The sequence below is a fragment of the Brassica napus genome, chromosome C8, assembly GCF_020379485.1.
Source record: "Brassica napus cultivar Da-Ae chromosome C8, Da-Ae, whole genome shotgun sequence".
Lineage (NCBI taxonomy): Eukaryota > Viridiplantae > Streptophyta > Magnoliopsida > Brassicales > Brassicaceae > Brassica > Brassica napus.
The window spans coordinates 43,374,514-43,896,369 of NC_063451.1; the positions used below are offsets into that span (position 1 = coordinate 43,374,514).

Genomic DNA, 521,856 nt, shown 5'->3' on the forward strand with positions numbered 1-521,856 from the left:
TTGTGACTTTTGACTTTGAGTGCTAGTTTGGAAACAAAAACTTGATTTAGTGCTATTTTTATCTTTTTTTCTTATTTATATTCTATATTTATAGATTAATAATACAAGGATCAGCGTTTGTATCTTGGATTGCTATTTTCTATCTGTATTACTATTTTCTATATTAACGTAAATACTCCACTCATTTATTGTTGTTATTTTTGTAATCGTATAGCTATCAATTTCGGATTTTTATACTATTTGTAATTAACAGGAGAATTCGAATTTATATGTTGTACATATGGTTGACAAAAAAATATGGTGTACATATGCTTTGCATCCTAAATTAGATAAATACTTATTTATTTGGAACTGGTTCAGAGCCGTGACATTAGGATCAAAGTTGGAACTAGAAAGCAAAAAGAAAATGGCCACTTTAAAAAAACAGCAGTGACATTAGGATCAAAGTTGGAACTGGTTCATAATCAGCTCATATATTTTTTTGGTCAACTTTTTAGTTAATTGGACACATGTTGATTTATATTTGATCATTATCTCAAATTTAATAGTTTTTATAACTGTTTAGTTTTTATTCGTTGTTCCATTAGGTGATTTTTTCGTGTTATAAAGTAAATATATTATAATAATTGATTACTATTTATTTTTAATTTTAAATTAATTTATAATTTGTATACATAATTTATATTAATAATATTATATTACTTTAGTTAGACATATTATTTTAGATATGTTAAATTTAATCGTTTTTTTACAGTCGATTTATAGTTATCATTTGGATATATTCGATTGCATCTATTTTTCTGAATTAAACTATTAAATATTTTATTCTAAATATATTAAAATTTTCATTAATTTTCTTATTTGCATTTAGGTTGGTTGTTATCTTAAATATGTAAATATATTTTAATAAACTTATGTATACCTTAAGATATATTGTGTTTAGAATAAAATAAAAAATAAACTAAAATGTCTGATTCCAAATTGCATAAATTCATATAACGATAATACTCTAAATTCTCATGCATATATATAAGTACATACATAAGTAACTCATATATTTTTGGAAGCTATTTTATTACTTCAAAAGTATATTTTATGTTATTTATAAATATTTTTTAAAATGAAATATTACTATTTATGAACGTTTCTTTTTAATGAAATCATATTATATATATATATATATTCATTTTTAAATTTGCTTTTTAAACTTTATAAATATTTTTTTTATTATATATGTTATTTGAAATTTTTTAGCAAGGAAACTAAATAAAAAATCAATAATAGTATTTAAATGTAATATTTTTAATTTATTAAATGTATCACTGTAATCAACCATTATGAAAGTTAATATAAACGCGATACATAGTAAACTAAATTTTCAAATAATATTATAGAGATTACGAATTAAATTTTCAGACCACTTCAGACTTAAATAATACTAGAATATTTTTTAAAAAATATTAGTGGACAATAAATGATAAATATCGATAATGTACAAAGTTAACAACAAGTAATATTATATATACATATATCGATATTATCAGAATTAGATAAAATCACACATGTCATGATCATTAGTATCATAAATTAATCATATCTACATATTCTTTAATTAAATTATACTGGTTATAGTTTCAAAAAAAAAAGGTTATACTGGTTATATTAAATTAGATGATAAATAAATTAAATAAGTGATATGTTGGAGTCCACAAGTAACACTCGTTTTGGATTTTTGTATATGATTCCTACCTGATACTATTTCCAAATTAAACTGGGTTTTGCCACTGTTCATTTTTTTAAAGAAATACGTGAAAAAAAAAAGGGAGGGATGCGATGCCGAATTTTGTGAAAATTCTTTTTGAAATATAATTCTTTTTTCTAATATACTGACAAGTTTGTGAAATCAGGCCCACACTATAGCTTATGGGAAAACTAGGGGTCCCACCAACCCATGTGACGTGGGACCTTAAACGCATCAAGAAGATGTCAATTGTCACAATCACTTTGTAGATTTAATAATAAATTATTTAATAAAAGAAATAAATAAACCTCGCAGGAAGGCTAAAGGAGGATGATAGGCACGTGTACGGTCCCCTCTTGTTACCGCTTCGATCGTCGACAGCTCAACCAATCCAACTGTTAACAGCCGTCCATTCACCACTTTATTTATCCAGTCATCGCTCGACACGTCACACACAGGGAAAGATGGAAGAAACAGATTACTACTGTTGACGTAGATTTTTTTTTCTTTTTAATTGCCATCCGATTTTTATTAAAAGTCCGAAGGACGGAGCCCATACAAAACCCAACCTCAAAAACAAACACAAAAACCCAATACAAATGGCAACCGAAACCCTAAAAACCCAACAATAGGCAGAAAAAAAAATCAGCGTGGATGAAACACGTATAAGAACCTCAACCTACGAGGACCACACGTCACAACATCCCCAACGCTTTCACCGCTACTATCATCAACATCGGAAACTAACCGACGATTCACCGGAACCACCGTATCCCACCAGAACCATATCGGAAATATGAGTTCACCGTTTTTTCCGACTTAAACAAGTCTTCACCGAACCAAGCAAAGCACTTGACCACCAAGGTCTAACGAGAACTTCAACAACGACCACCAAAAACCCACTTCCAACGACTGTTTTGAAAGTATAGGGAATTCAGCAGCGACAACGCAAACTCAAGAAAGAATCTGAGAAACATAGCACGCCGATATAACAACCATGCCCCATACCTTCGCTTCATAACAAACAAACTCTAATCAAGAGCAATCGTCCAAGCGAGATACGACTATCCGATTGGAGAGAACCCATGAGACGTAAAGCCAGCGGCGGCGGTACAGAAGAAGCCACCGCCTCCCGGAAACCACAAGTCGACGAAGCCAGTGCTAAGTAGGGATGGCAACTTATGTACTGGACCGCGGGCCTGGGCTTGTAAGGGCTTGGTGTGGGGCGGGTTTGGGCCGAGATAATCATAACCCGCAAATTAGCGGGCCTTGCGGGCGTGGACTTGCGCGGTGCCGGGTTTATTGCGGGACGGCCCATATCACCCGCGGAAAAGCCCATTGGGACCGCATCTAGACGCTTCTTCGGCTTCCTCACCTTAAAACAAAACAAGATAGAGAGAGTGAAAAGCGATGGAGTTTCGTCGATGATGGTGTAACGAAATGGAGCTCCGGCGAAGGCCGTTCGATGTCCGATCGGCGAGGCGGCGTCAGTGCTTCTCGTGACCGAATCGCGTTCGAGTTGCAGCAGAGGAGCTTCTCTTCCTCGTCGTTCCATCACCGGAGCTGCTCAGCTTCCTCGTTCCATCACCGGAGCTTCTCTTCTTCATCGATCTACCATTGCATGTCGTAGATTGTCACCGAGCCACCACCGGAGCTTCTCTTCCTCACTGATGCACCACCAAAGCAACTCCTCTGCATCGAGCCACCACCGTAGCTTATCTTCTTCAACGAGCCACCACCATAGCTTCTCTTCTTCAACGAGCCACCACTGAAGCTTCTCTTCTTCACCGAGCCACCCCCAGAGCTTCTCTTCTTCACTGAGCCGCCACCGGAGCTACTCCTCTGCATCGAGTTGTAGCTTTTCTTCACCGAGCCACAACCATAGCTTCTCTTCTTCACCGAGCCACAACCGTAGCTTTTCTTCTTCACCGAGCCACCACTGAAGCTTCTCTTCTTCACCGAGCCACCGCCGGAGCTTCTCTTCTTCACCAAACCACCACCGGAGCTTCTCGTCTGCATCGAGCCGTAGCTTCTCTTTTTCACCGAGCCACGTAAAAATTTAGTGGTATCATTACTCGTTTTAGCTAGCTAAGTAACTAAGTAGCTCACCAAAGACGTTTTTGTTGTTTCTTCAGTTTGATGGGGAACAAAGCGGGTACATTTGAAGATATTGTGGACGCATACTTGGCATATGGAGTGATATCTCGATATAACAGCCAAAGGACCTCGGGTTAGTGTTTCTTACGCATAAGTAGTAAGTATTGCTAGGATCACGGTTTAGATAGGGGAACTCATTGTTTAGATAGGAGACACAGTTTAGGTAGAGAATGTTGTTTGAACTGTTGTTTGAATTGTTGTTTGAGAATGTTGTTTGAACTGACTTAGAACTCGGGAATGTTTGAGAATATTGTTTGAACTGTTGTTTGAGAATGTTGTTTGAACTTGATCATGTTAATGCGAATGGTTGAGAATGTTGTTTGAACTATTGTTTGAGAATGTTAAATTGTTATTGCTGCTTATAAAGCGATCACGTCTAAAATTTTTAAGTTTCCTAATTTTACAAAATTTAATTAAAAGTAGGGATCAAATTTAAAAAACCCTACCTCCACTTAGGTCACGAGTCACGAATCTAGCCGTAAGTTAGTTAGAATTATCAAAAAAACTAGCAAACATAGATACGTGACTACGTGAGAGACGATGGGATCCAGAGACGACTCAGAAGAGCACTTCACTTTGAATACTGACTACTCGCCACTAGCTACATGTGACTTGGGGACTCAACAACTCATGGCCAGACTTGCTGCAGAAGAAGAGATTGGTGATCTGAGAGCTGATGTTGCTAATGATGGAAAGAAGCAAGCACGGAAAAGAAAGCTCATTAGTGTGGTCGATTCAGAAGAAGAATCTGATGTTGAAATCACACCCCCAACCCGATTTAGCAAGCCTCGCAGACAATCAACTTATGGAACAGCCACGCAGAAGCCCATGTTACAATCCAGTCTGGATGGTGGTAGGGGCTCGTCCGCACGGGCTTGTAGTCAAAAGAATGTTCCGTTGAAAGCCGTGATTAGGGGAGGAAGAATAAGAAGAAGATTGAAGAGGAGATACCGGATTTTGATGATGATTTGGAAGAAGTTGAGTTGGACGAGGCTGAAATCGATTTGGAAGACATGGAGAATAGGCAAAGGTCAGACGTCTGGAAGGATTTCACTGTGGTTGAAAAAACCAGTGGAGATTTGAAAGTTGTATGCAATCATTGCAAGAATGAGTATGCGTGGTATTCTCACTCGCATGGAACAAGTGGGTTGAGGAGGCATCAAACGAGATGTAAAATGTATCCAAGGAATGGAGGAAGGCATCAACAACTCAATACCGAGTGGAAAGTAGTATCTCGCAAGTATGATCATATTGTGTTTAGGCAGTTGGTCGCAAAGACAATTGTCCAGCATGATCTACCATACTTTTACGTGGAGTATGAAAGAGTGAGAGAGACATGGAAGTATTTAAATGTTGATGTTCAATTCATCTGTCGAAACACGGTGAAATCAGATGTGTATCGATTGTATGAAAGCGAGAGAGATACACTGAAACGGGAATTAGCGAGTCTTCCTGGACGAGTCTCATTCACTTCCAAATTGTGGACGTCACTGAAACGTGAAGGGTACATGTGTGTAACAGCACATTACATTGATCGGAATTGGAAGTTGAACATCAAGATCCTGTCATTTAGTGCTCAACCACCACCACATAACTGTATGAGTGTTGCGGTTCACCTTCTTGAGTCGCTGAAAGAGTGGGGTCTCGACAAGAAGGTGTTCTCTATCACATTAGATAATGCTTCAAGTAATGACTCGATGCAAGACATAGTCAAATCGCAGCTGTTGTTAAATGATGATTTGTTATGTGGAGGAGAATTTTTCCAAGTCAGATGTGTTGCTCACATCCTTAACCTGATAGTGCAAGATGGTTTAAAAGTTATTGGAGGTGCTTTGCACAAATTTAGAGAGAGTATTAAGTATGTGCTAGCATCGGAAACGCGGGAAGAGTTGTTTGGAAAATGCGTGAATGTTGCAGGCATAAATGAAAACGCGGGTCTGATCTTGGATGTGCAGACAAGATGGAACTCGACTTACTTTATGCTTGAAAGAGCCATCAAGTACCGTAAATCATTTGTTAAGTTGGAGACATTTGATAAGAAATGTTATAAAGTGGCGCCTACAGCTGAGGAATGGACGCGAGCTGATATGATATGCCAATTTTTGTGCCCTTTCGCAGAGATCACAAAACTGATGCCAGGTTCTAATTACCCCACCTCGAACTTGTATTTTTATCAAGTTTGGTCCATCCATGAGTGGCTTCAAAGTAATGAGTTCAGCGAGGATGAGGTCGTCCGAAAAATGGTGCCACCAGTGAAAGAGAAGTTTGATAAGTAATGGGATGAAGTTAGTTGTGTTTTTGCAATGGCAGCAGTCTTTGATCCACGTTTCAAGCTTTCAATTGTCGAGTGTTGCCTAGGGAAGCTTGACATGAGTACACGTGATGTGAAGTTGAAGAACTTGCGCCAGAAGCTGAGTATTTTGTTCGAGTCTTACGACAAAAAATCTAAGGCTAACTCACCGTCTACGGAGGCATGTGAGACGGTTCCACAAAATGTCAGTTCTGCAGGATCTATGGGACTGTTTGGGAACTACCAAGTGAGTATTTTTTAAATTATCAACTTTCTGTTTTTTTTTTAAATCGTTTCTTATTTTTTTTCCTATAATTTCATTGGAATTCTTTAAATTTTGCAAAGTCAACGGTGCTGCTACTGGAAAGACAGCTCTAGAAGCTTATCTTGATGAACCATTGATAGTTTAGAGAGCTTGGACATTCTCTAATTCTGAAAAACTAACACTCATCGTTATGGTGATTTGGCTGCAATGGCTTGTGTTCTGCTCAGCATTCCTATCACAACAGTGGCTTCAGAGTTCTCCTTTAGTATTGGGTCGCGAGTTCTTAACAAATACCGGAGCCGTTTACTCCCAAAAAAATGTGGAAGCTCTGATATGCACAAGGAATTGGATCAAAGGATATGAGGCTTACGAACATGGTAAATATCTCACAATATAATAAGTTGTATAGTATCATTATCTTAAACACTAATTAACTGCAATTTTTTAAATTTACAGAAGATGAAATTGATTCTGAAGAGGAGATATTGCCATCTTTTGACTCCATTGCCAATGAGGAAAATGATGATGAGGAAGTTTGATATCTTGCTTGATTTACTGTTTTGTTTTCTTTCAATTTCTTGGATTTGTTTGAGTACTATGATTGGATTTTTTTGCTTTATTGCATTGGTTGTTTGGTTAAGACAATATGAAAGTCCAATTGCTTTTCTTTTTGTTATCAACAAAGTGAATGTTGCTTTTCTAAACTACATATAGCCGTAATGGTGTTTGGTCGTGTATAAAAGAAATGTGTAAGAGTATAAAATTTTGTATCCAAGTCGCTTAAGCACATCAATATTACGCAGAGGCATTAGAGTGGTTTACATCTGACTGCCAAAGTGCTAATTGGTACTCTGTCTCCTTTAGCTTTTATACACTGACCATAATCTTATGGACCATACCTTCACTTTTTGTTGATATAGAAGCCGCCATCTTAATACTAGTGAGTGATGATCACTTTGGTTGCATTGAAGCATTTATATAGATAAGAGAAGAGAGGTATTGGGTTGACGCTATTGACGACTTGTGTTCTGTTTGTCTTAGCTTGACAAGTCTTATGGTTGACTCTTATGGTGTTTGGTGTTTTTTGCGACGTCTCGTAGAAGCAGAAGCAGCTTGAAGCAGCTAGTATGGTGTTTTCTGTGACGTCCCGCGGGACGGCCCGCGAAGGCTTACACATTTTGCGGTATAGGATTGGGCAGCTAGTTTCAAGACCGCGTCCCGCTGTGTACCGTCAGAAGACAAACCCACAGCGGGTCGGGACGGAACGGGACATGAAAGCCCAATTGCCATCCCTAGTGCTAAGAGAGCCAACGTTTCCCGGAAACAGAAACCCTACACGAGGGAGACATACCCGAAGAGACCCGGCAGACAAGTCGGCGAAATCTCTCCTTCTGAAAGATTTGAGATTGATAAGAAAGAGAAGATTTGAAAGGGGTCTCTCTTTCTAAAAGAAAAAACCGACGTTTTATAACTACTGCTGTTGACGTAGATATACACATTATAGACACTTTTGTATGTATATCTAGAATTAAGTGAATTTTGTACCTGGTAAATATAACTAATAATTTGTATCAAATAGAAAGAAAACAATTAATATTTATACCAAATTGACGAAACATAACTAATCATAATACAAACTCAAATTTAATATAGGATTACTTATTTGTTAGACATTTTTGTCTAATAGAAGACATTAGGGACATCATCATGCATGAGAAGTATACTCCCTGTCACACCAAAACATGACCTTTGACTTATATCATATGTAAATGGATAAATGGACGAGCTCATGAGCGTTTGATATATTACTTAATATTTTCTATTTTCAGTTTCGCGAGTATGAAGCTGCAACCGTAGGAGATTCTTTTCAACTAGCCTGGTCATCAATTAACTTCTAAATAGTCTAAGAGCATCATTATCCCACGTATCCAATTAAGGTCTTTAATTTATTTTTTAATATTTTTAAATAATAAATATGTGTTAAGAAACTCTGTTAAAAGACCCGATCATTTATGTCTTCCATTCCAAGTCTCTTATCTAAGAGTTCTTAAAAACAAATTATTAAATAATTTCTATTAAAATTACAAATTTATTTTGAAATAAAAACAAGAGTGAAACTAGAAATACTCGAGCCATTACAAGCATTTCACATTTGTTATTGTTACTAAAACATCATTTATTCCACTGTTAAGATGCATACAAACAAGAACATACAATTCTCTCCACATCCATCCATAGCTCTGAAATTATTTAAAAAGACATGATCATCAAACGAAATGCAAAATCAACACTATTTAAAAAGACTTTAGCACCAAGTCCAAGCCTATGCAAGGTGTCTAACAATACTTCTATTCAACTTTGTATTCGCAAACGAAATGCAAAATCAACATGTAAAAGAATAAATATTGCTTCACCTAGGTGGTCGAGCTTCTTGTTGAGCCTCAGTAGGATCATCCTCTGTAGGCGTCGACATGTTGGCAACCCACTTCTCAGCCTGAAAAACGAGCAAACACCAAGCGATGAGATATCAATGCAAAGTAAAAAGAAGCCAATCCAAACAGGAGTTTCGAGAAAGATTAAAACTTTAGCTTCTTCAATCCCAGAATCTGATTGCTTCAACGAAGAGAATCTTACAAGTTTTAGTGCCGTATCTGTTTTGAGAATCTGTGGAGTTTTCTTCTTTGTCATTGCAACAAGAGTATCACCACCACCACCAAACTTCCTGCTCACATTAGTAAAGGAAAAAAAATCATAAGTAAGCTCTTGTTTGTTTTTTAACATACGTAAGCTCTTGTCAAATCTTAGTAACACTTGCGTTTCACTAGTTGTATGCAACAAGTTCTACTTTCTTCACAAAGTTCTTCCCCTTTCACCAAACCCTTCTCACTCCCTCAACCTATCCATCGCAGGGTAAGATTTTTCTAAGCTAAATCCACTATAAATCTTTGTGACAAAACTTTAATCAACATATACTCCCACAGGCAAATCGTCGAACAGCTTACGTGCATACACTAAATAACTCAACTTGGGCTAGAGAAGTGTTCGTAAACTACACCAACAAAAGAGCAAAGAACAAAGAATCGTCGCGCGGATCATACATACCCGATTAAAAAGGAAGAAACTAGAGCCACCATCAAATGAACTTTCTCTATCCCACTGATACCGTTGATGACTCTGGCAATGGAACTTCCTCTATACAAAGGAACTTTCTCTATCCCACTGCCACCGTCAAAGGAACAAATCACGTTCTATAGTTTATGCACAAAGATCAAAACTTTAACAATAACTACATCTAAAGATCAAAACTTTAACAACAACTTATCTAAACATCCAAACTTTGATCTTAATCTAACAAAAAACAGAGCATCTCGATTATGAAGCATAAACTTTAACAACAACTCAGCTGTTTCAAGCTCATGAAGCGTCAACTAAAGATCAAAACTTTAACAACAAACTCATCTAAAGATCCAAACTTTGACTTCAATCTAACAAAAAACAGAGGATCTTGATTACCTACTTGTCGATGAAATCAACCCAGAACCTAGCCTGAGCCCTCTGGTAAGGATCAGAAGGGAGGAGAGGGTTCTTGTCAGACCAGACCTCGTCGATGTACTGAACCTGGATGGCTGATTCGCAAACCGGTTTACCGTTGTTTATAAAGACAAAAGATAGACAGAGAGGAAGAGATAGAGAGGAAGAGAGGAAGGCAAAGAGAGGAAGAGAAGAGACGGCTCTTCCATTGCTTAACTAAGAGACGTTTTTTATGGTTATTACATTTTTTTTTTTTTTTTTTAAATTCCAATTACAATAAGAAACCTATCTAAGTGATAGGGACAATGATACTCTAAGTCTCCTTCTTGTCATTTTGTAACTAGCAAATCGTTGCTTAAAATTTGGTTTGGTAATCTATTTCAGTGCTTTCCACATATACATGACTTATTTATCATATTTTCAGAATGACATTAATTAAGCGAGTCCCTAAAATCATCCGGGTGGAAGAGTTTTTGATAAACCTATTAATTAAATATTGATATTACTTGCGAGAGACTCACGTTGAGAAGTTTTAAATGCAAAAGTTGTAAGAAATTTTCTTATTTTAGATCTTTCTCGACTCAAAGACAAGAATCGGTTGCTAATTTCTTTTTCGTAATTGTTGAGACTCGAATTTAATATTTCTATTTTTAGAACAGACGACCTTACCAGTATAGTTAACATTTTTGGGTATCGACTTTGCTACAACGCTTACTTTCTTTAAGATATAAATATTTACAATAGATTTATATTTATTATATTTACAATATATATATATATATATATTTTTATCGGCTCTTGGTGACAACTATGGTAAAAATTAATACGTTCGTATAATATAATTAATACGAAAGATAGAACAATTTTTTCAAAAGAAAAAATAATAGGAAAGGTAGCTGTACAAATAAAAATGGTACAAGATGATAATACAAATATAGTTCCGATTGGTAACACTACAGTAATATGAATACAAGATGATAGTACAAACCTGTGCACGGGAAATCCTGAATCCAATACGGTTTGTTGAGTATTATTTGTTGGATATGCTACAAGTGATATCAGAGCGTTCATGCTGGAAACGATCAAAATATTCATGGGATTTAGTGATAGAACAGAACTTGCGAGATCTGGAGTTCATAGATGAAGTGTAAGGTTACTCAGCTTGATCAATCGAGGTCAAGCTAATAACTACTAATTAGGCAGTCTTTATGATCTTTAACTTTTTAAACTGAAGATAAATTTAAAATTTCTTTATTGCATGTGGTGTTCTTTGTTCTTGTGATTTCTTGCTTGTTTCGTTGTATTTTTCTTTATATTATGTGAACGAAAAGAAAACAGGCTAGTAAGCAAGGATGAGTCCAACATGGCAAGTGGTTATTTTTAAAAATATATTAATTGTTACACAAATAATATCATTTGTTTCACAAAGAATATCATTTTAACACTCTTCACACAAACTAAAGAAACATGTTAAAATTCATTTATATCTTTAATAGTTAGATTTATTGGTTGTCTATAGTATAGCCAACTGTTACCGTGATGATAAAATGTAATTCTAAATTTAAAATATCTCCACATTTTATATTTAAAGTTAAAATGCATCGTTATTCAAAATTGAAGAAACTATATAAAGTAAAATAAAATCTGTATAACAAAATATATTAAATAACACTCTTACAAAACAGCAAAAAAACAACATAAAGATACGTATATTAGAGTTTAGGGATATTTTATAAATAAACATTTAACAGTTACATAAAAAGTTACAAACTTTAACAGTATTCCAAATCATTTTAGACACCCGTGCTTTCGGCCCCACTTGTAGAAAATAAAATGTTCAGTTAGAAACATCATATAATAAGGATCAGCTTAAATTCAAAGATGGTTGTACATTTTTTCTAAAGATAAAACATATAAAGCCTTGAAGTCACATTAGTTTGTCAATAGGAAAATAGAAGATGTGATCCACAAAGGTCCTTTCGAGTTTCAAGGCTTTAGTTCTGAAAATTTCCATATTCTAATTTAGGAAATTTGGTATTGTTGTAAATTTTCTCTGAATAGTTTGTACTTTGTAGTTCAATTCGAATTACAAAAGAAAATTACGATTAACTTTTTAATTACAAATATCATGCACGTAGTAAAAGATGTAAATACAATCCCAAATACCCGCCGAAGGAGACAGCTTATGCGGCTTATATCGGCTTAAAAGAAAGGTGGTATACTTTTTTGTCTTGCTCGAATGAAAAGACACGTGTCTGTATTGCAAGTGGTCCTGAAGAATAGTTCGAGTCAGCAGCTGTGGGACCTATCTCTTTTGCAGATATTCAAAGTCAAAAAATTCGGCCTTTCAATTAAAAAAATATTTTCACCAAAAGGAAAAACTTAATTGCTGGCTGAAAAAAGAAGAAAACTTTATCATATGCATCTGTCTTCGCATCTGCACACAAGAAGTTACTTTGTGTAGACTTAATCCAATTGAAAAAGAGTTATTTATATCATACTAGTGGTTGGTCCGTAGGAGGGACGGGGAAGTTTATATATGAAAATATATATTAATTTTATAAATTTTTTTGAAAGTTTATTTTAAAATAAAATAATAAATATAATATTTTTAAAAAATATCAAATTGTATTTATTAATATTTTTTCGTTTGAGTTGAAAAGACCTCTACCATTTTTTGGTTATAAAAAAAAATTATGAAAAAAAAAAATTAAGAAAATGTAATGATTTATATTTCTTATTTTATTTCTATTTCACTTTGATATAGTTGAAGAAAATCTAAAGTAAGAATAACATTAAAAAAAAAAAATTCTAAGAGTATAATTATAATACTATTACAATTAATTATTGTCTCCCGATTATAAATTAATCCACTTCCAAGCTAAATCAATTGAAAATATAATGCAATGTAATAAAATTATAAAAGGTTATATTTTAATGTAATATATAAATAGTTTCAATAATTTCACAAATAACAATTAATCTATATTATTTAACAACAAAACGATGTTTTAAAACAAACCAAACCAGAACCAAAGTGGACCCAAAATTTATTAGTCAGTTTCTACTATTGTTGTCCAACCGGAACAAAAACATTAACAGACAAACTGAAATTCATAAATAGTCAGTTTCATTGTTCATTGTCTAAACGCAACATGAAACACTTTGGTTGCCTCTATACCATTTGGTTTTCGGTTCGATTCTGGTTTTTGTTGGTTTTTCGGTTCTAAAGATATAGGTTACCGTTCGGTTATTTATGAATTTCAGTTTCGCTATTTTGGTTTTTGTTCCAGTTTGGATAACAATAGTAGAAACTGAGTAATAAATTTTGGGTCCACTTTGGTTCTGGTTTGGTTTGTTTTTCGATTCTCGTTTATATACCTAGACCTAGTTGCTTTAAGCTTTTACACAAACACACAAAAGAGACTATTTGAAAATAAATATCTAGAAAGTATAACAATAATCTGTATGCAATGGGTATAAAAAAGAAATGCGGGCTTTCCTCCCTCATGAACTAACAATACTACAGTAACTTAAAGACTCTTCTTTTGGAATAGATGGATCTGGTCCCCCTCAAGTACTTCAAGCATTACCCAAAAGAGTAAACATCAGAATTCTCAGTCAATTGTTATCTTGTACTGGTCTGGATCAAGATAATGAATCTTCTATACCGTCGTACTCACACGAGTCTGGTCAAGATCTGAACGTCTTAAACAATCCAAATTCTGAAACTTTGTCCATGAAATTCTCATCGAAGAGAATGTTATCAGACTTCATATCGCGGTGGATGATACCTCTTGCGGAATCTGTATGGATATAGTGCAGGCCTCTAGCTGCACCAAGACATATCTCAAGCTTCTGTCTCCAGCTCAACCTTGGGCGATCCAAGTCATGCACAATGGTCCTTTTATTATTCTCACTGCAATGCCCGATTAAAGAAACCAAATGCATGTGTATGAACTGGGACAACATTTCGATCACTGTCCTGAATTTATTGATGTAAAGCTATAGCTGGTTAGTATATGTATTTAAAAAAAACATTACCGTCTGTGGTTGAAGATTCTTATGGTCCAATCAGATTGATTGCTTCTGGTGGTAGACATTTTAATTAAAAAAGCATACTTTCCTCGTTTGCCTTTTATCTCAAGGACCTCCTGCACTCAAAAACAGAGAACAGTTCGATTCAATTAATTTTGAACACATTGAGTCATTCGTTAATGCAAAAGTGAAACTTTTTGTGGAAGTAATTCTTGATTGTATTACTGATGAAGCGCTTAGGTGCTTAATTTCATTTCCCCACGTGCCTGATTCTCGATACCACATCATCATCCCACCTGAAAAAAAAGAGGAAACTTAAAAGATTAATATGTGCCTCCAAAAATTCATATAATTCAGAGACTCATGAAGAAACAAGACTTCAAAAGATGCTAGCCTTCTTTTGACACTAAACACAGTTGGAGTGTTGTCAAGCAGTGGGTTTCCTTTGGGAAGTTCCTCTTCTTTGGCGTTTAGCTCTTCATTTGTTGCTGCTTTTCCTGGAAAAATGTAAAAAATAAATATTAAGATACAACTTTCATTATGTCAATGTGTTTAGAAAAAACTAACGTAGTCATTTTGTTATAATTCTAATCTGAAATCATCTCACAGACAAGAACACATACCTTCCTGAGCCTCTTTATTTATTTATCTGGTTTAGTTCAGCCATAAGAGATCCAATCTCATCCTCATCATCGTCACTTTCTTTATATCTAAGAAAGACAATCAGATCGTAAGATAACTCAAAGGAAATTGCGAGTCTCAGTTGATATAAGTCATCAAAAACTCTCGAAAAGGATAACACTGAAGCAATTGCATATTCCCAAACCAGGGCCCTGAGGAAAAGCATTAAATCTCAAGTAAAGAATCTTTAGAAGTCTAAAGCACAAAAGATGAACTGCAATAGGAAGGAAAGAATGGAAAATAGGTACCTATCATCCTCATCAGAATCATCTTCAGAGTCCCTTTTAGAGCCTAAAAGCAGGATATCAATGTTAGGATTTAGAAAACATATAATCAAACTACATGTATTCTGTGACATATAATCAAATAAAAAAGTGAATTTCTCTAATCTTCGAGTAATAGCTGATTCCCTCTCCTGTAGTAGCTTTCATCTAATGACAAAAAAAAAAACACATTAGTGAAACGAAAGAAGAATCTTTACAAAATCATATTGAAAAAAGGCTTGAAATTTATCGTCTCATTCACCACAGTGAGATTTTTCTTTGGAAGAAAAGTTTCTCTTCTCACGAAGGCTCTTCAAGTCATCACGAAGTTTCTTCTTCTGTAGAACGTCAAGAACGGACCTCGGCGGTGTTTGAGCAACGGCCTGCTTTCAGATTTGCGAGAAGAACGTAGGAAGTCGATATAGTGGGCGGTGATGCTTGGCAGAGTATAATCTTTGAGAAATCTTAGCGGTGGAGCTGTTCATGGCATCTAACGGAGACATTTATAGTCTGAATTCGTACCGAACTCAGACATGCATCGCTTACCTTCGTCGCCAATTAGAATAAATAAATGAGGCGGAGTGAGAGGAGAGGTGTGATGGTGTTAAAAGCTCATTTTAATGGTGGACTTAAAAAACGAATCCGTTACCCAGAATTTTCATCGGAAGCGAAAGGATTAGGGCGTCTCAGTCGAGAATCATAAAAACTTAGTCAAATACGGGCCCACACATCTGATATTTATAGAGACGAAATTAAAATAAAAGTCCATTCACCGAGAGACGGAAATTTTAGGAGTCGAAGGTTTAGATGCCACGTGGAAGAATAACGCGGAGAGCTAAGGTGAGAGAAAACTTTGTTTTATTATTATTGATAGATAAGATATTTTTCAAAATGTAAAAAAAAGAGGTAAAAAACTGGTGGTCTATCTTTAAAAAAAAAAGACTGCCGGTCTATTTCAAGAGAAAATTTGTGAATGTTTCATATTATCATAACATTGAAATATTGTATAAACTATAGTAGAATCAGCGATATATTACATCAAAATTTGAAATGTTATACTGTTGAATTTCGAGTTAAAGGTAATTAATCTTCAAACAAATTTTCTAAATCCAATTTAGTACACTGAGGGAAAGTTAGCATATATACACTTTTTTGATAAAAAAAAGAAGCATATATACACTTTAATATATGGAATGATAAAAATAAAACTAGTTTATAAGAATCAAGGAAGAAAACGTAATGTTGACAAACTAAAAAGAAAACAAAGGAAAAAGATGAAAGGAGAGTCGCTTTCGCTCCGGTGAGGTTTGTCTCTGAACGGCGACGTCTCGTGCTTGGTAATGTAGTTGCTGTCTTCATCAATAGTGTCCGCTTCCCACACGCTACACCAAGATCGCTCTTTCGTAGCCGTCGATTAATTTGAGTTTTGACTTTTCGACTTCATTATTATTACTTGTAAAAAAATTAGAAACCTGCGAGAAAAAAGTACACGAAAGTATAAAATTATAAAAATTTACCATAATTTCTTAGGAGAAATAATTAGCAATTGCTTTTAGTTTTTCACCTATGCGTTTTTTTTTGGTTAAATGCGTTTGTTTTTTCACGCAGTGTATACGTATTATATTTATTTATTTAGTTTGAGTTAGTATAACTATCTATCTATTTATATATATATATATATATATATTTATAATAATAAAACATGGGTTTCTCTCACCTTAGCCTTCCACGTCATCAGGTGGGGAAGGACGTTTCAGGCCACGTGGATAGGGAGAGATTTTACGGGTTGCTGAATCTTAAAAGTAGAGTGGACCGGCCTGTATATTTGTTATTATAATTTCTAATAAGCCACAATATTACAACAATAAATATCAATTATGTCAATTATTTTTCGTGTGTGTGGGGCTTAGCCCACTAAAATCCAGTGATCTTCTCATTTTTTTTTGTCGATAGAAGTTCCTCTACGACGGCCGAATCTGCCAAGCTGAAACCCTGACGGTTCCACTTCACTAATTCTGATACCGTAACTGTTGTTAATTATGGCATTCATTCCTAGAGGAACATTTTCAATTCAGCCTCGCGTACGATCATCCAATATAAATATAGACCCAAAAGGAGTTTACAAAACAATATTTTTGTTTCGTCTTTTTCTTTATGTTCTTAGCTCTCTCCAACAGTAGCTCTAAGCCTTTAAAGATGATTGATTTTCAGCTTCTTCTTGCCCAGTTGAAGGCAGATCTGTGTACCCAGAAGGTAGTCACACGGGTTTTACGTTTTTGCTGATGGGGGGTCGACATGGTTGTGATGGATGAGAAGGTATATTTGTTTCCCACTTTGACATTCGATTCATTTAGTTTATTGTAATAGATAATTGAAACAAAGCTAGCATCGTCATATATGGTTGCTTTCATTTATCGCAGTCGACGCTTATTCATACTTCCATTAGCGTTAATCGTCTTAACCAAAACTTCTGGCTTTGGGAGTGCCATGTTTCCATAAGATTCACAGAACACACCAAATTCGTTGAGCTAGCAGCAACCATCAATCTAATTCCTCTCGAGATGTTTTGGTTCTGTACGTATGACCATTATCTCCTACTACTATTACTAACACCGATTTACCAGGTCTGTCCCTGTGATTCTCGATGATACCTACCTCTTTTACTATTCTTTGGTTGCAGATTTGGTTGGTGTTTCAATGACGAGACACAGACCACATAACGTATAATGGCAGGCTTGCAAATTGATAGGTTCGTTACAACTGCAGCTTTGAACACGTGGCTCAGAATTCACAACCTATGCATTCATTGAAAATTGACAGGTTCGTTACAACTGCAGTTGTTTATGTGCCAGGAGGTTATAACCATCCTGGTGACGACATGACTGGAGCTGGAGCATGATCTGTGAAGACTAACCAACCTGATGGTCTGATAACTGAATTCATTAAGGGAACAGCTAGGATGTATAATGTTAGTCGTTGCTGAAGGAGGTGATGTCGACCCTGCTCTTTGAACATGTTTTAGCTGGGTCTCCGGATGAGAATGAATCAATTACTGAGGACAAGCGTGAAGGGAAGCCACATTGCTTAATTTCACAACCTAAGGAACTTCAGAGTTTCTCTCTCTTTTCTATCGCAGTAGCTGTTTTTTTTTTTCCACCTTTAAAACTTTACCTACAAGGAAACATAGCTGGTGCAATGTCTCTATTGAGATCTATGTTAATACTTGGAATCAATAAAGACAGGGTAATCTCATATTGTTGTATTGGATATGGAATGGCATATTGTTGTAGTGGATAAGGAATGGCGAGAAATACAAATTTGAAGAACAATTTTTACAAATCAGGGTCATCTGATATTGTTGTTTTAGGTAAGACAATGGCCGGAATTAAGAGCTAAAAAATATCAGATTGGAAGGAAAGACGTTTAGAAATTTGTTGGTGGTTTATTCTTTGAAAAACTTTTTATTCCTAAGTTTTTTTAAACCATACATATCATATTTACAAATACATTCATGCACATGAAACATGTTTCACTTTGAATTTAGCAAAAGTCATGAAATTATGTAAGGTACTGCAATTTCACTAATATTAGATCTCATAATATTATTAGTTTTAGCAAAGTAACTAGATTTTGACACCTTTTGCAGCACAAAGCATTTTTTGTTGATAATATATTAGTCCGTCTGTTTTTTCACTAACTGTTTAGACATGTAGATTTGATATCGTTTTTTTTTTTTGATGAAATTTCAAATTTATTGATCACCTCTATAAAATATATATACAAATGCCTAAACTTTTATGAGGTATTTTTTATTTAATTCCAGCTTTTTTTTTTGGTTTGGTCTCAGTTGTTTTTTAGTTTTTCAGTCCAAGAGGTATAGATACCGTACGGTTATTTATAAATTTGGATTTGGTTTCGGTTTGGCTATTTTGGTTTTTGGCTTGGTTTGGATAACAATGTTAAGAATCTAATAAAATTTTGAGTTTAATTTAGTTTAGTTTCGATTCCCATTTTTTGAATAATTTAAAATAATTCTGATAAGTATTCGATTATTCAGATAAATTTAAAGAAAATAGAAAAAAAAATCAAAAGTATATAGTAGTATAGTTTTAGTGATTTTTTTTAATGAATTTAAATATTTTTATTTTTACCAATATAATGATTGAAATTATGATTAAGTTTGCACTAATATGTTGATATTTCACGTGCATGGTATCTTGCCATATATTATATTAAAGAATAATCAAACGATGTTGTTTAATGTTATATAGGGATTCATATGATATAAATATTTAGGATATTAAATGTAAAAGTAAGATGAATTAAACTTCTTTAATATTTATATAAAACCATGTAGTAAATAAAAGTAGGATGTCTTCTAGGAGGGTCTAATATAAGCATTTTTGTTGTAGTAACAAATAATGGAGTGTTTTATTATTTTTTCAATGAGCTTGAATAATGAAGTTTGTTGAAAAAAATATCCCTCAAATATTGACTGAATCTTATAAATAGGATAAGTAGATTTAGTGGCTGTGTTGTGGAGTAACTTAATGGAATAATCAACATTAAAATTAAAAACAATGGCATTGCTGTAAATAAATTCAGACCTCCAAAAAAGTCTCATGTTTTAATAGTATAGATTTTTCTAAAAAATAAACTATATCAACATTAAAACTAAATACAGTGGAATTGCTGTAAATAAATTCAAAAACTAAAGAGACCTCCAAAAAAATCTCATGTTTTAATAGTATAGATTTTTCTAAAAATAAATTATATCAACATTAAAACTAAATACAATGGCTGGCATTGCTGTAAATACATTCAAAAACCAAAGAGACCTAAAAAATGTTTAATGTTTTAATAGTATAGATAACATGTAATTACATATTAAACTTTGCAACCGAAATCTTAAAATGTATACATTCAAAACCCATGAAGATAAGAGGCTGACTGCTCGATCAATTCAAAACAGCAGCCAAATAAATGGGATAACCAGCGATTTTATTAACATTATATGCCGCAAAGATTTTCACAAATGTGTGACAATATCATTTCATTTTGTGACCGTGATTCTTGCGATTGTAAGCCATGATTAGAAGTAGGGCACGACAAATTATAAGAGAAAACGTTACAAAATAATGACACGAGCGAATCGAAAATCTTCCAACCCACATATAGATTCATAATAACATGTTTTCCAACCAGTTCATAAATATCCTCTCAGAACAAAAATTCATGACCATCTCTGCAACAACACCTTAACTCTTACCATATGGCTAAGAAACCTATACATGGGAAAAGAGACCACCCACCAGCCTTCAAAAGGATCCCGAGAAGTATGAGCTACTCCCGTGGTCCACCATGCCACAGCAGAGCACTCAAAGGTACCCTGCAGAATATTGCTTTCCCATAACTTAGACATCACATCTACTTCTAAATAATTTTGTTAAAACCATTATGAGACCTCGGAATCCGAAGCTACAAGGCCGTGGTTATACGCGGACTATGCCACCATCCACCCTACAACGGTGGAAAGGATAAGTAGATGTACAATTTCCGTAGAGTTTTTTGTTTCATGGCTTTACATCTACTTATCATAAGTTAGACTTAGATTTTACAGAGTCATATCTCAAAATGACTTTTTGTTTGTTTGAAAGGCCCAAACTTAAAATTATATAACGTTAACCATATGAAAAAAGACTCAGAAAAGTTCGACGTAACCAGAAGTGAGAAAGAAACACCTATAAAATAAACACATGGTTTGTTCCTATCGATCTGAAATACGGACAAAAAAACATAAATAAAGACAAACATTTATATTAACACCACCACCAAACAAGTTATCACAACAACATCGTAAACAAAAACACTAAATCATACACACATACAAATTGAATACAAATGAGCCGCTCCAGACTGACACACATATACTAAAACAAAGAAGCCAACAAACCCGACCAAATACGTGGCAAAAGCCAACAACATATGGTCAGACACAAATTGTTGTATACTGATACACCTCCAAGTCAGCGCACATTACAAAATACATACTCCACTCTAAAAACCATATACTTAAAACACATACAAATTTTACACACACACACTACAAAACCAAATATCGATACTTGGAACAACCAAATATAAGGAATTCGCGCGGAAAAACCACTAGTATATATATACTAATAAAGTTGCATTTTCTCCTTTCTCGTACTTCCACATCGTCAATAGAGAGGGGCAAATGCAGACACGTGTCACCTCATCAACCTTCTACGAAATCAACTTTTCGTACTCATTTTGTTTTTTCATATGGGCTTTAATCGTATTTCTCTTAGCCTAATTAAATGCTTCTGTTCGTTTAGATATGTGGCCCATGTAAATAAGGGCAATAGACCCAGCAGTCACATATTTCCTCCCTTCAGCCTTCGTCTCTGTCGTCTCAACACCGCTTTCACAGTTTTGTAACCGACAAAATTAAGGCGAGGCACCACTCCCCAGCGATTAATTTTTGATGTTTATGATGGTATTCAATCCTAGCATTTCAAGGATTTCAAAACCCTTTCACCTCCCTTGGCTTCGTCAATCATTTGAAACCCTATATGAATGGAGCTTAAGGGAATGACGCCGCTCATATTTTCTTCTCGATCTATATTATTATTATTATACAAAAGCATCTCTAAGAAGGTTAAGATAATAGCTTATTGTCAATGGCTTATTGGAATCTATGGTAGTTAAATGAAGCTTTTTAAAACAACCTACGACCACTGTTACTGACTTAATGGTGCCTATGTCCTCAACACAGACCCACGTGTGCAATCGTAACCTATTCTCATCATGTTTTACTGATTCATATCTTAGTACTAAAATGATATCTCAACTATTCTTACAACAGACTGAAGTTTCTCTGCGCTGGAGAAGTTGTTAGCATTGACACTACTTATGGGTGGTGCTACACTTCCTGCTCAAAATGTTATAGAATGCTTCAGCGTGGATTCTTATCCTTTACATGTGCATCATTCAATAACGACAAGGCAGTTGGTGTTCTCAGGTATACTCAATCAACTAAATTTTTAGTCTTTCTTAACTAATGTTTAAAATTTTGGTTACAATCTCACCTGAATTTTCTAACAGGACCCGGGTTTGGAGGACCCTACCACAATTCTTAAAAGGACTTGGTTGCTAGCACTTTCACTTTCCAGTTGAAGCTTTCACTTTCACTTCTTCTCAAAGCATCAGTCCTTCACCATGTCAAGGATATTTGACTGTAATCAACGTCCACCAATCCCAAACTTTGCTGGAAAAACCTAAGTTTAAGAACCTTACTAAACATGTTTTCAACTTAATCTTCTTAGGACTACAGTTTCTAATTTGGTTCATGCGCAGGGGATGATAATAACCCCTGAGATGACATGCCTTGAGCTGAAGCAGTTAAAAACTAAGTCCTCGACTGATGTCGCCAAGGTGGTCCTTGCCAACCACACTGGACTGCAAGCTTCTGGAGTGATAGAGGAAGGATCAGGCGTGAGTAGTGGAAGCCATGATCTGCTCCATCGTGGTGGAGTCAAAGCTGACAGTGCAGAACTTCTGGTTGATGTGCACACCGTCGAGAAGCCCCAAGGCTCATTATGTTTTTTATAATTTCTTTTTATGTTTGAATAAAGAATTCAGGAAATACCTTCCTATAGGAATTTTTTTTGCGAGTTTTAAAAATAAAAATTACATTTTGTTTAGCTTGGTCACTAAGAACCATTTTCATCCCAATCAAAATCTATAAAAACTTTCAATGAAAGCTCATTATTTATTTTTAATTAGCAAACATCCCCATACCTCTGTTTGTTTTTCAAATTGACACGCTCCTGCTGCTTTGCCTACTAAGAGATATGACCAACAATATTACTAGGGCATCCGCAATGGGAATCCTTAAGTGAGAGTTCTTAAGGAAAAAATAATTAAATAATCAGTGGACCCCACCAAAAGCTAAGGATTCAATCCTTAAAATTCCTAAATAAGGACTCTTTTTAGTGAATCCTTGCACTATTTGCGGCCCCCACGACTACGTGGCGACCCGTGAATGGTTATCTTTTTTTTTTTTTTTTTTAAATCCAAAATATCCAAGTTTATCCGAAATGCCCTTGTCGCTAAGGACTCCAATGAGTCTCACCGTTGCGCATGCTCTAACGACAATTTGGTTACGATTCCTTGCTAATCAAGGAAATAACAATCTGCCCAACGATTTAACCATAATAGTTTCAAAAACATTAACATAATGCATTTGGTTAGGAAGTTTCTGATGACTACGCAGACATAACATTGAAATTCATATAACATGTTAGGCATACTTTCCAAAATCATTTGTTCGAAGAGGTAGGTTTCCGGTTATGTGCTGCACCTGGTTAAGTAGATTAAAAGTAAGACTCACTCTGGTTTTCTCCAATTCTGATTTACATTAGCTTTAGTTAAGGAGATTGGATACACTTTGTTTTTAAACATCTTCAACCTTGCAAATAAACCTCATCCTGGTCTAAATCAAAAGCCCCAAAGCTCCAACCAAGAGAGATCAAATTAAGAAAGGATTAATTTATAAACAATGATCAAATTAAGGATGATGATGACACATGATAGATTGATTCAATCCCCAATGTCACATTACAAGTAGACAACGATAATGTTAGTTTACTTTTAAACAGACTAAACCTATCTCTTAACTCTCTCTCTTTATATATAAGTACAAAACAAAAATTAAGAGAACAAATAAACATATGAGTTCGATGGAAAGAACTTTTTATGCTTCCTCTTTCCAACAATCTTGCTTCTAAACAAGAATCAAGCCCAATAACTTGATTAGTGTTCCTTACATACTCATAATATACATATTAGACATATTTATGATAAACTACATCGAATATAAGTTCGTATGAGCAGAAATATCAAACATACAATGATAATTTATATGATTGTTCTATGAAAATGTCCAAATTTTAAACCCAATTTGTCTATCATTTCAGTTCCACTAATTGTTTTTCATTCAAATAATACACAATTCAGATATTTCACTTATAAATCAATCATTATCTTCATTGAAAAATTTATAAAATAGAAAACTAAAAACAATCCACATAGTACAAAATAATTAAATATAATAAAATGATTCTAAAATCAAACAAAAAATTAAAATCATACAAACTATCTGTACTCATGCATAAATCGTGTTTCAGCCTCTCAAGATTTGAAATATAACAGAAATAAAATAATCCATAAATTTGATTTTTTGTTGATATTGTAGTATTTTAAATCACCGTATATGTGGTTAATAATGTTTACTTTGTTTCTATTGCATTTGAAATTCATTGTATATTTTTCTAACATTTAGGAACATAATATCCATTTATTAAAAATTTGGTCAGAAGCAACGAAGATTAATAAAAAGGTCAAAAGATCAATTTACGCAAAAATCTAAAATATTTTTGCATATGTATTCAAATTTTTCTTATTTTAAAATAATCTAAAACCAATTATGCAGAAATTGAAATAAATTTATATGTTTCATAAATATTTTTAACTAAAACACCAAAAATATTTACTAAAACATATCATTGTACAAAAACCCGGCGCGTAGGAAACCCCTAGTAGATATTATATTTCTTCTCGTTTGAATATGCTTTTTTTGCCTCTACGTTGCGGAGTATTTACTTTTATTCCTGCTTCCATTGTGCATACAAATTTTCTCACGGGAGTTAAGATTGGCAGATAAATAAATTCTTCAATTTTGGCCAAAAAAAATATTCGTCAATCCCAAAAAGTGCCGTTGACGGTCCATGTCTCAGTGAGCAAAAAGCATAAAAGAAAATGATGATTATTTGAGGTTCTACGTTAGAGTCAAGTAAACGTGCATTCTGACTTGTTTATATCATATCTTACCTAGAACTAGAACCGAAAGTATGTGAGCATGCAATTATGCTGCTTAGTCACCTGGCCGTAAAGACTAAAGAGTCTTCTTGGCTTGGCATTTTGATTTTGCGGACTCCTTTTATCTCTTTTACACCGCTAACTCTAAACTAGTAAATGCTGTTTCTTTTACTGGTCTGTGATATTGTAATTGAGCTCTTAGCTTAATACCGTGGCTTGATTATACTGGGTTTGTGGCGAGTCTTATTGTGAGGTAGATGATCTTATTGTATTCCATCGATCCTGCGTGTACCTCTAGGCGCGATTCGGAGCTTGACCGTGGCGAGCAGAGGTAATTCGGAGACTCAAATCGGTGGACCGCACAACGTCCGTGTTTATCCGCTTTCTCCGCGTAAATATGAAACGCGACCGCCTAGTTCAAGACAAAATTGTGGGCCAACCGTTCTCTGTTCGTAAATTCAAGGTAATAATCTTTTTTCTTTTACTTCTTCGTTTTGCTCACTTGTGTTTGTTTGAAACTGATTTTAATTCTTTGTCTGGATTCAACGTACTTTTTTGTTTTTATTCTCTTTTTGTTCACGTTTTTTTTTATGTTATCAAAACATACTAGTGTTTCCTGTCATCAAAGTATTGAAGACTCATACATCGCATATAACATGTGTATATCATTGACTCAAGTAGGAGTATAGTTTTTTGTTAATGAACTTCTGAGAAATTTGATTTTAATTTGTTATTGATGGTCAGACAAGTGTTTGTATCTAACATGACATCTCTCTTTATATGCTCTGGTTTATAGGTATTGGTTGTTGTATGTCTTTTTATTTGCCATGGTTTAATTGCAAGTTTGATCGTAGTGTCCAAACTATTGCAGGTGTATGCTACAAGATCTAACTCCTAACACATCTTCCCAATTCATGGTGATTACTTACTTGATCTGAAAAGGATGAAGACTTGCAATCTTTTATTGTATTTTATGTTTTCAAGATCAAAACATTTTTTTTTTTTTTTTTTTTTTTATCTCATGAATTGGAAGTTTCTTTTTGTGACTTTTGAATCAGATGTATACTGGAAAAACAATGTTATTTTGTAAAAGTTATATAAGCATGTATTAAAACATATATGGTACTTAAACATATTATAAATATATTAAATCCTATTAAAAACTAGGCTCCGCGTATATCACGATTACTCCCCGATTTTTTTGGTAACTCGGTAGGCTTGGAGTAGCCGTCCGACTAGCGCCTAGCGTAGTTCCGAACATGGCTCTAAACTAGTAAATGCTGTTTCTTTTACTAGTCTGTGATATTGTAATTGGGCTCCTAGCTTAATATTGTGGCTTGGTTATACTGGGTTTGTGGCGAGAGTCTTAATTGTGTGGTAGATGATGTATTGTATTCCATTGATCCTGCGTGTACCTCCTGGCCATCCCACAGTCGTATGTGATCTATGAATTTATGGGTAAGTATAAATAATCCTTTTACCTCCTCATCTCCACTATTACGAGTCTAAATTCTAAAATGGCGAATCTTGGCAGGAAGTTGATGATTTTGGCCGGTGGTTGAACTATGACAAAGGAAAAAAGAAATCTGGTGCATAGAGATGGCTCTGAAAACACGCCAAGGAGGTGTGATCTGGGGGTGGGTCAAATAAGTCAATCTTGTATTCAAATAAGAAGCTACCCCCATTATGATTGAGCATTGTCGGAACTGTTACAGTCTGATGATCTCGTTGCAGATGAAGGATCTCACGTTTACATCTGACTGTTTAAACAGCTTTTTGATCTGAGAGCCTTTGATGAGTAGGGTTAGGCCATTCTTTAAGAGTTAGACACAACAGTATGCATCTTTTGTTGGCTCTTATCTCTCTCTCAATCACTCTTTGGACAAGTGGAAACGAACAACACGAGTAGTCAATGTACCATTGTGCTTATAGTATATGAAAGTTAGGTTCCGAAATGTGAAGATAGTCAAGCTTTTGAGGTTCAAAGATCAGTTAGGAGCCAGACACTGTTTCTACTTCGACAACACATACAACCTCCCGAGCTTGAGCAAATCATCAAGACCAGCATTGGTTTATGCATTTATTAGACAAGCTCTAAATCGAAAGTTTCTAACTCATTCATCACTCAATGTTACCACAAATCATTAAAAAAGCAAATTCCTTTGACGAACAACTTAAATGTTAAAAGAGTTTAATCCATAAAAAAAAAAAACACACCAAAAATTCATTTCATTATCCGCAACCGAGTGAGAGAGAGATTCATCAGATCTACTTCTTGGAGAATCTCTTCTTGGCGACGACTTGTGGTTTGGGATGCTTCTCGGCTTCGCTCTGATCTAACCATTTGAGAGGATGGTGATTGTAGAACGGCCAGTTAGGTACGGTGACCAGCGTCGCGAGAACAACACCACCTGCGTAGATCAGCATCATCGCCCTGAACGACTCCGTTGCGTAGCCAACGACCACCGCTACGACGCCGGAGATCACCAGTAAGATCTGCATCAGCTGCTCCACCACTTTCTGCCCTTGCCAATCCATTTCTTAGTTAGATCCTTTCGATTCCAAGGAGATCTCCACTGAACAACGAACAAGAAAGAGACACTTTTGACCCCAAATAATCAATTTATGACCTCGAAGTCGGTTTAATATTAAACCTCCGGAAAGATATGATGATTTAGATTCGGTCAGGTGGTTGACAGTTAATTGGGCCTTTATTATCAGCCCATTAGAGAACCTCCCAACGTGTTCTCACCTTGTACACTACTAGTAAGCATCATTTTTGTTACAATGATTTCAGACCAGACCCCTCATGTTCTTATGCTGAAATAAATCTGACTCAGACTCTCTTCCTTCCTTTATGATCTCAACTGTTCTCATTCTTAAATATCTTAATCCATCGCTTGTTGAGCCATGAGGGGCCAGTCAGATTTCACTGATTTTCTTGAGGTCCCGATGACTAACTGACATGGAGAATGTTTGTATGTGTGTGTGTTCTAGTGCTGGAACTAGGTTGCTATCGAATAGTGGCTATGAGAGAAATCGGAAAACCCCAGTGATTCAATGTTTAATGTTCGTTGTGTGTGAGTAATATCTCCACATGGGCAAAGCTTACGCAAAAGTTTTCATAAGAACTAGTTAGCCAAGTACAATTAACTTTGTCATCAAACAATCCAATGAACAAAAAATTCGGTCATACATGTTTTACGTGCTCACAATTTATCGTTATCCTCTATATATTATTTGTGAAACATTACAACTTCTTTTTGTAGTCACGTGTCATCACTAGGATGATTCTTAGAATTATTAGAGAAATAGGTTGGTCCATCTAATTATATAATAAGTTTTTTATTAAACTAACCATAAATTCATTATTAATGTCATTTATTATTTTCTTAAATAAAGATTATGGAATTGCCTAATGTGGCTAAAATATATATGACAATTAATGATTTTAAATAATAAAGATCTGATAAAAAAAAATGTATCTTATCAAATTTGTTTAATTTTAAACTATTAAAATTAAAAAATCACAATAACCATATTATAAAAATTTAGATTTAGATTTTTCTGTATATGTTATATTTTGAATTTTAAAAAACGACTATAAATTACTAAAACTGTTAAAAGTCTCACATTCAAATTTTACGATCCATGGTTTAAAATTTTTGTTATGACAAAATACTAATGATTACAAAATCATATAAGTAAAAGTCTAATTTAATTAATCATTAAGATTTAAAATATATATGTATATATATCATTCTAAATTAAACTATAAACCATATTGAATAAATAAATATTTTAGTTTCAAAATTTACTTTGAATAATTGTTTTTGATAAAAGTTTTGAACTAACATTGATAATTTTTTTAAAATTATAAATTACTAAAATTATTAATCCCACAATGAAAATTTTGTTAACAATAATTTAAAGTTTTTGCTATTAAAGATACACATGATAAAAATAACATATGAGTAGAAAGTATCATTTAATAGACATTAATATTAAAAATATACTATGTATGTTAATATCATTTAAATTTAATTACATATCCTATCAAATTTTAAAAAAATTGTTTAGATTAATAAAATTTATTTATACGTTCGCACCAATTTAACTATATATGTAATAGTTATTGACTTTTAATTTTTCAATATATATTTATTATTTCATAATATGTAAGAACATAAAATACATACAATAATTTATATATATAATATTTATTCCGCGCATCTAGTAAGTAGTATATTATAACAATTTGTTGAGCAAGTTGTTCTATGCAACTTCAACTTATGTTTGTTTTGCAAATGGTAATAATAACATGTGTCTTCACAATGGAGTATTTTGTGTTCTGGTTTTGGGAAACAACTGTTCTAGGAAAATTTACAGAGTTTCTAACCGTTTTAGTGGAGAAAAGAGATCTGATATGATGATAGTGATGTTAAAAAAAATTCCTTGACGATTCAAGCAACTCGTCATCTTTTGTTCTGACATAAAACATGGAGAAAGAGAAAAGTTACTTAGTTTTGTTGAAGAGATTGGTAATGGTACTTTTATGACTTGTTTGGTAGGCTGAGATTTTGCTGTGTCAACCGGGTCACTCCGCATTCAAATAGCTCAAATATTGTGAGTGTGATTTTTTGGGCAGTGTGGACCAACCCGTCGCAGGGAACAATCCAAATTCATATTCGTAGTCACTAGTTAGTTCATGATCACTAGACAACAGATTGGTCATGATCCAAAAAGCAGCAAGACCAGCATGTATTGTAATTCCCTCATCCATAAGCCAGCAAGTAACCAATATCCATTCACTTTTGGCAAGAGGTGCAGAATAATTATCCCAAGTAAGGAAGTATAACCAACAACAATCCATACCACCAAACTGAGTGAATCAGATTTGTTGGTTATTATAAAGCCGAAAACACCATCACATAATCTCTAACTAAAAGCTTATAATCGTTTATATGTATGTCACATCATATTAATTATTTAATTCTATTAATTTGGTAGAAATCTCAAGTATATGGATTTATTTGAAGTCTAGCTCTCAACATTTGTTTAATCTCCAACACTGAAGTATTTGCATAATATGCTTGTTTATATGTTTTCACTGATTTAGACATTTTCTCCAGTTTTACAGATCTAAAGTTGCAAATGCAGCATCAAGGGTCTGAAAGATCTATTTAAAAGTCATAATATCTCTCTTCTAATATCAAGAGTCACCCAATAATACATCATTATGCCTTGTATTAACAACCCTACAGTTAAGCCTAACCTCACCAGGCCTCCCAGATTGCAAATCACCCAACTTCACCATCCCTTCTTCAAAAGCTCTAAAGAACTCACCTTGATCCTCACTAAACCTCTTCACATACCCTCTCGTCTCTCTGCTCGTGTACAGAGTCTGATCAGAGTTAAGAAACCCTCTCCCTGAAACCAAGTCTTTGAAGTACTGATTATCAAAAACCCGAGGGGTCGCGTCTAGATCCCCGGTCACGTTCTCGTCTCCACCCAAAGGACAAAGCGTGTTAAGCTTCTTCCTGTAAACCGGCTCGAGAGCCGGATCCGGTTTACCAGAACCGGATTGGTTATAAAGCCTGAACATGATCGAAAAACACCGACCTTTACCAATCGAGTGTGATCCAGACAAAGCCACCATGTCTCTAACAGAAAGATCGAATCTTTCGAAGAGATCGATCAAGAACGTTGCGTTTGCTCTCGGGCTCGGCATTATATCGTCGGAGTCTTTCTGACTCGCTGTTAAACTGTCTTTCCTCCCTAGCTTCACTTCCCAGTCCGGTCCTCCTGTCTGGTTTTCCCCACAAGAAACCGAAATTACTAAACCGAAACGTTCACTAAACCGGAAAAGTTGGAGATATTTTTTTTTTGAGTTTTCTTACAAGAGCAACGGCGTCACGAGAAGGAGAAGCCATGATGACTATGTCGGCACAGGAAACAGTAGATGGACAAGTTTTCTCCAGAGCTTCTTTGATGTCGTCCACGACTTCGAAAGATCTCAGTGAATTGATGTTGGAGAGTGATAGTTTCTCGCCGAGCATGTTCGGTGTGTCGTCGAGCAACACGGACCCGTCACATCCCTTGAAGAGAAAATAGATAAGATATCAAATAAAAGAATCAAGAAGAGAGAGAGAGAGAGATTGGTTGTGTTTACATTAACGAAGCAATCGTGAAACTGGAGACGCATAACGGAAGCGACGCTTCTGGCTTCTCTGATCAAGGCTTTCTTCATTTCGTTTCTCACGATAGATTCAGCTTCAGGGCATGTTTCGCTGTAGAATCTTGGTCGGAGGATTTCACCGGTGACCATCGTCAAGAGAAGTAGGTAGATGATGAGATGGGAAAGAAGGAGAGGCATGCTTTTTTTTTTAATTATTAAAATTTTTTCCTTTTTTTCTCCCTTACTTTGTGTTTGGTTTTTGATGGAGAGCAGAGATTTATAGAGAGTTTTTTGGTGGTTTTCGAGAATGATTTGCTTTAAATGGGTTTTGTGCAACTGTGGTGGTGATCTTCCAAATGTCATCTTAATATCTGATTTTATTGAAATAATTCCTAATTAGAGGTGTTACAAAATAAAAGATTCCTAGTTAAAGGTTTGGTCCCAACAGGTAGTTTCCAAATTTTATATGTAACTCATAGTTTTATTAAAGAGTGATATAGAATCCAACATTAATCCTGGTCAATGGTCATAGATGGTGTAAACACATTTATAACATTCGAAGCAAACTTTTGACTTTGTAGAATGGAATATAAACTTTATTATCTTCACAGTTAAGTTGGGTTGGTATAAAATTACTCAAATCTCCTATTTATCAAATGACTTTGACACATGTCATAACTAACCACAATCATTTTCGAAAAAAAAACCTCATATATATTATTTATCAAATGGATCTTATCTAATTACGATATGGATTAATACATTTATTACATCAAATTCAATTAAGTATATAGTTATTACTATAATTAAAAGATTGAATATATAATTATTACCATAACTAAAAGATATAAATAATAATATAATTAAAATTCGAGATGGAATTAGTATTAAATTTACAACAAGTTAATAAAACAACTAAATTTATTTATTATTTCTAGTATTTTATATATATATTTTAATGTTTATAATACAAATTTATCCAATATTGTAAAATTATAAGAAAGTATTTCATTCTTAAATTTATATCTCATAATTAAATGGTTCTATATACTGTAAATAAAATAATCGCTTATAATGTTTTACATTTTCAAAAGTTAGTCTATCTTGACATATATATATTTCAAAGAATATGTTACTTTTTAAAAGGTTCATGACCATATTCTTAAAAAAAAAAATATTAAAGTTAAAAACTATTATATGATATTAGGGTTATAGTAACAAAGATAATTCATTTTAGATATTTTGACTAAAATCATTATTAAAGATAATATTTTTATTAACATTTATATTTATTTTAATTATTTTTTAAAACACATAAGAAAGATGTTGGTAATAACAATATTTTGTATATATTTAAAATATTTAAAATTATATTTAAATATATTACTAAATGTAAAGATAAGGTTAATCAATCTTTTAAATTATTAAATCTATTAAAATAGTTTTAAATTTAAATTAAATTTAAATTTTATTTCTGCACATGGTTCATATACACAGCGAAGTTAGTATACAGTGCAAATAGTACACATGTACAAGAAAGAAAGAAAAACAAATGCTTGTGGTGATCAATGCTACCATTACTGTTCAGCTAGATTATTACTAAATGGTGAAACTGAAATATTAAAATAAACGGTTTATTTTGTAAATATGCAGCTTAAAAAAATTATTCAGCCATAAGAAAATAAGTATATTTTCTAAGTACTTTCACTCTTAACATAAGTTCCTACTTATTTTGTAACCGCTGAATGCAGCATTTATAGTTGTGCTAGTATGCTAGATGCGTTGAAAGTTGAAACACACCCAACATACCGGAGCCAACATCCATTAAAGTCGTGATATGTAAAAAAAGAAGGTTTTATAATTCCGATTACTTTCAGATATTTTTTTCACCCACAATTAGAAAATTTATTACTAAATTTAAATATATATATATATTATATATATCACTACTACAAATTATTAAACTATAAATCTTGATCTAAACAAAAACTACACAAAAATAAGACCAATAATTTTGCTTTGTCCCTAAAGAGTGCTATACGATTAAACCTTATCGGTTCTTCCAATTATCGGAAGCTGAATGTTAATCATTCAGTTAATTGGATTTGAAAACATTTATGTAATCTAGGGCTTTTAGTTGGATTTTTTGTGGTTTCTGAAGTTGGATTTGATATCTCAACCAGTTTCCGGTACAATAATTGAATTATTTTGGAGCCGTTGACTGAGTTAACAAGATAAAGCGGACCAAGAAGAGTCATTGGGTTTACCAATCAAATAAACAGTGACATAGTCACATATAGTATTAGAAACGACATGTGGTGGATAACGTCTTCTAAAAGCAGAAACTTTCTGCCTATCTTAGAGAATGCTTATCTAATCCATATGACATGGTAAGCTTGAATGTTGACATCTGAGATGTTCCCTATATTAGAGACTTGGAATTCCCTTCACCATTATGATATTGAAGTCTGTTTGCATAAAGCGGTATGGTACAAAGAAAGGTATACCACCGAAACATATCTTTGTAAATTGGGTCATAGTCAGTAACAACTTCCATATTGGAGACATATCGAGAAGATAAGGTCTTCAGATTCCCCCAGATTATCTTGTTTACAGTAATTTAGCAATATATGATTTCACTTTTTCTTCAATTATTCTTAATATTCTTATAGTCTGAGATATAATTTGTTTTCTTCTCCAAAGCTCATCGTTCACCTACTATTTGTATTTGAAGATGATATTAAACAGATAAAAGACTGTAGTAGATATATATGAGAATGTTGATCTGGTTTTGGAATGAGCTCTTCAAACTTGTATACACCGATATGTACGAGAATAAATTCGAGATTACATTCATAAACCTCTAGACAAAGATTAGTAGTCATAATTGTTATATCTGGAAGTGTACTAAAAGGGATGTATTCAATCTAAAATTTGAAGTTATTTGATTTTAACGAGATTTTAGATGATTTCATTGAATTGGAGTCTAAAGTGATTTTTGTTAAACCACTCTAGAATATCTTTTAAGAACATTAGATTTGAGTTTTATTTATTTTTAACTAAAAAACTCTACCATACACTCAACACATTAAAACTCTACTATTTAAATTATTTTCAATAACAATGAATTTTAGAATACTTTATGAAATGTCAAGTTTAATAACAGTAGATTTTAAATGAGTTTTTAAAATTTATGTTTGAATAAATGTGGATTTGTCATTTTGATACAAATCATCTAAAATTTTCAGTTGAATACACCCCTTTCAAATCTCGGTGCACTGGTAAAAAGCTAGCACTCGTTGGACTGAACGTAAGTATGTCTGCTATGTTCAGGAATTTTTTTTTTTTTTTGATAAGTATGTATTTTTAAAAGCAAAAACAAATCATATTTTAAAATTATAATTTTATTCATTCGTATAATAATATGCAAATCATAACCAAGTATTGACCTCAGTCGCTTTTGTGTTGTTTGCTTTCTTCCGGTTAGATTTGCGTTTGTTCAAAATAAAAATCTTCAAATTATTAGTTCCCTTGTATCGAGAATTAAACCGAATGATTATTATTATTATTATTTTTTAAATGCTGATTTCGGGCTTATGTAAATTATGTACTTAAAATCTGCAATTTCCATGGTAAATGTATCCATGATTAAGCATCATACTGGATCCGTTTAATTAACCAATAGTTATGATAAATTGTTTTCATAACTTTTTAGACAAATATACATAGTTCTTCTTACAAGCATTTTGGTTGTGTATACTTATAAAAAGCATTGGAGAGAAGAGAACAAATGACTAACGTTTGATCAAAGAAATTACCTTAGACGAGATCTTACCTCGCAACCTAGTTCTCCTTGTTCTGAAAGTATGAAATAAGACTAACTTCTTATGACAACCATACACAAAAATAAAATAAAAAATAAGACTAACTTTTGGATATGCAGATCGCATTTAAATGTGAGCTTCTTGCTCTCAAACCTCAAATCTTTAAGAATATTATCGTATTGCATTTTTTAGAGAGTAGTTTTTTCCTCTACTTTATTTACTCCAAATTCCACAAAAAACATATATACCATTCAAATGAAACTTAATGTTTTTTGTTTTGTTTTTATTCCACTTACTATTTAGAAAAAAGAAAACACGCTTAGTTTTACTATGTCTTTTGATAGAGTAATAATATTTCCACTAACCTTTTTCTTGTTTTTCACATTTTTTTTCCTCCTATTTCCACTTTTTATTCTAGTGATATCCAATCATATTCAAAGAATAGTTGAAACTAGGTCTGAGACTTTTATCCGAGATCCGGATTCGATCCGAAATTCGATCCAGATTCGATCCGAGATTCGATCCGGATCCGATCCGAAAATCCGGATATCCGGAGGGGCCGAATCCGGATCCGGATAGTAAAATGTTGGATCCGTCAAAGCCGGATCTGGATCCAGATATCTTAATTTTTAAGTCCGGATATCCGGATCCGTAAGTTTTATTAATAAATATTTTAAAAATAGTAATATCTATATATAAAAATTAATTTTATTTAATATATTTTCATTTTTATAATAATATATATAAATTTTATGTAAATTTTGTAATATTGTACATAGAAATAATTAAAGACGTTATATATACATATTTTAAATTATTGCTAATATTATATATATATATTAATATTATTTTTTATTTATTTTAAGGATCCAAATCCGGATCCGGATATCCGCCGGATATTACAATTTTTAGGAAGATATCCGACACCTGGATATCCGAGAACCCCGGTTCCGGATAAAGATAGTAAAATTATGGATCCGCCGGATAAGGATCCGGATCCGGATACCTTAAAATTACCGGGATATCCGATCTGTCTCAGGCCTAGTTGAAACCCTCTCTTAATTAATGAAAATAGAAAAAAAAATTAATGAAAATAGAAATAAAAAAATCACATATAAAGTAATATTTTTTCCTTTTACTGTGTTTAAAATTAATTGTCTTTACTGAATTTTGATTAGTTACAAATTGTAAAAGGAAATAATTATAAAAATAAATATTTATAATAAATTTAACGTGTAAACCTCTAAAATATATTAAAAAAACGGAGAGATTAAAGTTATGAAAAAGAAAAAAAGAAAACGGAGTGATTATTAACAGACGGAGGGTGAATGATCGGGTGTCGTGAGATAAGAGGATTGTCATGACAGACGAGGCAAACAATTTGAGCCATTGGTTCGTATTTCCTGCAACCGAACAAATTGTCATTTTATAGCATTTTCTTTAATTATTTCTATTTATCTGAAACTTTTAACAGTGAGTGAACTGACACTAAAGTAGGTCGTCATCATCACCATGACTTCGCGTCCGTGGACGCTGATACGTTGCCGTTTGGAGATATTATGCTGTCCCCATCTTTAGTTGTCAGGTTTTATTTTATACATTTACTTTGGACAAACATCATAATTGATACATATGACTCGGAGTTACCTAGTTTCCTAAAAAAACCCTACAGAATTAGAGACTCAGGTAAGGGAACGCACATGAAGGCCATTGAACTAAAACCATACCAAAAATCAAAATAATACTAATATTAAACCCTCTTTTTTTAATATACTTTTTATTTTATACATTTACTTTGAACAAACATCATAATTGATACATATGACTCGGAGTTACCTAGTTTCCTAAAAAAACCTACAGAATTAGAGACTCATGTAAGGGAACGCACGTGAAGGCCATTGAACTAAAACCATAACAAAAATCAAAATAATAGCAACTAGAGCGGTCAGATATGAATTTTCGGTCTTTAATTATTTATTTTATTAAATGATGTATTTGTAATATTCATTCATATTATATTCATTAAGTAAATATTTTTTTTTGCATCTTAAACTATCTATTTTTTATATCATATAAAAAATATAAAAAATGAGTATAGAGTTAATTAGATAATTTTAAAACAGAAATTTTTCTTTCGTGTGCGATATCATATAAATAATGATCCACCCAGTTAACACATGATTATTTTATGTGTAATTTTTCTTATTTTGACAATTTCCTTAAAACTATATTAAATTTTACATATTTTAATTAGAATATTTTTAATATCTTTACCTTTTTATTTGAAATACAACTCAATATTTTTTTAACAATTATAATAAAATATTTAAAAAATATTTTTAGAATTTGTTTGAAAAATATGAAAATTAAATTTTAAATTAAAATTATCTTAACATATGATAAGTTTTGATGTAAACGAAAACTCAAATTATGTCAAAAATAATGATATTCAATGATAATAACAATTTTAATTGATTATTTTTTTAAAAATACATTTACAAAAACATTGTTTGAAGAAAAATTCATTTATCTTTCAAATATAAAATGAAAATATTATAATTAAATAATAAAAAATATAAATAAAAACCATAAATTTAGCAAATGACAACTAAGTTATATTATGCTAAAATTTTATTTCTAACAATTTATCAAATGACAAATGAGTTATGAGCAAATAATACCATATAATTTTTAAAAACATAGCCATTCTTAAATATTTTTTGAATAAATAATTATTTTTAAATTTAATCAAGTGAAAATAATATCCGTACAATTGTGTGAGTCAAATTCTAGTTTTATTGATGCATGTTATATATTAGTGCTGCATGTTTTAAGTAACATTTTAATGATGCACGTTTTTAAAAATCTCCATTATTAAAATTATGCACGTAAGGATAACTCATGAGTTTTTTTGGTTGATTAAATGACATTATGTCCAAATTTTTTTAAGGATATTTCATTAAGGTAACTGAAAAAGATAAACAATAAAATAGGAAGTTTAAATTCATTTAAGCATATTTCATTAATGTAACTGAAAAGACAAATAATAAATTAGACAGTTTTATTCGTTTTACGACATTTCATAAATGCAACTGAAAAAGACAAGAAAAAAGGGAGTTTAATTAATGAAGTAAGAATATTTTCAAATGGATACTTCTCTTTTAATAATATAGATATTAAAACTTTTTTTTAATATACCATATCGGTTGATCTGATAGGCTCCAGAAAAAATGCATTTAATTTTACAGAGTGGACTAGACCGAAAACGTATTGTATTGGTTGACCCGAGTTTGAAATACTTTATGACTAACGCCGGGGCCAAACAATAAGAGTGAAATAAAAAAAATAAGTTTGCTGGAATGCTTTGAATTGCAAGAAAATCTGCCGGTTTGTTTGATTCGCTTTTGAATCCGCTTAAAACTCTACCTCCTCAAACTTCTTACTCCACTGTCATATTTGATACTTCTCGTATTAAGTTATAGCCAGCGCCAGCTTTGGTGCCTTCACACCATGAGTTTTGCAGTGCTGGTGTAAGAGCTTGAAACTCACTTTCTAAGGCTGAGGAATGTGCTTGCCCAGCTCCCATGAGTATTCCAAGTTCATTTCAGAAAAGACATCATGCTTTAGATTTCTGGTGACTTGTGCTAAACGATCCATCATAATTACATTTTTATCCATCCATCGATGAGGTATTTTACTGTTGGTTTTGTGTTTGATTCCCATCAATGTACACATGTGCTTCTCTCCATTCCCTCTGTTATCATGTTAGGAACATGTGTATATTTTTGTGTGGTTTCATTATTACTTCCTTTTAAATGGTTCAAAGAATAAACGGGCTTACAAATATATATCCTCAAAACTAAAACCCTAAGGCCCATTAAGAAAGCCCAGATAATTAAGCAAGAAAACGAAGAAGAAACAACACTTTGCTTCACTCACAGATTTTTTTTTCGTCCCGGCGGCGGAAAAATCAAATCTTTCTTTTCCGACGAGAGCTGCCGCAATGGGAAGAGGAAGACACAGAGGCCGTTCCCAGAGGAAACATTTCAAAGAAAGCAGAGAGAATGTCTGGAAACGCCCCAGGACCGATCCTACCGTCGACGCTTCCGACAACGCCGTCGCTGACAAACCTAGCTGGGAACCTATCTTAACCGACAACCCTAACTTCGAGGAGTATTACAAGGTAATAACACACTCGTGGTTCTGTAATAAATAGAGACAGTTTATGTCTGTTTTTAATTTGAAGAGCTATTTAGGGTTTTTGATTACTTGTATAGGAACAAGGGATAGTGAGAGCAGAAGAGTGGGATGTGTTTATGGAGATTCTTCGTAAGCCTTTGCCTGCTGCGTTTAGGGTTAACTCCAAGTAATGTTTTTTTTTCTTTCTCTTCACTATTTAATCTGTTCATAGTATCAGTGAGGTTTAGGTTTTTGTCCTCCCAATGTAAAACCTTGGAAGTAAAAGTTATCAACTGCAACTTGGATGGCTCGAGGTTTAAGGTTCTAACTATATGCCTCCTCTCTCTTTATGATATGCAGTAGCCAGTTTTGCGATGATATTATATCGATATTGGAGAATGACTTCGTTAAATCTCTTCAGGCTGAGGTAAAGATACAATGTTTGTTGTTGGTAACTTACACTAACGTCTTTGTATCAATGATCTCATGTGTTTTTTTTGCTCTCTAGGCTATAGAAGGTGGTGAATTGGAGGCTATTAAGCCATTGCCTTGGTATCCGAAGAACCTCGCTTGGCATTCTAATTTTTCTAGAAAGCAGATTAGGAAACATAAGACACTTGAGAGGTACCCTTTTCACTAACGTTTGAACGTTTCTTGTTACTCTGTTACTTTTTACTTTTTAGTGTGTGGTTGAATAGACTGTGTGTTAGCTGTGTTACACATGATTGGTTCTTCTTTGTGTTTTTATCAGGTTTCATGAATTTCTGAAATTAGAAAACGAAGTTGGAAACATTACCAGGCAGGAAGCTGTTAGTATGGTAAGATAGCTTTACTACGCTCTCCCTCAATTAACCTTGTTTTTTTTTTGTTACTAATATATCAAAATATTGTTGAATTGCAGGTACCTCCTCTCTTCCTCGACGTACATCCAGATCATTTTGTACTTGACAGTGAGTTAATCTTCATCTCATATTTTTTTTGAGACATAAAAGTCTTCAAAGGGCTCAAAGAAGTATCCGTCTTGCGAAAGGAAGAGATGTCATTGACCATAAGACTATACTGATCACTTATCTTCTGTTTGTGTCTGAGCAGTGTGCGCTGCACCAGGTTCCAAAACATTTCAGCTGCTTGAGATTATACATGGAGCATCAGAACCAGGAACTCTACCTAATGGAATGGTTTGTATTGCTCTTTCATATTTTTAATTTACAAACTCTGGTTTTAGGTGGATGGATAATTGATCGTTTGTTTCTCCTGAAATAAATCAGGTGGTAGCTAACGATGTAGATTTCCAAAGATCTAACCTTCTTATCCACCAAACAAAGAGAATGTGCACATCAAACTTGATAGTGACTAACCATGAAGGGCAACAGTTTCCTGGATGCCGCCTGAACAAGTTCCGAGCGTCAGAGAAAGGACTAAGTGAAGATATGCCCATTAATCAACTTTCCTTTGACCGTGTTCTGTGCGATGTTCCGTGCAGTGGTGATGGCACACTGCGCAAGGCTCCAGACATCTGGCGGAAATGGTGTTTTCAACTTTGCCTTTTTCTCCTATTCGTCGTCTTAGGATGCATTTGTTTTTGTAATTCTGACTCCTTTTTGGTTTCTGCACAGGAACTCAGGAATGGGCAATGGACTTCATAGCCTACAGGTTATTCTTGCTATGAGGGGTAAGCTTTTCTTATATGTCCGTGAAGTTGTTCTTCAGTGACCTGCCTGTCTTAAACATGTATGCTTGGTCTTGTCCAGGTTTGTCGCTGTTGAAAGTTGGTGGGAAAATGATATACTCAACCTGCTCAATGAACCCAGTTGAGGATGAAGCTGTTGTTGCTGAGGTAATCTTCAAGCAACTTCTTCACCTTTCATTATGAAACTGCTTATGTGTGTGGATGCGTATGAACTCTTTGCTTGAATTCAGATTCTAAGGAGGTGTGGAGACTCTGTTGAACTTGTAGATGTTTCTGATAAGCTTCCTGAACTTATACGAAGACCAGGTCTTAAGACATGGAAGGTGAGTTCCTACCATTATTCAACCTTATTGAACAATACCCTCTTTTATAAAATCTGATGGTGTTACTCATATAACTGTTATTGCCTCTGTTGGATCCAGGTGCGTGATAAAGGTGCGTGGTTTACTTCTTACAAAGACGTTCCACAAAATCGGAGAGGCGGAGTTCTTGTGAGCATGTTTCCTTCTGGGAAGAACCTCAAGGAAACGAGCGAAACAACTGAAGAGAATGAGAATGGTGGATGCAAAGAAACAGATAAGTTTCTGGTGGATGCTATACCTGATGAACCAGTTGTTGAAGTCTCTGATCTTCCGCTTGAACGATGCATGAGAATAATACCTCATGATCAAAACACTGGAGCCTTTTTCATCGCTGTCCTTCGCAAAGTTTCACCCTTGCCAGGTGATTTTTTTATTTTGAAAGGACATGTTTCCTAAATCATTGGTTAATAATCTCCTCTGGTTCTAAAGAATTTATCGGTAGTTTTTCTCACAGAATTTCAGGAGAAACCAAATCCGAGAAAGCACTCATCTAACAAACCTGCTGACTCGACAGAAAAGTCCCCAGCTGAAGAAGCGGTTGTCACTGCTGATGCTGAACCAGTAGAGAGTCCAGTAGAAAAAGTTATAGAAGCAGATGCAGATATTGAGAAAGATGTTAGCCTGGTGGAGCCTGAGAAGGAAAAAAACACAGAGGGAGAAACCATCAAGGAAGAGAAAGAAGCCAACAGCTCGAGTCACGCAGGAGACAAGAGAAAAGTACCTATGCAAGGGAAGTGGAAAGGCTTTGACCCTGTTGTCTTCCTCAAAGACGAGACGTTGATCGATAGCATCAAGGAGTTTTACGGTATCAGAGATGAGTCATTCCCGTTGTATGGCCACCTCGTGACGAGAAACACCGACACAAGCAGCGTGAAGAGGATTTACTACGTTTCTAAATCTGTCAAGGAAGTTCTTCAGCTGAATTTCGCAGTCGGACAGCAGCTTAAGATTGCTTCCGTTGGCCTCAAGATGTTTGTAAGTACCAAAACTTCTATTCACTCATCTCTGGTCGTTAGTAACCGTTTGAAACGCAGGAGAGGCAAACGGCGAAAGAAGGTGGGAGCAAGCCTTGCTCGTTCCGTATCTCATCTGAGGGGCTACCTGTGATCCTTCCATACATCACCAAGCAAGTCCTCTACAGTCCAATGGCAGACTTCAAACATCTTCTGGAATACAAATCTATCAAGTTCCCAGATTTTGTCAATAAACAGCTGGGACAGAAAGCAATTGACCTTGTCCTGGGATGCTGCGTGGTGATTCTCAGCGACGGTGCGTACTGTTTTGGTTCAATGTTAGATGCTTTGTTCATATATGGTGTGTGGTTTTTCTTACAGTTTTGGTTATATCTCAGGTGAAGAACCGGTGAAGGTGGATGCATCAACAATAGCCATAAGTTGCTGGCGAGGGAAGAACAGTTTGGGTGTTATGGTAACTTCTGCTGATTGCCAGGAGCTGCTAGAGAGACTTGCCGAGAGAACACCCAAAACCGAAGTTGGCTCGGTAAATGGAAGTAACGGCGATTCAGGCGGTCCTGCTGAAGCTATGGAGACAGCTTAAAAAAGCCCTTGTTTCAACATCGTAACTTTATTGTTGATTCTGCACTTTTTTATATTCCTTTACGTTTAAGCATTATGAAAGAATATGAAATTTTGTTACAAACTTTTCTATATGTTTACATTAGTTGGGGAAAATATTTTTTTGCAGAAAATTAAATTAAGATTGATTTTATTTATTTATTTCATCTGAATAGATGATGACGATGTTCTTATCAGCCACTGAGGAATGTGCAAAGGATTCAAGTTTTGTCATGATGTAAACCATCATATTTGCTATGGTCCCTCTCTGTAGTAGGCGCTTGTAACGGCTCTAGGGCTGGACATCATTTTTCGTTACTTGCCATAAACTCGCTAATTAATTCATATCCGCTTTGAAAATTTAAGTATTCGTTTTTGCCAAGACAAGTAACTGAGCAACAAGTCAACAATTTTCATATCGAATATATTATTGTTAGTATTTGATTTGTTACTTGCTCCGTTATTTAATCCAATATTTGGTATTTATTACATAATCTATTAAATACTTGTTCATATTTATCTTTTCTATTATTTGTATTTAGGATTAGACAAAAATACTCATTATTCTTTTTATACATGTTACTTGTTTCGTACCCGTCTAGTCAAGTATTAAATAGTAACTAGGATGGACAAACTTTCATGTCTATTTTTAATAGAATATTATTTAGTAATTAGTTTTTAAATAGTTCAAAAGTACTTGTAAATAGCAAGTAATAGAGCGGAGCAACTTACTTGCAAGTAATTCATTTTTGATCAAGTACTAGAAATGACTAGTACTCATTTTAACAAATCAAATATAAGTTAGAAAATTTTATTACTCGTGCAAGGCAAATCAAGTACCAAGTACAAGTAAAATAATGACTACTAGCTTTGTGCCCAGCTATAAACGGCCCTATATCTGCTTGGAACAAAATTAAAATGTCGCTGATCGAACCATACACATTGCTGTGATCTCGTTACTCTCTATTGCTGCTGCTTCTATTGTGATTGATAAAATAGAAATTGCCAAAAATACCACAGTCTTGGTATCACTTTTTATGTTTAGATTAACCACTTTTAACTTCATTTTTAAAGAGAGAAAATATATTTATAACTCTAGGATTAACTAATTTAGAGTTAAGGTTTAGAGTTGAGTGGTGGGTTAGAGTTTTTGGAATATGAAGTTTAGAATTCTAATAAATATATAAATAAATATTTAAAAATATAATTTTTTTTAAATAGTATCAAAAAGGATTCGAATTTCATAAAGAAAATTTGAAAAAAGAAAATTCAAATTTTTCTTTTTTATAAAAAAGTTCAAATTTGAAAAAGTATAATTCGAAAACATAAACAAATATTATTATTTTTAATTATTTATTTAAAAAATTATTATTATATATATATATATATATATATATATAATTATCACCACTTGACACCCTTCAGCTAGCTTCCATTGAAGCCGAGTGCTGGAGAAAAGCCAACTTACTCGAGGACGGAGAGGAAGAGGAGACACACTCTGCTCCTTCGACTAGCTTGACTCTCTCTGCGGATCCCCAACGCCCGACCTGTCAAATTGATGCATCATGGATCGATAATGACACGGTCAGTGGTCTAGGGTGGTTCTACAAGGATCAAATGGGAGTTGAGAGATTTGGACTTCAAGGATGTCGGAAAAGCATATTAGTCCTCCATGCTGAGATGGAAGGACTCATATGGGCGATGTTATGTTTATGAGAGTTACACTGTACCACGATTTACATGGAGACGAATTGCTCTGACCTGGTGGACATGATTGCAAACCCCTCCGAATGGCCGGCGTTTGCCTCCGAGCTAATCTCATTCCGACTTCTACAAGCCAGTTTTTCAGACTTCAGCATCGTCCGCATACCCAGGACCAGGAATTTGCGCGCAGATTCTCTCGCTAAGGAGTCGAGAAGTAGCAGTGTTCTTTTTTCCATATAGATCAGACCCAGTCGGATATAGCGTCTCTTCGGAACGACTCAAATCCGCCTACCAGTTCATCTTAGAAGATGGGTGCCGACAAAAAAATAAAAATAATATATATATATATATATATATATATATCAAAGATATAAGAGTTTTTTTGCTTCTTAATGAAAAATGTATTTTTGAAAATATCTCTTTAATGAAGGTAAACATGAATAATAGTACCGACAATGTGGTAAACATGAATCATTTGGGTTCAAATATTAATCCTCTCTTGGGAAAGGTCCTAATTCAACGCTGAACTTTACCGCCGTCCTTCCCGAACTTTGTAATAATACGTATTTCATACTGAATTAAACAAAAAATTCAAAAATACTACATGAACTTCATGCGTCGTGCCTTTTTCCATTCTCAAACTTTGTAGTGGTGCATATTTCATATTAAACTAATCAAAAGTTCAAAAATATTACATGAACTCTAAAAAGCGTGCTTATATATAAATATTGACCGTCAAAGGTGTTAGTCATCCGTTAATTTATCAAAACGACGTCATTAAGATAAATTATGTAAAATTTAAAAATACTACATGAACGCTCAAAATCGTGCTTATATATATTGACCGTCAAAGGTGTTACTCATCCTTTAGTTTATCAAAACGTGTAATTTTGGATAAAGTCTGTAAAATTTTAAAAATATATTTTTTGGGAGCTCGAACTCTTACACTGGTGGACAAACACCTTTGACGGTCTATATATATAAGCACAATTGTGAGAGTTTGTGTAGTAACTTCAAAATTTTAATTTTACAGAAGTTATCCAAAATGGCGTTGTTTTGATAGATTAACGGATGACTAACACCTTTAATATTTAATATATATAAGCATAATTTTGAAAGTTTCAATAGTATTTGATTTTTTTTAGTTCAATATAGTATATGCACTACTATAAAGTTTGAGAATAAAAAAAACACGACACGTAAAATTCATGTAGTATTTTTATTTTTATTTAGTTTAGTATAAAATACACACTACTACAAAGTTGCAAATGAATGAACACGACGGGTAGTTCTGGTTGAAATATGCCATTTTTCCGTGTTTGACTACGCTATAACATTTGACTAATTTATTTGGTTGTTTATGTAAAGAACTAAATAGTAACGTTTTTGTTTTATTAAACAAGGCTTTTGTACGTGTAATCATTAGTCTAATCATCAAATCTAATTTTAGGTGGCATTGAGTCACATTTGAGCCATGAATTCACGTCATCATAGCATGTTTATATTTTAAAACCAATCAAATTATAATGTGTTTACTTAATAGTGTTTTATTAATAGTATGATGTCAACTTGAATATAACCTATGTATCCTCAACTTCCAATATAAAAATGAAAAGGTATTTTTTCTTTCTAAAAATAACCTACTGATTTCACTGACTTCGTTAAATTAACCATACAATAATATGCTTTGAATTTGTTTGGGTTTTTATTCTTAAGCTAAAATTAAGATCTATTTTTAGTTTGTGTTAAGTATATTTGTAATGTGTATGGACAAAGAAACATCACATCTTTTCACGAGAGTGATAAAGAAAAACAAAAAGTTTTTACAATTAATAGAAACAACCTTTTATCCATTTCTGAAATCATGAAGTGTGCTATTTCGGTTGTTGTTTTATGCGTTCTCAATTCTCATGTTCCAAGTTTCGAACATTGTGAAAGGTAAATACTGTATATTGTTCCTTTGATTCTATATCCGCAAGTTGTGAACAGTGGCGGAGCCAGCCACAAAATTTAACTGGGTCATTATAACTAAATCATTGGTCAAGTTAGTTTTGAGTAAATATTTTAGCGGGGTCAATACACTGATTTTATAACATTTCACTAATTATTTAATAGAAAATACATGTAATATTTTTTTGCAATGAAATTTCATGGGGGTCAACTGACCCCCCTCCCTAAGCCATGCCTCCGCCACTGGTTGTGAACAGAACTGGATCTCAAAATTTGGGGCCATAAACGGTTTTAAAAACCTTTATAAGCTAAAATGTCGAAAAATTTGGGGGGAGGGGGGGGGGGGGGGGGGGGGGGGCAAAATCAATGGTTCATTGATCTTGGTACATATCCGATCCTGATTGTTGAAATACTCATTATTCCTACAAACAAAACTGGGCGATAAATAAAAAGCGAGCAAAATGTAATAGATATATCGTGTCAATCATTGTTTAGCAAAATAATAATAATAATAATAATAACAATAATAATAATAATAATAATTATTATATTAACTTTTTTTTTTTTGAAACTGATTTGTGCATATTAACTTTTAGTTTGTTTCTTTATGGTTGTTGCTGGAAAATTGTTAAGCGAATGACCTAGACATATGTAGATGGCCTGGGAGGTATCCTGGAAAATGTGGCCCTAGAAGGTGTCATAACGAAGTAAGGTCACCTCACAAATTTGAGTATTGCGAGTGTAATGATATTATTGTTCCAAACAGACAAGAATATCATAGCTGCAATTGTTATATTAAGCCGCCTTGTCATCCAAACTAAAGACAACACGGCTGATCGGCTGCTATTGAAATAAGAAACTTACACTACCAGTCTTACCAATAAAATTCTCTTACCAATACAAAGGAGATAAGATATGAGAGTTTTTATGCTAATACGATAGAAAAATGGCCTATTTCAACGTGAATTTGATCCATCGTACTTATTCTTTTCCTGAAATTTGTATTAGTGTGTATTCTATACTAAATTAAATAAAAATTCAAAAATACTACATGAATTTTACGCGTTATGCCTTTTGATTCTCGAACTTATAGTAGTACATATTACATACTGAACTAAACAAAAATTCAAAAATACTATATGAACTCTCAAGAAAATTAATTTTTAATTTTACAAAATTTATTCAAAATGACGCGTTTTGATAAATTAACGGATGAGTAACACCTTTGACGGTGAATATATATAAGCACGATTTTGAGAGTTTATATAGTATTTTTAAATTTCAATTTTTACATAATGTATCTAAAATGACGTTGTTTTGATAAATTAACGGATAACTAACATATTTGGGCTTTGACGGTCAATATATATATATATATATATATATAATATAATATATATAATATAAGTACGATTCTGCGAGTTAATGTAATATTTTTGAATTTTTGATTAATTCAGTATGAAATATGCACTATTACAAAGTACAAGAATAAAAATGTATAACTAGTAGAGTTCTTTTTTTTATCACAACATAACTAGTAGAGTTCATGTACTATTTTTTTTGATATTTTTTGTTTAGTTCAATATAGAATAGACACTGCTACAAAGTTTGAAAAGAATAGCCACAATGCGTACTGTTCAAAAAGCCTATTTCCGCAAAAAGTAAGAATGAGCTGATTGTTCCACCTCGAGCTAATAGGTTTCTAAAGGGCATCTAGTGATAGGTTCTTTAAATTGAATCTCTGAGCATTAATTTATTAATATTTTTTTGTGCATAACAGTTTTGTAATTAAAATTAAACTAGGTGTGGTCCGCATCTTGGGCGGGAAAATAAATCCGAAAATATAAAAATGAGTACTTAACTTTGTTTACATTTACAATTTGTCAATTTTATATATTTATAGAATATGTTGAATTTCTATATTTTGGATGATGTAACTAAAAAAAACTTATATTACAAAATAAAAATTACAAATAAAAATACAAAACATAATAAGCACTTTAACCATTAAATATTCAATAAAAACGTCTAAAATTCTTTCTACAAAGTTGCAACGTTATATCTAAATTACTATTTTGTATACGATCCTAGTTTAAAAATATTCTCTTAAACTTTTTGAATTTAATATTTTAAATGAAGCATAATAAAAATATTAGTTACCTATAATATTACTCGATAAAAAAATGAGAAATTGTTTAAAATACCCTAAATTGGCTACAAATGCGAAGTTAGATGGATGATAGAAGGTGCACATGCACCCATGACTTGTTAAAAAACTAATGTATTTCTTCACTAGTTGTTGTGACTCAGTAAAAACAACTACCTGATTCGTCTCTGGTTGGCTACAATTTTTTCAAAAGAAGTTGAGTCAAATGTAGAATATTTATGAAAATGATTATTTTTTAAAGATAAATTTGATAAGTGGTAACAAACTTTTGGTAAAATTAAAATTCCTCTAAAGTTGGTACCAAATCCAACCAAATTTCACGAGTAAATGATTTTTACTTGAAATATAAGGGCCTGCAGACAAACAAATATGCATCAAATTTTCAGGAGTAAGTGAACTTTTTCTTGTAAGTATAGGGCAGACATAGACAAGTATGTATAATGAGTGCTTGACGTTTATACCTAAAAACATCACGAATGAACCATAATATACATCATTTAATTTGTAAATTATAAGTCGCAGTTAGTTTATATATACAATGACTTTGAGTATTTATACGCAATGACTTAATTTGATACTCACGATAATCTATTGTAGCGTGCGGTGTCAAACTTGGTTAATGACTTTGATACTCTCGATAAGATTTTAACCAAACTATTTTTTTTGGACACAATTATCCGGACCGTATAACGCCATGGCACACGCAAACAACATTTCATGTGGACTGTGTTGCTAATATGAATCGTGGTGCATGACTTAGTCTCAATTGTATCAAAAACATAATATTTTGTGTTTGCATTAGTAAATACTACATTTTAGGAGACTTGTTGCCTTCCTAAGAAGGAAGGAGGACTGGGCCTCCGATGCTTTGAGACTTAGAACAAAACCCTCTGCCTACGGTTTATTTGGCTTCTATTTGCAGAAGGAGGTTCTCTATGGGTGGCTTGGCACAAGCATTACCACCTCCAGGACAGTAATTTCTGGGCCCTCTCCGAACATGCCCACGACTCTTGGCACTGGAAATCACTTCTTAAGCTCAGGCCTCTGGCCCGGCCCTTTATCACTTGTACTATAAAAATGGCTGTTCTGCAAGCTTCTGGTTCGATCAATGGACTCCGCTGGGATCCTTGATTGATTCTATAGGACCCTCTGGGCCTTGTGCTCTAAGGCTCCATCTATCAGCGACCGTATCTGAGGCAGTGAGTGAATCTTTTTGGAATTTACCAGCTCCACGATCAGAGGAGGCAGTGAGCTTTCATGTGGACCTAACGACAGTCAATGTTCCCTCTACTGATGCTACACCGGATTTCTTCTCGTGGACAGTTGATGGAGTGAAACTTCAGACTTTCAGCTCAAGCAAAACATGTAGCATCGTCAGAGAAAGACAACCAATTTGTGGGTGGCACAAGACGGTCGGGTTCAAAGGCCACATTCCAAAGCATGCCTTGACTATGTGGGTCGCTGTTCTAGATAGGTTGCCTACCCGTAATCGACTGGCTTTATGGGGAATGCTCACACCTATCTCATGCTGCCTATGCTCCTCTTCAGATGAATCGAGAGATCATATCTTTGTGGAATGTGATTTTACCAAGTATCTTTGGAGAAGAATGCTCGCTAAGTTTTTTTTTTTTGTAAAAGAATGCTCGCTAAGTTGCCGGGTACAACCACCACTTTCGTCTCCTGGCCTCAGCTGTTGGCTTGGTGTTCTCAGAATATCAGCAAGCCACAAAGAACTCTGAGGAATATCGCAGTCCAAGCTATAATCTACAACATTTGGGCTGAAAGGAATGACATGATCTTCAACAACAAGTTGCTGACTCCACCGGATCGCTTCAAGGTTGTTGATAAGACTGTCAGGAACACAATTTCTGCTCGAAAGACCAGGAAAGAATTCAAGCATCTCATGGCCCTTTGGTTGGTTTAAACTAAGCGCCTCTCTAAATGTTTCTCAGATTGTTAGAATGTTCTTTCTCTGTTTTTTTCATGTCTAACAAAAGCTTGTTTATAAACTCTTAACTTGTAAACCTATTCATTAATATGATATTCACAGTTAAGCAAAAAAAAAAAACTACATTTTGAAACACAATAATTTCCCCCATAATTGTATTTATATACGTAAAAGCATTTTCATTTTTGAAATTATATCATATTACATTATAGAAATTTTTAAGAACTATTCTATATATATATGTCTCATATTATATTACATATATCTATCTATATATATATATATATACATTCAAAGCCTATTTAACTGAGGACACTTAATTTGTCAATATCTATAAAAACGAAAAAATAATATGTATTTTAGAATTCCAATGCAAATTATATTTACTTTCAGCTGAAAATTAATTGTAAACTGCACTGATTTTGTAAACAATTTTATTTATCTCAAACATTATTGGTGAAATATGTGTAATTAATAACAGTTTAAATATATTTTAATCATTTTATTAATATGTTTGAAAAATGTTAAAGTGACATTTATTAAGAAACGGAAGAAGTATTTTTGCTAACCTTAGTTAAAGTTCAATACTTTGTATCTATCAAACATAACGTCGGCGACATTTTTTTGTTGTTGTAGCTTCGACTCATTTTTCATGCATCACTGATTCGCTGCACAATCTCGCCATGGTGTGCGAGAGAGGAACCATCATGTTGAAAAACGGTTAAGTTGGTGTTCTATTTTAGCAAGATTTATGTAATAACTATGATCATGAAATGTAATTACTGTAGTTCAAACCATATACTTACGCATGGTGACTTAGCCAAATACATGGTATCTTTTTCAAAAAAGTCAAGAAACAGTTTAGGGAAAGATATTAAAGACATTTTGCTATAATTAGTTTTGCAGTAATTGTGCGGCTAACAAATCGCAAGCACCTGCTACCTCAACAAGGAATAATTACATTTAATGAATTAACTAATTAGCAAAATAAGAAATAGTTACATTTAATGCAATATTATTCGTATGTTCGAAAATAATGAACAGTAGTGATAGAGAATTACCGACTCTTGAGGAACTTGATTGCAGTGTTTTTAAATCCGGACCGAACCGGCGGTCGAAACGGATTGAACCATGAACCAAAAATAATCCAGGTTGGGTTAATGCCAATGTTCTAAAAATCGCTACGCGGTAACTAGGCGCTTTATAGAGGACTAGCGACTAAGCGGATTATTCGAGGCCTAGGCACGTTAGGAAATTATTGATTTATTTCATATATTTTATATATTTGTATAACATATTTTAGTTTTTAAATTTAATTATAAAATTATTGTGATGAGTTATCAAAATTAGATATACAAAACAGAAGAAAGTAGACAAATTTGTAGATTTGTAATAATATTATTGCTTTATTTAACATATATAGACAATTTTAGATTGATTTTAACCAATTTTAACTGATTTAGAACAGTTTAAACCAATTTGAATCATATAAATCGGTATAAATCAGATTTTAAGAAAATCGTTTCGGATAGGACCGAATTGCTGCCTAGGCGGGGGCCTTGGCGCCGCCTAGACCGATTTTTAGAACCCTGGTTAATGCTAAAACTTAACTAAAATCGAACCAGTTAAAAACTCCTATCGAACCGTCAAAAACCCGGAAATCGGCGATCCAATGAACCGGCCAAACCCCGGTTCGTATATAAGCCAAAAGTTTGTTAATGAAACAATTAATTTTTTCTTCTTTTTAAAGTATAAATAAGATTTATTAAAGATTAATAAAGTATCGTCTCTCGTCTTTTTCTTTTGTCGTCTCTACAACTCATAAATTACAAGATTCACAAAGTTTAATATTCACGTCAAGATATTGTTTTTGTCTGCTTTTCACTTTCTTTAAATTTTATTTTATGATAACTTGTTTTGAAGACTTTAAATAATGAAACATTTACGTTTGTGAAATTTGTATTTCAAAATATAACTTTTACCTAATTTGTATATAATATTTTTTTAAAAGATGATGAAGATTTAAAGTGATAAGATCTGCAAATAAAATTTAAATATGCTTTTTGTTATAAACCATTTAGTGATCGACCCATTTATCAGCCCGTGTAGCAAGACGGGCCAAGCCCATCCGCAGGATCATACTAGCGCATATCTACTCTTGTGTTTATCTACATTATAGTTGGTGTTTATCTTACGTATTGCTAGTCATTATCTAGTTAAGGATAAGTACGATTTCATGTCGATCCAGTACTTAGACCGTCATTACCATATGTATATAAAGACCAGTTAGTCGACCTAATAATACACACAAGTTCCTCTCTTCATTCATAACACGTTATCAGCACGATAGACTCCAAAACCCTGAGACAAAACCTAACCTAAAATTCGTCACACATAAACCCTAATCCAGGCATAACTTAAAATCAATCTATCTCTCAAACCTCGAGGAATCAGACCACGAGCCACATATCAAATTGAAGCTCTGGACAAGACGAATCTATCAGCGAAAACCGTTCGTCAATCCGATCTCAGACGCGCCCACACTGGCAGAAACAATAGACGGCGCCGCCTTGGTTTTTTGGAACCCTAATCCCGAAGAACCCTAATTCGTTCTTGATTCCGTTCCAGCAAGCATTACCGTCTCAGCTTCATCCCGATCTCAGCTCAGACGAACCCTTGAACTCAATCCCGCCTCGCGTTCCCGTCACTGCCTCAGCTCTATCCGACGATCAGCCTCAACCTGTTCGCGAGAGACAACCAAGGCGATCGCGATCTAACAAACCTAACCCGATCGCATCCTCTCAGCTCGCGATCCCGAAGCAGCCAGCTCACGTCCGTTCGAGGTTCATCTTGGTGGTCCGGTTTCTACAATATGCAAAACAAAGGTAATCCTAATTCTGAGAACATGAATTGAACATGGTTGTTTTGTAAAGATTGAAACACTAAAATCAGAACTCTAAAGATGAAAACCATAGGGAAAATATATCAAACCCTATAGAGTAAATCGGAGCTCGAATAAGTCCGATCCCCTAAACCATAATTCGAGATTGATCCATTGATCAATTAAAATCAAAGTCTTAATGATTTTGAATCTCAAATCAAATCCCCTTGATCAAAGATCAAAGTTTTTCGAAATCTCCTAAAAACCCTAATTTTGGAAAATCGGTTTTAAATTGTTTGATTTAAACTTTGATTGTTTGATCACCTAGAGCTATTGATAAGATTGTTTAAATTTGAATCTAAATCACTCAAACTGAAACCCTAAAAGTTTAAATCGGTTTTAAAATTTCTTTGTTTGATGATTGATGATCTGAGATGTTAGGATTGATAAATTGATTAATAGATCTAATCTCAAGATTCGAAATCCTTAAGGCCTTGAAACCCTTAATCTTGATTGATATTCCTAAAGGCCTTGAAACCTTAAATCTCTCACTACTTAAAACCTGAAAGATTGATTTAAAGAATTTACATATTGAATGAGAGTTAGGTTGCTAGATTATTTGATTGATATGGATCATGTGGCATTGTGTTTTTGTTATCAATCATACTGAATGGTCGTGAGGCATAATGCATTGGTTCATACATGCGGCCTTGTGCCCTTGATTGAGATTAAAGCCGTAAGGCCTAAGCATCACAAAACATGAGCCGTGTAGCCTAAAGTATTATAGATAGACTTATGAAATCATATGCACTAATTATTTGAATTAGTTGCAAGAATTCTAAATCATGAATTTATTAATGATTTCAGATGTCGAGATTTGAGCCTTCGGATTATGCTGCCCTAGATATCTCTGGAGATAATTATCCAGAATGGGAAATGAACACTTCAATTGCCCTGAAGTCTAGAGGACTCGGGAAATGTATCATTGAAAGAAATGATGAAGTTGAAAGTGAAAAGCATAGAGCCAATAACAATTATGTGCTATCATCTCACTGAGGAACTGAGAAATAAGTACGAAAGTATTAAGGATCCTTATGATCTTTGGATAAAACTAAAATCCATATACTCAATGGAATTATGGCGAAAGGCCATGAATGATTGGAAGATACTCAGGTTCCAGGATTTTAAATCCGTGGAAGAATACGATTCTGCTCTAATGAAAATCGCCCATAGTCTTGAACTATGTGATGAAGTGGTTACAGATAATGATCTACTGTATAAAACATATTCCACATTCAATCCAAAGGATCGGTTGCTATCATATACAGCTAAAGGTTTCACAACCTATAATGACCTATTGTCATACCTATTGGCAACTGAGCAAATAAAGCAGAAAATTAAAGATACCATTGACAGATTTGAGAAACTTCAGAAAAGATGCATTGAGGAACAAAACAGTGAGATGAGATATCCTGAGGCATTGGATCAGGATGAATCCAAGAAAGCCGTGTGGAGTAATATAGATTGTGAGGCCGGCTTATACATTGACTAAAAGAAAGATCTCGACATGATAATTTTATTTTATGTCTATGATTTTGTGATTTGCTTTTGACCTACTTGATGATTCACGATTTTGTTTTTATATATTATCTTGCTTGGTCTTGCTTGATGATTCTTGATTAAATAACAAATAAAACCTTAATAAAAGGATAATCAGTCCACTAATAATTAATTTTATGCATGGTTTAACTTTACCTTGATTGTATAGGTTTAACTTTACCTTTCCGCAATCACATAAAATCAATTGATGGGTGTAGACTAATGAGTCAGTTCACTGATAGATTGATTTCTCGCATAGATTTAACTTCATCTTGATTGTATAGGTTCAACTTTACCTTCCTACAATCACTTGAAATCAATTAATTGGTACTGACAATGGCAAAAGACACGACATTATTGAGACCCATTGAGTTATAAAGAAATCAATTAATGCCTATACCCATATTTTCTACTGATTTATTCTATGCTAAGGATCAGTATGAAAGAGGCATAAAGCCATGGTAACCAGTATGGTTCACCACGAAATAAACACTTATGGCATGACCAGATTAGCCATCTTGATCCAAAACATGATGAATAATTAATTAAGGCACAAAAGTGATCCCATAAAATCTCACAATGTGTTATAAGTACACAAAAGGGAAAATCACTAAAATAATTAAGGCTCCACTGTCCTAAGCACTACGAAATTATGAGTATGTTCATGAGGGGGAGAGAGGACTAAAACCCACAGTCCATGATCATATCATAAATTTGGATTCCATGGTTTACAACCATAATATACACGGCTGGAAAGCTTTAAAGCTCTCACTAATGGTACATCACCCACGTCCAGCCTAAAGCTTAAGGACATTATGTATATAAATATTGATTTACATCAGGCCATACATGTAAGCATAGACATTCCCACCTCTGAATGATTAAGGGTCATAAACCAGACATATACACAAACCATCTTAAGAAAATACGAATATTCCACCACATATATGTGTGTCATTTAAGATGGAACCTCAGATGAGGATTGTGAATATATATTAGATAAATAAGACTTCCTCTACGAAACTATAATGTTTCTTGTGCCAAACATGGATGATTTAATCAAGTGGCCAAGAACACAGATTACAAAAGATAGTAATCTGATTATCCAACTTTGAAAGGAGAAAGTTATCAGGCTGATAAAGAGTAAAGAGTAAAAGAGAAATATAATGGTATCAACCATAGTTGTCTTGGCAAGATCCTCAGACCAAAGATTATGATCTAGACGTTCTAAAAGAATATGATCAAAAGATATAAAAGCTAGCAGAAATATATGCCAGACACACTGACCCGAAAAGAAAAAAAAAATGACTATGTCATACCAGCTTAAGCACCACGAATTTGATGTCTAAGAGACACAATCAAGTTGTTACAATGTCTATTAGAGATAGACAAATAAGTTCCAAATAATAAGGAACCTCGGAAAGTAATGAAAGGTGCTCAGAATAGTACAAATCCGAGTTCATAAGAGAAACCAGTTCAGACAGAGAAATAAGGTTGCGCAACCACACATCTAAGGTACCAGACCATGTAGTTTGGGAGCCAAACTGCAAGGTATAAAGGTCTTGGATAATAAGATCTCAAAATCTAATTAGATCATGTCTGGAACAGTATGAAACTGAAGATAAAGAGTGTTAACACCAAAGATGTATTTACATACATAAGAGCTCATAAAAGATTGTAGTACTTGAGATTTGAAGGATATAACCTGAGGATCATGAGCCCACGTAGAGTACTCATAAAACCTATATAGGGATGTGGGGTGTTCAAAGAATTCAAAGTAATTATAAGACAGATGGGCGTAGTAACCATGTACATACAGAAAAGCCATCTAAGAAAGAAACATGTGAATGGATCTTGTGAGATAAGAAATTCCGTGAGATTAAAGGACATGGCCACATGGTATAGTGTGTCCATGTTCCTTCTAAATAACGTTCAAGTATAGCTTGATTACACAAGGATACTCACAAGGACCAATGAACAATTTATAAAGAGATATGCTCCTATATGGTGGATGCTACTACAGAAAATCAAGTTTGATTTTGTCTGGATATTTACTAAAGAAATAATGGTGTAGTAAGCAGCAAATGGATCATTGGATAAAGGTATCAACGTACCATAGAAATATGAGAAAGAAATTCTCATAGAACAAGCTTTGTTCCTAAGTTGTTTATGGATTGTAATATACAACAGCTGTAAGTAAAATGAAAGACTAAGTATTTACTTAGTGCAGTCAGTCCATACAGAAAATATTATAATTCCTTGTGATCATAATAAAAACCAACTGAGGGAAAAAGGTTTAATGGTTCAAAGGTTCAATGATACAAGTTATCGATTGATTAAACATGCTATGTTTTACATATGGAAAGTCTGTAGAAAAATCATAGCCGTGTGTGTGTGTGTATGATTAAGTCAGCACGCCTAAGTGAGAACCATAAACCAGGATAGTGACCAGAAGGATGTCTGGTCGTGGCTTAATGATTATAAGCATTGCTAAAGCAAGAAAAGATAGATAACCATGTACAAAGGACATGAGTGTATGACTGCGAATTCATTGTGTGATGAGTTTCATTGCAGCAAATAATTATTGATGGTATGACCTTAGACACTCATGATTATGAACGAATATAGACAAGGTCTGTAGCTCAACATGGATCGACAAAAGAAAATAAAGAATGATTGGTTACAATGGATAAAGCCATTGGCACATACGAAGAGATATAAGTCCGAATGAACGAAAGATATGAAGTAAAGTTGTTCGTATGTGTTCTGAGTCTATGACTCAATATATATGGAATGTCCACATTTTGGGAAAGCCATATAACCAAAGAGAATCCGTGGGACATGAAAAAGGACCTGCAAGTAAAGTTTTATTGCAGATTATAAAGTCCATCCGAGCACCGTTTGAAGCACCATCAGTTCAACCAAGACATGGAGTGATCAGCAGCAAAGATGTACATCCTGACCACATCTTAATGGAGTTCCAAAAGACATACCAACGTCCAAGACTTACAAGTTCATTCAAGGAGAATCCAGCTTATCATCTTCACCAAGTCATAGGCAACTTCAACGTTCAAGAAGACTCGGATACCAGATGGGAATGCGTCTACTACAGTGATGCATTCATCAGGGGGAGTTCATGTGTTGTACTCTTTTTCCTGTCTTGTTTTCCCTTTTACCACATTGGGTTTTGGGTTTGTCAAGAGAGGTTTTAATGAGGCAACATCCAAACCATGAATGAACCTTGACCGGATGTGTCGATCAAGGGGGAGTGTTATAAACCATTTAGTGATTGACCCATTTATCAGCCCGTGTAGCAAGACGGGCCAAGCTCATCCGCATGATCATACTAGCGCCTATCTACTCTTGTGTTTATCTACATTATAGTTGGTGTTTATCTTACGTATTGCTAGTCATTATCTAGTTAAGGATAAATAAGATTTCATGTCGATCCAGTACTTAGACCGTCATTACCATATGTATATAAAGACCAGTTGGTCGACCTAATAATACACACAAGTTTCCCTCTTCATTCACAACACTTTTCATATTGATTTTAGATTTTAACTGTTATTTTAAGTTTTTCTACATGGCTATTTAAACATTTTATTTGAATAGCACTATCCGTAGAAAATAAAAATAAATTAAACACCACACTGAAATCTAGAATCAAGATTCAAACCTCTCGAGAATTGTCACCACACGGCGTGTGAAAGTGATGATCATCATTCTTACAAGAAACCATGAATCCAAAACCAACTCGAATCACTATCACAGATGATGACCTTGTCTTCATCCTCTCACCGGCTGAAAAGCAAATGTATGTGACACACCAATAATATATAAAAGAAAGACTAATAAACAACAAAGCTTTTACCAAAAAAAAAACAACAATTCAAGTCCGATAAATTATTAATCTTTAATAAAAAGAAAGAAAATTGTGACAGTTCTAAACGACATGACCTTCGAGAACAACATAATTAGAGTATGCTCAGATTATATAGTTGAAAACGGTTTACCCCGTCAAATTACCAACACAAAAATCAGCAAGAGGGCAAAAATGAGGACCAAAGAAAACTTAGTTTTAATTACAGAAGCCAAACTTTTATTAAAGAAACCAGCTAGAGTCGTGTATATTCAGACACACACATAGAACGCAAAATTAAAATAAACAGAAAGATCGATGAAGGTTTGGCAATAATGGAATATGTAAGTTGTTTGGACATAAATGTTAGTTCTATGATTATTGATTTTTTTAAATTTGAAAATAAATAAAAATCATCAACCAATCAAATTAAGATAATTTATTTGAAAGCTCTTCTACGAGCGACATGTCAGCAGAAATCACTAAACTTAATATATTAGAGATCTGTTAAAACTTGTTATTAAGATACATGTAGAATTGGCAAAAAAAACAAAGGAAGAAAGTTTCTTCCCACACGATCGATTCTCTATTTTTTTAGTGCCTCTTTCTTACTTTTGATTTTTATATTAGTACCTTGAGAAATTTGGATAGAACTGAACCAATGCGCCTGCTCTAACCAACTGAGCTAATAGGCCATCTCATAAGCAGTGGTCTGATATATTATTTACTCTCGTAGCTCTTGTTAGTAATACTACCTATGGTTTTTCTATTAGATTTGAATATATTATTAATATAATTTACATATCTAAGTTCTAACTAAAGTGAACCAAACGCAAACCAAACTGAAGAATACAAACCAAACTAAACTAATTTCAGTTTATTTTGGTTAAAAATTTTTGACCCAAAATAAACCGAACCCAAATATAAATCGAAATACTAAAAGTAATTTAAATTTTGAAGTTTTCCATCCTATCCCAAATTAACAAAATATCAACTTTGTTGTTATGGTTAGAGTTGTTCTTAAACCAATTTCTCTAAAAAGCGAGAATCCAAGAATTTTTAAATTAATCTTTTAATGAATTGGAGTTTCCAACTCCTAACAAACTTAAAACATGGAAATATGGAAAAGAACAAGGTAATAAAGGAAGCGTTCCCACAGAAATAGGAGCAGCTCTCTTATTTGCAGAACTGAAAAATAAAAGTAAAAATAAAAAGGAGACTCAGGCTAATGATACTTTGGTTTGGGCAACTCTTATAAGCTCATGGCAACTCTTACTCATATTGTTTTCCTTTTCTTTTTCGTTAAACTCTCCAAAATAACCCACTGTATGTCGTCTTCATCGAACGAATGAGCTCTAGTAAATGAAGATGAACCATTATTTATCCTTTCCTGAAGAGCTCTAGCAGCTATTTCATCCTCCGGAGCTTGCTTTCTCTTTCCATTATCTTTGAAACTGTTTAGACTCTCCTGAAGAGCTACAGCAACTAGTTCATCCTCTTGAACTTGCTTTCTTCTTTTATTATCTTTGAAACCGTTTAGACTCTCCTGAAGAGCTACAGCAACTAGTTCATCCTCCTCAACTTGCTTTCTTTTCCCATTATCCTTGAAACTGTTTAGACTCTCCTGAAGAGCTACAGCAACTAGTTCATCCTCCTGAACTTGCTTTCCTTTTCCATGATCCTCCTGTTGGCGACGAAGTAAAAGAGATTCTTGAATAGCCGAGCGAAGCTCTTTAGCTTCGGAGGATGAAAGATCTTCCATTTTCAGACTCTCCTGGAGACCTAAAGGAAGCTGTCCACCCAACTGGACTTGCTTTTGAAGTGGAGGAGGAGAATTTTCCATGTTTAGGCTCGTTTGTGAACGAGACCGTAACTGGTCCCTATGCTGAATTAGCTGCAAGTCAATCTGACAGAACTTGACAAAATCATCATTGATTTTTTTTATTTTCTTGGTATACGAATTTATCTTGACTAAATTGTATAACCGGACGCGTGAACATTTGTGGACCATTTTTTTAGCGCTTAGCATCAGTTTGGTAAGAACAACTAAGTCTTTATTACCTGGCTCCAGTCCTTCTTGCAACAAATCGATCTCTTGGAAAATGGGTACTAATCTCTCGATGGTCGACGCCAATTCCTTGAACAAGGGTTTGAAGTCCTTCACTTTCTTGGCCTCTGAAATCACCAGCTTCATAATCTCCGTAAATGGAACCATATCCATGATCACCTCTTTCTCTTCTTCCTTAGAAAAAAAAACACAGAACTATTAATTCTAAGTCAAAAGCAAGTAGATACGTCGTTGTGTTTCTAATAGCACCGATATATATATAAAAGTTAGGGAGATAATTTAACGTAGAAGATGACAAAGTAGTGAACAAAAAGAAATAATAAAGTCTAATTATTTCACTCATGTTCACTATACCTTCTGCCCCATGTGAAACTAGTTTGTTCACTATTACATCCTGACTCGCAATTCACGGAAGTCGCATTGTGCCTTAAAGGAGAGAAGAAAGAGAGAGATCTTGTTAATGAGTTAAAGTCTAATCTCAAATTTAATATGGTATCAAAACCAAGTTATAATATCATGTATATCGTAAATAATATGTTGAAGACGTTAATCGGCAGCTTTTTCCGTGTAGAAAACTTCATTTTTTAGAAAGAAGGATAAAAACTCAAGAATGTATTCGACTTTGTTAATAAGAATACATCTTCCTCAAATAGTTATACGAACAGTCCAGAAATTAAACTAAGAAAAAATCAACTTAACAACATGAGTAAAAAAACTCCTAAATTTACAATAAAATCTCACCGTAATAATAAGAGAAACAGAGACAAACAAAATTTGAGAATTTCTAGTTAGAAATAAAAATTGTGAAAACTCCGACCTTGAAAACTATTATAACAAATCGCTCAATATCTTGCACTTAAAGCATATCGAATTATCTAAACCCTAAAAACGTTAAACAAAGACCAAAACTAGTTATAAAAGAATAGAAAATTAACCCCCCCCCCTTGACTTTATGAAAACACATCATGTGCAAGGTCGCGCTTATTATATTATTTACTAATGAGTGTATTAATATATACTAGTGGTTCTACTTCTAAGTGTAATTTTCTCAAAAAGAATTACATATAGAGTCAAGTTATGTTTTACATAATAATAGGAGGACACATCGGGAGGAGATCAACATGGAGGTTGTAGACATGTGAGTTTGAAAAAAAAAATTCATCATGTTTTATAAACCAAAAACTATAAGCACTTTTTGAAAACTTCTTACAATATCAAACACTTTGTAATATTAACAAGATGGACAAATAGATAATTTCTAAACAAATAGACACCAATCAGATAGACAAACTACGTACATATATCACATATTAGTTATAACTAAATAATCAAACTGTGTGGAAATCGTGTCCATCTGCTCAACAAACTTGTGATGGAAAGACTCGGGTTGAATATGTATTTTTGTGGATACTCTCTTGGTACACAAGATCTTGGCGAATAAGATGGCGTGGAGAAAATACCATGGGATAACATCCGATGTACAAAACATTGTGGACATTTATTTTGTAGACACTGTTTCGTGGACATGCATGTTTCCATAGAACATTTCCTTAAACACCCTGAAGGTGTACTGAGGCTCATAATGGAAATCACTAGTATTTCAAATAAATTTCAATAAAGTAAGAATCAAATCTTGAATCAAATAAAGCGATCGTCAATGGAATATCAAAAATAAAATTGTAGTCTTCGCTGGATAAGAGATCAAGTGCACGAAATTGCATAAGTTTGGTGTACTTCGTCAGAAAATAGAGCACAAAAGAGACACAAAGAAAGGTTGAGGAGATGGAAGGGTGGATCAGACGAGATTAGGTTAAGTGATTTTAAGTTAGGGAAAGTATTTACAAGTTCTGTGTTACAAGATCAATTGAGACATGGTTAGTTGGTAAATTGGGTAAAACATTTAGAAAATGGTGTTACAAGCACATTGTGCCTTAGAGTGTAATTGAGATTTTAAAATGTATCTCTAAGTATAATTTTCTTAAGTAATATACGCATACTATGAAATTGACCACAGTGAAAAGCTAGCTCAGTCACTCCAAGTAGTCGCACCCCAAAACTAGAAAATGATATAGCGGTGACAAAAGAATACAACAAGGGCCTCACACGAACTAGAGGTGTGAAAATATTCGTATATTTGATTTGATCTGTTATTCAATTTGATTTGATCTAAAATATTTGGATGTCCCTAATTTATAGAGTCAAAAAAATATTAATATATAATATTCGTAAATAACAAAGCAAAACACAAATACTTATATTTTATAAACTAGATATTCGTTCTGATCCGTTATATACATACATATATATATGTATAAAAAATTATATATATAAAATATTTTTTTTTTGATGAAATATATAAAATATATTTATATGTAAGTTGACAACATTTTATTTATTAAATTGAATAGGGCAAATCTTGCAAAAGATCTTAAAATGGTTTCTTTGACCAAAAAAACGTAAAAAAAATGGCTAAAAAAGTAAAATTATATTCTTATTTTATAGATATATAAATATAAATAAATATAAATAAATTATTAAAAAAATTTAAGAAAAAAGCTCACTTCAAAATTTAACTTTTGGATATCATAACATCAAATATTCAGATGACTACAGATCAAATCAAAATAATGAATATTTGGACGAATTAGATCACGAATAACTCCCCAATCCACAAACCTGATCATGTAAAATATTCTTCTTATATTATATATTACCTTTTTTCATTACATATATATTACGAGTGAAAAAAATATTCTTCTTATATTATATATTACCTTTTTCATTACATATATAGGTGTTCCCTTTTATATTATTACTTTTGCAATTATAAAATTACAATGTTCCTTTTCGTTCATAATATAGTGTACGATATTGTCTCTAATCTATCTCTATACAGTTTTCTTTGTCTAAAATAAACGAATTCTATCATAAATGTGAGTTTTGTTATAATGTATATTTCTGTAGTTAGAAAAATACTATTTTTGAAAAAAACGTATAGACATGGAAAAAATACTTAAAAATTTGTCCTGAAAGGGTAATTGCCACGGCCGAATAAGCAAGAATTGCGTTGTTATTTCCCATTTTCGAAGACTTGTTTAAACTGAAGATATCGACTTCTTCGTGAAGATCATTTATCTTCGGTATAAACTGAAGATATCGACTTCTTCTCTTGTACGGAAACGTAGTGGATTTTTCCGAGAAATATCTCGGCACGAACAACAACCCTATGAGGTTACGTACGTATCCCATTAGCTGCTTGTTTGGTCCCATCCTTGTCCCTTTTGAGATCTGCATATGTTTGTGGATCAAATATCTTAACCAAGTCAGGACATATATCTATAAACTTGAGATCAAGAAAAACTAGCAACATATCACATAAACATATACAAATTTCTTAGCCAAGTCAGGACATACATCTTTACACCTAAAAAAAAAACTTTGGTTTCTTAAAAAGTTTATTGAGATTAAAGAAAAAGAAAATAATTACAAAAAGAGAGAAAATGCACTAAAAGTTCTCAAATAAGAGATTTGTAGAAACTCAATAGATACTTATTAGCCAGTTGTCTATTTTATATTAGTTGATTTAAAAAAAAAAACAAAATTAAATAGTTTAATTAAATCACTTTTTTTAATGTCTGGTTAACTATGCTATCACAACGATTAGAATATTACATATTCTACAGCCGACAATTCTACCACCTTATGAGAATACACGTCTGACTGTGCCACTCCAAGCCGTCATGTGAGATCCATGTTCGATGGTACGCCATGCACCATGCTGAAGATCTCTCGTAACTCTTTTTCTCCAATCTGCATAATTTACCTTTTGGTATAGAAGCATTAATGGACTCTTAGTTAAATCGTTGTACTAAAAGGGCTTCCACATTTAAATCACATTTAGAATATTGTTATTTTGTTTGTTTAAAAGCTCATTTAGAGTTCTCCCCGATGAGGGTGCTCTTATAATGAAACGGAGTTTTCAACTCCTCGAACATGAAATTATGGAAAGAGAACATAAAATTAAAGGAAACATAGGGTTTGTCCTAATTACAATAGGAGCAAAACACTAATCTGTTATTTGCACAATTAGAAATATCAAAGAAAAGAGACTTAGTCTTGATGATGATTACTTTGGTTTTGTGATACCAAATCTTCTTGATCACTGCCCCCAAAATCAGCTTATCACACCTCTTGTTCATATTGCTTTCCTGGCCTTTATTTTTTGAAACTCTCTCAAATCATCCGATGTATGTCCTCTTCATTCAACGGAACTCCAGTAGATGAGGATGAACCATTAGCTATCCTTTCACTTTCATCGTACAACAAAGCATTTGCAATCTGCTCATCTTTTTCTAACTCTTGCGCCCCCCTTTTGGCGACTTGTTCATCTTCCATGTTTAGACTCTCCTGAAGAGCTGCAGCAAGCTGTCCATCCTCCTCATCCTGAAGTTTCTTTCCTTTGCCTTTATCCTTGAAACTCTCCAAAATAACTCGCTGTTCATCTTCATGATCAAACGAGTCTCTTCCAGTGTAAACGTTGCTATTTTCTTGGCTTGTTCGTTGTGAAAGAGACCGTAACTGGTCCAAATACTGAATAAGCGGCATGTAAAGCCCAGAGAACTTTGCAAAATCGTCGTTGATTGATTTTATTTGTTTTGTATACGAACGTTTCTTGAGTATATCGTATTTCCGGACGTGTGAACACTCGTGCACCATTTCTTGAGCTCTTGACATCGTTTTGTGAAGAAAAACTAGACTTTTATTGCATGAGTCCAATGTTTCTTGCAACTTATCGATCTCTTCGGTAATAGGAACTAATATCTCCATGGTCGACACCAAATCCTCGAACAAGTGGTCGAAGTCCCTCAGTTTCTTGATCTCTGTAATGAGAAGCACCAGCATCACCGAAAATGGACTGAATGGAATATCCATGATTTGACCTTTGTTCTTTTTTTTTTGTGAAACAAGTGTTAAGAATATGATATCTCTTCCATTTAAGTTTCGGATCTCAATCCCTGTAATATAGGAAACTATTATTAATAGCTTAACCTAGTAGCGCATGTGCTCTAGTATATATACTCTTCCTTGTCATGTAAAGCATAGATTGAAATTACATTCCTTACATGGTATCACGAGCGTAATCGGTTACCCTATTTTTTTTTTTTTTTTTTTTTTTTCCAAAGCCGCCATCCTCAACCCTCTTTCTTCTTCTCCAAGCTCTAGCCATGGCCGCCATCGCAGAAACCATTGATGACACTCAACGTCTTCTCAACATCAACATGGTGAATATCACCAAACTCACAACGACAAACTTCATGACCTGGAATCTCCAAGTACATGCTCTCCTCGATGGCTACAATCTGGCGGGACATCTTGATGGTTCCACACCAGCTCCGGAACAAACAATCACCATTGATGACGCAGTCTCCGTCAATCCAGCGTTCACCAAATGGCGCCGTCAAGACCGCCTAATCTACAGTGCTTTGATCGGCACTCTGTCTCCATCAATCCAAGCGATGGTGACCAACACCAAGACTGCCCAAGATGTCTGGAAGGCTCTCAGCACAACCTATGCTACACCAAGTCGCGGTCACATTCAACAGCTCCGTCTACAACTGAAGCAATACACAAAAGGCGACAAAACCATCGACGACTACATGCGTGGTCTTACTACGAGATTCGATCAATTGGCTCTCCTTGGAAAGCCTCTAGATCATGAAGATAAGATCGAGTACATTGTCGATGGACTCCCAGATGAATACAAGACTGTCACTGATCAGGTAGAGGGTCGCGACATCTCGCCATCAATCATCGAGATCCATGAGAAGTTGATAAACAAGGAGGCCAAGCTACTAGCTCTCGCAGCCACGATTCCCTCTGCTGCTCCGGTCAGTGCTCACATGGCGACATCTCGTCCAAAGACTCAACACTACAACCAACCGAGGGGCAGTCAACAAAACTGGAACAACCACAGGCCCAAACAAGACGTTCGTCCCCCTAAAGGATACCAAGGCAAATGTCAGATATGCAGTGTTTTTGGGCACAGTGCAAGAACTTGTCCTCAACTGACGCAACAGAACTCAAACGGCTACACCTCTCCGTTCAGGCCGTGGCAACCTCGAGCTAACATGGCCCTTACGTCCCCAAATCCAAACAACGCTTGGCTCATGGACTCCGGAGCTACGCATCATGTAACAAGCGATCTTCACAACATGACGGTTCATGCCCCGTATCAAGGTGATGATGCAGTTCTGATTGGTGATGGCTCAGGCTTGCCGATCACACACACTGGTTCCCTCTCATTTCCTTCTAATACTCGATCTCTCAAATTAAATCATGTGCTGTGTGTTCCAGATATTAGAAAGAACCTCATATCTGTTTATAGACTTTCTAACACTAACAAAGTCTCTGTTGAATTTTTCCCTGCTCACTTTCAGGTGAAGGATCTGAGCTCGGGAATCCCGTTAATCCAAGGCAAGACCAAGGATGAGCTGTACGAGTGGCCAACCCTATCCTCTACCCTTCAATCCTTCTTTGCGACCACCAATCCCAAAACAACCATGTCCGAATGGCACTTTCGCCTCGGGCATCCAGCTTTTTCTATTCTTCAGTCTGTTATTTCTAAATTTTCTTTGCCTTTTACCAAATCTGTAACAGAAAACTCTATTTGTTCAGATTGTGCTATCAATAAAACTCACAAATTGCCCTTCTCTCAAAACACTATCACCTCAAACAGACCATTACAATACCTATATACAGACCTCTGGAGCTCACCAATAACCTCAGTTGACGGCTACAAGTACTACCTTGTCCTAGTCGATCACTTCAGCCGCTACACCTGGCTCTTCCCCCTCAAACTTAAGTCACATGTTCTTGACACATTCAAAAAATTCAAGGCACTAGTGGAGAATCACTTCACAACAAAAATCGGAACCTTGTACTCTGATAATGGCGGCGAGTTCGTGGGCTTGCGTACTTTCCTAGCTGAAGCCGGCATCTCCCACCTCACCACACCACCACACACCCCAGAACACAATGGAATCTCCGAGAGAAAGCACAGACATGTTGTTGAAACCGGCATGACGTTGCTCACTCATTCTGACATGCCAAAATCCTACTGGACATATGCATTCGCTACGGCCACGTATCTGATCAATAGGCTGCCCACACCGGTCATTAACATGGAGACACCATTCAACAAACTCTTCGCCACACAACCCAACTACTCCAAGCTTAGAGTTTTCGGATGCCTTTGCTTCCCCTGGCTCAGACCCTACACCAAACACAAACTTGAAGATCGCTCAACACCATGCGTGTTCCTTGGCTATTCCACAACACAAAGTGCCTACCTATGCTTGCAACCCAACACAGGCAGAATCTATGTCTCGCGCCACGTTCGCTTCGACGAGACGCAATTCCCATACCACAAACTGAAAACACCTATCCACACCCAAACCTCGGAGCAGACACCCAGATCCACATTCCCACCAGTAACCACAATACCATTCTCTCCAACTACACAAAATCCACCTCAACCTAACCCACCTATACCGCCACTCGTACCACCTCAAACGGGATCCTCTAGCTCAGATTCTCACTTGCAGGTACAGGAGAGTTCAACAGACTTGGAGACGACGACGACTCCAGATGGTGGTTCACTGGCGGCTACGACTCAGTCAGACTCTGCTTCGACTACTCCAACCTCGCAGCAACAACATGACGCACAGCCACAAACATCGTCGTCCTCGTCATCATCAGCTCCAGAACCACCACCACCAATGAACGAGCACATGATGACCACCAGGCGCAAGAATCACATCGTTAAACCGAATCCAAAATACAATTACTCGGCTGCGCTCTCTACATCAGTTCCAGACGAACCACGCACTCTTGCTCAAGCTCTTAGTGATAAGAGATGGCGTGGGTCTATGTCTACAGAAATCGATGCTTTTGTTCGCAATGGAACATACGATCTGGTTCCCCGACAGCCTCACTATAATGTTGTTGGTTGCAGGTGGCTCCACAAAAATAAATTTCACTCCAATGGCTCTCATCGTTGCTGCAAATCGAGACTGGTTGCCAAAGGCTACAAACAACAATATGGGCAAGACTACACGGAGACTTTCAGCCCAGTGATCAAATCAACAACACTGCGCTTGGTACTGGATATTGCTGTGAGTAACTCGTGGTCTATACAGCAACTGGACGTCAACAATGCTTTTCTCCAGGGAACACTTACGGAAGAAGTCTATATGGATCAGCCACCGGGCTTCACTGATCAAGACAACCCAACTCACGTCTGCCGTCTCAAAAAGGCTGTCTATGGTCTCAAACAAGCTCCAAGAGCTTGGTACAATGAACTTCGCGACTTCCTTCTCAGCCTAGGATTCGCAAACTCTCTCGCTGACACATCCTTGTTTGTTCTTAGGCGCAAACAGGGGTTTGTCTACCTTTTAATCTATGTTGATGACATCTTGGTGACAGGAAACTCTAAAGACGACATACGCACCATTCTCACACTTTTGGCGGACAGGTTCTCTGTCAAGGATGCTGAAGACTTGAACTACTTCTTAGGCATCGAGGCACACCGGACACCACATGGCCTCCACCTCTCTCAGCGCAAATACATCCTTGACCTGCTCCATAAACACGATATGATCAATGCGAAACCGGTAAGCACCCCTATGGCGTCGTCGACAAAGCTTACGCTCAAAACCGGCACACCGCTAACCAACCCCACAAAATATCGCCAGCTCATTGGAGGTCTGCAATATCTTCAGTTCACACGTCTGGACATTGCCTTTGCAGTCAACCGGCTATCTCAGTTTATGCACTGTCCGACAGAAGATCACTGGCAAGCCGCCAAAAGAGTGTTAAGATACCTTGCAGGTACCCCTACTCATGGAGTCTACTACAGCGCCAACAACAAACCTCTTCTGCAAGCGTACTCAGACGCTGATTGGGCTGGGGATGCCGATGACTACGTCTCAACAAACTCTTACATAGTATACCTTGGGAAACATCCCATTTCATGGAGCTCCAAGAAACAAAATGGAGTCGCGCGTTCCTCTACCGAGGCCGAGTATAGGGCTGTTGCAAACGCTGCGGCTGAACTCGCTTGGATTTGTAATGTGCTCACTGACCTTGGCGTCCAAGTCCCAACCCCTCCATTCCTCTACTGCGACAATATTGGTGCGACATTCCTTTGTGCGAACCCAGTTTTCCACTCTCGTATGAAGCACATTGCCCTCGACTATCACTTCGTAAGAGGACAGGTACAACAAGGAGCTCTGCGTGTCTCTCATGTCAACACAAGAGATCAACTCGCTGATGCCTTGACAAAGCCACTACCTCGCGCTCGATTCCTTGAACTAAGAGACAAGATTGGAGTTGCTTCAGCCCCTCCATCTTGAGGGGGCGTGTTAAGAATATGATATCTCTTCCATTTAAGTTTCGGATCTCAATCCCTGTAATATAGGAAACTATTATTAATAGCTTAACCTAGTAGCGCATGTGCTCTAGTATATATACTCTTCCTTGTCATGTAAAGCATAGATTGAAATTACATTCCTTACAACAAGGGTTTGCACTGTTCAGACAAGAGTACGACGTATATGTATAATATATAGTACGGATATCTTAACTTTGAAGATATCATTTGCACAAACAAAGTCTTTGCTTGTTACCCCCATGGAGACCCCTTAATTTCCTAGCAACCTCGCAATTTCACGGAAAATCGCACTGCGTCTTAAAGAAAGAGAGAAGGAAAATATCTGAAATTGATCAAGAGACGTTCCTTTCTGAGGAATTTTAACAAACATTTCTTATAAACGAGTTGATTGGGACATGCAAGTGGTCCGACAGTGAAATTTGTAACATCATTGATTCACTCCAGGTACATATATGAAAAACTTATTGATTTGGTTATCTATCTCACTAAAATAAATTCATTTTTGGGTCATTTATCTAAGAAAAATTAGTGATTAAGCAGGGTTGAAGGTAAAATAGTAAATGAATGAATGGTGACTGATTTTTGATATCATAAAACGTTAAAACAAAACACGAAATGTTGATTGCATAGTTAGTAAATAAGTGTTTCCAAAATGAATGCTTGACTAATAGAGATGTGGGGTTGATTAGCCGTTGGTTTTGATATGGGGCAGGGGTACTGTAGTGAAATTGACTCTTTCACAAAAAGTTTAAGTATATTAATTCACAATATTAGTATAATATATGTAAAATAATGTTAGTGGTGTTATGCTCTCAAATGATTTCATTACAAAAAATTAACTAGGGTATATAAACAAATAAATTGAATAAAGTCTATTCTATTATTTCTATTTTATGCTTTGTTTAAATATTCTGTAAAAACTTTTTGGGGTGGAACTCCTCTAATAAGTAATAAGCTCCCTTTTTAGAACTTTTGTCAAAATGATTTTACTCTTCTGAGTTCTGAATCTCTGATGCACTGCTGTTTGTTTGTTTTTTTTTTCTTTTGAACACCACTGCCGATCTTTTTTTTGCTACGAAACTTGATATTCTGTTTAAATTAGTCAGTAATGCTATTATTTTGTAGTTTGGCTTCTGATTAAATATAACCCATACTTAGAATGTTTTGACTTTTGACTTTAAGTCCAAGAATAATTAGGCAGTAATGCTGTTATTATGATTTTTATATGTTATTTAATCACTAACCTAATGAAATGAAAATGAAAAAAAAGATTTGGCCTATACAGGAATCGAACCTGTGACCTTCGCGTTATTAGCACGACGCTCTAAACAACTGAGCTAATAGGCCATATAAACAAATAAATTGAATAAAGTCTATTCTATTATTTCTATTTTATGCTTTGTTTAAATATTATGTAAAAACTTTTTGGGGTGGAACTCCTCTAATAAGTAATAAGCTCCCTTTTTAGAACTTTTGTCAAAATGATTTTACTCTTCTGAGTTCTGAATCTCTGATGCACTGCTGTTTGTTTGTTTTTTTTTTCTTTTGAACACCACTGCCGATCTTTTTTTTGCTACGAAACTTGATATGCTACGAAACTTGATATTCTGTTTAAATTAGTCAGTAATGCTGTTATTTTGTAGTTTGGCTTCTGATTAAATATAACCCATACTTAGAATGTTTTGACTTTTGACTTTAAGTCCAAGAATAATTAGGCAGTAATGCTGTTATTATGATTTTTATATGTTATTTAGTCACTAACCTAATGAAATGAAAATGAAAAAAAAGATTTGGCCTATACAGGAATCGAACCTGTGACCTTCGCGTTATTAGCACGACGCTCTAAACAACTGAGCTAATAGGCCATATAAACAAATAAATTGAATAAAGTCTATTCTATTATTTCTATTTTATGCTTTGTTTAAATATTATGTAAAAACTTTTTGGGGTGGAACTCCTCTAATAAGTAATAAGCTCCCTTTTTAGAACTTTTGTCAAAATGATTTTACTCTTCTGAGTTCTGAATCTCTGATGCACTGCTGTTTGTTTGTTTTTTTTTTCTTTTGAACACCACTGCCGATCTTTTTTTTGCTACGAAACTTGATATTCTGTTTAAATTAGTCAGTAATGCTATTATTTTGTAGTTTGGCTTCTGATTAAATATAACCCATACTTAGAATGTTTTGACTTTTGACTTTAAGTCCAAGAATAATTAGGCAGTAATGCTGTTATTATGATTTTTATATGTTATTTAGTCACTAACCTAATGAAATGAAAATGAAAAAAAAATTTTGGCCTATACAGGGATCGAACCTGTGACCTTCGCGTTATTAGCACGACGCTCTAACCAACTGAGCTAATAGGCCATCTTGTTAAAAGCATATCAAAATCATATTTAGTAAGGACATATAATTTGATTCCTTGTGACTCAATATTTGATCCATCTTCTTCTTCTCTTCAGAGTCTAGGGATTAATATATCGTTGTCAAATCTGGTCTGTTGCAGAGACGCGTTCTTGTCTCAAAATTTAAAAGTTTTATTTTAATTTGGTGATTGATTCACTGTTGTTTGCGTTCCGCAAGAAGGTTTTTGTAAGAAAACAATAATTCGATGGAGTGTGTAGTTCAAGGAATCATAGAGACACAGGTTCGGTCTTTCTTTTAAGTGTCCGAAAGTTCACGAAGAAATTTTTTAAGATTTGCTTCTGATTTCATATGTGTTATTCAATATTTTCAGCATGTTGAAGCGCTTGAGATTCTTCTTCAAGGTCTTTGTGGCGTTCAACGCCAACGCTTGAGAGTTGTGCCGACTGCTGCTGCAGCTCTTATGTCGGATGGTGGTACTACATTGTAATATGTTGAAATTAGAAGAAAAAAAAAACATGTGTTCTCTCATGTTAGGTCGTTTGGTTTTATGTAGTAAACTGTTCACATGATCACATCACACAATGGCTGTGAAAACTTGTGAACCACTAGAGTTTAGTATTTAGTGAAAGCTCTTCAAAAATTCACAACTTGCATAAGGTTTTTGTCTTCACTCTCATCAACCTTTTGGTGATATATGGTGTTCCAAGTTTTTTATTAGTATATTGACAAAAGCTTTGAAGACTATTAAAAACCAATGTCTGTCATGAACTTGACACCAAAGATTGGTGGTATTCATGGTAAAAAGAAGTTATATTGCAAACAGTGTTGATAATTCTGTGCCGTTATGAATAACCAAACAGGGGTGGTGGCGCAGTTGGCTAGCGCGTAGGTCTCATAGCTATTGAGTGATCCTGAGGTCGAGAGTTCGAGCCTCTCTCACCCCACTTTCTTTTTGTTTAAAAAAAAATAGTAGTGATTCAAGCAAGGCAAATACTGTTTTAAGTTTTAAACTTTTAACTATGCACAACTTGAAACCAGAAGAAAACTTAAAACAGAGGATAAAATAATCACAAGAAGAAGCTAATAGAGAACAATTATCATCTTCCTCCATTTGCTTCTTTAAAGCTGTTCCAGTTCAAGAACCATTACAATCATCACAAGAAGAAGCTAAATAGAGAATAAAATAATCAATTAACAAACGTCAAAACTTTCTTTCTTCTTTCTAACCTTATATAAGCAAGCTCCTCAACAAGTTCCCTCTCCTCTTTACTCAATCTCTTTGGTATCTCCACTTGCACTCTCACCACCTGATCCCCTCTCAGATTACTCTTGTTCATCACCGGAACTCCCTTCTTCGCCATCACCAGCGTCGTCCCCGGCTGTGTCCACCGTCGGTACTCTCAACGTAGCATCAACATACGATATATCTTGCAGGCGTAGAGAATGTTGGTATCGTCCGGTTACAGAACCGGGTCTGGCACAACCTCTAAAACAACAAACAGATCGTCTGGTGAGTGGTGACCCTCCTCTCTTCCCTGCATTGGCTTCTCCTCTCACTCTTAACCGGCTACTTTGAGACTGATCCGTTTAGTCTTCCTCACGCGTCCGTCTGTTGAGATCTCTCCAGTGCCGTTACAGGAGGAGCAAGTCATGACTTGTTGGAACACTCCGAGAGGGGTTCTTGCTGACGAGACCACCTGGCCTTGACCGCCGCAGGTTGTGCATTTGGTTTCCTGGTTTTGCATCATAAAAATGTGGATTTCAAATTTTATTAAGAAAGTGTTTTTATTTTAAATTGGGTATTTTGCCAATTATTCCATTTCTATGGCCACTTCGTTAATTATTTGGTGACGGTTCTAAGTTTCCCTTTTGAACAAAAACCTTTGAAGGCTTAAACCCTTCTTAAACCTTGGCCGCCCCAAACACCAATTTTGCTCTGCCTTCGTTTCCGAACCCGAACCCTCAATTCGATCCTCATCGTCTCAGGAACGGATTCAAGTAAAGAGACGGCCTTTTAACCTAACCTAACTTTCCCCCATTTAGCTGCGTCGATCGAAATTGCATACAAACCCTAATCAACAGGTTTCGAATGGCGGCCGCTATTGATGGGTGTTTCAGTCTCAAACTTGCGTTCGAAACGCTCTCTGAACGTTGCCCAAAGTTGGCAGCTTTTCCATTTTTCAATCAGATTTGCTGTTTTTTTTTGTACACTGTTCAAATACTTGAAAACATGTAACAAAATGTTCACTTTCTTTATTTATTTTTCTGTGCAGTGGTTCGAGTTGATGCAAAGCTCGCGGGACTGAACACTTCTTGTATACAAAAACCGTACTTGTTCACATCGGTCGTGTAAAAGTTACTTTAAATATGTTTATTTCACATTCCTACACGAAACTCCAGGTCAAAATCTAGCGCAGTTCACGTTTGATCTGAAGAGTTCAACATGAACGATCTGAAAACTAGATGAGTTGAATTGTGACTTGCAATAAGTTGAAGAAAGATAATAAGTTAGCGAATCTTGTTGTAGGTCTTATGGATTGCAAAACTCGTTGTAACCTCTTGTCTCTTGAGATTTATTCATATTTAACGGTGAATCAATCTAAGATTGGTTGGTATTCTGAGTGTTTGTACAACATATGCGAGCATAAGAATTGACTTTGTTTTAACTCAATTAGAGATATCCTAATAATACTCATTGGAGTTCACTTCATAGAAGGGTTTTGATGGCCCATAACAGTTTGTATGCAAAATAGAAGTTATGCTTGGCCTTGGGTCCCAAGCTGTCTCTAATAAAATTTAAAATATTTCCATCTGTTTAAAATTAGTAGATTTTCAAGTTTGACATATATTAGAAAAAAAAAATATATTTTTTTTTCATATATATGCCTTATTCGATTAGTCCTGGAAAAAAAATATTTAGTGGAATACTACACATGTCTGACCCGAATTTGTGTTGCCTTCTAACCACTGCTAAAGGATAGCTAGATCATCTATTACTGGAATACCATGTAAATTGTTTAGGGCGAAACTCAAATTCAAACTAGCCAAATAATAGTAATTTTGTTCTCAGTAGACATCAAACTCAAGGTAGAAGAGTTTACACCGTGCTCCAAGTTATCTTTTAAAACATAGGAAGTATGTTTTTCTGTATAACATTTAGCTGTATTAATTCCTCAAAACTGGTAAGATTAGGAGAGAAATTTTAGTCAAAAAGATTAGAAGAGAAATATACCTTTTCTGCAAACAGTCATCTCGACCGTTGGATATGGATATTTTAATAAAAATTACATCACCAAACCCTGAACTCGGTTTTGCTATACATGTCATGTTAACGTCGATTTCAACTTGATGATTAAGTATCGTGGATATTTGGTTGAAGACAAGAGATTGATTTTCTATTTAGATATTTATGAAATCGATTCACAAACTTGTACGTACTCGTTGTAATTAAACACCAGATTTTGAAATATATGCATGGCGCAATTCAAACGCGTGATGGCGTAAGATATTACGTATTGATAGATACGCCACGCATGGTGTGTCGTAATAATTAACATCAGAGTCGTGATTCTCGTGAACTTATATATGATCATACACCACGGTTTTCTTGTTCTTTTGTTCGAAAGATGGAACGTGAAAACGAGACTTTTCTTCTGATGTGCTCTTATCAAAAGAATGAGACGTGAATGATTCGGAAGTTAGGGTCCATCCGCACATCCACTCAAAAGACGTACTTACGTTCAAGGAAGTTTTATTATATTCGCTGTTAGTTTTGTTTTCAGTCTTTATTTACTTTGTGAAAATAGTTATGTATATACTAGACGAATTACTTTGTGAAAAGATTAATGCTAAACTCAGTCAAAAGATTTATGAGATCTGAAACCAATTACAGTTTTATAGCAAAATATTACACACACATACTTTTTAATTAGATTATTAACAAGGGCCGAGTAATCGATACAAGGTCAAGGCGGATATTAGTTCTGCTATTCTTGTTAGGACCGACCATGCCTTCCTTTTACGTTTAGTGAACTTCAGTTTATTTAGTTTGTTTCTCTATCGTATATGAGTTATTCGTAACATTTTTTTTCGATGGCGAGTTGGTGAATTTTGGTTTGGTTATCGTCTCACTACTAGTTTTATGATTTATCGAAGAAAAATATAACCACATAAACCGAATTAAAAAAATTAACCTTTTACCTTTATTTCAATCGATTCCATTGCTTAAAATTGAATATATATATATATATATATATATATATATATATATATATACTTACATTATACAGTCAATTCACTCTTTATTAAGCACACAAAAATGAATTCCCAACAGAACGCAATTACAAAAGAAAATCAAGAACATGGCTAAACAAAAAGTTCTCAAGAAGATGTGTTAATAACTTAATCTGTTTGAGGTGGACGATGATATGTGAGATAGATTGTTCAATCAATTTTCCAACAGAAGAATCTCTAACGTCACAAGTAACATGTTGTTTAGCCTCTACGCCATCGAAATCTCTATTATCGTCATTTACATGATCTTCGTCTTCGGAATCTTCTTCAGAACAGTCTTCTTCTGCAAGCAAATGAGATGGAACGACGGATTGTTGATACTCATATTCATCAATACTAAGTCCCCATTCTTGATAATCCTCTCCTGCCATCGCTAAAGCCTCCATCGAAACCATCATTAACTAAGTTAGCAGAGAATGATTGTAAGAATATAGTATGCTTTGTTTGGAATCTTTTGAGTTCTTCTTGTGTTGATGAGTACGTGTGGCTAACGACGTTATATATATAGAGGCATGTTCGGACGTGAGGTTTCTCCCCTGAAACTAATACCAAAAGATCACGAGAAGACCTGTTTACAAATCAAATCGTTGAATTGGATTGAATTTGAATTTCTAAAATGTCAAATACTTTGACCGAAACAATATGAATAACAACAAAAACAACATTCTCGTGATTCTCTGTAGAAGTTGAAGAAGACTACTTGCAGATTGAAACTAGAATGAATACTAGTTTCATGTTAAAAAAATAGAAAACTACAATGCTGCCATGAGTAATGTGAAACATGTTCATATAGGATTCCTGATTGGACTATATCTTTAGAAATTTATCTGTAAAATTTATGATGTAGGTGATTTGGTTGTAGTTGTAAATTTATTGATTTATATTTTTGCATAGATTTTTGTTATAGTTATGTTGATTGTATCTGTAAGTTTTTGGAAGTAAATATTTTTTAAAATAAAACATATGAGATATATATCAATTAAAATACTTATTAATAAGAAAATATAAATTATCAAAAATTATCATTGTTTTAATGTAATATATAAACTACATTTATATTATTTAAAATTTTAACATATTATAAAATTATTAAAAAGTAAACAAAATTAAGTATAAATTTTAAAAATTATAGTAAAAGTTAATATCTAAGTAGTAATAAATTTTGCCTATAATTATCTAATTTATTTGATACTATACATGATTTTTCATTTTACAGTTGCTCAACAGCCTAAATAATAAAGATGTAGAATTTTTACCTAAATTACATAAGAGACAAAATTCTTTTATTTTTTTTGGTCTAGCTTTAGAAATAAAGCTAAATCATGTTTGGCAAAAAATAGTAGCGTTTTGATGTAGACTTTTAAACTTTAAAACTTTAAAACTAAAAATAAATCATGATTGGTAAAGTTTGATAATTTTAAAATAGATAAAACCAAAGAAATGAGATAAAGTCCAATAAATCATCCACACTGTTTTATATAACACATTACACCCTTACAACAGAAAAAAAAAACATTACACCCAACAAAATATATTTTAATGCGCTAGAACAGCCACAAAAAAAGAATAATTATTTAATTAAGCATTTTATCTCCGCATTGAATTATAAGTTTTGTTATAAGTTATGACTTCCTAGACATTTTGGATTGTAACTAAGGTTTTGTTATTATAAGTTTTGTTATTCATTCTAAACAGAAAAACAAAACCTTAGTTACAATCCAAAATGTCTAGGACAAGTTATGACTTCCAAAAAGGACAAAATGAAAAAAGATAATGGTTTTCTGGTCGGCTAGTTAAGGTTAGTCCAGCCAATCTTTAGACTTGGCAATATCCAACATATATTTTTCTTATAAATATATAAATGAGTAATTATTAATTCGAGTGATATACAATGCCGTCATTGACAATTAGTCAGGTTAAATATAATATTTATTAAATTCAGTGAAGTCAATTTTTTAAAATATGAAGGAAAGTCAATTTTATAAAATATTTAAAAAAATTATCATAATACTAAATATATATTTAGGTTAGGAAACAATCAAATTTAAGTAGAGTAGTTATACTTTTTAATCATATACTCCCTCCGTTTCATATTAAGTGTCGTTTTAAAGAATATTTTTCGTTACAAAATAAATATTGTTTTCGATTTTTAATGCAAAATTTATTAATTTTATGCAAAATTTATTTTTCTATTGGTTGAAATATGGTTAGGTGTATAGGTAATAGTATTTTTTTAGAAGAAATGTACAAAATTAATTGTTTTCTTAATCCGTGTGCCGAAAACTAAAACGACACTTATAATGAGAGTATAAAAAATCTATATACTATATTAAAAGGGATATATGAGCTCCATTGAGACTGTGAACGTCAGCCAATTAAATCAACCAATCATACAATTTTAATGATCCATGTCATCATCCACACAACGCCAGCAAGTCATCTTCTCCGTTTTTGTATATCGTGCACGACTTTTCCACTCCTATTTACGACTTATCTCCTCCCTCCTCCTTCAATTAATCATCTAACTCTATGATCACTCACGCTTCAGCTTCTCTTCTATTCTATATACAAGCTGTATTTTTTTTTTGGTTCTGCGACACTGGTCCGTGGTTTCAACTTCACCCGCCTTCGTCTCCATGGACGGATCGAAGGAAACGTCAACAAGCTCTGTGATCAACTCAAGAAATCTTCTCCGATAAAAATTGAATCTGGAAATTCCAACACGAAGAAGAGAAGATCTGATTATGATTCCCTCATGCGGCTCCTGTTGCCGTCAAAAGGTACACGATCTGAACGATGATATTGACGGAGGAAGACCTGATCGGGGGTGTTCAGGTATAAAGGATCTAAATTTCTGATTAAAAATGCTATAAAAAGGCTAGCTTTCTTCCTTTGAACATCATCTTCTCAAACTGTGAAAACACCAAAGTTAATTCATTTTCTGTGAGATGTCAAAAAAAAAACAAAATTCATTTTCTGTGATTTGAAGGCTTGGTTATATATGTTTGTATCAAGACTCAGTTGATAAAACCAAGACCTTTGGAGAAGCGAATTCGAGGTTTAGATTTATGAGACTGGCTTGGGATGTGAGCAAGCGTCAGTAACAGATTCAGTTGCATTAAGACTAACAAGAAAGTGAAAAGCTAATGGCTTGGTCTCAACGAGTTTTCAGATTTGAGCCACAAAGGAGAGGTTACGGAGTGTTCCGATCATCATTAAGAAGAGATTATGGAGTTTGGGCTCAAGACTGATGTAGAAAGAGCAAGAGTTCGCTTATAAGGACTTTGATGTGAGGCTTTGCCTAAATCTGTTGAGTGGAGAACGAAAGGAGCCGTGCGCTATGTCAAGAACCAAGGCTCTTGCGGTAAGCAAAAATCTTGGACTCTAATGTGTTATAGCTTTAATTTTTTATTTAGATTTTTTTTTTTTTTGAATTGTTATGCAAGAAGTTATTGGGCGTTTTTGGACAGTTGCTGCAGTGGAAGGTGTAAACAAGACTGTGACCGCAAACTTGACAGCATTGTCTGAACCATAACTCATAGATTGTAGTCTGTGACACAACTTACAACAATGGCTGCAACAGTGGTTTCATGGATTATGCTTTTGAGTGTGGTGAAGAACGTATTCGCAAGGAAGAGGATTATCCTTACTCTATGGAAGAAGGAACTTTCTAAATGCAAAAAGGTTTTTGTGTAACTGCGAAAAAGGAATAAATTGGTCGTACTAATTCTCTTTGTTTTTAAACCGGATGAATCTGAAATGGTAACTATCAGCGGGCCCCAAGATGTACGTAGAAATGATGAGAAAAATCTCTTGAAGGCATTGGCTCATCAATCTCTCAGTGTCGCTATTGATGCTTCTGCTAGAGACTTCCAGCGGTGTAAGTACATTATTAAATCCATAGAAAATGAATAATCTTCTTGATGTTTGAATTATTGTGTTTTGGTATGTGAAAGATGTCTTTGATGGGCGGTGTGGTGTCGATTTGGACCATGGTGTTGCTGCAGTTGGGTATGGATCAAGCAAGGGTTCAGATTATATCATGGTGAAAAATTCTTGGGGACGAACATGGAGGGTGGGGAGAAAGGTTACATCAGGATGAAGAGGAACACTGGGAAACCAGGGGGTGTCTGTGAAATCAATAAGATGCTTCCTTCCCCAACAAACCAAAGTGGTGATATCATTTTATCCTATATGCATTTGATTATTATCTTAATATCTTCATAACAACATGAATTTTGTCATGAAATTGTTTTGTTAATGAATAGAAATGTTGTAAGTTTGAGCAATAACAAAAAAAAAAGATGATTGAAAAAACAGAGCATTTTTAAACTGAATAAAAACAGAGAACTAGATTGAACAGTTTCATAGGTAGAAAGTACATTAAGATAATAGAAGACGAATACCTTACACAGTTTCTTAGGTTAGAAGTAACTGTAGAAAAAAAAATATCAAAGACTAGAATATCAAAAAACAGACAAAAATACAGAAGTGACTTACTTTGTCTACTAAACTTGAACTGAACATGAGTCTTTGTATCTCGATCATCATTGTGTCTGAAGCAAAGTGCTTGCCCAGGATTGCCTCTCAAAAAACAATTCAATTTATGAAAGAAATATATAACTAAGAGAGAAAACAGTGCCGTGCGAGGCTATCTAGAAGCCTAAGGCAATTTAAAAATATGGGGCCTTTCATATAACAAGTAAATATGTAATTAATATAGTTTTGATAGGATATAAATCATGAAAACAAAACCATAACATACTATATCAACAAAAGAGAAGAGGAAAAAGTACCAGTGTATAAACGAAGAGGATGGTGGCATGGAGAAAAAAACGAGGTAGTGTAATGTATCGAAATTTCTTTGAAAGGCGATACAATGATGAGATATATATCTAATTCAAATTAAGATTTTTGATTTATAGTGTTTTTAGAAAACTTCCAGAAAAAATGCTATTTTAACCCATAAAACTTGACCTGATTCCTTTTTGATTTGCCATTCAGCTTTTTTTTTTATTTGTTTCCTTTTTCTTTCTATAAAAGATTATATTCCAAAATATATACACAATCAAAGATTCGAACACAGGTCACTAACTACGAGGATTGAGAAACCTCAAGTCTAAATCACTACGAGAGGCTAAACTTTCAGAAATTTGGAGCCCCAAAAATTCTATATATACTAGATGTTTTGCCCGCACTTGCGGGCTTAATCGTTTTACATATATATATATATTAGTTTATATTTTATTAATTCAAAAATCAGCATGATAACTAATTATTTATGTTTTCAAAAAAAAATCAAACATCAAATTATATATATATATATATATAAAAATATATGACGTAAATTGAATTAAAATATATATGTTTATTATTATGCTGAAATTGTAAAAGAAAACATTCACATATTAAAAATATTTAAGTAAATATATTTATACAAATTTAGTTGATTAATGTTTAATTATAAATTCTTTTTTTTATTTTCTAAATTTTATAATTCAAAAACAAATTTTAAGATAACAACACAATATATAAGAATTATCTTATTTAAGAAAATTAATATTGCAAAATTTTGTTTGTAGTTATATAATTAATTATATATAAAATTCATTAAAGGTAACAATGACTTTAACCGTTTAATTATTATAAATAGTTTTATATCTTATTTTAAATTTTATAACTGAAAAATATGTTTTAAGATAACAACACAATGTAAAAATTATCTTTTTGAAAAGAAAATTAATATTATAAATAAAAATTCGTTTTTGATTATATAGTTAATTATATACAAATTCATTAAAGGTAGTATAGCTATTAACCGCTTTAACTTTTAACGTGAAAGCTTTGTTGCAAAAATTTACTTCGCAAATAATAGTATAGATAGATTCAAGGGTCTAAGGTAAATACCTTTTTGAATACACATGTACATCAAACAAGGTTCTGAGAAAAAAATAACGTCATTTACTTACTCTAATAGTCTATAATTTTTAAAAAAGTTTGTTCTTTATTGATATAGTTAAACTAAGCAAACCACTAAAGAGAAAGTAAATACTAACTTTTTAAAATTTTATTATAGTTAGAAAATAATATAATTTCTAAAATGAATAGTAAAATAAATAGTTTTTTTGTCACTGAGTAAAATAAATAGTTAAAATTGTTGTAAAAAGTTATAAAAGTCAATGCTACTTTAAGTTAAAAATAAATTAATATTTTTAAAAATTGTATTATTAATTTATTTACTCGCCCGCCCGTAGGGCGGGTTTACCCTAGTCGGTATAAATCTGGAAAATGCTAAAGGATAATTTGCCACGAAACTTTACTAATCCAATATTTTTTAAAGCAAATTACTAACTGTTTTTTTATTGGCGTATTAATTATTAGCACTGTTCGGGAACACGCTAGGCGCTAGTCGGGCGGTCGGGTTGGGCCTAGCGCCTAAAGAGAAAATCGAGGATTAATCGGAAATTATGCGGGACGGAATTTTTAGATGGTTTACTATGTTATAAAACATGTTAATCTTTAATTTTGCATAACATTAATACATTTTCATGTTATTGTATAAAACAGACAAATAGAATATATAAACTTAATATAGTGTAATTTTCATCAAAATTATGAATATAAATGATATTTATAAAATTTTAGATGAGATAAACAAATAAAAATATTATTAAAACTAAAAATAAAAAAAAATAGATTAGTCAATATGTCTCAAGTTCGACATCTCATTTTGTTATTTTTTATTTTTTCCTTTAAGAGAATGGCATTTACGTAATTATCATTATCTTCATCATATCCTTAAGTTTTTTACTCCTGCAATTCTTTTATCTTGTCACCGTATCTTGCACTTCTTAAGTTTTTTATTTCTGCAATTCTTTTATCTTGTCACCATATCTTGCACTTCTACGAATGATTAGACTTGATTCAGGATCATTTAGTCTCGATTTGATCTTTATTGGAGTTGACAAATCAAAATCACAACTTGGTTTTGGTGATTTTAACGATTTATACTACGCGGATTTAGATAATTAATCGCCGATTACTATTAAACTACGGTTTCTGCAGTCAAAACTCGGGTTGCCGGATAATGGCACCGATCATGTCCAACTCGCCACGGAAGCTCACCGCACAACGCGTTCTCGTCCGCTTACTCGCCCAGGCGGGCGAGTTTTAGAACAGAATTTATTAGTAATGTTTTATCTTTCCTTTTAAGAAACTCGACGACAGTTATCAATTTATTTGGCTTAAAGAAAAATGTATATATTGGCACTTTCAAGTTTCGAAATCAGAAATCTCCCGAGTGAAAGAATCATCCTTCATTGATTGACTCATTCCTTGTTATCAGGTTTGAAGTCACGGGCGGTGTTTGCTAGGTGTCTAATAATGGGCGTGGCGGGTTCGAAACTGGAGAAAGCGCTGGGCGAGCAGTTCCCGGAGGGAGAACGATACTTTGGCTTCGAAAACTTCGGCAACACTTGTTACTGTAACAGTGTTTTGCAGGTCTCCTTCTCATTCCATTCTTAAAAAGAGTTTTATTTTTCTTAAGTAAATTAAGAAGCTTGCGACAGGACTGCGTTATAAAGTTGGTCGATCTTAGGTTCTGTCTTTGTGCACAATTTTGTTTTTAGGACTGGAAGATCTGTTTCTGTTCTGTTTTTGTTTAGTGTTGTCAACTAATGATATGAACTGTTCCTCTTGTGCAGGCCCTTTACTTTTGTGCTCCCTTACGTGAACAGTTGCTTGAATACTACTCCAAAAATAATAAAAGCTGTGAGGAGAATCTCTTGACCTGCTTGGCTGATTTGTTTTCTCAGGTGATTATGATCCCTAACACATCGCATTTATGGTGTAGCAGTCACTCGTTAACTCTTGTTTGTTTTATTTTTCCTGTGTTGAAAGCATCATGTTCACTACAGATAATATGAACATTGTGGCGGTGCTAATTTTATTGCCCCTATTTTTTTTTCCAATAGATAAGTTCTCAGAAGAAGAAGACATGAGTTATTGCTCCCAAGCGCTTTGTACAGAGGTTGAAGAAACAGAATGTGCTTTTCCGGAGTTATATGCATCAGGTTCCCCTACCTGACCTTCCGTTGCTGCCTTATCTTCTCAAAACTCCTTTCCTAACTAAAATTGTGATTGAAACAGAAACATAGCGTTTTGATTAAAATTGTTGTGTTACTATATTCTCATGCAGGATGCACACGAGTTTTTGAATTATTTGTTAAATGAACTTGATGACATCTTAGAGAAAGAGGCAAAAACGGACAATGAAACTTCATCAAATGGACCGAAACTTCTTCAGGCAAATGGTGTTCATAAAGAGCCTACCGTTACATGGGTACACAAGATCTTTCAGGTAAAGCTTAACTTCCTGCATTTTCTAGTCACCAAACCAAACCAGATCATAAAAGTGATCTCAAGGTGTTTTGGCATGTGCAAACTCATTTACAGGGTACACTAACCAACGAGACAAGGTGTCTGCGGTGTGAGACAGTAACAGCAAGAGACGAGACATTCCTCGACCTAAGCCTTGATATTGAACAGAACAGCTCCATAACTAGCTGTTTGAACAACTTCTGCTCCACCGAGACTCTACACTCTGAAGACAAATTCTTCTGTGACAAATGCTGCAGTTTACAAGAAGCGCAGAAGAGGATGAAGATCAAGAAGCCACCACACATCTTAGTCATACATCTGAAACGGTTCAAATACATTGAACAGTTGGGTCGCTACAAGAAGCTATCTTACAGAGTTGTCTTCCCACTGGAACTGAAACTGAGCAACACAGTGGAAGAATACGCGGACACTGAGTATTCTCTCTTTGCAGTTGTGGTTCATGTCGGAACCGGTCCCAACCATGGTCACTATGTAAGCCTCGTGAAATCCCATAACCATTGGCTCTTCTTTGATGATGAGAATGTTGAAATGATTGAAGAATCTTCTGTTCAAACATTCTTTGGTTCGTCACAAGAGTACTCCAGCAACACTGATCATGGCTACATCTTGTTCTATGAGAGCCTCGGAACAAGATAAGAGGCCTCTCCGTCTTAATTTCTCCTTGAAGCTTTTTTCGTGACTTGAAATCAAAAAAGTCATTTTCTTTTGACTAAAATAAACTGAAAGTTTGTATACTAATGGAAAGATTACACTATTTGGTTATAAGTTAATATATGTTTTATATTGTCAAATATATAAATTAGAGTAATAATGAATGACATAATGTGATAGAGAGTGATCACAATATCTCACATAGTATAGGCTTGAGAGTGGTTTCTAAGTGTTCCACAAAGTTGAGGACATAGGCAACATCAAAGTGTCATCATCTGCCAACAATGCTTCAATATCTATTAGATCATCATCAAAACAAGTTGCTTCTTCTGAATTCTCAAGAGCCTTTTCAACCTGAACAAAAAAGATTTAAGCTTTTATAAAAGCTCAAGAATCATGGTGAGGTTAGTTTATAACTATCAAGTACCTTGCTTTCTTGGATGTCGTTGACAACATTAAGTAATCTACGGTACTGATCTCTAGCTTCAGGATACTGAGCCATTGACTTAACTCTTGCAAGAGCCTTTTGAAGCCTTTCCTCTGTTTGCTTTCTACCTTGCTTGAAGAAATCATCATCCTCTTCTCTCTCTGTTCCGTCTTGCATCTTATCAACAAGTGCGTCTGACTTAAACCCACGCAGACCAGCTCCTTTCCTTCTCCAACGCAGTATCACCTTCTCTAATATCCCCACTGACCATATTATCTTCCTGTAGTTTTTCCTAACCTGATAACCTCTTACATGAGCCTGCAATGTTGCCAGTTTTAAAAACTTCAGTATAACGAATCCAAGATCATTGGTATAGAGTTTATTATCTACCTGTATTCTGATGATTCTTTGTCTAGTAATCAAATAATCTTTTCTTCCTTTATAACCACGGAACTTGTTTTGAATCCGGATAGCAGCGGCTTGCACTGAATCATCGCTATGCGCCCGTCCTTGTTTGTGTGTTTTAGGAGCAAGCATTGAAAGAGCACGCTCTTCCGACACTCCAAACTCTTTCATCTGCTTCTTCTGGAAAGACTGAGCCCTAAAGACCTGATGAATCCGAGCTGCTGCTTGCGTAGCGTTACGCACAGCTGTAAGAGAGTCTGTCAACGACGAGCTGGACGGGCTAGGAGCACTCTCAGATGTTTCTGTGTTGCTCTCATTTAGACTGAGCAAAGAAACATGAGCCCTTAAGGCGTATTCCGAGAGATAACCAGCGATTCCTTTGTAACCATTAGCGTAGGCTAGATCAGAAGGTGTGCTACCTGATGGAAACTCTGGATTCGGGTCAGTCAAAGCTCCGGGAGAAGCACCGAGAGCTATGAGAGAACCAATCACCAGCTCCCTGCCAAAGAAAGCTGCCCAATGAAGTGCAGTCCAACCATTTACATCTCGAAAATCGACGCTGACTCCAGCTACTACCGTCGGTTCTAACGCCCAGTTGTAACCGAGAGCAGCTGCAAAATGTAATATACCTTCATCCAACACATTCGGACCTCTTCCACCTTCTGCTATCTTCTGCAAAAGCCAAGAGTGCAATCTTTCTTTCAGAGCTTCCTGCAAAAGCTTTTCTTTCATACTCTCTTGAGAGATTTCATTCATTAGCATCTGATCAAGCTGGTCATCGTTCTCGAAAAGCAGCAAGCTAATCTTCTCACTCACTTGGGACAGATCACTACTAGCACTCGAGCTCGGGGAATCAGATTTGGAGCACAAGAGTTTAACAAATCTTGCTTCAAGGCTTTCAGTAGACTCGTCTGTTTCTCTTCCAAAAGCTTGAGACTCCAAGACCTTATACTCGAACTCACGCACTTCGCTGCACGCTAATCTGTTGGAACATGTAACATAAAAGGGAACTCTCCCAGCCTCACTCATAGGAGCCACACACTGGAGAATCCCATCGGCTATAACATCTGCTGGAACTTCTGTTTGCCCAAACATGCAAGACCACTCTCGTGTCTCAGCCTCCTTCTCCTCTCGAGTCTTCAAGAATTTTCCAGTAACGAGAACGTTCACTTCACAACCCACGTAAGTCCAGTTTGGAGCGAAGTCAATAATGCTAAAGAGCTGTTCCTTTGATAGGGAAGGACTCATAACGTATCCATCCAAGTAGGCTGTTGAACTGGAATGTGTAAAAGACTCGTTTGCATCAGCGATGACACAAACATCTCCAAGCTCTTTGCTCATCCAGCGACTGAAACTGTCCACTTTTTTCAGGCCTTCTTCGCCCAATGCACCGTCTAACAAATGCTGTTTCTTCGTAGATAGGTACGGAGCTTGCATAGTAATAGAGGAGCCCTGGAGTATTTGGTCCAGCACTTCATGCTCACTGTTAGGCTGCAAAGGTAATAAACCTTCAGCTCCAGAGCCACAATTCCCCAGAATCTCTTCCCAAGTTTGGGAATCAATAGACTTTTTGTTTCTTAAGCCATTCGTTACTCCAGGACCGTTGATAGTTCTTGCTGCTTAAGAAAAAAAATTGCAAATACCATGTAACGTTTGTAATTATCAGATGGTAATAACTAGAACTTATGAGACTAGGTCACCAAGAACTTACGCGTCAAAGACATCTGATAGAGAGGATCGAAACCAGTACTTGGAGGCTGCTGATGTGAGTAAACTATGGAGCTTTCCTGCTGATTGTATGCTGAAGAAATGAAAAAAATAAACTATTAAGATACTCAACTATAATAAGTCAAGGCATCTTCCACGTGACATTATGTATGAAAGGAAGCAGCACCTGATTCAGCATCTTCAAGCTCTGGGGTATGAACACCATTGACACTTGCTGAGTCAGTAGCTTGCGAATGATTGTTGTGATCATACTGATTAATGCTGCCAGAAGCATAACCATCACGTTCACTAGTGAAGACTTCGCGAGAAGATAGAGCAGAATCTTCTGCAGTCCTTTGCATCCGATTATAAGAAGTCGAAACTCTACTACCCTGATTCATTTTACAAATTTCACTCTCAAAGTGTCAGCTTCCTCCAAAAAAAAAAAAAAAGAAAAAAAAGGGCAGAGAAATGAGGTAATAACAGGATGGGGTCAAACCTTAACTTCGAGATAATGGACAAAAACTATGTGGGAAAGCTCTCTGCATCAGTAACCAACAAGAGACTTAGCAAAGAAGATTATGTTCAGAAACAAAAAAAAACTTATGTATTGGATTGTTTTGAAGTTATAGTGCCTTAAGGTCAATGTTCTCATCAACTTCAAAGACATATAGTAACCTTTCAGAAGTATAGATAACTTCACAAGCACATGTTAAAGTTATAATAAGCTTACTCCTGAAGCATCCAGTAACTGCGTCTTTGAAAATTTTCATTGTCGTGTCCATGCGCATAGTAACATTGTAGAACATCAACGCTTCCCGCCTGCAGGAATATTCATGAGCAATAGAAACCATTTATAGACTCCAACCAGCATCTTACTGATATTTGATATTATCAATCATATTGGATCAAAGAATATGATTGATTTACTACCTTCAACCTCTCATGAGCTTCTTTCACCGTCTTTCCATCTCTTTTCTTCCTCCAATTGTGACCATCTTTCCTCAAGTATCTGAGCACCTTTCGATCAAATAGAAAAACAGATCCACCTGAAAACAAGAGAATGAACATACTTCTTAAAACTCATTAGTTTTCATCTGGATTCTACACTGTGTGTATGTATGTACACGAGCAGGAGTGATAGATCTTACTTGCAGGTGTAGTAGGTGGCTCGGTAGAGATTTGAAACCTTTGGTAATTCTGCAAAATTTCATAGATTTCAGGAGGACGAAGCCAACGGTTTCGAGCTTCTGAGAGTATTTGGCAAACATCTGTGGGAGAAAAATGTAACATAAAACGAGTATACATCATAAAACAAAGTATATTGATCAAGAAAGCTTTAAGGCACTCTATGGTACAATCAGTTGGTAGCTGCAGATCTAGTGTATGGCTAAAATTTCAACTTCCTATCAAGAAGCAGCTAACTATTAAAACCCAACTCAAGAAAGCTGCTAAAACCCCAAGTGGCACATATGTCTTATGTTGCAAAGACCATTTCTTTTGTAGTGGCTAAAATATTGAAATAACCAAAGAATATTTCAGCTTATACAAACTGTACAATTAATTGTACATAGACAATGAGAGTTCAGAAATTATAAGTAAGCCTACTTGAATGATGCTAAAACACGATTTGGATTAGATTTATTTTCAGCTTAACATGAATAAGTACTATAAGCAGACCAAGTAAGTGATGACCTAAACAGACCAAACAAACCAAAAAAAAAGGAAAAAGAATAAGAGAGAAAACTTTACAAAAAAATGAATATTCAGATAAAAATATGCTTTCAAGAGGAAATCATCACTTAGACCAATAAATATTCATAAGGGCTTATTGGCTAGATAGCCAGATTTCAAAGAGAAATGAAGAAAGTAACAATGATTTTGACGTTATTGATTGTCAGACTTTTTGGCTTAATTTCATCCGGTTATGCCCCTTACCATAACAGGTTGCCGGTTCGTTGTTATAACGTGAACCACGTGTAGGGTTTGTCTGCCACAGTAACAATCAGATGTAATAGGGATCGTTGTGGAGCAGTCTTGAGCACATATGAGGAAAGATATAAATTAAGAGTAGTGACGAACAGATGTGAGGGAGATAGAAACTTTGTTAACATAACGACGATTTGAAGATGATAGCAAGATTTCCTATTCCGATTGTATTGTTTTCCATACCACATCACGTATGTGGAATGGTTTATTGTAAGTTCATTTACAATGGAGTGATGGTGTTCTTAGTTTTAGAACCGTGATAAGGTGCATGGTGAAAGTAAAATACGAAATGGTTTACATAAATTCAAACCGAGTTCAGTAAAACCGTCCGATTTAGACGACGAGACTTTCCGTTTGACATGAGTCAGATGGAATGTAATATATACTATGAACGTAAATAGATGCATGGGAAGAATTTACTTTCCATTCCACATGAACTACATAAGCTAGAATAGTTGTATGCACATGACCCAAAATAACCACTTACGTATACGCTGATGTGTGCGGTTGTGCATAGATGATGATGTATTCTCTGCAGTAAATGGCAACTAATGGATTACAACTATTCCATATAAAGGATTAGGAGGAAGCCACGTAAATAGGTGGAGTTATTAGAGATGTTTTACTATGCAGAGTTTAACATATCCATATTATTCATACAGTTGGACGCAAATCAAACACAACGTACTGGTGGTTGGGTTATAGAACACAAGATAGAAACGGAGAATAAGAAGAACAAGGTACAAACTATCAGGACGGAACAAAACATGTCCAAATATGTAGTCATTTTGTATTGGTTTGTTCGATGAAATAGAAGCGAAGACATGAGGCAGTACGGAAAATATAGGTTTGGGCATGTGTAATAGACGTACACGTGGAAGTTGGGCAGGGACAACCAAAAACTTTGAATGAAACATCATGTTATAAAGCATCCATTTTATATGGGGGTAGTTTCCATTCGATATGACTAACGTAGAATAGAACCCTGTTTGTAATTTACTAATATAATCACGAACAAAGCCGGTGAAGTGTGCGGTTGGGGAGAGACAACTATGTATTTAGTGCAATAAATTTGCAATTGTGGGTTACAGCTCTTCTGTAAGTAAGAGTAGAAGAAAGCCACATACAAAAGGTAGATTTGCTGAAGATATTTTTACTGTGGAGAGGTAAACGAGTGGTGGAAATTAGTATCGGTAATCTTAAATGGTGTATTCAAAGAAAACCATAAATGGTGTATTTCATATAATAATCACTTGTAAATCTATGTGAAGAAACTCAGAAGCAACAAAGTACTCAGAAGCAACAAAGTGAAGGAATTTAAAGATTCACCGCTTTGAAGAAAGGAGGAGGTAATTTCGTGTGCGAATATTCTAATAAATCGGGTTTCATAGGAAATTTACTCTTTTGTGATAGAATAATACTATTATGAATCTGTAATGAAATACATTTTAAAATATAAATGGATTTCCACTTAGTTCTAACTGCAGATGAATAGCGAAGACTTCTATACTATATACAATGTACTATTTAAAATGATATTATATGCATACGAGAGCCAAGATTGAGCAACATGAAATACAAAGCTAATAGGAATGGTAATAGAACACTTAACAGTAAACACTAAACCCAAGTTAAGGAAATATAAATCCAATCCATAGGCAACCCAAATCTCTAGGCAATTAAATCCACCTGCCATAATACTGGAGACATATATTTACATTCCTCATGAGCCACATGAAATACAAAGCTAATGGAGATGGTAAAAGAACACTTGATAGTAAACACTAAACCCAAGTTAGGGAAATATAAACCCCAATACATAGGCAACCCAAATCTTTATGAAATTAAATCCACCTGCCATAATACTGGAGACATGTATTTACATTCCTCATGAGCAACATGAAATACAAAGCTAATAGGGCTGGTAATAGAACACTTGACATTAAACATTAAACCCAAGTTAGGAAATATAAATCCCAATTCGCAACCTAAATTTTCAGGAAACTAAATCCACCTGCTATAATACTAGAGACATGTATTTACATTCCTTATTAGCCACATGAAATACAAAGCTAATGGAAATAGTAATAGAACACTTGACAGTAAACACTAAAGTCAAGTTAGGTAAATATAAACTCCAAAACATAGGCAAACCAAACCTTCGGGAAATTAAATCCACCTCTTATAATACTGGAGGTATATATTTACATGCCTTATGGGTAACATGAAATACGAAGCTAATGGGGATGGTAATAGAACACTTCTCACTAAACACTAAACCCAAATTAGGGAAATATAAAACACAATACATAGGCAACCCAAATCTACAACAAATTAAATCAACCTGCCATAATACATGAGTCGTCTATTTACATTTCTCAAGAGACATGGAATATGCAATGGGTTAAGACATAGTATAATACATAGTATAGTATATAAATAGTATGGTATATAAATAACAATGCCTACACATCAGATATGAACCCTTCGCCTCACGGTGAGCGTCCCGTATTTCTTCACAATTGAGGCCCGTTACAGAAGCAAAGCTTGTATAGCATAACAAATTGGTTTCCCCACGAAGAGCCACCAGAGTTCGGAGTCCTTCTCAAGAACCAACTGTCGAGCAAGAAAATAATGAAGAAGCATAACAGAGAAGGTATAGGACCTCATCTGCAAGACTTGCCCAAACTGTGACGCATTCAACATCGCCAGGTCCTCATCCTCTAATGCATTCTTTATCACTTCAGTCCAACGAAGATTGAATTAGTTGTTAATTATTTTCTTGCCAGTGGGTTCAAAGCATGTCTCTAACAATCTACTTGGAAGGCCTAACTCGTCCATATCAAACCTGTAGAATGAAGTAAGAGAGGCAAAAAGTCAGGACGGTGGGAATTATAATATTGAATATAGAAATGAAGTAGCACTCAAAACAGAATAAGTATAGTTAACAAATGGAAATGCATAAGATATAAAACTATGATTCCATATAAGATAGAATAATGTGAAACTATAACTTTCTTATATTCCATGTGACATATACTATTCCACAAAATCATCATTATTCCACAATAAGTGTGCTATATACATATAAACATAATAAGTGTGCTATATACATACGTGGAATCAACTCGTGCAGATACTATTCTACAAAATAATCACTGTTTTTACACTGTGTACTATCCATAGCTGATACAAAATCTCAATTCAAGCATAAGAAAGAAGAACATCAGAGGGAAACACAACCGACTATAAATTGTAGAAGCCAATTTACCTACCAGATCTGACATTCACCATAGAGAAGATTGTATATTTATCAGTGACAGAGACAAACAAGTGTAATGCCAGAAAAACAATGATATTCTGTGTAATTCAAAAGGCTGACAGACTAAACAAAACGAGCAAACACACAAAGCATATATCAAAATGACAATACAATAAATACGTTACAAACAAGGAAAGGCCAGACAAGCAAAGCAGAATAGCAAGTGATATTATCTTAAGTGAAATAGTTCAATTTGATACGAATACTATTTCATTTCAAATGAACTCGAGTTTATAAATATCATACTATGTCTACTTAGTGAGCATTTGTAAGCTGTGATATTCTACACATCTTCCCCTAAATTACTACATTACTTATTTTGCAGCACTGATACAAAGATAATTCAAATTAAAGGAACCCTCACACAACCCGGAAAAACCCAAACCCTAAATCAAATTGGAAAAGGCCGATGAGAGGGATTAATTCTGTAACGGTACTGATGGTATGCAACAGGAACGATGATACTATTCTAAATGGAATAGATGAATTAGATAAGTATACTATTACATCCCAAACGGAATGAAGGTTTTAAATTAGATAAGTATACTATGAGACGAGCCCAAATAAAAGAAAATAAACACAGAGGATGCAAATACGAAGAGAATCGACGGAAACGAGGGAGAATTTACAAAACTTTCAGAGATCTGAGAAGAATCGAGTTGGTGAAGTTGGATAGGAAGGGTGTGTTACTAACCGCCGCTGAAACTCTAACGCAAAACCTTAACGCCAAACACGATTAAAAGGAAGCACGAAGAAGATGGAAAAACTGTCGATTGAAGGTAGAGGGGAGGATTTGGAGGAAATCGGTGTCGGAAACCACTCGACCTCGAAAAAGTTACCAACAAAGGTGAAAAGAGAATTGTGAATAGAGGTAAGACACGAGATACCTTTTATGCGATTAATAATTTAATTTTTAATTAATTTTGGTAGCAGGTTGGCCGGTTGAGTTTAAAGGGTATTACAGTATTAATATGTATATATAACTCCGTGTATAAAAACGTTAGGGAAAATAGCTATTGTGTGTATTATGGGCTTTTTCATTTCTATAAGTCCCAATTTCCCTATTCATAATGGGTTTTAGAAAAAAGGAAACTTTTGAACAGATTCCATATATAAAAATTTGCTTAGATTGTTCCTCAGAAATCTACAAAGCTTCATCTAAGTTCTACACCAAATAGATCAAAGAAGACTAAAAGACTAAAGACCCAGAAAAAACAAATATGACTTCACCTAGTTCGTTATTGGGGCTAAATCTCCTTGCTTCCGCCATAGATTTCTTTTTAACAAAAAAACCTCAGAGTCTCAAAGCAGAGGACATGAACACTGAAAATAACCCAAAAAATAAAAGTAGAGTAAAGGTGAAAGCTTTATTACTATGCTTCTTCGTCTACTATAGATTTAGAGAGAAACAGAAGAATCAAAAGACCTGTAAACCGAAAGGTTTAAAGTGAAGAAGGAAGTTCTTGTCAAATTCCTCATTGACGCAAGTTCCAAGTCTCTGCCTTTTTTTATTAATTAGTAGTACACTATAATTAATCCCATTTTTTCTGTATTAATAAATTATCTATTGGGTTATTACATCACGTGGTGACACTAAATAACTCTTGCAATAAAGCTGCTAATCCACTTTATAATCTTTACAATATCTTATAACATCAAAAATACATCTTCATGGAATCTGAATCATCTGATACACCGGTTTTGTTAAATATATAAAATTTCCAAAAAAAAAACAATAATCTACATATTTTGTATGCTGATCTGGAGCAACGGCAAACTATAGTTTAAGAGCCCACTATCCAGAATGTTAATAGGCCTAATTAAACATATTAAATTTATACTTACTAGCGAAAATAGTTTATCAAATGGTATATGATTTGGAGAACAAAAGTGGACGGCAAAGAAGCTAGAAAGAAATTGGCTAGACATAAAAATTTCTAGAGGTGATTTTGCCTATACCCCCTTCAAGATTTACAATCTAACATGATTCTCCCCAGACTACTCATTTGTTCATTAAAGCCCCTCAAACTAAGCATTGTAATTTGTAATCTCTAAACCGCTCAAACTATCAGTTCCTGTTCGACTTTTCTGGTTCTAGAGATTGTAGAGATATAGGAACTGAATATCGGTTTGATTTTGGGTTTGGATTTTTCGGTACGGTTTAGGGTTCTCAGTTTATATGCTCTGGCCAACCCGGTAGGGTTTGATGGCACGTTTTGAAGTATTTTCGTCAAGGTACCACTTCCAAGCAGAGTTCGGTGTGTTGTCTCATTAGAGCCTCGGGCAGATGCATCAATATTAGTCTCTCATTGATCATTGTGGTGTTGTCTGTGCCGTTAGTACTATTACTCCCTAGCAGTAAATTTAAAAAAAAAATTCAAGATCGTTATCCTATATACCCTCACTAATATACTGCAAATTAACTGCATCAACCATACTGTAAAACAAATACACTCGCACGAAAAGTCACAGTAACAACTCGGATTCACAGACAGATATGTTAAAAAGAGGAAACTGACATCTCACAGCTTCTTTGTAGCATTTAGACAGAGAAACGATAACCAGTCGGAGATGCAAGCCGAACGATCTAAGGCTCTTGTTCGTAAGAAAGATTACTCTATTCTCTTGTCTTTGTGAACCATCAACACGAGCAGCCTCCTCCTTGTTGGTCGCCTTGGGATGAATTCGAAGTAGCTTTTAGGTTAACATCAACCATATCCTCAGTTTTCATGTTTGAATACGAGTCCATCCCTGGTAACGCCGCAGCTATTTTGCGAAACAAAGGCTTGATATTGAACCCTGCTTTTGCACTAGTCTCAATGAATATAACTCCGTATTCACGTCCTTTGCTGTCTCCTTCTTCAATCGAGACTTGCCTTTACCATTTTCACACAAAGACACATTTACAAATCAATCTTATATTAGCACACATAAAAAAGAACAAAGAAGTTCACCTTTTTTGTTCAAAAAAAAAAGAAAAGATGTTTACCTTTTATCGACAAGATCGGTCTTGTTTCCGACAAGAACAATGATAACATCACCGGCTCTTTCCGTACGAACTTCTTCGATCCATTTAGATGTGTTGAGAAATGAAAGCCTATTGGATACATCATAAACAACTACAGCAACAGAAGAGTCTCTTATGTAACTTGGAATCAAACTTCTGAATCTTTCTTGTCCCGCAGTATCCCTTCAAGGTAAAAAATAATAATAATCCATATTTGAGACATTATTAACTTTGTAAAAGAGGTTGAATATCAGTGAACAGCATATATAAGTCATAAGTCGTTAGAAATGGATCATTCAGAAAATCATACTAACGACCAAACATGACGTAACTTTTATGTTCTTTAGACGACAAAGAAAAAGGCTTACCAAAGCTGGAGACGAACAGTTCGATCTTCAAGGTACATTGTTTTCGATAAGAAATCGATTCCAATAGTAGCCTGCGAAAACAACAAAAGTTTTACATAAATTTGGTGGAGATTTCTTTATAATTCAATGAAAATTTAACATTCAAAAAATGTATCTAGCTACACGATCAATGTGATAGAGAAACAAAAAAAAAGTCAATGAACAAATTATATTAAATCTCTTATGGACTTGTGATGAACAGATCGTAATGTGAATAGGTTTGGACTCAAATTAAACAGATCGATTGATGGAACCATTAGATCAAGCGAGTAACATTAAGCATCTCAAATGTGGTGGTTAGAATCCATGATTGGTGGAATTTGATTAGTTTACCTGGTAGGTTGTGTCGAACTTATCATACATGAAACGTGTGATGATGCTTGTTTTTCCGACAGATTGATCTCCTAAGAAGACCAGTTTATACTTAGCCAATGGTGACACCGAAGCCATCTCTAACGCTCAAAGAGGATCTTCTTGATTTCAATGTTCTTCTTCTTCTTGACACAATGCAAAAAAACGCATTCGATCGTGAGAGAGAAGCTCAAAAGAATTACCTCCTATTTTTGGAAAGTGAAAGAAACCGCCAAGCACGACGACTATGATGGCTAATTAAAAAGTCTAATTTACCCTTTATCTATTTTTGTTCGTTGAAAAAAAAAAAGGATAAAGATTGTCAGTTAACATTTGTGTAATTCGAGTCCTGACAGAAAACCAAATCAGACTCCATGGCCCAATGGATAAGGCGCTGGTCTACGAAACCAGAGACTCTGGGTTCGATCCCCAGTGGAGTCGTATTCTTTTTTCAATCCCGGTGGAGTCTCCCTCTCTCTGTCATTTTTTCCTTAATAATCTTCACGTTAATTAGTAATTAAGATTTTTCAAAATGTCTACACCAACTTATATGTTATATCTCATGTCGAAGAACTAAGATGAGAAAAGCCTAGTCAATCAATGTGACTTGAGATCAAGCTAAGCTTGTTGATGATGATGATGAATGATGCATGGTTTACAAAACAAGCCTGAAGGTGAGGTTGATACGAGTGCCCTCCGCCTTTGCACGCTTTGGCACAGAATGAATCCAGTCCCTTTGCGTGTATCCCCTCATCACCAGCAACGATCCATGCTTCAATGCGAAACTATGCTGATCCTCCTCTCCGCTGCTGCTTTTCTTCAACCTCTTCTTCGCTGGTCCACCCTCTCCTCTTTTCTCACGGGAAGAGTCTTGAAGTTTCTTTTTCTTGAGCACAAAGTCACGTTCGCATCCAAAAGAGAGGGAAGCAATTTCAGGAGTGGGGCCGTAAAGCTTTTCATCATCAGCATGCCAACCAACGTAGTCGTTGGCGCCGTTGTACCTATTCAAAAGCAAGCTGTTGAATCTGCTTCCAGGAAACGCTACGCAAATCTGACAAGAGACAACAAGAGACGCGTCAGTTCCAACAAGAGTAAAAACATGTTTTTTTTTGGGTATCTTACAGCATCAAGGATGTCCTTGAGAGGTGGAAAGTCATCCCAAGAATAGGCATCAGGTCGGTATCCACTGTACATTAGCGGAGTCAATCCGCTACTTGCAACGTAACATGTATCTCTTGGCTAAACGTAGAAAAATTTGCAAAAAATGATTAGAGGGATAACAACACACAAGTTGAATCCAAGGCCATGACTTTGCACATTAGTCAACAAGGAGACACAGTTAAAACCTGGAGGCAAGAACGACCAAAGACGCGGATGGTGGGCCTGGTCCAAGGAATATGCTTGTCGAGATAATCAAATAAAGTCCAAGACTTTTGAAAGGGAAGAAACCTCTGGATGTAGATGAGGTCACTTCCATGACCAAGATCAATGGTTCTCCTAGTGGGAGCGTCGTGAGATGTCTCCACAATCGATGCTACTAGACTCGTCCTCCGCTACACAGCAAAACCCCACAAAGTAATTGCTTTGGTGCTTGAAAGAAGCTTGTTGGTTGAGAGCTCATCTTTATTCCAATGGATGAGACAGATACCTGGTCCTCCTGATGGCAATTGAGTCCTGTCTTGTAATTTGAATCATCTTTACAACTGTCAGAGACAATGTCACTACAACACTTGTTTCTGTAAGAAGCAACACTGAAAGACTTTAGAAACCCATTTACGTGTTGAAACTTAGTTCTCACGAACGAGATGAAATCATTACTGCTTGTCAAGAGATTCATCTTCCTCGTTGGTGATTTGACCGCAACTAAGGTTCTTGCTGGCTACATCAGACGGCTGAAAGATTGTTTTATTAGAACGGAGCAGTCACTCATCAGGAAGCGACATAACCAGAATCAAATCACGGGAAACGATGACTAGTCGCCGGAAAGCGTACCTCGTTAGCAGCTTGGAGAGATTCCGAAAGAAGATCGGCGGTTGAGTTATGCGGATTCATCCTCGCCATGTGTCTTCGCCTCCATACCCCGTAGCACCGATTCAACTTCTAAATAGAAGCGAGCCGAGTGGTTTCATTAATTTAATTAGACACCGCTAAACCGAAGCGAGCCGGTAATAAAACTGATTTTATCCAAACACAAATCAACACTAATAGAGTAACTCGAGTAAAAATGAAAAATTGATGAACAAACAATAAATGCATAATTTTATTTAGAGAGTAAATCCAATTTTTGCTTTATTTATCGACTAAAAATAGTGTAGTGTTGAAGTTCTTTTAATTCAAACTCTATTCTAGGTATAAAAAATTATAATGAGATTAGAGACCATCTGAAAATGACAATTAATGTTTATTTAGTAATAAAACGAATACTATCCAAATGATTTATTCAAATAAAGTTTTAAAATTTAGTCTAAAGTGAGAATCATCTAAATGTCTCTAATTGGTGTTAATTAGTGTTTATGGATGTTGATGGACATGCCCCAAAAGAACAAATTTACCTTATCCATATTTAAATATAAATTTAGATTAAAAAAATCATAATTTTCAACCAACCAAAAACCGTAAAATTATATTTTTCTACTAAAGTTATATGATAAAAAAACTATATATTAGATAAATGATTGAAAAAATAATGCTAGTCAAACCTAAAATTAAATATATGAATGGATCAAAACAAAAGTATATAGGTCATTTGTTTACTAAATTCATCTAATAAAAATAGAGATGAGCAACCGAACAGAAAATTATTTAGATTATCTATTTAGATGAACTATCTAGACGGAAAATAAACAATGTTGAATAACATCCAAAACAGATAAACAAATGAACAACATCTAACTTTAATGGAGACGCTTTTCTGTTTGATAAATGTAAGATCGTAAATCTAGTTGAGTTGCTTTGTTTTTTACGTGGGTTACTAGATCATTGTAGTATACATCTGTTTTTCTTTTGAATGTACTGCTTATGATAAATATTATGTATATATATATAAGGTATAGCATTAGACTTCAGAGATTTTATAAAACATAAATCAAGCTCAACTAATCGATACCAACTTCTCTGTTTCATGAAATATAGTTTTCATTAATACTATGGAGAATAACAACAGTAAAAGAAATTAGGTTACTTGCTAAACCATCTACTCCTATGTACTCGATCAATATTTGTATGTTCTGTACCGATCTACTCAAACACTATTGTGAGAAAATCATTTCAAGAAAAACTACTGAAGATATCTCAAAAAGCCGCCAAGTAATAGCACTCTCCAGCCGTCTGAGTCTACTATCGAAAACCTAATTTTCTCAAGAATATTGCCGTTAAAACCCGGCTTGACGTCATCTACTAGTTTCCGGTTACACTTTGTGTCCAACGATCTTGTAGTATCCGCTAGCGTGAAGAATTTTCCCTTATACATGACTTGCCACATCATCATCACGTCATTCTCACCGGCAATGATAGTTGCATTGCTCACGTCGGCTTCGATTTGGAACTTGTTGTTAGGACCAAACTCGAGATCTTGACCTTTTTTTGTAAACTGATGCTTTCTTTGCTTTATTAGATACGTGGACGATGATGCTGAGAACAGAAAGTTATATCTTGATGGGTTCAGCCACTTGATATCCTGACCGTTTTATTTTTTTTCTAAGTAAGAAACTCCACCCAAACACTTTAGAATCACTTAAAATTTTGAAAACACCACAACTTATAATATTTTCAATAATAATAGATTTTCAAGTTCAGCAACAGTGCATTTTAAATGAATTTATAAAATTCATGTTTGAATAATAATGGTTTTGTCATTTTAATACAAATCACCAAAATTATTGGTTGAATACACCCTCCTAACTAACTTTTGTTATGTCTCTCTTTTCCCAAATTCAAGATAATGGAAATTTTATATTCTAATCTCTTAGCCTAACAGAATATCAATAAAATCCAATAAGTATTTTTTCATGAAAGACTGCTTATGTCTTTCTTTATTTAGTGATGCTGCATAGGTATATGATTGTAGTAAAAGAAGATTAGATCAAGATAATGAAGATTTTATATTCTGATCACTTACTACGCTAACATGATTTTCTTAAGAGTAGAAAATCATAATGGAGATTTTATATTCTGATCACTCACTAAGCTAACGGGATTTTCTTAGTATTTGGGTAGAAAATCAATGGAAAACCGTGAGAGGGAGTTGCGGTTTTCAATCAAAGCAAGTATTTGGGTAGAAAATCAATGGAAAACCGTGAGAGGGAGTTGCGGTTTTCAATCAAAGCAACAAGCATTTGGGTGATCATATCTAGTTTTCATTTTTTACCAAAGAAAGAAGTATCTAATATATCAAATTGTTTATGCTATTTTCAGGAAAATCAATATATTAATTTATAAAAGTTTACAAAATAAAAGAAAATTATCATGAGGTTTATAAGTAACTTATCTTCTTCTTTTTTTTCCTTTTGTATTTACTCTGGAACAAATTGAAGAAACATGAAGACGAATAATCAAATCAAAACTGAACATGTGTTCAAAAATATCGAAACATGTCTCTTTTTATATCTCAAAGAATCAAAACAAACCAAAACAAATTAAAAACCAAACACACTTAAATAATATATATATATATATATATATATTTAATTAATAATTATATTTATTTTTTAAATAACCAAATACCTATAAATAATATTATTAAATATCTAATATCATCCATAAATTTTAATTTTTAAAAATCATTTAAAATATTTGTAATTAATCTAAATTACCCTATATGCATTTTCAAATAAATTAATTATCCGATGTTTTTATCCAAACAACTTAAATTATCCGTAAAAATTATAAATGGTATTAATCTAGTGTTTTAGATATTTAACTAATTTTCAGTTTTGTTATATTAATTTAATCGCAAAATCAAAAAAACAGAACTAAGCAATCAAACTGAATTTCATAAATACGAATGATTCAAATATCTTTTTTATGCAAAATAACCAAAAACCTCAAAAAATGAAACCAAACTGAACTAAATTGTATGTCCTATGCTTATTTAGAAAAAAAAAAGAAGATCAACGCTCCTCTCTCCCTCGAAATCCTGGTGACCTGAAGAAACCCTAACGCGGCGGCTCCTCCCCCGGCGTCCGCGACACTAGCAGCGTCGGAGGCTACTCCTTCAACTCTCCCTCTCCTTTCCCTTTTGCCTTTCTGGTACCATTCCATCCCTCGGCGACATACTTGCTGTCTCTGGTGAGTTTAACGATGGCTAGTGGCTGTTCTGACCGCGGCGGAGCAAGATCTGGACATATCGAAAGCGGATCTGGAGCGGCAGTGAGTCGAGTGAAGAGGTGGTCACTGGTTGGGTCGGCTTTTAGGGTTTTACTGTCGAGTTCAGTTCGAGCCGTTTTACTTTGGTCTCGTCAGCTCCCAGTGAAGAGGCGGTGGCGCGTGACTGTTTGCTTGACACTTTGGATGCGGATTTGGAGGCTGGTCTCACCTTGCCGACCATTGTTTCAGATCTGCAACGAAGGGGTGGATGTGGTGACGATAGGAGCTGTCTTGGCGTGTGAGATGCTCTATGTCTTCTATCGCTCAAGAGAACTCCAGAGTCTCTCTCTGGAGGCACACCGAGGTTCGTACGGAGGACGTGTGTTCACCGAACTTTCTCTCGCGATGTGTGTACTGTTTCTTTCCGGAGACCGTAAAGAATCGTCTATGGTTTGGTCGGAGAAAGGAAGGGAAGTGCTTCTTCTCTGTTCAAGCAGTGTTGCGACATTAGCGCGAAGTCGTCTGATTAGGAGAAGTTGTTTCTTCGGTTCTCGGAGACAAGTCATGACGGTCCTTCTGCTTTTTCGAGTGGTCTGCGGGAGAGCTCGAAGGACCAATGGTGATCATGATTAGAGGCATGGTATGCGCAGTATTGATTATTGTCTTATCCGGTAGTTGTGCCTCTTCTTCTGCTGTTCAGGTTCAAAACTGTCCGTTAATGGAGCAATGACCTCAACCCGTTTTTCCCCAGCTATGAAACTGCTGTCCCGAAGCCCTCAGATACATGGAGAGGAGTAAGCGCCGGTTTGGCGTTGAAGTAACTGGTCGGCCAAATTCTTTCGATCTCTAATCCAGTTGCTAAGAGCTCTAATTGAAGACCTCTCTCAATCGTGAGAAAAAGCACCTTTTCCGGTGATGAGCAATGGCCGAGCTCAAAAGTTCAATCAATAGCTCCATTCGCTACGTGCGTTTTCTTAGAATTCTCATTATTGGTTTCTGCAGGTTAAGGATATGTTTTGTATTCTGGTTTTTAGTGGTAGAATTTAGTGGTTTAAGAGACGGTTCATTCCGAGTAGTGGAATGAATTTGTTTTCGGAGTGGTGAAAAATGCGATATCGGATTGATTCAGATAGCGTAGGATCCTTCTGAGTGTTCCTAGGTAATACTAGATCCCGATATTGTATGTGGGGTGAAAATTTTGTGAGGTTGTAATCATTACTACAAATTGGTTAATGCAAAGTTGAAGTTGAGAAAAAAAAAAAACTGAACTAAATTGTATGGTAACGTGCGAGAAGAGAACAGGTCTAACCGTTAATTTTAACGGAGTTACGAGAAATCAACGTCCGTTAGATTAAGTGACCATCTCCACGGAACCCAAAAGCCCAAATCTTTGTATTCTCGGCGACATTATCTGCCGCCGCCGGAGAGTGACGAGGGTTGGTGGCTAAATTTTAAATAAGATTATTTTATTCAGCATTGCTCTTCTCACCAACTCCTCCAACTTTCTCCTCCGCCTCTCTAGTCTACATATTCCCCCCTAAAGCTCGACTCTTTTACTCACCAACCCAATTTCTCCAATGTCGACTCATGCCTCCGCCGCCGTCATTTCCTCCTCCGTCGCCGCCGCTAGAGTCGAACCATACCCAGATTCAAAGAAGCCAATCGGGTCAATCCGTTTCCAACCACTTCCTCTCTCCCTCTCGTGAGTTTCGTGTCCTCTCGCAACTCTTGATCATTCCTCAAAGTTTCGAACTTTGAAATCGAATCACTCGCATAATTGATTTTGAGATTTGTTATGCAACGGTTAGGTACTGTAGTAAGTCAGTGAAGGTTTCATCTAGAATATGTGCCGTGTCCAAACCAAATGATGCAGAGACTCTCTCTTCAGTAGATACTTCACTTAGCCCTCGTGTCAAATCCTTGAAACCTTCCAAGACCATGGTCATAACCGATCTCGCCGCAACTCTGGTTCAGTCCGGTGTTCCCGTCGTCAGACTAGCTGCTGGAGAACCCGATTTCGACACTCCTAAAATCGTTGCTGAGGTACATTTCTCCCAAGTCGTGTTTCCCTCTGTTTAGTGCTGAATCATTTGTTTCATTATAGGCTGGGGTCAACGCGATTCGAGATGGTTTCACTAGGTATTCGCTTAATGCAGGTATTACAGAACTCAGAGAAGCTATATGTCGGAAGCTAAAAGGTAAACACTTATGCTTTGTTATTCATTCAGTTATTGTCGGAACATATGGAACTGAAAATGTGTTTTTTTTTAAATAGAGGAGAATGGATTGTCTTATGCACCGGATCAGATCTTGGTTAGTAACGGAGCTAAACAAAGTATCTTACAAGCAGTGCTTGCAGTTTGTTCTCCTGGTGATGAAGTAAACTAATAACATTTATCTTCCTTTCTAGTTGATATGTTTTTTTTTGTTTTATAACAGTAAAATGTGTGTGTGTTTCTTTAGGTTATAATCCCTGCACCGTATTGGGTTAGCTACACAGAACAGGCGAGATTGGCTGATGCAACACCTGTGATTATTCCTACCAAGATCTCTGATAACTTCTTGTTGGATCCAAAGGTTCTTGAGTCTAAGCTGACTGAGAAATCTAGACTCCTTATCCTCTGCTCTCCTTCTAACCCTACTGGATCTGTTTACCCCAAGAGTTTGCTTGAAGAGATTGCACGCATCATTGCTAAACACCCAAGGCTTATGGTATTTTAGCATATTAAACACACAGCTCAATGTTTTTTTGTGGCGTTTTGCTAAATCTGTTTCTTGTGTAGGTGCTATCAGATGAAATATATGAACATATTATATATGCGCCTGCAACACACACAAGCTTTGCTTCTTTGCCTAACATGTATGAGAGAACTTTGACAGTAAACGGTTTCTCTAAGGTATAATTGAATTGGCTTTTAATGTCAATATATTAAAGTCTTTGCTGATCAGTGTGATATGTTAAGGCTTTTGCAATGACGGGTTGGAGGCTTGGATATCTCGCTGGTCCTAAGCATATAGTGGCAGCTTGCAGTAAATTACAAGGACAGGTATCTCTATATATATAACAAACATATGTCTCTCTAAATCTTTTTATCTGTGATGACAATGAGTTGAAATTTGGTTAATGGTTTCTTTATATAGGTTAGTTCAGGAGCTAGTAGCATTTCTCAGAAGGCAGGTGTTGCTGCACTTGGGTTAGGAAAAGCCGGAGGAGAGATTGTAGCTGAGATGGTTAAAGCATACAGAGAGAGACGTGATTTCTTGGTTAAAAGCTTCCGTGAAATGGAAGGTGTTAAGATCTCTGAACCTCAGGTGCTTCTCTTTGAAGCTATTTACTTTGTTAGTTTCTTCTTCTTGGGCTTCTTGTTCTTGACTGTATTTGCTTTTGCAGGGAGCTTTTTATCTCTTTATTGACTTCAGTGCATACTATGGATCAGAAGCTGAAGGTTTTGGTTTGATCAGTGACTCATCCTCTCTTGCTTTATACTTTCTTGACAAGTTTCAGGTTAAAACTATTTCAAAAGCTTTTCCATATCTACATAGCTCTAGTTAATGTGTTGATACGTTTTTGGGGCCTGTATTTAGGTTGCAATGGTTCCTGGAGATGCGTTTGGGGACGATAGTTGTATTCGGATATCATACGCCACATCTCTCGATGTTCTGCGAGTCGCAGTTGACAAGATCAGGAAAGCCCTTGAGCCACTGCGTGCCACTGTTTCTGTGTAACGGTTCGGACAGTAACGTGTGTTTTAAGCGTTTATGTGATGTTGTATAAACTATATATGTATCCACTTTGTCTTACGCTTTGATTCCTTCAAGTTCATGTAGCCATAAACCATGTTCTTCATTGTACATCAATTTTTAAGACCGAAGGTTGCTTGTGTGTGTTGTTGCACAAAAAAAGGTTGCTTGTATTATAAGTTTATACACAATTACACATACATTATACACATACATGAAGTTAAATCAACCATCTCATCAAACAAGATTTTAACCACAAAATTGAATTTTAAATTTCTCACGTCACTATCTCTTAAACAACAAAAGAACACAATTTTATTTGTGCAGAAACATTTGGGAGAATTTTAGTTTTGTCTAGAATTAATTGGATCAATTCTCTCTCTCTTTTTTTTTTTAATCACTGGAGTTTATTAAAAGAACAAGGTCCAACTAGACCGAACCCAACTTACAACAGACAAAAGATCCAACGAACATACCTAAACTATACAAAACACTATGGACCGTCAGCCTAAAGCGAAAACCCGTTGAAGAGGAAAAGACACCTAGTCCACCATGTGTACGGACGCCCAACGACCAGTGTACACGCGTCAAGATGAGGCACCGCTTTCAACCGCCGGTGACACAGAGGAGGAGCGTCGGAGAGCCGCCGTCAGCGGAGATGAATCGACGAAAAAAACGCACAGCAAAGCAATCTTCATAGAAACCCATAAACGCCCACCAGATCTACGTTTCAAAACGAAAGATCAATCATCTACAATCGATCTGACAACCTTCGACTTTCTTTGAAGAACCACCGTCATTTTTAATGATGAGTAGAAGCGCGAAGATGAAATAATCCATATCGAGAAAAGGAGAAACAGCCGGAGATGAAGAAAGAGGGACGATTGAGCAAAGGAACCACCGGAAGCGTAGATACATCAAACCGGGAAGAACCCGGAGGAAAGCCACCGACAACACCAAGGAAAGGTGTGATGCGGAGACATAAGTCAGCCGCCATTGCTGGAGAAGAAGGCAAAGACGCCGGAGACAAAAGCCAGAGGACCACCGAAGGGAAAGGTGCAACGCCGGAGTTAAAGCCAGTCGGATAACACCGAAACCGGAGTATAACGTCATCAAAACCGACGAGAGCGGATTAATTCTCTCTTAAAGACCTAAAATGAATTTTAAATATATTAAAACTTGATATTTTACCAAAAAAAAGTTTTCTCTGCCTTTTAGATAATGATTATAGCATCAAATAAATTTTGTATGTTTTTTATTACTTCAAAGAAAAATTATATAGTATTTTTCGTTCATATTCTAAAAATGTTACTCCCTCCGTTTGAGTCAAATTATCACTATGAAGTAAAATTTTCATTTCAAAATAAGTGTGGTTTTATAATTTTAATGCAAAATTTAATGATTTTATATTTTAATATATTTTTATACTGGTTGAAATGTGGTTAGGTATATTGGTAGTTATGTTTTTATTTAGTAAAAATATAAAATTAAATATTTTTTTAATATGTATTGTCTAAAACGACGATTAAAATGAAACGGATGGAGTAATAAACATGTCACTTATTTATAAAAGCAATTATGAATCAGTTTTTATGATTAATTAGTAATTACAATAACTATGACTTTTTTTGTCAGCAAAAAAATTATAATTATTAACTGTCATATTTAGGTTTTCTTTAAAAGACAATGATTTTACTATCAAGTATCACAGTTTTATGTTTGTTTAATTTAAATCATCATTTTAATCTAAAATTACTTTTAAACATGTAATTAATTTTCAATTATTTTATTATTTTTATAATAAAATCAACATCATATGAAATACAAGTATATGCTATTTTTTTAGTAGGACACGAGAAATATGTACTCCCTCTATATATAAATAAATTGAAATGTTGGATTGACCGAAATTTTTAAAATTTGCAAACGTGAATTCTATAAGGGTCAAATGTGTGTTCAGTAATAATTGATATAATATTATTACATCACGACAAACATACTAACTGACCTAGAAACTTCTCATGTATTCATTAGAGATGATCATGTCTATATAGTAAACACAAAAATAGTGAAAATACAGTAAACAAACAAACAAACAAAAGAAAGAAAATGAAAGGACAGTCTTGTGTGGTCTGAAATGGATGCGGTTAATTAAGAGGTTGAAAGGAAAAAATAAAGATTAATATTTGATTGGTTTGAACTTAGAACTGTTATCGCAATTAAGTTCTTGGTTCGGATAAATTTGACTGCAGAAATGTTGATTGTAAACAAATTACTATGACTTAGAATAAAATCAGGATTACCTTAAAAGAGTATTTACATTCTCTCACATATAACTGAATAATTAATTACTACAAAAACCTTATAACTAACCGAGCAACATATCAACTCAGTAATAATCATTTTTGATGCCATTATTTGGACTACTGCTAAGGCGCATGCAAGCAGGTCCGTCAGTGATAGAGCTCGCTCAGACATGAAAACATTCAACCACGAAGTAGTGGTCTACCGGGGAGCTAAATGATCCGGTTTGAGTAAGTTTCATTTCGTGGCCATACGGATATGAAACTATGTTTTATACCTCATTTGAATATATGAACTATAAATCTATCCATGGACCGCAATGTTTTTTTGGAGATTAGATCAATGGACCTCTTCTTAAACGTGAGATACTCCCAAAAAAAAGTAAATCAAAACCATTCAAAACGTGTTTATTCATTCCTAATCTAATAAGCCCATTCATGTTTAATCAAATTAAGTAAATACCCCACTTTTTGCTTTAACTAAAAATCACGCTTTTGGTTTGTGGTCACTGCTTCGTCTTCGCTGCATGCATTATCTTTTTGTCAAATTACATTCACTCGCCTAGGCCTGAGATTTTTATCCGAGATCCGGATTCGATCCGGATCCGATCCGAAAATCCGGATATCCGGAGGGCCGAATCCGGATCCGGATAATAAAATGTTGGATCCGTCAAAGCCAGATCCAAATCCAGATATTTTGATTTTTTAGTTCGGATATCCGGATCCGTAAGTTTTATTAATAACTATTTCAAAAATAGTAATATCTATATATAAAAACTAATTTTATTTAGTATATTTTCATTTTTATAATAGTATATGTAAATTTTATGTAAATTTTGTAATATTATACATAGAAATAATTAAAAATATTATATATTATATATTTTTAAATTATTTTTAATATTTTATATATATTATTATTATTATTATTTTATTTATTTTAAGGATCCAAATCCGGATCCGGATATCCGCCGGATATTACAATTTTTAGAAGGATATCCGATACCCGGATATCCGAGAACCCCGGATCCGGATAAGGATAATAAAATTATGGATCCGCCGGATAAAGATCCGGATCCGGATACCTTAAAATTGCCCGGATATCCGATCCGTCTCAGGCCTAACTCGCAACTCGCCAGGTCCACAACTATTCACGACTCTCTGACAATGATGTTTCCTTTTGATTCAATAATCTTAGGGTACAATATTCACCAATCACCATGAAAGTTGAAACATAAATAGCATAGATAAACAATTTTACGACAGTTCTCTTCCAACACTTGAACTGTGCCAGAAATAAGTTAATCTATATACAACACACAAAAAAACACAAAACCACGAGAGGCCAACACATATATAATATACTATAGTTTTAAAAATTTGATATCAAAGCTCCAATCTAATAAAAGAATCAGCTAAAAACCTTAAAATTATAATTTGGTATTTACTTTGTAATCTTACGTGCATCTAGAGGGATCCCTGCATCTAGAGTTCTCCAAACATATAAAAACTATACACATTATTTGATCCCTCTCCATGAGTCCACCACATAGAAAGACAAAGTTGTCAATTGGGACCCTCTAGACCTTACTTTTAAAACGGTCACTACTTTACCGTTAACAGAGACGTTAACTCTCTCACGCGCAGTCACTAGACGTGACACCATCATCTTTCGTCACGTGTGCATCCAAACAAGACCTGAAGACCACTTCCACATCAGGTCGCGCGTGGCAGCCACTCGTATTTCGGTGGCTAAAACTCTGCCGTTTCAACCGCTTCTCTTGTCTAAACAATATTTTGAAAAAGCTTTTTTTTTTCTTTCAAAATTATTTAAGAGAATACTATATTTAAAATAATAATAATTTTTTGAAAAATAATTTTTATTTAAAAAACCGTAAAAATATTTTCCTCAATATACATACTATCTTCTTCGATTTGAATTTTTTTCAAACTCCTAAATACCGTCAAAAACATGTAATTAGACTTAGATTTTATGGTCATAAATGAAAATTGTATATATTTAATAACTTTTTTAAACGACACTTTTTGAAATATTATAAATTTTCTTAAAAAAATTTAACTAAAAATTTTAACTATACAATATTACTTACCAAAGTTAATTATAAAATAACTAATTCATTTGTCTCTAAGGTTACTAAATTGTAGCTATTTATCACTTGACAAAAAAAACTATTTATCACTAAATTTATTTGAATTAAACACTAAATATATTTAATTTAGCATTTAAATTGATTTATATTTGTCAATAAGTTAATTTAATAACTAAATTTACTTAATTTAAGTCATTTTCAATCAAATGGACTTAATTCAATTTATCAACTTAATTTAAAGATTCATATTTTTCTAAAGATCATCCGGTTTGGTTCACAAAGTCACTATGAGTCTGTATTTGTTGATTACAAAAAAAGTTGTAAAATATGGTAACTATTCTCTATATAAATTTTAACATTTGTTTCAATTTGAATAAAAATTTTACATAATGTTTTAAATTTAAAAAATTTTGATTTATATATAACACTTTTTGTTTGATTTAGTAAATTTGTAAAAATAGTTCCAGCATCGATTATATTAAAACTATGTAGTATGTTTATATCGAAAAAGTAAAATATTTGTTACTTAATACTAGAAAGTATTTTAACAACTGAATTTCATTTTGTTATTACAAATTAAAATTAGTAAATTTTATACTACGTTTATAAAAAAGTAAATAGTTTATTTACAATTATCTAAAATAATATCAGAAAATAATTTTTTTATTTAGAATTTAAAATCTAGTATAATTAAAATTCATAATATCAAGATTTGGTATTTATTTTTCAAATTTACATTCGTCTAGATAAATTTTATTTTTCATGCTTACATATATTAGCAAAGTAGTCAATAATATTATATATTTTTTATATTAAGTGTTGTTTTAACATTTTTTTGTTATTTTAATGTAATTTTTAGTTTACTATTAATTACAAATATATTGATTTTATAAATAATTTTATTTATTTTAAATATTTTAGATCGAATATATAATTAATAAGAATTTAAATGTATTTTTTTTTTTAATTTGTGTAAAAAATGTGTAATGAAGTATTTTGTTGGGACCTTGTAGACTCTACTTTTAAAAACGGTCGCTACTTTCACCGTTAACGGACACGTTAAATCCGTCAGGCGCCACGTATGCATCCAACAAGACCCATTCCACACATCAGATTGCGCGTGGCATCCACTCATACCTCGGTGTGGCCAAAACTGTACCGTTTTAACCGCTTCTCTTCTCTTCTCTTGTCTTCTCGCTTCCTCATCCCTCGGGGGCCTTCGAGTGTCTTCTTCACAAAGAAGCAAGAAAACGGTGGGACCCACAAAACTAGAATGCACCAACAAACAAGACTTGTCCTAACGTGGATCACGCCACGTGTATGGACCCAGCTTCCAGCATGTCTCTCACATTCTAGCTATCCCCACGCGTGTGAACCAAACACGTGTGGTTCAGCGGCCCTCAGGCTCTCTGGTCTAAGGGGAGTGGGCTCGCTCGCTAAATCAACCAACCATCTCCACTCGCTTGTGGAAATGAAAAGGGACCACCGCGAAGACTGAAGAACCGCCACGTGTCCCTCCATCTCTGCATCTTCTCTATATAACCTCGCACTTGTTCCTCGATTCAAGATCACAAACCAAACACACATAGAGCTTAACGCAAAAGAGAGAGAGAGAGAGAGAGCGAAGATGTTCATCGAGAGCTTCAAGGTTGAGAGCCCAAACGTGAAGTACACAGAGAACGAGATCCATTCTGTGTACGATTACGAAACCACGGAGGTCGTCCATGAGAACCGTAACGGCACTTACCAATGGGTCGTCAAGCCCAAAACCGTCAAATACGATTTCAAAACAGACACTCGCGTCCCCAAGCTAGGGTAATAAAAGTTCTCGAATCTTTAACCTTTTGTGTTCTGTAATTTCCCGACAAGAACTCACTTAACTCACATTTTCGATTCATGACATTTTTTTTTGGTGATTAGCGTTATGCTCGTTGGATGGGGAGGAAACAATGGATCAACCTTAACCGCTGGAGTGATCGCCAACAAAGAGTGAGTTAAAAAAAAAACACTTTGGTTCGGTTCAATTCCTCTGTTCCGGTTTACTTCCGGTTAATAAAGCTTTCTTGCAGAGGGATCTCGTGGGCGACTAAAGACAAAGTGCAACAAGCAAACTACTTTGGCTCCCTCACTCAAGCTTCTTCGATCCGGGTGGGATCTTACAATGGTGAAGAGATCTACGCTCCTTTCAAGAGCCTCCTCCCCATGGTGAACCCTGACGATGTTGTGTTTGGTGGTTGGGACATAAGCGACATGAACTTAGCAGACGCTATGGCTAGAGCAAGAGTCCTTGACATTGATCTCCAGAAACAGCTCAGGCCGTACATGGAGCACATGGTCCCACTCCCTGGTATCTACGACCCTGACTTCATCGCTGCGAATCAAGGGTCACGTGCTAATAGCGTGATCAAAGGTACCAAGAAAGAACAAGTCGACCAGATCATCAAAGACATGAGGTAGTTGAGACTTGCATATATGCAAAACTGTTATGTGTTAGTTAGTTTGTGTCATGATGATGTTTGTGTTTCAGGGAGTTTAAGGAGAAGAACAAGGTGGATAAGCTGGTTGTTCTGTGGACAGCCAACACAGAGCGTTACAGCGATGTGGTCGTAGGGCTTAACGACACGATGGAGAATCTATTGGCTTCTGTTGAGAAGAACGAGTCTGAGATCTCGCCTTCTACGCTATATGCGATTGCTTGTGTTCTTGAAGGCATTCCTTTCATTAATGGGAGTCCGCAGAACACGTTTGTTCCTGGACTCATCGAGCTGGCTATATCGAAGAACTGTTTGATCGGTGGGGATGACTTCAAGAGTGGTCAGACTAAGATGAAGTCTGTTTTGGTTGATTTCCTTGTCGGAGCTGGCATCAAGGTAATAAAAAAAAGATAGCTTGTTCGTCAAGTAAACCTAACTTCTTTGTTTCTTGTTGCTGAAGAAACCTTGTGTGGCTGATTGTTTGGGCAGCCTACTTCGATTGTGAGCTATAATCATTTGGGAAACAATGACGGCATGAACCTCTCAGCGCCTCAGACTTTTAGATCTAAGGAGATCTCAAAGAGCAATGTTGTTGACGACATGGTGGCTAGTAACGGTATCCTCTTTGAGCCTGGTGAACATCCTGACCATGTTGTCGTCATCAAGGTTCGGTTTTGAGTCCATAGTTATCAACCTCTCTTTCTTTTGAATCTTGCTAACGTTTTGATTTATGTTGCAGTATGTTCCTTATGTTGGGGATAGTAAGAGAGCCATGGACGAGTACACCTCGGAGATATTCATGGGAGGGAAGAATACGATTGTTATGCATAACACTTGTGAGGATTCTCTTTTGGCTGCTCCAATCATCTTGGATCTTGTTCTTCTCGCTGAGCTCAGCACCAGAATCCAATTCAAAGCTGAAGGGGAGGTTTGTGTGTTTTGCTATTTAGTACCCAACAATTCACTTGAGAGTTTTTGAGTTTTTAATGTTTTTTTGGATCTTCTTATGTTCCAGGGGAAGTTTCATTCTTTCCACCCAGTAGCAACCATACTCAGTTACCTCACAAAGGCACCTCTTGTACCAGCCGGGACACCTGTGGTGAACGCTCTATCTAAGCAGAGGGCTATGCTGGAGAACATCCTCAGGGCCTGCGTTGGGCTTGCGCCAGAGAACAACATGATCTTGGAGTACAAGTGAAGGACAATGAAGAAAAAGAGGGACCTAAGACCTTAGAACATGAAGAGTTATTATGCTTCATTGTTTTAGTTTATAAATAATTTGAATTGTGGAAGAGAGAGGCATATCAAGAAGCTTAAGTTTAATTTGTGTGATAATATGATCTGAGCTGTTTAATTTGTGAGAAGATTAAGCTAAGCTTTTGGATCAAATGTGTAATAGATTTGAGAGTAACTATGTTTGTCCCTCCTTGTGTTATGATCTATTAAAATGGATTTCTATAGTCATAGCTTGCTCTATTTCAATGTGTCTGAAGATTCATTCAATAAAGAAGACATGAATAAAGAATCACAAAAAGGGTAAAAAGAAGCATAAGAAGAAACAAACATATATAGCAAGTGAGAGATCAAGAACTGCCAGCAGAAACCATCATGAACTCTCCCTCGCAGACCCACATAAGCTTTACCTTCCATCTTAGCAAGCCCGAACCGTTTCTGGAACTTGACAAGAGTCATCCTCATCACCAACGTGTCTCCAGCAATCACAGGCTTGCGGAACCTCACTTTATCAATACCAGCAAAGAAGAAGTTATTATCCTGAGACCCTCCTACTTCCGGCTGCAGCAAATACTCAAAAACTCAATCAAGCTTCTCAGTTAAAGTGATCTTACTGAAAAGTTTGCAACTTTATTACCTCAATGCATGATGGGTCGATCAGGGAAATGACCAGGGAAGAAGTTGTCATTGATAGTGACGTTCTTGATAAGCTACAGCTGAAACGCCAGGTGTATACTCAATCACTCTATCCACCAGCAGAAACGGGAACCTAAAAGAATCAAAAACCGAACATGTTAAAAGGATCGAACTTTCAAACACGGGTCTCAACGAAAAGCTTATCAGTGTGTACCTGTGAGGCAGTATCTCTCTGATCTGGTTAATGTCCATGACCGTTGGAAACGCTGGAGATCAGAGAAGAGTTAGTGGGGAGGGAGAAATTGAAATGTCAGAATGTTGGGAAGTTTCTTACTGAGTTCGATTGGGGTGTCTTTTGGGGATGAGATGTTATCGCCATTGTTGGAGCAACGAAGCGAGAGGGATTTCGATTGCTTGGTGGGTGTGAGAGAAACGGAATGGGATCTGGAGGTGGGTTCTGGTATGGTTGTGATGATGACTCAGTGAGTCAGAGCTCAGGAAGAGTACCGAGTTGGATGCAGTAGCCATTATTATCACAGTAAAGAGGGAAGAAGAAGAAGAGAGTGAGAAGATGTATTTTTGATTGTCCAGGAAGACGTAATTGTTTAATCCATTTAGTTAACTACTTGGAATATATCAAAAGGCCCATTAGCTCAGTTGGTTAGAGCGTCGTGCTAATAACGCGAAGGTCACAGGTTCGAAACCTGTATGGGCCATTTGTTTTTTTTTCGAAAATTGGGCGTTTTTTCGGTAAAAGATGGAGATTGGGCGTGCAATGATTGCATATTTTCCGGTTTTCAGGCCTACCTGATCGTTACTAGGATCGTAGATATTATATGGGGGAATTTGTTAACTAACCAGATAAATCTCAAAAGATGTTAAAGGTAACAAGTTGAAGAAACCCAAGAAAAATACAAAACATGATATAGCATTAAAAAAGATTCGAACTAATATAAACAACACGATCCCACCATGTTCATGAAATCCAAAAGCTAGACAATAACACATCAAAAAAACTTAAAACACTAAAAAGATAACCTCCTACTTCTTCTCAACCGGAAAAGCCAGGAACCTTTATCAAACTTGGAACATAGTAGCAACCATCGATTATACTATTTGTCCCACAGCGATATTCAACTTTTTGAAACTCTTCATTCTCCCCAGCAACGTAGATAGTAACAGACTTGGTTTCAAAGTGACAACTACCAGCCATTTCAAAGTGACTACCAGCTATCACCACCAGCTTACTATTGTTCTCAATCAAGTAACTAGAGTGCATATGAAACATGGTCGCTTCAGGTATAACAACGGTCATCATCATGCTCCACTGCTGCTTCTTCACCCACAAGTGTATTTCACCGGTCAAACTTGATCGATGCAACAAAGAGATGTAATCTACTTTGAAAACCCCTAAAGAAAGAGAATCTCCCCACTCAAAAGTTGTAGGCGGAAGAAGCAGGGGCTCAAAACACTCTCTTTCGAAATCGAAACTCTGGATCGAATAGATAGTACCGCGCTTGCAAATACCTATCCAGTAAGGAGTCCCTCTGAAACACACGCTCGACATTGGAACGTTGAAGAACCCATCAAAGATTTTATCGAAAACTTCATTCCAAGACTGAGATTTGAAATCGTACACCCATGAATCAAGTTTACGAGTACTATCACAACTAAACTTAACTATCTTGTAATCATTAGAGCTTCTTGGGTTCGTAACGTAACCAAGACCGTACGCATAGTTGCAATAGTCATATCCACAGCAAGGTGGTGGTACAGGTACAATTGTTCCTCTACGCAGCAAGGGATTCAAGATCAAAAGATTATGTTCCATGACCCATACCAAAAGACCATCGCACTCAAACACGGCCTTAACAAGAGTAGGCACAAAGACTTTGATATTCAAACAAGGCTTTTTAAGACGGTTGAAATCGATACCCATGCAAGATACTTTGAAACCTGATGATGATGATAATGATGATGATGAATTGGCATCTGGAGAAGCTTCGGTGATGACTGTGAGCTGCTGTTCACGGCCACGCATGCGGGAGAAGTGCTTCTCGACGAAGTTCGGGTCTTCGATTAGGGTTTTACATTGTTTGCAAGTGAGTTTCATTAGTGCGAGGGATTTAGCTGGGACCCGAGTATCTCTTCCAACAACTCAGACGACAGGTCCAGCATCGTCGTTTGGGTTATCTTCCTTTTCCTTTTCTTGATATCAGATATGGTCTGGTCGGACTTTGATTCTTGGGTTTTTTTTTTCTCTCTCTCGGCAATGCTGCAACTAGGGGTGTTCAATCCGGATATCGGTTCGGTTTAGGTTCATTTTTTTTCGGTTAGTAAAATATAACTACCATTCTAAATCCATATTTACTTCGGTTCGATTCGGTTTATATACCGTCGGTTTTCGATTTATTCGGTTTTATACCAATAAACATAATTATTTAGTTTGAGATCATATAAAATGAATTTTAGAGTCATATTGTCAACACCGTCATTTATTAAAAATATATTACATATTCAAATAAATGAACAAAAAAGTAAAAATGCTTCTACCATCAAATAAAATAATCAAATCTATAATTAAAATCAGAGTCTGAAATTTTGAAAATAAAAATATGAAACAAAACTGAAACATGAAAGAAAAGTTTTTCCACTCTTCCATATTTAGTATTCATTAAAGTCATGCTTTTTTGATTGAACACGAAACTCTGTTTGTTTATAGATAAGAAAAAAGTTGTGAAAATTTTCCATTAATTATTTTCCATCAAATTTATAATCTTCATATTAATTTAGTGAATACTAAAATAAAGCAAAAGGATAAAAAAAAAGACTTAGAAAATAAGATGTCTGAATTGCGATGTATTGTTATTTAATTATAGTTCAAGTGTTTTACAAATTAAGGTTCTTTATTACTATAAAATTATGGTAATAGTTATTAACACAAATTTAACTTATATAACAAATATATTTTTATGTGTCGGTATAAAATAGATACATATTTACATGTTTCAACTTTTAATCGGTTTTGTTCGATTTATTCGGTTTAATCGGTTATATACCAAACCATATCCAAATCCAACGGTTTTTATAAAATTATATCCATTCGGTTTATATGGTATATAGCAAAACCAAACCATATTATCTATTTCGGTTCGGTACGGTTCGATTTTATCATATTGAACAACCCTGGCTGCAACCGAAGTTAATGTACTGAAGACGACGATGTGTTTATAGAGACGACGGGTTTAGCAAATTGGAATGGTGAAGCCCATTTTCCTGTGTGAGGCCCAATATAAATCCACAAACTTGCGAATTACAGGTTTAACACTACAAGAAAACGTGCCCATAACAACGAACATTTACGACGAAAATATTTCGTCGTAAATTTACATGGTCTTTACAACGAAATTACGAGGAATCTAACTTTCGTCGTAAATGCCATGTAAATTTACGACGAACTGATTTCGTCGTAAACTCCATGTAAGTTTACGACGAATGTACGTGGAATGAGAAATACGTCGTAATCATTACATCGACATTACAACGAAGCATGTTACCGTTATATTTAGGTGAAAACGTGTATTCAATGGGCTTTATCTTACCTAATTTCGTCGTAAAGTCGTTGTAAATAATATGTTAAAACCATGTAAAATCCATGTAAAATATTTCTTGTAAAATCGTTGTTATATTTCAACTACCCAACTCGAAAATTTCTCTATATATATGTCATTTCCCACAACTCTCTTCCTCACAACACACAAACGGGAGAAAAAAAATCAGAAAAAAAGATTTCAAAAAAAATCTAAGAAAAAATGGCCGGTGGCGGTAGTATTTACGAGTTACGGAGTTGGATATATTTGCACAAAGATTCCGACGGGAGGGTGACGAACGCATTTCTGAGCGGGCTAGAGACATTCATGCACCAGGCGGGCTGTACACCGATCACACAGGAAAGCGGTAAGATGTTCTGCCCCTGTCGGAAATGCAAGAATTCAAAATTTGCACGTAGTGAAACTGTATGGAAGCATTTAGTAAACAGAGGATTTACACCACAGTACTACATTTGGTATCAACATGGAGAGGGTTATGGGGGAAATGAAGCTAGTAGTAGTAATAATAATTTTGAGGATTGTCATCATAGTGAAGAACCGAATCATTTGCATAATGAATATAATTATCATCAAGATCATGAGCAGATGGTAGATCATGATAGGGTTCAAGATATGATTAGTGATGCATTTTTAGAAACAACTACAACAATAGCTGATGGAACTGGAAATGTAGAAGAACCTAATTTGGATGCAAAAAGTTTTATGAAATGCTAGATGCTGCAAATCAACCAATCTACACTGGTTGTAGAGAAGGTCTCTCTAAATTGTCTCTAGCAGCTAGGATGATGAATATTAAAACGGATCATAATTTACCTGAGAATTGCATGGATGCATGGGCGGAGTTGTTTAAAGAGTATTTGCCAGAAGACAACGTGTCTGCTGAATCTTATTATGAGATTCAGAAATTGGTTTATAGTCTTGGGTTGCCTTCGGAGATGATTGATGTTTGCATCGACAACTGCATGATCTACTGGAAAGAAGATGACAAGTTAGAAGAGTGTCGATTCTGCAAAAAACCACGATTCAAACCGCAAGGCCGTGGGAGGAATAGGGTACCGTACCAAAGGATGTGGTACCTACCAATTACAGACAGATTGAAAAGATTATATCAATCTGAGAGGACTGCTGCATCGATGAGGTGGCATGCGGAACATGTCCAGAGAGATGGTGAGGTTGCACATCCATCAGACGTAAGAGCGTGGAAACATTTCAACAAGGTACAGGCAGATTTTGCTACAAATATTCGGAATGTCTATCTTGGGTTATGCACCGATGGATTTAGTCCATTTGGAATGTCTGGTAGACAATATTCTTTGTGGCCAGTCATTCTTACGCCGTACAATTTACCGCCGGATATGTGCATGGAACAAGAATTTCTATTTTTGACCATATTAATCCCTGGGCCGAAGCATCCAAAACGGTCTCTTGATGTTTTTCTTCAACCATTGATAGAAGAGCTAAAGCAATTGTGGTCAGAAGGGGTGAGGACGTACGATTGTTCCTTGAAAAACAATTTTACGATGCGAGCAGTTCTGCTGTGGACGATAAGTGATTTCCCTGCTTATGGGATGTTGTCTGGCTGGACAACACATGGAAGATTATCTTGTCCATATTGTCTTGGACCGACAGATGCTTTTCAACTGAAGAATGGTAGGAAGAGTTGTTGGTTTGACTGTCATCGTCGCTTTCTTCCACTTGCCCATCCGTACAGAAGAAATAAGACATTGTTTCGGCACAAAAAAATTGTTAGAGACGGTCCTCCTCCATATCTCACCGGCCAGCAGATCGAAGCAGACATTGATTATTACTGAGCTCAGGAAACAGTTAAAGTTGGAGGAAATTGGCATGTTCCTGGAAATATGCCTGATGGATATGGTGTGTCTCACAATTGGCATAAGAAAAGTATATTTTGGGAGCTACCCTATTGGAAGGATCTTCTCTTACGCCACAATCTGGATGTCATGCATATTGAGAAGAACTTTTTTGAGAACATCATGAATACATTACTTAACGTCCCTGGGAAGACAAAAGATAACAAAAAGTCAAGGATGGACTTACCTGATATTTGCTCAAGAAGTGAGTTACATATCAAGAGCAATGGAAACGTTCCTGTTCCCATCTTCCGGTTGTCATCAGAAGCCAAAACAACCTTGTTTGACTGGGTTGCATCAGAAGTTAAGTTTCCTGATGGTTATGTTTCAAATATGTCAAGATGTGTTGAACGAGGTCAAAAGTTCTCCGGAATGAAGAGTCATGATTGTCATGTGTTTATGCAACGACTACTTCCATTTGCTTTTGCCGAGCTCCTTCCAGCAAATGTCCATGAAGCACTTGCAGGTAATTATAAAACGTTAATATATATACATATGTTATGAAATGTTATTAATTTGATTACTTTTGCAATATACAGCCATCGGCGCTTTTTTCAGAGATCTCAGCACACGTACGTTCAAGGAAGGAGTCATCGAACAACTTCATCATAACATTCCGATCATATTGTGCAACCTGGAGAAGATATTTCCTCCTTCATTTTTTGACGTCATGGAGCATCTAGTTGTCCACCTACCGTATGAAGCATTGCTTCGTGGACCTGTTCACAACGGATGGATGTATCCGTATGAGCGACATATGAAACATTTGAAGGGGAAAGCAAGAAATCTTGCAAAGGTGGAAGGTTCAATAGTTGCGGGAAGTTTGACAGCCGAAACATCTAACTTCACATCATACTACTTTGCTCCAACTGTTCGTACGAGGAAAAGAGTTCCTAGAAGATATGATGATGGTGGAGTACCGGCATCATATCCAATTGATGGTGTTCCTGACATTTTCTGCGAAATTGCACGGTTTGGTGGTAAAACGAAAGAAGTATGGTGGTCATGTGAAGAGGATAAACATAGTGCCTACACTTATATTCTGCTCAACTGCGAGGATGCTGTGACCCGTTACTTTGAAAGGTAAATATTTTTGTGAATGTTAATTATATGAATTGCAGTTAATTATGTATGACTTGATTATTTGTTTAATTTGCAGCATGTTTGTATCTCAAGTTGAAGAAGCAATACCAGGAATATCTGCAACTGATGTGGACACACGTAAAGATAAGCACTTTGTCAAGTGGTTAAAATCACAGGTACGTAATATATCTCATACATTGATTAATTAAGTAAGTGTTTTGTTACTTCAATATTAATTAAGAATAACTGCTTTTGGCAGGTTGATTATGACGATCCTTATTATCCCGTATGGTTTCACGAATTGGTTCAAGGTCCAGTTGCAAAGGTCACCACATCACCTATGTATTTCACACGAGGATTTACCTTTCACACATACGAGTATGGGAGACATCGGGCAACGAGTAACTACGAAATATGTGTGAAAGGTGAAACGGACTTTTACGGGATCTTGCAGGAGATTATTGAAGTGGAATTTCCGGGGTTATTGAAGCTAAAATGCGTCCTCTTCAAATGTGAATGGTTCGATCCTGTTGTGAACCGAGGGATTCGGTATAACAAATTTGGTGTTGTGGATGTCAATTTTGGGAGAAGATACAACAAATTTGAGTCTTTCTTCTTAGCTTCACAAGCCGAGCAAGTAAGCTTCCTTCCTTATCCTCGGCTTCGAACTTCCGGGATAAACTGGTTAGCTGCTATCAAAATTACACCTCGTGGACGCATTGTCGCTGGAGAAGAACCGCCCTTGCAAGAAGAAGACGCTATCAATGAAGTTGAGGTACCAGAACAACCAACTGATGAAATCCTTTTGATCGACCCGCAAAACTTTCAATATGAAATATTCCCGAAGATGCGACAGATGAAGCACGTGAAGACGAGTTCGAGAGAAGCGACGATGATGATTGTAATGATAGTGATGAGAACGAAAACGATTTAGAGTGATGTAATATTGATGAGAACGAAAACGACTTAGAGTGATATAATATATGTCTCTGATGTTGTATTTCTCTATTGTAACGTATGTTTAAAGAAATATTGTTTTTTTACCATCCTAATGTATGTGTAACAAATGTTGTTTTATATAATATGTATTTGTGTTAATTTTAAAAAAAATTATTTGGAGTTTTAGGGTTTTAGAGTTTAAGTTGGAGAAAGAGCACAAAGTAGTAGAAAAGAAGAGACTTTGGGGTTTAGGGATTTCATTCTCGGTGTTTAGGGTTAAGCGTTGTAAAATCGTCATAAACCGATGTTTCCACGTAATTTCGTCGTAAATGGAAAAACGCGGGCCTGGTAACTTCGTCGTAAACGTGGGCCTTGTAAATTCGTCGTAAACCGATGTTTCGACGTAATTTCGTCGTAAATCGAAAAACGCGGGCCTGGTAACTTCGTCGTAAATGAAAAAACGCGGGCCTGGTAACTTCGTCGTAATGTTACGTCGCGTTTACGACGAAACATTTTTTATATATTGGGACGCCGAGACGAGGCTGCCTCGTCCATTCCTCCTAAACTCCTCTCCTCTCCCTAAGGTACATTCTCTTCCCTCCTTTTTTTTTTTTAAAGTTAGTTTAGGTTATTAATTAGTTAGGTAATTAGTTTAGGTGATTATTTAGATAATTAGTTTAGGTGATTAGTTAGATGACGGAATCCTATAGTTTAGGTGATTAGTTAGGTAACGGAATAATTTTTTAATTATGTCGTCATAATTGATTAAATTTATTTAAATTTTTTTTAGATGGCTCCTAGACGGAAACCAGCAGTACCTACTTATGCCCAGTTGTTTGGCGATGGCTCCGGTAAATCTTCTTCCGGTCCATCGTCTTCCGATGCAGTTCCAGACTCTCAGACTTCTCAGAGAGTTTTTTCGAGTCCTCCTCTTCCACCGCAGATGCCTCCACCTCCTCCTCCAGCGGCTGCACCTGAGCCTGTCCCAGAAGGTGCAGTTCATCCGGATTTGCGTGTGCCTTCATATGCTCCCTTCGCGAGATATACGGTGGAGGATTTGCTTGCCCAGCCTGGACGGGAGGGTTTGGATGTTCTAGACCCCGATAGACCCCGCTTACAGCTTACAAAACTTACAGCTTCTAGACGGACTCCTGCATGAAGTTGCAAAGGCAACTTCGTCATACACTTTGAGACGGGATGAAGAGACTGCTCAGATGAAGGCTCAAATGGATAGCCAGAAGGCTCAAATGGATAGCCAGCAGGTTCGTTTAGACTCTCTTGAGGATTTACTAGACGTGATGGCCGTGGGAAACCCGGTTATGCAGAGAATGTTGAGTGAGAGACGAGCCGCTCTTGGAATGCCACCACGAGATCCCCAAGAGTCCGATCCAACCCGTCAACAGCCGAGCAACCCACTACAAGAAAACAGCGATATTCTGACGGACATTCCGACGGAAAATGAAATCCTCGGAATATACCGAGGAATTTCCGAGGAAATTCCGAGGAAACACAAAATTGGGTTTCCTCGGAATTTCCTCGGAATATACCGACGGAATTCCGAGGAAACTACAGTCCGTCGGAATATTCCGAGGAAATTCCGAGGAAAACTCTGTTCCTCGGAAAAAACCGATGAATTCTGAGGAAATATTATAGCCGTTGGAGAGCCGTTGGGGGATTTTACAAAATTCCGAGGAAATTCCGACGAACTAGTTTTGTCCGTCGGAATTCCGTCGGAATTTCCTCGGTATGTCGGCAGGATTTAAACTATAAATACAAGCACTCCTCTTCCTCTTCATTCACTTCATATCTTCATCCTCCCTCTTACTCTATTTACACACGAATTTGATTCATAAAAAATATGTCTTCTTCAAATTATTTTCGTTCTTGGATCGATCGACCTCATTTGGATCCGAACACGAGATTGCTTACGGAAGAATACCAACGAGGTATAACTGAATTCATGGGGTTAGTTCACCGACAACCGGAAGCAAAAACAGGTATGTTAAGATGTCCTTGCTCTAATTGTAAAAATAGAAAGGTTATTAAAGAGTGGGATGTTTGGACTCATCTATATTTGAGTGGGTTTACACGAAGTTACAAAATTTGGTATCATCATGGGGAAACTGATTATGAACATGGTAGTACTAGTGAACCTCAGCCAGCGGTTAGATTAGAAGAACCAATTAGAACGGATGTAGATTATGGTGTAGGTACTGAGCAGATGGTAAATGATCATTTTAGAGGGGAAGATTTACCCAATGCAGAAGCTAGGAGATTTTATGATATGTTGGATGCTGGAAAGCAACCATTGTACGAAGGTTGCAGAGATGGTCATTCAGCTTTATCATCTGCTACAAGATTGATGGGCATTAAAACAGATTATAATTTGGCTGAAGACTGTGTGGATGCGATTGCTGATTTTGTAAAAGGTATTCTACCCGAGGATAATGTAGCTCCTGGTTCATACTACGAGGTTCAGAAACTCGTAGCTGGTCTTGGTTTATCGTATCAGGTAATAGATGTATGCAGCGACAACTGCATGATTTATTGGAGGGTGGATGAACAGCGGGTTACATGCAAATTTTGTGGAAAGCCTCGTTATAAAGATACAATTGGAAGAGTTCCAGTGCCATATAAAAGGATGTGGTATTTACCTTTGACGGAAAGGTTGCAGAGGTTGTATCTGTCTGAACGCACAGCGCAACCAATGAGATGGCATGCGGAGCACTCAACAGATGGTGAGATCAGACATCCTTCAGATGCAAAAGCGTGGAAGCATTTCCAATCAAAGTATCCCGACTTTGCGTATGAGAGAAGAAATGTCTACCTTGGATTATGTACTGATGGTTTCAGTCCGTTTGGCAAGAGTGGAAGACAGTATTCTCTATGGCCCGTCATTCTTACACCATACAACCTCCCCCCAAACTTGTGCTTGCGACGAGAGTTTTTGTTTCTCTCGATTCTCGTTCCCGGACCAGAGCATCCTAAGAGATCACTTGATGTGTTTCTTCAGCCACTAATATATGAGTTGCAACAACTATGGGCTCAAGGTGCTGAAACATACGATGTTTCGTGTAAAGAAAACTTTCAAATGCGGGCAGTACTAATGTGGACAATAAGTGATTTTCCAGCATATGGTATGTTGTCTGGATGGACAACGCATGGAAGGCTATCATGTCCATATTGTCAAGATAACACTGATGCTTTCCAACTAAAGCACGGAAGGAAAACGTGTTGGTTTGACTGTCACAGGAGATTCCTACCACCTGATCATCCATATCGTAGGAGTAGGAATTTGTTTACGAAGAACAAGAGGGTGTTTGACAGTCCACCTCCGGAAATTTGTGGGAAAGATTTGAAGATACAACTAAGAGATTTTGGTGCAGAAAGGACGCCAGAAGTCGGTGGACATGAGCGTTTTCCGGTAGATGCTGTTGGAGAACTACATAACTGGCACAAAAAAAGTATTTTCTGGGATCTGCCATACTGGGAGGATCATCTGCTAAGGCATAATTTAGATGTCATGCATATTGAGAAGAACTTTTTTGACAATCTCATGAACACGATCCTTAATGTTCAAGGTAAAACAAAGGATAATTTGAAGTCAAGACTGGATTTAGTCGATATATGTGCTCGTTCAGAACTTCATGTTGATGAGAATGGTAGGGCTCCTTTTCCCATATACCGACTTGATGCAGCGGGAAAAGATGCGTTCTTTGATTGGATTTCAAACGATGTGGAATTTCCAGACGGTTACGCATCAAATTTGCGTAACTGTATCGACAGAAAGGAAGGAAAGTTTACTGGCTTGAAAAGCCACGATTGCCATGTAATGATGCAGCGCCTCCTTCCGTTCGCCTTCAAGGAAATATTACCACGAAATGTTCATGAAGCAATTGCAGGGATAAGTGGTTTCTTCCGCGATTTATGCACGAGATCAGTGACTCTTGAAGGTATTGAAAATTTGAAGACTAACATAGCCGTGATTCAGTGCAACCTTGAGAAGATATTTCCTCCCTCATTTTTTGATGTTATGGAGCATCTTGTTATTCACCTGGCAAGAGAATTGGAACTTGGTGGTCCTGTGCAGTATAGATGGATGTATCTGTATGAGCGGTATATGTTCCATTTGAAGAAGATGGTGAAAAATTTAAGTAGGGTGGAAGGTTCTATAGTCGCACAGATGATCAATGAAGAAACTTCAAACTTTGCCGAGTACTACTTTCCAGCAGAAGTTCAGACCAAAAACAGAAGACCTGCTCGGCATGATGATAGAGGCGAACGGGCAACATATCATGTTACGGTTCCAGACATTTTCACAGACGTTGGACGACTTAGCGGAAAACCAAAGGACCGTCGACTTACTGAGCAGGAGCGCAGTCATTTGCAAACATATTTGCTCACCAACTGCGAAGACGTTCTTCAATATGAGAGGTAAATAAATGAGCTTACAAATTTTTATTTTAACAAGTTGAAATTTAAATCTTAATTAATTACATTATTGTCATCATATACAGGATTTTCATGGCAGAAAAGCGGTTCGAGTATAGATACGCCACAGAGGACGAACTAGAAGAAATGAAGCAGAGAGAATTTACTGGATGGATGTTTACTTATGTGAGTGCTTTAAACAAATTAAAATATATTTTATCACATATTTATACTAATTCACATTTATTGATATAATATATATATATGTGCTATTAATAGGTGTCTGCTGGTTTGGCCAGAGGTGAAACATTTGACGATTGGATACGTGAGATGGTCGTTGGACCAAACTTTGTTGTGAAGTCATATCCGAGATTTTGTACTCGAGGATATGCATTCACAACTCAGAAGAGGAGACGTTCGAGTACGACTTATGATGCTGGCGTTTGTTCTGCATCAGGAGATGATGTATACTACGGACACATACATGAGATTTTGGAAATCAAGTATTTGGGCATGGTTGGATTGCGCTGTACTGTTTTCTATTGTGATTGGCACGACAACACCCCAGATCGAGGTGTGAGAACAGATGCATTTGGTGTTATATCAGTAAATTCGAGGCGAAAGCTGCAATATTATGATCCTTTCATTCTTGCTTCCCAGGCCGATCAGGTAATTAAATGTTAATTATTCAGAATGATTCATCATCATGTGTATTAATTTATAATTTTTCTAAATGTTACAGGTTTGTTATATCAAGTACCCCCGGGTAAGGAACAGAGATGATCCATGGGTTACTGTTACAAGACTCAACCCGAGAGGCCGAGTTCAGGGAAGTTCTGAGCTGGAAGACCCACTACAACCAAGCACATCCGGCAACTGTAGTGCAGCAGAAGATTTAGCTGGAGTTGGCCTTGTAGTCGATTTAACCGACTTTGGAGAGGAAGCCGTCGTTCACGTAGAGGATGAACCAGTAATTGGAGAGTTTCACCAAGATCCAGATTCAGATTCATCTGGTGATGATGACTCGGAAACAGACTACCATTGAACTTTTTTTTTTTTTTTTTTAAGAAATACCGAGGAAATTCCGAGGAACACTTGATATAACCTCTTTCCTTGGATAATAGTTATTTGGTTTATCTAGCAAGGCAAAGCTGAATACGAATTAAAAGCTACACAAAACACAACCAAATAAAACAAAGAAACCATGTAAAAGAAATACGAACTCATAATTAAGAAACCTAAAAAAAAACTCAGTTCAAAATTAACAGAAAATAAGACCATAAAACGTTAGAATAGAAAAGAAAATAAAATAGCCGGTGATAGCTCCTACTCCTCGTCTCCTGCTCCAGATGTTCCTGCATCGTTGGGTCTCTTGGACCTCTTTCTTACCATGTGTGTACCACTCGAACCCGAACCAGAGCTGGATGGAGAGTTGTCCCGATGAACTACATCATCCTTTTGGCAACGACACGGCCTGATACGTGAAATGGCAGCCCAGATCTTGTGTAGCATGTCGTTGTTTGTCTTTATGCTCTGATCTCTCCAATGTTGTTGCTGGCGCGAAGTGGCGTTCGGTGGAAGCTCTTGCAGCTTGTACTGGCTGGAGTCTGATGGGAGTAGCTGATGGGGTTGTGAATCATCTGGAATGGCTTGTGCAGCCTCATCTTGTCCTTCTTCATCAACCACGCCCTTGCCTTTGGTCTGATATTTTGGCGTGAAGAAGGATGGCTTGTCTACTAGTGCGGTAGCAGGGGGTAGAAACTCAACTGCAGCCTCTGAAAGTAGAGCAGTCAGGCCGATCTGAGGCAGGTGGCAGTAGAGTGTTTTCTTCGCTCGGTCCTGGAATACGTAGACGTAAGGACCATCCCGATCGATCCTCGAGTGGGGACCAGCTATGAACTCCTTACTTACTAGAGAAATGACATCCAGGTAGTTCCAAGCAATGTTGTTCGATCTGTCCAGTGCTACCTGGTGGTTCTCACAGTCTACACCCACATGTCTAAGGATCCGAGTAATCACTGCACCAAATCCACATGCATTGCTCTTGGATTTGGTTACTTTCCCCTTGTATCCTGCTAAGTTTGCGGCCAGCACCGCTCCCATGTTGAAGGCAGTAGCAGGTGGGAATGTAGAGTTTCCAAATGCCGGTAGCAAATGCCTCACACCTTGGTACAGGAGGCACAACTCCCATTGCGTGACTGATGCGGCTGTGGTTGTCCCGTATAGCAATGAGCCAATGAGGCGTGTCGCATATCTCAGTACTGGGCTCCGGATAAGTGACTCCTTTGCCTGAGAAGATCTATAAACCCCTGTGCCAATCGTTTCCCAGAAGTTCAACAGCTCTGAAGTCCAATAAAGACCATATGTCCTCTCCCCCGCACTCAATCCAAATAGTCCGCAGAGGTCTGTGAAAGATACCTCATAGTATACTTTCTGCACTACGAATGCCAGAAAACCTTCCTGATGGCTATCATCGGGACGGGTGACGTATGCGGATGCTATGAACTGGCGTACCAACTCCGGATAAGTGGGTTCCTTGAGGTTGCATAGTTGGCCTAGACCCATGTTCTGGAACAGTCCTTCAATGTCTGCTTTGATTCCCAATATTGTCATCGTCTCAGGACATGCTAGTTGTGTAGCCGGAACGGCTACCTTCTTCATGTTGTTGTAGTGGGTGGTATCAGACTTATCCCACTTCTTTGGCCTTTGCTTCTCCAGCTGTGACGAACCCGCTTCTTGTGTGTTTTTCTTTGCTGATGTTTTCGTGCGCTTCATTCTCTACAAAATAGAATCATTGCTCTCAACATGGTTATAATCAATTAAGAAGGCAAAGCTGAACATGAAAATGAAAAGCAAAATCGAGTTGTGATAAAAAAAAACGAAATTGAAAAAAATTCTCTATCCCTAAATCATCTCAAATCATGTTCCAAACTCGTTGATCACAGACAATTGTGTTCTATTCCATGTTTAAACATCTGTTTCATGCATATTTGATCAAGGAATCAACACGGAAATAAGAAATTCACAAAACCCAAAAAATTGCTCAAGAACACGATTTCAGAATGTGGAGATTCGCGGAGTATACCTGTCTTAGGGTGAAGACGAGTGTAGGAATCAGGTAGAGCTCGAAAAATCAAGTGGAATAGAGCCCAAAATTGTTCAAATCGGATGATTATAGAGAGAGAAAGGGGGGGGGCGAATTATAGGGGAAATCGGAGGGGATGAGAGTTCTAAGGTTTAGATCCAAAAAAGGTCGGGTTTTGCCTTATAATTCTGTTTTCCGAACACGCATCGATCGATGCGTTTTGTTTCTATAACGCATCGATCGATCACATTCTTACGGCCCGGGCCATCTTGGTAATCGATCGATGCGTTTTTGTTCTATAACGCATCGATCGATGCGTTTTTAAAAAAACATACAAGATTTTCCGAGGAAATTCCGAGGAACAATTCAGATTGTCGATCGATCGATGGGATACTCTCATCGATCGATCACAATCTTACGGCCCGGTCCATCCTAGTAATCGATCGATGCGTTTGTGTTCTATAACGCATCGATCGATGCATTTTTAAAAAAACATACAAGATTTTCCGACGAAATTCCGAGGAACAATTCAGATTGTCGATAGATCGATGGGTTACTCTCATCGATCGATCACAATCTTACGGCCCCGTAAATCCTAGTAATCGATCGATGCGTTTTTGTTCTATAACGCATCGATCGATGCATTTTTAAAAAAACATACAAGATTTTCCGATGAAATTCCGAGGAACAATTCAGATTGTCGATAGATCGATGGGTTAATCTCATCGATCGATCACAATCTTACGGCCCGGTCCATCCTAGTAATCGATCGATGCGTTTTTGTTCTATAACGCATCGATCGATGCATTTTTAAAAAAACATACAAGATTTTCCGAGGAAATTCCGAGGAACAATTCAGATTGTCGATAGATCGATGGGATACTCTCATCGATCGATCACAATCTTACGGCCCGGGCCATCTTAGTAATCGATCGATTTGTTTTTGTTCAAAAACGCATCGATCGATGCGTTTTTTTAAAAAAAATTACGTTTTGAAACCCCAAACACTAGTTCGTCGGAATTTCCTCGGAATATTCCGAGGAAATTTCGAGGAAGAAGAGGGTTTCGTCGGAGTTCCCTCGGAATAATCCGAGGAAATTCCGAGGAAATAGGGTTTTTAAACCGAAAACAACGTTTTGCCGTTTGAATAACACCTATATAACCCTTATTAAGTGTCTTACGTTCATTATGAAGTCAAAAATTTGTTCCTTACCGTATAATTAACACTTTTCCGATTGTATGAACGAAATCTCGCAACATAAGAGAAACACTTATACCTTTTAACGAACGGTAAAGGGAATACTTTCAATTAGTTTTGAAATTTGTTATTTCATGGTTTATGCTCATGTATACAAAGAATCCTCAATGGTATGCATTACAATTGTATAAGAAATGAAATACGGCAAAAAAAATTGATGTTTTGAAACCCCAAACACTAGTTCCTCGGTATTTCCTCGGAATATTCCGAGGAAATTCCGACGGATATTTTACTATCTGTCGGAATTTCCTCGGAATATTTTCATTTTACCGGGCAAATATTTCGCGAAAATTGAAATTAGAATTCCGACGGAATTCCGACGGATAATGTCCGTCGGACCCTAGGTTTTATAACCACGAGCCCCTTCTTCTTCCCCATTTCTCTCTTCTTCCTCTGCGCGACTCCTCTCTTTCTCTCCGGCGATTTCCCCCTGAAATCCGACGATATCTCCGGCGATCTCCCTCTTCTCTTACACAAATCATGTAAGGACCCTATCCCACTCTCTTAGGTTCTATTTGTTAGGTTTTTGTGTAGTTTTGATAGATTTTTGTTAGGGTGATTGGTTAGGATTGTGATTTGGTTGTATAATAGGTTTAGAATTGTGATTTGGTTGAATAATTTGTTTTGTTGAATTGATTTAGAATTTTTTTATAATTTTTTTATTTTTTGTATTTATAAAATCAATTTTTGTATATAAAATCGATTTTTGTATTTTACAAAACGATTTTTCTATATAAATTCGATTTTTTGGATTTTACAAAAAAAAATTTCTATATAAATTCGATTTTTTGGATTTTACAAAACATTTTAATTATTAAACAATTTTTATTTATTAAAACTATTTTTGTTTATTAGAACTATTTTTATATATTTATTAAAAAAATTTAATATATATAAATCTTTTTCTGTGATTAAATTATTTGGGATTTTTTTTTAATAAAAAAAATTAATTTATATATTTCTGTATTTATTAAATATATATTTTTTAATTTACAGGTCTCATGATGATCAGACCCGGCCTCGACAGCGTCGTGGTCGTGGTGGTACGGGGAGCCAGTCTCGGGATTCCAGCCATTTTCAGGATTCCCCTTCGCCCCACAGCTCCAACCATACATCTCCCTCTGCTGCACCCGCTCATGCTCCTCTCGCTCCCGCTGCTGCATCCGCTCCTGTTCCTCCGGGTCCTCCGGGAGTGATGAGGGTTGCGGAGTTGGTTCAACAGCCCGGTCGTGACCATCTTCCGTATCTCACTCCGTATCCACATGGACGGGGTCAAACATGGTAATTAAACATTTTTTTTTCTTTAAATTTGGATTCATTATTAACCGTTTGTTCTTTTAATAAGGTTCAACCGATCCGGGAACGGGATCAGCGCATGGATCAACCGTATGATGTACTCGGCCCTCGACAGTGGACATCCGACTTTCACTCACTTCCCAACCGACAAGCAGGTTCTGTGGTTTCGTCAGTTTGCGGTAAGTATTCTAATTTTTTACTTATATTTTTAATCTTTAATATAAATTTTCTACTAATTGTGTTTTTTTTTCAGCAAGAGTTCAACTGGAATTCCGATGAGACGCTCTTTATCTATCACCACTTCGTCCATAAAGTAATGGACAACTATGGGAAGCAGATCCACGAGTGGAAGAAGAAGTGGGAAATCAATAAGGTTCGATTTAATTTATTAAACAATTTTTTAATTTATTAAACTATTTTTTAATTTATTAAACTTTTTCTTTTTTTTTTAATTAAAAGGTCCCAAAGTCGATGAACGATACGGTCTGGAAGGAGTTGTGTGCGCATTGGGATAAGGAGGAGACGAAAGAAACTTCTTCCACCAACTCCACCAACCGCAGGAGCGACCGTAAAGGGAAGGGCATCTACAAGCATAACTTGGGTGCTCAATCTATTGCCACTCTCGGAGATCGCATGGTAAGTTCAACCGCTTTTTCTTCAATTATTTGAGTTTCAGAATTTAAATTTATTGTGCATTTCTTCTAATTTCTAATGTTTCTTTAATTTTATGTTTTTTTTCAAGGCGGAAGAAAATGATGGCGAGCCGGTCGATGATCTCGCCCTAATGAGGAGGGCGTATACCAACAAGAAGACCGGCCAGATTGATGACGGTCTTGTGAGGGACGTGGTCGACCTGGTCCAAACTCAGGTGGTAGACGAAGTGTCTCAGCTTCAAACCGAGGATGACGCTTCGACGGCTTCGACCAACTTGTCCCGGTTTCGAATCAACGAAATCGTTGAATCCGTAAGTTCTTTTTTTTTAAAGTTCAATTCATTTATTTCTTGGTTTAAATTTCTAAATTTGGCTTTTTTCTATTCAGTCGGTTCCAAAGAAGAAGGGACGTTTGTTCGGTTTGGGTCGTCGCACCCGGTCGGTTCCTCCTTCTTCTGCACCACCGCCCTTTGTTGATCCAGAAGTACTTACGGCTCAGTTGAAGGACAAAGATGATCGAATATCTTTGTTGGAGACCCAGATGGCGGCTCAACAGGCGGGCTATGAGGCACAGAGGAGGCTGAACCAGCAAATGATGGAGATGATGCAGAGGATGTACCCGAACGAGGTGTTCCCGGACGTGCCAGACCCGTAGTTTTTTTTTCCCCAATCTCGGAATGTTTTATTTTTATTTGTGAAACTTTGAATATTAATTAGTATGATTTCAATTTTACTTTTAATTTCATATTTTCGAATTTAAATTTCAGAAATTTTATTTTTTCAAAAAAATTAATATTTTTTACATTTCGAGGAAATTAATTATATTTTTCACTACATCGATCGATGCGTTTTTGAACAAAAACGCATCGATCGATCCGTTTTTTTTAAAAAATATAGCGAGGGACATTTCCCTCGGAATTTTCCGAGGGACAACTCCCTCGGAAAATTCCGAGGAACGGATCCCTCGGAATATACCGAGGGAATAGTTCCTCGGAATAAACCGAGGAAAAAGTCCGTCGGTATACTCCTATCGATCGATGTATATATGTCCAAACACGCATCAATCGATGAACTTCCGAGGAATTATCCCGACGAAGTTCTACCTCGGTATATTCCGAGGACTTTTCCGACAAACAAGGGATCCTCGGAATTTCCTCGGAAATTTATTTCCTCGGAATTCCGTCGGAAAATTCCGAGGGATTTCAGAGGAAAAAAGAAATTCCGAGGAATTATTTCCGACGACGTATTTCGTCGGAATTGCGTCGGAATAACGATATTCCGACGAAATTCCGACGATTTTTTCCCTCAGAATCCTTGATGTTTTCTTGTAGTGACCCCACCAACTACTTCGACAATATGTAGTTTTTTTTTTCTGTTTGTATTATGAATTTAAATATTATTGTATGACTTTTTAAAAATATGTTTTCCAATTTCATATTTTGTTTTAAAATTTAAATTATTTTAAATTCTGAATATTAAATATAAATTAAAATCTATTATATATTAATTAATAATAATATAATAAGAAACGATGTAAACTCCTCGTAAACATTACATGGAGTTTACATCGAATGTTTACGAGTGATTAACATCGAAATATTTACGAGGATTTTACATCGAAATGTTTACGAGTGATTTACAACGAAAGTATTTACGTGTGCTTTACATCGAAACAATTACGTGGGCTTTACGACGAAGTCTTACGTGGCGTTTACGACGAATCATTTCCCTGCGCTTTACGAGGAATATATTTCGTCGTAAATGTAACGAGTCGTTTACGACGAAACCTCCGTTACGACGAACGTTTAACAACAAAACGTCTTTCGACGTTAATTCGTCGTAACACCCCGTTTACGACGAATTTACAACGAATACTGCCCTAGTAAAAAATATGTTTTCTTGTAGTGTAACAGGGGGCAGCTGCCCCAAATGTTTCACTAGCTCATGGCCAAATCACTGGTGAGACTAATTAAATTTAAAACTAAATCACTTTAATTTTGACAAATCAAATTAATTAACTTGATAGTAATAAATATATATAATATAAACATAATATAATACAATTAATCATGAAGAATTATAAAAATGTAACATCAATTGCCATATTAATGTCGTACATGCGTGTCCAGATTTAATAAAATTATTTGTTTAAGAACAAAACTTAGATTCACCTCGTAAGGTTTGAACATTTAAATTCACTCTACCATTTATGATCAATCAAAATGACACATAGATTATTAATTAAAAAATATTAAATTAAATAAAAAATAGCTACAAAAAAATAAAAACGCTAATTTTAACGACGCTAACACTTCCAGCGAAATCTTAAATCCTAAATCTTAAATTCTAAACCCTATACCCTAAATTCTAAACCCAAATCCAAATCCTTAAACCCGAACCCTATACCATAAACCCTAGTCTTAGACCCTAAACCCAAATTATATACCTTAAACCCAAAAATAACCTAAATCCTATACCCTAAACCTAAGTCTTAGACCCTAAACCTAAACCGTAAACCTTAACCCAAACCCTATAGCATCTAAGTTTGGGGTTTGGGTTTAGGGTTTATGGGTTTTAGGTCTAGGATTTGGGTTTAGGGTATAGGTTTTGGGTTTAGGATTTACGGTTTGGGTTTAGGATTTACCGTTTGGACTTATGGTTAAGATTTTGGGTTTATGGTATATAATTTGGGTTTAAGGTTTACAGTTTGGGTCTAGGACTTGGGTTTAGAGTATAGAGTTTAGGTTTATAGTCTAGTTTTTAGGTTTAGGATATATAATTTGGGTTTAGGGTCTAGGATTATGGTTTAGGGTATAGGGTTTGTGTTTAGGGGTTTCGATTTGGGTTTAGAATTTAGGGTATAAAGTTTAGAATTTAAGATTTAGGGTTTATGATTTAGCTGAAAGCGTTAGCGTTGTTAAAATTAGCGTTTTTATTTTTTGTAGCTATTTTTTTATTTAACTTAATTTTTTTTTAATTAATAATCTATGTGTCAGATAATCTAAGTTATGTATTTGTTTAATCCTATATAGTTTAAAATGTGCTCCTTTAGTTTTAGTAATTTTATCTCGAATTCTTTATACAATTTTAATTCTGCCTCCCCCACACAAAATTTTCCTCTACATCCACCCCTGAATATGGTGTTGTAATGCAAAACTTATTATACAATGGAATGCATAGATTTAGCAGTACTGACAAAGGGATTGCTTCAAAACAATGTTCTCGTGCAAGAAAACTAGAGAAGGCCCAGTTTGCCTCAAGAATTCGTTAAAGGTGTGTTATAATAATCTTGTTTAGTGTTTGTTTGTTTATCCATCACCACAATCTTCAAAACAGACGCTCTGTCTGTTGTGTCTTTCTTGTTCTTTTTCTTTTTTGTTGCTCAAGAATATTGACTAAAAACAAAGACATTTGCCCAAGGAAATAAAAGAACAATTGAGCATTATATCGAAAGTAATAAATTATTTAAGCACACTGTAAATCTAACGACATAATCACGTTATATATATAAGAAAAAAAAATATAGAGAGTGTCAGTCCTTAAACTCACTCTCACAATTCTCCGACACAATCTCCACCTTCTTTGCATCTAATAACCCTTTAACCTTAACATCACAAGTCACCACCACTTCCTTGTTCTTCTTCACCGGTCCTGCTTCATAATCCGCCTTTAGCTCCATCTTCAGCACCAAACTCACCGCTTGTTTCGATCCCCGAGGCGGCATAACCGCGTTCTTGGTCGATCCATCGAGCTTCACATTGACCTTGTCGGATCCAGACGCGGCCTGGAACATCTTTGGGAATTTCCCGCGTCCTAGTCTCTTGTTCTTGTACGTTAACCAAACGACACCGTTTGGTTTCATCACATAGCTTACCCCCATGTTGGACGTGGGATTCTCTGCTCTCAACGTGACCTCGAAACTACTTGGTTTTAGATTTAATTTCTCGACCGCGAAAACGGGAAGAGCGGGGTTGAAAACGAGATGAAGGATGAGAGTGATGGCACCGAGGATGAATCCAAAAGCGATCAAGATTATAAAGAACCACATAAGACGTTTAGAACACCCATTCTTTTTGTTTTTCTCCGGGTTATTACGGAGTTTCTCGACGTACTTTGCGTGTTCCGGAGGAGGAGTCCAATAGATTTGATCTCTTGGTACCTGGACAACGTAGGTCTCTAGCTCAGGGATTGAATCCGGAGGAGGAAGAGACCGGGAAGGTGTGTCCAGGATCGGGGAGAGATTAAGAGAATGATTACGCCAATGGTGTGGTGGATGATCTTGGGATGGCAATGCGGAGAGACTCGAGGTTGGACGGTGCCAGGTGGGAAGAGGATCGTCGGGTTTGTCATCGTCGGTTTCATGGAAGGTGGCGGAAGGAGGAAGCCGTGGCCCCTCCATCGGAGAAAGGTGGGAGTTACAGAATGTGCGGTGGAGATTGGCTTAGAGGGAGGATGAAAGAGAGAGAAATGAGAGAGGATGCGAAAATTAGGGTTTGCATGGGAAAAGTAAGTGGTTGTTGTTGCATTACTCAAACTTTTCGTTGGCTTGGAGGAGCTTTTGCTATTTCGAGTATGACAACTCACCTTCAGTTTTCCTTTTTTCTGTTATTATATACTATAGTTTGATGGTGATATAAGGCCATCTTTAACCCTAAAACCCTTTTTGAGATCCTTAAGAAAATTTTAATAATAAATTAAACCTTAAGTGGGGTTAAGGATCTCTGTTAAGAAACTTCCATTTTTAGCGGTCCAATGGAGGTTTCTTAATTCGAGGTTCTTAAAAAAATTAATAATTTTTTTTAATAAAATTTATTTATTAAATAAAATATATTAAAAGATAACATTTAAAACATAGATTTAAAAAAAACATGAAAATATAGATTAGTACAATAATCGAGAATAATTCGAAAACAAACTTCCGAACTCAGTTGATGTCTTCATTATGTCCAAATTTATGCCATATATGTTCAACCAAATCCGCTTTCAGTTGTTGATGCTTATGTTGATCACGAATTCTACTTCGAGCACCCATCATATTGGCGATATTTGAAGGGATATCCGTTTGAAAATCGAGATCGACATGTGAACTTCCGGGGTCGTCTCCGTGTTGGAACTCCGAAAGATTAGACAGAGTATATCCATCTCGTTCATCTTCCACTATCATATTATGGAGTATGATACATGCTCTCATAATATTCCCAATTTTGCCTTTGTCCCAAAAAAGTGCCGGGTTTTTAACAATTGCAAAGCGAGCTTGCAAGACTCCAAAAGCACGCTCGACATCTTTTCGGATAGCTTCTTGGTGTTTAGCAAATAAAACCGCTTTCGGCCCTTGTGGCTCCCGAATTGATTGGATAAAAGTAGCCCATTTCGGATAAATACCGTCGGTGAGATAGTAAGCCAAATGATACTCCCTTCCATTGACATAGTAAGTGACTGCCGGAGCGTGACCTTGTATTATATCATCAAAAACAGGTGAGCGGTCAAGAACATTGATATCATTTAAAGTACCTGGCGGTCCAAAAAACGCATGCCATATCCAGAGATCAAAAGAAGCAACCGCTTCTAAAACAATTGTGGGTTTTCCGGAACCACGTGAATATTGCCCTTTCCAAGCGGTGGGACAATTCTTCCACTCCCAATGCATACAATCGATACTTCCTATCATACCGGGAAATCCACGGAACTCACCAACTTCAAGTAGACGTTGAAGATCAGCCGGTGTTGGTCTTCTTAGGTACTCTTCACCGAATAAATTTATTATTTCTTCGACAAAATGTTCCACACATGAACGAGTAGTTGTTTCACCGAGTCGGAGGTATTCGTCAACAGCATCAGCGGCGTTACCGTATGCCAAGACACGAATGGCTGCTGTACACTTTTGAAGTGGAGAGAGACTAAGCCGGCCGAGAGCATCTTCCTTTTGTCGAAAGAATTCAACTTCATTGGAGAGTCGATCAATAATACGCATGAACAATGGTTTGTTCATTCTGAATCGCCGTCGGAATAGATTAGAAGGATATGTTGGGGTTTCACTGAAATAATCTTCCCATAAACGTACATTGCCTTCTTCACGGTTCCTTTCGATGTGAACTCGTTTTTTTCTCTTTTTTTTTTGGACTTCTTGATCACCATGATTAATGGCTAAACTATCGAAAGTTTGATCAAAATATTGATCAACATACCGATCAAAATATTGATCAAAACTTTCACCATCTTCTACATCAAACGTATTATGGGATGAAGATGCCATGTGAATAGTTTTGGTGAGGAGAGTGTGATGGTGAAGAGAAAGAGAGTGTTTTGGTGCGAGAAAAAGAGTCGGTGATCAGATGAAACTTGTTGGTGAAAAAAATACTTCATGTCTCAATACTTTATATAGAGAAGGAGAGAAGCATAAAGTTTCGTGACATATAAATTATATATATAAATCTGCATAAGCAACATAAAAATCTCGTGACTTAAAGTTACATACAGACAAACATAAAGTCCACAAACAGACATATCACAACTGTAATCTCGTGACTTCTCTAGTGGCATTGTGTCTTCCCGTGACATGTTTAACCAAACATCTCGGGACTTCTCTCTGCAATCTTGTGACTTCTCTCTGCAATCTTGTGACTTCTCTTGACTCTCTGTATACAATCAGACAGAAGCATCAAACAAAAACATACAGAAAGAGATGCAATCGTAAATGGAAACAAGAAGTGGTCAAGAGAACTGATACATGAAACTGATACATGAAATCGCAAACAGACAGATACATAAACATCAAACAGAAACTGATACATGAAGCACATACAACAGAACATCAAACCGATACATGAAACAGAAACAAGAAATATGAAACATGAAACAAAAGCATCAAACCGAAACATCCCATTAAGAAACATTTAAACATGCGACAGGACCATCATATTATGGAGCATCCAGCATCTCTGTAAGAAGCTTACTCTTCAGTGCTTCTTCTTTTTCAGAAAGTGGTTCTTTTTTTGTAATGAGACTGTCAAGCAGTCTCATTTTGGAAACTCTCTCTGTCAAGACAAGGTCTTTCTCTTTAATTGAGCACAACTTGCCAAACTTCTCATCAGCCTCCTTATCTACTATTGGTTTCTTTGCAGAAGCTGCTTTCGCAGCCTTAACACCAGCAGGCCGTTTGGTAGGTAGATCATCGACATTGATAGTAGCTTGAGAGCTTTCTGTTTCTGCTCCATCCTCGCATTTTCTCTTCTTAGCGCTTCCACCAAGCTTACTACTAGCATGCTCACACCATTTCTGGTCATAGCGGAGCTCCTCCCAAGCATGGTGAAGGTTGAATTTAATCTTCTGATCATTGAAGAAAATTTCATGTGCGAGTTTCACAACATCACTCTCACTCTGACCACTTGTTTTCTGTCTTGTCGCAGCCGCATAGGAACCACAGAACTTGCAGACAAGATCGTTGATCTTCTGCCACCTTTGCTTGCATTGAAGAGCTCCTCGCTTATCTCCACTTTCCACCTTCGGACTAGCTGCATAGTAGGCTGCAATGCGGTTCCAGAATGTGCCTGCTTTCTGCTCATTGCTCACGACAGGATCCTTACTGGTGTTTAACCAGGCGCTTATGAGCACAAGATCATCAGAAGGAGTCCATTTCTTTCTTTCTTTGCGCTGTGTAGATGACTCTTCACAGAAACTTGAAGTTTCTGTACATTGAGTGCTGAAGACAGGGACTTGTGATGAGCTCTCCCAAGGAAACGATTGAGGAATGACACTATCTTGTTGACTGGTCAGAAGGTCAACAAAATTCGTGTGATCCATATTGTAATACGGAAGAGCAGAGAGAAGGAAGAAAAAAGAATATGAAAAGAAAGAGCAGAAGCTTTTGTTGGAATATGAAAAGAAAGAGCAGAAGCTTTTGTTGGAATATGAAAAGATAGAACAAAAGATTTATAGATGAAAAGAGAAGATGCGGTTAGATACGGGAGAGTAATTGTCTTTACTCTTTCTCAAGAGAAGATTTGAGCTGAGAAGACATGTAACTACCATATTTATTACCTAACCACATCCTATTACAACACTAAAACAAGCATTCATCACAAAGCATTCATTAAACTAACCACTTGTGGCAAGCATTCATCACTCTACCTACTAACCACTAACCCAAGCATTCATCCTAACTCTAACAAGCATTCATCAGTCGCAAGCAAGAAATTAAAGTCGATTTTTGCACACATACCTCACCCACAGTTTGCACTGAACCTCCTTCCGGTTGTGACTTCAGTCGGAGGACCTCATGTCCAGAGCTCAAACTCCCTGTCATAATTAACAAGACAATCAACTTAAGATCAAACAATATGATAGTCTAAACCAGTTTGCTAGCTAACAATTAAACTGAAAACACAAGAATGAAGTGAGAAAGTTAGTACATACACGGGAAGTCATGGGTTTGAACCATTCTTCACTCGGAGAAGACGAGAACCGACAGAGCAGATGCGGTGGGCTCCGAGAGAGTAGTCGATTGTGGTGGGTTTCGATCCATCTTCTAACGGAGACAAGTCAGAGGAGTCGCGGTTAGGAGACAAGACGGAGGAGTAAGAGGAGTCGCGGTGAGGAGACAAGACGGAGGAGTCAGAGGAGTCACGGTGAGGAGTCTTCGTGAGGAGACAAGACGGAGGAGTCAAAGGAGTCGCGGTGAGGAGACAAGACGGAGGAGTCGCGGTGAGGAACGAGAGAGGCGTCGATTGTGATGGATTTTAGACCCTTCTTCCGACGGAGAAAACAAGACAAGACGGAGGAGCCGCGCTGAGGACCGAGAGAGTCGTCGTCCGTGGTGGGTTTCGATCCTTCTAATCACGGCAAAGACGGAGGAGCCGTCGAGTGGACCGACAGAATCGTCGTTTCCATCGTCGGTTTCGATCAGTCTCTTCTCGCGGAGAAAACAAGAACAAAACAAGAACGAAAACAAGAAAGAAAGAAATAAAAGAAAAAGAAAAAAAATACAAATAAATGAGTAGCTGACACGTGTTTTAAAAACCCTTGATATTTTCGGTCACCAAATCAACCCACTAAGGATCGATTATCTAGCATTTATTTGTTTTCCATTTAATTAAATCAACATTAATGCTTAAGGATCTTGTTAAGGACCACAAATATGAAGCGTTAAAGATGGTCTAAGACGTTACTAACGAGATCGATTCTTTTCATAACCATACATGAGACTAAATTTAACCATCTCCAATTTACAGTAGACTTATATACGTTGTGTTTTTTTGTTTAGTTCTTGATCTTTTTGGCAGTGTCTAGTCTCATAGCGGGTTTAGCAAACGATTACAAACATGTGATGAACATGTAAAACGTTGAAACCTTTAGTTTTTAATCATTGTATATGTAATATATTTTATAAACGAGTAGTATATATAAACTACTTATTCTGTTTCACAGAGAATATTATTTTCACATGTTTTTTTCTTATTACTCAAAAACGTTAATTCCAATGCAATTTATATTTATATTTATTTTCAATTTAATCTAGTTACAAAATATATTGATCTTACAAATAATTTTATTTATGTTTAAATATATGTAACTAATAATAACATAAATGTATTTTAATTAATTTTTTAATTTGTATGAGAAGTGTGGAAGTGACACATTTTACAATTTTTTCTTTTTTTGCTAACTCACATTTTACAAATTAAACATAGGAAACATTACACGTCCATCAAACAAAACAAACAACTCAACCAAAATGTTGATAGTCGACAAGAAGTGCAAAGAAGTTAGTTTTTCTACACTGTATTTATTGGTAAACTATTATTCTTGAAAATCGAATTTATAAATGTTGAACTAGGACAGGAAAAAATTATGGATTCGAAATTCGATTTTTTTTAGTCTTATAAACAATAATATCATGTGAAATGCATGAGTAAGGTAACAAATAAGGAAAACGTTCTTGTCTTCTTGATATGAAATGAGAGGAAAACTTCAAAGTGGAAATAAAATACAGTTAACCAGGTCTGGGCGTTCGGATCTTCGGGTCGGGTTCGGGCCGGTTTCTTTTGGGTCCGGGTCTTTCGGGTCCTAAACATTTAGATCCAGTAGGTACTTAAAAATTTTCGTTTCGGATTCGGGTCGGTTTTTTATGGTCCGGGTCGGTTCGGATCTATAACTAAAATACCCATAAAATATCCGTGATTTTTGGGTCTATATCGGGTCCGGATCGGGTTCAGGTATTTAGGATCTGAAAATGACATAATATATCTAATTCCATCAAATTTAGTCGATATTTGTCATATATATCTAAAATTTTACAAAAAACTTAAATGAAACTATTAATAATTAAAATAAAAAAATTTTAAACTCTAAATTTTACATTTTAAAGCTTCATATTATTTTAAAAAATGTTACAAAATAATAACAAATATTGTTAACAAAATATATTTCAACTAAATCATAAAATAATACACATAAAATAGAACACAAAAAATCATAATTTTGGATATACATGTTTTTAAGTCGGGTACAAATCGGTTCCTATCGGATCGGATATATACGGATCGGTTCTTTTCGGATCCGGATCTATTCGGGTCGGTTCATTTCGATTCCGGTTCTTCCGGATAAAAAAAATTTAGACTCAAAAGATATTTGTAAATTTTTTGTTCGATTTCGAATTGAGTATTTTTGGATCGGTTCCAATTCGGGTTTTCGAATCCAGGTTAAAATTTCCAGGCTGCTAGGCGCAAGTTCTAAAAAAGAAGAAGAAGAGAGTTTATACCGCAGCTTCCGGCCATTCAAAGTTATGATTGTGGGCCTTGTTGCTGCTCCGCTGACAATACTTTCCCAAATTTTCCATTTTCTGACTAAACACAAAACTACAAAAGCACTTAATTTTTATTTTTATTTTTATTTCTCGAAATAAGCAGCTGTCCATGAGAGAAAATATGAAGGAACAACTTCTCTTTATGGTAACTTAAAAGTTTTATTGTATTCAATCGAACTTTTTATTTAGGGGAATTGCACCCAGTGTCATAAAAAATCTTAAAATTGACTAACCAAAAACACACACTCTCTCCGCTTTTCTTTTCCTATCTCTCTCTAACATCTCTCTAGAAAACTAATTTTGTTTTTTTTTTTTGTTATTTAACAAATAAGCCATTTTATTTAAAACTAAACAAATGTTTAGAGTATTTTTATCCCCATTTTTAAGTGGATTTTTAAGAGGTAAGAGGTGGGTTCCACAATTTTGTTAAGAGTCATCTAGTTTGGTGGAATTCTTGATTATTAGTTTTTAATTTTTAAAAAAATATATATATAAAAATAAGAATAGGGATAAAGATGCTCTAATTTATCTTTTCGCCGGTCCACGTGAAACATGATCATGATTTTTGGAGCGATACACAGATCACAGATGTAGACACCATATATTGGAAACTATATTTGACCAAAATATGAAATGAATAATTACGTATTCGTTAATTACTTTTCATATAAAATAATTTACGAGATCCCAAGTATTAATATTTCCTAATCTGTCACACCTCATGCCGATCTGTCATCTGAGTTAACGACGTGCTCTCTTCACTCATCACAACGTGCCAAAATCGCCACATCTCAACATCACACGCTACTCCAAAAAGCAGACGATAATTACCTTTGACATTTCAAGTCTCAAACTCTACATATTTGCATCAAATCTGTTAATAGTCGGACAGATCAGATCTCCATATCCTACATTCATATCATCAATAATGGCTCGCTGCGACGTTCTCCTCCTTACCGTCTTCCTCGTCATCGCCACCTTCTCCTCAGTCTCATTCGCCGTAAGCTCCCTAAATCTCATCACCAGCACTAGAATATATAACTTGTTTAATGCCCACCTATTGAATCTAGATAATGATACCATAGGGCCATTACTAGTTCATACCAACTAGTTTAAATAATCGTCTTCTTGAATATAATGAAAATTAAAAATCATTTTCTTCAATTTACAGGACGATGATGCCGAATGTGTCTACACATTCTACCTCAGGACCGGATCGATCTGGAAAGCCGGCACTGAATCGATCATAAGCGCTAGAATCTACGACAAATACGGAGACTACATTGGGATCCGGAACCTAGAGGCATGGGGTGGGTTAATGGGACCAGGTTACAAATACTACGAGAGGGGTAATCTCGACATTTTCAGTGGGAAAGCACCGTGTCTTCCGAGCCCAGTCTGTTCGTTAAATCTGACTTCCGACGGCTCCGGCGACCACCACGGGTGGTATGTTAACTATGTGGAGGTCACGACGGCAGGAGTCCACGCTAAGTGCTCGCAGCAGAGCTTTGAAGTTGAGCAATGGCTTGCGACCGATACGTCGCCTTATGAGCTCACTGCTGTTAGGAATCACTGCCCGGTTTCGCTTAGGGAGAGTGTCGGTCGGGTCGGGTCTGAGATCCGGAAGACTCTCTCTTGGATCGTGTGAATTAATAAATGAATGAATGTGTGTGTGTGTGTTTTTGGAGACTTGCTCTATGTTGTCTTGTGAACGTGTGATGGCAAATGGCAATAAAGAAAAATGATTCGATCAAATAATATTTCATTCTTTTTTGTTGCTGTCAGTAAGATTTAATCAAATTTTCAAGTAAAGCATTAAATATTTTAAAGGTTTTTCATACCATTAACCCTGTATCCTAGAGGGTTCTTAACCATAATTAAAATTAAAAGAAAAGAAAAAATTAAAATTAAAAGAAGAACCGTCGCTTAATCTGGAGTCAGAAGAAACGTGTCTTAGTGGACACGTGTAAGCACGTCACCACTCCAAGCCTCTCTATACTTCACTTCGCTGCTTTCTCTCTCTGTCTATGTCTGCCTCCTTCCATGGCTCCATCTGTGCAACCTTCTTCATCACCTCTTCGTACAAGGTATAACAAAATCATCAACCTTTATTGTAAAAATCAATCCTTTTTATTACTAATCTCCTGAATCTTTGATATGTCTCGTGTTGAAACAGTAAAGGCGATGACAAGTATGCGAATGTGAAATGGGAAGAACTCGGATTCTCTCTGATTCCGACAGATTGCATGTATGCGGCGAAGTGCAAACAAGGAGAGAGTTTCAGAGAAGGGAAGATTGTTCTTTATGGTGACATTTCAATCAGCCCTTGTTCTCCTATTCTCAACTATGGCCAGGTTCTCTTCTCTCTTATAACTTGTTCTGATCTTAAAATCAAAAACGTTTATTTGCTTTGCATGCCAAATCTCACTGTTTTGTAGATTCATATATTTTGTAAAAGTGTTTGATATTTTATAGTGTATAAGGGAGCAAAAGCTTAGAACTTTAGTGTTTATACATGTATATATAAGAGTTTGAGAGAAACCTTGGATTTGTATGGACTATTTGAAGGTCTGAAAGCTTACAGAAGTGCAACGATATGCTGCTGTTCTTATGGCACATTTAGAAAGTGAGCAGATACAACATGAGAAGTATTACAAGACTTGGCGTTTCAAATACAAATATGAAGAAAAGCATTATGTTGAGAAGAACACGGGAATGGATTATGTTTCTTATTCGATCTTTGATGCCTTGTTGAGTATTATCAGTAAGGATGGTGCTGCAGGAGATAGATAACAAACTTATTGTGTGGAGTTTGCTGAGTTTCCGATGCAGCAACGGCAGTGGCGTATTGGAATTACTTCATATCGGCTAGAGGTGAAGCTGAGTATGTTGTGTTGCGCTGTATCACATGGTTTTTTCTCACGGTGGTTGCAAACTCAAAGAGGGATTGCCTGGTTGATCTTGCTTTCCTGTTGTCACTTCAGAACGAGCTGTGGAGTGAGCACCATTTGGTTGTGCAATTGATTCTGCTCTTTTGACAACCACAAAGCTCATGTTTCGTCTGAGACAAATGCAGGTACATGTTTTATCATCTGAATTGTTGAGTGTTGGCATCTTACGCTGCTGATGGTGTTTACTACTCCTTCATTGGCAGATGAAACCTCTCTCGTTCCTACGGAAGAAACCGATGAAGAGATTCCAGAAGAAGAAGCGGTATGCAGAATCTGCCTAGACGTATGTGAAGAAGGCAACACTCTGAAAATGGAGTGCAGCTGCAAAGGTGATCTCAGACTTGTCCATGAAGCCTGTGCCATTAAGTGGTTTAGCACAAAGGGAACAATGTTTTTTTTTTTTTAAGAACTTCAAAATAAGAGCCTACCATTGGAGATCCAAAATCAATAAAGCTCTTAACTAAGGTTCTTATTTACTTTTAATTACTAAAATAATGAATAAGAGACCCAAATATGATTATGGGTTAATCATGCTCTTAGCATATTTATTATTAGAGTGATGGATCTATAAGTTTGGTCTGCAGGACCAGATCTTCACATGGCTGTCTGTCGGATCTCAAAAACAAAAAGAGATATATTGGCCGTGTTTCAAGAACAATTAGGAATCCATCAATTAGAGATTTAGTAGTATTCGCAAACAGTCCAACTTGTTATAACGTTGAAGCGAAATCAGGTGCTGGTGAACAATGAACAACACCTATATACTATGGAGAACCTGGTGGATGCACAGTTCAATGAAATATATATGAATTAAAAGTCGTTTGAGCTATCATAAATACTCATATAAACCTATACATTTTCAGGTACTACTTCACATGTGTTCAGACCATCATTAACGCCGAAACCGTGAACCGATTTCTTAGGAAATTATTTTTATTTTTTATTTATTTTAATCTAAAAAAATTAGAAAGGGAATCAATCGCGGGCCGCTACGTATCAGTGGAGTCCGCGAACAGTGCAAAAACCCTTCCAAGATCGGTCTTTATTTCACACCTCTAAAAACCGATTTTTACAAAAATAATGGGATCCACCACTAAAAAACCCACTTAAATCCCCCCGTTTATTATGCCCTCAAATTTTTAAAACTGACATTCTGTTGATTCAATAAGAGCATGAATGAACTAATTCTAATTCTTATCTTGGAGAATTTCTTTCATATCACGTGGCCAAATTAAAAATTATTTAAATGGCGACCAAAAAAATCAATGAAAATAATTTATTCCTCTTCTTTTTTTTAAAATTTAACATTATTTATAAATAAATATTTTTTTGTTTCAATATTCGTTCTTGTTCTTTTCAGTTTAAAGAATCATAGAATAAAACTATTTCTTATAAAATCCGTGAAGGAACAATAAAGAATAAATATTCTTATTATTTTGTTCCTCTTCGTTTTTCTATTCTTTATTCTTACTATTATTTTCATATCATCGGTTAGATAATCTAAATAACATTTTATTCTTGTTTTTTTTTAAAACTAATCGTATGAATATGATAAATGGATATAAAATTATGAACAAAATAAAAAAAAAAATGGATAAAACATGCAATCATAAACAAATCATTGTTGCTATATTACTTGGAAACTATAGTACCAATATTGTTAAGAAAAACTATAATACCAACATTATGGACAATGGTAGTGGATTAAGTAGTGGACATGCCGTGGAAAGACACAATGAATATGTCACCGTAAGTTAAATTATTGTTGCTCTATTACTTATGGATACACTACGTAGTGGACGTTTGGCAAACAATTGAGAATCGGAAAGAAGAAATGCGGTGGGACCGATTAGAAATGAAAGAAGTAGATGGTATGGATATAATGTTTTTTAACAGCGATTCGCTGTTCAAAAAAAAAAACAGCGATTCAAAATACAGTAAAATAAATTTATATTTCAAATATTGTCACTACTTTTTAATTATACTAACCTTTTTGAAAATATCACAAATTAAACATCAAAATAATTTTTTTTTTTGGGGGGGTGTTTGTGTTTCGTTTTTAGGACTTCTGATTATCATTTTAAATATTTCTTTTGGTTTAAAATTTGGAAAGTAGTATTTTGAGAGTGTTTGTGTTTCGTTAGTAGGACTTTACTTCTGATTATCATTTTAAATATTTCTTTTGGTTTAAAATTTGGAAAGTAGTATTTTTGAGAGTTGTCTTAATTTCTTTACTTTAAGTATCTAACTAAAATGTGATGGTAATAAAAGAGGGAAGCGTGTGAATTATGATTTTAAAGGAATGAGATTGAGATACATTATAAACTCTATAAATTAATAATATCGGGACTGTGATATTTTATTAATTTATAGAATTTTCAATTTATAATTTCTTAGATTTTATATTTTAGAATATTTTTTTTGTAGAATAAAAAAGTTGATTTTATTGTTTACATATCATTGAATATTATAATTCGACTTTCCTATCATTTTTATTATGACATTTGATGTATAAAACATATGTATCATATATACAATTTAAATGTACGTATAGATATAACTTTATTAGATATTATTAAAATATTATGAAATTTTAAGAAAAATAGAAATAAACTTTATTGTGGATATAAAACAAAAAATACAATATATTATTGTACTTATATATAAACTGTATATATAAAAATTATTAATTAATGAATTTAGTGGAACAATATATTTATACTAAATTATTATTATTTTGTCGATTTACATTATATTTTGAACTGGCTTAACTTAAAACTGATATAATTTACTAATTTATTGTATTTATTATTTTATTGAATATTAATTTATAGAGTTTTTAATGTCACGGTAAAAATGTGTTTTCCAAAAAGGGTAAAAGAGAAATATGGGTTCTAGCATCCGGATTAAAATTGAGCCGGCTATTCTAGAATCCGGACTAAAGTTGACCCAACCATGCCTATAGCGTGGTCATCGTATATGATAGAAATGTGGTTATATTATGTAACATATAAGTCGAGGAAAATTAACGTAGTTTAGACTATTCAAGTCATATACCGTAAAGGAGGAGGGCTTTATACTTTGATTTGTATTTAACTTTATAGTGGTCACCACAAACCAAATCAACAGTCAAAAGCCGTGAAGAAAACTTTATACTATAGTTTATAAATGTGAGCTCTTCATGCTGTGAAACCAAAGTAAGTTGAACAATGTCTTCTTGCTCCTCTTGCATCTTCCTCTTCCTTTTCTCCTTCCTCACTAGTTATGGAGCTTCTGCTGAAAACCCTTTTTACCTAGACCTGTTTTGCCCGAATACGACTAGAAACAGCATTTACTTCACCAATAATCGCGAAGCCGTCTTGTCCTCTCTCCGAAACGCTGCATACTCCACCGAATTCCAAAACGCAACGGCAGGACAAGCCCCCAACAAGGTCTACGGACTTTTCCTTTGCCGGGGAGACATGACGCCAGAAGTTTGTCTTAACTGCGTAACGTATGCCGTCAACCAAATCTTAGCACGGTGTCCGAATGGGAATGAAGCCGTTATCTACTACGAGGAGTGTATCCTTAGATACTCTCACAAGAATATTTTCTCTGTCCTTACACTCGAAGGAAGACATATCAGGATGAACGTTAATAATATTTCGTTGAACCAAGAAGTCCGTTTCCAAGAACAGGTGTCGTCCATGTTGAACCGAGCAGCGTTCGAGGCAGCGAACAGTCCTAGAAAGTTCAACACGACACAGGCTATTTTTACCACAGTCCAGACTTTGTACGTCTTGGCTCAGTGCACTCCTGATCTTACTACACGAGACTGCTTGACCTGTTTGCGATCCACCATCAAGGGAATGCCTCTTAACAGATACGGAGGAAGACTTCTCTGGCCTAGTTGTAATACAAGGTACGAGCTTAACAAATTCTACAACGAAACCGCCATTAGAACATCTCCTCCACGATTTGGTAAACTCCCTTCCTTTGTTTATTTTCTTCGTCCTCAAGATTAGCAATATTCTTTTTAATCCTTATTTTAGCAAATGATACATTATTTAATACACAGGGAAAGGCGGGAATTCAAATGTGTTAGTCGTATCCGTCGTTGTGCCTATAATAGTGGTTGTTCTAATTCTCGGAGCTTGTTATTGCTTCCTTGCAAAGAGAGCAAAGAAGACTTCTGATACTGCACCAGACTTTGATGGTAAATATTCGAATGGTTAACATTGGGTTAGATTAATTTGTTCGTTCTTTTTTTTAATGGTTAGTATATTGACTTTCATTGTGCAACAGGAGATGGGATAACAACCATAGAGTCGTTGCAACTTGATTATAAAACAATTCAAGCTGCAACAGATAATTTTTCAGAAAATAATAAGATTGGTCAAGGTGGATTTGGTGAAGTTTACAAGGTACTATATATAGTTGCTTTTGATTTTTTTTTTTAACTGCGCCAGAGGTTGTGTGTATTTTCTATATAAATTTTGGATAACAAGATGATGCTGATGAAAAACGGATAGGGTACATTTTGGAATGGGACTGAAGTTGCAGCGAAGAAACTGTCAAAATCGTCAGGACAAGGTGACAAAGAGTTTATGAACGAGGTTGTTGTTGTTGCAAAGCTTCAGCATAGAAACTTGGTTAGGCTTCTAGGATTTTCTCTAAACCGAAAAGAAAGGATATTGGTCTACGAGTATGTGCCCAACAAAAGCCTTGATTACTTCCTCTTTGGTCAGTTGAATTTATTACCAGCTTTGTTTCAATGATTTGCGTTGCAAATCTTTAGACATAACTTAAATTCATCGATGTGATTATTCAACAAATAAATTCATGGATGTGTGTACACAGACACTGCAAAGCAAGGCCAGCTGGACTGGTCCCGACGATACACAATCATTGAAGGGATTGTTCGGGGGATTCTATATCTTCATCAAGATTCACGAATCACAATCATACACCGTGACCTTAAGGCGAGTAACGTACTCCTAGATGCGGATATGAATCCAAAAGTTGCTGATTTTGGAATGGCGAAGATCTTTGGAATTGATCAAACCCAAGGGAACACAAGCAGAATAGTTGGTACCTAGTAAGTCCTAACTTCTCGCAAGTGAAGTTTCTCAAACATGATTTTGCCAATATAACAAGGTTTTCTTGTGGATTGTAGCGGTTACATGTCTCCTGAATATGCCATGCATGGCCATTTCTCAATGAAATCAGATGTCTATAGCTTTGGAGTGTTAGTTCTTGAAATTATAAGTGGAAAGAAGAACAGCAAATTCTACGAGAAAGACGGCGCACATGACTTGGTCACATATGTAAGTTTGATGGCAATCAAGTTATATATTTACCTCTCTTGCAATAAGCAACTGTCACAAGAACTGATTGATTGATATTCTAGGTTTGGAGGCTTTGGAGTAACGGAACAACATTAGACATTGTGGATCCTGTTATTTTAGATAATTGCCAAAAGAGTGAAGTGGTTCGATGTATCCATATCGGTCTTTTATGTGTTCAAGAAGATCATATAGAGCGTCCGACCATGCGAACCATTTTAATGATGCTCACTAGTAATACAGTGACTTTACCAGTGCCTCGACAACCAGGGTTTTTCGTCCAGAGTAGGCCCCAAAATGACCCGCTTAATTCAGATCAATCAAGGACAAGCAACTCTTTTCCAGGGTCTCTCGACGATGCATCAGTCACTGAGTTATCTCCTCGTTGAATTAATATGGTGTTCACCTTCAAGTTTGAGCCAGATGGTTTTTACATATTTAAAGAAGTGGTCAACAAGGTTTGTTTAATTGTTTTCATAGTTTTGATTTGGTTCTTCTGGTTTTAAATAAACTGAAATAAAGTAAATTTCCTTGTAATTTGTTTTGGTTTGGTGATGTTTGATGCAATTGCGGTTTTCTTTAATTTTCAGTATGGACTTTGTTTGAGTTTTAGCTAAAACCTAGACTTTAAGCGGGTTTAAATACTTTGAGAAAAGAATGTCATGAAAGATTATTTATGTATGCTTTTTATTAAAAGGAGATAATGAAACAGAAACGGATACGCTAATGAAACAGAAACGGATACGCGGAAGTGGAATTGTGTGGAAGCATATAATCAATTTTTTAAAAAAATAGAAAGTAGGTATGTGTTGGAAGCGTATATCCAAATATATATATATGATATATATAAACATAAAAATTATTTTATAAAACTTATGACTAAAAATATGTGATTCAAAAAACAGGTTAATAGCATATACATAATTATCAACTTTCTGTTTAAAATAGATTGTATCATTTTATAATCATTATTATAAAACACACACAACCTATTAAACAAACATATTTAGTGAAGGAAAGAATCTTAGTACATATAATCATTTATTTTTTTATGAGTAAATAATTTTATACTCAAAATCTGTAATCATTTATTTTTAATCAAAATAAGTTGTAAATATAATCATTTATAAACTCCAACACACAATCATTTAGGGCATGCATTCAAATTACAAATGATACAATCTATTAAAAAAACATATTTAGTGTTTTATAAAAAAAAAATATGTTGAAATATTAAGTTTTATTTATAAATTTCGGTTCGGATTCGGTTCAGATATTTTGGATTCGATTCGAATTCAGATAACCCGTTTAAATTATTTTTAAAAAGTTTAAACTCATATAACCTTAAATTTCTCAAAATCGTAAAATAAAATGATATATTACATATAAATTTATATAATGTATACCAAAATACCTAAAACTTAACACATAAATTACTTTCGATTAAATACTTGGACAACTTTAAAATATCTCAAGTATTTTAGACAGCTTCAAAATATCTTATATATTCTGGATATTTCTTTTTATGCTAAATTTTAAAAACAGTTAATATATTTAAAAATATAAATATGATTCGAGTATATCCGAATACCCAAAATATTTTGGTTAGGGTCGAGTTTAGTTTTGGTTCTCTAAATACTAAAAAATTTTGGTTAGGGTTGAGCGAGTTTTGTTTACTCAACATGGGCCGGCCCACAAACCCCACATCGGAAACAAAGATACATTGATAACCGTGTAGCCAAACACGTTTCAAACAAAACATTTAACGAATACAGATTACTGCGTAGCCAAACACTTCTTCAAGTTTCCAATTCGTTATCAGCGATTTCGAATTCGAACCCTCCTCATCATCTTCCTCGCGCTCTCCTGCAAATTTTCATGGAGGACCATATCCTTATCTCCGACGGGGAAGATCCGGCCACTCCACTCCCATCACTCTCGAAACGGGCTCGAAAAGATCCGATCTCTGCGATTCTGATATCCGATTCCGATCCGACGCCGTTTAAGCAACAGCCGGAATCTTCTTCCACTCCTTTGTTCGTCCCTGATACACCTCTCTCCGATGATTTCTCTCTCGTCAAGTGTTCCTTTGCCTCCGGAGCCTTAGCTTCAAACCGAGAAGATAAATTCTCTGGTTAGTCATTAGTACGTTTTGAGGATAGTCCTGGACCTTTGTTATGTAGAATTGATACTTGAATCTTCTTACTAGGGAAACGAGTGATATCTCTGGATTCAGAGTTTGAGGATAGTCCTGGACCTGAAACTTGGAAGAAGCACGGACCCGTGCTTGCTGATATTGAGGAGCCGCGTTGTGGGTTGGATTCTAGATCAAGTGTTGCAGATTCTGCTGAGGCGAGTACTGGAATAGCTCAGCCAAGTTTTGGTATGCTTAGCCAAAAGCCAAAGTTCATTTGTCTTTGTCAGTTTTATAAATGGTGGTTGCTGTTTTTCTTTCAGGTGATAATACTAATTGGATGCATGAAGTCAGTGTTCGCTCTTCACTGACCAATGATACTATCGAGGTGCGAAACTGTTTTTTTTTTTTTTGGCGATTCTTGATTCCTACAACGTGATTAGTTGGTGTCTTCATTGTTCAGGGGGTGCTCTTTCATTTGTTGCTCTTATTGAAGTTGCTTGATTTTTGCTGTTATCAGGTTGATTCTGAGCAAGAGAAAGAAAATATAAGCATCGAGAATATGGGCCGAAAAAAGCAGATCAGAAGTTGTAAGAGTAGAACTCTTACGGGTGGAGAATTTCCCAAAAAGCAGCTGTCGAGAGAAGAAAAAATCCGTGTAATGGAGGAAAAGAAGTTAAGAAAAGAGGTAAGTGTTCTTTACATGGCTTTTCTATATTTATTTTCTGATGAATAGTTGACTGGGTTTGTTCATCTAGGAAGAGAAGTTACAGAAAGCGATTGAAGCTGAGCGTAAAAAGTTAGACAAGGAAAAACAGAAATGGGAAAAGGGAAAGTTAGCTCTGAAATCTATCGTTGCTGAGATTGATACCAAACTAGTTGAAGGATCCATTGGAGGTAAGAAAATTCTCTATTTTTTGTATTATGAATGGTAGTCTGTGACAAATAATAGACACTGAGTGCTTCTGGTATAATGTTAACACAGGACTTCTACTTTCAAGGTTCTCTGAGAAAGGCATTACATTCCGTGTAGCACCTAATCCTATCGAGAGATCCATTGTCTGGACGTTGACAATTCCAGAGGATATTGCTCTGGTTCGAATGAAATCTCAGTCGATTTGATTTTCGAATTTGTTTAAATGTTTATTAACTTGCTTTCATCATGAGTCTCATAACTGACATGTTGAAAGTAGTTCTTAGAGTCCATAACTTGCAAGTAGAATCTTCTCCCTAGTTTGGCAGTAGAATCATATTGTGTTTCAAAGCCTTTCTATGATTTATGGATCATACTCTTCTGTGTTGCTAATTTCTTTTCATCATACGTTTAGTGGTGGTAGTTAAAGCTATGTTTTTCATCTCTGAATTGTCTTCCTTGCATATGGGCATTGTTTATTTATCAAAATTGTTTTGCTTTTATTTCCGCCAAAAGTATGCTTTCTTTTAAACACCCATCATTAAGAAATAGATGACTTTTTATTAGAAAGATAACGATCCTTCATAACACCTGACACTAAATTGAGTAACATTTTAGGAAATATAAATAGAACCAAAGCAAGAGATCCTTTTATCTATGGGTTGAAGGGGCTTATAAGATCAGTACGTGACTAAACTATATGAATCATCTGTACTAAATGTCTTATATGACTGTTAATTTGCATCTTTTTTCCTCTACTGCAGGCTTTCCCAGAAGGGCCAACGATCAGTTATGTCGTACTAGTGTATGAGGCTGAAGAATTTTGTAACCTTGTTGCTAATGAAAAATTTCTAGAAAACATCACAAGAGTTCAGGACCGATACCCATCTTATACGGTGTGCTGTCTCACCAATAAGTTAATGTCTTATGTAAAGAAAAGGTGTGTTTAGAAGGTAAATTGGTGTTACATTTATCATTATGAAGAAGCTGAATAAAACTAATCTTCTAGGGAAAAGGAAGAGTACAAGAACCCGGGAAGTTGGATACGGCCTCCCATCGATGAGGTAATATAGTAGTACCTGATGAGCATGTAGAGGATAGCTTCTTTATTGCTTCCTGAAACATACTTCCGTGGTATTTGACGTGTGTTTACAGGTACTTGCAAAATTAACTACTCACTATGTAAGAGTACATTCCAGAGACTGTGTAGACGAGGCTGAGGTCGCTGAACATGTAGTTGGTTTAACTACTAGTCTGGCTTCTTGTCAGTTCAGGTATTCAAATTTACACTATTTCAGGTACAAAGTATGTTGGAAAGTAGTTCCAATTTCTTCCCGGAAATCATTGAGTTGAGTTGGAGAATCCCACTGAGCCAAACATTTCTTATGATTACCATGCAGTTAAACGAGTTAATGATATCGAGATCTCGCATCAAAAGTTTATGTTAAATCTACAAAACTATCTTATATGTGCCCAATTGTGTATCTTATCTCCATGGTTTTGAAGTGAAATCATTTGTTTGATGCACAGGAAGAAACTAACTATGTTATCAGTAAACGCTAATGGTGCATTAGTCTCCAAGGATTCAGTTGACAAACACTTGATTAAAAAGAGTCCATGGTAAGCTCAAGTCAATTAAACGTTTTAAGTTTCTCGGAATCTTTTTTTTTTAATAAGGTTTGTGTATAGGTTAAAAGCGTTAGTGGCAATACCGAAGGTGCAGCCAAGATATGCGGTAGCAGTGTGGAAGAAATATCCATCTATGAAGTCTCTTCTTAAGGTTTATATGGACCCTAACATATCGGTGAGTACAACATGCCTATTTTTTTATTTAATTCAGTTTTCATCATTTTAATGGTTTTCTGAAGCAAGTATAATGGGAAACACAGATTCATGAGAAGGAGTTTCTACTTAAAGACTTGAAAGTAGAAGGTTTAGTAGGAGGAGATATAAGGTTAGGTGAGGTTTGTTCAAAGCGGATATATAGAGTTCTTATGTCTCCAAGTGGAACCATTAAGACTGATGATGTTGAAAACGGTGCTGCTTTTTTCACACATTAGGGTCGTAAGCAGTCAAGGTTTTGATCAAAAACCCCATTTCTAATATAAATTATATGTTTGATTCCTTTTTAGTTTCGATTCATATATGAAAGTTTGTTCAAAAAAAAATGATAAAATTTCAATCAAAATAGTTTTTAAGTTTTTCTTTTTGGAAAAAAACAATCTATCTCTAATTGGGTTATTTAACTTATTAGATTTTGGTTATCCTTTTAGATTTGGTTTGCAGCTATGAAAGATCTATTATAAATGTATGAATTGAACGCAATTATAGTATTATACATGTTTTTGTATGGTGAATGAACAAAATAAATTATTTAAAAAAAAAAGATATTGCTAGAAAATTAAGTGTACTTTTGGTTTGTTAAATTTAATTAGTATGAATACAAATATGTAGTTATATAGAAAAACTATATATACTCGACAAAATGGCATTCACCGAAGATGAAAAATAGATTTACTCTATAACTTGTTTTTTTCGTTCATCACTCTATTTTTTATTTTAAAATAGAATATCATTGAAACAAACTCAAACTATATTATAAAATTATTTTATTTTAAAATAAAAAATATGAGTAAACCCATTGGAAATTTTCTAAGCTACAAATCATTAGCAAATGAAAATGAGGAGGACAAACAGTTACAAAATGAATTGAATCACTAACAAACAATTAAAAAGATCCAAAGAAACAGTAATATATCACCAAACCATTACATTACAATACAAAACTATATACATGTACCATTACAATAATCAAAACGATAACAGAAAAAAATTGCCCAAAAACAAGTTTTGATTGAAGAATTCTCGCCTCAACAAAAAAATAATAATATAAATGAAGTGGTGCTTTTACTTGTTGGACCACTGAAATTCGATTTCAAGGTTTCTGGGGCCACTTTTGCTTTCTGGTAACAAACTGTATTCACCTGCGACTGCTCCCAGCATTACCACCCGGTCGATTTGGATCGTTACTTTCCCGAATGAACTCTGCAGAAGAGACACTAGTTCAGATATAGACCACAAAACTGAATCACTTGAATATGAGTTAAGTTCGATGGATATTTTACCTTTCCCATTTTGCTCTTGTTCTTGCATGAAATGTGGAGTTTTTGACCTTTGGGAGGGCTCTCAAATGACCATGAGAAACTCTCGTCCCACTCTGGATTTGGACCGGTCGATATCACCTGAATAAACAGAACGATACAGTCAGCTTGTTTCTACTAGTCACAGTAAGCTGAAGAAAAGGGTGATGGAGTCATTTCTTACCTTGGTTTGTCTAGGAGGAGTGTTACCAAGTGTTATCTTGCAGAACACGCTAGGGTTACCAACGGATTGCTTCATGTTATTACCGCGTTTGATTGTGACCACTAGAGTTCCTGGCAAGCATTGCAAGAGGAATTCAGCTTTCTCCTGGAACCGCGGTGGACCTGATTGAATTAGGTACTGAAGTAGAGGGATGGCGTCTGCAGCAGCCACTGACTGGGCCCTGGAAACTTCAGCAGGACAAGCTGACCAAGCTTGTCTGAGAAGAAACAACGCATCCAAGGCAGCTTCTTGAGTTGCCTCTGAACCTGTCTTAAGAGATGTAACTAGATGCGGTATACTTAGTGTTGCAGGCTCGGTGGCCCTTAGGCGAGGGAAGTTGTTAAACAAAGAGTTTAAAGCTTTTAGATACTCGTCATTCACGGTTCCAGTGGCCCATAAGTCCTTCTCAATAGCAGCTGCAAAGCAAAATCAGAGATACTGTATAAGGAACGAGCAGATCGAAACGATAAAGAAGGAACGGAGATTTTTCTCGGAGATTTTTCTCACCAGTAATTGCTCTGACAGTCTCGCTAGATGCGTATTCTTGCACGGTGTGGTTTGAGAAGAGTAGTTTTACGAACATTGCAGCCTGAACAGATGTATCCGGCTCACTGGAGCTGATCAGATCTAAGACGACCTGCACACCACCTGCCTCGGCAACCGCTCTTTTGTTGGAACGGCTATACATAACAAGGTTTTGCAGAGCACATATAGCCACTACTTTCATTTCTTCTGTGGGTTGTTCTTCAAGGACATTGACTAAAGCACGGCAAGCAGAAGCTGCGTCAGTGCTTCTAGCGAGTGCCTCGTTTTGGAAAAGATCACCTAGAGCCAGAGTTGCCAATAATCGCGCCTGCTGAGCTTGAGTCTGTGGATCCAAGAGGTACTGGGACAAGGGTAATATCGCAGTCTTGGTGGCTTTTGAATCTCTGATCTTCACGTTGTTGAGAAGTACCTCGAGCAGTCTCGCTGCTGTGTCCTCACACTGATGGGACCTTAGAAGATCAAGAAGAGCTTCTATGGCTCCGCTTTCAGCCATGGATTCAGCACTTGTTCCATCGTCACTTTCCAACACTAGCAGAGTGTTAAGTGCTCCAACCACGGTGTTTTCAGATGCAGAGCGTAGCAGTCTTACGAGAACGGCAACAGGAACTTCCAGGTAAAACTCGGAGCTAAATTGCAAGATGACTACCAATATTGATGCTGCGGACTCCCATAAAACATTGGAAAGCGATGGATCGGCTTGCAGTATAACCTTGGACAACTCACTAACACCACCTTCTTTAGCTATTTCATTTGGCCATGTTAGAGCAATGCTGACCAGAGCTTTCACAGCTCTCTGCTGCAATAGGTGTATACCAGATCCAAGAACATGGATTAAGGGACCAATTGCAAGTTGTGTTAATGGATCCTTCTGCAGATGCTCCTCCAAGAGCAAATGAGACAGAAGCTCAGCTGCCAATTGCTGCACTGCTGGGGATATAGAATCCAGCAGTGGGATTAGCGGCTCAATCACTTGGTGCGGATTAAGTGTATAATCAGCTCGGCGTTGTGGATGCTCTAAGATATTAACTAGAACTTGCAGAGCACTGTGCTGCCCGTCAGGTCCAAACTCCAGCCTCGTCAGCAAATTGAAAAGAGGCTCAACCACTTTCGCAGCAGATTGGCCCTTGGCAATAGTAGCGTTATTTGTAAGGATGCGAAGTAGTTCTGAAAATGCAGCGCAGAGAAAGTCCGGGGCTTCATGGAGAATATCAAGTACGCAATCGATAACTCCAGCTTTCACCATTTCCAGTTTACATGCAGGCCTGTCCTTACCTAGCTTTACTAGAGCTCTTGATATAGCCTCATGAAGTACATAGTTTCTACCATAGAGGAGGCCAACAAGAGGAACCACAGCACCATGAGCTGCAACTAGTTCAGCCAGTTGTTCATCATCGACAAGCTTGTCCAGCGCTCGCACAACCGAATGTTGTGCAGGGCTGAATTCACTCACAAGGAGAGAGACGAGAGGCTCAACACAGCGTGCTGCAGCAACCGTAGACCTAATCCTTGTGTTTGCAAACAGAACATAGCACAATTCTGCCGCATCCCCCTTCAGTTCCATCGAACAGTTTGAAGACAGGATCCTGCAGAGAACATCCACCGCATTCATCTCCACATCTGCGACTGCCAGTGCCCGAGATGGATTATCACTCAACAGCCTAACAAGTGCAGCAATAGCAGCATGTTGCTCTCTCTCTGAACCAGTACTGAGAATTTCTACCAATGGCTGAACAGCTTGTCTAGAAGACTCTGCATTTCTTATATGGTCAGCAGTAAAGAGGCTATCCAATGCCTTGGCGGCACTGTACCTTGCTCCTCTTCCACCTAGTCGCAGAACTGCTACAAGTTGGCTGACAGCGCCAAATGCTGACTCGTGCCTTCGAATTTCAGCACTGCTAAATAAGATGCCTAAAAGAACCGTTGCAGCTTCCTCTTGCTCATCCTGTGGTCCAAGAGAAAGGTATTTGGAGAGGCCCTCAAGAGCACCTGACTCTACCATGACAATCATGTTTTGTGGACAGTCTCCAGCAAGCAGAGTTAGAAGATTAAGTGCAAGTAGAGGAGCACCGGGGCGGTCTGGAATTGGTTTAAGAAGTTCAACCAGTAAGGGAATCGCCTTTCGTGAAGTAGCCCCAACTCTAATATCTTCAACTCGAAAAAGCCTCTCAAGGGCGACTTGGTCTGGGTAACGCACTAGCATGAACTCCTGTGACAACTGCAGAAGTTCTTTTATGTCATCATCAGAACAACCAAGCAACGATATGAACCCAGCCGCAGCACCAGAGTTTGCAACAGATAAAAGAGTTCCCCTACTACCATTACAGACAAGACTAGCTAGCGCTTGTGCTGCAAAATATCTGTCGGCATATTCCTCTGACTTCACAAGATTTGAGAGCACTGGAACAGCTTTCATTGTTGCATTTGCGCGAGTGATTTCTCTGTCCTGGAAAAGTATGGCTAGCAGTAAAGCACATACCCAAATGTTGGTGTCTTCTCCATCATCAGCCTGCAATGTATTAAAGTATTAGCAGTTAAAACAATATAGACGACAACCTAGCGTCCAAAATGAGTCAGAATGTAAAATGTTAGCACAGATTCATAATATGGCTTTTTTATAATTTGCTTCGAATAAACTGTGATCTCGAAGAATGCAATCTATAAGAGAGTTGAATACCTGGAGAAAACGGTTGCCTATTCTATCAGTTATCAACTCGATGCCTTCTGACTCCAATATAACTGCTCTGCTCTTTTCATCATGACAAGAAAGAACCGAGAGCAACCAGATGGCTAAGTTGTCACCAGAAAGAAGTGTTACCCCCGTGGAACCCTCCCTACTTTCTGTGGCCTCTTCTTCTTCTTCATCTTCCTCCTTTTCTTTAGGATGAATGCATATGAAGATATTATCTCTCTCATCCTTTTCCTGATCTTGCACAGAAGGTGAATCTAGAATCCGCACAAGTGCTTGAACGAATTTGGCACACAATTGTGTCTCGTTCAGATTCTCTATCATCCTCTGGTCGTCAACTTTGGCAGCACATATAATAATAGCAGCTCCACCAATTTTTATTTTATGGTCCCTGGAATTTATCACCCTTTTAGCTATAGATGACACGCAATCTCTGGCATTGTTGACCATGTTTCCCAAAACTATCGGTTGATCTCGGCAAAGTCTTGACAACACTTCAATAGCTTTATCCTGTAAAGAGGGATTGGCGACACTCACTATAGATGAGACTATTGGGGCCATACTGCTAGGGGATTCAGCCAAAACAACCCAGGCTGGCTTTACATTTCCAATAACTCTTGCCCTTGAGAATATAGCTAGCGCATCTAGGGCCTCAGAAATTGCATCAGATCTTCCGTCGGCAGATTCTAGAAGAGACACTAAAGCAAGCACTGTTCCAGCACGGTTCACAGAATCTGTCAACGCGGAATTAATTTGGTGACGACTAAGCAGGCGAGCAATTGCAGCAGCTGCAAGAGTCTTCCCAGACACTGTTCCCTCACGTAAGATTCTAGTCGCTGACAAAATAATTTCTTCGACAATGACCTTCTCTGACACTTCACTGTCCAATATAAGATTAGCCAACGCGCACATTCCTTGCTCAGCGACTTCTAGAACGGATAAGTTTGAAAGAGAAATCAGAGTAGGCAATGCTTCTCTGGCGGAAATGGCCACATCTCGATTCTCCTTAATTGAGAGTAAAATTGCAGCCATACATCGGGAAGACTCAACAAGGATCTTCTCAGAATCCCCATGTAAAAGTTTTATGGCCGACAAGAGAGTTTTGAGGGCTAGAGCGCTTTCACGCAAATCCTTTCTGCTGTGGAATATAGCTGCAAGAGCTGAGGCTGAATTTGCTTGAGTTTCTTCTTTAGCAGAGCTCATCAACTTGATCATCGTCTCAATAGCATCATTTGAAGCACTTCCTTCACGTAACATGTCACTGAATGGGACCACAGAAAGCATGCTTTTTAATGCATCCAAAACATACATTTTAGACTCAGGTAGCTCGCTGGTCAGCAAAGCGGTAAGCTGACTGATTGTTGCAGTATCTGATTTATGAATCAAATGATTTAACGTCTTGGCAGCAATTTCCTTACCATTGGCACTGCCATTCTTTAGTAGCCACAGCAGAGCAGGGACAGCATCAGCACTTTCGACACAAGCACGTATATCTTCGCTGTGATTGCACAAGTTCCTAAGGATAGTTGCAGAATCTTCCCTGGCTTTGGCAGACCCTGTCTCTAAAATCTGAACAAGTGGAGGTATACCTCCAGCGGCAGTGATGGCCCACTTGCTTTCATCATTTTCGTTAGACAAAAGGCATAGAAGTGCAACAGCGCATTCTTGCTGCTGTTCGGATGAAAGACCCAGAAGAGATATCAACAATTGTATCCCTTCACGTCCCTGTAGTGCTTGCCACAGGCTACCTTCATGGTTACACATCATCAGAAGAGCCTTTACAAGCTCATCTTGAACCTCATTAGCTGCCATTGTTACTAGACCAACAAGCAAACGTTTTGCATCCGAGTTGGAAAGTTTAACAGAGAGTATTGAATTCCCATACAAACTTGCAAGTGCTTCAATGGTGCGTTCTTGAACAAGAAATGGTAGACGAGGCTTGAACTGTTTCAGCAGAGTCTGCTCAACGACCAATGGATCTGATGCCCTGGTCGTTTCTGCTTTGCCATCATATATCATCAAGGCTGAAGCTAAAGCCCCAAGAGTGTCGGCAGTCTGAGCAGGCGAGGAGCAAGATTCAAGACTCTGGCCAAGGCTCGATATGACATAAGACAAACCACCGGAAATATTGGCAAGGGCACACATGGCATTTTCTTGTAATGCTTGGGCATATTCACCTTGCATGAATTCTTTCGACGGAGCTATTGTTGCATTTATTAAAACAGGAATGCCATTAGAATTGGCGATTTCTCGCTTTGCTTCTTTAGATTGAGCAGAAAGCGACTTGAGAGCAGCAGCAGCCTCTGCTCTCACTGATGCTTCATTGCCTGATCCTAACAACTTGAGAAGCTGTTTTGTAATGTCCGTAGTCAATACACTGGAGCAAACAGAGGCATCCTCCATCATCATGCAAGCAAGAAGGAAGCACACATTAGAGACTGTACTTGACTGCCCGCTTGTAAGCAGCTTCACAAGTACATCCACACCCCCAGCTCGAATCGTCTCAGGCCAAAATCCTTCTGTGGTGCTAGAGAGGTTCTTAAGTGCACCAGTTAACAAACCATCAACCTCTCCCTTCTTATTCCCACTGCGCAACTGGTCCCACAGAACCGGTACAACTCCCTCAGTGGAAAATATTTTCGATCCAACATGGTCTTTCACCCCACCTTCAGAAACAGCATAGATTGTCTTTGCTGCAGCGATCTGCCCTTCAACTGAACTGGACTTGAGAAGACCAAGCAACGGAGGAATGCATCCCCCAAGTAACACCTTAACTCTAAGTTCGTTCTCCTTGCAGAGCGAACCCAAGACGGTTGCAGCCTGTATCTTCACTCCAAGCGATCCTGATCGGAGAAGAGAGACAAGTACCGGCACAGCTTGAGAGTGTGATCCGACAGCGCTGAATGCATTTTCACGCATTTCTATAAGGTCAAGTAGCTGCTTCAGGCAGTACTCTCTTTCTTGTGCAGATGATGAACCTTGGCGCAACTGCTCAATACATTGGGCAACACTTGCTAACGTCCCGTCTGGATCTTCCATGCTGGTTGTACGCTCTCTGCAGGTGATAAAGAAATAGGTGTAAATCTCTACATCAATGATACTATTTGATTGGGTGCAACAAAAATTGGTAAGGCCTGGCCTTTATGAAGTGACAAATACATAATTGCGGTACCTCAAACTCATCTTTGCGCTGGAATGTGGAGTTGGGGGCTCTGAATCTGGAATCTTCATATCCTGCAATCATGAAAAGGCAACAGAGAATAAGTTAAAAAAGAGTATAACCTTATAAGATAATTTTCCATTGGTTTAGGATTCGATAAACTTAATAACCGTGTCGTTTGGGGCAAGGCCATTTCCATTGGAAGAAGCGAATCTCCATCCAAGTGCACTTGCCATTCTTTACTATTAAACTCCAAGATTCTCTACTCAGATCTATCGAGAATATACCGTCAGAGCATCAACTCCCCTGGAAGAAGAGATCAGATCAGAAGCTAAAAATGCAATTAATAAATACTAACTAATAGATTACTCTTCTATCGATCCGAATCGTTTTACTTTCCAGATTTGATGAGCTAATCTAAATCAGGAAAGTTTATCGATTCGAATGTAGGACTCAGATCGCGATGGAATCTAATTCAAAAACTCGGATCCCTCACTGAGATCAACGATTCTGGTACACAGTCTACGCAGAAGAGATCCGATGTACTAAAAGCATGAAGATAGATCCATAGATGGAGGAATTGAACTAACCTCAGAGAGAAAATGGCGAGAAGGAGGAGGAGGATGAGGAGAGAGCAGAATCAGTTGTGCATTCGATTGTTTCGTAAAAGAGAAGCGAAGAAGTCGAACAATTTAGAGAGAGAGAGAGGGAGAGGATTCTCTTTCTTGTGAAAATTTGACTTAAAAATAAGTATAAAACGGAGGAGAGAGAGAAAAAAAAAAAAAAAAAAAAAAAGGAGAGAGAGAGAGCTGTGTGTGTGGGCTGGTGAGAGTGTGTTATCGGATTGGAGCCGGCTTTGCCTATCCACCGACAGAGACTGGATTTACTAAACGGCTCCAGCTCCGATCGGCTTAGCTAAACGAGTCGATATTTTGTATATTACAAATGAGAGGAGACATTGACTTCATTTACTACTACGAATTACGATTAATCGGCCATTTATTTCACTGATGATATAAGTGAAAACACGTAACTGATACAAATGTAATATTTATTATACTCCTACCTTTCCAGGAAAATTTCATTAATAGCATTTAAAATTATCGTAAAAATAGTAGAGGCAAAAATCACAAAAAAAAAAAAATTATTAAACAATATTAATTAAATTACTCTAAACTTTAACCTTAAACTCTAACGTTTAAATATTACTCCATGCTCTCACCCAAGGTGCGTTGGGCTAGTGGTTTAGTGATTGGAGTAGGTTTCATTGCACTCCTAGTTCGATTCCCATGGGGAGGAGTGCTTTACGCCATGTTATCGGTATCAGCACAGGCCGGCTCCGGGCCTAGGGAGGATTAAGGCCGAAGGCCCGAACCCATCCTGGTTAACAAAAAAAAAAAAAAAAAAAATATTACTCCCTCCGTTCCAAAAAGATCTATGTTTAAAAAATATTGTTTCAAAACTATACTTTTTGCATTTTCAATATATTAATTATTGGTAAATTGTAAATTTCAAAAACATAGTTGTGTTTATTGAAAGCCTATTGACTAAAACTTATTAAAAATAGTTAGTTACAGAAAATAATATATTGATAATTAAAATTTCATATTTTTTTAATATGTATAAAAATTCTAAAATATCAAGCTTTTGAAATAAAGAGAGTATATCATAAACTTAATTATAATGTATAGGTTTTTGTTCACATTATTGTTAACATACTATTAAAAATCAGTTTTCTAATTTTTGTTTATTTGTTTATAATATAATTAATTAATTATGTAGTTACAAATAGAGATATACAAACTTAATTAAACATCTTACTTTTTTGTTTATTTATTGTTTTACAATTTATTTTCTAAGTTTTATTGTCTTTATGCCAAACTATCCGGCTTCTTCCCTTCCTGTTGAAAAAAATGATTAGATTTGTAGTAGTTGTTATAGGACCTATATACATTATATTGATTAGTTACCAAACTCGATTGATTAGTCCATTAAGATGGTGATAGTAAAGGTATGTACCACCAAACCGATTATGAAAATTTACTAAAAACAATTGTCAACATCACAATCATTTCGAATTAGCTTCCCGTGGATAAGGATGTAATATTATTTTTTATATGTGGCTTCCTTCACATGTAAATTATTTCCTTGACATGATCTTTCTACGCTGTCCGAAAACTGACAGCAGTTCTTTTGTCCCAAAGTGGTAAAATATATAACGTGGGAGAGCAAAGAAGCACATGGCCTCATGCCTAGCTAATGGGAATAAACTAAAGATTCAAAGTTCTCTCTTCGACGCATGTTTTGTTTCTATCGACAACTATGCTCATGAAAGCATACGATATGCAAATAATGATAACCATGTGATGCACATGGTTATCATTATTCATGCATCGCCAAATTATTCTTCATGCCATATTATTCAACAATAATCATGAAGATTATGATCCCAAAAGCATATAAACTGGCCAAAATCATCCTCTTTTGTCCTAATAAATGACTCGCTGCCTTCCCTTTCTTGTGTAAATCTCACAGGCAGGCTCGAAATATTAGGAGAAAATGTAGTTGTTTTATCAGTGTGAGTGTGTGACTCGTGTTTTAATGGTGCTTTGAAGAAGTTACAGTGAACAATGTTTGTTATCTTTTGGATTGTTTGTTATGCATCTTTTAAAGACCGTAAGAATTTTATATTTAGATTTTAGAGTCAGCTTTGAGAAGTTTGTATATCCCAAATCTAAGCTCTATTACCACTTGTTGAAGCTTTAATCAGTCAAGTTGTTTAGTTAACAAAGCGATATAATAGATATTATATATTCCCATCATTCAAACACTCTATTGGTTCCTCAAGCTTAATTAGCTAAAAAGCTCAAGCTTAGCTAAAAAGCAAGTATACTGCGTAATGCTCGCTTTATCCACTTTACTTCCAATCCAAGTAATGCCCACTACTCCCAAAAATCTCTGTGCTTATAGAATATGCAATGTAGAGTAGCTCAGCTGAGAGTTTGTAAATGTGAGATGCATAAATTCATTCGGGCACTAGATGAAATTCTAAAGGTAACTCATTCTTTTCCACCATCTCAAACACTGTCCCAAAACATAACTAGCCTTAGGCGACTCATGTTCACTTAAATGATCTAGAACACACAAATGTTAATTTAGTTAATCGACGAACTTGATAAGGTTTTCAATTTTAGTTAATCAATGAGACGAATCTGCTAGAGATGTAGAGTGGTCTCATTGGTTAGGTCTGCGCAACCAATGCAATACAAGATCATCGACAATCATTTTGTAATCTAAGCTTGCTCCTGAATTCGTTCAATAAAGACTCTAACTGACATAATTACAATTTTATACTTTTATTCACTTTGGAAGTTGATGATATTCATGAAAAAGAAACGAATGAAAATTATACAGCAAAATACTGTATAGCGTATTAAGGCCAAAACAGATCTATCTTTTCTGTGGCTCCTATAGGAGGATCTATCTTTGTACCAAAGCATCTTTTTACCTTTTTATGGCTCCTAGGTACCATTTTGCTATGTTTTAGCAATCTGTTGATTCAAGTTTCTTGTATCACCTACACATTTTGTGACAATCGCCCTGTGGGAACTACATGTCCAGTGGTGACAACTTGTCCTGTGGAAGAGTTATTAAAGGGTGAGGTATTGGGTTCGAATAACGCCAAACGCACCAACAACATAATTATGGAGTCAGAAAGGACTCATAATGGAAGGGTCGGGGTCGGTGCCCTGCAGGACTGTGAACCTGAGACCCACTGGATGGGTAGTTCCCACGGGGCGGATAGTTCCCACGGGGCGGGTTATCGCAAACATATGTATATATATATCATTCAGGAGGAAAAGATGGTAAAGATTCCCCTTAAAACAAACTAAACTGATGAACTTTACAGTATTAAATATCATCATAACAACATCATCTTTAATTACCACAAAATAATGAAATATAATATAAGCTCTATGCTCTACTTAACTGCGACCATTTTCCATCCATATATAGCTTTAACTAATCGGTACGACCTAAACAATGCAAAATCCCAACATCATTAGGAACGGAAAGTAACCGACCAAAACCACTCAAGCTTCCCCATAACCTCTACTCCACTTCAATCCAATGCGATCATTGTACACCAAATTATCTCCCTTTCATTGTACCCTTGAACATAAAGCAGTAACAGCTTTCCATTGTATCAGCCATTTTGACATTGCAGAAATAGATCTCTTCGAGCTTCCATTTCAAACCTTTAACTAGTCTTCGTTCCTTCTTGTTATAGTCATACAAGTTACCACATTAACCCAACACAAGGGTGATAAATGTAGAGCATGTTGTCTATATCACACACACGTGTAGTTTATATCTTTTGGTGTATAAATCTTTCCACATTTACCATCTCTTGGGTCATATACTATGACTTGATGCTTCTTCCTCACGTAAACCTTTCTGTCTATAGCGACGGGTTTGTCGCCGACATTCACGTATATGGCATTATCAGACAGGGACCTGGCGCTACTTCCCAAGTCCTTGACCTTGTGTCAAACAATTCCGCTTGGGTCTGTTTGCTTCTTGCCCTCCAAATACGTAAAATTTCTGGTCAACTAGTCCTACTCCTGTGGAACTTCTGGCCACTAGCATACTTGGACCCTTCCAGAACGAGTATCGAGGATCCACGTCTTACTGGAACGGTGATTGTGATATATTGAATAATATTTTCCACTCTGGCTATTAGCATCTTCGTAAATTTTCAAAAGATGTTAAAAAAGGTGATATTTTTTTCCTAAATATAAAAAAAACAAAAAACTAATTTTCCTTAGTATACATATAAATCAAATTCATGAAAATGTCATACACATTTTGGACGAACTTTCTAAATATACATACAATTTACATCAAAGAATTCTATTAACATATTTATCAAAGCATTCCTGAAAAAAACGGCTTAGACCAAATGAATTAGATCAATCGATTGAATCAAAATAATTAACTACTCGAATGTTTTTAACTCTCTAAGTGCATCAGAATCTTTTGACTTTATACATGGGATTGTTATTGGACCATTTACCAACAACAAGGTTTAGTCGATACCTAAATATTCTAGGTCTTCTGATGAAATCATTTTCGAAAATATTTGTAACAAATTGATATAGATTAAGATCACAATGGTTTTTTTACAAGTGTTTTTGTTAACAAGAATTGTTAACCACAAAACTTTGCCATCGAAAGCTGATTGATTGAACATCAACGGAAAAAAAGAAAGTATCGACAGATAGATATTCTACAAGTTGGTTGAACACACATGTACGAAAAATACAATTTACCAACATCAACATTCAACAGATAATTTTTAATGCAACTTACCAACATCAACACACAACAAAGCAAACCTGCACAAATTACGTAACTTAAAACCTAGACACAAAGGCGACCACTTATATCACACTTCACACAACACACACAAAGACATAAAAGAAAAGATGAAGAGACACAAGTCTTCCTAAACAGAAGACAAATCTCACAATTACTGGTGTCTTCCTACTTCTTCCTTGTAAGTCGTCGATTGAGAAGACTTGACCGGAAATATTCTATTACCACTCTTTCCAGTGGCAGCCGAAGAAACTCTGTCTCCCTCTCCACCGTCTATGCCGCCATCTTTCTCCTTCTCGAGTCTCTTCTTCATCATCTTGTCCTTCTGCTTCTTCTGCATAACTTGTAGTTGTGCGTAGTTTGCTCCAATAGACGACATTTTATTATGTTAATTATACTAAAACCAAAGAAGAACTAAGTGTGTTGAAAATAATAAGTAAAGATGAATTTGGTTATGAACTAATGATGAAGAGTAATGTCGTTATTTATAGAGAAACGACTCATGCTTTATGACCGTTTTGTTATCATTCCATTGTCATCATAATGCTTCTCCATGCTCATTCACCTTTTTTCCTTTCTTTATTTTCCTTTCTTTAATTGATTATTTATCTGACATAGAGAATAGTTGAAAGTAAACTATTCCAAATTTGTTACAAAAAACTATTCCAATTATATTTGTAATATAAAGTTTATCAGTATTTAGTGTCATTATTAATACAACTGTATAGGTATATTTCTTACAAAATTTAATTAATAAATTAAATTCAAAGCCTAATAATTTTTTTGTGTGTTTGAAGCCTTATATGCCCGATAAAAGGATCCGTATTTAGATAAAAGTTCTCGACGTAGAAAATTGTATATAAAAACATACTCCTATCATTTTAAGATATTTCTTTAATTTCTTCGAGTGCAAGTCTAGTATTTGGTGTTTTCATGATAGTAATGATTTAAACACACACCTCGCTCCACGTGTTAAAACCACATTAGGCTCATGAATTATCGACACTTTATATTATAGTTTTTAAATGAAGGAGTTGACAAAAAAAAAAAGAGAAATTACTAAATATCAAAAATGGCTTTCATATGCATTGGCAGAACAAAAAACAAAAGAGTACCGTTACCAAAACTTCAAGAACATGGTAGCCACATTAATAAAAAAATATTAAGCCACAAGTTGGTTTGCCTTTAAAACAAAATTATATTTATAGTCGTCTATGCTAATGTTTTAAGCACTTAAACCTCAGTTACAAAAGAAATCAAGAACATGGTAGCATTAATCAAACTTATTTAAGCCACGAGTTGGTTTACGCTTTTATCAACAATTAAAAAAAATGGTTTACGCTTTTCAAAAGAAAACAAGATAGTAGTAGTACATGTTTAGGTGTTTATGATAATGTATTTATTAGTGAGTGAGAAAAACAAGAACAAATTTGCTGAATATACCAAAAAAAGGATGAGATACCTAGAATAGGGGGAAAATAGCAATGATTAGGAGAAAAAAATTGGAGGGATATAGTGTATGGAGTGCAAATAGGGGATATTTGGTGTGTAGGGAATATAAATTCTCGAAAAACAATGCATGCATCGAGTTTACCAATTACATTAGTTGACTTGACTAAGAGCATCAGCAATGCTAATACTCCCTCTCTCGATAACCAAGGTAATTTTTTAAATTATTTTATTATTTTTATTTTTTATTCAGTTTAAAAGAAAAAAGAAAAAAAAGTCAATCGCGGATTCTCAGGTGGCGATGAGACCCTTAACGAATCTGTGGAAAATTAGTTCTTAGTTAAAGATTAATTTGGCACATATATTTTTAAATTAAAAAGGTCCCACAGATTATTATAATATGTTTAATGCTAAAGATTTGGTTAAAAATGGGCATTGGAAGTGGTCTAACAGAGTTATCTAACTACAGTATAATGAAACGAGTGGGTGACAAAAAAACATAATATTAATAAGATCAAACTAGAAGGAGGCGTTATCTAAAGTGGTGGCTTTCGCTTTAAGGTCGGCTCTTAAGACATTATGCAATTGCAACCATGTGATAAAATACAAATAATGTTGAGCCTTCCATTAGTATTAGTTTTTTTGACATCACTTCCATTAGTATTAGTTATTAACTTATTATGGTAATTAAACTAGTCAACATTCGTTTAAAAAATCACCGACCATTGAATGTCCGAGTCAGACCAACCGGACTATATATTGGATTCCTATGAGCCAAATGTATCATATATAATTTGGTTTGAAATCACATTACTAGTTGTGTTGTTTTTTTTTTTTTTGAGCAACTACTGGTTGTATTGTATATCGAAACAACTACTTGTGATTTTTCCTTTGGAATCACATTACTAGTCTTTTTAACCTATACCAATGTACAAATTTATATTACACCATTGCAAGAAGAGTATAGATATTTAATAACAATCTACAAATCTTTTTCAAAAAAATTTAATAAGAATTTTTATTAATTTTCTTAAACAAAATGTTCTACTGCATGAACTTTTAGAGGAGCTTAAAACTCAGGTATCAAGATAGTCAAGAACTTAGTGGTCGATGCATGAAATGTTACAACTTTCTATCCGGTATATATGGCAAGTCGAATACGAATGCAGTATGAAGATAAATCTGAGGTTCATCAAGGCGTGTAGACAAAAACTCACAGTGAAACTTATGTTGCGTTGTTGTTTTTTTCTTTGTTTTTGTTTTTCTTAAAACTTATGTTGCGTTGTTGATGAAACAAACTGCAAGTTATAGATTAGGAAGACTTGGAATCGACCAAGAATGAGATTGAAGTGTTCCAAATCCATGTCAATCACTATAATGATATATGTTCATATATTGATAGATCTTATCTGCTTGTTCGATTAATATATCATATATATAGTGGCAAAACCTTTAACAAAAGCCTTTTTTCAAAAAAAAAAAAAAAACCTTTAACAAAAAAATCCTATATATAGTGGCTTGAACAATAACAACTGAGAACGATTGGCATCGAGTACAAATAGGAGAAGCTTGAGCTTTCTACAATAATGGACCAATTATTTTACAATTTTTTTGAATGAATTTTATTCAGATAAAAAAACCTCTTTACGACCATGTACATTGGAGTAGTTGAATGATTTTTTCAACTGTTGAACACAAGCAATGGAGATGGTGAAACAAGAAAAAAACTAGTGGATTAAACCAAGTTGAATAAATTCAACTACTTGAAAACCAAGAAATGTGACATACATTTAAAACATGAACCAATCAGATGAAGTATTTGTATTGTACGCTCATAAAAACAAGTAAAGATCTGAAAATTTATTTCTCTTTAAAAAAATAAATATGACTGATAATATCTAATTGGTTGTTGGAACTTTTGAGATTTTTTTTTTCATCTTCATTGCTTCAATTGGATTATTTTATAGTAAATTATCTGTTTTATAAAAACAATTTATGTCAAACTTCATAATTTTTTATGTTATACAAATAGAGATTTGGTTTATTTAATTTGGTTACATAAATAATTTCATTATAATATTAATATTATCTCCTAATACTCTTATTTATATAAATAAAAAAAATACATTAAAATTATAAATAAAACTGAAATTATAAATATTTTTTTGCCGGCAAAGATAATTGTATTATTCAGATTAATTTGTTGTTGATATATTTAGTAAACAATAACATAAAAAAAATTGAGATTAAAATTGTAAGGTGTTGAATTTTCTTTCAAAAAAAACCATTGTATGCTAATAAAAGAAAATAGATATTGAATTAATGACGTGGATGAAAGAGTGAATGATGTGTAATGTAAAAAAATAAAAAAAGAAAGGTGTTGAATACACTAACCATTGTAAGTAGTCAAACAAAGAATGCGTCTCTGTTTGAAAAAGTGATTCCTAAAACTACTATCATCGGTTTGCAAACCAAACCCTCGAGACCATTTCCAACTCATAAAACTATTTTAGTGTCAAAACCATACTATTTTAGTGTAATTTCAATACTAAAAACAAATTCATCTCCAACCACAACACTAAACTTTACACTAAAAACTATTTTATAATATTATATGTATTTAATTTTTTTAATTTTCGTTTTTAATAATATAATTTATAAATAAAATAAGTGAATAGTGTTTTAGTGGAGTGAATAGTATTTTAGTGTAGTGAATAGTGTCACACCAAATTTGGTGTAAAATTATAGTGTTACAATAAAATGGTGTGATTTTTAATGTTGGGTTGGAGAAGGTTTTGATGTAAAATTCACACTAAAATGGTGTTTTGCAGTTGAGTTGGAGATGACCTTAGGTTTAATCAAATTCACCCTTCCCGTAATCCTTACAAAATCTTCATTTGTAAATATAGTTACAAACCTAATTTTTAAAAAGGTAGAAAAATAAAGATTTTCTCAAACATTTTGTTTTTCATGGTCCATACATGTTTTTGATTTGAAGTCATTCAATTCTCATGACCAGCCCTTATTACATATATTAAAAACGTATAACATGTTTTAGCATGCTAGGGTTAACTGATTAAAATTTATAGCTTTACATGTAATACTAATGACTTTTGTTACTAAATTATAGTACTATATCGGAAATAAAGTATGCTTGTTGACAAAAAAGAGCAAGAAAAACTAACTCACTGTCAAATCCGATTGAAGTATCCCAAATAAGAGATTTAAGAACCGGTTCTTACCTATTTTAGTTAAAAATTAAGAGACGGGTTCTTATATTCCGATAAGAATTTCACCTTAAAAACTCTCCATTAATCATGGTCTTCTTGCTAACCCATTGGTGCAGTCGAACCACTAGGAATGTGTACTTGCTTTAATTATTTAATTAATATGTGACCATAAATATTAACAATGCATTTCTTATATACAATGATAGCAGAAATGACACAAACAAAAGGTTTAAACTTTAAGCTATTAGTATAAACCGCATTTCATAAATGTAACTATAAAAATATAGAAGGGGAATGAGAAGTCAGATAAGGACTTATTGGCCACTAATCTCCCACCATATCATACAATATTGTATATTTTGACTTTTTCTTTAATAATATTATAACCTAAGCATATATTTTAATAAACACATAAAAAATTTAAATATATAAGATGAAAGAGAGGTAAGAGTTGATACTTTATCATTCACGAACATATGAAAAATCACATAAGCTAAACTATTCATTTCATAAAAAGCTTTTTAATTTGAATTTAGCTATTTTAAAAATCACCAAATCATAAATAGTCAAATTTATTCGATAAACACCATATATATATTGCCGTAATAAAACTATATATATTATTAAGTAACACAAGATTTTAAAGGAAACATAATTACTTAATTAAACATTTTAAAATACTCATTTCGTAAGAACTGTTTTTTGGTATTATAAAGGTTATATATATATACATATATATCAAACTAAGTTTCTAAACATATCCATCTGAACTGTTTTTTTTTTTGTCAGAATGTTAAAGATACTATTATCTAACTTTACAGAAATACAGATGAAACAAGAAGCAGAAGATTTGTTTAAAAAAAAAAGAATTGATATGTTGATATATATGCATTCCATGCATGTTATGTGTAATCTTTCCAAATATATTTATATAAACACGTATATACCATGACTATATGATGATGTGAATGATGATTTAATTAAGTTTGTGTTAGTGCTAATAGTGATGTATACTAAAATGTCGATGGATTGACAAATTATATTACTGGTGTTTGTGTGGTTTCAAATTTAATTATGCTGATTAGTAGTATACGTACAGTATCTTTTATTACTCTCTTTATGTTGAGTTTGTTAATAATTAAAGGCGACCACTCTGAATTTGTACTTAGCAAAAGAAAAGCACTCTGAATTTATTAACTTGTTGCCTTTCATTTTATTTTATTTTTGTCAGTCTCTTATATCAGAAATAGTTAGACAGTCTAACTTAGACTAATCATATTGCAAATTATTAAAACCAATTATCTACATCATCTTATACAATAAAACAGATTATTCTCTCTCCATAGGCGTCCACGTCATCAGGGGAAAAGGGGCTTCTTCAGACACGTGTCACATGAACAAACACTAAACGAAACCAGTATTTCTTATTGATTTCGTGATGGGGCATGTTATAATTCGTAGCCTATATATTTGCATTTAAATGGGCCGGAAGGTTTAGTTGGTTTCCTTTGCAAATTTTTGTCACGTTTGGGCTATCAGATGTGCTTAGTTTTCTTTAAAAAAAAACTAACTGTCTATTTTTTGCCATATTCTTCCTCCTTTAACTCCGTTTGTTATGTAGCCTGAAAAAACTAAAGCTTGACATTAGTTTTTTTCTCATCAGCTGACAAATAAAAGTTTTTTTTCTCATCGACTATCAATGGCAGCGAGTAACGCCTTTTCCATTCAATAACCTCCCGTAATGATTGCAATAACAACCATTAAACAACTCCCTCCACTCTTTCCCATTGATTTTCTCACAAACCCTTTCATGGTAACGTATGAAACCTATGACTAAAAATTTCGAAGGAGGAAGGACATGACAATCATCTCTTCCAACAAAACATTCCATACTTTCTCTTTCAAGTTCATCTATCTCGCATGTCCACTTCACCCCTCCTTCTGATTGAATTGAAAGCCGATCGCTGTGCTAAGAAAGTGGAGGTGCGTCTGCTCCGATTCTGGGAATCCGAAAGGAGGAGAGCTTATGCAGTTATGGGTTGACATGCTATTCGTCAATGAGAAGGTAACGCCTGTTACACTTTTGTCTACTGATTCCCTCTGATTATTTTTATTTATAAATTCCCACCGTCTCAACAACAGCATCAAACTCTCTAACTCCCCTCTTGCTATCCGCTGCGTTTGATCTGTTGAGGGAATCAGTTACTCCAATAACTGATGAACTGTTCAGGTTTTGCAACTATGGCCACAACTACTAGCATTGGCTAACACGAACACTCACCTCCGAGGTTTGTTTCTTGATTTTTACCTAACTAGACTCACTCTAACATATCCAATCTCTGAAAGTTGTCAACTTAATTTACTGAGAGTTGACCGTCATCAGGAGCACTTTTAATGACGACTTTTAAGGCAACCAGCGCACAATGGCAAAACCATAGATGGAAAGGTAATTTTCATGCCTCTGAAATGAGAATAGGCGCAGCGTTTTACCATTAACACTCTGTATTTTGCAGGTGTCTCTGTCGCCCTAAGTGTATTTGACGGCTTAGCATACGAGTTTCATAAGAAATTGGTAGGTTTTGGTTCTGCACAAGGGTTGTCGTAGCTACTATGTTAAATAATTTGACCATGTGTTATTTTGCTCTCCGTAGTGTTCTAAGGTTACACTAATCCCTGGCTCATTTATGGCGGGTTGCAAGGAGCCTTATGCATACCTTCTTTTTTTGTAAAAGGTTCCTTAAGCCTAAGGAGCTTAAACTTTGACTGTAGTGCCTAGAGTTTTCTATTAGTGCAGTTTCTTCTTGACTTTACATTGTGTGTTTGATCCAAAGTTACAAGGTCTGCTTATTTGGAGTTATTAGCATACGTGTTGTTTTATTGGTTTTTGATGATAACATACTTTGATCTGTTTGTTTAAAATATACTTATTTTCTCATTTACCATCTCCTCAAGATTTCTATGCTCACAGTCACATCTAAGTTGTTTTCTTTTGTAGGCAAAATGGCTTATGGAATCATGGACGGTCCCTCGAAGGATTTTCTGAGAGCGTTGTGAGGTAGCATTATGTTCCATCCAGCCAATGAATAATCAGGAAGCTGCACAACAAACAGAGTAATACGAAGAGAAATTTTATACTGATAATACTAATAAATGAAATGCAACTTTGAATTCAGTTACGACACTACACGCATATGATTGATTTTTGGGGAGGTTCTTGGAAAGTATATTTTCAGAACCTTAATGTCACCTTGTCTCCACTTTTTATATTACTTTAATCTTTATTATTTTTGAGAACTGCAATGAAAAATTCTCATTGAAGGTGTTCTAATACACAAACACCTTTTTTATCACATACGAGAATTAACTAAGTCAATAATCACTATAAAGAACACTACCCACACATGAGTTGAAACGTTTAGTTAAATTAAGTATTCTTCTTCAATGATGTAAATCAATCTTCTAGCTCAAATAAAAAATAACTCTTACCAAATATATATGTCAAAATTAATGGAGATAAACACCCCTATCGAAACTTGAAGAATTCCATCAAGACATCTAAAGCAATATCATATTTAAAGTATCACTGTTATCAAGAACCATCACCCGTTATGTAATGCAATTATTATGCCCAATACTGGCCAAAACTACTAAGAAAACTATTTTTACAAGAATATGACAATTAAATCATTAACCATCCATCCACTTGCTTTTCTAACAAAATATAACGATCTCATGAAAAAATGATCATCATCTGAAAACTTAGAAGTTCATTATGTTAAAGGCATTCAAGAATATTTTAACAAAAAGCAAAATTGGCATCAGCCTCCATCATCTACAAACATCATCAGATGGTTCGTACCTAGATGCAATTTATTTATACCGTACTCCAATGTTTTGCATAAGTGACAAAAATATAGGAAAACCCTACATTGATAAAATTGGTTGGAGGTCGTATGACCATAAACTCGGATCAATGTTGAAGTCACATTAAGAATAACATTTCGTGAAGTGAGATTTAAAATACTCAAATCTCTCTCGAACACTTTACAAGCAACAAAGTCTACAATCATATGTCATCCCAACAACATCAATAGAAGGTGCGAGCACTGCTATTCCTAGAAGAAAATAACTAAATTCATCTAATTCATTTATACTGGCCACAAATATATAAATATTATCACTCCTTCATTATTACTATTATTTGACTATCTCTTTTTCTCAAACACACACATATATATATATATATATATATATAGATATATATTTCATGCTAATGGATGTAATGATCCACAAGCAAATGACCAAATTGGTTTCTCATAATTTTAGCACAATATGTATTGGTCTCGACTTTCTGTTTCAGCTTTCGTAATAAATAAAATTAAACTACATCTTCTTTTTTGAAAATTACGAAAATGAGAATTTAAGCTATAAAAATTTGAAACCCTTAAAAAAAGAATTTAGTTATTTTTACTTTAGATTTATTCAACTATATCAAATTGAAATGAAAAAAAAAATATAAACCACTTTTAAATTTTTATTTTAAATTTTGTGTTCTCTTTAAAAAAGCCTTAGTAGTTCTTTCAACCCAAACCAACAAAATTTAATAAAATTTAAAATATGATTTTTGAAAATAAATTAATTTTATTATGTTCAGTTTAAATTAATTTTCAAATATTTTATAAAATTTAAATATATTTAAATATAAAATAATTTTATTGTAAATTCACCGCCCTACTAATCAATATGATGGAGAAGTCCACATATAATGATTCCACAATTCTATAACAGACAGTTATATATATACATACCATACTTAACTATAAATATATAACTTTTCATAGTATTCGTGATTATTTATAGTTCTACATCAATACCCTGTATTTTTTTATAATCGTTTTCAGACTCGAACTTCAAATATGATTTATCTAATTGAGGTAGTTTCATATCCTTATGATTGTTTAATAATATTCTTTCTGTTTTATTAAGAATGTTAGTTTGACATTTTTACATATATTAAAAATATTAAAAATGTATTTATGGTTTTATTAATTATATATATATTTAATCAGCAGTTTTAGATAAATAAGATTAGTGTATTTGATCAAAAAAAAGATTAGTGTAATTGACCATTAATATTAATATGAAAATAAGTATAAATTGTACTCCTTCTGTTTTTCTTTATATGACGTTATAGAGATTATCACACAAATTAAGGCATTAAATAGAATACCTTTTATATTCTTCATTATTAGCTGATTATTTTGTCTCGTAAATCAGGTGGACTAGAGTAAATACAAGGGTAAGTGTACTCCTTTGTCAATTTATTTTGCATTGTTTTTTTGTAAACGTTACGTATATTGACACAAAACAATTGTTCTAAAACGTCTTTCATAAAAAAACGGAGAAAATATTAAATTCTAAAATTACACTTTTCGTAACAATAAAAAAGTGTCAATATATTTTTATGAAATAGAAGGAGTAATTTTTTTAATTAATCTGTGATTAAGTTTTAAACGTTTGTTCCTCGAACAGTAGCAGACGAACAAAGAGTCTGGATCCAATAAAAAGAGAGCAGGGGACAACTTGTCCCTAGTTGACTGTAAAGGCCACACAAAATGAAACAACCAGACACATACTGTCTTAATCTCTTAATTATCGTATTAAGAAAACCACTTAGAATATTGAAATCAAAGAAGTAGGAAAAGTGGGAAAGACAACAACCTTTAATAATTGTATAAATACACCAACCAAACAATTTAACGAAATATTATACGAAGAAGAATGATACATGAGAGTTGAATAATACTCCTTCCCTTTTGAAATAATATATATTCTAGAGTTTTCACGCTTATTAAGAAAACACGTAAATTTTTGATACTAAATATATTATTTACGTGTTTTCTATGTTTAGCTATTTCCTATGATTTTTAAACAATCAAAGTTCAGTCCCTGTTCGGGAACGCGCTAGGCACTAGTCGGGCAGTCGGGTTGGGCCTAGCGTCTAAAGAGAAAATCGGGGATTAATCGAAAATTATGCGGGGCGAAATTTTTAGACTGTTTACTATGTTATAAAATATGTTGATCTTTAATTGTGTATAACAATAATACATTTTCATGTTTAAAATTATACAAAACACACAAATAGAATATATAAACTTAATATAGTGTAATTTTCATCAAAATTATGAATATAAATGATATTTATAAAATTTTAGATCAAATAAATAAATAAAAATATTATTAAAAATAAAAAAAAATAAAAAAATAGATTAGGCGGCCGCCTAGGTGGTTAGGCGGCCGCCTAAGCGGCTAGGCGGTCATTTAGGCTGTCTAGGCGGAGAAAATCGGATATCCAATTTTTTTAACCGATTTGGCATAAATCGGGGCGGAAGAGTGACGCGTAGCGCCCAGACGGCCGCTTAGGCGGCTAGGCGGCCGATTTTTAGAACAGGGAGTTCAGTAAATACAATTAATGTTTTTAAAATTTACAATTTTCTATTATTACATACATTGGAAAAGTAAAATATGAATTTTTTTTAAAACATATTTTTTTTTAAAACATAGATCATTATGAAACGGAGAGAGTATATTGTTAGGTTCTAAAACATAATTTTTTTGTAACCATTTCAACATATGTCGATTTTGTACGTTTTCGTTTTCGATTTTTAATCAAACTATATACTATGAACGCAAGAAGTATAAAAAATAGAACAAGAAAATATGCAAAAAAAAAACATTACTGCAGGTTTGGTATAATCTTTTCTTTATTTCCAAACAAAAATTAAAAGTTTATTAGAACATTTTTTTTAATTTTAGACCGAGTTTTGTCGGTTTATGGATTTAGTTCAGATCAGATTTTATCTAATACAGTATCTAAAATCATCCCAAAATCTACACAGAAATATCATAATTAACCAAAGTTCGGATATAAGAAGTTAACAACTATCTTAATTCTTATTTTTTCAAAATATCTAAATTATTTAAAATTTGTCAAAAATAGATTAAGGAGTTCAGTTCAGTATATTTAAGTTTTTGGATACTCGTATCAATTAGGATGAGATATTACTGATACTCAAAATACCTAGTTTAAACTGCATTCATAATCATATATTACTTTAGTTACAGATCAATCACATTCCACGGTTTGTAATGTGGTTCAGGTAAGACCTCGAATGTTATCTGCGGGACAAGTCGAACGCCATGCGAGAGAGCAATCATGTTACCATTCAATATTTCTTTTTGCTGTTAATTTTACTAATAAATAAATTACTTTTTTCGAAAAAGAGTAGTGCGGGATGCATTTAGTTAGGAATGTCAAACTGGTTCCGTCCCTTCTTGTCACGTACCGCAGTGGATTCGTTTTGGAACGGGTCACGGCGGGTCAGGTCCGTGCGGACTGCAGTTTTGTACCACAAAACATGTAGGCCTTTGCGAATCGGTCCGCGGGATATAGAATTACAAACAAACATATGATTTTTGAACGCTTCAAGAAATGATTCAGGATGCTTTATCAGTTTCATGACGCATCATTAAGTGAGTTTAGTTGATGATTGAACTAGATAAGGCAATACACTTGTTAGTTGAAGATTTTAGTTGGATCAAAACACTAGTTTATTTACTTTTGTTAGACTCCAAACATTTTAAAAATAAACAATATTTTAGTTGCTGAATCCAAATATTATAACTCATAAGTTCATAACAAATGCTTTAGTTTTCTGAATCCAAAATTAAATAAAACCAACACCAAATCAAAGATGCTAATCCCAAAAATAAATAAAAAGAAAACACCAATCGCACTTCTTGTTCTTCATCTTTATCACCAACAAGCGACAAAAACATGGAGATTTCTCTTCTTCACCATCAACTTCATCTACTGCAAATAAGAATAATAGAAGTCAGTTAAAGATATATTAAAACCTAAAACTCCAAAATGTATTATAATGTGAAAAAATACATATAGGCAAAACTATGAAGAACTCATGGCGGGAACTAGATCTTTTTCTTCGGTGAAATGTGAGTTTTCAAACTTCTTATGATGACTCGAAGAAGCTCCACCGGTGCAGATCGAAGGCGCTTGGGAGACCGTAAGCATCATCGACCCTGAAACCACCATCACCGGAGCTACATAACGTCGAATCGCCTTCTCTCTCTCTCTCTCTCTCTCTCAATGTTTTAGGTGAAAGCAGAAATTGAGACTCAGGGTTGCGGGTCTTCAAAATCCTGCAGATTAACTTTTAATCCATCCCGCTTTCGACCCGTCCCGCTTTGAACCCGTCCCGCGAGGCCAGCAATTTTTCGGGCTTACCAAATGGAGGCTCAATCCCGCCCCGCATTAAGCTTTTACGGGTCAGACCCGCGGTCCAGGTCTTTGATTGCCATCTCTACATTTAGTCATTGACCACACCACAAAACTGAAAGAGGCTAATATGATACGGTTATGGGAATAATATGGTGCGGTTAAGAGGTTATATTATTGTAAATGAATTATTTTTATTGTATACATTTATTTACTATAAATAACATTTTAAATTATTTGTTTATTTTAAAACTAAATCTTGTTAATATTATAAATATATAAACTATATTATAGAAATTCACGTACCTATTTGGTTTTCAGTTTGGTTCCGGTTTGGTTATCGGTTAGATTCTGATTCGGTTCCGGCTTTCTGGTTCTAGAGATATATGATCCACTAGTATAATTGATAGATTCCAAACACAAACCGAACCTCATTTTTTGGCTTGGTCGATTTGGTTCCGGATAAATGTGTCCATACATAGCTACAGTTCTGAAATTTTAAAATACAATATAATTTTTAAAGTTTTCAGATATATAAAATATTTTAAAATTAAATAAATTAGTTCTTTAAATTATACTAGTATCAGTGATATGTTTATTTATAAATTAAATAAAACATTTTCAGTTATCTCAATTTAATTTTGTTTAAAGACAATTAGCTTAATTATATTTTTTAAAATAAATAGTTGGCTAGAAATCTCAGTAATAGCTTATTAAATTTCATATTTGAGATATATAAAATAATTTTAAAAATTATATTAACATCACTGATTTTTTTAGTTTGTAAAATATAAATATATTATATGTATCCCGCAGTTACACTGTTTATTATATATGTTCATATTCATACTTTGTTTTGAACCGTTCATTTTAGACAACCGCAGCTGTTCCGTAGTATGTGTTTCTCTTGTATAAACCATAGTTAAACCGTACCGAAGTACCCAATCCAACCACTTATTTTAGACAACCGCAATTGTTCCGCAGTATGTGTTTCTATTCTATAGGCTCATGTGGTATGGAAATGCATGTTATTTGGGGGTTTAGTTTATGAAAGATTGAGGTTGACATTGGATTAGAGTTTATATTTCCATGTAGAGTTTAGTGATTAGTGGCTATGGTTTAGTCTATGGAAGATTGGAGTTGACATTGGATTATGGTTTATATTTCTGTGTAGGGTTTAGTGATAGTTGATAGGGTTTAGTTTATGTACGATTGAAGTTGACATTGAGGCAAACATTACCACCTTCCATAAAGGCATGACCATATCAACATTTGAAAAATATGTTAAGAGGATCTTTAGATTGCAACTACATTTTCACCATTTCTATTTATATGACTCGTAGAATGGTAATGCATCGTACTGGCATTTTGAAATTTGGGTTTAGTTTATGGAAAATTGAGGTTAACACTAGTTAAGGTTTAGATTTTGATATTTGAGTTTAGGGTTCATATTTAGGTTAAGGTTTAGTGATTAGAGTTTAGGATTTAGCGTTTATTATTTAGAAGGTGATGAGGTATGGTTGGGGTCAATATTAACCTCTTCCATTTCATATTTCCACCAATATGTACTATGTTATATATTTTGTTTCATTCTATTTAGGTTTAGGGTTTATGTTTCAGTTTAGGGTTTATGTTTGGGTAAGGGTTTAGGGTTTAACATTTAGAAGGTGAAGGAGTATCTTTGGGGTCAGCATTAATTTTTTCCATGCAATTATAGACATTTCATAATTTCATAATTTCTCCAATATGTACTATGTTATTTAGTTTTTTTTTAATTTTATTTAGGTTTTGGTTTTATATTTGGATTTATGATTTATATTTGGGTTTAAGGTTTAGTGATTCGGATTTAGGGTTTAGCATTTAGAAGGCGAGGAGGTATGTATCAGCATTAACTTCTTCCATGCAATTATATACATTTTATAATTTCTCCAATATGTACTAAGTTATTTAGTTTATTTTATTTTATTTGGGTTTTAGTTTTATATTTGGATTTATGATTTATACTTGGGTTTATGGTTTATTGATTTGAGTTTAGGGTTTAGTATTTAGGTGTTAAGATGTGATTGAGATAATGTTTAATATCTAGGGTTTGGGGTTGAAATATGTTTAGTATCACAGATTGTAGATTAGATTATAATCTATACTATTTGGGTTATATGGAGTACAACATTCGGTATATATGTATGTGACTAATAAGAGTGTAACGTAGATGATTCATTTCTAATGAAATATTTTTAGATAGGTTTATAACCGGATGAATTAGACTGTAAATGCTAGTTTCTACATTATGTCAAAATCATTATCACTCTCACCTAATTTGTCTTCTAAATATGGCTAGTTGGCAAATAAGTCCTTAATGTAAACATGTTTTTTGTTTGAATAAATTTTACATTCATTAAAAATATATATATATATATATATATATATATATATATATATATATATATTTAAAACTATGCTGGAAGAGAGGAATTTTTAAAACCATTTGATCAAAAATGATCCAAAGAAAACAACACTTGTTGGATATTTACCTATATAACAAACCGTTAGGAATAACATTCAACATGAAAGCACAATTTGTCAATGGGAGGAGGTCTCTGACTTTAAAGTTGGGATAAGTTCTTTACAAATAAGAAGCATCTCTAAGATTCTAACATTCATAATCTTCAAACTCTTTGTCTTATCTCTCACCTCTTGATCAGATGAATTCCCCTGTAAGCAGTTGAAAACTCTTTCCATAGCATTCAATCACAAGCCAATATGGTTTTCAAAGAAGGCCAAGCGTCTTCAGCTGCTGGATATGCTCAGACGGTAAAGCGGGTGGAGACCATTCAGATCCCATCATTTCCCCATCTACATCCTCAACCACATACTCCTACAAGTGCCAACATCGAAAGTAATAAAAACATGGAATGATACAAACCATGCTAAAAAAAATCTTACCTTCGTTAGCATTCTTTTAGCGAGAATGTGGTAATGGCGCTGCCAAATGCGTTGTCCAACCATGGTTGCAACCAAGACGCTGTAGAATATACCTATAACCGTAAACAAACCGAGAACTACTAATGCCGTTATGAAGAGCAATGGCAAGCCGGCTTCCCCTGCACCTCCAAGGCAACCACTACATTCACTAACTGCACTTGCACAACCTTCAGTACATGCGGTGCAATCTGCCCACATACAAATAGTTCCCGGTAGATGGCAGTCTGTGCATATCCTGCATATTAAACGTTTCGATAAATGGGTAGAGTCCGAAAGAAAAGAAAGATGACACATAATATAGACAAGAACCACATAAGATAACCCCCCAGTCCACATATTCAGGCAAGTTATCTCTTACGCGACTCTATTATGTGACTAGTGGAGGAACAGTTCTAAAAAGAAAATATATATAATTTCATTTATTTAACAAGAAAAGACTGAAAAAATAAGACACAGATAGAAGTATGGTTGAAGGTTATATACCCAGGCTGACAGCAACAGAGACACAGTTCACGGCAAGGCTGAGCTAAGTCATTGCGAACTCTGCGGTCGTAGCAAGTTATGAAGCATCCAGATAGACCCAACAGAGCAAAGAATAATAAAGCTCCTGAGCAAAACAAACAAACATCCTCATGTAAATAAATGATACACATGTGTAATTCAAGAATCACTAGTCTTGACAAAATTCTTTAGTAATGAGTATTCATGAGCTGAGTAAACTATATAATTATAATCTTTGACAGTTCATGTCTAACCTTGCAAACCCCTTAACTTGAGCCAACTGTTAAGTGACAAAAAAAAACTTATTGTAACTACTATATGATCTAGGAATAGTTTGGGGATTCATACCACACATGTAATAAAACGTGACTTGGCTGTCAAAACCCCAAATATGACGAAGCCATGATTGCTGGTAACTATCTATGAAATAGACCATGTATGCCAACGCAGCAATCACCTGTGAGAAGATGAAAGTCATTTAGAAAAGATATAATACAAAATGTAAGAAAAGAAAACACAGAGATGTGAAGTGGAAAAGAATTACAAGCTGAACAGCAAGAAAGATGGATAAGATGTCACGAGTAACAAAGAAGCGAAACTTCAAGGTCCTCCATTTCCTATCACCAGCACCGTGAACTCTGAGATAATACGGAGCCTTGCAAGTCGTGCAGTGTGCAAACGCAAAGCCTTCCTACAAAATCAAAATGAGATACTGACTAAACAACACCTCTCTTCGAAGAGTGAACCCAAGTTGAGATAAAGAAAAGAAAGTACCTTTATAGCTCTCCAGTGATCCAAGCAATCACGATGAACATACTTTGAAGTTCCTTTGCATTTACAAGGTGCAATGAAATCCCTACCTGGCACACAAACAAAATTAATCACCATGGAGCAATGAATGAGCTTGAATCAACATGTAACTTACACAACACAACCTCTCTCTCTCTCTCTCTCTCTCTCTCTCTCTCTCTCTCACTCACTCTATGTCGCAGTTTCTTAAAGCACTAGTCTTTAAATCAGAGTAAAGAATAATCTTAAATCAGAACCATTGACGATCAAGCATTCAGAACCATTAATCTTAAATCTAGGGGCATTACCGTCAGATTCAAGGCAGATTCGGCACTGAATCTGTTCGCCGTGACCCGCTTCGAGATCGATCTCGGAAGGATCCACCATCGGCGACGGCGGAACCAACGGTGACAATTCCAGTTCGTCCGCCATCAGAATTTCAAAATCTGGGTAAAACCCACAGAGAGAGAGAGTTTTGGAGGAGCTTCGATCCGATTTCGTTTGTTTGTTGTTGGTTAGGTGATGTGTTGCCGTTAAACCAGTAATTGTGATGTGACCCTGCACCGCTTCTTCGCCGGCCTTTTTGCCCTTCTAGATCATGCAAATCTCACATTAATTAACTCTGTTAGATTGTGGTAATTAAAGATTCTAGCCACTAGGATTTTTAGTTATCTTTTCAATAATTTTTGGTTAAAAATAAATGTCTGGGCCAGGCTTTGAACTATGGACCATTACTAACTGGTCTTAAACTGTAAAGTATACTTGAGAGTTGATCTTGTATTAGGAATTGTTAACCTTTTTTGGTTTGGTAACCTTTTAAATTAAAGACCAAAAGTATTAAAACTTCAAAAAAATAAAAGAGATGTCTGAGCCCGGGTTCGAACCGGGGACCTCTAGTGTGTGAGACTAGCGTGATAACCGACTACACCACCCAGACGGTTTTGTTCAAGGAAGTAATGTTAGCTATATATCCGCACTTATTTAAAAGGGATAGATTTGGCTTATGGACATGTACATGGTCTCGATAACGGACCACATCAGCGGAACAAGCCAATGTATGCAGGAGGATAGAACATGCCCTTTACGGACACGCTCAGCCTCCTGGTCTTCTTTGATTAGACTTTGAATGCTAGGTTAGGCTAATGACTAATTTGGTAGCTGGGGGACTTGATATTTTTTGAGAATTACCAGACTTTCAATGCTAGGTTATACTGAGAGGGAGGTATGTGCTGAAAATCCTAGTTCTCTTATTCTCTGGAAGTTTCATAGTGTTCTGCTTTGCTTTGTTCTTCTTGCATGCACAAGACAGCTCTGGAACTTCTTTTGTCTTTTTCTCATTCACTAGTGAAATCTGCAGTTACCATGATCATATTAGCTTTTCTGGTTTTGTTAACTACTATATGTCATAACTGCTGAAAGTTTGTATCTAATTCATCTGCAGCTGTCTTGAGACCAAGTTTGTAGGATCAGAGACGTAATGGTATAACGTCCTTGTTTTAAAAATTGTTTCTTCCTTTACTTCCAAAAGTTTTTCTAGACTCTTTCGAAAACTTCCTGATTCTTTCTCTGGGGGAATAAGGTGGAGTTTTCTAGCAAGGGCTTTATTTTGTATTTGTGTTTCGATCCCGGTCCCCATGTTTTCCTGCTTAAGATTCAGTATGTGTTTGGTGGTCCGAAAAAGCTTTATGTCTTTATGCCATGGTTTTGTGTGGTGTTAAAAATGAATTGTTCGTTTTTCACAAACAACTCATCTTTTATCTGGACCTCGTACGCACGGATCACCGGGTCTGACCCGAATCCGATGTGTCTCGCGACCCGATACTAAAAATTTAGCGTTCCGATTGGCTGCTAATCTGAATATTAAACCGCAAAATTAAGCTCAAACGCGCGATAGAGTTTACTAACGCCGTCATAACTATATAGAGAAGGGATTCTCAAAAACTCATTACCCGACAAAAAAAAAAAAAAAAAAACTAACTCGTTACTGTTCTGCAATGGCGAAAACCCTAGACAAATCGAAGAAGCGCAAATTCGTCAAATCCGAGAACAAAAACAAGAAGCAGAAGACCAACCAACCCGAATCCTCAACGACGCCGTACTCAACTTCCAGCTCAAGCTCCGACTCCAGCGACTCCGAATCGGAGCAAGAATTCGACCCGGAAGAGCTCCGGGAGCTTCTCCAGCCCTACTCCAAGGACCAGCTCGTCGACCTCCTCTGCTCCTCTCCCCGGATCGGATCCTCCATCTACTCCGCCGTCCTCGAAGCCGCCGACCGCGACGTCACCCACCGGAAAATCTTCGTCTACGGCCTCCCCTGGGAGACCACTCGCGAGACTCTCTCCGGAGTCTTCGAAGGCTACGGAGAGATCGAGGAGTGCACCGTCGTCATAGACAAGAACACTGGCAAAGCCAAAGGCTTCGGTTTCGTCACGTTCAAGTCGAGGAGAGGAGCCAGAGAGGCGCTCAAGGAGCCCAAGAAGAGGATTCTCAACAGAACCGCGACGTGCCAGCTGGCTGCGATGGGCCCTGCTGGGTCGGGGAAGGGGCAGGACCAGGCTGGTCCGGTGAAGATTAGTTTGGGACAGCCTCAGCAACAGCAGCAGGTGTTTAACGGTGGTGGAATGGCTGCGTCGCCGTTTATGATTGGGAACCAGTACCATCCGGTTTATGGAGGTGGGATGATGGCGAATCCAGCTTTAGCGGCGGCGGCGGCGGCTGGTGGAGGAGGCTACATGTATCCGATGTTGGCTAGTGCGTTGGGTCAGATGGGTGGGATTGGTGATCCGGGAGCACTCGGGCCTTACTTTAGAGGAGGTCAGAGTCTTCCTAGTGCTTATTCTGATTCGGACACTGGGAGAAAAGGGAATGGTAAAGATTCAGAAGCTGGTGGTGGTTCGTTTCAGGGCTACTCAAACTATTAATGGTACGCTTACTTGTAACCTCTAGTGTTTTTAGCAAAGTCATAGCATGTATTGCTTAGCTATTAGGCTTATTAAGCAGATAAAATTGGACTGCTTTTCAAGATTTTGGTGACAAGATGATGTGTCGCACGACACGACCAAGCTTTTGTTTTTTCTTTATTTTCATTTGGTTTTTGGTTTTCCTTTATTCTTCTTTACAGCTTTCTGGTTTTTCAATTTTTGTGAGTTCAACTTCATTTTCTTATTGGTTTTGTAAGATTAGTGATGGCGGCGGGGATGAAAGTTGTTTGAGCTTTGTTTTCATTCAGTTGCATATTTTGTTTTATTTATTGGCTTATTTGGGGGGTTTTAGTGTTGCACTATCTCTCCATTCATCTGGTTTTGGTATTAATGTCCACACTAAAGCTTGAGCTGCTCGTGCTGTTTCTCATTCATGTGTTTATTCTCTCTACTTCTCATTTTCATACTGGTTTGATGTTTGTTTGTCCCTTTGAGTTCTTTTGTTTTCATTTTGGTTTTCCGTGTGTTGTTTTGTTTTCGTCTTATGTTTTTGATGTTTGGTCTGTTTTCTTGAACTCAAACTTTGCAGATGATGTGAGCTGAGCATGAGAATGATAAACCATGCGGGTTCTGTGATTTCTATTTTACATCGTCTTTCTCCCATCTTCGTTTCTTCTGTTTCCCTTTGTCTTTATTGATATTTGTACCAAGTCAGTATTCTCTTTTTAGTCTTTTTTTTTTTTTTTGTATGTTTTGGTTTTATTTTTCCATTTACTTTCACTTTTGTCGCATGCAGTTTGATAAACAGTCTGTCTGTTACTCATCTAATTTTTCTATAAAGCCGTTTTGTGTATGTTCCTGAGGAGTTCCATGGAGTTTACTTTGGATCATATGGGTTCTCAGATAACCAAGCATTTTTTTGTTATGCTTGCATTGTTCGATCTAATAAGTGAGCGGACACCACAGGGTTGAGAATTCTTTTAATACTAAATTGAACCCTTGAAATTGTTTTATATATTTGATGACCTTAGATAGATACGCATATATGATAGATATCTAAGATTGGCTGATGAACAAGGAGCTGCAATAGTACACAGTAAACAAAGGTCTTTTTGATTCATGGAACAACAGAGATTACAGTAGAAGCTAAAGAAGCTGGTGATGCCTTAAGACTCTTCAGGTAAAACCCACAAGAAGTTTTTGATATTTTGAATCTAAAATGTTAGAAGATCAAAGCGGTTGGGTTGTTTACTTCTTCCTCTTCTTTGGTGGCTGTAGGGCCTCTTCCTCCTCATCTTCTTCCTCTTCCTCTTCTTCCTCCACCTCTTCTTCATCTTCTTCACCACCATCGTCATCCTCCTCTTCCTCGTCATCATCATCATCATCATCATTGTTCTCATTTTCGTCGTCATCATCATCATTGTCGTCACCCCCTTCAGGTTCATCGTCATCACCATCTCCAGCTTCACCATTCTCACCAGGACCACTTGCAGATCCTTTCTTGGTCTCCTTTACTTCCCCTGCATCACCGCCTTCTTCTTCGTCTTCCCCTCCATCATCATCACCACTATCACCGTCTTCATTGTTTTCATTGCCTTCCTCTGCATCAACAACCTCGTCTCCGTTCTCTTTAACATCACCCTCCAAGGCAGCGACCTGCAGTTTCATATCCCATTTTTTCAAAACAAACAATCTATTATTATAATACTATTCTGAACTGGGCCGAGAAATGCTGAGCTGAGGTCATGGGCTTCTTCCTCTTGTAGCACAAAAAGATTATTAATCTAGAAGTAGCATAATATGTGGAATATACCTTTTTGATATTTATTAGGCCCCACTACGTATATATTTTAATAATTTTATCTTCATATATTCTCCTCGTTGAAAAGCAACCGTCCTCAACTAAAATAGCTATTATTATACACCCTTCCAATATTAAATTAAATTTATTTAATTTCTCCAACCACCCATTCCAACGCTTGAAGTCGGTCAAGATAGTTTTTTGTACAGTATACATGAACCCATCATATACAAGAAATTATCGTTTTCATCAAATCAATTATTTATTTGGTTTAAAATCAACTATAAATATTTATTTAACTTATCAAAAAAAATTGGTTCATGCGAGAATACTTTTAAACTCTTTTTGGGTCTAATACTATTAAAAAGTTTGTTAATAAGTAACATAAATGTTAAAGAGAAAAAGTTCGGTTAAAGACAGAGAGAGACTTGCCTGAGCGAGGAGCTCTACCAAAGAGGAAAGCACAGTAGCCATTAGAGACGAAGCGGTGAGCATTAGCACCGAAGCGCTATCAAGCACCAAGGACGACCTCAAACCTTGTTCCTCCCACTCCATTATGCCCTTCTTTTGTTAGCTAGCTCTGTTGTTAAATGAAATCGTTAGATCTGCCAATAGAAATTACATATATGTAGAAAGAGGATGCCAGAGAACAACTATAACACATATGAGAGAGGAACACAAAAGTTCTGAAATTTTAACAACATACAAAACATAACATGTTTGTGTTACAAAAAAAAAAAAAAAAAAGAAAAAAACAGAACATATTAACAGAAAAAGAAAATTAAGTTTAGAACAGAAAACAGAGAAGAACGTACCGGAAGAAAAAGGAAAGAGAGACTAGAAGAGATAAGCTCTGTTCATGAATGAAAGAGTGTTTTGAGATTTTGTGTATCAATGAAGAGTTTTCGGAAACTCAGATATAGAGAGAAGAGAGAGAGTGTGTGAACCTGCCCGTAGTTGTTACTAAGCATACTCCGGGCACAACGGGCAGGAACTCTTATGTGATTCATCTTCAAGTTGACATGCCCGAACCTGCCACGTAAGCCAAACAAGTGTGGGTTATGTCATTCATATTATGCCGACCAAGATCTTCTCCTCTCGTATGTATAATGTATCTATCTATGAATTATAATCTTAGTCAATTGATTAAGTAAAGAAAAGCTTTTTTGTAACAAAGAGAACATATTCTCTTCTCCTCCTAGACTTTTCCTTATTTTTTAATTGTTCGTATTTCCATTTATGCTTTCCCAAAAACATCTCCATCGTTCATATTATCCTTCTCCTTTAACCACCATGATCTCTCTAGTACTAAAGAGTCTCTCACATGCCATGTCGTCATATTCTCAATAAATGATGTTCATGGAACTTACATAGCAATACAACATATAAAGCAGTAAAGAGTATAAAACTTTTGTTGGTTTACCTCAAATCTCTACGTTTGTTACGTATTGTACAATGGCTCTTTAGTTAAATCATCACCAGTAGTCCCGGCAAGAACACAACCCATTTTTAAAATGGTGAAACCTTGTGGCGTCTCTCACTATTATCTCCCTTCCCACAAGCTTGGAGATAAACTTTATAGCCGTATGACAATCATTACACACTCTGAGATTCTTCATGATCCTTAACGTGGTTTTATCCGGAGTGCTAATCAGCCCAAAAGCTATCGCTAGCTTCTCACTATGGTGCCTCAGAATCTGCTCCTTAACCTCTTCTTCGAGATCATGTAGCACTGAAGCAGTGTCGGGAACATAACCCATTTTCTTGATCTCGTCCCATATCTTCTTCATGGTCATGTAGATCTCCTTCTTCTGCGGATGAACCCCGTCTTCAACTCCAAAGACGTGGACTTTATGCTTCACTTCGATCCAGCTAAACCCTTGCTCCTTCTTCACTCTCCCATCTTTCATCGACTTCCTTATCTTCGCGGATTCGTCCCATTTCCCGCAAGCTGAGTATAAGTTAGCCAAGGCTGAGTACGCTCCGCTGTTCTCTGGCTCGATTCGAAGCAGCCTCTCTGCTGCGATTTTCCCGAGATCGACGTTCTTGTGAACCCTGCAAGCAGAGAGCAGTGACCCCCACGTCACCACATCCGCCTCAACCGGCATCTTCTCGATAAACTCATGCGCTTCCTGGAGCAAACCAGCGCGTCCAAACAGGTCCACCATACAAGCGTAGTGGCTAAGCGTAGGCTCAATCTTATCCACGCTCTTCATCATGTCAAAGTACCGACGCCCTTCGTCGACCAGACCAGCGTGAGTGCAAGCGGAGAAAACACCAACAAACGTTATGTGATCAGGTCTTAGTCTTTCAGCCAGCATAGTCTCAAAGAGCTCGAGAGCTTCCTCCGCGTGGCCGTGCTGTCCCAGCGCGATTATCATCGACGTCCAAGACACTGTATCCTTTTTACAGCGTATCAACTCAAACGCCCGCCTCGCGGATGCAATGCTGCCCGCCTTTGAATACATCGTTATCAACGCGTTGCCGACGGAAACTGAATACACTTCCCCTGACTTCACAGCACTCCCGTGGATCTGCTCGCCGTGACTCAAAGATGCTAAGCTCGACGCTACGCTTAGCATCGCCGCGAGCGTGTAACCGTTTGGTCTCTGCCCTCCTTCTTCTCCAACCATTGATCTGAAAAGGCTTATCGCTTCGCCGTACAAACCGTGCTGCTCGTATCCAACGAGCATAGCGGTCCACGCAACTACGTCACGACTTTTCAACGAGTCGAATATAACCTTAGCTTGGTTCATATCTCCAAGCTTAATGTACCCATCGAGCAAAGCTGTAAGGCCTTCGATCTTGAGATCAGCGTGGCCTCTCTGTTCAACGAGCCTTCTCGCGGTCTCGACCCCACCACACCTCGAGTACATAGAGATCACAGCGTTCAACACGATCCCAGAGACATCAAACCCTGTTGCAACGATATGAGAATGAATCTGCTTCCCAACACTAAGCTTCTCAAGATTTGCACAAGCGGATAACACACTAGAGAGAGTGAACCTATCCGGCGACAACAGAGAGGAGGACTCTCTAAGCATCTTTGAAAACGTATCTAAAGCTCTGAGGTCGTACCCGCGCTGATTGTAACCAGCGACCATAGTGTTCCAAGTGACGATATCTCTCTCAGCCATTTGATCAAACTGCGCTGCAGCGAGATCAATCTCACAAACCTGCATGTGCAACGCAATCATAGCGTTCAAGCTTGAGATATCTCTAACCGCCATTCGATCGAAAACAACTCTCGCCGTCACGGGATCACCGCATTTCGCGTACATGCTAAGCAGCGAGTTCGAAACCGAGACGTTACTCGAAAGTCCAAGCTTGAGGACGAAAGTGTGAACCTTTCTACCTGTCTCCACACACCCGGTTGCAGAAACCGAGGCAAGAACGTTCGTGAGCGTGTACTGCGTCGGCTCAACCCCACCTTCTTCATTCATCATCATCTCCCCCATAGTTCTTACAGCCTTTCGGTACAGGCCTATCTTCTTGAACCCTACGATCATCGTGGTCCACGAGACAGAATCCTTCTTTGGCATTTGATCGAAGAACTCTCGTGCGGAGCTCATGTCTCCTCGTTTGGCGTAGGCGGAGATAACCGTGTTCCACGAGAAAGCGGTTCTCAGAGGCATTTCGTCGAACAGTTTGCGTGCGTGGATAGCGTTGCCGGTTTTTGAGTAGACGTTCATTAGATTGTTGATGAGGTAGACGCTGAAGAAGAGACCTGATTTGATGACGCGGCAATGGACCAGCTGAGCTGTGAAACGACCGTTGTTGGCCTTGAGAGGACTTTGCAGGAGATTGGTGCAGAGTTGTAGAGTATGTGACGAAGGTGGAACAGGAGGGTCCATCATTGGGAAGCTGACAGTGATAACTTCAGAAGATGTGTTCTGTAAGAAAATCTTTAAAGGTGACAAGTTTGCGTTTCGAATGTTGAACGTGGCGTTAAAGAAAAAAAGAGTGAAAAATTTCGTTTGCGTTTCAAATGTTGAACCATAATTTCAATCTTTGTTCGTGTTAAATGATATTGCTATCTTAATCAAAACTCGCTAGGTTATTAATATGTTAATCATATGGTTTAATATAATATTATAAAGTTTTATGTATATTCTAAACATATACGTATCATTTAGTTTAGTGTTTAAGTTACATATAATGTTTATGCGAGATAGATTGCTTGGATATACAATTTTGGTTCAATCTGATTCAGTTGGTTTTCCAACTTTATATTATGATCTTTTTTTTATGATTCACTATCATATTACCTATTTTAATTGTTTCAGTTAACTCTTGTGAATCTGAACCAATCACCACCTTCTGTAGATAAAAACTCTCATGCTCTGCAAAGCTCAAATCAGACACCCACATCTCCAATGTAAGTCTATCTGGTGCACAAACATCATTTCCCCAGTTCGCATGAATGTTACACCTGACTTGACCATCCAAAGACGAGATCCAAATCCTTGATACTCTGAGATCATTATCAAGAACTCCCTCTATTCTTTGATCTTTATTAATCTTAGCCCAAACATTCGCTTCATCAAAGGCATTATGGATTTTATACATGTGTCGATTTCTGTACACATGCATACAAAATCGCATTTGTGTGCTTTCAAATTATCTGTAATAACATGGTATTACCCTTCTCTTCTCCAAGGGCCAAGGGGATGACCTCATATGTCATCATTTGAATCCTTGCAAAGATCTTCTCTACAGCGTTAGGTCAAAAACATAGGATCTGTCTGAAAACCAATTTCATCTATGTAAACACTGATTATGAATTTTGAAACTAAAAAGGAATAAACTATAACCGTTGTTAATAGTTTTAAGGGTGAACACAAAAACCGAGTATTTACTATTTTAACTATATTTGATATTTTACTAGTTTTATACGAATAATACAAATTTAGATCTTACTTGATTTGATTTGATTTTATTAAAACGAATATTTGGTATTGAGTACTTGCTAAAAATTGAGTTACTTGTTCCAGTCAATTGCTAAATAATATTCTGATAAAAATAGATATACCCGTTTATTTTGTTTACTCCACTAAAAAAGAACACAATAATTACTCTAAATGAAATCTAATAAAGAAGAAGAATGAACAAAAAAAAAAAGAACAAAACCAAGAATCTTTCAATATAGAAATACTATTTACTTTTCACAATAACAAAAATGTATTCTCTAAAAAGTAATTAATGGATAATCAGTAGCGGCCCTGACTTGTAAAGTGCCAGAAGCTATTTGGCAAAAATAGGCTGCAATAACCGTAGGCATGAGCATAAGTTGAACTCATGAAGTTAGGGCTGGGCAAAAAACCCTAATCCGAAGAACCAAACTGAACCCGATCCGAAAAAAGTAGTACCAAATTCGAATCGAAATTGATTAAATATTCGAACGGGTTTAAAATTTTGGTATCCAGAGAACCGAAACTGAACCCGACCCGAACCGAAGTATTTCGGATACCCGAATGTATCCGAAATAGATTTATATATTTAAATATATTAATTATTTTTCGATTTAATGTATATTAAAAACATCCAAAATATATAAGATACTTTTAAGTTGTCTAAAATACTTGAAAATATATGCAAATAGCCAAAAGTAAATGTCTAAAATAGCTAAAATATACTCAAAACACCAAAAATAGTTGAAATATCTGTTGATTCTCTATCAAAATATTCAAACCAATTTTTTTTTTTTTGGACAGCAGGACATTCACAGATTCATATTGACTCTGTAAACCAAATCAGCAACTCCGCATCCATATGAACGACGAAAGACAGTTGTTTTCTAGCACTACGTGCCAAGCTATCCGCCCTTAGGTTCTCCGTTCGGGTTACATGGATGATGTTTGAGTTGAGGAAGCTTCTTCGTAAAAGCTTGATATCTTCCATGTAGCTTTCAAATGTTGGTCATTCTTCTGGTTCCAAAACCATCTTCACCAATTGAGAACAATTTGTTGTAAACGTAACCTGAAACTGTCGTAAGTTCTTCATACATTCAAACCAATCTATATGTTAAGTTTAGGTATTCTAACATATGTTATTCAAATTTATATGTAATATAGTATTGTATTTATAGATTTTGAGAAATTTAAACTATATATTGAATTTTAAAATTTTAAAAATCATTTAAATGGATTATCCGAACCCGAACCGAACCCGCAAAGATCCGAACCGAAATTTAGAAATACCTGAATGGGGCTGAAATTTTTAACCCCGAAAATCCGAAATCCGAATAAACTCGAAGCGAACCAGAATGGGTACCCGAACGCCCACCCTTGAATTTGGGTACCTAATATTAATATTAATACCACTAGACTAAATTTTTTTTAAAAAAATTAAGACCGAAAATTATTTTTATATTATTTAAAGACTGGAAACTCATGCTTCTACAACTTCCTCTCAGCTCAGGCCTGTGGATAATATCAATCAGAGTAGCTAAACTTTTTTAATACTTTTTAACTGTTTTAAACTTATAAATTTCTGAATTATACTATTTGATATCAAAAATAAGTATTTGAAAATTTGAAACAAATTCGGGACGAGCAACGAAACACGAGGAACGAGTAATTGTCCCTAGCCCTAGTTAATATAAAGTTCCTTGTCTCGTCGTATAAAAAGATCAAAGAGTCGTATTCATTAGGGTCAAACTCATAAATAGTAAATATCTAAGAGCATGATTAGGGTCGAACTTTGATAATCTTTCTTGCGCTCTCTAACGCCGACGAGCCACCGCGAAAACATCAACCACTCAATGCCGCCGCCGCCGTCGCTTTCCTCACTTCCCATCGAAATCGTCTTGGAAATCTTAGCTCGCGTCCCGAAACGCTTTCACCAGACCCTCTCTTGCGTCTCCAAGACCTTCCGCCGTCTTCTTCGTTCCCCGGAGGTACACAAGATTCGCTCTCTCCTCCGCAGAGACTCGCTCTTCATCTGCTTCGTCGAAAAAACAGATCAACAATGGTTCTCTCTCCGAAGAGCCGAGAATAACAACCCGACGACGGAGATGAACCACTTCGTCTCCATCGACCTCGCGTTCCCTTGTCAGACCGAGAAAGAGCCCTCCGTCGTCGCCATAGGGGCGGAGATCTTCTTTATCTGCGGATCGTTCTATCCTTCGTCGGCCATGTGGGTTCTTGATTCAAGAACCGGGACGTTTCGCCGAGGACCTAGCTCGAGAGCTGCTAGGCTATGCAAAAGCGTGGGTGTGGTCGGGAGCAAGGTGTACGTGATCGGGAGCTACAGAGACGACGAGATACACGTGGAGGCTTTTGACGCGAAGACGAACACGTGGGAGCTAGCGCTGGTTCCTGAGGATCAAGGTTGGTGGAGTTCGGATGCGACCGTGTCGTTAAACAGGAAAGTCTGTGCGTTACATTTCTCTAGCGATGCTAATTGCTACGATACTAGAGACGGGTCTTGTGAGCGTTTAGGTTTGCCTAAGGGTGAACGGTTGTGGAGAAGTAGAACGGGTGCTTATGTGATGAACAATGTGCTCTACGTTTATTATGCTAGGTTTGGGTTGATGTGGTATGACTCTGAGATGAGGCTATGGAGAGTTGTTAATGGTTTGAGTCATCTCAACAAGGTCCGGTCTGTTGCAATGGCGGAGTATTATGGAAAGCTGGCGTTCTTGTGGGAAGATGAGGTTGGTGTTAGTGGTGGAACGAAGGAGGTTTGGTGTAGAATGATTGCTTTGGAGAGGAGTGAAGAAGGGGTTGATGGGATTGCTGAAGCGTCTCAACTTCTGGGGAGCGTCCCTCGTGGCTATATACTGCGGCATTGTCTCTCTGTTTCAGATTAGAGAGAGTAGAGTGTCCCTCGTAGCTATAGATAAAATGTCCTTATGAACTACTTTGTTATAGATCCACCAGCCTTATATGAACTTTAGACATGTGCTTTTGTCATAGGATCTCATTGATTAAGCCAAGGATGTTTCTTTACATTCCTACTTCTATGTTTAAGTTTTGATTGTCAGATACATGGACTTGTCCTCTATATTTTCAGCAGGAGTAGCATATTCAATTCTTGAACTCTTGCTTTCTACAACTATTCGGTTAGGTCGTTTGTATGATATTAGATTTGTAGATTCTCTCACATATAGTGGTTGCTACTTGAAAACACTGGAACTGGACTACGTGCTCTGTTTTTGTTAGTGATGAACAAATTCCCACGACTTATATCCCATGTCCTGAAAGTATTTACAATAAGATGGTTTGATATCTTTGGAACTGACTTGTGTCTCACGTTTCCTTAAAAATGCTAGCTTCGTCTTGCAATGATCTTAATATTGATGCAAAACCGAAAATACTAGAGGATCAGTTGTTACTGTTGAACAATAGTGAAAGATCATTTTATTAGGTTAATAAAGACCATTGTGTTTTACTATGACCTGGTTCCCAAGGTCTCCGATAGCTTCTGTGAGTTTTTTTTCCTCTTAATTTTATCTTTGATTAAATAATTTGATTCTGTAGCTGATCCGGTGAGAGCTCACCATTTGCTTGTATTCACTCAACACCGGCTTAGATTGTATTAATGTTTTTTTTCCTTAACAGATTGTAAGTCAACCACACAAGCGTGATTGAGTTGTACAATCAAAACCGAACCTAAATAACCAAAATCTAACCAAAACTTTCAAATACACGAACAACACTATATTTTTATATCTAAAATAACCGAACAAACATCAACAGTGAACCCAACGGGTACTAGAAATTCTAGAATATATAAAATATTAATTGTCATACTATTACTTGAAAATACACTTAAATGAAAACATTATAATTTAATTGGTTCTACAATGTGACATGTCAAATGTGTCATGTACTGATGACTCAAATGTGACTCATTTCTGCATAGGATTATTCTTTTAGAACTTGCTGACATGAATAATGCGAGATTAACTTAACTAAATCATTATTAATTACCGTAATTTCAATCACGATTCATGTTATCCTAATCAAAACTCGCTAAGTTATTAAGATGTTAATCATTTGGTTTAATATGATATTATAAGTTTAATGTATATTCTAAACATATATTTGTCATATATTTTTAATTTGAACCACACATATACTTATCATTTAATTTAGTGTTTAAGTTACATATAATGTTTATGTGATATATATGGTTGGGATACATAATTTTGGTATTTTTGAGTATTTAAGAATTACTTGGTAAATAATATTCAAATAAAAAAGGACATGAAAGTTTATTTTCTTTACTCTTTTAAGGAGAAAACACTAGAGTTACTCTAAATAATTATTTGTACATATTATAAAAAGAAAACTGAACAAAAACACGAGTCACTCGATATAGAAACATTATCTACTTTTCACTATAACAAAAAGTGTATTCTGTAAGCAAGTAACCGATGTCAAAAGTGTATGCTGATGACTCAAAAGTGTATTCTGTAAGCAAGTAGAGTAGCTAATTTTTAATACTTTTTAATTGTTTTATACTTACAAATTTCTCAATTCTAGTACTTGGTATCCGACTTGAAAACAATGAAAACTTGAAAATTTAAAACAAACTAGATTTTGACCTGCCCTTATATTTTTTGTTTTATAATATTTTTTAAAAATTTAATTTTCATATTTTTGCTAATAATATTGAATTTGTGGTACTTTTTTAATTATTAAAGTTGTGATGTTGTACTTTGACCAAAAAATAAAATAAAAAGTTGTGATGTTGTATAACTATACACATGTGTCATAGTCATTATGTGTAATTTTGTATTGATGAAATATAATAGCGCACTACACCATTCACGTAACCGTTTAAAACAACATAACATGAAAAAATATAATGTGGTTACCGTCTAGGAAAATAGAAATTCTATGTATAATAAATCACAAGTCACCTAGCCAATCATATTATGACACATAATTTCTATTTAGTATTTAAAAAAATTACAAAAAAAAGAGAACAAAGATAAAAACAGAAAACGACAAAAGTAAACACGTTCTTATATCTTAACAACCAATTACGTGTTAATTTTTTTATATACTTAAAATATTTACTAAAATCCAAATGTTTGCTTAGCCCATCTCACTCCCAACTGTTTTACTCCCACGCCTCCACTATCCCCAGTCACCAGCAATCTCTAGAAAAGAAGTTTCATTCTTTCATTTATATTTGTGCATTGTTTTCTGTCTACCTATTGATTCATAAGCAAGAAAAAAGCAGAAAAAATTACTCTTTAACATACTTTCACGGACCTTTTTAACATATTGGCGTACTTTCATCATGAGGTATACTTTTGAGTAATGAAATGACATCAATACCCCACTTTTCAACTAGATCTAAAACTAACTAAAAATTCCCTAATCGTATACACAGCAGTTTAGTTATGTCCAAACCCTAAATCGGCGATTAGATTCATACGATTTCACCTGCTCTTACGTTCTCAATCCCAAAAGGAAAAAAATAGTATTATCAACTCCGGTTGGAACACCACTCTTCTCCGACTCCGTTCTCGATTTCCAATTTTTTAGAGAAGTCGTCACCTTGCTTTGATTGAAAACGATGAAAGGATTCTACTTTCTGCAACGTTTCAATCCTTTTCTGATGTTGTGAACACTTAATCTAACCTTTTCTTTTTCCTCTCATCATTTCTGCTAACCTAGCTACCGGCAACGATAACGACCAGATTGTAAAATTCCCGAACGTGTCTTTGCCATAGATAGATTCCCGAAAAGACGATTGAACATCTACTCAAAACTGGATTTTTGTGGTAAAAAAACGGCCGATGCCCACAATCACTCCACTCCCTCCTATCCCTGATCATGACCACAAAACCTCCACCGGAAGCCTGCTGATCCCTGACCCTAACAATCTCCCCATCAATCCTTCCACTAGTGACCTACTTAATGTTGACCACATGCTCACACGGCCACCAACCACGTCTGACCACAACCACTGTCACCTCTGAAGACACCACAACTAAATATGTCCACACCTCACCTAAACACATCTCTGTTTCTGCTGCCACTGACCATGCCTTACCTGACCACACTTTCGCTCCACAAAAGACTATCTGACCACAAAAGAGACTGAGCATTTAATGAACGTCGACATCCTTACCTTTTTCATGCTACTTGTACTATGTTAATCACCAGCCATCAGATCTATCTTAAAATAAAACAATCTAATGGTCCAGCTTTAAGCCCATAACACCATAAACCTGTCTGCGTTAATGCCAAAATAGCTTTATGTAACAAGTCTTTAAAAATGGACGAGACTAGTGTGCTTTCAATCTCAAACAGGTTTAGCAAACCAAGGGTAATTTGGTCCAACAAAGTCATAAAAACAAGCCCAAAGTACACTTCAAGCAAGAAGTATGTGAACTAGAAAAGACACAAGCCCAAAGTATGTCATTGCGTGAATTTCTCAAAAAAGCACATCTTCTATATACTCATATCCACAATACCGATGTTGGCATGCAACGTTTCTCTCCAAGGAAAATTTGTATTTGGTAATTCATATCATATCCTCTTAAATTTTTTCTTGCTCAATCTCTCTGGATCTCACTCTTTTCTCTACTTCCACTACGACCTCTGTATATCAAGACTTTTTCGCTCACATCACATGCAAAGTTTCTCTTCGAAGAACCTAGGATTGTATCTCCTTTTTTTCCAAATATAAAACTCTGAGAAATGAAAGAAAAAATAGAAGACATCAAGGTCATAGCCAGTTTTTGCTTGCATTAATTTCTTTTATTATTTTAATGTTCTCTTTTTATCAAAACTATACATTGTTTTTTTGGGGTCAAAAACTATACACTGTTTTAGTCATATTTTCTGGAGATAGATAAAACGAATACTGAAGTTGGAAGTTCTGCATGAAACAAAGCAGTTAGATTTTTTTTATGTTTGTGTTTTTCTATAGTTTACGTGTTAGTGATTGAATGCAGTACTAATTTTTGTGGAAAAATGGAAGATATCAAGGTTTTCTGTAAGTGTACACTTCTGCATCCAACAAAAACATAACCGGAGAGGGAAAAATGACAAAAGTAAAACTCAGCTTTGACAAGAAGTAAGAAATTTCGCACGGGGTGGTATACTAGTATTATAATAATCTATTGACACATTCACGTAACCGTTAAAACAACGTAACATAGAGATAGAACATATTATTATAACCGTTGTTATCTCATGCACTAAATCATTTGCGTAACCGTTTTTGTTAAAGGAGAAATAGAAGGTGGTTAGTATTTAAATATAGTTGCACACAACTTTTATCAATCGGACATGTTAAAACAGATACGGGAAGAGTAACGTGTATAACACCAGTACGAGTAATTCTCCGCCGCCCTAGGGCCCCTGGTTAATACAAAGTTCTAGTCTCGTCGTATAAAAAGATAAAAGAGTCTTATTCATTTGTGTCAAACTTTCCCTAAATAGTAAATATCTAAAGTCTCGTATCCATTCATTTGCCGCTCTCTAACGCCGACGAGCCACCGCGAAAACATCAACCACTCAATGTCGTCGCCGCCGTTGTTTTCCTCACTTCCCAGCGACATCGTCTTGGAAATTTTAGCTCGCGTCCCGAAACGCTTTCACCCGACCGTCTCTTGCGTCTCCAAGAACTTCCGCCGTCTTCTTCGTTCGCCGGAGATACACAAGATTCGCTCTCTCCTCCGCAAAGACTCACTCTTCATCTGCTTCGTCGGGAAAACGGGTGCGCAATGGTTCACTCTCCGAAGAGCCGAGAATAACAACCCGACGACAGAGAAGAATCGCTTCGTCTCCATCGACCTCGCGTTTCCTTCTCAGACCGAGCAAGAACCCTGCGTCGTCGCCATAGGCCCGGAGATATTCTTTATCTGTGGATCATTCAATCCTTCGTCAGCCATGTGGATTCTTGATTCAAGAACCGGGACGTTTCGCCAAGGACCTAGCTCGAGAGCTGATAGGTTATGCAGAAGCGTGGGTGTAGTCGGGAGCAAGGTGTACGTGATCGGGATCTATAGAGACGCCGACGAGATGCACGTGGAGTCATTTGACGTGAAGACGCAGACATGGGAACTAGCGCCGGTTCCTGAGGATCAAGGCTGGTGGTGGAGTTCGGCCCCAACTGTGTCGTTGAACAGGAAAGTTTGTGCGTTACGTGTTTCTGGCAATGCTAGGTGCTACGATCCTAGAGACGGGTCTTGGGAGAGTTTAGGTTTGGCTACTAAGGATAAATGGTTGTGGAGAACGGGTGCTTGTGTGATGAACAATGTGCTCTACGTTTATTACGCTAGGTTCGGGCTGATGTGGTATGACTCCGAGATGAGGCTATGGAGAGTGGTTGGTGGTTTGAGTCATCTCAAAAAGGTTCGGTCTGTTGCGATGGCGGAGTATTACGGGAATTTGACGTTCTTGTGGGAAGATGATGGGGTTGGTGTGAGTGGTGAAATGAAAGAGGTTTGGTGTAGAATGATTGCTTTGGAGAGGAAAGAAGAAGGAGTTGATGGGATGGCTGAAGCGTCTCAACTTCTGGGGAGTGTCCTTCGTGGCTATAGGTTTCATCATTGTCTCTCTGTTTCAGATTAAAGAGGATAAAGTTTCCCTCGTTGCTATAGATAGAATGTCCTTATGAACTACTTTGTCAAGATACATATTCAAATGATGTTTCTTTACATTCCTACTTCTATGTTTAATTAGTTTGATTGTCAGATACATGGACTTGTCCTCTATATTTTCAGCAGTAGTATCATATTCAATTCTTGAACTCTTGCATTCTACAACTATTCGGTTAGGTCGCTTGTATGATATTAGATTTGTAGATTCTCTCACCTAGTGGTTTGCAACTTGCAAACACTGGAACTGGACTATATATGTGCTTTGTTTTTTGTTAATGATGAACAAATGCCGACGACTTATATCCCATGTCCTGAAAGTATTTACAATGAGATGGTTTGGTATATATGTTTGGAACTGACTTGTATTTCACGTTTCCTTAAAAATGCTAGCTTCTTCTTGCAATGATCTGAATATTTATGCAAAACCGAAAAAAACTAGAGGATCAGTTGTTATTGTTGAACAATCATTTTATTAGGTTAATAAGAACCATTGTGTTTTACAATGATCTGGCTCTGAAGGTCTCGGATAACTTCTTGAAGTTTTTTTCCTCTTTATTTTTATCTTTAATTAAATAATTTGATTATGTATAGTAGCTGATCCTGCTCAGCATTTGCTTGTATTCAATCAATACCGGCTTAGATTGTAATGTTTTTTTTTTCTCAACAGATTGTAAGTGTGACTTTTTAAGTCAAAGATATCTGATAGGTAAGTCAAAAGAAAATAAGAGTTTTTTCCTTTAGGAAATATATAAAACAATACAAATTAGGTAGTTTATAAAATATATCATTTGAAGTAATTTGTATAAGATTTTCTTTACCATAAAAGGTTCTTTGTATTTTTTTTAGTGGAAATTATCATATCCAACTCAACAATTAGATAGATTTTGTGATTACACTTGTAGATAAGATTTGAATGCAGTAAATGAGAAATTGCATTTTGTAATATTTCAATTAGCAGATATAAGATGCTTCTGTCTGAAATTTAGCACATAAATCATATTTAACAAAGTTTTCTTCTTCAATAACAAAGATTCTTGTAAGGATAATAAATCTAGCAAAATGAGTCAGCCTTCCGTGATTATCGCAACTGCTAGCTACGATTTTACAATCCGATTCTGGGAAGCCCAATCCGCTAGCTGTTACCGTGCCATCAACTATCCTGCTGTGGTCTCTCTCTCTATATATATATCTTGATAATAATGAAAATTTTCACTTTATCTAAAACATTTTTCATTATAGCCTCAAAGAGAGCTCGATGAAGGCCGTAACCCTCAGAATGTGAACAAGCTCGAGATAAGCCCAGATAAGCGTCATCTAGCAGCAGCTTGCAATCCTTATATACGGCTCTTTGATATCAATTTCCATCATGGACATGTATATATATCCTTTATTTTATCTTTATTTAAATGTGGTTTTTGGTTTCTTGGACATGGAGTTTTACGTGAGCATCTTTAGGTGAGGACTTTTGTTGCACACACCAGCAATGTTACGGCCGTTGGGTTTCATGCTGATGGCAATTCGATGTACTCAGGATCAGAGGATGGCACAGTTAGGATCTGGGACTTGAGGTACAATCAGTTTTTCTTTCAGCTGAAATCAATGTTAGTTAAGGACATACATGTTCTTAGCAACACTTTGTTGACTCGTAAACTGAAATGCAGGGCTCCTAATCGACCAGAGGTGTACGAACGGAATTGTCTAAAGGCATATCACTTGGATGGAAGTGTTACCCCAATTAACACAGTTGTTTTACACCCAAATCAGGTACATCAACTCTAGCTAACTCGTGTATATGTTAGTGCTTGTTGTTGTTGGCAATATATATATGTATCAGCTTTCTTTATTTGGTAACGAGAGTTGTGTGTGTTATCACACTATCTAATTGGTAAAATGGTACAGATTGAACTGATATCTGGAGACCAAGATGGAATTATACGTGTATGGGATACGAGAATGAATTCATGTACCATTGAACTGGTACAATTCTTTATACTATAGTTACATTATAATTACGTAAAATCATTTGATAAATCACACTCGGCTGTGTAACTATGTATATAGGTACCAGAACCTGATACGGCTATACGGTCTTTATCAGTTATGAGGGATGGGTCAATGTTGGCTGCTGCTAACGACGGTGGCACATGTTATATATGGAACATCGTGCGTGGAAGTCAGGTATTCTTCTCATTAAATTCGTTGGATACAAGTGTTTATTTGTGTTCTAGTGGTGATCGTACATGGACAGAACCAGTTGCATTGTCCATGTCCATATATACGACCAGTCTACATTCCCTAAGGTTTTAAGAAGTAGTTGTGTTGTAATTGTACATGCAATTTAAAATTTAATTCCACTATGTACCAATAAGTGCATTCTTAAAGGGGGGATGACTGAATCAGCCGATAGAACATCTCAAAAAAAAAATTGATAAATAATTTTCCTTATTTTGCAGGTGGGAACCGAGTTTGAGGCCATTCATAAGCTTCAAGCTCATAATAGACATATCCTTAAATGTGTCCTATCTCCTGACAACAAGTAATGCCTTTCTTAAATCGTTTTCCTAATTAAAACTTTTTCCTAGTTCTCTCCAAACCTTGGAAACTTTTACATAAATATTTGTTAATCAGATATCTAGCGACTGCATCCTCTGATAAAACTGTCAAAATCTGGAACGTCGACAGTTTCACGCTAGATAAAGTGTTAACAGGTATGATCTCCATGTATTTAACGTAGTATTTCATTCTCAAGTTTAAAATCATCAATCTTATTTAACAGGACATCAGAGATGGGTCTGGGACTGCGCCTTCTCAGTGGATGCAAAATTTATTTTAACAGGTACTAATCTCTATCCACTTGAACACTTGTGCGAGACATAAGAAGTCTTTAAACTAGTTTTGATTCTGTAATTTGCACAGCATCATCGGACATGACGGCTAGATTGTGGTCGATGGAAGAGGGAAACGAACTGAGAGTGTACCGAGGTCATAACAAAGCAATTGTGTGTTGTGCACTCAATGATGTCTAGATTGTGGTCGATGGAAACGGGAAGAGAACTGAGAATGTACCAAGGTCATCTCAAAGCAAATGTGTGTTGTGCGCTCAGTGGATAATCTTGAATAAGAATCGAAAAGGCTAAATTAATTATGAACAAGTTATGATTATGAAACTTGTGTTGTTTGTGTTTTAGAAAACTCTTTTAGATTTCAACCGGATTCATTTTAATTGCTCCTCTCTGATCTCGTCGTGATTAAACATTTCTCCCTACATTTAAAAGCTCGAAACAGAACCTCGTTTAGATGTTATACAAAAAAAATCTGCCAATGATTAGCTGCAACAAATATTGCATTATTTTCTTATTTCTAGATAGGCAAATTAAGTGGTCTCGTTTGTTCCGTATGCACTCAATGCTTATAATTAAGAAATGCGGTTTAAACCCTCTTCTAGTTTGTAAAAGCATTTTCTCTCATATACTAACACATCTATGTTTCCTAATAATTTTTAAATGCTACTACTAGTTTAATTTATTTTCTCTTACTACTAGTAGTAAACATTCGATGCATTAACTACCCAAAATGAAGGTTAGAGAGAAAATTGCTACTTGTAGTTGTAGCATTTAAAAATGCATCGAATGCATTAACACATTGATGTTTCCTAATCATTTTATTGCATTAACTACCCAACAAAATAAACATCGGATGTTTATAGCAATTTTCTCTCTAATCTCATTTTGGAATAAGAAATGTAGTGGGTTAGAGATGCTCTTAATTGCCAATTTGGGTGTAAAATTTATTGTTTAGGCCTTAAGGGTTTAAATTATGACTTTGTAATAAAGCTTATTCAAGCCGTTAGAATTAGTATTTGTTGGTTAAAATTTAAAATTTAGAGTTTGAGATTTAGCATAGAATAATAATTTATTATTTTAAAACTTGCATTTTAAAAAAAAAAAACATGTAATGCATCGATAAGGTTTACCGATTGGTATATGGAGAAAACTTCCTGTTGAAACTTGTATGTTTAAATGTTCAAAAAAAAAACTTGTATGTTTATTCCATTACATAAGTAAACGCACCGTTTAAGCGTCACCGACACGACGGCGTCTCAGGTCATTTTCTGATAGACAGTAGCCGGTGAAGTAGCTGTTAGCCAACGTGGAACTCATGGACGATATATTATTTATAAGCCACTAGCCGACAGTGGCCTCGCTGCTTTTCACGTGGTGTCACTAGAGAGGCGAGAGGGAATTTAATTATTAGTGTAATACTCTCAGCTCAGGTGGACATAGACATAGTCGTGTGTCTCTCGGAGGTTGGCAAAAGCTCCGTGACTTGTCAACGATTACCCCGTCCCGTTCCGTCGGATTAACATAAGTAAACACTAATATATGACTCGATCGAATGGCTTTGACAAATGTTTTACAGATATAAGTCAACATTAAATTAAAATAGAAAAGGTCAAAAATACAAAAGGTCAGGTATGATATTTCCTAGAAAAATTATGGTGTCTGACTCTTCAGTATGAGAGTGAAAACTCAGATTACAATATCTCTATTATTAAAAAAGAAGTACCCATTAAAAAATACTCTTAAGTTTTCTAACTTATTTACACTTCCATGTCACTAAGAATTAAATTAAACTATTTATTTTAATGTTTGTCTTTTCCAGTTAAATTAATGAGTTTTCTTTAATCAAATTTAAATTTAATGTCATTAAATAAACCTACCTATTTTAATGCTTATCTTTTCTAGTTAAATTAATGAGTTTTCTTTAATCAAATTTAAACTTAATATCATTAAATGAACCTAAAAATACATCATATTTAACGTAGCTTATTACGTACGAGTACGGTCCAATAATGAACTTGAATTTTATTTTTACGAAAACATGAATCACTTGACTTATGTAATATTTAAAATATATTAACTACAATATAACAAATGCATATAACCTACCTATACTTTAGTTTGAAATGATCATGTTCAAGTTTTATATAGTCAACTTACATCATGCATCGATTGATGTACAATATTCAAACCACCTATAGTTTTCGTTTTCTTTATAGGATGTATCAACCAACCAATCATCCCATTGATTTTCTAAGCTTTATCAAAAAACAAATCAATAAATACAAACTCAAAATTCAATATCTTCTATTAATCAAAACATAATATCTTCAATGTCGTATCTTTAATGTACCTATTAAATATAGAAACTGTAACCATAATTACACTAATTATAAGAATAGATTTGATTCCAACCAATTGATCTATTACTTCGATAATTGATTTGCTTGCAGAACAGGAAACAATAAATTTAAAATTTATAAGAATATAAAGATATAGAGATTCCAACCAATTGCCTATATTTGCGTATGATTTCCGCATAATAAGCTTCAAATTGAACATTGAAAAAGATACAGAATTTTTTTTTAATCGTTTACCGACACAAACTTAAATAAAACGAAGAGTTAAATGTAATTTTTTTTTGTTACACTTCCCGGAAAAAAACGGTTACAATATGGGCTTTCATAATATGGTCTTTGAACATATTAATGTTATGGACATTTAATAATTATCTTGACGAAAAACAAAGACTATAAATAATTTATTATTAATAAAATTATGAAATTATTTACAATTTGATGACTAATTCATCGCCCTTTTTTATATGTTAATTTTTTCATAGAAGTTTAAAATCATTTTATTTTCTTTAAACATGTATAACTAATTTATAATCTTTTATGCCATACTCAGTCATAATATAATATTTCTTCATATTTTACATTAATAACCATTGTTTTTATATATCGTCTACAATTCTCTAATTACGTCTATTTGTTCAATTTTTTATATGATATCGAATATTCATCGTAAATAGATGGTTTAAGATGCCAAAAAAATTATTTACTTGGTGAATATAATACATCAAATATTACAAATACATTATTTAGTTAAATAAATAACCAAAAACCGAAAATTCAAATCCGTGCTGGCGCGCGGATCAGGGTCTAGTATGAACTTAAAAGTCAACTACCGTGAAAACCAATTTTTGGCAGTTTGAGAGATTAATCAGATGAGAGACAAAACAAAACAACTCATTATAATATCCTCTGAGTATAATTTACCAATATTCACTCAATTACCAGAATTTATTTTGGACAAACCATATTTCAATAATTCAAATGTTTTACACTCTTTTAGAAGAGGAAATTTTACAAAATAAAAAAGTATAACCATCTGCCATCTAGTCAGAAAAATATAATCAAATGAATACTAACATACTTACTGACTTGTAAAGTTGTAGAGTTTAGAAACTTTAAGCTTTGCAATCTCTTTGAATACTGACATACTAACTGACTCAATGATTATTGACATACTTACTGATCATATTAATATGGTCAGACGAATTGAGAAAAACGGAGTTCCTCGAGTGATGACACTCTTCAAAATGGAGTTCTGAACCCTTCGGTATAAGAAGATATTGTCAAAGCTTAAAGACCTTAAAGTCTCTCAACTCTACAAAGAGCTTAAAGTCTCTCAACTCTACAACTCTACAACTCTACAAGTCCGTACTCTACAACTTAGTGACCATATTAACATATACACGGAGTTCTTCGAGTGATGTCACCCTTCGGAATGGAGTTATGAAATTTGTAGAGTTGAGGGACTTTAAGGTCATACTGACTGACCATTTTATATGTTAATATCGTGAGTCAGTATGTCTCAGTTCGTCTGACCATATTAATATATTACTATGGTCAGTCAGTATGTCTCAAACTCTTTTATATGTTAATATGGTAAATAAGTATGTTAGTATTCGTCTGGCCATATTTACATGTTAATATGGTCAAAAATCAGTAAGAATATTGATCATTGAGAGCTAAGAGACTTTAAGGAAAAAATACATATTCGCATGACCATATCAATATCGCCAGTCAGTATGTCAGTATTCAAATTTCTTTTTTTTTTAAGTTTACTTTAATGGTTGATGAAGTAAGACCATCCAATGTATTTCTCTATTTTTTCCTCTATAACAGAGGAACTCTATAATAGAGGAACTCTATAATAGAGGTGAGTTTCTCTCCAATGTATTTCTCTATTTTTTTCTCTATAAAAGAATATTCTTAAAAGATTCTTTTTTTATTTTATAAATAACATATAACTTATAAATATTGCAAATTAACCCATTTATTATAACTTTTAATTTTTTTTCATAAAATTGCAATATTATTTAAATTAAACATTTTATTACAAATGACATTAGAAAATAATAATAAAACAAAATAGACATTATCTAAACATCTCATTACTATATTTTCCCATAAATGGTCAATTAATGCATTCCGAAGTGAGAAATGAGCTTCTTTATCTTTAATTTTTCTGAATCAACTTAGAAACTCTTGGAACCGATTATCTTCATCATCTGGTATTTGGACTTCTAGTGGTGGAGCTTCTCTTCCAATACACTAGAAGAAGGAAATAAACAATTCTTAGAGAACCTAAAGAAGTCAAGTGAACAAAGACAAACATCAGTTAGAGATTCAAAGACAAAATTTTGCTTTAAAACAGATGAAGGAAAAAAAAAATTATTTTGTGACGTAAATTCCATAGAAGATCCAAATGTCCGTGAACATTTCCAAGTAAAGAAAGCACATATTTTACAAAAGCGCAGTCACTAGCAACAAAATCAGCAAACTCCTCCTCCACCCACGTCATTTGAACAATATTTTAACAATTTTTGTGGATTCGGAAGTAATTTACCGGAGTATTAAGTTGTTTCAACATGTTGTATTGATTAATATTTAAGTATTAAGTTGTTTCAATATTTATGTTTAATTTTAATATGTTATCAGTATGTAAAATTATGTTAAACTTTTAATAAATAAATTTTAATTAATAGTTTTAATTATCAATATAAAATTTTAGATATCATTCATTAAATAAAAAGTCTGACTTTAAAATAAAATAATTAGTATGTAAACATAAAATAATTAGATATCTTTTTATTTATTTTATTTATATATAAAAATTAAAAATTAGTATGTAAACAAAAATCTGTGCATTTATATGTAAAAATTGTATTTCTTCATAAACATGTATTTTAGTTATAATCACAAAAGTTAAAGGACTATTTTGTAAATAAAAAAGTACATCTCTATTATAGAGGAATGCTATTTTTTCTCCTGAATATAGAGGAAAAAATAGCAATCTCTATTATAGGGAAAGAAATAGAGGTGGGTTGGAGTAGATTTTCCTCTATTATAGCATATAGAGGCAAATATAAGGGTGGGTTGGAGATGCTCTAAGTATGTCAGTATTCGTCTAAAGTAAATATGTCAGTATTTGTCTGACCATATTTATATGCTAATATCCTCAGTCAGTATGTTTCAAGCTCTTTTATATGCTAATATGGTAAGTAAGTATGTCAGTAGTATTCATCTGACCATATTAGAGCATCCGCAACGGTGAGACTCATTGGAATCCTTAGCGACAAGGGCATTTCAGATTAATCCTGGATATTTTGGATTTAAAAAAAAAAAAAAAAAAGACGACCATTCACGAGCCGCCACGTAGTCGTGGGGACCCGCAAATAGTGCAAGGATTCACTAAGAAAGAGTCTTTATTTATGATTTTTAAAGATTGAATCCTTATCTTTTGATGGGGCCTATTGATTATTTAATTATTTTTTTCCTAAGGACTTCTACCTAAGGATTCCCATTGCGGATGCGACCATTATGAATATTGATCATTGAGAGTTGAACCCTTCTGAATATGTTTTGTATCCTTTATGAACGTGTTTTGACGGCATCATGAATCAATTCACAATATGTCATCCATCATTTTACTTATTTTTTTCAATGATTAACATATTATTGGAGAAGCATATGACCCATTTTTTCACAAAAAGTAGCATATGACTCAATTACAAGAAAAAATATTGGAAGAGGAGAAGGAAATACCATTCTGAGAGGTGTGTATGACGTCAGCGGCGTATTCTATCTAGTTTATTTAAATAGTTGAAGCGATATCATTTTATAAAACTGAAAGTCAGCTAAACATTTTAGGTGATATAAACTAGTTTCTTTGTTTCACAAAGATGGTAGTTTTGAAGTTTTCACATATTTTAAAAGTGAATTGTAATTATACCCAGAATAACTATATTTTAACACATAATTTTAAAAGACAAAATATTAATATATAATAATTTTCTAAATTAATATGGAAAAAATAGAGAAAAATATAAATTACACTAAAAACATAAAACAACTATTTTTGTGAAACAAATATCTTTGTTAAATTGCGATATTTTCTTACAAATCGAAATGAATAACAGGTTTAAGAAACTGTTAGGCTTGAAACAAATAAATAAAATTAGTTATTCTATGCCAATTTTAATTAAAAGTAAGAAGGTTGACAAAAAATAAATTTAGAAGCAAGAAGTAACGTCAGCGCAAAAGAATACGATTAGTGTTTTTACTTGTTTGCAATTCTTTAATTTGATTAAGAACACGTAAACAAGCCACGTGTACCGAAGAAACGTAAGAAAATGTCCGCATCCGTAGACTTTTCCTCCTCCGGTCGTTAAAAAAAAAGTTACAGCGATCAAAATCACAAACACAAGACGCCGCCGTGACCGTGGATTTGAAGACGTCATCATCCACGTCATTAACACCGACACGTGTCAGTGGAAGACCCGCATGCCAGACGATTCATTGGCTCGTTCGGTGGTAGCCTCCGGTCTCTCTGATTCCGTAGCGCTGTTTCTTCTTCCATCTCCTCTCTCTCTATTCCCCAAACATTTGGGCACAGAAGAATCTCTCTCTCTCTCTCTCTCTCTCTCTCTCTCTCTCTTCCAGAAAGAAGAAAAATAGAAAAAAATAAAAAAGTCTTGTCCTTTTTTTTATGAAATAGCAATTGAGAAAGAAAACCCTAGCACGACTCCGCCGTCTCAGGATTCATCTCGTCGCAGATTTGGTGGGTTCATCGTCTCGAATCGGCTTTCGATTTCTCCGGTGAGTTTGAATTTGGTGATTCGTTTTATCTGTTAGAAATTGAATAGCTTTATGGGTTTGTTGTAGATAGCTGTTTCGTCCACCGTATCTGGTAAAGTTGTAAGCTTTATGGTCTCAAGAGTATCTCACTTCTTCGTAACTCTTGTTCGATTTGGAAACTGATGCTACTTTTGTTCTCATCCACAGCTTGGTTGTGTTGAAGAACAGCGTTTGAGTTAAGGTTATTAGGAGTCATTTGCAACCTGTCAATGCCATATGGCTGAAGACAGCCTACGGGTTGGTGGTATGATGTCTTCTGGTTTAGCCGTTTTGCTGAACGGTGAAGACGCCAAGGAGAGTTCGTCAAAATCTCGTATTGTTCCGCATTTTGATTATTCCCTTCACCGCCCTCTAGAACGGACCATCGAGTACATATTCGGTCTACCAGAAAAGTCAGTTGCTCCACTGGACGGTGGCAAAGTAGACAGTAGCGTGATTCGAGCCGTGATCAAGAATCAATTCTCCAAGCTTCATTGCGAGTTAGATGCTTCGGTGAGTCGTAGAGAAGGAATCTCTGTTGTGAGTCACGGCGTTGGACCTTCTGTCGTTGCCCTCGAAGATTACAGCATATGCGGCGAGTTCAGGATCGTGAAGCCGCCTCTTGTCTTAGAGAGCTTAGCGCTCTTCAGCAGCGCCAGGGCCAACGCTTGTATCTGGAAAGGCAAATGGATGTACGAAGTGGCTTTGGAGACCTCAGGGATTCAACAGCTTGGCTGGGCGACTATTGCTTGTCCTTTCACTGATCAGAAAGGTGTGGGCGATGCTGACGATTCATATGCTTTTGATGGTCGAAGGGTGAGCAAATGGAACAACGAATCTGAACCTTATGGGCAGTCATGGCTGGCTGGTGACGTCATCGGTTGCTGCATTGATTTGGACTGTGATGAGATATCTTTCTACAGGAATGGTGTCTCCCTTGGGGTTGCGTTTACCGGTATTAGAAAACTCGGACCTGGATTTGGATATTACCCTGCTATTTCTCTCTCTCAAGGTGAGAGATGCGAGTTAAACTTCGGTGCTTACCCGTTTAAGTACCCTGTGGAAGGTTACCAACCTCTCCAAGAAGCTCCATCTCGAAGCTCTTTTGGTACAGAGCTACTACGATGCTTCTCGAGATTGCTGGATAGGCCGGACCGCTCGTTGGCTGATACGTTAAGCAGACTTAGGAGGTTTGCCTCCGTTGAAGAACTCTTCTCCCCAGTTTCCCGCGCCATATGCGATGAGTTCTACTACATACTCGAGCAAGACCGTTTGTTGCCTGAGTACTTAGGACGGGGTGCATTTCTCTCGTTCCTCTTGGAGATTTTCAGAACTCAATCGCCGCACGACTGTTCGAGTCTAGACAGAGTTCTTGATGTGCTTCTTGCGTCCCCGCTATCTCATCTGATATTTGCGCACGTGATAAACGCTCTTGCTTTTAGCTGCAAAACAGCGACGCTTACTCTGACCGAGTGTCCGTACTCGGGACCTTATCCTTATCTCGCGCTGGCTTGTCATTTGTTAAGACGGGAAGAGTTGATGGTGCTGTGGTGGAGATCTCTGCATTTCGAGTTTCTGTTCGAAGGTTTCTTGTCGTGCAGGAGCTCCAACAAGCATGACTTGCAGCAGCTAATGCCTGTTGTTTGGTGGCCTGGATCCTCTGAAGATATTTCCCATGAGAGTAGCATGGGCTTTACCATCTCTGCTCTCTCCGAAGCCATTAACAAGGTATGATAAAATCATTTTCTTTTGCTCTATGGTTATAGTGTCTGGAACATGATTAGCTAATTCTCTCTCTATTGGAATTCAGATTGAGGAGAAGCAGAGAAACCTCTGTCTCTTGGTCATACAATTCATACCACCCATATCGCCTCCCCAGCTTCCTGGTTCAGCATTCAGGGGATTCCTTCAGAACCTCTTATTAAAGAACAGAGGCGCAAACAGGAATCTAGCCCCTTCAGGAGTCACACGAAACTCAGTTCTCGTCTCTCTCTTCTCGGTTATACTCCATTTTCTGTCAGAAGGTTTCGAGATGCTGAAGAGTAGCGAAGAAGCTGTCCGTCACAACGTTGGTTTCCTTCACAGAGGTGGTCAGCAGAAGTTTCCGTTGAGTTTGTTTCTCAAAAACGATCCGCACCGAGCTGATATCACTAGGCTTGGCGGGCTGTTTAGTCATATATCGAAGTCCTACCCTACAGATGATGACCAAGAGGAAGAGATAATGCGGTGGGAAGAAGGTTGTATGGATGATGAGCATAACAGAGTAACTCACACAACCGAGCAGAAGCCGTGCTGTTGCATAGCCTATGATACTGATCTTACTAAATCCTCAAAGGACCGAGGAAAGAACACTGCGAAAAGTTCTCGTGGTCAGTGCAGCTCCATTCCGGAGAGATCGTCTCATGTTGCTGCTGAATGTAGTGGTGGAAGTTTCAGTGAAGAAATAGAGGACAAGCCTAGCACGAGTAATCAGTCTGACCTCCCTGACTTTGGTTATCGTCCAGTAAGGTTTATGAGGACTTCACTACAAGAGAGCAGAGTATCATCGGCTATACTAAGCGAAGAGGAACTGTTAGATTCTCTATTGCTATTATACCATATTGCTGTCGCTCCAAATTTTAAGCAGGTAAGTTTAGTGTTTTAGATTATGTTTCTTGTATGATACATGCCATATGCTTGAAAGGTTTGATTGAATGTTGTTTTTTTTGGTTAGGCATCATACTACATGTCTCAGCAATCGCAGTCGATATCGCTTCTTGAAGAAACGGATAAACAAATAAGAGAACGAGCTTCTGGTGACCAGTTAAAGCGCTTGAAGGAAGCTCGCAAGAGTTACAAGGAAGAAGTGATGGAGTGTGTTAGACATTCTGCTTGGTAAGTTTCACCTTTAATTCTTGGATCATTGTACATCAAAGTGTAGTGATGAAGAGATTTTAATCAAACTCTATGAATAGGTTTCGCATCTCATTGTTCTCTCGGTGGAAGCAAAGGGGAATGTATGCGTTGTGCATGTGGGTTGTTCAGTTACTTCTGATTCTCAGCAAAATGGATTCTGTGTTTGTGTACATTCCAGAGTTCTACCTTGAATCTTTGGTAAATAGTTCAATGCCTCCACTTTAGGAGATGTTTTTCAGCGAAATCCTTAAAACTTACAGTCTCTTTTGATATTCTTTTTCTGCAGGTAGATTGTTTCCATGTGCTTCGCAAGAGTGATCCTCCGTTTGTTCCATCAACAACCTTTATCAAACAAGGACTATCATCATTTGTATGCTTAAATCTCCCTTTTTCTTTATGTCTTTCTCTAGGTTAGTTAACAACTCTAACAATGGTCATTATGAATTCTTGGGGTTTTTCCAGATAACTTTTGTAGTAACGCACTTCAACGATTCAAGGATATCGAACACAGATCTTAGAGATCTACTTCTCCAATCGATATCTGTCTTGGTACAGTACAAAGAGTACATGGAAGCTTTTGAGAACAACGAGGCAGCTACTCGGCACATGCCTGCAGCTCTACTCTCAGCGTTTGACAACAGATCTTGGATCCCAGTCACAAATATATTTCTTCGTCTTTGCAAAGGTTCCGGGTTTAGCTCTTTGAAGAACGGAGAGTCTTCCTTTTCATCTACCGTCTTCCAGGTTTGTTTGATTTGATTTATAACGTTCCTACTTGATCCTAAGTTTGCATATTAGATTTTTGATTCTCTTGGTTTTGGTTTAGGCTCTTTTACGAGATGCTTGCATCAATGATGGTGAACTACTCTCTACTTTTCTTAACCGGCTATTCAACACGCTGAGCTGGACCATCACTGAGTTCTCCGTCTCCGTGCGAGACATGCAAGAGAAGTATCAGGTTCAGATAATAATAAAGCTTGTTGGATGGATCATCCTTTGTATCGATCAAGTTTACCAGTTTTTTTGTTTAAATTCCTCTTTTGTCTTTATGTGCAGGTAATGGAGTTTCAGCAAAGGAAATGCTGTGTGATATTTGAGCTTTCAAGCAATCTCGCAAGGGTCTTAGAGTTCTGCACTTTTGCAATACCACAAGCCTTTCTTTCTGGGACTGACACAAATCTCCGTAGGCTCACTGAGTTGATTCTTTTCATCTTGAATCACATGACCTCTGCAGTAGATGACGAGTTCTTTGATCTGTAAGTTCATTAAAATAAATGTTCTAAACGCTTGAAGTGTCACTCAGTTAAACATATTTTTTTCCTTGGGCCAGGTCACTTAGACGGCAAGGACAACCTTCAGAGAAACTCAGCCGAGGGATCTTATTAGCTCCTTTGGTTGGTATAATCTTGAATCTCTTGGAAGCTAGCGAAGATTCGAAACAGAAGCAACAGCATGACGTAGTTGGCCTTTTCGCAAGCATGGACTGTCCTGATACAGTCTATTGCGGGTTTCAATACCTCTTGGAGTATAATTGGGTACGTTAACCTCTCTTAAATCTTAGTCTCTTACCATGTTTGCTTTCCTTTACCAATCAAAATATGTTTTTCAGGACGGTTGTGTAAGCGGGGATGACGCGTATGTGAAGAAACTCGGACAGCTTGCGAGTTTCTTGAACCACCTCGTGAACCGAGCTTCATCACAGGAACCTGCGAGAATCGAAGAGCTGTTCAACAAAGACGCGACAGATTTGGATGACAACACGTGCTGTATCTGCTACGCGGGCGATGCTAATGCGATGCTTGTTCCGTGTTCACATCGGTCATGTTACGGTTGCATAACTAGACATCTCCTCAATTGTCAGAGATGTTTCTTCTGCAATGCTACGGTTATTGATGTTGTAAGAGATAACGAAGAAGATGATCACAGATGAAGCTCAGGGTAGTTGCAGCAGCAGATAACACAGAATAAAAGGATTTTAGGTGGGGGAGGAAAGAAAGAAAGAAAGAAAGATTATAGTATAGGATTATGAATAAGACCAGATAAAAACAAATGTCTGTGATAATTTTGTATTACCTTGGATCTGATGTTTACTGCTAGGCTTCTTTCTTCCTTTTTTTTCTTGTATATATGAGAATGAAAATGGAATTTTTTTTAAGACACAATGTTTTGATTGGTTTCTTACTTGTTGAGCAGTGATTTGAAAGTGCCTATCCGGTCGGTAACCTTATTGGAAAATTCTGCTCAAGCTCGAAAGAACCAGCAACTACGCACATTTTGGCCGGTTCTTGGTGTCAGATTAAACAGTAATCTTATTCCTTTTTTTTAAATGATTATCACTTGCAAAGAATTGAGTAATGCACGAATAAACATCCTAAGTATATAATTAGCTATAGCAACTAAAATTAACATGCTGGTGACATGCACGGACAATAAAAAATATTGCAAACTACAGTTGTTTTTTTCGGTAGATTTTTGTATTGAACTAATCATTTACATATTTATATAAATTTGTGAGAATAGATTTTGATCCAAACTGGAAACTCGACCTCATACATTAAAAACAGATTCAATTATAAGATCAGTTAAAAGAACTTAAATACAACATAGACTTTTGTGTTGAATGCTATGATTTTTGAATAAAGACTAGTATTTTTACAACATATATATGCAGTGGCAAAGCCACAGTGTGGGGCATGTGCCCCTGATGACTTTTTAAAATTACATGTAAAATTCTTAATAACTTCAAATTATGTTTTCATTATTTTCATTCAATTTGGTCTTATTGTAAAATCTGAATTTATATTAAAACATAAGAACTTGGTCATTTGGTTTTAGCTTTATATGGACTAGATTTTTTTTTGTCAAAATGTTTACTTTCATATTTTTAAAAAAATAATAAATATAACAAAACAATTGTTGACACTACCTAAACAATAATCACTGAACCATAAACCTAAATATTAAGTATTTTCGATTAAGTGTATTTTTGGAAAATAATATCAAATTTATTGCATTTTAAACAATTGGTGCAAAAGAATTTGCGGTTCATTATGACAGTCCAGTTTCCAAGTTATCATTTTTGAGATGATTTGTTGTTTAATTTAAATCAGTTACTAACTTGAACGTATTTTTATCGGCCGAAAGTTCATTAATATAGAAAATAACACATACTTTGAAAAAGGAAAACATAGTACAATCAGAGTATCAAACTCCTAAGGAAAGACGAAAGAATAACACAGATGATAACAACAGAAGGATCCTATCCTATACATAAAACAAACTTACGATTAGTAAATCGCTCACAAAAGAGTCTACCAAGTTTTGTTTTATTTCAAATAAAGAAACCCAACCGCTCACAAGAAGCAAACATAAGTGAGTTTTAAACACAAGGACATAAGTCTTTAAGAGTGTCAGAATCAGTTGATCTGACCAGGTTGTCCTGAGCTGTAAGGCGGTCTTGGTCTCCTTCTTGTCAATCTTGCAACCATCGCCATAAATCCCGTTTCTTGAACCTATATACATAATTATGACTTCTAACATCAAATTCAATTAGGGTTTAATTCCTAAATTATATAAATTCTCGAAGTGATGAACTCGTTTCAGCTCGTATTCTTAATTTGTATATTTAGCTTCCTAAACAGTTTTGCTCCGGATTCCCTTACTAATCTCACTTGATTGTATTATTTATATAACTGATTAACATAATCCATAGGAAACAAAATGAGCAGATCATATTGAGAATAAAAAGAGCTTACAGTTTCAGTTCCAGGGTCTTCTGATGATGATGAAGATGGTGGTATGGATGATGATTCAAGACCAAGGCACTTCAATATGGCTTGAACAGTTTTGTGAAAGGCAGAACATGGAGAGTTGAGAAGAGGGTAGTAAACTTCCTTTTCTTCATCTTCTCTTCTATAGCTTCTCTTTTCTTCTCCATTAACTTCCATTTTTTGTTAGCTCTCTTCTCTATTAAATTTTCTTTCGTCTTCTTCTTCTGCTCAATGCATTAAAGTATTGTGTCTCATTTGACCTCACCTGCTTCTCTCTGTGTTTTACACACACACCCTACCTTCATTTAATACCTCCTGTTTTTAACCTTTTTATTTATAAATTATTTTTTATTTAATGATTAAGACAATTATGATGAAAATTCTTTCTTCTTAACTACACTGAGGTTCCAAAACCCGTAATATTCTCAGACTCAAAATTACATTATTTAATATTAGTTTCATCCCAAACATCACTTGTAATTTCTAAGTCTTACAAATAGTATTTTTCAGTTGAATTATCAACATTTGGAAACTAGGGTGAAGTTCAACTAAACCGTAAACATTTAAACGGATAAAATTTTGATTATGTTAATTTTTTATATTAGAAAGAAGCAAAATAATTTGACCATTTAGAAAATAAAGCGTAATTTACTTAAATAATTGTTACATTAATGACTAGTCAGGCTTGTAAACTAAAATACATCAAACCAACGAAGAATAAAAAAAGGGCAAATCTCCGAAATATCACTTTTTAAAGTTTATATCACAAAAATAGCATTCAAAAACTAAAATGACCAAAATAGCATTTTATCTTTTGAAAATTTTAATTTTTTTATTTTTCAAAATTTGAAATCTTATCCCCAAAACCTCATTTCTAAACCCTAAACCCTAAACCCTAAACCCTAAACCTTAAACTCTAAACCCTAAAACCTAAATCTTAAACCCCACCCTTTAACTATAAACCTTAAGTTTGTGACTTTTGATAAAACATTAAGTGCTATTTTTGTGACTTTTGACCTTGAATACTAGTTTGGAACAAAAAATTGATTTAGTGTTTTTTTTGTTTTTTTCTCATAAAAAAAACAGATCTTATCTTATATTAAAAAAGGAAGCCAAATCCAAACCAACATGAAATAGAAAATTGGATTATAGTGCATTCTAAAGATAACAATAAAAATATTAATTAGATTATATATGAAATATTGGGTTAATCTAAAATAGATGTGTAGCGAACTCAGAGGGCTTTGTCTTCTATTGTTCATAATTTTGCTTATGGATCTTTATTGTTGTCGTCCTCTTTACCTCTTTGAACTCTTGAACCAAGGTTCCTTTGGCAATAGATGATGAGTCCTCTCTTACGAAAACACAAATAAATGTTCGTATTTATTATTCCCTCAGTCATTTTGTTTTGTCTTCTTTTGTTACAGCCTAAAAATAATAATTATTATTCTTGCGTAGGACATCCTTTTATATTTTATACTATTTGAGGTTAGAAATTTAGCGTCACGACTGATAGACTGTGATTAACCCGAGGTTCTTAGAGTTGAGTTTTTAGCGGAAGTTAAGAAACTGTTTTTTAATTTTTAACTAAAAAAACTAAGAACCGGTTTTTAAAGTTTTTATTTAAGAACCAGTTCTTAATTTTTTTAGTTAAAAGTTAAGAAACAGTTTTTTAACTTTCGCTAAGAACCCCGTACTAAGAACTCCGGGTTAATCGTGTTCTTATAATATTGTTTTTACTTGGTCTTGAAAACTATTGTCCTTCTCGTCTCTTTTCACTTGTCTTTTATCATTTCTCGAACCAAATACACTCATATAAACTAGTTTAATTCAAAGGATGATGCAATGCTAAGAATGTTGACAAGTTCTACCACATTCTAAAACAAATGCTAATTAAATCTATACTTTAACTTGACCATGGAAGAAGGACGTTTAGGAGTTGTTATGATTCTTTTAAAATAGTATAATTACGTAAGTGTGGTAGGAGTCAAACTAATAACACCAAACTGTGTGTAATTTCGCGTTTCTTGAACCGTTGAACGATAAAGTATGAAGCGTAGTTGCTTTACATAAACTAAAGTAACTGTGTTAAAATCTTATCGGATTTAGAGTATGTTCCATGCATTTCGTTCCTTTCTCGTTCCTTTCTCGTGCATCTCCTCTCTTTTATGTCTGTTCTGAATGTTATAATTTATAAACGAATATTCTTTATGAACTTTTCCATGTTTTGGATTTTCTTTTCTTTGTTTCGTCCCATCAACTCATCATTAAAAAGTACATTGGTGGTTAAATAATGTTATGATATAATTCGTACCGGCCATATTCATAGCGTTCCCTGTATGATGAGTTTCACCCATGTTGATTTGTACTTGCGTTCATTGATTATATGGTGAATAAGTTGATGTCTATAATATCTTGGCGTAAACTGATTAGAAGATACAAAATTGTCTCAACGTAATGGGCCGTGAGGCGATTAATTGTTTGTTTGTAACTTTTATGTTAGATTGTATTTATTCATGGAACTTGTTCACAATCACATGCAAACATGTCAAGTCATGTTTTCTCAGATTGCCAGAGACAGTCAATTGATGGAATCCTTGAGGTTTCTAAGAGGTCTGCAGAGGCATCTGGTCGGCATATCAGTATGGAAAAATCAACGCTCTACTTAGCCGGCCTTAGCAATGATGCTAAGCAGGAGGTACTCAGCCATTTTACTTTTGCTGCTGGTGATCTCCCTGTCCGTTACCTTTGGTTACCACTGATGACAAAACAGATGACTGTCCACGATTACACTCTGCTCATGGAGAGAATCCGCACAAGAATCAGCTCTTGGACAGCTCGTTTTCTCTCCTTTGCAGGGAAATTACAGTTGATTGCGTCAGTGATTCATAGCTTAACCAATTTCTGGATCTCAGCCTTTAGGCTACCAAAGAAATGTATACAAGAAATTGACAGTCTATGTGCAGCTTTTTTATGGTCTGGCCCGGAGTTAAATACAAACAAAGCTAAGGTTTCATGGAAGGATTGCTCTAAACCCAAAGAGGAGGGAGGCTTGGGTCTGCGGTCAATCAAGGAAGCCAATGATGTTGCGTGTTTAAAATTAGTATGGCGAATCATCTCATCTCCTTCATCATTATGGGTCAAGTGGATAAACGGATATCTGATACGCAAGAACTCTTTCTGGTCAGTCAAGGAAAGAAGCTCTCTCGTGTCTTGGATGTGGAAATTTTTTTTAAAGTACAGAGACAAGGTAGCTACTCTTACGAGAGTAGACGTTAACAATGGTCGCTCTACTTACTTCTGGTTCGATACTTGGTCTTCTCATGGCAGACTAATAGACAAAACCAATGGTCGTGGAACAATTGATATGGGAATCAGACTGAATGACACAGTGGAGAAGGTAGTGTTGTCTCACCGTAGACGAAGGCATAGGGAAAACGTGTTTAACGTAATTGAAGAAGAGATTCTATCTGTTCGCACTAGAGGTTTGACTCAGAGTGAGGATGTGAGGCTTTGGAAAACAGGGGATGATACATATAAAACAGAGTTCAGCTCCAATGATACTTGGAAGCTAATTCGGCCAGCACGCACAAAGGTTTATTGGTATCGCGGGATTTGGTTCCCCTACAATACCCCTTGATACTCTTTCACAGCTTGGGTTGCGCTTTTGAACAGATTACCCACAGGAGATAGAATTTCCCTATGGCACACGGGAGTTTCAACAGCCTGCAGTCTCTGTCCTGACCTAATTGAAACACGAGACCATCTGTTTTTCAACTGTAAATTCTTGGAGGAAGTTTGGAAGAGCCTTACTCATAAGCTCCTATCTTTGGATTACACAACTGAATGGAGAGAGATCATTCGGCTCCTAACAAAGCAGACCAGGAACAAGACTCGGCTCTTTCTAATCAGATATGTGTTTCAAGCAGCACTCTCTACCATCTGGAAAGAGAGGTACGGAAGAAGACATGGTGAAACCCCAAACAGTCCTGCTGCTTTGATTCGGTGCATTGACAAATTAGTCAGAAACCGAATTTCAAGTCTGAGACTCATGGGGGATCGAAAACACACAAAGGCCATGGAAACATGGTTCTTAGTTAGATGATTCTTGAGATTATTGTTTATCTTCTTTAGCAAACAATTCAGCTACAGTTACAGTCATTTGTACAAAAGTATTTTTCTTTGAATAAATTTAACATTCATTAAAAAAAACATGTCATATACGAGCTAATACTATGTTTATTAGTATTAATTATTATATATCAAAGACAAAATATATTTTTTCTCACAAAATATTATATCAAAGTACAATATATATTTCTCACAAACTAGAATGTACAAAGCTAGAGGTTTTGGTCATTGTAGGAATTAATCAAAAAATTGAAGTGTGAGTATGTAATAAAAAATAAGAAGTTTAGGTATGTGTAGACCGACTTATCAGTTTAGGTATAAACTGAACTTTTAGAAGTGTTGAGGTATGAAAAAGTTGTCTTTCCAAACATTTATGTATGAGTGTTTACGTGGGGTTACAAGATTTGGTATATTTTTGGAGAACAAACATATATGGTATTACTAGCGAATTTCATACTACTGATAAGTTAGAAGAACCTAGTGAATATGTAGATTATGGTATAAATAGTGTCCAGATTGTAATTGATAGGTTAGAGGATTAAAGGAAATGTAATTCTACAACAGTTTCTTTTTTTTGTTGCAGCTAAAAGCTTTTAAATAGTGAAAAGGATTTAAATCAAGAAGGCAACTTAATGTTAAGCCTCCTTAACCAAACAGAATGAAGTATCATGTGGAAGACATCAAACGGTTGAGCCGGACGATTCACCATAAAATGTCTTCTAACCTTCATAACATTTTTATGCATCTGTAAATACTTGTCATGTGGAATCTCCTGCAATATTTTCTTGATTTCAGAAATTTGTTTGACTGGAATCGCAACCGAAAACTTGCTCCAATCAAGCACATCGTTGAAAGGAAGCGAGTAGTTATCAGATATCACAACAGGGACACATCCTGAGTAGATGGCTTCTACTTCTCTTGGGCTAGCCACTTCGTAGCCACTAGGACAAAGACAAAACTTGCTATGACCAATCAATTCGTGATAGTTTTGTCCCTTTGTGAGGTTGTCGTACACTTGAATGTCTTTATCCTTACCTTTCCAGTAACTGAACAAGATTTCCCGTATATATCCATGAGCTCTTCCTGCGAAGAAAGCCAAGATCGTCCTATTCTCAGGGTTTTGGCCCATGAACGGTGGTTTTAGCTTCCCTTTAGGAATGTTAATCTCAGGTATAGAGAAATCGATGTTCGGTTTGAAACCTTCCGATGTGTTGGCGTTGCAAAGTCCCCTTATAAAGTCCTTGAAAAACTCTGGTTTACTACCTGGCACGTCAGGAGCCTAAAATCACAATAAAATAATTGGTCAGTGTTTTGGTCTAGCAAATCAAAATCAAGTCGAATTATACTCATTAAACCCAATCAAATTGTAACTGAAAAAAAAAACAGATAATAACCTAAATTTCTTAGAAACTTCCTTCAAAATATTTTCTTAAATAAACTAATTGAATGGTATGTTATGTCCCCTTCATGATATCTTAAATGATATAAAGAAGTTGTGTGTAAGAAAAACAAGTACCCAGTCATGGCAGGAAACCATAAAATGATCAGCACCATTGCTTTGGTTCCACAAAGGGTACTTGCGAGCCACAACGTCTACATAGTCATTAAAAATTCGGTGGAGACGAGCCCTGTTAAAATCGGCAGGTGACGTGATAGGTTTGTAAATGTAGTGGACAATGTTGGCAACGGAGAAAGGCAAGAAGAAGGCATGAGCTTCCTCTGGTTGGGAAGCCCTAAACCGGGCGCCCATCACATTTTCTAGCTCGTCGATGAATTGTCCCTCGATTCCATAGATATCGTTCACCGGTCCATCATGAACCAGTGGCTGGTCTCCTTCTTTGTACGACCATACTTTGAACCTTTTCATCATTTCTATATGACTCCTGTATAACTTTTTGAAGTGTTAGTTTCAGTTTTTAAACAGTAAAACAGAAAAATGTAAATAATGATTAACGAAAGATAATCTATTCGTGACAAATATTTTAAATTTAGAAATAATTTAAAACTTAGTATGAGTTAATTATACACATTCAATCCGGTTAGTATGAGTAAAGATGTCAGTTAATTTATGTCAGTTGACCGAAAATAGAAATCAAACTTCATATTCTTTTTCAGTTAATTACAAAACTTAAAAATTTATAAAGGAATTGACTTGTTTGATCAACAAAGGAATTGACTTTTAAATTAATATAAAAACTATAAGAGTTGAGTCAAACTTAATTTGGCACACTGGCAGTAATTACTCCGTGAAGTTCTGTAACACCGCTGAGACTGACATGCACTCAGTTTTACAATTCAATGGAGACTATAGTGCATCTTCAACTTCAAAGTTAGGCAAATCTCTTATGATATTATTTTTTTGACAAAGAAATCTCTTATGATCTGTTTTTTTTTGACAAAGAAATCTCTTTTAATATGTTAATTTTAGTTTATGCATAGAGGATCTTAAGAAAATAATGGATCTGGAATGAAAAATAAGAGAGGAAAATTACGGCAATCAGGAATATTTTAATGTGAAAATAGATATGGTTTGGAACGAGTTAATAATAAAAACTAGAAATTGTCCATGCGTTATATAATTTTTAACTAAAAATAGTGAAATATATAGTATAGTACAATATTTAACTAAAATATATTACTTCTTTTAGATTTGGTTATTTTTACATCCATCTTATTAAAGAAAAAAACCGTTTCAGATTTGGTAACTTATGATTCAGCTTTGAAAGATTTTGGCCAATGTAAAACATCTATATTAATAAAACTGAAATATCTTTTGATATTGTTTGAAAACATGAATAACAATATTTATGAGAACTGTTTGAAAACAATGATAGCAGTATAAAAAATATATATTGTCTTTTTAGTAATTTCATTAATATAATTACATTAATTGTCATTTCATATTTCACTCAGTTTAATAATTTTATTAATTATATTACATAAACAATACATCACATCATTAATTATATTACCATAATAATAGTGTACATTTTTATTTATTAGTTAATCAACATTAACTTTGTGTCAGTTTTAAAATCAAAAATGTAAAATAACTGGATTTTGCATATGGTTAAACGTTCGGTATAGTTTGTTTTACTAATTTTTTTAAAAATTTTAGTTTCAATTGGTGGAAAATTAGGTAGCCAAAAGCATAATTCAAAGACATGTTTTTGTGAATAAAATAATAACTTAAATCAAAATAATAAAAATGTATTACATTTATTATCACTTAATTTTTTACTCCATACAATTTTTTTACTAAATAAAAAAACTCTTTCTGTTTCACTTAATTTAGTCAAAACACATACAAAGAGTTTTTTTATTAGTTTATAAAATCAGTTAGGCATGAACATTGACTATCTATTTAGGTACGGTTTATTTTTTTGGGTATGTTTTTTTTTTGAAATTAGGTCCCCCTTGAATATTATAAATTTATGTATGAGTTTTGAGTTGGGTCCTTCTGAATCTGGATGAGTTCGGTTCTGATGTATAGGAACCTAAAAATATCTAAATAACAAATGATTCTGAAATGGGTTTGGATATCCGTACCAAAAATAATCATATTATCCGATTCAGTCTAGGTTTTTTTAATACAATTTGTTATGTTATGACTCATCTAAAATATATAATACTAATTATGAAAAAAATATTAATGTATAAAAATATAAAAAGTAATATCCGTGCAGATGCGCGGATCAATCTCTAGTATATCTTAAAAAAAGATTTATGAATGAGAACTGATGCATAAAAGGAAATAAATAAACCATTCGAAAATATTTAAGAGACTATTTTATATAAAAACGTTATGTGACACAGCCTCTAGCTCGAATTTGTTTTTAAAAAACCTTAGTATTTGAATAAGATAATCAAAAAATTCCACAAAGTTTTCTTTTAAATGGCAAGTATTTTGAGAAAAATTAAAATGCACTACAAAATGAGGTTTTAAGAAGGGTGTTTAAAACAAAAATAGTATGAGTTACAAAATCATTTAGGACTTTTTAAAAATCATGATAAATCCCTCCTAAAATTGAATATTATAGAAATTTTACTGGTACTTTAGATGAAATTTAACATGTTTGATATTGTTGAGAATTCATCATTTATATGTTTGATTAATGAGTAGTGTACCTTTCTAAATAAATATTATTCAATTAGCGTCTTTGCTATTAACTTAACTGATGAAAGGCAAATGAGTTTCTGTAAATTTGGCCTGTGGGGATGTAAGTCATGTCTTCGTTGGACGTGTAATTCTTAAGCTTGACGGCTCTTCTGATTGCAACTCTTGCTTTCCTCAACTCTTCTTCTCTTCTCTCAAGATTGCTCCTTTTCTGCCAACATTTAATTTAATTTTGTTAGTAGTATTATGATATTATCAAATTAGAGAAGTAACTCGTACTTCCTTTCTACGATAAACCTGCGACCACTTTTCTATCAAGTTGACCAAAAGAAAAGAAAAAGAAAATACTTTTCAAAAGTTGAATATCCTATTACAACATTTAGATACATCGAGTGCTAATGTAACATATGTCTAACTCGAGTAACATATGGCACATCTACACATGCATTGATCATCATATTTTGTGCAACTCTCGTAATTAACGTATTGTTTTGAGAATCATTTAAGATGGTTTCCTCATAGCACGTAGATATTAATCAATACGAATTAAAGAAGAGGAAACATATACTATAAATATGAACCCGAGATATATTTAGAGAGTTACCTTTATCGAAATGGTAGGAGAGTTTGATAAAGAAGAAGTTGAAGATGAGGATTGTAATGCGTTCGTGTGGTCAAGAAGAGAGGACGACAGAGTAAGTGAAGAAAAGAACTGTTGATGTGGAGATTCATTCATAGGGAAAGAGGAAAAGACGAGGAAAAGAAGAACCCCGAACGGAAACCCTAACAAGCAATAACCCTTTGAAGAACCGTTAGGCATTTTTTGTATGTTTTTGTAAATGCTTCTTGTGTCCACTTTCAGTTGCCTTCTAAACATTTATAAGCGATTTCCAGCGGTAATGTTTGACTTTGGAAAAAATTTGATACCAAAAATATATACTTATACCAAGCGGTGTAAGAAGCCACCTAATTCTCCTTACCGGCGTCGATCTCAACGTCGGTCCCACCACCTCGGGAAGAAAATATTTGGAAGAACTTTACGCATCCTCTCAGATTTGATTACTTCCATTGGAAATGAATCTTTAAAATATTTGACGTAAAATCATTTTTGTGCAATATTCAGTAAAATCTTTAGATTGAATGATGGAATTATGAGAATAATTTATGCATCATTGCGAATATAATAATATAATGTATTTATATGTCAAAGTTTAAATTCTCTGAATGAAAAAAATATGTCTAAAACTTAGAGTAACTCCATTGCATAAAAAAGCTCTTTTGAGTTTTCCAAATTATTAATATGTTATTCCAATTTTTATATAATTACTAGTATTAAATAACACATATTAACAATGTCTGCATTTTTTTTTTGTGAACAATAACTATAGTATTTCGAACTAGATACCGAGTCAGAAATTTAAATCGATGAAATATAACAACATAAATTATAGATGAAAGAAGACTGATATCACCTTTGTGCATGTGCGCTGCTGCCTAGCTAGTGTTATTGCCCTTTGGAATATGTCAGATTATAAAGTTGGACTTTTTACATCGTTGAAATCTATCCAAAGATGAAGTAAAAGCCGGACATTCTGAACATAGCAATAGCAATCCACCAATCCTATCTCCTCAACGTCATATAACCATCGAGTTGTTTCATGTTTGATACTGGTGTTTAAGAGTTTGTTAACTGATCAATAAAATGACATGCAAAATATGTCTTTCCATCACAAATTCATCTAGAATTTCCGTTAAATTTCTAACAAAAAGGCATATTTTTACATTTTCTTTTCTCGAAAAATGGTCAAAATTATAATTAATTATAGTTTTTGACAGATTTTTGAATCTGGACCACTTTTCGAAAAAATTGGACAATCCTTCGGGATCCGTCAGAAAATAAGATTCACCCAAAAAAAATTTACCCCCAAAAATTTTGCAAACCGATGAACTTTCGGCGACAAAATTTGTCGAGAATTTTGTATATATTAAACGATTCTTCTTCTTCCCTATAAATCTTTCTCTAAAACTCACAAACTCTTCTCTTTCTACGTATACTATAATACATTTTCGCGATTTCTAATCATTTCACAGTCAAATCATGTAAGTTCTCTTAATTGCTTTATTAGATATGCATTAGGTGGTTAGATTAGCTTTACGGATTGAAATGTTAGATTTAGGGATATGGATGTTAGTTTTAGAATTTTGGATATTAGTTTTAGGATTTTTTATGTTTAAGAATTATTTTTGTTATTTTAAGCAATAGAATGAATTTTTGACGTCTCAAAAAAAGATCGATACAAATGACCAAAATTAATATATAAATGACAAAAGGTTATTGGTATTACTATTTATTAGTATTTTATTTTAGGAAGTCATATTTATGGAGGATTTTTTTTAATTTATAATAGTTAAATTGCTTCCATCCACAACCGTACTAAGGACTTTAGTGCCATTAAGACAAAATATATTTTGTGTAATTTTTTTTATAGAATGCTACTAATAATATATTTAAGAAAAAATAACTAACAAAATCAACGTTGATTTATAATTCAATTAATATTAAAATTAACACAAAATCATATACTATATTCATCTATATAATTCCATGTACTTTTTGATAAATACTTATGAAATTTTTGTCTGAAAAAAAATACTTATAGAACTCTTTTTTGTTAATACATAAATTAGCCCTTAGATATTAGTGAGAGTGTGATTTCAGGAACAAAAACAAAAGTATTTTAGACCTTGGAATAAAAGACCACTGAACTAGACAACTAGAGGGGAAAACTGAATTGAATATGGTTCACTCAGCTTCAACTGGATAAAAGCAAAACGACACGTAGTTCAAAAATCCCCTCAGGTAATATCGAATTTATATGCGTTAAATACTTTTGATTGAAAAGCACGTTACTGAGGCAAAAGGGAACCACGTCGAACGATATCTAGACACCTCACAATAAACGACACGACGTGTACTCTTTAGTCACCATGCAGATTCCTTTTTTTTTTTTGTTTCCCATCACTTCTCACTTTACCTCCTCAAAAGATTCCTCGGATCAACAATGGCTATGGCTACGCGCGCGATCCGCTGCCAGGTACCGTCTCTGGTTACCAGATGCGAATCATCGGAACCGATTAAGCAGATCCAGATCCAGCAGCGGCCGAGAGGAGGCGATTTAGCCGAGAACGGGAAGATCGTGCTTCAGCCGAGGCTCTGCACGCTTAGATCTTACGGATCTGAGATGATCGTCGCTAAAAAAGACGGCGGCAGAGGCGGAGACGAAGGATCTGAGGTCGAGTTAGCGTCGCCGTTTTTCGAGACGCTCACTGATTACATCGAGAGCTCGAAGAAGAGTCAGGACTTCGAAACCATCTCCGGCCGTCTCGCCATGGTAAAAAAACAAACCCTAAATGGCCGGGTCCGAAGGCTATAGACGATTTAGTAAATATTTTAATTATTTTTTATTTTTTTTTGTAAATTTGGAGATCTAAAAAATATTTTGGAGGCCTAAATGTGTAATTTTCTTTGGAAAATTTGAAAGTCTAAAGCCAATCTCTGTTTTAGCTCTCTAATTTTTGTATCCTTTTTTGACAGATCGTTTTCGCGGCGACTGTGGCGGAGGAGGTTGTTACGGGGAACTCGCTGTTCAAGAAACTTGACGTGGAAGGGTTGAGTGAAGCTATTGGAGCGGGACTTGGAGCTATGGGATGCGCAGCGGTGTTCGCGTGGCTAACGATCTCGAGGAAGAGAGTTGGGCGGATCTTTACAGTGAGTTGCAACTCGTTTATTGACTCGTTGGTTGATCAGATCGTTGATGGGTTGTTCTACGACACCAAGCCTAGTGATTGGTCCGACGAAATCTAAATCTGTTTATAGATGTACCAATACAAATGTATAATTAGTGTATAAACGTCGTCTATAATAGTATACTACGTACTATAGCTGTTGTTGATCTTCAATTATAATTTCTTCATGGTGGTTGATGAAGATGATATTGAAAGGTCTGTAAGTTGTTCGACCTATATATATCAATATATAAGAAATAATCTGCGACTGGAGTTAGTGTTCTCAGAATTGGATTTATCAAAAGAAAATTAGAGATTGGTCATTGTTTTAAAAGAATTCCTAGGAAAGAATCATTAACAGAGGACGTATAGATTTATGGTTTTGCTTTCTTTCAACAGAAGATAGAACTTTGCATAGTATACAGCTCCTATCCAGTTTCCTATATGCTATGCGCCGCCCTATGGAATAGTGTAACTCATATATGTGACCATATGAGCCAAATTATATATATGGGCATCTGGTGCACCATGTGGTCACCCACATAGAATCTTATAATCTACCAAATTGTGAAAGTGAAACTTCTCTCAACAATAACATCTTTTCTGACAGAGGATGATAAACAAAAGATTATATTCGGAAAAAAAAATTGTTTATCAAATGAGGGTTTTTTGGTAAGAAAAATAATGAAGTGGAGATGCAGGGAATCGAACCCTGTGCCTCTCGCATGCAAAGCGAGCGCTCTACCATATGAGCTACATCCCCTAATGATAATTTTATGAGTTCTTAGTTAACTAAACGTTGTTTTTGGGTTTTGGGCTAAGAGAGCATTCATTCATTGAACGTGGAAATTGATTGGTAATATATGTGTGTAAACGCAAGTCGAAAAAGGGGTGATGCATCTATATCTACAAGGATTCATGGAGGCTTATTATATTAACGTGTTTATGGCCCTATGGGGGACAATACTATGAGGACTGTGTAGCTTCAACAAGTCATAACACCATGATTAACCCGAGGTTTTTAGAGTGGGGTTCTTAGCGTAAATTAAGAAACTGTTTTTTAACTTCCGTCCCTAAGAACCCCGGGTTAATCATGCTCTAAAGTGGGAGCGATGGATTTTAAATATATTTTAAATGATGGGCAATACCCATATGTCTTTAATAGTGAGAAACTATCTCCATCAAAGTTCTCCATATCCATCCTTCCCCATATCCATCCTTCCCCATGACATGTGAAGAATGATCGATCTAACTCAATTTGAATCAAAAGCAAACAAGTTGAACCTCTCTTCACTCTCGAATTACACAAATGAAATATTGATATGAATTAATACACGGTTTACAATATATAATATGTGGATATTTTTTTGTGGGAGGCATGAGAGATGAGAGGTATTCATACATTAATTATAGAGAAACCCTTAATTATATACTTTGAGAACTTACTTCTCAAATAAAATAATAATCTATAGGGGATGAGGTGTTCAAAAAAAAAAAAAAATAATAATAATAATCTATAGGGGATGATTGATCTCAAGCAGGTCACGTATTGTAATTTCAGTTTATGAAACCAAACATCTCTTAGCAACTTTGACTTTGAGACCATGTTTCATGTGAAGGACTATAGAAGAAGCTGGCTCGATCTTGTGCCCTTCAAGGACATTGATGTCATAGTTTCGTATGATCTCAGTAGCTACTATCTTCATCTGCAAGAAAGACAATTTTTTCCCCAAGCAATTTCTTGGACCAGAGTTAAACACAAAGAACTTGAAAGAAGGTTCATGTTTCAAGCCTCCATTTCTCTCAGAGATCCATCTCTCCGGCTTAAACTCAGACGCGTCCTCTCCCCACACGGCTCTCATTCTCCCCAAGGCATAGACAGAGAACAAGATCTTCCACTTTGCATCCACCTTGTGTCCACTTGGAAGCACATCTTGCTTTATGGGAGACTTTCTCTCGAACGGGATAGGAGCGTATAGCCTTAATGCTTCACACAATGCACCATGTAGATACACCATCTTGCTTAACTTGTCTTGGTCTAAACTCTTGTCGGAGGATCTTGTTAGATATGTGTTGATCTCTTGACGGATCTTGGTCAGAGCTTCAGGGTTCTTGGAGAGAAGCCAGAAGAACCAAGTGAGAGTTGTTGCAATGGCGTCTCTTCCAGCAAGCATGAAACTCTTGATGATGTCTTTGAGGAAGCTATCGTCTTTAGGGTTTAAGAGCTCATACTTGGAGGTATCAAGATTCATATAGAATTTTAATAAATCCACATCATGAGCTTTTTCTCCAATAGTGGAGTGTTGATGAATCTCCTCTCTCTTTGCAGATATATACTTTGCACAAGATCTATCAAAAGCAGCGTTAGCTTGTGTCATCTTCTTCTCTTCTCCGAGTCCAAGCCAGTTTTGAAGCTTCCACACGAACATAGGCTTAACATGCCTAACCACAACCACTTCTTCAGCATCATCCATAGCTTTTGCATACTCATTCTTCGGCATTTCAATGGAAAGAGAGTTAGAATCGTAACCCGTTACAAGAGTTAGGGTTACATCGAACGCTAACCTCTGGAACACGTCTTGTAAATCAAAAACCATATTCTCCTTTGCGAAATGATCAAGAACTGGCACAAGACCGTTCTTGATTTTACTCGCAATGGTCTTGAGTGAGAAGCTTTGAAACCCTTGATGGCTAAGCATGACCATTGATGATCTCCTCATCTCCTCCCAGAGTTTGGAGTCAGCAGTGAAGATTCCTTCTCCAAGAAAATCAAACATCTCTTTGAACTCAGATCCTTTGTCGTAATTAGAGAAGTTGGAACTGAAGACGTGTTGAACGTTTGCAGGATCTGCAGTGATCAACATGTTCATTCCAGAGAACCAAGGGCCTTTGAATACAAAGGTTAAGTTGGAGACTTCGAGAACTTCTACAAGATAGCCATTGATCTTGTGAAGCATGACGAGCACACCAGGAAGCATCCCAAGAATGGGCCAGTTTCTAGGAAAGGGTTTATGGGTTTTCTTGTGAATCAAGAAATGGAAAATGATAAAGATAAGGAAAGCTATGAAGACATCAAGTAAGCCTATGTAAGCCATTGGTATAACAAAAGTTTTGTTTTTCTTATTAAGATTACAAGAGATAGAGAGACATGACATTTGATTTGATTCTTTGGTATATTTATAGTTTTTAGGAAGGGTAGAAGTTAACAAAGTTTCTGTACGTGCAATAAAAACTTTAAAACATGGGTGAGAGAGACAAATAATATTTTCTTTTAGGCGACATGGGATTGGTGCACTGCATATCTTGCAAACAAGGATTTTGCACAAATTAAGTTTTATTAAGTTATTTGATAAAGCTTTAAAATTAAATTAAAAATAATATTATAGTGATATCATATAAATTTTTGGTTCCCACAAAATATAATGATATAAAAAAATTGTTTCCAGCAATAATTAAAATTAAAAGACAACTTAACGTAGTTCCTCCTTGCTATAATTTTCTATTTGTTATTTCTCAATAAAATCATATATATCTTTTTCAAAAAAAAAAAAAAAAAATCATATATACGTTCTTGAAAAGGCAGAATTTGTAGACCTATTGTTTTTTTTTTAAGTGGAGACATTTAAAGACCCCATATATATCATCCATCCATATACACCTCACGCATAAGGGCTACTAGAGTGAGAATTAGTACCAGTGACCACTTTTGTAGTTGGGAAATGGGAATATAACTCCAGAAATGGTGTGGTTCATGGCATGGACACAGGACACACACTGGAGGACCCATGGTAAGGTTTAGATAATGGGTCACATGATCTAGTTTAAATGTCATAATAATCCTCAGGTCAACTTTCTCCATTGATTGGCATACAATAGTCACCGACATCTCGGATATAAAGTTTGATCGAATTCAGTGTTTATTATCAGATATATCTTCTACAGGTTCACGGCATTGGGAAAAGAGTGAAACACAACGCGGTGTAGTAAAGTCCCTACTATCCCATCCTACTTCACCTGTTACATCGACAACCTGTTTCAATAATAAGCAAATGCACAACGTGATTCTCTCTATCAGAGGAATGAGAGATAACACCTATGAGGAAAAATCAATACGCAAAGTCGTATGGTGAAATCCATGACCTGATAAACTTGTTTTTTTTCCGCTTATTACAGGAGGAGTTGGTCCGTACGGACTAAATCTCCCTCTCGGCCCAAAAACCATCTTTCGGCCTTAAACTGAGACATGTTTAATCTACTTTTCCACCGTGTTTTAGACCAGGAGCAACATCACCAATAAATGTGTTCAAACCAACTGGTCTACCACGTCCGATGGTAAACTGGGGTTTTATTGAATTCTACTTTTGGATTTTTGTATTTTATCTATTAAAAATATGTGTATCGAATATTTTCAAGTTTTAAAAAGTTTTGGAGGAATATTAACCAATTTGGATGCAGAAAATATAAAAAAATGCATGATTGCACATAAGCATCAAAGGTTTTGTGTAGAAAAAAAATATTTTACGATCATGTCAAAGTGATATGAGGTCAATTCAATGTTGCGCGATAAAAATTATGCATATTTCACTAAAAATTGGTACATCTAGCGAGTTTAAAAAACATGCGTAGAAAATTTAGAAGCCAAAAATGATCTACCAATCTAGATATGGATCGACTGGCACAAACCTAAAAAGGTGAAATCTGGCCGAGAGAAAAAAAGATTAACCAGTCCCATCTAGATATAGACCGATCTATTTTCCCAAACAAAACCATGTATGAACTTCCATTTAATAGCGTAGAATCATTCCAACTTAACATGACCATGAACCAAATTATAATTATTTTCAACTATTTTTGAGGCATATGCATTCTTATTCTTTGGCAAAATTCATATATATATTTTTTTGTAAACTACAAAATTCATATTTTCAATTTTATATTTTGGAGAATATCTCTAAACCTCTCGTGAAATTTAAAGAACATTATGAATCGGCTTGTAAATTTTGATAATTTAACAATGGATCTATGTATTTCATTTTATACTTTGATTATTTTTTTTATGTTTGAATAGTTTTCAAACTGGCTTTTTAAGTTGTAAAAAGGATTCTAAAATTTGGTTGATTTAGATGTTATTTTAGGGATTGACTTCATTTATATTGTTCTTAGTGCTGAAACTAAATTAACGACATTTTCTGATTTTAGTTTTATTTTCACGCCAAAAAATCATTTGTTAAAATTCTTGAAAAGACTAAGATGAATAAATACTTTTATCCAACGAGTGTTAATTATATTCTTTGAATTTATCAAACCTGATTTCATACATGTTGGTTATTGAATTCAATATAACCTAATCTTCATATATCTAAGTATAGAGTTTTATTATTCCATGGGCTCTAATAATGAACTGAGGGGGTGATTGGTAGTTGCTATAGGTGCTGTCCACAACCCTATTTATTTCTAAAGCACCAAATTCAGAGCAATCAAATTTTAAATTTTTTTTTGAAATCACAGCTCTTGAAATAACCTACAGCTGTACAAGTGCTCTGCAGAGCCAAATATCCAAAGCAATTTTTTAGTGATTTCCATAAAATTCTACAGCAATAAAATCTAAAGCCACAGCAAAAAATTTACAGATTTTTTTTACAGCAAAATTTTTAAAGCTACAGCCATTACCAATCAGATCATGAGTTTCATAGTTTCATTTTTCTAAATTTTTTTCCTTATGGGTGATTATTTATGCATGCTTAAATCCAAGTGATTTTTTAGTGTTGATATATCCTGTTTTGGGATTTTTAACCATTTTTAAAATCTTTTTTTTATCAAACCATTTTTAAAATCTTAGATTGAGTTTTATTGGGTTTTGATCAAAAAAAAAAAGATTGAGTTTTATTGGGTTTTTGAATCCATATGGTGTTTGTAATGTTTTAGGAGTTTTCTAGGTACATCGTTAGGAAATAGGCAAAACTAATTGAAACTGAAGCAAAAATGAAAGAAAAGAAATAAATCTGGAGGCGTAAACCAATCAATCGATCATAGACACCACTTCCTTGATGTGGTTGAAGGTTCGTAGATTTTCAACAACTCAGAGCAACCAGTCCGCAATACCCTCATACGACCGATTGAAAACATGGACATCCCATTTCAGCCTTTTTCGACCAAACACGGCCTAAGACATAAAAATACTTCTTAGTTATAAACCTCTCTTCTTCGTTTGCATTCTTTGTTTGCAGACATCTTCCAGGCAATCTTAGCTTTGTGGGGGTTGAAAGATGGGCTAGACCACAAGAAAGTGGAACATAGCTTATTAATTGATGTGATGCACTTGCACCAAAATAAAAAAATTGATGTGATGCACTGTTTGGGAAGGTTGACATCCGAAAATTCATAAGGCTATAGATTATTGAGCTGCTTATTTGCAGTTGGACTGCAAGTGAAAGTTGCCTAGCTGACTAAGAACTAATGTGAGTTCTATTCTCTCAACTAATGGAAGTTGCATAGTCAACAATTTTGCATTGTGGCTCCACCAAAGTACATGCTTAAATTAAGCTACTTCTGCAATATTTCCAATCCTATCATATTTTTAAGATAAAAATAGATGTAACACTTCTATTCATCCCAAAGTACTTCACAATAAAGTCGTTTACGACTCTTATAAGTTATATGCTTTATGCTTTCTCACTACATGTTTTGTCTATAATTCATATTGATCATTGTATTTAATAGTCCAAGACTTCTTCTAACCTGTATGATTCCTTCAATTTTCACGCACATGTGTTCTTGAAGCATTTTCATAGGTCAACATTGCCATTTAACTATGAATCGTCCGTCCAACCGGCCGTATTATTCAAGTACAAGACCTTTTCTGCTAAAATTACACTGTATTCAATTCTAATCGCGCGGTTGTTTACATCTTCACTTTATCACCATCTTGAATATGAGAGAACAAACCATGGCTTGTGGTCTGGTGGTGATTAACTTGAGGCAAAAACTCAATACGGTGAAACTACCATGGTTCGAGTCCCGGACACCAGAGAATTAACATTTCGGCATCACCAGGGACAGAGGACCAACACATGGTAACAGTCGCTAGTCTGGACCATTTCTGTGAGGCCATGATACCCATATATAATTCAAAATAAAAAAAAGAATACGGGAGAACATATTAAGAATTTCAAAGATAATAATTCACGATAACCACAATTCTCCATGGTCTCATAAAATCAATCTTATGTATTTCTTGAATGTATACATATTCTCCCCTTAATTATGTTTCTTTCCATGTATATAAGTATCTATGTAATAATCAAATATTAATGATAGAGTTCAGAACATTCTTCATAATCAGTCAGTACTCGGAGATGTGGATTTCACACTTAAAGCGAATGAGTCAACGTGACTACGTGCAACATGGGTTTTTTTTTTTGCTAAGTACCAACATGGATATTTCTAAAACACAAAGAATGGTTCGACCCTTTGAGATATTTAATAATTCAACCAAAGCTTAAGAAAAATAGGGATGTTTAATTTAATCAACCATAGTTGATGGTGAGGTAATTAGACTTAAGGCAGAGTTTTTTTTAAGTACGTTAATTTTATTTAAAAAGCATCCAAATCTCTTTCGCTTGTAAGTTTCTCGGACAAAGATCACAAACGAGGAATATGCTATTATGTGGGTCCCAGAAAGGAGGCTTTCTACGTGGCGATCACGAGCATCGTTGTTGATCGATCATGTGCCTTCACAACTCCGCCTATCAACGACAGGTTCCGTATTAAAACTAATTAATTTGGCTCCGGCAAACGGAAAATGAGGCGACGTAAGCCGATGAACGTCATCTCTCTGACGTCATTTGCCTCAGACCATATTAAAAAAAGAGGCGACGAAGTAACTAGTGAGCCTACACTTAAAATCCCAACATGCAATAAAATATATTGCAACTATTACGGCTCGACATTGGTTTGCTCGAATATATAAATCCAAAATTTGTATTATAAATTCAAAATGTTGAAAGTCGCACTTTACACATTCACAAGCTTTTAAATAAATTACTATCATTTAAAATTTTAGTTAAAGGATAGTTGTATAGTTAACCAATGGCTAAAAGAGCAAAATCATCAATGATGGTAACAGTTTTAGTTATTAACTAGCTAATAATCCGCGGCTTTCGCGAGATGTGATTATTAGTTTCGTTATTTTTAATAAAAAGACATTAAATCTGTTTAATCTGGATATTTGTTCGGTTTTAAGTTTTTTTTTTGTTTTTAATCTTCTAAAATATAACTATTATTTAAAATTAATATTCATTTTAGTTTATTCAGTTAAAATGTTTGATTTTTTGGTTTTTTCCTGTAAAAACCAAAAATTAATATTATTTATTTATTTTCATTTTATGAATTTTAGATAGTCGTCATGTCAAACCAATAGTTTCATATTATAGTTTCTAAACATATAATAGTTTAAGAAAAAGAAAAAGAAATTATTAAGACAAATCATTTCACTACAATTTGGTTGGTAGTGAAAGAAGTATTAAGAAAAATATTTCAACTTTCAAAAAAATTAGATACTTCAGTTGTAGTGAATACTTAGTTACAAGGTGCTTACATCAAGGTGCACATGTACGTGTATGTAAAAAGTATATAAAAATAGTTGACAAATATATAAATATATTATTAATTAATATTAAAAGATATTTTTTCAAAATAATACATGAAAGATAAAATTAAAATTAATTTAAAATAAAAAAGGCCTTGACATTAGTCATTTTTTCATATAAAAAATGTATCCGTAAATAGGGGTGGACACAAATCGAATATTTGGGTATTTGAAAGCATTCGTGTCGATTCGATCTTTCGCCACCTAGATATTCGGTGACTCGGATATCCGAAATGTTGTAGAATTTTAAAGAATATCCTATTTGATCCGTAAATAAAATAAAATTTTAAAAATAATTGAAAATTTTAATAATAAAATTGTATTAATAAAATAAAACATTATTTAACTTTTTAAATTCTAGTACCTAATATAATAAATTTAATTCATAAAAATATTGTAAAACTGATATAAAGTATAATATATATAACATATATATATAATTCTTTACATATATGTATATATATGCATATAACAGATTGAATTAGATATTTGTTCCTAAAAATATTGGTATTTATGATTTGATTATTTTTTGGATATTGTATTTAAGTATTTGATTTGATTTGTTTCGTAGAGTTACGGATATCTAGATTTTTTTGTTCAAATCAAAACGGATAACGAATCGAATCAAAATTTATGAATATTTTGCTCAACTTTATCCGTAAACAATAAAAATAATATATATATAGTTTGACATTTGATTCGTTATCTATTTTTATTCGAACCGAAAAATTCAGAGTTTTATTGGAACAATGTATATGAGTTTTATATTTAAAAAAAACGCAAAGTACATAGTGTGAACACGTTTGTGAACGCGTTAGCATACTTATTATCAAATCATTGTGAAGCTGCCACGTGTTTATTATAGTGTGAATACATTTATCACAATACTTTTTTAAAAAAATATATAAGGGATATTCTTAGGAGGTGTTATTGGTTTATATATTTTGATTGATTTAGAAATCCATATAGTATTTATAAATCCAAGTGAAATATACAAATCCGGAGGTTTTTCCTCGGATTTGAGTCTTTGTATTTTTAACTAAAAAATTCAAACAAATCTATTCAAATCCATTATAAAATCAAATATATTAGTAAATCCGTACGATTGAATAACACTTGATTTGATATAGAATTTATGAATCATTAAACCAATAACACGTGATTTTAATACAGATTTTAAAATCATAGAACAAATAACACTAGATTTAGTTCGGATTTTCAAATCCATTAAAATACAACAACCAATAACTCCTACTTAACGTGATTGGTGTTGATTATATATTACTTTGGCGACGCATGCAAAGGTTGCTGCTTGACCATGATTAAAAAAAAACAGATTTAAACGACTACTTGCCCTATAAGGCCATGTTTACAATAAATAAATAAAATAAAATAAGATAATAATGGAACTACTTGCCCTATAAGCATAAGATCTGTAAAAGTTAAAATCTCTAAAAGATATCTTATTAAATACTATCATTTTCGATGGTTATAATAACACAACGGTTGCCACTATTTTGAGTAGGCCAAAGTTCGAAAGACTCACGAGACGTGGTCTCAAAGTTATCTTCAGTTTGCATCAAAGAATCCATAGATACTAGTTTTGACGCTGTCCACAAAACATGATTATAAGAAATTGTCAACTACGAAGTTAAATAAACTTCACTACAATTTGCTACATGTAGCTGGGCTTTCATGATGCATGTAAAGCTCTGTTAATCTGTTAATAAGTAAGCCCTTTCTCAAAAAAAAAAGCTCTGTTAATTATTAATCAAATATTACGATTTTTGCGTAAAAGGAAAATAATAAAAAAATTACTTGTCGTTAGAGTAGTAATTTAAGAAACAGTTTCTTAACTTTTTAATTAAAAATTAAAAAAAATATTCCTCTAAAAACCCAGCTATAAGAAACCCTAGATAACGATGCTCTTATATCTTATTCCATTCAAGAAGGTTCGTTGATTCTACCGTAAAGTAGCTATGAAAGTTATTTTATTGCTTATTTAAATGCAAATAGACTTTAGTGATATTTTTTTTCCTTTATCCTAATGTATACTATAAATAGTACATCTGCTTAACAAGATCCCTCTCCTCTTAGCTTTCAACAGCGCCAACAACACTATACAACATTCTTGAACAAAGAAAATGATCTACCCTTCAAACATTAACCCTGATTTCACAGATTTCGGTGAAACTTTCAAATTCGATGATTATGATGATGACGCTTTTCAGATGATCATGGAAGGAATCAACCTCGGGGATCACTCGCCCACTTTGAGTTGGACTTCATCAGAGAAATTACTGGCTACAGAAGTCGCAAGCCCGTTTCAAACAAGCCTAGCTACCTCGCCTATTAGCTTTGAAATGTAAGTCAACTTTTATATCATACATTTTAGCATATGGTTTGTTGTTGATGAATGTTATAATAACAGTGATATGTTTCAAACTATGATAATTTTATGCAGAGGGGACAAAGATGAGAAAAAGAAGAGGAAAAGACACAAAGATGATCAGGTTATTCACGTGTTTAAAACGAAATCAGTTAAAGAAATTGCTTTAGATGACGGATACAAATGGAGGAAGTACGGCAAGAAACCAATAAGGGGTAATCCATTTCCGAGGTAAATCATTGTTTCTAACTTCGTTTAGGATGCATAATGATTCATAACTATTTCTGATTATTGACTAGCTTGTACATGCTATATATTTAAAGTTTAGTCGACAACTTGATCACTATGTGTGTTATATATACATATCGGTGTGTGTTGGTGTTATATTTTCATGTGGACATGTGTCCTATATATACAATATGTAAGGCATATATATACTATAATAATTAATTGACCTTTACTAAATACAAACTAATTAATTTTTCAAGGATCAATTCTGTTAACTTAAAAATGTTTATATGCTCTAATTTGATGTCTGCCCACTCCTCGCAAGTTGTGATCTAAGCGTATAACAATTAACACTTAAGAATATCAAACTTAAGTTCTTTGTTGTATGTTATCTTTGATTTCAAGTGGACATATAAACCACGATATTGTTATCGTTGTGCTAACATTTTTTATTAACACACTATGCGTTTTGTATAACTGATTATAATCAAAACACTACATTACAAATCATATAGAATCTTACAGAGTTATACTAAATGATTGCTGTTAATTATTTCAAACAGGCATTATCACAAGTGTTCGAACCCCAATTGCATCGTGAAGAAGAAGATCGAGAGAGATACGAGCAATCCGGAATATGTATTGACAACCTATGAAGGGAGACATAACCACCCAAGCCCGTCTGTGGTATATTGCGATTCAGACGACTTTGATCTTACCTCTCTCAACACTTTGTCTTTCCAGACACGTACTTATAGTTATTCACATTCCGCTCCATGACCATACTTACAAGTTTGTGTATATAGATGTGTATATAGAATATATCATCATCGTAATGTATCCGCATATGCATTGTTGTGTCGGTTTTGTAATGTACTTAATTGGGGTGGTGTGATGGAAATCATTTTGTATGATACTTGTTTTTGCATATACTTAACTATTTGCACATGAGACAGACTATTTTTGTTAATAGTTTACTAATGTGAATCTCGTAAGGATGGATCTTAGCCGAAAACTACATGAATCTGAAGACCCGTTTAACACCCAATATGCACCTACCTGAATTATTACCAAGCATGAAACCACCGTCACAATTCACTACCCCTAGCAAATCACCATCCAGTTGTATCTCACCTGAGTCGGGTAGGATTTTGGATGTAACATAACATCTAGGCTGTGACTGTTTGTTACACATAGCAAACAACCTTTTCCAAACTGATACTAATATAAAACTCTGTACAATGAGTTATGAACAACCTTTTTTTTGTCACAGAGTTATGAACAACCAACCATAGAAATTGTGAACACACGGAGAGTAGCCATTTACAATTTCGTTTTTGTCAATACTAATGCAGACATTTCCTTAAAAAATATTTATATATCTTTTTTTTTTTTTTTTTTTTTTTTACTTTAATATCCATCTTATTCATCTTTCTTCTCCTTTCCAAAGGAGACATCGTTTCCAAAAACCATAACAATCGAAGATGAAAGTAAAAACATAAAAGAGTTACATAACTAAGAAGAAAAAGCTTGTGCATCAAGCAGTCAATATCGAAGAGGAGCATAAGAGGACCCTCGAAATTTCTAAGGCTGAAAGTCTCGAAACCATAGTTGAAGATAGCTAGCTTCTAGCTGAGAAGGTCGATAGTCTGTATTCCGCTTTAACAATTCTTTTTGATCCAAACCATACAATTTTGCTCTCAGATTAAGCTGTATTTCTTTGAAAAGTGAAAGAGCCAGACGAGATGATGAACTATGAATTCGGAAATTCCTTTCTTTCCACAAGACGTATACTGCCGCTTGAAATATAAGTTTAAAGAAGATGACTTGAGCCATATAAGACAGACCTCAAAATCCATTGGAGGTGTCACTGAACTTGTGAGAAAAAGCTTATTCCACAATTCCAGGGAGTATGGGCAGAGGAAGAATAAATGGTTTCTTGTTTCATCACCCAAACCACAGAGTGGACGCAGAGGAGGCACACTCATTCCCCAACTAATCAACCTGTCTCTAGTTGGAAGTCTATTCCAAGCAGAAGAGTACCAGTCCACAGGAGGAGGATCCGGATGTATAGATTTCCAAGTCATGGACGAAGAGAACGTGGATGAAGGGGAATCAGGTGAGTTACGCCATAAGAAAACATCTGGGTGTGAAGTATTCAGCTCGGTTGGCAGAGATGGGAGACACGCTGGGTGCCTACTTCTCGGGATGGACCAAGCACCCCTAGAAACAGCCTGACTAACTGTGATCATAGACCCCAATCCTGTTATGCTCGGTCCAATGGCCCCTGAAATATGTATTAAAGGGCCCAGTCCCGTCCAGTTGTCATGCCAAAACAAAACCGAAGTACCGGAACGAACTTGACACGTCGAGAAAGGTCTAGCAACTTCTCGTTGTTTAACTATACATCTCCACAGCGAGGATCCAGTGCTTGAGAAGTCATAGTCCCAAAACGGTCGGTCAGCTATAGTATTAGCCTTGATCCAAGCAACCCAAAGGGAGCCAGTTCCCGCAAACAACAGCCATATAAGCTTAAGAGTGAAGATCTGATTCGCATCTCCCAACCTTCTTAGCCCCAAACCACTTGCCTTCTTTGGGGTACAAACTGACTCCCAAGATACTTTGGCGTTCCTTGCAGAAATTCCTTGTCCAGTCCATAAGAAAGCGTTGCAGATTCTCTCAAGACAATCAATGCAACCCTTAGGCAATGGGAAAACAGCAGCCCAAAATTAGCTGAAGCCTACCAGCAAATGACAAATGTCTATTAGTCCACCACGAGATCCTGCTGAGAACTTTATCCACCAGGGGCCCCTGATAATCACTTCTGTTCATTCTTTAGGGAATAAGAGGCAGCCCCAGATACTTAACAGGAAAAGACCCTGAAGAGAGGCCAAACTTGTCTGCTAACTCTTTCAAAATGACCGCATTTCCACCGTCCAAGAACAAAGATGATTTGCTCAAGTTTAGCCCCAACCCCGATACTTGGTAGAACTTATGAAGAATTTCAAGAATAGCCTGCAGAGAACTCTCTTCACCATTAAAGAAAATGAGCATATCATCTGCAAAGCTCAAATGAGTTACCAACGGGTCAAGAGCCTTCGGGTGGGGAACAAATAGATGAGACAGAGCAGCTTGATCAAGCTGTTTGTAGAGGATGTCCATGACAATAACAAAGAGCGATGATGAGATCGGATCGCCCTGACGCAGTCCTTTCTTCCCTTGGAAGAAACCAACCAATTCTCCATTTAAAGCAACCGAATAATGCGGAGAAGAAATGCATAATTCGATCCAGTTTTTCAACATCGCAGGTAGCTCAAAAGCATCCAATATGTTAAGCAAAAACCTCCAATCTACATTATCATAAGCCTTTGTGATATCTATTTGGAGACATCCTCTGCTCACAATACCCTCCTTGTTAAAATCTGAGACTAGTTCAGAAGCCAATAACACATTTTCGCATAGATTTCTTCCTTTGACAAAGCCAACCTGGTTTCTTTGAACAGCCAGAGGTGTCAAAACTTGGAGGCGAGAAGCTATGACTTTAGAAATGACTTTGTAAATAGTATTACACAAAGAGATCGGGCGAAAATCTGACAGCTTATCTGCCCCTGGAACCTTTGGTATGAGAGAGATAACTGTGGAATTCACTTGGCGGGGAAGTTCAGAGTTGATGAAGAAGGCCTTGACAGCATTAATCACATCGGATCCTACCAAATCCCATGAATAGGTAAAGAACTCTACCGTAAATCCATCCGGTCCCGGCGCCTTATTCTTAGGAAGGGAAAAAAGTGTTTCTCTAATCTCTGCATCTGTTGGAATGGCTGCCATCTTAGCAGCAAGCTCAGCTCCACACCTGAAAGGATGAAGGTGCTGAATCTCTGCTACCGTCAGAGGAGTCACATTCTCATTTTCATGTTTATATATCTTAACATGAAAATATTTAAAACTAGGGTCAGAGGGTAAGCAAATGAACGAAATAATACATGAAATAGTACAAATGTATTTAAAATTTAAATGAAATTTTTAGTTTATTTTTAATTATAATTTTTACTACAAATCTTATTATTCCTTTTTTATAGAAATTATATATTTGTTACTATATAAAAACCATTCATAAAAGAATAAAAATATTTTACTTTGTTCACAATATTTTCTTTTCTTGAATTTAATACAAGTTTTTAATACATTTCTTCTTAGATTTTACAATTTAAACACTTCGAAAAGCCAATTTGTTATTTTTTTAAAAAAAAGCAAGTAGCACAAAAATATGATATTAATTGTTACTGTTAGATATTTATAAATAACATGTTAGGTTTTATGTTAGGTTTCTGTTTTAACTTTTAAGTGCCAATTTGGATCGATGTATAAGTTTAACGTCTTATTTATTTTTTTGCAATTGCTGGATGTTGAAGAAAGTTTACCTACAGACTTTATTATAAGATTTGAAATATATTTGTGGAGTTCTATTTGTGATACTTTGGCGCCATTTTGAGTTTGTTGGAACATTAGTTCCAATGACCCTGCGTTTAAGTTTTAAGTGCGGCAATAACATGAACTGTGAAGTTTGGTGGTTACATTCTATAAAATGATGTTTAATGCTCCATGTATTTAGAATCTAGGCGGGTTAGTCCTCCATTTTAACAGCCTCATTGTTGTACTTCCTCATTTGTGTGAGAAATGAGGAGATCATAAGCTTTGACATAAGCTTACATGTGGAACTTCTTTTTGTTATTTCAGATGGAATCTATGTCACATGCAGCCATTGTCATCGTTGGGAGATCGGAGCATGTTACATATTCCATAATCAAACTTGTAGTTGGCATTATACGCACCATAATTTCTCCACCTAAATCAGTGCAGTGTAGGACTTTCGGCATTTCTGACTGCGGCCGTGGGCTGCAACGTGCGGTTTATGAGGTGTTGAGAAAATTTTCTTTTTTATGAACTGAATGTTAAATTTATTCAACCAACAAAAAAACTCTTTTGTTTATTTTACAAATGCATATGAAAGAATAAAAAAGTTTACATTATTTATGGTCTATACTTTCTATGATCTTGAAACTGGTGTTGAGAAAATTGAGAGACGTTGTAAGCTCACGGTTTCCCAGACCTGTTCTTTCTTTGTTGGTCAGTGGCATTTGTTGCTTAAAACCTTAAAGCACAATTTTAAAACGATTGCAAGCGGTACTTTGTTATGGCTAGGTTGTTCAAAATCTTTTTTTTTTCTATGTGCTATTCTAACGCCCCAACAGAAGCTTGTACTATTGTATGTTTGATATGTGACGTGTAGATTGTGTAATGGCTTCATTATAACACATGTATTTTGAGTTTTTGTTAACCATGGTCATGGTTTCATGTCCGGGTTCGACACGTCATTTGGTTCAATAAAGGTATCTCGTGCCTTCCATAGTGGACTGAAATTTTTTTTAAAGGAATTTAACGGTTCCTTTTAATATAGTTAATGTGTTTTAAGCGTTAACATAATTGTTGGGTGATTCTTAATTTTTAAAAAGTAAGAATATATTACTGGGTTTATATTGGTTTACTAGTAACAGTTTAAGGTTGATGATTCAAACAAATAACATTCAAACTCTGCTTTTGATTCCATTGTCTTAGTTGTTGTAGGTGAGTCTTGTGGTGTTGATAAAAAAAAAAAGAAGGTGCTGTGAGGTCAGAGTTCAAGCAAACAACTATCCTGACTAACATGGGTTGCAGGGAGGTTAGTATGCAGTTCTTGAGGGTGGCTTTTATATTGGGACGGTATGTTGCACTGCAGTTTTGTAGTGGTGTTTTGCTAAATTTGTGATTGTTTTCGTTTTGGCAGTATGCTTTTGGTTATTTGGTAAGTGACATTGTCATTTATAAGACCCGGTGGGTTTCGTGTGTTGGTCTCAAACATTATCCTTACATTCAAACCCGTAGGGAATAGTCAAATCCTCTCCTGCGAACAGCACACAGGGCAAGACAAACAACAACTAAGCAAGATGCTTGAGTTTATCATGTTAACCCCTCAATAAGATGCAAACTAAATTTTTTATTTTCCAAAAAAAAACTCTAGACCTATCCAGTGAAATCACGGTATGGAACTCCATCAAGTTTAGCCAGCTTATTGCAATAACTCATCTGTTGTCTTGCATGCTACACACTGAACTCTTGCATATCCTCACTTCCTAAGCGTCAAAAGTTCACTCAAAACACAAAAACCTGTATCGATTGAAAAATCTGAGGAACCGTAGAACATCTAAAGCTGTAAGAGCTAGCATCCTCATCTCAACTCCATCTACTCACATAGCCACGTAATCCTCCTCTATCTAAACACAGATAACGGCAGAAAATTATCTTTTGGCATCAAAAAGACATAAATAAACATCGTAAAATTATCTTTTTGGCATCAGAAACACATATGGATACAAACACTAAATTTCTCTCAAACAGAGCCATAAAACAATTTTGCGCGTGTGGTTAAACCCAAACAATCCAAGACATAAACTTTTTATGTTAAAATAGACAAACCAATAAGACTTACAGACAATCAAGCAATATTCAGAAGGTCAAGAATGCAATTTCATTTCGTAGACGAACTAAAACTCCACAATCCGTAATCCAATATCAAAGTTCAATTTCAAAGCTGATTAAGATCATAAGAAGAAGAGAGAGTGGCCATGATGAGCGAGAGATATCGAGAGGAGGAATGAGAGGTACGGGATCAGAGATCTCCGCGACTCCGTCGTCCTTAGGGCTGATTCGAACCAATGAGGACTCCGTTCATCGCAGCTTCTTGTGTCGCAGCTCGAGAAGCCACTAAAGAAGAGGATTGATGAGTTAGCCATTCACATAATAAATTAACTTTGGTGTTATCACGTATTGAGAGGATGATGTTCAAGGAAAGATGGCTTACCTTTTATAGGTGCAGAGAGACCGACTTGCAGAGGGATAAGATGAATCAATCTCAGATCGTGCTCGACGTGGGTTGATGGTATTAAGATGTTTGTTAAAGCGATGAATTAATAACCATTAACGTTTCGAAAGATTAGAAAGGAAGGCGTAAAGACACAATCGAAGCTTCTTACAGAGATTCTTCAAGACTATTCAACTCACGCATCCTCTAGAAACTCCATTGTTGGTGAAGATGCTCAGGGATCGAAGAATAAGATGAACCCTAGATTACGTTGTCCACTTTGGTGAAGACGAATCAACGCTTTCAGAACTCAGTTTGTGTGTCGATCTCAAATATCAGAGATGAAGAGGGGTTCAACCCTAATATCAAAACGGTGTGTTTCCGTACGGGCTGGTAAAGTGTGAAAAAGTTAGGGCCCAAAATAATACGAAGCCCACATGTATGCATAATAATTTAAATGAAACGCATCGTTTACTTTAAGTGGACATGTGTCGCGATGAGAGGCAACGACTTATCTAACTGGCATCCTATGTGGCGCAAGGAGGAAGGATAAAACCCTTTTTTATATTAATAGATAGATAGATAGATAGATTTATGGTTTAAAGCTGCATGTTATCATATATTTCCACTTTTTTATACATATATTTCCACTTATGTTTAAAACAACGGGCATACATAAAATAAACTTTGATAGATCACATTTCAAATGGACATATTATGTTTTTAAATTCATAAAGCTATATGTTTCATTTCGGGTTTAAGAAAAGATATTGGGGGTACTTCCCATTTATTTATTTTTGAGCAATTCTCCTAAATAAACAATTTTCAAGTTTTTGTCACAAAATAGACTCCAAGAAGAAAAGTGACCAAAATATTTTATTTAATAGATAAAAAGATCCTAATACCCTAGATATATAAATACAAACAAATAAATATATAAAAATAATAATAATTTTTTTATTGTTTCAAATTAAATGTTTTCAAATTCGAAGTTTTTCATAAAAATAATTTTTTGAATTTTTTTTTTCAAATTTTCTTTTTGTAATTCGAAAATACTCTTTGAAACTATTTTCAAATTTTTATTTTCAAATTTTAATATATTTTTTTTATTTTATAAAATTATAAACCTTAATCTCAAACCTCCACCCATTAACTCTAAATCATAAGGTTTATATTAGTTAATCTAGGGGTATAAGTGTATATTTACCTATTTAATGAAATATTTTGGTCATTTTGGTCATTTTGATCCTTATGGTCTATATTTGCGACAAAAAATATTAGTGATATCCTATGATATTTCTCTTTATTTTTTTATCAAAGGCTTCCTCTTTTAAATATTGTTAAAATAGCGAAATGCATGGTTTTGAAAACCGGACCGGACCGACCGGTCAAACCGGTCAGACCGTGACTCGTTGAAGAAGCCGAGTCCGGTTTGGTTTGAAACCCGGATTTGAACAAAACCGGTAAAAATGGCAAAAAACCGGTAAAACCGGTGACCCGGGTCAACTTCAAAATCCGGTTCTAAAAGATTAACATATAATTAATGTGTTTTTAGTTGTTATTAAAATTTAATTAGTATTTCAAAATCAATGTTTGACTATCACTATTTAATTAGTTTTTTAATTTTATTTCATAAGAAATGATGTAAAAAAAAAATAGATCTCATGTACTATTATTATTTTTCCATATTTATAAAAATTGGAATTTTAATTGTAAGAATAAATAAATATGGTAATCTGAACGATTAAGCATTTGGTTTTATCAATTTCAGTTTACATAGTGTTCACTTTATCGTATATATAGCTAGATTTATGTTTATTATTTATTTTTGTAGTTAATAAAAAAACTATTTTTTTAAGTCTATTTGATGTAAATATATAATTATATATATTTAATTCTTAGAAACAGAAAACCCGGTTCGACCGGTTGAACCGGTCCAACCAGTCAATCGGTAGCTATACCGAGTCGGTATTCGGTCCGGTTTTCAAAACATTAGCGAAATGTTAACAACTTCGTACATGTATCCATTGACTTTTGATTTTTGATTTATATGTCCTATCGGCTATCGACTGATTCGGTCATCCCCAAAAGAAACGCATTTAGTGCTATAAAATGGATTATCCCAAAAGCGTAGCACAGTGTGTAACCCAAATTTAAAATATCTTTGTCCTCAAAATAATTATACTTTGCCGATCATGAGCTTATCAAAATAATTGGCGACTAACTATAGGAAATTTAATGAAAATTGTTCAGAAGAAGACAACTCAGTTCTCCTGTAAATTACATGATTTACTTTTGTCGTCTATTACCTGTAAATTAAATGATTTAAAATACTAAACATATTCATATACCTTTAGTAATGATTGAGTTGGACTTGGTTTTCAGATTCGGATTCGTATTCGCTGGCTTGGCCTAACTATTTTCTTTTAGTTGGTAAAGGATTCACATGGTTTCTCTTCCTATCAACCAATATCATAACACGTGATAAAGAACCCTTTTTCTGATTTTCTTTATTTTTCCAGAAGACAGAAGAAGAAAGATCATAAATTAAAGACCTATCTCGTAGACTTTATTTTTGTCTCTTTCCAGAAACCATAAAAGAAACTTTTCCAGCAGACCAAAAGAAAGAAGAATCTCATAGAATCTTGAGCTTCTCGACAATGGAGTCTTTGAAGAACAGAACATTGCTTAAAGTCATTTTCCTCGGAGATAGCGGGTAATAAGTTTCTCAGACTTTACTTCAAGATTCTCGAGACTTCTCTCTTTTTCTGAATCTTTATTTATGCAGGGTAGGCAAAACTTCATTGATGAACCAGTATCCTTTTTAAATCTTACCTTTTAAACTTCTAAACTGGTCTGAGTTCCGTTAAATATTGGTTTGTTTAATGCTCAAACTCTAAGTTAGATCTATGTTTCGATGGTCTTTGTAAGAAACCTTAACTTGTGACTTAAGATACGTGTACAAGAAGTTTAACCGGCAATATAAGGCCACGATCGGAGCAGATTTTGTAACCAAGGAGCTTCATATTGAAGATAAATCTGTCACTTTACAAGTAAAGATTATAAAATCATACGTGTTTCACAAGTTAAACATTTTTCAATGCAGAAAAATCTTATGAAACTCTGAATTTTTTTTTTAGATATGGGATACGGCTGGACAAGAGAGATTTCACAGTCTAGGAGCCGCTTTCTATAGAGGTGCTGATTGTTGCGTTCTTGTCTACGATGTGAACGATCTCAAATCTTTCGAAACTCTCAATACTTGGCACTCTGAGTTCCTCAAACAGGTTTTGCCCTAATCATTCATTTCTTGCCCCATAAGTTACAATTATTGTGTATTTATTTTTCCCAAGTTTGATCAATTTGATTCCGTTTACTGATGCTTCCCAGGCAAATCCTTTGGAACCTGAGACGTTCCCTTTTGTTTTGATTGGGAACAAAACCGATGTAGATGGCGGAAACAACCGAGTTGTAAGACGATATATTCTTGATTAATCTCTTCTTTAGACACCATCAGAAACCCTAATTTCACTTGTGCAGGTTGCAGACAAGAGAGCCATTGAATGGTGTGGTGCAAAGGGAAACATACCGTACTATGAAACCTCTGCGAAGGAAGATGTTAATGTGGATGAAGCTTTTTGGGGTGTTGCACAGAAAACTCTTTCCAGTGAACTTAAACAAAACATGTGAGTTTCTATATCAACTTTGATTCATAGACTCTTTTAGTTTTTCTTTTTGTTTTCTAATAAGGTTTCATGTTTGATTATTTTGTCCTTGAATTTTGCAGATATATCCCAGTTATTTCTGAATCTTTTGCAGACATCCATGAGGGGCAGTCAAGACGTTGTTCTTGCTGATTCATACTTAACATATCTGATCAATAATATCTACTCCAAATTAACTCTTATGTGTTCAATATTTTTATTTAATTATATGTCGGTTTACATCATGGTTTATTAACGAATAACTAATACATGCAACGACCTGAGTGTTGTGATTAGTGTAGAAGTTTTTTAAAATTAAATTTCAAGTTTGTATTTATAATTACATTCATACAATACAAATCATTTGGTATTTTTCGACCTATATGTATATGTGTTCCATTGATTTATTTTTTTTTCCTTTCTCTTAAGCCTACGTTCATGTTTGGCATTTAAAAGGAAAACACACTTTGGTTGTTGGTGGTTTAATTATATATAGTCAATAAATCTCTTTCTCTCTCTCTCTCGTGAGCAATGGAGTGACGCCTGGACCTAGCTAACTTGACCGAAATGTCAAGTTGCTTAAATACAACTTTAAAAATCGCCCATTAGCTTTAACTATATACTTATATTGAAAGGAAGAAAAAACTTGAGTAGAGAATTACATGTTGATCATACAAAATACAAACTAATAACTCATTTAGTGAGATATCTAACCCCAAATAAAAAAAAGAGAGATCATGCATCGCACACACTGAACATAAATATGCTCAATAATCATATAATCATAAATAACCAACTCGAGTTGGCCTAGTGGTACTTGAGGGAGCTTCGGCTCCGATACGGTCCCGGGTTCGATTCGCGTTGGCCACGAGAGGTTTTACATGGGCTGCCTCTCGCCCTCCAGACCACTTCGCGTAACCAGGGACCCTTAAGTGGACGCTTAAAAATCCTGTAATGGCATGGGCTTAGGCCCGGTGGCTAGTCGATCACGCAAAAGTGGTCGGATACTGGATTATCAAAAAAAAAAAAATATATATATATAAAATTAAATATAAACCATGACAAGCCTCCACGCTTATTCAGCAGACATCAAAACTCACTTACCGGTCAACGCCTATTAATTGGCCAGAAGATCCAAATTTGATGGAAACCTAAACCCTCCTTACTGGGGCCCAAGTAATACGGGCCCAGTATGTGTGATAATAGCCCAGTCTGATCTCATATATCAAAATAAATTGTTCAGATAATGTTATCTCAATAGTAGAAAATAAATTCCAAACGTCTCACATACACTGGGGTGAATCTGAACCGTTTGATCAGTAATCTACGGTGTACAATGACTCAGGACTCTCCGTAAAATAAAAACTAGCTCAAGTGCCTTCCGTTACTTTCGCTCAGATAGATAGAGATCTCAACAACAGCAGCAGCACAAACCCTAGATTCGATTTGAAGAAAATGGCCTACGCTTCTCGCGTCCTCTCCAGATCTAAGCAGGTTTACACACATTCGCTCGATTGTTTTAATCATCATCATCATCATCATCTTCTTCGGTTTGATTGATTCCTCCGATGTCTGGTTGCGATGCGATGATTAGTGTTGTCGTCAATTTTGTTGTTATAATCTGGAAAATCTCGATCGGATAGTTTCGATTTGAATCGAGAGGTTCTTCTATGTTATTTTGCTGCTCGTTGTGTGTGTTTCCAAATCGGATATTTATTTTTTCCGTTTCTCATCGGAACGGAAGCCATACTTTTCTGATATATCATTGATTAGCTGCAAACTTATCTTAACTAATCGTTATTGGCAGCTACAAGGGAGTCTGGGAGTTTTGCAGCAGCGCAATGCTATTCCCGTCCGCGCTTTTGCTAAGGAAGCTGCTCGTCGTCCTACTTTTAAAGGAGATGGTTCGTGTGATCTGATTTTTGATTTCTTGCATTTTGACTCCATTTCGCTAACTCCATATTTTAAATCGTTGCGTTCTTTTGTTTATGTTTTTTTTGAGTTTAGTTCAGAGAATCTCTCTTTCTTTAAAGTCGATGTTAGAGAACTGAGCATTGTTCTTAAAAAAAAAAAGACTACTTTTTTGGTCAATGGGATATAATCTTGAGAAACCCCGAGGCCATGATCGCTAGGAGTGTTGTTGTCAAGAAGTCGAATTATCTCTTTTACTTCGTCTATTAGTTGTGTTGTTTAAATCTGTAGAGTGAATCTAGAGGAGCATTCGGTTTTACGATTATGGACTTTAAAGTTTTACACTTTCTTTTGACAGAGATGTTGAAGGGCGTCTTTACGGAGATCAAGAACAAGTTTCAGGCTGCTGTTGATATTCTCCGTAAGGAAAAGATCACCCTTGCTCCTGAGGACCCAGCCGCGGTTAAACAGTATGCAAATGTCATGAAGACCATCAGGCAAAAGTAGGCCTCTTCTTACCCTTCCTTGGATGTTTTCTTATTTTGCTCGGTTGTATTGTTGCTAATTTGTTATGCGGTTTCTTCGTATCCAGGGCAGACATGTTCTCCGAATCTCAACGTATTAAATATGATATCGAGAACGAGACTAAAGAGATCCCAGATGCTCGTGCTTACCTCTTGAAGTTGAAGGACATCCGCACCAGGTAAATCATCCCCCCCCCCCTTTTGGATGGTTTTCCTTCACCAGTCAAGTTGCTTTTCTTACTTTCAATAAATTCAGTGCCTGACAGTAAAATCATTTCCCTTTGGACTAGGAAAAGCACACTGTAGTATCTTGAATGTGATTGTTCAAAATGTTGTCTTCAGAACCGCATTATCTTATCCATTTTGTAGTTTCCCTCTTGTTCATGTTATTGTTTAAAATATTTGAGAAGTTTTAAAAGCAGTCTTTGAGTTATTTTTGTGCTTGTGATTGCAGGAGGGGTCTTACTGATGAACTTGGTGCTGAGGCCATGATGTTCGAGGCTTTGGAGAAAGTTGAAAAGGATATCAAGAAGCCTCTCTTGAGAAGCGACAAGAAAGGAATGGATCTTTTGGTTGCAGAATTCGAAAAAGGCAACAAAAAGTGCGTTAATATCACACTCTTCAACCACCCCATAATGCTATTCCATTGCTCCATAAAATATTAAAGCTAATGAAATGACATGTTTTTCATCTGATTAATCTGAACAACAGGCTTGGGATTAGGAAAGAAGATCTTCCCAAGTACGAGGAGAATTTGGAGCTAAGCATTGCAAAAGCACAGCTGGATGAGCTGAAGAGTGATGCCCTTGAAGCAATGGAGTCTCAGAAAAAGAAGTAAGTCTTTCTTTCTTGTGTTCTCATTATAAGTCTTTGATCTTCATCATGTTGTTATTATAACACACGACTGTGGAACTTGTGATTTGTTCAGGGAGGAATTCAAGGATGAGGAAATGCCTGACGTGAAATCGTTGGACATCCGTAACTTTATGTAAGATTTGATGATCATTTGAGATTTGTTGTAAGGAAGGCAGAAGAAAGATCTTTCTCTCTCTCTCTCTCTCATGGAAGGGAAGATCTTTGTTCCCTTTTGCTGTTTTTTGGTTTGGCGAGTAATAAGGGTCTCTCTCTCTCACCATGGATTTGAAATACCAAATGGTGTTTAACTGGTTATTACGCTTGAGATTTGTTTAGACAAAAACGTGGTCTTCCTTGTTTTTGATAATGGTGATAAATGAATTTCGAGGTACATTTAAATAAAAAAAGTATATGTTAGACCTAACTTTAAATTGTTATGAATTATATACCTCACCACCAATGTGACCAAATTTTTTTGGCTACATTCTTAGGTTGATTTCACGTCATAAATATAGCATGCGAAAATAAACAAAGCTCTAGTTACAGATGTACTTTGTGTACTGCAAAAACACAATTGTCTAGAATTGTTTTCAAAGATCCCTGAGAAGCCTCCTGAAGGAGTTATGCCATGACTCATGAGATAACAGAACACTTGTTTCTTGGATGGTTGTTAGTGGACTTGGATTGGAGCTGGCAAAATCCAGCTCATGATCAGTTTCCATGTACGTACCAACTTTTCTACAGAAGCAAAGGAAAGTTATCGTTTTCGGTTTAAATCTCTATGGTGGTATAGTGTGATTTCCATTTCCTTATCTATTTTTGTCCGTTTTCTATTTACTTACTTTCCCGGGAAGATGTTTAGATTTTTCCCGCTGGCTTTTGAGAAAAATCATTGGGCTATGTTATTCAATTGCCGCGTACAATATTTTAAATATTGTGGACCCGGCCCATCAAGTTTATATGTTTATGTGACTTTGAATGGGGTCCAACTCGATTTTAAAATGAAACTTCTAAAGGTATTTTTTCTTGTTTAAACACGATTATTAAAACACCATTGGTAAACTCCATTCTTGTATCAAGATCATGCTCTATTGAATTAATAAAGTTGATTTGTTTTTTAAAAAAACATGATTATTAAATTGTAATAAAATATATAAATTTAACACTCTGAGCAAAGCAAATTGATTTCCTTGTTGAATAGAGTTTATAGTCTAATTAACGACACGGGTTTCAAACTCAGACCAAATCTCGTACAATTCATTTATAAAATGTTTGTGCTAGTTTTCACTTGTACACATTTTATGAATCAAAGCCATTTTTTATTGCTTCAATGTCTACATGTACAAACAATATACATTTTGTTATTAGTGATTGGAATTGTATTCTAGTTACTCTCGAGACTAGAGTTACAAAACCATAATTTATAAGAAAAATTTGATGAAAAAATTTATCCACATAAACTTTATCAGTGAGAGTTCCGGTTAAATAATATTGGTGTTATTCAATCGGTGATTTAAAATCAATTGTCAAATTTTGTAATCAATTAAAACTCTACCGCAAATGATTTTAAATCAATTTTAAATACGAAGTTTTAAAACATTTAAATTCATTGGATAACACTATGTTTTAAAATAAATTTGTAAATATGATATCCAATAACACTAGATTTACAATACATGATTGAATAACACCACCTAAGTATATTCAAGTCATATCCACATATAAGGTAAAAGTAAAATATTTGTTTTAAAAATTATTGTCAATGTTTTAATTTTTTTTTTGTAACTTAATCAATGTTTTAATTTCAAAATAGTATTTTCAGATATCACATCGAGGAACTCAAACTTCAAAACGAAATCATTCGTACGTTGTAGAAATTTCAAAATAAGGAAATTTGAATGTTTGATAAAAAAAATAAAATATTTGAATGTACCATGTACCATCAAGATCCAACACACAGCTTTCAACAACTATACATGAAAACCCCCGTATACCACAAATATACAACATGTTCGTCCAAACTCCAAAGTAAATTTGTATATTGTTTGCAAATGTAAAGAAAAAAAAAATGTAAAGAAAAAAAGGAGTATCTCACAACATCTCATTACTTTTTACAATCTACATTTTTTTTTTTTTTTGGTTCACTTACAATTTACTTCTTAAAAGCTTCAAAAACTATCATCACTAAGTCTCAAGCTCCAACGTTAGATTAAAAAGCACACTACATATTCACACGAAAAAACTCATTGAACAGGTTACTAAAAACGATTAACAAACGTAATTAACCATCCCCTTTCTTCCATTAACCCCTAATCTCCTTCGTTGCTCTGTAAATACTCACGAGAGATCGAAACTTCTTTTCCTTCATCTTCTTCATCTTCACGGCAAGATCACAATTCCCTTTTACGCCGTCATTTTGCTCGTTTTTGATTCTCGAGCTAACATCTTCATGCCTTCTCTTGCGTCCTCTTCCTTCTCCTATTCCTCCTCCGCCGGTGCTGCTGCTACAGCTCCCCGTTTCTTCTTCGCTCAGCTGCATAAGCAGTTCAGCCGCCGCCATCTCCGTCTCCGAGAAGACGATCTCGCCAGATTCTCCAGAAAATCCAGTTTCTCCCATTGGATCGTTCATGTTCCAATATTAATAAATCTGAAACAAGAAACCTAATCGCGAGTCGATTTATATTTATTTTTAATTTTTTTTTGTTATATTGTCGTTTTCTCGTTTTGTGCAATGGAAAAAAAGAAGAAACTATAAAGTCGGTTTCGTAAGAAGAAGAACGTGTCTTCTCGAGTTATTTAATTTTAAGCTAAAGAGTGACGTGATCACCTGCAAGGCTGCAACCGTGTGGATGATATGTTTTATAATCTGATCCGTCGAAAGTTTATTCTCCTCGTTAAGTTTTTTGTCTTGTTGATCCAACGGTTGTGCGCTTCCTATGTTACTTCTTCGATGAGGTTTACTTTTGATCTTAGAGCAATAGATGCGTTTGACTTCTACTACACGATTCTGGTGCGTTTCCACGTAAGCCATTCCGATTCTAAATATGATGTCGTCACCTAAGTGGGTCCCTATTGCACTTGTCCACGTGTTGCAGTTCTATATGTTCAAGTATAAGTCTTTGTGAAATTTACAAAAGCTTTCGTAGCCATTAAATTTCTGGTTAGGAAAACTAGGTCTGAGACGGATCGGATATCCGGAGAATTTTAAGGTATTCGGATCCGGATCCTTATCCGGCGGATCCTTATCCGGCGGATCCATAATTTTACTATCCTTATCTGGATCCGGGGTTTTCGGATATCCGGATGTCGGATATCTTTCTAAAAATTGTAATATCCGGATCCGGATTTGGATCCTTAAAATAAATAAAAAATAATATTAATATATAAAAAATACTAAAAATAATTTAAAAATAAAAAAATATATAATGTTTTTAATTATTTCTATTACAAAATTTACATAAAATTTATATATATTATTATAAAAATAAAAATATATTAAATTAATTAATTTTTATATATAGATATTACTATTTTTGATATAGTTATTAATAAAACTTACGGATCTGGATATCCGGACTAAAAAATTAAGGTATCTAGATCTGGCTTTGACGGATCCAACATTTTACTATCCGGATCCGGATTCGGCCCTTCCAGATTTTCGGATCGGATCTGGATCGAATCTCGGATCGGATCCGGATCGAATCTCGGATCGGATCCGGATCGAATCTCGGATCGAATCCGGATCTCGGGTAAAATCTCAGGCCTAGAAAAAACTACCAGTAAGTCTATTATATTTTTCTGTCTCATGACTATTATATATAAAGTGTTCCTATGTATAAATAGAAAGTGAGAATATAGAAAGTGAGAATGTGTCTCCAACTGTAAATTTTTCTATATATAACTATACATACTACTCCCTCTGTTCCTAAAAAGAGGATTTTTTGGAGTTATATTTTGTTCCAAAATAATAGATTTTCTAGAATTTTAAGGTACTTTTAGTAGTTAATGTTGATAAATTGTATGTTTTTAAAAAAAAATTAATTGAAAATATTTGAATTGATTAAATACTATTGGTTGATGGTTATAGTGAAATAAACGATAAATTTAATTGTAAACATTTATTATATTCTTAATATGTGTGAATAGTCTATAAAATCATTCTTTTAGGAACAGAGGGAGTATTTAATTTAAACTCGTTTGGAAAAACATGGTCGTGAAATGTATTTTTCGGTGATAACTATGTGACTGTAATATAAATTATCATCTCCAATTTTCATAATTTAAAATAGGGCTTTTTGCAAAAGTGACTCAAAACTTGGAGTCAAACAGAAAACTAACTTTTTCTTTTGACTCCTTTTTTTTTGAGATTTTAACCCCACACCTGCAGTTTATCTACGAAAATGCCATTAACATTTTTTTTTTTTTTTCGAAAATGGCTTCTTTACTGTCTCAACCTCATCTTCTTCAAGTATTTACAATATTGCCACTGCAATGAATAGTGGCAACAACCTTGTACGAACTGTTTGGAGCTTTTAATGCCCTTTAATGCACGTAAATCTCTTTACACTCTCTCTGTTTCAATTGTTATGAACTAAAAACAACATTTCTTTCACTTTCTCTCTATATTCATCCAAAAAACTCAAGCTTTTGACAGAGCCATATTTCTTTCGTTTTGACTTACGGTTGCTTTCGTTTGAGGTTCTGGGTGGTTGGAGAAGACCATGTGTGCAAACGAAGTCATCTCACCTAGTTTAAGGTACGAATTTGAATTTTTTTTCAAGATCTGTTCGCGTAGAAGACTTACTAGTAAGTCATCTGTATGTAGAAGACTTACTGATGAGTCTTCTGGTCAAACGGACGACTTAAATTAAGTCGTCCAGCTTTGTTTGTTAAAAAAAAACACTCCAGACGACTTATATATACGTCGTCTACGAGAAACGGGCTAGTTTTGCATTTGACCGAATCGTGTCAGATCTTTGACTATTTCTGGACGACTTATAATTCAGTCGTCTCTGGGAAAGTTAAAATTTCAATATTTTATGAAAACTTGACGACTTACGTGTAAGTCGTCCTAGGTTAGTTTTGTAATTGAAAAATAAAACTTCATAATTTAACTTTAACCAGACGACTTAATATAAAGTCGTCCCTCCAGAAGACTTAATTTAAAGTCGTCCGGGGAAAGCAAAGTCGTCCAGAATTTTTCCCAATTTTCTGGTCAAACCTTGCTTATCCCGGACGACCTTAAATTAAGTCGTTTAGCTGGACGACTTTCATCTAAGTCGTCTGGAGAAAGTTAAATTTCAAGTTTTATTTTTCAATTACAAAACTAACCTAGGACGACTTACACGTAAGTCGTCAAGTTTTCATAAAATATTGAAATTTTAACTTTCCCAGAGACGACTGAATTATAAGTCGTCCAGAAATAGTCAAAGATCTGACACGATTCGGTCAAATGCAAAACTAGCCCGTTTCTCGTAGACGACTTATATATAAGTCGTCTGAAGTTTTTTTTTTAACAAACAAAGCCGGACGACTTAGAATTAAGTCGTCCCTTTTAATTTTCAATTGCAAAAGTGACCTCTTTAGACGACTTACCTTTAAGTCTTCTGGACGACTTAATGCTAAGTCGTCTGCGGCAATGTTTATTGAACTTCTTCATTTTCTCTATGTTTACTAATGTGTTTTATTTTGAATATTTGCAGATGATTTTTCAGTTACATGCAGTGTATGGAGAATGGTTGTTGAGAGATTTCCGTTGGGATTTTGTGGTTGATGATCTCAAAGGAGCAAGATTGTTTTTATTGAATGAAGATTCAACACATGCTGAACTTGTTGCAATGGCTCAAGAAGATTATAACCTGGACATGAGAACAGTGAGTGTGGAGATTAGCTACTCATTACCAGCAGAAATGATGATGGCTCCAGGCAGTCTTCCCATTCATGTTACAAGTGATAGACAAGTTCGAAACTTGCTGGAGATACTCAAAACCCATAGAGTATGTCTTTGTGTATCAAGCCGCAGCAAGGTCGAAACGGTTTCAGAGAAAAGGGATATTGATGAAGCTGGTGAATGGGAAAAAGATGTTGGTGATAATGATGAAGCTGGTGAATGGGAAGAAGATGTTGGTGATAATGATGAAGCTGGTGAATGGGAAGAAGATGGGGAGGAGGAAAATGGGGAGGAGGATGCTGATAATTCTATTGTTGGTGAAACGGATCAGAATGGTGGGGATTACAGTCTTTATGGAAAGGTTCCAGATGAGGACGAGGAAGATGATGATAATATTTGTTTTGAAGAAATCCAAAAGACATATGCTAAGACAAATGCTATTGAAGGAGGAAAATCGAATGGTACCAGTATCTATGTCAACCAGAGTTTTGTTAGCAAGGGTGCACTGCTTTCAGAGCTGCGGTTGGCAGCAGTGAGGGGTAAGTTTTCTTTCAAATTATACAAATCAACGAAAACTCTCGTTGTGGCAACATGTCCGGTTAGCTATTGTGGATGGAAGGTCAGAGCGAGTGTCAAACATGGGACAAACACGTTTTGGGTAACAAAGTATGTGGAAAAACATTTATGCTCAGCGGGAGACCGAATCGCTCAGCGGAGACACTGTACTCCGAAGTATGTAGGTAGTCTTTTCATTGATCGTGTTGGAATCATTGATGGGATAACTCCGCAGCATATCACTGATGCAATGAGGAACATGTTTGGCATGGCGCTTGATTACACCACTTCATACAGAGCACTGTTATATGCACAAAGATTGGTGAGAGGATCAGCAGAAGAAGGGTATTCGCGTCTGGCATCATATCTCGAGCAAATCTCCATTGCAAATCCTGATTCTATCACGGCGATAGAACTTGATTCTATGAAAAGATTTAAGTATCTATTTCTCTCTTTTGGAGCTTCTATCAAAGGTTTTAAGTATCAGAGAAGGGTCATTGTGGTGGATGGAACTCACCTAAGTGGAAAGTATGGAGGAACTATGTTAGTTGCAGCCGCACAAGATGGCAATTTTCAGATATTCCCATTGGCTTTTGGGATCGTGGATGAGGAAGATATACCTTCTTGGGAATGGTTTTTCACAAAATTGGCTAGTTGTATATCTCATGACAAGCCTCTGGTGATAGTCTCCGACCGGCACAAGGCCATTAAAAGTGCGTGTGATAAGGTGTTTCCTTGGGCAACCCGAGGAATATGTTATTATCACCTTCAAGATAACATTGTCAAAAAGTTTAAAGGGAAACATCTCATGTACTTGGTGAAAGGGGCTGCTTATGCTCACACGGTTTACGATTTTGACCGGTACATGGCTGAGATACGGAGTGCAAACCCGGAACTTGCAACGTATTTGGAGAAAGCCGACGTCAGGCTATGGTCAAGGGTTTATTGTAAGGGGAACAGGTTCAACATAAAAACAAGCAACATTGCTGAATCTATTAATTCCGCACTGAAGCGAGCAAGAGGATTTCCGATTACGTTCCTGCTGGAGTTCATAAGGCAGAAGTTAGGAAAATGGTATTGGAAAAGGAGACAAGATGCTTTGAGTCTCACAACTGAACATAGCGGGGGTGTTGAATACTTGCTTGCTGTTCGAGAAGAGATAGCGGGTACGATGACGGTCGAACCAATTGATGGATGGCATTTCTTTGTCAAAGGTGGCAAAATGGACTGTGTGGTTGATTTGGAACATGCAAAGTGTGATTGTGGTGTCTATGGAGTGGAGAAAATACCTTGCTCTCATGCTATAGCTGCTGGAATACATGCTGGTTTGCATATCTCCACACTTGTATGTCCACTGTACTCAAAGAATTATCTGTATGCAGGATACTCAGAGAATATATATCCTATCGTGTCACAACATATTGAGGAACGAGAATGCTTTCCTCCAGAACTAAAGCGTGGTCGGGGGAGACCGAAGAAATCAAGATGGCAATCTTGGTTGGAGCTATCTAGGATGAGAGGACACAAACCCAGGAAGAAACACAGGGCACGGAGATGCTCAAACTGCAAGGAAACTGGCCATACGAAACCACAATGTACACAAAATTTTTAAGTCGTCCAGTCTTGATTACCCGTCCAGACGACTAAATTTTTAGTCGTCCAGTGTATTTTATTTTTAGACGACCTTCTACTAAGTCGTCCAGTGTATTTTATTTTTAGACGACCTTCTACTAAGTCGTCCAGTGTATTTTATTTTTAGACGACCTTCTACTATCCCTTCAAGTGTATTTTATTTTTAGACTACCTTCTACTATCCCTTCAAGTCGTCCAAACCTTCTAGACGACTTATTTGTAAGTCGTCCAGTTGGAAAACCTTCCAGACGACTTATAATAAGTCGTCCAAACCTTCTAGACGACTTATTTGTAAGTCGTCCAGTTGGAAAACCTTCCAGACGACTCTTTTCTTCCAGACAACTTATATATTTACAAGTTCAAATACAAACACTAATCTTCCAGACAACTTATATATTTACAACTTATATATTTACAAGTTCAACTTATATATTCAAATACAAAGACAAGTTCAAATACAAACACTAATCTAATCATACAAGCCCACGAACTTATCACCATCCACATTTTCTTTCAGATGCTGATCAACAAGCTCCTTCCATATATCCACCGCCATATGATCCCTCATTTTCTTCGCGTTGCACCTAGCAAAGTCTTTAGGGTTAAAGGAGACGCCAAGAGCATGACATTCAATGTACTTTACAGCGTACACGCCACAATCACCATTGTTGGCCGTGGGTACACCTTTCAGCGGTCTCTCATATGTGTATGGCTCCAACCCGTATTTGACCCGTATTTCGTCGGTGGCTGCGCACTCAACAAGCAGATAAGGGACCATCTGGAGAAAAGGCTCCATTATCGCATCCCATGCGTCTGGTACACTAGATGAAGGTATGCTGTCCCAGACGACTATGTGCCTCTTAGGGATCGATATCCAAATAGCAACCCAATGCTTGTCGTCCAAGTTCACTGGCGCATAGATATCATCAATGTCCTCCCCCCACTTCTTGTTTGATTGGCAAAATGAAGGTATTGATCCGTCATAAAAATTCGACGCCCCACCAGGTAGAACTCTTCCTAAACCTTTGTGATCAGGTTCCGATGTTTTGAAGAGCTGATACTGCTCTCTCCAAGACTGGGAAAAGTTGTGATCCAGGAAGCACATTCGCTCGCTCCTGAAAGCTTGTGGGTTCTCCTGATACCTCTGCCTTAGCACATTAATCCAAGCATCTATATGCTGCATATTAAATATAACAAGTTAGAAGTTACCAGACGACTTAAATATAAGTCGTCTACGTGGTCGTCCAAGTAGACGACTTTCCAGACGATTTATCTTTAAGTCGTCTGGAAAGTAGTCTACTTGGACGACTTTGTAGACGACTTAAATCGTGTGCAGAAGACTTACGCAGTCTTCCAGCCATCCTCTGGCTGTCCGGAGGAAGTGGTACCACCTTGTTGGTGATGTACGTGGTTTGTCCTCGGTCTTAGTTAAATAATGACTGCAAACAAAAAAGCAATCAGTTTTGGACGACTAAATCAAGCTATTATGGGTAAAGCAATCACTTACGGATCAGTTTTCAACCAATCAGCGAGTTCCTTCAACTTATCTTTGTTTACTGGCGGAAATGGATTATAGGCTGCCACTTTATCTTTTTTTTTCTCTGCCGTATAAGGAGATCTCACAGTGGGAGCAGGTTTCTTCGCTCGTTTACTCTTTGCACGCTTGTCCAATACAACCAGGCTCGGTTCTGAAACTGGATCGCTTGGCTCGGTGGAAGCTTTATCCTCCGGCAAGATCTTATTTACCGAGTTCGCCTCGGTTGCTGTATCCTCCGGCAACCATCTCTGCAATAAAAGTTGCACACAAGTTAACTCTGGACGACTTAAATAAAAGTTGTCTGGACGACTAGTTGACCCTGGACGACTTAAAATTAAGTCTTCCGTGGTCAACTAGTCGTCCAGACAACTTACGTTTAAGTCGTCCAGGGTCAACTAGTCGTCCAGACAACTTTTACAGTCGTCTGGACAACTAGTTAACCCTGGATTTGATACTAACCTCTTTGATTTGAGGAGGCTGTTTCTTTTGAGGAGGAGGCTGCTTCTTTTGAGGAGGAGGAGGCTGCTGTTGTTTCTTTTGAGGAGGAGGAGGCTGCTGTTTGGTTTGATGAGGAGGAGGCTGGTTACTAACCACGGTTTCATTGGCATGAGGGGTAGCCTGTTTGTTTCTACCCCCGGTTTCTTTGGCAAGAGGGGTAGGCTGTTTATCTTGAGGGGTAGCCTGATTGGTTAGAGGTGGAGGGGTAGCCTGATTGGTGACACCAACCTTCTTCTCCACAGCTTCCAATCTATCGGACAACTTCCTAAACTCCCTCATGCACTTATTAAACCCTTTTTTCATGCAGTCAGCTACGCCCTTGAACATAATTTCCAACTCCTCTCTGGTCACCCCTCTAGCCTCTTCTCTAGCCTCTTCTCTAGCCTCTTCACTAGCCACTTTAGGAGCCTCTTTACGAGCTTTCTTCCGAGGTCTTGGATTGTCTTCCTCCTCCTCCTCCTCCTCCAACACAACCATCTCTTTGGCCTTCTTCGATGGAGTCACAACCTTAGGTTTTGTATTGACCTTAGTACCAGTGACTTCCCAGCAATCCATGGTCCACTTCCACGGTCTCCGCTCATACATGACTTTAATGATGTTCTCCGCGGGCAGGTCCTCAACCTCAGAGTCCCATTTTGGCCACATTTCACTAATGTCCTTCTCAACAAAGTTGATCACGCGGGTCTGCAGTAAATAGAAGAATCGAGTTAGATATTTGAAAAAAAATACTAAATAGACGACTTAATTATAAGTCGTCTACTAAGTCGTCCAGCTGGAAGACCTTCCAGACGACTTATAATAAGTCGTCTAATAAGTCGTCCAGATGGAAGACTTTCCAGACGACTTAATTAAGTCGTCCGATAAGTCGTCCAGCTGGGAAGACTTTCCAGACGACTTATTATAAGTCGTCCGATAAGTCGTCCAGCTGGACGACCTTCCAGACGACTTATAATAAGTCGTCTGCGCAGTCTTTTGGATTGAAGTAAATACCTGACTCAAGATAGCAGCTTTCATTGATCTGCGGCCTCTGCTGCCCTCGTAAGCCAGTATCGGTGGAGACGGACTGTCTGCTCTGGGACCACCAATACTAGCACCCAATTCCGGCATAGCTGTGTACGTCCAGACCTGAAGAACTTGTATAAACCCATCCACGGTGTAACAGCCAGCAATTTCTTTGTTCCACAAAGAGTCCATCAGCACCTTAAACGCGACTCTCCCCCATGGATAATTCTCAAACCGTTCTAAATCCATCACTAGCCTTGCCAGAGTAGATCGTGTAGCGGTTGAAAACTTTCTCCCTTCAATGAATCCAGTGAAGATGGAGAGGTACGCGAGCCGCTTGCGATCTTCCCTGGACCAATCCCCGCATCTCTTCAGTGCTGCTATTATCTGATCAGTAGTTGGCCCAGCTTCCAGATGAACTCCCAGCATCCCCCAGAAAGAAACCATCTCTGGGGTAACGTCACATTTTGGTGTCTCAAGGTCCTCGATGTACTCGCAGTTTAGACCAGTGAGGTTTTCAAACTCTAACAGTGAAAACCTCAAAGGTTCTGGACCAACGAGAGACCACATCTCATACTTCTTCTTAATGTCCAGCTTGAAACTGAGCATGTAGTGAACCAGCCTTGAAGCCCAACCAAATCCCTGCTCCTTGAACTTGATGAAAACTCCCAAACTCGACTCCTTGAGCTCTTCAAATTCGTCATCAGTAAGAGCTTTCCTAAGAGCAGTATGCAACTTGCTGTTATCCGTATGATACGAAATGCTATTGTGGGCTTCTGGCTCTTCCCCTGATGTGTATAACCTACGGGGGAGTTCTGGAATATCCATCCTTTTTGTCTGCAAAATAATCAAAGACAACAATATAAGTCCAGACGACTTAGTAGACGACTTATAATTAAGTCGTCTGGAAAGTCTTCCAAATGGACGACTTATATTTAAGTCATCTACTAAGTCGTCCAGTTGGAAGACTTTCCAGACGACTTAAATTACTTACAAGTCTTCCAGTCGCAGAAGGAGTTGGAGTACTCGTCATTGCGGTTATAGATCTGAAAAAATAAACGTGAAACGGTGAGAATGAGTAAATTGATAGAGACAACGTTTTATGTTCATCTTTTCCTCGAGATTGATGACTTAGCGGCGTTAGGGTTTACAGAGAAACGGCGCTAAGGTTTACAGAGAAGAAGCGGCGGCGCTAGGGTTTAGAAGAAGCGGCGGCGCTAGTGTTTAGAGGAAGCGGCGGTGAGAACGTTGGTGACCACGGTGGCGAGGGCGACGGTTTGTTCGGAAATAGTGGAAGCGGCGGCGCTAGGGTTTAGAGGAATCGGCGGCGCTAGGGTTTAGAGGAATCGGCGGCGCTAGGGTTAGAAGAAGCTGCGGCGACAACGGTGAGATAGATAGCCGACGTTGAGAACGATGGTTTGTTCGGAAATCGTGGGAATTCGAAATCGCCTTTGAGAGAGAACTGTTAGGGTTTCTGAATTTCGCGAAAAATGAAACAAAAAAAAAAAATCACCTTATATATTGGGTAAATAATCCGGTTAGCTTTAAAAGTACATTGGTAAACTTTAAGGTTTGGTCCGGTTTAGACGACTTAATATTTAGTCGTCTGTTTTCAGACGACAAAATATTAAGTCGTCCTAGACCCTAAAATGAACCCCTAAACTAAAATGACTAGATTAACTAACTAACCACGTTATAAAATCAAATTATACTTAAATAGTGTTTACTATACACAGAAATGAACACGCATAAGTAATTTTAAAAATTTTCAAAAACGGTTTTAATGCTTTCCAAAATCTAACCCTAAGAACACATACAATACTACAACATATGTTGATGAAACATAAACTTAAGAATATCATGACTCACTACTTTCACTCATCTATGCTGAAAACAATTGAAATTTGTTATATCTTAATTTATACCTCCTAAGACATATGTTAATTACATAATTCCCATTTTTCACTTATCAAAATATTTTTTACAAAATTTTTAAATTATGTTTAAGACTAACTGTCCAGACGACTTTCAGTTAAGTCGTCTGGACGACTTATTTTCAAGTCGTCTAAACAGACGACTTGCGAGGGGTAGAAACGTAAAAAAAATTCGTTTTATTGTTTGGTCACAAGGGGATAGTTGTAATTTCAATAGCCTTTTAGGTTACTTTTGCCTTTGACCCAAGTTGGGGTATTGTTTTGAGTTTGACTCCAAGTTTTGAGTCACACTTGGCAATTCTCCCTTTAAAATATCATCCCAGTGGCCGACAAAAAAAAAAAAAAAATCATCCCAGTTTTCATATTTTATGGCGGTATTGAACAATTACAAATAATTAAAGTTCAGAAAAGAAAAAAAAAAGAGGTAAGTGTACGGAGTACGGACCATTGATAATTGGTTCTGGGCTATAAAGGCTTACTTTGAATCACACTCCAGGAAACAAAAAAGCCCAAAACATTTTAAACAAAATAAGTGTGGCTGCTGGGATTCGAGCCCAGGTCTCCACGGCCACAACGTGGAATTCTTACCACTAAACTACAGCCACTTTGGTGGTTTGTTGTTTCGATATACTTAATTAGAAACGGATCCTGTACTTGTTTCTTCGGTTCCCGTTAAGACCGTTACTCAATTTCAATAAGACCTATTAATTCATTCTCCAAGTTGAATTAATAGGTGTGATGATACTGTGGTTATGAAAATATCAGGTTTGCTTGTGAGTAAATATGATTTCTTGTGGGGCGAGTGAGAGAGGATTAAGAGTTTTTTCATCAACATACTGTGAATTGTATTTTTTTTATTAGAAGGCGCAATTTCATCAGTAAAATTGAACAATTAAATAGATTTTTTAAAATATAGTTATAAAATGGAAAATAAGAAAATAAAACATGTATTTGGAACATGCCAAAAGTTATTTTTTTCAGAAACAGAGAAGTTATACATTCAAGAGGAAATTATTGATATTGATATTGATATTGAAACATAAAAGTTATACATTCCAGGGGAAATTATTGATATTGAAACAGAAAAGTTTTACGTCAGTGATTTTACTCAAATGCTAAGTCTGCTTTTCCATATATGTTATCTTTACCAATACGGACAAAATCTAAGTTCGAATGTACTTCTCTTTGCTCACCTGTTTTATAACATGATCGTTACGCATAGCCACCAAGCCAGTGTTATATACGTTTTCACAATCAATGCTCAAGTAAACTGATAATTGACATTAAGTTACGTAAAATCATTTACCGCTAATCCTTTCACATTCCTCCCACTAATCCACCTCTTAAGTACTCTTAAATCACCACTAACCTTCCCATCCAAAACCACACTATAAAAACAGCACTCTCATAACCCAATCATCACCACAAAACAAATCCGAAAAAAAAACAAAAATGGCTTCTAACACTTGTTTTTCCCTCTTCGCCACCATAGCTCTTCTCCTTCTCGTCAACATCTCCGGCAGGACACTCCCGGCGACGGCAGATCCCAACAACATAGCGGCAAGGCTCAACGGTGGAGGACTAATGGAGTGTTGGGATGCTCTCTACGAGCTCAAATCATGCACCAACGAAATTGTTCTCTTCTTTCTCAACGGCGAGACCAAACTCGGCGACGGTTGCTGTCACGCCGTCGACGTCATCACCATAAATTGTTGGCCGTCGATGCTAACTTCTCTCGGCTTTACGTCTGAGGAAACCAACGTCCTCCGCGGCTTCTGCCAGTCGTCTCCAAACCACGGTGGTTCCACTCCGGCTCCTTCCCCTGTAAAACTTTGATGTATGCAAACCCTAATAATGATGGTTTATTTTAATATCGACTAAGGGAGTCTCCTTAAGATTTTAATGGAATAATGGATTCTTCTCCTTTTCGATTGCGTTTTTCTTCTTTTTTTTTTTACTATAAACCACGTCTCATTAAAACTACAAATCCAAATTGTCAAAAAAAAATAAAAATACAAATTCGTATAGATGCTATCTTTTCATGAATCTTTTTAATATTTCGAAAAATGTTAAATAATAAGGTAAAAGTTAGAAAAAAAATCTCAGAAGTTAGATCCCGTGATATAAAATCTCGGAATCTTTTGCTTTATTCATTACATCATAGATGATAGACAAGAAAATAAAAAAAAAAGAAATGAAAGCACCAAAAGAATCACAGCAAGACTCTCAACCGAACCTAATGGTCTGACTAACACGGTCATTAATTGCTAATGACTCAAGCAGAATTGATGGAATTGGCCACGTCGATCACGAACCGGTACCTGACATCAGATTTAGCCAAGCGGTCCATTGCAGAGTTGATATCACTCATCTTTATGAGTTCAATATCCGCAACGATATTATGCTTGGCACAGAAGTCAAGCATCTCTTGTGTCTCCTTCATCCCTCCAATCTGACTCCCTCCCACCATTTTCCTTCCTGTAAAACCAAAAACCCTAACATTTACTTGCACCACACGCTAAACATAAAATCACAACTTATAACGAAGAGTCATCATCTGTTTCTTTACCGAGAACAAGAGGAAAGATTGGTAACTCGAGTGGTTTCTCTGGTAACCCTAAAGCCACAAGTTTTCCATTCACTTTAAGCAAACTAAACAACGGTAACAGAGAATGTTCTGCTGATACCGTGTCCAACACGAAATCCATAGTCCCAAATGAATCCTTCATCTTTTGAGAATCCGTTGTGACAAGAAAGGAGTCAGCACCGAGTCGATCAATTGCTTCACTCTCTTTATCAGATGACCTACTAATCACGGTAACTTTTAAACCAAAGGCTTTACCAATCTTCACAGCGATATGACCAAGCCCACCAAGTCCACTTACACCTAAATGTTTCCCTTTTTCTTCAGTCATACCATAATATTTCATTGGACTATACACAGTGATCCCAGCACAGAGCAGCGGCGCGCCGGAATCACTCGGTAAACCATCGGGAAAGCTTAGGACAAAGCGTTGGTCGACCACGATTTTGTCGGAATAGCCACCTTGGTTTCTTGTTCCGTCAGAGGAACGAGAGTTGTATGTGTATACGAGTTGAGGACAGTAGTTTTCTAAGTCTTGGTTACATGATTCACATGATTGGCATGACCCGATTATTACTCCTACTCCTACTCGGTCTCCTTCTTTGAACTTTGTTACGTTCTTACCAACTTTTGTTGCTATTCCAACGATTTCATGCCTACCAAAAATAGAAAATACAGTCGAACTTTGTTTTTTTACGTACGCATAAAATGAAAACTTAAATTTCATCCTATAGTTTTTAAAGAAGGAATCTAAACAACGAACTAAGTATTAATACAACTTAATTATCTACGTCAATTTTAATGGTAAAAGAAAAGAGACCAATTGAGAAATGACACATATTTGACGAGTATCTCATGAATTCTCAAGAGATACTTTTCTTCTTTTTCATTTTTTATTATTTCTTTATAGATGAAAAACTGTATGAGTATCTCCCACCGTAAAATGCTCTTAAAAAATCTCCAGGTTTTTAATTTTTATTCCCTATTCACCCAGGTATCCCACAATTAATGGGAATAAAGATCTCCTAGAAAGGCATATATAAGATTAAGAATATTCTGGCCAAGAATAAACCATAAAAATATCTCTATATAGTGTATGGCTTTCCATGATTCAATCTTATCTTATTATAGAGAAAAAGAAGCAAATTCACCACAATATACGAACATTTTCTTAAAACGCCGTTGATAACATATAAATTCGGATATTCTTAACCCTAGTAATCGCTGCAACTAACATAATGAATTATATATTTTGCAATGATTATAAGAAATGGTAACAAGTAATTGGTCGAGAGAGTATTTGTGTTGGATACCCGGGAATGATAGGGTAATGAGAGAATCCCCAATCGTTCTTGATGGTATGAAGATCAGAGTGGCAAACACCACAAAACAATATCTTCACTGTTACATCGTCGTCACCATTCTCTCTACACATATGCAACACCAGAACAAAGACATGTTATATATCATCATCAATCAACGAGCAAAACTTGAATATGTCTTTCTCTCTCTCTACAAATGGGAGAAAAGAAGAGCAATAAACCTTCTAGAGAAATGAAATGGAGAAAGAACACCAGATTTGTCGTTAGCCGCCCATCCAAATGCTTTGTTTTGATCGGAAGATTTCGCCATATTCTTTTTCGTCTCTCTGTCACACTGTCACTGTGAGCGATTGATTTTCTGTTGTTTTTTTTTGTCTGAATAAAGATGCTGCTTGGGGCATATATGGTGGACACTTAACCCATTTTTGCTTCCATCAGTAACTTTTTTTATTTCAACGCTTCCATCAGTAATTTAAGGAAGAAAATCTTAAAAAAAATAAAAAAATCTTTTTTGTTTGGACAACCATTTTATAAAGAAACTAGGGATTCCATATATTTTATTTAGGTAACTTATCTTCTCATACCAAAATTGGACGCATTCTTAATATAATGACACGTAAGATTGTCAAAATAATTCATAAATCTTTTTTTTATTGAAACACTTTTTAAAAGAAATGCAACACAAAGAGCGGGAGGTCACCGATCCTAGTACTACTCTCGCCCAAACACGCTTAACTGCAGAGTTCTGATGGGATTCGGTGCATTAGTGTTGGTATGATCGCACCCTTCATAATCTACGTGTAGATGAACAAATGGTTCTATAATTTTATTTCAAATACGCCATGCGCTAGTAATTTGTATATGTGTTGTTAGATATTGTGTAAACAATATGAACCTTGTTCGAAATTTATAAAATGTTTTGTATTCTATGACGTATTAATGTAGTATGTTTTTAATATTAATGTATTAAATTATAGTTTTGTATATTTTATATGTATTAGTATTTTTGTTTATTTGTTTTGATTTGTATTAGAAAATATCTCTTATTAAAATATAATCATTCTCATGAACCCAATTCTTTTTGTAAGTTTTTAAATTAAATACACTCTTATATTATATAGTTAAATATAATCTTCTAATTATGGAAAATGATATTATACTACTAAATGCATTTTCAAACAACACAATAACTTTTTTTTGGTCAACTTTTTTTGTGTCTAAACAATATAAAACATTAGGTCCTATATTTTTATTAATACTTTATTTATATTTCTTAAATTATTTGATTTAAAGCCATTCAAATAATCTATAAGTTGAAAAATAAGTATAACTATTTTTGCGAATTTAGATACTACAAAAAATCATTTAATATGAAACGAATTAAATTAATATGCGAGGACATATTCCTAAATTGTTTTATTCTTAAGAACATATAATTATACGAGATTATGCTTGGTTTAAGTTGACATCAAATAGTTTTATACAATAAAATGTTAAAGTTAATAAATTAACATCAAATAAGTTTTACAATTAAAAATTTATCAAATAACTATATATCACAAATTTAATCAACCAAATTACAGATATTTTATTTAAAATTCGTAATAAAAAGGGTTTAAATAATTAAAAACAAAATTAAGTAAGATTTTAAATAATTTTCTTATTTAATGTAAATATAAAATAATATAATTATATATTTTTAAGATACACTAAAATAAAAAGTTAAAACATTACTTATCAAAAAATGTTAAAATCTATTGATGTTGTAAATTAGGTTTTGTTAAAAATATTTTTCCGCTTTTTAAGTGCATGTCATAATCTAGTTGTTTATTAAAACTAATGTATCATCCTAAAATCATGAAGAACTTGACAAATCAGGAAAATAATTTAAAATTAATTTCATCATAAGTTAATATCCATTTATGAATTAATTATATTTGAATATAATGACAGATGTATATATTGAGATAATTACGAACATATTTATTAAAAAAAAATTATTAGGTCCTATCTTTTTAATATTTTTTATTTATCTTTCTTAAATTAATTTCTTAATGATTTAAAAGTTGTTTTATTAAACCTAATGATTCAGCCTAAAATTATAAATAATTTGACAAATCACCAAAATCATTAAAACAGAGTGTTCAATAGATAACTTGTAGGCGAGCTTCTCCAATATACACAGCATTATGCATCATTGACTTAAAATGTGAAAAGTCTGAGTGGGAAGAGTGTGAGGATAATAGACGGTTGTGTATGCTTCAATTGTTTAATAGTGGTTGCAATCATTAAACAACTGGGTGGTCTTTGATTTGGATGAGATCGTGACTGTACAGCAGTGCTGAAGAATGGAGGACGATAGATGAGTCATCCGAGGGAAAGGGTTCAGTAACTTTTTATCTTACTTTTTTAGGAAGAATTTATTATTGTAAAACAAGATTTATTCTGATGTCCTTAGAAAATTTCAAGATCCACTAGGGAGAGCCAAAAGAAAGAGTTTGGATCCAAAATAAAAATATATAAATCTCAGATCCATCCTGTTGCATTTGGCCGGAAGAAGCCGTGCAACAAAACCATTTACGCTTACGCCCTTAATTCGATAAAAAATGATAGTAAATCAACAACAACCCACCGCAACTGATTGATGATCTAAATCAAATTCAGGAAATAATCTTGTATCAGATCGACCGAACCAGTAATACACAACCAGAATCATTTGATTTCATATGAAACTTAGGGTACGTGTTTACAACTATTTTTTCTTTTATATGCATGTAATTTTTTTCCCTTGCAAATTACACTAAAACCCATGTACATCGCTATTTTTTTTTTTTTGAAACACATTTAAATTGATAGAAAAAAGTTAGTTGGGAGCATTAATAGCATCCACAACCAAAACATTGTCTAACGCATTTAAGGCCATCTTGGCTAAGCTATCAGCAGCCATGTTTTTTTCTCGGGGAATCCAAAGAAATGAGACTGAACGGAAATCAGATGCAAAAGCTAAAATATCCGACACAATGCTATGAAGCTCTGTAACCACCGTCCTCGAGTTAACACACTGGATAAGCTGCGCCGAATCCGACTCCAGTCTGATGTCTTGTAGATCACTCCGGCGGCATGATTGTATGGCTTCTCTCATCGCAAGTCCTTCCGCTACCAGCGGAGAAGGTATGAACTCTGCACGCTTCTTGTACTCATGACCACTCTCAGACAGTATCGTCCAGCCTAACCCTGCTAAGTTTGAAGAGGCCATCCACGCAGCATCTGAGCGCACCGCCGTTACGCTGGTTTCTCCTTGTGCCATCTGTTTGTTGATCCGAGCGCTTGGGCGAGTTGGATGAGCCTTACTGTCCGAGCACCATTCGCGGGCGAGCTTAATAGCGGTGGAGAGAGTTTCCTTAGGGGAGATGAAGACTCCTTCAAACACAAACCGGTTTCTAGATTTCCAAATTGACCACAGGATCCAAGGAAATAACGCTCCAGAAGTAACACCAGAAGGAGGTAAGCATTTTTGTGCACATATTGAAGGCCAACTTGACATTAAATCTATTATTCCTCTGTATTCCATTTCAGTAGTGAAGGGTGCTAGCTGCCACACCTCCTGTGCGTACTGACAGTGGAAGAGAAGATGAAGAATAGATTCATTGTGCTCGCACCTCTTACACTTTGGATCAACGTCTAGGTGTCTCTCTTGCAGGCGCTCTCCCACAGGTATTGCTCTCTTTAGAAGCTTCCATGCAAAATGTTTAACTTTTGGGGCGCAGTCAAGGTTCCAAACGTTCTTCTTCCAATCGAAGTCTGCATCCTGCGGGTTTCCATTTTCCAGTTCAACGGACACTGCATAATATTCTGACTTTGCAGTGTAAATTCCATCTTTAGTCCCTAGCCAGACGAGTTTGTCGGGAGTCCTCGTTATGCTGAGAGTGATGCTGCGAATCTTAGTTTCATACTCAGGTAGAACGAGGCGAATGCGTTCAACATCCCACTCACTCGTCCCTGGTAGTAACAAGTCTGAGACTGAAAGTGTGGCGCTGGCTTCCGTTGGTGGTCCCATTGGTCTCTCTTGTTTGCTGAGACTCAGCCATGGGTCATCCCAGACGTTGATACATTGGCCGTCCCCCACAATCCAGCCCAAGTTTTTCATAAGAAGCTCCCGTCCAGCAAGAATGCTCCTCCAGCCGTGGGAGATAGAGGATGATGTTCCCGCCATAAAAAAATCGCTGCCAGGGTAGTATTTCCCTTTCAATATTTTGGCGAGGAGGCATGAGGGGTTAAGTTAAGACGTAAAGAAAAAGAAAAAAAACATGACGAATAAAAACTATGAATTATTCAGTGAGCTAATTTATAATTTACTATATTAGTTTCCATGATTTGCACCCGAGAAAAAAAGTTCCAATCATGTTTGATATCTATAACTACTTTGATGTTATCTCCTTTCATTTCATCTCTAGGAACTTCAATGCTGAGGCTGATTCTGTAGCAAAATTAGCCTTTGCTATGTCTATATCAAGCTCCAACTCTGGAGTGTAAACCTTTTCTTTTAAGTAATGCAATGTTGGTTTGATCAAAAAAAAAACTTGTAGTTACATATATCTGTATAACTTTTACAAAATAAAAACTTTTCTTTGCACACAAAAAAAAATTTGTTCTAAACATTCTTCCTCTATTTAGCTTATTATAAAAATAACAGTCGCCTTAGTAATAACTAATAAGTTAATAACACATTAATAGTGAACTACTTGGAAGCAGAGTTAAGGACACGAACGGGAACAATGGGTATGGAATCCCACCACTCTTTCATTCTCCGGTTACTCTGATCGTTGCTCATGTATCTCCCGACACTCGATGTCATTACAAAGCAATATATTGTACCAAACATGATGACCAACTTGAACGGCACCACCGCAAAAAAGATTGCCAAGGCTAAAATCGACGCCGTCACCATGCTTGCATGCTATGATATGAGTGTAAGAACACATTTTCGAAACAACAACAAAATATATAAAATTTACATATTTAGTAGTTACCTTGCTAGAGGTATATATGGATCGCAACTTCATGATGGTGATGTTGACATGCTGTATTAACTGGCGAAGTCTTATTAAGCCATATTGAGCCGACACAATGCTTTCAGTCATTGTTTAGTCGGATTCGGTGCTAACTTTTACCGCATCCTCACTTTTTGTGTGTACCTTCTTTTGTCTAGCCTGAGCCATTCTAACCACCATCCATACTAAGCAAGCAGCTATAGCCTTGCCGACCCACTCCCTGTAACATTATTTAATTTCTTGATCATATGCTACTTTAAACTCACTTGTAGACGGTTAAAATGGCAATGGCTAGAACAAAAAGCGTACGAGAAGGCCTTTCCCAATTAAGCACTTCTTGGAACCATGGCAATGCGTCTTGCATTGGCCTCATCAGCTCCTGCAAGATATCTCGTTAATATTGTCTAGATGATCTTTTTCATCCATGCATAATATTATTATTTTTTTTTTTTGAAAAAAGTCCATGCATAATATTGCACTCGAGACTATTGATTTTTAAACCCATCACAAGAATGTTCTCACCATAAGAACTGCTACACTTTCAGTAATCCCTTCCTCTTCGAGCTCCCTTGTGGTAGCTTTAGCCTTTTCAATCTCCCTTCCCTCTTCTCGAGTTTGATTCACTGCACTTTCAAGCGATGCAAGCATTTCTTCTTTATCAATCACTTTACTCTTCTCCTTGTACTTATCTTCTTCCTCTTCTTTTAATATGCTACCAAGCTGTTCCATGTTCATATTCCTCAATATGGAGCCAGCACTACACGGGTTTTTGGTAGTACCCACCTTTTGACTAATCTCTGCGAGCTCTTCTAGTACAGAGTCTCCCTTAGGAACTTCCTCAAATAAACTGAATATTAAAAACCTTTTTGGATCCGGTGGAGAAATCCTCAACATTTCACGGGCTGCATGCAACCGTATTATCCCCAATATTGTTCTCGAATGGACTTCCCATGCTTGTAAGGGAGATTCAACATTGTATTTCTATAAAAACTGGTGCATTAATGTTATCTCCTTTACAAGCATAAGCCAATGAATGATCCCTTCTCGTTGAGCTTGTCATCTCCGGAAACTCTAAGACAATTCCTTCCTCACTAACATGCATCACAAAGGTAAACATGTTACAAGCCATATACACATTACACAAATGAGGCAAAAATTTATAAGCCTACTAATTCCCACAAAAAGTATTTTCTGAAACCAAAGGAAAAGAGTTAAGAATAAGTATCCCCTGACGTGATGTAGTAAAAATATTAACTATCATAATCTTGTAATGGTTCGCGTTGAGAGTTCTAAAGTAAATCAGAAGGAAATATTCAGAATGAATCAATATAACTAGTTTGTTTAGCAATGTTAAGAAAGGAATATAATCCTTATGCAGGAATACATTACAAATCGGGAGACTAATATACAATGGCCTTGTCAAAAAGAGGGGCACCCCATGGACCAGTGGAATTAGGCTTCACATAACTGGCACCGTCTTTGGTAAGATCTATCTTAAGAGCATCTTCATAGTTTATAATTCCTGCAGCTTCGAAGTATAACCCATAGTTTGTCAAAGTAAGTCTACCTACAAAAGTGAAGACATTTTGTTAAGAAATTAGCAACCATGGCTCTGAATTAAAGTTTATGCGACGTAACATAAGTAAATAGCGCAGGAAAACCAAACCTGGCCAGCTTGTTTCTTTAATGTGGCGAACCACTCTCTGTGAAGCCATTGTTCCTTCTACGTGCAATATAATTTCATCATCCGCTAAATCGACCCCTTTAGTTTTCGTTTGTTTTTGCAAATACTTCATACACCTTGAAGATATACATAAATAGAGTTGATACAATAAAGAAAATAATACATGATTTATATTGAGCCTAAAAACCAACTAAAATACATATAATTAAGAATAGTTACTTGTGAATTTCTTTGACAAACATGTCATAAGCTGGGAAATGAAGTTGGTGGCCGGTAGGAGCGGTTAGAGTCTCAAACGTGTATCTTCCGTTGATGATATCAGCTGGGAGAGGAATGAGTGAGGCCAAATAGTCAAATGCATCTTCACCCACACTTGGTTCATGATCAGCCTAATTAATTCAGATGAAATATTACTATTACATAGAATTTGAATTGTTTCACAGCTTTATAACCAAACAAAGAAGTTGCTTACTAAAGCGGCATGATATATGAATAAAACAGAGAGATGTCATCTTGCTCTGGGGACAAGGTAGCTTGAATCCTGTTATCTTCACTCTCCTTACCTACTGCCTCCTTGTAAGTTGTAACACAAGTAATAAAGTCAACATTACATTAGCAAAACTCCAAAATCTAAGAAACTAAGTGATCATCAAGTCTCAATGGTTGAAGACCTATGTACCAAGTGAGACTCATTGTCATTAACATCAGGTTGTTGCCACGCAAGCATCATATCGAACGTGAGACGGGTAAAAGAACCATCTTTGATCCTCTCAGGTATGTTTTGACAAACCCTACTCATCGCCTTTGAGTCGCAGAACTCCACAAACTTCTTCGAGTAAGTAGCTTCGGCAGGCTTCCATTGACATTCAAACTCTTCCACAATTTCATCTATGGTTGACCCTAGTTCCCTACAGCACCAATCACAAACCGCAATCACCATTCCGAAATAAACCGGTTAGCAATCATCAGTTTAAGCTAAGTTTGTAATTATTTTGCCGTAACCACCAAGGAAACGAAAATTACAACTATTTTGCGTTCTATACTTTAATTTCAGCGTTAATTTCAGTGTCAACAATCCTTAACCTTCTATTAATCAAAACACAGATCTGCAAATATCAATATAAATAGACAGAGGAGAAGAAAAATATACTGTGAACATCTAAGAACGACTTCGTTGGCAATGGAGGACAAGTGCTTCATCTTCTTCCTCTACTGATCTGTTTTCTTTTCTCTGTTTCTTTGTTTGCTGTTTTTTTTCTTCTTTTCGTATTCTGTTTTGCCGGGCGGTTCAATTTGGTAAAACCGAACCGTACCGAACCGAACCGAACCGAACCGTACCGAACCGAACCGAACCGAAATAGACAATATGGTTTGGTTTTGGTATATACCATATAAACCGAATGGATATAATTTTATAAAAACCGTAGGATTTGGATATGAAAAGTATATAACCGACTAAACCGAATAAAACCGATTAAAAGTAGAAACATGTAAATATGTATCTATTTTATAACAATACATGAAAATCTATTTGTTACATAAGTTAAATTTGTGTTAATAACTATTACCATAATTTTATAGTAATAAAGAACCTTAATTTGTAAAAAACTTGAACTATAATTAAATAACAATACATCACAATTGAGACATCTTATTTTCTAAGTCTTCTTTTGATCTTTTTGCTTTATTTTAGTCTTCACTAAATTAATATGAAGATTATAAATTTGATGGACAATAATTAATGAAATTTTTTCACAACTTTTTTCTTATCTGTAAACAAATAGAGTTTCGTGTTCAATTGAAAAAACATGACTTTAATGAACACTAAATATGGAAGAGTGGAAAAACTTTTCTTTCATGTTTCTGTTTTGTTTCATATTTTTATTTTCAAAATTTCAAGCTTTGATTTTAGTTATAGATTTGATTATTTTATTTGATAGTAGAAGCATTTTTACTTTTTTGTTCATTTATTTGAACATGTAATATATTTTTAATGATTGTGTTGACAATATGACTCTAAAATTCATATAATATGATCTCAAACTAAATAATTATGTTTTTTGGTATAAAATCGAATAAACCGAAAATCAACGGTATATAAACCGAATTGAACCGAAGTAAATATGGATTTAGAATGGTAGTTATATTTTACTAACCGAAATACCGAAAACCGAAAAAACCGAACCGATATCCAGATTGAACACCGATGTAAAGGAAAAAAAAACTCGTTCACTGGCAACTTCTGCATGTGCCATGTGGCATTACCCATGCAAATAGGCGTAGACCGAGAACCGTACACAAACGCTGTCGTTTCGAGTGAAAGTGCAGAAAAATTGATTTCATATTTCGAAGATGGGCCTTCTATATCGGCCCATATAAACGCCCATTTAAACGAGTAGCGGATGAAAATCGTTTCTTCCAAGGAAAAGTCTGAAACTCACTCAGAGCTCTGTGTAACAAACAATACGGCTAAGATGGCGGAGGCGGCGATTCTAGGGTTCCTGCAGAACAACGAATCAATCCCAGATTCCGGTAAATTCGCCGCGGAGCTCAACCTCGACCACGAAGAAATCAAAAACGTCATCAAGAGCTTACAAGGTTTTCGCTACATCGAAGCCAAGGTACCACCACCACTTGATAAAATCACCGATCTATGCGTTGTGGGGGTTTGCTGAGTAATGTATAAGCGTTGCTGCAATGTACTGATGCGCAGGAGCTGAAACGGGAAACGTTGGTTTTGACTGATGAAGGGAAGAAGTACGCGGCGGAAGGTTCGCCGGAGTTTCACTTTTTCTCGGCTGTTCCTGAGGAAGGTAGCATATCCAAGGATGATTTAGAGGTGATTGATTACTAATGCCTGTATGATTCTTTCCAATATTATTTTATCTGGTGTCTCTAAGATTTTCTCGTTTTGTTTCAGAAAAAGCTGGAGGCTTCTGTATTCAAAATTGGAAGCACTCAAGCTGCTAAAAAGAAGTGGGTGGCAATGGGAAAGCAAGTCTCTAGGAAGGTAGTGAATTGTGATTTTTCTTGGCTTCTGTTGATTCATTCAATGAGTTGACTTTGTACTCTTTTGTTGTAGGTTCAACATGTTGAAGATAAAGTGAAGGAGTCTCTTTTACAAATACAGCAAGGACTGGTTTGTTCATCATCTTATTTCAGAACTATTATGTAGAATTCTAAGCTAAGCTTTTATGAGACTAAGTTGGCCTTTCTCGCTTTCAGGAGCTTGACCAAGAAAGTCTCAACTCTCTCAAAGCCAGGAAACTCATAGTAACACAGTAACTACCTGCGCTTTTCTTTTGTAAATTTGTTTTCTTTTGGGAGAGACATTATTTTTAACGCCTTTTTTTCTTAGGGGATGGACGGGATATTCTGATGTAAAGAAAGGTCCCTGTTATGCTCCCAAAAGGAAGATCTTCGCTACTGACTTGACTCGTGAAAATCTGCAGAAGTGAGTACTAATCCTAATGTTTGTTTTTCGACCTATTAGTTTATATTGTTGACCCAATTATCCTCACATGCAGCTGGAAAGAGTTGGAATTCAAGGAGTATAACTTCAACGCTAAGGGACAACCTCTTGATGCAGGGCATCTCCACCCCCTTCTTAAGGTACTCAAACGTAAAACGAGTTGTTGAAATCGTTTACTTCAAGCGGAATGTTGTTTCATACTGAAATGTAGTTTACTTGATCGTTAACTTTTCTGTTGCAAAAATATGAAGAAACAATTGCTTTTCATAGCCTATTTATTTATTTTCTTATTCTTGTGCGTTTCAGGTGCGGAAGCAGTTCAAAGACATATTTTGTCAGATGGGGTGAGTCCGTCTTTTACCATTTTACTACTATTTCTTGATTTTTTCTCTACCACCGTGGAATAGTGATTTTCAACATTGTGGTCACAGATTTGAAGAGATGCCAACAAACAACTTTGTGGAGAGCAGGTATAATCATAACTCTTTTGGTACTATCTATCAAAGCACCTAATGCAAACCTATCAACCTTTTTCACGATCGATCTAGTTATTCAGAAACGATGTTTGGATATCTTTTATGTACATTGGTTGATCACAAACTTTTTCCTCTGCCATGTAGCTTCTGGAATTTCGATGCACTGTTCCAGCCTCAGCAGCACCCTGCTCGTGACTCTCATGACACCTTCTTTCTGAAAGGTTCAATGCTTGAATCCTCAGCCACTGAGTTTGTCTCGTGGAAAATTCTCTCTCAGCTAAGTTTTTGACATCTGAACGGCATTCTAACTTTTGGCTATATTATGTGAATTATTTGATTGTAGCGCCTTCGACGACAAGGGAATTACCAGAAGACTATGTGGAAAGGGTGAAGCAAGTTCACGAGTCTGGTGGATATGGATCACGAGGGTAACAACTTGTTTTGATGCTTACTACCTCTGATAGTACTCAACTAATTTTCAATTTCTCATCATGGACTTTTCCATTGTAAAGGTATAACTATGATTGGAAGAGAGAGGAAGCAAACAAGAATCTTCTCCGTACACACACAACTGCAGTCTCGTCTAGGATGCTTTATGCACTCGCAAAGGTCTGGCTAAATTTCACTTTTCCCTGCCAATTCTCAATCCATTCTAGGTTTATTTTGACTGGCGAATACCTAAGGGTTAGAAAGTTGATTATGGGAATCAAGGCTTTGTTTATTTCCCGACCAATGCATTTTCATGTCTATAGCTGTGTGTATCCTCGATATGCATATATTTCAAAGAATCATGAAAGCATATAAACGTTTTGAAATTTCGTGTTTTTTTTTGTGTAACACTTGGCTAGGCGTTTACAAACTGTGAAATATTGTTTCTGTGCACTATACTCATTTGATCGGTTTTTGTAGGGACCTTTCACTCCCAAGAAGTACTTTTCAATAGACCGTGTCTTCAGAAACGAGGCTGTTGACCGAACCCATCTGGCAGAGTTCCATCAGATTGAAGGTAACTAATGATTTGTAACATTTGGAGAATTTCAGAATCATGAAAATTGCACCGAAATTTCCTAAAAAAGGTTGCGTCTCTTTTCCTCAGGTTTGATCTGTGACCGTGGTCTGACATTGGGTGATCTCATTGGTGTATTACAAGCTTTCTTCTCTCGATTAGGTGAATTCTCTTATAACTTTTCCCGTTGATACTTCTGGGTTTACTTACGATACGATTATGTTTTTTACAGGGATGCCCAAGCTACGTTTCAAGCCGGCATACAACCCATACACTGAACCAAGCATGGAGATTTTCAGGTAAAATTCGAACAAATCATCATCTCTAAATATGCAAACAGAAGAACAGACACTAAAGATACTGTATCTGTTACTTTTTATCAGCTACCATGAAGGACTAGAGAAATGGGTAGAGATTGGAAACTCTGGCATGTTCAGACCCGAAATGCTACAGCCAATGGGTCTTCCAGAGGATGTTCGAGTCATTGCGTGGGGTCTTTCTCTTGAAAGGTAGTGAATAATAGAGTTCAGTGTCAATCTTTTTTCATCACAGATACATTGCTCTGACTCTTTGTTATTTTGTTTCATAAACAGGCCAACAATGATCTTGTACGGCATTGACAACATCCGTGATCTGTTTGGACACAAGGTACAAGTTCTTACTCTATGTTGATACTACAACATACCGAAGAAGTCATAGTAGTTCTCATTGGGTTTATTTATTGTTATTGGTTTACTACAGGTGGATCTTGATCTCATCAAACGGAATCCCATCTGTCGCGTTGGAATCGAGTGAGCTTGATTTGGATTACGCAGTTTCTACAGTTTCTTTGTTCCAGTTATGCTAAGTGCTATGCACAATCTTTGATCTTGCCAATTTTACTTTTAGACTCGTTTATCATCACAGTTTAAAGATTACATATCAACTTGTTTTTTTAAGACATTAAAGAATGAAAGATATTTTCGTTTTAATACAGTTAATCAAAGACTAATACAGACAATCGTTCTGTTTTTATAATATAGATGTGTAAAATGAGCATCTATGTACAACTCTCATGTTCTAGTTATGCTCAATCTTCCTCTACCTCCGGAGAGTCTGAGGAGGCTACCTCCTCATCAGAGATAGTATCATCCAGCAGCTGAGAGTCCTCAGAGTCAAGACCAGCTTCGAATCTCTCTCTTCTCTCCACTTTGTCTCTCACTCTCCTCTCAAATTCTCCATCAGTACAAGCCAACATGTACCTGAGTTTGAAATTAACTCTGTTCTCAACCATAGTGGTGTGCCTTGGGATTATCCGACGCTCCAGTGAGTAGCTAAAGAATCTGTTCAAATATTACAGAACTTCATATCATTACTTCAAAGCTGTATTATGTTATTTCACTGTAAAGTTTATTACCTGGGAAACTCAATGAGATCTTGAAGCGGACGGATCATTGTTCTTCGCAAGTAGCTGTATTTAGGACGCAGTATATCAACGTTATATCTGAGCAGCATAGGGAAGTCAGCAATCATTTCACCTAGTTGATGGATTCTGATCCCTAACGATACATAGTATCTCATGTTCGGTTCTAGCTTCGTCCCTATGCTGCATCCAAGAAGAGCTGGATCCATTGCTATAACTTTACCAATATCCTTCTGGCTCACTCCTGCTCTGGTCAACAGAAAAATAACCTGCACGACCAACTTAAAAGATATCAGAATCACATTCTATAGACCATCTTTGGTTCTTATAAAAGAATGTTATGATACTAACCACTGGTCGGATTTTCTTGTAGAGGCTATTGGTTAGTAAAGAAGGAAACTTTACTAACATGTTTCCAATTGCCTCATTCGGAATACCCATGTCCTGGAAAAATCTAACCTTTTAAAAAGCACAAGAGAATCTGAGTTAATCTGGTGCATGTAGTTCATAGTATCTAACAAAGCTTCAAATACCTTTGGTGCAATTGTCTTCTCCAAATCAATGCAGTAAAGAATTGGTTTCACAACAAGGATTCTTTTCATCCCTTGTTTGGAGATTCCGAGGTAGTAGAAATATTTGACTAGAGGCTTCCATCTTTCTTCGATACTGCACCCCATGAGGTGTGGCTTGAAGGCTAATAGTCTCCCAACATCTTCTGTGCTAAGCCCAAACTCTTTCAGGTAACTTATCTGGTTAGTAAGGCAAGCAACACGTTCATGAACTCAAAAGGAAACTCCTAAAAATGGTGGATCAACAAAAATACATATAGCTTTCAATACCTTTTTCTCCATCTCCTTGAAGGAAAAGAACCCAAGTATCTTTGGATAATCAAACACCATAGTGCCAAAGTCATTCTGATTCATACCCATTTTCATGAAGAAATCAACACGGGTTTTGACTTCTTCCATGCTGAAAGAAAGCAACTCCGGACACCGGCCAACCACGTATCCCATCCAATCCCTCCTCACACCATTGCTCTCTAGATACTCAACAATCTCGTCTAGCTCTTCGCGGCTACGTTGCAAGATGTTGTCCCCAGATCTCAAGAAGGCAACTCCTATGAATTCGCCTTTCACATGAATGGTTTTGAGCCACTCGATCATGATTCTTATGGAGTCAAGGTTTCCTTTGGACATGCATATGATCTTCCCAATTCTATTGTATGAAAACTCATGATACTTCAACCACCTGCACAGTTAAAGAATCATAATGAAAAACTACTTCTTTCACAAACATGCCTAACCAAACTGCACAGTTCATACAGTTTTAGTTTCCTAGTTTACTCTGAAGTTTAATTTTCATAAGCAATTAGGCATGCGGTTTCGGACAAACCAAACATGCCTAACCTAACCGAACAGAGATTTTCGTTTTAGTTCATGTTCGGTTCTGAACCGGTCGGCTCATTTCCAAATTAATGTTCGGTTCGGCAGTTGGTCAATTGTTTTTTCAAAATTTTAGTTTCACTCTAAACCAATTCACACCAACATTTTGAACCGGATTAACCAAAATTTACCGAAATTACCCGAATATAACTGAATTTAACCAAAAATTTTAAAATTCAATTCGGTAGCAAAATTCATAAACCGAACTAACCCACGGACCGTAACTTTTCCGGTTCAATTCAGCAGCATTTTCAGTTTCCGAAAACCGTAACTTTTCCGGTTCAATTCAGCAGCATTTTCAGTTTCCGAAAACCGAACTACCCACGCAAATTAACCGAACCCCTATCTATGCCTATGGTTAATCACTGAGAAAATCAAACTCTTTTTTCTTTGAGACCAAACGTCGAACGCTTAATGTGCACTAATAAAAAGGAGCTTGACCTTACAAGAGGCACGAAGTTGGAGTCCTCTATCACCGTCCTGGCGCGAATGTTGAACCTCGTCTCCGAATATTCCGGCAGCCGCTTCAACGCCGCAGCTTCGATCATCACATGATCAACGAACTCACCCAAACGATCCGTCACATTAGTAGCGTACGTGATCCCGAACTTCCCTTTCCTCACCAAAGACTCTTTGATAATCTCCTTCGTCACTTTCCTCCTTATCTCCAGCGCCTTGGCTATCATCTCCCTCTCGCTCTCTCCCTCGTCTTCATCACCATCTGAGCCGAGGAATTTACGGAGGGAAGGGAGGGAGGAGGCGATGTCGGGATCGGAAGCTGATTGGGCGTAGATTGAGCCAGGGAACTGCGGAGTTCTTCTTGTCACGAGTGAGAGCTCGAGCAGCTTCGATCTGTCGTCATCGACATGCCGCGGTGGGACGAAGGTTTCTTGGGATTCGTTAAGGTTTTTGTTCTGCTTCAGGTTTTGATTGTGGCGGGTGAAGAGAGAAAGGGATCTAGCATTGTGACGGCGACGGATGACTGTGTCCTGCGAGTCTTCGGGATGGTCGTGACGGCGGAGAGAGGAGGAGACGAGGGAGAAGGTTGAGGTGCAGCAGCTTGCGTTGCAGTGGAGAAGCATGGAGGAGAGAGAGAGAGATAGAGCAGCTCTCGGAGGATTGAATTGAAAAAAGATTAGTGTAAATGGAGAAGAAATGGGAGAGAGATAAAGCTACCAAAGGTAGGAATGACTTTTATGCTGATCAGCTGTTTAACAAATGGTTCCATGGTCTAGCGGTTAGGACATTAGACTCTGAATCTAGTAACCCGAGTTCAATTCTCGGTGGAACCTTTCTTTTTTTTTTTTGTCCCTCTCGATTGTAACGTTCCATGGTCAAAATCGCTTTCAAACAGATCAGTGGCAGAGGTGAAGGCGACCATGTAATCGACAGGATAGAACCAAGGACATACGCAAGACAAGATCCGGAACCCACCACAAGGAAGAATAGCGCCAAAACACCAAGACCATCAAACCCATCTCAAGGATTATTTGTTAGAATTACTTAGATTAAATTATATATATACAAGCAAACTTTAAGAACTTGTAATAGTGAGACAATGTTGGTATAGATTCATTTCAACAAGTTTCTTAGAATTTTGTACCGAGACTAAAAATGAAAGCATGTCCTACAAGGCTGAAGTATTTATAAAGTACTACTTCACATTGTCCACAAATGTAAGTTGAGAATGACGAGTTAGATTACTCTTCAGGCATCAGATTACAGTTTCTTAGCGACTCTGCTTCAAGTTTGCTATCAGACCAACAAGCTGCTTTTGCGGTAGATGTAACATGGAAGCGTAACTAAGAAATTGTTAAAACATGAGATTTAACACGTTTGGATCATACACTTTACTAGACTTTCAATCACTGATATATGGTGTTTTTCACATCATTGTATAGGTGTTTTCGTATTGATTGGAGTCCTTAATCCGTGTCAGTTTAGTCCTTTTTGATCTTTTTCAGGTCTGGAGTTGGTAGAAGAATGAAGAGAGGGTGCTTGAAGAGAAGCTGTCCTTTACCGTTCTCACGTCGTCCTTCAGACTAATGCAGATCAGTCATGGCCTGAACGAATTCCTCTCTCGAGAGAATTCTAAAATCAGGAAACTTGGACTGAACTGCTCTAGCACAGTCGGTCAAGCTGTCATGCTCCAACTGAAGTTGCTTAAACATCCCAATTCTCACTTGTTCTTTGGGATATTTAGCATTTGCTGTGATTTGAATGAAGTTTCTCTGTCGTTCGAAGACTTCTTCAATCACAAATTTCACCTTCTTGTCAGCCCTTATACAGTAAGACTGATCAACAGAAAAGGCAGTAGCCAGAGTTAGCAGAAACTCTCTAACTCTTTCCTTTAGTGAGCTAGGGATTACAGCAGCAAATGCCTGATGCCTCATGACAGCAGGAAGAGTATTTGATTTCATTGGTCCAATGAAATCTCTGGCTGGAATCTTCTTCTGCTCAAGAAGCTGCATGATCTTACCAGGAAAAGATGCTGCAACTCTAGAAAATGTGACTACATGAGGAGGCTCACCTCTTCCACCACCTCTCTTCACATTGTACCTCTCCTCCAACATCTGGATTCTGGCTACTGCAGCTTGACCCATTCTTGAAATGTTATGGTCATTAACAGACCCTTTTATTGCAGCTACAGCACACATATAGATGATATCCATCATCATTGTGTCTTTGTCAATGTTCCTCTCATCAGCTGCAACCTTTATTGAGTTGAGCACCATAGATGGATTGAATCCTTGGTACTCAAAGATTTTGAAAGCATCAGCATCTATGCCAGAGAGATCATAGTTGTCAATCTCGTCCCACAGCTCACTCAATCTGTCATCAGATAGTACAGCAGGTGCAGGAGTAGATGAGAGTCGCATCTGACCTAGGCTCCGAGTGAGGTCAAAAGCAGGACTTGAACCTGAAGAAACAGAAGACTGACCAAAAAGAGGGTTAAACCTAGGGCCAGTGTAGAATTGCTGCTGGTCGGAGTTGCTTGCAGAGGCACCAGCAAAGCCTGAGACTTGGCCAGAAGAAGATTGGGTTGTAGCAGTAGAGCTTGTGGTTAAGCTCATAAGGCTTGTTGGCATCACAAACCCTGGAGGTGGAGATGGAAACTGAGGAGGCAGAGGAGTAGTGCTTCCTGGTTGAACTGGAGGAATGACAGTTAGTGTAGACATGCTGAGAGCTGCAGAAGTAGTGAGAGCAGCAGCAGAAGAGGCCCCAATTGTAGTATCAGTTGTTGATGACTGAGAGGCAGAAGCAGTAGATCTAGACGGCGGAAGTGGAGGAGGAGTAGGAACTCTTGAAGTCAAAATCGTACTAGGATGTCCCACAACCTGTTTACTCTCAGCATTCGCCACAGCACACTCGAACTTCAAAACATAGCCAATATCATCAGCCGTTGGCGTGTACGTTTTGCAGCTCCCCACCTCGACCAGCGTCTCTCCTCCACTCTTCTGCGAGATACTAGAAGGATAAAACGGCGTTGGGCCGTTACTGGCGAGGCTTAGATTAGACATGGAACCTGACAAGGTACCGGAGAGAACACCAGAGCCGGTGCTGTTAAACCGGACTAACTCATCTTCCTCGTTTCCGTTCTCTGCCTCGTGTAAAGTCTTGTGGTGCTGCCACGCGTCTACAAAGCATTTGGGAGAACAGTGGTAGCTTTTGGAAACGAGGCTTCTACGCTTTGAGCAGAATACGCATTGCAAGGTGGCTTGCTGCGTTGGATGCACACTACAAATCGTTACTTTCTTATCACTCTGTACTCGATACCATCTGTATCTCAAGAAGTAGCCATCGAGGGGAGCTGATTCAGGGACATCGTCAGTTTCTGCGGACTTATCGGGGCGGCGAACAAGGATGTAAGGAGTTAATTCACAGCCCACGATAGGAATCTCGGAAGGGAGATGCACTCGGATCACGCTCAGCATCGCTTTTGCGTCGCACCTGGAGATTGGGGTAGAACTCTAACACTATAGAAGCAGAGAATAGTTTGATTATTGATATGGTTTCGTGGAAAGGGAGATGAAGTAGAGGGGAGGGTAAGGTGATCCACCATTTACTTTCACCTACAAACACGCCAGAGTAAACACCCCACCCCCCGAAACCCTAGATATCGTCTCCTCTCGGAATTTTAGAAACCTAAGTTGGACCGAAGAAGAAGAATCTGGAATCGAGAAGATCTTAGTCGTATAATAGATGAGGAGCTGGATCTTTGAGAGAGGTTCCAGGATCGAATTCTAAAGGCGAAAGAAAAAACTTGATACACTAAATATAATAGTTGTGATTATAGTACTTTAGATTCAATACAAAGGACCAGTCTACACTTTACTCTTATAAATTTCAATGTCAAGCTAAGAAGAAAATGGTTTTCTATTCAATTGGTGACGCGGAAAACAAGTAAACTAGAGTTTGATTCAATTTAACAAGAAGCTAGCCTAGGTATTTCATTGGGTGTTGAGCGAGAGCCAAACAATTATTCAAGCGCGATACAGTGCTTTCTAGAACTCGAATCACTCAGCTGGAACACCCCACTGCCGTGGTGGTGATCTCTTTGTTGGTCGATCCCATCATCTAACTGTCGTTGAGATGAGAACAACTGCAAGCCTTAGAGATCAGGTCCGATCAGTTCACTTACTACCCTAATATCTACTTTCGCTGATTAGGGATACTAAGCTCATTCAATACATTAGCGAAAGTAGATATTAGGGTAGTAAGTGAACTGATCGGGGCTGATCTCTAAGGCTTGCAGTTGTTCTCATCTCAACGACAGTTAGATGATGGGATCGACCAGCAAAGAGATCACCACCACGACAGTGGGGTGTTCCAGCTGAGTGATCCGAGTTCTAGAAAGCACTGTATCACGCTTGAATAATTGTTTGGCTCTCGCTCGACACCCAATGAAATACCCTAGGCTAGCTTCTTGTTAAATTGAATCAAACTCTAGTTTACTTGTTTTCCGCGTCACCAATTGAATAGAAAATCATTTTCTTCTTAGCTTGACATTAAAATTTATAAGAGTAAAATGTAGGCTGGTCCTCTGGATTGAATCTAAAGTACTATAATCACAACTGTTAACTTGGCAGTAGCAAAGATTCATATTTAGTGTATCAATCACACAAGACGGTAAGTAAACCATGCAAGATAAGAGACCATGTAATTTTTCCGGAAGTCATTCGTTGGAATTGTCATAGATTGATTACGCCCTAGTCCAATTAAAACTCTTATTATATACTGCATATATTATAGACAAGCATCTCTAAACGTGACTCTCAAGTCAAGTCACAACTCACAAGTCTCTCTGTTTTCCTTTTGGAAACCTTAATTTGTCTTTCAAATGATGTCAATAAATGTTGAATTCAAGGATTTGGACGGTTGTGCTTTGACTAGTCTTTGTATATTGTCAACTTGATGATATAGACTTAAGAGTTACCTGTACGCCAAAACAACCAGTTTATTGCTAAACCAGTTTGTTTTTGTTGTGCAACTACACAAAAAACCCCAAAAAATAACTAACAAAACGACGCATTTTCGTAACACTTTTGTGTCTAAGCCTAAAAGGAATGTTTTTTACAGCTTAAAGCCCCTTAACAAAATGAAAGCTGCTTCACAAAGGTAAGTAAAAAAGGACAGGTTACTCTTCAGGCGTCAGATAAAAGCTTCTTAGCCACACTGCTTAAACAAGTGCATGCAATATAAGATCCTCCACCTGCAAGTTCATAGAAAAAGGTCTAACTAAACCATATCTTAACATCAGAGTTCATCAATTCTACAGTCACAAAAACGTACCTGCAAGATCGATCCCGTGTACTCATCAAACGATAACAGTCCGACAAAGCTCAATGATAGGCGAGGACTCGGTGGTTTTAAACACAACATCTACTGATTCAACTCTCCCCCAAATCTCACCTCCTTGACGCCTCTCCAAAGCAATCTCCACGCACCATATATATTTATCCCCGTAATAATTCCACAACTGGCTCTGGTTACCGACCAAGATCACCAACTTCCCACCAACATTCGCCATTCTAGACTCGTAAGCATACCAATGGAAACAAGGAGGCAAACCATATACACCTTTCACAGGCTTCCAAACCCCCTCCACTACACCCTCCTCTGGATTGGATGCCCACGCCAACACATAGGATCAATGGTATACAACAAATCATCAACCACACAAGAAGACCCTTGCCACAAACCCGTTAACTCACTTGCAGCACCCTCCCATATTATTATTCTACCTTCTTTAGGTTCCCAAACGTTTAGAGATTGACGACGACCCAATACATAGATCTTGTCTTTCACAACATCATACGTCACGAACCCTCCACTCTCATCAGATACTTCCGCTCCCGTTCCAAGCCATATCTGTCTCTCAAGATCGAACAACTCAACCCAATCTTTAGATATTCGATTCTCGCAACCTCCCATTACGTAGATCTTCCCGTCAATGACCCCCGCGGCTGCGCGGAATCGAGCCTGTGAGTTCTGCAGTCGACGACAGTCACGTTCGATAAGTATCTTGTGCCGTCGCTTCCACCGATAACGTATATGTCATGTCCGATAGTGACGACGGCGGAGCCATAAGGCATGAGAGGGAGTGTGGTGACTCTGCGCAGCCGTAAAGAAGCGTTGCTTCGATAGAGAATGTGCCAGCTCGGGGGATGAGGAGGGAACGCGAGCAAGGCGTAAAGAACGTGTTCGGAGATGGCGAGGTTGGATCGCGTGAGGCGGAGGCCCGGCGAAGCGATGATGCGACGGAAGAGTTTGGAGACGAGTGATATCTCCGGGTGGTTACATCTCGGGACTCTTGCGATGATGTGCTCGATGAGAACGTCGGGTAATGATTCCAAAGAAGTCACTTCTCCGGGTTGTTCTTGCGGTTTCTTGTTTGGAACTCCGCCGTGATCGCCGTCGGGAATGTCAGAGATCACAGCCATCGTCTCCGTGCGAGGTCGGAGAATCAGTTAGCTGCGAATGAACGGTAAGCGAGACTAACTAGATCTTTTTGAAAGACTCGTGCGTGTGTGTGTTGTTACTTGATTATCTCTGTTATTCATAAACCTTTTCTTTTGTGACACGCAAAAACTATTTTTTTAAATCATTTTTTTGTAAAAAGATTGTTCATCATTTTTTAGCAACACACTTTTTGCTCTGGCTCTCTAATTGGTAAATTTAAGCAAAAAAAAAAAATATTATTTTAAAAATTTATTGGTTAATATTATAAAGGGAGAATTGCCAAGTGTGACTCAAAACTTGGAGTCAAACCCAAAACAATACCCCAACTTGGGTCAAAGGCAAAAGTAACCTAAAAGGCTATTGAAATTACAACTATCCCCTTGTGACCAAACAAAAAAACGGAATTCTTTTTACGTTTCTACCCCTCGCAAGTCGTCTGTTTAGACGACTTGAAAATAAGTCGTCCAGACGACTTAACTTAAAGTCGTCTGGACAGTTAGTCTTAAACATAATTTAAAAATTTTGTAAAAAATATTTTGATAAGTGAAAAATGGGAATTATGTAATTAACATATGTCTTAGGAGGTATAAATTAAGATATAACAAATTTCAATTGTTTTCAGCATAGATGAGTGAAAGTAGTGAGTCATGATATTCTTAAGTTTATGTTTCATCAACATATGTTGTAGTATTGTATGTGTTCTTAGGGTTAGATTTTGGAAAGCATTAAAACCGTTTTTGAAAATTTTTAAAATTACTTATGCGTGTTCATTTCTGTGTATAGTAAACACTATTTAAGTATAATTTGATTTTATAACGTGGTTAGTTAGTTAATCTAGTCATTTTAGTTTAGGGGTTCATTTTAGGGTCTAGGACGACTTAATATTTTGTCGTCTGAAAACAGACGACTAAATATTAAGTCGTCTGTTGTACATTATCAGCCAGAATAAGTCGTCTAAACCGGACCAAACCTTAAAGTTTACCAATGTAATTTTAAAGCTAACCGGATTATTTACCCAATATATAAGGTGATTTTTTTTTTTGTTTCATTTTTCGCGATATTCAAAAACCCTAACAGTTCTCTCTCAAAGGCGATTTCGAACAGAAACCCTAACAGTTCTCTCTCAAAGGCGATTTCGAATTCCCACGATTTCCGAACAAACCATCGTTCTCAACATCGGCTATCTATCTCACTTCATTCTCACCGTTGTCGCCGCAGCTTCTTCTAACCCTAGCGCCGCCGATTCCTCTAAACCCTAGCGCCGCCGCTTCCACTATTTCCTAACAAACCGTCGCCCTCGCCACCGTGGTCACCAACGTTCTAAACACTAGCGCCGCCGCTTCTTCTAAACCCTAGCGCCGCCGCTTCTTCTCTGTAAACCTTAGCGCCGTTTCTCTGTAAACCCTAACGCCGCTAAGTCATCAATCTCGAGGAAAAGATGAACATAAAACGTTGTCTCTATCAATTTACTCATTCTCACCGTTTCACGTTTATTTTTTCAGATCTATAACCGCAATGACGAGTACTCCAACTCCTTCTGCGACTGGAAGACTTGTAAGTAATTTAAGTCGTCTGGAAAGTCTTCCAACTGGACGACTTAGTAGATGACTTAAATATAAGTCGTCCATTTGGAAGACTTTCCAGACGACTTAATTATAAGTCGTCTACTAAGTCGTCTGGACTTATATTGTTGTCTTTGATTATTTTGCAGACAAAAAGGATGGATATTCCAGAACTCCCCCGTAGGTTATACACATCAGGGGAAGAACCAGAAGCCCACAATAGCATTTCGTATCATACGGATAACAGCAAGTTGCATACTGCTCTTAGGAAAGCTCTTACTGATGACGAATTTGAAGAGCTCAAGGAGTCGAGTTTGGGAGTTTTCATCAAGTTCAAGGAGCAGGGATTTGGTTGGGCTTCAAGGCTGGTTCACTACATGCTCAGTTTCAAGCTGGACATTAAGAAGAAGTATGAGATGTGGTCTCTCGTTGGTCCAGAACCTTTGAGGTTTTCACTGTTAGAGTTTGAAAACCTCACTGGTCTAAACTGCGAGTACATCGAGGACCTTGAGACACCAAAATGTGATGTTACCCCAGAGATGGTTTCTTTCTGGGGGATGCTGGGAGTTCATCTGGAAGCTGGGCCAACTACTGATCAGATAATAGCAGCACTGCAGAGATGCGGGGATTGGTCCAGGGAAGATCGCAAGCGGCTCGCGTACCTCTCCATCTTCACTGGATTCATTGAAGGGAGAAAGTTTTCAACCGCTACACGATCTACTCTGGCAAGGCTAGTGATGGATTTAGAACGGTTTGAGAATTATCCATGGGGGAGAGTCGCATTTAAGGTGCTGATGGACTCTTTGTGGAACAAAGAAATTGCTGGCTGTTACACCGTGGATGGGTTTATACAAGTTCTTCAGGTCTGGACGTACACAGCTATGCCGGAATTGGGTGCTAGTATTGGTGGTCCCAGAGCAGACAGTCCGTCTCCACCGATACTGGCTTACGAGGGCAGCAGAGGCCGCAGATCAATGAAAGCTGCTATCTTGAGTCAGGTATTTACTTCAATCCAAAAGACTGCGCAGACGACTTATTATAAGTCGTCTGGAAGGTCGTCCAGCTGGACGACTTATCGGACGACTTAATTAAGTCGTCTGGAAAGTCTTCCATCTGGACGACTTATTAGACGACTTATTATAAGTCGTCTGGAAGGTCTTCCAGCTGGACGACATAGTAGACGACTTATAATTAAGTCGTCTATTTAGTATTTTTTTCAAATATCTAACTCGATTCTTCTATTTACTGCAGACCCGCGTGATCAACTTTGTTGAGAAGGACATTAGTGAAATGTGGCCAAAATGGGACTCTGAGGTTGAGGACCTGCCCGCGGAGAACATCATTAAAGTCATGTATGAGCGGAGACCGTGGAAGTGGACCATGGATTGCTGGGAAGTCACTGGTACTAAGGTCAATACAAAACCTAAGGTTGTGACTCCATCAAAGAAGGCCAAAGAGATGGTTGTGTTGGAGGAGGAGGAGGAGGAGGAGGAAGACAATCCAAGACCTCGGAAGAAAGCTCGTAAAGAGGCTCCTAAAGTGGCTAGTGAAGAGGCTAGAGAAGAGGCTAGAGGGGTGACCAGAGAGGAGTTGGAAATTATGTTCAAGGGCGTAGCTGACTGCATGAAAAAAGGGTTTAATAAGTGCATGAGGGAGTTTAGGAAGTTGTCCGATAGATTGGAAGCTGTGGAGAAGAAGGTTGGTGTCACCAATCAGGCTACCCCTCAAGATAAACAACCTACCCCTCTTGCCAAAGAAACCGGGGGTAGAAACAAACAGGCTACCCCTCAAGATAAACAACCTACCCCTCTTGCCAAAGAAACCGGGGGTAGAAACAAACAGGCTACCCCTCATGCCAATGAAACCGTGGTTAGTAACCAGCCTCCTCCTCATCAAACCAAACAGCAGCCTCCTCCTCCTCAAAAGAAACAGCAGCAGCCTCCTCCTCCTCAAAAGAAACAGCATCCTCCTCAAAAGAAACAGCCTCCTCCTCAAAAGAAACAGCCTCCTCAAATCAAAGAGGTTAGTATCAAATCCAGGGTTAACTAGTTGTCCAGACGACTGTAAAAGTTGTCTGGACGACTAGTTGACCCTGGACGACTTAAACGTAAGTTGTCTGGACGACTAGTTGACCACGGAAGACTTAATTTTAAGTCGTCCAGGTCCAACTAGTCGTCCAGACAACTTTTGTTTGAGTCGTCCAGAGTTAACTTGTGTGCAACTTTTATTGCAGAGATGGTTGCCGGAGGATACAGCAACCGAGGCGAACTCGGTAAATAAGACCTCCAAAGAGATTGTTGCTGTCACTTCCACCGATCACCAACCGAGCCTCGCTTCCACCGATCAACAACCGAGCCTCGCTTCCACCGAGCCAAGCGATCCAGTTTCAGAACCGAGCCTGGTTGTATTGGACAAGCGTGCAAAGAGTAAAAGAGCGAAGAAACCTGCTCCCACTGTGAGATCTCCTTATACGGCAGAGAAAAAAAAAGATAAAGTGGGAGCCTATAATCCATTTCCGCCAGTAAACAAAGATCGGTTGAAGGAACTCGCTGATTGGTTGAAAACTGATCCGTAAGTGATTGCTTTACCCATAATAGCTTGATTTAGTCGTCCAAAACTGATTGCTTTTTTTGTTTGCAGTCATTATTTAACTAAGACCGAGGACAAACCACGTACATCACCAACAAGGTGGTACCACTTCCTCCGGACAGCCAGAGGATGGCTGGAAGACTGCGTAAGTCTTCTGCACACGATTTAAGTCGTCTACAAAGTCGTCCAAGTAGACTACTTTCCAGACGACTTATTATAAGTCGTCTGGAAAGTCGTCTACTTGGACGACCACGTAGACGACTTATATTTAAGTCGTCTGGTAACTTCTAACTTGTTATATTTAATATGCAGCATATAGATGCTTGGATTAATGTGCTAAGGCAGAGGTATCAGGAGAACCCACAAGCTTTCAGGAGCGAGCGAATGTGCTTCCTGGATCACAACTTTTCCCAGTCTTGGAGAGAGCAGTATCACCTCTTCAAAACATCGGAACCTGATCACAAAGGTTTAGGAAGAGTTCTACCTGGTGGGGCGTCGTATTTTTATGACGGATCAATACCTTCATTTTGCCAATCAAACAAGAAGTGGGGGGAGGACATTGATGATATCTATGCGCCAGTGAACTTGGACGACAAGCATTGGGTTGCTATTTGGATATCGATCCCTAAGAGGCACATAGTCGTCTGGGACAGCATACCTTCATCTAGTGTACCAGACGCATGGGATGCGATAATGGAGCCTTTTCTCCAGATGGTCCCTTATCTGCTTGTTGAGTGCGCAGCCACCGACGAAATACGGGTCAAATACGGGTTGGAGCCATACACATATGAGAGACCGCTGAAAGGTGTACCCACGGCCAACAATGGTGATTGTGGCGTGTACACTGTAAAGTACATTGAATGTCATGCTCTCGGTGTCTCCTTTGACCCTAAAGACTTTGCTAGGTGCAACGCAAAGAAAATGAGGGATAATATGGCGGTGGATATATGGAAGGAGCTTGTTGATCAGCATCTAAAAGAAAATGTGGATGGTGATAGGTTCGTGGGCTTGTATGATTAGATTAGTGTTTGTATTTGAACTTGTCTTTGTATTTGAATATATAAGTTGAACTTGTAAATATATAAGTTGTAAATATATAAGTTGTCTGAAAGATTAGTGTTTGTATTTGAACTTGTAAATATATAAGTTGTCTGGAAGAAATAAGTCGTCTGGAAGGTTTTCCAACTGGACGACTTACAAATAAGTCGTCTAGAAGGTTTGGACGACTTATTATAAGTCGTCTGGAAGGTTTTCCAACTGGACGACTTACAAATAAGTCGTCTAGAAGGTTTGGACGACTTGAAGGGATAGTAGAAGGTAGTCTAAAAATAAAATACACTTGAAGGGATAGTAGAAGGTCGTCTAAAAATAAAATACACTGGAAGACTTAGTAGAAGGTCGTCTAAAAATAAAATACACTGGACGACTTAGTAGAAGGTCGTCTAAAAATAAAATACACTGGACGACTAAAAATTTAGTCGTCTGGACGGGTTTCCTTGCATTGTGGTTTCGTATGGCCAGTTTCCTTGCAGTTTGAGCATCTCCGTGCCCTGTGTTTCTTCCTGGGTTTGTGTCCTCTCATCCTAGATAGCTCCAACCAAGATTGCCATCTTGATTTCTTCGGTCTCCCCCGACCACGCTTTAGTTCTGGAGGAAAGCATTCTCGTTCCTCAATATGTTGTGACACGATAGGATATATATTCTCTGAGTATCCTGCATACAGATAATTCTTTGAGTACAGTGGACATACAAGTGTGGAGATATGCAAACCAGCATGTATTCCAGCAGCTATAGCATGAGAGCAAGGTATTTTCTCCACTCCATAGACACCACAATCACACTTTGCATGTTCCAAATCAACCACACAGTCCATTTTGCCACCTTTGACAAAGAAATGCCATCCATCAATTGGTTCGACCGTCATCGTACCCGCTATCTCTTCTCGAACAGCAAGCAAGTATTCAACACCCCCGCTATGTTCAGTTGTGAGACTCAAAGCATCTTGTCTCCTTTTCCAATACCATTTTCCTAACTTCTGCCTTATGAACTCCAGCAGGAACGTAATCGGAAATCCTCTTGCTCGCTTCAGTGCGGAATTAATAGATTCAGCAATGTTGCTTGTTTTTATGTTGAACCTGTTCCCCTTACAATAAACCCTTGACCATAGCCTGACGTCGGCTTTCTCCAAATACGTTGCAAGTTCCGGGTTTGCACTCCGTATCTCAGCCATGTACCGGTCAAAATCGTAAACCGTGTGAGCATAAGCAGCCCCTTTCACCAAGTACATGAGATGTTTCCCTTTAAACTTTTTGACAATGTTATCTTGAAGGTGATAATAACATATTCCTCGGGTTGCCCAAGGAAACACCTTATCACACGCACTTTTAATGGCCTTGTGCCGGTCGGAGACTATCACCAGAGGCTTGTCATGAGATATACAACTAGCCAATTTTGTGAAAAACCATTCCCAAGAAGGTATATCTTCCTCATCCACGATCCCAAAAGCCAATGGGAATATCTGAAAATTGCCATCTTGTGCGGCTGCAACTAACATAGTTCCTCCATACTTTCCACTTAGGTGAGTTCCATCCACCACAATGACCCTTCTCTGATACTTAAAACCTTTGATAGAAGCTCCAAAAGAGAGAAATAGATACTTAAATCTTTTCATAGAATCAAGTTCTATCGCCGTGATAGAATCAGGATTTGCAATGGAGATTTGCTCGAGATATGATGCCAGACGCGAATACCCTTCTTCTGCTGATCCTCTCACCAATCTTTGTGCATATAACAGTGCTCTGTATGAAGTGGTGTAATCAAGCGCCATGCCAAACATGTTCCTCATTGCATCAGTGATATGCTGCGGAGTTATCCCATCAATGATTCCAACACGATCAATGAAAAGACTACCTACATACTTCGGAGTACAGTGTCTCCGCTGAGCGATTCGGTCTCCCGCTGAGCATAAATGTTTTTCCACATACTTTGTTACCCAAAACGTGTTTGTCCCATGTTTGACACTCGCTCTGACCTTCCATCCACAATAGCTAACCGGACATGTTGCCACAACGAGAGTTTTCGTTGATTTGTATAATTTGAAAGAAAACTTACCCCTCACTGCTGCCAACCGCAGCTCTGAAAGCAGAGCACCCTTGCTAACAAAACTCTGGTTGACATAGATACTGGTACCATTCGATTTTCCTCCTTCAATAGCATTTGTCTTAGCATATGTCTTTTGGATTTCTTCAAAACAAATATTATCATCATCTTCCTCGTCCTCATCTGGAACCTTTCCATAAAGACTGTAATCCCCACCATTCTGATCCGTTTCACCAACAATAGAATTATCAGCATCCTCCTCCCCATTTTCCTCCTCCCCATCTTCTTCCCATTCACCAGCTTCATCATTATCACCAACATCTTCTTCCCATTCACCAGCTTCATCATTATCACCAACATCTTTTTCCCATTCACCAGCTTCATCAATATCCCTTTTCTCTGAAACCGTTTCGACCTTGCTGCGGCTTGATACACAAAGACATACTCTATGGGTTTTGAGTATCTCCAGCAAGTTTCGAACTTGTCTATCACTTGTAACATGAATGGGAAGACTGCCTGGAGCCATCATCATTTCTGCTGGTAATGAGTAGCTAATCTCCACACTCACTGTTCTCATGTCCAGGTTATAATCTTCTTGAGCCATTGCAACAAGTTCAGCATGTGTTGAATCTTCATTCAATAAAAACAATCTTCCTCCTTTGAGATCATCAACCACAAAATCCCAACGGAAATCTCTCAACAACCATTCTCCATACACTGCATGTAACTGAAAAATCATCTGCAAATATTCAAAATAAAACACATTAGTAAACATAGAGAAAAGGGAAATGAAGAAGTTCAATAAACATTGCCGCAGACGACTTAGCATTAAGTCGTCCAGAAGACTTAAAGGTAAGTCGTCTAAAGAGGTCACTTTTGCAATTGAAAATTAAAAGGGACGACTTAATTCTAAGTCGTCCGGCTTTGTTTGTTAAAAAAAAAACTTCAGACGACTTATATATAAGTCGTCTACGAGAAACGGGCTAGTTTTGCATTTGACCGAATCGTGTCAGATCTTTGACTATTTCTGGACGACTTATAATTCAGTCGTCTCTGGGAAAGTTAAAATTTCAATATTTTATGAAAACTTGACGACTTACACGTAAGTCGTCCTAGGTTAGTTTTGTAATTGAAAAATAAAACTTGAAATTTAACTTTCTCCAGACGACTTAGATGAAAGTCGTCCAGCTAAACGACTTAATTTAAGGTCGTCCGGGATAAGCAAGGTTTGACCAGAAAATTGGGAAAAATTCTGGACGACTTTGCTTTCCCCGGACGACTTTAAATTAAGTCTTCTGGAGGGACGACTTTATATTAAGTCGTCTGGTTAAAGTTAAATTATGAAGTTTTATTTTTCAATTACAAAACTAACCTAGGACGACTTACACGTAAGTCGTCAAGTTTTCATAAAATATTGAAATTTTAACTTTCCCAGAGACGACTGAATTATAAGTCGTCCAGAAATAGTCAAAGATCTGACACGATTCGGTCAAATGCAAAACTAGCCCGTTTCTCGTAGACGACGTATATATAAGTCGTCTGAAGTGTTTTTTTTTAACAAACAAAGCTGGACGACTTAATTTAAGTCGTCCGTTTGACCAGAAGACTCATCAGTAAGTCTTCTACATACAGATGACTTACTAGTAAGTCTTCTACGCGAACAGATCTTGAAAAAAAATTCAAATTCGTACCTTAAACTAGGTGAGATGACTTCGTTTGCACACAGGTCTTCTCCAACCACCCAGAACCTCAAACGAAAGCAACCGTAAGTCAAAACGAAAGAAATATGGCTCTGCAACCATAGCCCATATTTTGAATCAAAAGCTTGAGTTTTTTGGATGAATATAGAGAGAAAGTGAAAGAAATGTTGTTTTTAGTTCATAACAATTGAAACAGAGAGAGTGTAAAGAGATTTACGTGCATTAAAGGGCATTAAAAGCTCCAAACAGTTCGTACAAGGTTGTTGCCACTATTCATTGCAGTGGCAGTATTGTAAATACTTGAAGAAGATGAGGTTGAGACAGTAAAGAAGCCATTTTCGAAAAAAAAAAAAAAAAATGTTAATGGCATTTTCGTAGATAAAGTGCAGGTGTGGGGTTAAAATCTCAAAAAAAAAAGGAGTCAAAAGAAAATGTTAGTTTTCTGTTTGACTCCAAGTTTTGAGTCACTTTTGCAAAAAGCCCTATTATAAAAGTGTATATTGCCGTTTTTCTACGTCGATAGAAGCCACCATATAATCTAGAATGAAATAAAAGTGGATTTTCTTGCATGGAATGCTTGTTTTGTTCTCGTACGTATGATCACTAGTTTCTCTTTTTATAAGAAAATATTTTTTCTCTTATTTGCTAGATGCATGTGACAAAGTGGAAAAAATAGCAACGTTATAGGGGGTGCACATGCACCCATGATATTTTCAAGAAAATACTTCACTATTTTTTTCTTTTTGGCGGCGCTTCACTAATTTTATATATGTATTTATATAATTTGAAACTTTATACTAATTAATACTATTTGTTCACCTAAGTTGATATTCGTAGACTTGTAGTTTACCTATAGCTCAAAACCCCCGGTTTACAAATCAACCAATATTTCATATTTCTAGTAGAAGCTAGGTTTTGTTGTACATCTGAACACAAACTCCAAAAGCAAATAGAAAAGAACTGTACTCTTTCAGTCCAAACTACACAAAATCCCCAAAGAGATGTTTAACAAAAGATGCATCTCAACAAGTTTCTACAAGACAGAGAAATCCACTTCACAAAATGAAAGCAGCTCCACAATGGTAAGTATAGATCGACAAGTTACTCATGATGCCTCAGATAAGAGCTTCTTAGCCACTCTGCATCAACAAGTACATGTAATATTAGATCCTTCATTCACCTGCAAATTCATGATAAAGTCTAACTAATTAGCCTTGATGGGTACGTATGTCTAAACATCAAAATTCAAATATCACAGAAACATACCTGCAAGAAACCCATCAAACCGATGTACCCATCAGACTATAACACTTCGACAAAGCTCAATGATAGGCGTGATGGACTCGGTAGTTTCAAACACAACCTCAACTGTTTCAACTTTCCCCCAAATCTCATATCCACGACGTCTCTCCAAAGCTATCTCCACGCACCAGATACATTTCTCCCCGTAATAATTGAGCAACTGGCTCTGATTACCGACCAGGATCACCAACTTCCCACCAACATTCGCCATTTTAGACTCGTAAGCATACCAATAGAGACAAGGAGGCAAACCACATACACCTTTCACAGGTTTCCAAGCATTGACCTCTGGATCAAACACGATTATTGGAGTCCAAACCGAACACCCAGGATCAATGGTATACAACATATCATCAACAACACATGAAGACGCTTGCCATAAACCTCCCAAGTTACATCGACCAAGATATGATTGTACTGTACCTTCTTTAGGGTAGTAGACGCCTAAACACTGATGACGACCCAAAACATAAATCTTCTCTTTCATAACATCATATGTCACGATATCTCTCAATAGAGAATTAATTTGCGATCCAAGCCAAATCTGTCTCTCAAGATCAAACGTTTCAACACGAAATCGACCAGATCGATTCACGTAACCTCCCATTACGTAGATCTTCCCGTCAATGACCCCCGCGGCTGCGCGGTATCGAGCGATTCTCATGCTCGGGAGAGACCGGCACGTGTGTGTTCTGCAGTCGACGACAGTCACGCTCGCTAAGTATTCGCTGCCGTTGCTTCCGCCGATGACGTATATCTCGTGTCCGATGGTGACGACGGCGGAGCCAGAAGGCATGGGAGGGAGCGTGTTGACTCTGCGCAGCCGTAAAGAAGCGTTGAGGATGTACCAGCTCGGGGGATGAGGAGGGAACGCGAGCAAGGCGTAAAGAACGTGTTCGGTGATGGCGAGTTTCGATCGCGTGAGGCGGAGTTCGGGCGAAGCGATGATGCGACGGAAGAGTTTGGAGACGAGTGATATCTCCGGGTGGTTACTTCTCGGGACTCTTGCGATGATGTGCTCGATAAGAACGTCGGGTAATGATTCCAAAGAAGTCACTTCTTCGGGTTGTTCTTGCGGTTTCTTGTTTGGAGCTCCGCCGTTATCGCCGTCGGGAATGTCAGAGATCACAGCCATCGTTGCCGTGTGAAGTCGGAGAATCAGTTAGCTGCGAATGAACGGTAAGCGAGCGTAACTTGATCTTTTTGAAAGACTCGTGCGTGTGTGTGTTACTTGATTATCTTTGTTTCGCGATTCATAAACCTTTTCTTTTGTGACACGCAAAAACCTTTTTTTTAATCATTTTTGTAAAAAAAAATGTTTATCATTTTAAAAAGAAGTATAATATTGCCGTTTTCTACGTCTAAATATAGAAGCCATCTTGTCCAAAAAAAAATAAAAAATAGGGAAGCCATCATATAATCTAGAAAATGAAAATAAAAGTGAATTTTCTTGCGTGGAATGCTTGTTTTGTTCTCGTACGTATAGCACTAGTTTCTCTTTTTATAAGAAAACTAGATAATAATCCGAGCGGAATTTAATTATTAGTTTCATTATTTTTTAGTAAGGAGACATTAATTTGTTTAATACGGATATCGGTTCAATTTAAGGTTGTTTTTTAGTTTTTAATCTCCTAAAATATAACTATCATTTTAAATCAATATTTATTTGGTTTGTTCGGTTAAAATGTTTAATGTTTTTTTTTTCCTGTGATAATAAAAAATTACTATTATTTGTTTATTTTCATGTTATGAATCTTATATAGTCGTGATGTCGAACTAATGGTTTCATATTATAGTTTATAAACGGATAATAGTTAAAAAAAAATTATTAAGACAAATCATTTTACTACAATTTGGTCGATAGCGAAAGAAGCATTAAGAAAAAAGAATATTATAACTTCCAAAAAAAGTAGATATTTCAGTTGTAGTAAATACTTAGTTATAAGGTGTTCACGTCAATGTGCACATGTATGTGTATGTAAAAATATATAAAGATGACTGATAAATATATAAAGATACTGTTATATAATATTAAATGACATTTTTTTCAAAATAATACATGAAAAATAAAATTCTTAAAATGAAATTATTTAAAAACAAAAATATTGTAAAATTTATATAAACTAATATATATAACTTATATATAATTCTTTATGCATATAACATATCAAATTGGATATCCGTTCCTATAAATATTGATATTTGTGATTTACTTTTTTTTACGGACATTGCATTTTAGTATTTGATTTGCTTCGTAGAGTAACGGATATCCGGATTTTTCGGTTCAAATCAAAACGGATAACGAATCGAATCAAAGTTTATGAATAATTTATCCAGCTCTGTTCGCAAACAGTAAAAATAACGTAAATAAGAACCATGCATATGAGTTTTATATTAAAAAAACGTAAAATACATAGTGTGAACATATTTATGTAGAGTTTGGCTGAGAATCTCTCTACATGTGACATATGTCCATTTTAGTGTGAACGTATTTATTACAATGTTTCTACATGTGACATGTGTCCAGTTTAGTGTGAACGCATTTATTACAATGCTTCTCCTTTGATACATAAGAGATATTTGTCTCTTATTTCCTAGATGCATGTGATGATGTGACCAGGGCCGGCTTATTAGGGGGGACAAGCGGTGCGACCGTCCCGGGTCCAAACCCGTGTCTCCCGTAAAATACTAATTAAGGGGTCCAATTTTTTTTTTTAAAAAAAATTTTGCCCTAAGGTCTTTAACAGTGTTGTCACTATATTTGCGTTTGATCAATAATGAATTGTAACAATGTACATGTCATAAATGATAAACCTGCAAGTTCATGCCTCAACGCCAGAGCTGTATTTGAGTCATCTTAAACCAAAACCTGCGAGTTCTATACTCCTATTTGTTACACTTTCATCTTTAATTAAACCAACTTGTGCCTCACTTGCCTGAATGTGATAAGAACTATTAAAGCTAAATGAGATTCAACAGCAACAAAGTTGATATGGCCGAGTTGGTCTAAGGCGCCAGATTAAGGTTCTGGTCCGAAAGGGCGTGGGTTCAAATCCCACTGTCAACAATATATTTTTGCATTTATTTTCTCTTATTCTTTCATTCTGGGCTGTTTTGGCCCATTTCTGTATAAAATATGGATAAACTCCGGCCCATTTTGAGTTGTGTCAGCCGAAAACCACAGTTGACTCATCTTGGAGGCCGAAGGGGGTAAATATGTCATTTGAAAAGAAGATATTTTCTGGACCAAGGGGAACGAAAAATATCTTTTCTCGCATCAAACAAACCCATAAAGTGTCACGTGATGTACTGTCCCCAACAACTCCCACTCAAAATTTCAAACCACACTCCTTAACCATAGTTAAACCATGTTTCACGTAAACCGAACCCAACCCTAGAAAATATCTATAACCTTAGGTTAATATCTCATCCCCATTATAAATACATTCATCCTCTACCAAACTTCACCACACCTTCCCTCTTCACTGTAAACCTACTACATCTCTCTCTCTCTCTCTCTGTCTCATTTCAATGGCGTCCCCTGATGTCGAGTACCGGTGCTTCGTTGGAGGTCTAGCATGGGCCACCGATGACAGAGCTCTCGAGACCGCCTTCTCCCAATACGGCGACGTTCTCGATTCCAAGGTCGGTTACACGCAGAGATCGGACTACCGGAGGTTTCCGATGATCTGATCCTCGACGGATCTGTTCCGATCTGTGTTTCTCTGTTACTTACTATGCTTTGTTACTGTTACTTTCTTATTCTCAAATCGGTACGTTCATCTTCCTGCTATCATGAGCCTGGAGATCGATCGGTTTTTTTTTTTCGAAAGTTTTATGTTTATGATTCGTTTTTGTTATTGTGCGTTGATTTTTGTATGCTGATGATTTGTTTTATGTGTGTTTGTGTTCAGATCATTAACGATCGTGAGACGGGACGATCAAGGGGGTTCGGATTCGTCACTTTCAAGGATGAGAAGTCGATGAAGGATGCCATCGAGGGGATGAACGGGCAGGATCTCGACGGTCGCAGCATCACTGTGAACGAGGCTCAGTCTCGTGGAAGCGGCGGCGGAGGAGGCCGCGGCGGAGGCGGTGGTGGATACCGCAGCGGAGGCGGTGGTGGTTACGGAGGAGGCGGTGGTGGATACGGTGGAGGTGGTGGAAGACGCGAGGGTGGTTACAGTGGCGGTGGTGGAGGTGGTTACTCCTCGAGAGGAGGTGGTGGCGGTGGAGGCTACGGCGGCAGGCGTGATGGTGGTGAAGGTGGAGGTTACGGAGGAAGCGGTGGTGGTGGTTGGTAATTAGATTAGGGTTTGAGGTTATTGTGACTGTACCGTACTTCCGTTTCTGGTTTCGGGTTTGTGGTTCTCTCTTATGTGTTATGTTTGGTTCTGCTGTTTTGGTTGTAACAGTTCGTGGTTAGGTATCTGATATCTGGAAACGCAATGTTAAATCACTTTTCGTTTATCTTGCCGAGTTTTTATTTTTTAAGTTTAGCAAATTAATCAGAAATTAGATCTTATTACTCGTATCAAAATGCATTGAGATTTTTAGTGTTGGGAGGGATCATTGAATCGTTCGTTGAAACTTTCAATTCGTTTTTTCTTTTCCAAGCTCTATTTTCTCTGCTTTTTGGGTACAACGCATTTAAAGGCTCCTCTGTTCCATGAAGCATTCGCTTTTAGAGGTTTTTCTGTTCCGTAACGCATTCGAACTTCTCTTACATCAAGGGGGCTGTATTGAATTAAGACTTTTAGGTGATTTTAAGATTTTGCTAAAATTTCCTGTTATTCAATCATTCGTTATTTAATATGTGATTTGTTCAAAATCATTGAAATCACTTATAATCTCTGTTATTCAATTAGCAATTTGTAAAACTAAATCAAATCCACTTTTATTCGATCGAAAACAATATATTGTAAAAAAAAATTTGTAATACAGATTTTAGGAGATTTCAAAGCTTTTTTTTAGTTAATTAATTAATACATAAACACACGATAATAAATGATTGAACAGTGCTCGCTTCCGCCAACGCTTTCCCTTCCGATGTTTAGTGCTTATGTACTTTAGATCCGACTTGTTACCCACGAGTAGTTTTCTTACTATGCAGCTAGTTAAAGCCATCTACCAATGCTCTGAAAAGTTTTCTGTCTGCTGATGTTGTGAACCAGAAGAGCTCCAACAGCACCTCTGTGTCCCATATCTGTTATTTGATCTCCGTCTGAAACTCCACTCTAGTCGTCGACTTTTAACTGGGGTATAACTAATCCCTAGCAAATCTTGCGAGCAAAATTTGATTTCCGAGCTGCAGAATCTTGAAGAGGTAGTCTTCACTTTTGTCGTCCTCAGAATGAAAAGGCATCTCCTTGTTACTGATATAATACTCCTTTCTACAGAGTCATATTTTTTACCACTGGCTTTTACTAACCTAACCCGTCTGCAAAGCTAAGAACAAAAAAAGTGAGAAAGCGAGAAAGACGAGAATAAGTAGAGTTGGCAAAGGTAACTTCAGAAACAGGAAAGACTGAGATCTAAGAGTGAACAGTAGCAGACGCAAGAGAATCTTTAGAATCACCTGTCTAGTGAGGTAGCTTCTTAGAAGGTTCTGTAGAGCTGCAAAATTGACTAAAGTACAAAACTTACAGCTCTTCGCTGCAAAAGAAAATCCACCACAAGCAAAGGTATCAGTTATAAACGCACCCTGGATCTAAAGTATGTAATCAATACAAGTTACCTCTTCAGAAAATCTGGATCAGACCCTTTACCACCTAAAGTATGTAATCAAAGCCTCTAATAAGAAAGCAGAGCAATATTCTCTCTATCAAAAAAGAAAGACAAGCTCGGGCCCTACGCAACCAACACCTACTCATCAGAGCATATTCATTTTGTTTTTCAAGCCGTTGTGTTTTGGAAGGATCAGTATGTGAACACCCAAGATTCTTGTGTATTTAGTTCTATGGATCTTTTGATAAACCTCTTCGAAAATATTTTTGAGGAGAGTCTTCAAAAAGAATTGATCACCTCTTGTGCTTTGACAAAACCTTCTTCATCTCTAATCCCAAAGCTTCTTCATGAAGCATGCGCTGTCTCTGAATGTTGAGGAGACAAAGAGCTGTCATCTTGTTGGAGAAATCTGAGCCAGTCTCACTCTCTTTCCTCAGTTTCTCCACTTTAACTTCAGTAACCTCAACTTCACGCTACTCATCACTTCTCTCTCTTCTTCACTGCCGAGAGATCAGAAGATGATCTACGACACAGCTTCAGATTCTCAGGCCTTTCCTTGGCACTCTTCATGGAGCTTGCTCGGGATTATGATACTGGTGGCCAAGTACCATATTATCATTTCAAATCTCCTAAACAATTCTAAAATTTTCAGAAAGTACAAATCACTTATAACTTTTATTTTATTGTTGATTTTTTGCTAAAATCACTCAAACAACCTCAAAACTCACCTAAATCTCACCAAAATTAAAACACTCTAAAATCTCCTAAAACCTTTAATTCAATACACCCCCTAATAATAAATTTGAAATCTACCCGTACGTTTACTACTGTTCTTTTAGGAACATGTCAAAAACATTAGGCTCGATTCATAAATTTACATGATAAGTATTTATCCTCCAAGCTCAATTCAAGCTAGTTAATCTAAGCGTTAATGTCTCTCTGGTGTTTATTCTTGTTCGAGCAATCGCGACCCGCATATTTTGGGCCCTTTACTATATATATCTACATTAGGCCTACAATAATGCATGGTAGAAAACGGCCGAATACGAAGAAAATGTAATGTTCAAGTTTTTTTTTTTTTTTTGGTTGGTAAAATGTTAAATATTATTACCAGATTTTTAATTTGTGACAAAAGTTACATAGAGACAAATAGCGGAGAAAAGAAAAAAAATCTAAACAAAGAATCTAAGTAGAGACATATACTAACATGAAAGAACGAGAGACCAAGGCAAAGAACTGGACACTAACGAAGCAGCGAAGGACCTGAAGAATAGGTGTGAGCGGAACGAGCAACCGGTTGCCGCGAGCTACCGAGAGAAAGGCGCCCTCAAACCTTGATGCTATGGTTCCTACAGCTTCCAATAAACTCGCTCATCAACACCTTTCCAAGAATCACAATCTCGGACCTGCAAACCCGTTCAAAATTACTCAGCCGGCGACACGAGAAGGAGTCCGCAACTGACGATGCCGTCGTTCAGGACAAGTAGCTGAAGAATGTCGCCTCCAACCAACCATACCCGAGACCGTGTACACCTATTTAACCCAGAAGCTCATATAGAGCAGCGGGACCAGTTGGGCACATCTCCTCCGACAAAGCAACCTTCGAACCAAGCTAGAAGACCGAAGCCCAGCTAGCACCTATCCACAGCCTACGGAAACCGACACTTCCACAGAGCAAAAATCACCACATAGACACAAGGGAGAAAGAGAAAGGCGACACGGAGCGCCACAAGCCGGACCTGAAAACAACTTCAAGGAGGAGCCCAACACCACAAGCAAGGACAAATCCGAGCACAAATGGAATGGACCACCTCACCACGCGCTGCCACTAGAGAGACTTACAAGAAGAGCCGACGACCCACCTGCTAGACACTCCACGCACGACCACCGAAGATCCACGGAGGAACCCAAAGCCGACAGAGAGAAACAACGATCCAAAGACCATCGGCTTCAAACCCCAAAGCGAACACAACCACGCAGCCACGAACCCATGGGAGACTTACCCAGCAACTCACGCACCGCCGAACTCGAAGGACACACCACCAAGACAAGGAAAAAAACCACCAGCCAGAGATCTGGAGCGTGACTGGGGCCGAACTCAGCGAGAAGAGAAGCCGTCCTAAACTCCATCGACACCGTCGAAATCACCCCAGATCTGCTACCAAGACCGCCGGATCTGGACCGGAGGACGCCAAGGTTGAGTCCAACCTCCGCCGCAAGAACAAAGACAAAGAGAACGGAGATACACGAGGGAGACAGAGAAAGGAAAAACACAGAGGGAGGTCTCCGGCGACTGCCTAAGGGACGGCGGCGGCCACCGGAACAGACAGATCTGGTTTCTAGGGTTTTTGAAAGAGAGAGTCCTGAGAGAGAGGGAGAGAGGAGAGAGAACAAACCCTTTTAGAGTAGAGTTGTTAAAAACCGTTGTGGGTAAATTTTTTATAGTGACTGACCCCACCCTGAAAGACCCCGCATCCAGGAAAACCCCTTATGATTTTTTTGGAGAGGTTTCAGTACCACCCGCCGACAGAGTGTCGAACCCGCGACCTCTGCCAGTCGTATGTGAGAATCCCTTCAATACTGCCAGTAGGCCACCTGACGTATCCCTTCAAGTTCGTTTTAGTTCTCAAGAGAAAAATGTTTTAAGTACCTTTTGAACTAATTTTGTTTGCTAGATAGATAAAATAAAATAATCTCACCCCTACTAAAAAATTCCCCTTCGAAAATTTGAAATGAAATCCTTGCGAATATTATTTTTCAATTAAATATTTTTTTTTTTTTTGTTGATTCTTCCTCTTGAGCTTTTAGAAAGCAATAGAAACTACAAACAGGGCAAATAATTTTATTTGCATCATGTTATATTTCAGGGCAAATCAACAGTTTATTATATTTAAAATTCAGATATTCTGGTGTATGAATATTAATATTTTTTGATTTATCCAAATCACAGTTGGTTTATGAGTAACTTTGGTTGTATAAAGAACTGTGGTAACAAATTCAGTATTAGTCACAAGATTTAAGGATTATAAAACATAGCAAAATAAACAAGAGAAAATTACATATAAATGCACTTTTTCATGTCTTAACACATTTAGACATTGTCGGTATAATATATGCACTTTTAAAAGAAAATAACTTAAATTTATACATATTATTTATAAATTTAATTACACTATCATACACTAGTTTATATGTGACACACTTAGCTACATGATTTTACATTTGTGTCTTCTTCTTAAACTAAAGAAATTTTGACAAACGACTTGAAATATCTCTTTCTTCTTCATTGATTTCTAACCACATAATATCTGATTTAAGAGTTTTAGTTGTTGATTACTAATTATATTTTATTATATATATATATATATATATATTATATACATACTTGAAATTAGATATTAAAATGTTTTTTAGTCATCAAAGTTCTCTTTATATTTTTATGTTTTGAAAATAATAATATAGTTTTATTAGATTTATTACTTGATTTTTATAAAAATAATGATTTCAGTTATGATTATATGACTAATAATAATAATATAAATATGTGTGTAGTATTTTAGATTGTTTTTATCCACTTCACTATTTAAACATATATGTTAAACTAGGCCGGAGACTTTTATCCGAAATCCGGATTCGATCTAAGATTCGATCCGGATCCGATCCGAAAATCCGGATATCCGGAGGGGCCGAATCCGGATCCAGATAGTAAAATGTTGGATTCTTCAAAGCCAAATCCGGATATCTTTATTTTTTAGTCCGGATATCCGGATCCGTAAGTTTTATTAATAACTATTTCAAAATAGTAATATCTATATATAAAAATTAATTTTATTTAATATATTTTCATTTTTATAATAGTATATATAAATTGTATGTAAATTTTGTAATATTATACGTAGAAGTAATTAAAAATATTATATATATATATATATTTTACATTATTTTTAATATTTTATATATATTAATATTATTTTTTATTTATTTTAAGGATCCAAATCCGGATCCGGATATTATAATTTTTGGAAGGATATCAGACACCCGGATATCCGAGAACCCCGGATCCAGATAAGGATAGCAAAATTATGGATCCGCCGGATAAGGATCCGAATCCGGATACCTTAAAATTGTCCGGATACCCGATCCGTCCAGGCCTATGTTAAACCACTAGATCCATATGAGAGCTAGATCGGTTAATTCACTCTTGTTCCACTCAATTGATTTGATCTGAAATATTTGATCCATTTTTCTTAGGGGTGGGCAAAAAAACCGAACCGAACCGAGTTAAACTGAGCCAACCGAACCAAAACCGATTCAAACCGAACCAAAGTCTATTTCAAACTATTTGGTTGAATTTTCCCCAACCCGAATGGTTCGGTTTGGTTCGGCTTTAAACTGAACCGAACCGAGAAACCGATGTGTTTTTGTAATTATTTAAATTAAAACTATTAGTAATACCAATATACTAAAATTCTAATATTAAACCACATATTTTCTTTTTTTTATTGATTAACATATATTCTTCTAACCTAATATGTAATCATCAAAATATTTTCTTTAAAATATTTCTTTCATTGGAGGCCTTTTAATTTTAATGATGTTGGTTTTTTTTACTTTAGTTAACTTTCATTCGTTTTAATTCTTATATATATTTTTTGTGACTTTTTAAAGGTTTTTGTTTGAGTTTTATATTGAATTTAGTTCACATAGTTTATGTTTACATAATTTATGTTGTAAAACATAATTTCTCTTAGAAAAAATAAACTAAGAAGAATCTAATTAAACCGATCCAAAAAATAAATCGAACCGAATACAAATCAAACCGAATACAAACCGAACCGAATATAAACTGAACCGAACTAAACTAACTATGGTTTACTTCAGTTGGAAAAATACTAGAACCGAACTAACCAAACCAAACCGAACCCGAACCGAACCGAGAAAATAACCGAATTGCCCACCCCTAATTTTTCTGATTCAGAACCTTAATTGATTTTTCACCTCTAAAAGGTGTTTCGTAGCAGAAAATGTTTTATAATGTTAGAAAATCTCTAAAGTACCTTTATTAGTAAACAACACAATAAACAAACTTTCAAATCTTTGGCCAAGTTAGTTGTAATTGATTCTTCGCTGCAAACACAAAAATCAACAGAGACAAAAGTATGAATATAGCTCAGCAACAGAGACAAATTATTTTACTAGAAACTTATATGAACAGTTTTATGCACTGGATTGCTACTAATTTCATGCAGAACATAAAACAAGAATAATAGCAGTTAACTGATAAACCAACACACGAGAAAACAGTTTTCTGCTGTTAATATTGCATACTTCCACTTACTCTGTCTCAGATGTGAAGATGATTTACAGCATCAGTTGTTAAAAAGCAAAGCTTAACACATTTGTAGGGTCTGTATATTCTCTCGTTAACCAATGGAAAACCCCTGACCATGGAGATTCTCCATTTTCGTAAGATCTTTTATTCAAAAGATTCCCAAATAAACAACACATATAAAGCAAAGATCTCTATTTGTGATAAATATGGCATCTCCTTCTTTTGTGTAAAGTTTGTCCGAATCCCAATTTGTAAAGGGATCATTCTTTTGGTGATAGTAATATCTCACCACTAGGCTGGAAAATATATTCCTCAAGTTTGTGTAATGATACTTGAGCACACATCTTAAACTGAGCAGAAACTTCCATTATAGAGGAACCAAGTGATTACTTCATGTTCGGGTTCTCCAAGTTGCAAAAGAAGCATATACTTCCACTAGGAGAGGAATAAGAATACTTCTTGTTTTTTCTGGGGTGCTAAATAGGGGATAAAGGTTTACCTTCCTTTTCATAAAGATTCCTTGTAAGGTACTCCGGGTAAATTCTCAGCAATGATCACTGGGGCTAGCATCTCTACATCAAAAGATGTGAAAATCAAGTTATTGGAATAAAACCCTGATCAAATCTTTACTGATAGTAACTATTCATAGTGAGAAAGTAAGAAGCAGAATATGCAAGCATCTTGCTCAAAACAAACCATGGACTTTATTGACCTGAAGATAAATCATTTTTACAGCTAAAACACGAGAACCTACATCTGGGGGAAAATGTTTCTTTTACCATTTTAATTAATACCTAGGCAAGAAGGTCGGATTAAAGAATAATGACGATGAGAATATCAGTAGTGCAGTGCCTACTTGCAGAATTTCTTGGCAACTTGCAAACAATTACCTCTGGAATATATTGTGTGACAAAGGCCTCATTATTGTGTTTTACTTCTTATAAGAACTTTCGCCCCTACCTGATAACGAAACCAAGCCATCTTAGAAACTTATAAACATCCATATCATACCTAGAATCATAATATAAACGTGGGATAGTTTGGTTCACAAAAATAAAATATCTTATAAGGGCTTATATTGCCATATATCCAGAAGGAGAATAAAGTATCATAATTCATAAGTACTGTTCACGTAAGGGAATATCAACTACCTTTTCAAAGCCAGTGCCGGCACTTAGTGTGATTATGGACTAAACATCAGTGGATAAATAAACACAGTAAACAAGAAAGATTCGATCCAAGAAGTATCAAGTATGCATGGGTTCTTAGTAGCTTTAATTACTTTACAAAATGTGTTAACTAAAACTTGATATACTTGGAGTCTTCTGATAACTAATCCGATTCAGTAGTGATAATTAAAATATGAGTATGGCTGTCCATCTCCCATATCACCTGTTTCCGAGGAGGAAAATATTGAGACTTTAAATTATGAGCATGTGTTGCAAAAAATGAAAAATCTTCAAATCTTTACAGAATGAAATAAACTATTCTCAATTTCTTAGTTACAATCAAACAATTGGATGTTGCTTTCTTTGCCAAGTATGTATACTCCTATTGAGCATTATTTGATGAACACTTTTTTAGGTTGTACATGAACACTGTCAACAAGCAATGAAACAGTTCTGTCTATGATAGCATCCTAATTTAGTTTCAGGACATAGTTCATTTGCCCATCCCTGGTCTGGCTTCTTACCATACAAGATAAAAGTGTTCATTCGAAAGAAGTACTGATAATACGACAACAAAACATTATAATAGGTGACTTTTTTAATCATGGGCTCTCATAAAGAGTGGATCCAATTCCACAACCAACAACAGCAAAAAGTTACAGCTTAAAGAAGATTATAAAATAGCATCTGTAAAATCTTTGGTTGCTTCTAATACTCAATAATGCATACACCAAAGAACATAAAACAATTTGAATATCCACCAATAAAAGTGATTACTTAACAAATTAACGACTCTGAATCCACATTAATTATAAAATATATGACCAAGAAAATACACAATTACCTAACTTCATGGAGATGGACCCAACAGGCCAAGAGAAACAAAAGGTAGGTAAACAATGTCGACCTTGTTTTTAACAGGATCAACAACAAAAGCACACACAAAAATGTTTATTGATTGTACGGACAAATGTTTACAGCTAGATATGGTGTGTTCTCCCGAAGTAAAGCTCTCTGCCCCCACTTTCCTTCAAGAAGAATATATGACTTATGGAGAACACATGAAAAGCTCCACCTTTTGTTTGGTGGATACAAATCACAGAAGTTTTTTCGATAAGAAAAAAAAAGAAATCTTAATAGTCAATAAAAATCATACAGAGACTTCTCCCTAACTCTACTCCAAGACTTATAATTTTCTCTGTCTTACGGGCACGGTTAGCTTTGTGCTGTGACTAGTAGAGACACTATTCCCAGGAAGTAGATGACTAAATATAAAAAACATGTAAAGAGACTTTTCCAAACTATTCATCACCTAAACTGTTTATTTGACTACAAGCTTAATCATCTAGAGAATGACATCAACACAAATTGGGAAAGAAAAGTAAACATATTAGTTACAACATTTATAGAAAAAGTCGCTACCGAGCATCATATGCTAAATGTAGACGGCAAAAAGCAATTAAAACACAATCTTTGAGGTGATTAGTTTGGATCTCCACAATTTTTGCTCAATATTCTTTTTCTATGGAGACAAAGACTTAAAATTCTCACTGTTTTGGCAAAGCAGAGATATCTTTCTTTGCCAACTGGCACTATGCCCCACTTCAAACCCTCCTTTATAAAGAGCAAGGACTCTGCGACATCTGTGCAACCTATCATTTCCTCATATAAGTCATTACTACAGAAAAAAAAAACAAAAACCTTTTTTCGCAATGGCATCAAACTCAATGTCTGCTTATGGATCTGGCTCATGGACTGTTAAGCAGAACAAAGCCTTTGAGCGTGCTCTAGCAACGTATGACGAAGATACTCCTGACCGTTGGTACAATGTTGCTAGAGCGGTTGGTGGGACAACACCAGATGAAGCTAAGAGACAATATGACATTCTCCTGCGTGACATCGAAAGCATTGAGAATGGGCACGTGCCATTCCCTAACTACAAGACCACTGGAGAGGCAGCACCAAAGGCAGGCTGCGTGATGAGGAAAAAAGGTATTGCATTCTAATTTGTGATAATTACAACTAATCAACTTTGTTTACATCCATAATAGCCCACTTATGTTCCATTTAAGATACTTCCATTGAGAAGTTAGATTCCTATGCCATGACAATATATATATTTAGACCAAATCAAACATGAAATAAGGGGCATGCATGTCTGTTTCAACATAAAGCTTTCTTTTACTTTACAAAGATTCTGTGTGACTTGTCAAGTTAAGCAATGGAAGTCTCTAATTCTGCCAAGTGTTTCATTCTCAGTGTTACTCAAGCTTTGTGACAACCAAATTTAAAGCCCACACAAACAAATATGCCTAGAATCATTCCTTGTTAGTTTGGTGTCTAGTATTAAGACCATGATCAATGGGGAGTTCTTGGGATGGGGTTCTTAGCGTAATATAAGAACCCGTCTCTTAACTTTTAACTAAAAAAGCTAAGAACCGGTTCTTAAATCTCTTATTTAAGAGCCGGTTCTTAGCTTTTTTAGTTGAAAGTTAAGAGACGGGTTCTTATATTCCGCTAAGAACCTCACCTTAAGAACCCTCCCTTAATCATGCTCTAAGTGGTTTCCACATGCCCAAGAAAGAAAATTTTAAAACCCAGAAACAATTTATAATACTTCATTAAAAAAACATTTATAATGCTGAAATGTTTTGGATTTAAAACCAGAGGTTTCTAAGATATTAACGAAAACTAAAACTAGATTTAGAACCTCAGAACTTTCTACCAAAATTATGTTTTTATCTATAGTGTAAGCTATACATTTTCCATGAAAATTAACAAAATAGATAAATCTCTTTTAACATTTTTACCAAAAAAATTCGCTTTAACATATATATATATATTTTTTTTGTTTTTGTTTTTGGCAGGATGAGAAACATGAAGCTACAGTGAAGGAAGAAGCAACAGAACCTAACTATCTTATGATCGATGGTCAAACAAATAAAAAGAGAATCACAAATATCATTGTGTTTCATTTGTATTTTTAAATTGTATTTGCTATTTTCCCCATGCTTAGAATCTAGTAATCTACTAGTATTTCGTGGAAACAAAAAGTGCACTCGAACTAAGCTACCAATGTTCTTAACGAAAAAATATCCAATTGTCTAAGTCAATATTTTTCTAAAAATGTTAAAGTAACTGCTACTACATTATAACATCTCCAAGGATTAAGAAGAATTGATTTAAGAAGAAGCCACATGGTTATCAACAAAATAACCAATAGCAGTAAACAAATTCTTGAGCATACAATAGATGCTACTAATATTATAACAATTGCAAGGACTGAGAAAACCCCACATGGAGAAATTATCCTCGAAATTAATCAAGCAATTTATATTCAAAAGTCATTGCCAAATTAAAATATGACGGAGACTCCAATAATGGAAATGATCTCTGAATCCGACAAGAAGAAACTCTCGGAATCAAACAAACCAATATCTACATCTAGGGTTCTTGGAAATGAGGAAACATTCGAAATTCAATTAAAATAGTTGATAATTGGTGGTGGTCTCGAGAGCCTACAATAGGAACGCACCTCATCTGCAATTTAAATTATAATTCAACACTTCTAGTTTTGTATTGTGGAATTAACATCTATCTCTTAGAACAGCTTTTGATGATATTTCATTTTGAAGGAAAGCATCAAAAAGAAAAGAAAAATATATCAATTTGAAAGAAAAATGAAGATATAAATATTATCCTATTCATTTTGACAAGATATACTTCACAGTGTCATTTTTACTATTAAAAATTTTATTTAAAAACTGATCATTCAATTTATAATTTTTATATCTAAAAAATAAATATTTATATTTCATACTCTAGTGAAATTATTAATACTTTCATTAATATAATTATAAATTTATATAATTAATTATCTATTTTCTTATAAAATAAATATATATACATGGTAAAATTTAGTTAAATAAAAATATATTTTTATTGATTAATTTTTCTGATATTACAAATTTGATAATTTGAATTATTATGAACTCAAAAATTAGATATTTAAAATTGGATAATATGAAATATTTGAAATTAATGTAAGGATGAACGATGACAAATAATAAGAATAAGATCGATGTGTATTCCATGATACGCTCATAAAATATCAAACCATTTTCAATAATTTTTTGGTGTTTTTTTTCCAAACGCCAATTCTCATCCAATCAAGCTTTTTGAAAAATGGCTTCTCTAAAATTTAAAGAAACTAGTTTTTAAATAAATGTTTATTTTTAAACAAAAACCAAAAACTAAAATTGCTTAAAACGTGTTTTACATTATTCTTATTACAAATAAAAAATATTTAGTCCAAAATAACTACTATAGGTATTAAAAAATAAATGTACATATAATGCTTACAATCCAACCCTGAGCACATATAATTAAGGCATTTTCTATGCTACTTTTTTGGAAGACACATCTAACAATAAACTGATGTGAATAAAAACTAACTAGGAATTTTGTCCGCACATGCGAGTACAGTTATTTAATAAATATTTATTACTAAATATATTATTATAAAGATCAAAAAATTAAATAAAACATTAAATTTATACTAATTTATGAATTTTTTATTTTTTTAATTTCTTAATTATTATTGATTTAAAAACATTATTTTTTTATAACAACACTAATATCTTGTAAATATGTTGTTATCTTGAACAATTTTTTATTATATTAATTTATAAACAATGATATAATTAAATAAACAAATATATAATTGTTAATATAAAGTGATGTTATTAAACCAAATTCTAGGAATTAGCATAACTTACAAAATCTCAAAATAAATCAAAAGCACAAGAATGTTAAACCAAACTCAGCTTTACATATTATATTAGTCAAAGTACATAAGAATATTGGTATATGTATAATTATATTGTGAAATACTTTCTATAATAATTGAATAAACACTCAAGCATACCAACTATGTTGACAAACAAAATAATAATATCTAATGTATTTTTTTTTTTGTCAACCAATAATATCTAATGTATATTTGAGGAAATTTTAATTTAACATAGTTATAATTCTTTAAAAATCCTGAAAAATAAAAAGTAAAAAAAGTAAATTTTAAATTTTCATTAAGGTACTTGTTGTAAAAAATATTTTTTGAAAATATTTTTTTTTCAAGTTATTCTTACAACTGGATGATAATAATAAATATTTAGTAAAAAATAAAAACAAAGAAATATTAAATTTTCAACTTAAGTAACAAATACAAGTTATTCTTGCAACTGAATGATAAGAATAAAAATGAAAATATCACAAAAATCACGTTAACAAAAAAATATAAATCAAATTTATTGTTATTGTTTATATACTTCTTTTTAGTATTTTAATATTAAAATATATTTAATAATTTTTAAAAATATGCCATGACATATTATGTTTACAAAATCAATTTTTGTTACTTTGTATAAAACTATTTATAATATTTTAGTATAATGATAAATCTAATTATGATATCTGTATATATAATACTAATTATAAAAATAAATAAATAAGAAATAAAGATGTAGATAAACATAAAATAAATACATGGAATTATCTTCTTCTTTTTTCAAAAATGTTTTCCATTTATTTTTGAGATATTTTTATAATATTAGTTTGTAATCAGTTAAATAATGAATTATATAATTTATTTATTAGATATTAAAACTTTAATTAGTCAAATTAATATTAAAATTATTTAATGACTAAGTCTAAAATGATGGAGAACATGACAAATAAGTAATATCACTTCTCAAATAATAGTATAGATTCAGATAAAATTTGAAAATTACCAATAATATAATTTTATTTATTTTAGGTTACTCATTACAATTTTTTTAATATATATACATATATATATATATTGTTAATAACTTTTATTTTATTTAGAGAAATTAGATTTTTTTCTCTTATTATTTGATACCTATAAATTAAATTTTGTAATCTTTTGGATTTACTTAATATTAATTACGACTAAAACTAGTATTTTTCATTTACTATTTCATACTTGTTATATTTCCTATTTTTTAATTTTTACTTAGTATTGACTGAGATTAGGAATATTTCCCATTTTATAAAGTTTACTTAGTATAGATTTTCAAAATTTTCTATATGAGATTCATGAAAGTTTTATTTTTAAAAAATTAATTTTATCAAATAATTTTATGTGTGTTTTGATAATAGTATTTTATATAATTTTCCAGAATTAAATATTTATTATTAATAATATTTTCATTTTATTAATTTGAAAATCAAAAACTAAAAATTTAAATTTAAAAAAACCATTCATATTTTTCAAAAAAACTGAAATCTATTTCAAAATCAAAAATTAAAAAAGGTAAAACTAAAATCTAAAAGCAAAGAAATCTAAATCCAAAAATTAAAAACTAAAAACTAAAAGCTAAAAATCATGTAAACAACCCCCGAACCCCACCATTAAGGTTTCACTTTTTTTTTTAGTTTTTTTTGGGGGCCACTACTAAGTTGCCAACTCATATCTAGTTTTTTTTTTAAAAGGCAAAATATAATTAGAAATATAAATATTAGCTTTAACAAAAGGAAAACGAAAAAAAAAGAAACAAAAAAAAATAGAACACGGTGACGGCTTGTAACCCTCCTTCGTTGGAAGCCATTTAGAGTCACGAAGAAGAAGAAAAAAAGGAGCGAAGAAGAGTATCAAAGAAGGTACAAAGTCATTAACGTAATTGACCATATAGTTGTTAGATTTTCGTGAATCACGTCAAATTCTCAAAAATTATATATAAGATTGGTCAACTAACTCTAACATATAAGATTGTTGTTGTTTTTAGTTTTACAGAAAGTTTGAGAAGGAATGGAGAATAATCAATTAAGTGTTGTTCTTGATGGTCAGCATGGATCTAGTTTACAAGTTTCAGGTGATTCTAGTTTGATCCTTTCTTGGAGATCTTTTCTTAAAGTTAATAATTATATGGATCTAGGAATGGAGAATAATCAATTAAGTGTTGTTTTCGGTGGTCAGCATGGATCTAGTTTACAAGTCTCAGGTGATTCTAGTTTGATCCTTTCTTGGAGATCCTTTTTTTAAAGTTAATAAATTATATGGATCTAGGAATAGAGAATAATCAATTAAGTGTTGTTCTTGTTTCTTTTTTTTTTAGTTTTCCTTTTTTTAAAGTTAATAATTATATTTCTAATTATATTTTACTTTTGTTTTTTGAAAAACTAGATATGAGTTGGCAACTTATCAGTGCATCACCCGAAAAAAACTCAGTGAATCACCTAGTTGGCAAAACTAGGTGATTCTAGTTTGATCATTTCTTGGAGATCCTTTTTTTAAAGTTAATAAATTATATGGATCTAGGAATGGAAAATAATCAATTAAATGTTGTTCTTGTTTCCTTTTTTTTAGTTTTCTTTTTTTAAAGTTAATAATTATATTTCTAATTATATTTTACTTTTGTTTTTTGAAAAACTAGATATGAGTTGGCAACTTATCGGTGCATCACACGAGAAAAACTCCTTTTTATATGACAAACAATGTATTTCCTTGGTTGCATTGCATGTATCGTAAAAATGTTTTTTTGTCTGAATATAATTTAACCAGTGCTGAGTGGGTACATGTGAAACACTGGCATGGAGCCCACAACTTTATAAAACCAATTTTTTTCTGTTTTTAATTACTTTCTTACATTTTTATTTAAAAATATTAATACATAAGGTTAAAAGTTTTTTATGTAAGAAAAATAAACATATTAATTAATGTAACATATAGATGTATAATATATATATATTTCAATTGGTAACTTTTTTACAATATAAATATCGTATTAAATAAAACTTTATATAATTATTTAAAATATTATTATATTTTTTTAAAAAAATGGTTTAGTTTTGTATAGGACCTCTAAAATTTCAGGACTGCCATTGAATTTAACATCATTCAAAAAAAAGATTTGTGTTCAGAAATAGAACTACTCCCTCCGTTCGTTATTATATGACCTTTCAAAGGTTACGTAAATTAAGAAAGATAATGGAATCTCTATTTTAGCCTTCTCCGTTAGTGTTTAATGTTAAAATTGACTCTGAATCATTAGTGAGGGTAAACAAAGTCTTATTATGTCATTATACGCTTGGGATTCCGTGAACGTCAGATATAATGATACAAAAAAAAACACACAGGCTCTGAATGGTAACAGCGGATTGAGCGGTGCTAGACAAGCGGATTGGATACTGCGGTACGGTTTAACTGCGGTTTGTACGAGAGAAACACATGCTGCGGAACAACTGCGGTTTGTGTAAAATAAACGGTTCAAAAAATAGTATGAATGGTAACATGTATAATAAATAGTGTAACTGCGGGATACATATAATATATTTATATTTTATAAACTAAAAAAAATCAGTGATATTAATATAATATTTTAAAATATAAAAATTATTTTATATATCTCAAATATGAAATTTAATATGCTATTACTGAGATTTAATTTAATTTATAAAATAAATTATATATTGCAAAACTTTACAAATCATATTCACATATACCTCATCTAAAATATTGTGTTTTCAAATTTCAAAACTTTAGCTAGGCATGGGCACATTTATCTAGAACTAAAATGAACCAAACCGAAAAACGAGGTTTGGTTTGGATTTGAGTTTTGATCCTATCAATTATACTAGTGGATCATATATCTTTAGAACCGGAAAGCTAGAACCGAACGAAAAACTGAACCAGAACTGAATCGAGATCCGAATAGGTATGTGAATTTCTATTATATAGTTTATATATTTATAAATATTAACTATATTAGTTTTAATAATAATCTAATAATTAAAAAATATATTTAGAAAACAAAATACCTAATAATAATATTATCTGTAATATTTTTTTTTAAATCCTAACCGAATGTGATCCGAAATGACTTTGGATATAAGCATGTTCTCAACTTTGTTATCCAAATCGAACCGATACTGAGCCAAACTTTCTAAATACCAAACAGATCTAAAGCTCTGGAACCGAAGAAACGAAAACTGAAAAGTATAGTATCGATGTAATTGAGTGAAACATATTTATAATTATATAGACAAAATAAAATTAAGTAAATAAGTAAAGATAATATAAAGATATAGTAGATAAATGTATAGAATGAAAATAATTTATTTACAATAATATAACCTCTTAACCACACCATATTTTTGAATACAGATTAATGTGCTCGAAATAATGTGTTAATTTGTACAATTTAAAAAATATTTTATTATTGATGAAAAATAATTAATAAAGAACCGCACGTTGAAACACATCTCATTTGATGTGGTTAAAGTTTGCATGGCGTTCCACTGATTTTCTTATGTAATGCGAACCGCCCGCGTTTCATTTTATTTTTATATTATTTTATTTTCAGCTTAAACACATCAAAATATTTGTGTTGAATGGTAACCTTAATTGCGGTCCAGTCCGTCCCGCATGTCAACCGCACTATACATTCATAGCCTTAAACGTCATATAATAACAAATGGAGGAAGTAATAGTAGGCCCGGGACTTTTATCCGAGATCTGGATTCGATCCGAGATTCGATCCGGATCCGATCCGAAAATCCGGATATCCGGAGGGGCCGAATCTGGATCCGGATAGTAAAATGTTGGATCCGTCAAAGTCGGATCCGGATCCGGATATCTTAATTTTTAAGTCCGGATATCCGGATCCGTAAGTTTTATTAATAAATATTTCAAAAATAGTAATATCTATATATAAAAATTAATTTTATTTAATATATTTTCATTTTTATAATAATATATATAAATTTTATGTAAATTTTGTAATATTGTACATAGAAATAATTAAAGACGTTATATATATATATTTTAAATTATTGTTAATATTTTATATATATATATATTAATATTATTTTTTATTTATTTTAAGGATCCAAATCCGGATCCGGATATCCGCCGGATATTACAATTTTTAGGAGGATATCCGACACCCGGATATCCGAGAACCCCGGATCCGGATAAGGATAGTAAAATTATGGATCCGCCGGATAAGGATCCGGATCCGGATACCTTAAAATTGCCCGGATATCTAATCCGTCTCAGGCCTAAGTAATAGATAGGTTGTAAAATTTTGTCTTTGCTCTTTAAAAAAAAAAATCAATTGTCTAATTATCAAATGTTATTTGAGCAACCGGGCCTCGTGGTTTGGTGGTAAAGGAACCTCGGCTGAGGTGCCCACCATTACGAGTTCGAGCCCCGGCCACAGCGGATTTAACATGGTTTCCGTTTGGTCTCTAGGACCTTCTTCATCAGTTCCGGTTGGACGCGGTGGGATAGTCGCACTAAGTGGGAGGTCCGGATACTTGAATAATTAAAACAAAAAGTTATTTGAGCTAACCAGAAAGAAATAGACTGATTGGCTAATTTCTTTGGGTAGCAAAACCTTTGCCCAGCTAACCAAGCATCGGGATTTCAAATTTTCAATTGCAGCTCCTCTTCGTCAGGTTTATGGGCCAGATATGTTGACTTATATAGGCCCTTGTAAAAATGCCTAATTGCTTCATATCCCTTATAACAGACCAAAATCATTTGGGTAAATCACACTCAAAAGATTCTAAAATAAATATTTTTATTAAAAAGATAGAAAAACTTTGTATCTTTACTTTATAGATATAAATATAAATAAATAATAAAAAAATTAAATCAACTTTTCCAATTCAAACTTTTTATTTTCGAATATTATTTATGAAAATTTGTTTTTTCAAACTTCTATTTGAAATCTAAATTTTTTAAACTATTATTTTAAATATTTTTTTCTAAAATTCTAAATCCCACGTTCCAACCGCTACTAAATTTATATTAGTTAACCTTAAAATTATAAGTGTCTTTTAACTTTTGATGAAACATAGTTTGGTAAAAACTTTTTGGTGTTAATATATGAAATTTCTCAAATCATTTTGTTGACCTAAATTTTTACTTAACAATGGAAGATCTTGATATAAGATTTGGATATAGGTTCGTAATCTATCTCAGAGCCGAAGTCAGCCTTATAGTTTAATTTTAAGAATAACCATCAGTCCAGTTGTTTGATCTTGATATAAGATTTGGAAATATATCGTGCCGCACTGTATATTTCCTCTCTAATTTGTTTGTTCGCCATGTAACGTATGATATTCAGGGTTGGTGGTGATCAAGCCTCAACGACCCGTTAGCTTTAACAGAGACCACATGGAGTTGCGTGGCCTAAAAGAGTTGTGGGTTTCGCATTTATGAAGTATTGTGATCAAAAGGACAATTAAGTGCAGGAGCGGAGGTGGACCCAACAAAGGTAATACGGCAGGAAAACATAATCAAATCATCACACCACAACTTAATTTAAAAAAAAAATCATCACCACAACTTGTAAACACATAATAAATATGAAAGAGATGATCAGAGGCGGAGAAGACAACGGAGAGCCTTGCCCTGATGCAGGAGCTGCATAGCTTCGTTAATATCACTGAAAGGAAGCTGGTGAGAGATGAAGAGGTCCAGATTGAGCTGACCTTGGAGGCACTGTGTGAATAGAAGAGGCAACTGTGTTTTGGGTTTTAAACCTCCAAAAACAGAGGCAGTGATTGATCTGCCTTGGAAGAGCTCCATGGGATGGATAGGGAGAAGCTGTGGGCTTGCGTGAACGCCAAGCAACACTGTCACTCCCACTCCCGAGTTTGTTGACAAAAAAGCCTCTCGAAGTGCTTCAATTCTTCCCGCACACTCGAAGCTGTACTCAACTCCTCCCTCTGTTATCTCCATCACCCTCTCATGAACCGTCTTGTCACTCTCCTTTGGGTTTATGAACTCACTTATCCCTGCTTCTCTCCCTGTTTGATGCAAGTTCACCTATTGTATAATTCGATTGAGAACTGTATTAAGTCTCATCAAAGATAATAAATGTATTATACCTAATGGGAACTTGTTAGGGTTGACGTCGATTCCAATGATTTTTGAGGCCCCCTTTGCTCTTGCACCCTCAGCTACCGCAAGCCCAACAGCGCCCAGCCCAAAGATAGCGACGGTGGAGCCAGGCTGAATATCAGCCACGTTCCAGGCCGCACCCACTCCTTCATTAAACATTACTTGTCCCATTTATTAAATAAACACAACCACTATGTCATGTCACACATAATTATGTTGGTTACCAGTTGAGACACCGCAGCTGAGGAGGCTCATCTTCTCTAGAGGAAACCGAGGGTCCACCTTCACCACACAGGCCGAGTCTACGACCGTGTACTCGGAGAAGGTGGATGTGTTAAGAAAATGGTAGATGGGCTTGTTGTCTTTGCTGGTGAAGAATCTGGTCTTCCCATCACCTACCATCACTTTCTTCATTGGATCCACTCGGAACCTCTCGCACAGATTGGCTCCGTCTCGCTTGCAGACTCTGCAATCACCACATTCTCCAGTGAAAATAGGGAGCACATGATCCCCTGCCTTCATATCTTCCACTCCTTCCCCAACGCTCTCCACTATCCTGTTTCCATCCATTGGGAAACAAAATAATAATAATGAGACAACAAGATATATTAGTATTTTACCAAAAAAAAAAAAAGATATGTATTAGACTAATTACCCTGCAGCCTCATGACCAAGGATTCGAGGGTATGCTTGTTGAGCCTCGTTCTGACCAGCAGACACGTATAAGAAAATTAGAAGGACACTTCAAGAAGAAGAAGAGAAAAAGAGAGAGAATATTACCTCGCCTTTCCATGCGCTAAGATCGGTGTGACAGATGGAAGTGAAGAGGATTCGTAATCTAACTTCCAATCTCTGAGGAGGATCCACTTTTACATCCTCCATCACTAGAGCTTCTCCTGCTCCCCATGCCACAGCCGCTGTTCATTCATTCATTAACACTCATCATATTAATTTTAGCTTAGCGTTAGACTTATACATACATATAAACATCATTGTAAATTACCTCTGCAGGTGATAACTTTTCCTTGTGTTTCCATCCGCAAGACTCTCCTTAGTTATTGTTGGCTCTGATAGTTGAAAGTAGGTAATGAGCTGAATATATATAGAAACATTTTCTCACCAGATAATTAAGTTCATTAATTACAGTTAGCTAAAAAAAATTTCTTTGTTATACAGACTTTTCAATCAACTAACATCCAAGACTTTGACACAAGAGGAGACTTGAAGAATATTCTGCAACTAAGTGACAAACCATACACAATCACATTATTAATGCATCGATTTTTTTGTATCTAATGAAGAATGGCAAATACTAATCAAAGCAATTGGATCAGAGCCCCAACCTAATACTTTTATGCATTTGACCCTAGTCATTAACTAAGAATGTTCTCCGGGGTTGAAAGACGTAGTCCATGTTCCGTTTCAAGTTTCAACTTGTTTACGTATATCGGACTTCTAATTTGACCATTCCCTCGCTCATTTAAATGTCTGTGGGTTATGGAATGTCCCCATTCCCTCGCTCATTTAATTGGTATTCAATTGTCTGTGGGTTATGGAATGTCCCCATTTATTTAATGCTCTTTGTTTTCGTCTGTCTTATCTCTAGATAGATAACATTGAAAAAGAAAAGTATCAAAAATGGAGTAACTCTTTTCAATAAAAATATTTTTCACCGGCGTAAAAGGAAATTTGAAGCTATAACGTTGAAAATATTTCCCGCCGACGTAAAAAAAAGGAATTTTCAAGCTTTGAGCTCACGTATCAAAAGATAGATCAAAATTTCTTCAAACCTCGTGATGTCAATTGTAAACTTGAAAAATTCTTCAAGAAGAAGTTGAGGACAACCCTTAGAACTACTGAAATTCTTTCTCAGGCAGCCCGAAAGATTCGTTGTATGTCCATTTCCCACTTCGAAATTAGAAGTGAAATCGAAATTTTATAAAAATAAATAAATTATTCTCTTACAACTGAAATTATACCTCCGAATATTGATAGCACGAAAGGTTATTACTCGAAAAGATCAAACAAAATCTCTCATTCCCTAGAGGAAACAAAGGCTAGATCGAAGATATAGATAAATCTGACCGTTAAATAGAACGAGAACAAAATCTAAAGATGTAAACCGAAAAGATGCAGGAAAAAAAACACAAGGCAAAGATCGACTCCGGCTCTATGGAATCAGTCAAGTCAGAAATCCGAAGAAGACAATTTGAAAAAAATTAGAGAAAGAACAGAGGTTTTTAAATCTAGTAAAAAAGTTTGATTTTTAATCTTGTAAACTAAAATTCACTAAATGTTATAGAAGATAAAGATAGTTATATGCCTTTGGTATAAAATAGAATAACCCAAAAACTAAAGGTATTTATGGCGAACCAAATCAAATTATATATAATTTTAGTTTTTAACATGGTAGCTAATTTTTAAAACCGAAATACCAAAGAGCCCGAAAAAAGAGGCTGAAGCCAGACCGCAATCGGAATTTGAACACCCCTAATCAAGAAGCTAAACACATCTTTTTAGTGATATAGATCATCATGTCTAGGACTTTGTAGTCTAATCTATCACTATAATGATTCAGGTAAACTTACAAAACTAACCATTACATACAATAATTTAGACTACCCCCTAGCCGGTTCTGTAATTACATTAGTACACACACTTGAACAGTGTTTTTGCACATCATACAAACTTGGTCTGCAAAGGAAATTTAAACTTCTAATACAAGAGATTGCAAAGGGCAAAAGATCTGTAGTATGAAACATTTTGAGGGTCATTCTCTTACAAGGGATAGATAATAAGCTTTTTGTACATGCGTCTAATTTTGACGCTGGTGTCATTTATTCTTGATTCGAAAACAGCCTGATTTTGCTCACTGGTCTGTTAGACTCCACTCAAATACATAGTCTTCTTAAGAGGTTCGTAATTAGAGATTGTCATGCGAGCTAACACAATTGCATGAGATATTGCACAAAGTGTGACTAAAGAAGATAGGCGATTGTATTTATATTTGCAAAGATAGTAGGAGGTTTGATTAAGCCTTATGGATAGTAAATCAAAGTGAATTAAGAACGAGAACCTTTTAAAAAGGGTTAGAAAGCGGGTTCTTTGATTATATTAACACCCAACACTTGAGAATTTTTGCAACATGATAGAAACAAGTTCAGCTAAGATAATAAAAAGCAAAAAAAAAACTTGCAAGTTGTGCAAAGGAACATTGAAGGTCAGACAAGAATGACAACTTCAAAAGAACATCTGCTGCCTAAAGAGGAGGGCGACTCTCGACTTCCTTAGTCTCAACCTCCTTTGACCTCCCGAATATCTAAAAGAGGTTGACATAAATAAAGATAAGTTAATATCTAATGATTTAAGAGTAAACAAAAAGGCCAAATCCAAGAAAGAGAGTTAGAGAAAGAAAGGAACCTTGTCGATGGTGTTTTTGAAGCAAGTCTTGTGTTCATCCATAGAGGCATTGAGGAACTCGTTAAAGTGGTCTTTGAGGTTTGCAAGGAAAGTGGCGTTGTCATCATTGGCATACTTCCTGCAAGATGATGTCGTAGAAACTGCAGCTTTTGGCTCCTTCTCCTTCTGGCTATCCATCTCTTCCTGTCGATTAAAAAAAAAAAAAGGAAAAGCCAATATTCAATCCAAGGTGAAACCCTAAAAACACACACACAAGAAGCTAAAGCAATACCCCAAAGATAAACGCTGCATTTTCACAGCAATTACTATAAGCATGACAATACCCACCAACTGTTCGATTCAATTCCTAACAGAGTATTAACTAAAACTCAAGAAAAAAAAAACTCAAAACTAGCAGCGATGATTCTTATACAGGAACTATCAGTAGTAATTCAACTTCTCTTTGATTTCATAAAAGAGAAAATTTAATGAATATCAAAGTTTACCTGAATCAGGGTTTCTCTGCAAAAAAAAGTCTCTTCTTTTCCTAGTTTCTCTGCTTCTCTTTCCTTTCTCTCTGCAAGCTGAGAGTCGATATCTGTATATATACACACTTTTCCTCTGCGGGTACGACACGCAAATCACCTTGGCCAACAAGGCATAAGAAAAAACGGAAAAATCTCTCTATAGTGGGCCGAGGCCCATTCCAATCAAACCGCCTAAGTTTAAACCGTGACCCCCTTTAACTTTTTTAAGCATTTAAAAGATACACTGTTGTAAAATTCAATTTTGGTCCTTCAACTTTTAAAAACTTTTATTATTTTTGTTTATACAAATGTTACATTCTGTTAAAAAGAACATACAAAACAATCTGTACGACAAAAAAGGGTCTCTCTAATGAACAATGAGTCTTCGAAGATGATCAAGAAACACAGACAAGCTAACATCATCTGTGAATACATTACTCCCTCCGGAAAAAGGACCATTTCCATCTGATGAAGGATTCAGTTTTGCTAGTAGAAAACGAGCCTGCCCAAATACACAACCACAAGCCAAAAGAACCAACACACCATTAATATAGCAATCCATCTCAGAGAAACATGGGTTGATTTTACTACTCAGGAGACTCTACCTGTGAACCATATTGATCGCATATGACAAGACGCGGAATGGGAAACCTTTCGTTTATTATTGTATCTGAATAGTCTCGAGGAGACTGCAACAGATGCACAAGTGCCTGACAAAGAGAATATCAGACTCTACTAGACAACTATTTTTTTTAATTATTCATCTTTATCTTTTAAGATGATGGATGATAATGTGTACCTGGTGCTCAGGTTGATGATGGTATCCAGCTTTTCTCCATTGAGCGATTGTAGCACCGTGAAATATTACGAGTGTGAAGTACGCATCCAACAGTAGGATTCTATCAGCTGCAATGGATGCCACATCAAGAGGAATTGGTTCTGGCTGTGAATTGAATGTGAAAGAAACCAGCCAAGGTTGAATCATAACGACTGAATTCGAAACGTTCTCTCGGTTCAATATCATTCGAAAATATGCTGTCTCGTCTGGGCTGTTGTTAAAGACCTACAAAAGGAGAAGCCAAAATGTGCTTAATGATCGTTACAATAACCTCAGCCTCTTATGGACAGTGAAAGCAGAGTACCTGGACAAACTGAGATCGGCGCAAGTGAAACACAAACTGAGGGAAGTTTGATAACTGAGAAGGTAGGTTAAATGAAGAAGCATTGCCCTTTTGGTACTCTCCAAACCGGGAGCATAGATTTACTAAAGCTTTGTCCGCCCACCGTTGGGGATTAAACTCAGGCTGTGAAATAAGAAGCAAGTGATCTACCAGATATTCAGCTTATTATAATAATCTAGCTACCAACAAGTACCTGAGTCTCCATTTTGAAAGAAATAAGTCGTGCCATAACTACAGCAGCTGCTTCTTGGTCAAATCCATTTGTCAACTCCTATACTAAGCAAATTTTGATTAACAGTGAGATCATAGATATATGAAGATAGAAACATAACTTCTCAAATCTGAAATATAATAGTGCAGAAACTACTGAAGTTCACATTCTCAGAGCAAAGCTAGTTCTCCTCACAAAAAAAAAGCTAATGAAACAAGCAATATAGATCCACCTTCCTCATAAGATTGTATATATCATAAACATACTACTCAAAACTTGCCTGTAAGTTTTCAGTTCCCATGACCCATCTTCTTGAAAGAGTTGTAACCCGGAGCCTTGTTTGACCATTTGAGTGCTGATAACTACAGAAACATAAAATTTCATAAGTACAAAGTGTCTCCACCTCTCCGTCCATAACTTGCAATTTTAGATGGAAAAGCTTCAGATCCCTTACTATGTTAAAAACTGGAAGTAGAACTGGTTGATCTGCGACTGCAGAACGACATCAGCTGTCTCCCTTTTAGCAATTTCAAAAACTAAACATACGGAAGTACTTTTACCAAGGCCACACATCTTCCACGCGCTTGTGTGGCCCTGACCGATGCCAGTGTCAGAGCATAACGGTCCTTTCTGGAAACAATCATCGGAAAGTAAACTTCTTAATCACAACAAACTTAAGGGAAACAAAGATAGCTTCACACTTCTGAATGATACCTTTTCGAGAGATGCACAAGGGCCAATGATTCCCTGAACTTTGACACCCTTTGAGCAGTTAATTTCAAATATACCACTGTAAGAAAAGAATCCAACTATCAGAAACTAAATCACTGAAGATGAACACAGCAGATAAGAAAGATAGGTAAGCCATTACCATGAGGACAAGCCTAGATCATTTTCACCTGACTGAAACACCCGCTTGAGAGAATCCCTAAACACCGAATGGCCAAAACTTTCAGCAAGCACCACAAACCCACCTGTCTGCTCAACTGCAACTTTCATCTCAGCTATGCCAACCTTTACAAAATGCACAAACTTATATTTAAAAGTCAGCTACCAAACACACAAAGAAAACAACTCTCAATCCAAATCACCTGATCAACAGAACTCGCGAAAACATCAAGAACATGGCCTTGGTGAACAAGTTGTTTCGCAAGCTTCTCATAGAACTCTACAGCTTCTTGATAACACGGAGCAGAATCTTTATCAATGTCCTTATGAGAACGGATTGGTTCCGAAAGCTCCCGGGAAACAATCTACAAAAAAGGCATAGGAGGAAGATCTTAAGCTACCACCAAGATTCCAACAGAGAGTAAGGAGGAAGAGACTTACAGCTCCAGGGCCTAGAGTGGAAGGTCCACCAACAAAAGCCATGATTCTAGCAGCGGAGCCAGGAAAGCAAGCTCCTAAGAGACAAGCAGCTATACGAAGCGCAACACCGGTGCACCTCCCGGGGCGGTGATCAGGTGCAGCCGGCCACTGGCTGCTTCCAAGCTCCTCAAGAACCTAAAAGCAAAAAGTAAGTTAACAGATGAACAAATTATGATTGATAAGTCTAAGAAAAGGGATTCGATTTTACGAACGGAGTGGAGAGTAAACTGGCAATCGGCAGCTGGTGGGAGAAACCGAGCAATGTCTTCTGCGGAGAGACCGTCACGAACGCCGGCGATGACGCCGGAAGAAGGTTTAGGGCTCTTGACGAAGAAAGAGAGCTGATCAAGGAGCTGATCTTTGGAACAGTCTCTGTTTCCATGGAAGAAGTAAGATTTGTTGCAGTGCGGGAACCCGAGCTCGTAGACGCGGACTAACGAATCGAAGGCGATGAGTCCGACGACGGAGACGTCGGGGATGAGATCGAGGGCTTGGGAGAGAGACGATCTGAGGAAATCGAGTTCGTCGGAGAAGAGGCAAGTGTCAACGACGAAGAGGAAGACGGGAGGGGGAGAGGAGGAGGAGGAGGAGGAGAGGTACTCGACGGTTGTGGAGCGAGGGAAAAGCTCCGGGGGGAGATTGGTGTCGGAGATCGAGGAGTAGTTTAACGGGAAGGGGTTGCGATTGAAGCAGAAAGGGCAGCCCCAGGTGGAGGCGGAGAAGTCGACGACGGAGTAAGGGTTTAAGACGGAGCGGCAAGTGCGGCAACGGAGGGGAGCGTAAGGGAGGAGAGGGGTGGAGTGGGCGAGAGGTGTGTAGATGGCGGAAACTGGGATCTCGGAGTCGATGGGTTGGTGGTCCTTGGTGGTTGCGACGGGGATGATGTTCCATGGCATTCTAACTCCATCTTGAGATTCGAGCTCTGCGAACTCTGCCATGCTCGGAGACTTGCACACGCCAAGTGTTCGATCAAATGCCTAAGAGAGCGGGTTTCATAACAGAAAAGAATCGCGATTTCCTTCAAATTATTTATATAAATATTCAGGACATCATCATCGCTGGCAGGATAATAAGAGAAGCTTCCTCGATTAATTTTTTCAAGACTAATCTCACAATTCGATTTCTGAGAAACGTCATAACACCATTGCATACACATAACAAATGTTTTTTTTTATACACGAACTTGAAACTACAAACAAAACACATCAAAACACACAAATACAGAGAAGAAGAAGAATAACAAAAAAAAAAAAAAAAATTACTTGAAGGTTCTACAACACATTCTGAAACAATGACTTCAACTACAGTGAGAAAGATACGAGGTACAAAGAGACTTGAGAGCTCTTTTTTCTTCAGGGTTTAGGATCTCCTGATTTTGTCCAACTTACAATCGATTCGTCTCCAGCTTCTGTTTTACAACACACAAAGGTTTTAGTTAATACAGTAGAAAACAAACAAACCGTGTGAAAAAAAATCACTACATTGATTGATATGTGAAAGTACCTTTCCCAGGAACGATAATGACAGGAGCGGATTTGCAATTGTGGAAACAATACTCGCTTACACTCCCTTGTAGCACACTGCATAGAATCCCAAAGCAGAATCAAGACAAAGATCACACAACTAGTGTTTTCTTCTCAAATATATATAATTTATCTAACCTTCTTACTAAGCTCCGGCCTCGGGTACCCATGATTACAGCCGCAGGCTTCAATCTCTCTGCTTCCTTGCAGATTACTTTACCTGCTTCCCCTTCAACAACACGAGCCACACTCTTCACCTACAACATTACAAACCATCACTATCAAGCCAAGCCTAAATTGATTAGATTTGTTTCTCAGACCCTAACTTAGCAATCAAGGAACAGTTTCTTCTCATACCATGGCAACTTGAAAGGCCTCAACAGCGAGTTTCTCCATGAGGGCTTGGCTCGTCTCGTACACAACATCGTTCTTAACACCTACGTAAAAGTAAGAATTAAAGAAAAAAAATTCAACATTTCAGATCTACTATTCACATTTGAGACAACAAAAGATGGGGAGAACGAACTCGAGACGGCGTGGACGAGGTGAATGGTGTCGGCGAGGCGGCAGAAATGAACGAGAGCCCAATCAAAAGCGTGTTTGCTGTTGGGACCATGATCAACGGCTATGATTACATCTCTCCCTCTCCTCCTCTCTCCGTCCTCCCTCTCTAGCTCCGGCTCCGGCACGACCGGGATCAGCGACGGCAACACCACTTCCCTAATACTGAACTCTTCGTCTTCCATCAAAGGCTCCATCTTTCCCGATAGATGGGTTGGGGGAGTTTAATTGGTTTTTGAGATTTAAAGAAGAGAGTTGCGTGTTGCGATTCTCACATGTTTGATTTTGATTTTTTTTTGTTGCTTTTTTGACGCGTCGTGGTGAGTCCCCACCCCCACAGTTTATTCTGTCGGCGGCGTTCCAGAAGAAGAACTAATCATAATAATTAGACCATTTTTTTTTTTTGTCGAAGACCATTTTAATTATTACCCCTCCGTTTTCGTTTTTAAATGTAAGTAGTTTTACCAAAACGAGTTTGTTTCACGATATAAGTAATTTACATATTTCAATGCTTTTTTTTATTTATTGAATATTGTGTTACCAATGAAATAATGTTAGGTTTTTAATAATTGGTTGAATTAATTGGTCAAATGATATATTTTTTTAAATAATAATTTTTTAAATATTCGTGTTTTTAAGCAAAACTATCTACAATTAGAAACAGAAAGTAGTTTAAAAAAAAATTAATTTAGCTACGAGTTTATCTGTTTCTTGTACTGTGTGTAATTCGTACTAATAATTTGAATTGACAATACAGTGTACAAAGTCATGTGTATCCATCCATCCATCCACGTAATGAAAAAATCTCAAAACCTATACAATCAAAGTAATAACCCGAACCGTAAACAAATTTACCTTGACCTTTGACTATTCTTTATTTTTGGTCAATTGTGTAGTGTTGCACGTTGGATATTTGGATATCTTATTATATAAAATTTGGTTCTTCAAATTGCTAATTAATATGATTGCGACATAGATCAATTAATTTATTAAGATTGTGATATGTGTCAAAAATATGTTACAATTCTCTTTTATTAAAGTTTTTAAAAAATAGAAAATAAAATTATTATTACATTTTTTAGGACACTAGAAAAGGAAAATTATTAAAATTATTATTACATTTTTTAGGACACTAGAAAAAGAAAATTATTACAAAATATATTTTATTATTCTTTTTAGGAGTTAAGAAAAGGAAAACTACTATTACATAGCTTTTTACAATTATATTTGTATGGTTCTTTTTATAATCTTTTAAAAATATTTGATAGTAAATTTAATTTTTGAAAATTCTATAAACAAAGAATAATTGTAAAAGCTATTTGAAAGTATTTTTTTTTTCTCTTTAAAATCTTATTATATAAAGTTTGGTTCTTCAGAGTTGCTAATTAATATGATTGCGACATAGGTCAATTAATTTATTAAGAATGTGACATGTGTCAAAAATATGTTACAATTTTCTTTTATTAAAATTTTAAAAAATTAGAAAAATAAAATTATTATTACATTTTTTGGGACACTAGAAAGGAAAATTATTACAAAATTAGTTTATTATTCTTTTTAGCAGTTAAGAAAAGGAAAACTACTATTACATAGCTTTTTACAATTATATTTTTATGGTTTTTTTATAATCTTTAAAAAATATTTGATAGTAAATTTAATTTTTGAAAATTCTATAAACAAAGAATAATTGTAAAAGCTATTTGAAAGTATTTTTTTTCTTTTTAAAATATTTTGTATATTTTTCATTTTAAAGATACTAAAGAAAGATATTATAAGAGAAAATATTATTTTTTTTAAAAAAAAATTAAATAAAAACGAATTATAAAATCCTACAAGTACAAGAAATTATTTAATAAAAATCAAATTGAAAAACTAACTATAAAATAAGTGATGTTCCTTTTTTAAAACCTAAAAAAATAAAAATTTAAAAGTACTCTTATTATTTTCATATAAATAACTAACTTTCCTTTTTAACATATAAATATATGCTACAAAAATATAAACCAAAATAAATATTATTTTCACATATATATTTAGGTTTAAGCTTCTTCATATTATTTTCACAAAAATAGTATTGACAATAAAAATATTATCTGAGTATTTTCTTTTAATTTCTTTAAGCAATTCAATTTTTTTATCATCCTTATTACATCTTATGATGCTAACACTAAGTTTTTTTTAATTACGATGTTTTTATCGTACATAAATATGTGTAAATATGAGGAATATATGTTTGTATGTATAAGACACAATATATAATTAACTAAACATAATTTTTTATTGAAAATATATTAGTTGTATAAAACTTTTAAGAAACAAAAACGGATTATAGTTGGAATTTTCCTTTTTAAAAAATTTAAAGTAACTTATTTCTTATAAATAACTAACTTTTCTTTTTAATAGATAATTTTGTGTTAAAAAATTATAAACCAAAAATAACTTCAAATATTTCACCCGATATGATTGTGAAATTTGTACCAAAAAAAACTTTGTGTATGTATTAATAAAAATCTATTATTATGTGAAAATAAATTTTTTTCCTTAAATCCTAAATAAAAGAAATATGAAAAATAACTTTTTGCTCTCTTAATCTTAACCAAATAAGATTTTTTTTCCTTTTAAATCATGACCAAATAGAATTGTGAAAGTAATTTTTACTTTTAAAATTTAATGATAAATATGATACTGAAAATATTTAATTAAAAATATTAGTGATGTTGAGAAAACGAATTTTGAAAATAATATGATACTGAAAATATTTAATGAAAATTATAGTGATATTGAGAAAACGAATTTTGAAAATAGCAACTTTTAAAAATAGTTAATATTTGCTGGAAATAATTATTTAATAGTATTTTTATTTTCCAAATCCTAAAAAAATAATTATAAAATATTATGTAATTTTAATTTTCTTTTCTAACACCCTAAAACTGTAATAAAATATTTGATAGTTCTTTTCATTAAAAAAGAAAATCCTAAGCAAAAGCGATTTGTATCATATTTTTTAATTTCTAACCAAAAGAGAATTGTAAGAAGTTATTTGATAGTATAGAAAATTTGATTATGAATATGATACTAAATATTATTTAATTTAAAATAAATTGTAAAAATAGTATTGATATGAACTGTAAAAATCATAGTTTAAAATTATTTAATAGTAACTAGAAATAATGATCTGATTGCAATAAGATTATTCTGAAATTCTAAACAGAAAATAATTGTTAAAGTTTATATGATAATACTTTTTCTTTTCTATAATCCTAAACAAAAATATAAAAAAGTATTTGATGGTTTTCTTTTTTTAATTGTAAATAAAAACGAGATTTATAAAATATGTTTTTTCCTTTTTTAAAAAATCCTAACAAAAGTAAACATACATATTTAATAGTATTTTTTTAAAAAAAAAAATTTGATGACAAGTATGATGCTAAAGCTATTAAATTAAAAAAATCTAAACTTAGGATGTCGACGTGATTGGTATTTATGTGTTTGGTTATACGAAAATCAAACACATGTTTGATATATATATTTTCATGTTTGCTCATAAAAAATTGATTATTATTATTGTCAACCGTACATATGTTTAGTCAAAAACAAATCAAGATTCATCATTATCTTATTACATTTTTCATTTTTACTATGTAGTAGTTTATAATTTATTTTAATTAAAATGTTATTATGAAAATATATTATTAATAAAAAATGAATCAAGAAAATTATTTAACATCAGATAAGTTTAATAAAACATTAAATTAGTACATAAGAAAGTGTATAATGTTGTCATTGCTTTTTGGTCTTATTTAACTTCTAAATTCCTTTTTATTTCATCATAATTATTATTTCGGGTTAGAACCGGTTTAAATTTTTACGTTTGGATGTTTTTTCTAGCTCTAACAAATACTAACTGAAACTTGTGTGTAAAAACGAGTTCTTAACTATAAAATAAATTTCACATAGCATATGTAAAAACAGTTTTAAAACAATAATAAAATGATTTTTTACTAATTTTTATTAAATTAAAATATCAAGTAAAGTTTGTTGCAACGTACGGGCCCAAATCTATTATATATATAATGAGGAGGTATTTGGTTAGTTCAAGCGACAGTAGTAACAAGCTCATAGGCCTTTTATGGCTTGTCAGTTTCTGTAGCTCGCTGATGAACCCTTTCGTGTATATGGGCCTTAACTTTTGATTTTAGCCCATTTACATTTTCGGTTTTATATACATGCCCTTCATGGAAACCATGGATTATGGCGGGGTCAAATATGAGTACGCGTTATAGATCTCTTTTTCATTGCTAATACTAATGCGGGAAGCATGCAAGCCGCCAACCTAACACGTAAAGTTTATCCAAAGCAAGTATGAAGTATATTATCAAGTTACTTTGGTATGTCTTTTATAAGGAAGACAAATTAATAATAAAATCTAATTTGCTATACACAAAGAGTTAAAATCATTTTACCAACAAAACAAAAAAAAAACTATAATGAAGGAAGCAAAGAATGCGTACGGTTGACCAAACTAATCGTAATAGGAAACCGTGGACTCATTGTTTATGGTCTTCTAAACCAAATGTGAAGCAAGCAGCTAGTGTCGTTTTAGCAGCTATGCATAAATGAAAACGTTCTGCCATGCTATTCTTTTGTTTCTTTTTTTTTTTTGGTCATACGTAAAATATTGATGCATCATGTATATATATTGTCAGCTGTATATTGTATAGATTCGTATTAAAAAAAAGTTCGTCTAGTGTGTGTATAGACTTTGTTTCTTAAAGTTTTAACTTTGAATCTGATAAATAAAAATCTTTACAATCTTTCAACTTCGATCATAAGAAATCGGCCGCTGGGCAACTCCAATCACATCATCCAACTTTTAGTCAACCCATTGATATATATATAAGATCTCTTTATGTATAAACGAAACTTTTTTATATCCTAGTTCTCACACTCTTGCTTATAGGCTATAGCCAATTGATTTATCAATTTCTATTTATTTTTTTACTTGGCCTCTGCACAATCACCAAGACGTGATACCTCACATGCGCTATGGCCGAGATGGGTCTTTATAAAACAAAGTCTAAACATTACATTGATACTTATTATCAAATCACAATCATCAATATTTTCATTCTCTCTTTAATCACATCTTCCTCCATGGCTTCTTCTTCATCTCCAGTTGATTTTTCAACTGCAATTCTAATAAGGGTTGATCAATCAGGCAAAGGAGATTTCAATAAGATTAAAGAAGCAATTGACTCTATCCCTCCCAATCTAAACAACTCTCAACTTTATTTCATTTGGGTCAAGCCTGGAGTTTACCGGTACAAAAACATTTTTCTGTATATATAATTAATTAAACACGCTATATGATTACATAGATAGATATATATATACTATATAGAGATAATCAGAAAAAGACGGATAACATATATTAATATTGAAAGTATACCATTTTGTTTAGGTATATATATTCAAAAAAAATACAATTAGGCTTTATGGAAAAATTTGGTTTATAATTAAGATTATATACCATGATTAGTTTTTAAAGTTAAGTATTTAGACTGATTATATTTTAAAACATAGATATGCTTAGTTTGATATAAAATTGAGACTAGTTTCATTCTTTGTTTGTATATGTTGTGTGGTAGAATCATCTTTTTATCAGTTAGGTATTTATATCAAATTATGTTTTCTTTTCATCGAAATGTATCCACTATATATCAAATGCGTTGTATTCTGATTATATAACATGTTTTAAATCTAAAACTTATCCATTTTAGATGGAAAAAAACACAGCTAGCAATGTATTACTAGCCGTCGACCTTCTATTTTTCTTTGTGAATTTGTGTTTTCTAGAACAGATTTGACTATTTTATTAATGACTAGTTAGTTCTATAAGCATAATCAGATTCCGTGACAAACTAAATCTATAATGTTTAATATTATGAAACAGAGAAAAAGTGGTGATTCCTGCGGATAAACCCTACATAACATTGAGTGGAACAAAAGCTTCCAACACAGTTCTCATATGGAGCGATGGTGAAGACATTTTGGAGTCACCCACTCTCACAGTCTTCGCATCCGACTTCATATGCCGATTTCTCACTATTCAGGTAAAATCCTCATCACATATATTATATATGCACATTTTACTTATCTTTTATGTATGTATTTACTATTTAGTGTTCACGATTAATACAAAGTCTTCCTAAAACGATTATACACAAAAAAAAAAAAAACTTAGTGTAAAACGCAAATAAATATTTGGAAACTACAAAAGACCTATCTTGACGTGCATTTTGTTTTGTTGAATGTAGAATAAGTTCGGAACAGCGGGACAGGCGGTTGCGTTGCGAGTGGCAGCGGATAATGCAGCGTTCTACGGCTGCGTGATAACGTCGTACCAAGACACTCTTCTCGACGACAATGGAAACCATTACTTCAAGAATTGCTATATTGAAGGAGCCACTGATTTCATTTGTGGAAGCGCATCGTCTCTCTACGAAGTAAGTACTATGACTATTTACATTATTACTTTCATTTATACACTTCAAATTATATCTATATCAACATATTTAATAAACTTTTTCTATACTTAAATCTTTTCGATCCGTTACTTTGTTTGATATCTACATAACCTAGCTGTTAACATGTAAGATTTATATATAGAAAGAGAAGAGTTCAAGTTTTGTATTTTTCAGCATATGTATACTACTGTATAAGCTTAAAATAAATCAAGAAATGTAGAATATTAAAATAGCAGAAATATGTTAGCTGAATAGAGTAGTAGATTTCAAGTTTAATTTGATTTTTGATGAAATACTTATTTGCAGAAGTGTCATTTACACTCGTTGTCGCCGAATAATGGGTCGATAACGGCGCAAATGAGATCGTCGGCGACGGAGAAATCAGGGTTTTCATTCTTGGGATGCAAGTTAACCGGTACGGGCTCCACGTATTTGGGAAGACCATGGGGAGCTTATTCTAGAGTTGTCTTTGCATATTCCTTCTTCTCTGATGTGGTTGCACCTCAAGGATGGAACGAATGGGGAGACTCGAGTAAAAACAAGTAAAAATCATTTGAAACCTTTTACATTTTTTTTTTGTTGCTGGTGATGATAATATTTAGACTAACTATCGTATACTAATTAATGGTGCAGTACTGTATATTATGGTGAATACAAATGTTACGGTCCCGGAGCAGATAGGAGAGAAAGGGTAAAATGGTCGAAACAATTATCTGACGAGGAAGCCACCATCTTCATGAGCAAAGATTTTATCGGCGGCAAAGACTGGCTTCGACCTGCGCCTTCTCACTTCAAGGCTGCTCTCAAATCAAACCCGAAAGAATTAATTGATTAATACTCTCTTTCTTTTCTTTTTTGGTCAAACAAATGATTAATACTCTTCTTTGTATATATATCCTTTATACATATCGACTGTAATTAACTATGTGTGATAGTGTGTACAATATTTAAGACGGGTGATACAACAATACTCTCTGTAAATGAACTTCTACAACCACCCAATGATTATCACCCTTTAGTATGGTATATACTATATAGTAAACCCCAGGAGATTCATAAATTAAGAAATTGATAAAAACAAATGAAACTTTTTGGGCAGATACCAAGAAATACAAAACCAAGAGAGATATTAGAAAGTTTTTCTCTCGAGGGTCTCTCCCTCCCGCTCTTCTCTAACCCTAGCGCCGCTATCAGATCTTGATTCCGCTCCGGTGCTCGGGGGCTCCGGCCTTCGTTCGGCGCTCACGTTAGCCCCGACGCTGGAGGCTCCTCTCCTCGATTTCTTTTGCTTCTCCGCTGCTTTCGTCCTTCCTATCGCCTTGCTTGTTTCTCTGTGTTTGAAGCTTTCTTGGAGGCACCTTCGCTCGAGAGAAGCTCTGTGTCTGGTGTGAGTCCTTTAGTCATGGATCTACGGCGCGATGGGTTCTGGCGGCGCTGTCGGAGAAGTCGGCGTTTAGGGTTTTGGAGGCGGTCCCTTGAGCCGCTTCTAGAGTTTGGCTGCGCGTGGAGGCGTGAGTCGGGCCTCTGTTCAAATTTGATCTCCGGTTTCCTAGATCTGAGGTCTTTCGGTCTGTAATGTTGCGGCGAAGGCTGCAGTTCGATTGTCCTTTCCTTGGTGTCCTGGTAAGGGTGAGCTCTGTTTGTCTTCGCCATTGGGGTATCGGAGCTCTCTCTAGCTCGGTTGCAAGCTTAACCGAAGGCGGTGGTTTGTACCTCTTCTTAAGGTGGTGGCTCGTGGTAGGTCCAGAGGCGTGGTGTTGGTCGTCTATGGTCACTCCGAGACGTCGCTGCGACCTCCCTCCCTTTCGGCTTGTTCTCTTCCCGGCTTGTGATTCAGAACCGATCTTTGAAGCTTTGTCGACTGGTTTTTTTGGTCTTTGCTCGTGTGCTTTTTGGTTCGATTGCTCCGTTGTCACCGGTCGCAATCTGTGACATTGTAAGCTTACTGTACTTATGTTTTCTAACACGGCGTTTGGAGATGATGCTCAAGGCTCTGTGTGGTCTGTGGGTCTCCTTGGTATCGTCGGTGGCTCCATCCGGTGTTGCGCACATCCCAGTGCTGTGGCTTCCCCTTGGTTGCTCATGGTAGTATCGGTAGCACTAATGCTTCTTGCAGGCCTTTCGAGCAGTTCAGGTTCTCGTGCAGCGGTCAACTTGTTCCCGACTTCTTGCTTACCGATCTTGGTTTGGAGGTCATTGTGTCTCTAAGCCATTGGCCGGTCAAGGCGCTTTTGAAGATTGTATAGAGGGAGTTGAAGCAATTTTCAATGGTTTGTGTTCTTTTTCCCAACTTCATTTGTGTTTGTGCTTAATGACGGTGACGGTTATAAGATCTCGAAAAGAGCTAGCTACCCCAGAGACGTCACGGAAATTCCCGGTATCCGAGGCAACGAGGTGAACCTCACGTTCCCGTGGTCAACGTCGAAGGGGATAACGGCTTTAGATTCCTAAGGATTTTAAAATCAACTTAGCGGAATATGCATGGTTTAGTGGGCGGGTGAAACTCGATTGTAATACATTGATTTAGGAGCTTTTGTTCTGATCGAACTTGTAACCTGAACTGATTGCCCGGTTTACAGGACGATTTTAGTATAAGTAATTTAAAAAATAATAATAATAATAAAATAAAATGAAACTTTTTGAGAAGATAAACAAAGGAATGAATTTGTTTCGAAATAAAAGTAGAATCATATTTACAAAAGTACTTAGATTAAAGGGGGAACTAACAAAGAACATTTTTCTTGCAACATATAACAGAATAAACTAATCACACCCTTTTGTTTCCTTCATTCTTGTTGCCCAATAGGTAGCTAATAGAGAAATTGATTTAAAAAAAATTCATCACTACAAAACACTCCAAAATGGTTTAAACCCCATCCATCTCCCATTTTTTTCCGTTCTTCTGGATCAATCAATCAGCACGAGAGCCGGCACTACCAGCAGCAGATCTCCTGCCGCTATATTTCTGCCACACATATCAAACGTTTGGTATAAAGTCAGCAACTTCAACCTCAAACTCGTAACTATGAATCTGAAATGACCTTTGTAGTCAAAGTGTGCAGGGATACCATAGACCCTCATAAACAGAACAAAGATCATAATCAAAGGTTGTGGAAAAAGAGAAACCTGTTTGCCGATGCTGAAAGGAATGTACTTGTGCTTAATCATGTGAGAGATTTGGCGTCTCATGGTGAGGACAAAGAGAACGACCCAGTAGCAAAGCAGTATCGGCCAGAAGACGGGAACATCAAAGACCGAGAAGAACGTCATGAGAAAGGCAATGCAGAAGGCCTTAGTCATGGAGTACCAGAACTTGAACTCAGGGAGTCGGCGGATAAAAGGCTTGAACTCATCAGAGCCGCGAGTAGGGAGAGAAGCTCCACCATCAGAGGCGTCGAGCTCGGGGTCAACGAGAGGGGACAAGAAGCCGATGAGGAGGTTGAGGAGGTAGATGCCGAGACCGTAGGAGATGATGTAGAATCCGTGAATGGAGAAAACCCTCAAGCAGTAGATGAGGAAGACGACGAGCGTGCCGATCCACCTGTAGGTTGAGTGAGGCGTCGTCTTGTCGAGATAGTATTTGTAAACCCTCCACGCCTCGTGCGCTCGCTTTTGTACAGGCGTGGCCATGTCGCCGCCGTCCATTGGTGATTTCTTGAAAACCTTAGAGATGGATTCAATAAAGACTCAGGCCAATTAAAATCAATCGAATAACCTAGAAACCCTAAATTTGATTTCTCAAACGTGTTTTTTCTTTTTTTTTTTGCAGAAAGAATCATCTCTTCGCTACATAATCTAACACCGACGAAATAGATTTCAACGAATCACGAAAGTCAGATCTGAATCATTCCCAAAGGAACAACGAGTATTGGAGGAGGGAGAGATTCAAAAGAACTTACGGAAGCTGAATAATAAGAATGAAAGAGAGCTTTCTTTCTCTGCTGATCCGAAAGAGACCTCGACGAAGCAAGCGGATCTGATTCTGAGCTAAGGAACACCAATGCGAAGAAGAAGAATATATCACAAGATATCCTTTTTCTTTTCTTTTGTTTTTAGTTTTGCTTGTGGGTTTTACATAATTACGCATAAGCCACCAATATAATTGTTTGTTTCAGTCTAGCCCCCGAATGTTCTTGGCCGGCTCATGTATTAGATTATTTGGTATCTTAGTCTCGACCTAAAGTTTGCGAAGGTCGAATAATATGCAACAGTTGAGGTCATGCATAATCTCCAATTTCAAGCCAAGTCAAGACTCATAAGTTACAGTGATAGGAGTGGTGCACCAAAGAAACCATTTAGGGAGCAAATATAAAAACCAATTCCGAATTAAGTAGACAAAATATCTCAAAACAGCTTACTAAAGAGTTTCTTGAGATACAAAGGAGTTAACGAAAAGAAACATAAAGGAACTATAAGAGCTCTGATGATTAATGTCTACATCAAAAGAGTTGAGGTTCGAGAACCAAACCATTAACAAAAGTAAATCTGTTTAGGTGTTGGTGGCACGAGTGTAGATCTGCTGGCTAGAGTGAGCAGCAACCATCCTGATCACACCTTTCGCCATCAGCTCCCTAATCGCCCTCCTTGCTAGAGATCCGTTAATCTACATTATTCAATAATATACTTTTGAAGTTGTAGACAAGATCGAGATTGATAACTTAACTAGGATCATACTAATAATTGAGTTACGAGGACATGAATTAGTAAAATTAAAAAAGATATTGTAGTAAGCATACCCTCATACGGTCGGAGAGAATGGAAGGAGTGATGAGCTTGAACTTGGGAGCTTCAGTGAGAAGCTTGTCGTAAGTAGCCTGATCAAACAACACCATGTTGTTCACCTTCTCCTTTTGCTTTCCCTTGCTCCACTTCTGTTTTTATTTAAAGAACACACACAGGAGGAAGACGGCAACAATTAAGCCCAGAAATGATCATGAACACAAAACACAAAGCTACATTACAATATTACATAGATTAAAGTGTCGTAATCTACTTACATTTCATCAAACTCATAATAAACAAAAAAAAAATCATCCAAACAAGATAGATCAATCTACCAGTAAACCTAAATCAAATTCTCCAAAAACTCTACACAGATACAACTGAGAAATGGAGCACTTTTAAAATCAAATGTATAGATTACATTTAAAGATGAAATCATGGAGGAAACGAACCTTCTTCTTCTGTTTTCCACCTCCGGATTTAGCCGGCTTTGACGACGGCGGTGGAACCTTATCCTTCTTCGGCGCCTGAGAGCAAACAGAATTTTCCAAATTAGATTCCCACGCAAAAGGGATACAAAGCGATATCGAGAGAGAGTTACCATGGTGTTATCGACGGAGACGGGTAACGATCGGCGGGTAGGCTAGAGGCGAAAGATAGAGATTGACGGAGAGACGACAGTGAGAAAGGGAAGTGGTTTTGTTGTCCCTTGTACATTAGGGTTTCCGTGTTCTTAGCAGGCTGAGAAAGCCCATTAAAGTTTCAATAATGAGTCCATTAATCTTATATAGCCCAATTAAATTTCTACGCTAAGGGAACACTGGAACAGGTGCAAGCTAACTAGCTAAGGTGATTTTATTCTATATCCTTTGTGTCTTATATGTCACAGTAACTGAATGACCTTTCATGTTTTTTTTTTTTTTTTTTTTGCTAAGAATGCTAATATCATATCAATGATGTTCAGATTTACAATAACTTAATCTAAGAGCTCCTCTACTTTGGCATAAAGAAGGAAAAAAACAAAATAGAGCAATGTTTATGAACCTAATAGATTAGATAATCCAACTTGACAATAGAGAATGAATTTTTTTTTCTATGATATATATCCCTCGCGCAATCACCGTTGGAGCAATAGTGCAGTTGTTGTGATATACATCGTTTCTTTGTTTCCTTGGATGGATTGTCGACTGGACTGTTATTTTTTAAAAAAATAATAGGGCTTTTGCGTCGTTTTACTTTGTTTGCTACTTAGTTTTATTTCTATGATTACTATTTTGTTTTTTTTTCTTCTTTTTGTTTTACGGCTTTGCATCGTTGGAGACATTTCATGCTTACTACTTCGTTTTACTTTTAACTAAATCGTTCATGTTTTTATTGACCTTTGCTTAGTCAAAATGACTTTTGAATGCACTATGTTTGTTACGCATTCGAAAGTCTATGTGTATCCTTAACATAATTATCGTAGAAAAAAAATTTACATTATTTTAAACAAAAACTTTATATGGATCATGGATATCAACAAAGATGAAACTCTTAGCAAAAAATAAAAATAACTAAGAATTTCAGTAGGGCCGTGATGGGCCTCACGCCCAAATATGATTTAAATATATAACATTTTTGATCACATAATTTCCAAACCGACCTTAGCTCAGTTGGTAGAGCGGAAGACTGTAGTTGTTGCTGTAATCTTTAGGTCGCTGGTTCGATTCCGGCAGGTCGGATTTTTTTTTTTTTTTTACCAAGGCAGGTCGGATTTCTTTTTGAAGAATATCAGATTTCCCACATTAAATGAAGAATTTTTCCTTTTATTTCCCACATTAAATGAAGAATAACGGGAACAAATTTTATTTTGCACGAACGGTCGCTTTGTGGATAAATAAACCAAATGAATATGTGGCGTCTCATATTTTTTTGTTTCTTTTTCGAGCTGTTTGTTGTTTTTGGTGTATATCCAGGCAATTACATTGTTTAAAATAAATATAATTGAGTAAGTGACACTGAATCAGCAATTACAATTAGATTAATTCTGTGATCAACTTGAGGGAATTTATAATATGTCCCGTTAGACGTACAAGCCATATTTAAGTTATGAAATTCAGATTTTGGTTCTTTATAGATTTGCCACCAGAAAAAGGGGTACCACTTATATATTGTATTGTTCTTCGTTAAAGATGCAATTTTCTTGTTTGAATAATAACAAGAGTTTCATCAACTAGATTTATGCGTGAGCTCCATAATCTCTAAATCTATGCTCAAATTATAGATACCAAAGGTAATTCATAGATCTTAAAAGGCCCACTTGCAATTTTGGGCAATTCTCTCGAATAAACTTTTTAAATTTTTTGTCACAAAAATAGATCTCAAAAACTAAAATGATCAAAATAACATTTTTTATTTTAAAATTTTAAAATTCTTTTTATTTTTAAAAAATTTGAAATCTTATCCCCAAAACCCCACTTCTCATCTCTAAACCCTAAACACTAAACCTTAAACCCTAAATTCCACCTCTTAGCTCTAAACCCTAAAGGCTAGATTAATTAACCATAAGGGTATAAGTGTATATTTTTTTTTTTGATAAAACATTTAAGTCTATTTTGATCATTTTTATTTTTAAAATCCATATTTGTGACAAAAAACTTTTTAGGTCTATCCTAGAGAATTTCTCTACAATTTTAAGTAAAGAAAAATTATAATTGTGTGTTTAGGTCCAATCATTTCTCTTTATAAAAAGGATAGTTTTATCAAATTTATTGAATCAAATAACTCAAAACGATATCTACAAAGTGACTATAATATTTAAAGTGTTTTTGATATTGGGTGGGATTGTAGCAAAAGAAAAACAACAAGTGTTTTACATTTGTGGCTGAGCTCCCGCTATTTTCTAAGTGGCTCAAACAAAAAATCAAGATAAATCAAAATTATATATGTAAGGATGTTTTAATTCGCTTGAAATAGTTTATTTTATACACATCCAGATAACTAGAACTGGACCAGAAGTACGCAGAAATTTTGAAATTGATTAATATCTACATTTCTAGAAAATATTAAAACATTTTATATCAACTGTGGTCTGTGGACTGAAATACAAAAACCCATACATAAGAACTTGACAGAGAAAACACTAACAGAGTCATTGTAAGTAATAAGGCTCAAAGTCACTTCAAATTAATTAAGATATATACCAGCTGATACATAATGTAAGACGTAAATTTATGGATGTCTGATTGGTATTAAAACAAGTAAACAAAACATATATATACTTCATAATTTGCACTATGCTGATTGAATGAAGCATCGCGTGACACGTTACGTTCATGGACTACTATGAACAATTGAAGATGTCTTTTAGAAAAAGATGTGGGGATTTTACCTTTTCTTCAAAGTGTATCCAATAACAAAAATTAAACTGAAATAAACCACATATATGTGCTTTTTGTTTCGAAAGAGACAAGACATAAAGAAAGTTAAGAAACACATTAACAAAGAGAAGTTGTAGAAGTATAAATGGTTTATTATATATTTTAAAATACGACTTAAAATATTCGTGTATATTTTGTGTTTTTGTCATCTCTCATTAAGCCATCTCTCAATCTCTTAGTGAAGAAGAAATGGTTTATTATATATTTTAAAATACGACTTAAAATATTCGTGTATATTTTGTGTTTTTGTCATTTTTCATTGTGAGGTTCCGTATACTGTATATCAATATACACAGTGATGATATACGACTCATACAAATTTCAAGAAATAGTATAAAATTTTGGATATTATAAATAATACAATACAATGATGTTCTTGTAAGAACTACGTTTTTATCTATCATCAGTGTCTTTGTAAATTGTAATCAATAGAAATAATTATCAAACTTTATATTCGATTTCTTATACATGTTGCCGGCATATGAAGTATACAGTATAAAACTAGTTACCAGACAAATGAGGTTCTGGTTATATTAAGATTGTTGTAAAATGTACAAGTTGAACTCCACATTATAGTGTTTTGCAGACTTCTGGTTATATTATATTTAGATTTTTTCTTAAATCATTATATTTAGTTTGGTTATAAATAGAAATCTACAATATAACCATGTTTGTTTATAAATAAAGATGTACCATATAACCGTTTTTCGTTACATAGTTCCAGTATCTAACTTATAAATATGAGTTGCCAAAAATATTATCAGAAAATACAATAATATGTTTTCCGCTGTCAATACTAAAGAATACATAATAATTTTATCAGGAAACTTTTATTTACGAGGTTGATTTGTGTTACCAAACCTAAGAAATGAGGTTTTAAAGGATTTTTCCAAACCAAAAAAAACCTGAGAAATGAGATTCTAGTACAAAGAATGAAAACAGGTTTTATAAGTCTCATTAACTGCCTAGCAGATTACACTACTACATATTCTATAACCTGGAGTATTTTTAAAATTTGGCACGATAGGCATGCTTTGTACTACTAATCATTCACGTCCTAAAAACTTTTGCCACAAAGTTTATTTAAATATGGTGATACGCATTAATTTTACAGATTAGTTTATTGTGAATACCACAAAGAAGCTAGTGAATGGATATAAAAAATAATGGTGGGCTGCTATGAGTCGAGTAAAAGATTACAAATGATGAAGATAGTGCATGAAACTGTTTTACCAGTGCAATATGATTGATTATAAACTATAATAAAATGAAAAATATCCTACAAACATGTGCAAGTGGTTATTGAATCTTCATTTATTTATATAGATATTTGTCGATTCATATTTTTAATAAAAGAAGTTAAATCTATCGATATATAATTTTATGTTATATATATGTCGATATAAGTGTCATATTGCAACCATTCTCTGAGACTAGTATTCTCTTTTTTCGGTAATCAACTAGTATTCTTCATTTCATAGTGTTGCCTTGCCTTTGATTAGTTTAAATTGATTTTGTTATCTTGACTGCAAAAATGTAAATCAACAAATAAATTGGGATATTAGAAGTATAAAAACAGAATATATTACATTGTTTGACAAGTGAGACATGGCTTTTAAGCTAACAACCCTTTAGGAACTGGACACCTTCCATGATCAAATAGTATTTTACAACAAAGCTAATATGTTACTTGTTTGATTGACATACTACAAAACAGTGAGCCACAATTTTAAATTACCTATTAAAGTTATATAACTATACATTTATTCTAATACTTTTCGGTACAAAACCACTAGCTTCTCATATTCTGAAACATCTATGCATGCAGATAACTTACTTATAATTAGTGAAAAAAACTAATCTTGTTTCAAGTTTGATGTTCTAGATCTTCGTCAAAAACATTTAAGTTTATATGTCAAATTTTATGAATATAAACTCACAAAACTCGTACATTTTATAAAATGTAACCGTGAATACAATCTAGAACAACAACAAGGCGATGGTGTGTCAAATGAAAAATATCAGGACACAAGACTAGTTTAAAAAAAAAAACAAGACAGAGTTTTGCTAAGTTAACTCTTCTTGCATATAAGAACAATATAACAATAATTCACTCTAAAAAGAAGATTAGTGCTCGGAAAAAAAAGAAGCAAATGCACTCAGTGACCCCTATATAAACACTTGCATTGCAAAGGTACATTCTCTCAAGCTAAAAAATAAAAACAAAGAAGAAGCAAAGAGAGAAACAGAGTCAGTCTCTCCTCTGTTTTTTCCCCCACCATAAACTGAATATCTACTCTCTCTCTCTTTTTGTGCTCTACAACATCTACTGTTGTAAGCTAATCATTCTCTCTTCAAATGGATTCGCCTAGTACCCAAAAGGCTAAACCGAGAAAGATGAAGGCTGCTGTGAAGAAGCCTCGAGCTCAAAAACTCTTGGATTTGTTTTACCGAGTGATCGAGATAACTGTGGTTATGGTTACAGTGGCCAAGCTCTGTTACCAACTAGTCATCATGTTCGAGGACTCTGGCCTCTCACGTTTTCTCATCAACCGTCACCTTGCTTTCCTCTTGGGGAACGCCATAGTCATCGCCGTAGTCGCCAAGTGCGGTCTCTTTACGAATCAAGAACCTGATGCACAGAGAAACAGCAATGAATTTTACAACGAGTTTGTTCGAGAGAGCTCAAGAAGAGAGAAGACTTTACATACAGATGTTATAAGCAGAGAAAAACAGAGCAGTGAAGAAAAGAAACAGAGCCGAGCAAAACAGAGCATGTTGGAGAACAGGGCAAAACAGAGTACTGAAGATAACAGAGAGAAACAGAGTACGGACAAGAAGGACATAACTGTGAAGAGAGAGAAGCAAAGGAGTGGGTCAGAGAATCTCGAGGGCTCGAAGAAGAGTTCTTGTGGAAGGTTGAAGAGATCGGAGACAGAGAGACATGCTGATGTTTCTGATGATGAACTAAGGTACAAGATCGAGTCTTTCATTGCGAGACAGAGGAGGAACCAAAAGGATGAAGAATTTTGTATTGTTTAGATAAGTACTAAAAAAAAAAAAGCAAGGAAACAAAAAAAGAAGAAGAAAAACTTTTTGTTTATGCCAATAACATTCACATATATGTGTGTATGTAAATATAGGGGTGCAAATATTTCAAACCCCAGCATAAAATGTTGTTTTAGCTTTTCTTTTCTTTTTTTTTTCTTTGTAAAATTTTGTTCCATCTTATAAGCTATGTAACATATATTTTCTGTAAATTTAGTCTTATGGTAGACTGATGAGCAGGAAGCAATCAACAAACAAGGAGAGTATTAAAAGAGCAATTGTTCATAAGTCATAACTCTTAATGAAGCATGTCAAATATATGTAATAGTAATGTGTATAACTCACTCCTAAAAACTAGTTTAAGAGTGCATGATCATTCTCTTTCACATAAGGTATCTTTTGGTGTTAGCTTGAGATTGGTTGAACCACTGATGAGTTGTAGGAGCTCCTCTACAACGACCAGCCATAATACTTTCTGGAAGACAAGGGATAAAAAACAATCTCTATAATCAAATAAAACAGAGGTATTCTTCTTGATCTGAAATAGAAAAAAATACAAGGTGATTTTAGTTAAATCTAAAACAATAGCACGGATAAGTCTTGCGTATGCCTTGGTTGTGGGAAGCAGGTACGTCTTGCGCAGATTGAACCGCATCAGTAAATGAACCAAAGCATGTAATCGGATGTATTCAAGCTTCTTCTATTTAATCATCTTTGTTAATGTTTTTCTCTTCAGTGAAATTAGTGAGTTCTTGGCTGGTAACTGCAATTGTGCAGACAAATGTGAATGTATGCATCCATGGAACAACCCTGACATCTTCAAACTACCTAAACATCTTCAACGGCATGTTCTGTTGGTAAAAACGGCGGTACAAGATGGATTCCAATTTCGCTGGAAGGTTGAAGAATCACAGGTTTGTGTAGTTTTTGGTTTTTGGACTCTTTTTCAAAAAGGTTTCATCTTTCATGTTAATCAGAGTTGGACACCCTTTTTATATTAGATTTTATTTGTCTAAACTTCTGAAGCTGAGACTTGGATTGACATCTAGCAAACTCGAACAAATGTGATTCACTTGAGGTGAGTTATTCTATTACTCAACTATTTTAATGGCTAGATCACACGTTATTTAAAATGTGATTAGGTTATTTTATTATTCAACATTGTTATTCTAGTCAAACTTATTACTCCCTGTGTATCACTTTGAGCAGTGTTTAATTATTTTGATTTTGTTTCATAAATAATATTTTCACTATTCAAGATAAAATTTATTGTCATTTGAAATTTGTAACCAATTACAAAATCTTGTATTTTTTTTTGTTGGATGAACATTTTTTAGTTAATGTTACTCAAGATAAAATTTCATAAAATTTGTATTTTCTTAAATTTCATAAGTACTTAATTACACTTTATTAGTAAGCAAGAGCTCAAGAATCGAATATGAACTACTGCTGAAAATATAGAGGACAAGTCCATGTATATGACAATCAGACTACTTAAAACATAGAAGTAGGAATGTCAAGGGTGACAAAAGCACATGTGCATAGTTTACAAGGCTGAAACTATGACAAAGTAGTTCATAAGGACATTCTATCTATAAGCCACGAGGGATACTTTATTCTTTTTAATCTGAAACAGAGAGACAATGATGAAACCTATAGCCACGAAGGACACTCCCCAGAAGTTGAGACGCTTCAGCCATCCCATCAACTCCTTCTTCTTTCCTCTCCAAAGCAATCATTCTACACCAAACCTCTTTCATTTCACCACTCACACCAACCTCCTCATCTTCCCACAAGAAGGCCAACTTTCCGTAATACTCCGCCATCGCAACAGACCGAACCTTTTTGAGATGACTCAAACCACTAACCACTCTCCATAGCCTCATCTCGTAGTCATACCACATCAGCCCGAACCTAGCGTAATAAACGTAGAGCACATTGTTCATCACACAAGCACCCGTTCTCCACAACCATTTATCCTTAGTAGCCAAACCTAAACTCTCACAAGACCCGTCTATAGGATCGTAGCACCTAGCATTGCCAGAAACACGTAACGCACAAACTTTCCTGTTCCACGACACAGTTGGGGCCGAACTCCACCACCAGCCTTGATCCTCAGGAACCGGCGCTAGTTCCGATGTCTGCGTCTTCACGTCAAATGACTCCACGTGCATCTCGTCGGCGTCTCTATAGATCCCGATCACGTACACCTTGTTCCCGACTACACCCACGCTTCTGCATAACCTATCAGCTCTCGAGCTAGGTCCTTGGCGAAACGTCCCGGTTCTTGAATCAAGAATCCACATGGTTGACGAAGGATAGAACGATCCGCAGATAAAGAAAATCTCCGGGCCTATGGCGACGACGCAGGGTTCTTGCTCGGTCTGAGAAGGAGACGCGAGGTCGATGGAGACGAAGCGGTTCTTCTCTGTCGTCGGGTTGTTGTTCTCAGCTCTTCGGAGTGTGAACCATTGCGCATCCGTTTTGCCGACGAAGCAGATGAAGAGTGAGTCTTTGCGGAGGAGAGAGCGAGTCTTGTGTATCTCCGGGGAACGAAGAAGACGGCGGAAGTTCTTGGAGACGCAAGAGAGGGTCGGGTGAAAGCGTTTCGGCACGCGAGCTAAGATTTCCAAGACGATGTCTATGGGAAGTGAGGAAAACGACGGCGGCGGCATTGAGTCGTTGATGTTTTCGCGGTGGCTCGTCGGCGTTAGAGAGCGCAAGAAAGATTATCAAAGTTCGTTAGATATTTACTATTTATGGAAAGTTTGACACAAATGAATACGATTCATTTTATCTTGTTATACGACGAGACTTGAACTTTGTGTTATACGGCGGCTAGCGCTGGGCACAACTACTCCTTATTCGTGTTATACTAGTTTCTCGTCCCGTATTTGTTTCAAATTTTCAAATACTAGAATTTAGAAATTTGCAAGTACAAAACAATTAAAAATTATTAGAAATGTAACTATTTGGTTGATGTGACCCACAAAAAAAAAAAAAAACTATTTGGTTGATGTTTTTGTTATTGTGGAAAGCAACTAATTGTTTCTATACCAACAGGTTTTTGTATGTACAAATATTTTATTTAGAGTAATCCTTGTATTCTCTCCTTGTAGAATAAACAAAATAATCTTTCATGTATTTTTAATAGAGTATTATTTAGAGTAATCCTCGTATTTTTTTCCTTGTGGAGTAAACAAAATAAATTAGTTTTCTAACAAATCCCCTGTTTTTGGACCTTTCTCTACAAGGATTTAAATGATGCAGATGAGGTCACCCCCTTAGAGAAGAGAAGAGTAATACCATGGTTATTGTGGATAATTTGTTTTTTTTTTTAAATTTATTTATTAGAGTATTATTTGTAACATTATATGTAACTTAAACACTAAATCAAATGTTAAGTATATGCTTAGAATATACATCAAACTTATAATATCATATTAAACCAAATGATTGACATCTTAATAACCTATCAAGTTTTGATTATGATAACAACATGATTTTACACGAACCAAGATTGAAATTATGGTAATTAATAATGACTTAGTTAAATTATTCTCGCATTAGCCATGTCAGCAAGTTTTAAGAACGTAATTCTATGTCAAAAAATCATCAATACATGTCATCTGTAAGATGTCACATTTTAGAACCAATCAATTTATAACATTTTTACTTAAGTGTATTTTCAACTAATGTATGATAATTAATAATTTTATATATTTGGTTACTCATTCGGTTCTTGGTTCGATTTCGGTTCAGTTATTTTAGATATAAAAATATAAAAATATAGAAACTGTTCGGATATTTTATTTTGGTTACTTTGGTTCGGTTCCGATTCAGAATTTTGATTCTGGGTTTTTGCCCACGCTTAGTTTAGGGTTTGATCTGAAACTCTGCTGTTCTTTAGCTATTCATTTATATGCTGGATTTCAGACAAAAATATCTTATATATGCTAATCCCTTATATATTAATTGAGAAACATTACAACATTGTTTTGTAGCCACATGTCTCCATGAGAATGAAATTCAGAATTCTTAAAAAAATAGGTTGGTCCATATTAACTTATATTATATTTTTTTTATTAAAATAACTATTAAATTGATAAATAATATACAAAATAATATTCTCGAACTTTCTTTAAATAAAAGCTACGGAATTGCTTAATATGATGAGAGTATATATGACAATCAATGATTATGAATAATAAATATTTGATAATAATTTTTGTATCTTAGCTCTTTTTTGTTTAATTTTATATTATTAAAAGATATTAAACAACCACATTAATCATATAATAAAAATTTAATATTTTTTATGTTATATTTTGAATTTTTAAAACGACTATAAATTACTAAAAACGTTAAATGTCTCACACTAAAATTTTGTGATCAATAGTTTAATTTTTTTTGGTAATAACAAGATACAAATAATCATAAATCATATGAATATAAAGTCTCATTTACTAGACATTCATATCATATTAGGTTTCTTCGTGCACCATGTGAAGTAAAAAAATTTAAAATATTTTTTAACAGATAAATAGAAATTATATTTTAAAATAAATTTTTATTAATATTGTAAATTTCTTTTTTGTATCAATATTTTAATATAAATTTGATTTAATTAAACATAAAAATTATATTTAAGAATATGCATGTATATATTTGAAATTATAATCTTAGATAGATTTTTCTATCTATTTATTTTAATTAAATTTATTAAATAAATTTGTAAAAGTTGCATAATTACCAAAAATTAAAATTAAACAATATTTATAAAATTTGTAGATATATAAGAAAATAATGATTTTACGATTAAATTTTTATAATTTTCTAAAAAAATTGTATACATTTTTGAAAATTTTAGTAATAAAATTGTATAATATAAAAATATATAATTAAATTATATTTCGAAATTTATAATGTCATATTTGAATATATTTATTTTAATGATGATTTATGAGTAATTTCCATATTCTAAAAAAAATTCCAAAAATATAAATTGACAATAAATGTAATATATGAGTTATTACCATATTTTAAAAAGTTTACCAAAAATATAAATTAACATTAAATGCAATTGTCAATGTCATATTAAGCTATAAAACATGTCATCAATTTCAGTAGCCATGTCATATTTGTTTTGTGAAATTGATTACAGAAAGAACATGTGGCAAAATCACTTTGTAAATATAGTCCAGGGGATATTTATATAGTTTAAAATTAAACTATATAACATAGAAAAACACGTAAATATGATAATTTCTAAATTTGTATTGAAAAAGTATTGAAACCTTAATATTTTAATTTTAAAATTTACATTCAAAAAATCGCACATTAGAAATGTTTTGTTTATCATATGAGTATGAATTCTCAATAATAAATATTTATATTAAAATATACTATATATCTATGTTCACATCATTGAAATTTAGTTATATACCATATAAAATAAATAAAATGATTATTTTGACTTATTTACAAAAAAATATCGTAAATAAACAAAATGTATAGTTTTGATTTTTCTTTACTCTAATTTAATTATATACATAATACGTAAATGAATACAAATAAACAATAATAGATAAAAATTAGTTTTATATATAACATTCATCCCGCGTGTTAAAGCTAGTTGAAAATATTACACAATACAATTTTCTCATTTACTGCGTTCAAATCATATCAACAAGTGTAATCACAAAATCTATCAAATTGTTGAGGTGGATATGATAATTTCCACTCAATATAAAAAGAATCTTTTATAGGAAACGAAATCTTATACAAATTACTTCAAATTATATATTTTCAAAACTACCTAATTTATACTGTTTTCTATATTTCCCAAAGGAAACACCCTTAAATTCTTTTGACTTACCTATCCGATATCTTTGACTTAAAAGTTACACTTACAATCTGTTGAGAGAAAAAACATTACAATCTAAGCCGGTGTTGAGTGAATACAAGCAAATGGTGACCTGGATGAGCTACAGAATCAAACTATTTAATCAAAGATAAAAATAAAGAGGAAAAAAATCTTCAAGAAGGTATCCGAGACCTTAGGGAGCCATGTCATAGTAAACACACAGTGGTCCTTATTAGCCTAATAAAATGATCTTTCACTATTGTTCAAGAATAACAACTGATCCCCTAGTTTTTTCGGTTCTGCATAAATATTCAGATCATTGCAAGAAGAAGCTAGCATTTTTAAGGAAACGTGAAACACAAGTAAGTTTCAAACATATCAAACCATCTATTGTAAATACTTTCAGGACGTGGGATATATAGTAACAAAGAACATGCTTAGGAAGCTCACTAAGGCAGCTATATACGGCGACAAAGCAGAGAAAGAAGAGACGGAGATGGTGTCAAGCCAAGAGTATACGTTGATGGAGAAGAGAATGGCCGAGCTGGAGGAGAAATGTAGATCGTTGCAGAATCAGCAGGCGGCGGTGTCCTCCCCGGAGAAAGAACAGATACTCACTGCCGCTCTAAGCCGTGTAGACGAGCTTGAGCTTCAGTTGTCTGAGACCAAGAAGGTAACCAGCCTCTTTTACTTTGAAGCATACATACATTATTGGCGTTTTTTTTGGGTGTGTTAAATAAGGTGTTGCAAGTAGAGTAAAGTATGATGTATGTACCCAATTTAATTTATTTTGTTTGAAATATCAGACTCTGGACGAAGCCACGGCTAGGCAGCAAGAGATATTGTCTTACACTGAAGGGATGAAAAAGAAGAAGAAAATATACTTTTGTTTACAGTGCTTCGGATTCTGAAAGACACGATGATGCATCAAGATTCAAGAAGACTATGAAGAAAACTAGAAAACATATAAAATCCATATATATATATAACATAATGAAGAGAGTTTAAAGATGAAAATGTGGAGATATGTTTTCTGTAAATGTTTTGTTGTCACTGTCTTTGGAAAAACCTGAAACCTTATGTTTATTACCATTCACACCTAATTTGTAACGCACTAAAACAAAAAAAATATTTATGTTATAATCTTGCATATATAAAAATATTGTTTATATAGTGTATAATAACTCAACAATGGTTGTAGAACAATTGAACAGGTTTGAGGTTTGGTTGGTTACTCTGTGGCTGGTTTCTCAGTGGGTTCTTCCTCTTGCCTATCTTGGAGCTTGAAAACACGGAAAATTGCTAGATTTGTATCTCCTGCGCCAATCACACACACACAGAAAAAAGAGTGAGTCTATCAAAAGGATTCTACTACTTATGGCATATATAGAGAGAGATGGAAACATAGATTTGGTGCGTACCAAAGGTGATTCGGGTTCCGGGAAAGGCAGGAGCAGCAACACCAGGGATCAGACGTTTGTCTTCGATGAATGTACCATTTGTGCTGTTCATATCCGTTACGAGAAGGTTGTCTCTTTGTGTGTCTATTGTGGCATGTACTCCCGAAACTGCAGTCCACAAGATTTAGAAACTTGAACTCAAACTAAGACTAGAAAGAAACAATCAAAACACTCCTCAAGAAGAGATATATAAAGAAAATTACCGGTGGCCACAGGAATCACAACGTCAGCCTTTTCGGGTAGCCGTCCGATGGTTACTTGACCCTGCTCAGTTTTTTAATGAGCTTTTATTATAAACATGCATGAAAGATATATACACTAGTAATTCAACTATAGTTTTTTTTATTGTTTTCTTACGGAAGAGATCTCGAAAGGAGCAGGCATTTCCACTTTGTAACCAATGTGTCTTGTGTCTCCATCGCCTGTTAAGTAAGTTAACACAATACAGTGAATCGAACAGATATATACTCAGAAAGATTGTGAAACTTGTAGCTGCTTTTGATTTTTACCAACTGGTTGGAGAAGCCACCGTTCTCCTTTGGTGGTGGCAGAAGCTTGAGGTTGATTCTCATCCACCACGGAGGCGCGTGTTGTTGTCCTCACCACCGGCCCTTGGTTTCTGTGTTTCTTCTTGGCAGTGAAGCTAATGTTACTGAACTGTTTGATCTCTTTCAAGCAATTGACTGAAACAGCTCCGTTTTGGTTCCTCTTACTGTTACCATTTAAACAGAAGAGTGATGATGAGATCGAGAACTTAACCTGTGAACACAACTGGGATGTTGCTGTTATCTCCATTTTTACTTGATAAACTCAAGATTCTTGTTCTTGATTGATCGATCTTCCAAGAAAAAGACACAAGTTAAAAGGAGAAGGATAAAACCTTTGAAAAAACATTTAAGAGATAAATGACACAATATGGATCTGTGGTCACCATATAACGCATACGGATAACAAAATCCATATAAAATCCGTAACTTTAAATAAATAGTTTCGGTATTTAGTCTATTAATTTTGCATTAACAAGTTTTACACATTTCACAAGGTTAAAAGATAAAAACATAATATATATAACGCGTGGAGGATCATCGTCACAGAAGAAAGAGCTCCTGTATTAGTTTTTAAACATCAAATCAGACAAACGAATTTTTCTTTTCTTGGTGATCTAAGAACGTGGTTGTAAAGGAGAAAGTAAAGAGTTTGAATTGCCTGGTCATAGGCTTTGCTCTAAAAGCAAAAGAGATGCTTCTTCTTCTTCGTCTTCTGGAATTGAGCTTCTTCTTGACGATCAATGTAAGCAAGCAACTCTTCTTGCCTCATCAGAGCTTCGTAAAGCGCTTTCTTAGTAGCGATGAGCTCTGCTTCAAGTGCGTCCACTCTGCATACAGCTGCGTTTAATAGTTCCTCTTTCTCGTAAGGCATCTCATTCGGCTTTGTTTGTAGAGTTCCGATTTTTCCTTCTAGCTCGGTTAGTTTCTTCATCACAGATGTTAGGAGCTCTGTTTCTGTGAGATCTGGTACAGGAGAAGGAGGGCGAGACTCCTCTTTAGTTGTTGCTGCTACTTCACCGAGAAGTTCTGTTGCGTTTCCTTCGGTTTGTGGTTGGGAAGCAGGAAGTTTCTTGATCACAAGGAAAGGTACTGCTCGGAAGAATGTGAAAACCGCCATCACGTATGTTATGATCATTACTAGGACTCGAGCTAGGATTCCTTCAGTGTCCTTTGGAGCGGTGGGAGACATCAAAGTCCCTGAAGGAGAGACAAATTGATAGATTCAGTTCACCAGACAAGCAAAGCATGTGTGTTTCTGACAAAGTTTCAGCTAACTAACCTTTTGAGGCAACTCTCTGGATGGCTGGTTTCACTTTCCAGGTTGCATCAACGGCTTTGTCAACCATCGGTACATATTCATCATAGCCCAGAAGACCACCGGCCAAGCTCGTTTCACCCGCTATCTTTGCCTGCAAAGTCTCAGGAGCAGATACTATATAAGCATACACGGAATCTAACAACAGTCATAGAGATTCTGAAAATGCAACTAGACACATAGAAGATTTTACCTCTTCACGAACAGGTGTCAAGCGGAGATGGGAGAAACTCATTATAGCCTTCGGAGATCCGATATCTTCGGCATCAGATCCTGACTCTGCAGTGGAAGTGTCACTTCCCTTTATCTGCGTTTATTGACGGAGTCAAGAGTTCAGGTCTTTAGTTCTAAGTTAAAGAAGGACTAATTCTAAGAGTCAATAGCTACATACCCATGGATACGATGGCTTTGCGTAAGCAATGACTTTCCCCTCACTGTTCAAAACTTTCACCACCTGCTTCGCCCTATGTGCACCCCCATGAAGCACCATCTGAGATTAAGAGAAGGTAACAAGCTGTGTCAGCTTTAGAGCTGGTGCTATGTAATAGGCACAAAGAGAAGAGTCAATCAAATGACCTTGACAATTTCCGGGTTTTTCCAAGGTCCCTTGTCCGAAAGCATGCAACCACCTTGATCCGCGCAAGTACATGCACCTCCCAAGAACTCAGGTAACTCACTGTACAAAAGTGCAGAGAGGTTTTGGACAATAAGCTTCCGTATAAATCCAGAGGAGACAAGAAGTATCAGAAAGTTAAAGGTTAACATACTTGGCATCAATCACTTCAAGCAATTTGGTCTGGTACTTGTATCCAAGGACCTACATTACATTACAATGGACCAAAGTGAATTCCATATAGCTGACAACAAGTATTTAACTAGAGACGTAAACCACATAACTTAGATGATCATACATGAATTTTAGAAGATGTTTTGGGGTCTATAAAGCCCTTCACAGTATTCCAGAGCAGCCTAAACCCAGCCCCTGCATTGACGATAAACATTTGGTGGAGAGTCTGCATGAATTAACACACATCTGAGATTAGCATATGATGAAAGATTAGGGGACTAAGTACTACTAGAAGTTCCAATTAAAAACTACCTCAGGATAATTGTCTCCGTCGATCTTCTGTAACCGTGTGATAAGCTCCCGAGCAGACTTAGTAAAGTTTTTCAATCCCTGGATAATAAATTAATACGAAGGCAATGAGAATCAATACTAAAATCTTAGAAAGAACCTTCAAGAGATTTGTAAGGAAACTTACCACTCCCTGAACATCTAGAATAGTTGTGTTGGAGTCAATATGCTTCTTAGCAGCAATTGTGCAGGAAGGAAACTTGATCATAAAGCTCCTCTCGAACTCCTTAACATGATACCTCACATACCTATCCATGCTTGTGACTTGCATGAGCTTGTTAGGATCAACTTTCCCCAGCCTCTCAATGTAAATGGGCCTGCCTTCTTTATCAACACCGTGGTAACCGTGCGGGTAATACTTCAAAACTTCATTAATCTCTTCGAAATCAAAATCTTGAAGAATAGTGTCAGTGCCAAACTCTTTCCTCCACTGAATCATATCAGACCACATGTGCTTCGCCTTCTCGATATCGAACTTCCTCGCTTTCAAGAACCTCAGCATCATGTGGTAGTCGTCGTGCCTGCTCGGAAGCAGCTCGTCGATCAGCAGCGCGTGGCGAAACGCGTCGACGGCCTGGAGCTCCTCGACGTCCCTGACGTCCTCGATGGAGACGGAACTCACCCGTCCGTCGCTCTTTCTCCTCCCGCTCTTCTTCTTGAGAGAGTGCTTGAACTTGGTGGACGCGTTAATGGCTTTCTTCTTTAAAGAGCCGATCCTGGTCCTCCTCTCGTCCTCCGAGTTCTCGAAGTCGGACTTGCGTTCCTTCTTCTCGTCGCTGCTCAAGAATCCCTCGAAGCCTGTGGTGAAAGCTGATGAAACCCCATTAATGATCTATTGAACGATTGAACAAGCTACTACATTTTCTTTTTTGAATTAAAAACAGTGGCCAACGGGAATCGAACTGCGGGTTCACCGTATTGGGGTTATCCATCAAGTGCCACTAGCCCAACTCAGTTGGTTAACAAGCTACTACATTACTTAAACAACTCCAAAGAGAAAGACATGACCTTTATCAACAATTTATATTCCCATTTTCTCTAATCAATCCACAAATAACTATCTATTGAACTATGGCATTAGCTCAAAACAGTTGAAGAAGCTAAGCAGAAGACAGAAACCCTAAATTGAACGCACGAGAAAGCAAAAGAGACCAACTTTATCGAGAAATGCGATTCCAATACGAAGAAGCTAAAGTAAAAGCCCTAATAACGGAACTTTTTTTCCCCAGAAACCACACAATCATCGCGATAGAGAAGAAGAGATCTCTTACATGGTCTTGCGAATCGATCAAGTGGACCTGACATGTTTAAGATTCCTCCTTGGATCTCTCGAGAAAATTGGCTGATTCACGAATCAATATGCAACCAGCAATAGAGGTTATCAAGCGGATCTATCTACCTCTCTCTCTCTCTCTCTCACATTCACAACGAACAAAAAATCGCTAAAAATAAATAAAATTGGGGAGACAAATTCGGAACCAACTCTGGACTTTCTCACTTTCTCCTCCTACCTCTCACCACCTATAATGCCTCTACTTTGATTTTTTTTTTTTAATATTTTAAAAGTTATTCAATTAATACCCCAACTGTTTCATTCGTTTCCCACCCCACTCTTTTTTTTGTCTTTCAATCTAACCCCTAAATTGACGGTGGTATTTCGTGAGGATTTTTAATATTGGGAAATTATTTACATATTCCAAATTCTTTTTTTTTTTCTTATCAAAACCTGTACTATTTTCTTACCACGTATTGGCTTTAAACTTTTTAAGTAACATTGATCATATGACATATTCTGATCTTTTTTTTATAATACGGTATATACCAAAAGAAAATATACATAAATCTAATTTTAAAATTTAATTTTTAAGTAATAATAATGTGATATATAGCATCTCATTAAAAGCTTATTATATAAAATTGAGGTTACATTTGTTGCCAATAATTAGTTTTTGTTCAAATATAAAAAGTAGGCATAATGTTGGGGGTGTATTTGGGCTTAATATAAACAATAAGGAGAAAGGGGAGAGATCATTGCTTTTGTCATCAACCGAGGCTGATTCAACGGTCATTAATGGCCACAGGTACAACTTTAACGGATCTACGGTCAACAGACCTGCAAACCTATTTGCTCAGTGGCGCAGGTTAAAATAATTAAAACATTTTACTTTTATTTTAAACTATACGCCGACAAAACGACGACAAAATAGGGGATGGACAAAATATATTCTTTGCACTATGACCCCACTTAATTTTGGATCAATTGTAAACTATATTTCTAAGTTTTATAACTTCAACTTGGAGTGGACATTTTACCCAATATCTGAATTCGTATCTAAATCCGATCCAAAAAATCTGAACCCAAAATTTGAACCGAAATAGCAAAATATCCAAACGGATATTGAATTAAGAGAGAGTGGATATCCGAACCCGAGTGGGTAATATCAGAACTGAAAGGATATCTGAAGATAACCGAACATATATATTACTAACTTTATATTTATAATTTATATCTCTCATTTTATTTAAAATATTTATATTGATACTACACATACTTTAAGTTCATATAATATAAATATAATTACAGAGAAAATGATTTGTTACTCAATTAAAATGCGTGTCAATTTTTTTGTTTCAAGAATTAACAAAAGTTAGATCCAAAATTTTAAAAACAATAACCAAATTAGTGTCTTTTTAGTTTTAAAATGTTATGTCCAAATCTAGTAATCACTCAATATATTAAAAAATAAAAAATCAGTTAAGTGAAAGTTATATTTTTAAATACAAGAAAATTGAATAATGAAATTTTAGTTTTTTTTCTTTCAAAATTTAAATATCTGAACCCAAACTGAAATAACCGAATCTGAACTAAAAATATCCGGATCCGATCCAAAGTACAGAAATACCCGAACGAATTTTACACTTCTATACCAAAATACCCGAAAATTTGAAATACCCGACCTGAATCCGAACGGATACCCAAACGCCCACCCCTAACCTAAACAATAATATTCATATTTTTTGGAAAATTAATTTAGTTTTTCTTGTTGTTGATGCTCTAAGACTGAGTTTATAAAACGTATTTGAATAAGGAGAATTTTGTTTTAAAATTTGTTGTATTCGATCATAGTCAAGTTATGATTTGACATTTGTGATTTACTTATTTCTAAGGCTTCGAATGGGAAAAGCGGATCAAGCGTTGCTGATCTAGCGGATCAAGTGGATCGAGCGTAACAAGAGTGGTTCAAGCGGATCTAGCGGTTCAAGTGCGGATCTAGCGGATCTAGCGGTTCTAAACTTATGTATGAATGGTGAAAGTGGATAAAAAGTGGTTCAAAGTACTGTTTAAATTTAAATTAATTTACATAAATTTTATAATACTACTTATTTTCATTATTAAAAGGACTTATTTTTAAAAATACTTTATAAATGAAAAATACTTATTTTCATTATTTATTTTCAACAGTTTGGTGAATGTGGATGCACAAGTAGGGCATCCACTATCCTCTCCCCATTCAAACTCTAAGTCTCTTCTTAGAAAAACTTGCAATCTGTTCTATCCAAACAATACAAAACTCTGTTTGACTGATTTTTAACATTTATAGACGGGTTTATGTGAGAGCATTAGACTTTTATTTCTTTCTTTTGGGTCAGCTTTGACAATTGGAAGATGGTGTGCAGGAAAATGTGAATTGTTCATTAATAAAGGGGTCGAAGTGAAATTTCGTTCGGTACCTCATACAATGGACCTACATAACACGTGGCAGATAACGGAGGACTGATAAAAGAAACAATTTCAAGTAAAATACGGAGCAATTAAAGGAATGGTCAGCGGTCGTTAGGCCTTCCCATCTTAGTTTTGAAATAGTATTTATTATTCAATTGCTTACTTTCACGAAATGTATTTCTTTTCTAGAAATCAGCAAAAGAATGAGTTTAAGAAAAAAATACTTATTATTAGAAGGTTCATTAATTGAATCTAACAGCACGAATATTGACTTTCAGTTGATGCAATGATCAGTCGAGTTATGATTGGCGATGTACCGTCTGGAGAATTTTTAATCAATCATTGCAAATTCAACAAAACCACACTATTTTAATTTTAATTAATATAACAATGTTAAGGAGAGATTGAGAAATTCAAAAGAATAATCAGAAGATGGTACTCATTGATTTACAATGACGATATATACATTTTAGATTCAAGGTTAATAGCTGAATTTTCTTTTTGCTTAGTCCTTTTTCTAGGGTTTAGTCCTAAATACCACTTGTTTGAGTTAACAAGAAAAGTTACATACCATATCACAATTTTGGTCGGAAGTCTGGATCATTCAGTCCGGACCAAGTGATAGCAAAACATGCTAATGAGCATAATAGAAAATAGAATAATGTAAATCCAAAAACGATAAAAGAGAAAGCTTGACCTCTAACCATTCTTTATACATTCATCTCTCTGGGATCCTCTAACCATTCACTACAAACTGGTCATGATGATCACCCAGTAAAATAATGATGCTCACATGCTTCGTTGTTCACACCGTGATTTTGTTGTTCAATTACACTGCCATGGAGGCCCCACTTGGATGTAAGTTTTTAGCAAGGCTGCCCTATAAAAAGCGAACATAAAAATATAAAATATAGAAAGCGAACATAGTTGCAAGAAACTACAATATATCCAGTTTGAAGTCATTATAGCAGATGTCACGTACAGTATATATGCACTGCTGCCATCATGCACAATTTGTCAACTTTTCCAAGTTCAAATGATGTTTTTATTATAATTCTGAGAAGAGCTAGCTGGGGTTATTGCAAATCTGGCAGCAGTAAAGTAGACACTTCAGAGTCCCAAACTTTAAGTGAATGCTCACGCCTATGGTTGTAGAATTTCTGAATCTTGTGTGTTTGGGATCATCAAGAAAGAGATCGAGGCACAACTTGTTGATTTTAATAAGCTAAGTAAGAAATCAAAAATACTGCTTCGAGGGTCAAATCAAACACCCAAGATCCGAGGCATGGTCATCAAAATCAATATCCATAACAAATTAACGTTATCTAACTTTGTTAAGTATTTTCCTTTGTCTGATTTAAGTTCTTAACGATTGACCTCTATCTCCCTAACTCAATCTTGCAGGATGTTATTACCTGTGATACGGAGCGGTGTCCTTCAAAAGCTTTCACTATCACATTAAATTACTCAATCACTCTCAACCGTGATGAGAGATTCAATGTTACACGATAACACAATGAAAAGAACGAAGTTCACACTTTCTCTCTTTCTGGCCTAATCCGATGATTGCTTGAGAAGAGAAGCCCATTAGACAGACTTATCAGCCCACAAGAGTAATAAGGACATTTAGGTGAATAAGAAGATATCACTTTTGCCAAATAATAATTATTGATTGCTAGATGGCGCCGGCGAGAACAATACCAAAAAAAGAAAAAAGAAAAAAAGCATAAGCCAGCATGATCTTTCCTCGTAATATCAAAAAACACGGTTCGAACATTCCGAGACACGTGTACGATTCGGACACGATCACACGTTTTGAAATGAATTTTATTTGGTAACCGAAAAAAACTTGTCCTTTTCTTTCTTCTTTTTTTTTTCTTCTCGACAAGGAAAAACAGCGTAAAGCCTTCACATCACTACCTTAATTTTCCGTGTGGTTGCATCGTTGTATATTCTCTTATCACTCGTCATAATATTAAAAAACCCAAATCTTTCTCTCATTCGCCAACTAAACGAAAGAGAGAGAGAGAGAGAGAGATTTACACATACGCACGCACGACCAGTAAGCTTCTGCCTCCATCTCTCTTCTTATGTCTAGATTCATGCATGATCATCTCACGACGACTCCGTTTTCTTTTTTCCTGATTGATGATCTGGGTTTCTTGATAAGATCTGGCCTTTCGATGATCCTTGTTTTCTCCGTCACAAGAGAAATGGGAAAACATTGATATATCTATATGAATATGATTGGTGGGATCAGATGTTTTAACAAGTTTGAATAATCTGTGTTTTTTTTGTTTTTTTGTTTTTTTTTTCACAAAGGAAGGTATGGTGAAGGAGAATGAGTATTATGACATCTTAGCCGTCAAAACCGATGCTTCCGAAGCTGACATTAAAAAGGCTTACTACTTAAAAGTAAATCTCTTTTCCTTTCTTTTGTATCATCAAAAATCCTTATGGAATATGAGTGAACAAAGTTTTAATTAATGGTTTTGATTCTGTCTCAAGGCAAGGAACGTTCATCCAGACAAGAACCCTGGAGATCCTCAAGCTGCTAAAAACTTTCAGGTAAAATCAAATGCAAGAGATGATATGGTGTTTGTGTTCATTGCTACTGTTTCTTTGGGTTTGGGTTTGTTGTTTACTGGATACCTGATGGATGTAATGCCATGCGGAGTCTCTCTCTCACATTTCATGTCCTTTTTGTATATGAAAGGTATTAGGCGAGGCTTATCAGGTTTTGAGCAACCCTGAGAAGAGAGCGGCTTATGACAAATATGGCAAAGAAGGTGTTCAACAGTAAGTTTTTTTTTTTTTTGTTGTTACAAACTATATATCTACCGTTTCAGTTGAGAATGAAGCTGACTCAAACTCTTTTCAGGGATGCAATGGTTGATCCTGCAGCTGTGTTTGGTATGCTTTTCGGAAGCGAAGTCTTTGAAGAATACGTTGGGCAGCTTGCACTTGCTTACTTGGCATCCATCGAAGCTGACTTAGAATCATACGAGCCTGAGATCAGAAAGCAAATGCTTCAAGACAAGATCAAAGTACTTTGTTATTAATCATTTCCTTTCTTCTTTGTTAAATGATGTTTACTGTTCTTTATATAATATGTATTGGAACTACGTGCAGGCTCTTCAGAAGGAGAGGGAAGACAAGCTCGCCGCCACGTTGAAAAACAAGCTCGAACCATTTGTGGAAGGACGTACCGACGAGTTTACCGAATGGGCAAACCAAGAGGCAAAGAGCCTTTCTTCTGCCGGTAAAATAAAACCCTTGTTGCATTTTTTTTAATTATAGAATAATTTTTTTTTTGGTGCTTTTTATTTTTTCGGAAATCAAAATTTAGCCAAAAATTTTTTTTTTTGGTTCCATTGTAATGTTGCTTGTGACTGTGTTTAAGGTTTTGGGGAGGCGATGATGCATACAATTGGTTACATATACACAAGAAAAGCGGCTAAAGAGATAGGGAAAGGCAAACGGTTTTTGAAAGTGCCCTTCCTAGCCGAATGGGTGCGTGACAAAGGCCACCACATGAAATCTCAAGTGATGGCTGCTTCCGGTGCGGTTTCGTTGCTTCAGCTGCAGGATGAAGTGAACAGGCTGCATGAGCACCAAGGAGATAACAAAGAGGAGCATATTCAGAAAGCCATTGAAGCTAAAATGGATGCTTTGCTTCAGTCTCTTTGGCAAATCAATGTTCTAGACATCGAGTCAACTCTTTCTCATGTCTGCCAATCTGTAAGAGATTCACACCTTGCGTTATTTACATAACAACCATCTTTCTTAGTACTAGCTTAAATTAAATATTGATTTTGTCACGTAGGTGCTTAGAGATCCAAGTGTTTCCAAAGATGTTCTTAGAGCTCGAGCCGCAGGACTAAGGAAACTTGGAACGATCTTGCAGGTGAGCAAAAAGAAAAGGGTTCGTGACTTTTAAAACATAACAGAGAAGCTCATTGAGTTTTGATAATAAGATTTTTTTTTTTTTTTTTTTGCTAACATAATAAGATTGTTGTTGTTGTTGTTTTGATTCTTATAAAAGAACCAATGTATAAACTAGGACCGTGCATCTCTCTGTTTCTGTTAGGGTGCTAAGAAGCCGTACACCAGAGGAAGCAGCTTACGTCACGAAGCCGTGAAACTGGACACCGGAGGTTCTTCAACGGCGACGTCCTGAAACTCCCATCATCTTTCGCCAGCTATAAAACAGAGAGAAACCGGAATTTAAATGGCTGTTTTTTTTTTCCACCTTTTCTTTTTGCTATCGTCTCAAGTTTGGATTTGTCTTTTGGTCTTTTTATTTTAATTATTTTCACAGTTTTGTAGTAGAGATTGTTTTCTGAGAAAATGATTCATCAATAGATCAAACCTAACCCCTATTAAGGCCACTGCATAGTATTGATTTTGGCTTTAGACTTTAAAAATTAGAAACTGTAAACAAAAATCAAGTTTTGTAGGGTTAAAAAAAACAAATTGATTATTGAACAAAAAAACTGAGGAAATGACTTCTTGATTATTTTTGGAGATTTTAGAGACTTTTTAGTCAATAAAGCTTTGATGGATAATAGATAATTTGAAGACTTTAGAAAATTTTAAGATATTCTTCACAGCTCTCAAAGTTTACTTCCAATCTAAAACCGTTTAAAATTATTATTCAAATTTTTTTCTATTCCAATTTCGTTTATGTATAGTTATAAAGTATTTAAAATTTATAAAAAAAATAAACATGTCTAGAATAAAATCCAGATAATCTTTATATTTAAACCATTAAAAACTAAATAGTTTATTTATATTAATTACTAAATTTTGATAGTTAAAATTTTGTAATATTTTGATTTGATATCTTGAGAATTTTTTCTTGGTCTTAAGTTAAATAAAATTTAGGTCGTGCAACTATAAATATCGAACTTTTTAAATAAATAACTAGACCCTGACCCGCGCGCCAGCGCGGATATGAATTTTTAATTTTTAATTATTTATTTTATTAAATGATGTATTTGTAATATTCGTTCATATTATATTCATTAAGTAAATATTTTTTTTTTTTGCATCTTAAACTATCTATTTTTTTTACGAATGTGTGATATCATATAAAAATATATAAAAAATGAGTATAGAGTTAATTAGATAATTTTAAAAATAGAAATTTTTCTTTCGTGTGCGATATCATATAAATAATATCCCGCCCAGTTAATAAAAATCATGATTATTTTATGTGTAATTTTTTTTATTTTGACAATTTCCTTAAAACTATATTAAATTTTACATATTTTAATTAGAATATTTTTAAAATCTTTACCTTTTTATTTGAAATGCAACTCAATATTTTTTTTTAACAATTATTACAAAATATTTAAAAATTATTTTAGAATTTGTTTGAAAAATATGAAAATTACATTTTAAATTAAAATTATCCTAAAATATGATAAATTTTGATGTAAATGAAAATTCAAATTATGTCAAAATAATGATATTCAATGATAATAACAATTTTAATTGATTATTTTTTAAAAAATACATTTACAAAAATATTGTTTGAAAGAAAATTCATTTATCTTTCAAATATAAAATAAAAATATTATAATTAAATAATAAAAAATATAAATAAAAACCATAAATTTAGCAAATGACAACTGAGTTATATTATGCTAAAATTTTCTTTCTAACAATTTTTCAAATGACAAATGAGTTATGAGCAAATAATACCATATAATTTTTAAAAACATAGTCATTCTTAAATTTTTTTTGAATAAATAATTATTTTTAAATTTAATCAACTGAAAATAATATCCGTACAATTGTGTGAGTCAAATTCTAGTTTTATTGATGCATGTTATATATTAGCGCTGCATGTTTTAGTTAACATTTTAATGATGCACGTTTTTAAAAATCTCCATTATTAAAATTATGCACGTAAGGATAACTCATGAGTTTTTTTTTATTGATTAAATGACATTATGTCCAAATTTATTTAAGGATATTTTATTAAGGTAACTGAAAAAGACAAACAATAAAATAGAAAGTTTAAATTCATTTAAGCATATTTCATTAATGTAACTGAAAAGACAAGTAATAAATTAGGCAGTTTTATTCGTTTTAGGATATTTCATAAATGCAACTGAAAAAGACAAGCAAAAAAAAGAGTTTAATTAATTAAGTAAGAACATTTTCAAATGTTTACTTCTCTTTTAATAATATAGATTACTGACAACTGTTTCAGCAATTTTTAAGGTTACAATTGTTACAATCATTAACTTTCCACTTCCTCTATTTTAGTATAAGTGGTGTTTACGGTTTTAACACATACACTAGCTTTTGAAAGGACGGGTATATTTTTTGTTTAAAGTTTTCTCGAAAATTTTAGTTTTTATAAAAAAATTTGTAATCAAATTTGTGTTTAATATTAATTTAATTTGATAGAATATATACATGAATTTGGTAAAAAAAAATTCAACTTTGAATTTATACACAAATATAAAATTAAATTTATTTTTACCAAATATATGTATCTATTCTATCAATTAAATTAATATTAAACACAAATTAATAACAAAAAATACAAATATAAAAATTAAATTTCACAAAAAATTACCCGTCAAAATCTAGTATCTATTAAAAGTCCACTTAAACCCGTTAAACTCCATTTTAACATTATGTGTTTTGTTAATTGATAAATTTAATGTATGTGTAAAACTTTCAGAATTAGAATAAATTAACGTCTAGTCCAATAAATCCTAACTTCTTGAACTGATATGTAAGTTATGTTGTTGTAGTGATAATGATTTTTTATGAAATATATCAAAGTTAATTATAATCTAAAATTATACTGTAATAGTTGGTGAAAATAGTATTTAGTTTATTTAGTAATATTAAGGGTGAGAACAAAAGTGAAAAATATTTTGTATATATAGTACTATTTTATTATCCACATGGACAAAACTCTTGAAACTTCATGATTAAAGACACGTGAACGACTCTTATTGTAACACAACAAAGGAGGTTGTCTTCTCCAATAATTCAGTCGCTTCTGATTTTTTCCATTTGATTTACCTATTACACCACCGGCGAGAACCATAAACCCAGAATACAACATGAATCCATCTGTCTATCTTCACCTTTCTCTGGCCATATCAAGAGCTAACTTCACGCAAAGATCAATGTGTTTGGTATTGTAAACATTGATCACAAAACAATACAAATGAAAGATCACGTTTATATTTAGTCGGACATATACTGTCATTTATTTTCATAATTGTGGATTTTAATTAGTATGAGAACTATGGATCCGAAAATATAGGAATTAAGGGGAGGTTACGATATTATCATATGTGGTTAGTGTTTAAATATAATTAAATGCAGTTACATAAAGAAAATAATAAGTGACTGTTTAAATAAATAGTTAGATTCAACTATTATCAATCGGTCATGTTCCTAATTTAATAGTATTGATTAAGAAAATAAAAATGTTTTTTCAATTGCTTTGGTTATATAAAAGAATTACTAAATAAAAATAGTTCAACCAATAAAACAGTATTTTATAGTTAGTCGTAAATTTCTAATGACATTCAATTAATTTAGCATAGTAAAAACATATATTATTATGAAAGAATAATAATATTTTTAAATCACTACTTAAACTAAAATAGAGAGAGCAAGAACTTTTTCGCAGCCGATGGTTGTATTTTTTTCATTTGAATTATTTGTATATTTAAATTCTTTTTTTTTGAATGAATTCACGTATTTTTATATTCATTTCCTTATATAAAATTATATTTTTTCTTGATATTCCGTGGATATCCGGTGGATCAATCCTAACCGACTAGTTCTATGCGAACTTGTCCACCGGCGCCAAATATTCATGTTGAAACACAAATAGATAAAGTTGAATTTGGTGGGTTTAAAACGAGAAGGGCTTAGAACTTTTTCAAATTTGCCCTATGGATCGACTACGCTTATGTGGTTTAAATTGCCACTACTTGATAAATTGGTTACTTTTCTTTCAGTTTTGTTAATCTTTTTCTCTTTTCCAGAGAGCTTTTCAATGACTATAATCTAACAAAGATCCATTTCTATCAGTTTTGTTATGGAAAAATCAGTGAATTTTTTTATTAAATTCATTTGCTATATCATTTTCAATATATTTATTCTGTTTCATAAAGAGTAACAAGTAAATTACTAAGTTCTAAAACAACATTCTTTGTATAACAAGTAGAGTAAATACAAATAATTTCTTCAGAACAATAATAAATTGTAAAAAATTTAAATATATATTTTCATTTGTGTCTATATATTTTCATTTGTATATAAAATATCAGAGTCATATAATATGTAACCGAGGAAATATCTCGCTATGTTCAAAACTGAGCTTAACAAAACGGTGGTTATTAGGGAGCTAATAAATTAATTAAACACACCAAACTAACAAAATCACAAATACATTTTTATTATCATAAATAATCTCATTTTCCTGTGTTCCCTCATTTTCCTGTGTTCCCTCTCTATATCTTTCACAGAGGAAAAGTGAGGTAGAAAAACTATAAGGCGATTTTTTTCCGGCGTTCTTTCGCTTTCGGTTGGGCCCCTTTTCCGGCGTCGCACCTTCTTTTTGATAGTCGGCCGGTTTTTGACTCTGAGGCACATCATCTCTTTGATACGGTCGTTTTTGGCTCTGAGACACATCATCTTCTCTGATGTCACCGTCTGCTCTTGGCTCATCGTCTTCCCTTTCCTTGCGGTGTCGACGATGGTTTTTCTCGGGTCTCTCCCGGTGTTTCTGATATGCGCTTCTTCAAGCTATTTATGTTTCAATCGGTTCGTTTCTCGTTTGTTTCGAGATCGATGGGTTTCGATTGGAACTTCTTTCAAAGATGCGAAATCGTTTGGCTTTAGTCTTCTTTTCTCGTGGATCTGTCGTTTTTGAGGTTCTTTACCTCAATCGATCAGAGATCTCACGCTCAAGTCTAAGGCGATGTAAATGGTTGCGCCTTCGATTCTCTTTATCGTTTCTGGCGAAGTTCTTTGCACGGGATCCTGTTCCGGTGTGTTTCCGTGGATCTACGGATTAGACCTTCGCCGGAGTCGATCTGCTATTTGAAGTTCGGTGTCGACTCGCGTGGTGAGCACGTGTCCCTGTCACACCAAAGGTTAACGCGTGGTGTTCGAGTCATCATCGATTTTCCGTAGGGCTTTTTTTTGTTTGGGTTGGTTGAGCCTTTTATTTCTTTTCTTGTTTGTCCGGTTAGACCTTTGTATCTTATTTAAGTTTATAATAAAGATGACAATAGTGTTAAAAAAAAATCATAAATAATCTAATTGTTTGGACTTTTTTGATCGGCCAATTCTTTGGACTTTGGAACTACAATAATAAGTGATTAATTAATTTTTTTGTTTCTTAAAGTTGAAAAACAAAGTAAAGGGCGTGTTTTAGGGGCGTTTTTATTCTCTTTGATGTTTTCGCGTTGGCTGTACAAAAGGACTAAAGCGTGTCATATAACATGCAGAGAACTTTTAGATTCCCTAATTTTAGTCCTTATGAAAAATACAGTTTTTATTAGACACCCTCCAACTTTATTTTTTTACTTATAAACCCGCCAATGTAACGACGACGCTTCGTGAAAATGACGGTCAATTATTCGCGCTTCCCCTTCCTTTTTTGTCTTCTCAGAAGCAGGACGTGGCCACCGTCCACCTTACGTCACTTGCTTCCTTCCGCTAAAACTAACGGCATCACGTCGGCAGAGCAATATAGTCAAACCGTACTGTTACTTCGGTTCGGTTAAACCGGTGACCAATCAAACTGGCCCATGCTAATCCGACATGATCTAACCGAGCAATTAAAAAAAAACACTTGAAAATGTGATGAAATATTTCAATTATTTATAGAGAAGGAAAATTTAATGTAATTACGTAAACATATACTCGAAATTAAAATTTTGGTACGGTTTTAGGCTCCGTAACCGGTTTTACCAATCGAACTATAACGGCGTTAAGTAAAACCGTCAGAAAAGACTTTGTATTCGTCTCTTTCACACACTCTCTCTTCCTCTTGAGGAAAGAGAAGGAAGGAAGGAACAAAACAAAGCAAAGCTTCGCAGTGTTTACATATCAGTTTCTCACTCTACAAATCCACCGCTCTTATGTGAAACTTGTCTTCGTTTCCAAGTTTCAAGAGCAGGTTCGTCTGCTCAATTGCCTGTTAAAATTCTTTTGGGGATTTTATGTGATAAGGGTGTCGATTTTAGGGTTTATTATTTCTATTTTAGGGGTATATCTCAACGAAGCTTGTAGGTTCCATGGCCTGTATTCTCGGATCTGTTCAGTTTTGAGATAAACCTTTGATTCAGTTTGCTATTTTTGGTGCTAATGAGATTTATTTATTGTTAATTTAGATTTTATTTTTGATAGTGAAGATAGTCATCAAAGTTCACTGGCCTACCCTTGGTCAAGTTTAAGTTTTTTTTTTTGTGTGTGTGTGTGGGGGATGATCACAGCTCTTATCAATGGTGTTAGTAACATTGTATGTTATTGTGTTTGATTTTTTTCATACTTGATTCTGATTTGAGTTCTGTATTTTTGTTTTTCTTTTACAAGGTTTTGAGGTTTCATGCCCCCCAAACAATCTTAAGCTAAGCTTAGAGTAGTTTCCAAACTCTTCAGTTATGGGGAATGCTTGCTGTGTTGCTGCTCATGACAAAATGGTACTCCCTAATACATCAGCAGTCGAGGGTTTGCAGAGAAACAATGCTAGGTATTCTCCGAATTGGAGCTTCCGGTGGGATAATAGAGGACGAGTGGCTGGTGAAGACACCTCTCTTAGTTGGTTATCTGATGGGATTAGTCGTAACGATGGGTCTGATGTCAAATCTGAATCTGCATTTGTATCATCACAAGGCTCTCCTTTGAACAATCTCCAGACTCAGTCATGGCAAAAGTCTCCTGCTTCGGGTAAATTAAAAAAAAATCAGCCTTTTAGATATTTTGTTTACTAGGAAAACATGTTTAATCTGTAAAAAACTGTAGCCTTTAGGTATCTTGTTTTGTGTGGTCCACTTGGAGTTTAGGAATACTTTTCTTACAGAACCTGTTCATGACATGAGAAGACATTGATATGTCTGTTGGTTGACACAAGCTGTCCTCTCTTGTTTGCTTCTGGGCTTGCTCTATTATTGGTCTCTTGATCTCTAAACTATGACTTTTCCTTGTTTATGACATCACAGATCAATCGTTTTCAAGAAATGCATCCATGGACACCGTCTCTGAACAGGTAAAAAGCTAGTGAATATCGGTAATATCTGCCATTTATCTCTGTTAATATAACAACCTCTATTTTGGTTTCCTTAGATCACCCAGAATCATGTTAAACTTTCGGTTTCATTGGCTTCGCAACCATCATCCCCACTCTCTTCCCATAGCCACTTGCCACTGCCACTGCCACCTGCTAGTTCATCGACTCTGAAACTGACACCACGCGCTCGTCTCTCGAAACAAGTCTCCGATAGTCAGATCTTGGGATTCAACTCACCAACTGAAGAGAGGCTGGGAAGCGAGTCCCATTCTGGGCCGTCTGATGGTTGGTCCACGCAAGCCTTTTCCGAAATGATGGCGTATTCTCGCAGAGAGTCTTGCTCCTATGACAACGAGTGCTTATTAGGTCCTGGACGCGGCAAGATAGACCATCAAGGAAACAGGAAGTCCAGTGATCAGCAAACCTGCGGTGCTTGCTCTAGACCCTTGTCTCAGAAATCGCTGCTGAGCAGCCAGAAGATCTGCGCCACTAACGAGCTCTCTGTAGCTGCGATTCTAGCTTGTGGGCACGTCTATCATTCCGAGTGTTTGGAGCAGATGACACCTGAAACCGACAAATTCGACCCTCAGTGTCCCGTCTGCACGTTGGGCGAGAAAAGAACATTCAAGTTGTCGGAGAAAGCATTGAGGGCAGATTTGGATTTGAGAGCTAAACAGAACAAGATACTAAGGAAAAATGTGGTGGATAGGGATGACTTTGTCATGTTTGATCACATGCCCAATGCAGCAGCAGCAGCAGCAAGCGGTAGTGGTGGACACAAAGGCAAAGTCTCCAAGCTGTTAACGAGCTCAAGCTTGAGAAGCTATTCACCAAAGCCTTTCCTTGCGAGACACTTCTCTTTCGGGTCCAGAAGTAACAGTGTCAAATCCCCTAAAGAGGATCATTCGGCGAGGAAGAAAGGATTCTTCTGGACCAAATCTAGCAAACTTTGAAACTGTAAGGCATCTTCACTTGTGAGTTAAGTCACTAGTTGAATCTTTGTCCTAGATTTTTTTTGGTGATGTTTCTCTCCGTAAGCTTTGGCCCAAGTCAACGTTACGGATACTTATCAACAATACACACTTGTTTGTGTAATAGAATTTCTCACAAATATAAGCACTCTTTCTACCATTTATTTTTCTACATTCCAGAATTTTCACTTGTAAATATAATAACTAAACATAATTTAAGGGAAACAAATTAATGATTAGAATAAGTATTTTCATACATATTTTTTATGTTGTGTAGACTTAATTTTTTATTCATGCATGCAATTAATGTTTCAGTTTTAAACCAATCCCAGCCTCGTAGTTAATAAAACAAATACTTCTTCTATTCCAAAATAAATGATGTTTTGAAGAGTTTTTGATGTTTCAAAATACATGATGTTTTGATATTTTTATATTAATTTTAGTGATTGAAATCTGTGTGACCAATTATGTTTTATAGTTCTTTTGATGATTGGTTGAATTAGTTTTTTTTAATATTTTTAATGATACTTTTTAGATAAAAGTGTATGTCTTAATTCTTGTGCAATTAACCAAAACATCAACTATTTTGAAACAGAGGGAATATGTAAATGTCAATATCTTATATATTAAAACAGAAGTCACGAACTTGATTCATGTGTGATTTCTTTTAAAAATGGACTCTCACTAGAAATCGGTTATCATTCATTTGTTACTAATAATATGGATTAATAATATATCATTCCTAATATAACATCGACTCCTAAAAGCCCGGATTAGTTAACAAACTCACATTGATTCATTTGTGATATTTTTAATTGGATCATCATTTAAATTTTTTATTAAATGTATTTCCTTAATGCTAATATATAATCTTTTAACTACTTAAATCATAATATAATTTGATATTTTTTAATTTAAAATATAAATATAAATATTTAATTTTTTTAACAAATGTGTTTGAAAAACATTATAAAAATATCTTAATTATCAAAAATTGTATATAAATATTTTCACTAATTTTGTAATTAGTAATGAAATTAATGTTATTATACATATATATATATATATATATATATATATATATATATATATATATATACTCAGTTATCTTTTATAAAATGAAAAAAATTATATCAAATTTTACTATTTTATAGTTATATCTATCATTCTAAAATAAAATATTGTATTTAACTAAATATGGTAAAATTATTTTAAAGTCATAAATTAATATATTTTATTTTCACAACCATTAAAAATTTATGCTAGAAATATAATATGTTGGTAGAACGGGTTAACATTAGTAAATTAGATAATTCATGTATAAAATAAACTTATCTTAAACTTTTTAATATATATATATAGTTATTATCTTAAATGAATAAACATAAAAAAAATATTGATAAAGGAAATATAGCGCTTTGAATTACGGTTCAGGATCATAATAATTGAATAAAAAGTAATTTTAAAATATATATATTTAAAAATACCAAATATATGTGATGATTTCAAGTAATCAATTAACTTACAGCAATGAAAACTATCAAATTGTTATATTTAAAATAATTATATATAAATATTTAAATATATAAGTAACTTTAAAAATATATTCTAATTATGTAAAATATATATAAACATGAAAATCCAAATCTACTCTTATATATTAAAAGAGAAGTCACAACCTTGATTCATGTGTGATTTTTTAAAAATAGACCTAATGGGACATATTCTTAGAAAGTCATGTTATATTTAATCTCTAATCTTATCATTATTATCCCTAACTAATCAATACACATTTGAACTTCCCCTTAATCTTCACAATATTTACCCCCGGATGCCATTGTGAATATATTTCCTATTTTTCAAATAAATTTAACGACATTACTTAATTTCCTAAACTCAGCACCACTTCTATCGATTTCTCACACCACATTTAATCTATTAACGTTATTTGGTCATCTTCCTCATCCGACTCAAGTCAGAGCTTCATACGAAAGCATCCTAAAAAAATAAAACCATTTCTTGATTTTCTTTTTGAGCACTAAAGTTCAACAATAAAATACAGAACTTGATCATTTTTTTAATCATACCGATTATCATCACACTGCAGCAGCAAAGTTATTGATTATACCAAAGTTTCATAACACATTAATAAAATTTTGGCAGTTCTCTCTATGGCAAAATTTGTCTATTGATGAAGAAGACGATAGATTGGTTTGCTCCCCTCTAAATTAACTGTCTTTCTAATAACCAAAATCAATAAACCAGAGTCAACTTCTCAAAACCGAAATCTAATAAATAAAAATATTTTATTAAATCAAGATATATTACTTGACAATATCTAAGGTTGACAAAAACGAAATCTACTCACATTAACTTCCACTGATATGGCATCCTAATAGCTCATGTATCTTCCAAAAAAACTTAATTACGTGATTCACTCACATTAGCACTTTCCTTATCCAATAAAGTCTAACAATATAAGGATATTAAGGAAGTTTAAAAAGGGGATATTAAAGAAGAGTGATAAAAATACATTTTTTGTCATTCCATTGATTTTCTTTTAATATTACAAGTAGGTCATTACCATTTAATTTAAATTGTGATATAATTTATTTAGGTTAAGCAAAAAAATATTCCCATATTAAACGTTTTTGAAAACTATTTTTGCACCTATTAATGTTGCCTAACAACTAATATTAAATAATTAATGATGCATAATTTTCGTAACTATATATTTATTTTATTATTCTTATTAACTTTTCATTTTGTGTATTAAAATATCCATTCAAAATAGATAGTCAATGTATTTATTTGTATGTATATTGTTACCGACACTTTTATTAACAACCTAAAAGTTGGACTAAGTTATCATACGAAATTGAAGTTTAAGATTCCGAACTTCAAGTTTAAGATTCCGAACTTCATATGTGGCCTTGACTCTATAAATCAAGAATTAAATAAATCATACACCATCATGATATTTTTTGTACTAGATTCTAGCATATTTTTTTTATGAGAATGAGTTCATTCTTAAACTTTTTTTATTTTCTAGCTTACATAGAAAATATACAATAGCAAAAGCTGCAAAACTATACATGCTAGACGCAAATTATTTCATATTTAACAACTCTTTAACTAAAAATGCAAAAAACATATAATAAACCAAAAATTCACAATTGTACGTCTACATAAAGCGTATTTAAGATTTCATTTCAAACTATATCTTTAATCTTTTTTTTTATTTAAGCAACTACTATATCTTTAATCAAAAAAATTGTTATCAGCAGGATCTTATTCTACACAAAAACGTTCATATCTAAACAACCTTTAATGATGTTTGCTTATTTTAATATCTGATTTTTTTTTCTGTTTTACAAAAGAAAAATAATTTTTTAATAATACCCGTTGAGAATTTTTTTCATAATCATGAATTATTTATTCTAAATATTTTTACATCAATGTATTTTCTAGATTCTGATCTTAAAAAATGGTACAAATCTATTTTTAAAATCTATCTTTATTAAAACAATAGGTACAAATTTAAAACTAATTTTATTCTTACGTATTATATTAAAAATTATCCGATATTTTATAATAAAAAAAACTTTAAAATGTGATTTCATCTAAATTATTCAAAATTATCCTAAAAATGATGAGAACCAAACCTAAACTAAATTGAACTTAAAATATTATCAGGTTCCTAACATTTTTATTTGAACCAAGCCAAAAACCAAAAAACTAAAACCAACCCAAATATAACCGAACTGTTTTTATATCTTTTGAACTGAAAGACTGAAAAACCAAAACCACAACTAAACGGAAGCCAAACCAATTTTTTTTTTGGTACTGAACCGAAAACCAAATGTCCATACCTAAAAATAAAATGTGAAATAATAAATTATCAATAAAAATACTCCCGCGCTTTCTAACCGCGGATCAAAAATACTACTAATCTAGAATTGAAAACAAAATGTTTATACAAAAATAAATGAAAAAAACATCCACGCGGTTGCGCGGATCGAAATCTAATTTATTCTATTAAAACATTAACATGACCGGTTGACAAAAAGTTAAGTCCAAATATTTTTTATAGTTAAGTCTAAATGATTATTTAAATATATCATATAACCACCGTAAAAACTATATTTTACTAATATTAACCTCCATTTTAATTCCATAATTCTATGGTCTATTTCTCTCAATTGATTTTAGTCGATGGTTCCATTTTAATTCCACAATTTTAGAGAATAAATACAAACATAAACTGTTTACAAATATAAGCATAAAAATCATACATAAAATTTTAATTATTATTAAGTACATATGTAAAACAAAAAAATATACCCGTCATTTGAAACCCAAAAAATAAAGTCTTGTTGAATTTGATGTTAGGGACAAGGCAGAAAAAGTAAATTGTAGAACGATTTTAATAAAATAGATTGGCTTATGGTTCAAGGTTTGTTTGTTTAAACTTTAAGCGTGTTTTTTTGGGTTGTTAACCAACCAGCTCGTTATGTTTTGGTTCATAAAATAAAAAAATAAAAAAAATCCAAAGACCAACCAAGCTTATACCAATCTTAAGCGGTTCCACGTCCTTCATCAAAAGCCAGTACATCTGTCCATACAAAACTCCGTAGGTGATAAACGTTGTTCTATCGACTTTATCAAAAACAAAATCGTTATTATGTATGGATTCGTGACGTATTGGTATCAAAACAAACATATGACACGTGGTACTCCTCCCCAATCCTTGCGTGGCAAAACGTTTCACACAAACCGGCACGTCGATCATAACCATGCAGGCTAACATGTTATAATATATACACTTTGTTCGATCGCAAACTTAAATAGTTTTCCTAAGAAACGAATTAGGAACAATGGCGGATTTGAAAGACGAAAGAGGAAACCCAATCCATCTAACCGACGAACACGGAAACCCGGTCCAGCTCACTGATGAGTTCGGTAATCCCATGCACATAACCGGTGTCGCCAGCTCTGCCCCTCAGTACAAGGAGAATGTTACTGGTAGCATTCAAGAGAATCGAACACCAGCAGGAGTCGCTGCAGGCACCGGTGCAGCTGCCACCACGGCCGCAGGAGTCACTACTGGTGAGACTACCACGGAGCAGCAACACCATGAATCGCTTGGAGAGCACCTTCGTCGCTCAGGAAGTTCATCAAGCTCTAGCTCGGTGAGATTCTCATGCATCTATAATTCTTTTATAGCTTCTTTAGGTTAAAAAGATTCTGATAGTGAAAAAAAAAAAAATCTGATAGTGTTCTTGCTTAGGATTTAATATATCATTGAAATAAAGCCATTGATTTTTAGTGTTTCATTTGATAGTTTCCACGTTTTATACTTTACTATAACAGCAGTAAAATACAATTATATCGTTTTTGAGTCTATCTTCTTATTATTGAAGTAATATTTTATGCTATTTTTTGATTAACTCATATGTAAACGGTTAACAGAATTGTACACATATGGGTCGATCTATTATGAATTAACGTGTGTGTGATGTTAAAATATGTATATAGGAGGATGATGGACAAGGAGGAAGGAGAAAGAAGGGCATTAAAGACAAAATCAAAGAGAAGTTAAGCAGCGATAAGCACAAGGATGAACAAACCCCCAGCACTGCCACAACTACTGGACCCACCACCACCACTGGAGCCGCCGCCACCGACCAACACCATGAGAAGAAGGGCATTCTCGAGAAGATCAAGGAGAAACTCCCCGGCCACCACAACCACCACCACCCGTGAAGACTGAAGTTGTTTTCGATTTCATGAATAAATCGCTTGCTACCAATGTAGATATGTTTTTTTTTTTTATCAATTATGAATGTGGTCTAGTAAAACTCTACTTGATTTCTGGCTCATTAGTGGTTTCCAGTTTGTGAACTTGTATCATGTCGCTGCTTTCATTTATAAGAAAAGATTGCATGTTTCGTTAGCATTTTTTGTCCAGCGACCAGAAATAATATTCAAGAACTTGGTTAAGCAAAAAAATGTTGTCACATCGTTATACAACTGCTGGTTTTTTTGAGCAATCATGGTTGTTTTCGACTTGGTTGATTCTTAGAGATAGTAAGCTACTTAGTGGCATCTCGTTACTTCTTCCACTTCTTCTTGACATAGGAGAAACATAGTCCTTTAGTATTCTCTTCGCTTTTAGTCTCAATTTTCTTTCTAATGAATTCAATTTGACAGTTTACCCAAAAGTGAAACATTGGCTCACTATATGATAAATATACTTTCTTAGATTATTTTTCCGGACCCTTCATGGTTCAAAAAGTGACTGGTGGTGAATAAACAAATGCATGTGTAACTAAATACTCCAGTATGCATTGATAGTTTACACATTTCTAAGTTTTTGTCAAAGCGTAAGTGAAGTAAATCCCTCCTCCAATGACTTGTGTTACATGGTGTGTGATGACCACATATCATAGATGAATTGAAAAAGTAGTTTGAGAACTAAAAAAACAAAGGGAGCTCTTACAGTTAGTGAAAACTGAAAATATTACAGAAACTGTGAAAGCAGAGTAGCTTTCTCTTGAGTTTTGCTGAGCTCCCTCCTCCAAAGGGGCCTGTCCTAAATAAATACTTTTAACCATCTGAGTAATTCTTTCCCCCCATCAAAGAATCCCTAATCCGTACATGTAATTCTCGTGACACACGCTCAGAAAGTACAAAGTTAGAAAGAACAAAGAGCAATGATTCAGAGATCAGAGCTTTTAGAAAAAGACTATTCAACTCTTTTCTTCTTCTTGCTCACCATCACGGGATTTTCAATCTCCATGAGCTCATCATCATCACTCTCGACGTTCTCTGTTTCTTTCTTATCATTCTCGGGCTGAGTCTCAGAGAGTCTTCTCTTCTTAGAAGCCATCTCCGGTCCTGAGGAACTCTCTGTCACATCTACAGCCTTCTCATTCTCATTGTTTGATGTTGATGCGCTCTCGCCATTGGTAGCTGGAGATTGTGTCCATCCAGAGAGAACCATTCCTTCAGGTTCTTTTTCCTCGTCAAATTCTTCCCTGTGTGACAGTAAGTAGATGATGCATAAATCGTCTGACATGGAACGATGGAAGGACTACTACAAAGCTTTCAGTACTATATTTTTGATAATACTAGGATGATGTCTGATGAAAACCCATCTCAGATAACTAAAGATTTCGTGATTTGTAAAATCCCAGAAACCACACTGATGCTGAAACAAGTATTCAAAAGGTATAAAAAAGAACCTGTGTTTGACATTAATCTTGCAAGATAGCTCTTGCTGAAGATCTTCCACAGTGAGAATGCTTCCATTGATAACCGGAGAAGGAAGCTCTGATAAGGACTGAAATAGAAACACAACCTGTAAGAAATTGCAAAATCCCATCCCTGTATTTGAAGAGTAAATTCTAGACCCAACCTTTTCAAGATTAGCATTGTAGTTTGCAACCATAATAGCATCAAGATCATCACCAACTTCGTAAAGAAGTGAGGCCCCATGCATAACCAACGGTAGGTTCATTCCAAGCTTGGCTGTGACAATTTTATCAACTAGATCCCGTAGTTTTGATTTCCGAGTATTGATCTCAAGTACTAATGGGGTCTGTCAATATAAAAAGGAGAAAAACCTGATCATTGATTATGCAAGAAAAATATAAAGGTAGAATGCAGAAAACAAAACAAAAATGTTAATACCTTGGAACAGACATAGCAAGCAGGATTAGGTTCAAATGGCTCCACTGGCATAAGAAGCATCTTTCTGCTTGGGTGCTCTAAGCAATATGTCATTCTACAGAGAGACGTCAAACATAAAATGATATAAAAAGATATTAAGGACTCTGACGCTTATGAAATAAAATTTCAAAGTAACAAACCTGTACTTGTCCGCATCCTTTTTCAGCACTTTGATAGCTTCGATAACAATCAAACCAGCAACAATGGCGTTAGTTGTAGCAACGGCATGAACAATGTTCCCAGCGATGCCTTTGGCTTCAAAAAGACTGTGCAAAGGAATTCCAAAAGACTCAGCGCGGATATTTGCAGCAGCAGTGACAAATTCTACAGCTAACTGGTCATCTTTGTCAAAAGTAAGGTGTCCTATTTCCTGTGGCAGCATATAGGCAGAACCATAAATTAATCAGCAAACTTGAAACTTTTATATATATACGGAGAGAATTAACAGAAACGAGTACACCGACCTTCTTTCTCTTGGCGAAGAACAACTTCAATGCTTCTATGAACACTAGAGAATTCTGTGTCAGACCCCACAATTCCTGTGGATTCTTCAGGCCAAGCAACGGCATGGCAGAGACCGTTGAATCGTCATCAGTAGCGGAACAGTTCTGAGTGCTCCCATTTTGTTGAGACATACATTCAGGCAAGACTTCCTTACTGTATATAGGCCTAGGTCGTCTACGGTTTTTCCATGTCTCCTCATTGGACAACGCCGCTTCAATGTTGTAACCGAACACATGATCATATATCTTTCTACCATACTGATCAATATCTTCATCTTCTGCACGCTCGAATACATCTTCTGTCTCTTTGGATGAGCTAGCAGCGTTGTTGGCACGCACATTAAGATCATTATCTTGATTCTTGTCGCCAAACAACTTCGCAAAGAGCAGGTCTTTTGCCCACACGATACAGTGCACAAACTGTAGAATCGATCCAAAATTCATTTGCACATCAAAATCAAGAACTGCGTCTTAGGAATGACTATTCAAGATATAAAATGATTTCTCCAAGGTTCACAAAAATCAAAGCAGTGTTGGTACCTTAGTTGGAGTGCTGGTTATTGTACAGACAGGATATGTCTTTGGAGCAGGTTTGGTCTGGCACTCATAGCATTCTGTCTTTCCCTTCACGTGCACAGTTACCTGATTCGAACACAAAAACAAGTATTACCAAGTCAGATAGAGAGGAGTGCATCTAACTCATAGATTTTGCTTTAGAGGAAAAAGAACCTGTCCTAAGAAGCCAGTCGTCCCGCTTTCTACAAGAGGAACATCAGCTGCGAGACAGAGGCGATTGACATGACGCCTTGCGTCCAAGTTGTCAAGTCCATTCAGAACCACATCAAATTGCTTGAAGAAATCGACATCGAACTCAGGATTCTTCACATTAGCATGGTATGATCTTATGTTAATGTGAGGCCTAAATCTCAAGACTGCATCTCTGGCAACCTGGCAGGGAAAATATATCAACTCTTGTGAACTGGTACTGGTAGCATCCCTTGGAGTTAGCTAAAGAAGGAAAAGAAAAATACCTTAGCCTTGGACTGCCCAACATGAGAACGACGGAATAAAAATTGCCTATTGAGGTTACTGACTTCGATAGTGTCCATATCAATCTGCAACACAAGCGAGTAATCAGCACAAATAAAAAAGCTAAAAACTTGTAAGTAACTTCTCTACTAATGATTGTAACTGAACCGATGACAATTAAGCTAATCATGAATCTACAAAATCCCAAAACTTGAGACAACTCGCAACGCTCTCAAAAAGATGTAGAATTTGTCAATAACATAAAGACCCCCTAAACCTAAAATCAATTGGAGATTCAAACAGCTTGACCGTTCGCCAGCTGGAAAATTACATATAAATTAACGAGATAAAAATTAAACGAAAGTGAGGAAGTTACGATATGAATGTCTTGGAATCCAGAGAGAGCAAGAGTCTTGAGTAACTCGCATCCAATCCCACCTGCTCCAACCATTAGCACTTTCGCCCCCTAAAAAAACGAGAAATTTCAAAATGCTTCGATTGAATTTAAAAAAAAAAAAAAAAAAAAAGAGAGAGTAGCTTTCCAGCGCTTACTTGAATGGAGGATTGTTGCTGCTGAGTATCCATGGAACGAGAAGTGAGAAGACGTATCAATACGCTAAAGCGACGGTTCGGAGTAGAAGACGGAGAGTATCGAATTTTAGAAATTAGGGTTTATGTTGAAATGTGGAAGAGACGGGGAAAATAATAAGTCACAAAGAAGACTCCCCTCACGTGGGGGCTTTTCTGTAAATTTCCTCTTCCGAATATTATTTAGTTGACTTTATATTTACCGTATCAATTAACCAATGGTTATATTTTCTTCTTTTTTTTTTGTCATCAATTAACCCAATGATTCCTGAGGCTAAAACAAGTTGGATAAGTTTATTCTTCGTATATTTGTCGTTACCTCTTCTTCTTCCTCATTAAGTTTTCATATAGCTATCTTTAACATCTTCTACGACAAATTACTTGTTTTCACCCAATTCAATGAACCGCAGATATTAGTATTATTAAATACCAGTACACAAAATCGTAATATAATTATTATTATTAAATATCAGTACACAAAATGGTAATATAAATATATAATAATCTATCTCTATAATATTATATCATAAGTTACTTTCCTACGTGACCATTTACGTTAAATCTTATGATAACATTTTTAATAAATTCAGTTTATTGTTATAACATATGAACTTTATATCAAATTAATGTTGTCACATGAAGTAAAAATTATACCAAAAATGTTGTTAAGAATTTTTTTTAAAAGAAACATCATTTAACGCGGTGTTTCCTAATGCATTCGTAAGATATGCATATCCTGATTCGCTAAATTTTTTTTACTTCGTTTTTGGTCAATATTTTTTTTGTGGCTCTCCATTTCAATAAGTAAATCATTTTTTTTATTGAATGCAGTCCATCTGTTACATCAGTATCCATCGTAAACATTTCGCCGCAGGAAATAACATGCTCCATATATACAGAACTATAGAATTGCTTTAATAAACCTTCAACTCATTTGGGTTTTATTTTTTTCTATAAGAAACAAGTATGTTAGCCTCAATAATTCACTATTTGTTTTGGGTAGTTATGAGGATTGATAACGAAATAAACGTTAATAGTTATGTTTCGTGGCCGTGGGGTCGATTGCATTCAGTAAAGCTGACACACGGTGGGATAAAAACCAGAGAGGATTTGAGTGGTGCTACAAACAAATAAAAAGGAACCGACAAAAAAAAACTGAACCGAACAAACCGAAATCGTGTGATTCGGTTCGACGTAGCAAATATCCGAATTAGCCGGTTAACTTGGGTTTAGTAGTTTCGTAAAGTAAAACCCTAGATAATCTTCTTCTCCACCGCCTCTCTCTCTCTCTCTCTCTGCAACTCAAACCCCTAATAACCTCTCTCGCCAGTTTTCTCCGAAAGGTATCATCAATCAGTCGATTAATCCAATGGGGAAGAACACGAAGAAAGAGAGGATAGATGGAGAAGAGAAATCTCAACACTCTGCTGCCACTGTGTGCGTCTCTGGCTTGCCTTATTCCTTCACCAACGCTCAGGTAACCTCCTGAGATACATGTGTTCCTTCAAATTCTTAATATTGATGGCTCCAAATTGTTTCAGCTCGAAGAAGCCTTTAGCGACGTTGGTCCCGTCAGGCTTTGCTTCATGGTCACAAACAAAGGTTAGTTGATTGATTTCAATTCAAAGCTATCTAGCCGCCGCCCTTCAGGAGCTGAGCTAATCTTATTTGTTGGTTACAGGATCAAACGAACATCGTGGCTTTGCTTTTGTTAAATTGTAAGCTAATGAATAACCTACTTGCTGAAATTAAATTCAATTCTCTTACATGATAATTGCTTCTTACTTACTGGGTCTTTTTTTTTTTTTGTTAGTGCTTTGCCAGAGGATGCTAACCGTGCCATTGAGCTGAAGAACGGTTCTACTGTTGGCGGCCGTAGGATTACAGTTAAACAGGCCACGCACAGGCCTTCTCTTAAAGAGCGTCGTACTAAAGCAGCCCAAGGTTGGTTGATGGTGTAGTTAACTTTTTGAAATCTAATGATTTCATTTAGTATTGTTTTATCTATTCGTTGACATTGGTTTCTTTTTCGGATTAGGAGTCTCGTTACCTGATAGTTCCCAGGCCGAGAGTGACGACAAGGACAGTTTGGTCCCTGAGACTGAGACTGAGACAGACAAGCAAGGTATCAGTTTGCCTAGATTTGGTTTCAGAGTCTTTAGTTTTTTGTTTGGTCTCCAATACATTTGTATTTACTGCATCAGTTCCTCCACCTGAGAAGAAAATAGAGAAGCCAGTTGAGCGCAAAAAACCAACAAAGCTTCTTGTTGATTTAGCTGACAAAGAGACATGTTCAGACAAGCAAAGGTATGCTGGTTTTTCTGTAGAGATATAGCGGTTGTAAGGAAGACTATCTCATTGGGATTAAGAATGTTTAAAAGATTTGATAAACACCTAATATTCTATACGTTGCGTCCTCGTTTTCTCTTTCTTATATTTATGGTGTCTTTTTTTTTCTTTGGGTGAAGAGTTGCAAGAACTGTAATCTTTGGTGGCCTTGTTAATACTGAGATGGCAGAGGCAGTGCATAGCCGTGTCAAAAAGATTGGCACTGTGTGCTCCGTCAGATATCCTCTTCCCAAGGAGGAGCTTCAACAAAATGGTAAGAATCTTGTAAGAAGCAAATGCTTGTTTGCATGACCCTGGCCAAGGTTCTTAGTTATGTCTATTAGTACCAAGGTTTTTTATTAAGTTAATGATATTAACATATGATTTAGATGTCAAGTTTTCCATCAGTGCTGCTTGATCTAGGGTTCTGTGTAGCAGAGAACGACATTGTTATTCCAGGAACCACATAAAATGACAAGAGTCTTAAGTAACACTACTGGGACATAAATCTCTATTAATTACTAGATTATGTTAGCCATATCAATATTCCTGGGCAGTGAAAATATGTATAAAAAATACATTTTTTCACTAGTCGAGGTTTATGAGGTTAGCTTTTGGAATATTGCTGTTGAATGCATCGCTTGCTCATTGTTTCCTTTAATAAGTTATCTTTTGGTGCTTGTTGCCTCCCGTTTCAATATTTCAATATCTTGGGGCTGCATTATATTTTATTACTTCATATCTATACTTATTTTTAATATATATCTACATAAATAGTATATATATCACGTCATTAATTCTTAAAGCTTCTGCACATGCCTTTTCTGGTATCTGAAAGTTTGAGAGTCACCCCATCCACTTGTTAACTACTACTTTGAGCATATAGTAATAAGCTTATTTGATTCTCTTATAAGAGCATGCAGTTTTTGTGCTCATGATGCGTTCATTAAGCATTAGAACTATTTATCTTTGTCAGGTCTTACCCAGGACGGATGCAGGGCAGAAGCATCAGCCGTTCTCTTTACGAGTGTCAAATCTGCTTGTGCTGCTGTTGCAACACTACATCAGACAGAGATAAAGGGAAATCTCATTTGGGCGCGTCAGCTCGGTGGGGAGGTGAGCATTATTTGCTTTTCACTGATATATGAAGTTAACTGACAAGCATTCAGAACAGTTCATGATCTCTTGGTATTTTGTTGGACGACAGGGGTCAAAGGCTCAGAAGTGGAAGCTTATTATCCGAAATCTTCCTTTCAAGGTTGTGATAACCTGGATTTTATGTTACTTCTACAGTTTCAGACAATAAACTATCTATGTTTTTCTCATGGATTTTCTTTTTGGAATATGCAGGCTAAACCTAGTGAAATTAAAGAGGTCTTTTCAGCAGTAGGGTTTGTCTGGGATGTTTTTGTTCCTAAAAATATTGAAACTGGGTATGTTCTAATTCGTCTTGGTAGTTTTCTTGATTATGAATAATTGAATGTACACTATTATCATTTAGTGGATTTTTTGCAGGCTACCTAAGGGGTTTGCATTTGTCAAATTCACGTGTAAGAGAGATGCAGAAAATGTAAGATCTATAAACATAAGGCATCTTGATTTTGTCATTTTCCATTCAGACCACTTGTCTTATTTATCTTTTCCATCTTCAGGCAATACAAAAGTTCAACGGGCACATGTTCAGTAAAAGACCTATAGCTGTAGACTGGGCTGTACCTAAGAATCTCTATAATGGTGCCGCTGATGCCGCCACTGCTCCAGAAGATGGTAAGTTTACCGTATTGTTTTCTATCGTTGGGAATCTTAATAACATACTTAATGATTTAAAACTTTTTGTAGTTATTTATATAAGATATGGTAATCTGTTATTGACACGATAAAAGTGAATGCAGTCGTAGGCGGTGGCCGAAGTTTCGTTTTACCTCTTCCTAACAGAATATTCATTTTTTTTGGCAGGTGAAAAAGATGGAAGTGATGGGGACAGTGATAATAGTAGTGTTGATTTGGAGGAGGTTGATGATGCTGTTGAGAGCCACCAATCTTCAGGAGATGATACTGATAATGATGAGGAGGACGGCAATAACAAACCGAGTGAATCAGATGCACTGGTGAAAGATGCTGAGACCGATGTGAATTTTGAAGAGGAGGCCGATGTTGCGAGAAAGGTGCTTAAGAACTTGCTTGGGTCTTCAAAAGTAACTATTGCTTCTCATGACGGAGAGACAAAGGAGTCAGATATAAACAACATAGTCGAGGATTCGTCAACTAAGCCTGCCGTTGAATCTTCTGGTGTCTCTGAACCTTTGAAATCCAGTAAAACCAAAGAGGCGGCTCCTAAAGAAACGCAGGAAAATGATGATTTTAAGAGAACTGTATTTATAAGCAACATCCCGTTTGATGTTAGCAAGGAGGAAGTCACACAGAGGTTTGCCGCATTTGGGCATGTTGAATCTTTGTTCCTGGTACTCCACCCAGTCACAAAGTAAGCACCCTTCTATGCTTTGGAAATTCATTCAATCATAAAAGCACATTTAGGCTCTGGCATCTCCCTGAGCTCAAAGCTTTTCAGTCTCTCTTATCTGTTTTCTTTATTGCAGACGACCAAAAGGGACCGCTTTTCTCAAGTTCAAAACAGCAGATGCATCAGATGCAGCCATTTCAGCTGCCAGTACTGCATCAGGTGTTGGTGTCCTTCTTAAAGGAAGGCAACTGAGCGTTATGAGGGCTGTGGATAAGAAATCTGCGAAGGACATAGGACTGGAAAAGACAAAGGAGAAGAACATTGACCATCGGAATCTTTATCTTGCTAAGGTTCACACTTCTCTCTATCCTCACAAATCGCTGGAAAAATCAGAATTAGCATCCACTAACATCGATCCTGTTTTGACTTCCACAGGAAGGTCAGATCCTTGAAGGTACACCTGCTGCTGAGGGTGTGTCTGCAGAAGATATGGACAGGCGACGAAGGTAAACCTTTTTGTACTTCCTCATACATTCTAGGGATAAGAAGTAACTGAGCATGTGTGGTTGCGCTTTGCAGATTGCATGAAAACAAGATGAAAAAGCTTCAGTCTCCTAACTTCCATGTATCTAAAACGAGGATTGTAATTTATAATTTACCAAAGTCCATGGATGAAAAGCAACTACAGAAGCTCTTAGTCGATGCTGTTACCTCCCGAGCTACAAAGCAGAAGCCAACCATCCGACAGGTCACATATTCGCCGCCTTTGTGCTAAGAGTTCAAACATAGTTAATATTATATGAATCTGGTTTGTTTCTTTTTCGATGCAGATCAAGTTCTTACAAAATGAGAAGAAGGGTAAAGTTGATACGAAGAACTACTCACGTGGAGTTGCGTTTGTGGAGTTCACCGAGCCTGACCATGCTCTTGTGGCCCTGAGAGTACTTAACAACAATCCTGGTATATATATTGCTGAACTCTAATATAGTATGCAGTAAATTTTTCGAGAATCAGAATCTCATATTACGATCATCGGTTCGGCTTATTTGCAGAGACGTTTGGCCCTCAACACCGTCCCGTTATAGAATTTGCTGTTGATAACGTCCAGAAGCTGAAGGTACACAAAGCTAACCAGCAGCAGCAACGCAATAGATACAATGAATCTAAGGAGCAGCGGGAGAACGGCGAAGCGCAGGGAGAGGACAATCATCCTGGCAATGATTTAAAACGAAGAACGAGGGATGGGGGTAACACTGGTTCAGTGGAAGAGAATGCAAACGGGTTTAAGAAGAAGAAACCTATGCGCCCACGTGAACAGAGGAAAGAAGAGTCAAAACCAGAGGAGAAGAGCAGTCTCTCAGTGAAAGAAGATGGAGGGAACAAGAGGCCTACACGCACTCAAGGAAACACTAAAGAACCCGCTTCAAACCAGAGAGGCCAATGGAAGAAGAGACAGCAAGAGGCTTCTGAGAAACCTGATGAAAAGAAGATATCCAAAGATGTGAGCGATGCGCCAAGAAAGAGAAAGTTTGAGGAGGTTAGAGGCGGAGAGAACGTAAACGGGCAAAGGAAGAGAAAGAATCAGAACGAGAAGAAGAAGAAGCAAGGTGGACCGCCCGAGGTTCTGGACAAGCTCGATATGCTGATCGAGCAGTACAGGTCTAAGTTCACTCAGAGCTCAGCCAAAACCGGTCCACAGAAACAAAGTTCCGGTCAAGTCAGGAGATGGTTCCAGTCCTGAGACTTGTAATGTCAGTTTTGACTTTCAAATGTTGCATGATTAACGTTTTGTTTTTCTTGATTCTGTCTGAAAATTCTCCGTAATCATTATTTCCTGTTGCAAAAACAAGTTTTTGTTTTGTATCCCGTAAATCGATCCCTAAACTAGACCGGATAGAACCATAAAAGATGAGGATTTTGATTTGTAACGATGCTACTAAAAACCGGACCGGGTAAGCAGCAAAGGTAGCATGTTTAAATCTAACCCATAACAGTTAGCCACCTAACTACCAAAGAAGCAGAGACTCTCAATATGCGTGTGCGCGCCAACTAACATTCTCGCGGGAAAACTTATATTACAAACTAAAATTGCCACGTGTCAGATTATTAATGGCTTCGATTCAGTATTCCGATTTTAAATATCTTTTTTATTAGATTCTATATAAACCCCTCACTGCTTTTGGTATTCATGATGGATCATTTCAGGGTTTGTCTTCTCTTTGTATTATTCGTTTCCGTTTCGGCTTGTGAGAGCCAACACAGAGACGATATACTGATCCGGCAAGTGGTTAATGGATCTGAATCGGAGCCAAAAGTCATGTCGTGGGAGGATCACTTCACTCTGTTCCAAGAGGAGATACGGCAAAGTTTACAATTCTCTCGAGGAGCATCAACACAGATTCTGGATTTTCAGAAGTAACTTCATGAGAGCGACGACGCGTCACCAGAGGATGGATCCTTTCGCTCGACATGGCGTTACATAGTTTTCTGATCTGACGCATTCTGAGTTTAGGAGAAAGCACTTGGGGGTTAAAGGCGCGTATACGTTTTCACAGCACGCTGATCAAGCCCCGATTCTCGACACAAAGAATCTTCCTGGTGATTTCGACTGGAGAGATCGCGGCGCGGTTACTCCCGTGAAGAATCAGGTAAACTCGTCAGCCTCAGTGAACAACAGCTTGTTGATTGTGATCACCAGGTGAGAGAGTCTTGGCTTCTTTTCAAAAGATCAAATAACCAGTTGACCTTTTGTCTACAAGCCTCGTCCTAGTCCTAGAGGATGTACGGGACTACACAGGTTCACAACTCCTAGTAGCCCTGGGCATTCAGCTCTGGTTTGCTTTTCTTTTTGTTCCAGTTTGGTTCTTCACTTCTTTGTGTTTTGGATCCATTCGGGTACTTAGAAAATTTTGATTTTGTTATTTCGGTTTTTGGTTCGCGCAACAAAGTTGGGAACCGGATAATATCCTAGATAATTTAGGATCCCATTCGGTTCCAATTTTTCGGTTAACTCAGGTTAAAAAGTCAAAAATTCAAGATTTTCGGATTAAATATCAGAGATTTTCGGATAGAAATCTAGATAATTCAGATAATTTTAAATATTTTAGATAGTTTTTTTTTGGTATTTCGATTTACAATAATAATTTTAAAATATTTGATTATTTTATATACTTATAAGTATATAAAATATATTATATAAATTTGGGAATACATTCGGTTGATGACTCATTCCAGTTTGGTTTTGGTTTTGGTCGATCCAAACCCGAACCGAATCGGATCTCGTTTTTGATTGGATTCGGTTTTCGGTTCTGGATAAATGTGACCATGCCTAACTCCTAGCCATTAAAAACAAATTAAATAGTCCGCAATGATTACTTGTCTCCAAAAGCCATATACTGTTGATATGAATTGTAGTGCTGATATCTTTTTGTATGTAGTGTGATCCACAAGTGGAAGGTTTATGCGACTCTGGTTGCAACGGTGGGCTAATGAACATCGCCTCTGAGTACACCTTCGAAACGGGAGGGCTCATGCGAGAGGAAGACTATCCCTACACAGGCACTACTGATGTTGGGATCTGCAAGTTTGACAAGTCTAAGATTGTGTCCAACTTCAGTGTCGTCTCTAGTAATGAAGATCAAATCGCTGCTAATCTCGTCAAAAACGGTCCTCTAGCTGGTAAGTAATGACTTTCTCATTTCCCAACCTCACACAGTTTCACTGACTAAATCTAAACTGAGTTTTGGATTTTTCTTTTTTTCTTGCAGTTGCTATCAATTCAGCTTACATGCAAACTTACGTTGGAGGAGTGTTATGCCCTTACATGTGCTCAAGGAGTCTCAACCACGGTGTGTTGTTGGTGGGTTATGGCTCAGAAGGGTCAAGGTTCAAGGAGAAGCCGTATTGGATCATCAAAAACTCATGGGGAGAAACTTGGGGGTGAGAATGGTTTCTTTAAGCTTTGTAAAGGACGTAACATTTGCGGCTTTGGTAGCTTGGTTTCCACCCTCGCTGCCTCCCTCTAGAGGGTTTTCATTTACCGAGACTAATCTGAGCTCTTTGCTTTTGCCTCTTTGTCTCTATTAAAAACATTTAAAGAAGATAAAGAAACGATGCGAACTGAGCCCACTATGAACAATAGCACTTACTACAAGGAGATCCTCGCCGATAGAACCCTAACCTGAGATACCAGACCCAGAGAAAAAGACAAAAGAGGCAAACAAAATACATAAACCAGAGAAGAACTCTCACCCAACTATGAAACTGATACCCTCTGTCCCCTGCAGAAGCTTTTCCTGCTTAAGCTTAAATCAAATTCAATCACGGTCACCTTATGAGGTGTTTCTTGTTTCCTACAGAAGCTTTTAAACACATTCATGCACCATCCCAACCTGTCCAAAGCTTAGTTCTAGTTTCATTCAAGCTCCCCTTTATCACATGTTCCAGGTTGAATCATACCCAACAAAGAGCAAGAGTTCAATCATTGTGACACCTTAAACATTCTAGACTGTTCTCAAGATTCTAAAGAGAAGAGTCAATCTTGTATCAGAAGATTAAGAATAACAATGTGTAGGAAAAATGCAAACGGTTCATGAATGTAAAATGGAGTCTGCAACAATACAAACGAAGATCTAAAAGATTATCTTTGCAGAAAATACTCATTATCCAAGGACACTCAACATATAATCTTAGCTACTTTCAAGAATGTAATCTACTTTGGACCAAACGTATTTAGCCTATCTTTTTCTAGACAAGTGTTGTTAATCATTCTCCTTTGTTAAGAACTGAAACTGAGACAAGTCTTGACGCAGAGACACTTGGGGGTCAAATCGACTCCATCAAACCTCTGACAAGTTTGGAGACCCGAACCACCTGGTTAAACAACGTAAAATCAAACTCACACGCTCCGCTTCTCGAGCTTTCTCTAGAGAGATCAGTCGGTGTCGGCGGGTTTTGACATATGACCAAATCAAACCCGCCAAATCTCTCCACCAAAGCCTCCAGCCTCTTTGTCCTCAGGCTCCTTATATCCTCAATCTGCTCAAGCTCTCCGCTCTGCCCCGAGCTCCGCCACCACCTCTTCAGCACGCTACGGCTCAGTCCACAAGGCTCCACAGAGCACACGCTTCTCAGATGGATCCCAAGGCGGCTCAACGCGATCTCCGCACCACCGATTCCGCTGAAGAGCGATAGAACTCTCAACCCTTGGGGAAACATAGGCTTGAGCACGGAGAGATGGTATCCCAATGCGTCCGTTTGGAAGCAATAATCAAGCAGCTTCAATCTTGCTCCACCACCACCGCCACCAATGTCAGTGTGGTTTGGTGGATACCCCATGATGCACTCCAGATTCTCAGGTGAGGAGATGATGCTTGGTGGAGGAGGAGGAGGAGCGCTCCGAGTTGGCTTTGGGAGTATATGGAACCGGTTTTCGACGGGAAGGTTGTGCATGTAACCTTCTTTCCTGCTGAGAGTTGAACACAGCCGAGTGTCTACATGCTCAGGTTGAATCCCGAAGAAGAAACTTGAGATCTTAGACCACTCCTTTGGAGATAGTTCTCCTATGTTTCCGTAGAAAACGTAAGGTCGCTTGTGCTGGGACAAAGGTGGCTGCATTGCGCTGTCTTGTTGCATCCTTGGTGTTTCTAAAGCTGGTCTTAGCCGTTTCCCTCTGTTATCAAAGTCGTCAGCATCTTCGTCTTTTATTCTTTTGCTCACCTTGGTGGCAGTGCCCCTTGAGGAACCCTCATTTTCCTGGGCAACAAATCTCCAACTATTTGAAGGACATGCACGAGTTGTTGAAACTTTCTGCAGTTGACACCAAACCAACCGTCATTTGAGTACAAATCCAACAATAATCTTAACATAATTAATGAGAAGAGAGTGAGATGGTTTCGGTAGCAAAAGCTATAGAGAACAAAATACAAACTAACGTACCTTTTCTATATCTTCAAGGTTATCAGCAGGAACTTCACCAATTATGATTGACTCAGCGAGGTCGGCGATCTGAGCTTCTTCACCTGTGAAGAGGAGCAGAATAGGTTATGTAACAGTCTAATGATTTATCCCTAACAATATAAACTAGGAATCATACTGCTCACCTAGCTTCTCAATAGCCGTTGAGATTTCATGACGAGAGAATCCCATTTCCAACAGCTGTGAAGTTTTGTCAAGCGGTAATTCACTGGGAACCTATATGTAAAACATGAAATAAATGTTAGCTCTAAGAACAATATAGATAAACACAAAGCGATAGTGCAATAAGTACCTCAGCTGGTAGAACAACAACAACATCATTTTCTCCTCTATTGGTGTCACTACCATTGTCTTGGGAATCTTCTGCATATTTATCATCTAACTGAGCAGCAACGAGGAAGTCTATCATCTCGTCCATCTGCACGCCTTTGTGAATACCGTTTTCATCGATTTTCTTGTGGACAAGAGAGGAGCTGAATCCCATCTCAATAAGCTTTGACTTCACATTACTAACAGGAGGAAGGGCAGCAGCATTGTCCTGCACACATCAAATAGACCAAAAACTTGTTCCTTTTACCCACTTTGGTTAGGCTACTATGTTTGAAACCAAACAAACAGACAACAAGAAACGATTATTTAATAACAAAGAAATGTACACAAAAAGAATGAAATGTTTAACAAGAGATACCCCAATATGAGTGTCTGGTTTTGGAAACAAGGAATCATGTTTGTCTCGATTACTACTGTGGGAACCTCCACCACCACCTCCACCGTTACGTCTACGCAAATCAGCCTGCAAGAGTCCCAACACTTATGAAGAAAATGCAACATCACAAAGATAACTCTCAAAGCTTATGGAAAAGGGTAAAATGAGATTGGAAAGGATAAAAGGAGCGAACTTTCATACCATCGTGATGATAAAAACACGCACACAAAGGCTTCGGGCCTGCAACAGAGAGGTTAAATGTGGTCGTCAATGAATTGTTTATTAAATAGAATGATGCACATGGATGGATTGGAGTAAAATTAACAATAGTAAATGGGCTCCCCATTGATAATCGGGGATAAAAAAAATTGAATATTTTATTCAGAGAACGAATATAAAAATCAAAATCAGAGTCAAAAGTTCTCCTCCTTCCACACAAAAGAGTTTACAAATTGCGACTGAGACAAAGAGGGGACCCAGAGATCGTGACAAAGAGGGACCCTACTGAAGATGATGATGAAGAAGAAAGCTGCATGCATTTGCATACCTTGTGCCGTCGATTCTCCTCCTTCCCCGTCTGACTAGGAACAATGGCTTTGATGACTCTCTCTCGGACTCAAGTACTGTATTGTTGAGTTCAATTGGATCGACCTAGTTCTTGACCCGTTAAGTCAACACAACTAAAATTTAAATAAAATATCCTTGTTTACAAATTTTTTAAACACAAAATGTAACACTAGATAATATTTAGTACTACTAAAAGATGTAATACTTTGAATTACTTTACAATTGAATAAAACTGATGCACATAAATAAAGCTGAGAAAAGTTCTAATCGTTATATGCATCTAAATTTATCCATACATTATGCTTTGAATGTTTTTTTTTTTTAACGCTGATTTATTATGATATTACAATTATGAGAAAGATTACATAGAAGATTCGACAACGGACCTCCTATAATGCGCAATCTGCAAGAAATTGCATAGTCTGGGATTTGAACCCCAGACCTGGATGTAGAAGCCTTTAAACCTTAACCACTAGGCTACGGTGCTTCCACACTTTTGAATGTTATTAAATTTCATATTATACTAGGGGGTGTCCGCGCTTCGCGCGGAATATTGTTTTATTGTTGTTAAAAGTATGATTTTTTTGGATAATGTAATTATGTGATCACTTTTATTTGTTAAGAATGTTATTTGGTGTTTTTATTGTGTTATGTAGTAGTACTAGTGATATGTTAATATATTTTGTCTTTGTTTTTTTAATAATGTGTTTTGTCTGTATAGTATTTGTTAGCAGTGAAGTGAGCCTCTAATATAAAAATATATTGAATTTCAATAACTTTGCATTTATGCATTTGTTGATTCTAAGATTTACGGTTTCAGCGTCAAAATTTTCTTTTAATTTTTTTTATATTTTTGAACATTATAACTTTCAAGATGTTTTTGTTTTTTTCCCATATTTTTACATTGAGCCTTCAACATCTATGTATTTTCTTTACGTTTCTGGTATGCGGTGTTTCTCATCATCACCAAAAAAGACTCACCTCATGCTCTTGTTCTTTATCGCCTTCTTCACCTTGAGATTTCTGGTATTTATTGTAGATCGGGTTTAGGAGTTCCCAGTTGTGCGGTTGTTTCTCGCATCATTTTAGGCTACTCCATGCAATATTGGATGCTCCTCTTCTTCCTTAGATTTTAGCTGATGTTAGGAACTGCATCTCTTTGGGTTGGGTCAGAGTTTAGTCGTCTTTGAAGTTGTTTTCCTCGTCGTTGGCTTACCATTGTTACTTCCCTCTCGTCTTGGTTTTCAAGATATGGTTTTTGGTAATCTGACTTCTATAGCTCGAGGACGGCTCCACGATTTGATGATTTCGTTTTGTCTACCCTTCCAGCTATGTTCTTTCATCTCGTTGCAGCTTTCAACCCTGCTTGCGTCTCTGTGACTCTCTCTCTTTCGCCATGTTTGCCACTCTAAGTTTGGATAGTGTTCTCCTCCGAGTATGCTCTGTAGATTTGGAAGATTGTTTCTGGTCTCAAGTCTGGACTCATGTTTCTCGGGGGTTGGCTTCATTTCTCCCTCACTCATGTTGTTCTCTTCTTCCCTTAGTATAAATGTGTGATATTAGACTCTTGGAGCTTTGGTCCCTTCTATCCAGAATTTTGTGGTTCTTCCCCGGCATAGGCGTCTTGTTTGTGCTTGTTTAGTTTGTGAGATGCTTCTTACCTCTTAGCTGGTGGTTGTGCTTATCGTTTGTTATGTATGTCTCTTCCTGCTTCGTGGTGATTTTGGCCTTCTGTTGATTATTCTTACTCTAACCCGCTTTCTTGGTTCTTTGCATTGGTCCTTGATCACGCTCATTTGTGTTCGAGGGATTGCTTTATCTGAAGATTATATTTCTACATTTTACTGACTTTTGATTGTTCTGGCCAAGATACTCTATGATAAAGTGGGGTAAGTTAGTTTTCATTCTTGATCGCGAATAAATTTATGTTATTTTTAGCTGCGAATAAATTAAATATTTAAAGTACATTTATATTTTTTACTTATTTCTTTATTCGTTTTGCAATTTTTTGAACAATAAAATAGATTAAAATATATTAGCAAAATTCAAATGATGATGGTTAGTGTGAGAATGATTAGATAATGTATAATTAGAAAATAGTGAACCAAATTACAATAATCTAAAAGAAGAAGAATCTAAAATGTAAAAAGACAAAAAGATGACATGTGGCAGCAAACCCCCCAGCCACTTGTCGAAAGAAGGGAAAAAATCTACTTTATATATAAAGATTTGTTTTAAAAAAAGGCTTTATTATTAGGGCAAATCTCCAAAATAGCACATTTTTAAGTTTATATCACAAAAATAGCACTCAAAAACTAAAATGACCAAAATAACACATTTCTAAGTTTATCCTTTGAAAATTCTAATTTTTTTATTTTTCAAAATTTGAAATCTTATCCCCAAAACATCATTTCTCAACTCTAAACCCTAAACCCTAAACTCTAAACCCCAAACCCTAAACCCTAAACCCTAAACCCTAAAATCTAAACCCTAAACCTTAAAATCTAAACCCTAAACCCTAAACTCTAAACCCTAAACCCTAAACCCTAAATCCTAAACCCCACCCTTTAACTCTAAACCCTAAGTTTGTGACTTTTGATAAAACATTAAGTGCTATTTTTGTGACTTTTGACATTGAGTGCTAGTTTGGTAACAAAAACTTGATTTAGTGCTATTTTTGTCTTTTTCTCTTATTATTATTAAAAAAAAAAAAAATTGAGATTTTTTGTTTGATAAGAAAAGTGTAGGAAAAAACATAAATTTGTTTAATAAACTACTAGCTACCACTTGAGCAGATATTCAAAAATATATTTCATATTATATTCAGTTTATATACATTTAAAATTTTATAAATTAATTTTTAAAAATTTTATATTTATAAAACATGATAAACTAATAAATTTAATTGAACATAGTCAAAATACGACACAATTAATCAGATAATAAAATAATAAAAAATAAATTTTATGAAAATATATTATCTCATTAAAATCATAAATCATATACACCAAATAATCTTATAAAATTATTATGAAAACCATATTTATAAAACTGAAATAATCTATAAACCATGAAAACAAGTTTTATATATTGAGATATCTAAAAAGTAGATATCTAAGGTTTGTATATTCATTGATATATTTCAAACAATAACACAATATTGTCATTATAACCACATTTCCATATATATCATGATTTTGTTGACAAGACCAGTCAATCTCATGGATCTGTTTAACACTGCAATTTTAACTCTGATTCATTGAAGGTTGTTGACAAGACCAGTCAATCTCATGGATCTGTTTACACCCCCGGAAATTAGAATCTAAACATCTACATTTTCTTTGTTTGTTGAATAGAAGGAGGAACACATTAATGCCCAAACAACACATGGGCTGCTTCTGCTTGCTTAATAATTTTTAAAAATCTGTTTATTAGCTCAATTACACTACTAGTTTAGTTTCTTGACAGACAAGTACAACAACAGCACATGGGAAGTGGAAAACATCCAAAGTTTTTTCTTAAATAAAAGAAATAAAATAATTGACAGAAGACGGGAACTCACCGACTCTTCTCGTACCTTATATATGCACACGCAGAAGAAGGCATTTTCAGTAATTCACGACTCAAAAGGAAAGATTCATCATCACTCACTCGTCTTCATTTCCGACGAGAGTGAAAGTGAAGGGAGCAAACTTGTAGCCATCGCCTTCGTAGAACTTGTTCTGATACTCCACCCAGTGAAGACGCAGGGCGTGAAGGAACGCGCTCAACGTCTCCATCACCAGAAGCACTCCCACCGTTGCAAAGATGAAGACGAGGATTCCAACGATCAGGATGAATATATTGTTGAAACTGTACTTGCCGTTGAAAATAAGAAGAAGAGAGAGATTTGTGTTGTTATTAATATTTGGAGAGTAAGTGAAGATGTAACTGTGCATTTACTTACCCCCATGCCATAAGGAGAACCTTCTCGTAGAAGACTGACGACAACTCCGAGTGGGCAAGACTGAACAAGTAAAGCATATGGATAAGTAAATGACATGCTCAGGTTTCGGACATATCTGACTAACTAACTGGGAAGTTGTTGGTGTCTTTGAGAGTAGCAGCAATTTGTACCTGAGGGCCCATAGACGAAGATATGAAGCAGTGTTGGAAACAGCTCCAAGCACAAACTCAATGGTGTGAATGAGCTGGTGCACAAAGATTTCGCTGAATTCAAACTCTTCGTGTCCATGAGATCCCCCATTTGTTTCTACTTGAAGACTCTCATCTGTCTCGTCAAGCTGTGCGTATGACTGACCTTGATGTCTCTGAAGAAAAGCAAAAATTAAGTTTCAGTTACGGGCAAGCTCAAATTCAGTTTGAAGCTTTTAAGTAAAGGGACTCACAGCTTCATGTTGTTTCTTCAAGATGAACGGTTTTGGCAACAACATCCACGGAACAGATACCAGTGCCAGGAAGAGGAAAGTGAGCTGAAACGGAAGATGAATGAGATAAGAACATATAAATACAGAGAAGAGAATTGTTAGGTATCGAGACAAACCTGTACTGTTTTCTGGTTAGGGAAAAGCTGGTTCTCTCCTAAATCATCCATAGGGCTAAGGAACATGTAAATCATTACGTGATACAAATCAGCTTGGGAACCAGTGCACCACTTTATGATGATGAGCACCGAGAGATAGCCAAACAAGCAGTTCAAGAATATCATCTGGGGAACGAACTGGAACCTGGAACCATGTGAGATCATCATACACTTAACTATGATTAATACCGGTATTATTTGTTAGGATGTATTACGAACTAGAAGGTGCACGTATTGGCTGGGGAAGGAAAACTGAAATAAACTCACCATACGTTTACAGCACTTTTGAAGAATTTTGCATTACAGAAGCTCATTATGATTCCAAGGTTCATTTGGGCAACTCCAAGAAGGATTGACATTTTCATCTTAAGCGAGTTCAGGAACGGTAGCTCACTGCGGGTACCATGCCACACAGGATCTACACCAAATGGATAAGTGTCTCGGGTCTTGATCAGACCAATTGTAGTAGCCTCACTGAACAAGAGCGCAGAAATCAAAAATTCAGAAGCGTCAAGATTTGCATTTTTTTGAAGGCTTTTCGAGAGAACTAATCGACATACCTGCAAGAGGCATCACGGCACTCATATGCTGAGGGAGAAAACAACGGGTATGGTATAGAGAAGAACTCGTTGTAGATTAAACCAGTGTATATTGAGAAGAGTGACATCATAAATATAACGTAGCGGCCACCAAAAGCCATTTCCATAATATCCCCAAGTTTCTGTAGTCAGGAAGCAAAAGGGTTGATTGGTTAGCATCTGGAATTGCATGAAAGAAAAACATTTGACAACTAACCAAAATAACACCCAAGGAAATAACATATTATAAGTATATTACTCTCTTTGGAACGTTCAAGTGGAAATTGTTTAATATGACATTTGCACGCAACTATTAAAACATCAACATACAACAAAACAATATGCGAGTTTTGCCAATTTGATACTGAGCTTAGTAGAAACATAAATGTTGCAACTTAAGTTAAGGATATTACCTGGCTCGAAAGTTTCTTTTCTCTCAATATTAGATACATAGTTGCAAGCAACAGACAGATTCCATGACCCCAGTCACCAAACATAACAGCAAACAGGAATGGGAAGGTAACAATTGTGAATACAGTAGGATTGGCTTCCTGATATTTGGCTACACTGCAAGTAATGATCAAAGAAGATCAGTGAAATTCAAGCGACAAACAGTAAATGGACAGTGCATATGGAAAAAATAAAGTAAGCAAGTTGAGTTAACTCTAGCAGATGATTGAGCAAGAAAACAAAGCCAACGTAAAGTATAAAGCAGTTGAAACCAAATCGAAAATTGTATTCTAACGAGTATGCAAAAGACAGAAGCCTAAAACTACTTTTACAAATGTTTTACATAATAGTAGTTATTTCCAGTTTCCTCTTTCTCAAAGTGCAGAGGAAACTCCAGAAAGAGGTGCTTACCCGTATGCATCAACAATTTCCTGAAACGCAGTGGTAAATTTGTTTGTGCGGAAAAATGTCGGAGGCATCTCTTTGGTCCTCAGAACCTGGAAAATAGATCCAACTTGAGAATTGGAGTCAACCGCAGCTCGTTGCAACGCCTCTTGAATCTGCACATGCAGAACTTTAGAATCACTATAGCACCAGTACATATGCAATCATTTCAATTATATGGAAAATAGAGTTACTCACTTCCGGCGCTGCAAACAGAGGACTCCAGCCCTCACCCACAAGGCACTTCTTAGTCACATCAAGACTAAGCATGTTCAAAGTGTGATAGATGGCTTTTTCTTTCCGAACCTACATGGGTAAATGTTGATGATGATTATTGATCTAAGCTACAAAATATCTGAAATTGGACATCAATGAGCACTCTACTAGTGAAAAGAAAGTTCCAAATAATATAAGACCTTGAGGTTCCATTGCTCAAACTTATCTCCAATGGTCTCCAGAAGAATTTTGCGGTGATCCAACCCAGCACTTATGGTAGTTTTAAGCTCTGCTAACCGACCCGAAACCTGAAACATTATGAGAAGACTAGACAAAGTTAATAGTTTCTGAGAATCTACCATCATCATTGCAGACAACAGATAAATCACTGGCCTACAACTCACTCTCCCTTGGATGCTAACCGTGTCTGCACAAACATAACCCACCCAACGATCACTTGAAACTAACAGTTAAGACAAAAAGGTACCAGAAATTTCCCTAACATGAATTTCTCATCCTTAACAACTAAACTCTCTGAGACCTATTGACCCCTACCTTAAGGTATAGTAACCGTTCAACATTGAAAAGCTTACCTTTGCATCACAGGTTGATTACTGTTAGGACAAAGATTCTAATGACTAGAAGCTAAAGTAAGTAGATGCAACCCTCTAATAAGCATTATGCAGAGAGGATATCCATAAATCAATCGTTAGTGTTGGTTATTATTTAAAAGGACCGACTACATATCCATTATCCAAATTTTTATCATCTGTAGTTCATGCCTATAAATAAAGTAAATAGTTGTACAGATAAAAACAATACATATAAAACACAAGACTATGACGCATAAGATAATACACCGAAATCACTAACACATCCAAAGATAATACATACCTCAGACATCATTTGAGCTTGTCTGCCAAGTTCTTCGCTGAAAGGATAGCGATTGGCTCCAAAAGCTTCACATATCTTCAGAATTTTGCTTTTTGCTCTTTCTCCAGAATAGAAGACTACAAATACATTTTTCTCAGCCTGTAACATTTTTTAGATCAAAAGTCAATGTCTAGTAGAGGCAAACAGAAGGACCAATATAAGCATGTGGGCATGAGAACTTTGAAACTACATATAGAATCCTAACTCAAAACTGCATGAGCCTATGAGGAAAAATATATATAAGCAGTAAGAAAGCAGCCAAAATCTTGCATCAGAGAAACTGCGAGCAGAACATAAGCAGCTAACCTTCTCCCCAGAGTTGGGATCAACAACGGACTCCTCAATGACAGACTGTCGAATGAAGATGTTGCCCCTAGTTGCACGAAATAGGATCCTCTCGAACACCATAGACTTTTCGCGAGGCACTAGTCCAGTGAGGAATCCAAGCTTCACTTGCTTTGTTGGATCAACAGACTTCTCCTGTTAAAACAGGAAAGTTTGTAAGGCTATTTGCATAGACAACAACTTAAAGAAGTAGAACAGTCAGAGCTTTCGTACTTCCTGCAACAAAGGAATCTCCAGGACGTCTTCCCCCACTTGCTGTGATTCTATCGCACTCTGTTGAGCGGTAGCACTTCTATGAGCTGACGCAAAAAAATCACCAGCCTAAGAAAAAAAAACACATGAATATAGCACGAGATGCACATCCAACGCCTTAACCACAAAATTTTAAATATGCAATTCCCACAATTAAAATCCCTTTACAGTCATTAAAACCAAAGATCATCTATAGCGAGGTAGCACTAACTTTTCTCCTCATGTAAATATATATATACAGAACCACAAAGCTGTGAAATTAGTTACAAACCAAATCAGGAATAAGGCAACGTCTCAACTACAAACACCCCCACATGATTTTAGTAAGAAGATAGAACCTTCTCAAGAACGAGCTTGTACTCCACAAGTTCATTGTAAGAGCGCTGCAGCTTGTCATTATTAGCATTGATTTCGACAAGCTCAGCTTCTAGCTCTCCAAGCTTGATCTGAAAAAAGGAGAAAAGAAGGAAAATGTATAAGCATGAGGCAAATAGAAAGCATATGGCAAGGCACATGAGTGTTCACCTCAACATCATCCAGATCAATATCAATATCTTTGTCTAGGATAACTCTGGGAGAAACTCCAGCCTTTGACATTTGGTCTTTGAAGAAACGTATCTTTCGCGCCATCTCTCCACATCTTTTTATCTTCATATAACATATCAACAACGAGAGAAAAGAGATCCACCATTGTAAGACGCACTTTCTTCCAACGTACATTAATACACTTAAAAGAGATATGAAGTTTACCTGAGCAGCATAAGTCCGTTGAAATGGGCTCTTCTCAGCATTAAGCTGAGATCATCAACATGAGAAGATGAATCCAAAACAAAAATCATAGATCAAACAAAGCTCAAAGAATCTTAACACAATGGACAATCATATATATATATATATATATATATATATATATATATATATAGCTGGTAAAGAGATGATCAAGAGAGAGAGAGAGAGAGTAACCGTACGTCTTTGAACTGGACGAGGCCGAGATCGCCAAGATAAGAGACGGTAAGATGAGCAGATTCCATCGGAACAATGACCTGAACGAGCTGCATCGGCTCCGAGCGCATCAGATCCATCGGCGGACAGCAACCGCCACCGCCGCCGCGAATGTCCGCCATGACGAGATCGGATTCGCGATTCCTCCTCTCAGTGTGTTGTGGATCGATGACACTTTCAGGAGCTTGTCTTCTCTCGTCTCGTGTAGTTAGTTACTGCCACGTATTTGTATATTAGATTGGATTTGACCATGTGATTCATGCTGTTATGAATGATTGCGAGTTTACAGTTCTGTCCTCGTTTTCATATTTTAAGTATGGGTCTCATCGTGACGGCCCATATTCAAATCGGGTAAATGGTACAGGCCAGCTTTGCTTTTAGTAGCCCCACCACGATTAAACAATACCACCAATATTTGAAAACACCAACAACTAAAAGGATCGACCATTTCTTCTTAGAGGGTTTAGTGTTGGATTCATTTTTATACGTCTGAAGACTTCAGTAGAAAATTATACAAGTGTAAATAATTTTTTAAAAAATTTAATAGGTTGAGTAAAAAATTGATTTAATGTGAAAATGAGTATTTACATTTATAGAAAGCAAATAATCTTACAAAATTGTGTTCAGATAATTTCATAATGTTTTGTATATCATTTTGGACAAATATAGTCCAAAAAATGTGTATAATGTGCTTTCACTGGTACTAGTATGTAGAACTATATTATCTAAAAATCTAACTTAAACAATTTTGGTACTAATCATCTATGTAACGAGTATTAGTGATTTATATAATGAATATGAATATTAAATTTGTTTCCTTTTCTCTAGAAACATGCATGCTTACTGCTTAGTTAGATAATACAGTAATTAATATGAATGTTGATGCCCATTATCTTTTCCGGTTCGTATGATCCTAATCAGTAATCACTCTTATTATATAACCAAACAATATTTATTTATACAACTTGTGAGGTCATAGCTAGCTTTACCTACATAGGCACATCATAGGGTGTGATTCCCATTAACTCCTAATAATTAATTTTATTTAAAACCTTAAATTTGTTGGTACAAAATAATATCACACCGTTTAGGGGGAGGGAATAACTCCAAAAAGCTAATGGCCTAATGCTAAAAGGAAATATAAAATGTACGATCTCGACATCTGTTTTAGGGGATTTAACTAAGATAAAAAAGGGCATGATAAAGGATGATTCTCTAATGTACAAGTATAACGCAGATATAATTTTTAAAAATAATCGGAATAAAAATCTCCTAAGCAAGAACATCTAAGTAAAAGGCACACACCTAACTTTGTTGACACACGCAGAGACATTTGTGCAACATTGAGTATTTTGAATCACCAGATAAAGGATGATTCTCTAATGGAAATTAACTAAGATAAAAAAGGGCATGATAAAGGATGATTCTCTAATGTACAAGTATAACGCAGATATAATTTTTAAAAATAATCGGAATAAAAATCTCCTAAGCAAGAACATCTAAGTAAAAGGCACACACCTAACTTTGTTGACACACGCAGAGACCTTTGTGCAACATTGAGTATTTTGAATCACCAGATTATGAAATCTTCTCCCTACTTTGCCTATTACAACTTATGATTGTAATATCATAGTTAATACGGTTATCCGATTTTTTTTTTGCATATATATATTTATCAAACTAGTATTAAGCATATGTGATATATACACTATCGGCTTGATATGATTTTTGACTAACATTATTGGTTCGATATGTTTAGAATATTCAAATATAATTGTAATTATATAGCTTAAAACAAGAAATAAATGTTCTTTAATCATGACTATAGAAAATATTGTTTAAATCTGGTAATCTGTTTACTAGATGGTTTTCATAAATTTAGTTGCAAGATTACTAAAGAGAATGCAAGTGGTGATGGATGCTTCGCTTCTAGGTTAATTTTGTTTAAAGTTAACTTCTTGACGTTTTCTCATCAATAAAACATGTGGGTAGAGGCGTAGAGCACCAATGTCTTATATATGTCGTCGGTTGGTTTATATATATATGAATGACTTATTTTGTTAATGTGGATAGTTTCATTATTGTTGATAGTTACGTTATGGACAGGTTGATCAGTTTGCTGTAATCCCTTAAAACAATGATACTCAATTATTTATGCTCAATTAATTTAGGATAAAGATGTAACAGAGTAAATGAGGTAGGTTAGTAGGTAACAAGAGACAAACGTTAATCCCCTCAACGCCACCTGTTAACTTACTTATTTGTCTATATATAAGATATGGGCAAAACCTTATAGTTCAGACTTTGGAAGATGCACTAAATTTATCATCATCACCATATATGTACTAGAGATCCTCCATTTTATTACATTAAATAATAATAAGTTTCGCGTTTATATTTTTAAGTTGATGCTAGATCCTATATTTTTCTAAATATATACTGAAAATTTATACACTCTATCTGGGAGATACAAATGTTATGCCGAAGAAGCTCAGTTATCTCTTAGTATGTCGTTTAACAGACTCCTACTTACATCGTCGTTTGTACATAGTAGATACGACGATGTACAAACGACAATGGTTGAAGTAATTGAAGTAAAAGGAAAAATAAGATATAAATCATTATAAGGGCATCTTCATCCCTATTCCATTTTTTTCTTTAAAATAGAGTAAAAGTGATTATAGAGTAAAAAATGTTCTAACCCAATCCCATATCTCACTCCATAATGAAGTTTATTCCATAAATGGAGTAATCTATTTTTTTTTTGTTCATCACTCCATTATAGAGTGGGAAATTGAGTAGGATTGAAGCAATTTTACTTCATTTTCACTTTTACTCCATTTTGAAGGAAAAAATGGTGTTTTACATTGGAGATGCTCTAAGGTTGCAATTAAAAAAAGTCCGGAGCAGGAAAAATAGCAATTATTGGTACATATATAGTGATGAACCATTCTGAGCCCTAACTTGGAGTAACAACTCAACACCGTGTAATCAATTTCATAAAATAACAAAGATTACAAGAACATATTTAGATCCATTTAAAAGCTAATTAACTAACAATGGAAACAAACTTTTAAATTAAATATTATTCTTAATTAAGACTTTTGATTAGGAGAAAATCGGGTTCCGGACATGAAATCAGTAAAAGGACTAGTTATCATCAAGGGACATGGCGAACTTGAAGGAGGTAGTAATCCTTGATCATGATGCTTATTATGAAGATGATGAGTAGATTGATGATCAACCACCACTCTCTCAAGGCCTTGATCGTGAAGAATGCCTCTGAAAACGTGTCCTCCAATGTTCACCGTCGTCTGATAAGCGTATTGTTCTTTTCCGTCGTCGATTGAACTCACCTTTACGCATCGAAAATCGGCTAGGGAACTCAACTCCGCTGGAAAATGTCTTGTACTAGTGTGGATTCTTACACCTTATAATGACCAGAAAAATTGTTTTCAATATGATAAGTTGTATGATCAAGTGATATTATTGAGTTATTTCATCATTTTATTTGCGTCTATATATAATAGGCCATCAAAATAATTATTAACAAACACAAGATAAGATTTCTCGATCTTGTCAAAGATCATCATAAGGGACTATTGTGGGGTAGTTTGTATTTACTGATATACTAACTACAAATCAATCTACTTTAGTCTTATAAAGATCAAAACTGTATAAAGATTAAAACATCAAGAATAGACCACAAAGTATGAGAAATTTCAAGAATTATATAGCCTTTAGTCAAACAAATAATATCAAGAATTATAGTTAAGCAAACGACTTGTTATCATTTCAAATCAAATAAAAACATTGAGAACTGAGAAGAACAAAGCTAATTAATTCATCATCACCAAGCATCACCACATTGATATAGATACATAACCAATATGTAGACTACTAAATAATGTTCACTTACTAGTCTGGTTTTATATTCATACGATCCGATAATCCAAATTTTCAGTCTTTAACTATGTCTACACGATTAGCTTCAAGAGGATTAAAAAAATCAAAATTAGCTTGAAGACCCCAGATCATGAAAATCTCCAAAACCAGATCCTATATGGTGAGAAATCTCATCAGATTTATATAAACACACATGGACTTATAGATGAGGCATAAGAAATAACAAAGGTAATTAATAAAGAACCTAATGATGAAGGGGACGAAGATGGGTGTTGTTCTCTGAGACGTTTAGGGTTAATCGTAGCGAGCCCTTTCTGATGCGGTTGCGTTTGCGTTTGCAATTGTTGTTTTTGGGATCTTCTGTAGGCAGGAACCCAAGTGCTCTTGATGTGAGTTTGGCAATGAAAGGATTTTGTTTTGCAGCAAGTTCTGCATCTCATATACACACACTCTTTCTTGGCTTGATTCCCACAGTCTTCACACCTTCTCCCCATTATCATCATCATTTACTACATCTGCCTTCTCACCATACTCCTATATATATACAATTAATTATTAGAAGAGGCCTACCATTTTTGTTCGCTTTGTTGGATCATCTTTATGTACAAAAAGAGAAAGAGGTTCATTTTTTTAAAATTTTATTGAAATAATGGAAAAGTTATGTTCCATTTGGGTCCGTGCTGTGTGCAAGGAATAAATTAGTATGTAAAGTCATTTATGAATGAAAAGTTGTGTTATTGCATGGTAAAATAATTTGAAGAACACAAAGAACTATGTAAATGGAATATATTAAGAGATTTTATCTGTAAATGGAATTGAAAATCTTAGATATATCATGTTTGATGTTTGTTTGTTTTTAAAATTATAAATAACTTGACAAATTGTTTCAAAAAAATAATAATAACTTGACGAATCTATTAACAAAGAGATGATATGTTATTGTAGAGATAAATTTAAGAGATTTAGGCTGCATAACCAAATAAAATAGAAAACCCAAAAAATTGGTCATGATTTTTTTTGTTAAAATAATAAATCATGATTTTACGTGCTGTATGATCCCTGACTGTTTCATACAGTCGGTAGAAAAGATATGTGTTCTTTTAATTGTTTAGAATATTATTTACATATTTTCTGTTTTCATATTTATTTGTTTTAATTACCTAAAAGATTATTCAAATTCATAGGTTTGTTCAAAAACACACATATTTTGTATATAACTTGTTTTAGATCTTGAATATATATATATATATTATATGAAAATAAATATATAGTGTTATAATAAGAATGGAAAGTGCTACACAAAACGCATTCATATAAAATAATATAGTAGTCTAATAATGATTTTTCATATCACATAATAATCAATATACAAGTTGTATTTCTAAGAGTATACTATACTCAATAATTTTCTATAAATTTCCTTTTTTTTATTGACGTGTCTGTATTTTTTATCCGTTGGAAAGTGGTATAAATATACGTAGTATGTCTACTACGTAACATACATTTGATGACAATACGTTTGGATAGCTTATATTATATTCTCTCTCTCTCACCTCATCTCTTTGAACTTGTCTACGTGACCGTGAGACAAGTAAAAAAGAAGTTTTTTCACTGAAAATATTAAATTGATATTTGAAAGATACATGAGTTGCACGAAAAAAGATACATGAGTCGGATACAGGAACCCAAATTAAATAGGTGGAAAGATATATCTTCGGAAGCTAAACCGACGGAAACCTATTTTTTTCAGAGGGCGATTGGTTAGACTTTAACTTAGAACTTTAACTTTATTTATTTTTAAAACATTAATTTTAACCAGTCATGATGTAACTTTATTTTTAAAATTTAAAGTTACAGCAAAATTTACCAATCAGAATATAATTTTCTTTTTCAAAGCTACAAAAAAAAAACTTCCTTTTTATATTTGTTTTAGTCCAAAATGCTACATTCCTATTATTTAGACCATAGAAGTTTTAAATGAAAATAAATAACTCGTACTTCTTAAAATAACCTTAACATATACCGTTCTTCATATTTAAATTATTATAACCGGAATTTTCATAAGCAAAATTTATTATTATTTACATAATAATTTTATTATTAATTATTATTAAATGGTTTTTAATTATAAATCATTAAGTTTTTGGAGTTTTTAATAACATAAAAGTTCTTTATATATTACATTAAAATACTATAGCCAGAAATTTACAGCTACAGCTTATCTAATATATTGTCAATCGTGTTTTATTTTGATAAAATTACAGCCAGTAACTTACAACTACAGTCACTATAACTACAGCAAAAATCTCTGTTAAAAATTTGCAGCAGCAAAATTTACAGCTACAACAGTCAAAACACCTATAATCCTAATTTTAAAGCCAAATTTTTACAGTTACAGTCCAACCAATCACCCACAGATGCATTATGACTCATCGACTCATAACATATGGAACCAAATAAAATGGAAGTTACCAATACAAACTAAGGAGATCCAACCCGTACGTACATAACTAAACCAACTGTTAACCACGAAATTTCATAACGATCAGACCAAAAACGGTAGTTATGACAAATTTTGTAGTTTATGAAATTGTTGAAACTTTCTTGGAAATTTAAGTCGGTGGATTCTAGTATTCTAGAGGCCAAAAGGAAACTTTCCATGCACATATATAATAGCTCAATGATCAGCCTGTGAACAAACTGATCCACACGTGATATAAAAAGAAAATTTAACCACATTGCTTAGCGGTAACGGGTAAACCAACCTAGAACGAAAAGCATAAACCATAACTCACAAAACCAAATCACACAGAATAAAACCAATAACATGCTGACCAAACTTCACGTACAAGAAGGCATCTTCTAACTTCACAAGAAGGCATCTTCTAACTTCTAAAGAATATCATAATGAAACGAGAAAAGAGAGAAGCCATGTCTTTAAATCATAACTGGAAAATCCCCTAGACTATATTTGCGAAGTGATTTATACACATGTCGTCACTACAATCATTCTCGTTGAAAAAAAAAATCACATGACACTTAAAATAGATGACATGGTTTTAAAAAATAGTGACATGACATCATATTAATTGTGAGATGTAAAATTTTCTTATAAAAATTTAAATCTTTTTACAGGGATTTTAAATATGGTAATAAAAATAACTTATATATCATCATTAATATCAATTTTCCATATGAATATTTATTTATGGTAAACTATTAAATATATTAATAATTCATATATCACAATTAAAATAATAATATATATGTATATATGTATCTCACATTAATAAAAATAAACTAAATAAAGTAACACTAATCCAAAAAAAATTGATGGTTAAATATTTAAAAATTATTTAAATTTATATGTTCATCTTCATCGTTTAAATTAACAAAAAAAAATTTCAGTTTAACTAAAACAAACAAAGTCTCAAATTTATTAGAATTTATATTTATATGTAAATATATAAATAATCATTAAACACAATAATAAAATTAAAAATATTTTTATAAAATCTAATTTTATCTTTATTAAAATTTAAATAAAATCAAATTTAAATAATTATACCAAATCAAAAGAAATAAGATTACAAAAATACGTTTATGATTTCTTATAACAATTGAAATTAAAATATAAATTAATAATGTTGAAATATAAATCAAAATTTTCTTTTGAAATAAAAAATGTTATGTTAAAAATTATTATTTCTGCGCATGACGCAGGAAAACTCCTATTACTTATTATATCATAAACAAAGAAACAACTCATTATATAACCTCATGCCACTGTTGCAGAAGACTATCAAAGTTATCAAATCTGAATCTATCACCGGACTTGAGAAGGAGAGCATAGCAAACCAGATGCCTCCGCGCCAATGACTGCAAGATCACAGATCGCACAGATGTTTCCTTCCTGGCTCGGTACAAACCGAGCAGTGCAGTAAGGACACGACACGTCTTTCTGTCCTCTATAGATGGGGACATACGTTGACCCGCATATCACAAAAGGGTTTCTGAAGTCGTAGTTGAGCTCGGTTGCATCAGTCATGTTGCGTCCAGCGGCTTGAACAATTTGTCTAGCCGTCTTGGCTTGGCTTTCCGTTGGGTTGGTTTCCAACAATCTTTTGGCGAAGTTATAGGCAGTGGCGAGGTTCCTCGCCCTGTAGCAGACTCCCATTGCACTAAACAGGGCGAGTCTTAAGTGAGGTGGTTGGAGGTTGCAGTGAGTGAAGTAAGCAGCGAGCTCCTGCTGCCTCACTGGATCATCTCTCGTCTCTCTTCTCTTAAGCTCCATTTTAAGACCGAGGATATATTCTTTGACGATGGTGACGAGCTCCTTAACCTCCTCGACTTCAGTTCTTGACTCGACCACCAGTAGAGGGATGGTGTGGAGGATAGAGCGGAAGAGCCGGACAGCCTCGGTCAGATTCTCATCTTTCCCGCTCGTTGTAGCTTTATAGCCAGATTTGAGCTTCTCTTCTTGCTGAGAGAGTTCATAAACAAGAGCTGGTGGGCCACGGCTAGAAGACTCGCTCCATCCACGCTCAACGGCGAGTGGAACCACAGGAGACGAAGAGAAAGCAGGAAGATAGCTTTGGCTGCCAATGAGCAGATCAAGAAGCATCGATTTCAAAGGCGCAAAGTTCTTTATGCCAAGCTGTCTGTTGAGGAGACGCATTGCAGTGTCGAAGCTTCCCGCTGCAGCTTGCTCAGCAGCAAGGAGAGATTCCTGGCTCCATATCTGACTTACAGCCATACCTTGACTAGGTGTCATAAAGGCAGACACCTTAGGAGTGTCAAGCTGTAGTGGAAGCTCAAGTCCCTCCCATCCAGAACCCTCTCCTTCTTCTTCTCCGTCTTCTTCTTCTTCTTCTGCAAGTGCATCACCCCAATCGCCTTCTTCAACATCATCTTCTTCATTTGCACTCTCAAGTCCTCCTTCAAATATTCCTTTCATCACTCTCAGAAGAGGCCAATCACCACCGCACACGACGGGAATCGGTGGCATCAGAAGCGAGTGAGTTTTCCCTTGAGGCAATGATGGCACATCGTCTCCCAGCGCAATCGAAAGCCGCTCAGCAATATCCTCTAAACCATGAACCGAAGCAGTGATATACGCTAGAGGCAAAAGACCAGCGTTCTCCAGTATCTTAACACGCTCTTTAACATCTCCCATGTAGAGAGCATTGTGAAACTGACCCATTACGCCCTTCTTCAATTTCATCAACTTTGAAAGCTTTTCAAGATTACCAGTAATAAGATAAAGAAAAGACAACCTCTCGAAGTTCCTCGTCTGCTGGTACGCAAACTCGACGATACCAGAGTTGCCTCCTCGGCGAAGAGCCTCCACTCCAAGTCTATACCAGTAATCTTCCTCGTTAATATTTGTAGCGGACGCAACAGCTACACTCATGTTTCCACTTTCAATAGCCAGGTTGAATCGGACCCTCTCGTCGCCTTCTTCTTCTTCAACAAAATGTAATGCAACTTCAGGGAACCCTTTCTGATGCAGTTAAGCAACCATAGCCTGCCCACTTATCCGAGAGCTTTTTATCATCCTCGCTACATGATCAAATCTCTTTCCCATCAGCGCAAGCTTGAACATGTACTCACTAGCATTAACGGTGATCTCCCTGTTTTTCCCGTCCCGATCCAAGCAAAAGATTTTATCACCCGAAACCTTGGTGACGTAGATAGGGACATCCAGGGTTCGGATGATTCCACTGTCCCCATTAGGAAGACAGTACTTGACATGGTTCGAAGTAGTGTAGATGAAGACACCGTTGTCGTCATCCCAAGCTCCTCTCTTCACACGTGTTGTCGTCTCGTGGAGCGTGCACAAGAGGGCAAGTTTTTTGCTGGCGAGAATGATAGTATGCTTGCTGAGCAAAGCAACACTCTCCATATCATTAGACCACCAAACAACATGCCTAACGGACGGTGTGTGAACTTCACCGAGGACAAGTCTTTGCGTAAGGTCGAACGTAACCACTTTATCCTCACATCTACATAGCAGAGTTCCGGTCCCAGCGTAAAAGATAGCATCTGTGGTGGGAATAGGGAGAGGAATCTTTTTAACCACCTCGTTCTTTAGATTCTTCACTACTAGCACCACCACCACCTCCTCCTGGCCGGTGCTTTTATCGAGAACAGCAAACCGATTACGGGCGATGAATACCGCAGAACCACCACCAGTCCCCCTCTTCGCATCCTCACTCCTATCTTTTGGTATGATGTACAGCTCGTAAGAACCGCCATCAAGATCTGAGCTGATCAAAACTGCATTTTCCGTCGGACTGTATGATAGAGTCCTTGGAGGAGGACTCTGATTCAAGCTTGGAGAACTGTCAGGAGTACGACGCTGTATAGGGATAACTTGGGAGTCTTTCTGAGTTGAATATTCGTAGCGACGCAGAAAACCATCCTTGGCGTAGAGCAAAGAATCACCACTCAAAGCAAACGCAGGACGCTCTCTTTCAAGTTTGAAGACGATCAATCCGCTGTCGTGTCCGGCTGCTAGTAGATTCGTCTCGGGATGAGCTGCGAGTATCCAGAATCTATCGTTTTCGCGACGGAAAGTCTTGATTTCAGTTCGCTTGGTAGCGTCCCAGACACGGATGCTCTTATCCTCCGAGTTGGATACAATTAAGTCATGTTTCGCGTGGAACATAACTGACGAAACGTTACTCGAATGCCCTCGCAGTGTATCCACTTCCCATGCTTTAGTTTCTGCAATTTTTTTTTAATATTTTTGATTAGAAAACACTCATCACTAACTCACCTTTTGGTATTTCAAAATAATATTAGTTACCATTGGTACGCCACAGCTTTACTTTGCGGTCATCTGCACCGGAGACAATAAGAGGCAGGGTGGGATGAAAAGCAGCCCAGTTTACACCTCTGTCGTGACCTTCAAGGACGTACTTGACTGTGGCATCAAAAGGATCACTGTTCATTTGAGTCAACCCCATGATGTCGTCTTCATCAGCAGGAGGAGTATTGTTCTTCCGGAGAGGAGCAATATCCCAAACACGGACAGTCTGATCTAAGGAAGCCGATACGAGGAGGTCTTCTTTTGGATGGAAAGAAGCACACATAACATAGTGGTTGTAATCCCAAATGCTCTGTTTTGTGTTTATGAAACTCTGATTGTATTCAACTGAAAGCAATAGCTATAAGTAGCATTACAATGAAACAAAGGGCTCCTGAAATAAAGCAACAACTAACGCAACTAAACCACTAGAACTGGAAACTACTTGGTCCTAAAGAATAGGACATTATTGAAACAACTAACAAACGTGAAAGACTAAATCAAACCTCCAACGGCTCCAAACTTCAAATGGTAGTTTTGCTCCAACAAACCCTCCCTAAGCTAAACTTGGTCTTCAAGATTCAGCTTATCCTTGACTGAGCAGACTCCAAGTCTGCTTCTCATCTTCTCGAACACTTCCCTCTTTAATGCCTTTGTGAATACATCAGCAACTTGTTCTTCAGTACCGCAATGTTCCAAGCTTATCTCTCCTTCATTTACCAGATCACGTAAGAAATGAAACCTGACACCAATATGCTTGCAACGCCCATGAAATACAGGGTTCTTAGATAACTTAATTGTTGACGTGTTGTCGCATTGAATAATGGTGCTCTCGTTCATCTCATGTCCCAACTCCTTCATAACTCTTTTGAACCAAATAGCTTGACATGCGCAAACTGATGCCGCCACATACTCAGCTTCAGTCGTGGACAAAGTAACTATTGGCTGCTTCTTAGAACACCATGCAACTGCCCCATTATCCAAAAGAAAAACATACCCTGAGGTACTCTTTCTGCTATCGATATCTCCAGCAAAGTCGCTGTCAGTGTAGACACATAGCTCCCTTGTTCCTCCTCCATTGTACCAAATACCAAAGTCTGTTGTCCCCTTTAAGTACCTCAGTACCTTCTTCACAGCTTGTGCGTGAAGTCTTGTAGGTTTTGACATGAAGCGACTGAGTAAGTTCACCGAGAATTGCAGGTCAGGTCGTGTGGTTGTAATGTACATGAGACTCCCAATCATTTGCTTATAGAGTGTCTCGTCTATTCTTTCTCCTTCAGCATCCATGTCAAGCTTCTCTCCAGGCACCATAGGATTTGTAACTGAATTGCAATCCTCCATGTCGAACCGTTTGAGAATCTCCTGAGCGTACTTGGCTTGAGATATGTGAATTCCATTCACCTTCTGATGCACCTCAATGCCCAAGAAATACCTCATCCTCCCAAGATCAGTCATGTCGAACTCGTCTTGCATAGACTTCTTGAACTCCATCATCATCTCAAGACTGCTTCCTGTGTAAATAAGGTCATCAACGTACACACTCACAATCAGGATATTACCTTGATTGTCGACCTTGAGAAACAATGTCTCCTCGTTCTGTGACTTTGCGAAGCCAGCTTTCAGAAAGTATTCTTCAATGCGACTAAACCAGGCCCTTGGAGCTTGCTTCAGACCATACAATGCCTTGTGAAGCTTGTAGACGCTGTCTTCATGTCCCTCCACTACGTACCCTTTAGGTTGTTGTATGAAGACATCTTCGGTGAGGATTCCGTGAAGAAATGCTGACTTGACGTCGAGCTGGTACACGATCCATGACTTCTGAGCTGCAGTGGCTAGAATGGTTCTAATGGTGTCCATGCGTGCAACGGGAGCATATACTTCAGTGTAATCGATTCCAAGCTCCTGAGAATATCCCTTAGCTACCAGCCTCGCCTTATGCTTAATAATTTCTCCGAGCTCGTTCAGCTTGGTTTTGTAAATCCACTTCACGCCTATGCACTTGGCTCCATTAGGTAACGTGCACAGCTCCCACGTCTGATTCTTCTCAATGGAGTTTATCTCTTCTGTCATCGCATCTCTCCACTTCAAGTTTTTTTCTGCTTCCTCAAAGTTTACAGGATCTGTTGCATTTATCTCCACCATGTTGACCACTTCTTCTTCATTATCAATGGTTTCAATGCAGTGCACATAGTCTTTTAAGTAGCTTGGAGGTCTTCTGGCTCTGCCCTCCCTGATCTCTGCAGTATGTTCTTCTTGATTCTCTACTGCGTCTTCTACAGGCTGCTCAGTCTCGTTGTTGTTATCTTCCACCTCTCCATTGTTGTCTTCTTCATCACTTTCTTCCCAATCCACATCATCTCCATTCCATGTTAACGATCCTTCCGTGAGATGATCTTGATCCTCGTTCCAATTCCATTCTTTTGTTTCCTCAAACACCACATCTCGACTTGTCATCATCTTCTTAGTCTTTGGATTGTACAGTCTGTAGGCTTTGGATTCTTCAGAGTATCCAAGTAGAACACATGGTGTGCTCTTATCATCGAGCTTGCTTCGTTTCTGATCAGGAATGTGGACATGTGCAATGCATCCCCAGACTCTGAAGTGTTCCACACTCGGCTTCATCCCGCTCCATGCCTCTTGTGGTGTGACGTTTTTCACGGCTATAGTGGGGCACCTGTTGAGAACATAGAAAGTCCACTTCACAGCCTCGGTCCAGAAGATCTTTGGCATCTTCTTGTTAGAGAACATTGACCTCACCATGTTCATGACAGTACGGTTCTTTCTCTCGGCTATGCCGTTCTGTTGAGGAGTGTAGGATGTGGTCAGTTGACGTCTGATTCCGTGCTCCTTGCAGTAGTCTGAGAACTCTAGTGAGGTGTATTCTCCTCCCCTGTCTGTCCTTAAGCCTTTGATCACCTTCCCGGTCTCAGTTTCTACCATCTTCTTGAACGTTTTGAACTCAGTGAAGGCATCAGACTTATTCTTCAGTAGATACACCCAACCCTTTCTGCTATAGTCGTCTATGAAACATAGAATGTACCTCATTCCACTGTTGGAAGTGGGATTGATTGGACCACAGATATCCGAGTGGATTAGTTCCAATGCCTCTTTTGCTCTCCATGTACTCTTCTTCGGTATGGCCTTTCTTGGTTGCTTCCCCACCAGACAGTCTGGACACGTAAAGCTCTGAACCCCAAAGTCTGGTAGACCCCTCACCATGCCTTTGCTCTGTAGTGCTTTAATTCCTCGGTGACTTAAGTGGCCATAACGCTCATGCCATAATTTTGGCACATCTTCAGAAGTTGTCTTCAGGCACCTCTGTTCACTTGAGTTTGAATCACCTCTTCCTTGATCAGCTAGTGCAAACATACGGTTTGAGCTCATCCTACTCTCAGCTATCAAACCCCTCTCTTCATGATAGATTTTGCAGTAGCCTTTTTGAATGATGATTGTGATCCGTTTTTCTTGAAGCTGTCCAAGACTCAAGAGGTTATTTTTGAGTTCTGGTACGTAATACACGTCACTTATTACGTAGTTTGCTCCGTTCAACATCAGTTTGGTGTTCCCTTTCCCAACAACCTCCATCTTCTTGTTATTCCCCAGCTTCACCGAGTGCCTGAAGTCTTCATCTAGCTTCGAGAACAGAGTCTTGTCTCCACTCATATGGTTTGAACAGCCTGAGTCGAGAAACCACACCCTCTTCTTCAGGTCTCCTTGATTTTCAGAGCTCGCCATAAGTGCACTCTCTGTCACTTCTTCGTCTTCGTGTAGCTCCTCTTCATCCATCTCCTCAATGAATGCCATCAACAACATTTCCTCATTCTCATCAAAGTCTGCGTAATTTGCTTCTTCTTCCCATTTTGGACATTCGTTTTGGAAATGTCCAAGTTTGTGGCATTTGTAACATTCCACCGTGCTCTTGTTGAAAGAGCTCCTGCCTCGACCACGTCCTCTGCCTCTTCCTGAGAAGCCCCGACCTCTGGATCCTATTCCTCTTCCATGTGTGATCTTCAATACTTGATCATCACCTTTGTCAATTTTTTTGAACTTTTGTTCATGGACCACCAAGGAACTCTGCAACTCGTCCAAAGTGATTGACTCAATGTCCTTGGATTCTTCAATGGATACCACCACATACATGAACTTCTCACTGAGAGTTCTGAGGATCTTCTCAACCACCTTAGAGTCCGTCATGGTCTCTCCATTGCTCCTCATTTGGTTGGTGATTGCCAACACTCGGATGAAGTATTCTTCAACACTTTCACTTTCCTTCATCTCCACCACCTCGAAGTCTCTTCTTAACTTCTGTAGTAGCGATCTCTTCACTCGAGCATTGCCACCATACTTCGCCTTCATCGAATCCCAGATGATCTTAGAGGTCCTCCTGTCTAAGATCTGTTCGAACGTCACTCTGTCAATGCTCTGGTAGAGATAATGCTTGACTTTGTGATCGTTGGTTCTGTTGCTCTCCAGTTGCAGGTTTTGTTCTGCAGTCAGTACCGTCGCAGCAGATGGTTCTTCAACGCCGGTTTCGATCAGACTCCATAGCCCTCTGGCTCGGAAGAAGTTTTCCATGACTTCACTCCAATGGTCCCAATGGCCATCAAACTGCGGAAGCTTCATCTTATCATCACTCATCTTTTCTCTCGTTTGGTCACAGAGCTCTGATACCAATTTGTAATCCCAAATGCTCTGTTTTGTGTTTATGAAACTCTGATTGTATTCAACTGAAAGCAATAGCTATAAGTAGCATTACAATGAAACAAAGGGCTCCTGAAATAAAGCAACAACTAACGCAACTAAACCACTAGAACTGGAAACTACTTGGTCCTAAAGAATAGGACATTATTGAAACAACTAACAAACGTGAAAGACTAAATCAAACCTCCAACGGCTCCAAACTTCAAATGGTAGTTTTGCTCCAACAGTGGTTGTGGCCAGCCAAGACAGAGACACAAGTCCGTGATTGCCAGTTCCATATGCGTATGGTCTGGTCATCACTGGCGCTGACAATCCAAGGGCACTCGTGGTGGAACTGAACCGTGCGGATATAATCGAGATGACCAAGAAGAGTGAAAAGACACTTGTGTGTTTTGTAGTTCCAAACTTTGATCTTGTAATCATCACCTGCAAGATTAAAAGATAATTGCAATGAAGAATAATGCACAACCTGACAAGTCACGTAAATATGTTCAAGCTATATATAAGTATCTGGAACGTAGATTTAATATAAGATATTCATTTTTTAGCTTATGAAACCTAAACAGAGGTTGGAACATATTCAACCTAACATCCAAATATTCATGAAATGACGTAAGTGAAGAAAGCATGTACCTCCGGAGACGAAGAGAGGCTGAGAATGGTGAAAATGAACACCACGAACAGGTCCGTCGTGTTCCTCAAACGTATCGATCAAAGTAGCCATACGATAATCCCAGAGCTGGATGACGCCAGTGTGCAAACTGGAGAGAATCCATGGTCTTTTAGGGTGAAAGCTCAAACCTCTAACTTGGTTGCTACTGGTCTCGAACTTGGTCAGCATAATTGAATCACAAAATCACGCCCTACAGAAACAAACTAAAAAATGCAACAAAGAAGATAATTAAGCAGGTGCAGTCACGCTAATGATCAACATTACCAGATAATCAAAGGGAGGAAGACGAATAACCCTGAATGATCTGAGTGAAAGAGAGACTTTTATCTTTACGTTCATTAACATGTGACCACCAAATATATATATATATATATATGAACTTTATAACTAAAATAACGGACTCTTATTGGTCTGATGACATGACACCATTTTGATTTTTTTCCCCTCATATCTAAGGAAGAATAATCACTAGATTTTGATCCCAAAAAAAAACCACTAGATTATATTTTCTTCCTTTGATGTCCATTTCTTACAATCTTTTTATTGGTCGAATGACAAGACAAAATCTTCGTATCAAGAAAAATCTTATTATGTTATAAAAAAAACTGGAATTTTATTGTATCGCGGAAATTTGAATAAGAGCAAAATTTATACCCGTAGAATTTTTAACACTAATAGAAATAGTTTATTATAGAAAGAAGAGAAGGTTAAGGGATGCGTTACAACGAACGAAAACATTCGTATATATAGAAAGAAATTCACTGTGCAAATAGTGCAGTGGGCCCCACATCCTTTTATATTTTCAAACAAGGCGGCTGCTGCTTTCATAACACTCCCCCTTGGGGACCGGTGTCACTATCCATTCTCGCTTAACGTCTTTGTTGCCTCGTTAAAAACCTTTCTAGAAAAACCCAATGGGAAAAAACCATAGTAAGGTAAAAAGAGTACAACTACGTAAGCTCCCCCTCGAATGAGCAGTCATAGATCCTTCTGATGACGCATTCCAATGTTGTGGATGTGTTTTCTGAATACCGAGGTAGGGAGTGATTTTGTGAAGAGGTCGGATGCATTGTCGCATGATCGAACATATCTTACTTCAATCTCTTTATTCTTCTCGAGCCCTTGAGTGTATGAGAAAAACTTCTGAGGTATATGTTTGGTTCTATCGCTTTTGATATATACTTCCTTCGTTTGAGCAACACATGCAGCGTTATCTTCATATAGAATAGTTGGCTCCGTATTTTCGTCAATCCCACTGCTTGAACAGATGTGTCGGCTTATTGATCTTAGCCATACACATTCTCTACTTGCTTCATGGAGTGAAATGATCTCAGCGTGATTTGAAGAAGTAGCAACAAGTGTCTGCTTCTGAGAACGCCAAGATATGGCGGTGCTTCCAATTGTAAAAACATATCCTGTCTGGGATCGAGCTTTGTGTGGATCTGACAAATAACATGCATTTGCAAAACCAATCATTTGACCTTTTGAACTTTTAGGATAAAACAAGCCTAAATCAGTTGTTCCTTGAAGGTAACGAAAGACGTGTTTAATTACATTCCAATGTCTTCGTGTAGGAGACGAACTGAATCTCGCTAAAAGATTAATGGCAAAAGATATGTCAGGTCGAGTACAATTTGCAAGATACATAAGAGCTCCAATTGCACTTAAATATGGAGTTTCAGGACCAAGTATTTCTTCATTTTCCTCAGATGGTCGAAATGGATCATTTTCAACATTAAGTGATCTAACGACCATCGGGGTGCTAAGAGGAGTTGTTTTATCCATGTTAAAGCGTTTCAATACTCGTTTGGTATATGTAGACTGGTGAACAAATATACCCTTTCGAGAATGCTCAATTTGTAATCCTAGACAATATTTTGTCTGCCCGAGATCTTTCATCTCAAATTCTCCTTTCAGATAGTTTGATGCCTTTTGGATTTCGTTATGAGTTCCAATAATATTAAGATCATCAACGTACACCGCGATTATCACAAATCCGGATGTTGTTTTCTTTATGAAAACACAAGGACATATAGGATCATTTGTGTATCCTTCTTTTGTTAAGTGTTCACTGAGACGATTATACCACATTCGTCCAGATTGTTTTAACCCATATAATGATCTTTGCAATTTTATTACACATAACTCTTTAGGTTTGGAACTTAACGTTTCTGGCATTTTAAATCCATCTGGGATTCTCATATAGATATCAGTATCTAATGATCCATATAAATATGCCGTAACGACATCCATGAGACGCATTTCTAAATTTTCATTGGCCGCTAGGCTCATCAGGAATCTAAATGTGATTGCGTCCATAACAGGAGAATAAGTTTCCTCATAATCAATTCCTGGCCTTTGAGAGAAACCTTGGGCTACAAGACGAGCTTTGTATCTTGTAATCTCGTTTTTCTCATTTCTTTTTCGGACAAACACCCATTTGTACCCAACAGGTTTTACATCTTTGGGTGTGAGCACAATAGGTCCGAATACATTTCGTTTGTTAAGCGAATCTAATTCGACTTGAATTGCATCTTTCCATTTTATCCAGTCATGTCTCTTTTGACATTCATATACAGACTTTGGTTCTGGATCTTCGTTTTCTTCATTTATTTTCTTTGCTAAAAGGTATGAGAAAATGTCATCAATATCATCTATCTCATTTCGTTTCCATATCTTTCCATTATGGATGTAATTGATAGAAATCTCGTGATTTCCTTCAGATTCATGATGCTCTATATTGTCGTTAGATTCACAATTTTCTTCGCCCAAAATATTTTATGTTATTTTGGGAGTATCATGCTTTTCACATTCCTTACGTTTTCTAGGAAGTTTATCCTTTGAACCAATAGGTCTACCGCGCTTTAAACGTGTTCCTGATTCACGTGTATCAACTGCCGTTCCACCGTTTTGTGGTATTTCAATACGAGCAGGAGTATTTACAGCGGGTATATGTGATTTAGTTACCATTTTGGTATCAGCAAATGCATCAGGTAGCTGATTTGCTATATTTTGTAAATGCATGATACGTCGAACTTCTAGTTCTGACTGTTTCGTAGGAGGATCAAGGTGTAATAACGATGGTACACTCCATTTGATCTCTTTTCCTATTTGTTTATTGTCTCCCCCTAGAGTTGGGAATTCTTTCTCATTGAAATGACAATCGGCAAATCGTGTCGTAAACACATCACCAGTTTGTGGTTCTAGGTATCTTATTATTGATGGAGAATCATAGCCAATATATATTCCCAACCGTCTTTGCGGTCCCATCTTTGTACGTTGTGGTGGTGCTATTGGAATATAAACCGCACAACCAAGGATTTTTATATGAGAGATATTTGGTTCTTTTCCAAATGCGAACTGTAATGGGAAATATTTGTGGTATGCACTTGGTCTTATCTGAATTAGTGCTTCTGCATGCAAAATAGAATGTCCCCATACAGAGGTTAGGAGTTTTGATCTCATGATCAATGGCCTTGCAATTAGTTGCAGCCGTTTAATTAATGATTCTGTCAAACCATTTTGTGTATGAACATGAGCAACATAATGCTCTACTTCAATCCCTGATACCATACAATAATCATTAAAAGCTTGGGATGTGAATTCACCAGCGTTATCTAATCTAACTCTTTTAATTGGTTAATCTGAGAACTGTGCTCTTAATTTGATTATCTGAGTTAGAAATCTCGCAAATGCCATATTTCGAGATGATAACAAACAAACATGTGACCATCTACTCGATGCATCGATTAATACAATAAAGTAGTAGAATGGTCCACACGGTGGATGTATTAGTCCACAAATATCACCTTGGATTCTTTCCAAAAACTTTGGTGATTCTTTGTCAATTTTGGTTGGTGATGGTCTTATGATTAATTTCCCAAGAGCACACGCATCACATGTCATTTTATTACTTTGGTATATATCTTGAGTTTTTATTGAATGACCATGTGAGCTTTCAATGATTTTTCGCATCATTGTAGTGTCTGGGTGACCAAGACGATCATGCCATAATGTAACATCTTCTGGATTTCTTTTGATCACAAGATGTGATTCTATAGCATCAATATAAGTGTGATGCAATCCAGAAGGAAGTTCTGGAAATTTTTCCAGTACAAGGCCTTTACCTGATTTTTCAGAAGTTATATACAAATACTTCTTTCCATTCTCAGTTGCAGACTGAGTGTTATACCCTTGACGGTATATATCTTTGAAACTCAACAAATTTCTCTTAGAATTTGGAGAATATAAGGCATTATCTATGGAAAACTTTGTTCCATTAGGCAACATAAAGTTTGCCTTGCCAATTCCTTCGATCAGGTCTGTAAGACCTGATATTGTGTTTACAGTCATTTTTACTGACTTTAAAGTAGAGAAATACATAATATTTTATGGCATCACTAGGCATTATTAAGCTTGATCAGTACAAGCACTTCAATTATTTTGATGAGTGGCCTCGTCGAAATCTCCCATAAAGTCAGAGGATTCGAGGTATGTCGATGTTGTACCCACAAGGTGTTCATTGAGATTTACTTCCTTTGCCTTGCCTTTAATAGATTCTTGGTACAATTGGCATAGATGCCAAGGAGTTCGACATACTTGAGACCAGTGTCCCTTCGATCCACATCTGTAACAGACGTTCTCATTTTTATGAGTAGGGTTTTCTTGGGTTTCTTTCCCTTTTACCCGATCAGATCGATTCCATGTGTTGGATCCCCTTCCTCTTGGGTTGTTACTCCTTTCATGGTTGCGGTTAAATCAATAACCACGACCACGACCAAAACCACGATTGTGACCACGGCCAAGACCACACCCACGATAGGAATAATTTCCTTTTTCCGGATTTTTTATATCCGTTGCATTTACCTCAGGAAATGTTTTGGTTCCCGTGGGTCGGGCATTGTGGTTTTTAATGAGGAGTTCATTATTTCTCTCCGCTATTATAAGCGCCACAGCGAGTTCAGAGAACCTCGTATACCCACAATTTCTATATTGTTCTTGTATAACATAATGATTTTTGTGGAACGTTTGGTAAGTTTTCTCGAGCATTTATGCTTCCGCCACAGGCTTACCGCAATAATCTAATTGCGCCGCTATTCTCAATATAGCGGAATTGTACGTTTCCACTTTTTCAAAATCTTGAAATCGTAGATTTTTCCACTCATCGAGTGCATGGGGGAGAGTAATTTTCTTTTGGTTATCAAACATCTCCTTCAGAGCTTTCCAAAGATCTAAGGGATCTTTGGTTCTCGCATAATCATGCGTAAGATTTTCATCTAGATGTCTTCTCAAAAATATCACGGCCTTAGCTTTTTCATGAGAGGTTGATATGTTGCCTTCTTTTATTGTTTCGAGTATTTTCTCGGAATCTAGATGAAGCTCCATGTTTGTAACCCATGCCGTGTAGTTTGTCTCAGTTACTTCCAATGCCGAAAACTGAAGTTTCTCGATTTTTGCCATTTGTATTTCTAAAGCACATAAATAAAAAGTATTAGAATATTATTAATATTAAAAGGAACCATTTACATTAATCATGCAAGCAATTACAAGGAGAAGCAACGTAAAGAAAAATAAACCGATATTCATTTTAAATTCACCCGGAGTAAATTCTCCAACGAATAAACCGTAAACAGAAACACAAATAAAAATTGCACATAAAATCAAAAATGTGCGAATCATCTTTCTTGAAATGAAAAATCGGAGAAGAGCGATTTGAAAATATTTGAGAGAAGATGAAATGTTTTGGATGAGAAAATAGAGTGAAAATGAGTTGTATTTATAGATGAAAATTACTGTTCATGACCGTTGGAGAAAGGAAAATTTTTGAAAAAATTTCTTTGTGACCGTTGGGGTTAAATCGAGTGCATCAAAAATCAGTCTGAAAATATTGTATTAAACAGTCATTTAAATTTATAAAATTTCATAAAAATTAATAGAAGTAAAAAAATATGGCAATGAAATATTTATGTTATGACAACAAATCATGCGACGGCTCAGCCGATCAATGCAGAGTAATAAATAAATTATACGGCGGCTCGGCCGACCAATTAATAATAAACAGAATATAAGGCGGCTCGGCCGACCAATAAATAATAAACAGGATAATAGGCGGCTCGGCCGACCATTAAATTACTAATAAATAATATAGGCGGTATTCCGGCCATTATAACATGATATAAATAATAGTAGAGGCGGTATACCGACCATTATAGCAGGGTATAAATGATACAAATAAATTTTACCAATTTGGAGAACGTTCGTGCTGATAACGTGTTATAAAAAGAACTGGAATTTTATTGTATCGCAGGAATTTGAATAAGAGCAAAATTTATACCGTAGAATTTTTAACACTGATAGAAAGAGTTTATTATAGAAAGAAGAAAAAGTTGAGGGATGCGTTACAAATGAACGAAAACGTTCGTATATATAGAAAGAAATTTACTGTGCAAATAGTGCAGCGAGCCCCGCATCTTTTTATATTTTCAAACAAGACGGCTGCTGCTTTCATAACATATTATAGTTTATTTATATATTTAATTTCTTCGCATCATCATATCGTTTTTTTTTTGTTTAAAAAAAACGAATGAGACTTTTCTGACAAGAAAAACACTGTTGTGACCAAAATCAAACTCTTAAAAATGTTTAAATTACGAAAATAGCGCGTAATCAAACCCAAACTAATTCATAGATATTCGGTTGAGTCATTACGTGCTCGAAATAATCATTTCACGCTTTTGATCGCCTCTGTGAAAATAATACTATTGAGTTTAGTACTTCTATTTACGTAATGCGTCTAGTTTGAATCTTCAAAAACAGAGTCAACATAACAAAAGAAAATCATTTATGAGTTATGAATAGGTATTTATATAAATTTGGAACTGATTTAACCCTGAAGTAATTTCATAATATCATTTGCTCTGGACTCGATCCCTTTGAGATACTCGATCAAGATTCGTTGCTGGTATGAACCTCCTTCCTAGTACCATCAACATTAAACTGGTTAAGTGTGGTAGTTTTGAAAAACCAGATCAAACAAGGCGGTTATCATCTGGTTTAAACCCAAATCAAACACGGTTAGACTCCCCCCCTTCACATTTTTGTTTTTTTATTTGGTTGTAGGTGGACATTACATAAAACAAAGTTTATGTTACTTACAGTTCGGATCAGCGTGCGCTCAACTCGTTTCTTGATAACGGCAGATAGCTCATCAGGTGTTACGTCTCCTTTCCCGAGTGTTAACCCTTCTAAGAACAGTTTGTTCCATTGTTCCTCAGGCGCTGAAAGACATAAACCAAATGTGAACTTCTTTGCGTCTGACTACATTGAAAATAGGGTTTGCAGAAGAGACCTTTGATCAAAGTTTCCAGAAAATGCTCCGCCCTTACAACTTCGTTCCCTGTGACAACAACCGGGAGATGCAAACGTGATGAGATCCTGTTTGTGGATAATGGAAGCTTAGAGTGAGCGAGTGAACTTTTTTGAAAATGAGCAATGTATGTAACCTTTCTTTGCGTAACTACGCTTGGAGAGGATGGTAGAAGCATAGAGTTGAAGAACTTTCTGCAGCATAGCCGCAAGCCCTGGTTTGTCTTTATCTTCTTTTGCCTGTAAACAACCAAAAATAATACATTGAAACACTATAAAGGAAAGACAACTTTTCTTTAGAACACGGACTCCATTTTAAAAAAGAAGTCACTTGTCTATGACAGCTACTTGCAACACTACCTTACACGTGAAACAAATCAAAACAAAACAAAGAACATAGTACTTACCTGCCTTAGTTGAGCACTAACTTCTGAAAGAAACCCTTCGTCTAATTGTCCTTCTTTTTCCCGTTGTATTACTTCCTGTTCATACATTGATATCATCAGTACCCTGAGTCGCTATTATCATATCAAGAGATTCAAAAGTAGATAACCCCTCTTCTTCGAGACAGATGGTTGTATTACAATATACAAAACTATAGATGTAGTCTTTGTCAAAGGAAAAGTGAAGAGGGACAAGTATGTGTTACCTTTTCCATTTGATTGATGGCTTGAGGATCTCTTGGAGGCCATGAAATTTCCTCCACTCCTTCCACAACGGGTCTTAATATCCCCTTCAGAACATCAGTAGCCGACTCAATCTTCTCCTACATGGATACAATAAACTCTCAGTCAATATGGTCATCAAAACAAAACTGGATATGTAAGAGATGGAAAAAAACCCGAGTCTTATTCACAACGCAGTCAACTATGGTCATCACAGTTGCAGCTAACTCCTCATAGTCCTTCTGCAAGAGAGACATTACCACACACACACAAAAAAAAAAGAGAGCTTGAAAAAAAATCTGCTTGATCATTGAAATAATAATAAAGAACAATAGAAACGCTTGCCTTGTCATCATCTGATTTGCAAGTATCCGACCTGGTAGCCAGTCTAATCCAAAAAACTTCATCAAAGGCAAGAATGTTTTCAACGACAAGCTTCTCAAGCTGTTCCAAAGGAAAAGTGGCACCAAACAACATAAGAAGATAAACATTTCAATTGAGTTCAATGACATAAACTTCCAGACTAACTTCTCTGGGGTTTGCATCTTTAAGAGCATCTATCATCCGATCGAGTTCAACGGTCTTCTTAAACGCTCCTTCTTCAGCTCCTCCCTTGACTGCACATATCAAATGTCCCCTGTTTTAAAAGATTCAATCATTACCTCAGTATCTAAACTGCATTACACAGCTTGGGAATAAACAATCGAAAATCAAAAAAACTATTAGAATCACCTTCGTTTCAAATCAACTCCAGAAGGCAGAGAATTATTCCACAGACTCGAGGATACTAAAACCCTAGAATTAAATCTCCAACGCGAACCACTCTGCTTGAAACAAATAAAAAAACGTAGGAATAAAGTCGAATTTCTCTAATATTCGCTGAAATGATAATAAAGAGGTCACCTGCGAGCGTTGATGATAACGAGAATCGCAAGAGGATAAGCATTGAACAGAGTATATTGCCGCCATTGAAGTGAAGTGAAAGCTCTCTCAGCTGGTATTCTCACGACCGTTCAAACTCTCGGTTACTAAATCCTCCTACTCGGGCAGAGGACATAACACGTATTTGCATTATTTTGGGCTCACGTGGTCTCTTTTTCATTACTCGGCCCAAACATTTACTCTTCAAGTCCATTAAGGCTATACTTTTTTGATCTAAGGTATACTTAAAAGGGGAGGTACATAAATCCTCTTTCCAAATATTTAAACATGGTCTAAAACATAGCTTCATAATATGTAAAATGATAAAATATATAATAATATGTAAAACTGGAATATTTAAACAAGGTCTAAAACAAGGTCTAAAACATAGCTTCATAATATGTAAAACAAGGTCTATAGGAGGTGTTATTGGTTTATATATTTTGATTGATTTAGAAATCTATATAGTATTTATAAATCCAAGTAAAATATGCAAATCCGGAGGTTTTCCCTCGGATTTGAGTCTTTGTATTTTTAACTAAAAAATTCAAACAAATCCATTCAAATCCATTATAAAATCAAATATATTAGTAAATCCGTACGATTGAATAACACTTGATTTGATACAGAATTTATGAATCATTAAACCAATAACACATGATTTTAATACAGATTTGAAAATCATAGAACCAATAATACTAGATTTAATTCGGATTTTCAAATCCATTAAAATACAACAACCAAATAACCCCTAGTAGAATGCCTATTTTTTCGTCACAAATTAATAGTTACAGTATCATCTTATGTAAAAAAAGTTGTATCTGTGATTTTGTTTACAACTTCTAATCTTGGTTTGACTGGAAGAAATTTTAAAGGAAAAAAATATGACAAAAAGGACAAAGATCATTTTCATTAGATTTTCACACATCTTACTATAACTTTTTAATGGTAACAATTTTACTTTAACTTTTCGCATGTATGCATTCTTTTGACCTCCCTCTTTACTTGAGACATCACGCAGTAGAGAAGAAATGTACAGATTAATTCAATTTTTTTAAGACTCGTCCTTGTAAAAAGAGTTTTCTGTTAAAGAAACAAATCTATACATATACTTACTCTTTTGTCTTAGCATTAGCAGACAAAACCGAAAAGACACAAAATAAAAACCGAAAAGCATTCAAGCCTGGAAAATATTAGCAAACAAACAGGCTTCGACCCTTATGTAGTTCTCTTTACACCTGCAAAATCACATGGAATCGCATGTCAAAAGCGACTTAATCTTGTTGAACTAAAATTTTTTGGATGTTATTGAATTGTGAGGGTGGAACATAACTAAATTACCTTGTTCAAGAGAGAGGATAGACATGTCAGGGGTCAAGAGGGAAAGGCGAACAGGCGATCAGAGATATTGGTGCGGCAGATTGGGCACTCGGAGCAGGCAAGTGAACAACATTTACAAACTGTGTCAAAAGATAAGGCAGATATTGTAATTCTTTAGTGTACTAATAATTGTTGATGAAGATAGGATCCCCAGAAAAGTAGTGAGGGAATGAGACTTACGGCAGAAATGACGGCAAGGGAGGAGAATTGTGGCTGTTGGCGACTCAAAACAAACTTTACAGACATGTGAGTTTGCGTCTGCGTTGGCAGCTGCTGCCGCCTGTGATTTCATCTCTTTCTCTTTCATCTCTTGCATTCTTGCCTGTTACGTAAAAAATACCTTCAAATACAATTCCAAATAAACACTCATAGGAATATATATTTTTGGGTACTTTTGGAGGTATTTTTCTAACCCAATCCAAAGCTTAGTATGGAGCGGGTAAGGGGTGTATATATATATGCCTACCGCAGACTGTGTAGTAGGCTTATAGACAACTAAAAATACTGAAAGAAAATATAAGGCAAATTTGCAAAGGTACCTTAAGACGAGCAACGAGGGGTTCCTCCTTTGGTGTCTCTTCAGCCTTGGCAACTATTACTTCTTCAGGTGCAATCAACACTTGTCTCTCTTTCAAAATGCCATTGTTTTGACTCTCGTTCTCTAAATCTGTAGCTTCGTCTTCCATTGTAGACTCAATGATGGGAGGTCCGTGACTCTTTGGCCCGGACAAAACCCCACCAGTTGCTTTCTTCAACTTGGCAACAAGTACCCACATGTTGGCTAAATCGTTTTCCAAAGCCTCCTCTCTTCTCTTTGCTTCTTCCGCCTTTTTCCTGTACTCTTCTTCCAAGCATTGTTTCTCAGCTAACGTGGCCTCTAGAACTGCTTCTCGCTGTTTCCTCGCCTGCAACTCCATTTTTAGATCTTCTTGATTGAGATTCCACGAGTCTGTTATCCTTGCCTTTCTCCCTGGCCTTGTCCCATTGCGATTTGCCACACTGTTCATGGAGTTATTGTTACGCGTCTGAGCTGCTGCCGCTAAGTCTCTTGCAGCTACTAATTCTTTTTCCAGCTTTGCGTTTTGAAGCGAGAGCTTTGTTACTTCATCAGCTAGATTTTTCAGCTCAATTGCAGCTGCAGAGGCCAATTCCTTAGCGTACGAAGCTTCTTCAGCTAGTTTTTGATTTTGCACTCGTAATCCACTCGTCTCCTCCACAGTCTGCACATGCTCTAACTTCAACTTTTCATTCTCTATCTCCTGAAGTATAAAAACATAAACCGATATAAACCAGAGTTGAGAAAACATATTATCTTTTGTGTTTTTTCACCATCTCCTAGCTACCGGTGCAGACATTTATCAGGCATAATTGACAAGAGGGTCTGAGATTTAGATAAATTACCTGAGTTTGTACTTTCTTTTTAAGCTCGTCTACATACTCTTCACTGACAGCATTACCAGAACAAGACGGTGAGGGCTTCTGACTCGATTGCCTTTGCTCTAGAAGGCGCACCTTCTCGTGTAATTCATTGTTCTCAGTGCACTGCAGTTGTTAGAGCAGGAGTGAATAAACAATTATGACTGAGATTAAAGCCAGAAAAAATGCTATGACGCATGTAAAAAAAAAAAGAGAAGGAAGTGGCAGTGACTTAGGAGTGACCTTTTTCTCTAGTTGTTCTTGGAGGATGCGATTATCTGCTGATATGATCTGATCCATCGGTATAACACAATAAAAAATACATTGATAAGCAATCTTCATTTTCGCTATAAAACAAGATGTTTCATTCAAGAGAAGACGCATATTGTACCTCCAGCTCAAAGTTCTTCTCATTGCATTGTGTCATCAATCTCATAACTTTCTGGAAACAACAAATAATCAAGATACCTTCAGCTGATCCACATTGTGCCCACAGCTTAACAGGATAAATGATAATGTATGATCGGATGTGGAGATTAGATTACCTGTTGCATCTCAACCAATGATGCATTAGCAATTGAAGCTTCACCACCCTCAGTTATTCGCTGTTCCAAAGACCTCATTTGTGTTTGTTTTTCTTGAATTTCTCTTTCTAGACTCTGGATCTTCATGCAGATATTTGTTAAGTTTAATAGTCGCACATTGCGGAACCTCTATTAAAGTTTAAGGAAGGGCACATGCCTTTTTTCTAGTGGGGTCAGAATTAGGAAAAGCATAATCCTACTGCTATATTGAATTCTAGAAATATAAAGAAGAATCTTTACTTGGGGCTTTGAGTTTTCTGGATCATTTACGGACTGATCCACCAAACGCTTTAGGGTGCTTTTGCTGAAAGCTATCTCACCAGCAAGCATCTTAACCTGTTCGACAAGAAGGTCCATTTCATCCGGAGTCATGCCACCCTACATAGCCACAACTATTAGATGTCATTTCCTGGCAAGTGCACAGTGAGAAAATCACACTCATAAATATAAAAAAAAAATTAATGGTTGCATGCGACCCTGAATCATGAAACACCCTTGCCCATAAGCTATAACTTATTAGTTTTGAGAAGAAGAATAAATGAAACTTCTAGTAAATGAAATCTGATGTAAAAATATACACGATAAGTATCCCAAACTCACTTGCGATAATTCTGCACCAAAACCAACCGGAGAATTTTCATCCTTCAACTTGCTGGAAGACCGCCGGTGCTTAAGGCCTGAAGAAGCATCTGATACAAGAGACAGTGTCGAAGATGGAGACGCCAGATTATCACCATCCAAGAGCAGAGATTCCAACTTCTGAAGAGAAAAAAGAATGAATCATTCAAGTATAGAACATCTTGTTCATTGAGGTACCAACATGCAATTAGTAGGTAAAGGAACATAGTGGTAATCTAATTTGAATGGACAACTTACATCATCTTTACCAGCTGAAATGCTGCGCTGGTGACTGGGTACATCACCTATATATCCGGGAATGGAACTCTTGGTAGAGACGAGTATGAGCTTTGTAAGCTTTTGGATTCTACTCATTAGAGCTGCTTTAGCTTCTTCTTCTTCCTCCAATCTGGATTGCATTTTCACTTGACCTTCTTGTAGCTGTTTAGTAAATAGGCAGTTCTATTCATTCACCAAAATGAATAAAGTTAAATAGTCATGTAATATTAAGGTCTCGGGGAGGTCAGAACCTGCTGCCTTAGGCTCAATAACTCCTCGTGGCTGACACCAACAAGCACACCCCTTCTTAATTGTTCAAGTTCTACTTTAAGGGTCGAGATTTCTTTCTGATATTTCTTAATCAATGACTTCTCATCTATAATCTGTTTCAAAAAGAAAGAAAACAAACAAAACAAGAACATTTAAGCCGGGGTTTAGGAGATACTCTACAGAGAAGGCAAGTACATAACCAAACGAATAAGAAATCACCTTATTGCGTGAGGCATTAATTTCTATTCTCTTTGCCCTGCTGGCAAACTTCAGCGTATTATGAGTTTCCTCAGTACTGCTTGACGCAGGAGTAACTGTACATATGAGCTATGAAAATTTACGGAAATAAAACCAAATTAGCTTCTGCTCATTGCCATTTTGAATTAACATCAGCGTGCATGCACATCTTACAGGAGCTAGCCAATATAAACAAACTAACGTTGTCTTAACTATGTTGTTGGAGACATCACAGTTAAACAATACGAAAATCAATCGTGGACCGTGGTGAAATGGGAAATATTCACCAGATACAGAAGAGTCGTACCGATACATGCCCATGCCCGCTCAATGAAGATTGCAGGAGTCGAGTTAGCTTAGAGTCCCGAAATGGGACGTGAGTTGTTTTGCCTTCGGTTAGTTTTCCAATTACCTGCATGTTGAAACCATACGAGATAGCTATAATCATAACATCGTTAAAATTCATCTAAATGGATAGGTAACTAAAGATACTCTTTGACATATATAGACACAAAAATGAGAAGAGACTTCTATTGATCATCAGAATACAGTAGCATTACTACATCATGCACTGAAGAGTACATTTAACAAGGATTATGTTCCATAGGACTGGAAGTCTCTTGCTAAGCCTCTAGTGCCACCAAATCGGATTGGTAGCAAACCATTATTGGAAAGAAATAAAACATCCGATAGATTAAAAAAGCTCAAGCAGAAAGAGAGACACCTACAGTTCCAAGAGTCAGAAGACTCTTGTTGATGAATGAACCCTCTTTCCTCCTTAGTCCAGTTGTTTCAGTCTTGGAACTCTCAGACCCAGCTAAGTCGATCAAATTCTAAGCAAGAAAGAGACACTGTGAGAAAACTGTCTAAAAGACGAGCGAATTTATGCAATGACAGAAGAAAGAATCCTTACTAGCTGAGAAAAAATAACTCCATCATATTGATCTCCATGAGCACTACTTTCAATCATCTGCAAACAAACAATAGTTGAACCTTAAATTGCATAGCAATGACAATTGTAAAAGATCATTAGAATTAAGAATAAAACATGGGATGTTCGCTAGATCGAAGATGTACCAGTGTAAATATTGTGTGACTTCTGCTGCTCAGCAAATTGAAATTATTTGAGCCAACATGACGATGTTCTGCCGTTGAAGATCAAAACACTAATAAGGAAAGGCAAAAAAAGAGTATATAATATAGCGAAAACATGATTTGGAAGTAATTCTTCTAATTACCTTCCCCAGCTTCAATGAAAGATAGCGCATGACCTGGAGATAAAACAACTTCTTCCTTGATACCCTCAACGTAAGTGCCCTATAAACAATATCCACTCTAGATCAAACCAAGGTAATACATCAAAGTAACAGGATGGATGCAAAATGAACAACTCATCATATGTTTTCATCGTTCTAGTCCTTGCCAGAAAGAAAATATGAAATCAGACAAACAAGTAAATGCTCTTGTTTGATATACAGTTGTATTTGCATGTGTGTGTATGAGAGAGAGGGCAAGGTTAAACCTGGGAATCCTCTCTTATGCGTAAATTTTGCCCTGTTGGATCCAGTAAATCATTTATCACCTGATAAAAGGACAAGTTAGATAACTTGCCGATGTATGGGACATATAAGAATGTTCGCCAAAAACCAAAGGCATGAGTTATCGGACAAGTTACTTAAACAAGACGAGATATTCTTCTAATTGAGGAAAATATGAAACTATATCTGAAGCTAAAATTCTGAACAAGAGGGTCTATTGACCGTGCCAGTAAATGATATTATATGATAGATGGATATTTTCACTTACCTCGTTGTATATTTCAAGGTATGAAACACGGAGCAAGAACTCTCTTCCGGTAGTCTGAAATTAAAAATGATGTAAGAAACTAGCATATCTGTCATTGCACGAAAAAATGTAAATCGGTAGTGGACCATATAGGTTATAACTAGAAAAAGATCACTTACTTCCTGGATGATACTGAACACGTCTTTTATTGCTAATGGTATGATTCCAGGAAAGTCTTGATCACCCTGAGCATATTGCAAAATGAAAGCGAATTGTCATCATGTATGAACAACAATTACAACATGTATCTGAACCTCTCTTTGTCTGAAATCCAAGATACACATGATCATCAGATGACTTAAAATAACTTTGGTCAATCTTAAATCAAAATATCTTTTATACTTCCTATGGCAATCAAACATTTTTTGAGCAACTATAATCTAGGTCACCCGATCTTTGTATGATATCTTTTGCAACATATAGGAAACAAACCACACTGAGAAACTTACATGCATTGTATGTGTCTTTCCACTGCTTGTAACACCGTAAGCGAAAACGGTACCTGCCAAGTAGCCAACACAGTCTCAGAAACTTCCCTGCAATCAATGTTACTAGCACAAGTCCACTTTAATTGATAACGCAGCTATAGACTCCTTACCATTAACACCTTCCATAGCTGCTTTGACAACAGGTTTAGCAGCTACGTCATAGACCTCTACAGTTGTTGCTTGTGGTCCAAAAACTTTATCTGTCATCAACATTTTCGCCAGAAACGCTCACATAAGCCCTAATCAATGAACAGTAAACTAAATCGAAACTAAATTGATTAATCTCCGCAATAAATTGATAAGAGTACCGAATGCGTAAGCTGTGAGGGGATTGTACTCATTCCTGACCATCTTCTCGGCGTCAGGATACCAAGCGATTTCATCTCCTCTTTGATACTCCCTCTCACTGCAATCAAACATACAAACAACGGCGGAAAATTTGACGAGTTTCGTTTCGTAAAAATTGAATTAAATTAGATCTGCAATTGGGGGGCCCAGATCTAGCGTACCTCATCGGACGAAACCGAACGGTGACGGAGATGCTGTGGCGATCAGAGGTAGTAGTCGACATAGGCTCGCTAATCACCCCATCCGATGCGTAAGGGACGGGCGACGGAGGTTTATAGTTTCCGGAGCCGCCGACGAGACCGGGATCGGAGACGGTACGACTAGTCGCCATAGATCGGGATCCGCTTACGGCGGCGGAATTGTAGACTGTAGAAGCGGATGTGGAAGAGGAGCGAGGTAAGAGACGGTTGTTCATGTGAGAGGAACAAGTCGATGAAGCGGAAGAGTAAGGGCTCGGAGGTCTTCGGTGAGAGAAAGGAGAACGGCTCCTCGTTCTAGATGACGATGAAGCCATACGCTAATTAACTCGTTGAAGTCGGATTCCGAATCGGTTGAAAATTGTGGAAGAAGAAAGAATCAATCAAAAACTTCCAAATTTGAAGATGCAGGGAATGTGTCAGTGGAAGCTCACATGGCTGGGGTCAGAAAAAAGCATTATGCTCCCTTCATCTTCTCTCTCTCTTCTCTTCTCTCTACTTTTCCATTGTTGAGCTATGTGATTGTGAGAAAGAGATAGTGAGACCACAAGAGAGAGAGAGAGAGCGATTGTTTCGTCTTCTTCACGCGATGGTGGTGAAGAGAGAGAGATCGTTTGAAGATGTTTTTTTTACGGGTTTTGAATTTCTGATTAACAAAAGTTTTATTAACTGCGTGCTGACGTGGCTATCGCTCAAAGACCATTTTGGAGGTTTGAAAATTGAACGTGGTCGAGTTATTAAAAATAACCGCGAACCGGGTACAATAGGTTTTCGAATAAGACTTAAGGAGCCAAACGAGCGGGAAGAAAGATGAGTCAGTAAAAATAATATTTTGTCGTTTTTACCCTTTGATTCATTAAAACATTTTGTTCCGGTTCAACCTAACCGATCAGAATTGAAATTGACAGTAAATTTTTTTAAAAAAATTGGCATTCTATTAAGAGTTGCATAAATGCATATCTCATGTCAAATAGATTCAGTACTGAAATTTAATAATATGACTAAATGAAACGAAACATTGTCCTCAAATACGTATTAAATCCTCACACAAAAGACAAATACCGTATTATGTACTTTAAAATAAATAAACATTTAAAAAATCCAACAGTATGGAGTTATTACAAGCACGTAATATTTCTTTCTGTTTATGCTTATGTTACACATTAAAATGAGTAAGTGGGTCCAGTATAGCTAATATAATAGAGAGAGTGTTTGCTTCTCGAAGCTAAATTAAGTAACAGATGAGTAGTTGTCAGCCCTCCCACTTTTTAAGCTCTACCGCACATCTGCCTCCCTCACGTGTCATGTGGTGTTGTTATTTTTTAATTATAGATTTTGAATTTCGTATTTATGTAGGAACATTATTATTACCCCCATTACTCAATGATAGGAATACAATTCTAAATCAAGACGAAGATTTCAAAAGAGCATTCGCATGTAAATTTCGATATTGGAAAAAGATGGTTCACGGAGAGGGGTGGGGGTTGTCATCATTATGACCTCTGGGCCGCAACTAAATCGGGCCTGTGTGCAGTGGCGGAGGCAAAAATTATTTTTGATGGGGGCAAAGACATCAAACTAAAATATTTAGAATGAGGGCATATAGATTAGTTCTAATAATTTACACTAAATTTTCTAATTTTGTTGGGTTCAATGGCCCCCACCTTACTCTATGTGGCTCCGCCACTGCCTGTGTGGACCCATTTACTGAAAATGGGAAACCAAAACCACACGCATTAATAGAACCGTTCGATCTATGTGAAGAAAACTAATGACTGCTAGGGTCGGAGAGAACGTGCAGCCCAACCGCTTTTTGTTCGAAATTAATCCAAAAAAACACATCAAGGCTATATTATAGTAAAATTACTTACCAGAGAAAAAAAAAATCATGGTTTGAAATAGGCATGGACAAAAAAATCAGAACCGGACCAAAACCCTCAAATACCCGAACGGTTCCTATATTTTTATATCTGAAATAACTGAACCGAACCAGAACCAAATCGAAAACCGAACGGGTACCCGAATATATAAAAATATTAATTATATATACATATAATATAATCAAATATATATTTTTAATTTAAAAATCTGTTAAAAGTATCCGAAAATATTTGAGGATAACTAAAAATTATTATAAAGTATCCGACCTACCTGAAAGTATCCGGATAGTTTTATCTGAAATATCCAAAGTAATCCGAAATTCTTATTTAAATCATCTTAATTATTTGATATTTTACCCTCAATAAACGATATGTTATCCGAATTACTCAAACTATTTGAATTATCCGAACCCGAACCAGAACCAAATGAGAACCGAATATTTTCCCGATAGTTTTTGGTTTCTAGTTTTACTATTCGAACCGAACCAAACCCGAAACTATCCGAACCAAACCAAAAATAGATCAAATAGTAAATGGATTCCCTGGTCCCTTATCCGAACTACCCAAAACCTGAAATTCCCGAACAAACCAATACCCCAAGCCTGGTTAGACTTTGAAATCAAGCAAAGAGCAATCCAACGGTCACGAACTCCCCCTTATCTATGGAGAAGAAAGCAATCAGCCTCAGACACACACACAAAGGAGGAAACGAGAGCCACAGAGAGAGAGAGAGAGAGAGAGAGAGATGCTGATGCTTCGTCAATTTCAGATCTCTTCGTTTGCGCTCTTCCAATCTCCGAAACAACGAGGTACATTGTGCGTCCACTTGATTACTTTCTCGATTTGATTTTGGGAGGAATCTGTCAGAGATGATAATCATGATAATGTTGAATCTCAGAGTGTTGTAGCTCAAGGAGTGTCACTCTAACGAGAACTAGGTTATACAGGAATCGATCTGGTTTGAGAGTTATGGGTGATAGTGTCGATAGGAGTGGTGGCAATGGATTAGAAAAACTGTATCTAGGTATGGATTTTGGAACTTCGGGTGCTCGTTTTACAGTCATTGATGAACAAGGAGTGATTAGAGCTGAAGGCAAAAGAGAGTATCCTCCTTTCATGGTAAAACAAAACAAACTATTTGCTTCTTTTGAGATCTTTAAGAACTGCTCTTACCAAATTCTAAAATGTTCCGGTTAATCGTTCCTTTGCTCTGTATTTAACCTTTGATTTGAGGACTTAAGAATCCATCTACACATCATTAGCCATCTATGCTACTTTAAGAACAAGATATTTATGGGGCTGAGATGGTTTGTTTGTCATCTAGATAGAGGGAAGAAGGTATGGATTGGGTTAGCTCATGGAAAGCAACTCTCTTTTCCTTGCTTGAGGACATTCCAATTACTCTTCGCTCCCTCGTCTCTTCCATTTCCCTTGATGGAACTTCTGCGACTACTCTCATCTTAAACAGGCATGTACCCCCTTTTTCTCTAGTTTATGGTATCCTTTGTTATGTTCATCATTATCACCACAGCAATTATGAAGTCATTGAGGTGTTGTTTAAATTTCCTTTATGTCTAACAGTGAGAGTGGAGAAGTTCTGTGTCAGCCTTTTCTCTACAACCAGAGCTGCCCCGATGCTCTGCCCGAGGTTAAGTCAATAGCGCCAGAGAACCACACTGTTTGCTCTGGCTCCTCCACCTTGTGCAAGCTCGTCTCTTGGTGGAATCTTAAGCTTCCCAACAGAGAATCAGCCATATTGCTGCATCAGGCTGATTGGTTGTTGTGGTTACTTCATGGCAGACTTGGAGTGTCAGATTACAATAATGCCTTGAAGGTAATCATTATCTGCAGCCAGCAGAAGATTTCGATTAGTTCACACTAAATATCAAAACTCTAACAAGAGAATGTCATTCTTTTTTTTTCTGTTTTGGATTTGAGGGCAGGTGGGCTATGATCCTGAGTGTGAATCATACCCATCATGGTTAATAAGTCAGCCTTATTCTCAGCTATTACCTGTGGTGCAATCCCCTGGAACGTCAATAGGCAATCTGAAAGATAGCATTAGAAGGCAATTCGGTAAAAACAAAGATCTTTGCATCTAAGAAACAATCAATGAAACGCAACATAGAGTTTCAGTTTTCCTTTCGGCTTGAACAGGATTTCCTGATGATTGCATTGTCTGCACCGGTACTACTGATAGCATAGCTGCGTTTCTTGCAGCACGGGCGACTGAACCTGGGAAAGCAGTAAGAACTCTGCAATGCTTTCTGAATGTTATTTATTGCTAAGCTACACACTTAACCATTCAAAGTGAATAACTCGGTGCCACATTTTGATGTTTGCCTTTTTTATAATTGCTTCCCAAAGGTAACTTCATTGGGCTCGACCTTAGCCATCAAACTTCTGAGCACCAAAAGGGTGGATGATGCGAGGTATGGAGTCTACAGCCATCGCCTGGATGACAAATGGTTAGTAGGAGGAGCCTCCAACACTGGTGGAGCTATTCTCAGACAGCTCTTCAGTGACGAACAGTTAGAGAGACTGAGCAGAGAAATCAATCCTACGGTTGCATCTACTCTAGATTACTATCCTTTGAAAAGCAGCGGCGAAAGATTTCCCATAGCTGACCCTAACTTGGCTCCCAGGTTTTGTCAGTCTTTCTCATGTTCGCACAGGTCGCTCTGTATATTTAATCTGCGTCGATTCACACTTAAGGTGCATTGTTAAATGTTGCAGATTACTTCCGCGCCCAAGTAGTGATGTTGAATACTTGCATGGTATCTTGGAATCAATCGCACGTATTGAGGTACAAATCGTTTCCCACTTGACTAACGATTCTAGTTTTCTTCACGAGTTATCACTCAGAACAAAATGGTTACAGTGCATTCATTTTAGTCTTCCAGCACCAAAAGTTTCAGTTATTCAAGTAGCTTGGGTTTATGATGCATTACAGGGGAAAGGCTACAAGTTGTTGAAAGAGATGGGAGCAACGGAGGCGGAGGAAGTGTTGACAGCAGGAGGTGGAGCCAAGAACGACAAGTGGATAAAGATAAGGGAGCGAGTGCTTGGTTTGCCTGTGAGCAAAGCCGTCCACACGGAAGCTTCCTATGGAGCTTCTCTTCTTGCGTTGAAGGGCGCAAAACAGAAGATGGGTTTGTGAGAGACAGAACTCATGAGCTTCAAGACTAGAGGATATGTTTCTGCTCTTGTGTGAGAACAGATTTTTTCTTTTTTTTTTTTTGAACGACTTGTGTGAGAACAGATTACTTGTGAATAAAAACACATTTTCAAGAGGATATGTTTCTGCTATCGCGCAATATTAATGGTAGCGACTGTATATGTTGTATGTTACTGAACTTACTGCCGCTGTTTATTGTTATCGTACAAACTTTTTTGGTCTTGTGTGATAAAATGCGCGCCATTTAAAACGTTACAAAAAAGGTTTAGGGGTGTTCCGAGAATCGAACTCGGGACCTCTCGCACCCGAAGCGAGAATCATGCCACTAGACCAAACACCCTTTTGTTTTAATTTCATCAAAACATAGTATTAGAAAGAACAACAGGCATGGCTCCAGCCAACTAATAACTAGTTGAGAACAGATTTGGATAGTATATACTTTTATATACAGGGGAGCCTAAAAGATTGAATGCATGGCCACTTTGTATGACAGATTTTTCCTTTTTCTTTTGGTTCATCAAGAATACAATATCAAATAGAGTTTCATTTGATCAACAACATAATTAGTGAAGCTGTTTTCTATTCCCTTTATACTTTTTCTTGTGAGGTTACATGGTGGACTTTCTAAGCTAAGCAGCTTTCACTTTCTCTGCATATCTGCTTGTATCTTCCGAGTAAAGCACACCGTCCCGCGATAGAAGACGTATGAGGGCTAGAGAAAACCGAGCCTGCAAACAATTCATCTTAAGATTTAAGAAGAGCAAAAGATGCGTGTGTGTGTTATATGGCTTATACTAAAGGTGTAGCATTTTTTACCCATTGGAATCCCACGAGAGCATACCAGCAACCTCTCAACCCAAATCCTCCATTGCTCAGAAGCTTTTAGTCAAATTGTAAACAGTCAATGCAAAGAGGAGAGAGAGTTACATATATATTGTAATTCAGGAGAATAAGGCAAAGAGTGAGAGAGTGAGCTACCATAACTACAAGCCCAGCAACGGCAAAGCATCCAGTCATTGTTAAGCTGATATATCTAAGGTCTCGTCCAGCCTTCATTTTACAACAACAGTTTTAGAAGGAATATCTGAAGTAGACTGAGACACAAAAGTCCAAGCTTACCAGCAATGTGCCTTCAAGACTGTGAGTACTCGGAGTGGCGAACAAAGCAAGAAAATATGGTATTATGACCGTGTGCATCTGTCACGATAAAAAAAAAGTGTTTCAAGATGCCATGTACACATATGAGACAAATTGTAAAAAAAGAAGTAATACCTGGAACGTGACAGCCTTGTCATGTGTAAAGATGCTAGGAAACAGCCATGGAATTGCTGTGCCAATGGTTCCCACTACTATTCCTAATGTAGCGCCGATGATAACCAGTGACTTCAGAAGCATTCTAGCCTACATAAAACAGTAGGCAACTGTAAAAAAAAAAGATGTATCAATGGTTTCAGCTGAGGCAATTTTCACCAATAACGGACTTACTTTAGGCAAATTGCGATTGACTCCAAATAACAACTCAGGCATAAAGGACTGTGCAGTTTGAGAGAGAGGCTCTCCCCAGACCGTACACATGGTATATGTCTGAAGCATAACCTAGAGAGAGAGATCAAAAGAAGTTTAACTTACTCAAATAAAAAAGACATGGTTAGTGGTGAAAAATATACAACAAAAAAAGGGACATATATCACCTGATGAGCAGCTATGACGCTTGTACCCATTGATGTAGCAAAGTAGACAAGGAGCGTATAGAACAAAACCTAAAGGGAAGAAAATAAAAAAACAGACGTATTCAGATATGATAAGAGACAGATCCTTGTTGCAACTGAGTGTCTGTCTACCTTTGACATCATAGTTATAAACACTGGGGCAGCGAGACCAAAGATCATCAAGAGTTCACTTGGAGAAGGAACAGAGAGTGAGAAAGCGCTGTATCCTTTCTTGTTCAATGCGTCCATCATCATATAAGCTGCAACAACCTAAATACATCTCGAATTAACACCATCATATTTGCTAACTTCGATTGGAATCTTTTCAGCTTACTTGTGAGACCATAGTCGCCCATGCTGCACCTGCTATACCGTATCCAAGAAAGGTGCACAAGACAATGTCACCAACGCCGTTTATTGCACTAGCAACTGCTAATGCCTTTAAAGGTCCCCATGAGTCTTTCATACCAAGACTGAGACATAAATTAAAAAAAAAAAGAATGTTAGACCATAACAACAGTGAGATACAGTACTATTAATATCCAGAGGGACCTTGCACTTTGAGCAACCCATCCAATGAGAACAGCTGGCCATGCTAAACCACGAATCTGAGGATTGAAAAAAAGTGCAATTTTAAGATTTACAATGACAAAAAAAAAAGGGTGCATAAAGATAAGAGTATGAACCTGAACATAAGTATTAGCAGCCGGGACAATCTCAGCGTTCTTTGCCCCTGTAAAAGCTGAAAGAAGACTAAAACAGTCAACAGTACTGTTGGTTTACTACTAGTAATGTGATAAGCTAAAGTATATCTTTATGGTACCAGTTAGTGCCCAGGAACCAAACAGCCTTGTGAAGACCATCATCATGAGTCCACAAGCCAAGCCTATGAAAAGCAAGATGGATATCTGATGCTGTACTTCATCTTTATCCTGCAATAAGCACGAGTATACCATTAGGAAGTTGATGAATCAACATTATCTCATTAGGATTTTCATTGTAATAAAAAACTGACCTGACGAGCGAGAGAGGTGGCAACAAGATTTGAAGTGGCAACGGAGAGGAACATGAAAGTATAACACAAATAATCACAGACGACGGTTGCAGGACCTGTTTCATCCAAATACTGTTAGAACATAGCAAAGGGAAGAACGCAATCGCATCAAATGCTTCAGAAGCCTTTAGACATGTCTAATAAAATAGAAATCAAGAGAAAGCTAAAAGCAAGCGATTTTTGATTAAGTTGAAGACAGAAAGGTTAGTGCTTTTCCAGCAGAGATAAACACAAACGGGTCCACTAAGGTAACACATAAGATAAATAAGAGAGAGAGAGTATGTTTTCAGAGAAGCATACCTAAAGCAGCGAGTTCAAGGGAGCTTCCTTGACCAATCACAGCCGTGTCAATGAGACTCATCAAGGGACCACATAGCCAGAGCCCAGCAGCAGGTCCAGTGAACATGACTATCTCTTTCATCTGTCCCCAAATACTCTGATTCGCTATATCATCTACCTTCCCTCCTTCTTCTTCTACTTCTTCTTCTACTTCCACAGAAATTGCATTCTCTACTCCAAGCTCAATCACCTCCTCCTCCGGAATCGACCCATTTCCATTGACTCCACCAACAACAAGCTCCTGATTCGGACTTGAGCAGTTTCTTCTTATACACCTTCTCAAATCCAGAGACTTCGAGCTCCTGAAACTCGGGAGTGTAGGCTTCCACGGCGGTAAGGTAATCGAAGATCGGAATGGTAGCTTGGGGTTAGAAGAAATCGAAGAAACTGTAAAAGTTAGGGCTTTGCATTGAATCTGCATACTTCCTCTTCAAAATTCAGAAGAAGGAAGGTGTGCAGATTAAAAATAAACAATGGCGGCTTGAAAGGCTTCTTCTTCTCAGGCGACTAATAACTGATTAAAAACAACAACAACAACGCACCAACTCCCACCTCTTTTTGTAAGCATTCGGTCTAACGTTGGTACAATTAACCGGTTATCGAAATTGGATTCAAACCAATTGTTTGATTTTTTATTTTTTATTTTTGATATTAAAACGAAGCAAATTTTGACGGCTGAAAGGCAAAGAGGACCAAAAATGATTTAGAAGTATATATATAAAAAGGGAAATTTTTGATAAGGCAATGTGTGACGGTAAACCAGTCCAAGTGTTGTTGTCGTGTCGGAGACAGAGGACAAGGAGATCTTAATATGCATCCGCTAACGAATGGGCCCCCCCTACTATAATGATTCCAAAGCTGGGTAACACGCAATTTGCTAGCAAATGTTTATTTCGTGTTCGTATTTTTCTTTGACGACGAGAAATATAGACTTATGGGCCTTTTTAGTTAAGTTCATTTAAATGAATTTTGTAAACTTCTGGATATTAGGCCCGAGGGTTAAGAAGTGAACGAGCTCCTTGGGAGTTGACACGGCAGCCTATGGATCGTTGATGTAGACTTCACCATATCTGATGAAAATCTCAAAACTTAACCTCAGCCTTTAAAAGTGCTAATAAAAAAACCATTATTTTTTTATTTTTATTTTTAATTATTAATAATCGCCCAAACCGGAAATTGGTTAATGAGGTACAACGGTTAAATCTACAAAAACCATTTTAGATCTCATCACTGCCTCAAAAACTCATCTAAAAATATAAATAACATTATTTTTAGTTAAACTTTTTGTGGACTTTATAGATTTCCATTAAACATGTGGACCGCAGTCTCACTTAAGCTAAGAATTTTTCTATATTAATGGATTATTTTCACTGAAAATTTAGAGAAAAAATTAAAAATATTCCTTCCTCTTTTATTAGGGAAAACATTAAAAAAAAAATGTGATAATAACAATTCTGAGACGTCTTATAAGATAGAAAAAACATATTAATGTATGATTATAGTTCTTGTTTTTATGTATGTTTTAAAAGTCTCTGTCTGGGTAATTAGCATTCAACTAACAACTAGGTGATTTTCCCGCACGGATACAAACATTTACGTAATGATTGAATTAAAACAATTAATAAAAGAATATTCTTTGTTTATAACTTTTAAGTTAATTTTTAATCTCTATTTGAAATATCAATTTGTTATGTATTATTATGTTTCCGTCTTAATTGGATATATGATTTCACATATAGTATTTTGTATAGTTTCAAATATTTATTTTTGTGTTAAATTATATCTATTATTCTAAATTAAAAAAAATGATTTTTTAATTATATTAAAATTGGACTATTATTTTCTTAATTTCATGTAGTTAAGTTCATTTTCTTACATTTGTAAATATATTGGTGTTTTTTGTATAAATGGGTATATATTATTTTAGAAAATAGGAAACATAAATATTAAATCAGAATTGCATTAATAAACATAACTTGTAATATTTTGAAAATTCATACAACGGAACACTACTACACATTAAATCTTAATAATTGTTTGATTTGATTTTTCATAATTTAGTAAATTGAATTGTATCGATTTTCTAGTCAGAATATTTTTTTTTTTACAATTAAACTAAAATAAACTCATCTTGTTACTTTTATCTTAGGATGACAAATATATTTTTTAAGATTGTGTATAATTTTCTATATGTTGTTTTCCATAAAATTAAAAAACTGAAGTGTCAATGAATTTTGTAATGAAAATTCTAATTGTTCAAACAAAAATATATTGATAAATAAGAAATACTATATATATTGTTGTAGCCTCACGTTATAAAATATTTATTTGGTTTTAAAATAACCATAAGATATAAAAAAATTTGGAAAAAATAATATATTAAATAATCATTTATGTTATATTTATTATTATTAGATCAAAATATATTTATAATAAAAATATTATTATCTTTTAGAAAAATATATCTGAATTATTATATTTTTAAGTTTTTGTGAAGTTATTTATATATATATATATATTTATAAGTATAAATTTTTAAAAGTTATTGACTTTTTTTATTTTTGTTGTAGGAAACATAAAGAATAAAAAACAAAATTCGTTTTTGTATAAATTTATATGTTTATATTTTATAATTTTTTCTTTTTATTATTTATGTGTTTCAATAAAAAGGAAAATTACATTAAAAAGTTACTCACAGTTTTATTAAGGAAAAAGAAACATAGATAATTGTTATTAATGGAAATCACTAATAATAATACAAATGAAAATCACTAATAATATTTTTAATTCATTAAGGGTGTAAGTGTAATAAACCACCGTGAAAGTTAACGTGAATGCATACACTTGAAAGTTAACGTGAATGCAATACCTAAGAAACTGACTTAATATATTATCGTCCACCTGGCAAATCCTCGTCAGCCGGTTCACGAGAACCTCAATTTCCCCATCTTTGTGTCCTATATAACCACTGAAAACGCATTATGATTGTTGGGAGCGTGTTTAACAGTCTCAAATAGTCTAACCAGAAGAAGAAGATCATAGCAACAATGGCTTCAAGCTCTGCGTCTCTTCTCAAAGCCTCACCGGTGAAATCTGATTGGGTTAAGGGACAGAGTCTCCTCATCCGTCAACCATCCTCAGTCGCAGCTATCCGCAGCAACGCAGCACCTTCCGCTCTCACCGTCCGTGCGGCCTCTTACGCCGACGAGCTCGTCAAAACAGCTGTAATCATCATATCAGAAATAATATTCTCTAAATATTTATTTTATCCATTCGTTCAGTTGTTAATATGATTGGTGGCAGAAAACAATCGCGTCCCCGGGACGCGGAATATTGGCGATGGACGAGTCAAACGCGACTTGCGGGAAGCGTTTGGCGTCGATCGGGCTAGAGAACACGGAGGCTAACCGTCAGGCTTACCGGACGCTGCTTGTGTCAGCTCCGGGATTGGGACAGTACATCTCCGGAGCTATCCTCTTCGAGGAAACTCTCTACCAGTCCACCGTTGACGGCAAGAAAATGGTCGATGTTCTGGTCGACCAGAACATAGTCCCTGGCATCAAAGTCGACAAGGTACTACTATACCTACTACTGTATATCACTAACCTAGGTTTAGCCTTTAGGCATTTCGGTTCGGTTCTGTCTCGTTTCGAAAATTCAAAAGTTTCGGTTCGGTATAACCTTACCGAGTATGAATGAAACTTGCTTCGGTTCGGGTCGATTTATTCATTATAATTATCATCATCGGTCTGCACTTTACTAACAAATTTCGGTTTAGTTTTGATCAAGTTCGAATTGGTATGTTGGTTCGGTTTAGGTTTGGTCTCGTCAGTAAATTTTAACTTGGTATTGAAATGAATTTGTTTTGGTTGGCTTGTTTGTTTGTTTGTTCAGATTAATTTGTTGAAACGAAAAAATGTTGAAGTTTGAATGGAAGTGTGATGATGAAAGTGGCTAATGAGTTTTGTTATATGAACAGGGTTTGGTGCCGCTTGTTGGGTCTAACGACGAGTCATGGTGCCAAGGACTCGACGGTTTGGCCTCTCGTACCGCTGCTTACTACCAACAAGGTGCTCGTTTCGCCAAATGGTACGTTCGTATTCTCTGATTACACAGAGACTTGGTTACATTTTATGCCATATTGGAAGTAAAAAAAATAGTGGTTTGATTGGGACTCTCATGTATTATTATTATTATTATTATTATTATTATTATTATTATTATTATTATTAGGCGTACTGTTGTGAGCATTCCAAATGGACCCTCTGCTTTGGCTGTTCAAGAAGCAGCTTGGGGACTTGCCCGCTATGCAGCTATCTCTCAGGTACAAATACATTTCTAAATCCGCTGTTTCTCATCTACATCGCTGTATATACTTATTATGGTTTTGCGTTCTGCAGGACAGCGGTCTGGTACCCATTGTGGAGCCGGAGATTCTGTTGGACGGAGAACACAACATTGACAGGACATACGAGGTTGCAGAGAAGGTCTGGGCTGAGGTCTTCTTCTACCTCGCTCAGAACAACGTCATGTTCGAAGGTAACACTTTAAACGAAGTTTGTTTTAAAATTGATGATCAAGGCGCAAGTAAACAATGCAATACTTTTGACGACAGGCATCCTCCTGAAGCCGAGCATGGTTACTCCTGGTGCTGAGTCCAAAGACAGAGCTACTCCCGAGAAAGTTGCTTCCTACACTCTCAAGCTCCTTCGCAACAGAATCCCTCCCGCTGTTCCCGGAATCATGGTATGTTTTTCTTTTTTCTTGCAGCTCAAGAAACTAAACAAGATTTAGAACCAGTGATTAATCGATGTTATTTCATCGCAGTTCCTGTCCGGTGGACAGTCCGAGTTGGAGGCGACTTTGAACCTGAACGCAATGAACCAAGGACCGAACCCGTGGCACGTGTCCTTCTCCTACGCACGTGCATTGCAGAACACTTGCTTGAAGACATGGGGAGGCAGAGAAGAGAACGTGAAAGCGGCTCAGGAGACACTCTTGACCCGTGCCAAAGCCAATTCGCTGGCTCAGCTCGGGAAATACACAGGAGAAGGTGAGTCCGAGGACGCCAAGGAGGGTATGTTCGTAAAAGGCTACACCTACTAAGCTGTTCCGTTTATCAAAACTCAAAACTTGAGCGTGATTGTGGTGTTTTGAGTAATATTATAATACTCTTCTTATGCGACTAAGTTTTGTTTCCTTATCGTTAGTATGATCGTTTGGTACCACCTCGTTACTACTAATAATTGAGTTGCGTCTGCTCTAATTGTAAGACGCACTCAAAATCTCTGGCTTTGCTAGCTAGTTATGAAACTATTGTATAATGATAAAGACGTTATGCTTGTCTATCTTTTTTCTCTGTGTCTAGAGCCCATGAACCACAGCAGCTATTACAAGAAAATGCATGTGCTTTCAATGGGCTTCACCTAATGGGAGATTGCAGCCGAAAGGCATGTGCTTTTAATGGCTGTACGGCCCTGTACCTAAAGAGTGAGATCAGATATGAATAAATGGTTCACGATGATCTCTTAACTCAGAGCCACCAACGCATGTGCTTTAATGGCTACAACCTACCGAAATAGTTATCAAGATTCCAGTACTTTCTCTATCAAAGTGGTGTTCTGAATGTGACAGTTTTCTTAACAGAGACTTTCATAGTTTCATTGAGACATTAACTATGATGAGTCGTTTATACACAATCTCTTCTAAGCTTTGTTATCTAATCAACCAATCCGCAAAAGAAAGAAAAACAGAGAAGCGATCCAGATTTTTTTTTAATAAAAAAGCTTATTTGTTTCAGATCTTTTATCTTTATCTTTTAAGCTAATTTCTTCAAAAACAAAAAAAAAAAAACATAATGCACAATACTGATAGTGTTCTTGCATGCCTACATACTTCTTACTTGATCTTAGTGTATCTCTGATCACTCTCTTTTAAACGTTCCAACAGGTACAACGCCTACAGGCTCATGGTTGTTTGTGCTATTTACATCGATACCCTGCTCCTTGAAAATAGAAAGAAAAACAGTTTAGACTTAGACACCGTATAGAATAGTTGAGAGCCAAGATTAGAGAGACACGTACTTGGTGATTTGATCCAGGCTCGTGTACTCTTTGAGGGTTGGAGTTAAGATCAATCATATTATGATCACCATTCCCATTTGATTCTTGACCTCGACCTGATGAGGAGACCTTTTGACGGTTTGCTTCCTGACACCTTAGTCCCAGATCATCGGCGTGGTTAGGCTTATCACCTGGAAACTACAGAACACACACACATTGTAGAGGAAACACACACTCAAGATCACATTTATAAAGAAGCGGATTCCAAACCTCAATCCTCTGTCTTAGCAATAGAAAGCGCCTGTGAGTTCTCTTGCCGCCAACATGAACAACCATGTCGCATTGTAGACAAAGAGAAGTACCGTCTATCTCACAGTAAAAGAAGGCTGTATAAAAAGAAAAAAAAAACACCTCATAAAAAAAAGAAACTTTCTTTTACTAAACACGAAAGTGGAAGCATACCAGGTGCATTTTCGCATATGTCACAGCTTGGCGCATTGCTGGGATCAGCCAAACCTACACGGACATGTCGGCTAGCTAGCTTGTTGCACATATGAACCTGAAGACAAGTAACAAAATTTATATGATCCGTAAATCTCTTCCTGTTGTAATAGAGTGTGTTTCACCACAGATAATGCTCAAAGAAAATTTAACATTTCTTTTGAATCAAATTTATCATTTTATTCAAAAAAAAAATACTCAAAAAAAATGCAAGTTCTGAAGACATACATACATAACAAGATGAAGTTACTCGATAACAATGTAAAGACAACTAAACAACAACTTTTTTGCCCATAATAATAAAGTCAAAACTTTTTTGCATTGGTCGAGAAAAAATAAACTGTAAACTAAGAGTTTTTCAGACAAGTGGGTATATTACTTTTTCGTCGCAGGAGCAACAGAGGGCAGCTTCGTCGGCGGCGCAGAAGACTATTGCGGCGGCGCTCTCACAGGCATCGCACAAAATACGCATGTTTTCTTCTTATTTTTTCTTTCGAGCTCGCGATTCTAGCTATGTTTGGACAGTGAAGAACACTTTGAAAGTTAGCATCTTTTTGCGAAACCCATATTTTGATTGTTGACCCGGGGAAGAAACAAGATTTGTAGGATGAATGAAGATTTAAGTTATGAATCAATCTCTTTCCTTCTTTAAAATATCGAAGAGACGGAGAGCAGCTGTCTATAAATTATGATGGATCTCCACACGCTGAAAGTAGATATTTTATGTATACTCGCCCTCTCTCCCGTTTACTTCATTTTTTCTGTGGTTGATATTTTTTTTTCTTTTTTACCAGCGAAATCAAAATACTTATTTATTTATTTATAATTTTTTCCAACAATTGTTAAATTATAATTATTTTGAAATAAACAACTATTTAGAAAAGCAAATCATAGAACATAACATATTATAAACCATAGCAGAAAGAATACTTCAAACATTTTTTACTTTTATTTACCATTCCATTTTTTGTTTTTGTGATATACGGTGCCGTGCGAAGGTCTACCGGAACTTGAGGCAAAAATAAAAATGGGATCTTTTAACCAAAATTTATGTTTTAATAAAAATATAATGTATAGTTAAAGAAAAATTAGCAGTATTATGATTTAAATTAGTAAAGATCAAGAAAAAATAATCACTTAAAAGAACTAGTGAGTCTTATGATTTATAATTAGCTCTGTAATAAACAAATAACTCTACCATAGTATAAGTTAGTATGAGATGTTAACTTAATAAAGACAAAAAAACTAAAAACACTAGAAAAATAAATTAATGACAGAGGTCTATACATGAAAAAACATATACATGAATGCAAGAAGAGATGGTGATGATTAAATAAAAAGAGACAAAATACATATAGATCATGTAGGATAATGCGTAAGAAATAAGATATACAACTTAAAAATATATATACACTGAAACCTCTATAAATTAATAATGTTGGGACTACACCAAAAGTATAATTTTTTTATTAATTTATAGAAATATTAATTTATCGATATACTAATTGAACCAAAAACTCGATTTGGGACTATAAAATTATATTATTTTATAGAGATTTTTAGTGTATATTAATTTATAAAATATTAATTTAAAGAGGTTATACTGTATATAGATCATGTATAAGTAGTTGAAATTTATTTTCTTTTTCTATTTAGGAATTTTGATATCACAAAAGGGATTTTTCTTTCTGATTTCAAAAAATTGACAATAAAAACAAAATATTTTTTCTGATAAAGGAAAGAAGAGCAACTGTAGGAGTTCGAACTTCAGTCGATAAGATAATCATAATGTGTTTAATAAGACTACTATGCTACACAAGATTATTGAAAATTTGAGACTTTAAAATGTCTATATATTTTGGGGGTCTTTTTGGTAACAAACGAAGCGCGCCTCTAGTAATATATTGGATCGTAAAATTTGATTTTTAAAATTTTATTGAAATTCTTTCAAATGATAGTAAAACCCGGTCACTAAGATCACATAAAAATATCATGTAGTAATTATAAGATGAGAAAATTAGTAAACAAGTTTTTCTAGTTTCCCAAAATTAAAGCACTCATCATTACACATAGTGAAACCACGGACCAAATACACAGAGGTAAAAAACCTATTAGTAGTGGATAGTGGGAGAAGTTATATAACTTATGTTTTACAGGATATAAATTTGATTCAAGTGCATAACATATAATGATATAATTTGATAAATAATTGAAAGGTCAGACGTAAGGACAAAAAGAAAAACGAATCTAAGCTCAGGGTCGGAATTAGGGACCCAATGGTAAATGAGAAACTTCAGTAGACAAAAGACTCGCAAGTGCTGTCTCCTTTGTTTTATAGAATGTTCGAGTTCGTCTCTTCTCGTCCATGGAAATGTCTCTATGTCAATTCCAATTTGTTTTTTAATTATCTGAACAGAAATATAGTGTTGTACGATTGGTTAGATTTAGGTAATAACAGTGAAAAATATTAGTATGAGGAAAAATAAGGACCACACAAGAAATTGAAAACAGAAGGAAGGACGGTAGGGCCAAAACTGTCGACAGCCATTGAAATCATTGGTGGTGACGAAGTAATTGTCGTTTCTAAGTTAGCAGGCTTTGTTTTTTTTTCCAGTTTTCCTGTTATGTCCCGATATTCGATTTTGACTAAATTCTAAAAACCAATCTACTAGAAAGATTTTTTCTGTTTGCGTCGGCGTAGATATTTATAGAGTTTAATACTTTTATATTCGGAATGGCCATCATATTTCATTTATCATATAATAGATTGTGATAATATTATTGACGGAGTCAAACTGGATAAAAGAAATGATCAGACAAATTTTATTTTGAACTTATTTGTTATTTTATGATAAACTATAAATTTATAATGTCGATTTACATCCAACCGTTCTATATGCATGCACTAAATCACTTTATGATAATCTATTATTTTTAATAATTTACAACATATCACATTTTTAGGATCAATAACTATTTGATGATCCAGGATCTGAAACACATATAATTATTAATGACCTTCCACGAGAGGAACCTTCATCCTATAGAAGATCTTCGGCGGGCTATCGATGCAAATACTGAATGGTATAGGAATGTTGTTCTCCCTAACTCTGGACCACGACAACAAGTTGTGAAATCTTTAAAATGGGAACTTCCACCAATAGGTTGACTTAAGTGTAATTTTGATTATAGTTCTGCCTCTAGAGATACAATGGATGGAATTGGTTGGATTTTAAGGGATGATTTATGAAGATTATTGGGTGCGGGAAATGTTCAAGTACAAAAGATGGAGACATCTTTAGAAGGAGAAGCTTTAAGTTTTTTTATAGTTCTTCAACAAGTTTTGGTTCGTGGTTTGCGAAGAGTATGGTTTGAAGGAGATAACCAAAAGTTGTATACAACTATTAGTTAAAGACCATATGGAATTGGGGAATTTGCTATGCGATATACATTGATTACAACTTCTTCCAGAATGCTCACTGGACTTTGTGAATAGGAAAAATAATCAGACGGCTGATGTTATTGTTAAAAATACTATTCATCAAAGTGTTTCTGCTCTATTTTATCATTTGCCTCCTGTTTGGCTAATTAATTTCTTGTATCATCCTTTTACAATCTAATGAAATTTACCTGGTTACAAAAAAAATAAAAATATTAATGACCTTTTAGTTAAATCACTGAATTAAATGAGTTTTCACCGGCTGGGCAAAGTTTATGTTTTAGAATATAAGAGGTTGAGCAAAGTTTATATATTTTTTTTTAACGTTTGGGTCTTTAACACATCAATAATAACGGGCATGTATGTATAAACTCAACAACAATAGTGGGCTTTTATGTGTAAGCCCACGTGCTTGTTGCATGCATAATTTTGATGTAATGATAAACGTTACCGACTGATGAATTGGGACAAGATAGTAAAATGTGTATGCTGTTGTGGGCAATATCAATTTATTTGATACATTGGTATGAAGGGTCAATTTATTACAGTTAATTTATGATCTAAGAGATAAAAAAAGCTTATGAACTTATGGTTTATTACTCCTTTTGACTATATCTTCTTTTTTTCTTGTTTATTTAACTAACCGCAAAAACTTTTATGTGATAAATGGACCGACAAAGTAGGAAAGCGATCCGTAATTTACGCAATGTTACTTACTTCACGTTTGTTCGGTAAAATGAGATGCCAGTTTGGTTGATTTATTTATTACTAGAGAGTGATCCGCCTAGGAGTTCGGGTATATTATTGATGTCCAAATATATTGATGCAGTTAGGTGAGAACTGATGTGGTGGTTATTAGGTTAACTGATGCGGTGATTATTTTATAAAGTTTGTATTTTTTTTATATACAGTTATCATATCAAAAAGTAGGTATCATGAAAAATATTTGTTGGACTAAACTAATATTAATAGGTCACACTTGTGTTTTAATAGAATAGATACGTACGAGAGAAGGGAAAAACTCTGAACCGTGGAGAGAGTCTCTCACTCTATATAGAACAAACCCTCGGGCACCGGAAACTTCAACGGCTATAAAGCAGCAGCGGTCCTCGTGCCACGTGGCAAACGAGTAGTAAATGAGAAGATCGAAAACATCACTAAAATTTAAGGAAGAAAAAGAAAAGCGAACGGCCACTGCTTTTAATGCACGTGGCAGCTTTCTCAGATTCCCGACAACGTTCCAGGGGTAAATTTGGAATTTCAATGATATCGTTCTTCCACCGCACTCTCGGCTCGGCGAATAGAAAAAAGGAGTGTGAAAGAGAGAGAAAGAGAGAGAGGCGCTTCCCTACGAGATTTGCGGGACCAAATCAGTGCCCCCATTGGTCCCTCCCATGGCGATTTTTTAGAGAGCAGCAGAGGAAGAAGAAGAAGACGACGAAGCCGACGAAGAGGAAGAAGAAGGAGGAGGTACTGTGCTGTGATTCTCTCTTTTCTCCGGTTATTTCGCGCTACTCTTAGAGATCCATCGCGTTCTCGATTTACACTCACTGATTCATCGGGGTTGTTCTAGGTTCCTCATATTCCACCTTCACCGTGCTAATCACTTTTCGCCTAATTTTATAGATCGATTTTGCTATTTTTGGTATTATTCGTGGATCATTTTATCTGGATTTGATTTATATATTCATAGGCTGTGTTTCGCGCTAATGCTAATTTCTGTGGTGGATGTTTCAGTCTTTCAGATCAAAGCTTCTGGAATCACTTTGGGGAAGAAGACAAAACCACTCATTAGGTAAAACAAGCTACCCTCTCTATGTAAATGTATATTATCAACATCTTCATATGAATCAGAGAAGAGATTTAGGGTTTAGTTTTTAGATGGAGAGATGCTTTTTTTAGATTTTTTTAATTTTTGCATTCAAAGTCAAATCTTATATTATATTACATTATCATTCATTTTTTAATGCTAGCTAACTCATTACATTTGTTTTCCCTAGTTACATTTATTGTTTAAGAGAAAACTCAAGTGCACTGGTGAGATAGACTTGTGATTACAACAATTAAGGATATAGTTTCTCTCTCTCTCTTTTTTTTTTTTCTTGTGTCTGCTTTTGCGTGTGTAAGATTACAATTAAAGTACTTATGAATCTGATACTAGCATTTAAACAAAGAAGGGTGGGTTGTGGGGCCATTTTATTACTTGTTTTTCGATTAAAGAAACTTTGGATTGATGATGATGATGCATTACTTCGTTTTCAAGCATTGTGGGTGACCACTACTCAATAAAGTCGGTTATCTTTTTGTTTTTCGTTTCTGCTTCTTCAGTTAAAGGTTGATCACCTTCTAAGTAAACTCTGTTATCATATTTTTAATAACAACCTTATCCCTGTTTATAAGTAATCTCTCTTTCGGTATCTTTTTTCTTTCTGTTTTTTTTTTAAGTAGTGTTTTGAATAAATTTTGAAACTCTGGTCATTTAATTGCAGTGGAATCCACATTTTCTGACATTATGAGTTTGCTTTGTTGAGCTGTCCAAAATTCTCTCTTCTTTTGGAAAACACTAAAGGAATTTTCTATGCATGCTTCTTGTTTTTAGTTTGGTAAGATGAGATGTCTGACCTTTTATCATTACTTTATGGTTGTGTTAGTTGGAAAATAAGGACTCTTTCGTTCTCTTCTCATTCCTTTTCTACTCTTCAAAGCTTTCATCAATCGTCAAAATATCAACGTAATGCACGAATACATCAATCTTAACGTTTGAACTATTTCAGGAAAATTGGCTCGAGATTCCTCTGCTTAAAGAGCTAACTGTTCATCACTGTGATCTGACAAATTACCAATGGGAGCGATTGCTGGAGAAGAGCTGAAGAAAATGGACAAGACACAGGTGCCTGTAGCCCGTGAAGAGAAGATAATGGTTCTGGTTAGACTGAGACCTCTGAACGAGAAAGAGATCTTGGCTAATGAAGCTGCAGATTGGGAATGCATCAATGACACCACCGTTTTGTATAGAAACACGTTGCGCGAAGGCTCAACTTTTCCTTCTGCATACACATTCGGTAAGGATTGCTTCTGTTGTTTATAGTTTATATTACGACTATATACTAAGATAAACTTCATTTTTTAAATTTGTTTCTTTGAAACACCGAACAGTATCTGTACTGCGTCTTATAACAATCTTACCTTTCATCCAAAACCATCTTGGGCGGTATATTTTGTTCACAGTACATATTTTTCACTGTCTTAACCTCTCCAAAAACTTATTTCTACCTGGCCTTGTCTCCTTGAATTTTAAGCTTAAACATCATATATGTGAGTTCATCTGTGGATGCTCATTTCTCTTTTGACATATTGATGACAGATAGAGTGTACCGAGGTGAATGCCCAACCAGACAAGTTTACGAGGATGGTCCCAAGGAAGTTGCTCTCTCGGTTGTCAAAGGAATCAACTGTAAGCTTCTTTGATTGTTGTGATGATATATAGATATCGATGGCATCAAAAGCTAAGTTTTCAAATAATTATTGGTTCCCAGCTAGTATTTTCGCATATGGTCAGACGAGCAGTGGAAAGACATACACAATGACTGGTATTACCGAGTTTGCCGTGGCTGACATATTTGACTATATATTTAAGGTACTGCCAAAAATTCAAGTCTGATATTTTTCTCCATACTAAGATATGTATTCGCCGTTTTCACTAATTGCACTGGACGCTGCAGCATGAAGATAGGGCGTTTGTTGTGAAGTTTTCGGCTATAGAGATATACAATGAGGCCATCCGAGATCTTCTCAGCCCGGATAGTACACCACTGAGGCTACGAGATGATCCTGAGGTGAAAGATTATTTGTCCTTACTGAGAAGTCTTTTAGTTAATAACCTTGCGTGACTCTTCACTCTTGTCGTCTATTCCATTCAGAAAGGAGCCGTCGTTGAAAAAACAACAGAGGAAGTCCTGAGAGACTGGAACCATTTGAAGGATCTGATCTCTGTTTGTGAAGGTATTGACCTCAGAAAGTCCACCCATTTTCCATTACTACGAGCCATTTGGTAGTTTTGTAGTTTGCTTATGCTTTGAGACAAGTTTTCATGTATAAAATGCTGTCTGAGAAGGATCTCTTGTCACGTTTCCTCGTTGAACTTTTTGCAGCGCAGCGGAAGATTGGCGAAACCTCATTGAATCAGAAAAGTTCTAGATCTCATCAAATTATTAAACTAGTAAAGCTCTAATCTATCAGTGGATGATCTAAGGAACAAAGATTTATCTCTTTTATAGCTTGGTGCCTTATCTTAGTTGTTAATTTTTTGTAGACAGTTGAAAGCTCTGCTCGTGAGTTCCTAGGCAAAGAAAACTCAGCCACTCTCATAGCGAGTGTGGTATGTACTTATCTGCTTTATCTGTTTTGGGTCATAATGCTCTAAATTTTTCCCAGTCATCGTGTTTGTGGTCATTGTTCTTTATGTACAGAATTTCATTGATTTGGCCGGGAGCGAGCGTGCGTCGCAGGCCTTATCAGCTGGTGCAAGACTCAAGGAGGGTTGTCACATCAATCGAAGTTTGCTGACTCTAGGAACTGTGATACGCAAACTCAGGTGTGGAACTGTACTTTGGTTAACAATACCAAAGTTTTTTTAACATTTGCCAGAGTTCAATATTGATGAAACAAAAGACTGGTCTTACAAGCTTCTCTATTTGTTTTCTGAGAGATAATGTGCATTAACGTAAAGACTATCAACATGATGCAGCATGGGAAGACAAGGACACATCAACTATAGAGACTCCAAGCTCACACGCATTCTTCAGCCGTGTTTGGGGGGAAATGCCAGAACCGCCATAGTCTGCACGCTGAGCCCAGCAAGGAGCCATGTGGAGCAGACTAGAAACACGCTTTTGTTTGCCTGCTGTGCTAAGGAAGTCACCACGAAGGCGCAGATCAATGTTGTTATGTCAGACAAAGCTTTGGTGAAGCAACTACAGCGTGAGCTAGCCAGGCTCGAAAGCGAGCTGAGAAACCCAGCCCCTGCCTCCTCAAGTTGCGATTGTGGGGTTGTGCTGAGAAAGAAAGACCTTCAGATACAAAAGGTATGTGCTTCAATGAAAACCCAAAAGTAATTCCACAGATCCGTTGGCATGCTTGGTTGATTAATAGGTAGTTGGATCTCTGATTAAGGTTATGATGTTGTGCAGATGGAGAAGCAACTCGTAGAAATGACTAAACAGCGGGATCTTGCTCAGTCTCGGCTTGAAGACTACATGAGGATGGTTGAACAGGATGATTCTTCGAAGGTATCAGTTTAATCGACATATAATCAAATAATCTAATAACCTGCAGATGTGATTGCATTTCTGCCTCAACCGATTGCTTATTTTCTTCCCTTTTTCGAAGGCTGGAACTCCACATTTCCGTAACCGTAACAACAAGTGGGGCGATGGTTCAGTGTCAGAAACATCAGGTGTGGTTGATCCAGACAGGACTAGTTTCATATCAGATGGCACGTCCACGCCTCTGTCGACTGCAAGAGCTCCTATTAGGTCTCACCCTGACGAGGATCTAGAGGAAGTATTGTCTCTTGGTCGTTCAGGAGATCAATCTGAAGAATATTGCAAAGAAGTACAATGCATTGAGGTGGAAGAATCAGCTAGTGAGATTGTTTGCAACGATGAAGGAAGGGCAGATGCAGAAACACATTTGGGCCAGAGTGCAACGGCAAACGGTGGAACAGGTGTCGCTCAAAATAGGAATCCGTCAAGTGTTAGAAGCGTTAGGGTGAGGAAGAGTTGGAGCCGCGGAGATACTGCGCCGGGGACAAGCACTCCCCCTGACGCCCTGGAGATAGACTACCCTGGAAGACCGGAGGTTCATGGTATTGCGTTTCCTGAGTTAGAGTCTGGCTCTGGTAATAAATTGTTGAGGAATGATTCAATGTCTTCTCGCGGAAGCGATTCCACTGAGGCTCACAGCGTCGGAACACCGATGGTGGGAGAAGATGGAGGTATCACCAGCATCCGGTCATTTGTTGAAGGGCTCAAAGAGATGGTAAGAACCACCTCTTTCTTTTGCTACGAATGATTGAACTTCTGACGCCAAACTTTGTGTTCAGGTTTTGGATCCTTAGATGGTCAAAGTTTCTTACAGTCAAGCTTTGTTGTTTCAGGTTTCGGATCCTGATAATTCGGGAAAATTGGGGAATGACATTAGTCTGGAGGCTATGGAGAAAGAGGTGTCCGGGACGATGACGAACTGGGCAGAGGAATTCAACAGACAAAGGGAACAGATTCTGGAACTTTGGCAGACATGTCATGTCTCGTTAGTGCACAGAACATACTTCTTCTTGCTCTTCACGGGAGATCAAGCAGATTCGATATACATCGGAGTAGAGCTAAGAAGACTCTCCTTTATGAAAGAAAGCTTTTCTCAAGGAAACAAAGCCTTTGAAAGAGGACAAACGCTCACAGTAGCTTCAAGGTTAGTTAGTTCCTTTAGCATTTTGCGTTTGCATCCGCAGAAAAACAGCTAGTGTTTTATTTTACCTACGCGTTTTTTTGGTATCGTTGTAGTTTGAAAGCACTTCAGAGGGAGAGACGGATGCTAAGCAAGCTGGTTGGGAAGAGGTTTTCTGTAGATGAAAGGAAGAGGCTTTATGAGAAGTTTGGGATCGATGTTAACTCGAAACGCCGGCGGTTGCAGCTGGCAAACCAGCTCTGGAGTATACCCAAGGACATAACCCACGCGGTGGATAGCGCAGCCGTTGTAGCGAAGCTCGTAAGGTTCGTGGAGCAAGGAAGAGCAATGAAGGAGATGTTTGGTCTGAGCTTCACGCCTCCATTTCCGACAACTCGGAGATCTCTTACCTGGAGAAAAAGCATGACCACGTTTTTCTGAACGCGTTCACATCAATGTTTTTTAAGGTTGTATATCTTTTAGGTGAGTTTTTGTTTCTGTGTTTGATGAATTAGATGTTTGAACAGCTTAACGTTGATCTCTCAGTTTGTTTTGCTATAATGGGAGGGCTTTTGATTTGGAAACAGACGAGAGATTTATCTGATTGTGATCCTAGTTCTAATCATCATTGGTTATGTGCGTTATATATAATATCAGACTTTTCTCCTAGTTTACTGCAACGAATAATCTCTTCACATGAGTAAGGATTGGAATTAGTTATGGCATTTTTAAAAGAAAACGTTTCAAGCCCAATGACTCCTAAAATGTTCATCGAGTAACAAACGAGTTTACTTCTGCTTTTAAGTAAAGAACGCAGTCGCTATGAAAAAAAAAGAAACACTCTTTTGAAAGTGAAAACACCCAGCTCCATCCTAACGCAGGTTCAAGTACAGAAGATGGAATCCAAATACTCAAAATAAACTCAAGAAAAGAGAGACGTTAAGCAAATAACGTAACAATCAATTATCAAATCACTCTAAATATCGTGAGTGCAATCATCTATGATGGTTAACTCAAGATGATATCTTGAAACTAGATCCTCTTCAAACAACAAAAACAAATAAGCTAAAATCATGAAACTTTCTGACCTCTCCTGCTTGTACCATTGATCCATGATGATACATATTTAAAATAAAACATTAAACGAAACCAAACGAGTTTAACACAATCGTCCATTAAAATATGCAATGAACATCTTCCCAGGCTCTAGAGTTTTGGTATTAACTAAACTATCCTACATTCAACCATCCGAACATGATTCAACATTCGTCTGTTGTGTGACACACATTCTATCACACCAATCTGGCTCGGGTCTACAATCTTCCTACACCAACCTAACTAGACAACAATCTACGATGGTAATGGTCAATTAAAAAACCAAAAATAATTCCTCCATGAAAATCAACATTCTTCTGCACAAATTGGCATCAATCCAGTAACATTTTATTCAATCAACACAGACGAGTTTATACTCAATGATTCATGAAGAAGAAGTAGACAGACAAATTAAAGAACTGGAAAGTCACCAAAGGAGAAAAAACCGTAACGATAGTGAAATTCTTCAGATGAGCTTGAAAGGGAGAGGCCAAGGAGTGGACCTGGGAACCTCGAGCTTGTCTTTGATCCTCTCAATCATCTTCTGCTTCTTCCCTCTCGAGTTCCCGTACGATCCTTTGAACCTTTTCCCTTTCTTCGTCTTACTATCCCCTCTCCCGCACACTTCCATCGCCGCCGCCACCGCCGGGGATAACGAAGAACACCTCTTCACTGCTGCAGGCGTACCGTGCGCCATCATAATCCGCCGTGTCATCGCGCCGCACCACTGCATCGCCGCCGCCATCTCTCTCTCTCCCTCTTCCTCTCCGTCTCACACTCTTAGACGGAAACATTTCTAAAACCCACAGGGTTCACCTTTGGGCCAGAAATTAGGATGAATGGGCTTCGATCGTGAAAGCCCGTTAAGGGCCCGTTAAGTTCTCTCCCCCTCTTGTTTTCAGTATGTCCCCTCCTCCCTCCACTACTCACTGTAAACGATCGAATCAGAACACACGACAGATTCACGTGGATGACTTGGTGAATCTCAATCTACGAGGCCCTCACTAAACCATCCTATCAAGGTAACAACATACACATAACATGTGCTAATATTGCTAGACAAGACAAGGTCAAAGGCTAAAGCAGTGTGTTCTCGGTTTTGTTGGTCGTTGCATGGCTACCAGTTCCTGATTTTGCACTCAAAGCTTTGCTTGGAGAAGGTGCCACTGTGGTTCCTGAAGTGCAGAAGGTCTTACCTGTAAGAGCCAAAGAGCTTGGCTTTGAGTTCAAGTACGAATACGTGAAAGATGATGCACTCAGAGCCATTATGCAATAGAAGCATCCATCGTTATACCTTTGGTCACGTAAAAACAAAGACAATTCTTTCACAATTGACATTTCAGAAATCAGAGATCTCAGATTTGTATAGAAAATAACTCAAAAGAAGAAGACATGACTTGATTCAATTTCCAAATCACAGACCCTGCGACATATCAAGCAATGAATTTATTAAATTATTTGATTCGAAGTACAACGAATACTTATATAGTACACGACATGAGAGGATCATAAAATAAACTGAGCAGAGACTGATCAACCCCTCAACGAATACTTCTTCCCAGTGAAAGCTTGGAACTTAGGCTCTTCTTTCTTCTCCTCTTCCTCTGCTTTCGTCTCTTTTCCAGCTCCAACCTGAAAGAAAAACAAATAAAAAAAAGGAACATTCATTTGTATGTCTCTTCAGTCCCATTGCATGTTCTCAATTATCAGAAAGTTTGAAAAGAGTACCTTTGGAGCTTCTTTTGGGGCACGGTTTGCGTTGCCTCCAAACACAAGCTTTCCTTGAGCCTGTCGAGCAGAGCTACCACTTGCTACAGAAGCCTGTCCATTCCCATTAGCAACAGCAGGCTGTTTATCTTTTGAGCTAGAGGAGGAGGAAGAAGATGCAGGTGGCGGCTCATACGAAAGAGGTCTCCCATCTAACCGTCTTCCAGATCCCGTGAAAGGGTTGAACTTTGGCTCAGGTTCAGGCACAACTTCCTCTGCTGAATTTTTTTTTTTTTTTTAAAACATGATAATCTAACAACTTGAAAAGCTAATAGTAACTACATCTAATGAGAGAAACATACCTTTTGCCGGACCCTTAGCTGCAGCAGGTGCTGTTTTGGGACGTTCAGGCTCCTTGTAATCAAGGGGAGGTGCAAAATCAACCTCACAGTCCGTCTCTATGATGCTGATCCCATTAGCAGGCTTTGTTTCAACTATATCTATAAAGTACTTCTTATTGTTGTATGGAACCATTATGCTATCCCCAGTGGTTAAGCATGAGTAGTTCCTCAAAGCAGTCTCCAATCTGCAAAGGTTTCATTCTTTCATCAGCACAAGACACTATCTAAAGCAATAATCAACAAGACAAAGTAGATGAGGGACTCACATGGCTTTCGGATTAGATATATCCAGGAAGTCCGTGGTGTGCGGCTGTAGCTTAACATAGGTTCCCTTTGGAAGAGTGACGTTTCTGACTTTCACAATGTCTCCTTCTTGCAGCAGCAGATTCTGCATCATCTGGTAACGTATCAAGGTAGCAAAACAATCAGGCCTCATGATGAAAGAGTGTTTCAATTGACAATCAAACGAGGAAACTGATAACTTACCCAATATGGCATGTAAATCATGCCTTCTTCAGCAATGAACTCAAGGACTCCACAGTGTGTAACACGTTCGATTCCAGCATTACGAAGCTCAAACAGCATTGGATAGTCAATATGCAGAGAGGCTGTAAAGTTTCCCCCAACATTAGTAGTCTGATATAATTATTAAAACCAACTCCTAAAGAGAGAGAAAGAGAGAACATATTGGCATACCGAGACGGTCAAGGGCTGATGGTGGCATTATAACTGAAATAGATTTTAACAAACACAAAGTCAAACTCGAAACATGAATAATATAAAATAGTAACAATTGACTGGAAACAGACATGAGAAAAGAAAGAAAAAGTCTTACTCTTGTCACCACTCTCAATTTGGGGCTGCAAAAGAGAGAAAGAAGCAGAAATTAGGAACTCAAGCATTCATAATTCAAACTTTGAAACTCAGCGTTGTTATGAATTCATCAGACGACTACGGTTTCAACATAACACCGCACACTCTCAGATTAACTTATCAAATGGAAAGTAGAGAGAGAGAGAGAGAGAGAGAGAGAGATGTAATAAGAAACCTTGTCGATAAAAGACGCAGGATAGCAACGGTAAGTCTGCTCAAAGGTGGTTCCATGGTAATGGTATCCGTCGAAAAACTGCATTGTGATTATTGATTGAAGATTAACGGTTAAAAGAGAAAACCTTTGTGGATAAAACAGGTTAGAAAAAGAAAGCACTTACCATAGTTTAGGTGGTAGATAAATAACGCAGACAGCCAACTTTCAACCTAGCCAAAACGTCACTTATATAAGAACCACTGAGAGATCCAAAAGCATAATCCTTTACATAAATTTAGGGAAAGGAGAACAAGGGCACTCATAAAGTTTAGGGTTTCACATGAATTAGTTCACCAATTCGAATCATAAGAAAACCTAGATTCGAAGAATGATCTAGAATTCGCAGAATCCAACCTTACCCACAAAGATTAAGATGCTTATAAACCTAACTAAGCCACCAATTCTTATATTATTCACCCCAAATCTGAAGAATCCAATCACAACAAAATAAGCTATTTGGTAGGTATAAGAGCGATACAAACACAAAAGCAGAAAACTTGGAATCGAAAGCTAGCTTTTGAGATTATCAGACGAAAACTAGAGATATCGAATCGATTGAGCTACCGATTGGAGAATTACCTGAGAGAGAGAGAGAGAGAGAGAACAATTGATGAACCCAACACCGAAGCAAAGTAAAATTGGAAACAGTGATTATGCTTTATACCAAACGTTGCGTATTTCAATTGGGCCTACACATACGATATTAGTTAGCCCATTAAGGATGAGTGATTGTCTTGCCCATTAGGCCTAGATGTAAACTCCTACGTTTGAGATCATCTTCTTTTTAAAGATCTAAACAACGTGTGCGTTACCAAAAACACTCGAGTGACAACTCTCAATCCGACCAGATATTCACCCTATCAGGAAGAAGAAGAAAGCTGAAAATGGAGATAACCCTGAACAGTGGATACAAGATGCCGATCGTCGGCTTAGGAGTGTGGAGAATGGAGAAGGAAGGGATTCGAGACCTCGTCATCAACTCCATCAAGATCGGTTACCGCCACCTCGACTGTGCTGGTACTCTCTTACTCTTTCTCTCTCAAATCTTTATTTGTTTCTGATTATTGTCTGTTGAATAGAGTACTCCGGTTTGTTGAAACTGTTTTGAATAGATTTTGGAAAATGTCTAAACTGTAATAGTTGTTAATTTGAAAGTGAATCACAAGTTTCTCCCTGTAGATCTTGGCATTTATCTGCAGTCACAAGTTTTTTTTTTTTAAATGTAATAAACAAAGCTTGATTATATTTGGGAGTCTTATGTATGATTTACTTGGGCACAGCTGATTATAAGAACGAAGCTGAAGTTGGTGAGGCTCTCTCAGAAGCATTCAAGGAAGGTCTAGTCAAGAGAGAGGACCTCTTCGTTACTACCAAGGTCCCACCCCCACCCTCATTCTACTTATCATTTAATCTTAAAAGAGGAGAAATGAGAAAACTCTTGAGCTCTGATCTTTCTTTGTTTTTTTTTTGTTTGCAGCTATGGAACTCAGACCATGGCCATGTTGTTGAGGCGTGCAAGGACAGTCTCAAGAAACTTCAACTTGATTATCTCGACCTTTACCTCGTTCATTTCCCCGTTGCAACTAAGCACACTGGTAACATTCTCTTCCTGTGAGACCACTGCTTTTTTTTTTTTTTTGTTTCCTCCTATTTGACCATGTGCTTTTGCAGGAGTTGGAACCACCGACAGTGCTTTGGGCGATGATGGAGTATTGGACATAGATACCACCATTTCTCTTGAAACTACATGGCATGACATGGAAAAGCTTGTTTCTATGGGTCTTGTCCGCAGCATTGGAATCAGGTATAAGCTATCTATTCAAGGAAGAAAAGCATCTAAATATTTGATTTTTTTTTATTATTAAATACTATTTATGATGCGAATACTCACAATATCTTAACCACTCATTTTGTTTCGGTTGTTGCAGTAACTATGACGTGTTTCTAACGAGGGATTGCTTGGCTTACTCCAAGATCAAGCCTGCAGTGAATCAGATAGAGAAACATCCTTACTTTCAACGTGACTCTCTTGTGAAATTCTGCCAGAAGCATGGTATTTGTGTCACAGCGCATACTCCTCTGGGAGGTGCCACGGCCAATGCAGAGTGGTTTGGTACCGTGTCATGTCTCGATGACCCAGCTCTCAAAGTAAGGCCCAGCTTATTATTTGTTTGGATTGAAACAGTTAAAACACTGAACATTTTGAATAAAAGGTCTGGTGTTTATGTCTGAAGAATCCTCCTTCTTCTTCTTCTTCTTCTTGTTGTTGTTGACAGGAAGTGGCGGAGAAGTACAAAAAGACAGTGGCACAGGTGGTGCTGAGGTGGGGGATACAGAGGAACACAGTGGTGATACCAAAGACATCGAAGCCTGAGAGGCTGGAAGAGAATTTTAAGGTTTTCGACTTCGAACTGGCTAAAGAGGACATGGAGGTGATCAAGAGCATGGACAGAAAGTACCGTACGAACCAACCGGCCAAGTTTTGGGGGATTGATCTCTACGCTTGAATGATTGAATGAATGGTGATCACCACGCTCTTGTCTCTCATGAATCGCAATCTATTATGAATAAGAGAAGAAGCTAAGCCGTAGCTTCTTCACCTGTGGGGGAACATTCTCAATGGTTATTTAAACTCGTATGTTAGAACATGTTATGGTTTTAATATTTTCACATTTGATGCTGAAGAAGAAAAAAAAAAGTGGCTGTTTTTCTTATTATACACAATGAAAATATCTTTTTGAAAAAGTGTAGTCTTCACACAAAGAGGAAAAAGACGAAAATGCCCTTGATGTTTGTTATTGGCTAGAGGTAGATAAGTACTGAGCTTCTTTCATCTTTTAACCTTGGTCATGAACAAGAAGATCATGTCCATCCTCGCCAAGAGAGACGCTGCAGTACTCGAAAGAGACCAAGCTTCCTCTGCCAAAAAGGAGGCCCTAGCCAGGCCCGACCCGAGAGTTCTGTAGACTACAAGCAAAAACAAAGTTTGGACCGCTATAGTTAAATTTTTTTATAAAAATAGCCTTAGAGATGATCGAATCCTTCATAATTTAGAGAAGAAATAGAGACTAAACCAACTAACCTACGTAAAATTTTGAGAAATTTAAGTTGATAATTTACTTAAATAGATACGGCAGGAAGCTAGTGCTTCTGTAGCTTCCTATCAGGGCCGCTACTAGCCCTAGCAGCTCCGGAAGAAGCTCTTCAGCAACGGGACAAAGCTCTCATATAGAAGGATGAAGCATTTGCTGCGCTTCAACACCATGTCAAAAGTCTCAACTTTGCTTTGTCAGGAGGGAAATGTTGTGAGGGGGATGATGGTGAAACCCACAAACTTGTTGCCTTTCCCTCTATCAACAGCCAACAAGAAGAAGAAGAAGAAGAAGAAGAAGGTGACCAAAAGGAAGAAGGAGAACAAACCAAAAGGCAAGAAACTGGGTGATGAAGATCTGAACCCTTCTCCTGGAAAGAAATTGTAAAACAAATTGGTACTGTAACGACGTTGGTTTAATCTTTGATGAGAGGAGGACAATGCAAGTGCTTGTGTGCACATGCACAGACTCTCTGCACATCAGTGTTACAAATGGGGGAAATGGAGGTTGGCAATCGTCTTGCTGCACAGCCACCTTGTCGTAACACCCATTACCGCAGGTGCCAAACAAGAGGCACTCTAGGGTGGGAGGGAAGAAAATGAGCGGAAACGTGTTCTCGAGGTTACTAAGCTGTTTAGTAGCAGAAATGATATGATCTGTTGTGTACTGTTGATCTAAAAGACTATTGGGCTAGGCATAAAACTAACCGCTACATCACTATCAAGTAGCTAGTCTCTGGTGTTCTCTCTTGTGTTCTTAATAACCAAGTTTAGTTGTTTGTCGTCTCTTTGTCCATAGTGCTTGTGTATAGTGTTAGTTATGTTATGAACGGGAAAAATGGTTTGAAAACTTAGGTAGCACTGGAGCTTCTTGGGACGTCCGATTCAGAACCGGAATCAGAATCGAATGTTTGTCGAAGCTCCTGAAATTTGGCTTCTGTTTAGAAATCAATCTTCCATTAAAAAAAACTCAATGTCATTTATATAAAATTATGTTTTTATTTTATATAAAATTCAAAATTAATAGTATTAAAAAATAGAAAATAGAAAATATGTAGATATGAAAACTAATATAATAAATTATCTTTGTGCATAATAATTCTTTTACAAGAAACTTTGCATATATATTCAAATATATTGTGACAGATATTTGTGAACTACCAAAAATAATTAATTTGATAATGCTTTTTATAAGCTTAATATGTTAGCAAGTCAACTAAATGGAATACAATCACTAAAAATGAATGAGTTATTTTTTTTTTGAATCATATATTTTTAGTCAAAAGTTATATATATTTATATTGGATATACGCTTCTAACATGCACCCAACTCTTAGCATTTAAAAACAAAAATGGTTCTAGGCTTCTATACATCCATGTAATATAGCTGAAGACTAAAGAAATATTTGTTTTTGACTTAAAAAAAAGAGAGTAAATTTTCAGAGTAGAAATCTCTAACAATAAGATTACAGAATCTTCTAGCTTTTTAAAAGTAAAAATCAAAACTGTAGTTAACGTCTACCCTTCACTCACACTAGTGGTCTAATTTTTTTTTTTTTAAACTATCTGAAAATGGAGAGGGGTCAGGAGAAAGGCACTGAGAAGCAGGTGGAAACGGCAGAGATGGGGTGGTTAGCCAAAACGAGATCTGTCTTGGAGATTCCAAACCCGGTGATAGTCAAAGTTTTGGTGATAAGCAGCTCAGCTACGTTCACATCAGGAATTGCCTTAGCCTTTGAATGGTTATTTCACGGCAGGAGCCACATTGGATTCGGGTGGATCATCTACTACGCATTGTTCTTGATCTCCCTTCCTCTTCTCCTCTTGATTGGTCTCCGTATCCTCATGGCCATCTCTTTCTCTAACCGCGGCTCATCTAGTCAGATTGTTGACTCAGTCGCAGCAGCAGCCAAAGAACCGTGTGCTGAGGAGGCGCAGCAAACTGAAGAAACGGAGAGAAACAGTTGCCGGAGTTTAGCTGTTGTGGTTGATTTTGACGAGAGAAAGATGAACAGAGACGAGAAAACGCTAAAACGCGCCGTTTCATTCCCTTCTCATGGCAAAGTAAGATCATGTCGTACTCGGTAAAGAACAAAAATGAAAAAAACTAATGTTGTTTAGCTTTTAGTTATCAGATTGATCCAGGAATCTAATAATAAAAATAATAAACATGTCTGTGAAGTTTTCTTTGACATTCTTTTTCAATGATCCTCAGAAAAATCGAATTTAGTAGACTTTTTCTGTTCTGTTTTGTTTTTGCATTACGAGTGTCACGAAATCGTAAAGTTCATGAATATTGTCACGTGTCATGACGAGTCCATTCAACGAAGTTGCGTATGTGTGGGTTCCATGTGCCGCGTCAATGTCTCAACAACCCACACGTGCGGTGATTTCGAAAAGTTTCATTTTCAACGATTAGTTACGAGATGACTGGAGTCTATTTGAAAATGATTAGATAGGATTAAAGAAAAAAATCCCCAGTTGACTGGACCCTTGGAGCTGGGCCTATGCACACGTACATAACATTAAACTCTATGCTAAAATTATTTTAAACAAGCGGTATCAAGCTAAAGACTGAGAGCATATCATTTCCGATACTGCGAGTTTGCATCGTTTTTTAATTCAATAAATTCTGGAGCAAAATTCATAATTTCTTAGGGACAGAAACAATATTCTATTGTTAATTTTTTTGTTCGTGTCTACTGAAACTCGAACCTAACATTTTAGAAAAAAAACTTTATTAGTAGAGTTACAATCCCGGATAAAATTTATGAATGATAACTATTTAAATGATACATTAGATATTGCTAAACTAGTATTTAGCTCTAAATTATTCGACTAAAAATGGTTCACTATATTAAAAATGGTTCACTATATGACAGGTTTTATCCCATCAGCTCTTTGTTTGACCAAAAAAAAAGGGATTTGAAGTTAATTCATCTACTTTATTAAAACAGAAATACATATATAGAATACCCCTAAAAGTTACACAATATTTACAGTCAAATGCCGTTAAAATTTTTAATTTGTCTCATGTTAAATATGACTGTATTTTCCATATATTAATTGTTTTTCTAAAATAACTGAAACGAACTGTAAAGAAGTAAACAATTATTAAATGGCGGTTGTTTTTTTATTCCAGGTCGACAATGTTTTCCTTACCACCATATTGGTTCCCCTGCAATTTCAAAACGATGTAAATCTTATGAATAATTATATACATTGTCAAAAATCAACTCATAGCAACTAACAAATTTAAATGGACAACTAATAATAGATTAAAATTCACAACCAACAAATAAATCTAGCAAATCTGCAAAATTTCCTATTTAGTTGCTACATATCAAAAATATCATAAACAAAAACATCAATTTGGAATCCAGAATATTATAATTCCCCTATAATAATTACATTTACGCCTATAATAAACAAACAAGCACAAAATCTTAGATAAACAATCACATTTATGCCTATACTTGCGGAACAAGCACGAGATCTTATCATTTTTTATTTCAAATCATAACCATTAAGTATTTAAGGAAAATGTAATATATGATGGCACACAAAATTCAACAAAATTTTATATTTTCCTTTTTTACATTTTTTAAAAAGTTTAGCTCACATATATTTATGAATTAACTCAATTTTTTTGTCAGTGTGATCAAATGCACGTTTGCTTTTTAATGACTATTAGGGAAATTATGTTACATCAATATTTGTATTATGTGATGTATTTTGTCATCATTTGTATTATAATTTTTATACATTATATAATGGTATAAAAAATATTTCATTACATTACGTAAACAGAGAAAACACCCGCTCGGTCGGGTGGGTCTACATCTAGTTTGGTTTTATAATGTAGTGTTGTGTTCAATAATTGATTTTAAATCTTTTATCGAAATCTTGTATTATTGGTTGCTATAAAATTATGAAATATAGTGTTATTGGTTCTAGTATTTACAATCTTTTCACTAAAATAAGGTAAAATCCATTGTTATTCAATTTAAGATTTAAATCCAAGATTTAAAATCTTGTGTTATTCATGTTTGATAAAAAAATTCAATTCCTTTGACTTAAAATATTTTCAATGGATTTGAATACAACTTTATGTGTAAAATATTTGAGTCAAAATCAAACATATCTAAATAAATCATATATCTTAGATTGTAAAATGAATCAAAAAATTTAAAATAGGATAAAATTTAAAATCTACCGTATTTTAAATCTGATAGAGTTGATTTCAACTTATGTAACTAATAACACCCACTAAGCTCTTTGTAAATGTACTTTACAAAAAAAAACTTAAATCTCTTTTTGGAAGTATAAGGAGGTGTTATTCAATAGGTGATTTATAATCAATTCTCAATTGTAATCAATTAAAATTTTAAATTTAAACATAGTTTTTAGTTAATGAATTCTAAAATTTCTGGAGTGTACCTTGAATTTTGAATTCAATTATTTGTTCATGAGAATTGACCAAAAATTATTTGAAATTAATTTTAAATAATTATTTTAAAATCTTTTGAAGTTGAATAACACTAGATTTTAAAAAATGGATTTAAATCATTTGTTGAATAACATCTCATTTTTACTAGATTTATAAATACCATATTTAATAAGACTAAATTTAAAATAAAATTTAGAATCATTTGAATAACGATGGATTTTACTTAGATTTAAACTCTATTAAAATATAAGTTTGAATAACACCGCCTAAAGCTTTTTCCTGTCACATGTAGTATTCTGGAATTCATTATTCACTCTATTAAGTTTTCTACATTAAGTATTTTTTTGTCTTATTTAGTGTTAATTAATGCAGTCATTGACAATGTAAGTCCTGGACAAATCTGATTGGTAGAATGGTGGTATAAAAAGGAATTACAATTCGAAAGTTGAATAAATTAATTAATATTCAAAGTTCCATTTACGGAAGATTTCATTCAGCAAAGAATTAAATTTATATTACCATTTAGTACACACACCTTTTTCATCTCACAAAGTGTACATCAACTAATTTATTTTTTATTACAATACCAAACTTATAATTACACCATTTAACACCCTCAACTTAATAGAATTTTGGTTTTTGATTAAATATTACCCCTTAATACAAAGTATTAGTATTAAAATAGTAAAATATATCAAATCTGTAAAACTAAATTTACGACTAAGAGATAAACAAAAACTTTTTTTTGTAGGCTTTTAAATATTGTCATATAAAATATAATTTATTAAAAACTAATGTTACCTAGTTAATATTATTTTTTACGGATAATGTTTAAAAAAATCCATTTGATAAGAATTTAAAGGTTCTGACAATATATAAAACAATAACATATTAATAATAATTTAATAAAATTCATATTATTTATTAAACGTGAATATTTCAAAATGTAGCACATATTTAAAATTTACTAGGGCTATAAATTCTGAGTTTTGCTATCTAAAAGATGCATAATATGCTTGAAATAGTAGCAAATTTCTTGAATCTAACCTAAACCCCTCATAAAGTTTTAGACTACCGTAAATCTCTATATTTGGTGAAATTTATGAACAAGAATTTTTATATCTTTATAATATGAAAAAGAAATTGTAGGTATTATATTTCATGTGACTCACTAAATCATATACTTTATATATATATATATATATATATATATATATATATATATATATATAGCCAAATAACTATCTGAGATTTGAATATCCTACTAATTTTTCACAAAGTTCCTCTAGTTTGTGAGTAGTCCATTTATCGAGGATGGAAAATAAATATGATGTTATGTGTGTTTTATGGAATAACTTATTTTTCAATTGGGGAAAAAGATAATTTATTCTCTAAATTTTAAATTTAATGGTGAACTATAATGAATTTTTCGATTTAAGTAATATACATACAAATAATATATTTACAGAATAAAAAATGTACCAAAATTATAATTTGGAAATATAATGTATTTAATTTCTTATACAAGATCTTAGGATTAACTTTAGTTTTTCACAATGGAGTTCTGTTGATAAAAATAATAATGAAAAAAATTGTGTACAAACTAAGGGAAAGTTAGAAGAAAAATTGGTAAATCCAAAAAGAAGGGAGGATGAATGTTGTAAAATATCTAATAAATGATTCTTCTATTTTTGTCAGTACATAGCATGAACCAACTATAAAAGGTGGTGCAAGGGGATTGAAGCAAACCAATATACATCAGCAGCTTAAGTTATTTGTTCATTGACTCCATCGTTGAATTCCTGAGGTATTCTTCTTACCGCACTTTCTTTTCGATCGTTTCTCTCTGACTTTAACGCTCGAGTTTTGCTTATTTAATCATTATTACAATCATTATATTTGTTTCTCTTTCATTCTCTCAAAACAACGTAAGAAATGATGATGATGATTCTAACACTTTTTTACGTTGCTTATTTATCTGTCGATTTTTTATTTTGGTTTCGGTAATTAAGAAAAGGAGTGATATGGAGACGAGTATTAACTCCGATGTGTATAATGCAGATAGTGACTTTGTTAACCATGGATCGCCAGGCCGAGAACGTTCCTTCCCAGACAAGCTTCGTCCTCTCCACCCAATTCCCGTGTCCTCCCAGTGGCCAGAACAGAGGCAGCATGCCGCCTCCTCGTCGGAGCTCATTGCCACCCCTTCCCCCAAAGAGACCAACAACAACAACAACCACACGTCATCAGCAAATCGGGTTGCAGAATTTCAACCCCGGACCAAGGCTCCTCCCCCCTCAGTCGCCTGTCTTCCGCTCATGGACCCCCATGAGTAGTCCTGCACCGTCATCGTCGTTCCAGTACCTTCAGTCAGCGCCGCCGGTGGCTTACCACAACGCGGCGTTGCCTCCGAGGCCCCCAACCACCTCCGTCAGTGCTCGCGGAAGTGCCTACAGCGGTAACGACTCAGCTGTTTTCCCCTCTATGGATGCTATGAAGATGATCTATCCGGAGCCCATAGAGATGCCCGTTGGCGTGAACTATTCAAAGGAAGGCCATGGGGAACCAGCCGGTTTCATGGACGAGCAAGTCTACATGGACCTGGATGAGATTTTTGATTTTTCTACTAAGGATGATGACGTGGCGAGAATCGGTAGCGGATCTTCTGAGAATAACAAGAGAAACGCGGGTGTAAAGAAAAGAGCAGCACCTTCGAGAAAAACGAGAAGGAAGAGTGTTTCACCATCAGTGGATTGCAATAACCTCAACAATTGGAAGTCCAGCGTGGCGATTGAAAAAGGGATGTTTACTGAATCTCAAATGAATGAGATTGCGCGCTCCAAGACACTCCAAAAATACGTTGTAACTGATCCTAAGTATGCCAAAAGGTAATTAAAAAAAAAAGCTACATAAGAAACCATGTAGTAATATTATGTGTGTATATAGAGTCATATATACATCTGATATGATGATATCTTCCATCATTTCAGGATGTTGTCAAACCGGGTAGGAGCACGACGTTCAGTCAAGAGGACGGCGCAGCACATTTTAAATTTGGAAGAAAAGGTACAAACTCTTGAGAAAGAGGGTGCTACACTAACTGTCCATACCAGCTTTGCGGAGGTGAGACAAACATTACATTAGCAACCAACCAACTTACTTTATCATTTTTTTTTAAACGGTTCCTGAAAGATATGTTTTCGTTAAAGTTTGTGTCTGTTGTTGTTTGCATTTACAGAAAAAGAAATTGGGCCTGGAAGAGGAGAACAAGCAGCTAAGGATTCGTCTTAAAGAAATCCAGGACCAGTCCAAACGTGCTAATGGTACGAGCATCTTTAATTATATAGTGATTCGTTCTTGAATCTATATATCTAGTGAATGTACTGCAGGGCTCGTTGTTACTTGCATTTTAGACCTTTGCGCTTATGACCTCACTTGCATATAGTAGTAATACGTAAATATTGTTGAAACAACTTATAAAGAAAGCTTGTTCATACTTGTGTTACCATTTCAAGATATGTAACTGTAGAATCTATATATATATATATATATATATATATATATATATATATGTGTGTGTGTGTGTTGTGTGCAGCCTCGAAGGAATGTAACAATGAAGAAATCAATTGGGTGAAGCAGAAGGGAGCAGAAGAGGTATTCCCAGACTGGGATACGACAATGGACGAATTCTTGTTGGAGCAACTGAACGAGTTAAATGAGGAGCCGGAGACGAACTATTAGGGAATCCTAGAGTAATTAGGATTACCTAACATAGAATATATTCGGATAAGGCCTTTGTTAAGCAGACATTAGCTTTGTATAAATAGCGTTGTATGTTCCTCTTATCAATCGAAGTCAACAGTTTACAATATCTCTCTACTTTACATGGTATCAGAGCAATAAAATCCTGAAACCTAATTTTATCTGTTTTCTCTATCCGAAGTTCGGAGTTAGAAAGCTAAACAATGGCGGACGACGTAACTTTCTCCGCAAGTAAATCTTCAACAGCTCAAGTTGAGCAGGGTAGTAAGACGGTGACGTCTCCATACTCTTTATTCGCGTCAGATAATCCTGGTGCCTTGATCACTTCTGTGATGTTCACGGGTGATAATTATAATGAATGGTCAACAGAGTTGGTTAATGCTCTAAGGGCTAAACGAAAGTTAGGGTTTATCGATGGTACTATACCAAAACCGTCGTTTGATGATCCTAATCTTGAGCTTTGGTCTTCTGTCAACTCTATGATTGTGGGTTGGATTCGCTCATCTATTGAAGCAAGAGTTCGATCTACTGTTACATTTATTTCTGATTCTCACAAGTTGTGGGAAAATCTCAAGAAGCAATTCTCTGTTGGTAACAAAGTCCGTATTCATTATCTTAAAGAACAGCTAGCGTCATGTAAACAGGAAGGTCAGTCGGTGATTGATTACTTCGGACGTTTAGCAAAGATTTGGGAAGAGCTTGATATGTACAAGCCTCTACCGGCTTGCAGCTGCAGTGCCGCTGCAGAGTATGAAAAGGAGAAAGAAGAAGAAAAGGTTCATCAGTTTGTCATGGGCTTGGATGAAGCTCGTTTTGGTGGTATTTGTCAAAGTATTATTGCGAGTGATACTTCAATGGATCTTGGTGAAGCTTATGCGAAAGTAGTTCGAGAAGAACAGAGACTCAACTCCACCAAGGAACGTGAAGCTCAGCATACTGCCGTTGGCTTTTCGACCAAGAAAGATCAATCTGAACAGATCAATTCAACTCAGTCTCAACGTGTCAATCAATGCTCACACTGTGGACGTCGTGGTCACGACAAAGCAAACTGTTGGCAGTTAATAGGTTTTCCAGACTGGTGGGAAGAAAGGTCAACAACGAGAGGTGAAAACAGAGGTCCTCAAAGGGGACGTGGTCGTGGGTCAAGCTCTGATCGCAACAAAAATTCTGCTTCACAAGCCAACAATGCTCACGCAACCACATCAAATTCTTCATCATTCTCACCTTTTACAGAAGATCAATGGAAAGCTCTTACTCAGATGATCAATGAAAGATCTAAATCATCGTCTGAGCGTTTGTCCGGTAAGCATGGTGATCTAATCCTAGACACTGGGGCTTCTCATCACATGACAAGCGATGTGTCTTTACTCAAACATGTTACGAGTATCACGCATTTTCCAGTAGGATTTGCGGATGGCAACAAAACTTATGCTACTCATGTTGGAGTGTTTCCATTATCAAATAACATAACGCTCACTGGAGTGTTATTTGTTCCTCATCTCAACTGCTTTCTCATTGCTGTGTCCAAACTATTGCGTCAGACAAACTGCTTTGCACTACTGACGGATACTATATTTGTTTTACAGGATCGTTTCACGAGGACGCTGATTGGAGCAGGTGAAGAACGAGATGGGGTTTACTTCTTCAAAGATGTCATGGCAGCTAGAGTTCGTGTGATTGATTCAGTGGTTAGTTCGGTTGATCAGTTACGTTGGCACCAGAGGCTAGGACATCCGGCGTTTTCTGTTTTAAATACATTACCTTTCAGTTCGGTTTTGAATAAAGATGCTGCTCTGAGTCCTTGTGACACATGTTTTAGAGCTAAGCAAACTAGAGAAATTTTTTATGAGAGTTTGAATAAAACGAAAGAGTGTTTTGAGCTTATTCATTGTGACGTATGGGGTCCATATCGTACAAAAGCATCGTCGGGATCAGTTTATTTTCTCACCATTGTTGATGATTACTCAAGAACAGTATGGACATACTTGTTACTTGAAAAGTCAGAAGTTCGTATGGTTCTACAAAATTTTCTTGCAATGACGTCTAAACAGTTTAACAAAGAGGTCAAGGTGGTTAGGAGTGATAATGAAACAGAGTTTATGTGTCTCTCTCAGTTTTTTCGAGAAAAAGGTGTCCTGCATCAAACGTCTTGCGTGGCGACGCCTCAACAGAATGGTCGAGTAGAAAGAAAACATAGGCATATTTTAAATGTGGCGAGAGCTTTGTTATTTCAAGCAAACTTGCCGGTCAAGTTTTGGGGCGAAGCAATCATGACTGCGTCTCATCTAATAAATAGAACTCCAACTGCTGTTCTGCAACAAAAGAGTCCGTACGAGGTTCTCTTTGATAAGAAACCGACATATGAGCATCTCCGTGTCTTTGGGAGTTTATGTTATGCTCATCTCAGATCACGAGATAAAGATAAGTTTGGTCCTCGGAGTTGTCGCTGTGTTTTTGTGGGATATCCAGCCACTCAAAAAGGTTGGAAGGTATATGATCTTGATACAAAAGAGTTCTTTGTCTCAAGAGATGTTGTGTTTCATGAAAGTGAGTTTCCTTTTCTTAAAGTTGAAGTTATTTCATCGCCATCTGGCTCTCCAACACGTATGCAACAGTCCGCTACTGATGATGATTGGGAGATCATAATGGAACCGATGTTACCAGAAAGGGGGAGTTTGAATCCTGCTTCTACGGTCACAGACCAGACTTCCCAAGAACCCGATGAATCCTCTCTGGAACCCATTGTTCAACCTCTATCTACAGAAAGTGAGCCGATAGCATCAGTTCAGGATCATTTGCTTACTCAAGCTCCAGTTATTGATGAGACAGCTACTGAACCTGCAGTAGAAGTGTTAGGTCGTGGTCAACGATCAAGAGTTCCATCTACAAAACTTCATGACTATGTAACATACAACGCGGCTTGTCTTAAAGAAACCCCTCTCGTTCGCACCAGCTCTATGTCAACGTCCTCTGACTCAATCCAAGGTATGACACCCTATCCTCTAGATAAATATGTTTCTGATCTGAATTTTTCTAGCTCCCATCAAGTGTTTTTAGCAGCAGTCACTGCGGGTGTGGAACCTAAACACTATAGGGATGCCATAAAAGAGAAAGTCTGGAGAGACTCTATGAAATTAGAGATCAAAGCACATGAGGATAGTGGAACTTGGGATATTGCAACGCTTCCGCCTGGTAAAACTGCGATTAACTGTATGTGGATCTACCGCATCAAATATCACGCTAATGGTGAAATAGAGCGTCATAAATCCCGGCTTGTTGGCTGTGGAAATACTCAGAAAGAAGGAGATGATTTTACAGAAACCTTTGCACCTGTTATTAAGATGTGCACGGTTCGTAGTCTACTATGTCTTGCGGCTGCGAAGGGATGGGAGCTTCACCAAATGGATGTGCACAATGCCTTTCTCCATGGTGATCTTCAAGAGGAGGTTTACATGAGACTTCCTCCAGGTTTCTCTCATTCTGACCCACGCAAAGTGTGTCGCCTCAGGAAGTCTATTTATGGTTTAAAACAGGCACCACGCTGCTGGTTCAGCAAGCTGTCATCGGCTTTGATCAAGTTTGGTTTCATACAGTCTTACTCTGATTATTCCTTGTTCACATATACTAAAGACAACAAGGAGGTTCGTGTCTTGGTGTACGTTGATGATTTAGTATTGGCAAGCAATGATCTAGTCTTGCTCACAAAGTTCAAAGATTATTTAAGTAAGTGTTTCAAGATGAAGGATCTTGGCAAACTCAAATATTTTTTGGGTATTGAAGTGGCTCGGTCCGATGAAGGGGTATTCATTTCACAGCGCAAATACACTTTAGACATCATTGCTGATACAGGGCTTCTAGGTGCCAAACCTGTGTCAATTCCACTCGAGCAGAATAATCACTTGGCTTCAGACGATGGTCCATTGTTATCTGAGCCAAAGAAGTATCGTCGTCTTGTCGGGAGACTTGTGTATCTATCTGTTACGCGTCCAGAGCTTTGTTATCCCATTCATCTGTTGTCTCAGTTCATGCAGAAACCTTGTCTTGCTCACTGGAATGCTGCATTACGGGTTGTGCGTTTTCTCAAAGGATGTCCGGGTCAGGGCATCCTATTGCGCGCCGATAGTAGCCTTCGTCTGTCTGTGTTTGTTGATGCAGACTGGAGCTCGTGTCCTACAACAAGAAGGTCTCTTAGTGCGTACGTGGTGCTTCTTGGAGGCTGTCCAATTAACTGGAAAACCAAGAAACAAGATACAGTGTCACATTCCTCTGCTGAAGCAGAATATCGATCCATGGCTAATGCTGTCAAAGAACTCAAGTGGATCGTCCCGTTGTTGTCGGATCTAGGTATTGATGTCTCACTACCAATTTCGTTCTACTGTGACAGTAAAGCTGCTATATATATTGCAGCCAATCCTGTTTTTCATGAACGCACGAAGCATATAGAGCGTGATTGTCATAGTGTGAGAGACGCGCTCAAGGCTGGTCTTATCTCTACAGAACATGTTCGAACTAAAGATCAAATAGCAGATATTCTCACCAAAGCTTTGGGTCGTTCTCAGTTTGAATTCTTGTCATCCAAGTTGGGTGTTCAAGACCTCCACACTCCAACTTGAGAGGGAGTATTAGGGAATCCTAGAGTAATTAGGATTACCTGTATATGTTAGTTAGATAAACATAGAATATATTCGGATAAGGCCTTTGTTAAGCCGACATTAGCTTTGTATAAATAGCGTTGTATGTTCCTCTTATCAATCGAAGTCAACAGTTTACAATATCTCTCTACTTTACACGAACAATTATGGTTTCGAATGAAGAGATCATCCATGGGAAGTTGAGAGAGGGTGTAGGTTCAAGGCTAGGATTGAAGTCAAAAAGTCCTTTTTCTTTTTCTTTTTCTTTTTCTTTTTCTTTTAAGTTGTTTTCATGAGTTGTATGGTCAGAGTCATGTTGAGTAATAAAAAAAAAAATCTATCTTCATTCAGTATGTAAGAAAAAAATGACTTGTAATGGTGTTTGAGTAAGATTTTGTTGTTTTTTAATATATTAATAAAATAATATTTAAAATTAAAAAAAAAAACATAAAAGCTCTTTTCTCGGGTGTTCCTTTTTCCGACAAAGTGTAAGTCAAACGTTTCAAGAGTCAAGTCTTTTGTGGTTTTCTTCCTTTCTGTATTTGATTGATATGGTCAGAACAAAAAACAGAAAGAAAGAACAAGAGAGATTCGCATTCCATTTTTCAGTGGTTGCAGGTCAAAATTTGTTTCTTCTTCGATTAGGAAACTCAGTCACAGCGCGTTGATCTTTGCGATTGCTCTATGAAGAAAGAGTGTATATATTTACAGGATCTTCACCGCTATTCACCACCATCCTCTAAAACCTTCCAACTCCTTAGAGTTTTCTTCTTTCTGAAGCTTCGTTTTAAAGTGTTACAGATAAGATGCAGAGACCTAACTCTTCCTCTTCTTCTTTGAATCCTTCTCCCATCCGCTTCCCAGTTCCTTTCACCGGAAATAGAGTCGGAGCTCCTCCTCCTCCTCCCATCCCACCGACCTTTCAACCCAAACACTCCTTGCCGGCGGCGGCCGTGGAGGGCGCCGGATTCACTCCTTCTCTGCCTCCGTCGCCCTTCACCATGTATCACTCTACTTCGAGGGTGGTGGCAGGCGGCAGCGGGAATCTACCGCCGAGAAAGACGTCTCATAGGCGTTCCAATAGCGATCACACATTTGTGTTTAGCTCCATGAGCCCTTCCAAGTCTTTGGAAAGACCAGTCTCCGGCTGCGGGGAGGTTTCAGATTGGTCTAAGTTGGTCAAGGAGGAAGAGCGCAGAACGTTGTCAGAGGGCTACGACGATGCTTTAAGGGCGTATATGAGACTTGATAAAATTGATGCGGGGAGCAGTAGAGGGAGGACGAGGAAGATGACGAACGGTGGAAGCACCAGTGGTGACTTTGAAGGTGAGAGCAATGTGAAGAGGAGAGCCGGCGGAGACATTGCTCCCACCAGTAGACACTACCGGAGTGTTTCCGTGGACAGTTGCTGTTTCCGTGAAGGTGCTTATAGTGTCGGATTTGGAAAGTATGAGTTTAGTGCAGCTGACATGAAAAAGATCGCCGCAGATGAGAAACTTGCTGGGATTGTTATGGCTGACCCTAAGCGTGTTAAAAGGTAGTGGTGTGACATTTTTGATTCATCCCCTTGGTTCTTTTTGTGACGTGAGTGTTTTTAAAAAAAAGAAACTATTTTGTTATTAGGATGTTGGCGAACCGCGCGTCTGCTGCACGTTCAAAGGACCGGGAGACGAAATACATAGCGCAGTTAGAACACAAGGTGCAGACTCTTCAGATTGAGACCACTACTTTATCAGCTCACCTCACGCATTTGCAGGTCAGATACCACAAACTGTCAATGTCTTTTGAATTAAGTCGGTAGGTAGTAGTAGTCTTTATCTTGTTTTCTTTTTGTGGTTCAGAGAGATAATATGGGGTTGCAGAACCAGAACAGTGAGCTCAAGTTTCGTCTTCAATCTATGGAGCAACAGACACAACTCCGCAATGGTAATATTATGTCAAAACTCTTCATTCTATATAGGAGAGTAGCTTTACCTGTTGGTTTTGTATTCGAACTCGTTACCGCCAAGTCAGTGTGTGTGTCATGTCCTTGGCTGAATTTTTATCGTTTTGTTTCTTTCCATCGACGATATTCTTCTACCGTCAGAACTTTCCTTATTTAGAAAAACTTTTTTTTTCCATATATGAGTTAGTTTTTTACTGCAAGATGATTGCATGTAGTGATCCTTGTCTATATTTCTTAGTTCTCACTAGACAAGTGACGTTTTGTTTTTTTTCTTTCTTTAGAACTCATATCCTTTTCTTTTGCAGCTCTGTCTGAGAAACTGACTGAAGAAGTCCAGCGATTGAGACTGGTGATTGGTGTGCCGAACCGCAGCGAATCCAACATATCAAACGCGTCACTAACTCCGGAGATGTTTCAGCAGCAGCTTAGGATCAGCCAGTTACAGCATCCGCATTACAATGAATAGTATAACCAACTTGTGTGATCCGCAGTTTCTTCATGTATGATAACTTATCTTCATATGTGCAGTCTGTTTCTTTTTTTCCGAATATTTATACAAAACATTATAAAGAGTTTGCCCCGGTAATTTTGATCATATATCCTGAAAAATTTACATATATTACATATGGTGATAAAATGAAGGCTCCTGCTTCTGGACAGAGTGAACTTCTGTCGTTTTGGTCATACTGCAGTTTGGATTTGAACTATTCATTTAAAACATCGTCTTCTCTCAAACAATTTGGCTTCCCCTTTTTAAAGTGTTTAACAACAGAATCAAAGGTGTTTGAAATCGTAACTCTTTGGTGATGATGAACTAACAGCAGACCTTTATATTTTCTTTGATAGATTATCTAAATTGTTATTGATACCTAAGCCAACACTACACTCATACATGGTTAAAGTTTCTTTGAATTAATTTTTGTCTACTGGTTCCTAACCCACACTTCTACCGAATTAGGCAAACGGAACTCAAAAGCTCCTCATGATAATGTTCTTCATATCCTCCTCTGCCATCACTGACTCTTTTCCTATTGGTGATGTATTTATATGTTTAAACCAAAAAAAAATAAAGGAAACTCGTAACTCATGTAATGTGAGAAAACTAGTGAATGGATCCAGCTCCAAGGTTGCAATCAAATATCTTCCATCTCATAGACAACAAAGGGAAGACAAGGGTCTATGTACACAACGTGAAACTAAAAAATTAAACATCCTCAGGGCTTATGCTGCTTCTCTATGTCACACACATCTGCAGGGTTGTGATCTGACACACGCCACCACATAAACAACAACAAAATATAAGAACCAATAAGAACCAGAAACTTCCTACTATTACTGAAGTTGGAGGTTGTGATTACCTATTAGATGATGAACTAACATCAAAGTTGTCCGGAACATCATGGCCCAATGGTAAAGACGGACTCCTTCCTGCACCCAGGTTGCGAGTTCGAATCCTGCCGGAGGGAACTACCTTATGATGTCTCTGGACACCCCACACGGATATGGGTCCATGCTTTAGGGCCCATTTGAATACCCGGAGAGAGGGTCTATCCGTGGGCTGCACCTCCCCTTGGGGATTAGTCTGGGCTTCTCCATGGGCCTGGGATACCCCCAAGTTAATCAAAAAAAAAAAAAAAAAAAAAAACATCAAAGTTTTATAGCATTTCCAACGTGTATTTTTAAATAGAGTAACTCCATAATAAAATTGGATTTGACTCTAACCCTAATCCATTTTGGAATGAAAAATAAAGTAGGTTGGAGCATTTCTTATTCTAACTTTATTTTGAAGTGGAAAATGAAATGAGGTTAGAGATGATCTTATTTTTTTTTAAAGATTATTAAATTGCTAGTGATACCTAAGCTAACACACTCATTCGTATCTAAATTTTCTTGAATTAATTTTTTTCTTCATCTAGAGTTTCATCTAGAGTGTTATGTTTTAATTGGGTTTCGAGCTAGATTTGAGATATCCAATTTTTTTATTATATGTGATCCGCTCCATTCCAATTAAATACTTAGATTTGTGATCTGTTTCGATTTGAAAATTATAAGTATTCAGATATATGGATTATTCAAAAGTTTTTGAATATTCACAGATTATTTGATTCGATCGGTTAATTATATAAAAATAAAAATAATACATAATACAATTTTTTTTAATAAACACAACATCATAATAAATAATAAATATATATAAAGTAGAACATTGTCTTTTCATGATGATATGATACATCTCATCAAGAGGCTTACTAAAATTTTGAAACCGTACCATATTAAAAAAATTAACTACTTCGCATTTTCTCGTCTTTATTATTTAGACCAAATTTATTAACAAAATAGATTTTTTAAAACAAGTAAACAAAATTAAGAATAAAAAAATTAAAGAAAATTATTTATGATATTTCTTTTCCACATTTCACCAAACCCACAACAACAAAAATCCGAAAAGCGAGTCATATGGATTTTCCCATCGCTTTGAAAACCTAATAAGTAACAAAATGATAAAAGCATAATCAAAGATTAATACATAACTAAGACAATTGTTTTATTTATTTATTTTTTAAAAATAAAAACATAATATAATAATAAAAATACATAATATAATCTAAAATACATAAATTTTAAGAATGAATAGGAAAAAATCATAAAGTTCCAACCAGAGTAAATGATTTTTTAAAGTAATGTATCTTTGGATTTTTTTTTCCTTTTATGGTCACAAAACTTAAGTTAAAAAATTAACAAAAAATCATGAAAAATCACACTCAGTAATTAGTACATAATTCAAATTAATATTCAAAAAATGGTTGAATAACAACCAACAAAAGAAAAAACAATAAATTTACACAAAGCATGAAAAATCTTTAGAACAATCACGAAATACGTAAATGATATAAAGTGCAAATCTATATATTATATCCAATCAAATATATAAAACCCACCCAACTTATTTCTTAACGCTGATTTATTAGAGCATTAATGAACATTTAGTCAAATCATTGGACTAAGGGGGATTCCACCCAAGTTCTTTTTAGTGTAATGAATAAAGAGAAATGAAGTCTTTATTCCGTATATATTATTAACATATTTGGAAATACACACAATACAAAATGACATGAAAAAAAAATGACTATACACGATAATTCAAATGAAAACATACTTTATATATTCCCATTTCAACTTCCATGTAAGAAAACTAGTCAACAAAATAAGACAATGAACTTATGTTTCCGTTAAACAAAAACATAACGCAAATAACATAAAAATATTAAAAATAGATAAAGAAAATTTAGAATAAAAAAATCTTTATGATATTTTCTTTTCCACATTTCATCAAACCCATGATAAATAAAATAAAGAAAGAGTGCATCACATAGATTTCCCCCATAGCTTGAGAAACTATAACAAAATGATGGAACCACAATAAATGATCAATCCCCTGGACTATATTTGCGAAATGATTTATACACATGTTGTCACTACAATCATTCTCGCTGAAAAAAAAGATGATCTGACACTTAAAATAGATGACATGGCTTCCAGAAAAATATGACATGGATAATTTCATTTAATGTTGATTTATATTTTTGGCAAACTTATTAGAATATGATAATAATTCATATATTACGTTTAATATTGATATTTTTTTTTGGTAAATTTTTTTTTTAAATATGGTAATAGCTCATACATCATCTATAAAATAAATATATTCATATATAACATTTTAAATTTCGAATTGTTATTATTTTTTGTATAATTATACAATTTGTATTACTAAAGCTTTCAAAAATTTCTACAATTTTTTTTAAAAAAAACTATTTAATCGTAAAATCATTAGTTTCCTATATATCTACAAATTTTATAAATATTGTTTAGGCTAAATTTTTGATAATTATACAATTTTTATTAGTTTTATGCAAACTGATTTAATATATATCAAATCTATATTAAATATTAGCAAGAAAATAGTAAAATATTTAATATTAAATAAATTTATTTTTAAATATAAATTAGATTTAAAAAATTTCTTACTGCACATGGTGTAGGAAAACACCAAGTACATAAATAAAACATAAGTTTTAAAAATAATTAGAAAAACAAAATATAATAAATAAAATAACCCAAAATATATAATTTTTAAGAATAAATAGGAAAAAATTATAAAAGCCAAAAGTAGGGAATCCATTTAGGATTTTTTTTTTTTTCACGTTGCGTCAAAACAATGTGAATGATCATTGATTTTTTTTTCTCCCTTTTATAGTCACAAAACTCAAGTTTAGAAAAAAACTATAAAAATTCATGAAAAACTACAATAATAATTAATAAATAATTAAAAATTATCATTTTTAAAATAGTTGGGAAAACAAACGACAAAAAGTAAAACAATAAAACACAAATCTGAAATTATTGTAGTTTAGAATAAGTGAATGATATAAAACACAAATCTGAAATTATTGTATCCAATAAAATATCTAAATCCCACCCAATTTTTTATTCAATGAATAAAGAGACACGACGTCTTATATCAAACTCATATATTACTAACATTTTAGAAATAATCACAATACAAAACTACATAGAGAAAAAAGAATGAGAGTACAACATAAATCAAATAAAAAATACTTAAAATATACGGAAAATTTGGAAAAATACTTTTAAATAAGATTATATTTTGAAATCTACACCTTCTTTTAGTTTTTTTTTAAAACTACACTTATTCTTAAATGAAATGACTAAATTGTCCAATTTTAATGTTTACAATTATTTAATATCTAACTTGATATTTAATTTAAAACAGAAAATATGTGTCTAAGAAATGAAAAAAAAATACCAACAAACGATTTTGTTCTTATTATTAATACTCTTCATATCCATACAATATAAAATAGGAAAATTAGCTCCACTGACTACTACCTAAACCACATCGGCACAATCCATTTAATAATAAAAATGGTCGATGATTCAAAAACTCTTTTACCAAATAACTAAATGATCTCTCATTCTAGCCTGGGGATTTTTTTTCTTGTTTTCATATACGACACTACACATATAAACCAACCCAAAAAAGTGCTATTCTTTTCTTTATAGAAAAAAAATCCAGATAATTTATGTTGAGAATCAAAAATTGTGTTAATGTATTTCTCCTCTTACAACTTTTTATTTACTGAAACTTAAAAGAAGAGATTTGTGCGTATGGAGCACAATGGAACTCTTGCAGATAATTTGACATATGTTTTTACAATGTGACAAGGATGAACTGCTAAACAAGGAGATTCAATGTATTTTTATTTCTCTACATCGAAGAAATCATATTGTAACAACTTCAACCGTGGAAATAACAACAAAAATCACATAAAATCCTCACTAAATAGGGTATCTTTAATTATCCAAATTTTAAAACTTTATATTTTCTAAACCAAATTAGGATAAAAACATCTTATTACATATACAAAAGTGTAGTTTTCAAAAAGTTAAAAAAAATATGCATTTTTCAAAATTTAAATCATAAGCGAGGTATTTTCAAATTATCCCTAAAATATATACTCTCATTTCAATTTCAGTGTAGAAAAAGTAGTCAACTAAATAAGACAGTGGGGTTATGTTTCCGTTAATCAAAAACTTAATGCTAATAAACCATAATTATTAAAAATATAAATATAATTCAGAAATAAATTAAAGAAATATGTTTATGATATTTTCTGTTAATCAAAAATATAACGCTGGTGAATTACAGTTATCACACACTAGGAAATCAGCCAAAAAAACAACAACATCGATATATATAAACACTTATCAAACCATAAAATTAAAAAGAAAACCAAAATCTCACACAAGGCAGAGGCAAACTCCTTGTAAGAAATAATATGGTTAGACTAAAAATAATTTTTTAATGGAAACTTAAAGAAAACCCAAATAATTCAATATTGGCGAGCCAAATCATATGTTAACATTTGGATTAACACAACCCCTAAAATTTTGTGAAACAATTTAAAACTTGTAAATGAACCAAATTTATATGATAATATATGTATCAATAGAATGACTTGTATATATAAGTAAATTACACACACACACATATATATATATATATATATATAACCAATCGGATATTCTGGTTTTTTAAATAGTATCTACGATTTGATTTATTTTATGGATACTATTTCTTACTATTTACTTTTATCCGAAGTTTTATAGATATTCAAATTTTTCAGATCGAGTTTAAACAAGATCAAATCAAATTTAACAAATAAAATGTTCAGCCCAAATTCCATCAGACCACATTTGTTCTTACCTGGCATATTATGAGGCTTTGAGCTTATGTTCACTTTCTCATGAGAGTGCCATTATTAGTTCTAGATTCCTGTATCTTGCGGAATTTTTTTTTTTCTGTGGAAATCTTATATGTAGATGAAAGGTTCGATTGGGACATAAACATTCAAATACAGTATCTATCAACTTACGTTACTAGTCACTAATAACAACTTACATTGGAAGGTAGGGGTGGACACTTTACCCGATATCTGAAACCGCATCCGAACCCGATCCGAAAAATTCGAACCGAAATCCGTACCGAAGTAGCAAAATATCCGAACGGATATTGAATTAGGAGATATTGGATATCCGAGCCCGAACGGATAATATCCGAATCCGAATGGATATCCGAAGATAACCAAACATATGTATAATTAATCATATATTTCTAGTTTACATCTCTCGTTTTATATAAAATATTTATATTGATACTACACATACTTTAAGTTCATATGATATACATAGAATTACAGAGAAAATGATTTGCTACTCACTTAAAATGCATGTCAAACTTTTTATTTCAAGAATTAACAAAAAGTTACATCCAAAATTTAAAAACAATAACCAAATTAATGTCTTTTTTAATTTCAAAATGTTATGTCCAAATCTATTAACCATCAAATCTATTAAAAATAAAAAAAATAGTTAAGTAAAAGTTATATTCTTAAATACAAGAAATTTGAGAAACGAAATTTTTTTTTTTTCAAAATCTAAATATCCGAACCCAATCCGAAATAACCGAACCCGAACTAAAAATACCCGAACCCGACCAGAAGTATAAAAATATCCGAACGAGTTCTATACCTCTATACCGAAATATCCAAAAATTCGAAATACCCGATCCGAACCCGAACGGGTACCCGAACGTCCATCCCTATTGAAGGTGTAGTCTACCTTCAAAACAAACAATCGATACAAGAAAAAAGAAATGAAAGAAAATGCGACGTGTACGGAATGGGACGAAAACGAAAGATTTTCCTTTATTTTTTCATTTTAGTTGTTGTTGACAAAAAAAGCTACCGTCTCATCCAATTGACTCATATCTATCCTTCCCCTTTTATTACGGCTCTTCTTCTGTCCATTCATTTTTCATTTCCTTTTTTTTGGTAATATATCTATCCTATTAAAAGCAGTTTTTAAAAATCTACTTATAAAAGGTTATTGGACCCTTTCATTAGAATGCTATATTTTATATCACTTTAATTAATCAGCTCCACGTAATACGTTTAATATTTGTGACAAACTAAAAGATTCTGTGACCAGATTTTGTGCTTATTAACAGAAAATAATTATAGTAGCATTTATTTTCAAATACCAGAAAGATAGTGTTTAGATATAGTTTCTATTGTCAGCTATGATGATTATTTATCCGAGCCACGTAAAGGCTGATTTACAACATTTATTAACATATTATATAAACCAAATTTTTTTATACACATAATGTAAAACTTTTAAGTAAAACTTAATGTATAGAACATGACAATACTTTAATTTTTTTTAATTATATTCAAAATTTTATGCGTATACACAAAATATGTTTCTAAAATCTAACATTTTATTTGAAATCTGAAACATTAACTGAAAACCGAACCTGAAACACAAAAGAATAATCGTGATACCGAAAACATATTCGAAACAGAAAAATATATTTAATATACACAAAACATTTTAGATACTTAGAGCACCGGTTCAGATCTCTGTAGAATCCAAACCTAAACCGACACTGCGGGTCCGAAATATACCCGATAGATACTTTGTCGTATACTTGGATCTGAACCGAACATGTATATTCGGATCAGTTTTTATTCCAACCAGACAAAATGTTTGGACCTATGAGAGAGTTACATAACAATATACATACAAAATTTCAAATAAATTAATTCATAAATCATATAATTTTATAAAATTATATGCTTTGATATAATTCAATATTGTAACATAATAACATACAACAATTATTAACATTATTAAACTTTTTATTGTAAGAAAATCCGCGCTTTTGAAGCGCGGATCAAGATCTAGTATTACGGTAAAAGTCTCAAGACTGTCTCAACCAACAAAAAAAAAGACTAAAAAAAATATTAGAGAAGGTTGAATCAATAGTGCTATACAAAAACTCGTGACAGAACCAAAACAATCGAAGCTTGCGAAATTCATCAAATGCTAAAACCTAACCAAATAAATTGAATTTCATTAGATTTGATTAAAATTTAGACCTAATACAAATATCATTGCCTGATTGGATGTATATTGTACATATCAACTCTAGTATACATGTCTTTGTCATGAGACGTTATAGATATTATTGGGACATATAGATGCAGTTTATTCCAAGCCACCAAAATTTACATGTGAGCCAAAAAATATTCAGTAGACTGGTTGCTATCGTCTACAACACTATTTGTGGCTACTAGGGCAAGGAAAAGAGGGAGTTTTTCTTAAGAACAAAAGAGGGGAATTCAGTGCATTGAATTTATGTTTGGTATTATTTGCTCATAACTCATTTGTCATTTGCTAAATTGTTAGAAATAAAATTTTAGCATAATATAACTCAGTTGTCATTTGCTAAATTTATGGTTTTTATTTATATTTTTTATTATTTAATTATAATATTTTCATTTTATATTTGAAAGATAAATGAATTTTCTTTCAAACAATATTTTTGTAAATATATTTTTTAATAAATAATCAATTTAAATTGTTATTGTCATTGAATATAATTATTTTTGACATAAATTGAGTTTTCGTTTACATCAAAACTTATCATATTTTAGGATAATTTTAATTTAAAATGTAATTTTCATATTTTTCAAACAAATTCTAAAAAAATATTTTTAAAATATTTTGTTATAATTTTTTAAAAAATATTGAGTTGCATTCAAATAAAAAAGTAAAGATATTAAAAATATTCTAATTAAAATATGTAAAATTTAATATAGTTTTAAGAAAGTGGTCAAAATAAAAAAAAATTACACATAAAAAAAATCATGATTTTTATTAACTGGGCGGATCATTATTTATATGATATCGCAAACGAAAGAAATTTTTATGTTTTTACAATTATCTAATTAACTATGTATACTCATTATTTTTATATTTTTTTATATGATATCACACATTCGTAAAAAATAGAGAGTTTATGCTGCAAAAAAAATATTTACTTAATGAATATAATATGAATGAATTTTACAAATACATCATTTAATAAAATAAATAATTAAAAACTGAAAATTCATATCCGCGCTGGTGCGCGGATCAGGATCTAGTCTATATTATTAAAAGAGAAGTACTCATTTGAAAATGTTCTTACTTCATTAATTAAACTCCTTTTTTTTTGTTTATCTTTTTCAGTTGCATTTATGAAATTTCCTAAAACGAATAAAACTGTCTAATATATTACTTGTCTTTTCAGTTACATTAATGAAATATGTTTAAATGAATTTAAACTTCCTATTTTATTGTTTGTCTTTTTCAGTTACCTTAATGAAATATCCTTAAATAAATTTGGACATAATGTCATTTAATCGACCAAAAAAACTCATGAGTTATCCTTACGTGCATAATTTTAATAAAAGAGATTTTTAAAAACGTGCATCATTAAAATGTTACCTAAAACATGCAGAACTAATATATAACATGCATCAATAAGACTAGAATTTGACTCACACAATTGTACGGATATTATTTTCAGTTGATTAAATTTAAAAATAATTATTTATTCAAAAATATTTAAGAATGGCTATGTTTTTAAAAAGGGAGAATTGCCAAGTGTGACTCAAAACTTGGAGTCAAACCCAAAACAATACCCCAACTTGGGTCAAAGGCAAAAGTAACCTAAAAGGCTATTGAAATTACAACTATCCCCTTGTGACCAAACAAAAAAACGGAATTCTTTTTACGTTTCTACCCCTCGCAAGTCGTCTGTTTAGACGACTTGAAAATAAGTTGTCCAGACGACTTAACTTAAAGTCGTCTGGACAGTTAGTCTTAAACATAATTTAAAAATTTTGTAAAAAATATTTTGATAAGTGAAAAATGGGAATTATGTAATTAACATATGTCTTAGGAGGTATAAATTAAGATATAACAAATTTCAATTGTTTTCAGCATAGATGAGTGAAAGTAGTGAGTCATGATATTCTTAAGTTTATGTTTCATCAACATATGTTGTAGTATTGTATGTGTTCTTAGGGTTAGATTTTGGAAAGCATTAAAACCGTTTTTGAAAATTTTTAAAATTACTTATGCGTGTTCATTTCTGTGTATAGTAAACACTATTTAAGTATAATTTGATTTTATAACGTGGTTAGTTAGTTAATCTAGTCATTTTAGTTTAGGGGTTCATTTTAGGGTCTAGGACGACTTAATATTTTGTCGTCTGAAAACAGACGACTAAATATTAAGTCGTCTGTTGTACATTATCAGCCAGAATAAGTCGTCTAAACCGGACCAAACCTTAAAGTTTACCAATGTAATTTTAAAGCTAACCGGATTATTTACCCAATATATAAGGTGATTTTTTTTTTTTGTTTCATTTTTCGCGATATTCAGAAACCCTAACAGTTCTCTCTCAAAGGCGATTTCGAATTCCCACGATTTCCGAACAAACCATCGTTCTCAACATCGGCTATCTATCTCACTTCATTCTCACCGTTGTCGCCGCAGCTTCTTCTAACCCTAGCGCCGCCGATTCCTCTAAACCCTAGCGCCGCCGATTCCTCTAAACCCTAGCGCCGCCGCTTCCACTATTTCCGAACAAACCGTCGCCCTCGCCACCGTGGTCACCAACGTTCTAAACACTAGCGCCGCCGCTTCTTCTAAACCCTAGCGCCGCCGCTTCTTCTCTGTAAACCTTAGCGCCGTTTCTCTGTAAACCCTAACGCCGCTAAGTCATCAATCTCGAGGAAAAGATGAACATAAAACGTTGTCTCTATCAATTTACTCATTCTCACCGTTTCACGTTTATTTTTTCAGATCTATAACCGCAATGACGAGTACTCCAACTCCTTCTGCGACTGGAAGACTTGTAAGTAATTTAAGTCGTCTGGAAAGTCTTCCAACTGGACGACTTAGTAGATGACTTAAATATAAGTCGTCCATTTGGAAGACTTTCCAGACGACTTAATTATAAGTCGTCTACTAAGTCGTCTGGACTTATATTGTTGTCTTTGATTATTTTGCAGACAAAAAGGATGGATATTCCAGAACTCCCCCGTAGGTTATACACATCAGGGGAAGAACCAGAAGCCCACAATAGCATTTCGTATCATACGGATAACAGCAAGTTGCATACTGCTCTTAGGAAAGCTCTTACTGATGACGAATTTGAAGAGCTCAAGGAGTCGAGTTTGGGAGTTTTCATCAAGTTCAAGGAGCAGGGATTTGGTTGGGCTTCAAGGCTGGTTCACTACATGCTCAGTTTCAAGCTGGACATTAAGAAGAAGTATGAGATGTGGTCTCTCGTTGGTCCAGAACCTTTGAGGTTTTCACTGTTAGAGTTTGAAAACCTCACTGGTCTAAACTGCGAGTACATCGAGGACCTTGAGACACCAAAATGTGACGTTACCCCAGAGATGGTTTCTTTCTGGGGGATGCTGGGAGTTCATCTGGAAGCTGGGCCAACTACTGATCAGATAATAGCAGCACTGCAGAGATGCGGGGATTGGTCCAGGGAAGATCGCAAGCGGCTCGCGTACCTCTCCATCTTCACTGGATTCATTGAAGGGAGAAAGTTTTCAACCGCTACACGATCTACTCTGGCAAGGCTAGTGATGGATTTAGAACGGTTTGAGAATTATCCATGGGGGAGAGTCGCATTTAAGGTGCTGATGGACTCTTTGTGGAACAAAGAAATTGCTGGCTGTTACACCGTGGATGGGTTTATACAAGTTCTTCAGGTCTGGACGTACACAGCTATGCCGGAATTGGGTGCTAGTATTGGTGGTCCCAGAGCAGACAGTCCGTCTCCACCGATACTGGCTTACGAGGGCAGCAGAGGCCGCAGATCAATGAAAGCTGCTATCTTGAGTCAGGTATTTACTTCAATCCAAAAGACTGCGCAGACGACTTATTATAAGTCGTCTGGAAGGTCGTCCAGCTGGACGACTTATCGGACGACTTAATTAAGTCGTCTGGAAAGTCTTCCATCTGGACGACTTATTAGACGACTTATTATAAGTCGTCTGGAAGGTCTTCCAGCTGGACGACTTAGTAGACGACTTATAATTAAGTCGTCTATTTAGTATTTTTTTTCAAATATCTAACTCGATTCTTCTATTTACTGCAGACCCGCGTGATCAACTTTGTTGAGAAGGACATTAGTGAAATGTGGCCAAAATGGGACTCTGAGGTTGAGGACCTGCCCGCGGAGAACATCATTAAAGTCATGTATGAGCGGAGACCGTGGAAGTGGACCATGGATTGCTGGGAAGTCACTGGTACTAAGGTCAATACAAAACCTAAGGTTGTGACTCCATCAAAGAAGGCCAAAGAGATGGTTGTGTTGGAGGAGGAGGAGGAGGAAGACAATCCAAGACCTCGGAAGAAAGCTCGTAAAGAGGCTCCTAAAGTGGCTAGTGAAGAGGCTAGAGAAGAGGCTAGAGGGGTGACCAGAGAGGAGTTGGAAATTATGTTCAAGGGCGTAGCTGACTGCATGAAAAAAGGGTTTAATAAGTGCATGAGGGAGTTTAGGAAGTTGTCCGATAGATTGGAAGCTGTGGAGAAGAAGGTTGGTGTCACCAATCAGGCTACCCCTCAAGATAAACAGCCTACCCCTCTTGCCAAAGAAACCGGGGGTAGAAACAAACAGGCTACCCCTCAAGATAAACAACCTACCCCTCTTGCCAAAGAAACCGGGGGTAGAAACAAACAGGCTACCCCTCATGCCAATGAAACCGTGGTTAGTAACCAGCCTCCTCCTCATCAAACCAAACAGCAGCCTCCTCCTCCTCAAAAGAAACAGCAGCAGCCTCCTCCTCCTCAAAAGAAACAGCCTCCTCCTCAAAAGAAACAGCCTCCTCAAATCAAAGAGGTTAGTATCAAATCCAGGGTTAACTAGTTGTCCAGACGACTGTAAAAGTTGTCTGGACGACTAGTTGACCCTGGACGACTTAAACGTAAGTTGTCTGGACGACTAGTTGACCACGGAAGACTTAATTTTAAGTCGTCCAGGTCCAACTAGTCGTCCAGACAACTTTTGTTTAAGTCGTCCAGAGTTAACTTGTGTGCAACTTTTATTGCAGAGATGGTTGCCGGAGGATACAGCAACCGAGGCGAACTCGGTAAATAAGACCTCCAAAGAGATTGTTGCTGTCACTTCCACCGATCACCAACCGAGCCTCGCTTCCACCGATCAACAACCGAGCCTCGCTTCCACCGAGCCAAGCGATCCAGTTTCAGAACCGAGCCTGGTTGTATTGGACAAGCGTGCAAAGAGTAAACGAGCGAAGAAACCTGCTCCCACTGTGAGATCTCCTTATACGGCAGAGAAAAAAAAAGATAAAGTGGCAGCCTATAATCCATTTCCGCCAGTAAACAAAGATCGGTTGAAGGAACTCGCTGATTGGTTGAAAACTGATCCGTAAGTGATTGCTTTACCCATAATAGCTTGATTTAGTCGTCCAAAACTGATTGCTTTTTTGTTTGCAGTCATTATTTAACTAAGACCGAGGACAAACCACGTACATCACCAACAAGGTGGTACCACTTCCTCCGGACAGCCAGAGGATGGCTGGAAGACTGCGTAAGTCTTCTGCACACGATTTAAGTCGTCTACAAAGTCGTCCAAGTAGACTACTTTCCAGACGACTTAAAGATAAATCGTCTGGAAAGTCGTCTACTTGGACGACCACGTAGACGACTTATATTTAAGTCGTCTGGTAACTTCTAACTTGTTATATTTAATATGCAGCATATAGATGCTTGGATTAATGTGCTAAGGCAGAGGTATCAGGAGAACCCACAAGCTTTCAGGAGCGAGCGAATGTGCTTCCTGGATCACAACTTTTCCCAGTCTTGGAGAGAGCAGTATCACCTCTTCAAAACATCGGAACCTGATCACAAAGGTTTAGGAAGAGTTCTACCTGGTGGGGCGTCGTATTTTTATGACGGATCAATACCTTCATTTTGCCAATCAAACAAGAAGTGGGGGGAGGACATTGATGATATCTATGCGCCAGTGAACTTGGACGACAAGCATTGGGTTGCTATTTGGATATCGATCCCTAAGAGGCACATAGTCGTCTGGGACAGCATACCTTCATCTAGTGTACCAGACGCATGGGATGCGATAATGGAGCCTTTTCTCCAGATGGTCCCTTATCTGCTTGTTGAGTGCGCAGCCACCGACGAAATACGGGTCAAATACGGGTTGGAGCCATACACATATGAGAGACCGCTGAAAGGTGTACCCACGGCCAACAATGGTGATTGTGGCGTGTACACTGTAAAGTACATTGAATGTCATGCTCTCGGTGTCTCCTTTGACCCTAAAGACTTTGCTAGGTGCAACGCAAAGAAAATGAGGGATAATATGGCGGTGGATATATGGAAGGAGCTTGTTGATCAGCATCTAAAAGAAAATGTGGATGGTGATAAGTTCGTGGGCTTGTATGATTAGATTAGTGTTTGTATTTGAACTTGTCTTTGTATTTGAATATATAAGTTGAACTTGTAAATATATAAGTTGTAAATATATAAGTTGTCTGGAAGATTAGTGTTTGTATTTGAACTTGTAAATATATAAGTTGTCTGGAAGAAATAAGTCGTCTGGAAGGTTTTCCAACTGGACGACTTACAAATAAGTCGTCTAGAAGGTTTGGACGACTTATTATAAGTCGTCTGGAAGGTTTTCCAACTGGACGACTTACAAATAAGTCGTCTAGAAGGTTTGGACGACTTATTATAAGTCGTCTGGAAGGTTTTCCAACTGGACGACTTACAAATAAGTCGTCTAGAAGGTTTGGACGACTTGAAGGGATAGTAGAAGGTAGTCTAAAAATAAAATACACTTGAAGGGATAGTAGAAGGTCGTCTAAAAATAAAATACACTGGACGACTTAGTAGAAGGTCGTCTAAAAATAAAATACACTGGACGACTAAAAATTTAGTCGTCTGGACGGGTAATCAAGACTGGACGACTTAAATTTAGGTCGTCTGGACAACTAGTCAACTGGTTGTGTACATTGTGGTTTCGTATGGCCAGTTTCCTTGCAGTTTGAGCATCTCCGTGCCCTGTGTTTCTTCCTGGGTTTGTGTCCTCTCATCCTAGATAGCTCCAACCAAGATTGCCATCTTGATTTCTTCGGTCTCCCCCGACCACGCTTTAGTTCTGGAGGAAAGCATTCTCGTTCCTCAATATGTTGTGACACGATAGGATATATATTCTCTGAGTATCCTGCATACAGATAATTCTTTGAGTACAGTGGACATACAAGTGTGGAGATATGCAAACCAGCATGTATTCCAGCAGCTATAGCATGAGAGCAAGGTATTTTCTCCACTCCATAGACACCACAATCACACTTTGCATGTTCCAAATCAACCACACAGTCCATTTTGCCACCTTTGACAAAGAAATGCCATCCATCAATTGGTTCGACCGTCATCGTACCCGCTATCTCTTCTCGAACAGCAAGCAAGTATTCAACACCCCCGCTATGTTCAGTTGTGAGACTCAAAGCATCTTGTCTCCTTTTCCAATACCATTTTCCTAACTTCTGCCTTATGAACTCCAGCAGGAACGTAATCGGAAATCCTCTTGCTCGCTTCAGTGCGGAATTAATAGATTCAGCAATGTTGCTTGTTTTTATGTTGAACCTGTTCCCCTTACAATAAACCCTTGACCATAGCCTGACGTCGGCTTTCTCCAAATACGTTGCAAGTTCCGGGTTTGCACTCCGTATCTCAGCCATGTACCGGTCAAAATCGTAAACCGTGTGAGCATAAGCAGCCCCTTTCACCAAGTACATGAGATGTTTCCCTTTAAACTTTTTGACAATGTTATCTTGAAGGTGATAATAACATATTCCTCGGGTTGCCCAAGGAAACACCTTATCACACGCACTTTTAATGGCCTTGTGCCGGTCGGAGACTATCACCAGAGGCTTGTCATGAGATATACAACTAGCCAATTTTGTGAAAAACCATTCCCAAGAAGGTATATCTTCCTCATCCACGATCCCAAAAGCCAATGGGAATATCTGAAAATTGCCATCTTGTGCGGCTGCAACTAACATAGTTCCTCCATACTTTCCACTTAGGTGAGTTCCATCCACCACAATGACCCTTCTCTGATACTTAAAACCTTTGATAGAAGCTCCAAAAGAGAGAAATAGATACTTAAATCTTTTCATAGAATCAAGTTCTATCGCCGTGATAGAATCAGGATTTGCAATGGAGATTTGCTCGAGATATGATGCCAGACGCGAATACCCTTCTTCTGCTGATCCTCTCACCAATCTTTGTGCATATAACAGTGCTCTGTATGAAGTGGTGTAATCAAGCGCCATGCCAAACATGTTCCTCATTGCATCAGTGATATGCTGCGGAGTTATCCCATCAATGATTCCAACACGATCAATGAAAAGACTACCTACATACTTCGGAGTACAGTGTCTCCGCTGAGCGATTCGGTCTCCCGCTGAGCATAAATGTTTTTCCACATACTTTGTTACCCAAAACGTGTTTGTCCCATGTTTGACACTCGCTCTGACCTTCCATCCACAATAGCTAACCGGACATGTTGCCACAACGAGAGTTTTCGTTGATTTGTATAATTTGAAAGAAAACTTACCCCTCACTGCTGCCAACCGCAGCTCTGAAAGCAGAGCACCCTTGCTAACAAAACTCTGGTTGACATAGATACTGGTACCATTCGATTTTCCTCCTTCAATAGCATTTGTCTTAGCATATGTCTTTTGGATTTCTTCAAAACAAATATTATCATCATCTTCCTCGTCCTCATCTGGAACCTTTCCATAAAGACTGTAATCCCCACCATTCTGATCCGTTTCACCAACAATAGAATTATCAGCATCCTCCTCCCCATTTTCCTCCTCCCCATCTTCTTCCCATTCACCAGCTTCATCATTATCACCAACATCTTCTTCCCATTCACCAGCTTCATCATTATCACCAACATCTTTTTCCCATTCACCAGCTTCATCAATATCCCTTTTCTCTGAAACCGTTTCGACCTTGCTGCGGCTTGATACACAAAGACATACTCTATGGGTTTTGAGTATCTCCAGCAAGTTTCGAACTTGTCTATCACTTGTAACATGAATGGGAAGACTGCCTGGAGCCATCATCATTTCTGCTGGTAATGAGTAGCTAATCTCCACACTCACTGTTCTCATGTCCAGGTTATAATCTTCTTGAGCCATTGCAACAAGTTCAGCATGTGTTGAATCTTCATTCAATAAAAACAATCTTCCTCCTTTGAGATCATCAACCACAAAATCCCAACGGAAATCTCTCAACAACCATTCTCCATACACTGCATGTAACTGAAAAATCATCTGCAAATATTCAAAATAAAACACATTAGTAAACATAGAGAAAAGGGAAATGAAGAAGTTCAATAAACATTGCCGCAGACGACTTAGCATTAAGTCGTCCAGAAGACTTAAAGGTAAGTCGTCTAAAGAGGTCACTTTTGCAATTGAAAATTAAAAGGGACGACTTAATTCTAAGTCGTCCGGCTTTGTTTGTTAAAAAAAAAACTTCAGACGACTTATATATAAGTCGTCTACGAGAAACGGGCTAGTTTTGCATTTGACCGAATCGTGTCAGATCTTTGACTATTTCTGGACGACTTATAATTCAGTCGTCTCTGGGAAAGTTAAAATTTCAATATTTTATGAAAACTTGACGACTTACGTGTAAGTCGTCCTAGGTTAGTTTTGTAATTGAAAAATAAAACTTCATAATTTAACTTTAACCAGACGACTTAATATAAAGTCGTCCCTCCAGAAGACTTAATTTAAAGTCGTCCGGGGAAAGCAAAGTCGTCCAGAATTTTTCCCAATTTTCTGGTCAAACCTTGCTTATCCCGGACGACCTTAAATTAAGTCGTTTAGCTGGACGACTTTCATCTAAGTCGTCTGGAGAAAGTTAAATTTCAAGTTTTATTTTTCAATTACAAAACTAACCTAGGACGACTTACACGTAAGTCGTCAAGTTTTCATAAAATATTGAAATTTTAACTTTCCCAGAGACGACTGAATTATAAGTCGTCCAGAAATAGTCAAAGATCTGACACGATTCGGTCAAATGCAAAACTAGCCCGTTTCTCGTAGACGACGTATATATAAGTCGTCTGAAGTGTTTTTTTTTAACAAACAAAGCTGGACGACTTAATTTAAGTCGTCCGTTTGACCAGAAGACTCATCAGTAAGTCTTCTACATACAGATGACTTACTAGTAAGTCTTCTACGCGAACAGATCTTGAAAAAAAATTCAAATTCGTACCTTAAACTAGGTGAGATGACTTCGTTTGCACACAGGGTCTTCTCCAACCACCCAGAACCTCAAACGAAAGCAACCGTAAGTCAAAACGAAAGAAATATGGCTCTGCAACCATAGCCCATATTTTGAATCAAAAGCTTGAGTTTTTTGGATGAATATAGAGAGAAAGTGAAAGAAATGTTGTTTTTAGTTCATAACAATTGAAACAGAGAGAGTGTAAAGAGATTTACGTGCATTAAAGGGCATTAAAAGCTCCAAACAGTTAGTACAAGGTTGTTGCCACTATTCATTGCAGTGGCAGTATTGTAAATACTTGAAGAAGATGAGGTTGAGACAGTAAAGAAGCCATTTTCGAAAAAAAAAAAAAAAAATGTTAATGGCATTTTCGTAGATAAAGTGCAGGTGTGGGGTTAAAATCTCAAAAAAAAAAAGGAGTCAAAAGAAAAGGTTAGTTTTCTGTTTGACTCCAAGTTTTGAGTCACTTTTGCAAAAAGCCCTTTTAAAAATTATATGGTATTATTTGCTCATAACTCATTTGTCACTTGATAAATTGTTAGAAAGAAAATTTTAGCATAATATAACTCAGTTGTTATTTGCTAAATTTATGGTTTTTATTTATATTTTTTATTATTTAATTATAATATTTTCATTTTATATTTGAAAGATAAATGAATTTTCTTTCGAACAATAATTTTGTAAATATATATTTTTTAAAAATAATAAATTTAAATTGTTATTATCATTGAATATAATTATTTTTGACATAATTTGAGTTTTCGTTTACATCAAAACTTATCATATTTTAGGATAATTTTAATTTAAAATGTAATTTTCATATTTTTCAAACAAATTCTAAAAATATTTTTTAAATATTTTGTTATAATTTTAAAAAAATATTGAGTTGCATTTGAAATAAAAAGGTAAAGATATTAAAAATATCTCTATTATTAAAAGAGAAGTACCCATTAAAAAATGTCCCTAAGTTTTCTAACTTATTTACAATTCCATGCCACTGAGAATTAAATTAAACTACATATTTTAATGCTTGTATTTTCCAGTTAAATTAATGAGTTTTCCTTAATCAAATTTAAACTTAATGTCATTAAATAAACCTACCTATTTTAATACTTGTCTTTTCCAGTCAAATTTAAATTTAATGTCATTAAATGAACCTAAAAATACATCATATTTAACGTAGCTTATTACTTACGAGTACGGCCCTATAATGAACTTGAATTTTTTTTTTTTACGAAAACGTGAATCACTTGACTTATGTAATATTTAAAATATATTAACTACAATATAACAAATGCATATAACATACCTATACTTTAGTTTGAAATGATCATGTTCAAGTTTTATATAGTCAACTTACATCATGCATCGATCGATGTACAATATTCAAACCACCTATAGTTTTTGTTTTCTTTATAGGATGTATCAACCAACCAATCATCCCATTGATTTTCTAAGCTTTATAAAAAAAACAAATCAATAAATACAAACTCATAATCCAATATCTTCTATTAATCAAAACAAAATATCTTCAATGTCGTATCTTTAATGTACCTATTAAATATAGAAACTATAACCATAATTACACTAATTATAAGAATATATTTGATTCCAACCAATTGATCTATTACTTCGGTAATTAATTTGCTTGCAGAAGAGGAAACAATAAATTTAAAATTTATAAGAATATAAAGATATAGAGATTCCAACCAATTGCATATATTTGCGTATGATTTCCGCATAATAAGCTTCAAATTGAACATTGAAAAAGATAGAGATTTTTTTTAATCTTTTACCGACACAAACTTAAAGAAAACGAAGAGTTAAATGTAATTTTTTTTTGTTACACTTCCCGGAAAAAAAACGGTTACAAAATGGGCTTTCATAATATGGCCTTTTAACATATTAATGTTATGGACATTTAATAATTATCTTGACGAAAAACAAAGACTATAAATAATTTTTTATTAATAAAATTATGAAATTATTTACAATTTGATGACTAATTCATCGTCCTTTTTTATATGTTAAATTTTTCATAGAAGTTTAAAAATCATTTTATTTTCTTTAAACATGTATAACTAATTTATAATCTTTTATGCCATACTAAGTCATAATATAATATTTCTTCATATTTTACATTAATAACCATTGTTTTTATATATCGTCTATCATTCTCTAATTACGTCTATTTGTTTAATTTTTTATATGATATCAAATATTCATCGTAAATAAATGGTTTAAAATGCCAAAACAATTATTTACTTGGTGAATATAATACATCAAATATTACAAATACATTATTTAATTAAATAAATAACCAAAAACCGAAAATTCAAATCAGCGCTGGCGCGCGAATCAGGGTCTAGTATATATTAAAATATATATATAGGTATAAAACACCAAGTAAACACTAGAGACAATATGCTTTCTCACTAGAGACAATAATGTTAAAAATCGAGTTTGTCATTAATTGAATGGTCCCATATGTTATCACCTATTAGTCTCTGTTTAAGTTTGTAATAGATATAAACTCGCGGGTTTCTGTTTTCATTTATTTTAATATAAAAATTTTGTTTTCAATTCTAAATTGGTATATACTGTAGTATATATGTGTCTATCAATTTTTAAAACATAATAAATTTACGGTATATTTTTTCATTGAATATATTGTTTCAAACTTTCACATGTATTTGTATCTTCTTCTATATATATATTTTCGGATTCTTATTTCATTATTAAAATAGTAACTATATATATAAAGATTAGTAAAATATTATTTTATTGTCATATTCAAAGGTATTGTAACATTTCACAAATTTCGAAAGTTTTTAAAAAAATTAAACTTTTCGCTTCATAGATTTATATTATCGAGTAAATAATTAAACATTTAGTTTTTGTTTAATTTTTAAAATAAACTATATAGTTTAAAATTTGTTTTCATTGGTTTAAGGTAGTAAAAATTCATTGTTAGATAATATGATTTTTTTTATTTAAAAAAAAATCTTTATAATTTTAAAAGTTAACATCGACAAATATTTAAATATTTAACATATGGAGGTATAATATTACACCATTAAATTATATATATTTAATTTATACTATCTATAAATCTAAAGGATCATGTATTGTTTAAATCCAACTAGTGATAGCCCAATAAAAATTTCTGGTATATCCAAAATTTAAATGATAAAATTATAAATTAAATGTAACATGACTTTATAGAAATATGTCTTTTGGGTCTATTTTCTTAAAAATTACGCATGAATCAAGATTGTGACTTATGTTTTAATATATAAGATTTATGTATATATTTCTGAAAAGTAAAGTTTATCTAACAAAAATGTGATACAATAACTTTCTCTATAATTGAACGGAGAAAACGATTTAAAAAAGAGAGAATATATACAATACAGATTTAATCATTTGATCAAACATTTTCTTCGAGGTAGAAAGAGAATTGATCGATAATTTTATTACATTGAACAGATTATAAACCATAAAATAATATGGATTAGTTCTTATTAGGCAAGCCATCACTTAAATTATTATAGCTTGCAAAAAAAAACTAATTAAAACCTATTGAACGATAAGACAAACTTTAGGGGCTAGACTTTAAGAATTAACAAACTAAAACCCAGGTTTTACATAAAATCCACGTAAAAAGGGTCATTCTAGTTTGGAAAAAAACCCTTTGAATACATTATTCATCCAAAGCCCAAAGGTAGCGAAAAACATTAATATATATATATATATATATAGCGGCACGCTCTTTTTCTCATCTGATCATGGATGTTAGAGAGCGGAACACAACTTCCTCACAAGGAATAGTGAGTCCCATGTCGTGCTTGAATCCGAACTCTTCCTCTGCCTGTTGAAGCAAGCTCTTGAACTTAGGATGAGTCAAGAAGGATATGGGTACAATGTAACGGCTCCGCTTTTCCCCTACGTAGACCACGAAATGACCCTTTGGTACGTCTACAGGCAGACCATCCTCGTCGTAGCATTGATTCTTGGCCAAGCTCGAACATCTCTTGAGGATTTGCTTCAGCATTGCGGTTTGTGTTAGCTTTGGAGATCTCTTTGCCACCATTGTTAGTTATAACTTATAAGTTCTTGAGGAAGAAAGACGCTGGGGTTTAAATGACGGAGAGATGGTGAAAGAGTTATTTATGGCTGAGAATGAGGATGGGGATGTGGTTTCTTAATTACACCAATTGTCAAATTATTTATTATTCAAAAATATTAGATATATGGTCAATTTGGATGGATTCGTCTAGTATTAGTAGTAGTGTTCGATAGAAACAATTTAGGGTAATGTCGTAAACTCAACCACTCCTGAATTCATTTTTATGAATGGATGCAAACATGTTTTAGACCATGTATGTGTGTTTTGTGGTAAGTTATATGTCGTGGATTTACTGAAAAACTCTAATTTTGTCGTAAAATATTCAAAGTAAAATATTTTTACAATGAAATTCAAATATTAGATATATTATTTTCGAGATGGTGTAAAAAATACCGTCAGACGTGAATTTTATCGGACTGATTAATGTGGTGCAGTCAGACATGAATTATCATAAGGAATAGAATTATTGGCTATAGATTTATGTGTAATATTTTTCATAGATTATAATATCATATTTCATCACGCATTTAAGAAAAAATTGTTGATTATTCAAATAATAGATATATTGTCGAACAACCAAAAAAAATATTTGAAAAATAAAATTTAATAGTGTGAATTAATCCATTTAATGTGTTTTTAGTTGACAAAGAAACCCCCTTTTAATGTGAATTAAATTTCAACAAACTTTTACATCTTTTTGTTAAGTTGCTTGCACCTCTTTTGTTACGTGCATAGATGAATGTCCAGAGCATGCAATTACATGAGCTAGATGGTAAAGCTAGTTTTTGTGCTCCAATGCAAACAAACTCTAAAACAATCTTCAATGTATTTGTTAATTTTAGCTCTAAAATTAAAAAAAAAAACTATATAATAAAGTTGAAATTTACTCCAATGTATTATATGTGGAAATCCCTTTACTCCAGTCGTTTGACCAAGGGTTCATTAATTCGTTTACACCAGGAGGTCTGAGTTTCGAATCCCAGAAAAAGCGAATTATGCAGATTTATGGAAAAAGCATACATGAGATCTTCGATATGACGCAAAAGAGTACCGTCAGACATGGATCTCATAGGACGGCTCATGATGATGCAGTCCAGGCGTGAATCCTCATAAGACAGGTAGAATTGTTGGCTGTAAAATCGTCTTGTAATATTTCTCATAGTTTGTAAGAGCATAATTAACCATCGACAAAAAAAAAAAACTACCAATATCTAAATATATAGTAGAATATAAGAAATGTTATTTTTTACTTTATAAGTGGAAGAAAAATAGTAATCTCTATTTTAGTATATCAGACGGGAAAAATGAAAGTGTGATAGACTAGTTTCAAATGAAAGTGGGATAGAGTAGTTTCGCCTCTGTTCTATTCTAGTCTAAGAAACATACTGTGACACAATCAAAACTAAACACGAAGATCCTCTTTAAATCTTGTCCAAGTCTGTGACCATCATAGGCCTGGGCATCCGGGTCTTCGGGTCGGATTCGGGTCGGGTTCGGGTCGGATATTATCGGGTCCGGATCCTTCGGGTCCTAACAATTTAGAACCATATAGGTACCTATAACTTTTCGGGTCGGTTTCGGGTCGGATCTTGTCGAATTCGGGTTGGTTCGGGTCTATAATTTCAATACCCATAAAATACCCAAAATTTTTGGGTATGTTTCGGATCCGGGTCGGTTCGGATATTTAGGACCCGAAATAGATCCGAAATACCCGAACTGGACCCAAAAACTCTAAAAATACCCGAAGAACCGCAAAAATACCCAAAAATTTATCCAAAATCAGACCCGAAAACCCAAAATATACCCGAATTTTACCTGAATACCTAAATTATATTTTCTAAAAATCTAAAATTTCACCAAAAACCTACAATTATACCCGAATATACCTAGTATATACAATTATTTGCGGGTACTTCGGGTACCCGACGAGTCTCGGATAGGACCCGGACCCGAACCGAGACCTGCGGGTCCAAAAAAAAAAGACCCAATAGGTACTTAGCATGGATCCGGACCCGGACCCGAACCGGTATTTTCGGATCGGTTCCGGTTCAGGTCTTAGGATCCGGGTAAAATGCCCAGGCCTAGACCTCATATATAGCTTTATGTTACTAACCATGTTAGTCGTCGTACTCATTTTAGAATATGTAACCGGAACCTTTGAACTGTAGTTATGGTAGTAGAAAGCAAACAAACACGAATTAGCATGTTACTTTCAGCCTTCAAACTTCTCACCTCAATTCAGTTCATGATTTTTTACCATGACAATGCATGTTCTGTAGAGCTAAAACACAATAGTCCAAGCCTCCAAGGCTTTGTCTTCATCCAAAACCTTAAAACCACACATTGGTATTTTTGGTAGAAAATTGTAGTTTCACTTTTTTACCGGAAACTTAAACAATGTAAATAGTTTCTACCAACGAGAATTGAATTCGAGTAGCATAGTGCCTATTAGACATTTTTTCACCACTGGACCAACAGCTCATTAGTTTTTTAGTGCTAGAAAAACAGTTAACTTTGTAGCTTTGTTCATAATTTATCATCTTTCCTTTCCTCTTGAATCATGTAATTAAGATTGTTTCCTCATTTAGATCTTTCGAATCAATAGAGGGAGAGAGAGAGAGAGACTTTTATGTAGAACTCGTCCTTGTCATTAGGACAAAAGCTTGAATGCATGTTCTGTGAAGGAGATTTGTGACATATATGTTGAATTGAAAATGAAAAAAAATAAGAGTCGTTACTCGTTAGGACAATTGCCTTGAGAAAAG

The 521,856-nt window shown here is 35.8% G+C and overlaps 75 protein-coding genes, 5 long non-coding RNA genes, 13 other non-coding genes and 8 pseudogenes across 126 annotated transcripts; 46 read left to right on the plus strand and 55 right to left on the minus strand.

Annotated features, from left to right (window-relative positions):
• The first annotated feature begins 16,560 nt into the window (after positions 1-16,560).
• Positions 16,561-18,305, plus strand: LOC106414659. Of its 3 annotated transcripts, none has more exons than XR_002660800.2 (4): positions 16,561-17,282; positions 17,387-17,540; positions 17,647-17,715; positions 17,804-18,305. It is a non-coding gene; the product is annotated as an uncharacterized LOC106414659 (long non-coding RNA). The 3 variants fall into 3 exon arrangements; XR_002660801.2 differs by having other exon boundaries at positions 16,561-17,047; positions 17,178-17,282; positions 17,387-17,715; XR_001282915.3 differs by having other exon boundaries at positions 17,387-17,715.
• An 8,659-nt stretch (positions 18,306-26,964) lies between these two features.
• Positions 26,965-27,634, minus strand: LOC106413752 (signal peptidase complex subunit 1-like). The gene has a single exon (XM_013854496.3). It carries the CDS (start codon positions 27,405-27,407, stop codon positions 27,138-27,140), a length of 270 nt encoding a protein of 89 aa, XP_013709950.1. The 5' UTR covers positions 27,408-27,634; the 3' UTR covers positions 26,965-27,137.
• Positions 27,635-30,036: 2,402 nt separating this feature from the next.
• Positions 30,037-31,336, minus strand: LOC106411914 (peroxidase 17-like). The gene is made up of 3 exons (XM_013852774.3): positions 31,042-31,336; positions 30,770-30,967; positions 30,037-30,678 (listed from the first exon to the last, which is right to left on the minus strand). Exons 1-3 carry the CDS (start codon positions 31,243-31,245, stop codon positions 30,082-30,084), a joined length of 999 nt encoding a protein of 332 aa, XP_013708228.2. The 5' UTR covers positions 31,246-31,336; the 3' UTR covers positions 30,037-30,081.
• A 7,446-nt stretch (positions 31,337-38,782) lies between these two features.
• LOC106415936 (RNA cytosine-C(5)-methyltransferase NSUN2) lies at positions 38,783-42,834 on the plus strand. Of its 2 annotated transcripts, none has more exons than XM_013856745.3 (15): positions 38,783-39,054; positions 39,149-39,237; positions 39,411-39,477; positions 39,559-39,674; positions 39,802-39,868; positions 39,952-40,000; positions 40,143-40,228; positions 40,319-40,578; positions 40,667-40,722; positions 40,802-40,887; positions 40,971-41,063; positions 41,163-41,463; positions 41,545-42,077; positions 42,137-42,371; positions 42,454-42,834. In XM_013856745.3, exons 1-15 carry the CDS (start codon positions 38,875-38,877, stop codon positions 42,657-42,659), a joined length of 2,424 nt encoding a protein of 807 aa, XP_013712199.2. In that variant the 5' UTR covers positions 38,783-38,874; the 3' UTR covers positions 42,660-42,834. The 2 variants fall into 2 exon arrangements, with proteins under 2 accessions (XP_013712199.2, XP_013712200.2); XM_013856746.3 differs by having other exon boundaries at positions 38,785-39,054; positions 41,557-42,077.
• Positions 42,835-71,579: 28,745 nt separating this feature from the next.
• Positions 71,580-71,653, minus strand: TRNAI-AAU. Its single transcript has one exon. It is a non-coding gene; the product is annotated as a tRNA-Ile (tRNA).
• A 444-nt stretch (positions 71,654-72,097) lies between these two features.
• Positions 72,098-72,171, minus strand: TRNAI-AAU. The gene has a single exon. It is a non-coding gene; the product is annotated as a tRNA-Ile (tRNA).
• Positions 72,172-72,598: 427 nt separating this feature from the next.
• On the minus strand, positions 72,599-72,672 carry TRNAI-AAU. Its single transcript has one exon. It is a non-coding gene; the product is annotated as a tRNA-Ile (tRNA).
• Positions 72,673-73,531: 859 nt separating this feature from the next.
• Positions 73,532-73,616, plus strand: TRNAM-CAU. Its single transcript is given in 2 exon segments — positions 73,532-73,569; positions 73,581-73,616. It is a non-coding gene; the product is annotated as a tRNA-Met (tRNA).
• Positions 73,617-76,489: 2,873 nt separating this feature from the next.
• LOC106414788 lies at positions 76,490-78,014 on the minus strand. The gene has a single exon (XM_022708925.2). The coding sequence runs from the start codon at positions 77,361-77,363 to the stop codon at positions 77,013-77,015; it is 351 nt and encodes a 116-aa protein (XP_022564646.1). The 5' UTR covers positions 77,364-78,014; the 3' UTR covers positions 76,490-77,012.
• Positions 78,015-79,385: 1,371 nt separating this feature from the next.
• Positions 79,386-81,246, plus strand: LOC106412353. 4 transcript variants are annotated; one of them, XR_002660868.2, is made up of 4 exons: positions 79,386-79,800; positions 79,955-80,329; positions 80,436-80,845; positions 80,922-81,246. It is a non-coding gene; the product is annotated as an uncharacterized LOC106412353 (long non-coding RNA). The 4 variants fall into 4 exon arrangements; XR_007327205.1 differs by having other exon boundaries at positions 79,387-79,800; positions 79,981-80,329; XR_007327206.1 differs by having other exon boundaries at positions 79,390-80,329; positions 80,415-80,845.
• A 2,582-nt stretch (positions 81,247-83,828) lies between these two features.
• On the plus strand, positions 83,829-86,001 carry LOC106414508 (annotated as a pseudogene).
• A 104-nt stretch (positions 86,002-86,105) lies between these two features.
• On the minus strand, positions 86,106-95,797 carry LOC106412463 (calmodulin-binding transcription activator 3-like). The gene is made up of 10 exons (XM_048765064.1): positions 95,097-95,797; positions 89,707-89,826; positions 89,489-89,604; positions 89,289-89,377; positions 89,055-89,097; positions 88,743-88,947; positions 88,560-88,649; positions 86,834-88,467; positions 86,444-86,761; positions 86,106-86,370 (listed from the first exon to the last, which is right to left on the minus strand). Exons 1-10 carry the CDS (start codon positions 95,134-95,136, stop codon positions 86,242-86,244), a joined length of 2,784 nt encoding a protein of 927 aa, XP_048621021.1. The 5' UTR covers positions 95,137-95,797; the 3' UTR covers positions 86,106-86,241.
• Positions 95,798-96,301: 504 nt separating this feature from the next.
• On the minus strand, positions 96,302-97,967 carry LOC106414437 (ras-related protein RABH1d). The gene is made up of 4 exons (XM_013855101.3): positions 97,614-97,967; positions 97,242-97,312; positions 96,856-97,056; positions 96,302-96,742 (listed from the first exon to the last, which is right to left on the minus strand). The coding sequence occupies exons 1-4, from the start codon at positions 97,728-97,730 to the stop codon at positions 96,508-96,510; spliced, it is 624 nt and encodes a 207-aa protein (XP_013710555.1). The 5' UTR covers positions 97,731-97,967; the 3' UTR covers positions 96,302-96,507.
• Positions 97,968-97,999: 32 nt separating this feature from the next.
• TRNAR-ACG lies at positions 98,000-98,072 on the plus strand. The gene has a single exon. It is a non-coding gene; the product is annotated as a tRNA-Arg (tRNA).
• Positions 98,073-98,131: 59 nt separating this feature from the next.
• Positions 98,132-99,782, minus strand: LOC106412235 (DNA oxidative demethylase ALKBH2). Its single transcript, XM_013853142.3, has 6 exons — positions 99,624-99,782; positions 99,450-99,523; positions 99,280-99,367; positions 98,978-99,184; positions 98,754-98,870; positions 98,132-98,682 (listed from the first exon to the last, which is right to left on the minus strand). The coding sequence occupies exons 1-6, from the start codon at positions 99,690-99,692 to the stop codon at positions 98,287-98,289; spliced, it is 951 nt and encodes a 316-aa protein (XP_013708596.2). The 5' UTR covers positions 99,693-99,782; the 3' UTR covers positions 98,132-98,286.
• A 4,530-nt stretch (positions 99,783-104,312) lies between these two features.
• On the plus strand, positions 104,313-106,818 carry LOC106411660 (bifunctional aspartate aminotransferase and glutamate/aspartate-prephenate aminotransferase). Of its 2 annotated transcripts, none has more exons than XM_013852463.3 (10): positions 104,313-104,637; positions 104,753-104,978; positions 105,040-105,133; positions 105,211-105,314; positions 105,399-105,647; positions 105,719-105,832; positions 105,899-105,982; positions 106,077-106,247; positions 106,327-106,440; positions 106,521-106,818. In XM_013852463.3, exons 1-10 carry the CDS (start codon positions 104,513-104,515, stop codon positions 106,659-106,661), a joined length of 1,422 nt encoding a protein of 473 aa, XP_013707917.3. In that variant the 5' UTR covers positions 104,313-104,512; the 3' UTR covers positions 106,662-106,818. The 2 variants fall into 2 exon arrangements, with proteins under 2 accessions (XP_013707917.3, XP_013707916.3); XM_013852462.3 differs by having other exon boundaries at positions 104,315-104,637; positions 104,744-104,978.
• Positions 106,819-112,550: 5,732 nt separating this feature from the next.
• LOC106416255 (inositol-3-phosphate synthase) lies at positions 112,551-115,028 on the plus strand. Its single transcript, XM_013857108.1, has 7 exons — positions 112,551-112,905; positions 113,011-113,079; positions 113,160-113,543; positions 113,618-113,960; positions 114,054-114,230; positions 114,304-114,492; positions 114,580-115,028. Exons 1-7 carry the CDS (start codon positions 112,718-112,720, stop codon positions 114,760-114,762), a joined length of 1,533 nt encoding a protein of 510 aa, XP_013712562.1. The 5' UTR covers positions 112,551-112,717; the 3' UTR covers positions 114,763-115,028.
• Positions 115,029-115,435: 407 nt separating this feature from the next.
• Positions 115,436-117,546, minus strand: LOC106416256 (annotated as a pseudogene).
• Positions 116,076-116,149, plus strand: TRNAI-AAU. Its single transcript has one exon. It is a non-coding gene; the product is annotated as a tRNA-Ile (tRNA).
• A 19,382-nt stretch (positions 117,547-136,928) lies between the features above and the next one.
• LOC106413478 (NDR1/HIN1-like protein 13) lies at positions 136,929-138,176 on the minus strand. The gene has a single exon (XM_048765063.1). It carries the CDS (start codon positions 138,056-138,058, stop codon positions 137,192-137,194), a length of 867 nt encoding a protein of 288 aa, XP_048621020.1. The 5' UTR covers positions 138,059-138,176; the 3' UTR covers positions 136,929-137,191.
• Positions 138,177-140,577: 2,401 nt separating this feature from the next.
• Positions 140,578-142,180, minus strand: LOC125592026 (glutathione S-transferase T3-like). The gene is made up of 3 exons (XM_048767006.1): positions 142,104-142,180; positions 141,878-141,916; positions 140,578-141,424 (listed from the first exon to the last, which is right to left on the minus strand). The coding sequence occupies exons 1-3, from the start codon at positions 142,178-142,180 to the stop codon at positions 140,578-140,580; spliced, it is 963 nt and encodes a 320-aa protein (XP_048622963.1).
• Positions 142,181-145,108: 2,928 nt separating this feature from the next.
• LOC106416198 (PLAT domain-containing protein 2-like) lies at positions 145,109-146,215 on the plus strand. The gene is made up of 2 exons (XM_013857037.3): positions 145,109-145,460; positions 145,632-146,215. Exons 1-2 carry the CDS (start codon positions 145,389-145,391, stop codon positions 146,106-146,108), a joined length of 549 nt encoding a protein of 182 aa, XP_013712491.2. The 5' UTR covers positions 145,109-145,388; the 3' UTR covers positions 146,109-146,215.
• A 243-nt stretch (positions 146,216-146,458) lies between these two features.
• On the plus strand, positions 146,459-148,104 carry LOC125591241. The gene is made up of 4 exons (XR_007327207.1): positions 146,459-146,547; positions 146,637-146,814; positions 147,029-147,536; positions 147,615-148,104. It is a non-coding gene; the product is annotated as an uncharacterized LOC125591241 (long non-coding RNA).
• Positions 148,105-150,171: 2,067 nt separating this feature from the next.
• On the plus strand, positions 150,172-153,124 carry LOC106365190 (cysteine-rich receptor-like protein kinase 15). Its single transcript, XM_048767007.1, has 7 exons — positions 150,172-151,371; positions 151,469-151,606; positions 151,696-151,814; positions 151,923-152,133; positions 152,251-152,488; positions 152,567-152,717; positions 152,801-153,124. Exons 1-7 carry the CDS (start codon positions 150,621-150,623, stop codon positions 153,122-153,124), a joined length of 1,932 nt encoding a protein of 643 aa, XP_048622964.1. The 5' UTR covers positions 150,172-150,620.
• A 1,387-nt stretch (positions 153,125-154,511) lies between these two features.
• Positions 154,512-157,906, plus strand: LOC106412269 (crossover junction endonuclease EME1B). Of its 2 annotated transcripts, none has more exons than XM_013853176.3 (12): positions 154,512-154,869; positions 154,945-155,118; positions 155,193-155,257; positions 155,390-155,557; positions 155,628-155,766; positions 155,855-155,964; positions 156,547-156,722; positions 156,792-156,846; positions 157,081-157,190; positions 157,313-157,402; positions 157,472-157,586; positions 157,672-157,906. In XM_013853176.3, exons 1-12 carry the CDS (start codon positions 154,614-154,616, stop codon positions 157,840-157,842), a joined length of 1,629 nt encoding a protein of 542 aa, XP_013708630.2. In that variant the 5' UTR covers positions 154,512-154,613; the 3' UTR covers positions 157,843-157,906. The 2 variants fall into 2 exon arrangements, with proteins under 2 accessions (XP_013708630.2, XP_013708629.2); XM_013853175.3 differs by lacking the exon at positions 157,081-157,190 and adding an exon at positions 156,938-157,056 and having other exon boundaries at positions 154,514-154,869.
• Positions 157,907-158,491: 585 nt separating this feature from the next.
• BNAC08G35320D (protein CELLULOSE SYNTHASE INTERACTIVE 1) lies at positions 158,492-166,342 on the minus strand. The gene is made up of 8 exons (XM_048765065.1): positions 166,128-166,342; positions 165,708-165,843; positions 165,550-165,611; positions 162,366-165,432; positions 159,653-162,197; positions 159,107-159,561; positions 158,908-159,024; positions 158,492-158,827 (listed from the first exon to the last, which is right to left on the minus strand). The coding sequence occupies exons 2-8, from the start codon at positions 165,771-165,773 to the stop codon at positions 158,690-158,692; spliced, it is 6,450 nt and encodes a 2,149-aa protein (XP_048621022.1). The 5' UTR covers positions 165,774-165,843; positions 166,128-166,342; the 3' UTR covers positions 158,492-158,689.
• A 4,483-nt stretch (positions 166,343-170,825) lies between these two features.
• BNAC08G35330D lies at positions 170,826-171,389 on the minus strand. Its single transcript, XM_048765066.1, has one exon. The coding sequence runs from the start codon at positions 171,293-171,295 to the stop codon at positions 171,071-171,073; it is 225 nt and encodes a 74-aa protein (XP_048621023.1). The 5' UTR covers positions 171,296-171,389; the 3' UTR covers positions 170,826-171,070.
• Positions 171,390-186,387: 14,998 nt separating this feature from the next.
• On the minus strand, positions 186,388-188,795 carry BNAC08G35350D. Its single transcript, XM_013857034.3, has 7 exons — positions 188,472-188,795; positions 188,149-188,234; positions 187,919-188,065; positions 187,723-187,831; positions 187,357-187,480; positions 186,835-187,108; positions 186,388-186,766 (listed from the first exon to the last, which is right to left on the minus strand). Exons 1-7 carry the CDS (start codon positions 188,593-188,595, stop codon positions 186,659-186,661), a joined length of 972 nt encoding a protein of 323 aa, XP_013712488.1. The 5' UTR covers positions 188,596-188,795; the 3' UTR covers positions 186,388-186,658.
• Positions 188,796-189,026: 231 nt separating this feature from the next.
• TRNAV-CAC lies at positions 189,027-189,100 on the minus strand. Its single transcript has one exon. It is a non-coding gene; the product is annotated as a tRNA-Val (tRNA).
• A 955-nt stretch (positions 189,101-190,055) lies between these two features.
• Positions 190,056-191,941, plus strand: LOC106415269 (UBP1-associated proteins 1A). Its single transcript, XM_013855927.3, has 2 exons — positions 190,056-191,086; positions 191,674-191,941. Exon 1 carries the CDS (start codon positions 190,158-190,160, stop codon positions 191,082-191,084), a length of 927 nt encoding a protein of 308 aa, XP_013711381.2. The 5' UTR covers positions 190,056-190,157; the 3' UTR covers positions 191,085-191,086; positions 191,674-191,941.
• A 240-nt stretch (positions 191,942-192,181) lies between these two features.
• On the minus strand, positions 192,182-193,914 carry LOC106415270 (phosphopantothenoylcysteine decarboxylase subunit VHS3). The gene is made up of 3 exons (XM_048765067.1): positions 193,701-193,914; positions 193,318-193,465; positions 192,182-192,740 (listed from the first exon to the last, which is right to left on the minus strand). The coding sequence occupies exons 2-3, from the start codon at positions 193,438-193,440 to the stop codon at positions 192,333-192,335; spliced, it is 531 nt and encodes a 176-aa protein (XP_048621024.1). The 5' UTR covers positions 193,441-193,465; positions 193,701-193,914; the 3' UTR covers positions 192,182-192,332.
• Positions 193,732-196,939, minus strand: LOC106415268 (pentatricopeptide repeat-containing protein At2g22070-like). 2 transcript variants are annotated; one of them, XR_002660397.2, is made up of 2 exons: positions 194,309-196,939; positions 193,732-193,917 (listed from the first exon to the last, which is right to left on the minus strand). XR_002660397.2 is itself a non-coding variant. In XM_022707553.2 (1 exon), exon 1 carries the CDS (start codon positions 196,740-196,742, stop codon positions 194,361-194,363), a length of 2,382 nt encoding a protein of 793 aa, XP_022563274.1. In that variant the 5' UTR covers positions 196,743-196,939; the 3' UTR covers positions 194,211-194,360. The 2 variants fall into 2 exon arrangements, 1 of the variants encoding a protein (XP_022563274.1); XM_022707553.2 differs by lacking the exon at positions 193,732-193,917 and having other exon boundaries at positions 194,211-196,939.
• Positions 196,940-199,460: 2,521 nt separating this feature from the next.
• On the plus strand, positions 199,461-200,875 carry LOC106414247 (F-box/kelch-repeat protein At2g44630). The gene has a single exon (XM_013854928.3). The coding sequence runs from the start codon at positions 199,649-199,651 to the stop codon at positions 200,696-200,698; it is 1,050 nt and encodes a 349-aa protein (XP_013710382.2). The 5' UTR covers positions 199,461-199,648; the 3' UTR covers positions 200,699-200,875.
• A 1,486-nt stretch (positions 200,876-202,361) lies between these two features.
• On the plus strand, positions 202,362-206,495 carry LOC106414651 (F-box/kelch-repeat protein At2g44700). The gene has a single exon (XM_048765068.1). The coding sequence runs from the start codon at positions 205,377-205,379 to the stop codon at positions 206,430-206,432; it is 1,056 nt and encodes a 351-aa protein (XP_048621025.1). The 5' UTR covers positions 202,362-205,376; the 3' UTR covers positions 206,433-206,495.
• A 421-nt stretch (positions 206,496-206,916) lies between these two features.
• Positions 206,917-209,785, plus strand: LOC106413480 (target of rapamycin complex subunit LST8-1-like). Its single transcript, XM_022707755.2, has 10 exons — positions 206,917-207,628; positions 207,701-207,835; positions 207,917-208,029; positions 208,123-208,225; positions 208,361-208,438; positions 208,523-208,639; positions 208,915-208,997; positions 209,090-209,169; positions 209,238-209,297; positions 209,378-209,785. Exons 1-10 carry the CDS (start codon positions 207,521-207,523, stop codon positions 209,485-209,487), a joined length of 987 nt encoding a protein of 328 aa, XP_022563476.2. The 5' UTR covers positions 206,917-207,520; the 3' UTR covers positions 209,488-209,785.
• A 6,432-nt stretch (positions 209,786-216,217) lies between these two features.
• Positions 216,218-221,541, plus strand: LOC106415060 (E3 ubiquitin-protein ligase RKP). 2 transcript variants are annotated; one of them, XM_048765069.1, is made up of 12 exons: positions 216,269-216,470; positions 216,537-216,569; positions 216,657-218,216; positions 218,299-219,114; positions 219,202-219,362; positions 219,443-219,581; positions 219,670-219,753; positions 219,846-220,127; positions 220,210-220,341; positions 220,440-220,639; positions 220,714-220,918; positions 220,993-221,541. In XM_048765069.1, the coding sequence occupies exons 3-12, from the start codon at positions 216,726-216,728 to the stop codon at positions 221,311-221,313; spliced, it is 3,831 nt and encodes a 1,276-aa protein (XP_048621026.1). In that variant the 5' UTR covers positions 216,269-216,470; positions 216,537-216,569; positions 216,657-216,725; the 3' UTR covers positions 221,314-221,541. The 2 variants fall into 2 exon arrangements, with proteins under 2 accessions (XP_013711130.2, XP_048621026.1); XM_013855676.3 differs by lacking the exon at positions 216,537-216,569 and having other exon boundaries at positions 216,218-216,470.
• Positions 221,542-222,531: 990 nt separating this feature from the next.
• Positions 222,532-223,464, minus strand: LOC106414212 (elicitor peptide 6). The gene is made up of 2 exons (XM_013854902.3): positions 223,139-223,464; positions 222,532-222,895 (listed from the first exon to the last, which is right to left on the minus strand). Exons 1-2 carry the CDS (start codon positions 223,328-223,330, stop codon positions 222,800-222,802), a joined length of 288 nt encoding a protein of 95 aa, XP_013710356.1. The 5' UTR covers positions 223,331-223,464; the 3' UTR covers positions 222,532-222,799.
• Positions 223,465-226,107: 2,643 nt separating this feature from the next.
• Positions 226,108-232,278, minus strand: LOC106362664 (probable glycosyltransferase At3g42180). The gene is made up of 4 exons (XM_048765070.1): positions 232,006-232,278; positions 231,461-231,612; positions 228,801-229,167; positions 226,108-228,563 (listed from the first exon to the last, which is right to left on the minus strand). Exons 1-4 carry the CDS (start codon positions 232,276-232,278, stop codon positions 227,901-227,903), a joined length of 1,455 nt encoding a protein of 484 aa, XP_048621027.1. The 3' UTR covers positions 226,108-227,900.
• A 1,994-nt stretch (positions 232,279-234,272) lies between these two features.
• On the plus strand, positions 234,273-235,460 carry LOC106415945 (stress enhanced protein 2, chloroplastic). The gene is made up of 2 exons (XM_013856757.3): positions 234,273-234,793; positions 234,997-235,460. The coding sequence occupies exons 1-2, from the start codon at positions 234,464-234,466 to the stop codon at positions 235,264-235,266; spliced, it is 600 nt and encodes a 199-aa protein (XP_013712211.3). The 5' UTR covers positions 234,273-234,463; the 3' UTR covers positions 235,267-235,460.
• Positions 235,461-235,877: 417 nt separating this feature from the next.
• TRNAA-UGC lies at positions 235,878-235,950 on the minus strand. The gene has a single exon. It is a non-coding gene; the product is annotated as a tRNA-Ala (tRNA).
• Positions 235,951-236,441: 491 nt separating this feature from the next.
• LOC106413948 (alkane hydroxylase MAH1-like) lies at positions 236,442-238,718 on the minus strand. Its single transcript, XM_013854672.3, has one exon. The coding sequence runs from the start codon at positions 238,340-238,342 to the stop codon at positions 236,750-236,752; it is 1,593 nt and encodes a 530-aa protein (XP_013710126.2). The 5' UTR covers positions 238,343-238,718; the 3' UTR covers positions 236,442-236,749.
• Positions 238,719-245,866: 7,148 nt separating this feature from the next.
• LOC106414487 (probable WRKY transcription factor 59) lies at positions 245,867-247,594 on the plus strand. Its single transcript, XM_013855134.3, has 3 exons — positions 245,867-246,199; positions 246,299-246,454; positions 247,015-247,594. The coding sequence occupies exons 1-3, from the start codon at positions 245,979-245,981 to the stop codon at positions 247,229-247,231; spliced, it is 594 nt and encodes a 197-aa protein (XP_013710588.2). The 5' UTR covers positions 245,867-245,978; the 3' UTR covers positions 247,232-247,594.
• Positions 247,595-252,303: 4,709 nt separating this feature from the next.
• Positions 252,304-253,819, minus strand: LOC106411840. Of its 2 annotated transcripts, XR_007327209.1 has the most exons (3): positions 253,350-253,732; positions 252,978-253,252; positions 252,304-252,762 (listed from the first exon to the last, which is right to left on the minus strand). It is a non-coding gene; the product is annotated as an uncharacterized LOC106411840 (long non-coding RNA). The 2 variants fall into 2 exon arrangements; XR_007327208.1 differs by lacking the exon at positions 252,304-252,762 and having other exon boundaries at positions 252,815-253,252; positions 253,350-253,819.
• Positions 253,820-255,795: 1,976 nt separating this feature from the next.
• On the plus strand, positions 255,796-257,435 carry LOC106413770 (ras-related protein RABG2). 2 transcript variants are annotated; one of them, XM_048765071.1, is made up of 7 exons: positions 255,796-256,065; positions 256,138-256,164; positions 256,303-256,402; positions 256,490-256,636; positions 256,740-256,820; positions 256,897-257,035; positions 257,137-257,435. In XM_048765071.1, the coding sequence occupies exons 1-7, from the start codon at positions 256,010-256,012 to the stop codon at positions 257,307-257,309; spliced, it is 723 nt and encodes a 240-aa protein (XP_048621028.1). In that variant the 5' UTR covers positions 255,796-256,009; the 3' UTR covers positions 257,310-257,435. The 2 variants fall into 2 exon arrangements, with proteins under 2 accessions (XP_048621028.1, XP_013709966.2); XM_013854512.3 differs by having other exon boundaries at positions 255,822-256,065; positions 256,890-257,035.
• Positions 257,436-258,312: 877 nt separating this feature from the next.
• LOC106415980 (probable ATP synthase 24 kDa subunit, mitochondrial) lies at positions 258,313-260,767 on the plus strand. Its single transcript, XM_013856799.3, has 7 exons — positions 258,313-258,547; positions 258,861-258,957; positions 259,323-259,467; positions 259,557-259,667; positions 259,943-260,089; positions 260,200-260,322; positions 260,417-260,767. Exons 1-7 carry the CDS (start codon positions 258,509-258,511, stop codon positions 260,478-260,480), a joined length of 726 nt encoding a protein of 241 aa, XP_013712253.2. The 5' UTR covers positions 258,313-258,508; the 3' UTR covers positions 260,481-260,767.
• A 1,651-nt stretch (positions 260,768-262,418) lies between these two features.
• On the minus strand, positions 262,419-263,103 carry BNAC08G35520D. Its single transcript, XM_013854994.3, has one exon. The coding sequence runs from the start codon at positions 262,970-262,972 to the stop codon at positions 262,646-262,648; it is 327 nt and encodes a 108-aa protein (XP_013710448.2). The 5' UTR covers positions 262,973-263,103; the 3' UTR covers positions 262,419-262,645.
• A 10,821-nt stretch (positions 263,104-273,924) lies between these two features.
• Positions 273,925-273,996, minus strand: TRNAH-GUG. The gene has a single exon. It is a non-coding gene; the product is annotated as a tRNA-His (tRNA).
• A 535-nt stretch (positions 273,997-274,531) lies between these two features.
• LOC106414591 (egg cell-secreted protein 1.2) lies at positions 274,532-275,314 on the plus strand. The gene has a single exon (XM_013855218.3). The coding sequence runs from the start codon at positions 274,844-274,846 to the stop codon at positions 275,225-275,227; it is 384 nt and encodes a 127-aa protein (XP_013710672.1). The 5' UTR covers positions 274,532-274,843; the 3' UTR covers positions 275,228-275,314.
• A 177-nt stretch (positions 275,315-275,491) lies between these two features.
• LOC106365960 (cinnamyl alcohol dehydrogenase 2-like) lies at positions 275,492-277,778 on the minus strand. Its single transcript, XM_048765072.1, has 4 exons — positions 277,519-277,778; positions 277,289-277,402; positions 275,961-276,631; positions 275,492-275,869 (listed from the first exon to the last, which is right to left on the minus strand). Exons 1-4 carry the CDS (start codon positions 277,605-277,607, stop codon positions 275,667-275,669), a joined length of 1,077 nt encoding a protein of 358 aa, XP_048621029.1. The 5' UTR covers positions 277,608-277,778; the 3' UTR covers positions 275,492-275,666.
• Positions 277,779-277,968: 190 nt separating this feature from the next.
• Positions 277,969-278,083, minus strand: LOC125592163 (annotated as a pseudogene).
• A 2,077-nt stretch (positions 278,084-280,160) lies between these two features.
• LOC125592027 lies at positions 280,161-281,510 on the minus strand. Its single transcript, XM_048767008.1, has one exon. The coding sequence runs from the start codon at positions 281,508-281,510 to the stop codon at positions 280,161-280,163; it is 1,350 nt and encodes a 449-aa protein (XP_048622965.1).
• A 310-nt stretch (positions 281,511-281,820) lies between these two features.
• On the minus strand, positions 281,821-285,259 carry LOC106413483 (annotated as a pseudogene).
• Positions 285,260-286,452: 1,193 nt separating this feature from the next.
• On the plus strand, positions 286,453-289,961 carry LOC106415123 (phenylalanine--tRNA ligase alpha subunit, cytoplasmic). The gene is made up of 18 exons (XM_013855744.2): positions 286,453-286,653; positions 286,746-286,871; positions 286,953-287,042; positions 287,115-287,171; positions 287,258-287,313; positions 287,391-287,486; positions 287,560-287,644; positions 287,811-287,848; positions 287,936-287,974; positions 288,125-288,201; positions 288,324-288,408; positions 288,493-288,589; positions 288,890-288,986; positions 289,077-289,148; positions 289,219-289,285; positions 289,370-289,495; positions 289,580-289,634; positions 289,728-289,961. Exons 1-18 carry the CDS (start codon positions 286,507-286,509, stop codon positions 289,779-289,781), a joined length of 1,464 nt encoding a protein of 487 aa, XP_013711198.2. The 5' UTR covers positions 286,453-286,506; the 3' UTR covers positions 289,782-289,961.
• LOC106415122 (transcription termination factor MTERF2, chloroplastic) lies at positions 289,901-292,968 on the minus strand. Its single transcript, XM_048765073.1, has 6 exons — positions 292,272-292,968; positions 291,228-291,636; positions 290,922-291,137; positions 290,740-290,847; positions 290,383-290,657; positions 289,901-290,308 (listed from the first exon to the last, which is right to left on the minus strand). Exons 1-6 carry the CDS (start codon positions 292,910-292,912, stop codon positions 290,056-290,058), a joined length of 1,902 nt encoding a protein of 633 aa, XP_048621030.1. The 5' UTR covers positions 292,913-292,968; the 3' UTR covers positions 289,901-290,055.
• An 82-nt stretch (positions 292,969-293,050) lies between these two features.
• On the plus strand, positions 293,051-293,122 carry TRNAQ-CUG. The gene has a single exon. It is a non-coding gene; the product is annotated as a tRNA-Gln (tRNA).
• A 4,240-nt stretch (positions 293,123-297,362) lies between these two features.
• LOC125591244 lies at positions 297,363-298,934 on the minus strand (annotated as a pseudogene).
• A 1,579-nt stretch (positions 298,935-300,513) lies between these two features.
• LOC125591243 lies at positions 300,514-304,070 on the plus strand. The gene is made up of 6 exons (XM_048765074.1): positions 300,514-301,353; positions 301,607-301,930; positions 302,072-302,377; positions 302,589-302,926; positions 302,996-303,089; positions 303,257-304,070. The coding sequence occupies exons 1-6, from the start codon at positions 300,514-300,516 to the stop codon at positions 303,962-303,964; spliced, it is 2,610 nt and encodes an 869-aa protein (XP_048621031.1). The 3' UTR covers positions 303,965-304,070.
• A 4,547-nt stretch (positions 304,071-308,617) lies between these two features.
• On the minus strand, positions 308,618-310,360 carry LOC106414962 (putative F-box/kelch-repeat protein At2g29810). The gene is made up of 2 exons (XM_013855551.3): positions 309,010-310,360; positions 308,618-308,923 (listed from the first exon to the last, which is right to left on the minus strand). The coding sequence occupies exon 1, from the start codon at positions 310,178-310,180 to the stop codon at positions 309,041-309,043; it is 1,140 nt and encodes a 379-aa protein (XP_013711005.2). The 5' UTR covers positions 310,181-310,360; the 3' UTR covers positions 308,618-308,923; positions 309,010-309,040.
• A 1,671-nt stretch (positions 310,361-312,031) lies between these two features.
• Positions 312,032-312,112, plus strand: TRNAL-AAG. Its single transcript has one exon. It is a non-coding gene; the product is annotated as a tRNA-Leu (tRNA).
• A 339-nt stretch (positions 312,113-312,451) lies between these two features.
• Positions 312,452-313,515, plus strand: LOC106415601 (glycine-rich RNA-binding protein GRP1A). 2 transcript variants are annotated; one of them, XM_013856351.3, is made up of 2 exons: positions 312,452-312,690; positions 312,960-313,515. In XM_013856351.3, exons 1-2 carry the CDS (start codon positions 312,577-312,579, stop codon positions 313,347-313,349), a joined length of 504 nt encoding a protein of 167 aa, XP_013711805.2. In that variant the 5' UTR covers positions 312,452-312,576; the 3' UTR covers positions 313,350-313,515. The 2 variants fall into 2 exon arrangements, with proteins under 2 accessions (XP_013711805.2, XP_013711806.2); XM_013856352.3 differs by having other exon boundaries at positions 312,512-312,818.
• A 413-nt stretch (positions 313,516-313,928) lies between these two features.
• Positions 313,929-315,034, minus strand: LOC106412347. The gene is made up of 3 exons (XR_001282548.3): positions 314,783-315,034; positions 314,624-314,700; positions 313,929-314,493 (listed from the first exon to the last, which is right to left on the minus strand). It is a non-coding gene; the product is annotated as an uncharacterized LOC106412347 (long non-coding RNA).
• Positions 315,035-322,909: 7,875 nt separating this feature from the next.
• LOC111202576 (protein RADIALIS-like 2) lies at positions 322,910-324,400 on the plus strand. Its single transcript, XM_048765076.1, is given in 3 exon segments — positions 322,910-323,225; positions 323,228-323,265; positions 324,141-324,400. Coding segments are annotated over 3 exon segments (303 nt in total). The 5' UTR covers positions 322,910-322,985; the 3' UTR covers positions 324,166-324,400.
• Positions 324,401-332,580: 8,180 nt separating this feature from the next.
• LOC111208897 (alcohol dehydrogenase-like 4) lies at positions 332,581-334,654 on the minus strand. Its single transcript, XM_048765077.1, has 7 exons — positions 334,549-334,654; positions 334,209-334,272; positions 333,986-334,122; positions 333,861-333,910; positions 333,430-333,761; positions 333,193-333,351; positions 332,581-333,111 (listed from the first exon to the last, which is right to left on the minus strand). Exons 2-7 carry the CDS (start codon positions 334,240-334,242, stop codon positions 332,681-332,683), a joined length of 1,143 nt encoding a protein of 380 aa, XP_048621034.1. The 5' UTR covers positions 334,243-334,272; positions 334,549-334,654; the 3' UTR covers positions 332,581-332,680.
• Positions 334,655-336,282: 1,628 nt separating this feature from the next.
• Positions 336,283-341,011, minus strand: LOC111208786 (protein transport protein SEC23-like). Its single transcript, XM_022708241.2, has 14 exons — positions 340,104-341,011; positions 339,853-340,026; positions 339,615-339,776; positions 339,395-339,537; positions 339,238-339,313; positions 338,978-339,153; positions 338,804-338,885; positions 338,506-338,583; positions 338,274-338,435; positions 337,931-338,194; positions 337,737-337,841; positions 337,111-337,633; positions 336,626-336,808; positions 336,283-336,524 (listed from the first exon to the last, which is right to left on the minus strand). The coding sequence occupies exons 1-12, from the start codon at positions 340,827-340,829 to the stop codon at positions 337,499-337,501; spliced, it is 2,283 nt and encodes a 760-aa protein (XP_022563962.2). The 5' UTR covers positions 340,830-341,011; the 3' UTR covers positions 336,283-336,524; positions 336,626-336,808; positions 337,111-337,498.
• Positions 341,012-341,040: 29 nt separating this feature from the next.
• Positions 341,041-342,307, minus strand: LOC111208787 (universal stress protein PHOS32). Its single transcript, XM_022708242.2, has 5 exons — positions 341,941-342,307; positions 341,772-341,851; positions 341,553-341,671; positions 341,395-341,471; positions 341,041-341,299 (listed from the first exon to the last, which is right to left on the minus strand). The coding sequence occupies exons 1-5, from the start codon at positions 342,170-342,172 to the stop codon at positions 341,244-341,246; spliced, it is 564 nt and encodes a 187-aa protein (XP_022563963.2). The 5' UTR covers positions 342,173-342,307; the 3' UTR covers positions 341,041-341,243.
• Positions 342,308-346,766: 4,459 nt separating this feature from the next.
• Positions 346,767-351,153, plus strand: LOC106413496 (putative pectinesterase 11). Its single transcript, XM_013854262.2, has 5 exons — positions 346,767-347,296; positions 347,929-348,088; positions 348,293-348,481; positions 348,809-349,044; positions 349,136-351,153. Exons 1-5 carry the CDS (start codon positions 347,022-347,024, stop codon positions 349,335-349,337), a joined length of 1,062 nt encoding a protein of 353 aa, XP_013709716.2. The 5' UTR covers positions 346,767-347,021; the 3' UTR covers positions 349,338-351,153.
• A 5-nt stretch (positions 351,154-351,158) lies between these two features.
• LOC106415985 (protein RER1B) lies at positions 351,159-352,582 on the minus strand. Its single transcript, XM_048765078.1, has 3 exons — positions 352,402-352,582; positions 351,629-352,165; positions 351,159-351,467 (listed from the first exon to the last, which is right to left on the minus strand). Exons 2-3 carry the CDS (start codon positions 352,145-352,147, stop codon positions 351,414-351,416), a joined length of 573 nt encoding a protein of 190 aa, XP_048621035.1. The 5' UTR covers positions 352,148-352,165; positions 352,402-352,582; the 3' UTR covers positions 351,159-351,413.
• Positions 352,583-352,809: 227 nt separating this feature from the next.
• On the minus strand, positions 352,810-353,977 carry LOC106415986 (40S ribosomal protein S25-4). Its single transcript, XM_013856805.3, has 4 exons — positions 353,826-353,977; positions 353,677-353,751; positions 353,239-353,373; positions 352,810-353,105 (listed from the first exon to the last, which is right to left on the minus strand). Exons 1-4 carry the CDS (start codon positions 353,826-353,828, stop codon positions 352,992-352,994), a joined length of 327 nt encoding a protein of 108 aa, XP_013712259.1. The 5' UTR covers positions 353,829-353,977; the 3' UTR covers positions 352,810-352,991.
• An 884-nt stretch (positions 353,978-354,861) lies between these two features.
• On the plus strand, positions 354,862-354,945 carry TRNAY-GUA. Its single transcript is given in 2 exon segments — positions 354,862-354,898; positions 354,910-354,945. It is a non-coding gene; the product is annotated as a tRNA-Tyr (tRNA).
• Positions 354,946-358,787: 3,842 nt separating this feature from the next.
• LOC125591245 (F-box/kelch-repeat protein At2g44700-like) lies at positions 358,788-362,678 on the minus strand. Its single transcript, XM_048765079.1, has one exon. It carries the CDS (start codon positions 362,364-362,366, stop codon positions 361,314-361,316), a length of 1,053 nt encoding a protein of 350 aa, XP_048621036.1. The 5' UTR covers positions 362,367-362,678; the 3' UTR covers positions 358,788-361,313.
• LOC106411920 lies at positions 359,002-359,903 on the plus strand. Its single transcript, XM_013852780.3, has one exon. It carries the CDS (start codon positions 359,002-359,004, stop codon positions 359,683-359,685), a length of 684 nt encoding a protein of 227 aa, XP_013708234.2. The 3' UTR covers positions 359,686-359,903.
• A 3,198-nt stretch (positions 362,679-365,876) lies between the features above and the next one.
• Positions 365,877-367,964, minus strand: LOC106415175. Of its 3 annotated transcripts, none has more exons than XR_007327210.1 (7): positions 367,527-367,926; positions 367,375-367,439; positions 367,221-367,281; positions 366,979-367,125; positions 366,793-366,874; positions 366,333-366,464; positions 365,877-366,216 (listed from the first exon to the last, which is right to left on the minus strand). XR_007327210.1 is itself a non-coding variant. In XM_048765080.1 (7 exons), exons 1-6 carry the CDS (start codon positions 367,810-367,812, stop codon positions 366,343-366,345), a joined length of 708 nt encoding a protein of 235 aa, XP_048621037.1. In that variant the 5' UTR covers positions 367,813-367,925; the 3' UTR covers positions 365,877-366,216; positions 366,333-366,342. The 3 variants fall into 3 exon arrangements, 2 of the variants coding, with proteins under 2 accessions (XP_048621037.1, XP_013711267.1); XM_048765080.1 differs by having other exon boundaries at positions 366,333-366,409; positions 367,527-367,925; XM_013855813.3 differs by lacking the exon at positions 366,333-366,464 and having other exon boundaries at positions 367,527-367,964.
• A 102-nt stretch (positions 367,965-368,066) lies between these two features.
• LOC106415174 (phosphatidylinositol/phosphatidylcholine transfer protein SFH8) lies at positions 368,067-371,553 on the minus strand. 2 transcript variants are annotated; one of them, XM_013855811.3, is made up of 10 exons: positions 371,287-371,553; positions 370,143-370,813; positions 369,980-370,057; positions 369,792-369,893; positions 369,648-369,697; positions 369,457-369,556; positions 369,272-369,370; positions 369,074-369,187; positions 368,845-368,974; positions 368,067-368,762 (listed from the first exon to the last, which is right to left on the minus strand). In XM_013855811.3, the coding sequence occupies exons 1-10, from the start codon at positions 371,318-371,320 to the stop codon at positions 368,242-368,244; spliced, it is 1,899 nt and encodes a 632-aa protein (XP_013711265.1). In that variant the 5' UTR covers positions 371,321-371,553; the 3' UTR covers positions 368,067-368,241. The 2 variants fall into 2 exon arrangements, with proteins under 2 accessions (XP_013711265.1, XP_013711264.1); XM_013855810.3 differs by having other exon boundaries at positions 370,143-370,825; positions 371,287-371,549.
• A 4,069-nt stretch (positions 371,554-375,622) lies between these two features.
• On the plus strand, positions 375,623-378,130 carry LOC106411864 (chaperone protein dnaJ 10). Of its 7 annotated transcripts, none has more exons than XM_013852709.3 (9): positions 375,623-375,801; positions 376,062-376,154; positions 376,248-376,307; positions 376,456-376,538; positions 376,621-376,786; positions 376,872-377,001; positions 377,143-377,480; positions 377,566-377,664; positions 377,830-378,130. In XM_013852709.3, exons 2-9 carry the CDS (start codon positions 376,068-376,070, stop codon positions 377,917-377,919), a joined length of 1,053 nt encoding a protein of 350 aa, XP_013708163.1. In that variant the 5' UTR covers positions 375,623-375,801; positions 376,062-376,067; the 3' UTR covers positions 377,920-378,130. The 7 variants fall into 7 exon arrangements, with proteins under 7 accessions (XP_013708163.1, XP_013708166.1, XP_013708167.1 ...); XM_013852712.3 differs by having other exon boundaries at positions 375,624-375,801; positions 377,785-378,130; XM_013852713.3 differs by having other exon boundaries at positions 375,624-375,801; positions 377,566-377,646; positions 377,785-378,130.
• Positions 378,131-383,748: 5,618 nt separating this feature from the next.
• LOC106416026 lies at positions 383,749-386,257 on the plus strand. Its single transcript, XM_013856852.3, has 4 exons — positions 383,749-383,916; positions 384,333-384,686; positions 384,959-385,005; positions 385,083-386,257. Exons 2-4 carry the CDS (start codon positions 384,401-384,403, stop codon positions 385,977-385,979), a joined length of 1,230 nt encoding a protein of 409 aa, XP_013712306.1. The 5' UTR covers positions 383,749-383,916; positions 384,333-384,400; the 3' UTR covers positions 385,980-386,257.
• Positions 386,258-390,837: 4,580 nt separating this feature from the next.
• LOC106414210 (late embryogenesis abundant protein) lies at positions 390,838-391,956 on the plus strand. Its single transcript, XM_013854901.2, has 2 exons — positions 390,838-391,189; positions 391,536-391,956. The coding sequence occupies exons 1-2, from the start codon at positions 390,875-390,877 to the stop codon at positions 391,761-391,763; spliced, it is 543 nt and encodes a 180-aa protein (XP_013710355.1). The 5' UTR covers positions 390,838-390,874; the 3' UTR covers positions 391,764-391,956.
• A 545-nt stretch (positions 391,957-392,501) lies between these two features.
• On the minus strand, positions 392,502-395,970 carry LOC106415969 (SUMO-activating enzyme subunit 2-like). The gene is made up of 11 exons (XM_013856782.3): positions 395,816-395,970; positions 395,640-395,729; positions 395,266-395,349; positions 394,964-395,182; positions 394,775-394,876; positions 394,196-394,654; positions 393,872-394,101; positions 393,693-393,786; positions 393,418-393,600; positions 393,245-393,342; positions 392,502-393,037 (listed from the first exon to the last, which is right to left on the minus strand). Exons 1-11 carry the CDS (start codon positions 395,846-395,848, stop codon positions 392,746-392,748), a joined length of 1,884 nt encoding a protein of 627 aa, XP_013712236.2. The 5' UTR covers positions 395,849-395,970; the 3' UTR covers positions 392,502-392,745.
• A 1,128-nt stretch (positions 395,971-397,098) lies between these two features.
• LOC106415323 (RNA-binding protein 28-like) lies at positions 397,099-402,503 on the plus strand. The gene is made up of 18 exons (XM_048765084.1): positions 397,099-397,328; positions 397,393-397,453; positions 397,533-397,569; positions 397,665-397,795; positions 397,890-397,976; positions 398,056-398,158; positions 398,320-398,453; positions 399,156-399,295; positions 399,387-399,437; positions 399,530-399,612; positions 399,695-399,749; positions 399,832-399,946; positions 400,136-400,661; positions 400,777-400,990; positions 401,076-401,146; positions 401,220-401,388; positions 401,471-401,600; positions 401,693-402,503. The coding sequence occupies exons 1-18, from the start codon at positions 397,221-397,223 to the stop codon at positions 402,379-402,381; spliced, it is 2,904 nt and encodes a 967-aa protein (XP_048621041.1). The 5' UTR covers positions 397,099-397,220; the 3' UTR covers positions 402,382-402,503.
• A 197-nt stretch (positions 402,504-402,700) lies between these two features.
• On the plus strand, positions 402,701-404,937 carry LOC106413498 (annotated as a pseudogene).
• A 243-nt stretch (positions 404,938-405,180) lies between these two features.
• Positions 405,181-408,143, minus strand: LOC106412266 (probable inactive DNA (cytosine-5)-methyltransferase DRM3). The gene is made up of 7 exons (XM_013853171.3): positions 407,870-408,143; positions 407,524-407,562; positions 407,305-407,409; positions 406,909-407,154; positions 406,742-406,832; positions 406,578-406,660; positions 405,181-406,448 (listed from the first exon to the last, which is right to left on the minus strand). The coding sequence occupies exons 2-7, from the start codon at positions 407,524-407,526 to the stop codon at positions 405,465-405,467; spliced, it is 1,512 nt and encodes a 503-aa protein (XP_013708625.1). The 5' UTR covers positions 407,527-407,562; positions 407,870-408,143; the 3' UTR covers positions 405,181-405,464.
• A 3,115-nt stretch (positions 408,144-411,258) lies between these two features.
• LOC106415655 (V-type proton ATPase subunit a2) lies at positions 411,259-416,926 on the minus strand. Its single transcript, XM_048765085.1, has 18 exons — positions 416,658-416,926; positions 416,440-416,484; positions 416,215-416,337; positions 416,028-416,135; positions 415,651-415,758; positions 415,399-415,572; positions 415,054-415,191; positions 414,360-414,467; positions 414,142-414,249; positions 413,911-414,059; positions 413,463-413,616; positions 413,032-413,192; positions 412,739-412,945; positions 412,433-412,616; positions 412,278-412,361; positions 412,006-412,199; positions 411,836-411,895; positions 411,259-411,741 (listed from the first exon to the last, which is right to left on the minus strand). The coding sequence occupies exons 1-18, from the start codon at positions 416,811-416,813 to the stop codon at positions 411,537-411,539; spliced, it is 2,466 nt and encodes an 821-aa protein (XP_048621042.1). The 5' UTR covers positions 416,814-416,926; the 3' UTR covers positions 411,259-411,536.
• A 1,174-nt stretch (positions 416,927-418,100) lies between these two features.
• LOC125591247 (protein SHI RELATED SEQUENCE 3-like) lies at positions 418,101-421,551 on the minus strand. Its single transcript, XM_048765086.1, has 2 exons — positions 420,842-421,551; positions 418,101-420,121 (listed from the first exon to the last, which is right to left on the minus strand). The coding sequence occupies exons 1-2, from the start codon at positions 421,101-421,103 to the stop codon at positions 419,787-419,789; spliced, it is 597 nt and encodes a 198-aa protein (XP_048621043.1). The 5' UTR covers positions 421,104-421,551; the 3' UTR covers positions 418,101-419,786.
• Positions 421,552-424,423: 2,872 nt separating this feature from the next.
• LOC125575323 (coatomer subunit alpha-1-like) lies at positions 424,424-426,010 on the minus strand. Its single transcript, XM_048767009.1, has one exon. It carries the CDS (start codon positions 426,008-426,010, stop codon positions 424,424-424,426), a length of 1,587 nt encoding a protein of 528 aa, XP_048622966.1.
• A 99-nt stretch (positions 426,011-426,109) lies between these two features.
• Positions 426,110-427,541, minus strand: LOC125592028 (coatomer subunit alpha-2-like). The gene has a single exon (XM_048767010.1). The coding sequence runs from the start codon at positions 427,265-427,267 to the stop codon at positions 426,110-426,112; it is 1,158 nt and encodes a 385-aa protein (XP_048622967.1). The 5' UTR covers positions 427,268-427,541.
• A 12,002-nt stretch (positions 427,542-439,543) lies between these two features.
• On the minus strand, positions 439,544-441,872 carry LOC106411726. Its single transcript, XM_013852537.3, has 11 exons — positions 441,716-441,872; positions 441,545-441,636; positions 441,341-441,449; positions 441,158-441,256; positions 440,989-441,054; positions 440,797-440,913; positions 440,555-440,629; positions 440,285-440,387; positions 440,131-440,178; positions 439,938-440,059; positions 439,544-439,758 (listed from the first exon to the last, which is right to left on the minus strand). The coding sequence occupies exons 1-11, from the start codon at positions 441,779-441,781 to the stop codon at positions 439,666-439,668; spliced, it is 990 nt and encodes a 329-aa protein (XP_013707991.1). The 5' UTR covers positions 441,782-441,872; the 3' UTR covers positions 439,544-439,665.
• Positions 441,873-442,754: 882 nt separating this feature from the next.
• On the minus strand, positions 442,755-449,998 carry LOC106415249 (kinesin-like protein KIN-7M, chloroplastic). Of its 2 annotated transcripts, none has more exons than XM_048765089.1 (25): positions 449,360-449,998; positions 449,159-449,256; positions 448,961-449,050; positions 448,812-448,864; positions 448,482-448,547; positions 448,324-448,377; positions 448,040-448,099; positions 447,756-447,834; positions 447,595-447,662; positions 447,431-447,487; positions 447,246-447,350; positions 446,825-446,929; positions 446,500-446,607; positions 446,262-446,393; positions 445,990-446,172; positions 445,714-445,869; positions 445,354-445,491; positions 445,075-445,194; positions 444,921-444,971; positions 444,773-444,820; positions 444,515-444,655; positions 443,653-444,372; positions 443,294-443,435; positions 443,075-443,193; positions 442,755-442,971 (listed from the first exon to the last, which is right to left on the minus strand). In XM_048765089.1, exons 1-24 carry the CDS (start codon positions 449,710-449,712, stop codon positions 443,108-443,110), a joined length of 3,213 nt encoding a protein of 1,070 aa, XP_048621046.1. In that variant the 5' UTR covers positions 449,713-449,998; the 3' UTR covers positions 442,755-442,971; positions 443,075-443,107. The 2 variants fall into 2 exon arrangements, with proteins under 2 accessions (XP_048621046.1, XP_048621045.1); XM_048765088.1 differs by having other exon boundaries at positions 445,714-445,872; positions 449,360-449,997.
• A 1,874-nt stretch (positions 449,999-451,872) lies between these two features.
• LOC106415809 (D-ribulose kinase) lies at positions 451,873-454,584 on the plus strand. Of its 2 annotated transcripts, XM_013856606.3 has the most exons (9): positions 451,873-452,084; positions 452,174-452,394; positions 452,604-452,743; positions 452,857-453,109; positions 453,219-453,351; positions 453,433-453,521; positions 453,643-453,920; positions 454,012-454,081; positions 454,229-454,584. In XM_013856606.3, the coding sequence occupies exons 1-9, from the start codon at positions 452,021-452,023 to the stop codon at positions 454,433-454,435; spliced, it is 1,455 nt and encodes a 484-aa protein (XP_013712060.1). In that variant the 5' UTR covers positions 451,873-452,020; the 3' UTR covers positions 454,436-454,584. The 2 variants fall into 2 exon arrangements, with proteins under 2 accessions (XP_013712060.1, XP_013712061.1); XM_013856607.3 differs by lacking the exon at positions 451,873-452,084 and having other exon boundaries at positions 452,600-452,743.
• A 137-nt stretch (positions 454,585-454,721) lies between these two features.
• On the minus strand, positions 454,722-454,793 carry TRNAP-CGG. Its single transcript has one exon. It is a non-coding gene; the product is annotated as a tRNA-Pro (tRNA).
• Positions 454,794-454,977: 184 nt separating this feature from the next.
• Positions 454,978-458,076, minus strand: LOC106368819 (annotated as a pseudogene).
• Positions 458,077-460,258: 2,182 nt separating this feature from the next.
• On the plus strand, positions 460,259-462,905 carry LOC106415318 (fructose-bisphosphate aldolase 1, chloroplastic). The gene is made up of 7 exons (XM_013855982.3): positions 460,259-460,779; positions 460,859-461,128; positions 461,535-461,644; positions 461,789-461,879; positions 461,956-462,094; positions 462,171-462,301; positions 462,383-462,905. Exons 1-7 carry the CDS (start codon positions 460,603-460,605, stop codon positions 462,659-462,661), a joined length of 1,197 nt encoding a protein of 398 aa, XP_013711436.1. The 5' UTR covers positions 460,259-460,602; the 3' UTR covers positions 462,662-462,905.
• A 398-nt stretch (positions 462,906-463,303) lies between these two features.
• LOC106365991 (B-box zinc finger protein 18) lies at positions 463,304-464,808 on the minus strand. Of its 2 annotated transcripts, none has more exons than XM_048765090.1 (5): positions 464,498-464,808; positions 464,080-464,176; positions 463,888-464,003; positions 463,639-463,815; positions 463,304-463,553 (listed from the first exon to the last, which is right to left on the minus strand). In XM_048765090.1, the coding sequence occupies exons 1-5, from the start codon at positions 464,588-464,590 to the stop codon at positions 463,479-463,481; spliced, it is 558 nt and encodes a 185-aa protein (XP_048621047.1). In that variant the 5' UTR covers positions 464,591-464,808; the 3' UTR covers positions 463,304-463,478. The 2 variants fall into 2 exon arrangements, with proteins under 2 accessions (XP_048621047.1, XP_013660973.2); XM_013805519.3 differs by having other exon boundaries at positions 463,304-463,559; positions 464,498-464,806.
• Positions 464,809-468,806: 3,998 nt separating this feature from the next.
• Positions 468,807-474,670, plus strand: LOC106415707 (kinesin-like protein KIN-7E). 4 transcript variants are annotated; one of them, XM_013856471.3, is made up of 16 exons: positions 468,838-469,027; positions 469,131-469,202; positions 469,295-469,352; positions 470,332-470,619; positions 470,922-471,011; positions 471,094-471,194; positions 471,280-471,393; positions 471,478-471,559; positions 471,709-471,776; positions 471,870-471,935; positions 472,027-472,151; positions 472,305-472,641; positions 472,747-472,845; positions 472,946-473,596; positions 473,715-474,025; positions 474,118-474,670. In XM_013856471.3, exons 4-16 carry the CDS (start codon positions 470,400-470,402, stop codon positions 474,440-474,442), a joined length of 2,589 nt encoding a protein of 862 aa, XP_013711925.1. In that variant the 5' UTR covers positions 468,838-469,027; positions 469,131-469,202; positions 469,295-469,352; positions 470,332-470,399; the 3' UTR covers positions 474,443-474,670. The 4 variants fall into 4 exon arrangements, with proteins under 4 accessions (XP_013711924.1, XP_013711925.1, XP_048621048.1 ...); XM_013856470.3 differs by lacking the exon at positions 469,131-469,202 and having other exon boundaries at positions 468,807-469,027; XM_048765091.1 differs by lacking the exon at positions 469,131-469,202 and having other exon boundaries at positions 468,844-469,027; positions 469,303-469,352.
• A 700-nt stretch (positions 474,671-475,370) lies between these two features.
• LOC106365235 (30S ribosomal protein S31, mitochondrial-like) lies at positions 475,371-475,889 on the minus strand. The gene has a single exon (XM_013804683.3). It carries the CDS (start codon positions 475,839-475,841, stop codon positions 475,563-475,565), a length of 279 nt encoding a protein of 92 aa, XP_013660137.2. The 5' UTR covers positions 475,842-475,889; the 3' UTR covers positions 475,371-475,562.
• A 638-nt stretch (positions 475,890-476,527) lies between these two features.
• On the minus strand, positions 476,528-478,965 carry LOC125574890 (ubiquitin recognition factor in ER-associated degradation protein 1-like). 6 transcript variants are annotated; one of them, XM_048765096.1, is made up of 10 exons: positions 478,871-478,960; positions 478,416-478,461; positions 478,253-478,330; positions 478,040-478,064; positions 477,901-477,933; positions 477,691-477,812; positions 477,471-477,601; positions 477,166-477,389; positions 476,825-477,078; positions 476,528-476,728 (listed from the first exon to the last, which is right to left on the minus strand). In XM_048765096.1, the coding sequence occupies exons 2-10, from the start codon at positions 478,416-478,418 to the stop codon at positions 476,630-476,632; spliced, it is 969 nt and encodes a 322-aa protein (XP_048621053.1). In that variant the 5' UTR covers positions 478,419-478,461; positions 478,871-478,960; the 3' UTR covers positions 476,528-476,629. The 6 variants fall into 6 exon arrangements, with proteins under 6 accessions (XP_048621053.1, XP_048621052.1, XP_022563589.1 ...); XM_048765095.1 differs by having other exon boundaries at positions 476,825-477,081; XM_022707868.2 differs by having other exon boundaries at positions 476,825-477,081; positions 478,416-478,463; positions 478,875-478,908.
• An 85-nt stretch (positions 478,966-479,050) lies between these two features.
• Positions 479,051-481,036, plus strand: LOC106415976 (NADP-dependent D-sorbitol-6-phosphate dehydrogenase-like). Its single transcript, XM_013856791.3, has 6 exons — positions 479,051-479,308; positions 479,572-479,666; positions 479,769-479,886; positions 479,963-480,095; positions 480,220-480,439; positions 480,568-481,036. The coding sequence occupies exons 1-6, from the start codon at positions 479,176-479,178 to the stop codon at positions 480,796-480,798; spliced, it is 930 nt and encodes a 309-aa protein (XP_013712245.1). The 5' UTR covers positions 479,051-479,175; the 3' UTR covers positions 480,799-481,036.
• Positions 481,037-481,140: 104 nt separating this feature from the next.
• On the plus strand, positions 481,141-482,702 carry LOC106413500 (annotated as a pseudogene).
• A 106-nt stretch (positions 482,703-482,808) lies between these two features.
• Positions 482,809-484,287, plus strand: LOC106413501. Its single transcript, XM_013854266.3, has one exon. It carries the CDS (start codon positions 482,955-482,957, stop codon positions 483,468-483,470), a length of 516 nt encoding a protein of 171 aa, XP_013709720.1. The 5' UTR covers positions 482,809-482,954; the 3' UTR covers positions 483,471-484,287.
• A 3,624-nt stretch (positions 484,288-487,911) lies between these two features.
• Positions 487,912-489,573, plus strand: LOC106413502 (bZIP transcription factor 29-like). Its single transcript, XM_048767011.1, has 4 exons — positions 487,912-488,720; positions 488,823-488,955; positions 489,071-489,155; positions 489,428-489,573. The coding sequence occupies exons 1-4, from the start codon at positions 487,912-487,914 to the stop codon at positions 489,571-489,573; spliced, it is 1,173 nt and encodes a 390-aa protein (XP_048622968.1).
• A 4,799-nt stretch (positions 489,574-494,372) lies between these two features.
• Positions 494,373-496,791, plus strand: LOC106414597 (bZIP transcription factor 30-like). The gene is made up of 4 exons (XM_013855223.3): positions 494,373-495,762; positions 495,849-495,981; positions 496,067-496,151; positions 496,476-496,791. The coding sequence occupies exons 1-4, from the start codon at positions 495,032-495,034 to the stop codon at positions 496,634-496,636; spliced, it is 1,110 nt and encodes a 369-aa protein (XP_013710677.1). The 5' UTR covers positions 494,373-495,031; the 3' UTR covers positions 496,637-496,791.
• Positions 496,792-507,671: 10,880 nt separating this feature from the next.
• LOC125591248 lies at positions 507,672-511,096 on the plus strand. Its single transcript, XM_048765097.1, has 6 exons — positions 507,672-508,511; positions 508,766-509,083; positions 509,225-509,509; positions 509,721-510,058; positions 510,127-510,220; positions 510,389-511,096. Exons 1-6 carry the CDS (start codon positions 507,672-507,674, stop codon positions 511,094-511,096), a joined length of 2,583 nt encoding a protein of 860 aa, XP_048621054.1.
• A 7,313-nt stretch (positions 511,097-518,409) lies between these two features.
• On the minus strand, positions 518,410-519,408 carry LOC106414013 (auxin-responsive protein SAUR50-like). Its single transcript, XM_013854731.3, has one exon. The coding sequence runs from the start codon at positions 519,053-519,055 to the stop codon at positions 518,741-518,743; it is 315 nt and encodes a 104-aa protein (XP_013710185.1). The 5' UTR covers positions 519,056-519,408; the 3' UTR covers positions 518,410-518,740.
• Positions 519,409-521,856: the final 2,448 nt, after the last annotated feature.

Bases quoted from the DNA above. Each gene is read 5' to 3' on its own strand.
- LOC106411660 (XM_013852462.3), top strand. From the start codon at position 104,513: ATGTCGACTCATGCCTCCGCCGCCGTCATTTCCTCCTCCGTCGCCGCC. The intron at 105,134-105,210 runs GTAAACACTTAT...TTTTTTAAATAG, and splicing joins TATATGTCGGAAGCTAAAAG to AGGAGAATGGATTGTCTTAT. The intron at 106,441-106,520 runs GTTAAAACTATT...GCCTGTATTTAG, and splicing joins ACTTTCTTGACAAGTTTCAG to GTTGCAATGGTTCCTGGAGA.
- LOC106365991 (XM_013805519.3), bottom strand. From the start codon at position 464,590: ATGCGTATTTTGTGCGATGCCTGTGAGAGCGCCGCCGCAATAGTCTTC. The intron at 464,177-464,497 runs GTAATATACCCA...ACTTGTCTTCAG, and splicing joins GTTGCTCCTGCGACGAAAAA to GTTCATATGTGCAACAAGCT. The intron at 463,560-463,638 runs GTACGTGTCTCT...TCTATTTTCAAG, and splicing joins AGCCTGGATCAAATCACCAA to GAGCAGGGTATCGATGTAAA.
- LOC125592028 (XM_048767010.1), bottom strand. From the start codon at position 427,267: ATGTTCCACGCGAAACATGACTTAATTGTATCCAACTCGGAGGATAAG.
- LOC106415269 (XM_013855927.3), top strand. From the start codon at position 190,158: ATGGCGAAAACCCTAGACAAATCGAAGAAGCGCAAATTCGTCAAATCC.
- LOC106413948 (XM_013854672.3), bottom strand. From the start codon at position 238,342: ATGTCATGTCTCTCTATCTCTTGTAATCTTAATAAGAAAAACAAAACT.
- BNAC08G35320D (XM_048765065.1), bottom strand. From the start codon at position 165,773: ATGGCAAGTGCACTTGGATGGAGATTCGCTTCTTCCAATGGAAATGGC. The intron at 162,198-162,365 runs GTATTCAACTCT...AATACATTGCAG, and splicing joins TAGGCAACCGTTTTCTCCAG to GCTGATGATGGAGAAGACAC. The intron at 159,025-159,106 runs GTAAGAAATGAC...CTGTTTATTCAG, and splicing joins CTCCTCCTAGACAAACCAAG to GTGATATCGACCGGTCCAAA.
- LOC106415249 (XM_048765088.1), bottom strand. From the start codon at position 449,712: ATGGCTTCATCGTCATCTAGAACGAGGAGCCGTTCTCCTTTCTCTCAC. The intron at 446,930-447,245 runs GTAGGTGTCTCT...TTCAACATGCAG, and splicing joins GTCTTCTGACTCTTGGAACT to GTAATTGGAAAACTAACCGA. The intron at 443,194-443,293 runs GTAAGTCTCATT...CTTTTGACACAG, and splicing joins CCCTTGCCGTCATTTCTGCC to TTTGTAAATGTTGTTCACTT.
- LOC106415945 (XM_013856757.3), top strand. From the start codon at position 234,464: ATGGCTATGGCTACGCGCGCGATCCGCTGCCAGGTACCGTCTCTGGTT. The intron at 234,794-234,996 runs GTAAAAAAACAA...CTTTTTTGACAG, and splicing joins TCTCCGGCCGTCTCGCCATG to ATCGTTTTCGCGGCGACTGT.
- LOC106415707 (XM_013856470.3), top strand. From the start codon at position 470,400: ATGGGAGCGATTGCTGGAGAAGAGCTGAAGAAAATGGACAAGACACAG. The intron at 470,620-470,921 runs GTAAGGATTGCT...TATTGATGACAG, and splicing joins TCCTTCTGCATACACATTCG to ATAGAGTGTACCGAGGTGAA. The intron at 471,012-471,093 runs GTAAGCTTCTTT...ATTGGTTCCCAG, and splicing joins GGTTGTCAAAGGAATCAACT to CTAGTATTTTCGCATATGGT.
- LOC106413752 (XM_013854496.3), bottom strand. From the start codon at position 27,407: ATGGATTGGCAAGGGCAGAAAGTGGTGGAGCAGCTGATGCAGATCTTA.
- LOC106414962 (XM_013855551.3), bottom strand. From the start codon at position 310,180: ATGGCTGTGATCTCTGACATTCCCGACGGCGATAACGGCGGAGCTCCA.
- LOC106415175 (XM_048765080.1), bottom strand. From the start codon at position 367,812: ATGGAGATAACAGCAACATCCCAGTTGTGTTCACAGGTTAAGTTCTCG. The intron at 367,282-367,374 runs GTAAGAAAACAA...AAAACTGAGCAG, and splicing joins CTCCTTTCGAGATCTCTTCC to GGTCAAGTAACCATCGGACG. The intron at 366,875-366,978 runs GTACGCACCAAA...TGATTGGCGCAG, and splicing joins CGGAACCCGAATCACCTTTG to GAGATACAAATCTAGCAATT.
- LOC106413502 (XM_048767011.1), top strand. From the start codon at position 487,912: ATGGATCGCCAGGCCGAGAACGTTCCTTCCCAGACAAGCTTCGTCCTC. The intron at 488,721-488,822 runs GTAATTAAAAAA...CCATCATTTCAG, and splicing joins GATCCTAAGTATGCCAAAAG to GATGTTGTCAAACCGGGTAG. The intron at 488,956-489,070 runs GTGAGACAAACA...TTGCATTTACAG, and splicing joins TCCATACCAGCTTTGCGGAG to AAAAAGAAATTGGGCCTGGA.
- LOC106416198 (XM_013857037.3), top strand. From the start codon at position 145,389: ATGGCTCGCTGCGACGTTCTCCTCCTTACCGTCTTCCTCGTCATCGCC. The intron at 145,461-145,631 runs GTAAGCTCCCTA...TTCAATTTACAG, and splicing joins TCTCCTCAGTCTCATTCGCC to GACGATGATGCCGAATGTGT.
- LOC125591248 (XM_048765097.1), top strand. From the start codon at position 507,672: ATGGATATTCCAGAACTCCCCCGTAGGTTATACACATCAGGGGAAGAA. The intron at 509,510-509,720 runs GTTAGTATCAAA...CTTTTATTGCAG, and splicing joins AGCCTCCTCAAATCAAAGAG to AGATGGTTGCCGGAGGATAC. The intron at 510,221-510,388 runs GTAAGTCTTCTG...TTTAATATGCAG, and splicing joins GAGGATGGCTGGAAGACTGC to CATATAGATGCTTGGATTAA.
- LOC106414437 (XM_013855101.3), bottom strand. From the start codon at position 97,730: ATGGCTTCGGTGTCACCATTGGCTAAGTATAAACTGGTCTTCTTAGGA. The intron at 97,057-97,241 runs GTAAGCCTTTTT...TTTACCTTGAAG, and splicing joins ACTGTTCGTCTCCAGCTTTG to GGATACTGCGGGACAAGAAA. The intron at 96,743-96,855 runs GTAAACATCTTT...AAAATGGTAAAG, and splicing joins ACCGATCTTGTCGATAAAAG to GCAAGTCTCGATTGAAGAAG.
- LOC106414013 (XM_013854731.3), bottom strand. From the start codon at position 519,055: ATGGTGGCAAAGAGATCTCCAAAGCTAACACAAACCGCAATGCTGAAG.
- LOC106415969 (XM_013856782.3), bottom strand. From the start codon at position 395,848: ATGGATACTCAGCAGCAACAATCCTCCATTCAA. The intron at 395,183-395,265 runs GTATTTTTCTTT...TTTCCCTGCCAG, and splicing joins TTGGGCAGTCCAAGGCTAAG to GTTGCCAGAGATGCAGTCTT. The intron at 393,343-393,417 runs GTTGGGTCTAGA...TTTCTATTTCAG, and splicing joins ACAATGCTAATCTTGAAAAG to TCCTTATCAGAGCTTCCTTC.
- LOC125591243 (XM_048765074.1), top strand. From the start codon at position 300,514: ATGGATATTCCAGAACTCCCCCGTAGGTTATACACATCAGGGGAAGAA. The intron at 301,354-301,606 runs GTATTTACTTCA...TATTTACTGCAG, and splicing joins AAGCTGCTATCTTGAGTCAG to ACCCGCGTGATCAACTTTGT. The intron at 303,090-303,256 runs GTAAGTCTTCTG...TTTAATATGCAG, and splicing joins GAGGATGGCTGGAAGACTGC to CATATAGATGCTTGGATTAA.
- LOC106415174 (XM_013855810.3), bottom strand. From the start codon at position 371,320: ATGTCAGGTCCACTTGATCGATTCGCAAGACCAT. The intron at 369,894-369,979 runs GTAGTTTTTAAT...TAATTCATGCAG, and splicing joins ACGGAGACAATTATCCTGAG to ACTCTCCACCAAATGTTTAT. The intron at 369,371-369,456 runs GTCATTTGATTG...TCTTAATCTCAG, and splicing joins AAAACCCGGAAATTGTCAAG to ATGGTGCTTCATGGGGGTGC.
- LOC106365190 (XM_048767007.1), top strand. From the start codon at position 150,621: ATGTCTTCTTGCTCCTCTTGCATCTTCCTCTTCCTTTTCTCCTTCCTC. The intron at 151,372-151,468 runs GTAAACTCCCTT...TTTAATACACAG, and splicing joins AACATCTCCTCCACGATTTG to GGAAAGGCGGGAATTCAAAT. The intron at 152,489-152,566 runs GTAAGTCCTAAC...TGTGGATTGTAG, and splicing joins AGCAGAATAGTTGGTACCTA to CGGTTACATGTCTCCTGAAT.
- LOC106415318 (XM_013855982.3), top strand. From the start codon at position 460,603: ATGGCTTCAAGCTCTGCGTCTCTTCTCAAAGCCTCACCGGTGAAATCT. The intron at 461,880-461,955 runs GTACAAATACAT...TGCGTTCTGCAG, and splicing joins GCTATGCAGCTATCTCTCAG to GACAGCGGTCTGGTACCCAT. The intron at 462,302-462,382 runs GTATGTTTTTCT...ATTTCATCGCAG, and splicing joins CCGCTGTTCCCGGAATCATG to TTCCTGTCCGGTGGACAGTC.
- LOC106415123 (XM_013855744.2), top strand. From the start codon at position 286,507: ATGGCGGAGGCGGCGATTCTAGGGTTCCTGCAGAACAACGAATCAATC. The intron at 287,487-287,559 runs GTGAGTACTAAT...CCTCACATGCAG, and splicing joins ACTCGTGAAAATCTGCAGAA to CTGGAAAGAGTTGGAATTCA. The intron at 289,149-289,218 runs GTGAATTCTCTT...TGTTTTTTACAG, and splicing joins AGCTTTCTTCTCTCGATTAG to GGATGCCCAAGCTACGTTTC.
- LOC106416255 (XM_013857108.1), top strand. From the start codon at position 112,718: ATGTTCATCGAGAGCTTCAAGGTTGAGAGCCCAAACGTGAAGTACACA. The intron at 112,906-113,010 runs GTAATAAAAGTT...TTTGGTGATTAG, and splicing joins ACTCGCGTCCCCAAGCTAGG to CGTTATGCTCGTTGGATGGG. The intron at 113,080-113,159 runs GTGAGTTAAAAA...GCTTTCTTGCAG, and splicing joins GGAGTGATCGCCAACAAAGA to AGGGATCTCGTGGGCGACTA.
- LOC125591245 (XM_048765079.1), bottom strand. From the start codon at position 362,366: ATGCCGCCGCCGTCGTTTTCCTCACTTCCCATAGACATCGTCTTGGAA.
- LOC106416026 (XM_013856852.3), top strand. From the start codon at position 384,401: ATGGGGAATGCTTGCTGTGTTGCTGCTCATGACAAAATGGTACTCCCT. The intron at 384,687-384,958 runs GTAAATTAAAAA...ATGACATCACAG, and splicing joins GCAAAAGTCTCCTGCTTCGG to ATCAATCGTTTTCAAGAAAT. The intron at 385,006-385,082 runs GTAAAAAGCTAG...TGGTTTCCTTAG, and splicing joins TGGACACCGTCTCTGAACAG to ATCACCCAGAATCATGTTAA.
- LOC125592026 (XM_048767006.1), bottom strand. From the start codon at position 142,180: ATGGATCGAAACCCACCACAATCGACTACTCTCTCGGAGCCCACCGCA. The intron at 141,917-142,103 runs GTGAAGAATGGT...CTCCGACTGAAG, and splicing joins TCGGTTCTCGTCTTCTCCGA to TCACAACCGGAAGGAGGTTC. The intron at 141,425-141,877 runs GTATGTGTGCAA...CCTTCTGACCAG, and splicing joins CAGTGCAAACTGTGGGTGAG to TCAACAAGATAGTGTCATTC.
- LOC106411726 (XM_013852537.3), bottom strand. From the start codon at position 441,781: ATGGCGGCAATATACTCTGTTCAATGCTTATCCTCTTGCGATTCTCGT. The intron at 441,257-441,340 runs GTTAGTCTGGAA...CCTTTGGAACAG, and splicing joins AAGATGCAAACCCCAGAGAA to CTTGAGAAGCTTGTCGTTGA. The intron at 440,630-440,796 runs GTAACACATACT...ATGTATGAACAG, and splicing joins CCATCAATCAAATGGAAAAG to GAAGTAATACAACGGGAAAA.
- LOC111208786 (XM_022708241.2), bottom strand. From the start codon at position 340,829: ATGGCAGAGTTCGCAGAGCTCGAATCTCAAGATGGAGTTAGAATGCCA. The intron at 339,314-339,394 runs GTAATGGCTTAC...CTTTTCTTACAG, and splicing joins GATCTAGGCTTGTCCTCATG to TGGTATATTTGAAATTAACT. The intron at 338,886-338,977 runs GTAAGGGATCTG...ATGTTTCTGTAG, and splicing joins TACTTCCAGTTTTTAACATA to TTATCAGCACTCAAATGGTC.
- LOC106415268 (XM_022707553.2), bottom strand. From the start codon at position 196,742: ATGATGGACCCTCCTGTTCCACCTTCGTCACATACTCTACAACTCTGC.
- LOC106415270 (XM_048765067.1), bottom strand. From the start codon at position 193,440: ATGGAGTGGGAGGAACAAGGTTTGAGGTCGTCCTTGGTGCTTGATAGC. The intron at 192,741-193,317 runs GCAAGTCTCTCT...ATGAAACTGCAG, and splicing joins TGGTAGAGCTCCTCGCTCAG to GTCGCTGCCTTGGAGGGTGA.
- LOC106412266 (XM_013853171.3), bottom strand. The intron at 406,833-406,908 runs GTACTTATTGCA...TTTTACATATAG, and splicing joins TTGTTGTTCTACCAGCTGAG to GTTCCCAGTGAATTACCGCT. The intron at 406,449-406,577 runs GTACGTTAGTTT...TGTCAACTGCAG, and splicing joins ACCTTGAAGATATAGAAAAG to AAAGTTTCAACAACTCGTGC.
- LOC106413478 (XM_048765063.1), bottom strand. From the start codon at position 138,058: ATGGAGGGGCCACGGCTTCCTCCTTCCGCCACCTTCCATGAAACCGAC.
- BNAC08G35350D (XM_013857034.3), bottom strand. From the start codon at position 188,595: ATGGCGGACGAACTGGAATTGTCACCGTTGGTTCCGCCGTCGCCGATG. The intron at 188,066-188,148 runs GTACTTTCTTTT...TTGATTTTGTAG, and splicing joins ATCACTGGAGAGCTATAAAG to GAAGGCTTTGCGTTTGCACA. The intron at 187,481-187,722 runs GTATGAATCCCC...TGTTTTGCTCAG, and splicing joins CACGTTTTATTACATGTGTG to GAGCTTTATTATTCTTTGCT.
- LOC106415655 (XM_048765085.1), bottom strand. From the start codon at position 416,813: ATGGCGGACATTCGCGGCGGCGGTGGCGGTTGCTGTCCGCCGATGGAT. The intron at 414,060-414,141 runs GTGAGTAACTCT...CTGCATGTGCAG, and splicing joins CTCTGTTTGCAGCGCCGGAA to ATTCAAGAGGCGTTGCAACG. The intron at 412,362-412,432 runs GTTTGTCTCGAT...CTTCCGTTTCAG, and splicing joins CTAACCAGAAAACAGTACAG to CTCACTTTCCTCTTCCTGGC.
- LOC106415985 (XM_048765078.1), bottom strand. From the start codon at position 352,147: ATGGACGGCGGCGACATGGCCACGCCTGTACAAAAGCGAGCGCACGAG. The intron at 351,468-351,628 runs GTTTCTCTTTTT...TATGTGTGGCAG, and splicing joins CTTTCAGCATCGGCAAACAG to AAATATAGCGGCAGGAGATC.
- LOC106412269 (XM_013853175.3), top strand. From the start codon at position 154,614: ATGGAGGACCATATCCTTATCTCCGACGGGGAAGATCCGGCCACTCCA. The intron at 155,558-155,627 runs GTAAGTGTTCTT...TTGTTCATCTAG, and splicing joins AAAAGAAGTTAAGAAAAGAG to GAAGAGAAGTTACAGAAAGC. The intron at 156,847-156,937 runs GTAATATAGTAG...GTGTGTTTACAG, and splicing joins TACGGCCTCCCATCGATGAG to GTACTTGCAAAATTAACTAC.
- LOC106415323 (XM_048765084.1), top strand. From the start codon at position 397,221: ATGGGGAAGAACACGAAGAAAGAGAGGATAGATGGAGAAGAGAAATCT. The intron at 397,796-397,889 runs GTTGGTTGATGG...TTTTCGGATTAG, and splicing joins TCGTACTAAAGCAGCCCAAG to GAGTCTCGTTACCTGATAGT. The intron at 399,438-399,529 runs GTTGTGATAACC...TGGAATATGCAG, and splicing joins TCCGAAATCTTCCTTTCAAG to GCTAAACCTAGTGAAATTAA.
- LOC106414591 (XM_013855218.3), top strand. From the start codon at position 274,844: ATGGCTTCTAACACTTGTTTTTCCCTCTTCGCCACCATAGCTCTTCTC.
- LOC111208897 (XM_048765077.1), bottom strand. From the start codon at position 334,242: ATGGAAACACAAGGAAAAGTTATCACCTGCAGAG. The intron at 333,911-333,985 runs GTAATATTCTCT...TCTGCTGGTCAG, and splicing joins TTAGCGCATGGAAAGGCGAG to AACGAGGCTCAACAAGCATA. The intron at 333,762-333,860 runs GTAATTAGTCTA...GGATGGAAACAG, and splicing joins CTTGGTCATGAGGCTGCAGG to GATAGTGGAGAGCGTTGGGG.
- LOC106362664 (XM_048765070.1), bottom strand. From the start codon at position 232,278: ATGTTTAGAAGGCAACTGAAAGTGGACACAAGAAGCATTTACAAAAAC. The intron at 229,168-231,460 runs GTTAAGTTAATA...AAAGTTATACAG, and splicing joins AACTCATTTGCCTTTCATCA to GAGTCATATAGAAATGATGA. The intron at 228,564-228,800 runs GTACTTGTTTTT...TTGTGATTTTAG, and splicing joins TGGTTTCCTGCCATGACTGG to GCTCCTGACGTGCCAGGTAG.
- LOC125592027 (XM_048767008.1), bottom strand. From the start codon at position 281,510: ATGGCGGGAACATCATCCTCTATCTCCCACGGCTGGAGGAGCATTCTT.
- LOC106411914 (XM_013852774.3), bottom strand. From the start codon at position 31,245: ATGCCTCTCCTTCTTTCCCATCTCATCATCTACCTACTTCTCTTGACG. The intron at 30,968-31,041 runs GTAAACACAACC...TTTCTCTTCAAG, and splicing joins TTCACGATTGCTTCGTTAAT to GGATGTGACGGGTCCGTGTT. The intron at 30,679-30,769 runs GTAAGAAAACTC...GGGGAAAACCAG, and splicing joins CTCGTGACGCCGTTGCTCTT to ACAGGAGGACCGGACTGGGA.
- LOC111208787 (XM_022708242.2), bottom strand. From the start codon at position 342,172: ATGGAGCCTTTGATGGAAGACGAAGAGTTCAGTATTAGGGAAGTGGTG. The intron at 341,672-341,771 runs GTATGAGAAGAA...GTAATGTTGTAG, and splicing joins AGGCCTTTCAAGTTGCCATG to GTGAAGAGTGTGGCTCGTGT. The intron at 341,300-341,394 runs GTACTTTCACAT...GTTGTAAAACAG, and splicing joins CATTATCGTTCCTGGGAAAG to AAGCTGGAGACGAATCGATT.
- LOC106414651 (XM_048765068.1), top strand. From the start codon at position 205,377: ATGTCGTCGCCGCCGTTGTTTTCCTCACTTCCCAGCGACATCGTCTTG.
- LOC106414597 (XM_013855223.3), top strand. From the start codon at position 495,032: ATGCAGAGACCTAACTCTTCCTCTTCTTCTTTGAATCCTTCTCCCATC. The intron at 495,763-495,848 runs GTAGTGGTGTGA...TTTTGTTATTAG, and splicing joins GACCCTAAGCGTGTTAAAAG to GATGTTGGCGAACCGCGCGT. The intron at 496,152-496,475 runs GTAATATTATGT...TTTCTTTTGCAG, and splicing joins ACAGACACAACTCCGCAATG to CTCTGTCTGAGAAACTGACT.
- LOC106412463 (XM_048765064.1), bottom strand. From the start codon at position 95,136: ATGGCGGAAGCAAGGAGATTTAGCCCCAATAACGAACTAG. The intron at 89,605-89,706 runs GTAAGATCTATC...TCTTGTTTTCAG, and splicing joins GCCACCTACTACACCTGCAA to GTGGATCTGTTTTTCTATTT. The intron at 89,098-89,288 runs GTAAGCTTATTA...TTACTGATGCAG, and splicing joins AGTTACTGGATGCTTCAGGA to AGAGCTTTCCCACATAGTTT.
- LOC106411920 (XM_013852780.3), top strand. From the start codon at position 359,002: ATGGATTCGCCTAGTACCCAAAAGGCTAAACCGAGAAAGATGAAGGCT.
- LOC106415976 (XM_013856791.3), top strand. From the start codon at position 479,176: ATGGAGATAACCCTGAACAGTGGATACAAGATGCCGATCGTCGGCTTA. The intron at 479,667-479,768 runs GTCCCACCCCCA...TTTTGTTTGCAG, and splicing joins ACCTCTTCGTTACTACCAAG to CTATGGAACTCAGACCATGG. The intron at 480,096-480,219 runs GTATAAGCTATC...CGGTTGTTGCAG, and splicing joins GTCCGCAGCATTGGAATCAG to TAACTATGACGTGTTTCTAA.
- LOC106414788 (XM_022708925.2), bottom strand. From the start codon at position 77,363: ATGATGGTTTCGATGGAGGCTTTAGCGATGGCAGGAGAGGATTATCAA.
- LOC106415980 (XM_013856799.3), top strand. From the start codon at position 258,509: ATGGCCTACGCTTCTCGCGTCCTCTCCAGATCTAAGCAG. The intron at 258,958-259,322 runs GTTCGTGTGATC...TTCTTTTGACAG, and splicing joins TCCTACTTTTAAAGGAGATG to AGATGTTGAAGGGCGTCTTT. The intron at 259,468-259,556 runs GTAGGCCTCTTC...CTTCGTATCCAG, and splicing joins ATGAAGACCATCAGGCAAAA to GGCAGACATGTTCTCCGAAT.
- LOC106415601 (XM_013856351.3), top strand. From the start codon at position 312,577: ATGGCGTCCCCTGATGTCGAGTACCGGTGCTTCGTTGGAGGTCTAGCA. The intron at 312,691-312,959 runs GTCGGTTACACG...GTTTGTGTTCAG, and splicing joins GCGACGTTCTCGATTCCAAG to ATCATTAACGATCGTGAGAC.
- LOC106414212 (XM_013854902.3), bottom strand. From the start codon at position 223,330: ATGGAAGTTAATGGAGAAGAAAAGAGAAGCTATAGAAGAGAAGATGAA. The intron at 222,896-223,138 runs GTAAGCTCTTTT...TTATGTATATAG, and splicing joins AAGACCCTGGAACTGAAACT to GTTCAAGAAACGGGATTTAT.
- LOC106413770 (XM_048765071.1), top strand. From the start codon at position 256,010: ATGGAGTCTTTGAAGAACAGAACATTGCTTAAAGTCATTTTCCTCGGA. The intron at 256,637-256,739 runs GTTTTGCCCTAA...GATGCTTCCCAG, and splicing joins ACTCTGAGTTCCTCAAACAG to GCAAATCCTTTGGAACCTGA. The intron at 256,821-256,896 runs GTAAGACGATAT...TGCAGGTTGCAG, and splicing joins ATGGCGGAAACAACCGAGTT to ACAAGAGAGCCATTGAATGG.
- LOC106365960 (XM_048765072.1), bottom strand. From the start codon at position 277,607: ATGGCGAAATCTTCCGATCAAAACAAAGCATTTGGATGGGCGGCTAAC. The intron at 276,632-277,288 runs GTATCCAACACA...TATTTTTGGTAG, and splicing joins CATTACCCTATCATTCCCGG to GCATGAAATCGTTGGAATAG. The intron at 275,870-275,960 runs GTAAAGAAACAG...TTGGTTTTACAG, and splicing joins AATCTTTCCTCTTGTTCTCG to GAAGGAAAATGGTGGGAGGG.
- BNAC08G35520D (XM_013854994.3), bottom strand. From the start codon at position 262,972: ATGAACGATCCAATGGGAGAAACTGGATTTTCTGGAGAATCTGGCGAG.
- LOC106415122 (XM_048765073.1), bottom strand. From the start codon at position 292,912: ATGCTTCTCCACTGCAACGCAAGCTGCTGCACCTCAACCTTCTCCCTC. The intron at 291,138-291,227 runs GTATTGAAAGCT...CTTACTAACCAG, and splicing joins TCAAGGAGATGGAGAAAAAG to ATAAGTTACCTGAAAGAGTT. The intron at 290,309-290,382 runs GTAATAAACTTT...ATATTTGAACAG, and splicing joins GATCTCATTGAGTTTCCCAG to ATTCTTTAGCTACTCACTGG.
- LOC106413496 (XM_013854262.2), top strand. From the start codon at position 347,022: ATGGCCGAGATGGGTCTTTATAAAACAAAGTCTAAACATTACATTGAT. The intron at 347,297-347,928 runs GTACAAAAACAT...ATTATGAAACAG, and splicing joins GTCAAGCCTGGAGTTTACCG to AGAAAAAGTGGTGATTCCTG. The intron at 348,089-348,292 runs GTAAAATCCTCA...TGTTGAATGTAG, and splicing joins GCCGATTTCTCACTATTCAG to AATAAGTTCGGAACAGCGGG.
- LOC106413480 (XM_022707755.2), top strand. From the start codon at position 207,521: ATGAGTCAGCCTTCCGTGATTATCGCAACTGCTAGCTACGATTTTACA. The intron at 207,836-207,916 runs GTATATATATCC...GAGCATCTTTAG, and splicing joins TCAATTTCCATCATGGACAT to GTGAGGACTTTTGTTGCACA. The intron at 208,030-208,122 runs GTACAATCAGTT...ACTGAAATGCAG, and splicing joins GTTAGGATCTGGGACTTGAG to GGCTCCTAATCGACCAGAGG.
- LOC106413501 (XM_013854266.3), top strand. From the start codon at position 482,955: ATGGAGAGGGGTCAGGAGAAAGGCACTGAGAAGCAGGTGGAAACGGCA.
- LOC106415986 (XM_013856805.3), bottom strand. The intron at 353,374-353,676 runs GTTCGTTTCCTC...AAATAAAAACAG, and splicing joins GTGGAAAACAGAAGAAGAAG to AAGTGGAGCAAGGGAAAGCA. The intron at 353,106-353,238 runs GTATGCTTACTA...TGAATAATGTAG, and splicing joins TTCTCTCCGACCGTATGAGG to ATTAACGGATCTCTAGCAAG.
- LOC106414210 (XM_013854901.2), top strand. From the start codon at position 390,875: ATGGCGGATTTGAAAGACGAAAGAGGAAACCCAATCCATCTAACCGAC. The intron at 391,190-391,535 runs GTGAGATTCTCA...ATATGTATATAG, and splicing joins GTTCATCAAGCTCTAGCTCG to GAGGATGATGGACAAGGAGG.
- LOC106414247 (XM_013854928.3), top strand. From the start codon at position 199,649: ATGCCGCCGCCGCCGTCGCTTTCCTCACTTCCCATCGAAATCGTCTTG.
- LOC106415809 (XM_013856606.3), top strand. From the start codon at position 452,021: ATGCTGATGCTTCGTCAATTTCAGATCTCTTCGTTTGCGCTCTTCCAA. The intron at 452,744-452,856 runs GCATGTACCCCC...TATGTCTAACAG, and splicing joins ACTACTCTCATCTTAAACAG to TGAGAGTGGAGAAGTTCTGT. The intron at 453,110-453,218 runs GTAATCATTATC...ATTTGAGGGCAG, and splicing joins ATTACAATAATGCCTTGAAG to GTGGGCTATGATCCTGAGTG.
- LOC106414487 (XM_013855134.3), top strand. From the start codon at position 245,979: ATGATCTACCCTTCAAACATTAACCCTGATTTCACAGATTTCGGTGAA. The intron at 246,200-246,298 runs GTAAGTCAACTT...AATTTTATGCAG, and splicing joins TCGCCTATTAGCTTTGAAAT to AGGGGACAAAGATGAGAAAA. The intron at 246,455-247,014 runs GTAAATCATTGT...TATTTCAAACAG, and splicing joins AGGGGTAATCCATTTCCGAG to GCATTATCACAAGTGTTCGA.
- BNAC08G35330D (XM_048765066.1), bottom strand. From the start codon at position 171,295: ATGTCGTCTATTGGAGCAAACTACGCACAACTACAAGTTATGCAGAAG.
- LOC125575323 (XM_048767009.1), bottom strand. From the start codon at position 426,010: ATGAGTGTAGCTGTTGCGTCCGCTACAAATATTAACGAGGAAGATTAC.
- LOC125591247 (XM_048765086.1), bottom strand. From the start codon at position 421,103: ATGATGATGATAATGGGGAGAAGGTGTGAAGACTGTGGGAATCAAGCC. The intron at 420,122-420,841 runs GTTCTTTATTAA...GGTCATTATAAG, and splicing joins TTCGTCCCCTTCATCATTAG to GTGTAAGAATCCACACTAGT.
- LOC106412235 (XM_013853142.3), bottom strand. From the start codon at position 99,692: ATGGCGAGGATGAATCCGCATAACTCAACCGCCGATCTTCTTTCGGAA. The intron at 99,524-99,623 runs GTACGCTTTCCG...ACAATCTTTCAG, and splicing joins CTCTCCAAGCTGCTAACGAG to CCGTCTGATGTAGCCAGCAA. The intron at 98,683-98,753 runs GTAAGATACCCA...GTCTCTTGTCAG, and splicing joins TCAAGGACATCCTTGATGCT to ATTTGCGTAGCGTTTCCTGG.
- LOC125574890 (XM_048765092.1), bottom strand. From the start codon at position 478,308: ATGGAACCACCTTTGAGCAGACTTACCGTTGCTATCCTGCGTCTTTTA. The intron at 478,065-478,252 runs GTTTCTTATTAC...TCTCTTTTGCAG, and splicing joins CTGCGTCTTTTATCGACAAG to CCCCAAATTGAGAGTGGTGA. The intron at 477,390-477,470 runs GTGAGTCCCTCA...AAACCTTTGCAG, and splicing joins ATATCTAATCCGAAAGCCAT to ATTGGAGACTGCTTTGAGGA.
- LOC106411864 (XM_013852709.3), top strand. From the start codon at position 376,068: ATGGTGAAGGAGAATGAGTATTATGACATCTTAGCCGTCAAAACCGAT. The intron at 376,308-376,455 runs GTAAAATCAAAT...TGTATATGAAAG, and splicing joins AAGCTGCTAAAAACTTTCAG to GTATTAGGCGAGGCTTATCA. The intron at 376,787-376,871 runs GTACTTTGTTAT...AACTACGTGCAG, and splicing joins TGCTTCAAGACAAGATCAAA to GCTCTTCAGAAGGAGAGGGA.
- LOC106415936 (XM_013856745.3), top strand. From the start codon at position 38,875: ATGGGAAGAGGAAGACACAGAGGCCGTTCCCAGAGGAAACATTTCAAA. The intron at 39,478-39,558 runs GTAAAGATACAA...TTTGCTCTCTAG, and splicing joins TTAAATCTCTTCAGGCTGAG to GCTATAGAAGGTGGTGAATT. The intron at 40,229-40,318 runs GTTTGTATTGCT...GAAATAAATCAG, and splicing joins GAACTCTACCTAATGGAATG to GTGGTAGCTAACGATGTAGA.
- LOC106365235 (XM_013804683.3), bottom strand. From the start codon at position 475,841: ATGGCGGCGGCGATGCAGTGGTGCGGCGCGATGACACGGCGGATTATG.
- LOC106415060 (XM_013855676.3), top strand. From the start codon at position 216,726: ATGGCTGAAGACAGCCTACGGGTTGGTGGTATGATGTCTTCTGGTTTA. The intron at 219,754-219,845 runs GTATGCTTAAAT...GGGTTTTTCCAG, and splicing joins AACAAGGACTATCATCATTT to ATAACTTTTGTAGTAACGCA. The intron at 220,128-220,209 runs GTTTGTTTGATT...GTTTTGGTTTAG, and splicing joins TTTCATCTACCGTCTTCCAG to GCTCTTTTACGAGATGCTTG.